The 477,568-nt window shown below is 46.5% G+C and overlaps 5 protein-coding genes, 15 non-coding genes and 1 pseudogene across 20 annotated transcripts; 15 read left to right on the top strand and 6 right to left on the bottom strand.

The window, feature by feature from the left end:
• Positions 1-13,527: 13,527 nt before the first annotated feature.
• On the top strand, positions 13,528-14,448 carry LOC115332272 (amine sulfotransferase-like). Its single transcript, XM_029994692.4, has one exon. It carries the CDS (start codon positions 13,528-13,530, stop codon positions 14,446-14,448), a length of 921 nt encoding a protein of 306 aa, XP_029850552.3.
• A 121,299-nt stretch (positions 14,449-135,747) lies between these two features.
• On the bottom strand, positions 135,748-136,182 carry LOC120848320. The gene has a single exon (XM_040220319.1). The coding sequence runs from the start codon at positions 136,180-136,182 to the stop codon at positions 135,748-135,750; it is 435 nt and encodes a 144-aa protein (XP_040076253.1).
• Positions 136,183-164,951: 28,769 nt separating this feature from the next.
• Positions 164,952-166,539, bottom strand: LOC120848319. The gene is made up of 2 exons (XM_042288161.1): positions 166,426-166,539; positions 164,952-165,293 (listed from the first exon to the last, which is right to left on the bottom strand). The coding sequence occupies exons 1-2, from the start codon at positions 166,537-166,539 to the stop codon at positions 164,952-164,954; spliced, it is 456 nt and encodes a 151-aa protein (XP_042144095.1).
• Positions 166,540-170,360: 3,821 nt separating this feature from the next.
• Positions 170,361-171,504, bottom strand: LOC121834464 (the record flags this gene model as incomplete). Its single annotated transcript, XM_042288162.1, has 4 exons — positions 170,361-170,609; positions 170,751-170,805; positions 171,153-171,321; positions 171,414-171,504. Coding segments are annotated over 4 exons (564 nt in total), but the record flags the coding sequence as incomplete, so codon positions are not given.
• A 20,761-nt stretch (positions 171,505-192,265) lies between these two features.
• On the bottom strand, positions 192,266-192,338 carry Trnat-ugu. Its single transcript has one exon. It is a non-coding gene; the product is annotated as a tRNA-Thr (tRNA).
• Positions 192,339-194,145: 1,807 nt separating this feature from the next.
• On the top strand, positions 194,146-194,218 carry Trnat-ugu. The gene has a single exon. It is a non-coding gene; the product is annotated as a tRNA-Thr (tRNA).
• A 229-nt stretch (positions 194,219-194,447) lies between these two features.
• On the top strand, positions 194,448-194,520 carry Trnat-ugu. Its single transcript has one exon. It is a non-coding gene; the product is annotated as a tRNA-Thr (tRNA).
• A 229-nt stretch (positions 194,521-194,749) lies between these two features.
• Trnat-ugu lies at positions 194,750-194,822 on the top strand. The gene has a single exon. It is a non-coding gene; the product is annotated as a tRNA-Thr (tRNA).
• Positions 194,823-195,051: 229 nt separating this feature from the next.
• Positions 195,052-195,124, top strand: Trnat-ugu. Its single transcript has one exon. It is a non-coding gene; the product is annotated as a tRNA-Thr (tRNA).
• Positions 195,125-195,655: 531 nt separating this feature from the next.
• On the top strand, positions 195,656-195,728 carry Trnat-ugu. The gene has a single exon. It is a non-coding gene; the product is annotated as a tRNA-Thr (tRNA).
• Positions 195,729-195,957: 229 nt separating this feature from the next.
• On the top strand, positions 195,958-196,030 carry Trnat-ugu. The gene has a single exon. It is a non-coding gene; the product is annotated as a tRNA-Thr (tRNA).
• A 229-nt stretch (positions 196,031-196,259) lies between these two features.
• On the top strand, positions 196,260-196,332 carry Trnat-ugu. The gene has a single exon. It is a non-coding gene; the product is annotated as a tRNA-Thr (tRNA).
• A 229-nt stretch (positions 196,333-196,561) lies between these two features.
• Positions 196,562-196,634, top strand: Trnat-ugu. The gene has a single exon. It is a non-coding gene; the product is annotated as a tRNA-Thr (tRNA).
• Positions 196,635-196,863: 229 nt separating this feature from the next.
• On the top strand, positions 196,864-196,936 carry Trnat-ugu. Its single transcript has one exon. It is a non-coding gene; the product is annotated as a tRNA-Thr (tRNA).
• A 229-nt stretch (positions 196,937-197,165) lies between these two features.
• Trnat-ugu lies at positions 197,166-197,238 on the top strand. The gene has a single exon. It is a non-coding gene; the product is annotated as a tRNA-Thr (tRNA).
• Positions 197,239-197,769: 531 nt separating this feature from the next.
• On the top strand, positions 197,770-197,842 carry Trnat-ugu. The gene has a single exon. It is a non-coding gene; the product is annotated as a tRNA-Thr (tRNA).
• A 229-nt stretch (positions 197,843-198,071) lies between these two features.
• Positions 198,072-198,144, top strand: Trnat-ugu. The gene has a single exon. It is a non-coding gene; the product is annotated as a tRNA-Thr (tRNA).
• A 229-nt stretch (positions 198,145-198,373) lies between these two features.
• Trnat-ugu lies at positions 198,374-198,446 on the top strand. Its single transcript has one exon. It is a non-coding gene; the product is annotated as a tRNA-Thr (tRNA).
• Positions 198,447-198,675: 229 nt separating this feature from the next.
• Positions 198,676-198,748, top strand: Trnat-ugu. Its single transcript has one exon. It is a non-coding gene; the product is annotated as a tRNA-Thr (tRNA).
• Positions 198,749-211,996: 13,248 nt separating this feature from the next.
• Positions 211,997-469,508, bottom strand: LOC115332280 (putative acyl-CoA synthetase YngI). The gene is made up of 16 exons (XM_040220250.2): positions 469,426-469,508; positions 390,085-390,250; positions 374,278-374,406; positions 374,131-374,184; positions 371,796-371,914; positions 371,658-371,705; positions 360,650-360,767; positions 357,097-357,192; positions 329,557-329,705; positions 308,215-308,306; positions 301,991-302,067; positions 301,787-301,894; positions 277,674-277,819; positions 250,458-250,599; positions 240,376-240,489; positions 211,997-212,116 (listed from the first exon to the last, which is right to left on the bottom strand). The coding sequence occupies exons 1-16, from the start codon at positions 469,506-469,508 to the stop codon at positions 211,997-211,999; spliced, it is 1,761 nt and encodes a 586-aa protein (XP_040076184.2).
• A 3,731-nt stretch (positions 469,509-473,239) lies between these two features.
• LOC115331863 lies at positions 473,240-475,412 on the bottom strand (annotated as a pseudogene).
• Positions 475,413-477,568: the final 2,156 nt, after the last annotated feature.

The raw sequence follows: 477,568 nt of genomic DNA on the forward strand, positions 1-477,568 counted from the left end.
TGAATGGAAATTCCTACCCCGCTAAAAAGTCTAAAATGCCTCCTCCACTCACATGAAAAAAACCGGTAGGAAAGAATGACTTTCTACGGCGCATATGCGAGTAATATAATTCATTCATTTCTTATATCATAAATTAATGACAAGCAAGCACCAGAGGGAGCAGGTGGCCTTGGCTTCTTTGCGGGGATTCATTGCTTTTTATGTATGCATCTATCGTCTCCAGGCAGTAAAACCTCTGTGGGCTCAATACCATGGGTAGATCTATATACACGACACTTCAAAGAAACGATTACCCTACAGGACTAAAGGTTCCGCGCTTTGAAATGACGCAGTAGAAACATGAGATGATATTTTATGTAAATTCAATAGCCAATATACATTGGTTTCGGTCCATTTTGTTTTCTTATTTAGCAGATGATTGAACAATGCTTATGTCCGCCTACTGTGGTACGGCGCGGGCCAATTCGAAAAGGAAGCGCTGGCTGCTCTAAACACTCTTCCGGTTGTCCCTAACACAAATATCACATATTACACACACAACAGCTGTGTGTTGTGATATTACACAAATATCACGACAAAAAGTGCAGTACACAAAATCTCTGACAACTAATATCAGATAGTGTTTAATACCAAGGAAGAAAACATGGGACCGGAAGTTGCAATGACGACGTGTTGTGGAAGATCACTCCAGTACCTACTTGATTTTACTTATTTATCTGTTCCGTATTCACAACGCCCAAGGGGCATTAGCGCTGGGAAGACGGAAATAATTATACAAAAGCGAATATATTTCGGAAGAAACACCACAAAATTACAAATGATACAGGAGAAACATGCCGATATCCACTACAAACAATATGAAAATTTTATCAACAGCAAACACAGGCTGAACAATGTAAACCGTCAAAACAAACTGAAATAGCATGATTTCATCGAAAAAAAATTGAGCGTTAGGAAGCTCTACCAGTGAGTCGGGCAGCACGTTGTAGTCACTATAATTCGTTTCACCTGATGTTGGACCGCAGCTAAGGCTAGAAGCGCGAGCTCATAGCGTTCGCAGCTGCCCTTAGTGCACGAGAGCTTGTGCCGTCGAGATGTGGCCTAGAGCAGGGAGCTCGCGCTTGTAGCCTTTCCTGCGGTACATCATAAGGTGAAACAGAGTATATTTGTTGCGAGAAAAAAGTACCTGTGCGAAATTCTCGGTTTTTTTTTTTATTGCTGGTCCGAAGAAAACCATAATGAGGTGCCAATAGGTATATTCATTAATCTATCCCGATGCTACCGTAACACTGGATATGCATAAACTTGAAAGGGGGCAATTTCGTCTTGGTTGTAAAGGTCACATCCGAGCTGGAGCTTTCATTAAGAGAAACTATTGCGAATATTATAGTTATTTCGATCATATCTCGCAGCCCCACCCTAAATTTTTTAGTTTGGCTTATACACATTTGCGTGTGCGGGTCCAAAATAATATAGGCATACTCCAGAATTGAGAGGACGCAATAAAGATAGAGGGTTTTCTTCAATTGAGCTGACAATTTTCTAAAATTCCGATGCAAAAAAAAATGCCACATGCCGCTGGCCTTAGAGAACAACTGCTTCACGTGATTGGAAAAAAAAATAATTCGTAAACATTTCTGCTCTGCACCTAATGTTTTTAATTTTTAGCAGATAGTCAACTCTTGATGAGATATAATCAAAGTATACAGACATTTCTTTTTCCTAATACCCCCTTGCTCTAAACAATATTTCTAAAAATTTAATTCGAAGAATTTTTTTCTATAACTCATGTAACTTTGCAGTTTAGTTGTTGCATCAAATTCGTTATGCTAGAAAGGAATTTGTATTTTTTTCCTACAAACAGAGCGGCGCGATTTTGCACACGTTCTAGCTTCCATATTTGATTTGAAAAATACGGTCCCACACCGGCAAGCATGCTTTAGTATTGAGCTGACGTTGGTCTTGTATAACAATTCCTTTAAGCTTGCTGGGGCCTCTCTCAAATTCCGTTTGATAAAGTTTAAAACGCGGTTGGCTTTAATTGTTATTGTGTCTATGTGTTTAGCCTAGGAGAGATCCTTGTTAAAACAAACACTCAGATATTTAAGATCAATAGCGTTCTTCAGGGAAACACCGACAAGCTCACATTTCGATAAGAATGGTTTGCTTTCTTAAGGATCTATTAATATTTAGAAACATTTCCCATCTGCTACACGATGTCAGTAATTTTGGAGGTCTAAGTGAAGTAGAAGAATAATTTGTGTTTTTTCCACAACAATCTGCGTAGAGATGTATGATACATATTAAGCTCTGAGTTTTATCATTTATATATATATATTAAAAAAAATAGTGACCCGAATACGGAACCCTGTGGGACGGCCTAGGTTACTGCATCATGTGCAGAATTTTGACCATTAATAACTACACATTGTGCCCGATTAGTTAGGTAATCCTTTATCGTTTACAGGAAATGTTCATATAGGCCTAAGAGTGACAGTTCCTGCACCAGAAGTGAATCTTATAGCTTATTGAACACTTTTGGAAAAAATAGGAGGAAGCGATCAACTTGAAATTTGTGTCTGTGAGTGTAAGAACAGGTCATGTAAAGATTAGATCAAATGAGTGATGCACGACTAACGAAACCGAATACCGTGCTGAAACCGCGAAAATTATGATGGGACTCAAGATTACTGATCATATTTGTATATATTATGTGTTCAAGTAATTTAGAACACACAAGTTAAGAGGATGTGCGAATAATTAAAAAGGAGGATCTTTAGGCGAGCTTCATGAATGGGCACATTTATCGTTTTTCAATCCTAACGGCAGCCTGCCACAAACTAGTAACTTGTTAAAGAGGACTAGAAGGGAGTAATCGCTGAAGCACATATTTTTCGGATATGGTTTCGTGTGACATCGTGCAATGTGGCTAAATAAGGTCTCATATTACGAAGACGTTAATGACCATACTGCATTATCTTAATGAACAAACTCGGTCATTGCGTTAAGACTTGCCTCAAAAAATTACTGTGGAACAAACTTTGTTCTCTTAGAACGTACAGATTGAAAAATGCCGTGAAAGCAAACTGCCCCTAAGAAGTGTGAGAAGTTAACTCATGATTGCCAAGAATTGCTGGAACACCTAGCAAGTTCCCATAGTTATTTTAAATTACTAAGCAGGACTGGCCCCAATGTCGAAAGAGCGCGTCGCCTCGCCTCTTCAACTTTAGCATAAAAGAAATTTCAAGAGATTGAAGTTCACCTTATACAACCGGGTTCCTCGTCTTCCTTTTTGTTTCTTTTTGTTTTATTTTAAAAATAAATATTTGCTTTCTATTAAGAGAACGTCGCAAATCCCTGTTCATCTATAGTCTATCCGTTATGCTTTTTTCGGATATCTTACAAGGAATATTTTGCGCGATAGGCAGAGTAAGTTCTCATTTGAACAGATACCATAATTTCTCAATATCACGCGTCGTGCAGGTACATTCATACTCGGGAAGATTAGCTAGCTGGTGGAATGACCAGCTGACACTGTTTCTTCGATAGAAAAAGTATACTTCTTGGGAGCACGGCGTTTTGGTAATAGCGCGGTGATATGTGACATTTGTAGCAACAACTTTGCGGTCACTGCTACCCGGTGTAGACATGACATAGCAGAGAGTAGACGGGAAGATTGTAAAAAAAATATCTCAAATATATTCAATTGTCGCACCATACCTTGTTGGATTCGACAAAACTACTGTAGCCCATACGTGTATACAAGTTCGTTGAAAGTTTATAGCGACAAATGATTCCGCAATCGCGGTAGGTTGTTGACCCATTCGACATCCCTGATCAGTGAAATAACCACCAAGAATAAGTTATAGGGCGTAAGTGAATTTAAGGTATCGGGAATATATAAAAGGAGATATACTGAATTGTTACCTGATGGTTTATAAATTAAGCCTATTTTCAAATATTTTAATTTTTGAAGCTTTATCTTGCATCACATGAATTTTCACCCAGAGTCTCTGTATTCAAAATTTGTGCATTGTAAATGTTTCAAAACGAGCAAAAACAATACCCAACCTCTCAAATTGTATTTTAGTTGCTTATAGAACCACAGAGTCATAATTCAGTACCAATACTGACGTCGCATTTGTTGTTTTAATAAAAAAAGCACGATCAACTTTTTTTTTTATTTTTAACGCTGCTGGAGTTCACTGTAAGAAAAAACGAAAGACATTCACAATTATATGTGTTCGCGAATTAGAGCGCAGCTCTAATTCGCCATTACATACAATTATGGAAAAATGTCCCGGTAACTCCGCCCCCTAAATTTAGCTGGGAAATTTCTTCCCGGAATTTAGTGGAAGAAGTGCTCGCTAATTTATCAAAAAAAAAAAGTTCCCCCCTAATTTTAGCAAAACAACGTCCAGCAAAATTTAGGCGCGCTGCGACGTCACTCGTGAACCTGGTGACGTTCCATGTCACGTCATTGCGGAAAACGTCCCTTAATGCAACGCGCGGTTACGCGAACGCGACGGCGACGGCGACGCCGCTCAAGCTGGAAACGGGCGCCTAAGAGCTGCGCTCTAAAACAATGATCGCACACTTGAAACCGAGTACGACCCACTGAGACATGACCCGTTTTTAAGCCTCCTGCGACGGCTTACGACCGGAGGCGCCGCCGCGGAGCCAGCCGTACGCCATCGTACAATGCTCAAAAACCGGTCTTGTCTCAATCAGTTGTAGTCAAACACAAATGTGTAAAAGGCAATTTAGAGAATTCAAACACAGTATCACTATTAGGATCGCACTGGCATATTTTACCGCGAATATTTAGCCCTTTCAACCGTCGTTTAAATTCTCTGTTTCGGTCCCTGGCCGACTGCAAAAGTTTGCGTCTTGCGAACTGCACTCCAGGGGGAAAATCCTCACCAATAGAAAAACCACTTCTCTTTAGCTTATCAGCTACAGGCAGTACGTTTATCTATTCTAAATGGCAGAAACCTCAATATAAAAGGCCGATTTTTTTCTTCAGAAAGGTGGCTAAGCCTGTGTGCATGTTCAATGCTAGAAGGCTCAAACTTTATGCCGAGCCTTTCAGAACTGGATGGCAGTGTCTTTCCCTCCAATGTTTTCCAAATTTCATTGGCACCATTATATCCCCCAAACCACATACAACAAGGTTGTTTCTCCGTGAATAATTATCTAGTTTGTCCTCTCTTGAAGCGGTCGTATTAAGTTGCGTGTCAAGCTCCAGAATATCTGTGTTTTGTAGCAGAATTTCTTTTTATATGTTTTTTTATCAGAGAAACCTCACATCCTCTACTACTTATCCTTGACAAAAGCCGTCTAGTTTGTTTAAATTGGAATTAAGTTTGCATTTCTTTAATAGCTTTCATTTTATTCAGCACTGCCTCATGTCCTCCATTCTTGCAGCGGATTAATTGCATTGGATCAACTAACTGTTTTGGGTGGCAGACGTGAGCGGGCCTGAAGTTGTCTCCAAAACCCCTGCAAAGAACATTCGCTGATTTATGGTCCTAGCAGTAGCTACGCAGTATTTAGCACAGGAATTAACCAGGCATATCCACGCTTCGCTCAGAATACTGGGTTTCAGTGCCGACAAACAAGAATGGCCGCCATAATCTAAGAATTCATAATCGTAGGAAAGACCAACCTGTAAAAAGGGAGAGCAAGAGTCCCTCCAAAATGTTGACACCAAAAGTCAAGAATGGATGGTGAAACGCCTGCTGATATGGAGTCCCATCGCATGACGTGGAACAATGTTACCTGCTGAAGTCACGGTTGAAAATCGGGGTCAGCTTTGAAATATCCAGCGATGGCGATAAAAAAAAAAACCGGGACAGGGTGACTGCATTTACCGTTGCTTGCTGAAGCGACCTTTGTGACTTCGGACGTGTAATCGGTGTCGCAGTGGACGACGATGAGTCTCAGTGCCTGTAGCCACAGGGAGAGTAAGCGTCCCACCAAAATGTCGACACAGAACGGACTACAGCCGGTGAAGGTTCTCCGATAGGGTGAGGTCAGGTGATATGAGTGTAAGTCGGGAGAGGGTCGTGTGCAGCACGCCAGAGAAAATCTCACGTGGCCCGAGTTCGGTAATCCTACAGGCCTCACTTGGGGCTAATACGTTTTTCTATAAGACTTTTCCTTGGACCAAGGTACTCGTCTTTGCCCCTAACTATTCAGAGAATTGCCAAGTCGGGATTTTATATAGTTCACCGCAAATTCACCAAAGAGTCGGAAATATGAAACGTCAGTTGAAAACCAAACAATCAAGCAGGCGAACATAACTCTTAAACTTTTTCGGCAATTTAGGGCTAAATACTTAGACTCTGTTTAGTGTTACGCAGTCTTTTTAAGCCTTGCTTGCTTTGGGCATTGGAGTTCCAAGATTGCCACAAAAGACTACTTTTTGGCCAAAGACCTGGGCGACTGAAACACCAGTTGACACGCACGCCTCGGCGGTAGAGAGTGATCTTAACGCAGCTAAATTTACGGTGCTTTCCGTATAACAGGCGATAGCATCTACCCTGCATATTTGGTTCGATCTGCTTTCCCGTGATACAGATTGCACTGACTCATCACAAGCTGCACAAGGAAACCTTCTATCAACGATTGGACGTTCGCATGCACGTGGAAGGGACGTCGCTGGAAAGTAGCTGTGAAAAAGCCGTGACGCCCTGCGGCCTGCTTTACATACACATCTGGCAGCGGTGGTAGCGAGTGATCTGCATGCAGATACATTCCAGACGCTTTCAGGATTACAGGTTGGTGCCTGTGTCTTTTTTCTTGTAAACTTCCTGATTGTTAGTTATCGCAGCTTCCGCCGCTGCTAGTGTTGTAAATACTATTGTTGCTTCTGCTCTTGCTATCTCCGTTTTCTGGACTACATATCGAAAAAAGTATAGTATATTGATGTCGAGTGTCAATGTGTACTTGTCGTGCAATAAACATTTATCAGATGGGACTTATATGACATTATGAGAGGGCTGTTTTACTTATAATCTCGGAAATCTTTATCTGACATTATCAGAGGGCTGTTTTACTTATAATCTCGGGTGATCTGGAATCACCCAAACTGAACTAAAAAAGCGCCTGAAGCAAAAACCAACATTCTGCAAATGCCCGACATACGTAACCGCAGAAACAAGAAGTCACAGGCCAACTGAAGTAAATCTGACCAAGCACAAAAAAACAAGACAGAGATCGCTGAGATAATAATGAAGCCGAACATCACTCTTACTGTAGAAGAGACTGCCGATAAGATCGAGCAATCCATGCAACGTATGTTCGACCAGTATGATGAAGCACTTGTTGAACTAAAAATGCTTAGAGAGGATATCAATGATCTGAGAACACCTGTGGAAACATTTGAAAACAGCGGTGCATAAAGAGAAATTGAAGAACTAAAGCAGCAGGTAAATGACCTTCAGCAGTACAGCCGCAGACAACATCTCGAAGTCAATGTTTTCCCACGTACTTTCAGTCAAAACCTGTTGAACAAACTACAAGAGGTAGCAAAAAAACTAGGTGCTCCTCAGATTAAAGAGACCGATATTGAGGTGATTCACAGTCTCCCGGTACACCAAACAAAATTCCTCCCGTCCTCATTCGTTTCATATCTAGAATGACCCGCTACAGCTGGTCCAAAAAAAGGGGTTCTCCTTAAGCAGAATTCATTGAATGTCTGGTTGATGGAGAATCTAACCGCTCAAACAAAGAAACTGTTCTGGCTTGCAAAAAGGAGGGCCTCGGAAAAGCACTACTAGTTTACGTGGAGAAAGGGGGGAAATATTCTTCTTTGGAAGCAACCCAGTGACCGTCCTATTCGTATCAGCAGTGAAAGTGACCTAACCAAAGTTGAGTAAAGGTGTTTGCTGACCGTACGTACTTGGTAAACAAGTAATGGCGTTTCGTAACACAAAGCGTGATTCCTATTACGCCTCGTTCTTAAGCGGAACATTAACGATAACCCATAAAATTGTAACACACTCATGCTATTTCATTCAAATGCACAAAGTCGGCGCAATAAATGTGGTAGTGTTTGCTTATATGTGGAATCACTCTGGTGTACTTTTGACATTCTTGCTTTTACAGAAAGTTGATATTCTGGGAAACAAGATGCTGCTCAATTTGAACTTTTTTATGTGAAGCCATTTATCGTGATTTCCGACGTAAGAGGGAAGGAAGAGGGGGGGGGGGACTCTTTCCTTTTCTAGAGCAAAATATACCACCATGTACTCCCTGAATTCACTTGCATGAATGTTGATTTTGAATATCTTTTTGCGAGGTGTGGAAGTACTATCATCGCCGCACTTTACCGGCCACCCTCCGGTGTCTTAAAAGGTTTCTTTAAATTTTTAGGTACGTTTCTGCATCAAACTTAAACAGAGCCTTAATAGGGGACCTAAATATTGATCTCATAACAAATGTGTCGTCAAATTTTTTGTAATTTTTAATCTAAACAAACGTGAAAATATTATCAGTGTCCCAGCTCGCATCACTGATTGTACGGAAACCTTGATTGGTAAATTAGTAAAAACAGCCAAAGCACTGGCGTGTTCGCTGGAGTACTAACTGAAGATCTGAGGAATCATTTTTGTTTCCGTCATGACAACATTTTACTACCCAAGCGCCCCATTAGCATTAAAAAAATGTTCAGTAGAGATATAAAAACAAATAGTCTTGAATGCTTCATCATTCTTGTTTCTATGGAAACATGGAATCAAGTTATGAATGAACCAAATACAGGAAAAGCCTATGATGTTTATAGTAAAATTACAACAGTACTATAAATAAGCGTTTCCATCCTTTGATATTAAAAAAAAAACATAAAATACCAAGGAAACCATGGATTACACGGGATATTAATGAACAAATAAATAAACGTTGTAAAATATTTCCAAGTATAATAAAACTGGAGGAACAAATCTAGTCAGCGATTATAAAAAATATAAATATGAAATTACGCTCAATATTAAAAAAATAAAAATAGATTCTTTAAAAATAAGTTTTCAGAAATATAAAGGCACCCCACTAAAGTTGGGAATACTATAAAAAACGTCGTCATTTAGTCGGGATTTTATTTCAGAAGAGGTAGTAATTGACGGGTATCCATACGCTCGAAGGTCATTGGCGAACAAGTTTAATGACCATTTTATTTCCCCCGGAGCGTGTGGATCGCCAACCGAACTTACAAATTACCAGTCACCTGTCTGCTCAGATGGCCCTGACTCAAGTTTTCTTCAACCTTCTGATGAATTGGAATCACGTAGTATAGTAATGTCCCTTAAAAATAACTTTGCATGTGGCGACGACGATATTAAAGTCACCCCGATTAAAACAACACAAGACTTTGTGTTAACCCCCATGATACATACGTGTAATCAAATCTTTTTCACGGGTATTTCTCCTGATACAATAAAATCACTAATGCTTATGTTATCCACAAAGGCGGTGCTTCCGAGAACGTAAACAACTATAGGCATAAATCCATGCTGCCTTTTTTAAATTGTTGAAAAATTATTAACGTGGTGGTTTTATATCTATTATTTTACCGAGGAACTGACAACTGAATATCAGTTTGGTTTTCTGGAGAAAAAATCAACAGAATCAGCCTTAATTCTCATTAAAGATATAATAATTTCAAATATAGGAATTCATAAATACACAATCGAAATATTTCGAGACTTTAATTACGGATCTGACTAAATTAAACACGAAGTTTTATTGAAATATTAGAGTCATACGGAATCAGAGGTAATGCACGTGAACTAATTCGTAGCTAATTAACATCGCGTTTTCAATACAAAATATTACATGGTTTAAAATCAAACTTTCCCCAATATTTCACGGTATTCCGCAAGGTTCCATCCTTGGACTTTTGTTATTTCTACTTTTTATAAATAATATTGTGGCTATGCCGTAATCACACAATATCATTTTATGCGCAGACTACACGAACGTCTTTTTTTCAAGTAGAAACTTTGTTCATCTTGAACGAGTTTGTAATAATTGGCTTAATATCTTTTCACTGCGGCAAAAATGTCATCAACTTATTCTTAACACAGGTAAACAAATATGTTATATTAAGCCCAAGAATAAGCCAATTCCATATGACTGAAATGTTCTTTTTAAGGTTCGAATATTGAAGGCGTAACAACACGCATGTCTTTTTGGTGTGGTAATCCAAGTAACTCTTAATTGGACTTCCCACACTGATCAAATAAGATGCCGTGTATTGAGAACAACTGCCACAAAGGCTACAACTACCGAAGTGGTTAACATTGCAACTCTATTACTCACTTGTTTATTCGCATCTACTGTACTGCACTATTCTATGGGAAACAACTACACTAACACATCGAAATAAGCGATTTGTCTTTGAAATAAAGGATGGTGCCGGTGTATTGGAAACCTAGTAAAATATGATCACAATGTCTACATTTTAGTTGTTGAACATACTCGCTATAGATCAAATTGGGCTAGTAAAAAGTAACATTAATATTTTCATCAAATTAGACAGTACCAATCACCTTTCTGTAGCATGTATTAAAAAATTCAAGGAAATTACAGTTTACTATATAGCCATTACATAAAATCAAAGTCCGCAGTAATTATGGAGTTCAGCAACTCTCATATATCATCCCAGACACACTTAACACAAACTCCACCATAATTCAAATGATTGAAAATATTAGGTCATTCAAGACATTTAAGAGTAGCCTAGTAGGTTTTATTTTAAACCTTCCGCGACCTGCAGTTTTCACTCTATTATATAATGCTTTCTAAGTTTTAAACCAAATTGGTATTTTATCCAATGCTGATGTATGTAGTACGTATGGGAATCATTCCTTATCCTCTGTTTGCCTATTTTCCTCCTCAGTGCTGTAAAAACCTTGGACTGCGGTTCTATAAGAAGACAAGACATGTCGTCTTTTGCACTAGCCCGTCCCCCCTCCGCCCCCACCCCCCCCCCCCCAAAAAAAAAAAAATGTTAGTCTGATATCAAAACTAATATACAATACAATAAACAATTCAATACACCACGACAACACCACAGATAGTCCAACCTCCTGGGACTGCGATATATGAACGAGGACGAGATCATGGTCGAAATAAGGTCCCTATATAGAGAAGGTGGCGCAATTCCCCCTCTCCGGGCACTTTTTTTTCCTTAAAACATTCTCCTCTCCCAGCAACTCCGCGCAGACATTGCCGAGCAAGTGTTTGCTGCTACAACGTAATGATATGCCGTTTGTGCACCATTCTGAGAGCTCCTAATTCAGCAAGAGTGTCTCGGTCGAGTAATAATATTGCAAGCAGCTTTGTCCACGTTCGTACTTGAGGACGAAAAGACGAGACCCGCTCTTAGACGCAGAACATTTCGATGAAAGATGCATGCAGTTGCGATTTTGGAGCATTGACAGATTGTGATATTCTGCTCCAGTTTTTAGTGAAGCAAGTCGCCGAAAGCAGCCAGTTGACAAAAAGCTATTTTTATTGAGCATAAAACTCTGGAGTAAAACTTAAATTTAAAATTTTACTACGAGCAACACTGCTGCTGAAGTGCAAGCTCGTCTCACTTCCTGCTTGAAGCTTTAGCGTTGTATCAGCTTGCAAACAAACTTTTTCTGCCGTGCGAAAAAATCTATTGCGGCGGAGATTATAAAGTAGACAATTTTAACAGTTCTCACATATGTATGTATGTTAGTGATTTCTGCTTTTGATCTCCAGATTGATCACGTCGTCAGTTGAGGTCATCGAAGTTGCTATTTTATGCTGTTGTTTACCTCGAGGAAGACTAGCAAGCACGAAGCCATCTGCATCAGAATGACGTCCATTCATGCTGGGCCTTAAGAAGAGTGACCGTGCACAGCCTTTAAAGAGACGAGACATTCCAATGCTCTGGGTACAGATTTTTTTTTTATTATTCTAAGTGCTGATAACAAACAATTAAACGTGTTTGTGCAAAACCGGATCAGGAAGAGGAATGCCACCGAGCTCGCCCGATGCCCGGCCTCGGCGCTCGCGTCCCCCCCCCCCCCCTTCCACACCAAAAAACACCAAAAGACAAACAAACAAACAATACTGCCACACATACACCGATACTGATTTTACCTAGGAATGCAAGGACCCTTGACCTTGCTCGGTAATGAGGACGGATTCCCGCAGCAAGCCACGTTTCGTGGGTTCATGGGAAGGGTATTTGTCACATCAAACTTAAACTAATTAGTGACGAGGGAAAGATGGCGTTGTAGAAGAAACGCGAACTGCGAGGAGGGAAGGTTCGTCTTCTCGCAAAGAGTTACGTTACATTCAGTAACGCGGGACCTTAATTCGGAGGAGTTGAATAGCCTTATCGTACTCTACCAAAGTCACGGATATTAGAAAACAAATAAAAACTCGGGTGCGTAGAGTTGAAAGGCTCACCTCTGACCAGTAATGATGTCATTTTCTATTCCTCCTCTCCTTTCTCGCACCTAGGCACCTGGGGTGGGCAATTGGAGAAACCACGCCATCTTATTAAGGCTTTGCGTCCATCTTAAGAGTAAAAAAATGGTATAGATGATATATTCTTGTTTTACAACGCTGACAAACGTCTACAGCTTTCTTTAAGTAATTACGCACGTAAATGATTAGTAATTGGCATCATATGATTAGTTGGGTCTGAAAAAGGTAGTGACACCTTTGTTGGTCCTCGGCAAGTGAAAGGCGAGAGGCTCTGTTACTTTGCATTTTTAGAATTCTGAAAATTTATTGAGAATTTGAGAACGAACTTAACTGTCGGAAACTGGCCACTAAAATACGGCCTATTCGACTTCATAGCGACGCAATTATTTGCGACGTTCTGCTAGGTAGCGCTTTTTGAAACCTTTTTAATTGGTTCGCTCTCGGTGGTATTTTATGCAGAATTGCGTTCTAACCATACTAATTTAAATCTATTGTGGTTCGAAGCATGTCTTAGGGCAACGCGGAGGGCAGGACAGATGGCCAACTGCCAAATACATGTGTCTTAGAGCAACTCAGCGTAATCCCATAATTCGTGCACGTCACTAGTCGTCCCACAAAACGCAATTTGGAATTTGAGCTCCAAAATGTGTTTGAGGGGTGATTCTTCAGCAATCGCGGTGATTTCAGCGGAGTTTCGGAGTTCTTCGACATGGCCCACAGCTTCCCCTTTAGTGAGGTGTCACGTTCATTGTAGGACGTCGCAGGCTTCTAAGTGCCATCGCCTAAAACTAAAGGCAGAATTAGTTTGGTAAACACGCGGCGACTCTACATGCAACGGTTTGATATATGAAACGACACACAAGTTTCTGGTAAAACAAATATAGCCGAAGCTACCTTTACTTTGCCATTAGATGGCGCCAAACAGTTTAAAAGCGGCCAATTGTTTTTCTCTTTAATATCTTTACTCTAGCGCTCAGAATCTATTTCAGCACTGTCCTTTTAATTACTGGTGCTATATCCAGGTGAATCTCGAGACCCCAATCACCTCGTGAAAACGGAATGAGCAATATCCGTCAAGTTCCTGCCTACCAGCTCATCGACGGTTCCCGACGGTGGCCATACCTGGATCCGGCCATAGCCCACGAAGCTTCCAAGTACGAGCCACAAGATGATGACGTACTCCTGGTGACCTACCCTTCCTCCGGCACACATTGGACGAAGCAGATCATCGCGCTCATCCTTCATCGAGGCGAGACCGCCATGAACTACGTTGAGTTTGTCACAAGAGGCCTTTCTCTGGAAGTTTGCGGCTCCGCAAATGTCTCGAAGCAGCCGAAACCCAGGCTCATTCTCAGTCACTTTCAACTGCTCCGAAATAACTTCAACGCAAAGGCCAAATACGTGTACGTGGCCCGTAACCCTTGGGACTGCTGTGTCTCTTACTTCAATATGTGTCGCACTATACCGTTTTTCAAGTTTGAAGAGGGTAGCCTCGATGATTTTCTTGACGCCTTTCTGACGGGCGGCCTCGGCAACGGTGACTACTTTGAGCACGTTCGCGACGCCTATGCACGCAGGAACGAGCCCAACGTTTTCTTCTTGACATACGAGGACCTAAAAGCGGACACTCCCGGCATGATCCTCAAACTAGCTTATTTTCTGGGAGATGAATACGGGAAGGCGCTAGAGCAGGACGAAGACCTTTTGCGGAAAGTTTTGGAAAGAAGCAGCTTGGAGTTCATGGGTCGCGTATTGGAACCGAAAGCAAGCGACCTTCAAACTATAGTAGCAAATTTTAAGGATGTCAATTTCACGCCGTGCGAGCTTTCGTTTAAAGACCGGCCCAATAAGTTTAAGACGTTTCGTAAGGGTCAGGTGAATACCTGGAAGGAATACTTCACAACCGAGCAAGCGCAACGCGTGCAAGCCAGGCTGCAAGATATAGCACCCGAGCTCTGTACATTGTGGGACTTAGTGTGATCATTTTTCTCTGCACCTCTCTTCAAAGTTTCGCTCAATATGACTGAAATTAATGGATCACCCCGAATTTGTAATACAATATTTTTAAAGTATTTCCTCAACAATTTATTTAATTGGCGGCGACTTGTAAATGTGCATTTTCAGTGGGACACGTAAAAAAGTGCGTTTTGTGTTTCGATAACGGTTCTTCTAATAATGTTTTACCATGGTGAAAGCATAAAGTGATTTTACGATTTAGCTTATTATATCCTTGCTATCTTTCGTACTAGCATTTTGCTTCTATGTCACTATGTTAGCAGCGTTATAGATACTGTGTGTATGAGTGTATGTCCTCTGCTGCTGTATCTGGGGGTCGGGCAGGTGCTTGTTGAGCAACAATGAGGTGCTCTTTTATCCTTTCCCTCTTTCAGTAGAAATAATTTTTTTTTTAATTTCATATTTTAATTATTTTTGTTTTAAATTATTGACAACCAAAATCTGCTAACTGCATTGCCCATAAGTGGAATTGTACAATTAGAATATCTCAGGTCAGGTCAGGTCAGGTCATCTTTATTGAGCCTTTATCGTACAAGGGGGTCGGACCCTTTAGGGTCCGAGTCTGGTACAATATTTAAACTTGGCCCGGGGGGGAAGGGGGATGAAGGAGGATCGTTGAGAAATCTTCTGTGCTGGAGCTGTTCTTTAATATGCTCGAAAAGGTTTTCGGCACTTTCTATGAGGAGAAGTTGTATTTGCTTGTCTTCTGTTTGTAATAAAGACGTCCAGTGCGGGATCATTGTGGTCGTGTTTTCTACCATTATCGATTTTAACATCTCCGGAGGAGCAAAGTTGGGGCACTCCCAGAACATGTGTTCGAGGGAGCCGGGCTGGGGTATGTCTTCAGGGCCTGTACATCTCGTGCAGGTACCATCGAAGAGGTGCGGGTAGATCTTGTGGTAGCTCCGTGGAGTTGGTATGACGAATGCTTGTAATCGTCGCCATGTGCGTGCTTGTTGGTGGGTGAGCTCCTTGTGTGGAGGTGGGAGTGTTCCTCTTCGGTTCCTGTAGACTCTGGTAGCTTCACTGAAGGATGTGTCGAAGTCTCCCGAGGGAGGGGCAGCGTAGTTGTGTTCTCCGAAAACTGTCCATCCGGTTGCGACGTCGTCTCGGTTTGATAACGCTCGAGACGCCATCGAATGGGCGGTTTCGTTTCCAGAGTGATTCGAGTGCGCTGGGACCCATATAACCTTGAACTTGCTGTCACCTGATGGTGACCTCAAGCTACTTAGAAGTTTCCTAGCCGGGGCGCCTATCCTACCTCGAAGGTAGTTCATAATGGCAGTTCTTGAGTCTGTAGTTATGGTACTGTCGTCGGCGGTTTTGGCTGCAGCTAGCATGGATAGTGCTACCGCAGCTTCCTCCGCTTCGTCAATGTTGTCAGCTGCAACAGAGGCAACATGACTGTGTTCGAGGTTGAAAGCTGTGATCACATACTTTTTTGGTTGCCCAGGGTATGGGCTGGCGTCCGCATGATAAACGGTGGTGTCCCCGTTATGAATCTTATTGAGGGCTTGTGCTCGGGCTTTCCTTCTTCCGTTGTTGTGTCTGGGATCCATATTTCTCGGAAGCGGTTTAATGACGATTTTTTTACGCCATTCCTTAGATATGTCCCATATGGGTGGTAGTACCTGTCCGTACTGTAGCTCGACTCTCTGGAGGGTTCTACGCCCTGTAGGCGTCTGTGACAGTCGATGAAGTTGCGCCTTCCTTTGAGCTTCACTGAGCTCCTGGAATGAATTATGCAGTCCCATCTGTTCTAGTCTGTCGGTAGACGTATTCTGTGGTAACCCTCAGGCCGTCTTGTACGCTCTCGGATTATTGCATCGATTCCTCTTATGGCAGTTTGGGAGAGAGCCATGTATGGTGCAGCATAGGTAATCCTGCTCAAGACGGAAGCTTGTGTAAGCCTACAGGTATCCTTTTCTCCTAGACCATAATGTCTGTGAGAGATTCTTCTGATAAGGCGAGCAACGTTGTCGGCTTGCTTACGCAAGATGCGAAGTGTCTCCATGCTCCCTCCGTTTGCATGTAGCGTCATGCCTAGTATCTTAGTGGATTCCACCCTTGGTATGGGTTGCCCTTGTATTTGCACTTGAAAGTTTAGCAGGGGTTTGCCCTTCTTGAGTGGACTCCTTGCAAGTAGCGCTGACTTCTCGGAGGCGCATTCTAGTCCCATACGGGCTGCTTCCTCCGCCACTATGTCTGTACCTTGTTGTAGTGCCTTTTGCATCCATGGCGGCGGGGCATTAGTCCATAGGGTAATATCGTCCGCATACATTGCATGCTTGAGATATGGGACTTGCTCGAGTCGTTGAGATATGGGTATCATAGCTAGGTTAAAAAGGAGAGGGGAGAGGACTGCTCCCTGTGGTGTGCCTCTTCCTTGATACATGGCAAAGGAGTCCGACACGTGATCTCCCAGCTTGATTTGTGCAGTTCTATTCGTAAGAAAGGACTTCACGTAGTTGTATGCTTTTTCGCCTAGACGGAGACGTGACATCTGCTCTAGGATAGCCGAATGTGCTACCCCGTCAAACGCTTTACGTAAGTCCAGCGCTGCTACTGCTTGCCAGCGGGCTTCTCTAGAGTGATAGTCTTTGTGAAGTTGTAGAAAGACGTCTTGTGTCGATAGATGGTTTCGGAAGCCATACATCTGGTGTGGGAATAGTCCTTGCTGTTCCATGTGTTCCTGAAGTCGTCGCTGTATGACTCGTTCCATGAGTTTTCCACCACATGATGTCAAAGATATAGGCCTCAGGTTCGTGAGTGCCAGTTGTTTACCCGGTTTCGGAATAAAGCATACGATTGCGTGTCTCCAACTAGGAGGGACTTCTCCCGTCTCCCATATGCCATTGAAATATTCTGTGATGGCCATGACAGATTCATAGTCCAGGTTCCGAAGAGCTTTGTTGCTGACCTTGTCTGCCCCGGGTGCCGAGTTAGGCCTAAGGTTTTGCATGGCAGCTCTTCACTTTCCTCGATTGGACGGTCGATGCCTGGATTGTTTTCTCCTGAGTAGACTCGGCTGTGCGCTTGACCTCCTGCAATCCTGGGCGCTTGGAGGTATGTCTCTTAGAGTATTTCACAGATGGTGTCTTCATCGTCGGTTGTGTCCCTGAGTACCTTTGTTAGGGCTTTACATTTTTCTGTTTTTGTGTTTTCTGGGTCTAGTAGATGCCGGTACAAGGCCATGGGCTCTTGGTATGAAGTTGACCGTTGAGCCCATCGCATGTTTGCCTCCAGTATTGTTCATTCAGGTATTTTGCAAGTTCCTCTATATCTCGAAATAGTCGCACCGCTTTTTTTCGCAGTTTCTTGTGTATTTTGCCAGTATCTTTCCATCTTTGGTACATTGAGTTGTATGCTTCAACCATGTTTTGCAATCTAGTGTCCATTGTTCTCGCTTGCGTTGGGTTGGGCGTGTCCCTCGTGGCTTCACTCTGGTCTTCGGTAACTTGCTTTGCCCACTGTTCTATCGATGTTATGGGTCCTCGACCTCTTCGAATTTCTCGAAAGGCGTCCCAATCTGTAACAGAGCATTGTGGAGGTTTTCCTTGTCCTTCTAGCTGAGTTCCCAATGTAATTTCCAGTATAAAGTGGTCGCTGCCTAAGTTTTCTCCAGTGTTTCGCCAGTTTGCCTCTGCGATGTTAGCCATGAAGGCTAGGTCAGGGTTGGTGTCTCTGCTTACACTATTACCCATCCTTGTTGGATCCGTTACGTCGTTTAGGAGTACCATGTCTCTTAACGTGACTTGCCAATTTATTGTCTTGCCTTTCTTGGAGTCTGTCTTGTATCCCCAGGTAGTGCTGTATGCGTTGAAGTCTCCTAAGATGATTATCGGATTGCTGATGGCAATTTGTGCTACCTCCGTGAAGACATCCGCAACTCTGTCCGTATGGTCCTTGGGCGGAGAGTATGTGTTGCACACGAAAAGGCTTTCTGTTTTTTCCTTCTTGGTGAGAGTTCAACTAGTATTGCACCGTTTTGTCCTTCTAGTTGAATTTCGTGTTGCCTGACTGGTATGTTTCGGTTAAAGAAGGTATGAATAGGTCTGCTAGTCGAGGGTGTCGTCTGTCCGAATCTGATGTACCCTGGGATTGTACAGTTCTCATTGGATTCTTGTATTGCTATGATTTCGGGTGGATGTTCAGCGGTGAAGAGATGCATTTTTAGGGCGTTGATTTTGCTTCCCAGTCCCCCACTGTTCTATTGCCATATGTTGAGCAGTTTAGCGCTGTCCCTGCCCATTGGGTGATGCTATTGCTGGTCTACTTGTTGGCGTGGGTGGACACGTCAGGAACTGTTCTACTCTCGTGAGGCGTTCATCCGATTTCACACCTTGTTCTCCCAGTCGTTGGATGCGCGCATTCATTTGCTGAAAACGTACCTCCACTTGGTGCTTGAAGTCGGTCAGCCTTTCTGCCATATCCGATAAGGCCTTGAGTATTTTTTCTTCTGTCGTGGGTTCGATACGTCCCATCTTGCGGCGCCTTTTTTCTTCTTCGGTGTCCGCTGCAGGCTCTGCTGTTTCTACTTGTTGGCCGCAGGTGGACTCTTCCACTACCATTGGCCTTTCATCCCTTCCGCCGTTTATTCCTTTCTTGCTTGGGAGTTGGACCACTTGCAGTGCTTGCGTGAATTGTCGCTGCGATTCTGCCAATTGTCGCTGTGATTCCACTAGTTGTCGCTGTGCTTTCGCTAATTGCAGCTGTGTCTCTTTCAGCTGCTTCTCGAGCGTCACGACTCTTGCCATCATTCTGGGGTCTGACGGAGTGGTCACTGGTTCGGTCTTTCTCAACGCAGAGTGCATCTCTGTTTGGTTGGTCTTAGATTCTTTGTTTCTATTCACTGCCGCGGCGTAGCCTTCGGTAGTTGCTTCCTTATCGTCCATGCTTGGTTCGTCCTGTCGTCCAACTGATGGAAAGGATTCCGACCGTGCCCGGTATCCTACACTTGAAGATCTGTTTCTTCTCTTGTTTCTTGGGGTTTGCTTCGGAACGTATCTATTTTTGCATTCCTTGCTCCCTGTATAGTGGGGTCCTTCACAGATCACGCATTTCGGGGCGCAGGAGTATTTTCGAAATTCCCCTTGTGCGACCTGTTCCAGTTGGTGCTCTTCACCGCAGTTAGGGCATAGCTTGCTCGGCCCTTTAGGACATGTATCTGCCCTATGTCCGACTTGGCGACATGCTGTGCATGCTTGCTTCCTTTCTCTGTAGATGTAGAACTTCGTAATCATTGATCCGTACACGAAATAGTCCGGTGCTCTTTCGGTGCCGAGCGTGACGAGAATTGCTTGAGACCTCCCTATTCGCCTTGCGTTGACGAGGCGTAGGTTCCCAAGCAGCACATTACGACCGGCTCAAGCTTGAGCCAGACTGGGTAGCCGGGGAAGTTTCACTGGGCCTAGATTGTTTTGCACCATGGCGCTAGGCAGCCCCATCCTGGTATGCCAGTCTGGCAACAACCGGCAGTTCCCTGTGTAGCCATGGACTGGCTCACAACTGGAATTATGGCCTGGGCCAGGCGGGAAGCTCCTAGGTACCCCAAGCTTGGCTCTTTATTGTATATACAGCATGGGCCAGGTTAGTGGCCGGGTGGTCAGCCAAGCTTGGCTAGAAAATAGAAATCCACCATGCAGTTAAACCAGTTTAACTGGTCATATTGACAACACACGTCGTAAATGAATAAAATTCAATTTATTTCCACAAAAAATACATACTGCAGGCCGCCAAAATGAACATAAAAACATATGTACAATGCAAAAAAAGAAAAATGGGCATGATATTATCCATGTGTCCCAGGCGGTTGGCGAGATTATCCACATCTTCATGAGTGTCGGGGTTCCGGTGGTGGCTAACATAGTACCCCAGGGCATCTGAAATAAGAATAAACATCAGTAATTAGAACCATGGCAGATTTATTTGCACCCGTCTGTTCTAAAATGGTATGTAACTAATGCCACTAATAAAAAAACATGCACTATCATAAACAGTAGGAGAGGGAATATGGAAGCGTGTGCCAATCGTACATATGGTGCCAGTCTTGCGGCAATTAAGTAGAAACCGCATGTAAGCGATTTGACGAGCCTCGAGACAAGCGACGACGATCCGGTTCACTGTCGTTCGGTCACTGGCGCGACGCGGCAAACCGCATGAAAGCGACGGTGGCAAGCGACCAAGGCGATGAGCGACGATTTCTAGAAATCCAAAAACCGAGCGATGCGACAAGCGACCGTGGGAAATCTCCGCCGCTCGTCGCTGACTCTCGTCACTCGCTTAATCGCTTACATGCGGTTCAGCCTTTACGTTGCATAGCGGACGACAGACTAGGAAGGCAGGAAGGGACAAAAACAGCAGGATCGTCTACCACAGTGGTTAACCATTGCGGTAGAGGATCTCTAAAGCTGAATGTATACACTGGCGGTTGTATTACTAGCATGGCCGTTCCAAATTGGGTTGCAAAAAGGTTCAGTTTCACATCTACCGGGTTATGAAAATGAATCCAAATGGTCGAGCCTGCTTACCTGGCTCGCTGGCGCCGAGACAGAGACAGCCAGTGCCCGCGCTGCAATGAGGACAGAGCGAATTTCGAACACGCCCTTCTGAGATGCAGCCATTTCGCCCACGAGCGAGTGGAACTCAGGCGGAGGACGTCATCAGCCACAGGAACCATCGGCAGAGGCAGCACTCAAGGCACCGGGAAACTATCTTATTCAAACACAGCAACTTGTAACCTCCCCAAGCAGAACAGCAGCGCGAACGAAGACCCAAGTTGCCCAAGTCCGCGCGACTAATGCCAGATCCGGCTTTCTTTTTTTTTTTTGTTTCCGGAATTGCGCCGCCGCTGTTTCAAAACTGGCGCTCCGAACGGACACGAGGGCCGCGCTGATTGGCACGCGCGCTCCCTGTCCTTGCACGTGAGCAGCTCTTCTCTTTCAAGGCGTCCGCGCTGTGCGCGGGGAGACTGCGTCATCTCCGGTCCCGGGGCACTGGCGCATTCCAGGCGCGTGATTCATCTGGAGCATCTGGAGGGTGCGGGATTTTTCCCGCGCTTTTCCAACCTCACGTGGGACGCTTCCCGCCTCGGGCACTTGCGCTTGAAGGGGCTTCTCCGTGCAAGCCAGGGTGGATAAAGGCCGCGGTAAAAAGCGGGAAAATTATAAAGTTCGAGTGGGACCAATTTCCACAGTTTGATTTCCAATTTGTCCGGTACAATTCCACTACAACCAGTTCATTTCGGGTGTGGCCTGTTCATGTCCAAGCTGTTTTCAAATAGCTTTTTTTTCTTTTTCAATGGGGAAAACGTGCTCTTTTTTATGTCTCTAGCTAAAACAGACTTCTTGCACTCAAACGTCGCTTTCTTCTGCGAGGGCTCGTGCCAGAAAGCACCAAAAATATGTTAAGATAACGCTCATACGAATTAAAAAAAAAACGGAAAAAGTTAAACGAACTATAGAGTAACAGTGGTTTTCAGCGGGCATTCTGGGTCTGATAAAATACGAGCTTGACCGACGGAACATTGCATAGCGGCAATTCCCAGACAAAACTTGGCTCACCCTATCTTCGATCTGGCAACATGCCCGAATTTTGGCTGTTGCTTGTGTTGAGCGGACCAAAGAATTCCTGCGAACCACCATGGAACCCCAAAGCTTGGCAGAGGCATTGCTACCCTGGCCATCTCTGACCAAGGAAAGTCAATAGACAGCCAGGGTACATCATATACTGGCCGCGGCCTGTTTACACTGGCCATCAATGACCAAGGAAATTGATTGGTCAACCAGGGAAGACGTTCCCTGGCAGTTCCGTGGCTTTCTGGGGCAAGGAAAGACTGTGAAACGCCAGGCTGGCATACAGACGTAAATGGCTGGGCAGTCGTGGCCAAGCCATCACAACTAAGTGCCAACCATGGCCCCATCTAAACCAAGCAAGTGTGCTACCTGGGTTAGGGTTGCCGATTCTGACCATCTCCATGATCTCCTGGTTGGTAGTTCTTGAATCCGCAGCCAGGATCTTGGGCACCACGATGCGTGTCGTTCCTTCGGGTTCCGCCATGTAGCAATAGACTTCTATCTGGGAGGCCTTCACTGTTATCTGTTGTAGGTTGGCGTAGGCTAAAGCTCTATCCGTGCTGTGGGTAAGTACTGTGACCGTATTGCTTCTCTCGTTGACTCGAAATAAATCCGTGCCATAAATTTCTCTTGGTGATTGCTTGGCTGCCGTGACCACCGCAGCGATGACTTCTTTCCTGGGTGTGCGCTGCAGATAGAGCGCTCGAGGACGAATGGTGATTTTTATTAGCCTCTCGGTGTCTTTTATAGCAGTCCTGAACTTCCTTGACGCTCTTGTTCGTGATCTACTCCTGCTCCTGCCTCTGCGAGGCTTCGTACCGCCGTTGGAAGTAGACTGCATTGGCTTCTGTGTTTCCCCATTCTTCGCGGATAGCTTAGTACCTTGTTGCTCAGTGATATAGCGCAAGATGTTCGCTTGGGCGTAATTGTACTCTTCGCATTGCTTCGGCGGGTTCTACCCGTCGATGTCCATTCCATGTGTTGCCTCGTTAGGCCGAGGAATCCTAGGCCTAACGCCGGCTACACTCTCCTATTGTGGCTTCTTAGATCCGAATATTTGGAGACCCTGACGTCTAAATAGCTCCACGTAACGTTCCGGCGTAATGATAGTGAAGAGAGTTCGACTCACATTCAATTAAGCCGAGCGGGTGCCTTCCGTGGAAGCCAAAGGCGAGCGCGCGGCGAGAATACGTCCGCACTCCTCCAAGGTCGACCGGCTTTTTGATTAGAATATCTTACGTCAGCCAGGAATGTTTTATAGCATAAAACACCGGTGGTGTTACTATCACAACGTGATCTGGGCTTAGGCGTAGGTTATAAATAGTTTGTAGCCTTCTATTCCCCGAACGTTTGTGCATAAATTGGTGCGCACGATGTAAGACAAAAGTCAAAGTAATTCAATTCCTCGATCACTCACACAGTCGTGGTACCGATTTGATCGCAAATAAATCATTCACCCCGAACTAATGGGTACCATTAGACGTAATAAGCATTTGGCTTTTTTTTATGAAGAAAGTGTTTGCAAAGCAAATAAACTTAGATGTTGAGACAATAGACGGCGTGAGAATGGTCAACCATTGAGGCATCGCAATACTTATTCGAGCTCTAGATAAAATATTCGGCCAGTGCAGTATGAGCAGTTTAAGATCAATAAGTTCATACTACTACGTATGCAAATATGCCTGCATAACCCTCATTCTGGTCGGGATGCGCTAGATGCCAAGACAAACCCAGCTTCACTGTTCTGCAGAAAACCACGTAATTTCAGAAAGATCATTCCTATAGAAGGCAAACGCCACGGGGGAGCGAGGCTAAATCGCATCGAGAATTTTAAGGAACTGCTGCGGCAACTAGGTGTCCTGAAAAGTGACTGGAATGGGTGTTCAAATTGGGACACATGTGAACCGTTTGTTTCAAGTCAGCTGCAGCTAATGACGAGCTGCTGAATTCTGGCGAGTTCCAGGTAAAGAGTGTTAGGTGTGTGCCATTTGATCCTGACCGGAGGGAAGGTACGCATGAGGTTGCACTGCGCGCCACCTGACATATCCAACGGCATCCTCAAGAAGACGCTGGGAGAGCATGATGCTCAGGTGCAGTTAGAGAGATAAGCCGCGAAAAATTGCACATCCACGGGTTTGAGGGCGCCGACACAACGACCTACGTGGCATTTCTAACGTTGAAGGAAAGCACGTCGCTGGAAGCCGCAGCGGGTTTCAGGTCGCGCAGTGCTCTTGGCAGTCCCGGGACGTGCGCCGCAATGCCTACGGTGAAAGATATTGAGACATATTAGACGTGAGTGCAAGGCACGTCGCTGCAGTAAGTGCCGTGGCTACGGTTACGAGCGGCAGGATTGTGTCCTATCCTACGCACGTGCCGCGGGTTGTTGTAAAGCTGAAGACGAGAAAAGTGAGTACGTTATGTACAAGGGGACTGAGGCGAAGCACGCTGCGGTAACCTCAACACCTGTCAAGTCAATGACAGCATCACCGCCCGTGAAGTCTTTAGCGGAAGCTGTGGATCTCTCCGAAGAACGCAGAAAGCAAGATGGAACCCAAAATGGGCCTTCCACGAACGCTGTGACCACCAAGGGGTCGTATGTCTCACAGCGCGTAAGGTGCAAAGGGCGTGCAGTTCACTCATTTCCAAAACGAGGTCACGCGTGACTAAACCTGGCGGGGGCGTATGTCTCAGTAGAGCTCGTCCCCCTCGGTGATTGATGGCTACCAGGTTCATCATGTCTATTTTAATAACCATTGTCTGGTTACTTTTGAGATATGATTATGGTGCTATCAAGGAAGGGCGTCTCCGATTTCACTGGGAAACCTGGAAAATTAACACCAAGCTTATTGTTGACGAGATGTCCTTTGACACTGTTGGAAAAAGCATCAAAATATTAAAAAAAAAAACGAAGAGTAGTCAAATTTTGGCGAATGGGAAGTATGTAAGGTCGAAATAAAAATTAACGCAATCGAAATATCTGGTGCCCTAAAGCACGAAGGAGCTCCCGAAGAAAGAAAGTATCAAAGCTACTCTGAAGATATGGGCTCGAGAAGAGTGCAAATACCCGGAGTTGTTAATATATGACATAATGATATAAGGGTCAAACTAGAGAGTATAGACACTGATCACTATAAATGAGCACTAGTACAGGTGCTTGCTCAAAGATTTCTCATCGGCGAGACGCCAACTATGTGTGCACTAGCGACAGAAAAGAAATAGGGGCGCGCCAATAAAGTGATTGAATTAGACTATCACCTGATTACGATGAGAAACCCTGATATGATTGAGCGTGTTTTTGTTGAATGTTATGAAGGAGTGCGAAGTCATAGTGTGCCTAGCATGGCAGGGTTAGAGACAAAATGCTTACTGCCCCTGAGACGGAGAAGGGGCGATGTTAGAGACAGATTAGAGGTACCGATACTTATAACAGAAATAGTAGAAACCGTAGATGAATTGCAAACCGGAGAGACACCAGGCACCGACGGAATAATGGCGGTGTTTTTTTTAAGTTAAAAAATGACCTATCTGGGTTTTTGATACTACTCTATTAAAGATGTTATAAAAGTAAGGTTCTTCTTCTTTGGTGTTTTTTTTCACTCATACAGTCCTTATTTCAAAAAAGCGAAGATCTTTGTAAACTACGAAATGTAACGAACTACCAGCAGATTACATTACTCAATGTGAACTACAAACTATTAATGTACTTTCTTGCGGAAAGTCTGCAAAAGGGTGAATACAGGTGTGGTTGGGGAACACCAAACGTGTGTCATTAAAGGTCGTAAGATTCTGAGCATCATGAATGTTGCTCGTAGTGTGTTAGAACTTTGTGGCAGCGATATCCGCCGGCTGGCGCTACTGCAAATACACCTTGACAAGGCTTTCGATAGTGAGTCACACAGCATACTATTCTGAATTTTACATCATGCTGTCGTCGGCAAAAATAGTTATGGGGTGGGTGTATAAATGTCCCCAAAGAATTATATGGCCAGTCTTATCATCAACAAGAAAGTGACTAGACGCATTCCAGTATTATCACAATAGGCCAAGGACGTCCTCTTTGGCCATTGCTGTTTGCCATACTCCGTAAAACTTAGTGCCTCATTGTTATTAATAGCGTAGATGTACGTGGTTTTACCTTAAACTTGTTTGAATAAAACTCTTGGCGTAGGCGGAGGATGCCGTTACTTTTTGATGTGACCGCGAGAGTATTAGAAAGGCAGCTGAGCTCCTTAGAATACTTTGTAATCAGAGGGAAAGTGCTGTAAACTGGGCGCAAGGTGCAAGGACGTGGCATGGGTCTTGGGACGTGGCTCCACTCGTTCTTGGAGCCGGTAAGTGTTCTACAGAGCCTGGAGTATACTTGGGAGTGCCATTAAGGAACTGTAGAGAGTGCTATGAGCTCTGGCTTGAAGAAACGACGAAATTGAATGTTAAAGCTACAAAGTGGTTTAGAAAATATTTTCTAGTGTTGTCGCGGGCTACTCTCTGTAATTTATCTTTGCAGCCGAAATTCGGTACCTTCTGAAAGTGTTACATTTTCGCCGGGTGCACTTGCAACGCATGCACAGAGTGATTGCTGAGTTTATATGGAATTCAAAGTGTGAAACCTGCAGGGCGAGGCAATCCTTTTTGGTGGAGTAAAGTCAGGAGGACTCAGTCTGACTAATGTGTTTATACAACAGCTGGCCTCAGGTTTTTTTTTTTTTCTTACGGGGCCAGGCACACTCTTTCCTGACAACCATTATTCAAGTAATAATAAAGACCGCGTTAACAGTGCTTGTTGTTTGAACGCACGACTGCTACTGTCGAGACATCTACGGCTTCCTCAAGGAGGCAGTGGGAGCTTATAAATTCCTTAACGTGTAATTGTCAAAGGAGTATTTGTGTACCGTGTCCCGAAAAAAGTTTGTCACGAGACCTTGTCGATAGCTTATTTTCTGTGCTACTGTATCGAGCTTTGTACTTTGAGGATAAGGACCATAATGTGTTCATCCGTGTGAAAAAAAAATGACAATCTGTGAATCAGTTAGAACCTTCGTCTTAAAGTTGCAAAAATTGGTCTGGATACAGCACGGGGCGAAGCTTGTAGCCTTTTAAGAAATTAGGGTTGCGATGTGGGGTAGTTGGTTTGCACTAACAAAAGAGAAAACAGGGCGCAAAAAAACAGGGGTGAAGTAGATTTGAGCACAGGACAAGCACTGATATCAACTGAACTTGAATGAAAAACGAAATCAGCAATACCGAACACATCCCTTAATATGCAATATATTTGCTGTGTAAACTTAGCGACGTTTGGCTGAAGCATTTTATGCCTTCTATTTTAATCACATAGGTTTCTAAAATTTTTCAAGTCTCTGGCAGTGCCAATAATCTCTACCTTGTTGAATATGGGTCGACACCCACAGCTAGCACAGTAAAGGAGCAAGTGCCCCCCCCCCCCCCTCCTGACCGCTCCAACTGCTGACTGTAACGACAAGTCATGCTTCCGGAATTTGTGGTTAACGCATTTACCCGTCTGGCCAATATTGGTCAGACAGGCAGATGCCAACTTAACTTTCACGCTGAAATGCCGGCACTCAGACTTCACAGTCCAGCTTGAAACTTTAACAAGAAACTATACAAACTGACCACACAAATAGCCACACTAGGGGGATGAAGCTCTCGGCTGCAGCCGACCGGGCGCGTGCATTTATGACGTAGGTTCGGTGCGGCGAACTGCTTCCGATTGCCGCGCTCCCAGCGGGTGTCGGCAGACGTTATTTTGTTTTAAATAAATACGGTTCATGTCATTTATAACGTTAAATAACGATTGAATTAAATTTTGAAGGTATGACTGGCTTTGAAGCTTGTTATCGTAACTTTGTCCAAATACTTTACTAGTGAGAATACATTCCACTCTGCTCATTTGCATTAGACAGAACGGCTACAGCGCCGAATCCAGCCCTGACGGACTGGAGGTCTGCGTCAGTCCAGGCGGAAGTGCACGTAGATGTTCGCGCCGGCCGCGGCGGTGTCGTCTCCAATTCCACCTAAGCCCCTTCATGTTTCAAAAGTAGCACAAGGTGCGTCGATGCACGAGGCACGTGGAATGTGCGACCCTTCGGAAGATCGATCATGGCAGCACAGTGCAGCAAAGTATTTAGCGCACCACTACAGTATACTAGAATACTTGGGTAGTGTTGGGACCGGAGGGGCTCGCCTGAAGCGCGTGGTAGTGATCGCGACAGGTGTCGACACCGGCGCGCTATCCAGAAGGTGTGCGCGTGCGCGGCTGCACGCGCGAAAATATGAATCTTTGGTGCCGCTTTGGTGGAGTGCACATAGGATTTCTGATACATCTACGACCTGCCAGCGGTCATACCGCGGTATCAATTATGCTTCGGCAAGATCGTTAGCAACGTGATGCTTCAATGTATTGGAACGATACAAGCTACATTACCCTTCCTTTTCATAAAAACAATTGCGACTTTAAAGAAGCGGTTTGCAAGTTGTTTCAGCGTAGAATTAGCTGCGAATTTTGGTTTGTCGGATGGTGAGCATTTTAAATGAAATGCCCATTTCCTTGGTCGCAAAGGCCGAGCATTAGATACTTCAAAGGAATATCTAAAACTAAAACTCGGAAGCAGTTCTTTTTTCCCTATCTTATTTTTTAATGGGACGAAACGAGACGTACTAAAGTCCAAGATTGGTTTAGTATGTTTTTTTAATATCCCAGGTTAACTTATTTTTCTTTTTTTCTGCCCATCTTCGTTTTCTTGACCGTAATCAGCTCGATTCGCTTGTCACTCATTCTAGTGTTCATTTATGCGACGAACCACCCAAGCGACGGTCGCAAGGGGTGAGAATCTTTTATTTCTTCATGGCTGCCAGGACCATCCGAGGACCACCCGACGTTCACTTGTAAGAAACGGCTTGTGAGCCGTGACAATTTTTGTCACCAGTTTAGCATTGAACTTAAGTCCAAAAACTGAGACAACGTGGGCTAAACAAGTAATGCTTTATAAGATTGAAAGAAAACAAGCAACTATTTCACATCATTTCGAGCAGAATACATGAGCACACGTAGATCAGGCAAGGAAAAAGCTGTAATAGTTTACAGCACGGCATTGAAATAATGGTTACAATGTACAGCGCATCCATGGTTACAATACGCAGCGCATAATCCTCTTGAGGGTAAACCATCTGAAACCTACACGCTCAAACAAAACATTTAACCGACAGCTGCATTCTGACAACCAGGTAAGTGTCGCCTGAGCTGGGTATTCGAAGAGAAAGACCCATGGTTCCACAGGGGGCGTATCTGGTTCACGCAGACCTACAGGTTGTTTTTTGTTTCATTCTTTACAGAACTTTACATATGGGCGGTATAGGAAGTTGTACTCCTCTGGCCACACCTCCTTTTTTTACATCTCAGCAACAATTGTTTTTCAAATGATTTGTTAAAAAAATGGAAGACGTTTACAACACCCTGTAACGCCGAATTACAGCGCAGCTCTTGAGGAGAAGAAGGGAAGGGTGCTGAGGGGAGGGTATAACCCTCCCTCCTCCTCACCTCCTCATTCTCCCTGTAACTTCTCCTCGCCTCGTCCCTCCTCTTACTCCTTTTCCCCTCCTCCCCCTCCCCTTATCCTCCAAGCTCCTCCCCTTCTCTCCTCTACTTCCCCCTCCCCTGCTACTCGTCCTCCTCCCCTTCCTTCTCCTTCCTCCTCCCCGCGCGTTGCATGGTGGATGAGCTGCGGACAACGTTTATTTTAACCTAGGACAAACGCCAGTCCCCAAAGCGGGGGCCACACCGGTAAGACACCATTACCATGGACACCACACAAATGACAGCCCCCGACATATTTGAGCGCGAGCCACCGCCAAATCCGTGCCCCGAATGGCGCGGGGCAAATAGTTCAAAAAGAAACTCGGCACGCGCCACCCGAACCACGAACACCGCGGCGACTCGCGTCCGCAGGCCGCCCCCTGCACGATGCATGAGCAGCCAACACCACCTACAGGAGAATGCCAGCACACGCATCCAGTGCCGTCACGGCAGAGGCTGACGAGCACCGCGCTACTAAGCTGAGCTGAAGGCTTCGCGCCCAGCGTTTACGTCGTAGAAACGCGGGGTTCCGCACTATCTATATTTTATGAGCAAACATGAGAGCTGCGAACGCCGAATGATTCAAAGAACCAATTTTAGAACACAGGAAAATTATTATAACCTACAATTCTTGGAGTGAAATACAAGAAAGTGACATCTTGAGACAGATGTGTTATTTTTTATTTGATAAACTGGGTGGTGTAATTATCTCTGGACGGCATGGGAGTTGTATAAAAGAAAGCAATTCCTATGAAATGGCAATAATCGAAGTAGTAGGACTAGATAAAGTGAACTAAAGTAACAATTGAATAAATAATGCAATAATTTATTTTATTTTATTGTATTCACCTCAAAGGCATCCAACGACGCATTACATCAGAGGGGATTCAAAGATAAAAAACGAAAAAGTATTTTAACCTAAAAAATAGACACCAACCAAAAAAAAATGTCACGCACGCATAAAAAAAAAACGCTTATTAGCGTGTTATTTTGATGATGCGGTTTTACAAATCAAGGTTCAGTTACACGAATTGATGCACTTCTTTTTAAATGAAATGGGATATCTCTCAGTTACAATATGGCCAGGTAGTTTGTTCCATTCTGTGTTGCAAAGTACTAAGGAAGAAAAAAGTGTAAGTATGGCACTGAAATGGACACAATATCAGTGCAGCATGTTGGCATTTACGCTGTAGCAACACAAGATACCCATGAGACTGCTACGAGGACACTGACTATCTGCATACACAAACACACACACAGATTCACCGACTTCAGAGAGCTGTTGCCTTTGCATGAGGATGAAGCGCAAGCCTGCTGCTGGCCGGACAGGAACTAATTTGTTTAGCCTTGACCTCTTAGCTTTCTTTTTAGATGCTGCACTGGCACTTATAATATTGTTGCCATCTTGCAACAAAGGTTTCTCAGTTGAATGTTTTTACTGCAGTCCAAGACATGCTTCAGCTCGAACTCACGATGGGTTCATCATCACAGGCGTCAGCAAACTCTTCCTTGGTCTGAGTTCGCTCCTTGACATCCGCGACGGTTGGCAGCAAGTGCCTTCGATTGTAGAGTTTCAGCTTTTCATTTCTTTTGTTTGGCATTCTTGGCATTAATGCGAACATTCATTTGCTGCAAACATGTTGCAAGAAATTGCTTGTGCATTTTTTTGTAACAACAACATGTGCTTTAATATAAGCTCACTCGTATGTTAATTTTCACAGTCGGAAGTCTTTTTTTTTTTCTTTGACGAGTAGTTCCATTATGAGATATGTAACAAGTCGGCACTGGCTGGGCATCACCTATTGGTGAACAACATAGTTGTGTTCTACAGCATTTACACCAGGAAAAACAAGCCCTTCTATAACGAGTTTGAATGCGAGAGCACAGTCTTCTTGTGCGGGCAGACTGTAGCCAACTTGTTTCGTGGTGTAGATGCGGCCTTGCATTTTTCGTCCCTTAGGTTTTTTCAAGCTGGTGTAGACTCCACGGTTGCCACATAGCCCAAGGCCTGGAGCCTGTGTCTTATTTTTTCCAGCCCAGGGCCACATTGCAGGTATATCAAGTTGCAGATACGGCGTCAAGTATCTGCTCGCTTGGGAAGATCTTTCTAGCTTCCATCTTTGCTAGCTGTAGTGATCGTTGACAGCGTGCTCCTCAGCAGTATTTTGTTTTCATCTTCGTAAATGCGCCTTGTAGACACGTGATATTAGAAGCAAGCCAGTTGCCTAGACATTCCGAAGCACTCTTCTAAGCGGTCAGTTTTCAGCTTGTCCCATCCAGGCCTTAAAGTAGCCCGAGTTTGTCAAAGCAGTATCCGGGATGTGTATTTGACCGCTTCTGCAGGAAATTGAATGAAAAAGTAGGAAATCATATTAATTCAAAGAAATGTAATGTAATCGAAAATGGTTATAAAAATTAAAAAAATAAAAATAAAAAAATGCTCTTCTTCAAAGGGACAGGGAAACGAAATTCCAGCGCTCATTTTATAGCTTCAATGTGTTGCATGTTGCAGCATAACCTCAAAAACACCAGTCTTGCGTTGAGAGGCACACGCAAACTAATTTTAAACCTCATTAAACAATATTTCAATGTGTACCCGGTAAATGCATGCGGACTCTATTTGGGAGGTAATCTAGGAACGTTGGCCAACTTGCTACGTAGTTATGACGTAGCAAGTTCCATCGGAGCAGCGCCGCTCTTTGGAATTTCAACATTTTTCTTCTTAGCTTTCCTCCTGAACTGACAAATTGCGCATTACACCGAACAGTCCAAATAAGACGGAGAGGAGGGACTCCCCTCTTTCTCGGACCCTCGTTTGTGCACCCGGATAGAGCCATTCTCCCCCTAGAAGATTAGCCCGTCTCTCATAATTTTGACAAAAGTTGCTTCTCCCAACCCGTTCACCCCTAGGCTGACAGTGCTGTGGAAGCTACGTGCTCCTTGGGCCAGCCACACTAGGGAGCCTTATTGTGCGCTTTGCTAGGGTGATGCCACCCTTTGTAATACCACTCGCCGACAAACCAGCAACCATTTTGGTCCTCGGCGATAATCCGTGGGGCTTATAACCCTCCCGGAAACAAGCACGTTATCTCACAAGTTCGGAGCAGCGTTGTGGAACCCACGGAGGGAGGATTAGCATTTTCCCCCTCGGATGGGATTACCGATGGACGCAAAGGCCACTTTCCGGTGCACGGGGAAACAATGAGAGGAACAAAATGGCGGTGGAAGAGGGTGTGGGAAAGGGAAACAGGCAGCTGGCATCACTCTACGCGAAGCGCACATGAAGGCACTCTAAGCCACACCCTCGTCACCCCACGGGTGCTTCGAACGGCTCGGTTGTAACGCGTTGAAGCAATTGACACCACCACAATGCTGACAACGCCACCAACGGCAAAGCTCATAACCACGCCAGTCTTGCAACGTCTCGGACGCGGGAAATCTTGTCTTTCTGTTTTTGTTTGCGTCGGATATCCCATGACGCATCGTGCTCTCCATTCGCTTTTCCTCGAGCGCTTGCTCGAGTGCACTGTCTGGAACGAAACATGTAGCCAGTCGTTCAAAATACAAACGTGCGATTATCGCTTACGGTTATTATCCGTCATGCTTCGACTCATTTCCGAACAAAATTTGAATATTTCAATTTTTGTTCCCCTACCCAACTAAAGTGCAGCTGAAGTGGTTCCGTATTTGAGAGAAAACACTGGCAGTGTTTCGATCTGGTATTTTGGATCACAAACATCAAAATTATTCTTGAATTTGATGTGCCGAATGCGCTGTAATAATTTTAATAATAATAATAATAATGTCGCTTATTGCACGAGCACATAAAAGCAGGTAAAGAAAATAATAATTAATAATGAGAATAATATGCTCCATAGAGCTTCCTGGTGTGTGGTGGGATTCTTTCGGGAGCCTGAGGGGGCTCCAGCTAAATTGTTAGTATATGGCTCTTGTGTATGAATAAGTAAACTGGTTAATGACCATAATCCGGCATGCGTGCACTCCAAACTACAGCTCAGAGACCCGCTAAAATATTAATCTTAGTAGTTAGTTGTGGCGGATCATTTCTGCGCTCCAATGAGGATACGCAGGAAGGACACATTGTACTTCTGTTTCTTTTTTTTTTAATTGATGTGCTGGTTGCCATTGCGATAACCTATCACGCGCATACCTAGCGAAAATATTCAAACCTGAGCTCATAAATCAAATCATTTTCATTTAGCTCTGCACCTACAAGTAGCGCGAGCATTTGAATATGCTGCTTCCTGGCCACAACCAAATCACTCCCAAGTATGCATTCAGCGAAAAGTAAAAACAAGAAACGAAACCACGATCGTAACAATTAAAAAAGTTCTCATCTGCCATGCCGTCAAGGAGCGAGATCTTCCCATCGATTCGCTGTATAATCTACGCTTTCGTAGTCAACCTTGCAGAAACTCAAATATGGAATCTTTCACATGCAGTTTTCCGTCAAAGGGCGTATAAAAAGCATCTGTATGGAATGACAGCATCACAGCACCGACAATCGAAAAGCAACGTTCACACACGAGGCCGCGGTTGTGTTGTATTCCAAAATGTGCTCGATCGCACTCGAGAGTTGAACTTCCGACCATCGGCGTCCAAACACCTACTCGCTTCTAGAGTTGTTCTAGTTGATTCCTCCAGCCTCAACTGTCACATGAGCCGACCCGGAGCAGTAGCTAAAAAAGCCGTCGAAGAAAGGAACGTGACAGACGACCGTTAAGGAGAAAAGAAAAAAAAACGCGACGTTGTGGCGCTTTTTTTTTTTGCTTTTTTTTTTTTGCGCCGCGTCAAGCCTAGAGGGAGAAGGAAAGAAAAAGAGAAAGTGCATTGTAAATAAGCCAACTGTCAAGAGGAGCCTTGCGGATAACCGCACTACCAGTTCAGCCTTACTCATGCCGGCGCACCTTGAAGGGGGAGAGGGAAGCGCTGCATCTTTAGATCTAGGTGAGGTTGGAGCAGCGCGACCTCGGCCCAAGGGAGTGACGCGGCGTGGTCGCTCTCAAGCTTGGCGTCTACGTCCTTGGCGGCGTGAAATGATGCTGTGTATCATTATAGCGAAAGCCCAAGTCCGCTCCACCACACAAAGTCGAGGAGGGAAGTCAGGACACTCGTTCGGCGCTCGAAGTCGCCGGCAGTATGCGCCCATTCTTGCATGGTCGTCGGAAGTTCTTCGGGAAGAAAAGTAGCCCAGGCTGCTTGACTCTGGGCAACCAGAGCTGCGCACTCCCATATGAGATGGTGAAGTTTCGGGAGGGCATCTGGGTCTTTGCATCGCTGGCAGCGAGGGTCTGGTGGGGCGTAGTAAGGTTCAAGTTTACGTTGCCGGGTCCGCTTGAAGCGATCGACGGGATGAGGCATGACCACTCCACCTGTCCGGAACCTGTTTTCGGGTATTGGGAACTGTTCTGGGGCCCAAGAGTCGTCGAGTCGACGTTTCCCGTCCCGACGGACGAGGCGAACAGCATCGACTGGGTCGTACACGCAGGCCTCGTCTCCGGGAAACTGGTCATCATTGGGCGACGTGGGAGGCACCGTAAGTTCCGCTGGGAGGAGGGGAAATCTCTATGCAGCTCCTCCAATGCAGCCTTGTGGGCTATCTCGTTGCCTGCAATGCCCGCATGTCCTGGGACCCAGCGTATATTGGCTCGGACGCTTCAAAGGCGGTACAGGCGAAAGCAGTGTCGTAAATAGTGACGATTGTCGACTCTGTGCGAGTATATGCGTCTTAAGCGTACGAATCGTGTTCTAAGAGTCCGTGAACACCGTAAGCCTTCCGGGCTCTCAATTATTGACCTCATACGTCTAGAGGGCGATGAGGACGGCGCTGTCTCCGGCTTGTTCGGGCGATGAAAGGGTCATGTTGGTGTTTGCCACAAGGATAGGATCACACTCTACAGGCTCATGCGACGGGAACACCGCAGCTGTCGCAGACCGAACGGATGTGTGCGGGGCAGCATCAGTATACACGATGGCCCGGGCAGAGCCCCGAGATAATGCGGTGACCTCGGCTTGCTGTTGACGGGCATAGTGCTCCCGACGCTTGGCGTGGCGCTTGGCATCCATATTTCGCGGGACAGGCCAGGCATGTTGCGTGAGATCAATGAGATCCAATGGAGGCTTGGTAGGCGGAAGGTCATTTGTATTCGTTACAGCCACTCCTATTCCGACAAGATTGCAACACTGTATAACGAGGCCCGCCGAACCATCCTCAGGCTCCCTCGACACACACGAACGTCAGAGTTTCGGAAGTGCTTGCACCTCGTCGACCTTCGAGATGCACTACAGCAGCAACTCGACATCCGCATGACCCGACTTGAGCATACGCTCAAAGGGAATGCGGTTGCTCGTTTTATTGGAGTAGCTGCAATGTGGGAAATTTCCCACAATGCACCGCGCGGGACCCTCGTGACGTCATACGTGACTTTACGGGTGACGTCACTGGGATCCCGTGCAGTGCATTATAGAACGTTTTCCATAACGCACCGCGCGGTTACGCCGACGGCGACGCCGACACCGCTCAAGCCAAAAACGGGCGCCTACGTGCTGCACCAAAATATTTACAGACGTCAGCTGAACACGTTTTCTGCACGCAAGTACGCAAATAAGAAAAATTAAAAAATACTGCAAGATGCCGTGCATCTGCACATACCAGAAAAAGTACCTACCCCTCTTATTTGCTATATTTAGAAAATACAAAAGGATATATTATTAAAGACGACAAAAAGAAAGACACTTAAGAGAGAAGGACAAAGGTCACTTCTTTTTTTCAACTCGCAACAAAACAGAAACCATGCATATTGCCACGCTCGTAGCTGTGCGATAGCGTACGTGACCGAATGGTTACCGTGCTTGGCTGTCACGCGGAGGGTCTGGGTTCGATTCCAGGGAGTGGAATGTTCTTTTGTTTATCCCTTATAGTTGGCGTTCTCGCAAATTTGAAAACTTAATTGTCTGATCGAGTTACGAATCATTCCACGCGCCGAACGTTCTAGGCCGAATGTTCCAGAAACCCACGTGGCCAGAAAAGGCGCTCCGCTTGGCAACCCAGAGTCATTCTCACCGCAGAGTTCGATCCTGCTGTTACGCCGCCATCGATGCCTGCGACGTCAACCTGGATACATTTTGTTTTGGGCACAAGTTCGCCGCACTAAACACTTTGTTTGCTTCCGTTTCTATTGCCTCATCAATTGTTATTCTTGACATGTTGGAGGAGATGCTAGGTAGAGCTTTCTGTGCGCGTGCAGCGTACACCTCTGAATACATCCGAGACAAGTGAGGTGCTTAGCCCCGGAAGGCTACCCTTCGCAGTAGACGCCGACACCCGAGCAAGCCACCGCACCAAAGGCTAATTTCCGAAATTTGGACCCCTGCCGCAGAAACGAAAGGTGAGGACCGCGACGATAACCACTCCAACCGTCGTTGACCTAACCGTCACTGCCCGTGCGCCCGCGTCCTTCCAAGGTGAGTCTTATGAAGACGTCGATGACTGGCTACAGCAGTTTGAGCGAGTGGCCCAGCGAAACCGATGATCGAAGAACAGCGTTTGCAGACTCTTTACTTCATGCTCGAAGGAACGGCCAGGCACTTTTTCCAGAATCCCGAAACTTCCTTGACTTAGTGGACCGCCCGCAAGGGTACGCTGAGACGGACATTCACCAACCAATATCGACGGAAGAGGGCCGAGGACCTTCTTCGAATGAGGACCCAGGGCGCAAGCGAAACTATCAGAAAATTCGTCGAGGATGTTCTGCGCCTTGTCGCTCGCGGCGACTCTCAAGCCACCGACGAAACGAAGCTGCGGATACTGGTGAGAGGTGTAAAGGATAACATCTTCGGTGGTCTCGTCCGCAACCCCCATTCACCGTCGAAGATTTCGTGAAGGAAACCCCGAACATAGAACGTGCCCTCCTCGTAAGAGCCAGCCACTACCATCGGCCCATTAGCATCGCTGCTTCTTCTGTATTGGTCTACGCACCAGCCCTGCATAACCGGAATTCATGGCATCATCCGCGAAGTCGTCCGGGAGGAAATCCGTAAGGTGCTCCCCCTGCGGACAGTCCGTCCTTACTATCGGTCGCCGAGGTTATCCCACAGAAGGTTCACCGAACCTTCCAGCCTGAAGTTCACATCAACACGATGACGCCAGAGGAACCAGCGTTGAGATACACTGCCATGGCCCGACGACCGCCGCAAGCTGACCGCCAGGCCTCCGATGTCCGATGGCGCAGGATCCTCGACGTCAGGAAAGACAGGTCCAGTACGTCCGCCCGGAGCAACCCTCGCCGAGGAAGACCGACGAATGGAGGACGACGCACAATGTGCTACCACTGCGGGGACGCCGACCATACCTACCGCGGTTGCCCCTATCGGTAAATAGGGCCGCGCGGAATCCACCCCAAACCACCCACGGACACGCTACGGTGAGCGGCCACAGGAGATTGAAGCGTACCTTCGACGGCCTCAGCCGCCCCCCCCCCCCCTCTCCCCTTCACGCCTGCACCTCGCTGCGGGTCTCCGTCGCCGTCACCACGAGATCCAGCTTCGCCGATGCATCGACCCCGTCGTGAGAGTCGGTCGGCCTTGTCTCGCCGGGAAAACTAAGCGCGGCACCTCCCGGAAGAGAAGTTGCCGCGTACGGTCGACGTAAATAGCCTCCACGAATGCTGGAGCGCTCTCGCATCCCCGACGTCACACATCGCAACGTCGCTCTGACAACGGTGCCGAAAAACAGAAACGTTGTTATCGACAGCCTCGACGAATCGGCACTCGTGGACGCCGCAGCAGACTGCTCAGTGTTGAGTGGGAGGCTGTACTGCAGCCTTCGAAAAGTGACGACACCGGGGAATGGCCCGCAGATACGAACCGCTCAAGGACACCTACTTACGCCTGTCGGAAGGTGCATTGCTGGCGCCGAAATTCACGGCCAGAGGTGTCCTGTCAAATTCATTGTTCTACAAAATTGTTTCGCAGACGTCATTTTCGGCGTGGACTTTCTGTGTGAATACGGCGCCATCTTCTACCTCGGAGAAAACAGATCGACGCTGCGGACACCTGTTCCGCCCTCATAAAAAACCACAAACTGCGTCAGCCGCCATCCGAGTCGTTGCCGACCACGTAAACCTGCCGCCACGATCGCGTGTTTTCGTACGCGTCGTGATCGGTGCTGCTACTTGCGGCGAAGTTGTTCTGAAAGGTAATCTTCAATTGCTTCTGAGAAGAGGTATAGGCGTTGCAAGAGGAGGAGCATAACTTGAGGACGGGCGTACTGTGGTCCTAGGGACGAACTTGCGACAAGGAACGCGACACCTCACTAAAGGTGCAGCTGTGGGCCATGTCTAGAAACTCCGAAACTCCCCCGAAATCAACGCGATTACTGAAGGATCATCACCGTCTTAGCAAGACTGTATGTCGCCAGCGCAGCTCGACATTGACTCTAAGGTTCCGGGTCCAAAACAACGGCAGCTGATTGATCGCCTCGCCGAATACAGCGACTGCTTTCCGACGGCGTCGGTATGCCAAACCACCCTTACGAAGCATCGCATCATTACTGAGGATGACGGGCTCTGCCCTGGAGACTAAGAGCACAGTTAGCAAGCCTTCGAAGTTTTGTTGATTAATGCACAAAATATTAGTCTGACTGAATTTCGGAACTCTAACCTAAATTTATTGAAAACAAAATAACTGAACGTTTCATCACCAGCACAGTTCCTTGGTCACGGGTGACCGTGGGTTATACGGAGGTTGAAGCTGCTCTTGTAGACCGGTTGCGATTGCTGCTTTTGGCTTTTTCCACGAAGTGACGAAAACGTTTACGCCAGTGTCGGTCAATGCCCAGGATCTCGCTTTTGTGGAAGGACACGCTGTGACCCAGTTTTGCTGCGTGTTCAACGAGAACACAGCCTTGAACGTCGTTCTTCTTTACGTCGTATTTGTGGTGGCGAAAGCGTTCGAAACAGTTCTTGGTTTCCCTGACGTAGGTGGCAGGGCAGTCCGCGCACGGGATGCAAAAACATGAGGCCTGTGAGCTTCTCCTTTCCAGGCCTGTCTTTGGCGAGCGTAAGTTGGTCAAGGATGGTGGGCACTGATTCGTGAATGACCGCAATCCCATGCTTTCGATGGCCGCGTCCGATGGTCTCGCTGGCGTTCCTCAAGTATGGCAGGCACAGACGGCTCGAGGGAGCCGGGACTCTGGAGAGACGCGGACGGCGCAGCTTCTGGTAGACTCGGTTAATAAATATTTTGGTGTAGCCGTCCTTTTGAAGTTCAGCCTTGATATTCTTGACCTTTATCCAGAGAGTCTTCTCCGTCGAGCATACATACATGGCACGTCTGAACACGCAGTGACCACCGACATCTTGTGGGTTGCAGGACGGTATGAGTCAGAGCTCAAGTACATTCCTGTGTGTGTAGACTTCCTGTACACCGCGAAGCTCAGCTCGTCTGAAGTCTTCTTCACACTTACGTCTAACAACAGAAGTGCGCCATCTTTCTGGCGTTTCGTCGTGAACTGAATAGCAGGTCCGACTAGATTTAAGTTTTTGGCAAAGACGGCTGATTTCAGTTTTCTTCCCTACGCAAAAACAGCCGTGTACATAACGAAGAAAGATCTTCTTCTTCGGCACGAACAAAGAAGGAGCTTGCTGCTCAATGTGTTTCATGGTAAGGTTGGCCAAGAATGACCGAGATAGCTGCACCCATAGTAGTGCTGCTTCTCTGCTTAAAGAGGAGCCCATCGAACAAGAAGTAGGTGCTTGTGAGGCACAGCTCCAATACACGGCAGGTCTCGTCAACGGACAAGCATGTTCGATCCGCTAGACTCTTTTCGTTCATGAGCGCAGTCCTAGCCACGGTACATCCAGACAACAAAAAGTAACATCAACAGGCCGCCGGTCCCTCTCTTAAGAGTCTATGTGTCTGGGCTTCGACGCTTCATGGAAAACCCCGTACGCAGCAATCGCAACCGGCCTACAAAAGCCAATTCCCTCTACGTCCAACCCAGTCACCCGTGAACAAGCGACCAAGCTGGTCCCGAACGTTCGGGGGAATTTTGTTTTGGTTAAACTTTTGTTAGAGTTTCGAATTTCAGTCAATCTCTTATTTTCCTAACCAGAAAGATTTCTGTTAAAAAATGTTTACCTTCACAAAATACGGCATCCTACGTCTCTTAGAAATTAGTAGGGTCTTAACTTTGCCGATCGGTATCCATAGTCCGCAGTAACCTCCTTATTTACGATGGGACTACTCTTAGATGGTTGTTTCATCCATCATTTTAACATCTAGAATCTTTCTGAAAGGTGCAGCCCCACTCTTTAGAGGTCCAGAGATAGCACCACATATAACATCAATTCGTTAAATGCAATTAAACTCGGAAATAGAAGATTGACTGCACATTTTTTTTTTCCTAGGATTTATGGCAGCCATAAATGTTTTCATCAAGAGTGTGTTGTATCAGTCGGTTGATTATTTCCTAGTTATAACTACCTGGACAAGGTTACTTGCATTTGGTTAGACTTGTATTTTTGTTTTTCCATTGCCCGAAGAAGCAGTCTTGTTGCAAAATTTTGACTACCATTTTTTTCAGCCTCTTCAATATACACATTTTTTTCAAAAGTGTGAGTTACCTATACTGTGTTTCACCGTAACTTGGCGAAGGTCAACCTCCACAGCCCCATTGAGCCGACCAGAAAGACGGAGTGAAATTATGCGACAAATCTCTGCAGAGAGAGAGAACTCTGATTATATGTTGCCACATGCCTCTCCAATGTCCATATTCGCTTACTGGTACTGTAGTGTTCACCGTTTGCCAAATTGTGAAGCAACTAAATACAGTAGCTACTACACTAATTAGCCGAGGACTTCATTCTTTGTACTTTTGTTTGACTAAAATGTTATGTCAGCCGTCACTGTGAGATCGGCTCAGTGCCTGATTAGAATGCTGCATTCGCGTTCGATGTGAACTGGGGCTTATTCGTGTGCAATACGACGAAAAAAAATTGTGTCTCTCAGTGTTTTTTAGTGTGGTTTTGCAAGGGGTCTATTGCGTCATATTGCCGCGCGCGCACCTGACCACGCAGCAGCGCGCTCGTGGTATAATGGTTATCACTCTTGCCTTCTACGCAAAAAGTCAGGGTTCGATATCTGGCCTCGAGGGCAAATTGTTGTTGAATCTGTAATCTGATGACCTGATAAATTCGAGAACCGTGCTGCTAGTTCTAGGTCAGAATGTTCTACGTGCGGAATCTTCTAGGCCGATTGTTCCAAAAGCCCACGCGTGTACAAAAGGGGCTCCGCGTGGCGAGCCGGAGTAAGTCTCGCCCCCGCGCTCGAACCTGTTGTTACGCTGACTTCGACACCCGCGACGCTTTGTTCTTATCTTCTGTTTACCATTTTGTTTTGGCACAAGTTCGCCCTAGTAAACGTTTATTTCCTCCTGTCTATTCATTGTTACTTTAATCAACACCTGTGACAATATGTATATAACATGTACTGCTATGCTTGCAGTTACCAAGTTAGAGCAGTAATTATTTCTTACGAATGTAATATTTATTTTCAGTAGCTTGTCCCGTTTTTTGCTCATAAATGTATGTGTGCTATGATGGTATTATAATATGTGTATTGTTTGAAATAATTTCTCTGCAATGTCTGCAGTTAACTTGCAGGAAATAACCGAATAAATAAAATTTTCACTTCACTGGAGTTTGCCTTTAGATTCACCATTTGTTTAAGACAAATGGAGGGGGATGGTGGAGTGCAACTCGATGAAATATGTCTGTCAGTCTGGTATGTTCCATCTAATAATAAGGGGGGTAAGAGATGCGAGGGTCCTCAAAAGCTCCACCACGTGCAGCGAACACAATTCTTGGTGTGTAGACTCTGAAGGCGTAAACGCTGGAGTGGTAATATGGTGCATACTAACTTAGTATATCCGATATATTTATTTCCACATAAATACATAATCATCGAGTCTTATCAAACGGCTCCTTAAAGAGTTCTTTCTGCGACAGTCTCGTGTCAAGCATTCAGTCGTAGTACCTTTTCTTTTGACGCAATGAAACTCCTTGTACGTTGGCGTTCAGTTTGGTCGAGTAGCGACTTTGAGTGATTGCTGCCGTGTTGTGATCATATGCCATGTGCTTCCACTGACATCTAATGCACTGAAGCTGGCTCTTATCCGCAAATTTGCTTGGTAGTTTTCTGCGTGAATGTAGCAAGTTTGGGGCATGTATTGCGTACCTGGCTGTGCCTTTGCTGTACCGTTAACTTGATGGCTGGCAACAATGTTTGTTTGCTATCCCAGCCACTTAAATTAACTTTCATACCGCAATAGCGTTTTCTTCTGCATGCCGCAACCACTACATCTTCAGTAGTCCTTGTGTGGCAAGGTGAAGTCAGGTGATGCTTTGTGTCCAGTTTTTGAAAACGCACTGCCGTTCTATTCTATTACTTCAAGTCATACAGCGGCATTCTTTCTGAATGTCAGAAATAGGGCGCTTCGTGGAGTGGACAAAGATCATTTGTGTCGGTAATGTTGCTCTTGAACGGCGACCGACACCAAATGAACTGTCAATGCATTGCTCCTCACCTGCATTGTCGTGCTTAGTCTAGAAGCACGAGTCCTGCTTACCTTCCGTTCAGGTGGTAGGGATCAGTAGCTTCGGGATATGTCGGCACCAGGTAGAGAGGCCGCCGACGTTACTTCTCAATGATCCGCGGTCGGTACACAAGATGTGCTCGTGGGTCGTTCGGCACGAACTCTCGCAGGCTCATTGATTGGGACGGGCATATCAGGTAGACATGGTTGGTGTGACATAGTAGTGGCAGGGGGGTCGTCCGTCGGCCGTTTGCAACACCTCCATCTTCCTTTGGTTCTTTGTTCAGTGCGAACCTACACTGGTTGTTCCCGACGTCGGGAACACTACGGCGTTGGGGTGTCCCATTGAATGGGCACAACAATAAACAGCCGGTGGTGGTCGTTGTGCCATTGCGGCGTAATTGACCGTCGGTTCGTCAGACACCGCTTCGCTCGCAGAAGTATTTGCTTGAAATGCCTGTTGAAGGTCTTCCCGAACAATCTTGGCGACTGAAACAATAGCTGAGCGACTGATGGCAGAAAGTAGTTTCATGATCCTTCCCCGGACAGCATCGTGTATGATGTCGTGGATGCCCCGGAGGCTGGCGTCGGAGCTGTAGCTCGACGACTCGAGTGTCGAGACACTGGGGAGTTGATAGTAATGGGCTCTGGCATGGAGGGCACGTTCAATGTTGGAAGCCTCGGTGATAAACCCTTCGACTGTTGTCGGAGCGTTGTGGACAAAGCTGCCAAAGATATTATCCCTTACATGAGGGACATGAGAATTTTCAGCTTCTTGCCTTCTCTAGTATGAGGGTCGGCGCGGTGCAAAACATCTTGCATGAAGGTGCAAAACATCTTCCATGATGGTGGAGATGCTATCGTTGGGGCGTGTCCTAGACCGAACAAGGTATTCGGCGCTCTCTTGTCGATGTTGACTGAAGAACGTGCATTTAATCTCGATCTTGCAAACTTCCCACGACGCCGAGAAGGACTCGGGGTTCTCAAACCAGTGCCTGGCAGGTTCTTGCACGACAAGTATAGCAGGTGCTCGTCGTCCGTGCAACCATTTTGGCGGGCGACACGGTCATATCGTTCAATCAAGTCCTCGACGTCTTCCAACACCTTGCCGTGAAAGGGCGTTGGAGTGCGAGGTGCGACGGGCATGCAAACAATTGTGGGAGCGGAGGCGGATTGTGCTAGGGGCTTGTCGTCGATGTATTTATCCGCATCGGTTTTTCAGACAGGAGAAAAAATTCTAGTAGTTCATCCTGGTTTGCAGCAATCAACTGGCTCCTATTTCAGGTTCTTCGTGGTAAATTTGCGGAATTCGCTTTCGTGGGACAAGGTCGTTTGATGGTTTTCCTGCTCGGCTCAGGATTGAACTTGGTTCACGGCTCGCCGATGTGTAAGACGAGGGACAGTCTGCCACTCGTGTCCCGTTGTTGGGATACTCGACTGTGGAGCCGCCAGTTTGCACACAGAGTAGAGGGCAAAGGGTAAAGTACGCAGCACTTCCACCAGGACATATGAAGAAAACCGAGCATGCCTGGAACTTTCCAGAATAGTAAAGATTGACAGAAGGACTGAACCAAGCATCTATGATAATATGACGAAGCCGACAGTAGAGAGTTTATCCTCACTAGTGAAGAAGCTGCAATTATTTAACGGCATTCTGTCCAAATAAGTCCGCCCCTTCCGGGTTTTTGACGCCTGCCGTAGACGAAGTGAACTGAAATGGATGTGGGACCATTTTTCGTGTAAGGAGCCGCCGCAGACTTTCGAGGCAAAGCGGCGTAAACTTGTTGACAGGTTAGGTACCACGCGCCCCAGTAATGCACGCGCGATCAAATGTTTACACAGCTTGCAGTTTGCGGAACGAGTGTTCATGAAAGGTTTGTATCGACGAAACGTGCTGCAGACCAGTGAATTCAATACCGACTGCAACACCTGTGCTCCGTGAAAGTGCACGTCTACGTCAGACCGTTTTAGGAAGCAGCACAGCATCATCTTGCACAACACGGGCACTACCAGCTTTAAAGAAGCTCTCCGGTGCACCTCACAAACAATGTGCGCCTTCGGTAATTTGAACGCAGGGGCACCATGATTACACACTGCCAAACACGACTTTCGGAATTTCCGTAGCTAAACTGCGTATCCATATACCTTGCAGACGCTTCACTGCAGACATCAAGGATTCCGACGGTGAACGAGAGCAGAAAGCGTCACGTTAAAATTTATCCTAGCGATATTCGAATGAATCCCGAGGTCCGAGGTACGCAGGGCAGGTTTTCGCTTTCGTGGCAATGTCCCCGTCGATCAGCAGCGAAATGCACACCGCTCCTCCGTATCTCCACGTTATTCCTGCGTGAGAGACCACGCTGAGCTCTGAAGTCGCTTTCGAGCGGCTTCAGATAACGGCTCTCGAATCTGAAATCAACTCGCTCAGACCAACGACAATGACTAGCGCATCCGACAACCTCCGGCAAAGCTGAGGCCAGCCACTGCCTAGGCGTGGCCATCTTTCCCGTGACGTCACGTATTTGGTTCGGTCACATGAGGAGCACTAGCGTTGAATGGAAGCGTCCTGGGAGGAGTCACGTTCGAGTGCAGACCGGAACCCTGGTTTATCGCTCTAAGCCCCTCTACATTGGTGGGTTTCGCGCTCCCCGAATGCGGCAACAGGACGGCCATGTTGCGACACAGAAAGTTGACGTTTCGTGGCGCTGCAGAGGTTGCGCAGCAGCATGCTGAAGACGCGTTTTTCTAGTCGTTCACCGTCATTCCAAGAATACATTTTTAAATCAACCATATGCAAGCTGTGATAATTGCTTTGAGAAGACACGGAATGTTTCACGGAAGAGGGGCACAGCGAAAAAAAAGGAAAAAGCCGTCAAACACTACAATTGCCGGCTTCGCAATGTGATCAAAGCTTCCTTGGCACGCCCTAGTGTTGCGTTTTTGTGCCTTCGCACGCTTGGACACCGATCAAGAACTGACGCCGTGGGAACAGATCAGGAACTGTCGCGCGTAGATTTCTGTGCTGCATACAAATCAGCCACGGAATTCTGGATCGTCCAGCTGTTCCGGCGAGTTGCTAACAGCGTCGCACCACTCAAAGATGAGGCTGCATCTCCAACCAAGGCGGTTTACAGAACGCAGCGTGTGCCGAAGATTACGGTCCACTAACACGATTTCTATAGTTTTTATGGGTGAGTGAAGAGTCTGACACAAAATGCTTTATTTATGTGCTCCATTTTATAATAAGCGTGAAGTGTTGTGTTTACTGGAACGGCTGAATGCCTGTAATAACACACTTTGTTTTGTTTATTAAAAGATTTGAATACATACTGCTAAATGCTTCATTGTAACCTCATACGATTACTAGAGAATTCCACCACTTCGGACGTGGATAATTCGTGCCTCTGGCGTTTATCCTCCCAAAAAAAACTCCCTTCAAGTGTAATTAGTTCACAACAATCGAATTTATTTCTAGAAAGTCGAGTAAACAAGGTACGCGCCGCCATCACTGTACCACCGCCGCCCCCCTCCCCCTCTCCCTTTCTTCCGTTACCACTGCATCAAAGTTGTTTTTTGGACCGCTGATGCCACAAATTAAATACAGTCGTCAGAGTAATTTAAAACGCTTCGTCAGACGCACACACGTCTTCCGGCACATTGCACTCGCGAAACACATCCACATGATGTCTCTTTTTGATCGGTAAATAAGCATGCGAGGGCACAGAGACGCAGCACATCGGTGTACCAAGGAAGCTTTGATCACGCCGCGAGACCTGCGAGACTTGCGTTCGGCAAGTTGCGCTTTTATCGTGCGCCGCAGCGCTTTCGTGAAAATGTTTACATGTTCTCAATGGCAATTATCACCCTTTACACAAGTTAAAAAAAAAAAAAAACGAAAACTTCGGCGAACGACGAGGAATAAGCAGAAAACATGTTCTGAGCATGCTACACCCAGCCTTTGCAGCACAGCAAAACTTCGACATTTTGTGTCGCATCATGACCGTCCGGTGGCCGCACGTGCGCTGCAGAGACCCAACGGGATCTGCGATCCAGCAAATTGTCAGAGATGAGTGGATCCTGCCAACTCTTGTCGGAACAATCGACCTCCATGTCTTCTTATTTATAGGGATAGCGAAAGCATGTCTCCTCGGTTTTGCAAAATTCTAAATCAAAACATTTAGAAATGCTAGCCACTTCTAAATTAGTGCATAATCTTCCTTCTTTTCTGTTTTAATTTTACCTCCCCCCAACATTCTCCAGAACATGTCATATACGCAGAGACCAATTTGACTTGGGCCAAATATTTAAGCGGAGTCAATGCCGGCACACTTGACTAAAAGGTATTTTCAGGCGGTGCCACCTTGTCCTTAGTAAAATGTGTAATATTTACTAAACACATTTCCGAAACCACAAAAACGTTAAACACCTATCTGACAAGCTCAGTTGGTGTATCAAAATTGTCATAACTATTGTAAAAAAATGCTACCTGTTTAAGAGGCGTATATAGTAAGAAACACCTGGCCCAGACCGTTATAAGCGTGTTCAAATTTACTGTGCAGAAATAGAAAGAGGAACACGGCAGCGGAAAGACGCAGACGCCGCCGAGACTCAGTGGCCGTATTCCGGGGAAGCATAGTAAAGTGCTTCTCCGGAGAGGGAAGCACTTTACTATGCTGAGTAACGGGGTTGCTGTCGTTGCTGCCGCTGTCGAACAGCTGCGAATGCAGAGTGGCGTGACCCTTTTGGTGTCGCACGCTCCAAATAGATCAACAGCTTGCGCTGCCCGTAATAAGAAAAAATAGAAAAAAAAAACTCTTAAAAATCCCACATTATAAACTCTAGAATATAGGCGAACCCCACCACCGTACGCAACGAATTGCTCGTGGCGGAATAATACAGCGTAAACAGACTCATTGATAACTGCCACACGGAGCTTAGCGAGCACAATCACGGGATTGCGCCAGTGCGTAAGGCACTAAACGCTCAAGTTAAATGACGAGCTCAATTTTTATCAAAGCGCCAACTTACTCACTTCTTTTGCAACGACATGGCACCGAGAAAACATGCCAGCATATATTGATCAAGAAATATTATTCTACTCCAATGCGCTACAAGAATTGTATTTACTTCACATTTATTTTCTGCTACGCTTTAAAGCGGAACTTAAAATAACTGGCTGAATTTGTTCCGGCAATAAAGAGCTGTAAAACACACACCAGCGCGAAATCGAAAAAAGTTAGAACGCGAAGCTGTTTAGTTTGTTTACAAATAATATCTTGCATGGCTCCACCTCACCATTTTCTCATTCAGCCATGAACAGAAGTCGAGAAGCCAACTGCCAGCCGAGCGATGACGAAATGCTCGGCTTCTCACTGATTGGACCCCAGGTCCTGACCAACGTCTTCTTCGACTGCATCCGTGTCACTTCCGAAAAGGGGGAAACATCACGAGTTCAGAAATGCAGGGGCGCTCTTCTGCACCCCCGCAAAGCGCGCTCCGGATTTTCACAAACAAAGAGCGCAAAAGCAAACGCCAGAAAAAAAAAAAAAAAGAAAGGAAAAGAGCAGTTCACTTTGCCGCAACGGTGGAACCAGGGTGCAACAGGGTTGACGTATGCTCGAATGTTTGGTTCTCTTTTGCCGTGAGCTGGCGCCAGCACTCTGCCCGACGTTTTCGCGTTTTAATTACTCTGTTTATCGCGCACTTATTCTACTTTCTTTCGCGCTCCATAATGCTCTGAAACAATGCTATTGTTTATAGCCACCGCAGAAGGCATCCTGCTAGGATGACCACCATCCAGTCTCCAATAATATGCACGGTTTCTCCACAATAACACTTAACAATCTTTCTTTGTTACCGCTGCCTCTGCAACGCCAGCATGCCCAAGGACCGATGTTTCTTTATCATTCTTCAAATACGCATATACACATATTTATGTTGTGTAGTTGGTCAAAAATAAGGAACCGAAATTTGAGATAGAAAATGCATTGGCTGGTGGAGCAGTGATATCTTCTTAACGCTTGCTACAATAGAGCGGAAAAAGTGTACGTTGTGCCGCTCATCCAGCCGCGTACAAGTAGAGAGGCTACCGCCATCTGGCTCCAATGTGTTCACCAGAAAGCTTGTGTAAAAAAATTGTTAACTCTTTGTCTATATTTGAATTAGAGCATCGATGGTCTTTTGAGAGCTCGTTCCCGTTCAGAAAAGTAGCAGTCATCCAGCAGCTCCTCGTCGGCCCCATCGGCATTCACACGAACTGTGAGTTGCAGCTCGCTCTTCAAAAAAAATCTCCAAAACGTTTATTTTTTTTTTTATTTCTGCCTTCAGGGTGGTTGCCACTCCTGAATATCTGCAGTGCAGGTAAAGCGTAGACTGCAGCCAATAATAAGCTATACGCCAAAATAGCAACACTTCCACCGTTTAGTGCCCAAATTAATCGATGCAAATCATCCAAAGTTTTATCAAAATTCGCCGGAGACACTGTTCCGCCCATCAGAAATACTGGTTTTCCCTCTCATTTTAATCCAAGCGACGACCAATTTAATCCCGGGGTCACTCAATTTAATCCAAGTGCCATATAATTAAATCCAAGCACCACCCAATTTAATCCCGGGGTCAGTGAATTTAATCCGCAACATATATATATATGCCCTTATTGTGTTCAGTGGTCGTGTTTCGCTTACACATTTGGTAACTAAGAACAATTGTTTATACAATTCGAATTTTTTGCGGGCAATTGATAATTTAATTACTAATGTGATATCTTCGAGTTACTAGTCCCATTTTGGGCCAGGCTTACTTGCTATGTTGGTTACTCTTTTTAGAGTGCAGCTCTTAGCTTAGGCACCCGGTTCCGGCTTGAGTGGCGTCGGTGTCGCCGTTGGCGTAACCACGTGGTGCATGATGGGTAAATTCCCCCGCTAATTTTAGCGGAAAACTTTCCCCACAAAATCGAACCGAAAATTTTTCCCGCTAAATTTAGCGGAAAATTTTCCCTGCTAGATCTAGCGGAACATTTTTCCAGCTATATTTAGCAGAAAAATTTCCCCGCTAAATCTAGCGGAAAAATTTTCCCGCTAAATGTAGCGGAAAATTTTCCCCGTTAAATCTAACGCGAAATTTCCCCGCAATATTTAGCAGAAAAATTTCCCCGCTAAATTTAGCGGAAAAATTTTCCTACCAAATTTAGCGGAAATTTTTCCCCACTAAACGTAACGAAAAAATTTCCCCGCTAAATTTAGAGGAAATATTTTTCCGCTATATCTAGCGGAAAATTTTCACCGCCAAATCTAGGGAAAAAATTTTCCCGCTAAATTTAGCGGAAAAAATTCCCCATTTGATCTAGCAGAACATTTTCCCACTATATTTTGTGGCAAAATTTTCTGCTAGATCTAGCGGGGAAAATTTTCCACGAAATTTAGCGGGGAAACTTTTCCGCTAGATTTAGCGGGGAAACTTTTTCGCTAGATTTAACGAGGAAAATGTTTCGCTAAGCTTAGCGGGAAAATGTTTCCGCTAGATTCAGCGGCAGAAATTTTCAGCTAGATTTAGCGGAAAACATTTTTCCGCTAAATTTGGCGAGGACATATTCTCTCCAAATTTAGCGGGGAAAATTTTCCGCTAGATTTAGCGGGAAAAAATTTCCCGCATAACTTTAGCGGAGTAAATTTTCGGCTTGATTTAGCGGTGAACATTTTCCGCTATACTTAACGGGGAAAATTTTCCGCTGAATCTAGCTGGTAGAACTTTCCTCTAGATTTAGCGGGGAAAATTTTCCTCTAATTATAGCGGTGAAAATTTGCCGTGAGATTTAACGGTGAAAATTCGCCACTATATTTAGCGGGGAGAATTTTTCGCTAGATTTAGCGGGAAAACATTTCCGCTAAATTTATCGGGGGAATTCACCCATCATGCACCGCGTGGTTACGCCGGCGCCGCTCAAGCCGGAAAGGGGTACCTATACTCCGTCTCATCCTACGATGGACTAAAGCCCAATGATACAGGCCGCCGGGTCCAATGACGAGCCTGTTTGAAACCACATGGTACGTTTGCTCCGTCGTACGTATCAGTGCGCCAGGACGCGTCATGCGGAGGCGAGTTTTTCGTCTGCTCATCGAAAACTCGAAGCGGCGGCTCCGGCAGCTTGCTGAGTTTTCTTCTAATTCCTTGTCACAGAACGAATAGTTACGACACTCAAGGAATCTCGACTGCTGATCCATATGCGTGTGCTTCGTCCGTATCGCCGTCAGCCTCGTACGCGCCTCGGTTGCCGCTAGGACTAAAAGCCTTCCTCGTCGGTAGGTCGTTTGGTTCCTTTTATCATTTTCTGGAGGCGAAGCCTCCATATCTCCCTGAACCATAGCCTGCGGCATGCGTGTTCCCGCTGCGCCGGTACAATCGGCGTCAGTAGTCAAGCGTAATCTGTTAGGACAGCGTGGGCGAAACTTCCTGTCTCTCCCAGCCTAACGCCGCCGTCACATTTGGTATCCCAACGTCCGATCGATTAAAAAAAGGCGGCATGACCTGAACACAGTGCTTGAGTCGATAGATGACAGTGTTTTCCCTCGGCGAAACATGCTTCATCCCGACGACGTGTGCCGTCTCCTACGGGATACACCTCCACTTCACGTGAATGTGGGGATGCCGTCCTCTTGCAATTTTCACCTCGCTTTGGCCTCGCCGAACCATGTTTATTTATGCACTTCGCGCACGAACTTGATTCTCGTGAGTGTTTGCATTCTCCCCAAAACACGCGCTCAGCGCTGCTTAAAACATCCATCGCTAAGATTTCTGGACAATCCTTCACACAGCGCTCACAAAACATTACAAGCTACAAAAAGCAATAAACTGTCATTATTCCTCCCACGCGCATTTTACTTTGTTATATTCATGCGATTTTGTAACAGGAATCTCATTAACAGTGACACATGATCTCATGCGTCGTTTGTTTCAGTTTTAAGATGTTCTTACTCACCAGACTCAAATCTTGCTTACTTCAGAGTTTTCTAATACTACGCTTACTTCATATTTTTAGGTGCTGGAATTAAACAATACAGATTTACAATGTATCTCACAAAACAGGTTTTATAATCATACCAGACATGGTGTCACATATTGCACCAGCAAGGAACAAAAGCGACTTGCTCGATTCGGTTCTTGTGTGAGCAAGAATCAGTTGTCGATAATGCCACCTGATCCTGAACCTGCAGCTTGATTCGGTTCTTGAGTGAGCAAGAGACGCACCACCCAGTCGTCAATAATGCTGCCCGATCCTGAACCTGCAACTTGATTTGGTTCTTGAGTGAGCAGGAGACGCACCAGCCAGTCGTCATTAATGATGCCTGATCCTGGACCTGCAGCTTGATTCGGTTCTTGAGTGAGCAAGAGACGCACCACCCAGTCGTCGATAATGCTGCCTGATCCTGAACATGCTGCATGATTCGGTTCTTGAGTGAGTAAGAGACGCACCAGCCAGTTGTCGATAATGCTGCCTGATCCTGAACCTGCTGCTTGATTCGGTTCTTGAGTAAGCAAGATACGCACCACCCAGTCGTCGATAATGCTGCCTGATCCTGAACATGCAACTTGATTCGGTTCTTGAGTGAGCAAGAGACGCACCACCCAGTCGTCGATAATGCTGCCTGATCCTGAACCTGCTGCTCGATTCGGTTCTTGAGTGAGGAAGAGACGCACCAGTTAGTCGTCGATAATGCTGCCTGATCCTGAACATGCTGCATGATTCGGTTCTTGAGTGAGCAAGAGACGCACCAGCCAGTTTTCGATAATGCCGTCTGATCCTGAACCTGCAACTTGATTGGGTTCTCGAGTGAGCAAGAGACAAAACACCCAGTCGTCGATAATGCTGCCTGATCCTGAACCTGCAACTTGATTCGGTTCTTGAGTGAGCAGCAGACGCACCAGCCAGTCGTCGATAATGCTGCCTGATCCTGAACCTGCTGCTTGATTCGGTTCTTGAGTGAGCAAAAGACGCACCAGTCAGTCGTCGATAATGCTGCCTAATCCTGAAACAGCTGCTTGATTCGGTTCTTGAGTGAGCAAAAGACGCACCAGTCAGTCGACGATAATGCTGCCTGATCCTGAACCTGCAACTTGATTCGGTTCTTGAGTGAGCAAGAGACGCACCACCCAGTCGTCGATAGTGCTGCCTGATCCTGAACATGTAGCTTGATTCGGTTCTTGAGTGAGCAAGAGACGCACCAGCCAGTCGTCGATAATGCTGCCTGATCCTAAATTTGCAGCTTGATTCGGTTCTTGAGTGAGCAAGAGACGCACCAGTCAGTCGTCGATAATGCTGCCTGATCCTGAACCTGCTGCTTGATTCGGCTGTTGAGTGAGCAAGAGACGCACCAGTCAGTCGTCGATAATGCTGCCTGATCCTGAACCTGCTCCTTGATTCGGTTCTTGAGTGAGCAAGAGACAAACCACACAGTCATCGATAGTGCTGCCTGATCCTGAACCTCTAACTTGATCCGGTTCTTGAGTGAGCAAGAGACGCACCAGTCAGTCGGTCGATAATGCTGCCTGATCCTGAATTTGCAGCTTGATTCGGTTCTTGAGTGAGCAAGAGACGCACCACCCAGTCGTCGATAATGTTGCCTGATCCTGAACCTGCAACTTGATTCGGTTCTTGAGTGAGCAAGAGACGCACCACCCAGTCGTCGATAATGCTGCCTGATCCTGAACCAGCAGCTTGATTCGGTTCTTGAGTGAGCAAGAGACGCACCAGTCAGTCCTCGATAATGCTGCCTGATCCTGAATTTGCAGCTTGGTTCGGTTCTTGAGTGAGCAAGAGACGCACCAGTCAGTCGTCGATAATACTGCCTGATCCTGAACCTGCTGCTTGATTCGGTTCTTGAGTGAGCAAGAGACGCACCCGTCAGTCGTCGATAATGCTGCCTGGTCCTGAACCTGCAGCTTGATTCGGTTCTTGAGTGTGCAAGAGACGGACCGCCCAGTCGTCGATAATGCTGCCTGATCCTGAACCTGCAGCTTGATTCGGTTCTGAAGTGAGCAAGAGACGCACCAGCCAGTCGTCGATAATGCTGCCTGCTCCTGAACCTGCAGCTTGATTCGGTTCTTGAGTGAGCGAGAAATGCACCAGTCAGTCGTCGATAATGTTGCCTGATCCTAAACCTGCGGCTTGATTCGGTTCTTGAGTGAGCAAGAGACGCACCAGTCAATCGTCGATAATGCTGCCTGATCCTGAACCTGCTGCATGATTCCGTTCTTGAGTGAGCAAGAGACGCACCAGCCAGTTGTCGATAATGCTGCCGACTCCTGAACCTGCTGCTTGATTCGGTTCTTGAGTGAGCAAGAGACGCACCACCCAGTCGTCGATAATGTTGCCTGATCCTGAACGTGCAACTTGATTCCGTTCTTGAGTGAGCAACAGAGGCACCACCCAGTCGTCGATAATGCTGCCTGATCCTGAACCTGCAACTTGATTCGGTTCTTGAGTGAGCAAGAGACGCACCACCCAGTCGTCGATAATGCCATCTGATCCTGAACCTGCAGCTTGATTCGGTTCTTGAGTGAGCAAGAGACGCACCATTCAGTCGTCGATAATGCTGCCTGATCCTGAACCTGCAGCTTGAGTCGGTTCTTGAGTGAGGAAGAGACGCACCAGTCAGACGTCGATAGTGCTGCATTATCCTGAACCTCTAGCTTGATTCGGTTCTTGAGTGAGCAAGAGACACACCAGTCAGTCGTCGATACTGCTGAATGAACCTTAATTTGCAGCTTGATTCGGTTCTTGAGTGAGCAAGAGACGCACCAGTCAGTCATCGATAATGCTGCCTGATCCTGAAGCTGCAGCTTGATTCGTTTCATGAGTGAGCAAGAGACGCACCAGTCAGTCGCCAATAATGCAGCCTGATCCTGAACCTCCTGTTTGATTCGGTTCTTGAGTGAGCAAGGGACGCGCCAGCCAGTCGTCGATAATGCTGCCTGATCCTGAATTTGCAGCTTGATTCGGTTCTTCAGTGTGAAAGAGACGCACCAGTCAGTCGTCGATAATGCTGCCTGATCCTGAACCTGCTGCTTGATTCGGTTGTTGAGTGAGCAAGAGACGCACTAGCCAGTCGTCGATAATGCTGCCTGATCCTGAATTTGCAGCTTGATTCGGTTCTTGAGCGAGCAAGAGACGCACCAGTCAGTCGTCGATAATGCTGCCTGATCCTGAACCTGCTGCTTCATTCGGTTCTTGAGTGAGCAAGAGACGCACCAGTCAGTCGTCGATAATGTTGCCTGATCTTGGACCTGCAGCTTGATTCGGTTCTTGAGTGAGCAAGAGACGCACCACACAGTCGTCGATAATGCTGCCTTATCCTGAACCTGCAGCTTGATTCGGTTCTTAAGTGAGCAAGAGACGCACCACCCAGTCGTCGATAATGCTGCCTGATCCTGAACCTGCAGCTTGATTCGGTTCTTGAGTGAGCAAGAGACTCACCAGCCAGTTGTCGATAATGCTGCCTGATCCTGAACCTCCTTCTTGATTCGGTTCTTGAGTGAGCAAGAGACGCACCACCCAGTCGTCGATAATGCCGCCTGATCCTGAACTTGCAACTTGATTCGGTTCTTGAGTGAGCAAGAGACGCACCACCCAGTCGTCGATAATGCTGCCTGATCTTGAACCTGCAACTTGATTCGGTTCTTGAGGGAGCAAGAGACGCACCAGCTAGTCGTCGATAATGCTGCCTGATCCTTAACCTGCTGCTTGATTCGGTTCTTGAGTGAGCAAGAGACACACCAGTCAGTCGTCGATAATGCTGCCTGATTCTGAACCTGCTGCTTGATTCGGTTCTTCAGTGAGCAAGAGACGCACCACCCAGTCGTCGATAGTGCTGCCTGATCCTGAACTTGTAGCTTGATTCGGTTCTTGAGTGAGCAAGAGACGCACCAGCCAGTCGTCTATAATGCTGCCTGATCCTGAACCTGCAGTTTGATTCGGTTCTTGAGTGAGCAAGAGACGCACCAGCCAGTCGTCGATAATGCTGCCTGATCCTGAACCTCCTGCTTGATTCGGTTCTTGAGTGAGCAAGAGACGCACCAGCCAGTCTTCGATAATGCCGCCTGATCCTGAACCGGCAGCTTGATTCGGTTCTTGAGTGAGCAAGGGACGCACCAGCCAGTCGTCGATAATGCTGCCTGATCCTGAATTTGCAGCTTGATTCGGTTCTTGAGTGAGCAAGAGACGCACCAGTCAGTCGTCGATAATGCTGCCTGATCCTGAACCTCCTGTTTGATTCGGTTCTTGAGTGAGCAAGGGACGCACCAGCCAGTCGTCGATAATGCTGCCTGATCCTGAATTTGCAGCTTGATTCGTTTCTTGAGTGAGCAAGGGACGCACCAGTCAGTCGTCGATAATGCTGCCTGATCCTGAAGCTGCTGCTTGATTCTGTTCTTGAGTGAGCGAGGGACGAACCACCCAGTCGTCGATAGTGCTGCCTGATCCTGAATTTGCAGCTTGATTCGTTTCTTGAGTGAGCAAGGGACGCACCAGTCAGTCGTCGATAATGCTGCCTGATCCTGAACCTCCTGTTTGATTCGGTTCTTGAGTGAGCAAGGGACGCACCAGCCAGTCATCGATATTGCTGCCTGATCTTGAATTGGCAGCTTCATTCGGTTCATGAGTGAGCGAGAGACGCACCAGTCAGTCGTCGATAGTGCTGCCTGATCCTGAATTTGCAGCTTGAATCGTTTCTTGAGTGAGCAAGCGACGCACCAGCCAGTCGTCGATAATGCTGCCCGACCCTGAATTTGCATCTTGACTCGGTTCTTGAGTGAGCAAGAGACGCACCAGTCAGTCGTCGATAATGCTGCCTGATCCTGAACCTGCTGCTTGATTCGGTTCTTGAGTGAGCAAGGGACGCACCAGCCAGTCGTCGATAATGCTGCCTGATCCTGAATTTGCAGCTTGATTCGTTTCTTGAGTGAGCAAGGGACGCACCAGTCAGTCGTCGATAATGCTGCCTGATCCTGAACCTCCTGTTTGATTCGGTTCTTGAGTGAGCAAGGGACGCACCAGCCAGTCGTCGATAATGCTTCCTGATCCTGAATTTGCAGCTTGATTTGTTTCTTGAGTGAGCAGGGGACGCACCAGTCAGTCGTCGATAATGCTGCCTGATCCTGAACCTCCTGTTTGATTCGGTTCTTGAGTGAGCAAGGGACGCACCAGCCAGTCGTCGATAATGCTGCCTGATCCTGAATTTGCAGCTTGATTCGTTTCTTGAGTGAGCAAGGGACGCACCAGTCAGTCGTCGATAATGCTGCCTGATCCTGAACCTGCTGCTTGATTCGATTCTTGAGTGAGCAAGGGACGAACCACCCAGTCGTCGATAGTGCTGCCTGATCCTGAATTTGCAGCTTGATTCGTTTCTTGAGTGAGCAAGGGACGCACCAGTCAGTCGTCGATAATGCTGTCTGATCTTGAATTGGCAGCTTCATTCGGCTCATGAGTGAGCGAGAGACGCACCAGTCAGTCGTCGATAGTGCTGCCTGATCCTGAATTTGCAGCTTGATTCGTTTCTTGAGTGAGCAAGAGACGCACCAGCCAGTCGTCGATAATGCTGCCTGATCCTGAAGTTGCATCTTGATTCGGTTCTTGAGTGAGCAAGGGACGCACCAGCCAGTCGTCGATAATGCTGCCTGATCCTGAATTTGCAGCTTGATTCGGTTCTTGTGTGAGCAAGAGGTGCACCACCCAGTCGTTGATAATGCTGCCTGATCCTGAACCTGCTGCTTGATTCGGTTCTTGAGTGAGCAAGAGACGAACCGCCCAGTCGTCGATAGTGCTGCCTGATCCTGAACCTGTAGCTTGATTCGGTTCTTGAGTGAGCAAGAGACGCACCAGCCAGTCGTCGATAATGCTGCCTGATCCTGAATTTGCAGCTTGATTCGGTTCTTGAGTGAGCAAGAGACGCACCTCCCAGTCGTCGATAATGCTGCCTGATCCTGAACCTGTAGCTTGATTCGGTTCTTGAGTGAGCAAGAGACGCACCAGCCAGTCGTCGATAATCCTGCTTGATCCTGAATTTGCAGCTTGATTCGGTTCTTGAGTGAGCAAGAGACGCACCACCCAGTCGTTGATAATGCTGCCTGATCCTGAACCTGTGGCTTGATTCGGTTCTTGAGTGAGCAAGAGACGCACCAGCCAGTCGTCGATAATGCTGCCTGATCCTGAATTTGCAGCTTGATTCGGTTCTTGAGTGAGCAAGAAGCGCACCAGTCAGTCGTCGATAATGCTGCCTGATCCTGAACCTGCTGCTTGATTCGGTTCTTGAGTGAGCAAGAGACGAACCACCCAGTCGTCGATAATCCTGCCTGATCCTGAATTTGCAGCTTGATTCGGTTCTTGAGTGAGCAAGAGACGCACCACCCAGTCGTTGATAATGCTGCCTGATCCTGAACCTGTGGCTTGGTTCGGTTCTTGAGTGAGCAAGAGACGCACCAGCCAGTCGTCGATAATGCTGCCTGATCCTGAATTTGCAGCTTGATTCGGTTCTTGAGTGAGCAAGAGACGCACCAGTCAGTCGTCGATAATGCTGCCTGATCCTGAACCTGCTCGTTGATTCGGTTCTTGAGTGAGCAAGAGACGCACCAGCCAGTCGTCGATAATGCTGCCTGATCCTGAATTTGCAGCTTGATTCGGTTCTTGAGTGAGAAAGAGACGCACCTCCCAGTCGTCGATAATGCTGCCTGATCCTGAACCTGCAGCTTGATTCGGTTCTTAAGTGAGCAAGAGACGCACCAGCCAGTCGTCGATACTGCTGCCTGATCCTGAACCAGCAGCTTTATTCGGTTCTCGAGTGAGCAAGAGACGCACCAGCCAGTCGTCGATAATGCTGCCTGATCCTGAATTTGCAGCTTGATTCGGTTCTCGAGTGAGCAAGAGACAAACCACCCAGTCGTCGATAATGCTGCCTGATCCTGAACCTGCAACTTGATTCGGTTCTTGAGTGAGCAGCAGACGCACCAGCCAGTCGTCGATAATGCTGCCTGATCCTGAACCTGCTGCTTGATTCGGTTCTTGAGTGAGCAAAAGACGCACCAGTCAGTCGTCGATAATGCTGCCTAATCCTGAAACAGCTGCTTGATTCGGTTCTTGAGTGAGCAAAAGACGCACCAGTCAGTCGACGATAATGCTGCCTGATCCTGAACCTGCAACTTGATTCGGTTCTTGAGTGAGCAAGAGACGCACCACCCAGTCGTCGATAGTGCTGCCTGATCCTGAACATGTAGCTTGATTCGGTTCTTGAGTGAGCAAGAGACGCACCAGCCAGTCGTCGATAATGCTGCCTGATCCTAAATTTGCAGCTTGATTCGGTTCTTGAGTGAGCAAGAGACGCACCAGTCAGTCGTCGATAATGCTGCCTGATCCTGAACCTGCTGCTTGATTCGGCTGTTGAGTGAGCAAGAGACGCACCAGTCAGTCGTCGATAATGCTGCCTGATCCTGAACCTGCTCCTTGATTCGGTTCTTGAGTGAGCAAGAGACAAACCACACAGTCATCGATAGTGCTGCCTGATCCTGAACCTCTAACTTGATCCGGTTCTTGAGTGAGCAAGAGACGCACCAGTCAGTCGGTCGATAATGCTGCCTGATCCTGAATTTGCAGCTTGATTCGGTTCTTGAGTGAGCAAGAGACGCACCACCCAGTCGTCGATAATGTTGCCTGATCCTGAACCTGCAACTTGATTCGGTTCTTGAGTGAGCAAGAGACGCACCACCCAGTCGTCGATAATGCTGCCTGATCCTGAACCAGCAGCTTGATTCGGTTCTTGAGTGAGCAAGAGACGCACCAGTCAGTCCTCGATAATGCTGCCTGATCCTGAATTTGCAGCTTGGTTCGGTTCTTGAGTGAGCAAGAGACGCACCAGTCAGTCGTCGATAATACTGCCTGATCCTGAACCTGCTGCTTGATTCGGTTCTTGAGTGAGCAAGAGACGCACCCGTCAGTCGTCGATAATGCTGCCTGGTCCTGAACCTGCAGCTTGATTCGGTTCTTGAGTGTGCAAGAGACGGACCACCCAGTCGTCGATAATGCTGCCTGATCCTGAACCTGCAGCTTGATTCGGTTCTGAAGTGAGCAAGAGACGCACCAGCCAGTCGTCGATAATGCTGCCTGCTCCTGAACCTGCAGCTTGATTCGGTTCTTGAGTGAGCGAGAAATGCACCAGTCAGTCGTCGATAATGTTGCCTGATCCTAAACCTGCGGCTTGATTCGGTTCTTGAGTGAGCAAGAGACGCACCAGTCAATCGTCGATAATGCTGCCTGATCCTGAACCTGCTGCATGATTCCGTTCTTGAGTGAGCAAGAGACGCACCAGCCAGTTGTCGATAATGCTGCCGACTCCTGAACCTGCTGCTTGATTCGGTTCTTGAGTGAGCAAGAGACGCACCACCCAGTCGTCGATAATGTTGCCTGATCCTGAACGTGCAACTTGATTCCGTTCTTGAGTGAGCAACAGAGGCACCACCCAGTCGTCGATAATGCTGCCTGATCCTGAACCTGCAACTTGATTCGGTTCTTGAGTGAGCAAGAGACGCACCACCCAGTCGTCGATAATGCCATCTGATCCTGAACCTGCAGCTTGATTCGGTTCTTGAGTGAGCAAGAGACGCACCATTCAGTCGTCGATAATGCTGCCTGATCCTGAACCTGCAGCTTGAGTCGGTTCTTGAGTGAGGAAGAGACGCACCAGTCAGACGTCGATAGTGCTGCATTATCCTGAACCTCTAGCTTGATTCGGTTCTTGAGTGAGCAAGAGACGCACCAGTCAGTCGTCGATAATGCTGAATGATCCTTAATTTGCAGCTTGATTCGGTTCTTGAGTGAGCAAGAGACGCACCAGTCAGTCATCGATAATGCTGCCTGATCCTGAAGCTGCAGCTTGATTCGTTTCATGAGTGAGCAAGAGACGCACCAGTCAGTCGCCAATAATGCAGCCTGATCCTGAACCTCCTGTTTGATTCGGTTCTTGAGTGAGCAAGGGACGCGCCAGCCAGTCGTCGATAATGCTGCCTGATCCTGAATTTGCAGCTTGATTCGGTTCTTCAGTGTGAAAGAGACGCACCAGTCAGTCGTCGATAATGCTGCCTGATCCTGAACCTGCTGCTTGATTCGGTTGTTGAGTGAGCAAGAGACGCACTAGCCAGTCGTCGATAATGCTGCCTGATCCTGAATTTGCAGCTTGATTCGGTTCTTGAGCGAGCAAGAGACGCACCAGTCAGTCGTCGATAATGCTGCCTGATCCTGAACCTGCTGCTTCATTCGGTTCTTGAGTGAGCAAGAGACGCACCAGTCAGTCGTCGATAATGTTGCCTGATCTTGGACCTGCAGCTTGATTCGGTTCTTGAGTGAGCAAGAGACGCACCACACAGTCGTCGATAATGCTGCCTTATCCTGAACCTGCAGCTTGATTCGGTTCTTAAGTGAGCAAGAGACGCACCAGCCAGTCGTCGATAATGCTGCCTGATCCTGAACCTGCAGCTTGATTCGGTTCTTGAGTGAGCAAGAGACTCACCAGCCAGTTGTCGATAATGCTGCCTGATCCTGAACCTCCTTCTTGATTCGGTTCTTGAGTGAGCAAGAGACGCACCACCCAGTCGTCCATAATGCCGCCTGATCCTGAACTTGCAACTTGATTCGGTTCTTGAGTGAGCAAGAGACGCACCACCCAGTCGTCGATAATGCTGCCTGATCTTGAACCTGCAACTTGATTCGGTTCTTGAGGGAGCAAGAGACGCACCAGCTAGTCGTCGATAATGCTGCCTGATCCTTAACCTGCTGCTTGATTCGGTTCTTGAGTGAGCAAGAGACACACCAGTCAGTCGTCGATAATGCTGCCTGATTCTGAACCTGCTGCTTGATTCGGTTCTTCAGTGAGCAAGAGACGCACCACCCAGTCGTCGATAGTGCTGCCTGATCCTGAACTTGTAGCTTGATTCGGTTCTTGAGTGAGCAAGAGACGCACCAGCCAGTCGTCTATAATGCTGCCTGATCCTGAACCTGCAGTTTGATTCGGTTCTTGAGTGAGCAAGAGACGCACCAGCCAGTCGTCGATAATGCTGCCTGATCCTGAACCTCCTGCTTGATTCGGTTCTTGAGTGAGCAAGAGACGCACCAGCCAGTCTTCGATAATGCCGCCTGATCCTGAACCGGCAGCTTGATTCGGTTCTTGAGTGAGCAAGGGACGCACCAGCCAGTCGTCGATAATGCTGCCTGATCCTGAATTTGCAGCTTGATTCGGTTCTTGAGTGAGCAAGAGACGCACCAGTCAGTCGTCGATAATGCTGCCTGATCCTGAACCTCCTGTTTGATTCGGTTCTTGAGTGAGCAAGGGACGCACCAGCCAGTCGTCGATAATGCTGCCTGATCCTGAATTTGCAGCTTGATTCGTTTCTTGAGTGAGCAAGGGACGCACCAGTCAGTCGTCGATAATGCTGCCTGATCCTGAAGCTGCTGCTTGATTCTGTTCTTGAGTGAGCGAGGGACGAACCACCCAGTCGTCGATAGTGCTGCCTGATCCTGAATTTGCAGCTTGATTCGTTTCTTGAGTGAGCAAGGGACGCACCAGTCAGTCGTCGATAATGCTGCCTGATCCTGAACCTCCTGTTTGATTCGGTTCTTGAGTGAGCAAGGGACGCACCAGCCAGTCATCGATATTGCTGCCTGATCTTGAATTGGCAGCTTCATTCGGTTCATGAGTGAGCGAGAGACGCACCAGTCAGTCGTCGATAGTGCTGCCTGATCCTGAATTTGCAGCTTGAATCGTTTCTTGAGTGAGCAAGCGACGCACCAGCCAGTCGTCGATAATGCTGCCCGACCCTGAATTTGCATCTTGACTCGGTTCTTGAGTGAGCAAGAGACGCACCAGTCAGTCGTCGATAATGCTGCCTGATCCTGAACCTGCTGCTTGATTCGGTTCTTGAGTGAGCAAGGGACGCACCAGCCAGTCGTCGATAATGCTGCCTGATCCTGAATTTGCAGCTTGATTCGTTTCTTGAGTGAGCAAGGGACGCACCAGTCAGTCGTCGATAATGCTGCCTGATCCTGAACCTCCTGTTTGATTCGGTTCTTGAGTGAGCAAGGGACGCACCAGCCAGTCGTCGATAATGCTTCCTGATCCTGAATTTGCAGCTTGATTTGTTTCTTGAGTGAGCAGGGGACGCACCAGTCAGTCGTCGATAATGCTGCCTGATCCTGAACCTCCTGTTTGATTCGGTTCTTGAGTGAGCAAGGGACGCACCAGCCAGTCGTCGATAATGCTGCCTGATCCTGAATTTGCAGCTTGATTCGTTTCTTGAGTGAGCAAGGGACGCACCAGTCAGTCGTCGATAATGCTGCCTGATCCTGAACCTGCTGCTTGATTCGATTCTTGAGTGAGCAAGGGACGAACCACCCAGTCGTCGATAGTGCTGCCTGATCCTGAATTTGCAGCTTGATTCGTTTCTTGAGTGAGCAAGGGACGCAGCAGTCAGTCGTCGATAATGGTGCCTGATCCTGAACCTCCTGTTTGATTCGGTTCTTGAGTGAGCAAGGGACACACCAGCCAGTCGTCGATAATGCTGTCTGATCTTGAATTGGCAGCTTCATTCGGCTCATGAGTGAGCGAGAGACGCACCAGTCAGTCGTCGATAGTGCTGCCTGATCCTGAATTTGCAGCTTGATTCGTTTCTTGAGTGAGCAAGAGACGCACCAGCCAGTCGTCGATAATGCTGCCTGATCCTGAAGTTGCATCTTGATTCGGTTCTTGAGTGAGCAAGGGACGCACCAGCCAGTCGTCGATAATGCTGCCTGATCCTGAATTTGCAGCTTGATTCGGTTCTTGTGTGAGCAAGAGGTGCACCACCCAGTCGTTGATAATGCTGCCTGATCCTGAACCTGCTGCTTGATTCGGTTCTTGAGTGAGCAAGAGACGAACCGCCCAGTCGTCGATAGTGCTGCCTGATCCTGAACCTGTAGCTTGATTCGGTTCTTGAGTGAGCAAGAGACGCACCAGCCAGTCGTCGATAATGCTGCCTGATCCTGAACCTGCAGCTTGATTCGGTTCTTGAGTGAGCAAGAGACTCACCAGCCAGTTGTCGATAATGCTGCCTGATCCTGAACCTCCTTCTTGATTCGGTTCTTGAGTGAGCAAGAGACGCACCACCCAGTCGTCGATAATGCCGCCTGATCCTGAACTTGCAACTTGATTCGGTTCTTGAGTGAGCAAGAGACGCACCACCCAGTCGTCGATAATGCTGCCTGATCTTGAACCTGCAACTTGATTCGGTTCTTGAGGGAGCAAGAGACGCACCAGCTAGTCGTCGATAATGCTGCCTGATCCTTAACCTGCTGCTTGATTCGGTTCTTGAGTGAGCAAGAGACACACCAGTCAGTCGTCGATAATGCTGCCTGATTCTGAACCTGCTGCTTGATTCGGTTCTTCAGTGAGCAAGAGACGCACCACCCAGTCGTCGATAGTGCTGCCTGATCCTGAACTTGTAGCTTGATTCGGTTCTTGAGTGAGCAAGAGACGCACCAGCCAGTCGTCTATAATGCTGCCTGATCCTGAACCTGCAGTTTGATTCGGTTCTTGAGTGAGCAAGAGACGCACCAGCCAGTCGTCGATAATGCTGCCTGATCCTGAACCTCCTGCTTGATTCGGTTCTTGAGTGAGCAAGAGACGCACCAGCCAGTCTTCGATAATGCCGCCTGATCCTGAACCGGCAGCTTGATTCGGTTCTTGAGTGAGCAAGGGACGCACCAGCCAGTCGTCGATAATGCTGCCTGATCCTGAATTTGCAGCTTGATTCGGTTCTTGAGTGAGCAAGAGACGCACCAGTCAGTCGTCGATAATGCTGCCTGATCCTGAACCTCCTGTTTGATTCGGTTCTTGAGTGAGCAAGGGACGCACCAGCCAGTCGTCGATAATGCTGCCTGATCCTGAATTTGCAGCTTGATTCGTTTCTTGAGTGAGCAAGGGACGCACCAGTCAGTCGTCGATAATGCTGCCTGATCCTGAAGCTGCTGCTTGATTCTGTTCTTGAGTGAGCGAGGGACGAACCACCCAGTCGTCGATAGTGCTGCCTGATCCTGAATTTGCAGCTTGATTCGTTTCTTGAGTGAGCAAGGGACGCACCAGTCAGTCGTCGATAATGCTGCCTGATCCTGAACCTCCTGTTTGATTCGGTTCTTGAGTGAGCAAGGGACGCACCAGCCAGTCATCGATATTGCTGCCTGATCTTGAATTGGCAGCTTAATTCGGTTCATGAGTGAGCGAGAGACGCACCAGTCAGTCGTCGATAGTGCTGCCTGATCCTGAATTTGCAGCTTGAATCGTTTCTTGAGTGAGCAAGCGACGCACCAGCCAGTCGTCGATAATGCTGCCCGACCCTGAATTTGCATCTTGACTCGGTTCTTGAGTGAGCAAGAGACGCACCAGTCAGTCGTCGATAATGCTGCCTGATCCTGAACCTGCTGCTTGATTCGGTTCTTGAGTGAGCAAGGGACGCACCAGCCAGTCGTCGATAATGCTGCCTGATCCTGAATTTGCAGCTTGATTCGTTTCTTGAGTGAGCAAGGGACGCACCAGTCAGTCGTCGATAATGCTGCCTGATCCTGAACCTCCTGTTTGATTCGGTTCTTGAGTGAGCAAGGGACGCACCAGCCAGTCGTCGATAATGCTTCCTGATCCTGAATTTGCAGCTTGATTTGTTTCTTGAGTGAGCAGGGGACGCACCAGTCAGTCGTCGATAATGCTGCCTGATCCTGAACCTCCTGTTTGATTCGGTTCTTGAGTGAGCAAGGGACGCACCAGCCAGTCGTCGATAATGCTGCCTGATCCTGAATTTGCAGCTTGATTCGTTTCTTGAGTGAGCAAGGGACGCACCAGTCAGTCGTCGATAATGCTGCCTGATCCTGAACCTGCTGCTTGATTCGATTCTTGAGTGAGCAAGGGACGAACCACCCAGTCGTCGATAGTGCTGCCTGATCCTGAATTTGCAGCTTGATTCGTTTCTTGAGTGAGCAAGGGACGCACCAGTCAGTCGTCGATAATGGTGCCTGATCCTGAACCTCCTGTTTGATTCGGTTCTTGAGTGAGCAAGGGACACACCAGCCAGTCGTCGATAATGCTGTCTGATCTTGAATTGGCAGCTTCATTCGGCTCATGAGTGAGCGAGAGACGCACCAGTCAGTCGTCGATAGTGCTGCCTGATCCTGAATTTGCAGCTTGATTCGTTTCTTGAGTGAGCAAGAGACGCACCAGCCAGTCGTCGATAATGCTGCCTGATCCTGAAGTTGCATCTTGATTCGGTTCTTGAGTGAGCAAGGGACGCACCAGCCAGTCGTCGATAATGCTGCCTGATCCTGAATTTGCAGCTTGATTCGGTTCTTGTGTGAGCAAGAGGTGCACCACCCAGTCGTTGATAATGCTGCCTGATCCTGAACCTGCTGCTTGATTCGGTTCTTGAGTGAGCAAGAGACGAACCGCCCAGTCGTCGATAGTGCTGCCTGATCCTGAACCTGTAGCTTGATTCGGTTCTTGAGTGAGCAAGAGACGCACCAGCCAGTCGTCGATAATGCTGCCTGATCCTGAATTTGCAGCTTGATTCGGTTCTTGAGTGAGCAAGAGACGCACCTCCCAGTCGTCGATAATGCTGCCTGATCCTGAACCTGTAGCTTGATTCGGTTCTTGAGTGAGCAAGAGACGCACCAGCCAGTCGTCGATAATCCTGCTTGATCCTGAATTTGCAGCTTGATTCGGTTCTTGAGTGAGCAAGAGACGCACCACCCAGTCGTTGATAATGCTGCCTGATCCTGAACCTGTGGCTTGATTCGGTTCTTGAGTGAGCAAGAGACGCACCAGCCAGTCGTCGATAATGCTGCCTGATCCTGAATTTGCAGCTTGATTCGGTTCTTGAGTGAGCAAGAAGCGCACCAGTCAGTCGTCGATAATGCTGCCTGGTCCTGAACCTGCTGCTTGATTCGGTTCTTGAGTGAGCAAGAGACGAACCACCCAGTCGTCGATAATCCTGCCTGATCCTGAATTTGCAGCTTGATTCGGTTCTTGAGTGAGCAAGAGACGCACCACCCAGTCGTTGATAATGCTGCCTGATCCTGAACCTGTGGCTTGGTTCGGTTCTTGAGTGAGCAAGAGACGCACCAGCCAGTCGTCGATAATGCTGCCTGATCCTGAATTTGCAGCTTGATTCGGTTCTTGAGTGAGCAAGAGACGCACCAGTCAGTCGTCGATAATGCTGCCTGATCCTGAACCTGCTCGTTGATTCGGTTCTTGAGTGAGCAAGAGACGCACCAGCCAGTCGTCGATAATGCTGCCTGATCCTGAATTTGCAGCTTGATTCGGTTCTTGAGTGAGAAAGAGACGCACCTCCCAGTCGTCGATAATGCTGCCTGATCCTGAACCTGCAGCTTGATTCGGTTCTTAAGTGAGCAAGAGACGCACCAGCCAGTCGTCGATACTGCTGCCTGATCCTGAACCAGCAGCTTTATTCGGTTCTCGAGTGAGCAAGAGACGCACCAGCCAGTCGTCGATAATCCTGCCTGATCCTGAATTTGCAGCTTGATTTGGTTCATGAGTGAGCAAGAGACGCACCAGTCAGTTGTCGATAATGGTGCCTGATCCTGAACCTGCTGCTTCATTCGGTTCTTGAGTGAGCAAGAGACGCACCAGTCAGTCGTCGATAATCCTGCCTGATCCTGAATTTGCAGCTTGATTCGTTTCTTGAGCGAGCAAGAGAGGCACCAGTCAGTCGTCGATAATGCTGCCTGATCCTGAACCTCCTGTTTGATTCGGTTCTCGAGTGAGCAAGGGACGCGCCAGCCAGTTGTCGATAATGCTGCCTGATCCTGAATTTGCAGCTTGATTTGGTTCTTGAGTGAGCAAGAGACGCACCAGTCAGTTGTCGATGATGCTGCCTGATCCTGAACCTGCTGCTTGATTCGGTTCTTGAGTGAGCAAGAGACGAACCACCCAGTCGTCGATAGTGCTGCCTGATCCTGAACCTGTAGCTTGATTCGGTTCTTAAGTGAGCAAGAGACGCACCACCCAGTCGTCGATAATGCTGCCTGATCCTGAACCTCCTGTTTGATTCGGTTCTTGAGTGAGCAAAAGACGCACCAGCCAGTCGTCGATAATGCTGCCTGATCTTGAATTGGCAGCTTCATTCGGTTCATGAGTGAGCAAGAGACGCACCAGTCAGTCGTCGATAATGCTGCCTGATCCTGAACCTGCTGCTTGATTCGGTTGTTGAGTGAGCAAGAGACGCACTAGCCAGTCGTCTATCATGCTGCCTAATCCTGAATTTGCAGCTTGATTCGGTTCTTGAGTGAGCAAGAGACGCACCAGTCAGTCGTCGATAATGCTGCCTGATCCTGAACCTGCTGCTTGATTCGGGTCTTGAGTGAGCAAGGGACCCACCAGCCAGTCGTCGATAATGCTGCCTGATCCTGAATTTGCAGCTTGATTCGGTTCTTGAGTGAGCAAGAGACGCACCAGTCAGTCGTCGATAATGCTGCCTGATCCTGAACCTCCTGTATGATTCGGTTCTTGAGTGAGCAAGGGACGCACCAGCCAGTCGTCGATAATGCTGCCTGATCCTAAATTTGCAGCTTGATTCGGTTCTTGATTGAGCAAGAGACGAACCACCCAGTCGTCGATAGTGCTGCCTGATCCTGAACCTGCTTCTTGATTCGGTTCTTAAGTGAGCAAGAGACGCACCATCCAGTCGTCGATAATGCTGCCTGATCCTGAACCTCCTGTTTGATTCGGTTCATGAGTGAGCAAGAGACGCACCAGTCAGTCGTCGATAATGCTGCCTGATCCTGAACCTGCTGCTTGATTCGGTTCTTGACTGAGCATAGGCGCACCATTCAGTCGTCGATAGTGCTGCCTGATCCTGAACCTGCTTCTTGATTCGGTTCTTAAGTGAGCAAGAGACGCGCCATCCAGTCGTCGATAATGCTGCCTGATCCTGAACCTCCTGTTTGATTCGGTTCATGAGTGAGCAAGAGACGCACCAGTCAGTCGTCGATAATGCTGCCTGATCCTGAACCTGCTGCTTGATTCGGTTCTTGACTGAGCATAGGCGCACCATTCAGTCGTCGATAGTGCTGCCTGATCCTGAACCTGTAGCTTCATTCGTTTCTTGAGTGAGCAAGAGACGCACCAGCCAGTCGTCGATAATGCCGCCTGATCCTGAACCGGCAGCTTGATTCGGTTCTTGAGTGAGCAAGGGACGCACCAGCCAGTCGTCGATAATGCTGCCTGATCCTGAATTTGCAGCTTGATTCGGTTCTTGAGTGAGCAAGAGACGCACCAGTCAGTCGTCGATAATGCTGCCTGATCCTGAACCTCCTGTTTGATTCGGTTCTTGAGTGAGCAAGGGACGCACCAGCCAGTCGTCGATAATGCTGCCTGATCCTGAATTTGCAGCTTCATTCGTTTCTTGAGTGAGCAAGGGACGCACCAGTCAATCGTCGATAATGCTGCCTGATCCTGAAGCTGCTGCTTGATTCGGTTCTTGAGTAAGCGAGGGACAAACCACCCAGTCGTCGATAGTGCTGCCTTATCCTGAATTTGCAGCTTGATTCGTTTCTTGAGTGAGCAAGGGACGCACCAGTCAGTCGTCGATAATGCTGCCTGATCCTGAACTTCCTGTTTGATTCGGTTTTTGAGTGAGCAAGGGACGCACCAGCCAGTCATCGATATTGCTGCCTGATCTTGAATTGGCAGCTTCATTCGGTTCATGAGTGAGCGAGTGACGCACCAGTCAGTCGTCGATAGTGCTGCCTGATGCTGAATTTGCAGCTTGAATCGTTTCTTGAGTGAGCAAGGGACGCACCAGCCAGTCGTCGATAATGCTGCCTGACCCTAAATTTGCATCTTGACTCGGTTCTTGAGTGAGCAAGAGACGCACCAGTCAGTCGTCGATAATGCTGCCTGATCCTGAACCTGCTGCTTGATTCGGTTCTTGAGTGAGCAAGGGACGCACCAGCCAGTCGTCGATAATGCTGCCTGATCCTGAACCTCCTGTTTGATTCGGTCCTTGAGTGAGCAAGGGACGCACCAGCCAGTCGTCGATAATGCTGCCTGATCCTGAATTTGCAGCTTGATTCGTTTCTTGAGTGAGCAAGGGACGCACCAGTCAGTCGTCGATAATGCTGCCTGATCCTGAACCTCCTGTTTGATTCGGTTCTTGAGTGAGCAAGGGACGCACCAGCCAGTCGTCGATAATGCTTCCTGATCCTGAATTTGCAGCTTGATTCGTTTCTTGAGTGAGCAGGGGACGCACCAGTCAGTCGTCGATAATGCTGCCTGATCCTGAACCTCCTGTTTGATTCGGTTCTTGAGTGAGCAAGGGACGCACCAGCCAGTCGTCGATAATGCTGCCTGATCCTGAATTTGCAGCTTGATTCGTTTCTTGAGTGAGCAAGGGACGCACCAGTCATTCGTCGATAATGCTGCCTGATCCTGAACCTGCTGCTTGATTCGGTTTTTGAGTGAGCAAGGGACGAACCACCCAGTCGTCGATAGTGCTGCCTGATCCTGAATTTGCAGCTTGATTCGTTTCTTGAGTGAGCAAGGGACGCACCAGTCAGTCGTCGATAATGCTGCCTGATCCTGAACCTCCTGTTTGATTCGGTTCTTGAGTGAGCAAGGGACACACCAGCCAGTCGTCGATAATGCTGCCTGATCTTGAATTGGCAGCTTCATTCGGCTCATGAGTGAGCGAGAGACGCACCTGTCAGTCGTCGATAGTGCTGCCTGATCCTGAATTTGCAGCTTGATTCGTTTCTTGAGTGAGCAAGGGACGCACCAGCCTGTCGTCGATAATGCTGCCTGATCCTGAATTTGCATCTTGATTCGGTTCTTGAGTGAGCAAGGGACGCACCAGCCAGTCGTCGATAATGCTGCCTGATCCTGAACCTGCTGCTTGATTCGGTTCTTGAGTGAGCAAGGGACGAACCACCCAGTCGTCGATAGTGCTGCCTGATCCTGAATTTGCAGCTTGATCCGTTTCTTGAGTGAGCAAGGGACGCACCAGTCATTCTTCGATAATGCTGCCTGATCCTGAACCTCCTGTTTGATTCGGTTCTTGAGCGAGCAAGGGACGCACCAGCCAGTCGTCGATAATGCTGCCTGATCTTGAATTGGCAGGTTCATTCGGTTCATGAGTGAGCGAGAGACGCACCACCCAGTCGTGGATAATGCTGCCTGATCCTGAACCTGCTGCTTCATTCGGTTCTTGGGTGAGCAAGAGACGCACCACCCAGTCGTTTATAATGCTGCCTGATCCTGAACCTGTGGCTTGATTTGGTTCTTGAGTGAGCAAGAGACGCACCAGCCAGTCGTCGATAATGCTGCCTGATCCTGAATTTGCAGCTTGATTCGGTTCTTGAGTGAGCAAGAGACGCACCTCCCAGTCGTCGATAATGCTGCCTGATCCTGAACCTGTAGCTTGATTCGGTTCTTGAGTGAGCAAGAGACGCACCAGCCAGTCGTTGATAGTGCTGCCTGATCCTGAACCTGCTGCTTCATTCGGTTCTTGAGTGAGCAAGAGACGCACCAGTCAGTCGTCGATAATCCTGCCTGATCCTGAATTTGCAGCTTGATTCGGTTCTTGAGTGAGCAAGAGACGCACCACCCAGTCGTTGATAATGCTGCCTGATCCTGAACCTGTGGCTTGATTCGGTTCTTGAGTGAGCAAGAAGCGCACCAGTCAGTCGTCGATAATGCTGCCTGATCCTGAACCTGCTGCTTGATTCGGTTCTTGAGTGAGCAAGAGACGAACCACCCAGTCGTCGATAATCCTGCCTGATCCTGAATTTGCAGCTTGATTCGGTTCTTGAGTGAGCAAGAGACGCACCACCCAGTCGTTGATAATGCTGCCTGATCCTGAACCTGTGGCTTAGTTCGGTTCTTGAGTGAGCAAGAGACGCACCAGCCAGTCGTCGATAATGCTGCCTGATCCTGAATTTGCAGCTTGATTCGGTTCTTGAGTGAGCAAGAGACGCACCAGTCAGTCGTCGATAATGCTGCCTGATCCTGAACCTGCTCGTTGATTCGGTTCTCGAGTGAGCAGGGGACGCACCAGTCAGTCGTCGATAATGCTGCCTGATCCTGAACCTCCTGTTTGATTCGGTTCTTGAGTGAGCAAGGGACGCACCAGCCAGTCGTCGATAATCCTGCCTGATCCTGAATTTGCAGCTTGATTCGTTTCTTGAGTGAGCAAGGGACGCACCAGTCAGTCGTCGATAATGCTGCCTGATCCTGAACCTGCTGCTTGATTCGGTTTTTGAGTGAGCAAGGGACGAACCACCCAGTCGTCGATAGTGCTGCCTGATCCTGAATTTGCAGCTTGATTCGTTTCTTGAGTGAGCAAGGGACGCACCAGTCAGTCGTCGATAATGCTGCCTGATCCTGAACCTCCTGTTTGATTCGGTTCTTGAGTGAGCAAGGGACACACCAGCCAGTCGTCGATAATGCTGCCTGATCTTGAATTGGCAGCTTCATTCGGCTCATGAGTGAGCGAGAGACGCACCAGTCAGTCGTCGATAGTGCTGCCTGATCCTGAATTTGCAGCTTGATTCGTTTCTTGAGTGAGCAAGGGACGCACAAGCCAGTCGTCGATAATGCTGCCTGATCCTGAAGTTGCATCTTGATTCGGTTCTTGAGTGAGCAAGGGACGCACCAGCCAGTCGTCGATAATGCTGCCTGATCCTGAATTTGCAGCTTGATTCGTTTCTTGAGTGAGCAAGGGACGCACCAGCCAGTCGTCGATAATGCTGCCTGATCCTGAACCTGCTGCTTGATTCGGTTCTTGAGTGAGCAAGGGACGAACCACCCAGTCGTCGATAGTGCTGCCTGATCCTGAATTTGCAGCTTGATTCGTTTCTTGAGTGAGCAAGGGACGCACCAGTCAGTCGTCGATAATGCTGCCTGATCCTGAACCTCCTGTTTGATTCGGTTCTTGAGCGAGCAAGGGACGCACCAGCCAGTCGTCGATAATGCTGCCTGATCTTGAATTGGCAGGTTCATTCGGTTCATGAGTGAGCGAGAGACGCACCACCCAGTCGTGGATAATGCTGCCTGATCCTGAACCTGCTGCTTCATTCGGTTCTTGAGTGAGCAAGAGACGCACCACCCAGTCGTTTATAATGCTGCCTGATCCTGAACCTGTGGCTTGATTTGGTTCTTGAGTGACCAAGAGACGCACCACCCAGTCGTTGACAATGCTGCCTGATCCTGAACCTGCTGCTTGATTCGGTTCTTGAGTGAGCAAGAGACGCACCACCCAGTCGTCGATAATGTCGCCTGATCCTGAACCTGCAACTTGATTCGGTTCTTGAGTGAGCAAGGGACGCACCACCCAGTCGTTGATAATGCTGCCTGATCCTGAACCTCCTGCTTCATTCGGTTCTTGAATGAGCAAGAGACGCACCAGTCAGTCGTCGATAATTCTGCCTGATCCTGAATTTGCAGCTCGATTCGGTTCTTGAGTGAGCAAGAGACCCACCACCCAGTCGTTGATAATGCTGCCTGATCCTGAACCTGTCGCTTGATTCGGTTCTTGGGAGAGCAAGAGACGCACCAGCCAGTCGTCGATAATGCTGCCTGATCCTGAATTTGCAGCTTGATTCGGTTCTTGAGTGAGCAAGAGACGCACCAGTCAGTCGTCGATAATGCTACCTGATCCTGAACCTGCTGCTTGATTCGGTTCTTGAGTGAGCAAGAGACGAACCACCCAGTCGTCGATAGTGCTCCCTGATCCTGAACCTGTAGCTTGATTCGGTTCTTGAGTGAGCAAGAGACGCACCAGCCAGTCGTCGATAATGCTGCCTGATCCTGAATTTGCAGCTTGATTCGGTTCTTGAGTGAGCAAGAGACGCACCACCCAGTCGTTGATAATGCTGCCTGATCCTGAACCTGCTGCTTGATTCGGTTCTTGAGTGAGCAAGAGACGAACCGCCCAGTCGTCGATAGTGCTGCCTGATCCTGAACCTGTAGCTTGATTCGGTTCTTGAGTGAGCAAGAGACGCACCAGCCAGTCGTCGATAATGCTGCCTGATCCTGAATTTGCAGCTTGATTCGGTTCTTGAGTGAGCAAGAGACGCACCTCCCAGTCGTCGATAATGCTGCCTGATCCTGAACCTGTAGCTTGATTCGGTTCTTGAGTGAGCAAGAGACGCACCAGCCAGTCGTTGATAGTGCTGCCTGATCCTGAACCTGCCACTTCATTCGGTTCTTGAGTGAGCAAGAGACGCACCAGTCAGGCGTCGATAATCCTGCCTGATCCTGAATTTGCAGCTTGATTCGGTTCTTGAGTGAGCAAGAGACGCACCACCCAGTCGTTGATAATGCTGCCTGATCCTGAACCTGTGGCTTGATTCGGTTCTTGAGTGAGCAAGAGACGCACCAGCCAGTCGTCGATAATGCTGCCTGAACCTGAATTTGCAGCTTGATTCGGTTCTTGAGTGAGCAAGAAGCGCACCAGTCAGTCGTCGATAATGCTGCCTGGTCCTGAACCTGCTGCTTGATTCGGTTCTTGAGTGAGCAAGAGACGAACCACCCAGTCGTCGATAATCCTGCCTGATCCTGAATTTGCAGCTTGATTCGGTTCTTGAGTGAGCAAGAGACGCACCACCCAGTCGTTGATAATGCTGCCTGATCCTGAACCTGTGGCTTGGTTCGGTTCTTGAGTGAGCAAGAGACGCACCAGCCAGTCGTCGATAATGCTGCCTGATCCTGGATTTGCAGCTTGATTCGGTTCTTGAGTGAGCAAGAAACGCACCAGTCAGTCGTCGATAATGCTGCCTGATCCTGAACCTGCTCGTTGATTCGGTTCTTAAGTGAGCAAGAGACGCACCAGTCAGTCGTCGATAATGGTGCCTGATCCTGAACCTGCTGCTTCATTCGGTTCTTGAGTGAGCAAGAGACGCACCAGTTAGTCTTCGATAATCCTGCCTGATCCTGAATTTGCAGCTTGATTCGTTTCTTGAGTGAGCAAGAGACGCACCAGACAGTCGTCGATAATGCTGCCTGATCCTGAACCTCCTGTTTGATTCGGTTCTTGAGTGAGCAAGGGACCCGCCAGCCAGTTGTCGATAATGCTGCCTGATCCTGAATTTGCAGCTTGATTTGGTTCTTGAGTGAGCAAGAGACGCACCAGTCAGTCGTCGATGATGCTGCCTGATCCTGAACCTGCTGCTTGATTCGGTTCTTGAGTGAGCAAGAGACGAACCACCCAGTCGTCGATAGTGCTGCCTGATCCTGAACCTGTAGCTTGATTCGGTTCTTAAGTGAGCAAGAGATGCACCAGTCAGTCGTCGATAATGCTGCCTGATCCTGAACCTGATGCTCGATTCGGTTCTTGAGTGAGCAAGAGACACACCAGTCAGTCGTCTATAATGCTGCCTGATTCTGAACCTGCTGTATGATTCCGTTCTTGAGTGAGCGAGAGACGCACCAGCCAGTTGTCGATAATGCTGCCTGATCCTGAACCTGCTGCTTGATTCGGTTCTTGAGTGAGCAAGAGACGCACCACCCAGTCGTCGATAATACCGCCTGATCCTGAACCTGCAACTTGATTGGGTTCTTGAGTGAGCAAGAGACGCACGTGCCAGTCGTCGATAATGCTGCCTGATCCTGAACCTGCTGCTTGATTCGGTTCTTGAGTGAGCAAGAGACACACCAGTTAGTCGTCGATAATGCTGCCTGATCCTGAACCTGCTGTATGATTCCGTTCTTGAGTGAGCGAGAGACGCACCAGCCAGTTGTCGATAATGCTGCCTGATCCTGAACCTGCAGTTTGATTCAGTTCTTGAGTGAGCAAGAGACACACCAGTTAGTCGTCGATAATGCTGCCTGATTCTGAACCTGCTGTATGATTCCGTTCTTCAGTGAGCGAGAGACGCACCAGCCAGTTGTCGATAATGCTGCCTGATCCTGAACCTGCTGCTTGATTCGGTTTTTGAGTGAGCAAGAGACGCACCAGTCAGTCGTCTATAATGCTGCCTGATTCTGAACCTGCTGTATGATTCCGTTCTTGAGTGAGCGAGAGACGCACCAGCCAGTTGTCGATAATGCTGCCTGATCCTGAACTTGTAACTTGATTCGGTTCTTGAGTGACCAAGAGACGCACCAGTCAGTCGTCGATAATGCTGCCTGATCCTGAACCTGCTGCTTCATTCGGTTCTTGAGTGAGCAAGAGACGCACCAGTCAGCCGTCGATAATCCTGCCTGATCCTGAATTTGCAGCTTGATTCGTTTCTTGAGTGAGCAAGAGGCGCACCTGTCAGTCGTCGATAATGCTGCCTGATCCTGAACCTCCTGTTTGATTCGGTTCTTGAGTGAGCAAGGTACGCGCCAGCCAGTCGTCGATAATGCTGCCTGATCCTGAATTTTCAGCCTGATTCGGTTCTTGAGTGAGCAAGAGACGCACCAGTCAGTCGTCGATGATGCTGCCTGATTCTGAACCTGCTGCTTGATTCGGTTCTTGAGTGAGCAAGAGACGAACCACCCAGTCGTCGATAGTGCTGCCTGATCCTGAACCTGTAGCTTGATTCGGTTCTTAAGTGAGCAAGAGACGCACCACCCAGTCGTCGATAATGCTGGCTGATCCTGAACCTCCTGTTTGATTCGGTTCTTGAGTGAGCAAGAGACGCACCAGTCAGTCGTCGATAATGCTGCCTGATCCTGAACCTGCTGCTTGATTCGGTTCTTGACTGAGCAAGAGACGCACCATTCAGTCGTCGATAGTGCTGCCTGATCCTGAACCTGTAGCTTCATTCGGTTCTTGAGTGAGCAATAGACGCACCACCCAGTCGTCGATAATGCTGCCTGATCCTGAACCTGCAGCTTGATTCGGTTCTTAAGTGAGCAAGAGACGCACCAGCCAGTCGTCGATAATGCTGCGTGATCCTGAACCAGCAGCTTGATTCGGTTCTTGAGTGACCAAGAGATGCACCAGTCAGTCGTCGATAATGCTGCCTGATCCTGAACCTGCCGCTCGATTCGGTTCTTGAGTGAGCAAGAGACGCACCAGTCAGTCGTCTATAATGCTGCCTGATTCTGAACCTGCTGTATGATTCCGTTCTTGAGTGAGCGAGAGACGCACCAGCCAGTTGTCGATAATGCTGCCTGATCCTGCACCTGCTGCTTGATTCGATTCTTGAGTGAGCAAGAGACGCACCACCCAGTCGTCGATAATGCCGCCTAATCCTGAACCTGCAACTTGATTCGGTTCTTGAGTGAGCAAGAGACGCACCACCCAGTTGTCGATCATGCTGCCTGATCCTGAACCTGCAACTTGATTCGGTTCTTGAGTGAGCAAGAGACGCACCAGCCAGTCGTCGATAATGCTGCCTGATCCTGAACCTGCTGCTTGATTCGGTTCTTGAGTGAGCAAGAGACACACCAGCTAGTCGTCGATAATGCTGCCTGATCCTGAACCTGCTGCTTGATTCGGTTCTTCAGTGAGCAAGAGACGCACCGCCCAGTCGTCGATAGTGCTGCCTGATCCTGAACTTGTAACTTGATTCGGTTCTTGAGTGAGCAGGAGACGCACCAGCTAGTCGCCTATAATGCTGCCTGTTCCTGAACCTGCAGCTTGATTCGGTTCTTAAGTGAGCAAGAGACGCACCAGCCAGTCGTCGATAATGCTGCCTGATCCTCAACCAGCAGCTTGATTCGGTTCTTGAGTGAGCAAGAGATGCACCAGTCAGTCGTCGATAATGCTGCCTGATCTTCAATTGGCAGGTTCATTCGGTTCATGAGTGAGCGAGAGACGCACCACCCAGTCGTGGATAATGCTGCCTGATCCTGAACCTGCTGCTTCATTCGGTTCTTGAGTGAGCAAGAGACGCACCACCCAGTCGTTTATAATGCTGCCTGATCCTGAACCTGTGGCTTGATTTGGTTCTTGAGTGACCAAGAGACGCACCACCCAGTCGTTGACAATGCTGCCTGATCCTGAACCTGCTGCTTGATTCGGTTCTTGAGTGAGCAAGAGACGCACCACCCAGTCGTCGATAATGTCGCCTGATCCTGAACCTGCAACTTGATTCGGTTCTTGAGTGAGCAAGGGACGCAGCACCCAGTCGTTGATAATGCTGCCTGATCCTGAACCTCCTGCTTCATTCGGTTCTTGAATGAGCAAGAGACGCACCAGTCAGTCGTCGATAATTCTGCCTGATCTTGAATTTGCAGCTCGATTCGGTTCTTGAGTGAGCAAGAGACCCACCACCCAGTCGTTGATAATGCTGCCTGATCCTGAACCTGTCGCTTGATTCGGTTCTTGAGTGAGCAAGAGACGCACCACCCAGTCGTTGATAATGCTGCCTGATCCTGAACCTGCTGCTTGATTCGGTTCTTGAGTGAGCAAGAGACGAACCGCCCAGTCGTCGATAGTGCTGCCTGATCCTGAACCTGTAGCTTGATTCGGTTCTTGAGTGAGCAAGAGACGCACCAGCCAGTCGTCGATAATGCTGCCTGATCCTGAATTTGCAGCTTGATTCGGTTCTTGAGTGAGCAAGAGACGCACCTCCCAGTCGTCGATAATGCTGCCTGATCCTGAACCTGTAGCTTGATTCGGTTCTTGAGTGAGCAAGAGACGCACCAGCCAGTCGTTGATAGTGCTGCCTGATCCTGAACCTGCCACTTCATTCGGTTCTTGAATGAGCAAGAGACGCACCAGTCAGGCGTCCATAATCCTGCCTGATCCTGAATTTGCAGCTTGATTCGGTTCTTGAGTGAGCAAGAGACGCACCACCCAGTCGTTGATAATGGTGCCTGATCCTGAACCTGTGGCTTGATTCGGTTCTTGAGTGAGCAAGAGACGCACCAGCCAGTCGTCGATAATGCTGCCTGAACCTGAATTTGCAGCTTGATTCGGTTCTTGAGTGAGCAAGAAGCGCACCAGTCAGTCGTCGATAATGCTGCCTGATCCTGAACCTGCTGCTTGATTCGGTTCTTGAGTGAGCAAGAGACGAACCACCCAGTCGTCGATAATCCTGCCTGATCCTGAATTTGCAGCTTGATTCGGTTCTTGAGTGAGCAAGAGACGCACCACCCAGTCGTTGATAATGCTGCCTGATCCTGAACCTGTGGCTTGGTTCGGTTCTTGAGTGAGCAAGAGACGCACCAGCCAGTCGTCGATAATGCTGCCTGATCCTGGATTTGCAGCTTGATTCGGTTCTTGAGTGAGCAAGAAACGCACCAGTCAGTCGTCGATAATGCTGCCTGATCCTGAACCTGCTCGTTGATTCGGTTCTTAAGTGAGCAAGAGACGCACCAGTCAGTCGTCGATAATGGTGCCTGATCCTGAACCTGCTGCTTCATTCGGTTCTTGAGTGAGCAAGAGACGCACCAGTTAGTCTTCGATAATCCTGCCTGATCCTGAATTTGCAGCTTGATTCGTTTCTTGAGTGAGCAAGAGACGCACCAGTCAGTCGTCGATAATGCTGCCTAATCCTGAACGTCCTGTTTGATTCGGTTCTTGAGTGAGCAAGGGACCCGCCAGCCAGTTGTCGATAATGCTGCCTGATCCTGAATTTGCAGCTTGATTTGGTTCTTGAGTGAGCAAGAGACGCACCAGTCAGTCGTCTATAATGCTGCCTGATTCTGAACCTGCTGTATGATTCCGTTCTTGAGTGAGCGAGAGACGCACCAGCCAGTTGTCGATAATGCTGCCTGATCCTGAACCTGCAACTTGATTCGGTTCTTGAGTGAGCAAGAGACGCACTAGCCAGTCGTCGATAATGCTGCCTGATCCTGAACCTGCTGCTTGATTCGGTTCTTGAGTGAGCAGGAGACGCACCAGCCAGTCGCCTATAATGCTGCCTGTTCCTGAACCTGCAGCTTGATTCGGTTCTTAAGTGAGCAAGAGACGCACCAGTCAGTCGTCGATAATGCTGCCTGATCCTGAACCTGCTGCTTGATTCGGTCTTGAGTGAGCAAGAGACGCACCAGCCAGTCGTCGATAGTGCTGCCTGATCCTGAACCTGTAGCTTCATTCGGTTCTTGAGTGAGCAATAGACGCACCACCCAGTCGTCGATAATGCTGCCTGATCCTGAACCTGCAGCTTGATTCGGTTCTTGGGTGAGCAAGAGACGCACCAGCCAGTCGTCGATAATGCTGCCTGATCCTGAACCTGTAGCTTGATTCGGTTCTTGAGTGAGCAAGGGACCCACCACCCAGTCGTTGATAATGCTGCCTGATCCTGAACCTGTCGCTTGATTCGGTTCTTGGGTGAGCAAGAGACGCACCAGCCAGTCGTCGATAATGCTGCCTGATCCTGAATTTGCAGCTTGATTCGGTTCTTGAGTGAGCACGAGACGCACCAGTCAGTCGTCGATAATGCTACCTGATCCTGAACCTGCTGCTTGATTCGGTTCTTGAGTGAGCGAGAGACGCACCACCCAGTCGTGGATAATGCTGCCTGATCCTGAACCTGCAACTTGATTCGGTTCTTGAGTGAGCAAGGGACGCACCACCCAGTCGTTGATAATGCTGCCTGATCCTGAACCTGTCGCTTGATTCGGTTCTTGGGTGAGCAAGAGACGCACCAGCCAGTCGTCGATAATGCTGCCTGATCCTGAATTTGCAGCTTGATTCGGTTCTTGAGTGAGCAAGAGACGCACCAGTCAGTCGTCGATAATGCTACCTGATCCTGAACCTGCTGCTTGATTCGGTTCTTGAATGAGCAAGAGACGAACCACCCAGTCGTCGATAGTGCTCCCTGATCCTGAACCTGTAGCTTGATTCGGTTCTTGAGTGAGCAAGAGACGCACCAGCCAGTCGTCGATAATGCTGCCTGATCCTGAATTTGCAGCTTGATTCGGTTCTTGAGTGAGCAAGAGACGCACCACCCAGTCGTTGATAATGCTGCCTGATCCTGAACCTGCTGCTTGATTCGGTTCTTGAGTGAGCAAGAGACGAACCGCCCAGTCGTCGATAGTGCTGCCTGATCCTGAACCTGTAGCTTGATTCGGTTCTTGAGTGAGCAAGAGACGCACCAGCCAGTCGTCGATAATGCTGCCTGATCCTGAATTTGCAGCTTGATTCGGTTCTTGAGTGAGCAAGAGACGCACCTCCCAGTCGTCGATAATGCTGCCTGATCCTGAACCTGTAGCTTGATTCGGTTCTTGAGTGAGCAAGAGACGCACCAGCCAGTCGTTGATAGTGCTGCCTGATCCTGAACCTGCCACTTCATTCGGTTCTTGAGTGAGCAAGAGACGCACCAGTCAGGCGTCGATAATCCTGCCTGATCCTGAATTTGCAGCTTGATTCGGTTCTTGAGTGAGCAAGAGACGCACCACCCAGTCGTTGATAATGCTGCCTGATCCTGAACCTGTGGCTTGGTTCGGTTCTTGAGTGAGCAAGAGACGCACCAGCCAGTCGTCGATAATGCTGCCTGATCCTGGATTTGCAGCTTGATTCGGTTCTTGAGTGAGCAAGAAACGCACCAGTCAGTCGTCGATAATGCTGCCTGATCCTGAACCTGCTCGTTGATTCGGTTCTTAAGTGAGCAAGAGACGCACCAGTCAGTCGTCGATAATGGTGCCTGATCCTGAACCTGCTGCTTCATTCGGTTCTTGAGTGAGCAAGAGACGCACCAGTTAGTCTTCGATAATCCTGCCTGATCCTGAATTTGCAGCTTGATTCGTTTCTTGAGTGAGCAAGAGACGCACCAGTCAGTCGTCGATAATGCTGCCTGATCCTGAACCTCCTGTTTGATTCGGTTCTTGAGTGAGCAAGGGACCCGCCAGCCAGTTGTCGATAATGCTGCCTGATCCTGAATTTGCAGCTTGATTTAGTTCTTGAGTGAGCAAGAGACGCACCAGTCAGTCGTCGATGATGCTGCCTGATCCTGAACCTGCTGCTTGATTCGGTTCTTGAGTGAGCAAGAGACGCACCACCCAGTCGTCGATAATGTCGCCTGATCCTGAACCTGGAACTTGATTCGGTTCTTGAGTGAGCAAGGGACGCACCACCCAGTCGTTGATAATGCTGCCTGATCCTGAACCTCCTGCTTCATTCGGTTCTTGAATGAGCAAGAGACGCACCAGTCAGTCGTCGATAATTCTGCCTGATCCTGAATTTGCAGCTCGATTCGGTTCTTGAGTGAGCAAGAGACCCACCACCCAGTCGTTGATAATGCTGCCTGATCCTGAACCTGTCGCTTGATTCGGTTCTTGGGTGAGCAAGAGACGCACCAGCCAGTCGTCGATAATGCTGCCTGATCCTGAATTTGCAGCTTGATTCGGTTCTTGAGTGAGCAAGAGACGCACCAGTCAGTCGTCGATAATGCTACCTGATCCTGAACCTGCTGCTTGATTCGGTTCTTGAGTGAGCAAGAGACGAACCACCCAGTCGTCGATAGTGCTCCCTGATCCTGAACCTGTAGCTTGATTCGGTTCTTGAGTGAGCAAGAGACGCACCAGCCAGTCGTCGATAATGCTGCCTGATCCTGAATTTGCAGCTTGATTCGGTTCTTGAGTGAGCAAGAGACGCACCACCCAGTCGTTGATAATGCTGCCTGATCCTGAACCTGCTGCTTGATTCGGTTCTTGAGTGAGCAAGAGACGAACCGCCCAGTCGTCGATAGTGCTGCCTGATCCTGAACCTGTAGCTTGATTCGGTTCTTGAGTGAGCAAGAGACGCACCAGCCAGTCGTCGATAATGCTGCCTGATCCTGAATTTGCAGCTTGATTCGGTTCTTGAGTGAGCAAGAGACGCACCTCCCAGTCGTCGACAATGCTGCCTGATCCTGAACCTGTAGCTTGATTCGGTTCTTGAGTGAGCAAGAGACGCACCAGCCAGTCGTTGATAGTGCTGCCTGATCCTGAACCTGCCACTTCATTCGGTTCTTGAGTGAGCAAGAGACGCACCAGTCAGGCGTCGATAATCCTGCCTGATCCTGAATTTGCAGCTTGATTCGGTTCTTGAGTGAGCAGGAGACGCACGACCCAGTCGTTGATAATGCTGCCTGATCCTGAACCTGTGCCTTGATTCGTTTCTTGAGTGAGCAAGAGATGCACCAGCCAGTCGTCGATAATGCTGCCTGAACCTGAATTTGCAGCTTGATTCGGTTCTTGAGTGAGCAAGAAGCGCACCAGTCAGTCGTCGATAATGCTGCCTGATCCTGAACCTGCTGCTTGATTCGGTTCTTGAGTGAGCAAGAGACGAACCACCCAGTCGTCGATAATCCTGCCTGATCCTGAATTTGCAGCTTGATTCGGTTCTTGAGTGAGCAAGAGACGCACCACCCAGTCGTTGATAATGCTGCCTGATCCTGAACCTGTGGCTTGGTTCGGTTCTTGAGTGAGCAAGAGACGCACCAGCCAGTCGTCGATATTGCTGCCTGATCCTGGATTTGCAGCTTGATTCGGTTCTTGAGTGAGCAAGAAACGCACCAGTCAGTCGTCGATAATGCTGCCTGATCCTGAACCTGCTCGTTGATTCGGTTCTTAAGTGAGCAAGAGACGCACCAGTCAGTCGTCGATAATGGTGCCTGATCCTGAACCTGCTGCTTCATTCGGTTCTTGAGTGAGCAAGAGACGCACCAGTTAGTCTTCGATAATCCTGCCTGATCCTGAATTTGCAGCTTGATTCGTTTCTTGAGTGAGCAAGAGACGCACCAGTCAGTCGTCGATAATGCTGCCTGATCCTGAACCTCCTGTTTGATTCGGTTCTTGAGTGAGCAAGGGACCCGCCAGCCAGTTGTCGATAATGCTGCCTGATCCTGAATTTGCAGCTTGATTTGGTTCTTGAGTGAGCAAGAGACGCACCAGTCAGTCGTCTATAATGCTGCCTGATTCTGAACCTGCTGTATGATTCCGTTCTTGAGTGAGCGAGAGACGCACCAGCCAGTTGTCGATAATGCTGCCTGATCCTGAACCTGCAACTTGATTCGGTTCTTGAGTGAGCAAGAGACGCACTAGCCAATCGTCGATAATGCTGCCTGATCCTGAACCTGCTGCTTGATTCGGTTCTTGAGTGAGCAAGAGACACACCAGTTAGTCGTCGACAATGCTGCCTGATCCTGAACCTGCTGCTTGATTCGGATCTTCAGTGAGCAAGAGACGCACCACCCAGTCGTCGATAGTGCTGCCTGATCCTGAACTTGTAACTTGATTCGGTTCTTGAGTGAGCAAGAGACGCACCAGTCAGTCGTCGATAATGCTGCCTGATCCTGAACCTGCTGCTTCATTCGGTTCTTGAGTGAGCAAGAGACGCACCAGTCAGCCGTCGATAATCCTGCCTGATCCTGAATTTGCAGCTTGATTCGTTTCTTGAGTGAGCAAGAGGCGCACCTGTCAGTCGTCGATAATGCTGCCTGATCCTGAACCTCCTGTTTGATTCGGTTCTTGAGTGAGCAAGGTACGCGCCAGCCAGTCGTCGATAATGCTGCCTGATCCTGAATTTTCAGCTTGATTCGGTTCTTGAGTGAGCAAGAGACGCACCAGTCAGTCGTCGATGATGCTGCCTGATTCTGAACCTGCTGCTTGATTCGGTTCTTGAGTGAGCAAGAGACGAACCACCCAGTCGTCGATAGTGCTGCCTGATCCTGAACCTGTAGCTTGATTCGGTTCTTAAGTGAGCAAGAGACGCACCACCCAGTCGTCGATAATGCTGGCTGATCCTGAACCTCCTGTTTGATTCGGTTCTTGAGTGAGCAAGAGACGCACCAGTCAGTCGTCGATAATGCTGCCTGATCCTGAACCTGTAGCTTCATTCGGTTCTTGAGTGAGCAATAGACGCACCACCCAGTCGTCGATAATGCTGCCTGATCCTGAACCTGCAGCTTGATTCGGTTCTTAAGTGAGCAAGAGACGCACCAGCCAGTCGTCGATAATGCTGCGTGATCCTGAACCAGCAGCTTGATTCGGTTCTTGAGTGACCAAGAGATGCACCAGTCAGTCGTCGATAATGCTGCCTGATCCTGAACCTGCCGCTCGATTCGGTTCTTGAGTGAGCAAGAGACGTACCAGTCAGTCGTCTATAATGCTGCCTGATTCTGAACCTGCTGTATGATTCCGTTCTTGAGTGAGCGAGAGACGCACCAGCCAGTTGTCGATAATGCTGCCTGATCCTGCACCTGCTGCTTGATTCGATTCTTGAGTGAGCAAGAGACGCACCACCCAGTCGTCGATAATGCCGCCTGATCCTGAACCTGCAACTTGATTCGGTTCTTGAGTGAGCAAGAGACGCACCACCCAGTTGTCGATCATGCTGCCTGATCCTGAACCTGCAACTTGATTCGGTTCTTGAGTGAGCAAGAGACGCACCAGCCAGTCGTCGATAATGCTGCCTGATCCTGAACCTGCTGCTTGATTCGGTTCTTGAGTGAGCAAGAGACACACCAGCTAGTCGTCGATAATGCTGCCTGATCCTGAACCTGCTGCTTGATTCGGTTCTTCAGTGAGCAAGAGACGCACCGCCCAGTCGTCGATAGTGCTGCCTGATCCTGAACTTGTAACTTGATTCGGTTCTTGAGTGAGCAGGAGACGCACCAGCCAGTCGCCTATAATGCTGCCTGTTCGTGAACCTGCAGCTTGATTCGGTTCTTAAGTGAGCAAGAGACGCACCAGCCAGTCGTCGATAATGCTGCCTGATCCTCAACCAGCAGCTTGATTCGGTTCTTGAGTGAGCAAGAGATGCACCAGTCAGTCGTCGATAATGCTGCCTGATCTTGAATTGGCAGGTTCATTCGGTTCATGAGTGAGCGAGAGACGCACCACCCAGTCGTGGATAATGCTGCCTGATCCTGAACCTGCTGCTTCATTCGGTTCTTGAGTGAGCAAGAGACGCACCACCCAGTCGTTTATAATGCTGCCTGATCCTGAACCTGTGGCTTGATTTGGTTCTTGAGTGACCAAGAGACGCACCACCCAGTCGTTGACAATGCTGCCTGATCCTGAACCTGCTGCTTGATTCGGTTCTTGAGTGAGCAAGAGACGCACCACCCAGTCGTCGATAATGTCGCCTGATCCTGAACCTGCAACTTGATTCGGTTCTTGAGTGAGCAAGGGACGCACCACCCAGTCGTTGATAATGCTGCCTGATCCTGAACCTCCTGCTTCATTCGGTTCTTGAATGAGCAAGAGACGCACCAGTCAGTCGTCGATAATTCTGCCTGAACCTGAATTTGCAGCTCGATTCGGTTCTTGAGTGAGCAAGAGACCCACCACCCAGTCGTTGATAATGCTGCCTGATCCTGAACCTGTCGCTTGATTCGGTTCTTGGGTGAGCAAGAGACGCACCAGCCAGTCGTCGATAATGCTGCCTGATCCTGAATTTGCAGCTTGATTCGGTTCTTGAGTGAGCAAGAGACGCACCAGTCAGTCGTCGATAATGCTACCTGATCCTGAACCTGCTGCTTGATTCGGTTCTTGAGTGAGCAAGAGACGAACCACCCAGTCGTCGATAGTGCTCCCTGATCCTGAACCTGTAGCTTGATTCGGTTCTTGAGTGAGCAAGAGACGCACCAGCCAGTCGTCGATAATGCTGCCTGATCCTGAATTTGCAGCTTGATTCGGTTCTTGAGTGAGCAAGAGACGCACCACCCAGTCGTTGATAATGCTGCCTGATCCTGAACCTGCTGCTTGATTCGGTTCTTGAGTGAGCAAGAGACGCGCCAGCCAGTCGTTGATAGTGCTGCCTGATCCTGAACCTGCCACTTCATTCGGTTCTTGAGTGAGCAAGAGACGCACCAGTCAGGCGTCGATAATCCTGCCTGATCCTGAATTTGCAGCTTGATTCGGTTCTTGAGTGAGCAGGAGACGCACGACCCAGTCGTTGATAATGCTGCCTGATCCTGAACCTGTGGCTTGATTCGTTTCTTGAGTGAGCAAGAGACGCACCAGCCAGTCGTCGATAATGCTGCCTGAACCTGAATTTGCAGCTTGATTCGGTTCTTGAGTGAGCAAGAAGCGCACCAGTCAGTCGTCGATAATGCTGCCTGATCCTGAACCTGCTGCTTGATTCGGTTCTTGAGTGAGCAAGAGACGAACCACCCAGTCGTCGATAATCCTGCCTGATCCTGAATTTGCAGCTTGATTCGGTTCTTGAGTGAGCAAGAGACGCACCACCCAGTCGTTGATAATGCTGCCTGATCCTGAACCTGTGGCTTGGTTCGGTTCTTGAGTGAGCAAGAGACGCACCAGCCAGTCGTCGATAATGCTGCCTGATCCTGGATTTGCAGCTTGATTCGGTTCTTGAGTGAGCAAGAAACGCACCAGTCAGTCGTCGATAATGCTGCCTGATCCTGAACCTGCTCGTTGATTCGGTTCTTAAGTGAGCAAGAGACGCACCAGTCAGTCGTCGATAATGGTGCATGATCCTGAACCTGCTGCTTCATTCGGTTCTTGAGTGAGCAAGAGACGCACCAGTTAGTCTTCGATAATCCTGCCTGATCCTGAATTTGCAGCTTGATTCGTTTCTTGAGTGAGCAAGAGACGCACCAGTCAGTCGTCGATAATGCTGCCTGATCCTGAACCTCCTGTTTGATTCGGTTCTTGAGTGAGCAAGGGACCCGCCAGCCAGTTGTCGATAATGCTGCCTGATCCTGAATTTGCAGCTTGATTTGGTTCTTGAGTGAGCAAGAGACGCACCAGTCAGTCGTCTATAATGCTGCCTGATTCTGAACCTGCTGTATGATTCCGTTCTTGAGTGAGCGAGAGACGCACCAGCCAGTTGTCGATAATGCTGCCTGATCCTGAACCTGCAACTTGATTCGGTTCTTGAGTGAGCAAGAGACGCACTAGCCAATCGTCGATAATGCTGCCTGATCCTGAACCTGCTGCTAGATTCGGTTCTTGAGTGAGCAAGTGACACACCAGTTAGTCGTCGACAATGCTGCCTGATCCTGAACCTGCTGCTTGATTCGGATCTTCAGTGAGCAAGAGACGCACCACCCAGTCGTCGATAGTGCTGCCTGATCCTGAACTTGTAACTTGATTCGGTTCTTGAGTGAGCAAGAGACGCACCAGTCAGTCGTCGATAATGCTGCCTGATCCTGAACCTGCTGCTTCATTCGGTTCTTGAGTGAGCAAGAGACGCACCAGTCAGCCGTCGATAATCCTGCCTGATCCTGAATTTGCAGCTTGATTCGTTTCTTGAGTGAGCAAGAGGCGCACCTGTCAGTCGTCGATAATGCTGCCTGATCCTGAACCTCCTGTTTGATTCGGTTCTTGAGTGAGCAAGGTACGCGCCAGCCAGTCGTCGATAATGCTGCCTGATCCTGAATTTTCAGCTTGATTCGGTTCTTGAGTGAGCAAGAGACGCACCAGTCAGTCGTCGATGATGCTGCCTGATTCTGAACCTGCTGCTTGATTCGGTTCTTGAGTGAGCAAGAGACGAGCCACCCAGTCGTCGATAGTGCTGCCTGATCCTGAACCTGTAGCTTGATTCGGTTCTTAAGTGAGCAAGAGACGCACCACCCAGTCGTCGATAATGCTGGCTGATCCTGAACCTCCTGTTTGATTCGGTTCTTGAGTGAGCAAGAGACGCACCAGTCAGTCGTCGATAATGCTGCCTGATCCTGAACCTGTAGCTTCATTCGGTTCTTGAGTGAGCAATAGACGCACCACCCAGTCGTCGATAATGCTGCCTGATCCTGAACCTGCAGCTTGATTCGGTTCTTAAGCGAGCAAGAGACGCACCAGCCAGTCGTCGATAATGCTGCGTGATCCTGAACCAGCAGCTTGATTCGGTTCTTGAGTGACCAAGAGATGCACCAGTCAGTCGTCGATAATGCTGCCTGATCCTGAACCTGCCGCTCGATTCGGTTCTTGAGTGAGCAAGAGACGCACCAGTCAGTCGTCTATAATGCTGCCTGATTCTGAACCTGCTGTATGATTCCGTTCTTGAGTGAGCGAGAGACGCACCAGCCAGTTGTCGATAATGCTGCCTGATCCTGCACCTGCTGCTTGATTCGATTCTTGAGTGAGCAAGAGACGCACCACCCAGTCGTCGATAATGCCGCCTGATCCTGAACCTGCAACTTGATTCGGTTCTTGAGTGAGCAAGAGACGCACCACCCAGTTGTCGATCATGCTGCCTGATCCTGAACCTGCAACTTGATTCGGTTCTTGAGTGAGCAAGAGACGCACCAGCCAGTCGTCGATAATGCTGCCTGATCCTGAACCTGCTGCTTGATTCGGTTCTTGAGTGAGCAAGAGACACACCAGCTAGTCGTCGATAATGCTGCCTGATCCTGAACCTGCTGCTTGATTCGGTTCTTCAGTGAGCAAGAGACGCACCGCCCAGTCGTCGATAGTGCTGCCTGATCCTGAACTTGTAACTTGATTCGGTTCTTGAGTGAGCAGGAGACGCACCAGCCAGTCGCCTAAAATGCTGCCTGTTCGTGAACCTGCAGCTTGATTCGGTTCTTAAGTGAGCAAGAGACGCACCAGCCAGTCGTCGATAATGCTGCCTGATCCTCAACCAGCAGCTTGATTCGGTTCTTGAGTGAGCAAGAGATGCACCAGTCAGTCGTCGATAATGCTGCCTGATCTTGAATTGGCAGGTTCATTCGGTTCATGAGTGAGCGAGAGACGCACCACCCAGTCGTGGATAATGCTGCCTGATCCTGAACCTGCTGCTTCATTCGGTTCTTGAGTGAGCAAGAGACGCACCACCCAGTCGTTTATAATGCTGCCTGATCCTGAACCTGTGGCTTGATTTGGTTCTTGAGTGACCAAGAGACGCACCACCCAGTCGTTGACAATGCTGCCTGATCCTGAACCTGCTGCTTGATTCGGTTCTTGAGTGAGCAAGAGACGCACCACCCAGTCGTCGATAATGTCGCCTGATCCTGAACCTGCAACTTGATTCGGTTCTTGAGTGAGCAAGGGACGCACCACCCAGTCGTTGATAATGCTGCCTGATCCTGAACCTCCTGCTTCATTCGGTTCTTGAATGAGCAAGAGACGCACCAGTCAGTCGTCGATAATTCTGCCTGAACCTGAATTTGCAGCTCGATTCGGTTCTTGAGTGAGCAAGAGACCCACCACCCAGTCGTTGATAATGCTGCCTGATCCTGAACCTGTCGCTTGATTCGGTTCTTGGGTGAGCAAGAGACGCACCAGCCAGTCGTCGATAATGCAGCCTGATCCTGAATTTGCAGCTTGATTCGGTTCTTGAGTGAGCAAGAGACGCACCAGTCAGTCGTCGATAATGCTACCTGATCCTGAACCTGCTGCTTGATTCGGTTCTTGAGTGAGCAAGAGACGAACCACCCAGTCGTCGATAGTGCTCCCTGATCCTGAACCTGTAGCTTGATTCGGTTCTTGAGTGAGCAAGAGACGCACCAGCCAGTCGTCGATAATGCTGCCTGATCCTGAATTTGCAGCTTGATTCGGTTCTTGAGTGAGCAAGAGACGCACCACCCAGTCGTTGATAATGCTGCCTGATCCTGAACCTGCTGCTTGATTCGGTTCTTGAGTGAGCAAGAGACGAACCGCCCAGTCGTCGATAGTGCTGCCTTATCCTGAACCTGTAGCTTGATTCGGTTCTTGAGTGAGCAAGAGACGCACCAGCCAGTTGTCGATAATGCTGCCTGATCCTGAATTTGCAGCTTGATTCGGTTCTTGAGTGAGCAAGAGACGCACCACCCAGTCGTTGATAATGCTGCCTGATCCTGAACCTGTGGCTTGATTCGGTTCTTGAGTGAGCAAGAGACGCACCAGCCAGTCGTCGATAATGCTGCCTGAACCTGAATTTGCAGCTTGATTCGGTTCTTGAGTGAGCAAGAAGCGCACCAGTCAGTCGTTGATAATGCTGCCTGATCCTGAACCTGTGGCTTGGTTCGGTTCTTGAGTGAGCAAGAGACGCACCAGCCAGTCGTCGATAATGCTGCCTGATCCTGGATTTGCAGCTTGATTCGGTTCTTGAGTGAGCAAGAAACGCACCAGTCAGTCGTCGATAATGCTGCCTGATCCTGAACCTGCTCGTTGATTCGGTTCTTAAGTGAGCAAGAGACGCACCAGTCAGTCGTCGATAATGGTGCCTGATCCTGAACCTGCTGCTTCATTCGGTTCTTGAGTGAGCCAGAGACGCACCAGTTAGTCTTCGATAATCCTGCCTGATCCTGAATTTGCAGCTTGATTCGTTTCTTGAGCGAGCAAGAGACGCACCAGTCAGTCGTCGATAATGCTGCCTGATCCTGAACCTCCTGTTTGATTCGGTTCTTGAGTGAGCAAGGGACCCGCCAGCCAGTTGTCGATAATGCTGCCTGATCCTGAATTTGCAGCTTGATTTGGTTCTTGAGTGAGCAAGAGACGCACCAGTCAGTCGTCGATGATGCTGCCTGATCCTGAACCTGCTGCTTGATTCGGTTCTTGAGTGAGCAAGAGACGAACCACCCAGTCGTCGATAGTGCTGCCTGATCCTGAACCTGTAGCTTGATTCGGTTCTTAAGTGAGCAAGAGATGCACCAGTCAGTCGTCGATAATGCTGCCTGATCCTGAACCTGATGCTCGATTCGGTTCTTGAGTGAGCAAGAGACACACCAGTCAGTCGTCTATAATGCTGCCTGATTCTGAACCTGCTGTATCATTCCGTTCTTGAGTGAGCGAGAGACGCACCAGCCAGTTGTCGATAATGCTGCCTGATCCTGAACCTGCTGCTTGATTCGGTTCTTGAGTGAGCAAGAGACGCACCACTCAGTCGTCGATAATACCGCCTGATCCTGAACCTGCAACTTGATTGGGTTCTTGAGTGAGCAAGAGACGCACGTGCCAGTCGTCGATAATGCTGCCTGATCCTGAACCTGCTGCTTGATTCGGTTCTTGAGTGAGCAAGAGACACACCAGTTAGTCGTCGATAATGCTGCCTGATCCTGAACCTGCTGTATGATTCCGTTCTTGAGTGAGCGAGAGACGCACCAGCCAGTTGTCGATAATGCTGCCTGATCCTGAACCTGCAGTTTGATTCAGTTCTTGAGTGAGCAAGAGACACACCAGTTAGTCGTCGATAATGCTGCCTGATTCTGAACCTGCTGTATGATTCCGTTCTTCAGTGAGCGAGAGACGCACCAGCCAGTTGTCGATAATGCTGCCTGATCCTGAACCTGCTGCTTGATTCGGTTTTTGAGTGAGCAAGAGACGCACCAGTCAGTCGTCTATAATGCTGCCTGATTCTGAACCTGCTGTATGATTCCGTTCTTGAGTGAGCGAGAGACGCACCAGCCAGTTGTCGATAATGCTGCCTGATCCTGAACCTGCAACTTGATTCGGTTCTTGAGTGAGCAAGAGACGCACTAGCCAGTCGTCGATAATGCTGCCTGATCCTGAACCTGCTGCTTGATTCGGTTCTTGAGTGAGCAAGAGACACACCAGTTAGTCGTCGACAATGCTGCCTGATCCTGAACCTGCTGCTTGATTCGGATCTTCAGTGAGCAAGAGACGCACCACCCAGTCGTCGATAGTGCTGCCTGATCCTGAACTTGTAACTTGATTCGGTTCTTGAGTGAGCAAGAGACGCACCAGTCAGTCGTCGATAATGCTGCCTGATCCTGAACCTCCTGCTTCATTCGGTTCTTGAGTGAGCAAGAGACGCACCAGTCAGCCGTCGATAATCCTGCCTGATCCTGAATTTGCAGCTTGATTCGTTTCTTGAGTGAGCAAGAGGCGCACCTGTCAGTCGTCGATAATGCTGCCTGATCCTGAACCTCCTGTTTGATTCGGTTCTTGAGTGAGCAAGGTACGCGCCAGCCAGTCGTCGATAATGCTGCCTGATCCCGAATTTTCAGCTTGATTCGGTTCTTGAGTGAGCAAGAGACGCACCAGTCAGTCGTCGATGATGCTGCCTGATTCTGAACCTGCTGCTTGATTCGGTTCTTGAGTGAGCAAGAGACGAACCACCCAGTCGTCGATAGTGCTGCCTGATCCTGAACCTGTAGCTTGATTCGGTTCTTAAGTGAGCAAGAGACGCACCACCCAGTCGTCGATAATGCTGGCTGATCCTGAACCTCCTGTTTGATTCGGTTCTTGAGTGAGCAAGAGACGCACCAGTCAGTCGTCGATAATGCTGCCTGATCCTGAACCTGCTGCTTGATTCGGTTCTTGACTGAGCAAGAGACGCACCATTCAGTCGTCGATAGTGCTGCCTGATCCTGAACCTGTAGCTTCATTCGGTTCTTGAGTGAGCAATAGACGCACCACCCAGTCGTCGATAATGCTGCCTGATCCTGAACCTGCAGCTTGATTCGGTTCTTAAGTGAGCAAGAGACGCACCAGCCAGTCGTCGATAATGCTGCGTGATCCTGAACCAGCAGCTTGATTCGGTTCTTGAGTGACCAAGAGATGCACCAGTCAGTCGTCGATAATGCTGCCTGATCCTGAACCTGCCGCTCGATTCGGTTCTTGAGTGAGCAAGAGACGCACCAGTCAGTCGTCTATAATGCTGCCTGATTCTGAACCTGCTGTATGATTCCGTTCTTGAGTGAGCGAGAGACGCACCAGCCAGTTGTCGATAATGCTGCCTGATCCTGCACCTGCTGCTTGATTCGATTCTTGAGTGAGCAAGAGACGCACCACCCAGTCGTCGATAATGCCGCCTGATCCTGAACCTGCAACTTGATTCGGTTCTTGAGTGAGCAAGGGACGCACCACCCAGTTGTCGATCATGCTGCCTGATCCTGAACCTGCAACTTGATTCGGTTCTTGAGTGAGCAAGAGACGCACCAGCCAGTCGTCGATAATGCTGCCTGATCCTGAACCTGCTGCTTGATTCGGTTCTTGAGTGAGCAAGAGACACACCAGCTAGTCGTCGATAATGCTGCCTGATCCTGAACCTGCTGCTTGATTCGGTTCTTCAGTGAGCAAGAGACGCACCGCCCAGTCGTCGATAGTGCTGCCTGATCCTGAACTTGTAACTTGATTCGGTTCTTGAGTGAGCAGGAGACGCACCAGCCAGTCGCCTATAATGCTGCCTGTTCCTGAACCTGCAGCTTGATTCGGTTCTTAAGTGAGCAAGAGACGCACCAGCCAGTCGTCGATAATGCTGCCTGATCCTCAACCAGCAGCTTGATTCGGTTCTTGAGTGAGCAAGAGATGCACCAGTCAGTCGTCGATAATGCTGCCTGATCCTGAACCTGCCGCTCGATTCGGTTCTTGAGTGAGCAAGAGACGCACCAGTCAGTCGTCTATAATGCTGCCTGATTCTGAACCTGCAGTATGATTCCGTTCTTGAGTGAGCAAGAGACGCACCAGCCAGTTGTCGATAATGCTGCCTGATCCTGAACCTGCATGCTGCTCGATTCGATTCTTGAGTGAGCAAGAGACGCACCACCCAGTCGTCGATAATGCCGCCTGATCCTGAACCTGCAACTTGATTCGGTTCTTGAGTGAGCAAGAGACGCACCACCCAGTTGTCGATCATGCTGCCTGATCCTGAACCTGCAACTTGACTCGGTTCTTGAGTGAGCAAGAGACGCACCAGCCAGTCGTCGATAATGCTGCCTGATCCTGAACCTGCTGCTTGATTCGGTTCTTGAGTGAGCAAGAGACACACCAGTTAGTCGTCGATAATGCTGCCTGATCCTGAACCTGCTGCTTGATTCGGTTCTTCAGTGAGCAAGAGACGCACCACCCAGTCGTCGATAGTGCTGCCTGATCCTGAACTTGTAACTTGATTCGGTTCTTGAGTGAGCAGGAGACGCACCAGCCAGTCGTCTATAATGCTGCCTGATCCTGAACCTGCAGTTTGATTCAGTTCTTGAGTGAGCAAGAGACGCACCAGCCAGTCGTCGATAATGCTGCCTGATCCTGAACCTGCAGTTTGATTCAGTTCTTGAGTGAGCAAGAGACGCACCAGCCAGTCGTCTATAATGCTGCCTGATCCTGAACCTGCTGTTTGATTCGGTTCTTGAGTGAGCAAGAGACGCACCACCCAGTGGTCGATAGTGCTGCCTGATCCTGAACTTGTAACTTGATTCGGTTCTTGAGTGAGCAGGAGACGCACCAGCCAGTCGTCTATAATGCTGCCTGATCCTGAACCTGCTGTTTGATTCGGTTCTTGAGTGAGCAAGAGACACACCAGTTAGTCGTCGATAATGCTGCCTGATCCTAAACCTGCTGCTTGATTCGGTTCTTCAGTGAGCAAGAGACGCACCACCTTTCGTCGATAGTGCTGCGTGATCCTGAACTTGTAACTTGATTCGGTTCTTGAGTGAGCAAGAGACGCACCAGCCAGTCGTCGATAATGCTGCCTGATCCTGAACCTGCAGTTTGATTCAGTTCTTGAGTGAGCAAGAGACGCACCAGCCAGTCGTCTATAATGCTGCCTGATCCTGAACCTGCTGTTTGATTCGGTTCTTGAGTGAGCAAGAGACGCACCAGCCAGTCGTCTATAGTGCTGCCTGATCCTGAACCTGCTGTTTGATTCGGTTCTTGAGTGAGCAAGAGACGCACCAGCCAGTCGTCTATAATGCTGCCTGATCCTGAACCTGCAGTTTGATTCAGTTCTTGAGTGAGCAAGAGACGCACCAGCCAGTCGTCGATAATGCTGCCTGATCCTGAACCTGCAGTTTGATTCAGTTCTTGAGTGAGCAAGAGACGCACCAGCCAGTCGTCTATAATGCTGCCTGATCCTGACCCTGCAGTTTGATTCAGTTCTTGAGTGAGCAAGAGACGCACCAGCCAGTCGTCTATAATGCTGCCTGATCCTGAACCTGCTGTTTGATTCGGTTCTTGAGTGAGCAAGAGACGCACCAGCCAGTCGTCTATAATGCTGCCTGATCCTGAACCTGCTGTTTGATTCGGTTCTTGAGTGAGCAAGAGACGCACCAGCCAGTCGTCTATAATGCTGCCTGATCCTGAACCTGCTGTTTGATTCAGTTCTTGAGTGAGCAAGAGACGCACCAGCCAGTCGTCGATAATGCTGCCTGATCCTGAACCTGCTGTTTGATTCGGTTCTTGTGTGAGCAAGAGACGCACCAGCCAGTCGTCTATAATGCTGCCTGATCCTGAACCTGCTGTTTGATTCAGTTCTTGAGTGAGCAAGAGACGCACCAGCCAGTCGTCTATAATGCTGCCTGATCCTGAACCTGCTGTTTGATTCGGTTCTTGAGTGAGCAAGAGACGTACCAGCCAGTCGTCTATAATGCTGCCTGATCCTGAACCTGCTGTTTGATTCAGTTCTTGAGTGAGCAAGAGACGCACCAGCCAGTCGTCTATAATGCTGCCTGATCCTGAACCTGTTGTTTGATTCGGTTCTTGAGTGAGCATGAGACGCACCAGCCAGTAGTCTATAATGCTGCCTGATCCTGAACCTGCTGTTTGATTCAGTTCATGAGTGAGCAAGAGACGCACCAGCCAGTCGTCTATAATGCTGCCTGATCCTGAACCTGTTGTTTGATTCGGTTCTTGAGTGAGCAAGAGACGCACCAGCCAGTAGTCTATAATGCTGCCTGATCCTGAACCTGCAGCTTGATTCGGTTCTTAAGTGAGCAAGAGACGCACCAGCCAGTCGTCGATAATGCTGCCTGATCCTCAACCAGCAGCTTGATTCGGTTCTTGAGTGAGGAAGAGATGCACCAGTCAGTCGTCGATAATGCTGCCTGATCCTGAACCTGCCGCTCGATTCGGTTCTTGAGTGAGCAAGAGACGCACCAGTCAGTCGTCTATAATGCTGCCTGATTCTGAACCTGCAGTATGATTCCGTTCTTGAGTGAGCAAGAGACGCACCAGCCAGTTGTCGATAATGCTGCCTGATCCTGAACCTGCATGCTGCTCGATTCGATTCTTGAGTGAGCAAGAGACGCACCACCCAGTCGTCGATAATGCCGCCTGATCCTGAACCTGCAACTTGATTCGGTTCTTGAGTGAGCAAGAGACGCACCACCCAGTTGTCGATCATGCTGCCTGATCCTGAACCTGCAACTTGACTCGGTTCTTGAGTGAGCAAGAGACGCACCAGCCAGTCGTCGATAATGCTGCCTGATCCTGAACCTGCTGCTTGATTCGGTTCTTGAGTGAGCAAGAGACACACCAGTTAGTCGTCGATAATGCTGCCTGATCCTGAACCTGCTGCTTGATTCGGTTCTTCAGTGAGCAAGAGACGCACCACCCAGTCGTCGATAGTGCTGCCTGATCCTGAACTTGTAACTTGATTCGGTTCTTGAGTGAGCAGGAGACGCACCAGCCAGTCGTCTATAATGCTGCCTGATCCTGAACCTGCAGTTTGATTCAGTTCTTGAGTGAGCAAGAGACGCACCAGCCAGTCGTCGATAATGCTGCCTGATCCTGAACCTGCAGTTTGATTCAGTTCTTGAGTGAGCAAGAGACGCACCAGCCAGTCGTCTATAATGCTGCCTGATCCTGAACCTGCTGTTTGATTCGGTTCTTGAGTGAGCAAGAGACGCACCACCCAGTGGTCGATAGTGCTGCCTGATCCTGAACTTGTAACTTGATTCGGTTCTTGAGTGAGCAGGAGACGCACCAGCCAGTCGTCTATAATGCTGCCTGATCCTGAACCTGCTGTTTGATTCGGTTCTTGAGTGAGCAAGAGACACACCAGTTAGTCGTCGATAATGCTGCCTGATCCTAAACCTGCTGCTTGATTCGGTTCTTCAGTGAGCAAGAGACGCACCACCTTTCGTCGATAGTGCTGCGTGATCCTGAACTTGTAACTTGATTCGGTTCTTGAGTGAGCAAGAGACGCACCAGCCAGTCGTCGATAATGCTGCCTGATCCTGAACCTGCAGTTTGATTCAGTTCTTGAGTGAGCAAGAGACGCACCAGCCAGTCGTCTATAATGCTGCCTGATCCTGAGCCTGCTGTTTGATTCGGTTCTTGAGTGAGCAAGAGACGCACCAGCCAGTCGTCTATAATGCTGCCTGATCCTGAACCTGCTGTTTGATTCGGTTCTTGAGTGAGCAAGAGACGCACCAGCCAGTCGTCTATAATGCTGCCTGATCCTGAACCTGCAGTTTGATTCAGTTCTTGAGTGAGCAAGAGACGCACCAGCCAGTCGTCGATAATGCTGCCTGATCCTGAACCTGCAGTTTGATTCAGTTCTTGAGTGAGCAAGAGACGCACCAGCCAGTCGTCTATAATGCTGCCTGATCCTGACCCTGCAGTTTGATTCAGTTCTTGAGTGAGCAAGAGACGCACCAGCCAGTCGTCTATAATGCTGCCTGATCCTGAACCTGCTGTTTGATTCGGTTCTTGAGTGAGCAAGAGACGCACCAGCCAGTCGTCTATAATGCTGCCTGATCCTGAACCTGCTGTTTGATTCGGTTCTTGAGTGAGCAAGAGACGCACCAGCCAGTCGTCTATAATGCTGCCTGATCCTGAACCTGCTGTTTGATTCAGTTCTTGAGTGAGCAAGAGACGCACCAGCCAGTCGTCGATAATGCTGCCTGATCCTGAACCTGCTGTTTGATTCGGTTCTTGTGTGAGCAAGAGACGCACCAGCCAGTTGTTTATAATGCTGCCTGATCCTGAACCTGCTGTTTGATTCAGTTCTTGAGTGAGCAAGAGACGCACCAGCCAGTCGTCTATAATGCTGCCTGATCCTGAACCTGCTGTTTGATTCGGTTCTTGAGTGAGCAAGAGACGTACCAGCCAGTCGTCTATAATGCTGCCTGATCCTGAACCTGCTGTTTGATTCAGTTCTTGAGTGAGCAAGAGACGCACCAGCCAGTCGTCTATAATGCTGCCTGATCCTGAACCTGTTGTTTGATTCGGTTCTTGAGTGAGCAAGAGACGCACCAGCCAGTAGTCTATAATGCTGCCTGATCCTGAACCGGCTGTTTGATTCAGTTCATGAGTGAGCAAGAGACGCACCAGCCAGTCGTCTATAATGCTGCCTGATCCTGAACCTGCTGTTTGATTCGGTTCTTGAGTGAGCAAGAGACGCACCAGCCAGTCGTCTATAATGCTGCCTGATCCTGAACCTGCTGTTTGATTCAGTTCTTGAGTGAGCAAGAGACGCACCAGCCAGTCGTCTATAATGCTGCCTGATCCTGAACCTGCTGTTTGATTCGGTTCTTGAGTGAGCAAGAGACGCACCAGTCAGTCGTCGATAATGCTGCCTGATCCTGAACCTGCCGCTCGATTCGGTTCTTGAGTGAGCAAGAGACGCACCAGTCAGTCGTCTATAATGCTGCCTGATTCTGAACCTGCAGTATGATTCCGTTCTTGAGTGAGCAAGAGACGCACCAGCCAGTTGTCGATAATGCTGCCTGATCCTGAACCTGCATGCTGCTCGATTCGATTCTTGAGTGAGCAAGAGACGCACCACCCAGTCGTCGATAATGCCGCCTGATCCTGAACCTGCAACTTGATTCGGTTCTTGAGTGAGCAAGAGACGCACCACCCAGTTGTCGATCATGCTGCCTGATCCTGAACCTGCAACTTGACTCGGTTCTTGAGTGAGCAAGAGACGCACCAGCCAGTCGTCGATAATGCTGCCTGATCCTGAACCTGCTGCTTGATTCGGTTCTTGAGTGAGCAAGAGACACACCAGTTAGTCGTCGATAATGCTGCCTGATCCTGAACCTGCTGCTTGATTCGGTTCTTCAGTGAGCAAGAGACGCACCACCCAGTCGTCGATAGTGCTGCCTGATCCTGAACTTGTAACTTGATTCGGTTCTTGAGTGAGCAGGAGACGCACCAGCCAGTCGTCTATAATGCTGCCTGATCCTGAACCTGCAGTTTGATTCAGTTCTTGAGTGAGCAAGAGACGCACCAGCCAGTCGTCGATAATGCTGCCTGATCCTGAACCTGCAGTTTGATTCAGTTCTTGAGTGAGCAAGAGACGCACCAGCCAGTCGTCTATAATGCTGCCTGATCCTGAACCTGCTGTTTGATTCGGTTCTTGAGTGAGCAAGAGACGCACCACCCAGTGGTCGATAGTGCTGCCTGATCCTGAACTTGTAACTTGATTCGGTTCTTGAGTGAGCAGGAGACGCACCAGCCAGTCGTCTATAATGCTGCCTGATCCTGAACCTGCAGTTTGATTCAGTTCTTGAGTGAGCAAGAGACGCACCAGCCAGTCGTCGATAATGCTGCCTGATCCTGAACCTGCAGTTTGATTCAGTTCTTGAGTGAGCAAGAGACGCACCAGCCAGTCGTCTATAATGCTGCCTGATCCTGAACCTGCTGTTTGATTCGGTTCTTGAGTGAGCAAGAGACGCACCACCCAGTGGTCGATAGAGCTGCCTGATCCTGAACTTGTAACTTGATTCGGTTCTTGAGTGAGCAGGAGACGCACCAGCCAGTCGTCTATAATGCTGCCTGATCCTGAACCTGCTGTTTGATTCGGTTCTTGAGTGAGCAAGAGACACACCAGTTAGTCGTCGATAATGCTGCCTGATCCTAAACCTGCTGCTTGATTCGGTTCTTCAGTGAGCAAGAGACGCACCACCTTTCGTCGATAGTGCTGCGTGATCCTGAACTTGTAACTTGATTCGGTTCTTGAGTGAGCAAGAGACGCACCAGCCAGTCGTCGATAATGCTGCCTGATCCTGAACCTGCAGTTTGATTCAGTTCTTGAGTGAGCAAGAGACGCACCAGCCAGTCGTCTATAATGCTGCCTGATCCTGAGCCTGCTGTTTGATTCGGTTCTTGAGTGAGCAAGAGACGCACCAGCCAGTCGTCTATAATGCTGCCTGATCCTGAACCTGCTGTTTGATTCGGTTCTTGAGTGAGCAAGAGACGCACCAGCCAGTCGTCTATAATGCTGCCTGATCGTGAACCTGCAGTTTGATTCAGTTCTTGAGTGAGCAAGAGACGCACCAGCCAGTCGTCGATAATGCTGCCTGATCCTGAACCTGCAGTTTGATTCAGTTCTTGAGTGAGCAAGAGACGCACCAGCCAGTCGTCTATAATGCTGCCTGATCCTGACCCTGCAGTTTGATTCAGTTCTTGAATGAGCAAGAGACGCACCAGCCAGTCGTCTATAATGCTGCCTGATCCTGAACCTGCTGTTTGATTCGGTTCTTGAGTGAGCAAGAGACGCACCAGCCAGTCGTCTATAATGCTGCCTGATCCTGAACCTGCTGTTTGATTCGGTTCTTGAGTGAGCAAGAGACGCACCAGCCAGTCGTCTATAATGCTGCCTGATCCTGAACCTGCTGTTTGATTCAGTTCTTGAGTGAGCAAGAGACGCACCAGCCAGTCGTCGATAATGCTGCCTGATCCTGAAACTGCTGTTTGATTCGGTTCTTGTGTGAGCAAGAGACGCACCAGCCAGTCGTCTATAATGCTGCCTGATCCTGAACCTGCTGTTTGATTCAGTTCTTGAGTGAGCAAGAGACGCACCAGCCAGTCGTCTATAATGCTGCCTGATCCTGAACCTGCTGTTTGATTCGGTTCTTGAGTGAGCAAGAGACGTACCAGCCAGTCGTCTATAATGCTGCCTGATCCTGAACCTGCTGTTTGATTCAGTTCTTGAGTGAGCAAGAGACGCACCAGCCAGTCGTCTATAATGCTGCCTGATCCTGAACCTGTTGTTTGATTCGGTTCTTGAGTGAGCAAGAGACGCACCAGCCAGTAGTCTATAATGCTGCCTGATCCTGAACCTGCTGTTTGATTCAGTTCATGAGTGAGCAAGAGACGCACCAGCCAGTCGTCTATAATGCTGCCTGATCCTGAACCTGCTGTTTGATTCGGTTCTTGAGTGAGCAAGAGACGCACCAGCCAGTCGTCTATAATGCTGCCTGATCCTGAACCTGCTGTTTGATTCAGTTCTTGAGTGAGCAAGAGACGCACCAGCCAGTCGTCTATAATGCTGCCTGATCCTGAACCTGCTGTTTGATTCGGTTCTTGAGTGAGCAAGAGACGCACCAGCCAGTTGTCTATAATGCTGCCTGATCCTGAACCTGCTGTTTGATTCAGTTCTGGAGTGAGCAAGAGACGCACCAGCCAGTCGTCGATAATGCTGCCTGATCCTGAACCTGCAGTTTGATTCAGTTCTTGAGTGAGCAAGAGACGCACCAGCCAGTCGTCGATAATGCTGCCTGATCCTGAACCTGCAGTTTGATTCAGTTCTTGAGTGAGCAAGAGACGCACCACCCAGTCGTCGATAATGCTGCCTGATCCTGAACCTGCTGTTTGATTCGGTTCTTGGGTGAGCAAGAGAAGCACCAGCCAGTCGTCGATAATGCTGCCTGGTCCTCAACCTGCTGCATGATTGGGTTCTTGAGTGAGCAAGAGATGCACCAGCCAGTTGTCGATAATGCTGCCTGTTCCTGAACCTGTTGCTTGATTCGGTTCTTGAGTGAGCAAGAGACGCACCAGCCAGTCGTCGATAATGCTGCCTGGTCCTGAACCTGCTGCATGATTCGGTTCTTGAGTGAGCAAGAGACGCACCAGCCAGTCGTCGATAATGCTGCCTGCTCCTGAACCTGCTGCATGATTCGGTTCTTGAGTGAGCAAGAGACGCACCAGCCAGTCGTCGATAATGCTGCCTGCTCGTGAACCTGCTGCATGATTCGGTTCTTGAGTGAGCAAGAGACGCTCCAGCCAGTCGTCGATAATGCTGCCTGGTCCTGAACCTGCTGCATGATTGGGTTCTTGAGTGAGCAAGAGATGCACCAGCCAGTTGTCGATAATGCTGCCTGCTCCTGAACCTGCTGCTTGATTCGGTTCTTGAGTGAGCAAAAGACGCACCACCCAGTCGTCGAGAATGTCGCCTGATACTGTATCTGCAACTTGATTCGGTTCTTGAGTGAGCAAGAGACGCACCACCCAGTCGTGGATAATGCTGCCTGATCCTCAACCTGTCGTCGATAATGCTGCCTGATCCTGAACCTGCAACTTGATTCGGTTCTTGAGTGAGCAAGAGACGCACCAGCCAGTCGTCGATAATGCCGCCTGATCCTGAACCTGCAACTTGATTCGGTTCTTGAATGAGCAAGAGACGCACCACCCAGTCGTCGATAATGCCGCCTGATCCTGAACCTGCAACTTGATTCGGTTCTTGAGTGAGCAACAAACGCACCAGTCAGTCGTCGATAATGCTGCCTGATCCTGAACCTGTTGCTTGATTCGGTTCTTGACTGAGCAAGAGACGCACCATTCAGTCGTCGATAGTGCTGCCTGATCCTGAACCTGCTGCATGATTCGGTTCTTGAGTGAGCAAGAGACGCTCCAGCCAGTCGTCGATAATGCTGCCTGGTCCTGAACCTGCTGCGTGATTGGGTTCTTGAGTGAGCAAGAGATGCACCAACCAGTTGTCGATAATGCTGCCTGATCCTGAACCTGCTGTTTGATTCGGTTCTTGAGTGAGCAAGAGACACACCAGTTAGTCGTCGATAATGCTGCCTGATCCTGAACCTGCTGCTTGATTCGGTTCTTCAGTGAGCAAGAGACGCACCACCCAGTCGTCGATAGTGCTGCCTGATCCTGAACTTGTAACTTGATTCGGTTCTTGAGTGAGCAGGAGACGCACCAGCCAGTCGTCTATAATGCTGCCTGATCCTCAACCTGCTGTTTGATTCGGTTCTTGAGTGAGCAAGAGACGCACCAGCCAGTCGTCGATAATGCTGCCTGATCCTGAACCTGCAGTTTGATTCAGTTCTTGAGTGAGCAAGAGACGCACCAGCCAGTCGTCTATAATGCTGCCTGATCCTGAACCTGCTGTTTGATTCGGTTCTTGAGTGAGGAAGAGACGCACCAGCCAGTCGTCTATAATGCTGCCTGATCCTGAACCTGCTGTTTGATTCGGTTCTTGAGTGAGCAAGAGACGCACCAGCCAGTCGTCTATAATGCTGCCTGATCCTGAACCTGCAGTTTGATTCAGTTCTTGAGTGAGCAAGAGACGCACCAGCCAGTCGTCGATAATGCTGCCTGATCCTGAACCTGCAGTTTGATTCAGTTCTTGAGTGAGCAAGAGACGCACCAGCCAGTCGTCTATAATGCTGCCTGATCCTGAACCTGCTGTTTGATTCGGTTCTTGAGTGAGCAAGAGACGCACCAGCCAGTCGTCTATAATGCTGCCTGATCCTGAACCTGCTGTTTGATTCGGTTCTTGAGTGAGCAAGAGACGCACCAGCCAGTCGTCGATAATGCTGCCTGATCCTGAACCTGCAGTTTGATTCAGTTCTTGAGTGAGCAAGAGACGCACCAGCCAGTCGTCGATAATGCTGCCTGATCCTGAACCTGCAGTTTGATTCAGTTCTTGAGTGAGCAAGAGACGCACCAGCCAGTCGTCTATAATGCTGCCTGATCCTGAACCTGCAGTTTGATTCAGTTCTTGAGTGAGCAAGAGACGCACCACCCAGTCGTCGATAGTGCTGCCTGATCCTGAACTTGTAACTTGATTCGGTTCTTGAGTGAGCAGGAGACGCACCAGCCAGTCGTCTATAATGCTGCCTGATCCTCAACCTGCTGTTTGATTCGGTTCTTGAGTGAGCAAGAGACGCACCAGCCAGTCGTCGATAATGCTGCCTGATCCTGAACCTGCAGTTTGATTCAGTTCTTGAGTGAGCAAGAGACGCACCAGCCAGTCGTCTATAATGCTGCCTGATCCTGAACCTGCTGTTTGATTCGGTTCTTGAGTGAGCAAGAGACGCACCAGCCAGTCGTCTATAATGCTGCCTGATCCTGAACCTGCAGTTTGATTCAGTTCTTGAGTGAGCAACAGACGCACCAGCCAGTCGTCGATAATGCTGCCTGATCCTGAACCTGCTGTTTGATTCGGTTCTTGAGTGAGCAAGAGACGCACCAGCCAGTCGTCTATAATGCTGCCTGATCCTGAACCTGCAGTTTGATTCAGTTCTTGAGTGAGCAAGAGACGCACCAGCCAGTCGTCGATAATGCTGCCTGATCCTGAACCTGCAGTTTGATTCAGTTCTTGAGTGAGCAAGAGACGCACCAGCCAGTCGTCTATAATGCTGCCTGATCCTGAATTTGCAGCTTGATTCGGTTCTTGAGTGAGAGAGAAGCGCACCAGTCAGTCGTTGATAATGCTGCCTGATCCTGAACCTGTGGCTTGGTTCGGTTCTTGAGTGAGCAAGAGACGCACCAGCCAGTCGTCGATAATGCTGCCTGATCCTGGATTTGCAGCTTGATTCGGTTCTTGAGTGAGCAAGAAACGCACCAGTCAGTCGTCGATAATGCTGCCTGATCCTGAACCTGCTCGTTGATTCGGTTCTTAAGTGAGCAAGAGACGCACCAGTCAGTCGTCGATAATGGTGCCTGATCCTGAACCTGCTGCTTCATTCGGTTCTTGAGTGAGCCAGAGACGCACCAGTTAGTCTTCGATAATCCTGCCTGATCCTGAATTTGCAGCTTGATTCGTTTCTTGAGCGAGCAAGAGACGCACCAGTCAGTCGTCGATAATGCTGCCTGATCCTGAACCTCCTGTTTGATTCGGTTCTTGAGTGAGCAAGGGACCCGCCAGCCAGTTGTCGATAATGCTGCCTGATCCTGAATTTGCAGCTTGATTTGGTTCTTGAGTGAGCAAGAGACGCACCAGTCAGTCGTCGATGATGCTGCCTGATCCTGAACCTGCTGCTTGATTCGGTTCTTGAGTGAGCAAGAGACGAACCACCCAGTCGTCGATAGTGCTGCCTGATCCTGAACCTGTAGCTTGATTCGGTTCTTAAGTGAGCAAGAGATGCACCAGTCAGTCGTCGATAATGCTGCCTGATCCTGAACCTGATGCTCGATTCGGTTCTTGAGTGAGCAAGAGACACACCAGTCAGTCGTCTATAATGCTGCCTGATTCTGAACCTGCTGTATCATTCCGTTCTTGAGTGAGCGAGAGACGCACCAGCCAGTTGTCGATAATGCTGCCTGATCCTGAACCTGCTGCTTGATTCGGTTCTTGAGTGAGCAAGAGACGCACCACTCAGTCGTCGATAATACCGCCTGATCCTGAACCTGCAACTTGATTGGGTTCTTGAGTGAGCAAGAGACGCACGTGCCAGTCGTCGATAATGCTGCCTGATCCTGAACCTGCTGCTTGATTCGGTTCTTGAGTGAGCAAGAGACACACCAGTTAGTCGTCGATAATGCTGCCTGATCCTGAACCTGCTGTATGATTCCGTTCTTGAGTGAGCGAGAGACGCACCAGCCAGTTGTCGATAATGCTGCCTGATCCTGAACCTGCAGTTTGATTCAGTTCTTGAGTGAGCAAGAGACACACCAGTTAGTCGTCGAGAATGCTGCCTGATTCTGAACCTGCTGTATGATTCCGTTCTTCAGTGAGCGAGAGACGCACCAGCCAGTTGTCGATAATGCTGCCTGATCCTGAACCTGCTGCTTGATTCGGTTTTTGAGTGAGCAAGAGACGCACCAGTCAGTCGTCTATAATGCTGCCTGATTCTGAACCTGCTGTATGATTCCGTTCTTGAGTGAGCGAGAGACGCACCAGCCAGTTGTCGATAATGCTGCCTGATCCTGAACCTGCAACTTGATTCGGTTCTTGAGTGAGCAAGAGACGCACTAGCCAGTCGTCGATAATGCTGCCTGATCCTGAACCTGCTGCTTGATTCGGTTCTTGAGTGAGCAAGAGACACACCAGTTAGTCGTCGACAATGCTGCCTGATCCTGAACCTGCTGCTTGATTCGGATCTTCAGTGAGCAAGAGACGCACCACCCAGTCGTCGATAGTGCTGCCTGATCCTGAACTTGTAACTTGATTCGGTTCTTGAGTGAGCAAGAGACGCACCAGTCAGTCGTCGATAATGCTGCCTGATCCTGAACCTGCTGCTTCATTCGGTTCTTGAGTGAGCAAGAGACGCACCAGTCAGCCGTCGATAATCCTGCCTGATCCTGAATTTGCAGCTTGATTCGTTTCTTGAGTGAGCAAGAGGCGCACCTGTCAGTCGTCGATAATGCTGCCTGATCCTGAACCTCCTGTTTGATTCGGTTCTTGAGTGAGCAAGGTACGCGCCAGCCAGTCGTCGATAATGCTGCCTGATCCCGAATTTTCAGCTTGATTCGGTTCTTGAGTGAGCAAGAGACGCACCAGTCAGTCGTCGATGATGCTGCCTGATTCTGAACCTGCTGCTTGATTCGGTTCTTGAGTGAGCAAGAGACGAACCACCCAGTCGTCGATAGTGCTGCCTGATCCTGAACCTGTAGCTTGATTCGGTTCTTAAGTGAGCAAGAGACGCACCACCCAGTCGTCGATAATGCTGGCTGATCCTGAACCTCCTGTTTGATTCGGTTCTTGAGTGAGCAAGAGACGCACCAGTCAGTCGTCGATAATGCTGCCTGATCCTGAACCTGCTGCTTGATTCGGTTCTTGACTGAGCAAGAGACGCACCATTCAGTCGTCGATAGTGCTGCCTGATCCTGAACCTGTAGCTTCATTCGGTTCTTGAGTGAGCAATAGACGCACCACCCAGTCGTCGATAATGCTGCCTGATCCTGAACCTGCAGCTTGATTCGGTTCTTAAGTGAGCAAGAGACGCACCAGCCAGTCGTCGATAATGCTGCGTGATCCTGAACCAGCAGCTTGATTCGGTTCTTGAGTGACCAAGAGATGCACCAGTCAGTCGTCGATAATGCTGCCTGATCCTGAACCTGCCGCTCGATTCGGTTCTTGAGTGAGCAAGAGACGCACCAGTCAGTCGTCTATAATGCTGCCTGATTCTGAACCTGCTGTATGATTTCGTTCTTGAGTGAGCGAGAGACGCACCAGCCAGTTGTCGATAATGCTGCCTGATCCTGCACCTGCTGCTTGATTCGATTCTTGAGTGAGCAAGAGACGCACCACCCAGTCGTCGATAATGCCGCCTGATCCTGAACCTGCAACTTGATTCGGTTCTTGAGTGAGCAAGGGACGCACCACCCAGTTGTCGATCATGCTGCCTGATCCTGAACCTGCAACTTGATTCGGTTCTTGAGTGAGCAAGAGACGCACCAGCCAGTCGTCGATAATGCTGCCTGATCCTGAACCTGCTGCTTGATTCGGTTCTTGAGTGAGCAAGAGACACACCAGCTAGTCGTCGATAATGCTGCCTGATCCTGAACCTGCTGCTTGATTCGGTTCTTCAGTGAGCAAGAGACGCACCGCCCAGTCGTCGATAGTGCTGCCTGATCCTGAACTTGTAACTTGATTCGGTTCTTGAGTGAGCAGGAGACGCACCAGCCAGTCGCCTATAATGCTGCCTGTTCCTGAACCTGCAGCTTGATTCGGTTCTTAAGTGAGCAAGAGACGCACCAGCCAGTCGTCGATAATGCTGCCTGATCCTCAACCAGCAGCTTGATTTGGTTCTTGAGTGAGCAAGAGATGCACCAGTCAGTCGTCGATAATGCTGCCTGATCCTGAACCTGCCGCTCGATTCGGTTCTTGAGTGAGCAAGAGACGCACCAGTCAGTCGTCTATAATGCTGCCTGATTCTGAACCTGCAGTATGATTCCGTTCTTGAGTGAGCAAGAGACGCACCAGCCAGTTGTCGATAATGCTGCCTGATCCTGAACCTGCATGCTGCTCGATTCGATTCTTGAGTGAGCAAGAGACGCACCACCCAGTCGTCGATAATGCCGCCTGATCCTGAACCTGCAACTTGATTCGGTTCTTGAGTGAGCAAGAGACGCACCACCCAGTTGTCGATCATGCTGCCTGATCCTGAACCTGCAACTTGACTCGGTTCTTGAGTGAGCAAGAGACGCACCAGCCAGTCGTCGATAATGCTGCCTGATCCTGAACCTGCTGCTTGATTCGGTTCTTGAGTGAGCAAGAGACACACCAGTTAGTCGTCGATAATGCTGCCTGATCCTGAACCTGCTGCTTGATTCGGTTCTTCAGTGAGCAAGAGACGCACCACCCAGTCGTCGATAGTGCTGCCTGATCCTGAACTTGTAACTTGATTCGGTTCTTGAGTGAGCAGGAGACGCACCAGCCAGTCGTCTATAATGCTGCCTGATCCTGAACCTGCAGTTTGATTCAGTTCTTGAGTGAGCAAGAGACGCACCAGCCAGTCGTCGATAATGCTGCCTGATCCTGAACCTGCAGTTTGATTCAGTTCTTGAGTGAGCAAGAGACGCACCAGCCAGTCGTCTATAATGCTGCCTGATCCTGAACCTGCTGTTTGATTCGGTTCTTGAGTGAGCAAGAGACGCACCACCCAGTGGTCGATAGTGCTGCCTGATCCTGAACTTGTAACTTGATTCGGTTCTTGAGTGAGCAGGAGACGCACCAGCCAGTCGTCTATAATGCTGCCTGATCCTGAACCTGCTGTTTGATTCGGTTCTTGAGTGAGCAAGAGACACACCAGTTAGTCGTCGATAATGCTGCCTGATCCTAAACCTGCTGCTTGATTCGGTTCTTCAGTGAGCAAGAGACGCACCACCTTTCGTCGATAGTGCTGCGTGATCCTGAACTTGTAACTTGATTCGGTTCTTGAGTGAGCAAGAGACGCACCAGCCAGTCGTCGATAATGCTGCCTGATCCTGAACCTGCAGTTTGATTCAGTTCTTGAGTGAGCAAGAGACGCACCAGCCAGTCGTCTATAATGCTGCCTGATCCTGAACCTGCTGTTTGATTCGGTTCTTGAGTGAGCAAGAGACGCACCAGCCAGTCGTCTATAATGCTGCCTGATCCTGAACCTGCTGTTTGATTCGGTTCTTGAGTGAGCAAGAGACGCACCAGCCAGTCGTCTATAATGCTGCCTGATCCTGAACCTGCAGTTTGATTCAGTTCTTGAGTGAGCAAGAGACGCACCAGCCAGTCGTCGATAATGCTGCCTGATCCTGAACCTGCAGTTTGATTCAGTTCTTGAGTGAGCAAGAGACGCACCAGCCAGTCGTCTATAATGCTGCCTGATCCTGACCCTGCAGTTTGATTCAGTTCTTGAGTGAGCAAGAGACGCACCAGCCAGTCGTCTATAATGCTGCCTGATCCTGAACCTGCTGTTTGATTCGGTTCTTGAGTGAGCAAGAGACGCACCAGCCAGTCGTCTATAATGCTGCCTGATCCTGAACCTGCTGTTTGATTCGGTTCTTGAGTGAGCAAGAGACGCACCAGCCAGTCGTCTATAATGCTGCCTGATCCTGAACCTGCTGTTTGATTCAGTTCTTGAGTGAGCAAGAGACGCACCAGCCAGTCGTCGATAATGCTGCCTGATCCTGAACCTGCTGTTTGATTCGGTTCTTGTGTGAGCAAGAGACGCACCAGCCAGTCGTCTATAATGCTGCCTGATCCTGAACCTGCTGTTTGATTCAGTTCTTGAGTGAGCAAGAGACGCACCAGCCAGTCGTCTATAATGCTGCCTGATCCTGAACCTGCTGTTTGATTCGGTTCTTGAGTGAGCAAGAGACGTACCAGCCAGTCGTCTATAATGCTGCCTGATCCTGAACCTGCTGTTTGATTCAGTTCTTGAGTGAGCAAGAGACGCACCAGCCAGTCGTCTATAATGCTGCCTGATCCTGAACCTGTTGTTTGATTCGGTTCTTGAGTGAGCATGAGACGCACCAGCCAGTAGTCTATAATGCTGCCTGATCCTGAACCTGCTGTTTGATTCAGTTCATGAGTGAGCAAGAGACGCACCAGCCAGTCGTCTATAATGCTGCCTGATCCTGAACCTGTTGTTTGATTCGGTTCTTGAGTGAGCAAGAGACGCACCAGCCAGTAGTCTATAATGCTGCCTGATCCTGAACCTGCAGCTTGATTCGGTTCTTAAGTGAGCAAGAGACGCACCAGCCAGTCGTCGATAATGCTGCCTGATCCTCAACCAGCAGCTTGATTCGGTTCTTGAGTGAGGAAGAGATGCACCAGTCAGTCGTCGATAATGCTGCCTGATCCTGAACCTGCCGCTCGATTCGGTTCTTGAGTGAGCAAGAGACGCACCAGTCAGTCGTCTATAATGCTGCCTGATTCTGAACCTGCAGTATGATTCCGTTCTTGAGTGAGCAAGAGACGCACCAGCCAGTTGTCGATAATGCTGCCTGATCCTGAACCTGCATGCTGCTCGATTCGATTCTTGAGTGAGCAAGAGACGCACCACCCAGTCGTCGATAATGCCGCCTGATCCTGAACCTGCAACTTGATTCGGTTCTTGAGTGAGCAAGAGACGCACCACCCAGTTGTCGATCATGCTGCCTGATCCTGAACCTGCAACTTGACTCGGTTCTTGAGTGAGCAAGAGACGCACCAGCCAGTCGTCGATAATGCTGCCTGATCCTGAACCTGCTGCTTGATTCGGTTCTTGAGTGAGCAAGAGACACACCAGTTAGTCGTCGATAATGCTGCCTGATCCTGAACCTGCTGCTTGATTCGGTTCTTCAGTGAGCAAGAGACGCACCACCCAGTCGTCGATAGTGCTGCCTGATCCTGAACTTGTAACTTGATTCGGTTCTTGAGTGAGCAGGAGACGCACCAGCCAGTCGTCTATAATGCTGCCTGATCCTGAACCTGCAGTTTGATTCAGTTCTTGAGTGAGCAAGAGACGCACCAGCCAGTCGTCGATAATGCTGCCTGATCCTGAACCTGCAGTTTGATTCAGTTCTTGAGTGAGCAAGAGACGCACCAGCCAGTCGTCTATAATGCTGCCTGATCCTGAACCTGCTGTTTGATTCGGTTCTTGAGTGAGCAAGAGACGCACCACCCAGTGGTCGATAGTGCTGCCTGATCCTGAACTTGTAACTTGATTCGGTTCTTGAGTGAGCAGGAGACGCACCAGCCAGTCGTCTATAATGCTGCCTGATCCTGAACCTGCTGTTTGATTCGGTTCTTGAGTGAGCAAGAGACACACCAGTTAGTCGTCGATAATGCTGCCTGATCCTAAACCTGCTGCTTGATTCGGTTCTTCAGTGAGCAAGAGACGCACCACCTTTCGTCGATAGTGCTGCGTGATCCTGAACTTGTAACTTGATTCGGTTCTTGAGTGAGCAAGAGACGCACCAGCCAGTCGTCGATAATGCTGCCTGATCCTGAACCTGCAGTTTGATTCAGTTCTTGAGTGAGCAAGAGACGCACCAGCCAGTCGTCTATAATGCTGCCTGATCCTGAGCCTGCTGTTTGATTCGGTTCTTGAGTGAGCAAGAGACGCACCAGCCAGTCGTCTATAATGCTGCCTGATCCTGAACCTGCTGTTTGATTCGGTTCTTGAGTGAGCAAGAGACGCACCAGCCAGTCGTCTATAATGCTGCCTGATCCTGAACCTGCAGTTTGATTCAGTTCTTGAGTGAGCAAGAGACGCACCAGCCAGTCGTCGATAATGCTGCCTGATCCTGAACCTGCAGTTTGATTCAGTTCTTGAGTGAGCAAGAGACGCACCAGCCAGTCGTCTATAATGCTGCCTGATCCTGACCCTGCAGTTTGACTCAGTTCTTGAGTGAGCAAGAGACGCACCAGCCAGTCGTCTATAATGCTGCCTGATCCTGAACCTGCTGTTTGATTCGGTTCTTGAGTGAGCAAGAGACGCACCAGCCAGTCGTCTATAATGCTGCCTGATCCTGAACCTGCTGTTTGATTCGGTTCTTGAGTGAGCAAGAGACGCACCAGCCAGTCGTCTATAATGCTGCCTGATCCTGAACCTGCTGTTTGATTCAGTTCTTGAGTGAGCAAGAGACGCACCAGCCCGTCGTCGATAATGCTGCCTGATCCTGAACCTGCTGTTTGATTCGGTTCTTGTGTGAGCAAGAGACGCACCAGCCAGTTGTTTATAATGCTGCCTGATCCTGAACCTGCTGTTTGATTCAGTTCTTGAGTGAGCAAGAGACGCACCAGCCAGTCGTCTATAATGCTGCCTGATCCTGAACCTGCTGTTTGATTCGGTTCTTGAGTGAGCAAGAGACGTACCAGCCAGTCGTCTATAATGCTGCCTGATCCTGAACCTGCTGTTTCATTCAGTTCTTGAGTGAGCAAGAGACGCACCAGCCAGTCGTCTATAATGCTGCCTGATCCTGAACCTGTTGTTTGATTCGGTTCTTGAGTGAGCAAGAGACGCACCAGCCAGTAGTCTATAATGCTGCCTGATCCTGAACCGGCTGTTTGATTCAGTTCATGAGTGAGCAAGAGACGCACCAGCCAGTCGTCTATAATGCTGCCTGATCCTGAACCTGCTGTTTGATTCGGTTCTTGAGTGAGCAAGAGACGCACCAGCCAGTCGTCTATAATGCTGCCTGATCCTGAACCTGCTGTTTGATTCAGTTCTTGAGTGAGCAAGAGACGCACCAGCCAGTCGTCTATAATGCTGCCTGATCCTGAACCTGCTGTTTGATTCGGTTCTTGAGTGAGCAAGAGACGCACCAGTCAGTCGTCGATAATGCTGCCTGATCCTGAACCTGCCGCTCGATTCGGTTCTTGAGTGAGCAAGAGACGCACCAGTCAGTCGTCTATAATGCTGCCTGATTCTGAACCTGCAGTATGATTCCGTTCTTGAGTGAGCAAGAGACGCACCAGCCAGTTGTCGATAATGCTGCCTGATCCTGAACCTGCATGCTGCTCGATTCGATTCTTGAGTGAGCAAGAGACGCACCACCCAGTCGTCGATAATGCCGCCTGATCCTGAACCTGCAACTTGATTCGGTTCTTGAGTGAGCAAGAGACGCACCACCCAGTTGTCGATCATGCTGCCTGATCCTGAACCTGCAACTTGACTCGGTTCTTGAGTGAGCAAGAGACGCACCAGCCAGTCGTCGATAATGCTGCCTGATCCTGAACCTGCTGCTTGATTCGGTTCTTGAGTGAGCAAGAGACACACCAGTTAGTCGTCGATAATGCTGCCTGATCCTGAACCTGCTGCTTGATTCGGTTCTTCAGTGAGCAAGAGACGCACCACCCAGTCGTCGATAGTGCTGCCTGATCCTGAACTTGTAACTTGATTCGGTTCTTGAGTGAGCAGGAGACGCACCAGCCAGTCGTCTATAATGCTGCCTGATCCTGAACCTGCAGTTTGATTCAGTTCTTGAGTGAGCAAGAGACGCACCAGCCAGTCGTCGATAATGCTGCCTGATCCTGAACCTGCAGTTTGATTCAGTTCTTGAGTGAGCAAGAGACGCACCAGCCAGTCGTCTATAATGCTGCCTGATCCTGAACCTGCTGTTTGATTCGGTTCTTGAGTGAGCAAGAGACGCACCACCCAGTGGTCGATAGTGCTGCCTGATCCTGAACTTGTAACTTGATTCGGTTCTTGAGTGAGCAGGAGACGCACCAGCCAGTCGTCTATAATGCTGCCTGATCCTGAACCTGCTGTTTGATTCGGTTCTTGAGTGAGCAAGAGACACACCAGTTAGTCGTCGATAATGCTGCCTGATCCTAAACCTGCTGCTTGATTCGGTTCTTCAGTGAGCAAGAGACGCACCACCTTTCGTCGATAGTGCTGCGTGATCCTGAACTTGTAACTTGATTCGGTTCTTGAGTGAGCAAGAGACGCACCAGCCAGTCGTCGATAATGCTGCCTGATCCTGAACCTGCAGTTTGATTCAGTTCTTGAGTGAGCAAGAGACGCACCAGCCAGTCGTCTATAATGCTGCCTGATCCTGAGCCTGCTGTTTGATTCGGTTCTTGAGTGAGCAAGAGACGCACCAGCCAGTCGTCTATAATGCTGCCTGATCCTGAACCTGCTGTTTGATTCGGTTCTTGAGTGAGCAAGAGACGCACCAGCCAGTCGTCTATAATGCTGCCTGATCGTGAACCTGCAGTTTGATTCAGTTCTTGAGTGAGCAAGAGACGCACCAGCCAGTCGTCGATAATGCTGCCTGATCCTGAACCTGCAGTTTGATTCAGTTCTTGAGTGAGCAAGAGACGCACCAGCCAGTCGTCTATAATGCTGCCTGATCCTGACCCTGCAGTTTGATTCAGTTCTTGAGTGAGCAAGAGACGCACCAGCCAGTCGTCTATAATGCTGCCTGATCCTGAACCTGCTGTTTGATTCGGTTCTTGAGTGAGCAAGAGACGCACCAGCCAGTCGTCTATAATGCTGCCTGATCCTGAACCTGCTGTTTGATTCGGTTCTTGAGTGAGCAAGAGACGCACCAGCCAGTCGTCTATAATGCTGCCTGATCCTGAACCTGCTGTTTGATTCAGTTCTTGAGTGAGCAAGAGACGCACCAGCCAGTCGTCGATAATGCTGCCTGATCCTGAAACTGCTGTTTGATTCGGTTCTTGTGTGAGCAAGAGACGCACCAGCCAGTCGTCTATAATGCTGCCTGATCCTGAACCTGCTGTTTGATTCAGTTCTTGAGTGAGCAAGAGACGCACCAGCCAGTCGTCTATAATGCTGCCTGATCCTGAACCTGCTGTTTGATTCGGTTCTTGAGTGAGCAAGAGACGTACCAGCCAGTCGTCTATAATGCTGCCTGATCCTGAACCTGCTGTTTGATTCAGTTCTTGAGTGAGCAAGAGACGCACCAGCCAGTCGTCTATAATGCTGCCTGATCCTGAACCTGTTGTTTGATTCGGTTCTTGAGTGAGCAAGAGACGCACCAGCCAGTAGTCTATAATGCTGCCTGATCCTGAACCTGCTGTTTGATTCAGTTCATGAGTGAGCAAGAGACGCACCAGCCAGTCGTCTATAATGCTGCCTGATCCTGAACCTGCTGTTTGATTCGGTTCTTGAGTGAGCAAGAGACGCACCAGCCAGTCGTCTATAATGCTGCCTGATCCTGAACCTGCTGTTTGATTCAGTTCTTGAGTGAGCAAGAGACGCACCAGCCAGTCGTCTATAATGCTGCCTGATCCTGAACCTGCTGTTTGATTCGGTTCTTGAGTGAGCAAGAGACGCACCAGCCAGTCGTCTATAATGCTGCCTGATCCTGAACCTGCTGTTTGATTCAGTTCTGGAGTGAGCAAGAGACGCACCAGCCAGTCGTCGATAATGCTGCCTGATCCTGAACCTGCAGTTTGATTCAGTTCTTGAGTGAGCAAGAGACGCACCAGCCAGTCGTCGATAATGCTGCCTGATCCTGAACCTGCAGTTTGATTCAGTTCTTGAGTGAGCAAGAGACGCACCACCCAGTCGTCGATAATGCTGCCTGATCCTGAACCTGCTGTTTGATTCGGTTCTTGGGTGAGCAAGAGAAGCACCAGCCAGTCGTCGATAATGCTGCCTGGTCCTCAACCTGCTGCATGATTGGGTTCTTGAGTGAGCAAGAGATGCACCAGCCAGTTGTCGATAATGCTGCCTGTTCCTGAACCTGTTGCTTGATTCGGTTCTTGAGTGAGCAAGAGACGCACCAGCCAGTCGTCGATAATGCTGCCTGGTCCTGAACCTGCTGCATGATTCGGTTCTTGAGTGAGCAAGAGACGCACCAGCCAGTCGTCGATAATGCTGCCTGCTCCTGAACCTGCTGCATGATTCGGTTCTTGAGTGAGCAAGAGACGCACCAGCCAGTCGTCGATAATGCTGCCTGCTCGTGAACCTGCTGCATGATTCGGTTCTTGAGTGAGCAAGAGACGCTCCAGCCAGTCGTCGATAATGCTGCCTGGTCCTGAACCTGCTGCATGATTGGGTTCTTGAGTGAGCAAGAGATGCACCAGCCAGTTGTCGATAATGCTGCCTGCTCCTGAACCTGCTGCTTGATTCGGTTCTTGAGTGAGCAAAAGACGCACCACCCAGTCGTCGAGAATGTCGCCTGATACTGTATCTGCAACTTGATTCGGTTCTTGAGTGAGCAAGAGACGCACCACCCAGTCGTGGATAATGCTGCCTGATCCTCAACCTGTCGTCGATAATGCTGCCTGATCCTGAACCTGCAACTTGATTCGGTTCTTGAGTGAGCAAGAGACGCACCAGCCAGTCGTCGATAATGCCGCCTGATCCTGAACCTGCAACTTGATTCGGTTCTTGAATGAGCAAGAGACGCACCACCCAGTCGTCGATAATGCCGCCTGATCCTGAACCTGCAACTTGATTCGGTTCTTGAGTGAGCAACAAACGCACCAGTCAGTCGTCGATAATGCTGCCTGATCCTGAACCTGTTGCTTGATTCGGTTCTTGACTGAGCAAGAGACGCACCATTCAGTCGTCGATAGTGCTGCCTGATCCTGAACCTGCTGCATGATTCGGTTCTTGAGTGAGCAAGAGACGCTCCAGCCAGTCGTCGATAATGCTGCCTGGTCCTGAACCTGCTGCGTGATTGGGTTCTTGAGTGAGCAAGAGATGCACCAACCAGTTGTCGATAATGCTGCCTGATCCTGAACCTGCTGTTTGATTCGGTTCTTGAGTGAGCAAGAGACACACCAGTTAGTCGTCGATAATGCTGCCTGATCCTGAACCTGCTGCTTGATTCGGTTCTTCAGTGAGCAAGAGACGCACCACCCAGTCGTCGATAGTGCTGCCTGATCCTGAACTTGTAACTTGATTCGGTTCTTGAGTGAGCAGGAGACGCACCAGCCAGTCGTCTATAATGCTGCCTGATTCTCAACCTGCTGTTTGATTCGGTTCTTGAGTGAGCAAGAGACGCACCAGCCAGTCGTCGATAATGCTGCCTGATCCTGAACCTGCAGTTTGATTCAGTTCTTGAGTGAGCAAGAGACGCACCAGCCAGTCGTCTATAATGCTGCCTGATCCTGAACCTGCTGTTTGATTCGGTTCTTGAGTGAGGAAGAGACGCACCAGCCAGTCGTCTATAATGCTGCCTGATCCTGAACCTGCTGTTTGATTCGGTTCTTGAGTGAGCAAGAGACGCACCAGCCAGTCGTCTATAATGCTGCCTGATCCTGAACCTGCAGTTTGATTCAGTTCTTGAGTGAGCAAGAGACGCACCAGCCAGTCGTCGATAATGCTGCCTGATCCTGAACCTGCAGTTTGATTCAGTTCTTGAGTGAGCAAGAGACGCACCAGCCAGTCGTCTATAATGCTGCCTGATCCTGAACCTGCTGTTTGATTCGGTTCTTGAGTGAGCAAGAGACGCACCAGCCAGTCGTCTATAATGCTGCCTGATCCTGAACCTGCTGTTTGATTCGGTTCTTGAGTGAGCAAGAGACGCACCAGCCAGTCGTCGATAATGCTGCCTGATCCTGAACCTGCAGTTTGATTCAGTTCTTGAGTGAGCAAGAGACGCACCAGCCAGTCGTCGATAATGCTGCCTGATCCTGAACCTGCAGTTTGATTCAGTTCTTGAGTGAGCAAGAGACGCACCAGCCAGTCGTCTATAATGCTGCCTGATCCTGAACCTGCAGTTTGATTCAGTTCTTGAGTGAGCAAGAGACGCACCACCCAGTCGTCGATAGTGCTGCCTGATCCTGAACTTGTAACTTGATTCGGTTCTTGAGTGAGCAGGAGACGCACCAGCCAGTCGTCTATAATGCTGCCTGATCCTCAACCTGCTGTTTGATTCGGTTCTTGAGTGAGCAAGAGACGCACCAGCCAGTCGTCGATAATGCTGCCTGATCCTGAACCTGCAGTTTGATTCAGTTCTTGAGTGAGCAAGAGACGCACCAGCCAGTCGTCTATAATGCTGCCTGATCCTGAACCTGCTGTTTGATTCGGTTCTTGAGTGAGCAAGAGACGCACCAGCCAGTCGTCTATAATGCTGCCTGATCCTGAACCTGCAGTTTGATTCAGTTCTTGAGTGAGCAACAGACGCACCAGCCAGTCGTCGATAATGCTGCCTGATCCTGAACCTGCTGTTTGATTCGGTTCTTGAGTGAGCAAGAGACGCACCAGCCAGTCGTCTATAATGCTGCCTGATCCTGAACCTGCAGTTTGATTCAGTTCTTGAGTGAGCAAGAGACGCACCAGCCAGTCGTCGATAATGCTGCCTGATCCTGAACCTGCAGTTTGATTCAGTTCTTGAGTGAGCAAGAGACGCACCAGCCAGTCGTCTATAATGCTGCCTGATCCTGAACCTGCTGTTTGATTCGGTTCTTGAGTGAGCAAGAGACGCACCAGCCAGTCGTCTATAATGCTGCCTGATCCTGAACCTGCTGTTTGATTCGGTTCTTGAGTGAGCAAGAGACGCACCAGCCAGTCGTCGATAATGCTGCCTGATCCTGAACCTGCAGTTTGATTCAGTTCTTGAGTGAGCAAGAGACGCACCAGCCAGTCGTCGATAATGCTGCCTGATCCTGAACCTGCAGTTGGATTCAGTTCTCGAGTGAGCAAGAGACGCACCAGCCAGTCGTCGATAATGCTGCCTGATCCTGAACCTGCAGTTTGATTCAGTTCTTGAGTGAGCAAGAGACGCACCAGCCAGTCGTCTATAATGCTGCCTGATCCTGAACCTGCTGCTTGATTCGGTTCTTCAGTGAGCAAGAGACGCACCACCCAGTCGTCGATAGTGCTGCCTGATCCTGAACTTGTAACTTGATTCGGTTCTTGAGTGAGCAGGAGACGCACCATCCAGTCGTCTATAATGCTGCCTGATCCTCAACCTGCTGTTTGATTCGGTTCTTGAGTGAGCAAGAGACGCACCAGCCAGTCGTCTATAATGCTGCCTGATCCTGAACCTGCTGCTTGATTCGGTTCTTCAGTGAGCAAGAGACGCACCACCCAGTCGTCGATAGTGCTGCCTGATCCTGAACCTGCTGCTTGATTCGGTTCTTCAGTGAGCAAGAGACGCACCACCCAGTCGTCGATAGTGCTGCCTGATCCTGAACTTGTAACTTGATTCGGTTCTTGAGTGAGCAGGAGACGCACCAGCCAGTCGTCTATAATGCTGCCTGATCCTCAACCTGCTGTTTGATTCGGTTCTTGAGTGAGCAAGAGACGCACCAGCCAGTCGTCGATAATGCTGCCTGATCCTGAACCTGCAGTTTGATTCAGTTCTTGAGTGAGCAAGAGACGCACCAGCCAGTCGTCTATAATGCTGCCTGATCCTGAACCTGCTGTTTGATTCGGTTCTTGAGTGAGCAAGAGACGCACCAGCCAGTCGTCTATAATGCTGCCTGATCCTGAACCTGCTGTTTGATTCGGTTCTTGAGTGAGCAAGAGACGCACCAGCCAGTCGTCTATAATGCTGCCTGATCCTGAACCTGCAGTTTGATTCAGTTCTTGAGTGAGCAAGAGACGCACCAGCCAGTCGTCGATAATGCTGCCTGATCCTGAACCTGCAGTTTGATTCAGTTCTTGAGTGAGCAAGAGACGCACCAGCCAGTCGTCTATAATGCTGCCTGATCCTGAACCTGCAGTTTGATTCAGTTCTTGAGTGAGCAAGAGACGCACCAGCCAGTCGTCGATAATGCTGCCTGATCCTGAACCTGCAGTTTGATTCAGTTCTTGAGTGAGCAAGAGACGCACCAGCCAGTCGTCTATAATGCTGCCTGATCCTGAACCTGCAGTTTGATTCAGTTCTTGAGTGAGCAAGAGACGCACCAGCCAGTCGTCTATAATGCTGCCTGATCCTGAACCTGCTGTTTGATTCGGTTCTTGAGTGAGCAAGAGACGCACCAGCCAGTCGTCTATAATGCTGCCTGATCCTGAACCTGCTGTTTGATTCGGTTCTTGAGTAAGCAAGAGACGCACCAGCCAGTCGTCTATAATGCTGCCTGATCCTGAACCTGCTGTTTGATTCAGTTCTTGAGTGAGCAAGAGACGCACCAGCCAGTCGTCTATAATGCTGCCTGATCCTGAACCTGCTGTTTGATTCGGTTCTTGAGTGAGCAAGAGACGCACCAGCCAGTCGTCTATAATGCTGCCTGATCCTGAACCTGCTGTTTGATTCAGTTCTTGAGTGAGCAAGAGACGCACCAGCCAGTCGTCTATAATGCTGCCTGATCCTGAACCTGCTGTTTGATTCGGTTCTTGAGTGAGCAAGAGACGCACCAGCCAGTCGTCTATAATGCTGCCTGATCCTGAACCTGCTGTTTCATTCAGTTCTTGAGTGAGCAAGAGACGCACCAGCCAGTCGTCGATAATGCTACCTGATCCTGAACCTGCAGTTTGATTCAGTTCTTGAGTGAGCAAGAGACGCACCAGCCAGTCGTCGATAATGCTGCCTGATCCTGAACCTGCAGTTTGATTCAGTTCTTGAGTGAGCAAGAGACGCACCACCCAGTCGTCGATAATGCTGCCTGATCCTGAACCTGCTGTTTGATTCGGTTCTTGAGTGAGCAAGAGACGCACCAGCCAGTCGTCGATAATGCTGCCTGGTCCTCAACCTGCTGCATGATTGGGTTCTTGAGTGAGCAAGAGATGCACCAGCCAGTTGTCGATAATGCTGCCTGCTCCTGAACCTGCTGCTTGATTCGGTTCTTGAGTGAGCAAGAGACGCACCAGCCAGTCGTCGATAATGCTGCCTGGTCCTGAACCTGCTGCATGATTCGGTTCTTGAGTGAGCAAGAGACGCACCAGACAGTCGTCGATAATGCTGCCTGCTCCTGAACCTGCTGCATGATTCGGTTCTTGAGTGAGCAAGAGACGCACCAGCCAGTCGTCGATAATGCTGCCTGCTCCTGAACCTGCTGCATGATTCGGTTCTTGAGTGAGCAAGAGACGCTCCAGCCAGTCGTCGATAATGCTGCCTGGTCCTGAACCTGCTGCATGATTGGGTTCTTGAGTGAGCAAGTGATGCACCAGCCAGTTGTCGATAATGCTGCCTGCTCCTGAACCTGCTGCTTGATTCTGTTCTTGAGTGAGCAAGAGACGCACGACCCAGTCGTCGAGAATGTCGCCTGATCCTGTACCTGCAACTTGATTCGGTTCTTGAGTGAGCAAGAGACGCACCACCCAGTCGTCGATAATGCTGCCTGATCCTCAACCTGTCGTCGATAATGCTGCCTGATCCTGAACCTGCAACTTGATTCGGTTCTTGAGTGAGCAAGAGACGCACCAGCCAGTCGTCGATAATGCCGCCTGATCCTGAACCTGCAACTTGATTCGGTTCTTGAGTGAGCAAGAGACGCACCACCCAGTCGTCGATAATGCCGCCTGATCCTGAACCTGCAACTTGATTCGGTTCTTGAGTGAGCAACAAACGCACCAGTCAGTCGTCGATAATGCTGCCTGATCCTGAACCTGTTGCTTGATTCGGTTCTTGACTGAGCAAGAGACGCACCATTCAGTCGTCGATAGTGCTGCCTGATCCTGAACCTGCTGCTTCATTCGGTTCTTGAGTGAGCAAGAGACGCACCAGCCAGTCGTCGATAATGCTGCCTGCTCCTGAACCTGCTGCATGATTCGGTTCTTGAGAGAGCAAGAGACGCACCAGCCAGTCGTCGATAATGCTGCCTGGTCCTGAACCTGCTGCATGATTGGGTTCTTGAGTGAGCAAGAGATGCACCAGCCAGTCGTCGATAATGCTGCCTGCTCCTGAACCTGCTGCTTGATTCGGTTCTTGAGTGAGCAAGAGACGCACCACCCAGTCGTCGAGAATGTCGCCTGATCCTGTACCTGCAACTTGATTCGGTTCTTGAGTGAGCAAGAGACGCACCACCCAGTCGTCGATAATGCTGCCTGATCCTCAACCTGTCGTCGATAATGCTGCCTGATCCTCAACCTGCAACTTGATTCGGTTCTTGAGTGAGCAAGAGACGCACCATTCAGTCGTCGATAGTGCTGCCTGATCCTGAACCTGCTGCTTCATTCGGTTCTTGAGTGAGCAAGAGACGCACCAGCCAGTCGTCGATAATGCTGCCTGCTCCTGAACCTGCTGCATGATTCGGTTCTTGAGAGAGCAAGAGACGCACCAGCCAGTCGTCGATAATGCTGCCTGGTCCTGAACCTGCTGCATGATTGGGTTCTTGAGTGAGCAAGAGATGCACCAGCCAGTCGTCGATAATGCTGCCTGCTCCTGAACCTGCTGCTTGATTCGGTTCTTGAGTGAGCAAGAGACGCACCACCCAGTCGTCGAGAATGTCGCCTGATCCTGTACCTGCAACTTGATTCGGTTCTTGAGTGAGCAAGAGACGCACCACCCAGTCGTCGATAATGCTGCCTGATCCTCAACCTGTCGTCGATAATGCTGCCTGATCCTGAACCTGCAACTTGATTCGGTTCTTGAGTGAGCAAGAGACGCACCAGCCAGTCGTCGATAATGCCGCCTGATCCTGAACCTGCAACTTGATTCTGTTCTTGAGTGAGCAAGAGACGCACCACCCAGTCGTCGATAACGCCGCCTGATCCTGAACCTGCAACTTGATTCGGTTCTTGAGTGAGCAACAAACGCACCAGTCAGTCGTCGATAATGCTGCCTGATCCTGAACCTGTTGCTCGATTCGGTTCTTGACTGAGCAAGAGACGCACCATTCAGTCGTCGATAGTGCTGCCTGATCCTGAACCTGCTGCTTGATTCGGTTCTTGAGTGAGCAAGAGACGAACCACCCAGTCGTCGATAGTGCTGCCTGATCCTGAACCTGTAGCTTGATTCGGTTCTTAAGTGAGCAAGAGACGCACCACCCAGTCGTCGATAATGCTGCCTGATCCTGAACCTCCTGTTTGATTCGGTTCTTGAGTGAGCAAGGGACGCACCAGTCAGTCGTCGATAATGCTGCCTGATCCTGAACCTGCTGCTTGATTCGGTTCTTGACTGAGCAAGAGACGCACCATTCAGTCGTCGATAGTGCTGCCTGATCCTGAACCTGTAGCTTCATTCGGTTCTTGAGTGAGCAATAGACGCACCACCCAGTCGTCGATAATGCTGCCTGATCCTGAACCTGCAGCTTGATTCGGTTCTTCAGTGAGCAAGAGACGCACCACCCAGTCGTCGATAGTGCTGCCTGATCCTGAACTTGTAACTTGATTCGGTTCTTGAGTGAGCAAGAGACGCACCAGCCAGTCGGCTATAATGCTGCCTGATCTTGAACCTGCAGTTTTATTCGGTTCTTGAGTGAGCAAGAGACGCACCAGCCAGTCGTCGATAATGCTGCCTGATCCTGAATTTGCAGCTTGATTCGGTTCATGAGTGAGCGAGAGACGCACCAGTCAGTCGTCGATAATGCTGCCTGATCCTGAACCTGCAACTTGATTCGGTTCTTGAGTGAGCAAGAGACGCACCAGCCAGTCGTCGATAATGCTGCCTGATTCTGAACCTGCTGCTCTTTTCGGTTCTTGAGTGAGCAAGAGACGCACCAGCCAGTCGTCGATAATGCTGCCTGATCCTGAACCTGCAGCTTGATTCGGTTCTTGAGTAAGCAAGGGACGCGCCAGCCAGTCGTCGATAATGCTGCCTGATCCTGAATTTTCAGCTTGATTCGGTTCTTGAGTGAGCAAGAGACGCACCAGTCAGTCGTCGATGATGCTGCCTGATCCTGAACCTGCTGCTTGATTCGGTTCTTGAGTGAGCAAGAGACGAACCACCCAGTCGTCGATAGTGCTGCCTGATCCTGAACCTGTAGCTTTATTCGGTTCTTAAGTGAGCAAGAGACGCACCACCCAGTCGTCGATAATGCTCCCTGATCCTGAACCTCCTGTTTGATTCGGTTCTTGAGTGAGCAAGAGACCCACCAGCCAGTCGTCGATAATGCTGCCTGATCCTGAACCTGCTGCTTGATTCGGTTCTTCAGTGAGCAAGAGACGCACCACCCAGTCGTCGATAGTGCTGCCTGATCCTGAACTTGTAACTTGATTCGGTCCTTGAGTGAGCAGGAGACGCACCAGCCAGTCGTCTATAATGCTGCCTGATCCTGAACCTGCAGCTTGATTCGGTTCTTAAGTGAGCAAGAGACGCACCAGCCAGTCGTCGATAATGCTGCCTGATCCTGAACCAGCAGCTTGATTCGGTTCTTGAGTGAGCAAGAGATGCACCAGTCAGTCGTCGATAATGCTGCCTGATCCTGAACCTGCCGCTCGATTCGGTTCTTGAGTGAGCAAGAGACGCACCATTCAGTCGTCTATAATGCTGCCTGATTCTGAACCTGCTGTATGATTCCGTTCTTGAGTGAGCGAGAGACGCACGAGCCAGTTGTCGATAATGCTGCCTGATCCTGAACCTGCTGCTTGATTCGATTCTTGAGTGAGCAAGAGACGCACCACCCAGTCGTCGATAATGCCGCCTGATCTTGAACCTGCAACTTGATTCGGTTCTTGAGTGAGCAAGAGACGCACCACCCAGTTGTCGATCATGCTGCCTGATCCTGAACCTGCAACTTGATTCGGTTCTTGAGTGAGCAAGAGACGCACCAGCCTGTCGTCGATAATGCTGCCTGGTCCTGAACCTGCTGCATGATTCGGTTCTTGAGTGAGCAAGAGACGCACCAGCCAGTCGTCGATAATGCTGCCTGCTCCTGAACCTGCTGCCTGATTCGGTTCTTGAGTGAGCAAGAGACGCACCAGCCAGTCGTCGATAATGCTGCCTGCTCCTGAACCTGCTGCATGATTCGGTTCTTGAGTGAGCAAGAGACGCACCAGCCAGTCGTCGATAATGCTGCCTGGTCCTGAACCTGCTGCATGATTGGGTTCTTGAGTGAGCAAGAGATGCACCAGCCAGTTGTCGATAATGCTGCCTGCTCCTGAACCTGCTGCTTGATTCGGTTCTTGAGTGAGCAAGAGACGCACCACCCAGTCGTCGAGAATGTCGCCTGATCCTGTACCTGCAACTTGATTCGGTTCTTGAGTGAGCAAGAGACGCACCACCCAGTCGTCGATAATTCTGCCTGATCCTCAACCTGTCGTCGATAATGCTGCCTAATCCTGAACCTGCAACTTGATTCGGTTCTTGAGTGAGCAAGAGACGCACCAGCCAGTCGTCGATAATGCCGCCTGATCCTCAACCTGCAACTTGATTCGGTTCTTGAGTGAGCAAGAGACGCACCACCCAGTCGTCGATAATGCCGCCTGATCCTGAACCTGCAACTTGATTCGGTTCTTGAGTGAGCAACAAACGCACCAGTCAGTCGTCGATAATGCTGCCTGATCCTGAACCTGTTGCTTGTTTCGGTTCTTCACTGAGCAAGAGACGCACCATTCAGTCGTCGATAGCGCTGCCTGATCCTGAACCTGCTGCTTGATTCGGTTCTTGAGTGAGCAAGAGACGAACCACCCAGTCGTCGATAGTGCTGCCTGATCCTGAATCTGTAGCTTGATTCGGTTCTTAAGTGAGCAAGAGACGGACCACCCAGTCGTCGATAATGCTGCCTGATCCTGAACCTCCTGTTTGATTCGGTTCTTGAGTGAACAAGAGACGCACCAGTCAGTCGTCGATAATGCTGCCTGATCCTGAACCTGCTGCTTGATTCGGTTCTTGACTGAGCAAGAGACGCACCATTCAGTCGTCGATAGTACTGCCTGATCCTGAACCTGTAGCTTCATTCGGTTCTGGAGTGAGCAATAGACGCACCTCCCAGTCGTCGATAATGCTGCCTGATCCTGAACCTGCAGCTTGATTCGGTTCTTCAGTGAGCAAGAGACGCACCACCCAGTCGTCGATCGTGCTGCCTGATCCTGAACTTGTAACTTGATTCGGTTCTTGAGTGAGCAAGAGACGCACCAGCCAGTCGTCGATAATGCTGCCTGATCCTGAATTTGCAGCTTGATTCGGTTCATGAGTGAGCGAGAGACGCACCAGTCAGTCGTCGATAATGCTGCCTGATCCTGAACCTGCAACTTGATTCGGTTCTTGAGTGAGCAAGAGACGCACCAGCCAGTCGTCGATAATGCTGCCTGATTCTGAACCTGCTGCTCTTTTCGGTTCTTGAGTGAGCAAGAGACGCACCAGCCAGTCGTCGATAATGCTGCCTGATCCTGAACCTGCAGCTTGATTCGGTTCTTGAGTAAGCAAGGGACGCGCCAGCCAGTCGTCGATAATGCTGCCTGATCCTGAATTTTCAGCTTGATTCGGTTCTTGAGTGAGCAAGAGACGCACCAGTCAGTCGTCGATGATGCTGCCTGATCCTGAACCTGCTGCTTGATTCGGTTCTTGAGTGAGCAAGAGACGAACCACCCAGTCGTCGATAGTGCTGCCTGATCCTGAACCTGTAGCTTTATTCGGTTCTTAAGTGAGCAAGAGACGCACCACCCAGTCGTCGATAATGCTCCCTGATCCTGAACCTCCTGTTTGATTCGGTTCTTGAGTGAGCAAGAGACCCACCAGCCAGTCGTCGATAATGCTGCCTGATCCTGAACCTGCTGCTTGATTCGGTTCTTCAGTGAGCAAGAGACGCACCACCCAGTCGTCGATAGTGCTGCCTGATCCTGAACTTGTAACTTGATTCGGTCCTTGAGTGAGCAGGAGACGCACCAGCCAGTCGTCTATAATGCTGCCTGATCCTGAACCTGCAGCTTGATTCGGTTCTTAAGTGAGCAAGAGACGCACCAGCCAGTCGTCGATAATGCTGCCTGATCCTGAACCAGCAGCTTGATTCGGTTCTTGAGTGAGCAAGAGATGCACCAGTCAGTCGTCGATAATGCTGCCTGATCCTGAACCTGCCGCTCGATTCGGTTCTTGAGTGAGCAAGAGACGCACCATTCAGTCGTCTATAATGCTGCCTGATTCTGAACCTGCTGTATGATTCCGTTCTTGAGTGAGCGAGAGACGCACGAGCCAGTTGTCGATAATGCTGCCTGATCCTGAACCTGCTGCTTGATTCGATTCTTGAGTGAGCAAGAGACGCACCACCCAGTCGTCGATAATGCCGCCTGATCTTGAACCTGCAACTTGATTCGGTTCTTGAGTGAGCAAGAGACGCACCACCCAGTTGTCGATCATGCTGCCTGATCCTGAACCTGCAACTTGATTCGGTTCTTGAGTGAGCAAGAGACGCACCAGCCTGTCGTCGATAATGCTGCCTGGTCCTGAACCTGCTGCATGATTCGGTTCTTGAGTGAGCAAGAGACGCACCAGCCAGTCGTCGATAATGCTGCCTGCTCCTGAACCTGCTGCCTGATTCGGTTCTTGAGTGAGCAAGAGACGCACCAGCCAGTCGTCGATAATGCTGCCTGCTCCTGAACCTGCTGCATGATTCGGTTCTTGAGTGAGCAAGAGACGCACCAGCCAGTCGTCGATAATGCTGCCTGGTCCTGAACCTGCTGCATGATTGGGTTCTTGAGTGAGCAAGAGATGCACCAGCCAGTTGTCGATAATGCTGCCTGCTCCTGAACCTGCTGCTTGATTCGGTTCTTGAGTGAGCAAGAGACGCACCACCCAGTCGTCGAGAATGTCGCCTGATCCTGTACCTGCAACTTGATTCGGTTCTTGAGTGAGCAAGAGACGCACCACCCAGTCGTCGATAATTCTGCCTGATCCTCAACCTGTCGTCGATAATGCTGCCTAATCCTGAACCTGCAACTTGATTCGGTTCTTGAGTGAGCAAGAGACGCACCAGCCAGTCGTCGATAATGCCGCCTGATCCTCAACCTGCAACTTGATTCGGTTCTTGAGTGAGCAAGAGACGCACCACCCAGTCGTCGATAATGCCGCCTGATCCTGAACCTGCAACTTGATTCGGTTCTTGAGTGAGCAACAAACGCACCAGTCAGTCGTCGATAATGCTGCCTGATCCTGAACCTGTTGCTTGTTTCGGTTCTTCACTGAGCAAGAGACGCACCATTCAGTCGTCGATAGCGCTGCCTGATCCTGAACCTGCTGCTTGATTCGGTTCTTGAGTGAGCAAGAGACGAACCACCCAGTCGTCGATAGTGCTGCCTGATCCTGAACCTGTAGCTTGATTCGGTTCTTAAGTGAGCAAGAGACGGACCACCCAGTCGTCGATAATGCTGCCTGATCCTGAACCTCCTGTTTGATTCGGTTCTTGAGTGAACAAGAGACGCACCAGTCAGTCGTCGATAATGCTGCCTGATCCTGAACCTGCTGCTTGATTCGGTTCTTGACTGAGCAAGAGACGCACCATTCAGTCGTCGATAGTACTGCCTGATCCTCAACCTGTAGCTTCATTCGGTTCTGGAGTGAGCAATAGACGCACCTCCCAGTCGTCGATAATGCTGCCTGATCCTGAACCTGCAGCTTGATTCGGTTCTTCAGTGAGCAAGAGACGCACCACCCAGTCGTCGATCGTGCTGCCTGATCCTGAACTTGTAACTTGATTCGGTTCTTGAGTGAGCAAGAGACGCACCAGCCAGTCGTCGATAATGCTGCCTGATCCTGAATTTGCAGCTTGATTCGGTTCATGAGTGAGCAAGAGACGCACCAGTCAGTCGTCGATAATGCTGCCTGATCCTGAACCTGCAACTTGATTCGGTTCTTGAGTGAGCAAGAGACGCACCAGCCAGTCGTCGATAATGCTGCCTGATCCTGAACCTGCTGCTTGATTCGGTTCTTGAGTGAGCAAGAGACACACCAGTTAGTCGACGATAATGCTGCCTGATCCTGAACCTGCTGCTTGATTCGGTTCTTCAGTGAGCAAGAGACGCACCACCCAGTCGTCGATAGTGCTGCCTGATCCTGAACTTGTAACTTGATTCGGTTCTTGAGTGAGCAGGAGACGCACCAGCCAGTCGTCTATAATGCTGCCTGATCGTGAACCTGCAGTTTGATTCAGTTCTTGAGTGAGCAAAAGACGCACCAGTCAGTCTTCGATAATGCTGCCTGGTCCTGAACCTGCTGCATGATTGGGTTCTTGAGTGAGCAAGAGACGCACCACCCAGTCGTCGATAATGCTGCCTGATCCTGAACCAGCAGCTTGATTCGGTTCTTGAGTGAGCAAGAGATGCACCAGTCAGTCGTCGATAATGCTGCCTGATCCTGAACCTGCCGCTCGATTCGGTTCTTGAGTGAGCAAGAGACGCACCAGTCAGTCATCTATAATGCTGCCTGATTCTGAAAATGCTGTATGATTCCGTTCTTGAGTGAGCGAGAGACGCACCAGCCAGTTGTCGATAATGCTGCCTGATCCTGAACCTGCTGCTTGATTCGATTCTTGAGTGAGCAAGAGACGCACCACCCACTCGTCGATAATGCCGCCTGATCTTGAACCTGCAACTTGATTCGGTTCTTGAGTGAGCAAGAGACGCACCACCCAGTTGTCGATCATGCTGCCTGATCCTGAACCTGCAACTTGATTCGGTTCTTGAGTGAGCAAGAGACGCACCAGCCAGTCGTCGATAATGCTGCCTGCTCCAGAACCTGCTGCTTGATTCGGTTCTTGAGTGAGCAAGAGACGCACCACCCAGTCGTCGAGAATGTCGCCTGATCCTGTACCTGCAACTTGAATCGGTTCTTGAGTGAGCAAGAGACGCACCACCCAGTCGTCTATAATGCTGCCTGATCCTGAACCTGCAGTTTGATTCAGTTCTTGAGTGAGCAAGAGACGCACCAGTCAGTCGTCGATAATGCTGCCTGCTCCTGAACCTGCTGCTTGATTCGGTTCTTGAGTGAGCAAGAGACACACCAGTTAGTCGTCGATAATGCTGCCTGATCCTGAACCTGCTGCTTGATTCGGTTCTTCAGTGAGCAAGAGACGCACCACCCAGTCGTCGATAGTGCTGCCTGATCCTGAACTTGTAACTTGATTCGGTTCTTGAGTGAGCAGGAGACGCACCAGCCAGTCGTCTATAATGCTGCCTGATCCTGAACCTGCAGCTTGATTCGGTTCTTAAGTGAGCAAGAGACGCACCACCCAGTCGTCTATAATGCTGCCTCATCCTGAACCTGCAGTTTGATTCAGTTCTTGAGTGAGCAAGAGACGCACCAGTCAGTCGTCGATAATGCTGCCTGATCCTGAACCTGCTGCTTGATTCGGTTCTTGAGTGAGCAAGAGACACACCAGTTAGTCGTCGATAATGCTGCCTGATCCTGAACCTGCTGCTTGATTCGGTTCTTCAGTGAGCAAGAGACGCACCACCCAGTCGTCGATAGTGCTGCCTGATCCTGAACTTGTAAATTGATTCGGTTCTTGAGTGAGCAGGAGACGCACCAGCCAGTCGTCTATAATGGTGCCTGATCCTGAACCTGCAGCTTGATTCGGTTCTTAAGTGAGCAAGAGACGCACCAGCCAGTCGTCGATAATGCTGCCTGATCCTGAACCTGCAGTTTGATTCAGTTCTTGAGTGAGCAAGAGACGCACCAGTCAGTCGTCGATAATGCTGCCTGATCCTGAACCTGCTGCTTGATTCGGTTCTTGAGTGAGCAAGAGACACACCAGTTAGTCGTCGATAATGCTGCCTGATCCTGAACCTGCTGCTTGATTCGGTTCTTCAGTGAGCAAGAGACGCACCACCCAGTCGTCGATAGTGCTGCCTGATCCTGAACTTGTAACTTGATTCGGTTCTTGAGTGAGCAGGAGACGCACCAGCCAGTCGTCTATAATGCTGCCTGATCCTGTACCTGCAACTTGAATCGGTTCTCGAGTGAGCAAGAGACGCACCACCCAGTCGTCTATAATGCTGCCTGATCCTGAACCTGCAGTTTGATTCAGTTCTTGAGTGAGCAAGAGACGCACCAGTCAGTCGTCGATAATGCTGCCTGATCCTGAACCTGCTGCTTGATTCGGTTCTTGAGTGAGCAAGAGACACACCAGTTAGTCGTCGATAATGCTGCCTGCTCCTGAACCTGCTGCTTGATTCGGTTCTTCAGTGAGCAAGAGACGCACCACCCAGTCGTCGATAGTGCTGCCTGATCCTGAACTTGTAACTTGATTCGGTTCTTGAGTGAGCAGGAGACGCACCAGCCAGTCGTCTATAATGCTGCCTGATCCTGAACCTGCAGCTTGATTCGGTTCTTAAGTGAGCAAGAGACGCACCAGCCAGTCGTCGATAATGCTGCCTGATCCTGAACCACCAGCTTGATTCGGTTCTTGAGTGAGCAAGAGATGCACCAGTCAGTCGTCGATAATGCTGCCTGATCCTGAACCTGCCGCTCGATTCGGTTCTTGAGTGAGCAAGAGACGCACCAGTCAGTCGTCTATAATGCTGCCTGATTCTGAACCTGCTGTATGATTCCGTTCTTGAGTGAGCGAGAGACGCACCAGCCAGTTGTCGATAATGCTGCCTGATCCTGAACCTGCTGCTCTATTCGATTCTTGAGTGAGCAAGAGACGCACCACCCAGTCGTCGATAATGTCGCCTGATCCAGAACCTGCAACTTGATTCGGTTCTTGAGTGAGCAAAAGACGCACCACCCAGTTGTCGATCATGCTGCCTGATCCTGAACCTGCAACTTGATTCGGTTCTTGAGTGAGCAAGAGACGCACCAGCCAGTCGTCGATAATGCTGCCTGATCCTGAACCTGCTGCTTGATTCGGTTCTTGAGTGAGCAAGAGACACACCAGTTAGTCGACGATAATGCTGCCTGATCCTGAACCTGCTGCTTGATTCGGTTCTTCAATGAGCAAGAGACGCACCACCCAGTCGTCGATAGTGCTGCCTGATCCTGAACTTGTAACTTGATTCGGTTCTTGAGTGAGCAGGAGACGCACCAGCCAGTCGTCTATAATGCTGCCTGATCGTGAACCTGCAGTTTGATTCAGTTCTTGAGTGAGCAAAAGACGCACCAGGCAGTCGTCGATAATGCTGCCTGGTCCTGAACCTGCTGCATGATTCGGTTCTTGAGTGAGAAAGAGACGCACCAGCCAGTCGTCGATAATGCTGCCTGATCCTGAACCAGCAGCTTGATTCGGTTCTTGAGTGAGCAAGAGATGCACCAGTCAGTCGTCGATAATGCTGCCTGATCCTGAACCTGCCGCTCGATTCGGTTCTTGAGTGAGCAAGAGACGCACCAGTCAGTCGTCTATAATGCTGCCTGATTCTGAACCTGCTGTATGATTCCGTTCTTGAGTGAGCGAGAGACGCACCAGCCAGTTGTCGATAATGCTGCCTGATCCTGAACCTGCTGCTTGATTCGATTCTTGAGTGAGCAAGAGACGCACCACCCACTCGTCGATAATGCCGCCTGATCTTGAACCTGCAACTTGATTCGGTTCTTGAGTGAGCAAGAGACGCACCACCCAGTTGTCGATCATGCTGCCTGATCCTGAACCTGCAACTTGATTCGGTTCTTGAGTGAGCAAGAGACGCACCAGCCAGTCGTCGATAATGCTGCCTGCTCCTGAACCTGCTGCTTGATTCGGTTCTTGAGTGAGCAAGAGACGCACCACCCAGTCGTCGAGAATGTCGCCTGATCCTGTACCTGCAACTTGAATCGGTTCTTGAGTGAGCAAGAGACGCACCACCCAGTCGTCTACAATGCTGCCTGATCCTGAACCTGCAGTTTGATTCAGTTCTTGAGTGAGCAAGAGACGCACCAGTCAGTCGTCGATAATGCTGCCTGCTCCTGAACCTGCTGCTTGATTCGGTTCTTGAGTGAGCAAGAGACGCACCACCCAGTCGTCGAGAATGTCGCCTGATCCTGTACCTGCAACTTGAATCGGTTCTTGAGTGAGCAAGAGACGCACCACCCAGTCGTCGATAATGCTGCCTGATCCTCAACCTGTCGTCGATAATGCTGCCTGATCCTGAACCTGCAACTTGATTCGGTTCTTGAGTGAGCAGGAGATGCACCAGCCAGTCGTCTATAATGCTGCCTGATTCTGAACCTGCTGTATGATTCCGTTCTTGAGTGAGCGAGAGACGCACCAGCCAGTTGTCGATAATGCTGCCTGATCCTGAACCTGCTGCTCTATTCGATTCTTGAGTGAGCAAGAGACGCACCACCCAGTCGTCGATAATGCCGCCTGATCCTGAACCTGCAACTTGATTCGGTTCTTGAGTGAGCAAGAGACGCACCACCCAGTTGTCGATCATGCTGCCTGATCCTGAACCTGCAACTTGATTCGGTTCTTGAGTGAGCAAGAAACGCACCAGCCAGTCGTCGATAATGCTGCCTGATCCTGAACCTGCAACTTGATTCGGTTCTTGAGTGAGCAAGAGACGCACCACCCAGTTGTCGATCATGCTGCCTGATCCTGAACCTGCAACTTGATTCGGTTCTTGAGTGAGCAAGAGACGCACCACCCAGTCGTCGATAATGCTGCCTGATCCTCAACCTGTCGTCTATAATGCTGCCTGATCCTGAACCTGCAGTTTGATTCAGTTCTTGAGTGAGCAAGAGACGCACCAGCCAGTCGTCGATAATGCTGCCTGCTCCTGAACCTGCTGCTTGATTCGGTTCTTGAGTGAGCAAGAGACGCATCAACCAGTCGTCGAGAATGTCGCCTGATCCTGTACCTGCAACTTGAATCGGTTCTTGAGTGAGCAAGAGACGCACCACCCAGTCGTCTATAATGCTGCCTGATCCTGAACCTGCAGTTTGATTCAGTTCTTGAGTGAGCAAGAGACGCACCAGTCAGTCGTCGATAATGCTGCCTGCTCCTGAACCTGCTGCTTGATTCGGTTCTTGAGTGAGCAAGAGACGCACCACCCAGTCGTCGTGAATGTCGCCTGATCCTGTACCTGCAACTTGAATCGGTTCTTGAGTGAGCAAGAGACGCACCACCCAGTCGTCGATAATGCTGCCTGATCCTCAACCTGTCGTCGATAATGCTGCCTGATCCTGAACCTGCAACTTGATTCGGTTCTTGAGTGAGCAGGAGATGCACCAGCCAGTCGTCTATAATGCTGCCTGATTCTGAACCTGCTGTATGATTCCGTTCTTGAGTGAGCGAGAGACGCACCAGCCAGTTGTCGATAATGCTGCCTGATCCTGAACCTGCTGCTGTATTCGATTCTTGAGTGAGCAAGAGACGCACCACCCAGTCGTCGATAGTGCCGCCTGATCCTGAACCTGCAACTTGATTCGGTTCTTGAGTGAGCTAGAGACGCACCACCCAGTTGTCGATCATGCTGCCTGATCCTGAACCTGCAACTTGATTCGGTTCTTGAGTGAGCAAGAGACGCACCAGCCAGTCGTCGATAATGCTGCCTGATCCTGAACCTGCTGCTTGATTCGGTTCTTCAGTGAGCAAGAGACGCACCACCCAGTTGTCGATAGTGCTGCCTGATCCTGAACTTGTAACTTGATTCGGTTCTTGAGTGAGCAGGAGACGCACCAGCCAGTCGTCTATAATGCTGCCTGATCCTGAACCTGCAGTTTGATTCAGTTCTTGAGTGAGCAAGAGACGCACCAGTCAGTCGTCGATAATGCTGCCTGGTCCTGAACCTGCTGCATGATTGGGTTCTTGAGTGAGCAAGAGATGCACCAGCCAGTTGTCGATAATGCTGCCTGCTCCTGAACCTGCTGCTTGATTCGGTTCTTGAGTGAGCAAGAGACGCACCACCCAGTCGTCGAGAATGTCGCCTGATCCTGTACCTGCAACTTGATTCGGTTCTTGAGTGAGCAAGAGACGCACCACCCAGTCGTCGATAATGCTGCCTGATCCTCAACCTGTCGTCGATAATGCTGCCTGATCCTGAACCTGCAACTTGATTCGGTTCTTGAGTGAGCAAGAGACGCACCAGCCAGTCGTCGATAATGCTGCCTGATTCTGAACCTGCTGCTTGATTCGGTTCTTGAGTGAGCAAGAGACGCACCAGCCAGTCGTCGATAATGCTGCCTGATCCTGAACCTGCAGCTTGATTCGGTTCTTGAGTGAGCAACAAACGCACCAGTCAGTCGTCGATAATGCTGCCTGATCCTGAACCTGTTGCTTGATTCGGTTCTTGAGTGAGCAAGAGACGCACCAGTCAGTCGTCGATAATGCTGCTTGATTCTGAACCTGCAGCTTGATTCGGTTCTTGAGTGAGCAAGAGACGCACCAGCCGGCCCTGGATAATGCTGCCAGATGGTGAGTCTGCTACTGGTGCCACATTGTGTCATAGGGGAATCGAAACGCAAGCATTCCTACCATTCAAGCGGTTCACAACCCATCTCCTCATCTTCATCACATGTATCAGTGTCAGAGTCCCCATTTGTGTCGATTACAATACTGTCGAGGACAGTGTCAACAAGGCCATCTGCTTCCCACTTCTGTTCTTCAACTTGAATGGCGTGTTTCACATAGCTTTCCCAGTTCTCGGGGCTGACATTTTCCAAGGCAGTCGGAGTCAGCTTCTCCACCTCCGCAATCTTGAACGATTGGTTCTCGCTTGCAACCTCTCCTTTCACTTGGCTCCATACCAACTCAATTGAATAAAGTTCACAGTGATAGGGAGGCAAACGGAGGACGCTGTGGCCGTGGTGCTCCGCTATCGTATCAATGCGGTACTTTTCCAGCTCGGGTCTTGCAGCCTTCGCTTTGCTGACAAGGTTCAGGAGCTCCACCTTCTGCTTGGACATGTCCGATGCAATCCCGTTGTTGCTGAGTCACTGGTGAATCTCGAGCTTCTTTGTGCTGGTGGTTGGCAGGTTGTGTAGTTTTACGGAGTGATACGAGGCATTGTCCATGACTGCAACACTCCTGGGCTTGAGGTTTGGCAGCAGCTTCTTGGTAGACCACTCTTCAAAGCGTTGCCCGTTCATTTCTCGGTGGTAGTCACCGCTGCCTTTCTTGGCCCGGAACACCTCGGCCGCCCCACAACAAAGCCCTCCCTGCTCCCCGCATGAACAATGATGAGCCTCTCGCCTTTTCCAGGGGGGTTCTTCAAGCCGGTTGTAAGCCCCTTCTTTTGGGCATCACTTGAAGATGTGACTGACTGGTCCTTCCATACCTTGGAGCGTGTATGTCCGGCATTGACACGCGTCTCACCTAAGTAGTAAATGGGCCTGTTATCTTGGCGGTACTCCTTGATAGACCTCAGATAGGATGCACGCCAGAGCACGAGATCGTTGCGCTCAAGCAACAACGAGTTCCTCTAGCGTGTCGTGAACGCGAACCCACGCTTACTCAGGACTCTGCAGAGAGTGGCACGGCTGATACTGGGGAAATCGTCATTTTTCTTGATTTCACCCAGAATCTGTGATTTAAGAAAAGCATGTTTTAGCACATTGCAGCCAATACGCTCACATCTACTTATCTGGAGCTGATATGTGTTATTTCAATTACTAGGTCAGTGTTGTTGGGCAATGTCTCGAGTACACGAAGTGGAAACAAGGGAAAGAAAACAGACTAAACACAGCATCCGGGCTTTTAAATGTTCAAAGTGACAGCCAACTGACTCCTTCGTTTCTCAAGGGGAGACTCCAATTTCTTTTATTGTTGAGCACTTTGTAATAAAATGAAATAATTAATTTTAGGATTATTTTTATTTCAGCGTATGTGCTGCAATTAATTGAATGACAGAATATCCAACAATTACACTGTGACCACAACAAGTTAGTTGTTGCAATAAAAATGTCCTGTCATGACAACACACCATACAAAATTTTGACTTCAAGGCAGACATTTGGCCTGTCAGACAAAATTGTGCTGCAATTATGTGCAACTGTCATTGAGAATTTCGTCAGTGTGCCCACAAAGTTGTGGCGGCATTTGTCGGATACTGGGATACTCTACTCCACATTATAAATGCAGCGTATGTACTTTACCTCACAGTGAAGTGAACATATCAGCATATTCTAATTACATTTTGTTTTATTACAATATTAAATCTGGCGCTCATGTATGGCCCCGTTTGGTGCCAGCAGTCTTTATTATACAGACAGCAGATATGCGCCAACGTCATTTAATCCGCAATATTTGGGCTTTGTTCACGAGCGTCTACATATGTGCAAGCGGTGGGCTCATTTCGGAGGCAGTTGAATGCTATTTCAGATGTCACGGGGTAATCATATCTGTGTTTTTAAGCAATCCCTCATCGTTTTTCTAGTTAGCAGTTGAATAAATTGCATAAGATAAGCGGAGGCATTAAGATGTGGACTTGCCTTCAGCAGCGTCGGACACTCGTTCCGCCGGAAGAACCCATGCACGATCAGCCGGAGTGCCTGGTGATAGAACGAGTCCAGCACACTTGGCGTGGCCGGAGGCCTTTCCCGTCTCGTACGTATGGGTGAGGGCACTGACGGCGCGCCAGTTAAGGCACTCTTCTCAACAAGCTTTTTCCATCTAAAGATTGTGGCGTACCCCACACCCGTTAAGTCCGCCACTCTCCGAACGGTCTCGTGATACGGCGCAGCCGGATTCTCGACACGATGCTTAAAATACACGTTAAGTACAATCTGCCGCGCCAGACTACTGAAGGGAGCTTTCTTAAATACCGTCTGGTAGCGATGTGGCGAAGAGAACCCGAAATCAGAACCAGTGGCCATTAGATAGTGAAGATCAGTCTGATCGAGCGGTCGCGTGTTCGACACTTGAAGTTCGTACAAAACGTGCACGAAGATTGGATTGGATTGTTTTGGCTAAGGCGAAACGACTGTACATCAGTGTTGCCTGCGCGCCCTCCAACTTCTCAAAATAGTTGACATGTGTGCGAAATATGGCACCAATATTTATCAACCTAAATACAATTTACATTTACTTCACCAATATAAAATAGTGTGTTATAACAGAGAACCATCCGCGTAATATAGGTGCTATTCGTACTCGGCGTATCGGAATTTCTTTTGCGCACTTTTTTGCAATGCGGATGCACGCTTGTCTGAGGCGGTGCTCCGCCCGCCAGCCTTTGGGCCCTAGTCCATCGTAGGGCGAGACGGAGTATAAGAGCTGTGCTCTAAAAAGAGTAACGAACATATCAATTAAGCTTCGTCCATAGTGGGACTAGTATCTCAAAGTAATCGCATTAGTGATCAAATTATCAATTGCCCGCTAAAAATTATAATTATATAAACAACTGTTTTAAGTTACCAAATGTGTAAGCGAAACATGGCCACTGAACACCAATAAGTGCATATATATATATATTGTGGATTAAATTGACTTACCCTGGGATTAAATTGTGTGGCGCTTGAATTAAATTGTATGGCGCTTGGATTAAATTGAGTGACCCCGGGATTAAATTGGTCGTCGCTTAGATTAACATGAGCGGGAAAACCTGTAGATTGGTCCGCGACAGATAAAAACGGTAGCGCCTGAGCTTCCTCACGCAGTGTTTAAAGCTCCGGAAATCGCATGAGCTCCGCACTGCGCTAAGCACCAAATGACGACGCTCACAAGATAAACGAGAATGGAGTGCCAATGCTCTAAACGTAGATTACTTAGTTACACTATATTGAAATAAAATCACTGAATCCAGGGAAAGTGCCCCCAAGCTTTCCGTATGGTCGCCATTTTGGTCCACGGAAACAACCCTTCAAGGTGGCGTTTTTGTTGCATCTGCTACGACGGTAAACTTATTGAGAACTTCCAAATTCTGAGATAAACACTTAATTACAACTGCTATTAAAACATGCACTCAAGGTTTTACGTTGAAGAAAGAAGTGAAACTATGAAAGGCTATATGGTGCATGTATAAGTATAGACTCCTTGAAGCGATGTATCATCGGTGATAGTGGCTATCGAAGCAGGAGAGCTATACATATCATTCCAGGTTTGATATAAAAAAGAACATCGAGGAGACGTCGTTTTATGCCTGAATGAATGCCAAAAAGTCTGGATGATTGGTTTATGAGTTTATGACGGATTACAGTGGTTTGATGGCGAATATTGTATAAAAAAAAAATTCACGACTATACGAAGGTTCACTGGGAACGGAATATCTCACTAAAAACATTGTTGTCGTAGTTAATCTGTGAAAATATCAAAATAATTTTGGAAGAAAAACGTGAACGAATGAATCTGTATTATCCGCACATCTAAGACGTCATGAAGGCCGAAACAAAACTTGTCCGGTAGCAGGCGATCAAGTGCACTCTACTTCCGTGCTCACACCCTAAGGGTGTACTGAACATAACAGCACTAAAGAATAAACAACAATTGGCAACGACCTATAGTTTGAAAAAAACCTCTAATACACAGAAATATTTTTTTTATTACGAATCCCTGAAATTTGTACAAAAGACAATAGCGAGTCATTTCAGCGAGCGGAGATGAGCATATTTTTCATTAGTTGCTAAGCCGAGTGGCGATAGCGAGCAAGGATGCATCCGGCAGCTGCCTCGCCGCATTTTGCGGTAGAGGATGCATTCCTCTCCTCCGGTTCGTGTGAGCGTCGCGTCGATTTCGCCGCAGATGCATCCTTGTAGTCGAGGAAGACTACAAGCTACTTATGGGCGACGGACTAAAGAGCTGTAAGTGCTTTCCCTGCACGAAGCGTATGGGCGACTTGGGTTTCCATTTTGCCAGAAGAGCCCAAAACGATTGCCGACAGCGAGAATCTTATAAAGACGACCTTGATCTGCCTAAGCTGGTTATTTTTTTCTAAAATAAAAGGGGACGACCTGCGAAGGTTGTCAGTATATTGAGGAGTGACAAGGAGTCATTGCGTGTACTATCACGTTGAAATGAAAGGCAATCACCGGAGCGCGTGCCGCTCCGTACACCCTGCGCCGCCTGTCAGCGATCGGGGGAACCCTCGGCGCATGCGCTGTTCAAGTTGAGTGTGCGAGGCTGCGTGTCCTACTATTAGGTGCTTAGCTCCCAGCTGGCGCACCTGTGGTTCTCCGCGGCGCCGCTGAGGGTGCTCTAAGCCGTCGCCGCTAGGGTTGAAGCTCCTGGCTGTCATCGCCGCGCGCTCGCCGAGCGAGCGGAAGCGAGGAGGCGACATTCGGGCGCCCCGCCGGAGCCGCCGTGCTCAGCGAGCGCGCGGCGATGGCAGCCAAGAGCTTGAGCCCCAGCGGCGACAGCTCTGAGCGGCGACGGCTTAGAGCACCCTCAGCGGCACCGCGCAGAAGCACAGGTGCGCCAGCCGGGAGCTGAACACCTAACAGTAGGACACGCAGCCTCGCACCCTCAGCTTGAACAGCGCACGCGCCGAGGGTTCCCCCGATCGCTGACAGGCGGCGCAGGATCTACGGAGCGGCACTCGCTCCGGTGATCGCTTTTCATTTCAACCTGATAGTACATCAATCACGCGACAGTGATTTTATGGGTAGGTTGTGTTCCTCGGGAAAACCACCCGCTGTACCTGACGTACGGACGAAAACCTTCATGACTGCCATGATGAAGAAGAATGAAATTTTATCGCGTAAAAAACGTGCGTTAGAAACATCCGCCTGTTTCTCTCGTCTATGTGGCGAGAGTCCGCCCTTAAGACTAGCCTATGTAACGCTTGCTTTGAGCACAAAGCGCCACTGGAGCGTTCGACCATGTACAAGTCACGGTCGTTTCCAAGCGTGCTTCAGTATCTGTTCACGCGCGCTAAGAGTTTCTGAAAGAACTAAAACGCTTTAAATAAGCAAAAAAAACATTCCGGTCGCGCTGTCCGATCAAATGATAATCGTACTTTTTTTAACGGTTTTGCTCTTGTCTTTCTTCCCAAAATGTGTATCCACCGATAAAATATTGCCAGCTTAGTTTACGTGAGAAGGTGAAAAAGCGCAATGAAGCGCAACCGAAACGCGCTCAAGCAATATCCGATTTTGCTCTTCAGAGGTGCCACTCAAACTTGGGAGTTAGAGTCCTTTAAGCCAAAGATTATACGTTGGTGGTGACGGAATTCTTACACATATTTCAAAAATAAAGTTCATGTGCAGTCAATGCTAGGAGTCGATAGGACGACTCAGACGGCATGAAAACCCATGATATATTCTTTCCATATAGTTTTCATGGCGAACTGCTGTCACGTGTAAGTGAACTGAAGGACCTTCGGGTTGTCTTTCATTCAACCCTGAGATTTGACTCTAACGTTATCAAAGTGGTTTAATCGGCCTTGCGCACGTTAGGTGCCGTGTCTCGCATAACGAAGGATTTCAAAAGCCCGTCCGCTTTTTTTACGTCGTATTGTTCCTTAGTCAGATCCCAGCTAGAGTACGCCTCGGTTGTTTGGAACGGCATTTCCAAAACTAACAGTTTATCTGTCGAGCGAGTTCAAAAAAAATTTATTTCTATCTTTAAATATCGTTACCTTGAGAAAGGTGATCCTTGTCTGAACGGTGTGCGTAACTCGCAACTTGTCAACTTGTTGAGCCTGCAGCAGCGTCGGGTGAAGGCAGATTTGTTGTTTTTGTTTAAGACCCTGCACGGCTCGATTGACTCTCCCAGCCTTCTGTCCGAGGTGAGCCTCAGAGTTCCACGTGCGCCTACACGGCTCCAATCATCTTTTTATATAGCTCGACATTTTAGCAACTTATACCCGATCCAAAGATCGGCGGAGTGTTATAATCGCTACTCTGACGTAATTATTATTTTTAACTCATGTGGGAGCAAGTTCGGAAATGCTGTTCAAATCTTCCTCTTGCAGGAAAAGGGCTGATCAGTTAAAGCGATGATGTAGTTTTTTTTTTTTTTTTTGCTTTCACATCTGGTGATGTCTCTCTTTTGTGCTTTTGATTTCCCTTGTTGATCTGAGTGTCTTTTATACTTGTTAATATTTTTATTCTCAGGCTGGAGAACTACGTTCTCCTTCTGCACTCGTCTGAATGCGTGTTTGTATGTGAGTGTTTTTGCTAATTTTTTTTAGTGTGCCAGCACTAAGACCGATTGGTTGTTCCTGGACTCTTTAATAAACATTGATTGATTGATTGATTATTATTATTATTATTATTATTTTTCTGTTGGTTTCCGGGGACCTTTCATGTGTCTATTACAAAATTTTCTGCAAGATCGATCCCAAGTGGTTTCGATCGACGGTGAATACAATGCCAAAGTTTTCTTAAAAGCGGGTGTTCCTCAAGGTTCAGTTCTTTCTCCTCTTCTATTTAATATATATGTGAATGATATGTCTAGCATGGTATCAAACTGTACCCTTTTTCAATATGCGGATGATACACTCCTACTAACGAGTCATCGGTCTTATCATACAGCAATGCAAATGCTTCAGGAATGTACACATAAACTCATGGAATGGTTTGAAATTAACCTTATAAACATAAATATCTCCAAAACAAAGCTTGTCTGCTTTCGCGATCCTTTAAAAGTTGTGGTTCTAAATATTCCTTTTCTTCTTCACACATCACACTGTGTAGGATGTCATTGCAGTCCAATTCCTTACTCAGAGACGGTAAAATACTTAGGCATCCACTTTGATTCGGACCTTTCATGGAATTCCCATCTGACAATAGTGTGTTCAAAACTGAGAAGCGTCCTATGCTTACTCTACAACATTAAGACGTCTTTACCACTCGGAATTCGCAAGCTCTTAGCCTACTCTTTAAAATATAGTATACTTCGGTATGGAATTACAGTTTTCGGACAATGTTCTGGATTATGGCATAAGAAAGTAAATAATATCTTAAAAAGTATTGTACGAGAGGATAATAACAAACCTTCAACCTCAAACGTGAATCTTTTTGAGGCCTTATCTATGCCGACCTTCGAAGCACTGTTTTTGGAATCAGTTATACTAAGTCACTATTGGACAAAGGATTTTAAAGCACCTCGACCTAATTCACGAGAACTGAGAATGGTTTCACGGTTTCTTGTTCCAGTATATTACACCCGCTATGGCAAGAACCTGCGATCTTTTTATGTCCCTCAGATATTCAATTCTTTACCTTCCGAATTCTTCGACTTCACATCCAAAAAGAAACTCAAAAAAGCGCTTCGCCATCTTTTATCTACCAACGAGGCCCTGTAATCCGTCACAATTTTATTTCACAATTCCTTTTCAGTTCTATAAAGAATGTTGAACACCAGATTTTATTATTTTAATTTTATTTGGTTTATGTTTGAGCAAATCAACACGACTTACAACACCCAGTCTTTCTGCTTTAGGAACCACAACACCAAGAACATAACATCTATCAAGACCTTCTTCAATGGTGACAATGACCGGCTTGCGTGTTTGTGCATATGTGTAGGTGTGTGTATATGTGTTTTCCCTTGAGTCTAAGTGTAATAGGTGTCACAAATTTTATTGGAACTGACTCAAACTTTTTTTTTAGTACGTGGCATAGTTATTTTTGAGGCCACTGCACATAGGTTCAGTCATACAAGCCCTGGATGGCTTTGACGAACCTGTCTTGTGACGTGGACATGCTAGTTTTATTAAATAAATTTATTATTATTATTATTATTATTATTATTATTATTATTATTATTATTGTTAATAATAATTCGAGACAGGTGTTTCATAACATTTTTTTATTGTTTGAATCTGGCATTCGTTCTTGACGCGAAAGTTACGTATTTGTCCTATGGAATTTTAATGTAGTGGTTGATGACTTGGAAGAGTCTTTTATGGCGGGCTATCTTTCTTCTAGTTTGCAAGTGAATTAAATCAGTTTGACACATTGGTTTTGAAGGAAATTTGTTTCTTCCGAAGTTGTGGAAGACAAGCCTAAGTGCTCTTTCGTGAAGCATTCCTAATTTGTCTATGTTTTTTGTGTAAATGGGTTCCATACATCGCTTACATATTCAGGAATGAGGCGAATTAATACTTTCTAAGTGAGCAGTTTAGTGGTAGAGGGAGCAAAGGTTTTTGTAAATACAATATTTGTTGTTGGCTTTGTTTACTATGTAATCGATATGGTTTTCCCATTTGAGTTTGGACGAGAAAATTAATCTTACGTATTTATATCAAAGTACGCTTCTAAGCTTGTGTCTTGAAAACCGTGAGTCAAACACAAGTGGGGATATTTCTATGCAAGATCATCATGCTTACACATTTTATTAATGTAGTGTCATTTTCCAACCATTGCATCAGTTACATATTTTTTCAAGTTAATATTTTTCTTTATATGATAAGTTCGTGTTTTAGTTCAGAGTATACTATGTATACAGCATACGTGTTTTACTTCAGACTACACAGTATACTATAATATGGGAATATTTTGGCGAATATCGATCGTTTTCACAATATCATTAAAAATTACAAAATAAAAATACAGGTGCCAGAACTGCGCCATGCGGCACTTCTGACGTTAATGGTGATAAGCTAGAGGCGTTATTGTTGAATTTAGCATACTGTCTTCTGCCCTTAACGTAATTCTCAAACCATTTCAATAAGGAGTTCGATTAAGAAATTGTGTCGAATGTATCCAAAAGTTTGTGGTGGGATAACTTATCGAAAGCTTCTGATTGGTCTAAAAAGATTACATCTGTCTGAGAACGGTTATTCAAGCATTCACTAAATACGTGGTTTTTGTTTCCAGAAGTTGAGTTACATCCTACTGAAAAAACCCGTATAAAAATTCATACTGGTTGACCCGTATATCTCATACGGTGTTATGGGATACGGGACTCCCGTATGATACTGGGAACCCGTACCTGTACAGGTTGACCCATTCAGATACAGGAACCCGTTCAGATACGGGGCCCGTACCTGTACGGGTTGACCCGTTTAGGTAAGGGAAACCGTGTCTGTACGGGTCGACCCGTTTAGATATAGGAACCCGTACCTTACAGGTTGACCCATTTAGATATAGGAACCAATATTTATGCATGTTCATCTGTTCAGATAGAGAAACCTATATCTTTAAAGGTTTATTCGTTCTGACGCAGTAATAGGAATCAACATGGTGTCCAACGTTTGCAAACGGATGGATGGATATTTGCAGGTTTAACAATTCGCATGCATTTGTCATGCAAAGAATGAGCATGAGCCAGGTCATTTCAGGTTATACGTGTATTTAGTGAACGCAAATTGGCATCTGCAGAACACCAACAAGAAGCTTAACCTCTAAGCAAGCTTAGAAGTCAAACTTCTAGTTAATATCCTGCAGTAGGGTATTAACAAATTTGCATACTGCAGTAGATTCACCCGAGCTGTCCTCTTCCCTGGAGAGGCCTCTCGAGGATGCCTCCATAGGTACTCGTTGAAGGCATCTGCAGGGGAAAAGAATACAACAATAAGTCATGTATATCTACAGTTTCCTGAAAAATTTAATATTTTACTTCCTGCAATTATAAGTAAGCAATTTCCGCTACAATTTATGCTTTGTTAATATCTTGTGATACCATGTAGACCCCAAGAGTAACTTCTTACGATTACGCAGTCTGCTTAAAACAGCAGGCATCCATGATTCGGCCGAAAGTTTTGAACCAGTTCAGACCGAGTTCAGAGGAGTGCAGAAGCAGTGCGCAAGTCGGGCTGCGGCTGTGTGAACTTAAGCTGCAGCGTTACAAACAACCCTGTAATTGGTTTCCGAAAGACCGAAGAGTTGCCATCTGTTACTGCATGAACGCTGAACTGACTTCGGCCAGCGCAAGATTCTGTGGAACTGAGGCTGACCTCGTGCAGCACTGGAATAAATCGAACAGGCCAGTTCAGCGTCCATGCAACTTCCGGTTGAATCTAATGAGTCAGTTCTTACACTATTTGAACTAGATCGGCCAGTTCAAGCAAATCGAAAAGACCTAGTGTGACTTTCCACAACTATGCACTTAAAGTTTGCTTGCAACAGTGTGTTCCTTGCATTTCAGCGTTTATGAAAATTATAGACCTTGGAGCAGGGGACAAAAAGGAACGGAAAGACACGAAGCTCCAGAGCTTCGTGTCTGTATGTCCCTTTTTTTCCCCACGTTCCCGGGTAACCACGTCTATCCTTAACCAGGTCGCCTGCCTGTTAACTTAAGTAAAAGTATGTTCTATAAATCTAATTATGTATTTTCAATTATGAACATGGGCCTCTGATTGACTACAACCTCTAACTTATTTCATGCTCAACAATGTCACCATGGGAACAACTAAAAGGAACACTGAACACAGAATTCTCGACCGGCAGTTTTAGTGCGAAAGAAAGATTTTGACCTGCAAATTGTTGTTCTGGGCATGTATATAAATTGACAACACAGATTTGATATCAAGAACCATTTAACTAATTTAATATCCGTGTTACGACCCTTCAATGGTCTATTCATACGAGATAGTTCCCTGGTAAGAAAACTGAGCACTAGAAAGGAGGGACACCCACGGTAAGAAGGCGGTTCAGAAAAAATGGGCAGTACTCAAAGGACAGAGCCAAACATAGTTCGGTTGTAGCAGTTCTAGTGAACAAACAGACTCACTTTCACAACTTTGCTAGTGCCAGCTTTTCGTTCAAAAGAAAAAAATAAGTACCTCAGCAGAAGGTCCTGCAAGCAGGCCACTGATATCATGGACCTCCCCCAAAACTTGCAGGGATTAGCAGGTATTTGCAATGCGGAGCATGTTACTGTAAAACCTCCTGAGTGTGAATACATCAGAAAGCACCAAGGGACCTAGATGACCGTGACAAGGTCACTTTACTTTTCTTCATATATTAAAAACAAAGAGGAAGATAGGGCTTCTTCATTTCGGTTTTGCGCTCGGAGCTTCACGTTCCTAAAGCTCGAACTAGTCGAACCGTGACCTTTCAACAGCCTATAACACTGAAAGTTCTGAAAGCCTTGGAATACTTTATCACATTAATTTTGTCGTAGCAGGTTGCAACTTCAGAAGCCATAAGGTTTGAGTGACTCACCAAGTATGAGACATCTGTGAGAAGTGGGCACTTACTGCTGCCAACTTGACTGGAGTCAGGGTCCTCTCGGCGACAGCGCCCTTGAAGCGCCGGCATAGCACCCCAGTCACACTCCGCCCATGCAGGTTCTCCCTGCCGAAGATCAACTTCGTGGCCTCTTTAACTAACATGGAGTCTCCCCGGGCTCCCCTCACGTAGAACAGTTTGTCCTTTTCCACCAAGACACCATGGCAAAGGTGAACCTAGAAATAGTTAGAAATGCTCTACAGGAAATGCAGCCAGCCATTGGTCGCGATCTCATTGATCTTCCGGAAACTTGTGCAGACGTCTGCCGCACAATGCCACTTTTTTCGGACGCAGGACATGCAAGGCAGCTCTTCACGCAACATCTTGGGGGTATTCTTTTCAAAGCCAATCACAGAAATTCACCACGGGCAGTCACTACTCGTCTCCAACTTCTCAATGTAAAGAACACCTCATCTTGAAGTACAGAACAGAGAGTGGAACTAACAGAACTGCAAAAGAATCGCATAGCAAACAGTTCCAGCCACGCATGTCGTCTGCTATGCACACAAAAAAAACACGGAGGGGAAAACAAAAAAGCTCACGGTCGGGTGTAGCCACGTGACTTCCGCCCACTCACTCTCTCCCCTCCACTTCTCCGACCTCCGTGCGCGGGTTCCAGTTTCGGTTCTGAGCAGTTGCGTTTTTTGGCTTTAATAAAAATATATGTGACTGTTGCAAAATATTAATTTGGTGGTCTTCCAACACCATTAAAAATCGGCTGGCAAAAAATGAAAACTTTTATTGGGGGGTGTAAGTGTCCGTTTAAGTGAGTTCATAGTAAAGAGAGAAAGCGAAAGAAGGGTAACAATTATAACACAATTTTAATTGGGCTACTTGGTACATGATTTATGAAAAAGCTCGAAATAAGACAAGGACACTAGATAGAAAACGTTTCAGAAAAGTGCCAATTAATTGGGAAGAAATATCTGATCAATGCCCGACCCTACTCTTTACATTCATCAGCATTTTGAAGCAGCCCGATGGTTCAATTTAAGGAAGCATATAAATAACCTCATTCAAGGAGCTGTGGAAACAATAAAATTTAGTCACTTGCCCAATATCTGGAATGAATATTCCATGAAATTCTGAACTTACCTCGTCATCAGCCTCTGCAAGCACTGGCACACACTCGGGAAATGCATCCGGCGGGCTTCATGATGGCTTCATAGTACTTCATGCCACAAAAGACTACCGGCAGTGTGCTTATTTGTTTTTCCGTAACACACCGGGACTGGAAAAGTAGCGCGAGCAGGACACAAAACAAAAGGATGAGAAACAATACCAAAGAAGAAAAAGAGGAAGAAAATAAATGCGCTCAAGTTCGCCGGCAGTGGGCGGCAGAGAGGTTGTTTAGTTTACAAAAAAAATACCGGTGAATAGCTAATGAATATTCATGCCAAGCATTTCCAACGGTTTGCGAGATATAAGCTTAATCTTTCTGACGAAATCCAATGCTGTAGCAGATCATCTGGCCACCTTTTAACCAGTTGCACAGTTGCGTCGCAGGCACAATCTGCCGCCCGATTAAAGTTCAGCCTTGTTGGTGCTGTGGTCATGCCTACGACCAGCTTCCTCACTCCCTCCTCCTCAACAAAAAGAACTCCTTTCTCCCCAATGACAAAAGGATGTGTGCTGGCCGGGCTCAGCGGAAAGTGCATATTTAAAATGTTTTCACCGACAGAACAAACTTTCACTTCAAGCCTCATCTATGCACACAGACCATGGTGTCTTGGTATGACATAATTGTTTGACGAACTGCAGAACCAGAAAAATATTTCTTCAATCAAAGCAAAAGTGCTGCCGAGCAAAACGGGCTCATCGCCATCAGCAACAAGAAACAAACTCTCAAAGCTCCATTTGCACCCTAAGAGAAGAAAAGAGAATTATAGACACCTCTTAAACTCATTGATACATTGAGGCACCCCTGTAGTATATGCTTACTTCTGTTTGCGACCAAAAAAAAAAATTAAAATTACTTTTGGTCCCTCAGATAAAGTGTGAGCACATAATGTGTAGTGTGAGAGGTAAGCAAATGAAAGTGCTTCCACGCTTACCTAGTAGTGCCAGCAGCTGCTTCTTGATAGCGTCCTCTCTATCTGGGGCTCCCTGCTCCAGGTTCAGCACCCTCTGCTTTGCCGACCTCAGCTTTTCAACCAGTCGGGCATGCTCCCCAAGCGACACAGCGGACGTCCTGTCCTCTGTCTTTTTTTTTTTTTTTTGTACTTGCCACCCACTGCAGGGGATGGCGACATCAAAATCTGGAAAAGAAAAAGGTCCAGGTGTTGTAATATTTATTTAATATAAACTCCAACACATAATTGGGACACACATAGTTCACATTAAATTGCTCCCCCCCCCCCCCTTTATTTTTTGGGTGCAGGTTTCAGCCCTATACCTGTGATTGCCCCCTCCCTGGAGAAATGCTTCCAGACGCCCCTGACAAGATATCCGGTATTCACTGTCAGTACAGGAAATAATTGGTATATCGTCCTTTAGATACTCTAGTGTGTAAAGGACGATACTTGTTGTCAGAAAACACTGTGTAGGTAAACGAAATAGTATGATAAAATATTGTGTTAAAAGGTACTTCTAAGTTAGTTAGAAAATAAAATATGATAATACTACTTTGCACCCAGTGTACTTTCTATGAGGAACGTAAACTCTCAGTTGCTTTGTACTTGCAATTCAGTGCTTTTAAATACGATAGCATCTATAAGCAAAGCATATGCACTTTAGGCGTCTCTTTGTCCGAGGATTTGTAACTGCTTTTGAAAACAGCATGAACCGACACATTATAATTCAGAAAAGAAAAACATGCCGCCGGCACTGCGCCTCAAACCCATAACTGTTGGAGTCTAAGCCGGGCATCGTATCCGCTTCACTACGAGCATACATGGGTAAGCATTTGCGAAAGAGCTACTGGTTGCAGGCAAGAGCTGCGTTGATGCATGTGTCAGTGACTCAACGCCGTTGTTGCCATACCAATGTGCGCCGCATCTGCTCGCAGTCGCACATAGCCACATCTGAGGAGAGCTCTGTGAACAAGACTTGACTATCATCTTTCGTTGTCGGTATGCGAAAGCAGGTCTCACCAGAGGAACATTACGCAAGCGTGCTGAGGCACAGTGAAAGCAAAGTGCCTAGGGTACTTCGGAACAACATAAAACATGTTTGTTGAAAGCTGGAGAGGCAAGTAGCAACAAGAGGACCATTGAAGCGGATGAAAAGATTGAAGAGAGGAAACTTCGCTGCAATGCAAGCAGGACGCCAAACAAATGAGGACGTCTTGCGATAGTGGAGAAGAGATGTAACTTCGAGTACAGCGAGATTTTGACTTGACTTAGAGCAGGTGAGCACATCTCGTAAGACTGAAGAGTGTCGAATTCAGATTTAATGCGGTCGAGAAACGAGCAGCAGAGTGTCTCTTGAAATTGAAGAGGGACAACTGCAGCTACAGCACAGTCGAGACCAGGAGTGGCCAAGCTGCGGCACTTTGTGTGTTAAAGTGCGGCTTGTGGTCCACTTTCATAGAGCGTTCTACCCACCGGATCTGTGTACCAGAATAGCAAGCAATTTAAAAAGTGTCTGTACAAATAGTCCTGACCAGCCATAATGAATGGACACAATTACTCATAAAGCGAACAAAATGCAAGATATTCTTTAGCCTAACCGTTCAATTTTACCCACAATTACTGCCCACTGGTAACGGAAGTGAAGTATGCTGCTGATTTGAAAAAGGGAAACAAAAGACGAACCCCCTCCTTCTGAACAAAGTCGAAGATGAGGTAAGAAAAACAGCCTAAAGGCACACATACTCCTCGAACCTTGAGTTCAATACCATAGGGATGGCCACGTGCTTCTTTTTCAAAGCAGCAACCTGCTCAGCTCGTGTCTCTGTAAAACAAAACATGCACACTGAATTACATCTCAAAGTCGTCGTTTTCGTCTCCCTTTCCCTTCTTGTATCGGGGTTTATAAATATGACCGTTCACCAGCCAGCCTGCACTATAACCCTTGTTTCAAAAATTATTTTTTTCGATATTTTTACACATTAAATGCACCACCTAGTCGAACTTATTGTGGTAAATTTGTCGAGCTTACAAAGCCGATTTGCTGCGATTTATTTTGAGTGTCGTGGCTACCGTCTGGAGCACCTTGTAGTTAAACAACGTAAAACCCTTTGCTCTGGCCGCCCAGTTCTTCACAAATCAGGCGCAAGGACGTATTCGTGCCCACCACATTTCGCGAATTTTAGACGCCGGAAAGGGGGACGCCGGAAGGGGGGCCCACGAAATTTCCGCTTTCCACGTGTCCTTAAATTTCGCTAATTTTTGGACGCGTGGAATTTGCAAAAAATTGGGGGCTGGCGAACATTAGGGAGTGTTCGTAGACCGCGTTTCCCCCTCCGCAACGAAGATGCGCCTGCCCGCCGATAGCCTTGACTGTACAGTTCCGGGTATATAGCGAGTTAAGGAGGGCGTTGCGGGACAGCGAAAACGATCTACGAAAACTCCCTATTAACGGTTTGCAGTATACGTTGTGCTTCGAGCCCCTGATGCGTAGACAACAACTTACCATTCCCCGGCGCAGGCTCCAACAGCCTCCCAGTAGACGCTTTTCGGCACGTCGGGGTCGAAGTCGCCAACGCCCGCCGGTTTGAACTTCTTGATACGGTTCACCACGCTGACTATTGCCTTCGCGCCATCAATATAAATCACCTACGCTTAGTACATATCGACACCGATACACACCGATCGAGATAGCCCTAACGTCAATGCGGCTTTGGTTCACAGCACTGGCTGGCAGTGGCACTGGACGGCTGGCCAGCGGCGCTGGTATGTAAGGATTGGATTGGATTAAATAAATAATCTGCCTTAGTTTATATTAATACTATTATTACTCAAAATAGTTTTAGAACATTTAAAAGCATAGAAACTTACCATGTTAAGTTTATTTATTGTTAAGAAAAACATTGTTTCTCCGTCGTTGGTGGTTTTTCTGCACTCTGGCTTGCAACTACGGAATCCAATCCAATCCGACGTCAATAAACCGAAACCGAAACTACCGCGGTACAGGGCTCAAAGCTATGAAGCAAACTCTCGTTTATCTCGGCCTCGCTTCCCATGGATTTGGTTTTCTCATTTTATGACTTTAAATATGCATGTCATAAAATGGTTGAGTTTGATAGCTGAAACTGTTAAACTGAAATGACCTAATATGTGATTTTCTGATTAAAATTCTTTATTGAAAAAAATATCACACTTTAGTTTCGCGGTGAGCGCGTTTCCGTCGAGGTCTGATAATTTCTGGTCGCGTTAAATAGACCGATCTCACCGGCCAGTTTGACTACGCCACCGCTGCCGCAATGCAGCGAGGGAACTTTAGTCTTTGGGCACGTGCGACAACCTCGCTGGAGCTCTTCGCGTGCAGAGCACGAGAAGGCACGAGCCCTCGCGTGCACGGCCGTCTGCATCCTGTGAACTAAAGTTATGGCGGCTTTACGCATGCGCCCAACGCTTAGTGAGATCGGTCTATTGTGTATACCGGTAGAGCCTGTACAAGGTTACCGACCGCCGGTTTAAGTGGCGGCACCGGTAAGGCGTTACCGGTCGCTCCGATAAGTGGTTGCTGTTAGCCGCGCATCGATTACTGGCCACCCGTACGTTATTACGGCCCACCAGTGTGGCGTACCGGCTTGGCCTGTACGTGTTCACTCGCCGCCTGTACATGATATGGGCAACCGATACGGCGTATCGGCTTCGCCGGTACGTGGTTACCGGTTACCGGTGTGGCCTACCGGCTGTTCCCGTACGTGTTTACCGGCCGCCTGTACATGGTATGGGCAGCCGGTACGGCGTATCGGCTTCGCCAGTACGTGTTTACAGGTCTCCGGTACAGAGCTACCGGTTACCGATATGAGAATACAGGACTCCGGTGTGAACCGGTATAGGCCGGTATACATTTGTACAGGTTTTTTCAGTAGGGCAGTTGAAAGTACTTTCCTAAACCGATACCTTTTTCAGGTATAATAGAGCGAACTTCTAGATGGATAGTGATGTGCGAGCATGTGATATGCTCTAGTAGCTCACAGCACTGGGGAGTCATTGACATTGGTTGATAGTTTGTGACGTCTGTTTCCTTTTCAGACTTGAGGATGGAAACTATTTTCGCAATTTGCCAATTATCATAAAGGGAACAGAGAGACAAGGATTTTTGGAAGTTTACATCCAGGTACTTCTTTCAGCATATTCCTTCAAACAAGGCCGTGGGAATTCAATCTGGGGCGGGACTTTTACTATCGTCAAGGTTAAGCAATAAGGACAAGATGCATTCTTCACATATGTGCAGTTCATTAATGGCTGGTAGATCAGCTAAATTTTGAACAGGTGGTACATAATGGATATCAGTGGTGAACACTGGAACAAAATTACTCTTTTGTCCTTCAGCAATTACGGATGCTTTCTTTGTTAAAGTATCATTTAATAAGACACTGTTTACCATATTTTGCTTAGATCGAAATTGTCTCCAGACATTTTTGGGGAGGATAGCAAAAATTTGGAAGCTTCCATATTTTGGGATCCCTTTAGAGCCTATCAGATAACTAACATTTAAAAACAAAATACCAAGAATGGCTGCCTGATTTATATTGTCGAGATATCAAAGAAGAGAATTGGTGCAGGAAGTGCTTAACCACCTAAGCGCTCCATTGTCTGTGATCATAGGAAAGTAGCTCGCCTAAATTTATTTGATATCCTAAAAAAAAGTATTTTCAATGTTAATACTGACCCTTACATGGTTGCTCGTCAAAGCAGACGCCCTCAGAGGCGTGGTGGTACACCGCAACGCAGGAGGGCGCCGACGTAAAGACAGTAAACTCCCCACGTCCTCGACTTGAATCCGTGAATTCTCTTTTGTTGCAGAAGAAGTTAGAAAGGTTCAAAAAGCAAGTTTAAAAGTTCTTCGTGAGCTAGAATCATACCAATACAGTCAAATGACTAAGCAGTTTGTCTTTTCTAGATACAACAAAAGAGAACCCAGTGTTCTCCTCAAGATAATCTTGGTGCCGTGTTAAGAATGTAAAGACCCTAGGTTGGTCTCTCCTCGTCACTCTCGTCGCAGGACAAAGTACCGCGAAACCAGGGACGCGTGCACTGGTTCCTTGCAAACATCGAAAAAAATTCTTATTCTTCCATTTCTTCAGTTAGTGATCCTGACCCGTTTCTGCGTGTCAATTTGGAAAGTGCGTGGTGTTTCGGATTTAAACAAGATCGTGACTGCCTTAATTAAGTCTTGGTTGAAGGTCAGGGTGTCTAACATTGGCTGTGAGAATCGGACATGAGCTCTGAATTTGCGCTGTCGGAACTCAAAGTGTAGTTAAGAAGTAAAGAGTATTTTGAGAAAACGCGAAAACGCCTTTAAAAACGGAACGTCTTTTCGATTTAGTCAATGAAGGAAGTTTATACAGGCCTTCATATTAAGATCCTGATAAAAATCTGAAGATTCCGTCTGCTGAACCCCCCCCCCCCCCCCCCCCCCTCCGACGTCAGTACAGCCGTTTTGAGGTTCAGGCGTTCGAATTTAAAAAGGCCATGCTCGCGACTTACCTGAAAAGGTTCACTCTAATTAAACGTGGCGACGAGTTTAGACGGAACCCAGTGAGAATAGAGGTCGGCAGAGAACGATATGTGACGCGTAGACCGGGAGAAATGGCTCTGGTTTTGATTTCCGACCACGTAACACATAGGATGTGCGAAAGGATTCCAGTCGACTTTCTATTCCGACAAGCACCATCGGGACCACTTGCACAAATATACATAACGATGCGAGGAAACTGAAAAAAGTGCTTTTGAGGAATTGTCGAAGCAGCCAAGAGTTTGAAATTTTGGGTGTTTTGTCGCAGCGCGATACGCATGTCCACGCCGTTAAGTATGATTTTTTTCTTGTAGGCAAATGTCGCTGAATATATACTGCCCTACTGAAAAAGATTATATGAATTTATTTCCTATATGTTTATTGGACATCTTTTTTATATCAGAACTTATTGTTTCGTATCAGTTTCATATGCCGCATATCAGTTACACTGGGCTAGGTGGTGCTAGAGACCGCCCATTCTATGTGCTACAAAAATAATTTTATTTACTCACGCCACCATGTAGATGCATTTTGCATACCACTAGCATCAGCTGAACATATACATGGAGCGCATACACATACACGGCACAACAAACACAAATTCAACAGCACAGCCAATAACTACTTCTGAGCTCTGCGTTTCCACCATTTATACAGGTCGTTTCGTAAATACGGAGTTTTCCGGTGACCACCTAAGCAATAAATAATATTCTCAGCACGTTGGATCTTTCTTTTTTGAGTAATGTCATACCTTTGAGAGTGTTCTAAATAGCTCAGGGGATGAATCTCTTCATAAAAAGTAAACGATTATGCCGTAATTATTTGAACGCCAATAAATCAAGCCGCTCCACTGCGGTTCTCAGCCACGTGTTTGTTTGCCCGCGCGGCACGTCGTATACTGAAAACAAAATTATATGAATTTATTTCTGATATCTTTACTTAACACATTCATATCAGTTGGAATATGTTGTATATCAGTTGTTATATGTCGCCTATCAGTTTTTGGGTATTTCATATCAGTTTCATATATTGCATATCAGTTGTTGGATATTTCATATCAGTTTCATGTGTCGCATATCAGTTTTTGGATACTTCATGTCAGTTCTTATATAAATTCCTATTTTTTTTAGTAGGGTGAGGATCCCTTGGTACGCTTGAAGCAAGCGGTGAATACCTTGGAATTTGGCGGAAATTACAGCTTTTCAATCTATTCATTGGGCCTTTTTCGTAGAACACCAAAAAAAATTACCTCCTTTGCTTTAAGCAGGATATCAAAATGGGAACGAGAGGTATAGTTTTTTTGTTTTCTTTTCTGACCCGAGATTTATTTAGTTAAAAATGTAGGTATTGGCAAAGGGACCTTCCAAAGGCCTCAACTGGAATCACTTTATTGTTGGTTACCAACCCGTCAGATGAAACGGTGCTCTGAGGATCGCCATTGGCTTGAACGATGATAGATTGAATGTAAAGGAAGCTCGATTTCAAATTGTAAAAGTGTGCACACATAGAAGGGGCATGAAATTCAAAAACGGAAGAGGAGGTTGCACTAGCGACGGGAAAGAACTTAAGATATTCTGATTTTTTTCAGGGCAAACGAAGTAAGCGGCAGCGAGAAAAGTTCGAGTTCTCCGGTTGTACACGAACCGGATCGCTCGAGGGGGGTAAAAAGTTCGCCCGATATTTTGTATGTATTCAAAAATCTATACCTTTCCGTCTCGTTTTCTCGTGGAAATACTGCGGAAGGTTTATTGGGGGCTTTTCTTTTATGACCTGCACCGGAAAGCCTGTGCTCGCCCTCGTGTTTAGAAACGTCTGAACAATTCCTTCCTTAAGGGCATCCCGAAGCGTGGAACCCTGCCTTACACGTTCCGCTACGTTTCTGACGGTGGCCAAAAGTTTTCGACTAGGGTACGGAGAAAATTTCTTTGTAAACACCGCCGATGTTGTTTTACAGATGTCCGACATTAGACATTGCTCCACTGGGAACAAAACCCCGGACACAAAAAGTGGCAGATGTTTCTCTCCGTTACGGGAATAATCGTCCGCACAGCATTGTGCAGACTTTATATGCACTGTCTAAAAATCAGAGTGGCAGCGAGAAGACTCGATCCGTCTGGAAATGGAATGTAATTTCTTTCCTCACCAACCAGCTCCAGATAAATGGTGTTGACTTTCTTTACGATCGCCCTTTTATATTGTAACAAATTGAACGAATATGATATCATCTATTTCGCTCACCACTTTCAAAATTGGAACTTCCACATCACCAACATGTTCTGCTTCTATGATATCGCAATACGTAAAAATTTATTTATTTGGATATAATATCACTTCACGGTCTGGAACAGAACGGTACACGGTCTTTTCGCCGAATCCGAGAATGTGTGACAAGTGCGGATTGATTAATATATATCCATTTTGATGCAACTGCAACGCTACGAGTTTTATATACGGGTTATGACGAAGCAGCATTTTTGAGGCAGAGAGTTTCAGTGTAGATTGGTAAGCACTGTTTATAGCGACAAGTAGATGTTCTGCCGGATCGTAGAAGCCCTGAAGGACTGCAATTCGGTCCTGTTTTATGAAGTGTTTAACCTTTTTCAGCTCTATCTCAACCTCCTAAATTAAGCGTCTCTTCCTCTACGGCACGGCCTCCCTAGGCTGGCCTTTGCCAAATATTTGTTTCAAAAGTCAATTTTTTAGCTAAAAGACACATGTGCGCACCGTTGTCTCCGTGGGAGTTTAGAAACAACATCAGACTTTTTAATCCAGGCTCGCTTTCCTACTCCTCTTCAACGAGAGGACGTCTTGTTTTGCATGGATTTGAATCTGTCTTTTGGATTCTGCTTTCCCACTGTCCGTTGGTCTAACCAAGGCGATCTCGTGAGATGGACTCGGCACGCTGCTGATGATAAATGGAAAAATTTAATTTCTCTAGCGTTACCTCATACGGTTCATGTAGTAGGGAAGGTTGGGTCAGCTGTATCTTATACTTTCTACAAGTATTATCGTGAAATAATTTACTCGAGGAATTTGAGAAAAGGTTCACACAAAATGGATCGCTCATGCTAAAGTCCACTTGTGAAATAGGCTAACACCAGACTGTCCGAACCAATAGCAAGGTCCGATCTGTTGTATCGGGTAATACGACAAAAAAGAGACAAATAAATATAATTGTGAATTTATTTCCACGAGTCCAAACTATCCGCTGTGGCCTGCCTGTAGCTCATGTACATAGATACTATTGTGGCCAAGAACAATAGCCTTCTGATATTGCTCTTGGCCACAATACCGCGCTGCCGTGAAGGTGCTAGACGGTGCCTCTGGTCACTATGATTTAGGATGTATGCCACCGCGACCACGAGCACCAGCCCTGCTGGTCCCTAACTACTATCGCGGACAAAGAAGTTTGGTGAAAATTCTAAGTTCCTAGACGATGGAAAAGTAGATGACTAAGGTGTCTTCCGCACGACGAGCAACTAATATATGAGGCGCAGATTAAGTTTGTGACTGAAGGTTATCTGAAGGCGTCTACACGCGACACGAAATTTTATTTTGTCCTTCCTTAAATGTATGATTGGTTTGGTTGTCGCGTTTTCTTTGTTGACGCTGTTCGAGTCACTTGTGACGACTTACTTTGTTGGCAGCAGATGAATCGGTAAATCCCCCCAGGCACCCCGTCCCGCGCTAGAGGAATCGTGAGAACGGTGTACCTTCAAATCACGAGTGACCGGTAATTTCGACGAATTCCACGGTTATAGAGTTTTGGGTATAATTCGGAGTCACTCTGAACAAGCATCGTATAGTGCACAAGGGCATGTCAAATCACGTTTAAAATGTATCATCAATGTCAGCGTTTGCGCTGACATTGACGATAAATACTTTCTCGTACAACTTCAAAGATGCTGATATTATTTATAAACACTAAGCATACTATAAACAACCCCGCTAACTCCGGGCTAAATCCTGTTTTTTGTTGTTTGAATTCTCGACTTTTAAAACATTTCTGCTAAAACGACATCCACAAGAGTGATAATATTATAAGCGATTTCTGGAGCTCACCTAGGTCGAAAGGAGGATCGCATGCACAGTATAAAAAACGCTGACCTTGTCGAGAAATTTTAAAAGTGATAAGACTGGCCTTTGGGCTCTAGAAGGCGCTTGTTCAGGGTGACTCCGAATTACGTTCGAAGCTGTGTAATCTTAGAATTGGTTAAAAGTACCGATCAAATAGGAGCTGAAGGAACACTCTTCACATGATTGTTCGCTTGCAAGCTGGGGCACTTGGGAATATAGCAGATAGACTATTTCATTGATCTCTATTGTGGTAGGCCGGATCGCAGATTTGGAGCCCGCTGGTGGTACCACCGGCGGTTATTACTTTAAACCAGGCAATATACGCAAGTCTATGGGAGAAACACACAAATGTATGAATATTGAAGCCTGGATGCTGTGTCTGAAGGCGAGCATACACCCACACGCGGGATTGACGTCACAGAGCTGCGGCAGCGCTGCGATCGCGCCGGAGATGGGGGGTGTGGCAGGGTGTGGGCAAAAAGCCGCATGTTTTGCATGGGCGGCATAGCATTTGAGCATGCCGCTAAGCTGTGTAGCCGTCAATTGCACCCAAAGGTCCAGAAAAAGTAGCGGGGTGAGCTTTCACAAGTTTCCGGCGGACTCTAAAAGGCGCAGAAGGTGAATCATATCTGTAGATCGGAAAAAATGGTCGCCTCACGCGGACTACCGTGTGCGCGGCAAGCACTTTCTTGTGACTTCCATATCAATCTCCTTCCCGAGGCCTGCTTATGTGCAGGAAAACCGTCGTTAGATTCAGACCACCCGGATTTTTGTGCCCCCGGTGTTTGCGCACAAAGCACCGGCCAAGCGCTTGTTGGTGGCTTGCTACGCCCGTGCTACCGTGCGGAAGATCGGCGACAGAACAAATCAAGCGTTACCGTTTGTCGTGCCTTGTGGTCATGAAGGTAAGATAATTCCTACCTCGACTTAAAGGACACTTTGTGTATTTATTCAATTGACAAATACACTTAAGCAGATCCACAGTCTGTCGATCCCGATGACAGCGCGGAAACCGGCAACGAAAGTAAGTGGTCCGAGACGGCTAGAGATTGCTGCCCCGCTGCTCTCGGAACGAATAACAGAATTCATTAATTTAGACTCGTTCTGCGCAGATCAATCACCTCTCGCGCCCGGAACGTGTCTCGATGATGCGCATTGTGAAACGGTCAGCGATGAAGGCACATGCGACGAAGGTGAATATTGATGAACTCTTAGTCATAGTAGATTTGTAGTATTTTAAATTTTGATATTGAAGTTACATTGAAAACGTGGGTGCGTCATTGCGTTTCTCCCAACTATTTAATTTTGTTGCTAAGCAAATGTTTTGCTGTTTGCAAATTCCTAACCCATGCGGTGTTTAGTTGCCTCTCACAGCACCCCTCCAACACCTCAGAACACATCAACACAGACGAACCTCCTGGTACCTCTGCCATGCTACATTTGCGGTAAGTATGCCACCAAAACCAATCTGAGAAGCAATTCTGGGAGAGTCATACACAAGCCTTTATTTCTTAAACTTTGATGGAAACATCAAGTTGTCATACTTATTTTATTCACACTTCGTAGTCCATGGACCCAAATTCAAATTACGCTTTTAGAAAAGCAATTTGTGCTTGCCACAATCTCTGGCTTGTACTCATTGAATTCGGGCGAGCAAGCAGCTTTTAACATTTTCTAGGAAATATTGCAAAATTAAAGTGGGTCAATTGAACCAGCTCTTTAAAATCTACTATTAAAACAAGAGATTCTGACGTATCAAAGTGCCTTAAGACACTTTTTCGAAATGCTCTTGCCAACCACTCTGCTAGAACCCAAGGCAATGAGAATGTAAGCATAAGCAGAAAGTTTAGTGGAAGCAGTCAATTAACTTTGAAGGGCACTTATTTACACATTGTTTAGGCTTCAGAACCACAGTTCAAGGCGGTTTAGAAGAGGGTGCAGAACCTGGAGGCAGAGGATTTACGGCTGCAGAAGGACGTCGACATCCTGAAGGCCAAGCCAGCGGATCCCTGTCGTGCCACCGACGAAGCCTGGACAAGAAACAGGAACTGTACCTTTCTCTGCACGGCAACTGGTGCCCCTTTCCGTCACGTTTTACACTGGTTAGACGAACCTCCCCACATTTCTTGTTTTTTTTCATTGAATCCTTGTTGGAGGGAGCTCAAGCCTATGTTCCAAAGGGCACCACGTTGGGCGATGTTGTGCTCATTGTGTTTATGAAACTGAGGTTAGCGCTCTTGAATACGGACCTTGGCTACAGGTTTGGGTTATCAGAAACCACTGTTGGAAACATCATGAAAGTGAATATTCCTGTCCTTAGGTCGCAGTTGAAGCGGTTTATAATCTGGCCCACAAAAGACGATATGTCACGGACATTGCCCTCACAGGTCAGAAGACGGTATCCGGACTGCCGAGCAATCATTGACTGTATGGAGTGTCGCATCGAAAGGACACTGGCATTTGGTGCAAGATCAGAAACCTACTCGCACTACAAAGGAACAAACATGGTGAAACTCTTGATTGGGATAACGCCAAATGGCCCTGTGAGCTTTGTGTCGAAGTGCTGGGGCAGGCGAGCATCCGACAAGAAGCTCATTCAGTCATTGGGATTTCCGGATAAGCTCACAGATAGCGATGTTATTCTCGCCGATCATGGATTTCTCATTGAAAAGGATGTGGCCAGCCGCGGTGCTCCTCTTGTGGTACCGGCACTAACTCGTGGTAAGAAGCAGCTTCCTGCTAAAGAGGCTGAGGAGGCGTGAGAGATATCTAGAATACGAATTCATGTCGAACGTTCCATCGGCAGAATGAAGGTCTACCGTATCTTGAGGGACAGGCTCCCTGTGAGTTTGCTTCGCTATGCAACCAGCGTTGTTAACATCTGTGCAGCTCTGACAAACATGCGACTACGGTTGATGTGAAGACATTCATTATCAGGTTATAACTGCTAAAGCTTGCAGTATTTTTTGCATGTAAACCTCGCAAACTTCCTTGCTTGTAGGATATGACTAAAGGTTGTTTCACACACTAGCGACAGAGTCCTCTTAGAACCGCTTACAGCAAGATGCGCAACGCGTTTTAAGGCCCATACACACATTCGCAATTGAACACGTTTGAATGCATTGCGGCGTCCTTGCGGCCAGGAGCGGTTGCTCAATTGCGGTGCGACGGGCGCCTTCCCGCAGCGCTCAGTAGCAAGACGCAAGGGAGTAGAGCGTCGCTCAACTTTCCAACGCATTGCCGTGCGTTCGACCAATCAGAAGCCGAAAGAAGCGAGGAGGGTCACGTGTTTGCTCGCGCCACTTGGTGCAGGCTTATCCGGTTCCCCTCTCGCAGTACTTGCTTTTCTTTTTGGGGAGCGGTGGAGGCTGCAATGGTTTAAGCTCGACAAATAGTGGTGGAAGCCAGTGGTAAAGTCCGAATATCAAATACTTCTACGGTTTTACTGGTCACCGCTATGTCAAGCTGCATATCGCAGCTTTTTTCCACGGGTCCCACCGTCACAATCGATGGAAATGAATGTATTATTATTATTATTATTACCATGGGTTTCGCTTATTATTGGTGAGCCCCTAGCGATGATGGCACATTCTTATTGGCTCTTGACTGCGGCTGACTGCGTTTCAACGCAACTGTGTGTAAGAGCTTGGTGTAAGCGCTCTTCGCAACGCAACGCATCCACTTGCTGCTACGGAACGCACCGCGGTCAAATGCAGATGTGCGTAGGGTCTTTAAAAAGCTAGAGAGACGCGACAAGCCTCTATCTCGTTTCCTCCGACAGGGACGAAGCACGCTGGCGATGTCAACGAACGTTCATCATGACGGTCAACTCGTTGGACCTTCGCTTGGTTGCTCCACAGCTTTTAGTGGACAAAACAAGCCGCAAACTGTGTTCCCCAAGGCGTGTTTCCCTTTTCAGTGGGCGACTTCGGTGCCAGCAATACCATAACAAACCTGTAAAAATGGTAGTGTACCCAGCCGCAGTTTTCGTTCCAATCTACTCAAATAAAGGTCAACAGCGGACATACTTTAATAAAGATAGAGCCTCATTTGTGGCGGGGGTTTTGATTAAAGTTTCCAATATATAATTACAAAAGCTGATTGTTAATGAACAAAAAGTAAGGCCGCAAACGAGCTGGTGTGCACTGCACATGGTTGAAAAAAACCCGAGACTGCGGGTAAATACTTTTTAGTGTTGTGTCGTTTACTCGCAGTCTCGGTTTTTTTTTCAACCATCTGACTGTTAAAAACGTTGCGCTACAGGCTCGACTAATTGAACCTTTAGTGAAATTAGAATTGCCTATAACAATCAACACATAAATGTTTCAACACATGGGGAGTGTTTGGCCACTGCCCCTCAATCACTCCGTCGCACTCCACTGACAGGAAAGTCTGGGGACCGTGGTTTGGCGAATGACACGCGATCGCAAAGCAGGGAGAAAGGCAAACAAACGGCATTGAACAAATATTTATTACTGCAATCATAGTAATAGCTAGCTTAACCGAGCAGCCATGACGAAATAATAGCACCAAGTTTAGGAGAATGTAAATTAGAATACAAAAAATACCATCCATTGCGCCCCTAGCCACGGTATCGACGCCCGCTTCCACCTCGTCACCGTAGATCAACTAGGCCTAGTTGTCATTCTAGCATGCAACGAATAGTCCCAAAAAGTGGAAAAAACTTCTGACCATTTTTAGTCGCTCATTGATAAATGTCATCTTGTAGTAACATCCTAGATGCACATTCTTGCGCTAAGTAATCGCAAACACACCAACGTTAACACAGACGTTGCAGGACGACAAAAACAAACAAAAACAGGGCGGCGTGTTTGCGTAGCGAGTGAAGAGAACCTTTTATAATTAACCACCAACAAACCCACTCGTCAATGCTACAAGAGAAGCTAGGGAAGTTCCCCTACTTCGGTAGGGCAGTTATGTGTTGCATCCTGTTGTAAGCGGTCATAAGAGGTTTTAAGAGGACTCGGTCGCTAGTTTGAAAAAGCAGCCCTGCATTTTTTATTTGTGTTTTTAACCGGCACTTTACTGTCACTATTGCCTTCTTTAAGTTTAAATTTTACCGCCACGACGTTTTATAATATGAAATGTTACAAAGCAGTAACATTTTGAAATTTGTTGAAAACTGTTACAACACTGTCTATTAGTAGGATTCTTGTCTACTCGTTTAGACATCCCGAAGTCTTCGATTGATTTTTCTTGGAGTAAACAGCTTAAAGGGACTGCAGCATAAGGGAACATCACATAGGTTGCCAAGCAAGCAGTGAACAAAAGCATGTGTAAAGACGTGAATGTTCTGGACAACTAGGTTTCATGGCAGATGAAAACCAATGTGATACTTACAGGAAGCATGGAACAAGTACCGAACTGTCTGCCTTTGGTGAGTCAAGTACTTTTTCGTATTGTGATGGGTAGAGAAACGCATGCCTAACATAGCAGTAAATATCATGCCGGTCACTCTATCTACCAATCGACTGGTACAGAAACGGGAGGGCCAAATATCACGCGGGATGTTCCGTGTGCCATTTGGCAAGGTCATTTTTCTAGAAGTTTACATCAAACCAAATTGCCTTGAGTGAAACTGTGTGGACTTACTTGATCCTTACTAAAAATTCTCAGTAAGAGTATTAAAAGTATTCAAATCGCGATCATCATTTGACGGTAGACCGTTCGTAAGTAGTAGTTTATGCACTCAGCTGCTTGCCTCAATGCGCCGCATGTGCTGTCATTCTTAAGAACAGACCCTCGACCCACAATCGCTCCATAAATGCAACACTCAGTCTTGTCCTAGGACAGAACGGCACACAATCACAACAAAATACAATTTCCAAGACGTTCAGAGGGACTGCACAGTGCCCATAGCCATTTTATGCAACAATACCAGAGTGTGGCAATTACACGAGTTCTGGAGCGATGTGTTTCGCCCAGAACTGTCGCGTCTTGCTGCGGATCGGATCAAAGAAAACTTTGCCAGAAGCAACTTCCTGCACATGAACGTCGCTCGGCCCCCCGACAACAAAATGGGCCACACTCTTGCGGCCCACATGCAGCTGGGTCTGCACCTGAGTGAAGTACTTATGAAAGGTAGGGAGCTCGATGTTGTCATTGCGGCAGTCCAACCTTGTGATCGGCGTGCCTGGCTCCTTAAGGTCCGCTGGACACTTCACCTCCAGGATGCCCACACAAAGGCAAGAGCAGCTCCAGATCCCATCTGGTGAGGCACCAATGAAGAAGTCCTGCGAAAATTGCGCCACTTGAGCGAATGCTCAAAAAGCTATTTACATCAAGTTCCTTTTTAACTGAACGTACCGCATCTTTTTTTGTAAATGGCACTCACCTGTTCTCAAAGAGCTGTGGCTTTGCATGCCTGATTTGGGAAGGTATGGACCAACACACTGTCTACGAACAAGAAAGCATATGCTTACAACAGGTGTGGACACTGTGTGGCCGTGTTATGAGCAGCCCACAGTTGTGGCTTGCCATAACAGGTGCGCATTGATGGATATGTAAAGTTTTGCACTGATCAAAACCAGGTACAAACGCAACAGTTTTTAGGAAGGCATTTTTTTTCTGATTATCTTTGTTGCAACTGTCATTAAAGGAATAAATACAGTTTTAAGCAGCACTTTACTATTTTGAGCTGTCTAAGCATGCTGTTTTATTTAGTGCTGTTTTTGAACATCATACTGCACCTTCATAGAAGGCAACATAACTAATGCGAGCATAATGCGCGCCTTATAGGACAACTGAACATCAATTTCATTGTTGAGAAAACAATGGAGTCCTACGTCGCATCATCCCAAAAGCCTACACGTGCAATATTACGACATAATTCTGCCTAAATGTTTATTAAACCGGCCAACTAAGTCCGAGCGGCTCCAGTCATCAAATCTTCGTAATCTAGTGGGCGCTGCGCGGAACAGTGCAGTCGACGCCACTGTGTGGACAAGCCCACCCTGCGGGAAACGTCATAAATGTGACGAATGTTTTTTGTAGTTTCCTACTTTGTGAGACGCGGTGCCCCAATGCAAGATAAATAAAGGGTGTGGAGGGTTGATGACGTAGCCGATGCAGCTCTCCTTACCACTTGATATCCTGTAATGTGATGAGCGGGACCGATGTTGCCTCGCAGCGGGAAAGGTTTCGGTTTCGCTTTGTGATTTTCGTTTCAACAAGGTTTTCAAGAAAACTATTTAGCGTTTCGGAAAACGAATCACATAAAACCGTCTATTAGTAGTTCTGACTTGGTAATCACTTGTAACCACAAAATTTGTGGAATTGACCGGAATCGCCCTCTAAAACATTTTGTAATGTTTTTGAAGCTCTTCAGTGGTACATTGAGAAATGACCGAGAAGTGGGGCACTTACCTGAGTATCAATGACAAAACCGATGTCCTGTAGCTTGAAATTTTTGTGGTTCCTCTCCATGAACAGCCTGTACTCCTGCTTGGCGTTTTGCTCGTTGTCCCTGCCCCACCGCATCCCCTCGGTGCAGATGTCCGGTCTTCTTTTGAGGACACAGTCCACGAGGGTTCTGGGGTTTTGTTGATGGCTGGAGCGTTCTTATCTTAAATAACAATCACAGTTTATTAAATTAGATCTTTTTTGAACGAGCAACAAAATAAGCACTAGAACAGAGCATTGGTAAAAATAGTGTTGTAAAGGCAGGCATTGCAAACTTAGCTGAGTTCTGAGTGAGCATGACAGGTGTCACTGTGGCATTCTTTGGACATAATGTATGATGTAGGGCTGGAAATCATCAGGTAGGATTGAAAAGTATCAGGCCTCAAGCAAGGGTGTTTCTAGGTGTTTAAAAACCAAACTGTACCTAGAAGTCCCTTGGACAAGGCTTCAAAGGTGTATGGCAGTTTGTCACTGGACAAGAAGGCACCACAATGCGAAAAAAATGTCACCGAGGTTTGTTTCGTATTACAGTATAAAAAGAATTATTCCCTTCTTTGCTTTAAAAGCGATTGGTTACTTTGTTATTCTTCATAGAAAGTGTTTCATAATACTACCGTGCAAAGACTAATGGAGCAGCAATCTGTTTATATTGGCCTAGTGTTGTTTTGCTCACTATTGCTTGATCACTAGGGAATAATGGGACTTTATGCGACGAAACAACTCAGGCTACGAGCGACTCCCCAATAGCTCCTAGGGAGGGGACCACCTGGGTCTCGAATCCGCCAGTTTGCAATCCACAGACAAATAATGCCTCAGCACCAGGAAAGAGGTCACAGTCACTAGGTGTCAGTACGGCGCAACTGCGTGGCTGCCACAGACTCAAAAATATTTACAACAGTTCGCTGTTGTGACCTTATTAGTTCACACTGCAATGGTAAAGATGAAATGCTAGTACTGTGATTTCAGTGCCGCCCCATCTATGCAATACAAACGAAGAGGTAAAGTCACTGAAACATGACAGAGCAAAATGATACGTTTCTCAAGTGTCAATAAATCAAGTGAAAATGCCAACACACCCTGAACATGACTGAAGCATTCAGCCGTCCGTAGCGCGCCTCTTTCCAAAGCAGGCAGCTGGCCTGCTGCCTGGTCCTCTTTTCAATCCTCTCCACCGCAGATAGTGGACCGAAGAGATCCGCCGGCAGGGTGTTCTTCGCCGAGCCGGACTTCACTGCATTCCTGAAAAAAAATTAAACAAAGAAACTTGTTAGTACAATAAAACTTACTTTTCTGAGAACTAATCCATGTCAATTTTATTAAATTATCTGGAGCTGAATTAAATTTGTTGATTCCAGAGTGCCCTAGAGTTGTCCTAGGTATCTCGACATATGGATACGACAGTACTGGCTATAAAGGGCCCTTAATTAAGGCTTATTTCAAATTACCCGAGACAATGGCAAAGAGACAAATATTCACAGTCGAAACAAAGACACAGGATAAGAAACATGTAATTTTAAGCAGTTTCTCGTCCTTTGTTTATGTAAAGTGTTTCTACCTGTTTACCGCCACGTCGGTTAATTTACAATATGATGAACATCCACCAGCCGCCTGCACACTCATTGTCTTTTCGCTAAACTAGATCCAGCTGCACAAACCACCAATGTTGTAAGCTCCATGGCCTAATTATGTGATAATTATATCGCTACCAATCTTGTTCATTTCGTTTTCAATGCTCAGATGAAGACTGCCCGCAAAGTGCAGTTATGTAACATACAAGTTTCCCCAGCTTGTTCTCTAGTAAATTCGGGTGACGCATGATTAAAATCAGCGAACAACGTTAGGAAACTGTTGAAGAAAACAGAAGACAGGAAAGACGCTGAAACTCACAATGTATTTTCTTTCTTCCCTTTGGAATATACATTGGGTGGGGAGTTTCAGCGTCTTTCCTGTCTTCGGTTTTCTTCCACAGTTTTCTAACGTTGTTCATTGATTTTAATCATGTGTAACGTTAGCTGATTTTAATTATGTGTAACCTATACCAACTAGCCCAGCTCACCACCCTCCTAAATTCGGGTGCGTCGCGCCATCTTGACAACCATCGGGTGGATGTACGTTGCATGCATTTGGAGGCAGAGATAGATGCTAGTACGGGTACGTATGTTGCACATTTCGTCTTGATCCTTTCTGTGCAAAGGTTGAAGTGGTCAAGTGACAGTAACACGTGAAAAGGTGGCTGTAGTGTCAGCCTGTGCGACGAAAGCTTGCTCCCGTCCATTCCACTGCTGTGTGGTCTCGACAAGGTGGTAAGACACTGATTGACAGAGAAGGGTGCAGAACAAGAATAGGATATCCCACTTCAAGCAGCTAAATAAGAGAAGGCAGCGAAACTTGTTGATGGCGATTCCGACAAGATCACAACGCAAGGCCTAGCTGAGCGTGTCTTCGCTCACGCAACAGTGTTTTTCGCAGTGAACTCTTTTGCATAATTAGCTGATCTAGAAAGGTTAAATGGCCGAACTAGCCCCCTATCGTTCCCTGGTCATTTTTAGAGTGGGGGGGGGGGGGGGGAGGGCTGCATTGTCCTGTGAAATGCAAACTTGGTGTAAGCCGATTGTTGTTTTGAGGCAGGGCTGCGGACCAGTTTTCACTGCAAAATGATACTCGGCCACGTTGATTGGACCTGCTTTTTTTATTTGTCACGAAGCTCAAATGAACAAGGGGTGAATCACCTTTACATCATGTGGTATGTACACATAATATGCGAGCATCTTTACCCAGAAGTGAGGATGATCGCGATGTCAACACAGCTGAATCTCCAACGGACATCTTGAGAGCAGCACCCCTGACGCGATCACGTTTAAGTCTACTACCTTGGTGTTAGTAATGTATGAGGCAGATTGCTTCTACTATATTATGCGACTGTCGACGAGGATACATAGGTCTTCACCTCAGACGATCAAAGACTGGTTTCGGGTTCTAAGGACAAAGGCAGTGCAGTGATGTGCCTTAATGTCTGAAGCAACGCGCCAGTTAGCAGATCCCCCCAAACCACAAAAAAGCGGAGTCAATTGGCAATATATTTGTTATTTCTGCTGCGCACTGGAGTGGCGGGCGTGAGGATATCTCTACTTTGGTGATTTCTTTGCTGCAACCTAGTTCTGCGGTTGTGGTTCATTCGCACAGTCCAGCTGTTAACAACCTTCGAGTTTTTGGAAAAAACATTCTCACTCTGGGCAGCGTCCGACAAAAACTGACATTAGACTTTCTCGAAGCTTCAACTGCATCCGAAAGCGGTGCAGTTCTCTCACCTCCAGCGTGGTAAAGCTGCATGAACGGACTCCTCCTGGCCTTCAAGATGGCGCCGCGGACTGAATTGACCTCACTCACGAGACACACGTCCGCCGTGTGACGTACCGTGCCAGCCATGCATTAGTGCTGAACCAACTGCCTTCAGGTAATTTGGGTTGGCACGAATAAATTAGGTGTAGTTGCTGCACTTGCACATAAAAATGTCTCATTACGCCCACACTTGCTACGGCAAAAAGGAATTCACCAGTCTTTGTAACGCCATCAGCACTCCGAGCAATCAAATTCGAGTTGCCTCTAAGTGATCACGACCAAATTTTTACAAGTAGAGTGATCGCTGTGTCACTTATTGTACCACAATTACGAGTTTCTTAGATCGTACCTGCTTACCAAGAAACATGGTACGTGCTAAAATTAAGGCATCTGCCTACAATCTTTATTATAAATCAATAATCAGTATTTTTATTACTTGCCATATTTGTGGAAAAATTTGTAGTGAGATATGCTTGCTAGTACAGCCTCTTCGCATCACGTCCGCAGTGACATGTATGTTCTCATTTTTGGTCAATTAGCACAGGTTTACCCTTCAACAATCAAAACATATTATACCGCAACAGGCTGTACATTTCGTCGGCATCCGAGGCAGAATCCGTCTCCTCGGCATTAAATTTTGGAATCGACCGAAGTACGGCAGCTTGAGGATTGATCTCCTTGAGCCTCCGGAACAGTGCCTCATCTCCAGGCACATAAGCTGCGGCAACATGGTCTGGTTCCTTGCAAATACGTCTGGCCGGCTTCCCAAGTTTGCTCAAGTTGTTTTCGTCCAGTGGCACCATCTGTGCCTAAAATGTGCAAAATGATGTGCTCTGTGAGAATAAAATTTTAGCTTTAAAAGAATGAATAAACTTGGCCTTCTTAAACACGTTCACACTTTAGGCACAGGGATTTGATGTGCTAGAGGCCCCATTCGTGTTTTCTCGAACTGCGGGCTCCACAGCGTACAGGATTGCAGCAACGTGGCAGTAGACCTCAGTCATCCTGCATAAAATGTGAAAAAAAAAACTTTTAATATGTATGAGATTGTATTTTCGCCTATTGTCCACGACACACTACCTGCACCACAGGATTCAAACTGTAGTCAAAATTACTCATTTAGCGTCGCCCGTACGGAGGGAGTTGGCTGAGGCAATAGACTAACGTAAACCGCCAATAAAACCCAGACGCTGTATCCAGCAAACGATCATCGACCAAGCGTAAGGGAGAATGGGCGTGATAGGCACGTCGCGGCCGAAGGTGGCACGATCTGAGCTGTGGTGCAGCGGAAGAGCTTTTTCGCCCAAGCAAGGCACCGAAGAGGCATTATGTTCAACGAAAATAGGTAATACCCAGCTTTGCACGTGCAGTGCGCGGCGCGCAACCCGCCAGACGCGTTGGTCAGGCACACCCAGGTGTCGTGAGGTTCAGTCGTTGCACGCTGTGAAGGCATCGCTTTGGCTCTCACGAAGCAGACTGCGGCTCCTTGGGGCTTCCATAGCTTGCACTCTCGTACAAAGCCTGTGGTGCAACGAAGTTAAGGTAAATTCGAGACACGAAACGCTCCCCAGATATGTTCGCAGGCGTATCGCTAAACCGAGCATAAAACTCACCAAACTCGAAGTAATTCCAGGCCTCGAGAGACTTGTACGCCTGCACTGTGTCGGCAGTGAATTGGGTTGGCGAGAAAACCAAATAAATGACGACGTGAGCCATCGACGTCGGTGGCAGCAACTTCACGTCGGAACTCCAGCAGGCCTTCTTTACTTCGTATGGATCGCCGAAGGTAACGCCGCCCACGCACAGTTTGTCACGATACCGCTGCCGTTCAGCCTCGGGTAGCGAGCTCAAATAGTCGGGCTTCACGTGCGACATACGCTAGCAGGAAATACGACGTACAAATAAACCAGAAATGTATCTACAATGTCAACAGCGAGCTCTTGCCACAAAACGCAATGGCGAAAACACGACGAGCCTTGGCACTTTTGCCCACATAGCTTCTGCGCATGCGCGGCCTTGCGGCCGTGTTGGTAAACAGAGCCGCTCCGCGTGCCGGTCTATATTATGATGTGATGCGAGCATTATATCGGGTGTTTGCAGGTCGAATCGGTATTTGTCAAGCGTTCGAATGGCAATTAAAAAAACTTAAACGTGCCGGAGAACCCACGGCTGAGCTGGGAAACTAGCTCTCACAGTGAAGTAAACAAATAAACTTGCCGTCAATAAGACCTTCCTCGCCCTATTGGAACAACCAGTTTGAAAGTCTAACTGGTCAGACTGGTATTTGGACTGGCCAAACTGGTATTTGGACTGGTCAGACTGTTCTAACAGGAAATCGAGAGAGAGAGAGAGGTGGCGTGAGAGAAGCAGGGGAAGTTGACAGGAAATCGAACTGATGCAAGTGGTAGCCAGACTGGTCTAACTAGTAACCATTATGATCTAACTGGTCCCCAGATTGGCCTGACTGGTAGCCATATTGGCCTAACTGGTCAACAGATCGGCCGAAGTGGTCACCAGACGCCGAACTGGCCACCAAACTGGCCGAACCGGTCCAAATGGTAACCAGATTGACCAAACTGGTCACCAGATTGGCCCACCTGGTTCAACTGGTTGCTACAGTAATACCTCTTTCTCACTTTATTTGCAGCTGTGTGCGAATTGGCTTTTTTATTTATTGACTTTCAAAGAATTACGGCTTGATTGAGCGTTTACTTTTTACTAAGAGATTCATCCCGTGAGCCGTTCAAAGTACTCATAGAGCTATGACATTGCTGAAAAAAAATCAACATGCTGGAAATATCTTATATTGCTTAGGCGGTCACCAAGAAATTCCGTACGTTCAGAAGGACCAGTATACAAGACGGAAACGCAAAGCTCGGAAGTAGTGATCAGGTTAGTGTTCCGTTGTATTTAGGTTTGTATGTACCGTGTATGTGTATGTGCACAATGCGTGTTCATTTGATGTTTGTAGTAGGCGTATTGTGTCTACATTTGTGTATAATAAAGATTTCCGAAGCGCAGTGGTTGTGTGATCAAATAAAAATATTTTTGTCGAACCAGTGTGACCAGTTCAACAACCGTGACCAGTTCAACCACGGTGACCAGTCGACCAGTGTGACCGGTTCGAGCCACCTTGACCAGTTCAACCATTATGCAACTGGTCAAACTGGTGCAATAACCAAGTTTGAACCTGGTACCAGTTTGAACTGTTCTTTCCAATAGGGCGGGTAAGCGTTGAAGGTGATGAACGTTGAAAAAGTTTCATGTTGACAGCGGCTTTGGCGGGGGTGAGCGAATTCCGCGTAGCAAAAACCTCCAGCATGTCGTCTGCTAAACCCAACTTATCGAAACCACCACCGATTCCGCGGTAAGTATAGGTAACTCTAGTCGCATATTGAGCTGCACTACAATTTTAACCCAGTGGAGTGACGCTCGACAAAAAAATGTTTATTTATAAGAAGTGTGAGGGGTTTTAACTTTAATATGTGTGCACATGCTATTGAACAGGCTTCCCGAAAAGCAGCCAAAAAGTTTCAGTGCCGACAACGGCTTAGAAACGGGAGAAACGGCCCGTTTTCTCGTTTTTCCCATACGGTCCCATGCATTTGGTGGTGTCAATCAATGGCCGCAGGTGGCGACACTCAGCCCCAGCTGCCGAGGCCGCGGTCCGCGATCCAGCCTACTACAGTAGAGATCAGATGTCTATTCTGTTTAAATCAGGAATAAGTTGCTCATAGAGCCCTTGTTGCCCATGTCGTCCACATGAACAATTCCCTCCCTTGCCGCGCCTTTGGCAGTATCAGTAGAGAACGTTTTGTTCGACAGCAGTGGCAGGCTTTGGAACGCAGTCCTATTTTGGCAGGCCTTTTGTCAAAGTTGTAAGCGAAAATGCAAGGAACAGCTCGTTGCATTAAAAAGTGACCTCAAGCAGCAACCACTGTTGGGGGTCAAAAATCAAATTGGACGTTTAGTGATTTATACGGCGTATTAAGGTCGGCCTGCCAGGATGGGCGACATTGGGCGCGTTCAGTAGCCCCTCCCATGCCCCCGAACGGAGTGACTCGAGTCGGAGTCATCGCAGCGCCTACTGAACGGCAAAAAACCTCGCGGCTCCAAACCAGCTTCTACGCAATTTCCGCTTCCTCCCCTGTGCCAGACGGTCTCCGAATTAACTGGAAGCAGACGATGGCGAGCACGATTGCTTTTATTTGACGCCGGTATTGAAGTCTTTACAAGGTCGTTGAAGAAAAAGCGGGTGATTGTACCCATCAGTGCTGCTGTTCGAAGCGATGCAACGCGATCGAGCCCTTCCCTTCGCACTGCAAAGGCAGCTACTGCTAAAAAAAACCCAATAAAAACGTCGTCAGCACACACAAAATATAGAGCTCGGCAAATCTACGCCACCGGTTGCGATACTTTTATACGGCCATACGTTTGTTCTGCCCTTCGTAACGGACTTCCTATAAAATGTATTCGCATACACACGGGAAGTTCGGCCGCGCCCGGCGATGAAGGTTTTGTCGGCCGAAGCGAGCCTCAGCCAACGTGCACCCCGATTTCGCTACGCAAACAAAACATTAATCGGCATCATGCTCTGCGTCAGTGTACAACCGGCTTCCAAAGTCGCGCTCTCTTGAGCGCGGACAGGACTATCGTCAATATGACCGAGTTTCCGTGCAACGGCGATCAAGACACGGCGTGAAATGAACGTTTACGTTGTTTATTAGCATATTCAAACCAAACAAAATACGGTCCAATGCATTTTCCGAAAAAAGCCTTACCTGGAGAGAAATTCGAATGCGTTACTCGTCTTACCTTGAGCACTTTTCGTTAACAAAAGCGATCAAACCGCACACCCGCACAGAACCGACGCAGCTTATCTCGCCATTTTGTTTGTGTTTTTCTCTTTTAGCACCGGAAATCGTCACCAGTCAGGAAATGACGTCATCTTTAGCTCCTTTGACTGTACGTGCACCGTCTCCGGACTCGGTGCTTCGCAGCTTGACTCCGAAGCCCCGGACTTGCGTGCACAGGAAGTGACTTTTGGCCGTCCAGTGGAATGAGCCAGTGACTGCTTCACTCCGGGGCCGCTACTGAACGCGCCCACTGGTTTACACTGTAGATGAGCAATTCTGCCAGTGCAGTACGACTGCTAACCTGGGTTATTTAACGTGCGTACACAGTAGTGATACACAACCGCTCACCGGTAAGATTCTCATCGAGATTGAAACGGGTAGGGGGGGGGGGGGGGGTGGACTGAACCCAGGATTTCTGGTTTCTGCAGCGCGAGCTTTCGCTCCACGTGCTTCGAGCTGGGTAAGCTGGGTAAGGCTAAGAAAAAGCGAATTTCGTGTAGCGAGCTAAATCTGTCATCGGATATTCCAATATTTGTGAACGAGCATTTGTGCCCGTATTTGCAAAAAAACTGCTCCGAATGACAGTGTCTAAAAACGTGATCATCTTTGGCGGTCTGTGTGGGTCCAAAACGCCAAGATACTTGCGAAAAAATTGGTTGACATTCCAGTCATTTCAATACTACACAAGGATAAGCTGAGGCTGAATTGTTAAACATTGCTGTTTCTTTTATTATTTTTTTTTCTGGGTATGGTCTTGTTATGGCAGAAGACCTTGGTGTTGAAACGCTTGATCAGTTGAATCTTTGCTTGAATGAGGGTCGCAGAAGTAAGATGAGTTTCTTTCATCTAAACTTGCACTCTGATAGGTATAAAGGAGACAGCCAAATGTTGCTTTCTGATTCTTTTGAAACTTCATTTAATATTATTATGCTAACTGAAACATGGTATATTTATGACTGGTTTTTTTTTTTGTACTGCCTGGATACTATCATTTTTATTTAAATCGAGATTACAGGTGGAGGTAAAGGCGTCTCGTTACAAAGTATTTCTTCTGACCTTGAGCTTCTCCCGGACTACACCATCATGACTCGCAACTACGAGGTACTCTGCGTCAGAAGAAGAGGCTGTATTTCCTCGGTTTTCTATCGTCCCCAGGTAGAAATGTTTCAATAATTTTTTTTTTTACTTTTTAAAAGAACTTTTTTTTTGCAAATGAAGAAAGATATTTTTTTTTCTGGAGACCTAAATATAAACATAATCGAAGAATCGCGTGTCGGAGACAACTTTCTTATTCTACTTACATCAACTAACTTTGATATTTTATAAATTCTCCCACTCGTGTCACATTGTCATCGTCCACACTTATTGATGTGTTTGTGACAAATCAACAAGCAAATTCTGTTAGTGCTGGTGTTGCATAGTTTAAGCGATTATCTACCCATATTCATGTTGATAATTAATATAACTAACTTGAAATTTGAGTTTACAAATCAAAACAAAAAGACTCCTAGGATCTGAAGCATATATACTTCGCAACATTAGAAACGTTTCGTGAAACTATTTCAAATACAAATTGGGGCTCGGTATTTTCCGCTACATCTGCTGATCAAACGTATAATTAATTTTTAGATATCTGGAGGCTTGGAAGGTTGGAGTCAATGTCAAGCTGCGCTGGCGGCGTAATGGCTTGCAGATGTGTCAATGATTCTTCAGCAATCGCAGCGATTTCCGCTGAATTTCGAAGTTCCTCGGCGTGGCCCACAACGGCACCTTTCGTGAGGTGATGCGTTTCTTGTCAGAAGTTCGTCACGAGGACCACAATGCGTTCATTTTCAAGACTAGGTACCCCCTTTGCGACGCAAATTCCTCATTCCATGAGCAACTGAAAGTTGCTTTCCAGAACAACTTCGCCACAGTCAGCTGCATTGATTATGATGGGCACAACAACACTTGATATCGGCTTCAATTTGGCGTGATCGGCAGCGACTCGGTCGACGACTGACCTTTTTTTAGGGTTCCTCTGGCGGCGGAGCAGGTCTCCGCAGCGTATATCTGTTCTTCCCAAGGACGATATTGGCGCAATGTTCACACAGAGATTTCATGCCGATAATAACGTCGCTGGTACAGTCTTGTAGAACGACAAAATTCACAGGGCACGTCTCGCCATAAATCACGACTCGTGCAGTGTACCTTCCGAAGGGCGTAATACGTTTTCCTCCGGCGGTTCGAATTTGTCGACCACCCCAGGGCATCGCAACTATTCGCATACGGCGAACGAGCCTCTCACTCAAGACTGAGCAGTCTGCTCTGGTGTCCACGAGGGCCGATGCGTCATGGCAGCCGATAACAACATTTATGCTGTTGGGCACCGTTGCAGAAGCATTGTTGCGATGCCTGGCTCCGAGAGAGCGGGAGCGCTCCGGCGTTCTTGGAGGCTCTTTACTTCCATAGTATTCCACAACACCAGCTCCACGCGCTGCCGCACCTAGTTTTCCCGGCGTGACAGAGGAGAGAGGCTGTCACGGCGCGACCGGCGGAGAGGCGATGTGGAACCTCTGGGAGATAGAGAATGGGAACCTCGTGGTGCTGTCGGCTCTTGTAACGGAGAGCGACGGAGGTATTTCTCAATGTTTCGAGGGCGTTCGCCGTACCTTGGGCGAGTGTTGTTCGACGCGAACATCCGTAGGCTAATATGGCAGTATAGGCACCCTCGGTAGACGTGGTCGGCCTCACCGCAGTGGTAACCAAGCGGTCGTCCATCTACCAACCACCACACGTCGGTATTCCTTGCCACAGCTTGTTCTGGGTGAGCGTGCGCCCGATCTTCCTAGTGTCGGCGATAGTTCGGTGCTGGAGGCTCACGTCCGAGAGACGCCATGTACGGACACGGGGCTGGTGGTGCTCGTCGGACCATTGCGTCGTAACTTAAAGCGACATCCTCCGGTGCTACTAAAATGACGGGAGCTTCAGCCTGAAAGGCTATGTGAACCTAATATCGAACAACCTCGCCGTGTGAGAGAGAGGACGGGCGTTCAGCAGGAGGTAGCATCTTCCGGAGCTCTTCTCGGACTATGTCACGCACGATATCCCAAGGGCTGTCGACACCAGCGGTGTTCAGATCCAGTCGGAAAGATGCGGCAGTTGGAGGAGCAGGGGCGCCTGCGAGTCGGTGGTGATGGCTCGCTCGGGCCGACAGTGCGCTCTCGATGTTGGTGGCTTCACTCACAAAAGCGTGGACGGTTGTCGGGGGATTGCAATCCCGCCCGCCTACAATTTCCCCCTTCACGCCGCGCATGAGGACGCGAAATGTCTTGTCCTCGGGGGCCTCCGGATCGGCTCGGGCACATAGATACAGGACGTTTTCAACAAACCTGGTCGCGCTTTCGTTGGGGCTCTGCACACTTGTTTGAAGAAGGTCCTCTGCTCGCTGCCGACGGTGGTGATTGGAGAACGTCCGCTCCGATTCGGCGGTGCAGGACTCCCATATAATGAACCTTCGTGGTTTTCAAACCATGATTCGTGGTTTGCAAACCATTTCCTCGTGGTACCTTCAGGCCGGATGTAGAGGTTGTGGAGAAACTGCTCAGTCGTCCATTAGTTGGGGTGGGTTAAGCGTTCATAGTGTTGCAGCCAATCCTCGATATCCTCGTGAACCTCCCTGTGGAAAGGCGTCGGAATCCGTGGCGCGACTGGCAGGTGTACGACGGCGGTGGCAACCGATGTCTGCGCCGGCTGGTTGTTCATCATCCGCCTCGTTGGCTCCTTGGTCTTGGGTGCCAAAAGCCCAAATTCCGGGTGTAGGCCTTGGGCGCGACGACTTAATTCGGTCTTGGTAGTGTCTTGCTTGGGTCTTCGGGGGATTGTTCTCGGACTTGCACCGCGGGCACTCGCAAGGGACATGTGTTACCAAGCACCTCAACAAAAATGTCATGAATGACAAATAATGAGGCGGCGAATAACTGGAAAAACTTAACCTCTAACGGGGCGAAGTTGTGCCCTAAACAAAATAGACAATTGCTAGCGTCGCAGGCGTCGATAGCGGCGTGACAGGAGGATCGAGCGCTAGGGTGAGACTCACTCCGTCCTGCCACGCGTCGCTCCTTATGTAGACGCGTGGCCTTCTCGAACAGTTGGCGTAAGAGGTTCGACGCATAAAACCTTCTAACCTAAAATAAGTGACAGGGTTTTTGAATTCAGCAGAACGCGATATTACAGAAACAACAAGATGGTGTATCCGCCGTCAAGCATCGAAGCTTGGCTTTTCTCGTGGAAAGCAAGCACGATAACCGTTAGGCCACGTGGGCGCTGCCTACTTAGCCAGTTACGCGAACGGCAATATGTGTTCCAGGATTGTTCCATTTTCATTCAGGCAGACAATCTTCGAATTATTTCATCTCATTACTATCACCGTGTTTATAATCGTACTCTCATCATGTAACCATGTTACTTGAAGTTTTACCGTAATTTCCCTAGTATTAAAAGATAAATAAATGTTTTGCAGTGGATCTGTGGCAACGCGCCTGCCTTACAGGCAGGGCAACCAGGATAGAATCCTGAAAACAACGCGGCGGCAGACGGTTGTTCTCAAGCATTTGACGATATCTACCACAGACTCCCGACTCCCAAATCCGACAAGTATAACGACACATTCTACAAATACGACAAAAACGAAGGCCATTTTTAGTTGTGCGAATAGTCCGTAACAAATATTTCTGTAAAATATTTCGTGCCAATGATCGCAATTTAATTGAGTACCTTATTTTAGCTTATTTCACAATGGAATATATGTGAAATGTTTTTAAGGGTTTCCCGTCAGCCGAGTTCCAAAATATTGGGAGACAAGGACAGTGTCAAGCAGCACAGGCGCACTTTTTTCTGTTTTGCTTCTGTTCTTTTTATGTTCTTAATGAAATTATTTCAATTGAAGTGAAAGCTACAGATGATATACGTGACGTGTTGTATAAGTTGGAACACGAAAATTGAAAGCAAACAGGAACGCCCACCTTCACAGGGAAATTCCATAGGAGGAATTTTGTGCACCTGTTGTAAAGAATATCAGGAGGTATTTCATCTAAACTCAAGCCCAGCTGGGAAGAAAAGTTCAAAACCAAAGCACGTAGAAATGTTGTTTGTATGTTTGTTTGTTTTTTGCAAAATAAAAAAAGAAGACTAGCTTATTTTTGGGTGTTCATAGAATGAACGGAGGTGCAAACCGCACATTTGGAGGATTATTATCTTTGAGGCAAATCGCCACTTAGGCAAACGGAGAACCAACTGGCGCTTCTACTGGCCATAGGACTTCGTTAATTTGCCCTTTTCTACTCCCCGTCATAGATTCCTCTACTTGAACGGAATTTTAAAAAAAAAATAAAAACTTAATCAGGATCAACACATGTTTGCACAAAACGCAAAAACGATGTCGAGCTCCAGTCCCAGGTGTTAGGTGAAGGGTAGCGTGAGGTTGCTCGTAAACGAGAATCCCTTATCATGCCGTCGCCGACTGCAGGAAACAGCACGTGGCTGGCAGGGCACGCGGAAAGGGGGGGGGGGGGGGGTTGGTGACCGAGGCTGCTCACGTACACGGGCTCGTTATTAGAATGTGGAGCAAAGGCTTGCTTAAGAGACTTTAGCGGAGTGTGATTAATACTTAAAACGCCCGAAAACAATGAGATTCCATATAGAAATTTTATACCCGGCCATACCTGAAAGTCCAAGATATGGCCATGTCAAAACTAGGCTACGTATAGCCTTATATGGCTATATCTGGCATTGACAGCATATGATTATATCTCGAATGTTGTCTTAAGTATTAATAAAAATGCCAGATGTTGTCTTATTAATAAAAATGCAACTTATAACCTTATATGCCCATAACTGAAGGGTGTCTGCGATATAGTGTCACATAGTCCCGTTGTTAGTAGGAGAACCGTAGGAAGTTACTAGAAAGCCAATAGAAATTCCGCGGCATATTTTCTGTACGAGGTTCTTATGATGAATTTGGGGGGATCGGTGGCGGAGTGGGCTAGCGCACACCAGCTCGGCTCACGGGGAGCGAAAGCTCGCGCTGCAGAGCCCAGCGATCCTTGGTTCAATCGCCACCTCTGCCCGTTTTTATCTGAATGAGCATCGTACCTGTGTGCGTTCGTTTATCACTACTGCGTGATGCTAGTTAAAGACACAAGGCTAGCGGTTTTACTGCAATGGCTAAACTGCTGATCTACAGCGAGTGACTCGTCGCCACCTTGAAACCACTGACCAACTACACGCTGTAGAAATATCCACGCAACCCCCAATTAAAAGCTGGGACGTGCACCGACGAAATTCTGTAAAACGATGCTAGAGATTTTATAGAATGCTCGTCCTATTTTCCCAGGAGGGGCTAGCATATGATGCTGCTACAAAGGTAATAATGAAAGAATGGTAGTTCTAGGCTCCTGGGAAGAGCCTAGGGTGACCGTAGCTGAGTTCCATAACGCAAGCTACGCCAGGCAGAACCAGCATTGCGCCGAAATTGTTGATAAATCGGAAAGATTGCGGCGAGAGCATTTTGATCAACGCAGTATTTGTGGAGTATCTGATTGGACGAGCCGACGCCATTCAAGAATACCGTACCCGCCGCCGTTTTTGGTTGAATGTCTTGAGTTTCGCTTGTACATCAGCTGATGTACAATACGATGTACCCACAAAAGCTGCGGCTGTTATCGGGTATCGTAATTGCGGAAAGATCTACTAAAACTCTGCAATCTCCATGGTCTTGCTTGTTTTATTGGTGAGTTTTGCTTGGCATAAAAATAGTCGAACTCTATTTAATAGTTTGATTTCCGTTCCACGCAGAAGTATCACTTTTGTAAATAGGTCGAGAACGAGATATGTGTAACAATAGTGGTTTAATAAATTTCTTGTACAGAACGAAAATAATTAGGTTTTAGAGCGCAGCTCTTAGGGGCCCGTTTCCAGCCTGAGCGGCGTCGGCGTAACCGCGCCCCTCCCTCTCCTCCTCCATCCTCCTCCTCCTCCTCCCCCTCCTTCTCCTCCTCCTCCCCTCATTGTGTAGTATGGTCCGGGCGGATCACATGACCTCGGGGGGAGGGGGTCACATGACCCGTTTCCAGCCTGTGCGGCGTCGGCGTCGGCGTCGGCGTCGCCCCTCCCCCTCCTCCTCCCCCTCCGCTCCTCCTCCTCCCCCCTCCTCCCCCGCCCGGTAAAGGTGGTAAAGGAGAGGGAGGGGGAGCAGGAGGGGAGGAGGACTAGCAGGCATGATCACGAGGGAGGAGGAGGAATATACCCTCCACTCCTCCTCCTCGAGAGCTGCGCTCCGATTCGGCGTTACAGGCAGTATTTGTTATCGGCAGTATTTGTTTGCACGTTAGTTGCCGATATAGATCGCGCGTCGCAAGCATACACAGAAATAGTTAGGTTTTTCTGTGTATGCTTGCGACGCGCGATCTATATTGGCAACTAACGTGCAAACAACTACTGCCGATATTTCCGATAAAAAGTGGGCGCATAAGCGACGTTCAGCCGATGCTGAGCAGACACAGACGTCACATACGGCCGATACCTGCCGACTGTGCCATCTGGGCAGTACTGAACGGCTATGAGCCAATACCTGCCCAATGTCGGTACGTAGTTCAAAACTTCACAATCGGCCGATAATTGGGCTGATTTTCGGCCGGTACTGGCATGACACCAGTCAAGTATAGCAATGCTGCTTGGGGCAGATAAAACAGACACAAGTGATTGATTTGACATCTCCGAAAAAGTTTAGTATACACAGGGTATTCCGTAGAGAAGTAAAAAACATGAAAGCGATATTGAAATGTGAAGAGATGCTACAAAGTTATTATACAACTTAGAAGATTTCAAAACCAACACAAACCGGGGTATTTCTACAGGTAATCCAGAAGACTACCCGTAGAAGACCGGACAATCGTCGCAGATTCCAGTTTACTTACGACGACATTCAAGACTCTAAAATATTCGATCCGAGATCCATGTCGACGCGGGCATAGCACAAACAACTACACAAACACAAGAGCGTAAAAGAGAGACTCCGTGAACAATCAACATGATGTGACACAAGCTGGCATTTGTTAAACCAAACACTAACCGCATCAAAAATAATTTCTTGGCCTAGTTGGTGAAACCCTTCGAAAATAAAAATCGCAAAGTACAAGTGGAATAACAAATGCTTAGTCTCAACTTGTGTTTGAACTTGGAAGAGAACAAAGAGAAAGACATCTAAAACCCTAACGTTAAGAAGCAAATATTTTTGAGAAAGGAGCGAAAAGATCTCAAAAGGCTGAGAATTAAAGAAAAATAAAAGAAAGAAAATTAGTAAAAGAAGAAAATTTGTACATAATTATATAACCAAGGTAAAAATTAATAGGAAAGGAAAAGAAAGAGAAAGCTAAAGCAAATATAAGAAACAAAATTTAAGGAAATATTTTATGTACTTTATTCAACCGCCAGAGTCTTACAACGACTTTCGGGCAGCTATTTGAGCGCCATCTCTTGTTCCTTGGTATTCTATTACGAATTTATGGTTTTTCGTCGGAAAATTTATTTACTAGGATGACAGACATCTTATTGTTGTTGTTTACAGACTTAAAAATTTACCCTGCTAAGGTGAAACAAATATTTTGGTTAGCTAAAATTTTGTCCTCATACTTTGTTCTCACTGGTCGGTTTTTTTTTTTTTTTTGACAGTTGAGGCCGTTGCGAGTCGGCTGCCGCGGCTGCGTGCTGCGTCGACTGTTCTACAACACCTGTGCCCGAGGTGGGGGTGGTGGCTTTCATTTGCGGCAACGGGCAGTGGCGTGGGCCTGTTGGCTATTGGTCTATTTCTTCTGCCAGCCACACGCCGAGCAAAGAGCGCCTTTTCTATCCCTAGGGTCTGTGGTGCTCTAATTCTGGTGACATCTCTGTCAAGTTCTATGGGTTCCCGAGGGAAGAAAGGTCAAGGCAAAGGCTGCTATACTTTTTTTGGTTATAGAGTTTCGGATTGCCGAAAACTTGCTGGTGCATGTTTCCTATTGGTAAAGTTGTTGTAGAAGGCCAGAAGCTACAAGGCATTTATGCTACGATGTGCGGTATGGGTGGATCACTGTTAGAGCACCCTAGCTCGGTAGCACGTGCGTGGAGCGGACCGTGTTGCAGAAGGAACCTGCGAGACACCGCGGCGATTGAATCACTGTCGCTAATTACAGCAAAGTTGAATGTGTGATTGCAAATCTGTGTATACTTGAATAGCAGTTTCGTTTAGAGTTTGTTACTTTGGTGTGCCGTAAGGTGAACGTTTTGTCTGTATAAATAGAGTGTCTAACAAAAAGAGAACTTAGAAAACTAATTATTTGAAGTTGTGTGTTAGATTGGCAATGTGAAAATTCACCCATCTTAAGCCGCGAAACATCAGCGGCTGGGCGCACTTTGCATGCATTGATTGCCGATATATTGTTGCCGAGCCGATCTCAATTGAGCGAAGCAAAATCAAGTGGAATCGTTCCGGGAGCGTCGGATATTCGCGGAAAGAGGCAAACAAACACTTTTTGTTTTGTTTTTTGTAAAAAAGAAATTGCGATTATACTTTTTTTGTGCAAGAACGAGACGGCGGCAATGGGATGCAAGCCCCTTCGCAGTTCGGAGCAACATTGGCTACACTAGAGTGCAAGTTCGTTCGGAGTTCGGAAGCTGCTCCAAACACCGAACGAACTTTCATCCTATTGTCACTGAGGGCGAGAGGGATGGAGAGGAGGGACAAGGCTTCAAAAACCCTCTCGCATAAACTATCAGTTGCCACGTCGACGGCGCCCGTATTTTGTTCTTTACTTCTCATATTTGTAGAAACCCAAGGCCCATTAAGGAAGATATGCCGTTGGCGTCTGTAATTGGAGTCCCAATAGAATGTACAAAAGAATTCCCGGGGTTGCTCCAATGTTTTTTTTACGAAAACATGCGACCGAAGGAGACGTATTTGTGGCAATGACTTCGGTCGCAATGACTTTAGTCTCAAAAATCTTGCGAGTTTGTTTATCGGGACACCACCTCAGAATTCCTGTTCTGGACAGCAGCGGGCGCATCCACAGTCCCTCACATGTAGAGCGGGATGCCCCGATGGAAAGAATTTGAGAGATCGCGTATGTTCTCTGAACCTCACGTCAAAGCATCTTCCGGTCTGTCCCGCATAAACCTTCCCACATTTGAATGGGATCTCATACACTACTCCGCTACAATAGTTGACGTATTTGCGGCAGTGCCTAACGCCACATTTGTCAGACATTTTGCTCGACACCAATTCAGCCTCCCCGCTCAGTTTAGCGGGAAATTAAATTGGGCTTGAGGTCACGTGATGTCAGTTTTCCCGCTAAATCTAGCGAAGAAATTTGATTCGTTCAAGCCTGACGTCACACAAAGTCATGTGACGTCATTTCCACTCTCTAAATCAAGCGGGGAAACGGAATTGGTGTTGACGTGATATAGCGTGAATTTTGGTACTAAATTTAGCGAGGAAACTATGGGAGAAGGGGAGGGAATGGAGGCGGAGGAGGAGAGAGGAGGACCAAGGGAGGGCCCTTCCTACATTCTCTTCCTCTTTCTCTCCTCTTCCTCTTCCTTCTCCACTGTCACTACACTCCTCCTCGGGGTCCTGCCTCCTCCTCCTCTTTACACCATTTCCTCTTCCTCCTTTGTGCCCCCCCCCCCCCCCACCTCCTCCTGCGTAACCTAGCGGAAGGGTATATCGCAAAATCAAAATACCTCAGGAGCTACGCTCTAATTTAGCATTAGAGACATTTGTAAACGTCTTTCAATTTTTAATCTTCTTCTCTTGCTTGTTTTGTTTGGTTCAGCAACATCAGACAGGATGGAAGTAGGGTAGCCTGGCGCCTTGAGCCGTGATACTTGCGCGTCAGAGCTCTCCCTTCCTGAATATATACACGACTTTTTCAAGGCAGCGCTGAAACAACTAGAAACCATGCCTCTTTTGACGCGTTTTCAGTATGCGTATTCATACTAAGCATTCGTTTCTTAGATCTAGCGAACTAATCCTATAAACGTGGTCATTTTGAAAGTTAAGTCACATATAAAAATTGAAGTTGTTGTTAGTTGGAGTCTCGTGGGTGCAGTTGTGTCCTTGGGCCTGCCCAAGAAATTTGCATTTGGTGGTGTTGATGTCTTTTACGTCAGGTGCTTTTGTAAAAGCCGTAACGTTTGGTCAACCAATAAGAATAGTTGTGCAAGTGGATAGGAGGTCAAACAATGGATTATTCCTCTGCCACACTTTGAAAAATAAAATGTCACAGAAAATGAGAGCAACGCATTACCTAATGCAAGTTTCTTTCATTTCTATGTAAGTCACTCCTCATAAGGTGACAAAAGTAGAGCACGAATAAAACTTCTAAGGCTCTACGAAAGACGCAACCGTTAGGCAACTTGATAAGCCACATGTTTTGTTAGTGGGATTTAAGATAACGAAGAAAACAAACCACCTCGAGCAAAAAAAAACTAACTAAAAGTTTTTTTTTGTTTTTGTTTTTTACGGCCAAGGTTTATAAGAGGAATCCCCTTCTTATGGGCCTTCAAGATTTAGAAGGGATCTGGGCACGGTGACATGTCAGGCTTCCTTTTTGCGTCATTTGTCCGTCCTTTAACTGGATGACCCATTCTTGGTATCGAACTAAGACTCAGTAATTCAGCACATGAAGGACAATAGAACCCAAGCAAGCAGTGTTTTTCACTAGATGTAGAAGACTTATTTTATTCATTACCGCGAAGAAGATTGTTTGACACCGTCGGCGGATGCATCGACTCTAATGGAGCCCCAGGTTTTCAGAACACCCGTAGCTTACTGGTCGCGTCTTTCCTAGCATCTTTTTGAAGATTTATTTGTGTTCTTCTTTTGTCACGTTCTCACGAGAGACATACATGCAGAAGAAGGGAATCTGTATTGGGTCGTGCTACCATTTTTTGTGACATTTTTATTTCAAACTTTGACAGGCGCATAATCCAATGTTTGACCCCCAATCCACTCGCCCGCATATTAAGATACGTTTGAGAGTACATTGTGCTTATGACATAAATACCTGACACAAACTACTTCAATGAAATAAAAAGCATATTTCTAGCTCAGGCCCAAAGACTCAAATTCACCCACGAGGCTCTAACTAGCAACGACCTACAGTTTCTTGATATCCGTCTTACCTTTCAAAATTTCCACGTTTCTTTGATGTTTTTTCTTAGATATAGGAAAAAAATATTTCAGTATGAATCTGCGTACTGAAAACTCGTCTAATGAGCAATAGTTTCTAGTTGTTTGAGCGCTGCCCTCAAAAAGTCTTGTATTCATTTAGGAAGGGAGAGCTTTCCCGCGCAAGTATCACGGCTCAAGACGTCAAGCTACCCCACTTCCACCCTGTCTGGCGTTGCTGAATGTATAACCAAACCAAACAAAACAATCAGCAAAAGTAAAAAAAAAAAAAAGAATCCCACCAGCGGTCCTTCCTAACATCCATTTTACCTCTCACAAATTCAAAAATATTGCTTCCAAATACCATGTGCCGGTTGGATTTTCAATCCTTAACAAGCTAAAGAAAGTGTGCGTCTGAGTCCAGGCCCAGCGGAAAATGCCTGAAGAATGCGGTGTTACATACACTGCCACAAATTCGTCAACTATTGCAGTGGCATAGTGTATGATATCCCGGTTATCTGTGGGAAGGTTTATGTGGGACAGACCGGAAAATGCTTTAACGTGAGGCTCAGAGAACATGTGCTATTTTTATAATTATAATGCAATTAAATGCAAAGGGGCAAGCGAGCTGGACAATAATAATAATAATAATAATAATAGCTTTATTTCCATTACAGGTAATGGCGGAGCCGAGAAAAAAAGCCGCACTAGCCGGCTTGACGAGCTCTCGGCCCCAGTACATTCTGCAGCAGCAGTGGAAACTTTAGTTTATACAAAAGATAATAACAAAACAAGAAAAAAAAACGCAGACTTTTTAGGGTTTGACAATAAAGCGTGATAATATCTACGTTGATAAATTAAGCAAAGTGATACGTAGCCCTTTCAGAGGTGTTTCATGCAGGCAAACATCACATGAATGCAAAAAGTTGAGAAGCCTTGGGATACGGTAGGCCAACATTTCCATCCCGGAATTCAATCGGCAAGTAGGTACTTGCCAAGGATCAGAGTTTCGAAGCGTATATGGTGCTACATGTTGCTGCAAACAAGATAGATCAATCAAGAATGAAGTATTATTTTGTGCTTCTGCCTTAAGCCTTAAGGAAAGTCTATAATTGTAAAGCTCATGAACACTAAGTACATTATATCTTTTAAACAAGCTTTCTGTGTGTGATAAATAACTTGTATTTGCAATAATCCGTAGCATTCTTTTTTGAAATAAGTATATTTTTTCTAGGTTCGTTGCCGTAGTTGTGCCCCAGACCAAAGAGCAGTAATTTAGGTATGAATAAAACAGTGATTTATATAACAACATTTTGACAGATGGTGGAAATGTATATCGATGGCGGCAAACTAATCCAATAGTTTTTGACAATTTCCTACATAAATCCTGAATATGTAAGTCCCATGACATATTCTGAGAGAAAACAACTCCCAACGTTTTAAAATTGTCGACCAATTCGATTTCGGTAGAGTCAAGAATAATTGGCTCTATAGATTCGAGAACTTTATTCTTAGGACGGAACATAACAGCCTTTGTTTTATTTATGTTTATTTTCAAAGCGTTCTTATTAGTCCATAGAAACATTTCCCCCAGTACTGAGTTTATTTTATGTACAAGCTCATCTGCATCCTTAGCCTTGTAAAGTAATGTCGTGTCGTCTGCGTACATTACAAATTTTATTGATGGGTCAATATTTAGGATGTCGTTTACATACACATTAAAAAGAAAAGGACCTAATATACTTCCTTGTGGTACTCCAACAACTATCGGTTTTATTACAGAAGAAAAGTTATTGTAGCACACATATTGCTTTCGGCTTTCTAGGTAAGACTGGAGCAGAAGTAAAGCCTGACCCCTGACACCATAAGATTCGAGTTTTAGTAACAGCAATTTATGATTCAAATAATCGAATGCTTTCGTGAAATCAACATAAACCGCAAGCACTAGTTTTTGATCCTCAAGACTTCTTAAAATAAATTCTTTTTCTTCAAGGAGGGCTAGTTCAGTTGAACGATGTTTACGAAACCCGAACTGCGATTTGGTAATTAAGCTGTGCTTATCAAAAAAATTTACCAGACGTGCATAAATAACTTTTTCAAGTCCTTTCGAGAAAACAGGGAGAATCGACACTGGCCTATAATTGTTAATATCGTTCTTATCACCTTTCTTGTGCAGTACACAGACTTTAGCAATCTGCATACGTTTGGGAAAAACGCCGGCCGATATGCACAAGTTAAATATATGCGTTAAGTATCGTGCCACTAAAGGTACAACATATTTCACAGGTTTGATCTGGATATCATCTATGTCTCTGCTTTTCGTATTTTTTAGGTTTATAAACACATTTGATACCTCGAACTCGGTGACAGGATCCAAGAAGATTGAATTCATGTTCCTATTTTTAATATATTTGCAGGCATCTGAATCATGTGTCAAAGTAGCCAGGTTAACAAAGTGATCATTAAATGCATTAGCCAGATCAGTACCCTTGAGTCCTTTGCCATTTACGCGTAGGGTTTCAACGTAGTCATGCGCCCTATTGTCTTGTAGGACTGAATTAACCTTTTTCCAAATTTCGTCCACACGTCCATTGGGTGACTTAAAACTATTGTAGTAATAACGGGTCCTGGCATTTCGAAGCTCCTTTGTCAGCTGGTTCCGATAAAATTTGAATTTCTTAAGGTCGTCTGGATTTTTCGATCTGTTAAATTTCTGAAAGAGGCGATCTATTATATTGATTTTAGCTAGATGATCTTGGGTAATCCAAGGCTTTCGAATTTTACCTGATTTTTTTAATTTTCTTATAAGGAAAGTTTTTTGCATAAAGAATTTTGAACTGGTCCAGAAATACATTGTAAGCTACATCGGGATCTGTTGCGTTAAGAACATCATTCCAGTTTTCATTTGCAATATCATTACAAAACCTTTCAAGATTATCAGGTGTAATAACTTGAAAATATATAGGTGAGTGCACACTATTTTTGAGACAACGTGCATCTTTTATGCATAGGAATATTGGGAGATGGTCGCTAATATGAGACATAAAAATCCCTCCTTTTAGGCGGGTAACCTCAGCGTTTGTTATAAAAAGGTCGATACAGGTCTCCGACTGCTGTGTAATCCTTGTTGGCTTCGTGATTACGTTGACACATCCATATGTTGTAAGCAAGATTTCTAACTCAATACTAGGCATAGCACACAGCAGCATATTGATATTAAAGTCCCCGCCAATTATCACGTTCAGGTTGTTGTCACTAACGAATCCCAGAAGGCTCTCAAAAAATGCTAAAAAATTTGAAACGTTACCGTCTGGTGGACGATAGACGACAGAGATAAGCATATCGCCTGATATGAGTGATAACACCTCGTAATCATGGGTAATCATACAGAAATTTGGCAATAAATTATGTGACATGCTTTCATCTATCAATACTGAAACACCTCCGCCACGACTAAAGGTACGATTTAAACATAAGCATTTGTACGATGGCAAATGAAATGCATCCGCTTCGTCAGAATACCACGTTTCAGTTAACATGATCACATTAAATCGAACTGAAAACTGGCTAAAAAGACATTCAAGATCTGCCGCCTTATGCTTAGCTGACCGTACGTTCAAGTGAAATGCTTTGAATGATGAATCAAAACTACGACCAATATGTTGCACGATATCAACAGGAAGCAAGTATAAACACTCTGCCATAACTTTTTTTTTTTTTTTTTTTTATTAAACAAGAGTTGAAGGCGAGCAAGAATTTGATCAGGAAACTATCGCTTGCAGATCATCCTCGCACCTTATCACAAACGCTCGTTCACCACTTTGGCGACGAACGAAGATATTTCCGTCCTTGTGCCAAACGTAAGTAAAATCTGCACTTTTTGCCCAATCTTTTGCCTTGGCCAGTAATTCTCTGTTTTGTTTGGTCATGTTCTCATTGATGTAAAGTTTGTTCCCGATGGTACGAAGTCTAGCCTTCCTGCTCAGCCACAGGTCTCTTGTCAGTTGAGATACGAACCTGACAATAATACCTGGTGTCCTGTCAGACTTTGATAGCAGTCGGTGAATTGCCGCTACGTCGGAAATATTCAGTGCAGAAACGTCTAGGCTGCGCGCTACTTCATTGACCTTGTTCAACAAGTCTTCACCGTCAGTCTTCGGAACACCATGGAATTCCAGATTCAGCCTGCGACTTCTCCATTCAAGCTCGTGAAGTTCAGTTTTCATTTTGCTAAGCTCGTCTTTTTTGTTAGCGTTTTCGATTTTTTCAACCCGCCTCTTTAAATCCTTTATATCTTGCTTCTGCTCAGTAATATGGCTCAGTATTTCATCATATTTGTCTGACATAACTTGCACTGACGCTTCAATGTTACCAACTGTTTCCTTTAGGGCTAACAGATTATCTAATTTTTCGTTCATGGCCGCTAACAAGACCCAAATGTCACCATCTTGCCTCTGTTTACTTGTCGCGCCACCTTTTAGTTTAGCTGCTCGGCAAGTGGGACACTTCCATGCTTTACGGTATGCTTCTCCTTTCGTTTTTAGCGTTGTTTCGGAAATTCCCGCACAGTTTCCGATGTGGTACGGGTATTCACATTCACAGCACGAAATAGACTGCTCCCTATGGGGTATCTCCTCTTTACATTTTGAACATAATGCTTCCGCCATATATACGAAACACTCGCCGACAAAGCAATAGAAACACCGCTGGCAGCAACAGCAACGTGAAAAAAAAAAAAAGTAATACACTAATATGCCAACCAACCTGCAATGGCAGAGGAGCGGTTAGCCCGGTGTTCGTTGCTTGTTGCCGCTGCTGCCAGAAATGACGTGTTCGGCGCTCGGGCTGCCCTTTTATCGCCTAGACAAGGCACTGCACCCGGATGACGCTGGAAGTTGATTTGCGGGGGCGGGACTGTGCTCGTGGCCTCCAGCAGTGCAGACTGTGATGCAGATGGGCCAGCAGCCTGACTTGCGTCGCAGTTGGAACCGCAGCGTGGGGTACGTCGATGCTCACTGCAATGGCAGAGGAGCGGTTAGCCCGGTGTTCGTTGCTTGTTGCCGCTGCTGCCAGAAATGACGTCTTCGGCGCTCGGGCTGCCCTTTTATCGCCTAGACAAGGCACTGCACCCGGATGACGCTGGAAGTTGATTTGCGGGGGCGGGACTGTGCTCGTGGCCTCCAGCAGTGCAGACTGTGATGCAGATGGGCCAGCAGCCTGACTTGCGTCGCAGTTGGAACCGCAGCGTTGGGTACGTCGATGCTCACTGCAATGGCAGAGGAGCGGTTAGCCCGGTGTTCGTTGCTTGTTGCCGCTGCTGCCAGAAATGATGAAAATAATCCCTGGAGAAGGGGAACAAGAGGGACAAGGGACAAACATAAATCTCCAAACACAGCTAGGTGACTGGTGAGCAACCGAAAAAATCCGCCTGGTCCGGGTATCGAACCCGGGACCTCTCCATTACAAGTGGAGCGCTCTACCAACTGAGCTAACCAGGGGTTAGACGTCAGTAGAGCAAACGGGTTTTATCAGCTGCCACCAGTCTAACACCAACAAGGGTGAAGCTTGCAATTTTAAGGTTATGATTTTAATGCAATTAAATGCAAAGGTGCAAGCGAGCTGGACAAGAATGACGAACATAATCCCTGGAGAAGGGGAACAAGAGGGACAAAAGACAAACACAAATCTCCAAACACAGCTAGGTGACTGGATTGTCCCGTGTTGTTTTGTTTTTCGGTGAGTACCCCGATTTGTTTTACTAACTCATTATGACCGTGCTGTAGCTGCAACATCGTGGCGTGAATTTGAGTGAGCAATTCTGCCTGGACCTGTGCGAAAGGGCCGGGATTCTGCTCTACGTCCCTGGACAGTGCCGATAGCAAGTTCGAGAAAACAGTGTTAGCACACGCCAGAAAGTACACTGACAACCATTTCTGCGAGTTGTGATCGCGCTAACCGTTTCCGTCAGTGTTAGTAAGAGCGGAGGATTTGGGCTGCTTTTAAGGGCCAGCGAGTCAAACGCATTGAACCTCATTCTATGTTCTGCACTGCATTCATATATGGGAACCGATTTGAAAGTTATTTCTATCGATCTCGTCGCCCACAAAGGGTTAAGTAGTTGGTGTTTTTTAATATGTCTGTTATAGTTCATGTCTGTCCCACTCCTCCTCTTCAATTGCGTTGGAAAATTTAAGGAGTTTTCGTATTGTATAAATATTAGATCCATCCCTGCATTCAGTATTTTTTTTAATAAAAAAAATTGAATACTTACAAAAGTAGCTTTGTTCCCTTCACAACGTCGACTAATTTAAGTTCAAGTTTATTATACTAAATACGTTTGTTCGAATGTATTACATGAGGGCCCTGCAGAAGCTAGGTCTCCTACCGAAACGTCGGCACGCCGTTCTCAGGTTTACCAGAAGCTCTCTCTTCACATGAGAAATGCGTGTAAAGCGGAGGACAAAGAAGAATGTCTTTCTGAGTAAAGCTCCTACGCATAAAGTCATACAAAGTGATGTCGGTATAAATTTTATCCTAACTTTTTTAACTGAGTGATACATTGCTGACTTATCTGCTTGTTGAGCGGTGAAACAATGATCGTTTTGAACATAAAGGTGTAAGTAGTCTTTTTTTTTTACCAGGACTATTGGCACCCCGGTCATCGTGTACGGAACGGCTTCGACTCGCCAATTCCTTCACGGACGAGCTACGGTATATTACTCCTCCTCGGAAGACAGCCTATCGTTCTGCAGGGTCTTTGACAGCCCCTTATCAGGCAGGGCAGAGAAAGAACAGAGCTTAAGGAAAGCCGTGGAAAGATGGAAACAAGACGCCGTTTCTGTAAGTGTGTAAGTGCTGCTATTAAAGTTGATAAATAATTTTCAGTGGCTGAAAAACGCGCAACAATTATGCTGTAGGTTCTTCAAGAATATCGTTATCTAACACGACCTCACACCCGCAGTGTTTGTAGAGTTTTACTAAGGATCACTTTCGAAAAACCCTGGTTGGCTCAGGGGGTATAGCATTATATAAAAGAATACAAAAAGAGTTCCCTGCTTCGATTCCAGGACTAGGCGGATTTTTTCGGTTGCTCACCAGTCACCTAGCTGTGTTTGGAGATTTATGTTTGTCCCTTGTCCCTCTTGTTCCCCTTCTCCAGGGATTATTTTCATCATTATTGTGCAGCTCGCTTGCCCCTTTGCATTTAATTGCATTATAATTATAACATTAAATTGCAAGCTTCACCCTTGTTGGTGTTAGACTGGTGGCAGCTGATAAAACCCGTTTGCTCTACTGACGTCTAACCCCTGGTTAGCTCAGTTGGTAGAGCGCTCCACTTGTAATGGAGAGGTCCCGGGTTCGATACCCGGACCAGGCGGATTTTTTCGGTTGCTCACCAGTCACCTAGCTGTGTTTGGAGATTTATGTTTGTGCCTTGTCCCTCTTGTTCCCCTTCTCCAGGGATTATTTTCATCATTATTGTCCAGCTCGCTTGCCCCTTTGCATTTAATTGCATTATAATTATAACATTAAATTGCAAGCTTCACCCTTGTTGGTGTTAGACTGGTGGCAGCTGATAAAACCCGTTTGCTCTACTGACGTCTAACCCCTGGTTAGCTCAGTTGGTAGAGCGCTCCACTTGTAATGGAGAGGTCCCGGGTTCGATACCCGGACCAGGCGGATTTTTTCGGTTGCTCACCAGTCACCTAGCTGTGTTTGGAGATTTATGTTTGTGCCTTGTCCCTCTTGTTCCCCTTCTCCAGGGATTATTTTCATCATTATTGTCCAGCTCGCTTGCCCCTTTGCATTTAATTGCATTATAATTATAACATTAAATTGCAAGCTTCACCCTTGTTGGTGTTAGACTGGTGGCAGCTGATAAAACCCGTTTGCTCTACTGACGTCTAACCCCTGGTTAGCTCAGTTGGTAGAGCGCTCCACTTGTAATGGAGAGGTCCCGGGTTCGATACCCGGACCAGGCGGATTTTTTCGGTTGCTCACCAGTCACCTAGCTGTGTTTGGAGATTTATGTTTGTGCCTTGTCCCTCTTGTTCCCCTTCTCCAGGGATTATTTTCATCATTATTGTCCAGCTCGCTTGCCCCTTTGCATTTAATTGCATTATAATTATAACATTAAATTGCAAGCTTCACCCTTGTTGGTGTTAGACTGGTGGCAGCTGATAAAACCCGTTTGCTCTACTGACGTCTAACCCCTGGTTAGCTCAGTTGGTAGAGCGCTCCACTTGTAATGGAGAGGTCCCGGGTTCGATACCCGGACCAGGCGGATTTTTTCGGTTGCTCACCAGTCACCTAGCTGTGTTTGGAGATTTATGTTTGTGCCTTGTCCCTCTTGTTCCCCTTCTCCAGGGATTATTTTCATCATTATTGTCCAGCTCGCTTGCCCCTTTGCATTTAATTGCATTATAATTATAACATTAAATTGCAAGCTTCACCCTTGTTGGTGTTAGACTGGTGGCAGCTGAAAAAACCCGTTTGCTCTACTGACGTCTAACCCCTGGTTAGCTCAGTTGGTAGAGCGCTCCACTTGTAATGGAGAGGTCCCGGGTTCGATACCCGGGCCAGGCGGATTTTTTCGGTTGCTCACCAGTCACCTAGCTGTGTTTGGAGATTTATGTTTGTCCCTTGTCCCTCTTGTTCCCCTTCTCCAGGGATTATTTTCATCATTATTGTCCAGCTCGCTTGCCCCTTTGCATTTAATTGCATTATAATTATAACATTAAATTGCAAGCTTCACCCTTGTTGGTGTTAGACTGGTGGCAGCTGATAAAACCCGTTTGCTCTACTGACGTCTAACCCCTGGTTAGCTCAGTTGGTAGAGCGCTCCACTTGTAATGGAGAGGTCCCGGGTTCGATACCCGGACCAGGCGGATTTTTTCGGTTGCTCACCAGTCACCTAGCTGTGTTTGGAGATTTATGTTTGTGCCTTGTCCCTCTTGTTCCCCTTCTCCAGGGATTATTTTCATCATTATTGTCCAGCTCGCTTGCCCCTTTGCATTTAATTGCATTATAATTATAACATTAAATTGCAAGCTTCACCCTTGTTGGTGTTAGACTGGTGGCAGCTGATAAAACCCGTTTGCTCTACTGACGTCTAACCCCTGGTTAGCTCAGTTGGTAGAGCGCTCCACTTGTAATGGAGAGGTCCCGGGTTCGATACCCGGACCAGGCGGATTTTTTCGGTTGCTCACCAGTCACCTAGCTGTGTTTGGAGATTTATGTTTGTGCCTTGTCCCTCTTGTTCCCCTTCTCCAGGGATTATTTTCATCATTATTGTCCAGCTCGCTTGCCCCTTTGCATTTAATTGCATTATAATTATAACATTAAATTGCAAGCTTCACCCTTGTTGGTGTTAGACTGGTGGCAGCTGATAAAACCCGTTTGCTCTACTGACGTCTAACCCCTGGTTAGCTCAGTTGGTAGAGCGCTCCACTTGTAATGGAGAGGTCCCGGGTTCGATACCCGGACCAGGCGGATTTTTTCGGTTGCTCACCAGTCACCTAGCTGTGTTTGGAGATTTATGTTTGTGCCTTGTCCCTCTTGTTCCCCTTCTCCAGGGATTATTTTCATCATTATTGTCCAGCTCGCTTGCCCCTTTGCATTTAATTGCATTATAATTATAACATTAAATTGCAAGCTTCACCCTTGTTGGTGTTAGACTGGTGGCAGCTGATAAAACCCGTTTGATCTACTGACGTCTAACCCCTGGTTAGCTCAGTTGGTAGAGCGCTCCACTTGTAATGGAGAGGTCCCGGGTTCGATACCCGGACCAGGCGGATTTTTTCGGTTGCTCACCAGTCACCTAGCTGTGTTTGGAGATTTATGTTTGTGCCTTGTCCCTCTTGTTCCCCTTCTCCAGGGATTATTTTCATCATTATTGTCCAGCTCGCTTGCCCCTTTGCATTTAATTGCATTATAATTATAACATAAAATTGCAAGCTTCACCCTTGTTGGTGTTAGACTGGGGGCAGCTGATAAAACCCGTTTGCTCTACTGACGTCTAACCCCTGGTTAGCTCAGTTGGTAGAGCGCTCCACTTGTAATGGAGAGGTCCCGGGTTCGATACCCGGACCAGGCGGATTTTTTCGGTTGCTCACCAGTCACCTAGCTGTGTTTGGAGATTTATGTTTGTGCCTTGTCCCTCTTGTTCCCCTTCTCCAGGGATTATTTTCATCATTATTGTCCAGCTCGCTTGCCCCTTTGCATTTAATTGCATTATAATTATAACATTAAATTGCAAGCTTCACCCTTGTTGGTGTTAGACTGGTGGCAGCTGATAAAACCCGTTTGCTCTACTGACGTCTAACCCCTGGTTAGCTCAGTTGGTAGAGCGCTCCACTTGTAATGGAGAGGTCCCGGGTTCGATACCCGGACCAGGCGGATTTTTTCGGTTGCTCACCAGTCACCTAGCTGTGTTTGGAGATTTATGTTTGTGCCTTGTCCCTCTTGTTCCCCTTCTCCAGGGATTATTTTCATCATTATTGTCCAGTTCGCTTGCCCCTTTGCATTTAATTGCATTATAATTATAACATTAAATTGCAAGCTTCACCCTTGTTGGTGTTAGACTGGTGGCAGCTGATAAAACCCGTTTGCTCTACTGACGTCTAACCCCTGGTTAGCTCACTTGGTAGAGCGCTCCACTTGTAATGGAGAGGTCCCGGGTTCGATACCCGGACCAGGCGGATTTTTTCGGTTGCTCACCAGTCACCTAGCTGTGTTTGGAGATTTATGTTTGTGCCTTGTCCCTCTTGTTCCCCTTCTCCAGGGATTATTTTCATCATTATTGTCCAGCTCGCTTGCCCCTTTGCATTTAATTGCATTATAATTATAACATTAAATTGCAAGCTTCACCCTTGTTGGTGTTAGACTGGTGGCAGCTGATAAAACCCGTTTGCTCTACTGACGTCTAACCCCTGGTTAGCTCAGTTGGTAGAGCGCTCCACTTGTAATGGAGAGGTCCCGGGTTCGATACCCGGACCAGGCGGATTTTTTCGGTTGCTCACCAGTCACCTAGCTGTGTTTGGAGATTTATGTTTGTGCCTTGTCCCTCTTGTTCCCCTTCTCCAGGGATTATTTTCATCATTATTGTCCAGCTCGCTTGCCCCTTTGCATTTAATTGCATTATAATTATAACATTAAATTGCAAGCTTCACCCTTGTTGGTGTTAGACTGGTGGCAGCTGATAAAACCCGTTTGCTCTACTGACGTCTAACCCCTGGTTAGCTCAGTTGGTAGAGCGCTCCACTTGTAATGGAGAGGTCCCGGGTTCGATACCCGGACCAGGCGGATTTTTTCGGTTGCTCACCAGTCACCTAGCTGTGTTTGGAGATTTATGTTTGTGCCTTGTCCCTCTTGTTCCCCTTCTCCAGGGATTATTTTCATCATTATTGTCCAGCTCGCTTGCCCCTTTGCATTTAATTGCATTATAATTATAACATTAAATTGCAAGCTTCACCCTTGTTGGTGTTAGACTGGTGGCAGCTGATAAAACCCGTTTGCTCTACTGACGTCTAACCCCTGGTTAGCTCAGTTGGTAGAGCGCTCCACTTGTAATGGAGAGGTCCCGGGTTCGATACCCGGACCAGGCGGATTTTTTCGGTTGCTCACCAGTCACCTAGCTGTGTTTGGAGATTTATGTTTGTCCCTTGTCCCTCTTGTTCCCCTTCTCCAGGGATTATTTTCATCATTATTGTCCAGCTCGCTTGCCCCTTTGCATTTAATTGCATTATAATTATAACATTAAATTGCAAGCTTCACCCTTGTTGGTGTTAGACTGGTGGCAGCTGATAAAACCCGTTTGCTCTACTGACGTCTAACCCCTGGTTAGCTCAGTTGGTAGAGCGCTCCACTTGTAATGGAGAGGTCCCGGGTTCGATACCCGGACCAGGCGGATTTTTTCGGTTGCTCACCAGTCACCTAGCTGTGTTTGGAGATTTATGTTTGTCCCTTGTCCCTCTTGTTCCCCTTCTCCAGGGATTATTTTCATCATCTTCATCATGTGCTATTTCTCAAATACTCTCCATCGGGGCATCTCGCTATACATGTAAGGGACTGTGAATGCGCCTGCTGATGCCCAGCAGAAGGATTCTGAGGAGGCGTCCCGATAAGCGAACTCGCGAGATTTTTTAGGCGGAAATCGTTGAGACCAATAGAGACGCCTGCATCAGAGCTCCGTCTTTGACTTTGCCACCAAAAGTATTAGAGTACATAAAATATTTTCCTTAACTTTTTTCTTAAATTTGCTTTAGCTTTTTCTTTATCTTTCTATTTTCTTTTTATTTTCCACCTTGTTACTTCAATCATGTACACTTTTTTTTTAATATTTTCTTTCTTTAACTTGTAGTCTCTTCAGATCCTTCAGCTTGTTAAAAATATCTGTCGCTTAACGTTCGGTTTTTTTTCCCCCCATGTCCCCGTCTTTGTCCTCTTGCGCATTAAAACGTCAGCTGAGACTAAGCGCGTGTCCTCTGTAGTCCTCCATTTGTCCTTGTCTTTTACGCTTCCTATTTTCGTAATATTTTTAGCGGGATTTTTCGAAGAAATCTCTTGGTGCCGATATACGCTTAGGACTTCCCGGACCCTGAGAGCTTTGGTACACTTGTACAGAGGTCGTCATTTTTGGTTGAAATCACTCACTCACAGCTACCCCCAAAATAAAAATATTAAAAAAAAACTCACCGTCATTTTCACGGCCACAATCACCTTCAAGTCCTCACTCACGAACTCATGAGCTCATGATCTCATCGAAAGCACGAAGTCATGAGCTCACGTCCCTCATCGAAATCATGTACTCACTCACTGAACGACTTTATTCCCTTAGAAGTAGTTCGCGCCCTCACCGTGGTCGCAGCGCTGGTGCTAGTGTCTGCTCGGGTCGCGAGCTGGTTGCGCGGCTTTTAAAACGCCGCCATGGTCGCAGCCATCTTCCCCTGCTCCGACACCAATTGTCACGTCGCGAAGTAAAGAAATGTTTCGTATTTTCGTTTTTTTTCACTTCGACTCCTTCGGCGTACCGGCCAAGCACGTGAGGAAGGCGCGCTTTGTTGTGATACAGGGACGCATTATTAGAGTTTTGTGAAGACGTATATTTCTTCACAATTGCACCGCTTGTTTAAAGAATTCGCGACAACTTCGTGCAAGTATGGTGTGAGCGTCTGCATCGCTGTTTATTCAGGTGTGAATTATTATTATTCCAAACCGCACTACAGGTTGTGTAGATTTTGTTTCTGTATAGAATATTGTGAACGTCTTCTTAACGGAAGGACGGTTTCCTCGGCAGTTTGTTTTCAAGTAGAACTATTTTGGAAGGGTCCGACTTTATATTTATCGTTTTTACACAAATTATTTGACCTAAAACACCTGCTGGGTGCGTATTTTTTTTTCTTTTTGAAATGAGGAACGTTTGAAGTACTTTGTGCGTACCATATTATCGCATGCAATTTTATCTCCTCTTGTATCTTGTTGCACCACGCATACCAATTAAAACTGGAACGTTCTAATATATCGACTCTGGGTCTCGTAAATTTTTATGATTAATTTTTCCTGACAAATTCGTAATCGGTGAAGATGCCTTCGTCATTCTTGTTCCTTAGACAATGTGTGTTTGTGTTGAAACACACAATATTTTCAACTACTGGAACAAAATTGTGTTCTTTGTTAAAATAAATTTGGTTTTTTGATATACGGTAATTATTAATATATTCACTAATTTGAATGAATAAGCGGCTTACTTGTGTAAGCAGACTATCTTTTACCTTTGATATTTAAATTACTTTACATCTAACTACTGCTTACCTAATTCGGATATCTACGCTATATTTGAGCGAGGGAAGGGCGCGGTATACAACTTAATTAAACCGTGTACAATTCTGCAAGGTTTGTTTTATTAGATACCAAAAACATGAAAGACGCTTACGGTTCTCAGTAACTCCCAGTTATAACGCAGCCCATGAGGAGGAGGAGGGGAGGATACGGGGGGGAGGGTATGCCTCAAGTTCCCACCCCTCCTCCTCTCCTGCTGCCTTCTAATTTGGAGGAAACTTTTTCGTTAATTCTCCGCTACATTTAGCAGAAAATTTGCCAATATTTCCCCGCTAAATTTAGCTGGAAATTTGGCGAATATGATCCCGCTAATTTTAGCGGGAAATTTGGCGAATATGATCCTGCTAATTTTAGTGGAGAAACTGAATTGGTATTGAGGTCACGTGACGTAGAGTTCCCCTTATAGTTACGCAGGAAAAAGTTTCCGCTGAATTTCACATGTCACAGGTGTCGTCACGTGCGACGTCATTACGGGAAACGTCCCATAATGCAACGTGCGGTTACGCCGACGGCGGCGGCGACGCCACTCAACCCTGAAACAGTCGCCTAATATACCTGCGCTCTAAAACTTGGGGCGCTTAATTTTTTGGGGCGGGGAGGGTTGGCTCCGTGCACGCACGCGCATGCACGTATATCCAATACATTTTAATGACTTTGCTTTGGATCTTACTACCTCCCCGCTGCCATTTAATCGTATAAGTATAGATCGCTGCTAAGAACTTCAGCCTTTCCACTATGGTAAAGAAGGAAGACCAGCGAAGCTGTACAATGGAAAGTAATGGCCGGCCAAAAGTCGGCAAGCCAGAGTGGAAAGGCTGCCGCCATCTATGAGCGACGGCGGCAACCAGATACGTGGCTTGCCGCCGTCGCTCATAGATGGCGGTAGGTGTCCAGAGTTCGGTGTCTCTATTTCTTTGCGGGGGAAACTAGCCCTTAACAATTAAAACTTGTTGTTGGCCTAGTTGGTTCATGATGCAGTTTAGTGGTTTAGAGAACTAGCCCTTAACAGCTCCGCTATAAAAGACAAACATATAGCACTCTTCGCAAGCGACTGGGACGTGCACCGGCACGAGCTACACCCATTGATGAATAATAACATATCGGTATCATAAAAAAATATACAAGTACTTTTGGAGCTACAAAAAAATCTTTCTCCGGCACGCGAAACGTCCTAGGGTGCAGCCAGTATTCCGACTATGGTCAATGTTTTCATCTTAGCGACTAACGGAGTGTCTGATTGTAGGGCAGAACGTCGATTTGTTGTCCCCAATATTATGCGAAAGTAAAAAAATATTATTTTATATCTATTGGAATCGAAACTAGAAACTTATCGTCTCTAATTTTTCTGTGACAACCCACAATTGAATCAATCTTTATATCCTATCAAATAAATATAGGAGCCTTGAAACCGAATTTTGAACAAGTCCGCTATTTCAGGTCCGCTAAAGCACAAAGACGTGTATGCTTAATTTATAGAGCGCAGCTCTTAGGCGCGCGTTTCCGGCTTGAGCGGCGTTGCCGTTGGCGTAACAGCGCGGTGCATTAAAAGGACGCTGACGTCACTGGTGACATCACTGGTGACGTCATCATTGGCGACGACGATGACGACGGGGATGACGTCATCAGGGATGATGACGTAATCAGTGGCGTCACTTATGACGTCACTGATGACGTCATCAGTGATGATGAGAACGATGACTTTATCAGTGACGTCACTGGTAGTGACGATGATGATGACGTCATCGTGATGACGTCATCGTCACCTTCACGTGACTTCACAGGGGTCACGTGACGCCACAGACGTCAAGTGGCCCCCGTGACGTCACTTGACCCTCGTGAGGCAACGGCGACGCCGCTCGGAGGGAGGTGCAGCAGGCAGGATGAGGAGGTGTGGAGGAGGGAGGAGGGGGTTTAACCTCCTTTCAGTACCCTTCCCTCCTCCTCTTCAAGAGCTGCGCTCTAATTCGGTGTTGCAGGGAGTTGTAAGTGACTTTCTTTTTTTTTTACAGACATCCAGGCTACAACTTGAACAAACAAGTATACTGGCATATCGCGACAGTTCCCAACCGGAATTGATTTTAATATTGGCTTCAGAATAAGCAACCGTGCATAAGACGAGGGTGTTCGAAGTAGCAACGGACCAGGAAGCACATAGACGACCGGCCCATCTTTGAACATCGCCCGGTAGTCGTCTGTTTTTATGCGGCACTGCTCTAAAACGGTTTTTGTGCGAGAGCGGCCGTTCAGTCGACCTGCAATCGACCTATGGATGGCCATGTAGTGTCCGATGACCAGCCTTGCTCTGGCTGATCAACATCCGGTTGCTGGGCATCCATTGAATGGTATTGTTCGGCCAATGCGTTTGGTTTAGCCGTTGCCGGAGTTCGGCTGTTTAACCTAGTCGGCAATGAAGCCGTTCTGTACTAGCCAGGTACAGTCCGTTTTACTGTGGCTAATCTGAGGCAATAAAGCTTTAGACAAAGTCAATTTGTTTAATTCTAGCAAGCGCCAGTACACTCGTTCGTGGCCTCTGGGTGTTTTGTCGTTGTCAGAGTGAGGTAATTAAGTTTCGGCATCAGCAATGCTGCTCTATTGTAGTCAGAACAGCAATGAGTCATAGCAACTGACAGTTATTCGAGAGTTCACAAAGACGTGAATTTAAGAAAATACTGCATTGTTAACTGTATGTAGGTACTTCATTCTTTTAGTCCACACTCCCCTACATTGTCTGGCGTGGTCGCCGGTTTGCACGTCCTCCATCACGGTCAGCGATAAGTGGATCCAGTTCTTGGCGACGACGGTTACAGTCAAGCGATCGGCCTCAGCGTGCTCATGCTTCAGTGCTGCCGAAAAGAGATTAACAGATGATATTATTTATTATTATTATTTATCAATACTGTAGGTCATTGAAGACCCATACAGAAGTGGACATTAGTACAAACAAGAAGCACTACAGCGGTATAAGACATTCGATAAAAAAAAGACACAAAAAGAAAAACGTATAGGCGGAATGTTATGCTAGAGCATAGAAGTGAGAGTCTCGGCAAAAGACTGCGCTGATGTACTATTTACGATTTCTTCTGGTAACTTATTTCAATCATCAATAACGCGGGGGAAAAAGGAATATTTATACGTGTTGTTTTTGGCTGAATACGGCCTGATCGTCTTGTTATGGTTGGTTCGCTTTGAGTGCACAAAGGGGGCCTTGAGGTATTTTTCTTGTTCTATATTTATTTGTTGTTGGTACAGTGCGTACAAAAACTTTAGGCTAGCAATTTTAGAGCGCAGCTCTTAGGGGCCCGTTTCCGGCTTGAGCGGCGTCGCCGTCGGCGTCGCCGTCGGCGTCGGCGTCGGCGTCGGCGTAACCGCGCGGTGCATCATGGGAAATGTCCCATAATGCACCGCGCGAGCACCCCACCGGGGTCACGTGACCTCGGGGGGGGGCACGTGACCCCCCGAGGTCACGTGACCCCGGTGCATCATGGGAAATGTCCCATAATGCACCGCGCGAGCCCCCCCCGAGGTCACGTGACCCCGGTGCATCATGGGAAATGTCCCATAATGCACCGCGCGAGCCCCCCACCGGGGTCACGTGACCTCGGGGGGGGGGGGGCACGTGACCCCCCGAGGTCACGTGACCCCCCGAAGTCACGTGACTCCCCTGAGGTCACGTGACCCCCGCCGATGTCGCGTGACCCCCAATGACGTCATCGTCACTGATGACGTCACCGGCATCCACATCGTCATCGTCATCATCACTGATGACGTCACCGGCATCCACATCGTCATCGTCATCATCACTGATGACGTCACCAGCATCCACATCGTCATCGTCATCATCACTGATGACGTCACCGGCATCCGCATCGTCATCGTCATCATCACTGATGACGTTACCGACATCCGCATCGTCATCGTCATCATCACTGATGACGTCATCAGTGACGTCACTGATGTCGTCACCGGCATCCACATCGTCATCGTCATCGTCACTGATGACGTCACCGGCATCCGCATCGTCATCGTCATCATCACTGATGACGTCACCGGCATCCGCATCGTCATCGTCATCATCACTGATGGCGTTACCGACATCCGCATCGCCATCGTCATCATCACTGATGACGTCATCAGCGACGTCACTAATGACGTCACCGACATTCGCATCGTCATCGTCATCATCGCTGGTGAAGTCATCAGTGACGTCACTAATGACGTCATCGGTACCCGCATCGTCATCGTCAATGATGACGTCATCAGTGACCTCAGTGATGACATCATCGGCATTGGGGGTCACGTGACCCCCAAGGTCACGTGACCCCCCATTTGGTTAGTTTAACCCCCCCGCCAGTGCCCTTCCCTCCTCCTCCTCAAGAGCTGCGCTCTAATTCGGCGTTACAGGGAGTTGTAAGCAGCTTTCACTTTTAGAGCGCAGCTCTTAGGGACCCGTTCCCGGCTTGAGCGGCGTCGCCGTCGGCGTCGGCGTCGCCGTCGCCGTCGGCGTCGGCGTAACCGCAACCCTCGTAACCCTCGTGAGGGTTACGAGGGTTACGAGGGTTAATCTCATGAGGGTTACCCTCACGAGGATCACGAGGGCCACGAGGGTTACTTACCCTCGTAACCCTCACGAGGGTTACGAGGGTTAGTTACCCTCAAAAGGGTTACCTTCACGAGGGTTACCCTCACGAGGGTTACTTACCCTTGTAACCCTCACGAGGGTTACGAGGGTTAGTAACCCTCGTGAGGGTAACCCTCGTGAAGGTAACCCTTTTGAGGGTTACGAGGGTTAGTAGCCCTCGTGAGGGTAACCTTCACGAGGGTTACCCTCACGAGGGTCACGAGGGTTATGAGAGTGACCCTCACGAGGGTTACTCACCCTCGTAACCCTCACGAGGGTTACGAGGGTTAGTTACCCTCACGAGGGTCACGAGGGTTATGAGAGTTACCCTTACGAGGGTCACGAGAGTTACCCTCACGAGGGTCACGAGAGTTGCCCTCACAAGGGTCACTAGGGTTACCCTCACGAGGGTCACGATGGTTACCCAGGTCGTGACCCCCCTGGGGTCACGTGACCTGGGGATACCCCCCGAGGTCACGTGACCCCCCGTTGACGTCATAGGCACTGATGACGTCGTCAGTGACGTCACTGATGACGTCACCGGCATCCGCATTGTCATCGTCATCATCACTGATGACGTCATTAGTGACGTCACTGATGACGTCACCGGCATCCGCATCGTCATCATCATCACTGATGGCGTCATCAGTGACGCTACTGATGACGTCATCGGTATCGTCACGTGGCCCCAGGTCACGTGACCCCCGACGTCACGTGACGCCCCAAGGTCACGTGACTCCCACAAGGTCACGTGACCCACAAGGTCACGTGACCCCCAAGGTCACGTGACCCCCCCGCCCCCCGAGGTCACTTGACCCACCCCCCAGTACCCTTCCCTCCTCCTCCTCAAGAGCTGCGCTCTAATTCGGCGTTACAGGGAGTTGTAAACGGCTTTCATTTTTTTTCTTCGATCTTTTAGGGTGTCCAACTTTGCGTTCGCAAGCATAGCGGTAACGCTAGCCCTCCATGAGTAATTAGAATAGATGAACCTTACTGCGATATGAATAGATACTATCAAACCCGGATATGAATAGATACTATCAAACAAGCAACTCATGTCTAAGCAGTCTCACACTTGCAGCACATTGAAGGAGGCAAACATATCCATTACATCATGTAAAAAAAACATGGCGTTAGTTTAAAAAAAAGGAATTCAGTTGCTCGTTCAGAAACTATTCGCGATATATTCTCACTAATTTTCGTGTGGTCTGTGTATATGCTACTAAAACAAAAATTAAATGTATATACAGGAAGTTTAAACTAATTCACAAGCATGCTTGTGCAGACAAGTTTGCCCAAAACTTGTGAATATATCTTTGACTAGTGTAGTATCATATTCCAACGTGTGCATTCAACGACGCATAACATTTTTAACAAATAATACAACATTTGTGTTTGTACTGTTTTTAAACAGTAGTTTAACTTGTGTTTACAATCCTACTTAAATTAATGTTAGCTACTCAGCTAATACTTGTACCAGAGCGTGGTGGCCCTTTGGTAATGGCTTCAGTGCAGTGGGAGCAAGAGCAGGTGCATGCAAAGGAGGCAGCTACAAAACGTTTTTTGAGCTTACATGTCGACACAAATGGCCGAAACTCAGTGCAATGTGACATAGTAGTGCGTGCAAAGTGAGTGGTAAAAATAGCGCACTGAGACGAATATTTCTAAAAGCTATAGTAGTTGGTATTTATTAAAGAAACCAGGAAGGGACTTTCTGGCTTTTACTAAATGGTCACGTCATTAAAATTTGAATAAGGAAATGACAGAAGTACATGAAAAAACTCTGAGCCGGCTTTCTTTCTCGTCTCACTAGCAAAACAAATGGTCATACAAGTCAAGATATAGAGCAGGGGCCCACAACTGGGGTTCCGCAAATTCAATTCTAGGGTCCCCCAAGCGCTCGCCTCAACCCTCAAAAACAACAACGACCCCCCTCTTTTTTTGGAAAATAAAATACGTTTTGTTGTACTGCTAGGGGGTGCAAGCTACCGCCAGTTTTAAATGGTACAGTTATTACCATGCATCTATCCGTCCACTCATAATTTTACTTGATGCTTCTAACCTCTTTTATAACAGCAAAGTATGCCCTTTTCACACTCCGATTAGTTGTCTCATTCTTTACCCCCGTCTTTCCTTTCCGCTGCTGGCATGGGGTCCTCCATTGCTTAGGCAGGTCCCCCAGGGGTCCCCGACACATCCATGCCTGAGAACAACTGACATAGGGTTTCAGAGCCGTTCTGCTGCCCACTCTTCTGTACGCTTCCAGAACAAGCTGTACGGTATTCTCACCTCACTGGCACTGCTAACGTTCATTACATGCATACGCCAATGGTAGGAATGTGTATAGAAAATTATTCTCAGGACCATTGTTAGAGTTGATTGATTTTCGGTATATAAACTACAATTTTTAATACATATTGTGTGTTTCTAAGTGATTTAGCCCGTGCATCCAATTTACGATCTGAATTTAATTGAATTATTTACCCACTGCGAAATAATCAAGAGAAAACAGCAAAAAGTTTTGCACAGGGGGTAGGACATAATGCCCCCCTATTTTCACAGGTTCACAGATGACATCTTGTACTCATTTTGTGGCATGATGCTTTCATGTACTAGTTTTATTTAGTTTCACTAAGCAACATCTAAGATAAATTTAAACACAAGGTTGCTGCATGGTCCTTGTTACTCTTTAGTCATTCTCAACTTACTTAAGTCATGCGATGGCGGTGGCGCTTTCTGCACACTTCTCGTCTGCGATCTGATCAAAATTGCAAGGTAGGCCAGGAATTCCTATACTGTTTTCGTAGACACCATTGGGAACCTGTCGTTTTGTCAAAAGTGCTGTTGAACTATAATGACTGGGGTTAGTCTAAAAGAGCTACGAAAAGTGTAAAGATCAGTTTCCTCACGTTTCCTACAACCGGATATATTCTAAAAAATGAACACGTGTCCCTGGACTCTTAATGACTGTGTAGGAGGATTCACTTGGCTACGACTGGATTCAAAAATACTTGTTGTCAAAAGATTTATTAGTTTTATGCCAACACAAATTAGGAAGCACTGTCAAGTAGTTTTTGGCTACTGAGAACTACCGCACCTGCGGTATAGAAATACGTAGTTAAAATGTGCCCATATTGCCTCCATATTGTTTCGCAAAGTTATAAATCCAACTGATGGCCTCCCACTTCAGCCCACCAGTGTCAAATTAACTAGTAAATTAACACTCATAAATAACTTTTTAGAAGAAATAAACACGACAGTTGAACAGAACTTGACACTTGAATCAATGAAGAAGATAAAATAAATCACGCATATAAAATAGCTTATCGAGTAAAGACAATTACTGGCAAATACACTCACATAGCGCCGTGACATACCTGACCACTCCACTCACATCCATCAAAACAAATCTTGGCGAGTAAGGACTTCTCAACGTTTATGTGGTATTCCGCTTTGCACATACTGGAAGAACTTTACTATATCACACAACTCCCACCAATAAGGCAGCCGTATTTTAAGAAAACAAAGGAAGTAGAAATAATTTGGTACACAAAAATAACCAATCGGAACACCCCTCACGGTCATTTAGAATACAAAACACTTAAAATAGCGATGTAAAAAGCCTTTCGTGCCGATCACTGTGAATCACACACCGGGCTCGTCGGAAAGTTCTGGCCCAGAGGTCGGACACGGTCCCAACTATTCGGATCGTGACAAAACGTGCATTTCGTAGGAAGAACACCTGTCTCCGATTGTCAAAAGGTCCTCTCCTTGTCACTCACATGGAAGTGAAGGCGGTCCCACGTGTCTTCGGTCCGTTAAAGTTAATACCTCCCCCCCCAAAAAAAAACAATTGGTAATTAAAATTTTAAGAAAACCGTCGGCCACATCGGCGCTTTTGTTGTGCTCAGAGCACCATTGAAGATACTTAGTTTATGCTTCACAAGCGACGAGGAGAGATAAATTCAAGGAAGAATAAAGCATGAAGGACGGAAAACACAAAACATATTGCTCGTTTTTTTTTTCTTATTTAAATTTATCACCAACTTGCATAACTAAATTGTAAATAGGAGAGCATGCCCACACAAATAAAACATACACACAAAGATGCAGATGCGACACATCGGTAGTCTAAAATACCAACGACATGTTGGCGATAATACGGATGCATATTGATTGTCCACGTGCAGAGTTTCTATGCGCGCTTCAGCCAGCATTGTTCCATGTCTTAACCTAATATGTTAGGAATCTACGAATCATGGTATAATTACATTACACACGCTCAAATACACAATTACTGTGCCTTAATTAAAAGCAGAATGCTACTTCGTCACGATGAGGACCCGGCTCATCTGATCTGGGGAGACGCGCCATGGACTTCTGAAACTGGCCTTTTAAAGGCAGGGCGAAAATGCGGGCTGCTAGTCGTGGGGCATTTGACATGGGAGTGTGACCTCGTGTGCTTTCGTGCACCACCCGATCTCACATAGGGGATCAGCTTGCTGTAATACGGTTTCCTTCGAGGAACTTGGCAGTCCACTGTGATGGGTGCTCGTGCGATCCTTTGCTGGATACAACACAAATTCCGGGCAAAAATAAGTCCAAAAGAGAAAAGAAACTTTTTTGAGGCGTTAAAAGTTAGCGTAAAGGAGGATGGCACCTACATCAGTGCGTCGTCAATCGTTTCACCAAATAAGGAATTTAGATTAATTTAGGGTGAGGCATAATAAAGTGCATATATATATTTGTGATTTACAAAAATTATTCAGTTGCCAGTAGAGCTCCGTGTGTCCACTCTTTCTTCCTTGTGCTCGATTTTTGGCCCCTCAAAGAATAGGCTTCTTGCACATTACCTCACTTCCGGTGAGACTCGACATTGAAACCAACATTGTCGTATGTTATCAGTGCCTTGAATCTATATTGGAGGCATTCAGTGTCTTACTGTGGCACCCGTAGTGCCGTAGAGGTATAGAGCCGACTGGGTATAACTGCATCTCTGATTATGTTATTGTTCTAGTCAATGAAAAAGAGGTTCCCCACCTGACACCCAGTGCAGTCCACAAACCCTTAGTTGGGATACGAAGCTTCTCTATCGACATCATAAATTTAATATAATAACCTAAAGCGAAAGGTCTCATCCATTTCGACGCGTGGAAACGGCGGAGCATAGACACGGGATCGGCGGTCCCAGGTGGCAATCCCGATATGCCAATTAATGCGGAGGGCAAGTTCGTCTGCCTCCTGCGCAGGGGGTAGCGGTGACGTCAGAACGCCGAGCCCTGATTGGCTGATCGCGACACCCTATCTGAGCGTCATCTGCTTCTTTGCAACGTCGTCTGCTCGCAACGTCGTCTGCGCCTGCCTTACCTTTCCTGCGACTTTCGGAAGTGAAGGTCTTAACGAGCGAGCTCGACTTCGCCTTTAAGAGAGTTGTTTTTGTCGAACAACTAGCAGACACGCATCAAGGAGAGAAGTCAAAGGACTCACTGGCGAGGTGCCCGAGGCGCCGAGGTTTGTTTGCAAAGAACCGAGAGGAGGGTGGCGAATGTCCGCAAGTTCTCTCCCAAATACTTTTTCCCTCCCTCGTGTGCGGCGGTGAAAAAGCGGTGGATCTCCGACAGACGCCGGAAAGGTAAAGCAGCTATGGCTTTCACTAGCAGACGTAAAGCAGACGACGTTAACTGCGCCAACGGCACCAACCCGCCGACGCCGTTAAAGAGTGAGGAGTCTAGCCGCACACGAAACGAGAGAAAAAGTATTTGGGAGGGAACTTGAGGACACTAACCACCCTCACTCTCGGTTCTTAACAAACAAACCTCGGCGCCTCGGGACACCTCGCCAGTGAGTCCTTTGACTTCTCTTCTTGATGCGTGTCTGCTAGTTGTTAAACAAAAACAACGTACCGCTGGAGTTATTTCGTCTGCCCTCTCTGAAAGGCGAAGTCGAGCTCGCTTGTAAAGACCCGCAGCTTCGAAAGTCGCAGAAAAGGTAAGACAGACGCAGACGACGCTGCGAGCAGACGTCGGTGCAAAGGAGCAGACGACGCTCACATAGGGGGTCGCGATCAGCCAATCGGGGCTCGGCGTTCTAACGTCACCGCTACCCCCTGCGCAGGAAGCAGACGAACTTGCCCTCCGCATATGCACAAAGAAGCAGCAAGCCTCAACTTTATGTAACAGGGGCAGACGCTGCTTGTACCTGCAGCCTTCTCTTCAACGCTAAAAAATATTTTGCAGCTGCCAAAGTCTTGGGTTAAATCGTCATCAATATATGTGACTGATTTCTTCAAAAACAAATGAAAAACCAAAAAGATTATGGGGACAAAAAATTGGCAAGGTAGCCATAACAAAAATAAAATATACCAGAGTTGCTAACACGTGCCTAAGTCCGGCGTCCCACAGGTGACACCAATTCCGTGAATAGTGCCCGGTTGTTATAAAATTTACTGAAGAGACTAAATTAAAATTAAAGTTAAGTTTTCATTGTCTTATTTATATGTTACTCACCCCAGGATCTTTCAGAAATCGGCTTGCAATTGTCAAATGTTTCCTAAAGCAGTGCTTTCGGTCGATGGTGTATTTCTTGCCATAAGACACCGCTTTCACCTGAGTTAATATCACGCGACAGTCGTGTTAATGTCGTTTGCTAAGAAGGCATTATTGTTGCAATGTGTTTGTTTAATATATTGCGCAGTATCCTTTACAGGTTGAGGAGTCGCACCGTCTCCTCTCGCATTTTGAGCTTCTGAATCTTCCCGTTCGGTGTCTTCGGGAAGAAATCCACGAACATCACGTGTTCCGGAGCCTTGAACCAGGGCAGCTGTAATTAAAAAGTTCATTTTCATTGCGTATACACTGAACAAGGAAAACCTAAAAATAATAATATTTGCTGTCTTATCATTATGCCGTGGCACGGGAATTGTGCATCTATTTTCAATGTCCTTGAGTAATTATTGATGTTGGCCATTGCCCAGCTTCTAGTGACTGAGATCTTCCGCGTGATTTATTTACGTCTAACCTGACGCTGGAAGGGTAAAATATAGGCCCCAAAAAATTTCGAAATGCCCAGAACACATTGGAGATCGCGCCCCGGAAGGAGGGTGTAGCATTGCCTACCACAGAATAATAATCTTAAGCGTAATTCCTCTAAGGTGTACCTGCTTTGAGAAACAGCGCTTGGCTGGTTTGAGAACAAGTTTATGTACGCGGTTTGTTTTTTTTTTAGCTTGGATTGGTTATGGGGCAAGTCGTCATGAGCGCTGGAGACCTGCTGGCGCTGGAGATCAAGGAACAAGGGAGCTGGAGATCTGCTGGATACTGAATGATCCTCGCCACAGGTACGACACAGCAGCGTGGATCAGCATTATAGTCGCGTGTGGTCTGGTCATCATCTAAGAATAAGCGTCAAGGTGCAACGAGAAAACAGTTTAGCGTAAGTGACCAAGGACAGAAAATCTAATGCTCCTGAATAACAAAGGTGGCGACATCTTCTCCCCCCTGCTCTGACGCCCGCACCTTTTATCTTTATGTTTTGCTTTTTTACACACGCGGGTCGACTGCAGCGCCGCCTGGTTCGGCTTAAAATTGCAGACGGCCTTCCTATACTTGACTCAGAGTGCAGTCAAAGGCCCTGAAAGACACGCGAACGAAAATACATGCACCCAGGCTAAAAGCACACTGTCACGGTCTACCAGCCTCGAAGGATTTGCTCAAAGAAAGGTGACGAAAGCTGCGAGGTTGCACAGTCGGCGTTATTTTCTTGGCGACATGAGTTCATAGCATGTACTGCACTCCGACAGCATAGCATAGGCATACCTTTTCTTCCTTCCTCCGACTCGCACGCCTTTTGTCTTTATGTTTTGTTTTTTTACACCCGCGCGTTAATGGTAGCACCGCCTAGTTTGGCCCAAGATAGCAGGCGGTATTCTTCAAAGGATGTCGCTACTTTTCGGTATAAAGGGGCTTTAGAAAAATCGGGACACGCTGCGCTATTGTTCCTGAGCGCGCACCGAGCGAGAGAGTCACGCATGTTTTCTATTGAAAGAGAGGGCGGCCGGCAAAAGCAGCCCATCCTAAAGCCCCTGCATTATGGAAGCTATCTTATCCCTCACTTTTCGGGCGAGCGGTGCGCCAACGTGATAACCAACGAGTAGAGGGGCTTAGAGTGATAAACCGGAACTTCGGAAGTGGCACCCCCCGGTTGCCGCCATGTTGTACGCAAATGTAACCACTCGTCACGTGACCTCCCAAGAGCCGTGACGTCACAGCTAAGGTGGCAGCGCCCAGAGCTGGTGGATGCGAGTTGCTTCGGTGCGCGGTAGCCATGATGTGCAGCTGCTTTCCAACAACTTCGCGCTTCTTCGTGCTCGCTTACGCGGGTATGATGTGAAAATATGAAGGAATAAGACTTTATATCCTTTTTGCACAAGATCGCTCTGGATCATCTGATATTAACACCCATGAGACAGTATCAGCCGTATCGCCGTACCGATGCTCGGATTCCGGAATGTGTTCGAGGATCGATAGAGCTTTGAGTGCTTTTAGCATAAAATTTTCGCATTCTCTTAGCTTTGTTTGAACGTTGAAATGTCTGAAAATCGACGCGAAATGTATGCGTCGGATGAAGGGTCTAGAGCAATTTGTTTCAGCCCTAGGTAACTGCATAATCACAGAAACTTTTAGCGAAGAAGCTCCTGCGATCTTTACGCTTTGCAATTATCAACAACTTTACGATAAAACTTCAGGCATACAATATTCGCATTTTTCTAGCTTCTTTTGAACGTTGGAATGTCCGATAACCGAAGCTAAAGGTATACGTCGCGTTAGGGCCTAGGGGAAGTTGTTTCAGCCCTGCGTCACCGAATAACCACCGCAACTTTTAGCGATGAAGCTCCTGCGATATTTTACCTTTTGCGCTAATCGACGATTCTACATTCGATCGCTTTTCTTCCTTTTTTTTTGTGAGTGCGAAGTGCACACTTACTTTTAGCTACGAGGATGACGTTTTATTGAGTGTGGGGATGAATAAATCGTTGCAGGCACCTGCTTCAAATCTATTCGACTTGCTATAAGAACAACTGTTTTGGTTTGGTGTACGAATAGATTAACTGCACAGTTTTTTTCTTTCGTAGGATTTATTGCAGCAATACTTTTTTCATCAAAAGTGCATTGTATTAATTGTATTAGTCGGTTAATTATTTACTTGTTTTAATTACCTACATAAGATAATCCATATTTGTGTTAATCCCTTGCTTGAAGAGCAGTCTTGTTTAAAAATGATGACTACCGTTCCTTTCGCTCTCTTCATCAGACTTTTTTCAAAAGTGTGGGCTACCTATACGTCGTATCACCGTAGCCGTAGGTTGGAAAAGGAAAATACAATCGGCCGCAGTTCCCTCGAGCCAATCAGAGAGACGGAGCGACGGTGTGTAACAAATCTGTGCACACGAGCACTCTGATCAGGCATGTAGCCACGGGGGGAGGGGTAGTCTTGGTGCCCGCCCCCCCCCCCCCCCCGAAATCCTCCATTTTGGTGGGACCTAAACTCCCCCCTCCCCCTCATACAGCATTTTGTCATGGGCGCCCCCCCCCCCCCCCCCCTGGAAACAAAATCCTGGCTACGTGCCTGACTCTGATGATCAGTTGTCATGTGCCTCTCTCCAACGTGAACATTGCCGTTTGCCAAATTGTGATGAAACGAATTACGGAAGGTACTACTCTAATTACCCCAGGCCTTCATACTTTGGCCATTTCTTCGACAAAAATGTTATGTCCGCCATCACTGTAAACTCGGCTCAGCGCCCATTGGACTCGAATGCTGTATTAGCGTTCGACGAGAACTGGGGCCCATTCGTGTGCTTTATACAAAAAAAATGGCGACAGTTGTGTTGCTTGATGGGGTTCTGCAAAGGGTCTATTGTGTCATACGTATAGGAAGTGTCCTGCTATATAGCAGTGCACCAACAGATACTATTAAACTATATGCTCAGAGGTGTGTTTGTTTTTGCATTTAAGGAGTTACAGCAATGTGCTTTAATATCATTATCATGAGTGTAATTTTAAGCATTCTCTCTGCATAGCCTAGAAAGGCCCCCGGAGGGGGTAAATTAATAAATATCATTTTCACGTCACTGGAGTTTGTTCTCGGATGCACCACGTGGGCAGGAGAGGTGGAACGATTGCAACCCCATGCAATAAGCCTGCCAGTCTGGTATGTCCCATTAATTATGATTGAAGGATCAGAGATGCGAGTGTCCTCAAAAGGACCTGCGCGTGCAGTGAGCACAATTCTTGGTGTATAGACTCTACAGGCGTAAAGGCAAGTGGAAATATGGTTAGTGTATCAAATATGTTTATTCACAGTTGATTACATAATTATTGATTATTAGGTAAATGGTTCCATAACGAGTTAGTTCTGTGACAGTCTCGTGTCAGGCGTTCAGTTGTAGTACCTGTGGACCTTGTTGTCGGATGACGCTCCTGGCACGTCAGTGTTCAGTATGGTCGAGTGGTAACTTTGATTGACTGATGCCATCTTGCAATCATACGTCATGTGCTGCCGCTGACATCTAATGCACTGAAGCTGCAGGGCTGGCTCCTAATTCGCAAATTTTTCTGGTAGTTTTCTGCGTCAATGCAGCAAGCTCGGGCATATATTGCTTACGTGGCTGTGTCTTTTGCTGTACCTTTGACTGGATGGCTGGCAACAATGTTTGTTGGCTATCCAAACCATTTCACTTCCATTTCGTAATAACGATTTCTTCTGCATCCCGCGACCACTGAAACTTGTGTAAGTCTCGTGTGGCAAAGTGAAGTCGGGTGATGCTTGGTGTCCACTTTTGAGAACACCCAACTATTTGATTTATTCAAGTTACTCAGCGGCATTCTCCCTCAAAGTTGGAAATTGTGTGCTTCGTGGAGTGGACACAGATAATTGGTGTCAGCAAAATATTAGGTATTATCCTTGGACGACAACCAACACCAAATCAGCTATCATTGAATTGCCGCTCCCCTGCTTTGTTGTGTTTACCTCTCGTTGAGGTGATGGACATCACGAGCTTCGGGGTAATGTCGGCATCGGAGACAAAGGCCGCCGAAGTTATTCCTCAATGTCCCGTGGTCGCTCCTCAAGACGTGGTCGAGGGTGGTTCGGCAGAAACCCTCGCAGGCCAATTCATTGGTACGGGCAGCTCTGGTAGAAATGGTCGGCCTTATGCAGTGGTAGCAAAGTGGTTTTCGGTCGGCCATTCGCTACACCTACGCTTTCCATGGTGTACTTTGTTGACGCAGACCTACACACGACGTCGGGAATGCTTCGACGTTGTTGGGAGTCTCATTGAATTGACATTGAATACTAAGCGGCAGCCGGTGGCGGTCGTCGTGCCATTGTGGCGTAAGTTGTCCTCCGTTCGTCAGATGTCGCTTTGCTCGTATAAGTGTCGGTTGAAATACCTCTCAAACTTGTTCCGAAACAATCTCGGCAATCAAAATAAAAGCCGGGCAACTGATGGCAGGATGTAGCTTCCTGATCTCCTCCCAGAGAACGTCGTCGATGATGTCGCGAATGCCTGGGAGGCTGGCGTCAAAGTAGCAGCTGGACAACGCGAGTGTCGCGACTTCGAGAAGTTATTGATTGTGACAGGCTCGGGCATGCAGTGCACGTTGTCTCGGTAATATGAACCCTTCGACTGTTGTCGCGGGGTTCCGGACAAGGCTGCCGAAGGTGTCCTTCCCATGAGCGACATAGGATTCTTAGGTTCTTGTCTTCTGTAGCATCAGGGGTGCTCGATCAGGCGCAAAACATCCTACACAAATGCGGTGACGCTCTCGTTGGGGCAGTGTCCTGGACAGAATTGGGAATGCGGCTCTCTCTCGTTGATGTTGGCTGACGAACGTGCGCTTCAGCTCGATCTTGCAAACTTCCCACGACGCTAAGGAGGATTCATGGTTCTCAGACCAGTGCCTGGCAGTTTCTTTCACGAGAAGTATAGGTTCTGCAGGAGCGGGTTGTCTGTCCACCGAATGTGGCGGGCGACACGGTCTTATTGTTCAATCCAGTCCTCGACGTCTTCATACACATTGCGTGGAAAAGCGTCGGAGTGTGACGTGCGACGGGCATGCAAACAATGGTAGGAGCGGACGCGGTTTGCTGCTACAGGTTTGTCATTGCTGGCTTCGTCAGCTTCGGTTTTTCTGGCAGGCGACCGAATTTCGTTGGGTCTTCCTAATAGCAGCAACTGGCCCGGAATTCAGGTTCTTTGTGGTGTATTTGCGAGGATCGTTCTTGTGGTACTCGCTCGTCTTGCGGTTTTTCTGCCGGGCTCGGGATAGGACTTTGTTCGCGGCTCGCCGGGAATTTAAGACGCGGGATAGTCCGCCACCCGTGTTCGTTATAGGGCAAATCGGCTGAGGAGCCGCCAGGGTGCACGTAGAATAAAGGGCTAAAAGTAAAGTACCCAGCACCTCCACCAGAACATACGATGACAGCCGAGCACGGCCTGGAACTTTCCAGAATAGTGAATATTGATAGAAGATAGGACTGGGACAAGGATCCGTGACAATATAAAAAAGCTGACAGAAGAGAGTCTATCCTGAACACTAAAAATGAAAGCCGTTTACAACTCCCTGTAACGCCGAATTAGAGCGCAGCTCTTGAGGAGGAGGAGGGAAGGGTACTGGGGGGGGGGGGGGTCAAGTGACCTCGGGGGGCGGGGGGTCACGTGACCTTGGGGGTCACGTGACCTTGGGGGAGTCACGTGACCTTGGGGCGTCACGTGACGTCGGGGGGGTCACGTGACGATACCGATGACGTCATCAGTAGCGTCACTGATGACGCCATCAGTGATGATGATGACGATGCGGATGCCGGTGACGTCATTAGTGACGTCACTGATGACGTCATCAGTGACGATGACGATGCGGATGCCGGTGACGTCATCAGTGACGTCACTGATGACGTCATCAGTGGCTATGACGTCAACGGGGGGTCACGTGACCTCGGGGGGTATCCCCAGGTCACGTGACCCCCGGGGGGGGTCACTTGACCTGGGTAACCATCGTGACCCTCGTGAGGGTAACCCTAGTAACCCTTGTGAGGGCAACTCTCGTGACCCTCGTGAGGGTAACTCTCATGACCCTCGTGAGGGTAACTCTCGTGACCCTCGTGAGGTTAACTCTCATAACCCTCGTGACCCTCGTGAGGGTAACCCTCGTGAAGGTTACCCTCACGAGGGTTACTAACCCTCGTAACCCGCGTGAGGGTTACGAGGGTAAGTAACCCTCGTGAGGGTCACGAGGGTTATGAGAGTTACCCTCACGAGGGTAACCTAACCCTCGTAACCCTTTTGAGGGTTACGAGGGTTAGTAACCCTCGTGAAGGTTACCCTCACGAGGGTTACTAACCCTTGTAACCCTCAAAAGGGTTACCTTCACGAGGGTTACCCTCACGAGGGTTACTAACCCTCGTAACCCTCGTGAGGGTTACAAGGGTAAGTAACCCTTGTGAGGGTAACCCTTGTGAAGGTAACCCTTCTGAGGGTAAAAACCCTCGTAACCCTCGTGAGGGTTACGAGGGTAAGTAACCCTCGTAACCCTCACGAGGGTTACGAGGGTTGCGGTTACGCCGACGCCGACGCCGACGCCGACGGCGACGCCGACGCCGACGGCGACGCCGCTCAAGCCGGGAACGGGCCCCTAAGAGCTGCGCTCTAAAAAGCTGCATTCCTTTAGTGGCACTCTGTCCGAATAAATCCTCTCCTTCGGGGTTTGGCGACTTTCGTGGACAAATTGAAGTGAAATGGACGTGGGACCACTTTTCTGGTAATGAGCCACTTCAGACTCGCCGAAAAGCAGCTTGAGCTGGTGAGCTGGGTAGGTAACACGCTCGATGAAATGTCCTCACAGCTTGCAATTCGCGTAACGAGTATGGATGGAACGTTTGTGTTGTCGAAACGTGCGACAGACCAGCGGAATCAATAGGAACTGCAACTCCTGTGCTCCGGGAAAGTGCACGTCTACGCCAGAATCATTTAGGAAGCAGCCTTCGGTTATTTGAACAAACCGGCACCACAATCGCACACTGCCAAGCACGACTCACGCAATTTCCGTAGCTCAACTGTGTATCCAGATACATTGGACACGCTTCGCAGCAGACCTCAAAGATTCCGTTGGTCAACGAGAGCACAGAAAGGTCGCTTTAAAGTCTATTCTAGCGGTATCCGAATCCATCCGAAGTCCGAGCAATGTAGGGCAGATTGTCTCTTCTGTGGCAATATTCCCGTCGGTCACCAGCGAAATGCACACCGTTCGTCCGTATTTTCACGTTATACCTACGTCAGACACCACGCTTAACTCTGAAGTTGCTTTTGACCGGCCTCATATGACGGCTTCCGCGCCTGAAATCATCTCGCCGAGACGAACAACGAACAAAGCATCCTATAAGCTCCGGCCGATGCTCCGGCCCAGCTGTGGCCAGCCGCTGCCTGGGCGCTGCCATCTTTCCTGTGACGTCACGTATTTGGTTTGGTCACGTGACGAGTGGTCAAATTTGCGTACAATGGCACCGGCCTTATGACGGTCACTTTCGACTGCAGACCGGAGCCCCGGTTTATCGCTCTAAGCCCCTCTACCTCATTGGTGATAGCGCACGTGTGCCTGTCTATTTTTATATTTATTTACTCGCGTGTTTTGAGCGGTTAGGAGCCGACGAGCATATCAAACGGCGACCAAAGTGCGAAGTCATTTCGCTCATCATCTTTTTATATAGGTGTGTTCTTGAATTCTAATCAAACCAAACGCATAAGGTGTGCCGTGACGTTGCTGTTTTAGTGTGTCATTGTGCAGGGATTTCACAGATGCCAACATAAGGTAGTCTTCCGAAAGGGGTCTGTTGTCGGTTTTGGTGGAAACAGCGATAAAGGAAAAAAACGCCGCAGACAACGCCGACGCAAAAAAAAAAAGAATAAGAAAATAAACGGGTCACGTGCGGAAACGCTTTGCCGAAAAGTGAGGGATAAGATTGCTTTCCAAATGAAGGTGTTAGAGTGGGCTACTTTTGCCGGCCATCCCCGCTTTGCCAAATTGGGCGTGCCTGGCACTCTCGCCATCGGCGTGTAAAAGAATGATAGCGGAAAGTGTCGCTAGTTTGCCGCTCCGGTCGTCGATGACTTGCGCTAATCGTTTTCTTGTTTCAGCTGTACTACCATAGGTATCGCTCTCTCTTAGATTAGGGTCAAATGGAGTATATCTTTTTTTTGTGTCTCCAAGAGAGATATGTCTGACGGCCGACACCTCGAAGATTCTTGGAAGCGGCATATACCATGGGCGCTTTGAAAACTTGTGTCACGTAAAATTAAGAATGAGTAATCGGCTGGATTGTCAGCAGGGAGCTCTCTCCAACGGGCGAGTCGCTACTTGCACTTGCCTCGGTGCTCAAATTGAGCATGAAGCACATGTCTGAAGCTACGTCTGTGGCACCGGTGAGACAGAAAAAAAGCTCGCCCACATTTTGTGCCTATTTTAAATTATGAAGCAGGGATTAAAGTCACCGTATTTTATTTATAGGGCGTGACCTATGTTATATCCACAGTACGTACTTAGGTACGTATTCGGACTGAAGCTTCTGATTTCGCAAACTTACAGCGAAATCTAAGCTACGTACATTGAAGAGGCGGTAACATTGATAAGCAGCCATGACAAGAACGGCGCTACCGTGCATGCAACATACTTCTCCTGCACGAGCAACGGGGACCTAATACAAAGATTTAGAATGGTGGGCCCAAACGCTTTGCTTACCCTGAGCATCTTGTGGCGTCACACTGCGAATGGCCAGAAATTCTTCGCTTACGCAGCTCCTCTTCGCAAGCTGCTCCGGGTAAACAGAACACTTGGGCCCACTATTCCAAAAATACGTAATTTTCTGCACACATAATCTAACTACCTCGCACGAGCGCATTCAGAAACGAGCTTGAATCGTCAGCAGAGACAGAAGCGGAAATTGTTCAATTTCTAAAAATTGAGGCAGAAACAAACACTGTACTTTCTATATGCCTGCCGATGGCAGGCACGCCTGCCTTTTTATCGCATAAAAGAAAACACAATAGTTTACAAATATTTGACAAAAATTAACGCCGATCACTATTCGGCAAAACTCTAACGCGCTTTTTTCTGCTTGTGCTCGGCCATTAGGACTGATAGTACTCTCACAGTTTCCTTACGCCGGGCCGCTCCTTGGATCTATGCCACCACGTAGTTCGAAGTGCTCTTGGCAACTCTAGAGGCTCACTTCGTCGCCTTTACGAATAACAATGTCAAAGAAAACAAATTTATCACTCGATTGAAAGCTTCAGGAGAAAGCACCTTGCAGTCTCTCTCCGCAATTCGACAACCTCGATCAACTGGTAAGAAGAGACATTAGATAGCCATACTGATCATATTCTCATCGAGCGTGTCTGTTGTCGTTTTACGAGGATGCACTAGATGGTCGTATTGCATCCAGCGCGCAGAATCCAACTTTAGAAGGGGGAGGGGGGGGGGGGGGTCTTTCCCGCTTGCGCGGAAAAGAAACCCCCCCCCTCGCAATTCTCAATTGTACCCTCGCAACAAGTTTTCCTTTTAACGTTCACATGCAAACAATTTAATTCTGCAGAAAGAAGGAGGTCCTGCTAAAACACGCTACAGCACTATGGGTCGCGAGCTGCCAGCTTTTTCGTCAATGTCAAGTAATCTTTGAAATGCTTCAAAGCATACATCGAAAGCGACCACACGCCCATCAACTTCCCATTGAAGTGAACAACAGACGGCTTTCAACACGAGAATGTCGGCACCTGTTTTAATAGCGTAATTGACCAGTGACTTTGGAGACTTCCAAGGAAAAGCTGCACCGCATGCACTTCTCTGGTGGATAACAATATCTTCAGGCGTAAAACGGCGGCACAGATAATTGTACACTAAAACCTACTCACGGCAACCTGCTTCTTTGGGATCTCTTCTTTCCAGGGTGCGTGGCAATTTCGGCCCCGTAGAATCCCAGTTATTTTAAAGGATTACAAGATCTTGGTAGCGATAACATTCCATGAATACGGAGAACAAGAGGACAGAGATCAAGCCCAAATCTCCAAACACATCCATATGACTGGTGCGCGACTGACAAAATCCAACCGCTCTTGGTATCAAATCAGGGACCTCTCCATTTTAAGGGGAGAGCCTTTACCAACTATGCTAACCAGGAGTGAGACGTCAGTAGAGCAGGCGGCGTTAATAGCTGCCACCCCTCTAACACCACCAAAGCTGAACGACCTGCATTTTAAGGTTATAATGATAATGCACTTAATATAAAGGTTCACGTGAGCTGGACAAGAATAAAAATATTAATTCCTGAAAAAGGGGAACGGGGCAGAAAGGACAAATGCGAACCTCCAAACGCAGCTAAGTAACTGATACGAGGTAGAAAGAAAAACATTTTTGGCTCTGGCATTGAACCAGAGACTTTTTCATCTCCAGTGGAGCATTCAACCAACTGAGCTAATCAGGAGCTAGACGTGAGTAGAGAAAAACGGTGCTTAACAACTGGAATCAGTCTAACACCAGCAAGGTTGAACAGCCTGCATTTTAAGGTTATAATAATAACGCACCAAATGCGAAGGTGCAGGCAAGGTGGACAAGAATACTCATAATATTCCGTAGAAAAGGGAAACAAGGGGAACAAAGGGCAAACACAAGTCTCCAAATATAGCTACGTGGCTTGTGAGAGCCACTGCGAAAATGCGCCTGGTCCTGATATCGAACAAGGGACCTCTTCATTGGCAGTGGAGCGCGCTACCAACTGAGCTAACCAGGACTTAGACGACAGCAGAGCAAACGGGTTCTAACAGCTGCCAGCAGTCTAACAGCAACAACAATGAACAACCTCCATTTTAAGGTTATAATGATAAAGCAATTAATGCAAAGGTGCAAGTAAGCTGAACAAGAATAACGATAATGATCCTTGGCGAAGCGCAACAAGCGGGACAAAGGAAATACCTAAATCTGCAAATACAACTAGGCGACTGGTGTGCGATTGAAAAATGCGCCGGGTCCTGATATCGAAGAGGCGACCTCCTCATTTCGAGTGGCGCGCTCAACCACCTTAGCTTACGAGGAGTTTGACATCACTAGAGCAAACGGAGTTCAACAGCTGCGACTAGTCTAACACAAACACCGGAAAACGGCATGCATTTTAAGGTTATGATGATAATGCCATTAATTAAAAGGCGCAAGCGAGCTGCACAAGAATATCGGTAATAATCCCAGGAGAAGCTGACCAAGGTGGACAAATATGCAAACAGATGTACGTGATCTGTGGGAATGGAGAGCTCCAATTTCCATTAGCACGACCAGCGTATTTCTTCTGTCGCGCACCAGTCACCTTGTTGTGTTTGGAGATATGTCTGGGTCCTTTGTCCCCGTTGTGCCCGTTCTCTTGGGATAATTATCGTTATTCTTGTCCACCTCGCTCGCACCTTTTCATTATTTGCAATATCATCAGAACCTTAATTGGGGGCCGTTCACCCTTGTTGGTGTTAGACTTGTGGCAGCTGTTATAACCCGTTTGCTTTACTAACCTTTAGCTCTTGCTTAGCACAGTTACTAGAGCGCTTCATCAGTGATGAAGAGGTGCTTGGTTCGATACCAGGACCAGAGATGTTTTTCAGTCGCACATTTAGTCACCTAGTTGTGTTTAAAATTTGTTTATTTCTTTCTTTGTCCCCCTTGTTCTTCTTTAGCAGAGATTATTATCGTTATTCTTGTCCAGCTGGCTTGCAACTTTGAATCACTTTCAATAAAATCCTAGCTTTTGCTGTACTGACGTTTGCTGCACTGACATTTGGCTCATGGTTAGATTAGTTGGTAGAGCGCTCCACTGGAAATGGAGAGGTCTCTATTTTGATGCCAGGACAAGATTGATTTTTTCAGTCGCGCAGGTGTCACCTAGCTCTGTTTGGATATTTCTGTTTCCTCTTCTGCATGAATTATTATTGTTTTTATTGTCACGCTTGCTTGTACATTTCCGTTAATTGCGTTATCATGACATCCTTTAAATGCTGGCTGCCCGCCCCTGTTTGTGTAAGACTGTTTGTACCAGTTAAAACCCGTTTGCTTCGATGACGTCTAGCTTCTGGTTAGCTCTGTTGGCAAAGCGCTCCAGTGGAAATGAAGGTGTTCCTGGCGCAATACCATGATCAGACGAACTTTTTCACCCGCGCAGCAATCACCTAGTTTCGTTTGAAGACTGGCGTTTGTCCTTTATTCTCCTTGTTCCTTTCTCGAGAAAATATTATCATTATTACGGCCCAGCTCGGTTGCACCTTTGATATAATTGCATTATCATCGTTATCTCATGTCCGATTTTATATTGTGTGGCACGTATTCTGAGTTTCCTTTTGAACATTCTATAGGCAAGGCAGCCGCATTGTGAACCAGGTCATGAAAAATCTTGGTCGCAAAGCGTGGAACATAGTTTATTTAACTTCACATTATAATTTGTTCTCAGTTCTTTTTATTACTTCTTAGTAGAGTAAGAATGTGCGGGCAACAAAAGCTTTCTCTAGTGTACAATATTGACAATGTGGCCATGCTTTCCGCAGAAGGTATGATGTAGGGCTAATCAAACGGCTACAGATCCACACCATCAACAAACAATTTAAATGCTTTCTAAGATTTCTCAACATTTACCGCCCTTAGTTGAAGGGCGCCGCTCACGTCTTGTAAACGCTATTCCGGTTGTTGAACGAAGGTGCTTTGTGGCAGAAGATAGGATAATCAAGCAGCTTTTCAACAGACCAAAGGTCTCGTGTAGGTATCAACCGGTTGGCAAAGTGCGATGGAAAGGAAATAATTATCGTCGTCTTTAAAGCCTTTTGATTTTGATTAGGGTTTGTCGTGAGCCATGGGCCTTATTAAGGTCAGTGCTTCCCCATGGTGAATGGGTAGTTAAGGATGACGCGATTTCAGATAAACTGCCGTCAAACCTGAGGTGAGGAGAGACAGCAGAATATTCTAGCGTACAAATACTTTGATACGTGCAATTTAAGGCCAAGGAAGATCTACTGGGATACCATTCTAGTTGTTATATTATGATATTAAAATTATACTCCGGAGAAACAGCAAAAAACTATCCCGGAATGGAGATATATTGCCGCGCGCGCAGCTGGCCAAGTAGGCAGCGTGCCCGTGGCCATTCCACTTCTGGCTTTCACCGAGTGCGGACGTGGGATGGCAGGCTCCGCCGGAGTAGCGATAGCGGCCCAGTCGGGCCGCGGTGACAGGAATGACTCTCCGTCTTCGGAGTATCAGATAATTTTGCCGCCTCTGCCAACTGGACCTACGGTGCTCAATACCGTGTTTCTTCACGCCGATGTCCGGGGACGCCCGTACCGTGTGGAGGACTTCCGCGACACCCTGAGTCGTCTGGCACTGCTCCCCGAGGTTCTTACCTTAGGGGCATACCAGATGAACCACGTCTGGGCTGTGACCTTCAGGTCACCCGAGGGTAAACGGAAAATCATCGCTGCGGCGACCTCGTTGTCAAGGGACGGCGATGCGTTGTCGTGGACCCGGCGAATAGGGACGTCCGAGTCAAGATTCATTGGCTGCTTCATTACGTTCCCGACGACGAGGTGAGGGTGGCACTTGCACCGTATGGCCAGGTGATTGACGTAGGAACTGAGAAGTGGCGGGTTGAAGGAGTCATGGGCTGCGGGTCGATGACACTCACGGCTGTTATCCGGCTCAAGCCAAGGATAGGGTTGGAAGACCTGCCCCACCAGCTGCGAATAGCCGGAGGACCGGCTTTCGTCGTGGTGCCGGGCAGACCCCCCTTTGCCTGCGCTGTCAGCGGACCGGGCACATCCGCTGGGACTGCCGTGTGCCGAAGTGCGCAACCTGCCACCGGTTCGGCCATGACGGGGATCACTGCATCAAGACCTACGCAACGGCCACATGTTCGAGTGGACAAGACCCCAACTTTGAGCACGTCATGGATGAAGCAGACGCGCAGAAAGCACTGGAAAGGACTGGCCCCGCCACCAAGTTACCGGGAAGCAGAGGCACGCAGGTCGACCGGGCCGCGTCTGAGCATCCGCTGAAGGTGGTCGCTGCTTCATCGGTCGACGCACCCACGGCAAACCGGGAAGAGGCGCCGACCAATAAAGACGAGACAGCGACAGGAAATAAACCATCGACGTCGAAAAATGAAGGGCCTGATTTAAACACTGCGGTCCCACCGGTTAACGAGGTTCACATGGTCGACGCCAGCGGGCTGGCTACGAAACGCCCGCATCCCGAAGACTCCGACTCTAAGCAAGTTGACGACAGACCGACCCTGGCGGAGGCACCGGCGAAGGCGGCACCGCCTAAAAGGAAGCCGCTTCGACCCTCTCCGAAACCTGCACCCGAACCCAGGGAACCGGACAAACAGGCCGGTTGAAGCGTCCCCGGGCCAGCTCCTGGTGAGGATACGCAAGTCACTGACACGCGGGGACGTCTAGCCTTAGCGACAGTCTGAAAGTAGCGACGTTAAATGTTCGCGGGTTTGCCTCCGTCGCAAACAGTACCAGGTTAGAAGGCTGCTTATGGATAATGGCATAGACGTCCTAGCGATTCAGGAGACAAAAGTTGAAAGCGATGAGGCAACCCCTTCCCTGCTGGCCCCTTTTTTACATTACTTTGAGGTTTGCGTATCTCCTGCCAACGGACTGTCCGGAGGATGTATGTTGTTTTTAAAGAAGTCTTTAAACGCGCGTGACCTCTCTCTCACTGTTGATAGCGAGGGCTAATTTGTTATTTGTGATTGCAGCTTGAGCAATGTTGAATACAGAATAATAAATTTGTACGCGCCAAACGATGTTAATTCTAGGAAAATATTTTTTGAAAGGATTTATACGTATCTAGACTGCCAAAGGAAAATCATTATGTTGGGTGATTTTAATTGCGTTTTTGACGTAAGAGATCGCTCTCGAGCACGGGTATTTTAAATGAAATGATTTCCGAATTCACTTTATACGATGTTGCGAATTGCCAAAGAAATGACCTGGCGTTGCGGTACACGCATTTTCAAGGCGCAAGTCATGCCCGTCTCGACAGAGCGTACGTGTCGATTGAACTTTTAGCTGGCTTCGATGACTACAGTGTGTCACCCGTTTATTTCTCCGACCATGCGCTGGTTTCTTTATTTGTCGGGGGAAAACAGAAAAGCACCGGCTTCCAATGGGAATTGTGGAAACTTAATAATAGCCTGCTCAAGGATGACGTGTTTAATGAGTCTATAGATGCATTACTAGTGAGGATGCATGACCGTACAGAAAGCCCCAGTACGAAGTGGGAATGGTTTAAACGGGAGGTCAAGCTAACTGCTATAGAACGTGCTAGTACGCTCACGTACTGGAAGAAAGCAGAAGAAAAGCTGCTGCTAGATTATCTTCACCGCATTTCTAAACTAGGATGTGAACATCTCGGACAATTTACAAATCAGCTGAGTTATCTGAAAGAAAAAATAGCTGAATTTGAAACAGAAAAATACAAAGGAGCACTCGTAAGAGCTCGAGCGGAGAAATACACTCTGGGTGAACAGCCAACCAAACGGGCACCAAGTGCAGAAGCCAAATATGCAAAAACAAAAAAATATCACAATGATAGAATACAATGGCCTATCGACTAGTCGCCCTGCAGTTATTGAAAAGTCTTTTATCGAATATTATAGCAGCCTGTTTCGGCGACGGCAGCGCGGCAGTGACTCGCAGCTTAAAGATTATCTAGCGGCGATGCCCCGTCTAAGCGATGAGATAAAGGAATGGCTGGAAGCTCCGATAAGTGTGGAAGAAATCGTGCGTGCAATCGATGACCTTCCGTCGAAAAAGTCTCCTGGGCCCGACGGTACGACGGCGGCTTTTTATAAAAAGTACAAAGACGTAATTTCAGGCCCCCTTCATGCTGTAATAATTAAAGCTTGTGACACAAATACGATACCACCGTCTTTCTTAAACACACACACTGTTCTCATACCCAAAGTTGATGATGAAGAGAAATTAAAAAATATAAAAAATTACAGGCCAATAGCCCTTGGTAATGTTGATTACAAGGTTCTAATGAAAGGTTTAGCCCGGCGGTTGCAGAAGGTTATTTGTAAGATTGTGGGTGAGCATCAGACTTGTGGTATCAAAGGTCGTTCAATTCTGACAAATGTTCACATTGCGCGAAGTATATTAGAGGTATGTGACTAGGAATTAGATCAAGTTGCCATGATTCAGATCGACCTAGAGAAGGCCTTCGATCGTGTACAGCACAGTGTATTGTATAAAATATTACATCACGTTAGAGTAGGCAAAATAATATTGAATTTCGTTCGCTTGGCATATACAGGATGTACTACCCAGCTAATAATTAACGGGAAGCTTACAACGCGTATTAGCGTAGAGTCATCCGTCAGGCAAGGTTGCCCACTGTCCCTGTTGCTATTCAGTTTATTTCTCGAGCCCTTTTCTAGAAACATAATTAAAAATAGACTTATAAATGGTTTTTCTCTCCAAGATATAAAAGTAAAACTTCTAGCTTATGTCGATGATGTTGCTATTTTTTGCAACGATAAGAAAAGTATTGTCGAAGCGGTGCGTGAAGTAAAGTCCTACTGCGAGTTAACCGGCGCTGCAGTTAATTGGCAGAAATGCTGCGGCCTCTGGCATGGGACAGGGGCCACGAAGCCCGAAGTCTTTGAAGATATCTGTTTTATGTCAACGCCAACTGAGTATCTTGGTGTTCCATTGCAACATTCTAAACGATCAAATGAATACTCGTCGACGGTGATTCAAGAGACGCGAGAGAAAGCGGGTAAATGAGGTGGGTGGGATATGTCAATTTTTACGTGTGCCACTGTCTGCAACATTTCCTTAATTGCAAAATTTTGGTATCTGCTTCAAGTTTTGGCTTGCGCTAGAGTAAATGCACAAAAATTACACCGTGTTTTTCCTGTATTCATTTGGCGGTCTGCGTGGGAAAGAATATGTCGCGATAATCTGTTTCGCTGCGTCAAGAAAGGCGGGCTGTCCCTATCACATATATTTGTTAAGCAAGTTGTATCGCGGTTTTTGTTTTTTAGAGAGCAAACTAATCCTTTTCTTCGTGTTGTCATTCAGACTAGGCTTGCGGAGGACATTCCTTCGTTCGTTGTTTCTACGTGTTACAAAAGGCAAAGGCGAATTGGTAGTTTTCTTCGCGAGGTGATTGACGCTTGCCGGTTTTTGACTGTATGGTTCTCTTTTGAATACTTGTCAACTGTCACCCGAAAACGCCTTACGCGAGATATTATAGATGCTGTCTTTCCTGTTGCTGTCTACCGTTCTATGTTTCATGCTGGCCCAGGGCAGGACGTGTTGTCTAGAGTTAAGAAAATGTCTATCCCACCTTCTGTTAAAACCTTCTTCTTTAAGTTACACACAAACACTCTCCCAGCAAAAACTTGGCTTCATGAGAAAAAACTGTTCGTCCCTTCGGGCGTTGACTGTCTGCTCTGCAAAAAGCCCGAAACTACAGAACATGTATTTTTAGACTGCTGGGACGCCTTTCTTTTTTGGGACGTTCTCCAGAGAACTATTAAAAAAGATTTTACTTTAACACCGCATGGTATCAGGTTCCTTCCTGTTCACAAAGACAGCGAAATTCCGGTTGACCTTCTTATGCTTCTGGGCCTGCATGCAATATGGTGCAGTAGAATGGCTGTAAGGCATGCTGATGTGGACGCGCGTCCCGTTCGATTGTATTTTACGGAATATGTTAGCCGCCTGAAATCTGTGTACGCCACGTTAGAGTGTCCATCCGACTGGGTGCCAATATTGGACGCTCTAGAGAACCTGAAAGAATTTTAACATTCATGCTCGAGCCCTATGTGTTGTGCACGTGTTTTTTTATCATTTTAATTATCATTGATTTTTTGAGTTTGTGTTCACTGTCAAAATCGGCAATAAAAAAAAAAGGCGTGCCCGTGGCCTAACGGTTATCGTATCTGGCTCCCACGCGAAAAGCCAGGGTTCGATTCCTGGGAGCGGCGCATCTTTTTGTTTATTCCTGCACACTAGTATTCTGGTAAATTCGAGAATCATGTTGGCTTGTTTGAGGTCCGAATGTTCTCCGCGTCAAACTTTCTATACCGATTATTCCAGAAGCCCACGCATGTACATAAGGGGCTCCACGTGGCGAGCCACATTCAGGTTCGCCCCAGTGCTCGATTCTGCGGTTTCGCCGACTTCGATGCCCGCGATGCTCTGTTATTATATTTTGTACCCCTTGTATTTTTGGCACAAGTTCGCCACATTAAACGTTTATTTCTTTTTGTTCATTTATTGTGTTTTTTGGTCACCACCCGTGACACTTTGGTGGAGGTGCGGGGTACCGCATGCCCGTGCAGCGTACCCCTCCCAGGGCTCGCAGTGCAAGCCCGATTCCAAGCCCGGTGAGAAGACCACTCACGCGGAACCTGGAACTCGGACCAGTCGCCGTACCCAAGGTCTACACCCGGAATACGGACTTCTGACACCCAGGGCCAAGCAGCCAACGAAGCCGGCGATGGACGACCAGCAATCGCAGTCCCCGTCCGCCGCCGCCGTCATCTACCTGCCTGTTGCCCAGTGAACCCCGACGACCTTCCATGGCGAGACCCACGAAGAGATTCAGGACTGGCTTCTGCACTACGAACGTGTAGCACGCCATAATGGATGGACCACTGAGCAGCGCCTCCAAAACCTCTACTTCTCCTTGGAGGGTACCGCGAGGCAATGGTTCGAGAACCACGAGGCGTCGCTTACGTCGTGGGACACCTGTATCGCTGGCCTGAAGGAAACATTCACGAACCAGACACGACGACAGCGAGCGGAAGACCTCCTTCAAGTACGAACTGAAGGGCCCAACGAAACGGTCACCAGCTTCGTTGAAGACGCGTCCTCCGCCTGAGCAGCCGCACCGACCCTCAGTCCACCGAGGAGAAGAAGCTGCGCGTCCTGAAGAGAGGAGTGAGGAGTGACATCTTCGGTGGCCTTGTTCGCAACCCACCAACTACTGTCGATAAATTCGTCGCCGAGGCAACTAACATCGAGCGGGCCCTGTCAATCCGAGCCACCCACTACAACCGACTCGCCAGCACGCCTGCTGCTTGGACGCTGACGTCTTCTCGATTCGACGAGGGCGGCATCAGCGCTGACAATCTTCGTGCAATTGTCCGCGACATCGTCCGGGAGGAGCTCAGGAAGCTGCTGCCTACTGCCAACCAACTGGCTTCGCTGTCGATAGCCGAAGTGGTACGCGAAGAAGTTCAGCGGGCAATTCAACCGGAGACTCCTGCCAGCGTGGCCGCATCCGATGAGCCGACAGTGACCCAGGCCGCAGCGGCCCGACGACCGCCGCCAACTGCTCAACATTAGCCAGTGGCGCCACGACTAGACCCACCAACACAGGCGTACCCCCAACGCAACGACGAAGTACGTCAGTACGACCGCCGAGAACTGCCAGCGCCAAGGAAAACCGACGTGTGGAGGACAGCGGATCGACGACGCCCCTGCTATCACTGCGGTGCAGCCGACCACATTTATCGTCGATGCCCCTACCGACGACTCGGGCTGCGAGGGTTCCACCCGAACGACCCGCGACCCCGTCATGGTGAACGCCCTACTGAGATCGACGAGTACCTGCGACGACCTCTGTCCCCCGAGCCTGCGCCTCGCCGAGAGTTCCCGTCGCCGTCACCGCGACGTCCAGCTTCGCCGATGCACCGACCACGACGTGAAAGCCTGTCCCCCCTCGCTCCTCGCCGGGGAAACTAGGCGCGGCAACATCTGGAGGTGGAGTTGCCGAAGACGACCGACGCCAAGATCCTCCACGAACGTCGGGGGGCCCCCACTCGAACGCTACCAGAGACCAAAACGACGCCCCAGCAGTGGTGTCCAATAACCTAAACGTCGTCATCGACGGCCACGACGCATCAGCACTCGTGGACACCAGAGCAGACTGCTCAGTCGTGAGTGGGTGGCTCTCCCGCCGCCTTCAAAAAGTCACGACGCCGTGTGATGGACCTCAAATACGAACCGCCGGAGGGCACCTCATCACACCAATCGGGAGATGCACTGCTCGCGTCAAGATCCGCGGTGAGACGTGCCCTGTGAAGTTCGTCGTTCTACAACACTGTTCCAGAGACGTTATTTTCGGCATGGACTTTCTGTGTGAATACGGAGCCGTCATCGACCTTGGTGAGAACAGATTAACGCTGCGCAAGCCTGTTCCTTCTTCAGAGAAACCTCAAACAGCGTCAACCGCCGTCCGAGTCGCTGCCGACCACGTGAATCTGCCGCCGCGATCAAGTGTTTTCGTACCCGAAGTGGCCGATGCAGCTACCTGCGGCGAAGTTGTTCTTGAAGGCAACCTTCAATTACTCCTAGGAAGAGGAATAGGCGTCGCAAGAGGAGTGACTGAACTTCAGGATGGCCACACAGTGGTCTTCGTGACGAACTTTTGACAAGAAGCGCAACACCTCACGAAAGGTGCCGCTGTAGGCCACGTCGAGGAAATTCGCAACTCCGCAGAAATCGCCGCGATTGCTCAAGAATCATTCCCACCTCAGCAACACATTACGCCACCAGCGCAGCTCGACATTGACCACAAGCTTCAAGGCCCGAAACGACGGCAGCGAAGTGACCTCCTAGCCGAATACAGTGACTGCTTCGCGACGTCGTCGAGGGTGCGCCAAACCGCCGTTGCGAAACACCGCATCGTTACCGACGACGACGCGCGCCCTGTGCATCGATCGCCGTACAGAGTCTCCGTTAAAGAAAGGGAGGTGATCCAGGAGCAAGTGCAAGAGATGCTGAACGACGACATAATCCAACCTTCAAGCAGTCCGTGGGCCTCTCCAGTTGTACTGGTTAAGAAAAAGGACGGAATGCTTCGGTTCTGCGTGGACTACCGGTAGCTGAACGCAGTGACGAGGAAAGACGTCTATCCACTCCCCCGCATCGACGACACGTTAGACCGGCTGCGCCACTCCCGATACTTTTCATCTGTGGACCTGAAGAGCGGCTACTGGCAGATCGAAGTCGACGAACGGGACCGAGAGAAGACAGCTTTCGTCACGCCAGATGGGCTGTACGAGTTCAAGGTGATGCCCTTCGGACTTGCACGGCTCCAGCAACTTTCCAGCGTGTCATAGACACCGTACTGGCAGGACTGAAGTGGCAGAGCTGTCTCGTCTACCTCGATGACGTCGTAGTGTTTTCCAGCGACTTCGACGAGCACTTGCGACGACAACGAGCAGTTCTCCAAGCCATACGGACCGCCGGACTCACCCTGAAGCCGTCAAAGTGTCGGTTTGCCTATGACGAACTGAAGTTCTTAGGTCACGTGGTTAGTAACGAAGGCGTTCGCCCCGACCCAGAGAAGACTCGCGCTGTCGCAGCATTTCCAGCACCGACAGACAAGAAGGCCGTGCGAAGGTTTCTCGGACTATGTTTCTTGGTCTATCGGTTTCTTGGACTATCGGCGCTTCATCCGGGATTTTGCAAGGATTTCCGCACCGCTCACAAACCTCACAAAGGCGCCGAGAATTTCGAATGGGCCGAGGAGCAGCAGCAGGCATTCGACGAGCTGAAGCGACGACTGCAGACTCCTCCTGTTCTAGGACATTTCGATCAAGATGCGGAACCCGAAATTCACACGGACGCAAGTAACGCTGGACTTCGCGCGGTACAGGTTCAAGTGCAAGAAGGCACCGAGCGAGTTATCGCCTACGCAAGTCGGACACTGTCCAACGCGGAGAAAAATTACTCCACGACTGAGAAAGAATGCCTTGCGGTCGTCTGGGCAATAACGAAGTTTCGTCCGTATTTGTACGGGAACCCGTTCCGTGTAGTCACGGACCACCACACGCTCTGCTGGCTTGCGAACTTCAAGGACCCGTCAGGACGCCTCGCACGATGGAGTCTACGACTACAAGAGTTCAACATGACTGTGGTCTACAAGTCAGGCCGCAAGCACAGCGACGCCGACTGCCTGTCCAGAGCCCCCGTCGAAACACCTTCTGGCAGCAGCAACGACGATGACGACAAGTGCTTCCTAGGTGCAGTGAACACCGACGACATGGCACGACGTCAAAGAGACGATCCTGAATTGCGCGCGTTAATCGAGCACCTCGAAGCATGAGGAAGTACTGTCCCCCGTGTCTTCTCGAGAGCACTGCCGACTTTCGTCCTCCGACAAGGTGTACTTTACAAGAAGAACTTCGGAGACAACAGCACACCATGGCTGCTGGTAATCCCTACCGACCTTAGAGCGGAGATCATCGTAGCCTGCCACGACGACCCGACGTCCGGACACCTGGGTTACAGCCGTACGCTGGCCCGAATTCGTGAAAGGTATTGCTGGCCCAAGCTGCCGAAGACCGTTCACTACTACACACGGTCCTGCCACGAGTACCAGCGACGAGAGAAACCGCCGACGATGCCGGCAGGTCTCCTGCATCCGATCGCTCCCCCGATCGTACCATTCCAGCAGATCGGAATGGATCTACTTGGTCCTTTCCCACCATCGACGCAAGGAAACAGATGGATTATTGTCGCCACAGATAATCTCACACGGTACGCCGAAACGAAAGCCCTTCCTGCAGGGACGGCTGTGGAAGTCGCCAAGTTCTTTATCGAGCCCATCATCCTCCGGCACGGCGCTCCCGAAGTTTTGATCTCAGACCGTGGACCATCATTCATGGCCCAGCTGACGCAAGAAATCCTTCGTCTCAGCCACACCAGCCATCGGCGCACAACGGCGTACCACCCGCAGACCAATGGGCTGACGGAAAGACTCAACAAGACCATCGCCGACATGATCCTTATGTACGTCGACGTGGAGCACAAGACATGGGACAAGGTGTTGCCGTACGTCACATTCGCTTACAACACGGCCGTGCAAGAGACCACCGGGATGACACCCCTCCAACTGGTTCATGGTCGCAAAGTAACGACAATGCTGGACGCGATGTTACCCCACGAACCGGCTGTCGACGGAAGTGACGACGCCCAGGTGGGTGCCCAACGGGCAGAAGAAGTCCGCCAGCTCGCCAGACACCGTATTCAAGCCCAACAACGTGTCGACACTGGCCGCTACAACCTTCGTCGTCGGGACGTCCACTTCCAGCCCGGAGACACGGTGTGGGTGTGGACGCCGATCCGCCGCCGTGGTCTCAGTGAGAAACTCCTAAAGCGCTACTTCGGGCGCTACAAAGTACTTCGTAGACTCGGGGATCTGAACTACGAGGTGATGCCCGACGGAACACGGACTTCATCACGCCGCGCTCTACGACCGGAAGTCGTCCACGTCGTGCGCCTCAAGCCGTACTACGCGCGATAAGACTGCGAACTGTGATCTTCTGCAACGCGTGATAGGATTCTGTTTCGCGAGCCTCCGTATGTTTCCGTTCTTTTGTTTGTTTTGCTCTGTATTGTTGCCTTTTACGTGGAATCGAGACGATGCCTTTTTAAAGGGGGGAGTAATGCCGCGCGCGCAGCTGGCCAAGTAAGCAGCGCGCGCGTGGCCTAACGGTTATCGTATCTGGCTCCCACGCGAAAAGCCAGGGTTCGATTCCTGGGAGTGGGGCATCGTTTTGTTTATTCCTGCATACTAGTATTCCGGTAAATTCGAGAATCATGTTGCTTCTTCGAGGTCTGAATGTTCTACGCGTCGAACTTTCTATGCCGATTATTCCAGAAGCCCACGCATGTACATAAGGGGCTCCAGGTGGCGAGCCCCGTTCATTCCCGCCCCAGTGCTCGATTTGCGGTTTCGCCGACTTCGACGCCCGCGACGCTCTGTTATTATCCTTTGTACCCCTTGTATTTTTGGCACAAGTTCGCCACATTAAACGTTTATTTCTTTTTGTTCATTTATTGTTTTTTGGTAACCACCCCTGACAATATACATACAAAATTCATTTCTCCCCGAACATCGGAAAGAGCGGATAGGTTGCAGTTGATGGCGATTTTTTTTTTATTTAGTGTTAGTGTTTAACTCTTGTTATTGATTTATGGACCACCCCTTATCTTTAATTGTTCCTTTATTCACAGCTGCAAAGCTACATTATCATCCTCAGTGAACTATTTATGTACTGTTGCCCAGTGGCTGCCGTTCTTAACAAGATGCATCTGCCCGAAATAAGCCCTGCGTCGCCATGAGTGTGGACCTACAGCTTATGCCCTTACAGCTTCTTTGTCGCCAAGGTGAGAAGATGTAACAAAATAACCTTCCCTCTTAGCACTAGTCTGCATGTAATCTGTTTTAACAGAAAAAAAGCTATTCTTACGATGTTCTCCGTTGTCTATGCTTTGTGGTTTCCTTCGCCCCAGCTGCCACTATTCCAGCGTCGGCTTTACTAAAGTGAAAACGTTGCAGGTCTGTGTTTAAGCAGCTTGTCCTGCTATTGTTACAAGAGCATTTCCTCGAACCACTATGTTTTTTTGTGTTTTTTTTTTTTTTCTGAATTTAGAGAAGTGTGCTGTATACCAGGTGTCCGGGCTACACTCCGGTAGATGCGGTTTTTACGGCGGGTGCGTGTTTTAAGCCTTGGGACTTCAAACACCAAACTTCTTTTTTTATAGTTAATCGTAGAACTTTACAGCTCATTTTCACCAGAAAATGTAGCTAAATACTTAAAACCGTCAGAGTATTAAATTACGCTTGATGCATTGGCAATGTATTTTGCACCTGAGATACAAAAACATGATTGAAATGCATCTAGATAGGAAATCATACTTCAAAGTGTCTATAAAATACTATCGCAATATAAATATCTGGCTACGGTGCCGAGCCCCCTCTCAGATAGACCCTTAGAGGATGACTCTTGCAGCTGAAAAAAGATCCATCAGTATTTATTAGGAAAATACCTTGAATTCTTTGAATACTTTCACGGGCCACAAGTCTCTTCTGGGGTTAGGACACCATGTCGAAGCTATTTCTTGGTTTCTGTCCCTGCGTCTACTGCGCTTTACACCGGTCTTAGCCTAGCAAGATTTAAAGCTTATTTACAGACCTGGGCGACAGATAGAAAAGGTTGAAATTTACAGCCGTCTTCCTATAAAGAGGAAGACGGCTGGGAGAATCGAGCGTTCACCTCTCTGATGCGCATGCTTTTCATGATGTTCTAATCACTGAGTCAATACCGAGGAACATATCGACGCGAAAGAGGCGGCTTTGATGACGAAATAGGATCAAGGGGTTTTCCGTATGCATTGTTTAATCCTGCACGGATCGCCATCGGATATATAATGCTGAGGGCTTCAAGCCTCACTACGTTCACCATGTTGGACTGTTTACATAAATGGTTATATTATTTTCGGCAGTACTTCAATCGTATCTTGATATCTTCTAGAATAAGTTTTGGCCTTCATCTCAATGGTCATGCCAGCGTTGTGAGTGCGAAGAATATTTGCCGAAAATTTTAACTAGTGGCAGGGAATAGGAAAATACATAATACCAGGTGCGGTGTCATGTTTTTGTCTGGAATCAAAACAGCGGAGTCCCACGACTTTACTTACCTCTGAAAACTTGCAAGACCTGGATCGATTTTCTATATTGATTTTAAGAATCCCTTTCAGGAAGACGACTGCTTATCGTAGTAAACCCTAAACAATGGTTAGCGGTTTTGATACGAGTATCCCATAAACCACAGCTATGAATGCAGGTCTTTGTAGCCTCCATATTTAAGCTTAGTATCAGCATATCCAGGGAACAACACAATCGATACGGCTGTCACTGGATACAGAGGCAGTCATCACTCCAGGCCAACTCTCTTTCAAAGAAAAAAGAAACAGGCTTTGCGAAGTTTTTTGTTTACGTTTTCTCTGCCATGTTGAGAAACTGGGCGCAGATGGAGTGGTGGAATTCCTGCCGACAGTGCCACGCAAAAGAGGGTCGTTATCGTACGAGAGAAGTTGTCACTATCTCTGCAGGGCAACGCGGACTGGAAGTAAAGCTATGACAATCGTACGGGTGAATCCTCTCTCCTTATCAATGCTTCCGTAGCCGGTGACAAACTATGAATTGAATGCGCGCATGGCTTCTATCTCGAGCGTTTTGCCCTTGATACACTCCATCGCACGAGAAGCTGAAGCCAGGTGAAAGTCAACAAGCGCCTGATGGAGGCGCAGATCCTGGTGAATTTTTCGTCTGTATGCGTCGTTCAGCATATTCGGCAAGCAAGCAACAGCACCACCTCTCCATTCACGGCTAGTAGAGAAGAGGACGTTAGCATAAATGGGCGGATAGGGTATTTTATTATGCTCGGTGGAGGTAAGGTTTACCAGTAAAGTGAAACACGACTTCTTAGATATTTTTACATATCTTGCCTGCTCCGTTGCATTTCGAACACAATTCTCAAAAGATTCACTGGTTTTGCCTTTGAGGAGAAACTATCAAATTACAGATAATACCATAGTGATGGTTGCACATGAGCCACCATGCATACGAACGCTGTCGGCTGCTGGGAGAATGGGGCGTTCACCACACGTCCCCTTCTTGTCGATCATAACGTTGCGTGCCGAGCTTGCGGTACTATTTCTGAACACAGTTCTATCCTCGCGTCGACTAAGGGGGAGGGGGATCAATGTAGAAGTGTGTTAACGTGCTGCATCTAAAAGGCACGTGGAGTAAAAACTCGCGCTGCAGAACCAAGGGACCCTGGGCTCATTCCCCACCTCTGCCCGTTTTAAGCTTGATGAGCATCGTACCGGCATAGCATCCTGAATAACCATTAAACTACTGCGCGACAAACGTTAAAAAACTCAAGCTATGCTCGCAGTGGCACTAAACTGCAAAGTGTCTTATTTTTAGCGCAGACCGCAGGCGGCCGTATGAGAAGACTAACTGCTCGGTGTGTAGACATAGTCACAACACAATTAGCTTCAAAATCGGTGAAAATCATGGGAACATTAATCAATGAATATCCGAAAGAATTATTTTATGTTCTATAAGATTATTTATTTTATAATAGTAACCGGTTTAAACGTATAGTTTCAACGTGGCGAATAGAAGAATCATTCACAGTTTACTAACTTAAATTATAGTTACTTCATCAACTGACAATGGTGGATATTGTTCCAAGTATCTTCTATCATAAATTTTTATGAGTGCCGGCAAATACAACCAATCAGGAATGTGGCGCTGCATAGTCCCTCCTAGTGCACAAGAGAGCTTGAGAGATAAATTGTTACATCTGCTGAACCTAGTGACCAGAATGGTAAAGACAGAATTCGCGTAACAGTCCCCCATTTTCTTTGACTATTCTGCATAAAACGAGAGCAATCACATCGCCTGTAACCGTTGCGTACTGATGTTAACATTTCTGCCTATGATAATGGTCCTCTTGTAGACAAGCAGTTGGTAACTTTGGAGTCCAACGCATATTTCTATTCCCAGCATTATTCATCTAATGACAAAAAGAATAGCTCTATTCTGCCTGAAACGCTAATATGGCAGTGGAAGAATTACATATTTGTAAGTATTTTATATTTATTATAAAACGAAATAACACAATAGGTATACATATATTGCCAAAGATGACCACCGTGAACTCTCCTTTATATTGACGTAATTTTTTCAGGTCTAGCTCATCCACGTTTGACTATATGAAAGTATAGCGATGTTACATCCTCGACTATTCTTAAATACGAAAGCGCAAAAGACAAGGACAGAACAAAGATACTGGTAAGACAAGCGCTTACCATCAACTGAGTGTTTAAAGAACGATGCGATTATATTCAATTGGAATGTTTTTCACTTTACACGAGTTCACTGTCACTAGTTAAACTCAACGGTACTCACACGCAACGCCACCACCCAAGTAACTCCTTTTTGGAGGCGCAAATTCGAAGAAAAAGGACTAATATAAAATGGTAAATTAATTCATGCTGAACTTCAAATATTATGTAAAAAGTTAAGAAAATGGTCTGCCCTCATCATTGGCACGTTAGTATTTAAGATATGACGTAACCCTCCCAACAGCTAATTTTAATTGAACATTTCGTATACCTCTTTTTCTCTGCAAAAGTCTTTGATGTCGTCTTGGGTTAAGGATTTTTCTGGTTCCAGTTTGATCCACGCGCACACTTTTTCTGTAACTTCTTCGTCCGGTACTCCAAAAACCTGCCGAAAATTTAAAAGAAATTAAAAAATACTTTTAGTTTTGCTGAAACCAATTTATACCCTCAATCTAGTGTTTATCGCTATGCAATAAGACGACTTCTTTCCTATGTAAAAATGAGCTAAAAAATGTAAGAAGCTTTTGTAATTGAAAGCTTTGAGAAAGGCTTTTCTTGGAACTATATATATATATATTGTATTTCAAAACTCGGACGATAAAAGAACAACTAAAAATAATTAAAAATGAAAGACGTTTACAAGTCATTGTAATGCCGAATTAGAGGGCAGCTCTTGAGGAGGAGGAGGGGCCGGTACGGACGAGAGGGAATTATTTTACTTCCCCCCCCCCCGTACTTTCTCCACCTCCTCTTTAACACCGTTTTAAATTTAGCAGAAAATTTTCTCTAAATTTAGGGAGAAATTTTCCCTCCTTATGCGGAGAAATATTACCGCTATATTTAGTGGGCAATTTTTGTTTCCGCTAAATTTCGCGGGAAAATGTTTTTGTTAGATTTAGTGAAGAAAATGATGTGCTATATTTAGCTGGAGAATGTAACCGCAGAATTTAGCGGAAAAAGTTTCCGCTAAATTTAGCATGAAATGTTACCGCTAATTAGTGGGCATTTTCCCTTCAAATATAGCGGGAAATTTTTTGCGCTAAATTCAGTGAGGGGAAATTTCCCACCAGATTTAGCAAAAAAATTTCCCGCAAACTTTAGAAAGAACATATTACTCTCATGACGTAAAAGGACATCACGTGTGACGTCATAATAGGAAACGCCCCATAATGCAACGCGGTGTTACGCCGGCGGCGACGCCGCTCAAACGGGAAACAAGCGCCTAAGAGATTCGCTCTAAAAAAAAAAATAACGTTTGAAGGCAGGTCTCCGTCGCGTAAATTACAGGAAAGCCTTGCTTTCAAATCGTATGACAAGTACAGTTCCTGCGCACTGTACCTGTCATTTTTTCGCTTCTCCTTTCCGAACGGAAATCTCACAGTGTGCCTCACGTAGCCAGTTGCCCAGGGTTCGCAACACACTTGATCCTAAAAGAATCAGGTACCTTACCGGGAACATTGACTTAATAGGGCGTGTCGACGGGAAACAAAGCGACAATGTCCCTTTACCGAGCATTTCTTTCTCAATTAATCCCAGTGTAGAAGGTAAGGAAGAAATAACCAATTTGTACTGAGAACTGACTTGAGCAAAGCCGTTCGATAAATTTAAGTGTTTTAGAGTGTGGACTTAGTTCCGGCCAGGTATTTGCAACAAAGGACCTATCACTTTAGCGCGTGCCATTGGAGTAGTCTTGAATAGCAAGTAATGCGAAACAGGTTGAGAAAAGTATCACAGCCTTAAAAAAGGTTAACTAATACAAATACATTTTTCAGGAAGCAACACGTTCCCCTTTCTCATTTTGTTGCCGTCCGGGCAAAAAACACAAATGAAAGAAAAAAATTCAACAAAGGTGAGCACAAGTACCGACAAAATAAAATAAACCGACAAAACAGGAAAACGAAATAAAATAACTACGAATATTTTACATGAGGATCACTAGGTCATCATAAAAGTAGCGCCTTATGAGTAAGGTTGGCTTTACACGAATTGGAACGTAACGCATCGAATTCAAATGGAACGCCCATTGACCTGTAGAATGTGTAGATAAAGTGCGAGTAACTTGAACTTCTTTTTTGTATTAAGACATTCGCACAAAGTGAACATCCACGGAAGGGCAGAGTAGAAAATTAAGTGTAATAATACGAAAAAAACACCGACAAGACAGAAAAAGAGGTGGAAGAACACGGCGCAACTTTAAACCGTGTGATTCGATTGAGTATAATAAACACTAACTTCCACGTGTTTAAGGAAAACAACACTGATAACTGCCATGACTACATGTTTTCTACATATTGCCGCGCGCAAGGCTGAGAAAGCAACGCTCGGTCACGGTCATCCAGAAAGTTCCCGTTTATTCATGTACCGCACGTAACTTCTATCATTTATTCCTGCTTTTGTTTTCTAGAAAGTGCGTGTTCATTCTCGCCCCGATCACGCGACGCTCGAACCGCTTTCGCCGCATCTTCGAGATAGCGGCGCACTCTAGATAAGAGGCCGCCCGCGACCTTGTCGAGTCAGTCTCGCCCCAGCGCTCGATCCTGCGGTTTCGCCGATTTCGACGCCCGCGACGCTTTGTTATTATCTTTTGTACTCTTTTATTTTTGGCACAAGTTCGCCACATTAAACGTTTATTTCTTCCTGTTCATCTATTGTTTTTTGGTCACCACCCGTGACATATTGGTGGAGGTGCGGGGTAACGCATGCCCGTGCAGCGTTCCCCTCCGAGGGTTCGCAGTGCAAGTCCGACGCCAAGCCCACGAAGAACCGACGAAGGCACTACCGAGATCCGGTTCAGTCGTCGCACCCAAGGCCTACACCCGGAATTCGGACTTCTGCCGCCCAGGACCAAGCAGCCAACGAAGCCGACGATGGCCGACCAGTCGCCGACCCCCGCCGCTCGTGCCGTCGTCTACCTGCCCGCCGCTCCCCGTACGCCGACTCCCTTCAACGGCGAGATTCATGAGGATGTCGACGACTGGATCAAGCACTACGAGCGTGTGGCGCGGCACAACGGATGGACTGCGGAGCAGTGCCTCCAGAACCTCTACTTTTCGCTGGAGGGTACTGCGAGGCATTGGTTCGAGAATCACGAGGCTTCGCTTACGTCGTGGGACATCTGTGTGGCCGAGTTGCAGCGGACGTTCGCCACCCTACACCGACGGGAGAAGGCAGAAGATCTCCTCAGAATTCGAACGCAGGGCCCCGACGAAAGCATCACAAGCTTCGTAGAAGATGTCCTCCGCCTGAGCGCCCGTGCCGACCCACGAGCCACAGACGACAAGAAGCTGCGGGTCCTCATGCGCGGGGTGAGAGACGACATCTTTGGAGGCCTCGTGCGCAACCCGCCGGGCACCGTCGAAGCCTTCGTCACCGAGGCGACAAACATCGAGCGCGCCCTCCAAGCGCGCGCTTCCCACTACCAGCGACATCCAAGTGTCGCTGCAACCGCGCTGCTTGGCGGCGAGCACGCTCCTGGTACGGATATCCGCGAAATTATCCGGGAGGTCGTCCGAGAGGAACTCCGCCAGTTGCTGCCAGCCGCAAGTCGTCCAGCGACACTTTCCATTGCCGAGGCTGTGCGCGAGGAAGTACAACGGGCGCTCCAACCAGAGGTTCCCGTCACCACGGTGGCACCGCAGGAACCAACGTTGAGCTACGCTGCCATAGCCCGACGACCGCCGCAAGCTCCCCGCCAAGCCGCGGCGCCACCCCGAAGAAACGCCCCAACGCCGCAGTATCCCCGACGACAGGAAGATCAGACGCACGTTCACCCAGACCGACCTGCGCCGAGGAAGACAGACGTATGGAGGACGGCCGACCGACGCCCGCTGTGTTACCACTGCGGGGAAGCTGACCATGTGTACCGCCGATGCCCATACCGACGACTCGGGCTGCGCGGATTCCACCCAAGCGACCCGCGTCCCAGGTATGGTGAACGCCATCGGGAGATCGACGAGTACTTGCGACGACCCCAGTCCCCCGAGCCTGCGTCCCGCCGAGAGTTCCGATCGCCTTCACCACGACGTCCAGCTCCGCCGATGCACCGACCCCGACGTGAAAGCCTGTCGCCCCTCGCTCCACGCCGGGGAAACTAGGCGCGGCAACCCCTGGAGGTGGAGTTGCCGAAGACGACCGACGCCAAGATCCTCCACGAACGTCGGAGGGCCCCCACTCGAACGCTACCGGAGACCGAAACGACGCTCCTGAAACGGTGTCCAACAACCTAAACGTCATCATCGACGGCCACGACGCATTGGCACTCGTGGACACCGGAGCAGACTACTCAGTTTTGAATGGGAGGCTCTCCCGCCGCCTTCGAAAAGTCACGACGCCGTGGGATGGACCTCAGATACGAACCGACGGTGGGCACCTCATCACACCAGTCGGGCGATGCACCGCTCGCGTCGAGATCCACGGTGAGACGTGCCCTGTAAAGTTCGTCGTTCTGCAAGACTGTTCGAGGGACGTTATCCTCGGAATGGACTTCCTCTGCGAGTATGGCGCCGTCATCGACCTCGGAGCAAACCGGTTGACGCTGCGAAAGCCTGTTTCACCACCGGAGGAACCCAAAGCGACGTCATCTGCGGTCCGAGTCCTCGCCAGCCACGTGAACCTACCGCCGCGGTCGAATGTTTTCGTACCCGTCGGGATCACCGAAGATTTCTGCGGCGAAGTTCTGCTCGAAGGAAGCCTCCAGTTGCTTCTGGGAAGAAAAATAGGCGTCGCAAGAGGAGTTGCTGAACTTCAGGATGGCCGCACTGTGGTCCTCGTCACGAACTTCCGAAATGAAGCGCAACACCTCACAAAAGGTGCAGCCGTGGGCCAGGTCGAGGAACTCCAAAACTCCGCCGCTGTCGCCGCCATTACTGACGAATTCTCGCCACCTCAGCAAGACAGTGCGTCGCCAGCGCAGCTCGACATTGACCCGAAACTCCCGGGCCCGAAACGACGACAGTTGATTAACCTTCTCGCCGAATACCGCGACTGCTTTGCCACGTCGTCGAAGGTGCGCCAAACCACCGTTGCGAAGCACCGCATCGTTCCCGAGGACGACGCGCGCCCTGTGCATCGATCGCCATACAGAGTCTCCGTTAAAGAAAGGCAGGCGATCCAGGAGCAAGTTCAAGAAATGCTGAACGACGACATAATTCAACCTTCAAGCAGTCCTTGGGCCTCTCCAGTCGTACTGGTTAAAAAGAAAGACGGGACGCTTAGGTTCTGTGTAGACTACCGGTAGCTGAACACGGTGACGAAGAAAGACGTCTACCCACTCCCCCGCATCGACGACACTCTAGACCGGCTGCGCCACTCTCGATATTTCTCATCGATGGACCTGAAGAGCGGCTACTGGCAGATCGAAGTCGACGAAAAGGACCGAGAAAAGACAGCCTTCGTCACGCCGGATGGACTGTACGAGTTCAAAGTGATGCCCTTCGTACTGTGCACGGCGCCAGCAACTTTCCAACGTGTCATGGACACCGTACTGGCAGGACTGAAGTGGCAGAGCTGTCTCGTCTACCTCGACGACGTCGTCATGTTTTCCAGCGACTTCGACGAGCACTTGCGACGACTCCGAGCAGTTCTCCAAGCCATACGGACCGCCGGACTCACCCTGAAGCCGTCAAAGTGTCGGTTCGCTTATGACGAACTGAAGTTCCTCGGCCCCGTGGTTAGTAAGGAAGGTGTCCGCCCAGACCCCAAGAAGACTCGTGCCGTCGCAGCATTTCCAGCGCCAAGAGACAAGAAGGCCGTCCGAAGGTTCCTTGGGCTATGTGCCTACTATCGGCGCTTCGTTCGAGATTTCGCAAGAATTTCCGCACCGCTCACACACCTCACGAAGGACGCCGAGAAGTTCGAATGGGCCGATGAACAGCAGCAGGCATTTGACGAGCTGAAGCGACGACTGCAGACTCCTCCTGTTCTTGGACATTTCGACCAGGATGCGGAAACCGAGATTCACACGGACGCAAGTAACGCAGGGCTTGACGCGGTTTTGGTTCAAGTACAAGAAGGCACCGAGCGAGTCATCGCCTACGCAAGTCGGACATTGACCAAGGCGGAGAGAAATTACTCCACTACTGAGAAAGAATGCCTTGCGGTCGTCTGGGCAATTACGAAGTTTCGTCCGTACTTATACGGGAGCCCGTTCCGGGTAGTCACGGACCACCACCCGCTCTGCTGGCTTGCGAACCTCAAGGACCCGTCAGGACGCCTCGCGCGGTGGAGTCTCCGACTACAAGAGTTAAACATGACCGTCGTCTACAAGTCAGGCCGCAAGCACAGCGACGCCGACTGCCTGTCCATAGCTCCCGTCGCAACACCTTCTGGCAGCAGCGACGACGATGACGACGAGTGTTTTCTGGGCGCAGTGAACATCGACGACATGGCCCGGCGTCAACGAGACGATCCTGAGCTGCGCGCACTAATAGAGCACCTGGAAGGGCGCGGGAGTGCCATGCCACGTGTTTTTTCACGAGCGCTGCCGACCTTCGCCATTAGACAAGGTGTACTCTACAAAGAGAACTTCGGGAACAACAACTCGCCATGGCTGCTGGTAATCCCGACCGACCTTCGGGAGGAGATCTTTCAAGCCTGCCACGACGACCCGAAGTCCGGACACCTTGGTTACAACCGGACCCTGGCACGTATTCGTGAAAAGTATTACTGGCCCAAGCTCCCCAAAACCGTCCACCTGTACACGCGATCATGTCATGAATGCCAGCGACGAAAGAAACCTCCGACGAGGCCGGCCGGACTCTTGCAGTCAATTCCTCCGCCAACAGCACCCTTCCAGCAGGTCGGAATGGATCTACTTGGCCCTTTTCCGCCGTCGACGTCGGGAAATCGCTGGATCATCGTCGCCACAGATTATCTCACGCGGTACGCCGAAACGAAAGCTCTTCCTTCGGGGACTGCTGTGGAAGTTGCCAAGTTTTTCATTGAGTCCATCGTCCTCCGGCACGGCGCTCCAGAAGTTCTGATTACAGATCGCGGATCATCGTTCATAGCACAACTGACCCAAGAAATCTTCCGACTCAGTCACACCAGCCGTCGTCGTACAACTGCGTACCACCCGCAGACCAACGGGCTGACGGAGCGACTCAACAAGACAATCGCCGATATGATCTCTATGTACGTCGACGTAGAGCACAAGACGTGGGACGAGGTGCTGCCCTACGTCACGTTCGCCTACAATACGGCGGTTCAAGAGACCACTGGATTCACCCCTTTCCAGCTGGTACATGGTCGGAAGGTAACGACCATGCTGGACGCCATGCTGCCCCATGAGCCATCTGACAACGAGAGCGACGACGCCCAGGCGGTTGCTCAACGCGCCGAAGAAGTTCGCCAGCTCGCCCGACTCCTGATTCAAGACCAGCAACGCGTCGACGCCGGCCGCTACAACCTTCGTCGCAGGGACGTCCACTTCCAGCCCGGAGATAGGGTGTGGGTATGGACGCCCATCCGTCGCCGCGGCCTCAGTGAGAAACTGCTGAAACGGTACTTTGGACCATACAAGGTACTTCGTCGCCTCGGCGAGCTGAACTACGAGGTGATGGCCGACGGAACACGAACATCGTCACGCCGCCCACCACGACCTGAGGTCGTCCACGTCGTGCGCCTGAAGCCGTACTACGCTCGATAGGACTGTGGACCTTTTGTGCTCCAAAAGACTCTAGTTTATCGTTCTTTTTTATTTTGATTTGTTTTACACTGCATCGGGGCGATGCACTTTTAAAGGGGGGAGTAATGCCGCGCGCAAGGCTGAGAAAGCAACGCTCGGTCACGGTCATCCAGAAAGTTCCCGTTTATTCATGTACCGCACGTAACTTCTATCATTTATCCCTGCTTTTGTTTTCTAGAAAGTGCGTGTTCATTCTCGCCCCGATCACGCGACGCTCGAACCGCTTTCGCCGAATCTTCGAGATAGCGGCGTACCCTAGATAAGAGGCCGCCCGCGACCTTGTCGAGTCAGTCTCGCCCCAGCACTCGATCCTGCGGTTTCGCCGATTTCGACGCCCGCGACGCTTTGTTATTATCTTTTGTACTCTTTTGTTTTTGGCACAAGTTCGCCACATTAAACGTTTATTTCTTCCTGTTCATCTATTGTTTTTTGGTCACCACCCGTGACAATATATGACATTTTCTTGACTACAATATTTCCCCGCGCAAGGCAGAGCAAGCAACGCTCGGTCACGGACTTCTAGGAGATTTGTGTTTATTCTTACTCGGGACGTAACTTTGATCATATCATCCTGCTTTCAAGTTCTCAAAAGTGGCTGTTCATTCTCACCCGAAAGAGCGGCGCTCGAACCTTATGGCCCGAAGTTTCGAGATGGTGGCGCAAACTAGATAAGGAGCCACGGGGGACCTTGTCGAGTCAGTCTTGCTCTCGCTTGCTGTTACGCCGAAAAATCGCGACCCGCTAATCTGCTGTCTAAACGCTCGGTTTTTATTTTTAATGGCACATGTTCTCCGATAAAACATTCATTTTTAGTTCACTGTTCATCCTCTTGCCGCCTTCACCCGTAAAATTTTTGGTAGAAGTGCGAGGCACTGCAGCTGATTAAGCGTACCAAACGAGGTAGAGGGGCTGCAACATTTCACTATAAGCCCCCAGACTGGGACAAGAAGGGACGGACAAACACAAAGTCTCAAAAGAGCGATAAACGCGTATCCCGTTCACCAGGTAAGAGTGACCCCCACTTGGCTGATGCCATGTTGTACAATTTGGACCAACAGACACGTGACCGTACCAAATCCTCACGCTTTTGCGTAAACCTGAGCTGATATTCGTTGTGCAATCGTTGTAAAAAATACGATAAACTATATTTTCAATACTGTTAACCCAGTGATCAGTGTCTTGCTCCGATGAAAGCCCAAAACACAGCATCGCTGCTGACGGCATCTAGCAAAGGCATTGCGAAGCTGCCCAAAATTTCGTCGTAAAGCACATTTTGGACCTAAAACAAACTTAACTTATCTCGTCGGTAGTTTTTATAAAGATAAATAAGTAATTATTTGTGCGCGGTACTCCGTTAAAAACTAGACGCAAAACTATAAGGTCACGTGTCTTGTGGTAAGAAATGTGCTTCATGGTGGCGGCCAACTGGGGGTAACTTTCACCTGCCACTTTATCGCTCTAGGGCCCTCTACCTCATTCCCAGCGTACCTCTGCGAGACCTACCACCACAAGCCCTGCACCCGGTTCAAGAAGACCGTCCCCGGAGACTACCGAGACTCGAGAAAGACGCTGCACCAATGACCAACTCCCGAAATTCGGACTTCCGCCACACAAGCACAAGAAGAGCAAGACGATGATACCACCGGCTTCGACCGCTCCATCCGCCGTCCTCATGCCCCTCTAAAGGAATTCATATTATTCTTACTGTTTTTGTACTTCTAGCATTAATAGTTCTAAATAAAACGCATCAAAAAGCAGCGAACAACATAAGGCCCTGCGCAGTTCTGCGCGGGGTCTTAAACTGTTCTCTGCTTTTTGGCAAGTTTTATTTTTATTCATTTCTTTGTTATCATGACCGCCTCAAACTAGCGCTGAATCAAAGGGCAGGAAAGAAGCATGCAAACATGTCTTTGATCACCTCCACCACACCTGGTAGCAGTTGTCGATATATGTAATTTCTGAAATTTTTGCAAGGGATTGTACGACGCGAAATTAGCAAGTATAGAATCGGAGTTAGATAAGACCTATCTACTCGGCGAGTCTTAGGAACTTAGGTGCATCCGCCAAAAAATGAAGTGTGTTTTTGTGCTTATGTTATGCTTATATAGCGGACTGACCGACAACCTTCGATTGTCTGAGATTATTATTGATTATAGTAGCGGTACTTGAGAGTCACCTTAGTTTTGCGTCCTTTAAAGGAAAGGCGAGGGATTTAGGCTGGCTGGACCTGAGCTGTAGAACTTGGGTTGGAATGTCGAAGACGTCTTGCGACATTGAGTTGTAGCGTCCACGTACTGAAACTATCCCCAAATAAATGAAGATATCATTTTAATAAATAAAAACAAAATGCAGACCACAATTTTTCATAACGTGTCTGCAACCTTAAACATATTCATCAAGTTTATCAACATCATAAGCATGAAGTGCACTACGTAACAGTTACCGTTTTTGTTTTTTTTTTTTAATGTGAGGTGCGCCTCTGGTATGCATTAAACGTGTTGTTTTCGGGGTAGAGAAATCGATTAAGCAGAGTCACTACTTCTTCGACGAACGTGAAGGTTTTGCGGACGAAAACAAGACGAGCCACACTCTCGAACTGCACCTAATTTCAAGAAAAGAATGATCGCACGCATGTCTCGTTCTATCTCACCGCTCTTTAGAAAACGTACCTGCGCCTCCTGAATGTGGGGGTGCGTGTTCAGGACATTCTCGACTTCCAGTGGCGGCACTTTCAAACCCCTGTGGTTGATCATCTCCTTGGTGCGGCCCACAAATGAAATTCGACCGTCCTCGCTCATGGTCCCCTCGTCCCTGCAATTGAATGGTCGGACAGAAAAAAGAAAAAAACTTAGGAAGGAGCATTTTATTTTTTTAAGTTAATATTTTTTTTGAATCTCGAAGGCATTGCAAAGTTTATTTGGTTCGCTTAAAAAATTCCCTATGTAAAAATCATTAAAATTTCTGAATTGCGGTGCTGCTGTTACATATCTACGAAAAGAGCACACTCCTACATGCATTCCCATTTAAGTAAAGGTTAGGACTGCCCTTTCATATCAACCCCATTCCTTAAAAAAGAGTCTAGCCAAATATTCACGTCGTCACAAAAATTTAGGATAGGCAGTGTTCAGTTATGCTGCTAATTTCAGACTTTGTCAAAAAATTTAGCGCACTTTGTTATCATTTTATTGAAGCTAGCGTCGTTAATCTTGCTTTAAACGTTTTTTTTTTCGTTTTCATTGAATATTTTTTATGTATACGAATCCTATTTAGAGACCTGAAAACTGATTTTGGGTGTTTTGTATTTTTATGAGAAATTTAAATAAGTTAATTTGCCTACGCGTTACATTATAAAAAACGTCTGCGCGTCTACTTACCCGCAAAACACTCATAGATCCAATCTCTGCGATCTACGAAATCACCTTAGCGAGTAATAAGGGCGAACATCCGAGACCTAAAAATGAAGTCTGTGCTATGGCATTACGCAATGGAAAGCGTATTGCTTGAGTTGCGCAATGCCACAGACCAGACTTAATTTTGAGGTCTAAACAGATGTTCCGCCTAATCATTCGCTGATCTTATTTCGTACATGGCAGACATTGGCTCTTCGAGTGTTTTGCGGGTAAGTAGACGCGCAGACATTATACAGAGTGTAGAAGCTGAGACAGTGCGTGCAGAAGTCGATTTAAACCTAAGGTTTTTTGGAGGCAGAAAAAAGCGTAAAAAATGTTTTGCAATGGGCCATTCCCAGTTTTAGCTGCCCATATTGTTTTCTCCCGAAATTATTAGCTTATTTTCCATGGGGCATAACTCTAATTTTAAAAAAAAATTGCCGAAATGTACAGCCAAAGTAGAGAAACAGCGGTCCAAACACGCAAGAGACATTATACTCTGAAACATAGGATCGTCCGAACAAAATAATATTAATAAGAAATGAAATAGTGGGGAAGAAGATATGTGTGTCAAAGGGTATTGTTTTAAAAATCGTAAAACATATTTATTCTGTATGTAAGAATGTCGTAATTTAACAAAATATATACGTATACATAGTAGGACGTTATCAAGGGAGCGATCGCTAAACTTCTAAGTTAATTAGAAACTATTGGAGGCTGCTAGTAAAAAGTTGAAAACAAAGTTACTTTTTGGGCAATGTATATTAAGGGAGCGATTAAATATACGCACCACGAGTATTGAAGAATGATTTTAGACTTGTATGGAAACTTCCAGTTTGTATATTGTTTTACAACCTTAGCAAGCAAGTAATTTTTGTTTCCAATCTCGGGCTTTTCATAATGAAACTAGATCACCGCCCTTCCTCTTTTTGTTTTCTCTTCACGTGCATCATTCACAATTGATGTCTGAATGAAAACGTATTATGGAATGGAAGCCCAGCGGCGAACAATCGTATTGAATTCTAACTTTTGGAAATTTGCCTTTGTCAAAAAGATTCTAAAGTCGTGTTCAACATTTGATAATTTATGACATAATTATGTACTATATTATGATATTTTCCGATAAGTTCTTCGGAGCATTTCTCAACTCTACTGCCCCATATGCAAAAAAGTTGTGTGCAAGTTGTCCATTCTGGTAGATTTTCGTTACAAATACTCTTAAACTACTTTGGTCTAACAAACCAGCAAAATAAGTATTCAAACTGCTAGGAATTATTATTCAAAATTGATTTATAGCTCTTCATTGAAGTTAGACATGTTTCTTAAAGAGGCATGCAGCCATTTCAGTACGTTCTATAAATACCTCTCAGAATATTTATTGTTATTTATAAGGTACAAAACACGTGTTAGCGTTTTTTTCTCTCCGCAATGGCGGGCGGCAACAAAAATTCGAGAAAATCCAGAAGCGCTCATTCTCTCAACTCGCAGCCAGAACAAGCGGCCACGTGATACGGAGCCGATTATCAAACCAAAAGACGAATATGACGTCATTTCGCTGCCGTGATGCTTTTCTCGAAAATCGCATGAGTATATTCACGTCAGTTTGGTTTATGCGCACCAACATGTTTATAAACTTAAAGACATTTTAATATATAAAATAGCTATCATTCAACTGTATACATACCAGTATAGATAAAACACCGTGCGAATTAGACCGGTATATTAAAACGGTAAAAGAAAAGACGTTATGTATTACAGTCCGATTTTGATGTTGCCACTAACAACGCAGATTATGAAAAAAAAATTCGCACACAAAAAAACAAATTCATGTTGTGAAAAAGTGTTATTTGATACACACATCCCAATACGACTTTGCAGAAATAGGACCGCAAACTTGGGCAGAAACTTTGTACAGATCACGTTAATTACAGTCTGCGTAGAAGCCATTTTTGTGTTTGCCCTTTTTAATAAATGTTTTTGAGGCAACTGATCATAAACTACTAGTATTGAAGCTAGGAAATATGGGTTTCGGGGGCGGGGGGGGGGGGGGGAGGGGGGGGGGTCTATCAATGAATTTCTAAATATTACATTACAAAGCAGGATAAGCGGGTTAAAAATAGGCAACAACAAGAGTAATGTAATGCAGAATAACTTGGGAGTGCCTCAGGGCTCAATATTAGGTCCTCTTTTCTTTAATATGTATGTTTTATGTAAATCGAATCGGAGCACTACCACTTACAGCTTAAGTGTATCACTAGGCAGACGATACAGCCCTAGTACTCGAGCACAGTGACGAAACACACAGAATTTAAATTTTTCAGAAATATATTAAATTACTAATGGCATGATTTTTAGACAATCATATTTTTTGTCAATTCAAGTACATCCAAGCTGGTGTGCTTTCGTATTCCCTAAAAACAATTAAACTTGACAGTTTCATATTTCCTTCATTGTCATAATTGCAGAAACTTTATGCGCCTATCGTTATAGTATGTCCAAACAACAAAATATTTAGAGATTTATATGGAACTAAATGTTGCATGAAATTATCGTGTTTAATATTTATTAAAAGGATCCTTGCCGTCTCTGCTTATTTATATATAATTCGGATTGTAGCAAATATGTCTGTGGGAAAAAGAGTACACACCGCACTGAATGAATCTATCCTTTGTTAAAGTATGTTGTTATATAGAACGTGTTCCAATTAAAAAAGCAAAAAAACTTGAAGAGGTGGTATACGAAATAGCATGCAGCGCCATTTATCGTGCAATAAGCGAGGAAGCAGAGAAAGAACAATAAATTAATGTAGCAAGAGTTAGCTAATAGAGCAGTTGCACTGCTATGCGATTCTAGTAAGATAGATCCTCTTAACAAAAGAGCAAATTCTAATGCGGACTAAGAAGTTTCTTTTTCCTAGACTATATACTAACCATGGAGAGAAATTAGTAATAGTAAGTAAGTAAGTAATATTTATTTTCAGCAATATTGTGCTGAGGGCACTAGACAAAAAGCTTCCATGAGGTAGCTTGACTGGGCCTGGTGCCCCTGCACTTACAGGGCATTATAAAAAAAACAAGTACTACAGAATACACTTTGACTAAACAAAACAAACACGTACATCTTTTTTTGTTAAACAGTGAATATCATTGTGGTCTATAAGGAACTTGTTAAGTAATGAAGGCAGGTTATGCGCAATAGATTGGAGTGCATAATTTGTACGAAAATGAGGCACGTTCCAGAACTCTCTGCGTCTGACAAGGATGAAGGATTCACGTTTTGTCAGATGGGATACATTAGACAAAAAAGAAGCAAACTCAGCGGTCGAAAATAAATAAGAACATAGCAAACGGTACTCGTATACACTGGCAATCCTCATGATGTTGAATTTAAGAAATAATGGCTCAGTATGAGTGTCGTAAGGCACGTTTGCAATAAAACGCAGCATTTTCTTTTGTAGGATCGTGAGTTTGTTAATATTAGATTTGGTTGTTGTGCCCCAAACCAAATGACAATAGTTAATTTGTGAGCTAAACAGAGCATGATAAATTTGCATTTTAATATTTACAGGCAACAAGGAGCGACAGTGGCGTATTATTCCAACAACTTTTGACAGTTTCGTAACTAAGTATTCGATGTGATTATCCCATTGCATATGTTCTGAAAAAATGACACCTAGCGTTTTGTGCTGTTTAACTATTTCAATCTGGTCAGTTCCAATCTCTAGAGTATAATTACTAATAACGTGCTTATTTACAGGTCTAAACAAAATTGCTTTGGACTTTACAGTGTTTATTTTAAGACCATTTATTTTTGACCACGAAAGAAACTTTTCCAAAACTAAGTTTCCCATGGGTATAAGTTCGTCCATATTCGATGCAGACAGAAATATACTCGTGTCGTCTGCATACATTACAAAACGTGCTTGATGGCAAATATTGACTAGATCATTTATATATACATTGAACAGCAGAGGGCCGAGTATGCTGCCTTGGGGCACACCAAACTTCAAGATTTGCAAAGAGGAAACATGATCACTCACGGAGACACATTGCTTACGGTGTTCTAAATATGAATGAATAAGTATCAAAGGCGTGCCACGTATGCCATAACATGAAAGTTTATCAAGGAGCGTCGAATGGTTAAGACAGTCAAACGCTTTGCTAAGGTCAATAAATATTCCCAGTGTCAGCAGTTTGCATTCTATATTGTGTAATATTATTTCTTTCTGTGATATCAGAGCGCTTTCCGTGGATTTTCCCTTGCGAAATCCGAACTGGGAGTCAGTTAGCACTGAGGTCTTCGTAAAAAAATTGTCTAAACGATATAATATAATTTTTTCCAGCCCTTTAGAAAATATTGGAAGAACAGAGATGGGTCTATAATTTGTAACTAAATTTTTGTCTCCACCTTTATGCAAAACTGAAACTTTTGCGAGTTTCATGTTATTCGGAAATTGACCACTCGACAATGCTAAGTTAAATATATATACCAAGAGTGGGGCCACCACATCGATTACGAATTTAACGGGCTTTATTTGTATATCGTCTATGTCATGGCTTTTACTGTTATTCAATCCCATAAATACACGGATCACTTCCAATTCGTCTGTAGGTTGTAGGAAAATTGTGTCTGTTACACGGTGCGAGATAAACGAGGAAGCATGCTCATTGTGCGCGCTAGAAGGCAAGTTAGTAAAATGTCTGTTAAAGAGCTCAGATAGTTGTACTCCTGATACGCTCTCACCAGAAAGTGAAAGTTCATCTAATGAATTCTTCTGCTTGCTGCGTTTAAGCACTTCATTTATCGACTGCCAAACAATCGCAGGACGCTTCTTGTGGGCGTCATGAAAAAGACGTTTGTGATATTCTGTTTTTGATTTTTTAAGTGCAGATGTCAGTTGATTGCGATACCTCTTAAAAACTGCATGGTCACCGTCATCCTTTGAACAGAGGTACTCCTGATATAAGCGATTCTTTTTTCTTATCATTGTTAGAATAGGTGGCGTGACCCATGGTTTTCTTATTCGTTTTTTAGCAGTAACCGTCTTATATGGAAACGATGCGATGTATAGCGTCTTAAAAATATTTATGAAATCATCATATGCTTCGTTCACGCATTGCTTTGAAAAGACAGAAGTCCAGTCTGTTTGCATGACTGTGCTTCGAAAGGACCGCAGTTGGCAGTCGGTTATCGCTTGGAAAGTTACGAGTCTACCGACGCTCCTTGATAAATCACGGGTTTGAAAACAAAAAAATATTGGTAAATGATCGCTTATATCACTACTAATAGTACCTGCACTGCGAACTATAGTATTTATATTGGTAATAAAAACGTCGATACAACTTGCCGTAGAATGAGTAATTCTGGTGGGGGACACAATCACATTGCAAAAACCACTACTACTGAGTGTACTACTCAGTCGTGAAGAAAGAGAAGAGTTTTCCGAACTATTTACATTTAAGTCACCGCCCAGAACAAGTGAGTAGTTATTCAAGGATATGAAATCAAGATACCTCTCAAGAAAAGACAAAAAGTTATTAAAGCTACCAGCTGGCGGTCGATACATAACAGAAAGCAGCTGACGTCCGTGCTTCACAGTTACGATTTCATAGTCGTCTGTAATTTCGGTAAAGGCATCGAGTATTTCGCATCTAATATCCTGTCTAACATAGATACAAACACCTCCCCCTCGTTTTCCGCTTCGATTCAAAAAGAAGTGATTGTAACCCGGCACGATAAAAACATCGTCATCTGTTGCGTACCATGTTTCGGAAAGCATCACCGCTTCAAACGAAACACAGAGTTGATCTAAAAGAGTAATAAAATTGTCACTTTTACATTTCAAAGAGCGTATATTTAAATGTAAGATCGTGGTCGAGTCTTTGGTTCCTGCATATCGCTTTAGTTTAACAGGCAATAGAAGTTCATGGTATTCGGCCATGAAGCTAGAGGTTAAAAGGAAAAAAAAAAGAAAAAACAACGGACAAACAAGTGCAAAGAAAACCGTGAATTACGCTGCAGTCGCACCAGCCTCAACGTTGCTTTCTGCACTATCGAAGTGGCGCGACACAGGAAGTGGTCCAAAAAATTGCCTGAAGATGCAGCCTTCTGGCCAGACAGACACGCTGTTTATCGCTTCAAATACTTCTTTGTCAACGAGAATGTGGAAAGACGCGTAGTAAGGAAGTTTGGTTTTCAATTTCGTGCATACGAAAGTTTTACCTTGCAAAACAGCAGCGACCAAATCCTCAACGTCCTTCGTACTTGTTTCCGGGGACAGTCTTGACACAAACAGGGCTCTTTCTTGTGGGGCACGTTGACTGTTTTACACCATTATACGGTCCGTTTTACTTTAGTGAACTACCGGAAAATCTTCTCAACTTTTATTCATTAACACGAGTGAAATACGAACTGAGACACTCGTACTATAAATGTGATACGTGTTTGAAACTGTGTCTGTCTCTTGTTCGTTTAGCATGTGCGAGGTTCCTTTTTTTTTTCTAGTTGCGAGCCAACGACGCATGATTTGTAATAAGTAAGCACGCAGCCCGTTGGACACCAGTCCCCACAGACAAGCATGCTCATCAATGATTTAGCGGGTGGTATATGTAGAATGTAAACAAATGCAATACAATATTTAATATAAAAAAAAAACATTGCCCGCACATGGTGTGGGTGAACTCTCACTTGTTTGTAAGCAGTGCAATGGCGCAAAGGCTGTTAAAGTTTATTATAGCCTTGTGTTGGGGTAGCAAATAGACAAAGCACAGGGTGAGTGCTGAGTTCCACACATTTCTACAGTTCGGCTATTTTCTCAACGAAGCGATTGGGCACAATTCAATACCCGAATACTTGTCAAGCGAATGATTACCTGGAGCCCAAATCTAATGCTCACACAGTGCTCGTGTCCACTGAATGAGTCGTATTTTATTATTATCATGGCGGGAGTCGCAAAACGTGAAGTCAAAATCGTGGGGATGGCATTGTTGACAAACGTAAACATGTAGTACCCACAACTTTATAAAGTTCTGCAAAGGTGAGAATAAATTAAAACGTTCGCTTTCATTCTTAAAATTTTTGACGACCAAAATATTTCTTGGCCAGGTGACGTTGTGTTTGAGAATACTTGAGCCCAACTAGCGCAAGTAAGCTTCGGTAAAGTGAGAAACAATCCCAATCTATATCATTATATGACACGTTTAATGATATTCTTCTCTTAAAGGGTTATTTTGATATCCTGGATTTTGTTCAAGTTCAGTGATTTCTTAGAAAACAAAACAAAACATTAAAGCTATCTCGATGATTCTGATAGGCCCGGGAATCACAATGGCCCGTGCACTATGCCTAAGTTAGGATTTGCTAAACCTAGCTACAAAGAGCTCATTCTGGTTTTGGATACGCTGCTGCACACACCACCCACTCTTGTGTTAACCGAATTTAATATATTTTTCCACCCAAGTTTAAATTTATTTAGGAGCGTAGTGCTTAAATGAGACATCTTCACTGTTTTGTTTTTTTCTGAGTGCACATGCAGGGACTCCATTTCCTACTGCTCTTGTGTTGCGAGGAACCCCTGCTGGTTAATGAAATCATCTCAAGGGTAGCATGTTAATCGCGGCCTTTTAGTCTATTTATTGACTGTCATTTGAATATGTCAGATCATACGCCTTCTGCGCTATCTCATTGTGCGTTATAATTCACCCCGCGATGTCCTGAGCACTTAAGGAACTACCCTTCATCATTGGAAAGCTAGCTGCGCGTGCCGACGTTTGCTTTCGGACTAAGCATGATGGACTAAGTATCACTCTCCACTGATGGTCACTTGCGAAACAAGTACGCTGGACTATATATGATTCGACAACGTTAATGTCGGGGGGACAATGTATGTTGGAGAAAGTAGCACTCGCCGCGGATGGTTGCATGCTACCATGGACGACCGCTGGCGGAAAATCACACTTGGTCTAGGTCTTTGCGCTCACTTTCCCCTCCTCCTCATGGAAGATTATTGTTTTGGCAGGGACAGGGGACAGTCCCAGGAATCATGCTCTCCTCAAGAGCGGCGATAACGGCCCTGCCGGCCGCGGGTCTTTTTTTGCAGATACTGCATAGAATGCCAACGAGTACAATGTTGTGATACCGCCCATCACAAAAGGAACTACTTGTGTGAACTCGGCGCTCCCGCACTGCGACCTAAAGGGCCGGCCGTACAAAATTAAGAATTTTTTAATTGAACTGAAGCGCGCCGGACATCCTGCCTGATGCCGCTGCGCTGTGCACGTTTCGAATGAATCATGTTTGGCTGGCCACACTTCGAACACTCGAAGCCAAGGAGGAGCTTGCCAACGTCAAGGAACACAAGGTGAAAGACCTGTGCTGCGTTATTATTGTTGACCCCTCGTTGCATCGAGGTCCGCCTCCGGCTGGCTGCACAAGGTGCCGTTTCAAAAGGCGCACGACACGGTCAGCAGATATTTTTCAGCCCTTCGGGGGAGCGCATAAAGTTGGCCGGGAGAAACGACGAGTTCGCGCTTGTGAGGGCATCTACTTGTTTTGCCCGCATAAACATTAAAGAGCGGCCTCACACCATAGGGAATGCCACACAAAATGAGACTCAACAGTGCCAACGCACTAATTGTGATACCAGGGTTCGCACCTACGTGCTTCAGGGGAACTTTAGGCGTGACTGCCGTAAAACCGAAGTTTTCGCTGTCCTTTTGTTTGGGGCGTAAAAAAGTGTGTGTGACGACGTACGCCGCCGTCACGGACAACCACACGCCATTGACGATTGACGGTGAGGACGCCAATAATACTGCAAGACCAGTAGGGGGTGACAGTCAACCTTTGGCGGAAGCCACGCTAGTGAAAAACAAAATTAAAAACTTATTTAGATAAGACATTTCTAGGTCCAATAAGTGCCTATGCTATAATACGATCGTATAGGAACATGTACGTGTCTCATAAGAAAATATAGGAAGATATGAGACACTGATGAGAGCTTCCTTATAAATCTTATATAATCCTAATTTCGTATGAGTTCTTATCAGGTTCTTATATGTTTATATCATCTTAGTTGATCATATGCGCTTATTGGAGCAACACAATTTTCATAAAATAAATATTTTCACGTTGGCAGGTCGCTCCCGCCATAGATGAAAGTGGTGAAGCGCAAGCTTCCAGGTCAGACGTCAAAAACAAGTCCCCATCGATTTTTTTTTTTTAACGAGTTGTTTGCATTACTGTCTTTACGGAAACGTCGGCTGCGGGCTTCACGAACCCGTATACTGTCTGTCTACTGGAGACTGGGAAACCGCCATCCGAACTCTCCATGGGCGTTGGGAAGGCCTCCAAGCCTGTCTCACTGTATCCTCGAGGACCTTCCCCCAAGCCCCGGCATGTTGAGTGACCCAGGCCCTTGTTTGACTTTTTGCTTCTTTTGCCAACTGTAGCTGAAGAAATGCGAAGCCTTATCCGCACCCTCGTTCGGTCGGTCTCTGTCTTCGTCGGATTCGAGCGAGAACGGGACGAGACGGGCGTCGCCGGTCAACGTCTTTGCGTTCCTTCCTCCGAAGGTACACTTTTCTTCGCCCAGGATGTTTTCATTCTGCACAGGATGAAGAAACCCGTGGCTGCACTGCAGTCACGGGTTTCTTCAGATCAAGGTTCAACCATCATACGTTCTAAAACCAGCTTTAATATGAAATAGAGGTTTTTTTTAGTTCACCCGATTGCCGTTTGGCTTGTCTAACTCTCCAGCCATTTTTGAACGCCTGATGGATGTTGTGCTCGAGAAATTGAACTATAAATTTGCCATGGCATACATGCATGACGCGGTTATTTTATTGAGGACTATTGAGAAGCATGTCGAACACCTTCGCATCCTACTGTGGCGAATGCGCAATGCTGACCTCACGATTCACGTTGGAAAATTTCAGTTGGCTGCGCCCCAGATTAACCTCCTTGGATTCGTTCTGGATAAAGGTACGCTCCACCACAACGAAGATAATTGGCGTGCGCTGACAAAATACCCAAGCCACATGACGTACAGAGGCTACAAAGATGCCTTGGAGTGATTGCGTTCTACAGTAATTTTATTCCGCACTGCTTCGAGATATCCCAACCGCTCAATCATCTTCTAAAAAAGGGCGTCAGGTGGTGCTTGGCCGAAGAACTACAATGCGCATTCACAGCCCTTTCAAAAGAACGCCTAACGGCTGTTTACAGCTCCCAGACTCGAACAAGCCGTTCGTTCTGCACAGGGATGGGCATCCTGTGCAGAACGAACAAAATACTTAATCAAAAATGTATTTAATTACAAATCTAATTACAATTCAAAAAAAAAAAGCTTTTAAGTACAAGATACAAACACAAGCAAATGTATTTGGTCTCCTCCAAATACTTCCCCAAATACACTCCTCAAAATTTGCGTCAGCGACTTCAGGACACCTGCAACGGGTTTCTTGGTATCTCAATTTAATTTTGCATCGCACACTCGGGAGTTGGCGTGCGAGGCTCTAGTAATGTAATAAAAATATAATCACAAAAAAATGTAATCAGCTTGGATCTAATAGGTGAAAAAAGTACAGAGCTTCGAGCAGCTTTGTTTGTCGATTACATTTTGGTATAGACCAACAAAGAACCGAGACGACCAAGACGTGCAGCACTAGCTAGATAATTTGTTATTGTTGCAACTCGCATCAGTTACGAAAATCTGGACGACCCGCGCATTTAGAATGTTCCAGGCAAAAATATGGATGGAAATCAGGCCGGAAAGCATCAGAAGTTGTCACAGGCACTTATTTAGGCAGTCTGCCTGTAAACGTTGATTTCGTCACTATTTTTGCCCTGGACTAGCACCGTCATCACAAAGTCACTAAGCGCTTGCGCTTAATTGAGAGACACTGAATTCGGTGCAGAACGTAGCCTTCTTCCTGCTCTGGACAGTGCCTTTAAAATAAAGCCGGAGGAGAAAAAGAAAAAAGCCCCATGCAGGTGGCGTACCAACTAGCTTTTGAGTGGGGGGCAAACCCTATGGGCGTACTAGACCCCCCGGGTCGCACATTTTTACTATGCTTCGTTTCAGCTTCGGTCCGAGAGTGGCCGATGTTATGAGCCGAAGGGCCAATCAAACAGCGAAAGAGGCACAACGTCATGGCCTGCTCTGTTCAATTGATAGGAGTAGCTGGTATTCTCCGCCTCGCTGTGCGTGCTCCTCCGCCGGCTGGTCCTATGAAGCGCAGAGAACACGCCATGACTTTGCGCTTTTTGCGCTGTTTGATTGGCCCATCGGCTCATAACATCGTCCGCGCTCGGACCTAAGGTGAAACGAAGTATAGTGATGGGCCGAACTTTCGCCGAATCAAAAATTTGGCGGAGCGAACTTTTGCCGAACTTTTCTAAAGATTCGGCAAAGATACAGCAAAAAATACAGTGTTACCAGCCTTAGCGTTGATATTTAGCTTCTAACAAAAAAAAAAGATTTTCTTCTTGTCTTAAGTTAAATACAACATGTAGTGCCTATTGACACAGTGATTACTAATAATAAGGTTAGATTCTACAAGATAGTTGTGTCGGTGTCGCTTTTAGTGTTTGCTGGCAATTTTAGTGTCTGCGTAAACAATGTGCCGTGACAACGAGGTTGGGCTGTAGCGGGCGCAGTCACGAATCGCGCTACGAGAGTTTCAATTTTGAGGTCTCATCAGCGCAAGCCTGCAAGTGTGGCTGGTGTAAATGCAAATGCAATAACAGTGCGTTTTTACTTTCTCTGGGAATCACCGTTTCGTGCGTGAAAACGAATGCAACGGTTGCTGACCCTTCACCAGAACAAATAATCGATATTGTAAATCTGCATGTTTTTTCATTTGAGTCACTTGACGTCAGCTTTGCATGAAAATGTGCGTCCCATATTCGCAACGTGCCGTTTTTAACCTTTAAAATGCCGGTTTGTGATGTTAGGACACACACGGACGTTTACAAAGATGGGAAGAGTTAGGAATGGTCGAATGTGCAACGTCGAGCGTGAATAGTTTTGTTTGGTTTTATGCAGATATATGAAAATCGCGAAATAACGCGAACTAAAACGCAATATTATTTTGTTTTGGCACAGACTACTTGTGAGCCGAAAACAGGATTGCTATAATAATAATACTAATAGTAATAATATTTATAATAAAATAATTTTATTTGCACGTACTGGAAGAGGACCATGTGGTGGTGTGCGGGGCTAGGCAGATAGTTGAAAACCCTTACTAGATTAATACACACTACAGCTCACTACCTGTAAAAGTACACTCATTCCTTGCACACGAAAAAGAAAGAAAAAATTCAAACGAATCGCGCGGACTGACAGCTCGTTTTTATATACTTTGTTTTCTTCTATGTATGGAACTACCGAATTTCCCGAATCACGCGCATCAATTTTCTGGACGCCTCAAAAATATTTTCCTTTTTATGTCAGTTTCAAAGATGGTTATTTGATACAGTTTTCATCATTCCTGACGATGCGTTTGGCTTCTATAATTTCTCACGTTACTCTATTACTGTGCCTACCTAAAATTGTACAAGATGGCAGGTGAACCTCACACCCTCAATCGCGGCAGTGTATGCCCAGGTGGCCAGAGTTAGCTCTGGTGCTATTGTTTTTGTGTTTACGGAATCTGTCATTAAGGCATCGTCCTGTCTACCCTATGTACACTTTTCCGCACGAAAAAGGAAATGACTACCCTACTTCCTCCGTGCACTCGACGAAGCTGTTCTGATGTTTCTCGGTACAAGTTACTGTTCGGTGGGAATAGGGAGTATTCGCTGGCGGCCACATCCGTGTGCGCTGCTGCTGAGCGCGTGCTGCCGTCGAGCTTCCGCAGTCCTTTTGGAGCGTGCATTTAGCACCATCATGGTTTCCGGGTTTTGGGGGTTTTGTGGGGATATTTATACAGCGTGTAATTGGCCAGCCATTTGAAGTTGCGACGAGTCACTCGCTGTAGATGAACAATTTAGCCAGTGCAGTACAACCGCTAGCCTGGGGTCTTTAACGTGCACCACGCTGTAGTGATACAAGACCGCTCGCCGGTACGATGCTCATCCAGATCGAAACGGGCAGGGGTGAGGATTGAGCCCAGGATTTAGCCCAGGGTTGAGCCCAGCTGGTGAACGCTAACCCACTCGGCCACCGATCCCCCCCCCCCCCCCCCCCGCAAGGTTTCCGGTCTTAGCAGGCTATTAATGTGAGCTCGCTCTGAGCATGCGCTCTAAACATCACCCTCAAATATGTCGTCTAGTGAATACCTCCTATATGATGAGTTAACTTGTTTGCACAGGTTGGCAAGCCGTTTAGGAGCAGAGAAGACGCCGTCGATCTGTAACTTATTAGCGATTTTTTTATGCCATGAGAGAACCTGTGTATGTAGGGAAGAACGACTGGTCTCGTGGTTCTATCTCTGGCTCTCTGTGGGACAGATGTCCTTTTATTTTTGGTTTCCAGGATGCTCTCTGCAATCGATGTTACTAAAGAGATGGGAAATCCAGCAGATATTAATCTTGAAATTTGCGCATCAAAGCTTACTGAAATGGAGTGCTCGCAAGATTTTTGAAGAGAGTTGTTTTGACATAATTATACAATTCCTCTTTTTACCAGCTTAGAATGTGCAGAATTGAAAGGAAGAATCGTTTTTTTTTTACCCTTTGGCTTATATGTCACTGAAATGCAGTGCTCGTAAGAGTTTTGAAGAGAGTTGTTTAGACATATTTTTTCGATTCCCCTTTTACCAGCTTAGAATGTGCTGAATAGTAAGGAAGAATCGGCTTTTTACCCCTTGGCTCATATGTCACTGAAACGGAGTGCTCGCCAAATTTTTTAAGATAGTTGTTTAGACATAATTTACTGAAATGGAGTGCTATTGCGAGCACTCCATTTCACTGACATAAGAGCCAAGGGGTAAAAAACCGATTCTTTTTTTTTCAATTCAGCTGGTAAAGAGAGAAATCGTATAATTATGTCTAAACAACTCTCTTCAAAAATCTTGCAAGCACTCCATTTCAGTAAGCTTTGATGAGCAAATTTCAAGAATCACATCTGCCGGATATCCCATCTCTTTGTTAACATCGATTGCAGAGAGCATCCTGAAAACCAAAAATAAAGGGACATCTCTCACACCACGATCCAGAGATAGAACCACGAGACCAGTCATTCTTCCCTACATACACAGGTTCTTTCATGGCATCAAAAATATCGCTAATAAGTTCAACATCGACGTCGTCTTTTCTGCTCCTAATACGCTTGCCAACCTGTGCAAACAAGTAAACTCACCGTATGTCACTCTACGTCACCATATTCCCAACCGAGCAATAAGCTGTACCAAGAAACATCATATTGTGTTTAATGTTACCCCCCTTATGTAATGCCCCCCTGGGGCCCTTCACGTATAATAAATGAAATGAAATGAAAAAGCTTCGTCGAGTACGCAGAGGAAGTGGTGTATTCATATCCCCCTTCGTGCGTTAAAACGTACATAGGGCAGACTGGACGATTCCTTAATGATAGGCTCTGTGAACACGAAAACAATAGTACCAGAGCTAACTCTGGCCACCTGGGCATACACTGCCGTGATTGTGAATGCGAGGTTCAGCAGCCATCTTGTACACTTTTAGGTAGGCACAGTAATCAATTACCGAGAGAAATCACTGACGCCGAACACATCGTCAGGGATGATGAAAACTGTACCAGTACACCATCTTTCATCCTGACAGAAAAATAAGAAACATTTTCTAGGCATCTAGGGCTGTGTTCCAAAATTTGTTCGATTCGACTCCGGAGTAAAGGTTTCGTACCTTGGCGTTTAAAAACTTACTAGCGCTTACTCGATGACGTCACAGCTCGCGTTCCAGAAGCGGGTCGTTTACTCCGGAGTAATTACTCACGCTACTCTCCTCGATCGGGGAGTAAAGCCGGATCAAATCGAGTAATTACGTCACGTGATCTGTTCGTCGTCAGCTTCCTCCGCCGACAGCCGTCAAAGCTCGTTTGCTCCGTTGGCTTTGGCGGCAGACGTTCGAAATAACAAAAAATGACGTGCAGCCATTTATGTGCTGTATTCAACGCACATTCAGACCGTGAACCTCCCTTCAGAAGGGTATACTTGTTATAATCAGAGTGCGAGCGTAAACAGGAACTTCTCGGCATCCTCGTCCTCGGTGGGAACTCTGTATTCTTACGTTAAAAGATGAAAATGTTCGAACGCAGTAGATAATGTGGAAGCTTTTGGTTTGTTTTTTTCTTCTCAGAGTGTGTGTAATGAGAGGATAACGCATGTAAAGCAGTGAAGGCACGAAGAGTTTATGTATACGATCAGTCAGCAACCCCCCCATCACATTTCCCTCCCTAATAAAATGTCTATAGCGGTTTCCAAGTGCTCTCTGGGATTTTATAATCATATTCGAGTCAAAACGAACGTAAGTTACATATCACTGTTGAGAAAGCCCCATCCGCTCTACTGCTACACTATGTGGAAGCAATATCCGCAAAACGTATTCGGTGCTGATTACGATGAGTTGAGGCTGTTTATGGCACCTGGACTAAACTTACAGCGATCGCCCAGATTAATCAGAACAAAAATGTTGATGTCTAACAGAAAGGTATTAATAATTTTTACCTCAATATACAGCCCAAAAGGAAGATGAGCAAAAGAAGCTGGTTGAGCCATCTAAAAAAAAAACCGCGTCGTCACTGTCAAAGAAAAACTTCGAAGCAATTAACATTATCGTCTCTGTGTAATTTCTTCATGGTCAAAAGAGATCGTCTGCTATTTTCCGACATCGCTGCTATGTTTTCTTTTTGCCGTAGCCCGAGATGAAGCCAATCCGCGTAGTATCCAGGTGATCATCCCGGCCGTTCCAAAATCGAGTCGCGGTTCGTTTACTCTCGATGTCACGTAGTATTACCCGCTGACGTAGCAGACAGGTTACTCGGGTAAGATTTTGAACATAGCCGAGGAGATTGGTGTGCGTGATGCGGGAAATTCCGTAGTTCCAGACGTAGAAGAAGGCAAAGTATATATAAACAAGTTGTCAATCAGCGCGGTTCGTTAGAATTTTTCCTTTCTTTTTCGTGTGTAAGGTGTGAGTGTACTTTTGCAGTAGTGCGCTGTGGTGTGTACATTAATATGAGCAACCAACTCGGTCCAAGCTGCTACCTTCCGCAGAGTGCCTGCCAGCCCGCCACCAGATACGAAAAACACAAAGAAGAGATTTTTATGTACATAATATACACGCAACAGAAAGTACACAAAAAGGAAAGAAAATATCTTTCCCATACATCCTGGCCAGCTGTCGTGATCTGCCCGTTTGACAGCAGTGGGCTGGGCACACTGAGCGTAATTTTCAGTTGTCAGTCAATGTTCCAACTACCTCGTTGCATAAATGGAAAAGTCAAATTAAAATTACGTTATTCATAATTTACCGCATCATTTGTCACTTGCGCAGTGGACTGCGTAAATTACTGGTCCATTTTCTGTTCTTAAGGTAGAGAATATTGAAGAGAACTACACTCGCAAAGGCTCACAAACGCACAGTTACCGTGTTGCCTAGTTTTCACCTCGCCGTAACCGCTGGTTGTACTAAACTGTAGGATGGTAACAGCACGACTGCTCGGCGTCTATTTGCAATCCATAGCCCCGTCGCGTTCGCGCGCGTGCTCAGACTTTTGCCGAATTTTTGGTGAATCTTTGCCAAACTTTCCTTCAAAATTTCGACAAGTACCGGACTTCGCCGAAGCTGAAGTTCGGCAGATTCTGCTTATCTCTAATTTTTATGGCGCAGACAATCGACCCCCTAGTAACGACGCTCACGCCGGATTGGCTCCTCGGCAACGCGCGGGAACTTAAATTTCGGATTTGGACGGCACATCCACACTCAAAGCGTGTTAACCCACCACCCCGCCTGCGTTTACGCCGCTTCGCGGCGGCAGTATGCAGCTACTAATTAAAAAACTACTAACCCACTCAAACCCCCCCCCCCCCCGCCTCGTACACGACACTTTGCGGCGTCCAGCCGGCAACCCAAGCCCCACTGTCCTACATGAACCTCGGTGAATAGAGTCCCATACCGTTTAGTTCAGCGAAGTTTCGTCGACAGCATTCGTTTTATCAGTGTTAATAGCAAAAAATAAATGTCGTAAATATCGCCAAATACCTCGACAAAACAAAATGCTTAAAAAATAACGTAATAGAAGACGTAAGCCCACATCGTGAATCAAACCCGGGTCCGCTACGTATGAGGCAAATATTTTACCACCTGAGGTATACGCTACCTCTTCGGAAACTCGCGTTGCGACCGCTGCCTATGTTGACGGCGGAAGCGCCTATTTCCACGTACCATCCCATCCGGCGTGAGCGCCGTTCCTGGGGTGTGTATCGCCTTCGCGTTAACAATATGGCCCGCGGGTCGAGGGACGGTGCCCTTGGTATTCCTTGGGCGGCGCTGGTCAGTGTTTGCCCTGCCCAGTGGCGGCTGTTTTAGGGGGTGGCAAAACACATGCCTTGCCCACCCCCACTCTGAAACCTGGGGGGGGGGGGGGGCAGCGCCCCCCTTGCCCCCCCCCCCCCCCGGTTGGTACGCCTATGGCCCCATGCCCGAATAAAGGATGGAGACTATATCTTACAACCATATGCATAAAAACAAGATGTATCTTCGACCACAAAATTGTATTTAATTACAATTGTATTTAAAATACCCACGTTTTAGTATTTAAATACACACGTCAAATACGTTACCCAATTTGTAATTAAATACAAATGCAAAATACACAAAGTATTTGAAATACGTATATCAAATACTTGTATTTGAAATATTGCCCATCCCTCTTTTTGTAGACAGATGCAAGCGACTGTGGCCTGGTGCTGTCTTGCTGCAGGAGTATGGCGGTGTGCTTCGGCCAGTTGCTTCACAAGCCACACGCTAACTCCAGCCGAGCGCACTACAGTGTGGCAGAACATGAATATCTCGCCATTACTCATGTATTGAAGCGCTTAAACATGTACAGTCGAGGACAAAAGTCTCCAGGACGTGCGAGCTGCGGCTGAAACGCATCGCTCTGCCATCTGCCGGCGGGTCGCCTGGTTTCGAGATCACACAAGAGCGCATGCGCGTCCTACTCTGCCTGCAAACATGTCTGTTTTCCCGCTCTTCTGCGGCACAGTGACTAACTCGAAATCGGGCGCGTGGTACCACCTCGGAGATAGCGCTGGCGGCTGACGAGCGTCTGCTACACATTCCGAAACTCGAGATACCGCCTGGGGCATTTCGCCGCATTTCGCCGTGTCAGCGCACCTTGCTTTATAACCAGTTGAGCTTATCGCTCAGTTGAGATGCCGTGACTTCTTGCTTGATATGTGCCATGTCAGTAAGCGCAATTTCCGAGGCGGTACCACGCGCCCGATTCCGAGTTAGGCGCCGCGCCGCAGAAGAGCGGGAAAGCGCACATGTTGGCAGGCATAGTAGGACGCGCATGCGCTTTTCTGTGATCTCGAAACCAGGCGACCCACCGGCAGATGGCAGAGCAATGCGTTTCAGTCGCAGCTCGCGTGTCCTGGAGACTTTTGTCCCTGACTGTACCTAGACAACGCAACGTTCCGAATTCAATCTGATGACTTGGCGTTTTCATGGCTACCCTTAGCAAAAAGAGGCCGTACTTCAAACGAAGTTCAAATATATTTAGTACGAATATTCATTTTGTATTTATTCTGTATTATCTTGGCCGCATTCGAAATACGCGCGTAAGGTATTCAAAATACATTATAAATATGAATCGAAAAATATTTTAGATATACCAAAAATATTATCCTTCCACACTCAAGATGCCATTTGTGCATTAAAAACCGGTTACATAATTTTTTTTATTTTCGGTTTTGTCAGAAAATGGTGTCCCTGTGGTATTTGAAGGCACTACTAAATACATCTCACAAAGCTACATTAGAAACGAACACAAACACAAACACCATGACGTACTGAACAGCTCATTCACAGTCCCGTTGACTGCTCTAGAGCCTTATATAGCCTACATATTGAAGGTAATCATTTTTTCGGTGACCACCTCTGCGCTTATTAAGGTTCCAAGTATTCGATCTTCTCCTCGGGAGTCTGTCAAAGGGGAAACAGTATTTTGAAGTTCGTGGACGATATCTCTTACTAAAAGGCATTGGTACAACTAATAAATATTCGGCGCAGTCCCTAAAACAATATCCACACAAACGGCTCATAAAGTACATGTTATTGCTTCTCTGCGTAGCAGCACTCAGGACGAAGCGAATCAAGGCAGTTTTTTCACTTTTAAATACTGTAAACGACTTTATTTTCGTGAGGACCTAATTCTCGCAAAGTTCGCGAATCGCCTACAATTCCGAAAAATAGGTCCCGTGAACAATTCCGGCAAAATGTAAAAACATTAAAATCTATATTGCGATCCCAGCGCGTCGCGAAAATGAGAATTTTCGAATTATTCCAAAACTCCAACTGTGGCCTCAATCGCGAAATATTGAGCCCGCGAAAAATAAATATTTTACAGTAGTTGTTCTACCTTTTCTTTTTAGTAGTTGACTATTTAATATGGTAGTTAATGTCACTATATTAAAGTAACGATTCACATCACGTACAATGGTGATTATACACGTTCAGTGAACTAACATTGTGCTAACAAAACCACGCCACACGTATCTGTTCACAGCACCTGCTGAAGCTTTCCAGCATCAGCAAATGTTGTGGTTGTAGTTCCCGAACCCCGTTTGTGATTGGTGTGCAAGGAACTGATCAGGTGTGTTCTTGATAGAAAAAAAGAAACAATAACAAAAACTGGGCTGATTTATCAGTGCGATGCTGCGCAATTCAGTTGACAAACTAATCGAATGTTGTATTTAGGCGCTTCAGTGTACTCCATATCTGCTTGAAGTGAACTTCTAAAAAAGAATATTTTCAATATTTTGGTAGTTTAAGTCAAACTACCAAAGTATTGCAGTCAAAAGGTACTTTGAGTATAACACAACAGTATTTACGATTTTCAGGTATTTTAAGAGTATTCTGCACATATATTTGATTGCTTCATTTTTTTTTAGGGTTGGAGTATATTTTGCATGAATTAAATAAATACTTCAAGAAATATATGTGAAAGGTATTTTGTTCCTATTAATTTAGTATTTACATATTTCAAAACGCACGACGGGAACTTCAAATGTAGTTGAAGTAAAGGTATTTCAAAATGATTTTTAGAAGTATATTTTAGTACTAAGTGAAAAAAAGAAGTCTATATTTTCGGTCTATTTTTTGTGTACCTACAATTATGAACTGTATTTCAAATACACTCAAATTAGAATGTGGTATATTTCAAACGTATTAGTTTTCGCTAAGGGTAAGGGGGCTTAATAATTCAGCTGGACGTCTTGCTCGTTGGGCGCTTATGCTACAAGAGAACGACTACTCCATTATGTACCACCCAGTGTAAACGAACAAAGTAGCTGATGCACTCTCTCGTGCTCCACTTCTCAAAGAACACTCGCAGGATAACCATGTCCTTATGTCCGTCGCCGCCACGGCACAAGGATTCCAAGATACATGGGGGGGGGGGGGGGGTCAAATTGGTGAGCCGCAAGGGGATTTGCAAGGCGCAGTTGGATGACGAACCCTGCCAAAGTGTGTCCGCGTGGTTGGTGGCAAGCGGTCCAGTTGACCAAGAGTGACAGAGAGTTCGACTCCTACTTCATCACCGACGACGGCCTTCTGCTGCTCCCCCAGGCCAACGACGACCCGGATGGCTCGGCGTTCCGGACCATGATACCCCGCAAAATAAGTAAGCTTTTCATTGGATAACCTGCATAACTTTGCATTATCAGGACACAGCAGTGGGAGCAGAACTTACGATGTGTTACCCCGAATGGTCACTTGGCTAGGCACGAGGCAGGATACGCTCCAATACACCCATAACTGTTCGGTGTGCGAGATGGCAAAACCACGTTGTGGTCAGCCCCCCTGTGTCGTGCAACCAAACGTGAGCCTTGGAAGACTTGTTGCTGTGACGTCATGTGCCCCTCCCGATTCCCCCGGTAGCCCCCCGGCAATCAGTACTTGTTCATGAAACGGTCCACTTCACGAAGTGGGTTGAGTGATTTCCTTAACAAAACTTAGATTTGCAAAAAATCTGAAACTGCCTGCTGGAAACGCTTGCTAGGTTCGGCTTTTCAGCGCAACTGGTAAGCGATAATTCCTTCTACTTAACGAGCAAGGCGTATGTGTGGTGCTTGCGCGGTGCTTGGAATTGATTACAAAAGAGCTTCCCTATACAAACCACAAGCAAACATCCAGGAAAGGGTAAATCGGGGCCTTAAGATGACGTTAGTGGCCTAAACCGAGCTCCACAATGACTAGGACCGAAACTGCCGGAGCGGGAATTCGCACCCCGTACGACCCCTAACCGGTCAACGGGCCTCACTCCTGTCCAATTGAATTTCGGCATGGAGCTCGCGTTCCCGCTTTTTAGCAACCTCTTATCTACAGAGTCAGGGGTAGGCTTCGCTCTTACGTGAAGTCGCAGGTCACATGCGAAAGCGCTTCTTGGACAACCTTTGAGAGGCCCGAAAAAATCTCGATGTCACCCGAGCACAACAGTCGGAACAGTACAGCCGGGGGCGACGCGGCCTGCAGTTAGGGGTGGGACATTTTGCTCTCCGGCGTATTCGCCGACTGAGTGAAACCACCCGACGCTTTGCAGCCTCCCTCGAAAATAGGTGGGGAAGTCGGGAAAGTCCATTTTGCGTAAATGCAAGAGCTCACCACTCACAAACTAGTTAACTGTGAGTCTAGTGAAGAGACCGGACCTGTTCGTGTCACCGACCATAAACAATTTTTTTAAAGCGTAAGACGAAGATTTCTTGCAAAACCGGAACGACACTGCCGACATTCCTGCTCGGAGAGACCCCCCCCCCCCCCCCCCCCCCCGTCTCTACGGTGGTAATACAACCTGTGACTCTGGTCACACCAAAGAGAGGAACCTTTTTTTACTATTTTTTTTTCTCCCCTCTATTTTGCCTATCTCACGTTTTGGGGGCAGTTTTCTACTTCCTCGAATCTGCTCCCTTTTCAAGAGGAGGCTGGGGAAGTTTGTGTGCTCAGCTCAGATTTGTTCTTTGAACCTTTCTGGAAGGGGTGCGAAAAAAATGTCAGGCTCAACCCTCAACTAAGCACCCATGCCGCCTGTTTCTTTGTTTCTCCACCAAGATGCCTCGTGGCCAACGCCGTCATCACACTCCACCATCCGAACGAAACGACATGGCGGGTGGGATCGTGATGGACCGGGCCACCAAGGACGACGGCGCGTCAGGGGTGGCCCAGGGGACCGTGGACCATGAAATGCGCCCACCCGCCACAGGGCGGCTTCAAGGACCCGGCCTATGCCGACGATGCAGCGGACGGCCACATCGTAGCGTAGCTACCTGGGCTCGTTTGCTCGAAGCACTAACCGCGGCTAAAGTTAGCCGCAGTACCTAGGAGAGGGACTTTGAAATCACGTGACTGGCTCGGTAGGGATGTGGGGAAACATGGCGACGCCCCAGTGAGTGAGCGCCGCTCGGTTTGGAAATAATATGTCGTTGTAGCTGCAATATCGGGCGCGTTAGTCAGCAACGAATGGTGCCTGAGGCTTTGGCTTTGCCTTACGTCACTTAAGCCGCAAAGCATGGGCAATGACATCGCCGCGTTTTTTAGATAGTGTTTCGATTCTGGGCATTCCTAAGCCTAAATGAACGCGATAATTGTCGGCATGGCAACGTCTTTGGAAAACGGATTGCCTTGACTGAATCGGCCGGGTATTGATGGCACACAAAAGCAGACAGCGTCCCAACAAACTTCCTTCTAAATTATCCAAGCATCGCGAGGAGAACGCTGGAAGTGTAATTCTACGGTCCACACGCGCTGGCTTTCCTCTTATAAAAGATTCGAAGAAAAAAATCATAATAAGGCTTTAAAGAACGCGCGTGCAAGGCAAAATTTGTTTTATCCTTTTTGCTATAGAACGGTTACTACTGCAGACGCCAGCACGTGCGACGCGTGCAACTACAGTCGTAGCATGCACCTCGGTGCTTGGATAATATAGAAAAAGAGGTCTGTTGGGACGCTGTCTGCTTTTGTGTGGTATCAACAATCCGCTTTCCAAAGACGTTGCCATGCCAACAATTATCGCGTACATTTAGGCTTAGGAATGCCCAGAATCGAAAGACTGTCTAAAAAATGCGGCGATGTCATCGCCCATGCTTTGCGGTTTAAGTGAGGTAAAGCAAAGCGAAAGCCTCCTGCACTATTCGTTGCTGACCAACGCGCCCGATATTGCAGCGACAACGACATATTATTCCCAAAGCGAGCGGCGCTCACTCACTGGGGCACCGCCATGTTTCTCCGCATCTCTACCGAGCCCAGTATCGTGATCTCAAAATCCCTCTCCTAGGTACTGCGGCTAACTTTAGCCGCGGTTAGCGCTTCGAGCAAACGGGCCCTGGACCATGCACGAGGAGCACACCTCTGTTGGGCGGCACACGAACGCGAACACCTTCATGGAGAGAGGGCGGACGTCAAACGCATCGCGCGCATGAAGTCTCGGCGAGCCCGACCTCGACCAGGACATTGCGCTCGTTCAGCGGCACCGACTGGGCCTGCTAAGCCAGTCGGATGTGCAGCGCCATCCACCCCCTGACGCCCCCAACGACGAGACTGTCATCGATATGCGGGACGAAATTTGAGGGTTGCGGGGGGATGGGGGGGAGCTAAGCATGGACACCCTGGCGGCTCCTTAGCACAGTTTCCACACTACGATCCACAGGCGGGGGACTTTCCGGCGGGGCGGCGCAATCAAGCCGGCCACGTGCAAGACCGCGCGTGCTGCCCTAGTAAGACTGATCAGAGGCGGCGCGCAAGCAGTCGGTACCCGGACTCAAGCGCCGCCGGTAATGATGTTAGTGTATTTATCATCACTTCTGTGTCCAAATAAATGTAGTTTTGTGTTATTCAAACCGCTGGCTCCGTGTTATTCCTCCGGGTCATATATGCAGCAAGGCAAGCCGAAGAAGAGGTGTCAATATATAGACAGGATCCTGTATGCGGATACATATTTTATTCAGATATACGGGTTCCTGGATGTGGACACAGATCCTATATAACTATACGGGATCCTGTACGTGAATGTAAGTCTCCTATATACGTACAATGCACCTTTTTTAAAAAGCTTATTATGTTCCACCATTTATTTATTATTTTGCACAATCTTGAATATGTGTTCTCTTGTATATATTTGCGATTTTGCCTAATTTTTTTATAATTTTACGGAGGAATTTGTGTGTAGAATGTTTCAGTTTTTATGAACCTTGAAAGCATTTTCTGAATTATTTTATAAAATTTTAAGTGTATACTTTCTCAAATTTTATGGGATTGTATGTTTTCAATATATATATAAATAAAAATTCTCGTTTTCTCAGAATTTGCTGTGTGGTCCCATACCTCATTATTTTCCGTGATATTGGTGACCCGCCAACACTGAATATCTCCTGTTTCACCTATGATGTAATGTAGCAGATGCAATGAAGCATCTCTACCAGCCAAGGGCAGTGAATATGTTGCATAACTCAACGCATTCCTTGCAGCTGGCTCTTCCTAGAGAATCAAATGACATGCTCTCGTGCGCTGGATTGATTTGGAAGGCTCTTTGCAACAGCTTCAGTACACCAGAAGGTGAAACTGAGTATAGCTTTGCATTAATCTAATTTCTTTTTCGTCTGGAGTGGCGTGATATGGTTTAATCTCCGGTTTGATCTACTACGGTTAAATTACCCGTATTGGTCAAATCCTATTTAGCTTACAATTTCGGCAAGTACGGTTAGGCCCCCGGATTGTTTGTCTATGGTTTGGTTTCCGGATTCTAGAAATCGGAATTGCCACCGGTTCCATATGACGGACTAAAACTTAAAATTCATTCCGGTTTAATTTCAAACTGCTTTTTCGGTAGGGTACATGAGCCTGAAATTAAATCAGCATACTTACCACTATCTATGAATAAAAAGGAGTATTCGTGCCTTACTAATTACATAAATGCTTAAGTATTACCTGCTACTACGCAACCTTTATTTTGGACTGGCGTGCGTGTAACATTTTTTGTCGCACTTCAACGTTACATATTTTGCATAAAATCCATCACATCAAACAATTCTGAATTTGAAAGATTTTTGCTCAGGCGAAACGTTGCGTAGTTTTCTCACGCCCGTCAGTGCTGTGGCGGGTGTTGTTTGGTTAGAAATATATATTGTCTACTCAGTACAGCTGCTTGGTACTCTTGGCTTCCACCAAGGCTGGGCACAAACACTCCACAAAGTATTCTGGAATACAAATGCTGAGATACATGTGTTTTAAGGCTCAAGTTCAGATACTAATATACATATGTCTTATGCAACGGGATATCCCTGAGATACGCATGCAGAAACGGCAAAAAAGTATTCCGGAATACAGATAGCGATACTTATACAAACACATTTGTTCCCGGACAGCGATGCGTGGGGCGCATTTAGTTGGTGGCTAGTGTGAATGGTAATTTATGCTTGTGTTGCTCTTTTTGTGGGGATTTGTGCACAGCCCCTTACCTCGAACTCTTTATTTATCATTAATGCCGTTAAAGCGACATTTCAATTCCTTATATTTACATAGTTACAAAACAGCAAAGACAGCGTACCATGCTTGACCAAAGTCGTCTGCCCGAAATGAACCCTGTTTTGCCGTGAAGCCGCATCTCAAATTGTCGTATTATATGCTTCTGAGTCACCCATAGTTTGGGGTGATTGGACAACCGGGCCGTACTTTTTATGCACTCAACACCTTTCCAGCGTTCACTACGCAACACTGTAAGTAGTAAAGAACTTTGCGAAAGAAGCTGATTTTGTTATTTCTGCAAATAACCTTCTTTAAACCGCAGTTTTTTTTTTTTTTTTTTTTTAATCTTTGCGACTGAGATATATCATGTTACAGGGCGGGTTCATATTACAAATTCTGAAGCAACCTGCACTAAAGAGGTGTTCTTATCCTTTAAATTTTTCTTAAAAAAGTGCAACACATGTAACGAGATACCTAAGTCTGGAAAAGTATCGCGATACAAGCAATAAATTGTAAATGTATTTTACTACTTAGATACTAATACATCTGTTTAAATATATCTCGTTACAAAAATACAGATACAGGAAATTATTTATCAAATACTATCGCGATACACTTGTATCGCGATACTACTGAACCTTGGTTTTCATCTACTTTTCTTTTATCAGGCATGTCTCTGGGCGCCAACCTTTGCTAAACAGTCGTATTTTTCTGTGTCACAGCGTGATACAGAAAATATAGTAAAAGACACTAAACAGTCGATAGAAAATATAGCTAAGATACTAAACAGTAGTATCTTTTCTGTATCACTGTGACCGACGTGGCTATCTCCTTTACCCAGTGTGATACCAGCCGTCTCGAATGGCCTCCTTCGTCTGGGTGTCGTCGTTCAGGTAGCCCTTGAAGACATGGGGGCCTCGGGTGCATATCTCTCCTCTCGTGTTCACGGGAACAATCCTTCCTTCGGCGTCCACGACCTTCACCTGCAGCATAAAAAACGTATCTTTTTTTATGACTGCTTTATTTGGAAGGACTTTAGGTTGCACAGTTGTTTGCAAATTAACTACTCTAATAAAGTTTTTTTGCGTTATATTATTTGATAGGTACATACTCATTTGGGAGCTCGTAGGAGGATTAGGTAGAGATACTCCAGAACGCACTCACGAGTCACGAATACAGATACTGAGATACATATATTTAAAGGCCCAAAACACCGATACTCGGATACATTTGAATTTCGTGGCCCAAAACACAGATACCGAGATTCTTCAGCAAAACCGGCGAAAAATTATAGCGGAGTACTTTATAAAAATACAATTGTTCCCGAACGGTGCTAGGTAGGGAGGTCTTAGTTCTTGACGAAAACGAATAATAAGTTATGCTTGTGCACCTTTTTGTTTTGCGATTTAATTCTGTTCCGCTTACATCAAACTCTTTGTTGAGAATTAATGCCGCTGAAAAAAAGAATGTCGCCGCCGTTGAACCCATTGTTACAGAACGGTAAAGACTGCGTGCCATGCTTAACAAAAGGCATCTGCTAGAGATGAACCCAGCTTTGCCCATGGAACGCATCTCAAACTGTCCTCTTTGAGGCTTCTGTGTCACCCATAGTGAGGCGAGATTGGACAACGGGGCCGTACTTTTTCTTGACTCAACTCCTCTACAGCGTTCTCTTTGCTAATTTGGAAAGAGTGTAGGGCTTTGTGAGAGGAGCTGACTTTTTTTATTCCTGCCCGTAACCTTCTCTAAACCACAGCTATATCTTAACATAGGTAACTGAGATGGGTCCTATTATCAGGCGCGGGTTCATATTATAAATTACGAAGCTACTTGCACCAAAACAGATATTTTTCTTTTAAATTTATCCTAAAGGCCGACCTACATATTCATCTTTTGCCGGGCAGAGCACCATTTCCCAGTTTCCTTCTCGCCTTTCCCTCCCGCACTCTTCTCGACTCCTCTCCACACGGGGGCAGTTCTCTGAGGTACTCCCCGCCGAAAGGAAGACGGTTTCCCTCTTTCTCGAAGGGAAAGCGAGAATCGAGGGAGCGTTCCCTCTTTTCTGACTGCTTGTCGGTCTTTAAAAAGTACAGCAAATGCAACGAGATTCCTAATGATTAATAAGCGCGACAGGACAACGGACACAGAAAGAGACACAGACACAGCGCTACATACAACTGATCTTTATTACCGCTGCAGCTCGGTATATATTACCGGCAACAACACAAACAAGTTAGGAAGCAGGGAACGGAAGTACAGAGAAAGAAAAAAGAGAAACCAGTGGTCATACCATACATACATAAAGTGTCCCATCACCTGAAAAGAGTGGGCTTGCACGCCGGGGTTAACGTTGTTTTTTCAGCACCTGTCAAGTTGGCTAGTTTATGTAAAAAGGTTAATTCAACCTCGAACATCAAAGCAGACCCGGCTGCGCGAAAAATCACAAAACTTGTTTTGTTGAGTGTACAGGAGAGGTTGTGTACTCCGTGCCATTATCATGCGGGCGTCATTATGTGGGGCAGACTGGTCGCTGCCTAAATGAAAGATTGAGGGAACAGCGTTACAACGTTGATGCCGTCATATCAGGACACCTCGGTGTGCATTTCCGGGATTGGAATTGTACTCCGATTTTCACAAATTGTACAGTACTAAACCAAAACAGAAACAAAACCACAAGGGAAATACTCGAGGCTCGAGAAATTGCTAGATTAAAGCTGCAATGTGTCAGCGCACCCTCTTTATTGTTATCTGAAAAAGGATTGCAGTTTCTTGACCAAGCATGACTAGTTTCGGGTGGGTGCCGATGAATGATGCAGGAATTTTAGCCTTTTTATGTTGTTTTTTAAGAATTTTACGATGTGTATTTTTTATCTTCCTAACTTGTTTGTGTTGTTGCCGGTAATACATACCGATCAGCAGTGGAAATAAAGTTCAGTTGTAAGTAGCGCTGTGTCTCTGCCTCCTTCTGTGTTCGTTGTCCGGTCGCGCTTTTTAATTATTATGAATCACCAACTCGCCCAACTTTCTACCCTCGTGAGATTCCTAAGTACGGCAAAGTATCTCGATACAAGCAATACATCTTAAATGTATGTGACTACTCCGATACAAATACATTTTCCAACAGTATCACCATACAGAGATAGGTTACTCGAAACTATCTCTAAGATGCTATTCCCATACATTCGTATGGAAATAGCACCTAGGCCTCGCTTGTAGTCTATCTTAAAGCAATGACGCGAGTACCTCATACTATACATAAGAATAACTGTGGGCCACTAAAGGCAGGTTTGCTATTAACAAACATTCGCGTACCATCTAAAATAATATGTCTGGACATTTGTTGGCACTATAAAATAATGAATCTAAAAAAAAGTGAAAGAATGTAATTGGAAACATGGTGCTTCAGTGGTCACTTTCATGCTTCCTGTCTGTGACGAAATAACCAGTATTATTCACTTCCAGTGACAATTTTTATGGTGTCTAAAAATCACGGAGGAAGCTTGTAGTTATTTAGTCCTTAAAGGGGTAGGCAAACGAAATTGAAGCGCTCATTTTCTAGCTTGAATGTGTTGCATGTTGCACCCTAACCTCAAAAACATCAGTCTTCCGTTAAAAGGCACAAGAAAACGAATTTTAAAGCTGAACAAACGATCTTTCAATGTGCACCTGGGGCCCTAAACTCGTCAAATACAAAGTTGGAGGCAAAGTTGACGGAGCGCGCCGATTGGACAATCACGACAATGACTTCGCGTTTTTCTCGTCGACATCCAATCGGCGCGCTCGCTTTCGGCTACAACTTTGTATCTGACGAGTTTAGGGCTCCTGGTGGATGCACGCGGAGCCTATTTGGGAGGTAGTCTAGCAACGTTGTGGAATCTGCTACATAGTCGTGACGTAGCAGATTCCTTCGGAGCAGTGCCGCTCTTTGGCATTTCAACATATTCCCTCTTAGCTTTCCTCCTCATCTGACAAGTCACGCATTGTACCAAACGGTCCAAGAAGACAGAAAGGAAGGACTCCCCTCATTCTCGGACCCTCCTTCGTGCAACCGAAAACAGCCACTCTCCCCCTAGGAGATTAGTCCGTCGCTCAAAACTCGAACAAAAGTTGCTTTCCCTACCCCGTTCAGCCCTAAGCTGACAGTGTTGTGAAAGCCACGTGCTCCTTGGGCCAGCCACACGCTCGTCACCCCACGGGTATTTTGAACGGCTCGGTTGTAACGCGCTGACGCTATGTACACCACCACAACGCTGACAGCGCCATCAAGGGCAAAGCTCATAACCACGCCTGCCTTGCTACTCCACCAGCGCGGGAAGTCTTTTCTTTCTGTTTTTGTTTGCGCCGGATATCCCATGACGCATCGCGCTCTCCGTTCGCTTCTATTCGAGCGCTTGCTCGAGTGCACCGTTTGGAACGAAAAATAGAGCCAGTCGTTCAAAATACAAACGTGCGATTATCATTTACGAGTATTATCAGTCATGCTTGACCCATTCCCGAATGAAATTTGAATATTTCACTGTTTGTTTTCGTACCCCTTTTAACCAACACCATCAAGGATGACGCTCTGAAATTTTGCTTATTTTTTATAATGAAACATTAATCCATAACACTCAAAACGTCATATTTAGCCTTGGGCAAATCGCGAAAGGCAGACCGCAGCGTTGGTATGGGCCGTGCATGTCGACAAATGATGGCTTTGACTACAGTATCGTTTTTAACGTGTCTGCCTGCCCCGCAAGACCACTTTTGGTGTGGTGAATTCCGAAATAATGAACAAAAATGAAGTTTCCCCGGTCCGCTACCGCGTGAGTCTTGCGGAGCGCCACGCAAGTCAATTAAAAACGAACAGGAACGCCACTGCTTGTCTTCGGGTGTGTTTTCAATTGGTGTTGATAAACCATAGGATTAAGGCGGACGCCGTTGACGCCACAACGCTGCACTCGGAACCAATGTGACTGAGCAACGAGAAAAGGAGTACTAAAATATCACCAGAGTTTGTGAGCTGATGGGTTTTTCGCCGAAGACTGGCGTTTTTTGTCCATATGGTGAAAAGACGAGCACTTCGCATATTTAAAACAAGGGCTTCTTTCCTCTCCTTTCTTCGTAGGGACTCTTGCACATTACCCACGTTCATGCTCACTCAAAGGAGAAAAAGACATGAAGCTCCCGCTCTTACGTTGGTCCTCTTCTTAATTTCTCTTTTGTTGGTCTAGTTTGAGGTTGTTTCTTTCTTCTTTGGAGATAACGCCAGAAATGTCGAATTGAGGACTGCGTAGTATTTGACTAGTATTTGGGTAATTGAGTAGCATTGCCGTATATTTAGGCAGTAGCAGGGAAAAGAGGGAAACAGGAGAAAACGATCATATGCCCACTAGGGAAACCATGTGTCGTCTGTGCGCCTTCCTGTCCTCCCAGAACATAAGATGTGCAAGTCTTTGGGTTTCTCAACATTCAAGAAATATTAGCAAGTCCCACAGATTTTGACATATTAAACTAGAAAAAAGCAAGAAAACACAATGTCTGCAAGAATATACTTGAATCGAGCAAAATCTCAAAGGAGAAACTGTGCATCCACGATGTACGCCTGAAAACTAAGAACCATCAAGATTGTGTTTTCGAAGGACAACGTGACTGCTCTATACAGTGCTTCAGGCTGACCGCGCTTTTAGTCTTGATGGAAATATGTTCTGGAGGAAAAGGGGAAAGCTGTCAGCAAATAGCTTTCAAAGCTATCGGAAGTTCTAGATATCACCAAAAATTTTGTGAAACCGAAGTTTATAAAATGGGGGATTTTAAATTGGGCTAACGGAATTGCTTTAAAACATCAATATATCTGTCGTATCTTGTTTTCCCGCAAAGTGCAAAGAGAGGTGCTGGAGGCGCATGCAATAGAAAAGCTGGCTCGTGGCACTGCTCCAGCCAGCCTTCAATGGATCTACACGAAAAAAAGATAGATTTTATAGATTCCTGGTGAGCGACACGCCATTGATTGTTGTGGCGTTAGTTTTCTTTGTGGTGCTTTTCTTGTTTGAGCCGTTTTTACAAAACTTCAGTTGACAGTCTGCCACTCGTCTTGTGCTCTACTCTCACTGTCTTCGTCTGTTTGCGCGCTGTTTCTAATTTCTTAAGTCATGAACCAACTCCAATGCATAGTCAGCTTAATTCTTGTCGTACTTTTACTGCATAAAAATACAGGAATGTCACAATGAAAGGAACTCGCTACTCTTTAGTGTAGTAACTACTCTGATGAATCATTACTGCCATCGCGTAATTTCTAGTCTGCTCAAAGTTTTCAAACACCGACACTCAGTAACAGTACTCAAGTTTCTTTTACAATTTTTCACATGTTTCGCATATGGCTGAGGATTGTATATAGCCCCCAAATTTACAATAAATTTGTCTCACTAGAAAAAAAAAAGTGCTGGGGTGGCTGATTTCGTTGAAACTTGAGGCACCGCTTTCAGTTGTTAGGATGACGCAGTGTGCATCATATACCTTGAAGCCTTGCATTTAAACTCCTCATTCTGTCGCCTCGCACTATAAAAGACACCCAAAAAAATTACCCCAAGTTGCCATATCTTTTTTTTTCTGGTTCTATTTCGTCTGTAATGCCTGGAAGTATTCCCTATTGGTCAGTTGACACTGCGACAGCTATAAAGTACTTCCCCGCTTAGGTGCAGTGATAGGAACGAGGGCTACACTCAGAAAACGTTTTTCATGCAGCACAAAAAGGCAATCATATTGGTCAGCGGATCTTGTTTTGTGCAAATTAACTTGTCCTGTGTGAAGAATCAAGAAACCCTGCGTTTCAAACGAAGGTTGCCAAAGCTCGCTATTACCAGGCGACCAACAACATCGGAGTTTCCAGCACTACTAGACTCAAGCAAAGAAGCCTTATACATGCCATCTCATGTGCATGTCAAATGTTCCTCAGCATGTAATACATCTGTGAACAGCTTTCTCACAACAAATTTGGGCAGTAATTTCATGGAAGGGCAAAATAATAATTCTAAAGTAACCTACATCTATATATGTTTATATGTAACTATTTAATAAATGCGGTAAACAAAGATCTCGAACTTCCTGTAGAGCGGTAAAAGCAGGGTGAATTTTGCGAACGATGAACACTATTAAACAGAGCATTCCAAGGACCGAGAGCGTGGCAGAAGAGATACATGTAAAGGCTGATATAAAGAGCTGAACACTTGCTTTACCACCAAGCAGATAACACAATGGAATATGTACTTCATTATCGTCGTCACCTAAAACATGCCATGTGGCACAAATCGAACACGAGTGCTGTGACGCCGTTCACCTGTCACTGGTGCTCAAGAAGTATGAGCACAAACCCCGTCAAACACTTACGCGGCACTCGTTCTCGATCTTTAACCCCAGAAAGGTTCTGGATGACGCGGAAAATCCAGGCACTGTAGATTCGTCAAACAGAAAACTGGATCCGAAAGTTTGTGCAGCAGCAGCAGACACCGTTCAAAAGCCCGCGGCAACTCCTTTCCGCCATTCCTTGACTTTGAGCACTCATTGGAGATGAGTACTGCGTCACCGTGCAGCGAGCGCGCGGGTCCGATCCCGTGTTCCGTTTCCGGGAAATGGCGACCGCCAATGTTGCTTGGTGGACTCTTGAAAAGGGTCTACAATCACATTGCATCGCTGAAGTTCACTATGTGGGCCACGCTTTAGGCTGAAGAAAGAGGTACGAGTTAGAAATTGAAGTTTAGGTCATTAAAAACTTTCCTTAGCAGATCACCAAGTTGCACTTGCGTTCTATCATTGTCTCCGCTAATACCGGAATTACATTTGTAATTTTGCCTGTCATTAGGCCTCTCAAAGAGGCCTTTCATAAAGCAAAACCAAACGTTCTACCTCGTACTGAAGAACGTTAGAAGGCGTTTTAGAGCGCAATTCTTAGGCGCCAGTTTCCAACTTGAGCGGCGTCGCCGTCGGCGTCGGCGTTGCCGTCGACGTCGGTGTAACCGCGCGGTGCATTATGGGTAAATTGCCCGCTAAATCTAACAGAACAATTTCCCCGCTAAATCTAGCGGAAACGTTTCCCAGCTAGATCTAGCGGAAAAATTTCCCTGCTAAATCTATCGGAGAATTTTTCCCGCTAAATCTTGCGGAAAAATTTCCCCGCTAAATTTAGCGGAACATGTTCCCCGCTAAATCTAGCGGAAAAATTTTCCCGCTAGATATTGCGGAAAAATTTCCCCGTTAAATCTAGCGAAAAAATTTTCCCGCTAAATCTAGCGGAAAAATTTCCCCGCTAAATCCAGCGGAAAAATTTCCCCGCTAAATCTAGCGGTGAAATTTCCCCACTAAATCTACAGTCCGTTGCAACCTAAGAACGAAGGGCGAGGGTAAGACGGGCCGGGGAGGAGGAAACAGACGGAACGCTAGAGAGAAGGAGGCTTCCCTCTTTCTTCTCCAGCGTTCCGTCTGCTTCCTCCTCCCCGGCCCGTCTTATCCTCGCCCTTCGTTCTTAGTTGCAACGGACTATAGCGGAAAATTTTCCCCTCTCGATATAGCGGAAAAATTTCCCCACTAAGTCTAGCGGAAAAAATTCCCCGCTAAGTTTAGCAGAAAAATTTTCCCGCTAATTCTAGCGGAAAAATTTACCCGCTAAATCTAGCGGAAATTGTTCCCCGCTAAATCTATCGGAAAAGTCTCCCCGCTAGATTTAGCGGAGAAATGTCCCCGCTAGATTTAGCGGAAAATATTCCCCGCCAAATCTAGCGAAAAAATATCTCTGGAGAGTCACGTGACCCCCTCCAGACAACACGTGACCCTCAGTACCCTTCCCTCCTCCTCCTCAAGAGCTGCGCTCTAATTCGGCGTTACAGGGAGTTGTAAGAGGCTTCCACTTTTGTCTTGATCAGGGGACGTTTAGCCAGCATTTACATCCTAGCTTCAGCAAAGTAACAATCGAACATTTATAATGCAATGTGAAGGCGAGCGATCGGGGTTGGCGCGTCGCTTCAATCAAATAAACGAAAGGGACGCGGAACCCACGGTTGTCGAGTTCATCAGAAAGCAAACTTTGCACGAGGAGAAATATATCACAACATAAAAAAGTGTGCTTGAATGATATGTCGAGACGACAACATTTCGTGTTACCTGAAATATCTTTCACTATTTTCTTTAGACTGATCACTGCCATCTCGTGTGTATAAGTCAGCTGTCAAACAAGAAGCAGCGTTGATAAGATGTGGTTTTCCGCTCCAGCATTTTACTTTAAAAGTGTGGCACAATAAAGCCGAAATCACGCCATTTCCAAATAGCTTAGTCGAATTCCCTAGTGTTCCTCTTCTATGTGCAATTTCCTGCGGTTTTTTTTTTTTTTTTTCTAGTGTGCGAAATCATTTGGTTTTAGTTTTATATGGTTTTATCTATATTTGCGTTTGTTGAAATTTAATAATGGAGCTAGATTTTTTTTCTGTTGTATTTTATGCTCCTAGTAGATTATTAGTACCGTTCCTTGCCGTATCGTGGTGCTTGGTTGCGTTCAACGTCTGTTAATACCTCCCGTTTACTAAGCCAATTCACAACTTCGACCTGCCCGCTACTATGCTCTACATTCAGACTGCGCAGAACCCTACCGCAGTTTTCTTCTGCTTGCTTCGTGCAACGATCGCTGCAATGCTTTGGAGTGGAGCCTCCTGCCGCTCTTGAGCTGCCCTGGCCCTAATTAAATGGAGTCTAACGACTGCAGCCTTCTCACCTCAACTCCCCGGCCGCCTCTGCAGGAAAACCCTTTGCCAAATATCAAGGCTCTCCAGCGGTGTCAAAAACTGCTTTCGTGTTCCAGGAGCACACTCCGGCGGAGCCAAGTTGGTACGCAACGGCTCCATCAGCTTGGCACCTAACTGATTCGCACCCCACGGCTTCGCATCCAGCAGCTTCGCAGCTTCCTTGACTTCATCTCCTGTTAAATTAGTCAAGAATCGCTGAACCCTTCATCCTATCCGCACTAGGTATCATTTGCCAACCTCTAACCAATGCCTTGCTATCCTTATAGATAATCGAATCGGCGAATTGGATATTGATTTTCTTTTTATTTACTCGTGCCTCATTCGCCGAACACAATTCTTGAGGCCTTAAAGGACCAATCTGTTTATACAATAAACGTGTTTTTTTCGGCAGTATAGTTGTTCCTTCTCTTGTTGGAAGTCCGCCGAATGTGTCGCCCCATTCGTAAGGTGCTGTTCTACCTACCCGGTTCTTTATGGGTCATGAACTTATGACTCACAACTGCAGGATTAAGAGAACGGCTAAAACGTTCAACATTACCGTTAGCGATTGCTTGGATGGTAGGCATGCTTGCGGATACAGTCGTTGCCGAGGAGGATGAGCATTTGATGGAAAAGACAGAAATTGCAGGCCTCGGTCAATTGTAGTTGAGGAGATGCCGAATCTGGATATTCATTGTAAAAAACTCGAGAAACAATATCCGCTCCGGTATCCATGATGGAAATTGCTTCACGCCATTGTGTGAACCTGTCAATGCAGGTGAGATGGTAGTGGTGTGATTCAGGAAGAGGAAGAAACCCACAATCTTAATGTGAATGTGGTAGATACGTTGTGTGACATCCATCTTGAATCTTTGGCACTGCAGGGAGCTCCGTACCCAGGTTTCTAGATATAGCCGCATTCTTGAATACAAGTAACGAGAGTATCGCAGCAAATAAAAAAAAAAAGAGTCTATCGGAGTGGCTAGCGTCCCCGGATATCACACGACAGTGCCGGGTCCGAGTCACGGCTTCGAGCCCTTTTTTCTTATTTCGTTATTACCCCCAAGGATACAGAAAGAACTCAGAAGTTTCTCCTGTTTTTGGATGTGCATAGCGTTATTCTTGTACAGACGTGGCCAGACTGACATCCGGTTGAATCCGCAAACAAAACTACAAAAGTTCAGCGAGCCAAAGGGAAAAACAAGGGGGGGGGGGGGGGGGGGGGGGGGGGAGAGGAAACATTGAACAAGTAACGCTATAGACCGAACATTTTCGAAGGAGAAGTATAATTGTCGACTTGAACTACACCATGCAGCAGAACGTTCCTTCACCCGCTAAGCAAAAATTGATGAAAGGTTCGCTAGCCAGTCACTGCCCCTGATGTCCATTATGCGTATATTCGAAATTGTGTGTACAACGCTAAAGGAAACGGCGTCACTGGACACATCTATATGTCAAGAAGCCGTTCAGCTCTATGTGCGTAGTGTAGTACAAGGCTGCAAAGACTGTGAGTATTTTTAAATTCTAAAGATTTTCGTCTAGGGGGCACAGGAGGGGAAGGAGGCACGCTTACCAGCGAGTGGCGAGCCCCACCTGTGCCCACGAAGAGCCGTATGCGACTCGGCAGCAGCAGTTAGGCCACCCCTGCTTTGGTACTTTGAAGGCTATAAAAGAGCCTGCCCGTGGCTGCAGAGGGCAGTCATTGGACAGCGCTCGACCTAGGTGTAACGCTGCCTTCGACGCCCGTAACGCCTGTAGCTCTGGTTTTCTTTTGGAAACAAGTTTGATCTTTGAAACGCTTATTTTTTACGTCATTCACCGTATTTCTGGTTTCTATTTGCGAAATTTCTGGTCAAGCTTCGGTGAACCTCATCCACTACTCGTGAAACGGACCCCCCCCCCCCCCCCCCTCCCTTCAGAAGATCTGTTGGACTCGATCCATTTCAAGTCCCGGAAAGCTAATCTCCGTTGATAAACCGAAAACCCGGACCAGCCGCCGTACCCAAGGCCTGCCCCCAGACGTTGGCTCTCTGGCGGTCAAGCTAAAGAAAAACATGACGACAATGACACTGCCGGTTTGACCGCTCCCTCCGTGGTCGTTATGCTCGTCGCACCCCGGACGCATGCTTCCTTCCACGACGACGTCTACGGAGACATCGAGGGTTAGATTAACCAGTACGAGCGAATGGCCCGGCACAATAGGTGTATCCCTGAACAAAGCCTAGAAAACGTCTACATTCCCTCGAGGGCACGGCACGGCACTGCTTAGAGTATTATGAAACCTAGATTACTTCTTGACACAAACCGAAAGAAGAGCTGTGACGGACATGCGCCAGTCAGCACCAACAGAAGAGACCCGTGGACCTTCTTTAGATAAGGATGTAAGGTCCCAACGAGAGCATCTCCGGCTACGCTGAAGACTCCCTACGCCCGAGTGCACGCTCCGACCTTCAGGCAGCGGAGCAAAAGAAGCCGAAGGTTTTATTGCGAAGCTTGCGTTCGAACAACTTTGGAGGCCTTGTACGAAAGCTACCTGCAATCGTACAGGCTATCGTGACGGAGGCGTCGAACATTGAACGCGCACTCCTTGCAAAAGCCAGTTACTAGCAGCGACGTCCCAATTCCGCTGGCCCCATGCCGCCCACGTGCGCCATCGACACCATTATCTTTGCACCAGCGAGGCTATCCGCGACGTCGTCCGGTAGAAACTCAAGAAACTGTTTCCTGCTGCCGAACCCCCGGCTTCGCTCTAGATCGTCGAGGTCGGTCGAGAGGGCGCACATCACGCCTTCCACCTGAAGCCTCCCTTTCAAGTGCCAGCCTCCGAGCAACCGACGCTGACTTCCGTTGCAATGACCTGCCGATAACCCACGCCTGCTTGCCCGTTTGTGGCACTTCTACATCATGAGCCTCCTGCGCCGCAGTACTCCAGACGGTAAAAAGAACGGGTCTAGTGCGTCCGCCAGGACCAACGCCCAGGTTAGGGAGAAGGCACAAGCCACTGAAGATTTTTTTCGTCGTTCGCCGACTTCGATGATCGTTTCCCCTCGAGGACTGCGCTCACCGTCCCACGACCCCCGGCCTCTTCTCCAAGTGAGTGTCGTCTAGAAAGCTTTTCATTTTTGCTCCGCCGGAAATACTAAGTGCAGCAATTCATGGAGGTGGAATTGGCAAAGACGACCGAAGCGAACATCCTCCACAAATTTTAAAGCACTCCCATCGTAGCGAAACCACTTCTGCGACGGTGTCGAAAAACCAGGACGTTTCCATTGACGGCCTGAACTCGACGGCATTAATGAACACCGGAGGGGGCCATTCCGCGTACCGTGCTAAGCTCTCTCGCCGCCTTCGTAAAGTGGTGATGCCATGGGTTGGCCCCCAGTTACGAATCGCCGGCGAACATATCAGCACAACTGCGGTAATGTGCACTGCACGGGTGGGGAGACAGTCTATTGAAATCCGTCGTCCTCAAGAACTGTGCATTAGACGCCGTTCCTGGAATGGTAATTCACTCTGAATATAAAGCCTTCAACGACCTGGGAGCGAGCAGATTGACGCTGCGGAAGCCTATCCTTACGTCGGAAGATGGCGACGCAACTTCAACCGCAATATGGGCCCTTGTCGACAACGTGAACGTGCGGCAGATGTCGAGTGTCTGTGTCGGTCGGGATCACAGCAGTTACGTGCGGCGAAGCTCTGTTGATTGGAAACGTTCAGCACCTCTTAAGAGGAATCGGCATTACTGGGGGCGTAACGGAGACCAAAGACCGGAGTTCCGTCGCTCTTGTGAAGAACTTCCAAAAAGAGTAACAGTCCCTCGCAAAGGGCAGAGCCGTGGGCCACGTCGAAGAACTTAAAAACTCAGCCGCTATCGTCTCCATATAAACAAATTCCTCTTCATTGCCTCACAAGATGAGGCCACCTCCGGAGCTTAGTCTAACCGACCCTCTCGGTCCCAGAACGACGACACTACACCGACCATCTCTCCGAGTTTAGTGAGTGCTTCGCCAAGTCCATCAAAGGTACCGAAACTCCACTTGCGAAGCATCCAGATATTGTTGACAAGGCCGCTCTTTCTGTCCGACTGTCACGTACCGAGTGTCTGTAAAAGAGAGGGAAGCCATCAAGACACAAGTTCAAGAAATGCTCCACGACGACATCATCTAGCCGTCAAGCAGCCGTGGGCCTCTCCAGTCGTGCTATTAAAGAAGATTGACAGGACTTCCAGGCTCTGCACATACTAGATCCGGCTCAACGCGGTTACGAAAAATAAAATGTATATCCGCGTCCATGCATCGACGACACTTTCGACCGTCTGCGCCACTTCCGGTACTTCCCGTCGATGAACATAAAGAGTGGCTACTGGCAATTTAAAAAAAAAAATCACCGCGTCTCCACGTGGTGAATGATGTTGATTGGGGCGAAGCTCTGGTGGTGCTGATGATACTGATCTTGTTCATAGGTAGTGCTGATGGTGCTGATTTTTTTTATCCTCTCTGGAGCAGCTTTTCGTTCGTTTCCATCCATGTCAGAAAGAGAATGTGTGGTATGGAACGTGGTTATATACGCATTTGAGCATTTGACCGCAGCGCCCCCTCGTCTATAAACGTTGAGCCAATGCATCCAAAGTTTAACGCGATTATATACGCATTTGACCGCAGCGCCCTCTCCTGTATTTACGATGAGCGGCTATATGCAACGTTTCAACCATGACATTTCCAGCTCTTGAGTTACTGCCACGTCTCAGAGCCCCCTACTCGTCCCGCAGTCGTGGCCGGGTGAGTAAGGCGATGGACTAGAAATCCATTGTGGTCTTTCCGCACAGGTTCGAATCCCGTCGACTGCGCCAACATTTTTTCTTTTTTTTTAAGAAGACAGATGGGATGGCAATCAATGTGAGCACGGACGCCGGACAAGGCTAGACCCTACACTCTTAAAAAAAAAGGAGTCCAAAGGGAGTCACTGCTTCCATGACTCTCTTCGTCACTTCACGACTTTCTTAAAGAGTCAATTTTTCGTGCGACTTTGTTTTGACTCTTCCCCTTCTCAACGGGAGTCACAGGTCAGCAGCATTTGCCCTACCGAAAAAAAGAGTATGAATGCCGCTTCGCGGCGTCCAGCCGGCAACCCAAGCCCCGCCGTTTCCCTATGCAACCTCTAGAATGGGAGTCCGACACCATTTAGTTCAAAGCTTTGTCGACATTTTTTTTCAATAATAATTGCGCAAAAAAATTTAAAACGGAAAGGAAAAAAAATAATGCACAAAGTTTCGTCGACATTCATTTTTCTCAAGAATAATTGTAAAAAACAAAAACAAAAATAATGTATGTTTATTTTTTGCATCGAACCTGGGTTCGCTCTGTAAGAAGCGGGCATCTTTCCACATAGCTATACCTGCGAGTACTCGTTTTGAGAATTAGTTTTATACCAGATTCAACAAGTTTCGCGTTGTGCATATTATTCGAAACCGAATCCTGCGTCTGCATTTTACATATTTCTAGAACTGTCGTGGGGTGCGTCTCTGGGAGTGAGTGAAGGTGCAGCAGCTTATTCAAGACCATACTCCGTTTCATGCGTAGCATGCAACGCAGTCAAAGCTAGCGCACCGGTTTGCATCGCCGACCGTGTCTTCGTTCACCCCATAAAATAGTGCGTCCCCTGCAAAAACACTTATAAAAAAGTCGAAAAATGTGCCTCCTTGGAGCTAGCAACTGATAGTGGTGTTATGATTTCGACGGAGCACAATTGTTTTTCAATAAAAAGGAAAAGATAATGTAAACTACTTTAAATTGTTTTCCTTTTTCTCCGTGCGGCAACCGCTGCGGGTTTTCGGGTTGTGTGCACTGGCTGGTTTTCAGAAGATGGCGTCTTACGCAACACGCTCAAGTACCTCTCCTGCTCGGATATTTTCGAAGATTCGTTGCGCGCAGACCTTGAAAGAGTGCAAGCAGGTGATCGCCAAAGTGTACGCGAGTACAAGAACGCGTTTCCCGGAGAAGTCGGTGGTGAAGTCCTGGAGACGGCCAATAACAACACCGGAGTGTGCGCCCGGACTGTCGCGAAGTACAAGGCGCAGTGTTTATCTGGCACGCTGGCGTCCCGAAGCGAAGACCTCGCCATGTAGAAGTTTCGAGCACGGGGACTGTCAAGCAATCCGAATACACACACAACGCCATTCGCCTGAAGGTGCATCGCAAGTACCCCGAGGGGCGGATTCCTACCCTTGACAGCTATTTCAAAATAAACTGTTCAGGCCACAACTATTGTCGATTAACGTCCTATTATAAATTTTGGGGTTACTTATAAATTTTGAGATTCCTCATTCCACGCTGCACGAAAGAAAAATATAACTCGGTGCTGGAGTCAAAAAACACTTGCAAAGCGGCAGAGCAGATGGTAGAAATGTGGCCTCTCGGCGACTTATAAATAATAAGAAAGAACAAAGGAGGAATTGAAATATGCAGTTCGGCAATGCGCACAATCTTGCACAAAAAATATGCCTAAAAAAGAAAAAGAAAAAAAAAATGCGCGTTTAGTGGGTTCGAATTACTGCCGCCGAGACGTCGGTATCGCCAGAGCAGCCCTACCACTCGTCCACGAAACGCGCCCAGGAACATATTTTTTTCTGTATTTTCATGCGCACCACTTCAGCACCTTTGACAGCTTTGCACGCTATGTATGCAAATGAGTATAAGTGCCCATTTTGAGAACCACACCACCACACTGCGAGTTGAAGCAACGCCAAAGGCTTGCGTCTCGCAGTGCCGCCTGTTGAATAACCATTTGAAGAGTTTGCACACTGTGAAGGTAAGAGCGCTCACACCGAAGAGCTCTCTTTACAACGCCTACACACACACACAGAGCTCACAATTGAAGGGGGGCCACTGAGGTTTTAAGAGCCACTGATCGTAGCAATCGCATTCCAAAGACGCCGCGTTGTCGTAGATTGTTTTCCACCAGCTAGGTCCTGTAGGGATGAGGCCAAGGCCAAGGCTGGGGGATTCATCGGCGGAAACGTAAAGGAACCAAGGAAACGACGTGAGGCTCGCGGACACGGTTCGTGGGAGCCGACGACGTCCAAGCCACGATCCGAGCAGCCCTAGTAGCAGCCTTGCTTCCGAGAAGACTGTATATTCTTTCCGGCGGGCACACAATACTCCGACAGCATGCCTGCGGCTAGTGTGGATTGCAGGAGGTGGCTAACAGGACGACCAATGCACAGAAAATAGGTTGAGCACGACACAGCACGCAACAATTGTCGCCGCCATGTTGAAATAAAACCAAGCTGAGACAGGCCAAGCTACAGTTTAGTACACAACGAAGCTGAGCCAGGCCAAGGTTCAGTTTAGTACACAACCAACATACTTCATTACAAAGAATTAGATAAATGTTAAAACAAATGTTTTCACGTTTCAAAGTTCTAATGTATGTCGACTAAAACAGAAACATTCACGTTGCGTCAAATGAGTTCCGTCGTAACCACCGAACGTCGCCGCGTCGCCATCGCCACCGTAACCAAAATCAGAAACAAAGCAAGCTGCAAACTGCGTTTGAGACGTTCTCTTCTTCACTTGTCTCTGACCCTTCTACTTTTAAGTTTCTCTTTCTACCCCAGTCTCGGGTTAAGTTTCAACATGGTATATACAACCTATTGTAAATGATAAGTATAATCAAACTAATAGGAAGTTAAGCTGCCGATTAAAAAAAAACACTTTTTTTGTTTTGTGCAAATTCCGATGTAACAAAACAATGCTGTCCTGAAAGCTTCTGTTGTGTTTCATGATATATTTTAGAGCAGCATTGAGTTCAGCATCGTTCAGACCATCATCGTTCATTTTTCCATGTTTCATTAGAGAAAATTGTAAGATATCAGTTCTGCATTTCGACGTTCACACTTGCAGACAATTGATGTTACCGCTTCTTTTAGGTGGAATCGAAGTTTCCATTTCAACTTTTATACTTTCACACAATTGATGTTACTACCCTTGTTTTAGGGAAATTCAAGTTGAACCTCGCAGGCGGCAAGAAATCTCCTAACGATCACACTGCCTCCCTTTGTTCAACAAACTGATACTTGACTAGGGCTGCTATAGTCCAGACAAAGTGAGAGTCAGCACTGACTATCTTTCGGAGAGTCGCTCATACACTTCCATGACTCTCTTGCGATAGGAGTCGGGGGACTCTTCATAAAAGGAGGGTCCTCACAACTCTTGTTGCAGAGTCACGGGAATTACCAGGAAGGAGTCGTGTGACTCTTTTTCTCCGTTGGATAAGAGTCGTTAAAGAGTCGCAGTTAACTACGTCACCTGGAGTCGCCCATACACTATCATGACTCCAGTGTGATGAGAGTCGCGGGACTCTTTTTTAAATAAGAGTCAAGTGATTCCAAACTGTATTCGTGGAGGAGTCAAATCTGTAGCGCGCAAAGACCCCCCACAGGGAGTCGTGGCGACTTTCTTTATGAAGAGCCAAGGGACTCTACAAACTGGAGTCGATTCTGCGGCGCGACAATACCCCCCAAAGAGAGTCATAGCGACTCTTTTTTTTAAGAGTGTAAGGAGCTTCGCCCCTAAATTGACAAGCAGAACCGAAAGAAGACTGCCTTTGTCACACCCGATGAACTCTACGAGTTCCAGTTTATACATTTCGGACTCTAAACGGTGGCGGACACTCTGCAGCAGATCATGAATACCGTGCTAGCTGGACTGAAATGGTAGAGCGGTATTGTGTCCCTCGACGGCGTCATGGTATTCTCGCGTGACTTTGACGAGCACTTTAGGCGACTTATGGCCGTACTTCAAGCCATCAAGACCGCCAGGCTTATACGGAAGCAGCCGCATAGTCGTTTCGGCCAACGAGAACTGAAGTTCCTTGCTCAAGACGTCAGTAGCGAAGGATCGCACCCTGACTTTGGAAAGACATACGCCGTAGCCGAAATTCCTCGACCATCAGACACGAACGCCGTCCTCGGACTCCTGATCATGTGTGCGTAGTACAGGCGCTTCTTTCTGTATTTCAACAATCTTTCTGCGCCACTCACACACCTCACGAGAGATGCCGTGATGATTTCATGAGCAAAAAATATCAAAGCGCATTTGACGAACTAAAGCAAAATTCCAGACACCTCCCACCGTTCGCTATTTGGACCAGTCTCCAGAAACTCAAATCTACACGGATGCCCGTGATATTGAACCTGGTCTTGCACTGGTTCAACTTCAGGAGTGTACAGAATAGTGATCGCCTATGCCAGCCAGACGCTCTCAACAGCGGAGAGTAATTACCCAACGATAGACAAATAACGTCTTGCCTGGGTCATCACCAAGTTTGGCCTGTTCGTGTTTGGGAGCCCGTTTCGAGTGGTCACAGACCACCACTCACTCCAGCTAACCAGCCTACAAACCTTAAGCATCCACCAGGACACTTCGCTCGGTGTAGCCTACGACTACATGAATTTCACACGACCGTGGCATAAAAGTCCGACCGTAAGCACAGTGATCCCGGCTTTATGTCCAGCGCCACCGTCCAGTCACCCGCTACATGCGCCGACGACGATGACGCCGACGAAGTGTACATTGGGGCAATCAGTTATAATGACACGGTCTACCTACAACGGTACAATCTAGAGCTCCGCTCCCTGATCGATCACCTCGAAGCACGAGAGAGTACAGTCCCTCGCACCTTCTCCAGAAACCTGGTAAGGATCGTCATTCGTTGAGGGATCCTCTCCAAAAAGCACTTCGGGAACAGCACTGCAGCATCGCTATTGGTAATCCCAATAGTGTCCGAGAGCACATGTTTCAACAGGTGTTTATTTGGGCTTTTATGCACCGGTCGGCGCTCTGTTGTGGTAGCTCATATGTCCGTAGACGTTACTTGTGGAAATGTGGGATCTCAGCATAGGCTGTGATTAGTTATGTTCCGAAAGTGCGATTCCGCCGTTACACTTGTACGAATTGTCGGGACAAGATAGCGGCTTCCAGTTGTTATTATTAAACTGCTGCAGTACAACCCCTTTTATAACTTTCATCCAATTTTTTCGTAGCTTGCAGTATCGTGCTGAGAATAAGACAGCATAGTAGCATCTGAGAGTTTCCCCTTTGCCTGACTCTAAGCGTATAATGCCGCTCTCTGTATTTGTATTGGAAACGAAGGCGGTATGTTTTTTCCTGAGATACATTTTTAGTGGACACATTATCGCAGTTTCCCGAGGATAAACCGGTGATACGTTATAACTAGTTAGAGGAATTCTGAAAGCCGGCAAATGGTGGTGATTGGCGCTGGTAACGTTTTATGACGTCCACCTTTTTATAGATACCGTATGCAACGTGCACCAATTTCGTGGCCTACATATTCTAAGTGTGAAACCACTAAGTTACATTTTCGGTTGGGTGAAACAAAGAGAGTATTTTGTGAGAGGAGATGTTTCAAAAACCATATTAATTTTATATGTGTTTGTTGGGGTCATAAGTGAAGACTAGATACCTTATGAGAATATCAATTAATTGTTTCAATGTTTGGGCGAAATTTCTCACTCAAAATGGCACTTTGGAACTCTAAAGACCAAACGGCGAGATGATTTCTGTCTTTGGGCTGTCCTTTTGCTTAACTTGAGAGGGGACAACTGGAGGACGTTCTACTGCCGTCTGATTTTATGTTCACGGAGTGACTAGGAAATGCAAACATCCTGCTGCACGGCATTGAAACTGGTGACGCACAGCCCTGGAACTGCAGTCCGTGCACGATCAGCTTGTAGAGAAGAACGCTCCTGGGCACATTTCTCCTTGAAATGACTCATAGTGGTGCAGGAGGTAAGTCAAAGATACATTGAGCATTTCCTGTGGTTGTTACTCCAAGAAACTACGAGACATGTCCTTGCTCTGTGTAGACTACCAACGGCTTAACGACGTGTCTGTAAGGAACAGATACCCTTTCACTAGCATACCGTCTGAAATGGACGCGCTCGTTAACACGACCCTGTTCACAACGATACGGCATGAACACTTTCCATGTACTTGAGAGCCAGCATCGTGAGAACTCATATATGCAAAACTGAGTGGGGTAGCGTGGAGACACCCCGGGGCCCGGCGTTTTGCGGCGCCACTTGACAGTCACCGCCGTTGCGCTTCCCCCGCGCACTCCCTGGGGTTTGAGCGTAACCCAACCTCAGGCTGCTCGCGGTGGAAGAGCAACGTAGAGTTCCTACGCCAGCCAGAATTGTGTATTCAGCCCCGCCGGGTGGCCGTAGCACCGCCTTTCCTGCACTGTCCTAGATACTTTGCTCGTCACGTGACTGAATTCAGCGAATACTGGCGCCACGCGTGAAGAATAGGAAAGGATGAAAAGGCAAAAGAAGAGCAAAATACGCCTGGGCACGTGCACCGCCGGCAAAGCGACGGTACTGGTGGCTTTCCTGCACGACGTTGAATTTTTTTGCACCTCACACGATCGAGCTCGGCGAATATCGGCGCGGCGCCATGCGGAAAACAGACGCGCAACATTGGCTCCCGTAGGCAGCCTATACAGGAACCGTAGCGCAACGCTGGCGCGACCAGTGCACGAGTTAAGGGGGCCTTGTCCCTCACTACGGATATAATAGGACATCGCCATAAGTGCCCAGGGGGCTTCTGGGCTTAAGCCAGTCATGGGCAGTTGCACGACGCATACTTAGCGTTCCATTAATCGTCCCGTCCACCTAACATTAAATATCATTCATTGTTTTTTAAACCCCTGGCTCCGCGACGTTAGTCTAGGTTAGACATACGCAGCAAGGAAACTTTCGCACTGTTTGCACTTTAAACTCGTCGTATGCCTATTGTATTGTCAACGAAGTCGCCAGCCGCAATTGGAGTAAACATTTTGGGTATCTGGCGCCTCTTCCCGCCAGAAGAAATTTGCTGACACCTTGCGGAGCAGAAAGGCCCGAAGGCTACTCGAAGGAATAACGATTCCCAACTCCAAAATGTTTTCGAATGGGGTCTTCCCTATTCTAACTCCTTCGGCATCTAGTTGACGTGGTTGAACTTGGATCGTCTTTATGTGATCAGTCACTTTGTGTAGAACTTGTTTTTCAAAGCTGTTAGGGTAGGTATTATACTTGGCATGGATGGGCAGTATCTCAAATACAAGTATTTGAAATACGTATTTCAAATGGTTTGTGTATTTTGAATTTGTATTTAATTACAAATTGCGTAATGTATTTGACGTGTGTATTTAAATACTAAAACGTTGGTATTTCCAATACAAGTGTAAATAAATACACTTTTGTGGGCGAAAATACATCCCTCAAATTTAATGTCACTGCCCAGAGCAGGAAGAATACTACGTTCTGCAGCGAATGCAATATCTCTCAATCAAGCACAGGCGTTTTGTGACTTTGTGATCACGGTGCTAGTCCAGGGCAAGAATAGTGACGAAATTGACGTTCACAGGCATACTGGCTAAATAAGTGCCTGTGACAACTTGTGTTGCTTTCCAGCCTGATTTCCATCCATATTTTGCCTGGAACGTTCTAAATGCGCGGGTCGTCCAGACTTTTGTAACTGGCGCGAGTTGCAACAATAAAAAATTCTCTAGCTAGTGCTACGCGTCTTGGTCGTCTCGGTTCTTTGTTGGTCTATACCAAAATGTAATCGACAAGAAAGTTGCTTGAACCTCTGTACCTTTTTAGCTATTACGTCCAAGCTGATTACATTTTTTTGTGATTATATTTCTATTACGTTACTAGAGCCTCGCACACTAACTCCCGAATGTGCAATGCAAAGTTAAAATGAGATACCCAGAAACCCGTTGCAGGTGCCCTGAAGTCGCTGACGCAAATTTTAAGGAATGTATTTGGGAAAGTATTTGGAGGAGACCAAATGCATTTGGTTGTATTTGTATCTTGTATTTAAATGCTTTTTTGGAAATGTAATTAGATTTGTAATTAAATACATTTTTGACGAAATATTTTGTATTTGTATTTCGATACATATTTGCATGTATTTTGCCCATCACTGATACTTGCAAACTGTAAAGAGGAGGCTTAGGTTGGTTTGGACGAGGGGACAATGGAAGTGGGGATGCCATTGTCAATGCCGGAACTGTCACATGGGTCTTGTCAGTAACAATGCGGAGAGTGAGCTCTACCAAGAGTAGGCAATTGTTCAAAGCACTGCTCGAGGAATCCGGTGAGACCCAAGAGCGATCAAATAAACCTATTTGTCGGTTCGTCGATGCCCGATATTGAGGGTTAGGCAATATTTTTCATACGGTGGAAAGGTTATGCTGTGTTCGAGTTTATTTGGGTACCTCTAGTGTTAGTAAGCTTGAGTAAAATGGGACACATTCTTTACCAATATTGTACCACGGCCGCTTGAACCGTCTCACCTCATCAACAAGAAAACAACGAGAAATAATCAGCCCCCATGACAGCAACAGGTACTTTGGATCCACGAATCCACCTCTAACAACTGTGATAACCAAGTCATGCGTCTCGCTAAAGACCTAGTCGCAGCCGCATTGTTTTTTGAAAGCGTTCCAAGCTGGTAATAGTTTTAAAAAGCTTGTGAATTTAGGTATGACAGTTTAATATTGGTACCAATACTACGAATAGATAAATAAATATGCACATTACGTTAACTAGCGTGTGTTGTGAATCTTCATACCTGCGCAGCGATTGAACTTCAGTTGACAATTTTTTTTATTTCACTATATTAGTCTATGACTCTAGAGCCAGCTCCTCTCAAAGGGCCTTTAAATGTTTACTGTTCTAAGAGGCTTCGTAAATCCGAGGCAATAACACTTAGTACCAACGTTACTAAAACACCCAGTTGGGAAACTCCCATAGAGACAGCTTTCAAAAAGTGGCCCCAAACTGTCTCCGAGCACCGAGCTAATGACGAACACAATGCCACCATTTCTCCCGCAGCGGCCACTCGAGGAACTGCACGTGACTTCTATTTTGGCTTTAAGAACAAATACAGCGGAAGAGGCTACGTGCCACCCCCGTCTCCCCGGCGGACGCGCCGCGTTGAGCTATCGCAGTTAAAATGCACCTAGGGCGGGACGTGCTACCTGAAAGGTCCGCTGAGGCATGGTTGTATAAAAACAATATTAATTGAGCCGCAAAACCCTGCAAACTAAAGATTTTAAAAACATAGCGCGCCCCTCTTTTGGTACTAAACTCCAATAAATTTCATTCAAAAGGAGTCTTTTTCGTTTGTTTTTACGCAAGAACAGGCTTTCAAAAAGCTCAATGTGACCACAGTACAGACAAATGATAAAGAGTGGCACTGTTGTCGCATTTAGCTCGGTCTCGGTGGACGCCAGCGGCCCAGGTTTCGACGGCGAGTTTCCCAACTGAGTGTTTTAGTAACGTTGCTTAGTACGTACTTAGAATTCACAATTAATGGAGACAAACCTAGAGCTCCACAAACTGCGCGTATTATATTCTTGTTTATCTTTAAATCCATATTGTTTTAGTTATATGCTCAGACTACTTGGTCGGCAGACGAAGATAAATACAAACATCACTTCGCGATTTACCGGGGGGATTAGCTTCACTCGACTGAACAAAACATTTTCGGTTCATAAAACCTCAGCATGTTTTATTCATCACTAATATCATATTCAAACTAGAAAATCACATTAGAAAAATGCTGGTATGTTAAACAAAGTAATTCATAAGCACTATATTATAATTCGCTTATATTTATCACTGACTAAAAGTATGCTTTAAATACTATTAAGGAAAGTTCAAAATAGGGAACATCTCGCTACAAGTATTTTCAATCCTTCACTTTTCCACAAGTTAGGTTTACTAAAAAAACAAGCCCATGGCAAATTCATAAAACTATAAAAACGGCCCCCCGAAATTCCATACGGAAACTTTTTTTCTGATTTCCAATTGGAAAAATGTTATTCGGGGCGATTTTATTTGTGGTTTTTCTTTCCGGATGTAATATGTTCAGATATCCCATTTCCTTGCCTAAATGCAAATAATATTTGAACTATATTTATCTAAACTTTTCCTTTGAGTGCCTGATATCTTCGTGACGCCTAGAGACAGTGGATACAAACACGTTTCATAATGTATCGTACACGTTCTGACTTAACGTCATTGCTGCCTACACAATTAAAAAGTAATTGAAATTTAATTACTCGTTCCTTCCCTCAAAAAGTTTCTAAGTAGTTAAGGAATTCGTTGTTTGCATGTCTAATACAGACCTCAACGTGATCCAGCGGCGTTCCAACCGTCCGAATCCAAAGGTCTGTGGGTTCGTCAGGATTCGTGCTGCTGAAGGCAGGACTGGTCTCGGAGGAACCGAACAAGATCTGAGAGCATTCACCATTCACAGGCATAAATGATGGATCCCATAAGATTCGAAATCATTTTCCAGTAAGAAAACCACTAGAAAACAGCTTACGTACGTATATACTTGGGGCGTTCATCCTTGTTCTAATCATTTCCACAATTGCAGGAGTGGCTAAGGAGCCGGCCATGGCTGCTATAAATAAAAAAGATATAGCAAACGTCACAGACCGGCCAAGATTCAGGTTCTAGTTCACGTGACGTCAATTTCCGTGATAAATCTAGCAGACAAATTTAATCTAGTCAAAGGCGAACTGACCAGAAATCATGTGGCGTCATTTTACTCGGTAAATTTAGCAGGAAATTGAATTGCTGTTGAGGTCGAGTGACGTCAATTTCGTCACTAAGTCTAGCGGAGAAACTGAATTCGTTCAGAGAAGACGTGAGAGGAAGTCATGTGACGGCAGTTTTCCCGCTATAAATAGCGAAGAGACAGAATTGGTGTTGATGTCACGTGACGTCAATGTTTGCGCTAAATGCAGCGCGGTTACGCCGACGCCGGCGCAGACGCAGACGCCGACGCCGCGAAACCCGGTAACGGTATCCTAAGGCTGCGCTTTAAAGTATGATACCCTAGTATTAGCATTGAAAGCTACGATACCCACCCTTGTCGGTCGACGAGTATACGGAGTGTGTCGCCTATAAAATAAGATCGCAAATAAGCCCTTGAATATAAAGCCCTGCCTTGACCAAAGTTGCTGCTCAGAATATAACGGTACACGCGTTTAGATCGGGATGGCCGCGCATGTGAGGCATCCACATAAACATTTAAAGGCCGCACATGTATGCAGGGGGAATTTTAATATTTTGATTCACATTCTTACATAATTACTTTATTACAAAATTAAAATTACCAGAGAGACTAGTGGAGACGTTTCCACATTGCGGTTTGTTTTTTCAGTGTTCTCTTTTGTCACTAAGCTCTTCCCTCGCTGTTCTCTTCCTAGATTGTCCTCTTTTGGCGAGTATATTTTAAGCTTCAACTTTTTCATGCGAGCTGTTTTGTGATGATATTTCCCACCATGCCACAGACTTCACCTACTCTAAATGAAATAGTAGACGCAAATATAAGTATAGATATCTGTCGACGGCGTTCACTGATTGTGGTGTAGTTTTAGTCAGGGATAAGCGCTTTCCTAATGTAGTTGAGTATTCTGTACCAATCTGTCGTGAGCTTACCAAGATAACACAAAACGACCACTGAAAACCCGAATATTGATGGAAAATCATTCCAAGAAATCTCTCTAAAAATATCAAGCCTATTTTTAGATAACGAAAACAAATATTTCCGGGAAGCTTGATTTGAAACACCCTTCCGAATCTACGAGTTAGGTGGCAACCTGGTGCACCCCTTTCTATTTGGATGACTTAAAACAGAAAATGTCGCTAACTTTTTCTCTTTCCTTCTCGTCGTTCATGAGGACGTGCACATCCCATGGGGCCAACCGCGAAAGTATTCCAGGAGACGTTTCTTCACGCGCAGACATCGTGTCACTTTTCTGCGCTTCTTTTTTAAGCAGTGTATGGTAGTCTGCCTAAAGCGGTTTTTAAAAAGGTAATGTTAAAATAAAACTTTAGCAGCCATTGGTGAGCGACGTAAGGGGTGATGCCGTATAGGTTATGCCCAGTACAGCCGCAATATTGAAATTGTGAAGAAAAACGTTGTAGAGCCTTAAAAGTTGCCGTAAAAAGCTTATTTAATAAATGGCAATAATAAATATTACGGACATGCAACTTGTGACAAGCATTAACGTTTTGAAAAATGTCTTTGCCAATTGCGTCACAAAAGGAAGTGAAGAGGAGCGCAAATTGGGGGGAGAGGGCAGGGGGGAGGACAGCAATATTGACGGGCTTTCAGTCTCCTGAAGGACCTGATGGTGATGATCTCTTGTGTGTGTGTGTGTGTGTGTGTGCGTGTTTCAAGTCTTTTCTAAACCGTTTGAGACGGTAAAACAATATCGATCTCGGGACTGTCAGCGGCTCTTTATTCCCTCTCTACATATGCACACTTAACTGCGGACACGCTAAGCCACAGTCAGCCCACCATATATGCGGCCAAACGTTTGGGGCTACGCTGTCAAAACTATCGGCGCCCTTTCGCTTGAGCTTCTTGACACCCTCCAAAGCAGTGAACGCGCACTCACCACTTCTGAAATAGCTGTCCGAAAGTATAGTGCGCTAAAGGTGGCGCCACGTAAACGAAGTTACGTCTGAGCCAACTGCGGTTACGGGTGCCCGTGTAACAGGGGTAGTAAAGATATCTGACTGTCACGGAGCTTAGTTCGCTGCGTCCCAGCGAAAAACCTCCTAGAACCGGAGGTCCTAGTCGTGGATATTCGGCCTGAAGTAACGAAGCCGAACAATTGACCCCGATTGGACACGTGTAAAGCGGTAGCGGTTGGCCAGGACCGCGATTGATTATGAGTCGAACGTCGACGGTGCGCTCAGGTTCAAATTGATCCTCTCTTTGGCCCCCGGCAGGCGACGCAAAAAATATCCAGCACTCTGGAATTTTAGTTTATGATGTGTTTAAAATCACAGAGGAAAAAAAAGACGCTGAAGTATTCAAGCATGCTTTTAACGAGACCCTATCTGCAGTTTGCGTGCGGTGAAAATCTCGTTTCATTGGAGTGCTTGATATATTTTATATATTTAGATATTCGTTCAATTTGTGGAGGCTTTATCACAGTGTGTTAGAGCTTTTTCTCCCACGGTGATTGTCACAGAAGGTTGCAAATGCGATCCTGTAACTTTTACTTATGCTGTCATTGCAAGAGCTGTCAGAGGATGAGTCCAGATGAGGTGCTAAGCTGGTAGAAACTGTGTAAGAGGAGGGGAAACGTTCACGCGGGGGTGCTAGGGAGCCGAGTTCTGATGGAATGGTTAGTTCTTCAAACGTGTTCGAAAGTGGAGGCAAAGGCAGCTAACTGTGTGCCTAAAACTACGTGTAATCGTTACTTGTTACAGTCAGAAATCCCGCTCAAACGTGCCTTCGAATTGTCGTATCCTCGTCTCCTTCAATTGCCACTGGTATAGAAAGCAAATATTTGCCCTTTTCGAGGGTATACACTAAGTTATAGTAGGAGACGAGAGGGCGCTGGGGCGTTAGATTTAAATAAAATTTGACAATATTTGATTCTGAGGTTTTTCAAATTAATACATTCAAGCGCCAGCACTCTCATAGTTCAATTGGTTGACGAGAGTGGCAACCCCGTTGAGGAAAAACTGTGCTTCCATTTTCTACTTACGAGAGCTCCCTAAACTTGCCCGTGCTTCCAGAAAACATGATTGCGCTTTGAATACAGGGACATAGGAAGAACAGACACCACAGAACGCTAACCTAACCTAACCTAACCTAACCTAACCTAACTTAGCCTAACCTAACCTAACCTAACCTAACCTAACCTAACCTAACCTAACGTAGCCTAACCTAACCTAACCTAACCTAACCTAACCTAACCTAACTTAGCCTAACCTAACCTAACCTAACCTAACCTAACCTAACCTAACTTAGTCTAACCTAACCTAACCTAACCTAACCTAACCTAACCTAACTTAGCCTAACCTAACCTAACCTAACCTAACCTAACCTAACGTACCATACCAACTTGCCCTACAATCAGCACGTGCTTCCAGCTTTCCAGTACGAGCATAGGGACCCTCTCTGCGTTTCATCTGCCGGTGTTACCCCTCTGGGCCCTCTCATCGAAGGGACGAAGCTTTCTTTATCCTCAGGGCCAAATAACATCAACAAAATTTCAAAAAATACGAACACGGTATCCGATAATTTTAAGCTAATTTTTAATCATTCGCTATCCATAGGTTACCTTGCTTCCGAGTGTAAAATCGGTAAGATCGTTCCGCTCCCCAAAAACGGAGATCGCCCCTCAATTCCAACTATCGTTCCATTTCACTAAATTCAGTTTCATCGAAACTTCTCGAACATTATATCTGCTCTCGCATAATGTATTTTTTTAGATTGCAATACCTTATTCTACAAAGACCAACAAGGTTTTCGTCGAGGCTATTCATGTGACACACAGCTGGTCGAATTTACGCGAGACATTCATTGCCTTCTTCAAACTCGGAACGAAACTGGCCCAATATCTTTAGTCTTTTCAAAGCCGTTTGACCATGCAACACATATCTGGCTAAGTTGAAATACAATCTCGTCTTGATTTAGAAGGAAAAGCTTTATAGTGGATATGCAGTTGCCTTGCTTCTCGAATGCAGTACATAGTCTTAAAAGGGCATGCATCTAAATTTCTCAATGTCACCTCAAATGTGCCTCAAGGCACAGTTCTTGTTCCTCTTTTCTTAACATTCATAGGGACCAACCACATTGTATTTATTCTAACTTATGTAGTTTTTAGACAACTGTGTAGCTGTATCGCGAAATCACTTCACCCAGTGATCAGACTCTTTTTAAACCGCTAGTACGAGTTTCCAAATTATACAACAACTGACAGTTGCCATTCGATAAATTAAAGTTTGCACTAATTCGCTTTTCTTGGAAGAAAGCAACCTATTCCTTTTATTACATGTTAGATGACAAGAATTATGAGAAAGTCGATGAGTACAAATATATCCGTGTCGTACTCAAATCTGATCTCACAAGGAGTAGCCACATCAAGGGTATTTTCTGTGACACAGCAAGGACCTTTGGGTATATCCGGCGTTTTCTGAGTGCTGCTCCTTCAAAACTTAGGAAGCTTGCCTACAAAACTTTCGCTCGACTAAGTTAGACTACTCTGTCGCAATCTTGAATCCTCCCTAAAATTGCTTATTCACTAAACTTGAAGCAGTTAAAGCCGAGCGACCCGCTACATTTCCTCTAACTACGATTATACATCCAGTGTCTCTTCTATAGAAATAAGCCTAAATTTATCTATTTTCGAGGCAAGTCGCACGATAGCACAATCTTTGCTTACTTTATAAGACTTATCATTGTCATCCAGTGGTTAGAAGTTCATTCTTGCTAAATCCCACGCTGCCATCTCGTCGTCTCAATAACTCCCGAAATTTTAAACGAAGATCCGGTTCGAGTAACGAATTCAACGAAATATTTCTACCGATGTTAATTGTGGACTGGAACGGTCTTCCAGAATCTACCATGTTAATCACTATCCCTGTGGTTTTTGAGAGTTCTATCATCCTGCATTTTCGCTCTACTTATTAGGTTTCCAGTGTTGCTACTTCTCAGATTTCATAGGCGGTAAAAGTGCGCTGTTCATTTGTTGTTGTTGTTGTGTTTTGTGTTTCCAAATTTCATTGTATAATTTCTAGAGTGGCCTCCTTCTTATCTAAGGATCTCACACGAAAGCTTTTGAGGAAAAATAAATAAAAGAATGAACATCAAGTCAAACAAGCTCGGTTTGAAATGATCAGTGGGTAGACATATGATTGGCTGCCTTGTTTAAACAGGTCGGTTTTCTGACGTCCTCACCCTCTCATCTCCTTCTCTTCCTCAGATTCTACCCAAGTATACTTTATTTCACTTTGAATCCAGACGCAGTCGACGCTACGAGCTCCTGAGTCCGATGAAACATCGTCAAAAGCGCAGCATCTGTTGTTCGTGAAGTTTCTGTACGAGTTCTGACATCGCTGAACCAATCATAAGCATAACAGACTCGGTGATTTGCGTTTTTGACGCTGCCTGGATTGTTTCATTACATAGTAGAGTCCGATGCGTCTGGACATAAGGGACTCTGAAGAGGTTCTTAAGCTCGAACCGCAAGTGAAAGTTGTAATGGAGATACCTTACGAATTGTGTGTCTTAGTTTCTTAAGTTGTTTTTTTTTCGATGTTATTAGTACGTGTGTCGTAAGAGCCAATTGAAATTTAGACGTAGACCTGCCCGTTCCTACACGGCGAGAGTAGAAAGGTGCGAGAGCGGAGAGAAATGCTAGCGGAAGTGACGTCGTCAGCGGGGTTTGATGACCCCTGCTCGCCACTAAGATGTCTCGGGGATGCGTTTGATGACGTCACGACGCCCTGGCAAGATGAGAGGCAGCGATTTCTGCGTGCCCGGAGACAATCGCTGAATGTATTTTGTTTTCTCAAAATAAGTGCGCTTTACGTTTACTTTTACCAACGATGATTGTGATGATTGAATTCACTGGACAAAAAGCTATAGAAGTACCTACTAACTCAGATTTCTTGAAAAGTACATCAACTTCCTTTTACACTGAACGTAGTATAGTATCCACAGTTTAAAACCGACCCGAAACGAGCAATGTCGGAGATTGTGACGTCAGTAATTTAATAATTGGAAGTTTCGTACCTTTTCTAATGGAAGACACGTCGTATGCTCCTTCGTCAAGATGACCAAACAATGAGTAGAAAAGAGGTGTTGAACCGTAGATCGTCGTGCATCTGGAATATCAAGTTTGTTTTGATGACAGTGTCTGGAATAATAAATTGTATATTGTGTTTCTTGGCCCATAGGGCAGATTTATAATCCACCCGAGTCAAACAAGAGTTAAGGGTTCGTTCAAGTACATCATAACTGATACTGAAGAAAGGCGGCGACCCTCTCGGCGAGGGATGAAGTCGCATTCGAGACGAACATTTGTTTTGAGGTCTAATTTCAAGTTTCAAATCTTCAATGAAAGACGAAGCGAATCTGAACGTGGGAGGAGGGCGTAGGGAAAAGGCGAGCGATGTTCAAAACCAACAAGGCAAGAGTCGGAAAAGCATACGACGCAGGCAAGCTGGTAAACGTACTGAACAATAAAGGCTGAGTCCAGAAAGAAATAAGGTGGTCACCCACCTTATTTTTTTTTTACTAAGCTTTATTGTGATCTAATACGCCTTCAGTTAGAACATAATCACATTTTTATGTTACTATATATTATAATATACATGAGGTCGTTTACTTCAATTTTCCATTTGTTTTGCATTTATTAGATTATTATGAATAAAAAAAACTGCGGAAATGGTGCACCTTAATAATTATAAAATTATCCTCCATCGCTCAGAACGAAAATACAAAATCCAAATCGTATCCTTTTTTTTGTTCTGTCACCGATAAACTAACTACAAGTCCACCAATTCTTCGTCTAAATGCGGCCTGTTTAAACAAATACTTGGGCTTTTTCTCTATTGCCGCCCATTTGCTTGAAAATTTATTAAACACTCCAACAAACATAGTTGAAATTGTGACCCAAATATTGGGCAAAATCACCATTTTAGTCCTCAATGCATTTCTCAAAGTGGGAATCTTTACAGGAAACAAAAGAAAAGTGACGTCAACGGAACGTAGCGGTTCAGTCTTCGGTCTGTAGACTTTGTTCCCAACTGATCAGAAGCAGTTTCCTGGCATCAAATGAATCTTTTGGAAGGTCGCACCGGCACCCGTGCAGCACAACAGAAATGCTCGCCATTGTATGTTTTCAAACTGCCCGCTCGACTTGCACGCCTCTCTGTCAGTCACGCCACGGCATTAAAAATCACGGGTATATTTGGATGCGGGTTGTGGTATCTGATTTACTTGTCGACTTCACAATAACTATCTTGAATTTCGCAACGCTAGATAGCATCTTGAAAACCAAAAAGGTGATTCCGAAAATGTAGTTAATTGTTGTATCTAAAAAAAAATGAAAGGTGTTTGCAATTCTCAGTGATACCGAATTAGAGCGCAGCTCTTGAGGAGGAGGACGTGAGGCGAGGGTATGCCCGTGTGACGTCAAGAGGGTTACGTCACTCGTGACCCTCACGACGCTCGTGACGTCCCTTGTGACCCTCGTGACGTTACTCGTTACCCTCATGACGTCATTATGGGGAACTTCCATAATGCAACGCGCGGTTACGCCGACGGCGACGGTTTCAGCAACGCCGCTCAACCGGGAAACGGACGCCTAAAGGCTGAACTCCATGGGCCAAATATGCTGCGAAAAATTGACAAATTTTGCCCGGCGGCTTTTGCTCTGCCCGAGGGATCAGCACAGTGGCTGCTACGTCGCGCGCAAAGCGAGCGTGCCGTCGGGCGACGTTCACAGTTATTCGTTACATAATTCGCTCCATGGAGTTCAGCCTTAAGAGCTGCGCTCTAGAAAATCGCCCCGAGTACTCTTTAAAGCCCAACTGTGACCGGGAGAAAACTGTTTTAAGTCGGCGCACAGAACGTTTCCGAACGTTATTCTTTATCTGCTATGTTCCGGCGCAATCATGGTTATTCGGCTGTCTGGGGCAAGAAGAAAATTTGAAATTAAGCATCCCGCTAAAGCGAGCCTTGCTATGTTAAGTTTGGCTTCGGCAGCCTTTGTCTCAAGAATAAAAATCGGGGCGAAAAGTCCCATAATTTCTACCAATCCTTTTCATTTTCTTTGAATTCTACAAAAACTCGGCGGCGCAATCGGGCTGCATGGTTCATCATATAGAGCGTTCTCCAACATAAAGTGCCAGAACATGGTGAGGAAGGAAGTTCAGATGAAGAAAGAATATATATAAAACAGTTTCATATAAAGAGCACATTACACAAAGTAAAATGTGCTTTAACGAGGTTCGTACAATGCAAATTTCTTCGAAATGTTTTCTATATTGTCACGAATGACAATTGATGAGCCGACGAAACCTGAAACGAACTAAACGTTTAATGGGGCGAACTTGTGTACTAAACAAAAATAAAAGAAAGCTAGCATCGCAGGCGCCGCTAGCGCCGTTAAAGCAGGATTGAGCGCTGGAACGAGACGGACTCCGGCTCGCCATGCGGAGTTCCGATGTACACGCGTTGGCTTCTGAAACGATCGGCGTAGAAATTTCGGGGCATAGAACATTCTAATCTCGAAGAAGCAACAGGTTTTTTGCATTCGCCAGAACGCGACATTTACAGAAACAATAAAAAGATGCATCTGCAGCCAGGAATCGAACCTCGGCTCTTTGCGTAGGAACCAAGCACGATAACCGCTAAACCACGGCCGCGCTGCCTACCTGGCCAGCTGCACCCGCGGCAATATCATCCTTAATAAAATAAGAGATTATAAAATTAGCTCGAGGTAAAATAATTTGTGGAGGAACAGTTGTGTATTAAAAAAGGATCCACTTCCATGTTCGTTTGGAGTGCACAATTAATTAACCTAGTTCAAAGGATTACATATATTTCCAAAATGCTTTATTTGTTTAATATGCATTGATCTAGTCTGCAGGGTGATTCCACGTCTGTTCGTGCAATAATGGTCCGGGTCATATTTCTGATATTTGTGTTAAAAATATATATGAAAGCCATGTTCTTGGGAGGAATACTCAGCTATGTATAAACGCCGGAACATTTTTTTTTTTTTTTTTTTTTGATGAGATATGAAATATAGAAGCTCGAGGTGTGGAAATTAAGAAGTTTTCTCACGATGCTACTTTGCAAAGTCTTAATTTTCTCATCGAGGCTTTCACGTCACCATAACTTTTTAAATACATTTTACAGTAGATGTGCAACGCATGCACAACAAATTAGAAATATTAATCAAATATTTTATGCAAACAAAATATTCAAACATGGCATAAAATCGCGTTTTAGAGAGATATTCACTTTTTGTTTTGCAAATAAACCGTCATTCATAATACTTTACGAAACATATCGATATGCCGTCTTTAAAGGTTTCTTTACGAATATATCAAAATAATATGCCCACCTTTAATTTTCTTCTTGTTATTAACGCAGAAATGCGGCTGATTTCTCCGAATCAGTGATGTACACGTTCCTCAAAAAAGGAACGAAAGCTCGTTCCTAGTTCCTTCTGATTTTTGGAACGCGTTCCCGTTATGAGTTCCATCGGTTAAAAAGGAACTCATTCCCGTTACAGTGCAAAAAATGGAATGTATCGTTACATATACGTTACATTTGTATTTTGTTAATTACCATATTTAGTTAAATCACGCAAAGATTGTTTTCTTCTTTCTTCTATCACATCAATACGCAACATACGAGTTTGTCGCGATGGAAGGGCACCAGAAAAAGAAAACAAGCGGAAGCAGGGTTTTATTTGTTGATATATTCTAGGTAAAAATCTCAGCTTTTAACGATATTCATGTTTGTAGTGGACGATTGAGACGAGCCAAATGTACCCACATTGCACCAGCGTTTCATAACAACCTCACACGTTTCAAGCTAACAAAGTTCCTTATCAGAGCTTAACAACAGTTGCTTCTCGATGTTGCTGTCCGCAAGACGAGCAAGCGCAGGAGAGGGTAGACATTTTTGAAGGTCAGTCTTGAAAGCTACAAATACTTCTTTGCGAAGGTTGGATTTGTTGTTCAGTTTGAAGGTCGGGGACAAGAGAAGGAATAAAGGTTATTTTTGTGTATTTTTTAGGTAAGCTTCATCTCTTATTTTTTTTAAACTCCACTTGGCACTTTGCAGTGCCTTGAACTAGCTTGTGATGGCGAAACATTGAGTAACGTATGAACTCCAAACGAGGAAAGGTACGACAAACCTTCACTCGGAGCGAGCCGACGTCTTCGTCATAGCAGTTTTGCCGAACAGCACTTAACTTTTTGAGCGTTAGTTATGGGATGTCTTTTATATTTTCCAAATCATTTTGTTTCTAATGGGTTGAATATAACTGACGCGAAAAGGGACTTTGAGCTCGAATACCATTAATTAACTGCCGATTCACAAAAACAAAACGGCCCCATTCTGTAAAATAGCCAACTATGCATACGTAAACTTAAAACTCTCAGTTACGCAAGTGGCCATGTAAACATCCGGCTTTTCCAACCGCACTCAACAAAGTGCGGTTAGAAAAGCTACTGGCTCCACGAACAGTCAACGAATCTGACCTTTTATGTTAGCATTACTACAAATACCTCAAGAATGAGGCTGCTTCTCCTCACAACGTGAGTTCATCAAACTCTTCTTTAGGGACTCTGATGAAATTCTGGCTGGAGTAAGTCAAGACTTGTGTGCTGCTAGTCTGTCGGTAACCCCATTGAAACCACGTAAAACCATCTTTAAAAAAAGGCGCAAAGCATATTTGCAGAAAAAACAAGCTCAAGTGAGTTCTTCGATTAGAAGAAACCTGTCAAGCGTTTATGATGTGAAAACCGGCGAAAACAGTTGTGAGCACTACACGGAGTGGTTTGACGCGTTCCGAGAAGCGCTGAAGACATGCAGTTCTCAAATTCATAAAATCAATAATGAGAACTATTTTCGGCTCCCCTCATTGTCGGACTGATCTTCCATCGCCTGCGAATGGCGAAGGTAAGGTGGAATTGCGATAATAACAGCTGTTTTTACCAGCGCAAAAGGGTGATATCTTTTCTCAATTTTCAGATCCCACTTAAAAAAAGGATTAGCGCCGAGTATGATTTCTGAAGTTTTGTATGGAGCAGCGCGGTAAGGTGACATTGAACAGAGAGTAAGGACAATTGTTTTACACGATGTTCATCCAAGAAACGTCCGCTAGGAGCAACAATTCGCAGCCATATTTTTGTCTCATGCTTTCAATAATTGCAAGCTCTTTCTAAGGAGAAAAAAAAATTATGCAGAAATCGTTGTTGTCGCTACGCTATTTCACGTCCGAATGAAGTAGCATTTAGCTTAGAGGATCAGGCTGAGAGAAGGATAGGAATTCCCACCTCTCAAAGCTCCCCATTCTATAGTCTTCGAAGAGCCATTTTGTATCCCGGGCGTCGGCGGTTTTGGATGCAGCCACAACAGCTGCCACGGCGAGTAGCAAATCGAGCTGCCGTGACCGCAGCCATGGCCGCTCGATCCACTACTCTCCCGCTCCGGCGGCGCGTCATTAGAAGCGTGCCAGGAAGCTCTTTTTTTCTTGCAGGAGGGAAAGTGGACGTAACGAGTGAATGAACGGAGCGAAAGAGCACGGTGAGAACCGCGAACCGCGCCGCGACATCGCAAGACCCTTCCATTACAAATGAGACTATACCAAACTTCGAGCTTGGGTGGCTTACCTTGTAGTTGCTGGTGAACCACCCAAGCCCTTTCTTAGAGTCCGAAAGTGGTGGCGACTCTGAGCCAAACCGTCTGATTTGTGATATTACGGAAGAATTGTTGTCTCTCCTTTGTCGACAACCATGACGAAGTTAGCAGTCTTCTGGTGGCGTCCATTTCTACCGAGCCTCCGCTTTCCGAAGTAACCTCGTGAACAAACAGCAAATCTGTCGTCGGAAAATTAATCACAGGAGTACTTGCCTCAAACATCAGCATAAGATGACCACTGGATGCGTTTGATGGTTGGCCATGTAACGTACCCAGTGGCAATGGGCGAGTTTTCTGGGAACTTCTTTTTTAGAGAAAGTTAAGCGGTTGGGTGTTGTGAATACAGCGACTCCGGTAATAGTCCAAGGATTGAGTTTTCCTTTCATAATGCCTTGTTGTTGCACTTGAGACAAGGATGGTGAAAATATTTGCTCCATTGTTTTCAAGCAACAGCAAGCGCCCTTTACTCAAACGTATGCTACACGACATCAGAAGTCACTACATAACGCGTGGTCATCTCTCTCATGGCAATATCACCTAGAAGACTAGGTCTGTGTATGACGTCATCTTTAGTGAATTCCCGCCACTCCCCTAGCGGCAAGCACATTCAAACTCGACGACAGCCGCCACAAAATGTCAGACGCGTCCCTCCTGGAGTCACCACGTGCGTAAAAGCTCTAGTTTGAGACGTTACACGAGGTGCTTTCGACGATTTTGACGCAAATTAGGCAAGCTGCGTGAGTTTAGTAGTAGTCACATTTGGAGGGAAAGAAGCAGACCCTGATTCTAGCTGGCATTGCTCATAGACTCCCTCTACGCCTTTTGGATGACTGCCTAGGGTAAACATCACGAAGACTGAATTCTCAAAATTTGTAGGCCCGGCATCATCATATCCTACGGTTCATGCTCATCGGCTATTCACACGAAGCGGGAAAAAATTAGCAGCTAGCAATTTTCCAAAATATCCTATAATTAATATTGGAGCATTTACAACGCGAGGGCTTCGATTTGTTGAAATATTAAAGAGTCGTTTCGGGGAGCGCACTTCACTCTCAAATCAAATACGGGTCATGTAACCGTCTGGTGAGTACGTAAATCGTAGCACTATATAAACGTAAAACAGCAATTGTAAGAGGTGAGATAACCTGACGTCAGGTAACACGATGTTAATATTTTGCCTAATTTAGGGACGAAACCGGATTGGTAATTGGGCCACGTGGCGTGAATTCCAGCGCAAAATTTGGCACGAAAACTGGACGGGTCTTAGGTCACGTGATGCCACACAACGCGATGTAAATTTTACCACTCAATTTAGAGGTGAAGTTGGATTGATGTTTAGGTTCCGGGACAACAACATCTCTACTCAATTTAGCCCGAAAACCCTTTGGTGAATGGGCCGTGTTACGCCAAGCTTGACTCTAAATTTAGCGGGAATAATGTATTCTTTAATTCATGTGGCCTCGATTTTACAGTAATCTAGCGTCAAAACTAAAGGAGTGTAAAGGACACGCAACATCAAGTTGCATGATATCCCCTTTATTGCTAAATTTAGTGGGGAGACTGAATTGATTTGAAGGTCCAGTAACCGTCAATTTCACCGCCTGCAAGTTTTGAGCTGCACACCTGGCTTGCCAAGGCGAGCATTTTAACTCGGGTTCACTAATCTCTACTTTAGGGGGCCGGATGACTCGTTGAGCAGACAGGTATGAAGCCACCGGAACTAAGCTTCTCGTCCCGGAGGTAAGCGCTTAACAAGTTTTTCATCTCTTCCGAGTGCGGGATCGACAGCGTTCAGGGCTCAGGGTTTTTTCTTGTCATCCTAAGAGAGCCTGCTTGTTGCGAAGTAACAGCGCACGCGGACACGAGAAGTCTCCTGGGAAGCCATTTGATGTGACAATTTTGAGATTCTACTTGATTAAGTGTGCCTATGTCCCACGTTCCAATGCCTTATTCTCAGGATTTTATTCAGAACGGGAGTATTAAAACCCAATAAAAAAAACCAAAACACCTGGACCGAAATATAGATTCAGCGCACTAGGAAGCCCAGCACACGCCCGACTTCCGGGACAAGCATCGAGCTTTCGGTGGCTTCACTTGTGCCAGGCTCGGATTGCAGCTATGCGCCATCCAGCCCCCTATAGTGGAAATTACTGGTCGGGTTTAAACTGTGTGTCGTTATGCTCAGCTACTTTGAACGCCGACGTATGGGAGAAGAAAAAATTCTGAAAGGTCTGCATATTTATTTTGGTGAGCTTTTTTTTTTTAGTTTCTTCGAGCGTTTTTTAACGCACATCAAGAGACGGGGAGAGGCTTTTGTACTCAACCGTCGCGTGTAAATTATGGAATGCTACAGTGCCGCTCTCCAGTGTTACATAATCTGGGCGTTGCATACGACTGTCAACGATGCCGGAATAGCAGACAAAGGCAACTTATGGCGGGGGTTCACGCGCCGCATTTGTGGTTGCGTCTTGCGATCACTGAAGACCGTGCTAGGTTGTCTGGTAGAGCGACGATACCAGACACCACCGCCGCGCGTCTACGCACCGGACGTCGATACAGGGATATATTACGCATGCGGACGTGCTCGGACAAGCATTCAAGTCAATTCAGTAGTATTACGTTGGGTGAATGATTTGATCTGCTGTCGGGGTTTCTTCTGACGTAATTATTGCGAAAACAGTTTTTCTGACATAGGTGTCCTGTTAAATTTTTAATCGCTTATCTTTAAATTTCGGTGTTTCTATAAGGCACTTAAAGTTTAAATAAATCTAAAAGGCGCGTTGGTGCCTTGCATTGGTAGACCCGCTTTGAACTACACCCACTTTTCGATCCGCTATAGACCAACACAGTGTTTACTCAAAGCCCGCTTTGTCCACACCAGGTGTGCGTACTACGCGTGCGCAGAAACCAAATCGGGAGGAGTGAAGCGTCTGCGCATGCGCAGTACCGACAACAGCGCCACCGCAGTCGCGTAAAGTCAGTGAGTTGAGTTGGACTCTATATCCTTCCAGACACCACGGACGTTACGCCATCGTTGGAAAAAACGACTATACATTTAAAAATGTATCTTGTAAAAGTTTCATTTCTTTCCCGAACGAAAAACTCAGTACAACTTTTCGCTATCTGGTTTATGGATTTGGAAGTCTATCTGGATATCATGTTTTTAGATATAATTCCTTAGTCCGCAATCTGGAGTTCAGCTTTCCAGAAACAATTTCATTTGGATTTCCAGTTTCGTAATTCAGATAGTGAAAAACACTTTTAGGTGTTTCGGTTAGGGTGTCGAACCGACATTTTTATCGGTTGGTTTCCGGTTCCGGTTCACGGCTTTGTGTTCAGCTCCGGTTCAGTTCAGGGGAGCGAAAAAAAAACGGTTCGAACCTGGTTTGAACCGCAAAACTCAGAATATATTTTCCGCGTTTCTTTGGCAATAGGCACAGTTACAACAGTGGAACGAGTATCATATAGCTTTTTCTTGTCATTCGCAGAACCCACATTTATTTTGAGGTACAAAAATAAATTCCGTTATTTAACTTCAATGAAACAGTAAAACAAAGCTAGATTAACATATATGGCTCGCCATCTATTTTTATACCTCAGTCACATACATTTTGCCCGAATCAAAAGGTTATCAGTTTGGTAGGTTGCCTAAAATACTACTTTGCGCCGCTATACTAAAAGTCGAATCCTGCTGTGCTTTTGAACCAAAGTTAATTACTGAGCATAAAATCATTAAATGTGCATGTCTTTACCATATCTATCTTGAAATCTAGTTTACAAAATACGTTTTACAATATATGTAATGACGGCGCTACTGAGCTAACGGCAATATTATTTTCAAAATGCCTGGAACGTTTTAGGACAAACCCTTTCAGTTTACTTTTTATAGAAACACTGAGCGGCAAGCACAACGCTTGCCTTCCTGGCAAATATTGTTTATACTCAGCACCGCGATGCAGGCGAATAATCATGCAGAAAAGAATGACCTCCATACTCAGATCGGATCTGGCCTAACATCGCGCGTACCGAAGTGAACATTTTCCACACAGTTTGGCATTTGGGGTTTGTACTTGTCAAGATGCCGATCGATTCGATTTGCAAATAAACATCACCCTTGCTATTTTTTATAGTTTTTTGTTAAATAAAACAAAGTAGTATTTTATACTCTGCTCGACATTACAGCTACTTAATTTATCACTTTCTGGCGGTCTGCGTGCGCCATCGTCATAGTTTCGCCACGCGTCATTGTGTACTTTGTTTTCGTCCAGCCCACAATCACATAAAACTGTTTTTCATCAAATAAAAGAGGCAACAGACTTCTATATGTTTGAGAAGTTTAATATGCGTCGGGAAAAGATGTTATTTAAGTCAGCTTCTAAATGAAAAAAAAAATGTTTATATTTCTTCCAACTCACTTAAACACGTGCCTCTCTAGGATAAAAACGCCGGAAAAGATTTGCAGAGTATATATCAGATAATTTGGGAGTGCATTTACTTATGATGCATACCTTTAGGGTGACCGGCCCTTTAATTTTCTGGTCAAGTCTTCGGGCACCAATAAAATATTTTTTTTATTGTTATCAATACATTACGAGGTTCCCATAACAGCTTAAGGCCGACACGGGAGTACGATATTCAAAAATAGGCCATCTGTTGAGTCTGCGGAAACGTGTTTTTATGTTCGCTGTTTGGCAGTGTGAAGCACCGGGTCCCGGGGTATGCCAAAAGTAGTTTGTGCTCACACTATAGATCCGAAGGCAAAAATACGAAATGTGCAGAAAGAGAAATAATAAATGGTATTCTTCTAAATATTCCCATACAGGACGCCTTACTGCAAAATTAAATGTATAGAAATGGAGATTTTTAACGTAAAGTTATTTAACCGAACTCCGTCCGGTTGGGCCAAAATTCTGAGGAATACAAACCTTCACCAACCAAGTGCTAAACATTCAGGAGCTCCACGCTTCAATAGGTCGGGCTTAATAGGTCGACAGCCACTAAACCATCGGCGTATGGCAACGCACTAGAGCACTTGGAGAACAAATATGTCCGAGGACACCTAAGCACTTCTACTGAAATGTGAAGGCGAAATCAGAGATGGCATTCTTCTGCTCCCTTAGTTTTTCTGCGGCGTAGTGTATTGGACGGCCCCATTTCGTTGGCCGACGGCCGAGCGCGCGCTCTCGTGAAGTGGCCTAACCGCGATGAGCTCTGCTGCGCAACCCCTTCGGAGTTTGCCCGAGCGGGCCGTGCGCCAAGCTCGCACCGCCGCACCTCTTACCGGCAGCCGGGCCGCTGTGTGCGCTGCGCCGCCATAGAGAGGGCTTCTCTGGAGGCGTTTTTTTTTTTTGGAACTAAGCCGCACGAGAGCCAATGGGAGGGAGCCTCGTTCATTGATGACACGCGATAACCAATGGGACACGCGACATTGGAACGAGGGAAGCCGCCGTTTGGCGCGGCTTCAAAGCTGATGACGTCCGATTCGCTCCATGGGACAGCTAATGCTTTCGCATAATAAGTGAAGGAAGCAAACGAAATAACATAGATGGAAAAGAAGCTGCAGCTGTCCAAGTGCAAATAGTTGTTCCTGATAAAAATATCGGACCGGTTTTGAAACCAGGAACTCATAACTGTTCAGGACTTGGTTGGTTATCGTCCGCATTTCTTTAATAGAAATGTGTGCAATGATGTTATTAATTACACATAAATAACGCAAAGAAGAGACAATATATTTCTAATTTAAATTACATTTGAACATCGCATTGCACCAGCTTGAAGCTTCGCAGAATACATTCTCGGGAAGCTAAAGTTATATTCGGTTTTACGTGCACTTGTTTTGGGGCCTCATTTTACAACTCTGTGCTTTATCGGTCAAGCGAGCTCTAACACTTTATTAAGGCCAGTTCTCACATGAAGCGAAGCGCTGATGTAGCGCTGCTCACGTGACGTCAGCTAGTTAAATAGGTTCCAGGCCTCTGTTTTTTTCAACATTTCTCTCTCTCCCTCTCTCTAGCTACGTATCGTCTGCCATGAGCAACAGTTTTGACGGTGCGATAGAAAGCTGGTGAACGCTCCCGTGAGCACGCGCTTAGCGAGGTCAGCGCTATGCTTGTATAGCTCTCCGTTAAATATGTGAACAGGCCTTTAGGTAGACGCATATCATTCCGAGACTGCTATATATACTGCACAACTTTACCATTTGGGCATCTCCTTTTGCTATACTTCGTTGCCGCTTAAAGGGGCATTGCAAAGGGGCGAAGAAAATCAAATGCAGCTTTGGAAGGCGTACCTATCAATGTCATAAACGAGAATTCAGTGACAACATTAATCCAGAGCGTCACATAAGGACGACATAGAATTGTAAAAGAAGGATTGTTTGAATAGGCTCAAGTGACCCCTCTGACCCCATCAAGCACGTGACTCTCACTCAGATTTTTGTTTGGAACACTCGTAAATTGGTTGGGTGTTCACATCTTCATAACTGGATGTTAATTTTCAACATTTATGAAGATTGTGCTTGGTCGTTGCACGCTCTTGTCGTTTAGGTTCTCTATTAATTCAGACCAAGAATGCCATCAAGAAAAAAAAAATGTGTTGAAACTTCTGAACTTATTTCACCTATTATGTTAAAGAGACGTCAGATATTTTCTTTATTTTATGTTTAATGTGTTGCTAGAGTTACAGTCACTAGTTAGAACGAACGCGATGCAAATTAAAAAGAAATGGCCAGAAACGCTTTGCAGGGCCCCTTTAACTCCAGACGCAGCCAATGCTACATGCGCAAGCCTGTGGTCCTGACCAGTGCTTGCACTGCAGGCGCGCGCGTGCTTGCCATGGACGCTGAAAGCCCGGAGCTGGCTCTTTTAATTTCTGCTACGCTCACATTTAAAGTAAAACCGAGTATTGTGCTGAGGACATCCCATTTAACCACAAAACTGAGTTGTTTAACATAGTTTGCACGTGACAACATTGCACTATAAACTGGTGGTTAAAATTTTTTTTTTGCTGAAAAAAATTAAAATTTGTAATTCAAAATGAACGCTGCAGAATGCTCGCGCTCAGTGCAACTCATGTATTCAGAAACAAAAAATATTCTTTCTTGGTGCAGCGTTGTGAGGAACGGCGCGTGCGTCTGGCACCTCGAAAACGCGCTTTCTGGCAGGAGTGATTTTGCAAACGAAGTAGCTTTGCTGGATCACGCTGTCTTGTCGGCGCCCAAGATGGGGAGCAGAGAAACTCCCCCCCCCCCCCCCCCCCTCCCACACTTTTCGTTTTACGATGCTCCTCAAGATAATACTTTTTTTTTCTGAGAGACTCCCTCCTCTGTTTGGGAGTCCTAATTCGACAATTATATGTGTGACATTTGCTAACAGTAATCCTCCATTTCTTTTAGTTCGTTCCAAAAACTGTGAAGTTTAAACAAAACTGCGAGAATTTGAGCGGGCCCTCTGAGGCGACTAGAATCTTTACCGTCACGTATCCCTGCCGTACACACTTGTAGTTCTAATTATCGTCAAACTAATAAGCCACATTTAGTCCTTTCAATCCTTCTATTTTCGGAGACAACTTTCATGAGACCGTTCAGCAACAACGAAAATATGTTTGGCTTCCTCAATGATATTTACATGTAAAATGGTTCATGTAACAATTTTGTACTTTCAGTGAATACAACTAAGAGCTAATCCCTGACGTTCATAGCTGGCAAAACACCCATTACTTTTTCTCTTCGCTCAATGGCAGACGCAGGAAAAATAAAGGAAAGAAATAGCTTTCCCTTCCTCAATCGCTATTAGAACAAGCGGCGACGTGATCTGTCGCTAATGGTACACCGCCAGTGTTAGAATTAGGCTATTCTCATCTTTGATTGAACACGAGCCAACACCAATAATTAGCGATGCTGATTGTCAAAATCCCGAGCACTCGACTCGGGCTCCTGAAAATTGAGTACGTCACGGTGGCACGTGACTCGCGGTGAGAAGTCGTGAGTGCAAATGACGTCACGGTGTCAACAACACTAATACATCCCTAATCCGTTGCAACCCAAGAAGGTATTGCGAGTGTAAGAAAACCGGGGAGGAAGAAGCAGACGAAACGCTGGAGAGGAGAGGGGGAAACCCTCTCCTCTTTCCAGCGTTCCGCCTGCTTCTTCCTCCCCGGCCTTCCTTTCTCTCGCCCTACCTTCTTGAGTTGCAACGGACTGTGATGACGCACTCAATTTAAGTCTACTTGACGCGATGAGTCACGGGACTACGTCACAAGGCCACGTGACGTGACATTATTTGACTGCATATCTTGACATCATGATGTCACGTGACCACGTGACACATGATTAGTCGTAGTGCCAATACCAAAGCGCCACGAAAACCCACAATTTTTTGTACGTTGCAGTACAGTATATGACAATTTGATCACTATATACAAATTCGGTTCGGATAAAAATAACGGTTTGGTCTCGGTTCAACACTCTGGTTTTGCTAAGGATTGTTGATCGAAAGCGCCATCCAAATGGTTACGTTTCATTCCTACCAAATTCCGGCTTTCAGTGCTAAAAAAAAGCGCAACATCTGCAACACCTGGAGATCCTTTTCTTGTGACTGGCAGAGAACGGACTTGTGATTAGTTAGGCGAAGTAGAGATTCATAATTTCACAGTTTATTTATTTTTTTATTTTTTTTTTTGCACCGGAAGTTTTAACGAAAATTGGACGCTGTCCAGAACTTGCCTACACCCAAGTCGTATAGGAAGCATCGATAGCTCCTTGAAGTCAAGCCTTTATATGGGTATTTTCTGCCGCACTCCTTACCTGTTCTAAAACGTGACGATAATCTCCGAAAGGAAGCTCAATGCGACTTATAACTTTTTACCTTTGCAACAGATGACAGTGGAGGCGTCCTTGATAATTGAATAATTTCTCGCAACAACTACTTTGTTTGCGCTCCTGCTTGCTACTACGCCTCTATGCGTCAGGAAGTACTATTTAGATGTCGTGTTAGTGGAGCTCGTTTTATTTCGGGCACTTGGAGAACTTTAAAGCATTTTTTTGAAGATGGCCTAGTAGGGTCCAGCTACAGACCCGTTCGTTCAAATCTCATGGGGCCTTACCTAACCTTGAAGTGATCTAGGCTCGAGCCTTGGAGGTTCAAATATTTTGCACCTTCATCGACCACAAGCGAATAATTTACCCACTCCAGGGAACGAAGAGCCGTCTTTTTCTCCGCATACCATTCCTCTTCGCTTGCACCGCCTTGCGAAGTTTCTTCACTCTTCTCGCAGGTCAACACCATGTGGTATGTGTCTGTCTTTTGCAACCCTCACTACGAGAAGACTGCCGGCGTGGATCTGTCCGGGTACGAAGTGCGTAGCTATTTTGGGTGAGAAAGGTATCCCTCTGTAGACTTCGGAAGGTGTGTTCCCCTATCATGCTTAGGAACTTGCCCAGTAGTGCAAATCTCCTTCTTGCTATTCGGATGTCCACCTGACATTTGAAGTAAGACAATCCGTCCTCCACGCCTGAGGCAGAAGTAAAGTCCCGGCTTGGAAGAGAATCTCCGGCTGCGGCGTGAGCCACCTCATTTCCTGCATGGCCATATGCCTGGAAACCAGACAATGTGAACCACCTGCGGGGGGTGCCTTCTCAGTAGCCCGGCCGCCACCTCCCCCCCCCCCCCCCCCCCCCGGAACCCGCCGCTAAGTTGCTAACGGCGCCCTCAGCGTCTAATATTATAGTTCCTTTTGGGTTGTGAGAGATAGCCAGAGCGATGACCACCTCCTCGGCTTCTGTATCAAAAGACATTCTGAATAATGCTTCTGCGACTATCTTGCTCCTGTTTGAGGCAGCCACGGCTGCCGTTGCCACCCCCGCAGCAAATCCCGCGGCGTCGACGTTCAGGGTGCGTGGTCGGCGGGCCCAGGTACGAGCGGGAAACTGGCACTTTGCCACACGTGGCCACCCCCCCCCCCCCCCTCCCCTACCACGTCCCGTAAGGGGTTCATGTTCCTGAGAATTCTACTTGTTTGATAACCGGCTAAAATATGGACTCCAAGCTCTACCTGTTCTCGTAGGAAGGCGGCGCCCGGGTTTTCCAACCCCAGCTTGTCAAGCAGCAAGCTACCGTGGTACGTTCCTCCGAGTCTTTTGACTTGAGCTGCAATCTGGGCGCTGACCAGCTCCTCAAAGGCGCTGTTCATTCCATACTTAAGTAGCCTATGACTGGCTGCATATTTCTGCAGCCCCAGGGCATACTTTCATTCCTTCCAAGCAGAAATTCGAGCTTTACTACGTCGTTCTTGGTAAGGTTTAAGTGCGGCGTTCAACAAATCACCCTCCACACCACAAATGCGTCCACGAGCTTGACGGCCTCCCTTTCTTTAGATCCATGTTGCTTGTTGCGATTCCTACGCAACATACCGTTGGTCTGCACCATCGCCTTCGTGAGCTTTTCAAGTGTGTTCTCGTTGTTCCTTCCCTGTGGAATAAGCTGCGCCAGGAATCGCGCCTCCTGCGTCTTGGGCACCTCTTGTCCTTCCATTTCGACACGGATGTAAGTTACGAGCCCTTCGTGTGCGTTCCGCATGACCAGCAACTCAGACTTTTGCGGCGCGCATTAAAGCCCTCGGCTCCGCGGGTATGCTGCCGGAATATCGGCCGCTGCCTAAAGCGTATCGTTCCCTTGACCGTTGCTCCCAGACTTGCACCAGATCGTAATATCCTCGGCATATATCGGGTGTGAGTCCCGATATATGCGAAGGATATCGCGCACAGATGTGAGTCCCTTGGGATACTCTTGAGATTCTCCATCAGAATTTTCATTGCCAAATTCAGATGTACGTGTGAAAGCACTGTTCCTTGCGGCGTGCCCCTGGGCCCCAGTGCTAGGGGATCCGATCTTTAGTCCCCCAGCGAGAGAACCGCTTTACGCTTCGAAGGAAAACTTCGTATGTAGTTGTACGTTCTTTCCCCTCAGTTGATTCGACTGAGTCCTTATACTATAGTTCCATGTGTTACATTATTCAATGGCTTTTAAAGCGCAGCTCTTAGGCGCCCGTTTCCGTCTTGAGTGGCGTCGGCGTCGGTGTCGGCGTCGGCGTAACCGTGCGGTGCATTATGAGAAACCTCTCATAATGCACCACCGTAACGCGCGCGTTGCATTATGTGACGCACAACACGGGAGGGAGCAGAAGGGAGGAGGGGAGAAGGAAGGAGGAGGGGAGCCATGAGGAGCGGGAGGATGGCGAGGAGGAAGAAGGAGGAGGAGGAAGGAGGAGAGGAGGAGGAAGGGGGAGGGAGGAGAAGAGGTACGGATTAGGAGGAGGGGCATGCCGTCCCCTCCGTATCCTCTCCTCCTCCTGCTCAACAGCTGCGCTCTAATTCGGCATTACAAGGAGTTGTAAACGTGTCCATTTATTTAGATCACGCGCTAAAAGGCACCTTACTTGCGCTCGCGCTGACTGTGGAGCAAGTCCCTCTACAACATAAACAACACCCCTTGCATCGACATGTGTGGGCGTAATTTGAACTGTGTATGAGCACGTAACGAATTGTCCTCAATATGCGTGGTGAGTCTCGCACTCAAAATTCTTTTAAACGACTTTCCCAAGCATAATGTCTAAGACATTTCTCTAAGGTTCCTCAGATTTGAGTCGTTTTCGTTTTAGGAATAAATCGTACCTCAACATTCTTGTACCTCTCCCGGATGGTACACGCCATCCAATATTTTTCATTGAAGTGGAGCAATCAGCTCCCGCGAAGATCCTTTATTCGAATTGCATAACTGCCTCGCTGTAATCCTGTCCGTCTCCGGCGCTAAATTATTCTTCATCGCCGTCAGTGCCGCCTGCAGTTCACCCAGCGTTATTGGCCTATCGATCATCTCGTTCGGTTCTCCCTGATAGTCTGGTTAATGAACGGGAGGCTCCCGGAACAGGAATGCCCTGGCCAGGCGCTCCGTAAGGCAGCAGTCTTCAACCCCTTTCTTATGCATGAAAGAGGTTATCTTGTTCTGTTTCACCGTTCTTGTCCCTTCCGGATCCACCAGTGCCCGAAGAAGTTTTCAGCTTCGTGCAAAACTAGGCTGCCTCGCAACCCATCACACAGACTGTACTAGTTTTACCCTGAATGTCTCAATGCATACTCCTCCGTTCTCTCATTCAGTTCCGCAATCTTGTTTTGCTGTTTCTTTGTTTGCCTCTTTGCATTTCGTTATAGATCTTCGCGCCACCCACAGGTGCCGCAGATGAGGGTCCACTTTCGAGGTTTCCTGAACTGTGTCCACCACCGTAAAATACGGCTCGAGGATTCGAACTAGCTCCCCTGTTCATTCCTCGATGTTGTGAATGGTCGCAACGTTTTGCTTGCCCCACTTGTCCCACTGTACAAGCTTTGCTTTACCGATCGTCTTTGTGCCGAAGTCCTCGGTCCCCCAGCTCGTGCACAGAATGAAATGGCAGCTTCCGTGGTTTTCCCCTGTGTTCATCTACCTTGAACTTCGGATTCCTCTCATCATCGCCAGGATGGGGCACGTGTCTCGGCAAGTGCTCGTCCCTATCGGTGTTGGCGTCTCAGGGTCCGTAACCCAACCTAGCGATGGTGAGAGGAATCCGAAATCGAAGAAGGGTGAACAGAGGGGAAAACCTCGGAAGCTACCATTACTTTCTGGAGACGAGCTGGGGACCCCTGGTAAAGCACTTCCGCTGTTCTTCTCTTTTAGTAACACCCCTCCGAAGCACTTTGTTTAGTAGTTATGTTTGTTGCGTTGCGTGTTTATCCATTCTTGCATGTTTCTTTTGTATTTTTTATGTCACCATGCCTGGGTGTTCACGTAAATGCCAGTAGTGCATCTAAATATATATATATATATATATATATATATAGATAAACAAAATATAGCGTAGGATGCCGAAGACTATAAAGTAATAAAGTCGCACTTCGAAACGTTGTTGGAGTTTTAAAGCATTTAGTGAGTCGACGTTTCGGCCTGAGACAGGCCTTCTTCAAGACTGGTTGCCAGAGTCGGTTACAGGGTTGTTTTCGCTTTCCCCACCCGTCACCTGTCAGATCACGTGTAAAAATGCCCAAGTAAAAGAGCCCAAGGGAAAAAACGCTGCTGTACTCCCCCCCACTCCACGCACGGCCGCAGCAGACGCCGCCAGCCATCGGAGCAAACCAAAGGCCACGTCAGACTTCGTGACCCCAGGAACGTCACGTGCGGAAGGCGCAGTAACGTTCACATAGTTGGATCGGCCCAGATGGCCAGCAACGCACGCCGCGGAAAGACGCAAAGTCAAAAAAAAAAAAAAAAAAACTTTGCGTCCTTCCGCGGCGTGCGTTGCTGACCATCTGGGCCGATCCAACTATGTGAACGTTACTGCGCCTTCCGCACGTGACGTTCCTGGGGTCACGAAGTCTGACGTGGCCTTTGGTTTGCTCCGATGGCTGGCGGCGTCTGCTGCGGCCGTGCGTGGAGTGGGGGGGAGTACAGCAGCGTTTTTTCCCTTGGGCTCTTTTACTTGGGCATTTTTACACGTGATCTGACAGGTGACGGGTGGGGAAAGCGAAAACAACCCTGTAACCGACTCTGGCAACCAGTCTTGAAGAAGGCCTGTCTCAGGCCGAAACGTCGACTCACTAAATGCTTTAAAACTCCAACAACGTTTCGAAGTGCGACTTTATTACTTTATATATATCTATATATATATATATATATATATATATATATATATATATATATATATATATATATATTTCCACCCACCAAGGATAATGTTTGAATACAGACTAATGAAAACACTCCTGACTCTCATTGGATACCCTGCCATTCTCACCACTGCTCCGCTTCTAACGGCCTGCATAAAATGTTGTTTGTTGAGAGCCGTACTTTCAATTCACTACAACCCACACAAGAGGAGCACATTGACTCTTAGGCCTGTGCACCAATCATGAGATTGTGGGATATGCTCTTCCAAAGAGGTAAGCCATGCACTGACTATACATAGATCAGTTCCTGATGCCTCTTCTACCTCCTTGCCGAACCATCTTAAAAACATCATTAAGATGCCACTCGCCTGCGGCTTATTCTTACTACTCTGACAAGGCAAAATGATGGCCACTGAATGGATGTGTGGTTGTATTACCTAAAAAAATAGCCTTTTTTGTGTTTTTTGTCGACACTGCATCAATAGTGTCAACGTATTTTCGTGGGACTTCAGAGGCGTCACAATGCCTGTGTAACAAAAATTTTCATGATATTATATTCATTGACTTCTTGAACCTGGTCGAACTTATGCCACCACAACTACTTACCCTAACATTTCTTCGCCGCCTACTTTCAGCCAAATCATTGACTGTGCAATATTCTAGCAGTTAAGCGTCATCACAATTGCTCTTCCTCTTGGGCTCGACATCAGCCTAGAGAGCCATCTCCGGGAGATCCAATGTAGCGCCTTAAAGCTAGAGATTGTGCGGTGTCGCACGCACGTCGATATATTACCACGCGCATTGACCAGTGAGCGGGTGCGCGGCCGAGTGGATAACGCGCTTGACTCTCGTGCGTAGGCCCAGGGTATGATTCCTAAGAGCAAAGTGTGTTCTATTTATTCCTTCAATTCAGATATCTGGTGAATTCGAGCGCCCTGTTGCTTGTTTGGATCCAAATTTTCTACACGCCGAACCTTCTATGCCGATTGTTCCAGAAGCCCACGCGTGCTCCGCGTGGCGAGCCGCAGTCAGTCTCGCCCCAGCGTTCCATCCAGCTGTTTCACCGACATCCGACGCCTGTGACGCTAACTTACTTCTATTTTGTTTTAAGCACAAGTTCGCCCCATTAAACGTTTATTTCATTCCGTTATCCTTTGCCTCAGCATTTGTCATTCGTAACATTATGTGAATTGGACACACCACCGTGCAGTGTGAACAGCGTTAGCTAGACGGAGCCACAGGCTTGGACATGACACACGACCTGCTCCACCAAAGGATGCGGCAAAACAGTTTCGCCGAAATGTTTTTTTCTTTTTTTTATAAATTTAACGATTCAATTTTTTTTTTCTTTTCGGTATCTAAGCGTTATCCGGTCTCCATGATACTCCTCCGGTTTACATGAATATTTCTGCTCTTGATCCAATATCGCCCTATCTCCACTGCATGGCAAGTTTTTGCTGCATAAGAATGTTCATGACATTCAATTTTCGTTCTTTCTTGGTTTGCTGTACTGAATAGGTGTCATATATTATTTTTTATAACGCATACAACTGAATCATTACGACAATAATGTTTGCACCACGTTACAAAGCCAGCTTTGGAAATAAGATGCATCTCATTGAAGTGGAAGAACGAACACTGCATGCAAACGTACAATATTATAGCCAAGTACGGTTGCTTCGAAGGGGTCACTAAATAAGAAATAGCTCGTAACCGCATTATCGTTTTTAGACACGGCAGAGTAATAAAATTTGCACTTGCAGGAGTGAGACCTGATTTTAAGGCGATTCTATGAAAACTTAAGCCTCAATATTATTTGGTAGTCGGCAGAGCAGGCTCTCAGTACTAGGTTCTTAGTGCTAACATTCACGCCAAGTCTTCAGAGCACTGGTAGTGGGCTTGGCTAAGGCCTCAAGGACGCAATAAAGCCTTCTGTTTGAAATATAAGCGAAGATTCACAGGGGGATAATTGAATACCTAATGAAGGCACGTGTTACCTGTGCTTTCCTATGGCATCCAGTGCCACTCTTGGTCCGAACGCCGCTCCCGGGTGCACTAGGGTAGACCCGAACATCGCGGCAGCCAAAGCGCCCAATGTGCGTCCAAATCCGTAGATCAAGTCTCCGCTGACGTAGATGGTTTCACGCTGCAATCACATGCCATTTTTTTTTGTTAGAATGAAAGGCAGTGTATTGTAACCTCTAAAATTTCATCTTTTTGTCGCTCCGTCTCTGCTTTTCTGGCTAATTTGAGCAGAGATATTGACGTCATGTGAGCTGACACCAAATATCCTATACACAAAAACAATCTCCTCGCTACATTTTGCGGAGAAATTTACGTCACGTCACACAAACACCAGTTAGTGAAGAAATTCAAAATGTCAACTAAATTTAGCGTGCAAATTGATGTCACGTGAATTGAATTCACGAGTATTATACACGAATTTAGCTCTTGGAGAACCCTTCACTGTCTCCACGTGTCCGTCGCCGACTTCCACATTCTCCGCCGTTGCGAACACGCTTTGACTCCTCCAACGTCTCCGGTGCCATAGGCCGAGGCTCCCGGCCGATATATAGCTTTTGTCCTCTGTAGAGCCTACAAATCCGAGATAAAACATCCTCGTTTCCTGCCGGATTTGTGCCATTCGCTGCGAGACACATTGGTGGCCCGATATAGCCATATCCTTGAACTCGGTATACAGGGTGTCCCAAGTCATTAGGCTCAATCTATAGTAGACCGTAAAAATGAAGGCCTGCAAATAGCAATGTAAACATTTCGTCAAATGTGTTCTTCACAGGTCAGTTTTTTCTTGTAAAATTACAAAGCGTAGCTCTCTTTGTGCATAAAATAGTACCAAGAAACTTGCCAAGGTCAACGGCGGGCGGAAGCGCAGACGACCAAGTCGACCAGCGGCGCGGGTTTGGCGCACGTATTGATAGATAGTGCTACCTCTCTAATGAGACTGCTCGCGACCCCTATGGTTTATTGAAATGAGCATAATCTATTTGTAATGTGCCTTTGTTTAAAAATAAAAACGATCAATAGAAGCAAAACTTCAAGGAAAAACATTGAGAGCCCTTCCATCTCGTGAAGAGGGAAGTCCAACGAAGCTGGCGCCAAATACCATTGACTAACAATACTGGAAACTCGACCCAAAATACATGGGGTTGTCGGGAGACACAGAAGTGCTGCCATCTCTCGGTGTGGGATGGTAAACTATGCGCTCGAAACTAAAAGGAAAATAGACATTCACTACACTATTTCTTCTCGTCACACTATCAGGAATTGTGAATATATGGCAAATCGGTGTGCCGATTTCAATTGAGCAAGAGCTGATACACGGTATTTCTGATAATGAGGTGAGCTTCATATTAGCACTAAGTATTTAGATTATATAGACCTATGTATTACACCTGGTACAAATGACCTACTGAAAATTAGTGACTTTCTAGTAAATTGACAGTTTATGGACCACACTACAGCTGTTACTAGCTGTAGTGACTGGCTCTTTGCAGTTAGAAATAAAGCACAGCAATTTAAATATGTAATTGCTCCATGGGTCATTATTTTAAATTGCATGAGATTCACTTCCAATGAGTCTGGAAATGCTACACGACGTAGTAATTACAGCCAGCAAATGCTACACTGGCTGTTTAACAAAGAGTCAGTATTTATAAGGAAGTAGAAATAGCGTCCGGTTCAGTTTTGCCTGTCATTTTGGGGGCCTGGTTAGCTTCTAATGACTGCAATTACTATTGGATTATATTTCTGAGTTATTTGAACGAGTATAAACTAGGTTGCCTTCCAAGGGCTATTAATGGCTCTGGGCCAATATCCTAAGCTATTTCGGGGCATATAGACCAAGCAGCTGTTTATTAGGTAGTTCCAGTTGTGATAGACTTTAATGACCATTAGCGACCATTTCGTGATATTTGTAATGTAATGCCTCAGATTGGATTTGAATGACTATTATTTGATATTTAATTTTATTTCCTAATTATATAGCGGATTTCGGTTCCAAATTACTTTTAATGACAATCAATGACTATTTGTAACTATTTTGAGTTATTTGATTGCGCGCGGCCTGAGTTGGCTTTCAATGGCTAATTTTGGCTTTTAATCAAAATTTGACATTAAAGATATGTAGTTCAAATGAACTTCTAGTTACTTCTAATGACTTTTGGCCACTATTTCAGTTGTTTGATCGTGTGCAGACTGAGCTGGCTTCATATGGCTATTATTGGCTATGTGATCATGTTTATAAATTATATGGCAGATTTGGGGTCCAAATTACTTCCGTGACTATCAATCACTATCGGTCACTTTTTCAACTTATTTGTTGTGTGCAGGCTGAGTTGGCTTCGTATGGCTACTATTGGCTATATATTCATATTTATAATTATATGGCAAATTTAGGGTCCGAATGACTTCTAGTGATTGTCCATGATTGTCAGTCCCCATTTCGAGTTATTTGATTGTGTGAAGACTGTGTTGGCTTCATATGGCTATTGTTGACTATATGATTATATTTATAAATTATATGGCAGATTCGGAGTTCAAATGACTTATACTGACTATTGATGACTATTGGTCATTATTTTGAGTTATTTAATTGTGTGCGGGCTGAGTTGGCTTCCAATGGCTACTATTGGCTATGCAATAATATTTTTTATTTATATGGCAGATTCGTGGTTCAAATAACTTCTAGAGACTATCAATGGCTATTAGTCACTATTTCGACTTACCTGATTGTGTGCAGACTGAGTTGGCCTAATATGGCTATTATTGGCTATATGATTATGTTTATAAATTATAATGTAGGCTTGGGGTTCAAATGACTTTTAGTGACTATCAATCCCTATCAGTCACTAATTCGACTTATTTGATTTTATGCAGGCTCATTTGTGGCTTCCAATGGCTACTATTGGCTATACAATCATATTTTTTTATTTCTACAGCAGATTCGGGGTCCAAATGACTTCTAGAGACTTTCAATGGCTATTAGTCACTATTTCGACTTACCTGATTGTGTGCAGACTGATTTGGCTTCATATGGCTATTATTGGCTATATTATCATGTTTATAAATTCTATAGCAAATTTGGGGTCCAAATGACTCCTAGTGACTATCAATGATCAGTCACTATTTCGACTTTTTTGATTTTATGCAGGCTGAGTTGGCTTCCAATGGCTATTATTGGCTATAGGCATCTGTTATTGACCTGGTTGGCTCGAATTGCCTAAAAATGGTTATTACTGGCTATTGGTCGCAATATTCTGCTATTCTATACTTATGAATGAAAATGGCTTCAAGTGGCTATTGTTAGCAATTGCATATCATCTTAACAATATCACCTTAAATCGCTTCAGAATGAATATTAGTGACATTTGGCGACATACTATTCATGATGTTTTGAATATGAATGGATTCAAGTGTACTATTATTGGCTATGGGCAGTTCTTGGCCAAATCGGATTGGAATGGCTATACATGTCTATCAGCGACTATTATTGGCAATTTATGCAATTGGAGTGTGTATAGATTTGAATGACTTCAACTGGATACTATTGGCTATAGGCATCTATTCTTGACTTGGTTGGCTTGGATTGGCTATTATTGGCTATAATCATCTGTTCCTGACTTGGGTGGCTTGAATTGGCTACAAATGGCTTAAAGCGGCTAGTATTTATAATTAGCAGCTATTTGACTATAAACTGAAATGGCTTCATGCGGCTAGTTTTGGCTATAACCATATATTTTTTACCGGACTGGCTTCAAATTGCTATGAATGGCTATTCGTGGATATGGTTGACAGTTCTATGCTATTTCAGTGACTATGACTGAAAATGACTTCAAATGGCTATTATTGGCTATTAGCATGTATTTTTGTTAGATTGGCTTAAAATGGCCATACATGGTTGTCAGCAACTATGATTTACAATTTATGCAATTGGAGTCTATATAGATTCGAATGACTTCAGCTGGATATTATTGGCTATATGCATCTATTCTTGACTTGGTTGGCTTGGCTATTATTGGCTATAATCATCTGTTCCTGACTTGGGCGGCTTGAATTGGCTACAAATGGCTTAAAGTGACTAGTATTTATAATTAGCAACTATTTCTTTGTTTACGAACTGAAATGGCTTCATGCGGCTAGTTTTGGCTATTACCGTCTATTTTTTACCAGACTGGCTTCAAATGGCTACAAATGGCTATTCATGAATATAGTTGACAATTCTTTCTATTTCAGTGATTATGATGGAAAATGACTTCAACTGGCTAATATTGGCTTATTAGTATCTATTTTACTGAATTGGCTTGAAATGGCTATCCATGGCTATCAGCAACTATTATTTACAATTTATGCAATTGGAGCCTATATAGATTTGAATGACTTCAAATGGATATTATTGGCTATAGGCATCTATTCTTGACTTGGTTGGCTTGGATTGGCTATTATTGGCTATAATCATTTGTTCCTAACCTGGGCGGCTTGAATTGGCTACAAATGGCTTAAAGTGACTAGTATTTATAATTAGCAACTATTTCTTTGTCTACTAACTGAAATGGCTTCATGCGGCTAGTTTTGGCTATTACCATATATTTTCACCAGAATTGCTTCAAATGGCTATGCATGGCTATTCATGAATATCCATTGAATGGCTATTCATGAATATCCACAATTATACTTGCTATATCTATTGCTTGCCCATTGAAGCCAACCTGGTTAAAAATGAATGGTAATAGACAACAACAGCTACTAAAAGCATGTCCGGTTAGTAAACACTAAAATTGCTCATAACTATCACGACTAGCCACTAATAGCCATTTGTAGCTATTTCAAGCCAATTCGATAAAGAATAAATGCTTACAGTCAGTAATAGCCACTTGTAGCCAGTTTCATCCAAAAACCCTGAAATAGCACATAATTGTCAATTATACTCGCTAATAGCCATTACAAACCATTTGAGGCCAATCTGGCCAGACATAGATGCTAATAGCCAACAATAGCCACTAAAAGCCATTCCAGTTAATAAACATAAAACCTGCTGATAAATATCAACATTAGCAACTACTAGCCATTTGTAGCAATGTTAAGCCAATCTAAATGCTTATAGCCAGTAATAGCCACTTGTAGCCAGTTTCATCCAAAAATACTGAAATAGCACATAATTGTCAATGATACTCGCTAATAGCCGTTACAAGCCATTTGAGGCAAATCTGGCCAGAAATAGATGATAAAAGTCAACAATAGCCACTTAAAGCCAGTCCAGTTGGTGAACACAAAAATCACTCATAACTGTCAACAGTAGTCATTAATAGCCATTTGTAGCCAAATTAAGCCATTGCAATAAAAATAAATGTTTACAGCCAGTAATAGCCACTTGTGGCCATTTTCATCCATCAACACTGAAATAACCCAGAATCGTCAATTATACTTACAAATAGCCATTGCTAGCCATTTGAAGCCAATCTGGTCAGAAATATATGCTAATAGCCAACAATAGCCCCTTAAAGTCATTCCAGTTGAAGGAGGTCCTTGTTCCAGTTAGTAAACAATGAAACACACATAAATATCAACACTAGTCACTAATAGCCATTTGTAGCCATTTCAATCAAATTTATCTAAAATTTGATGCATAAGCCAATAATAGCCGCTTGAAGCCATACTCATTTTTAAGTATTGAAATAGCACATAATTGTTTATTGATCTCATCAATATCCATCAGCAGCCATTTCAATTCGATCTGGTCAAAAATAAATACAAATAGCCAACATTATCCACTTGAAGCCAATCCATTTCGTAAATATAAAAAATAGCTCAAGTAATAGTTATCTACTGATTGCGGTTTGCAGCCATTTGCAGCCAATCTATTCCAAAATAGGTGCTTATAGCCAATAATAGCCACTTGAAGCCATTCTCATTCATAAACACTCAGACAGAAGATAATTGATATTATACTAACAGCCATTAGTAGCCATTGAGCCTATCTGGTCAGAAATATATTCTAATAGTCAACAATAGCCACCTGAAGTAATTCCAGTTTATAAACAGAAATAGCTCAGTTTTCATTACTCATTAATATTTGTAGCCATATCTATCAAATATATATAAAAGTGGAGGCTGATATCCAATAACAGCCAGTTGAAATCATATGCATTCACCAATGCCGAAAGAGATAATGGTCAATTATCTCATCAATAGCCATTGGCAGCCATTTAAGGTGAATCTGGTCAAAGATGATGCTAATAGCCAACAAAAGTTACCTGAAGCGGTTCATAAGAGTAAGCAAGCAGAAAAATCACAAAATTATCAATAATCATCACTTCTAGTCACTCGGAGTCATTTCAAGTCGGTCTCATAAAAAATTGATGCCTATTGCCAATTATGGTCACTTGGAGCCAAGGGCATATGTTTCGGTAGGAATAAAACAAATAAATCAACAATCTCAGAAAAGGTTAATGATCATTTAGATTGTACAAAATCACTATACAAACCCTGACTGGTCTATACAACACACTGCATTTGGACATCAAAATACCAAGAGGTCCAATATCACAAGCTTATGCTGCCTATGCTGCATCAAAAAATGGGAATATTTCATAGACTATCAATTTCTCTAGTGAGTCAGACCCACTTGATTCATTTCCGGGGAAAGTGGCAAGTTGTCCACTCCACACCGCCAGGATCGCTTTCTACTTCCGTCTCCCATTTTAGCCCGGAGTTTCCTGTATTATTCTCAACGGTATTTCCTGGCGCTCTGGTGATATTTGCAATGTCGGGCTGGGAGCAGCGGCAACGGCGGTTTTATCTTGGTAGCGTGCCGCTTCTGGGCGCGACGACGCTCCTCGTTCTCCCGCTGCTCCTCTTCGGAACGTAAAACATGGGTGCGACCCATTTGAAGTCTGAAGTCCAACTGATAAGGTTAGAAGCGCGATATTCAGCAGGTGGCCGCCGAAGAGCGCGTGGCATTGCGCAATGTCAGCGAGAGAGAGAGACGGTTGTGTTGGGAAGACGCACGCGTGCGGTAGCGGCGTCTGCGGCATTGAGTGTTCTAAAGCAAAAGCCTAAATCAAATGGCATCTTGCAAGCGCGTTTGTCAACGCTCTATTTTCGTATTTACTTCAAATCTTTGATACCGAGAAGGCGCCTGCGTGCGACACGGGAGTCTGCAGCATTAACAGAGCGAAATTGCTGGTCAACGCTCGGTCTGACCCCGGAGACGATCTGCCAGAACCTAGTCATAGACAGCTTCGCTCTAAGAAATGCGCCCGCATAACGACGGCGCTTTTGCTGCCCACGGATTTCGTCTGCGTGTCGTCTGCTTTCTTTCCCTGGTTAGCTACACCATCAGACGCTGCTCCAGACGCCATCTATCATTACGCGCAGCAAACGCACCACGCAACTCGACTTAGTCGTCTGCGCCGCCACTCGCCGGTGATCCTTGCTAGTTTCTGGGCCCTATGTTTTGACAAAGAGAGCTACGCCTTGTTATGTTACAAGAAAAACAGACCTCTGAAATACACCTTTGACGAAAAGTTTAGATGACTACGTGCATGCGTAGATTTTTACGGAACATTTTAGATCGAGCCTTGTGACTTGGAACACCCTATAGACAAAACATCCTTGGTAGAAGGCTAGTAATTCCATCGTCGGCAGGAGCGAGATGCGGCGGTAGAAAAAAGGGCTCGAAGGCTACTTAAGGAAAGGGCCAGCGGGGGCTGAACAAGTCTTGATTGAGGGTCTTCATTCTCGAATCACTAATTGAAGGTGCGGACAATCTGTAGATGCTATCAGAGAACTAAATTGAGGCGACGTAATGTGAGTCACTAAACATTTTATTGCACATTCCGTGATGTTCTACTTCCTTGCGAACGCCTGAAGCGCGGCTTGATCGACTCGGGCGCCGTATAACGTAAAATGACCTCACAAGTTTCTCTGCGTTGCCTCACATAAAAGAGCGTTCACCCGCTAGATTTTGCGTGGACATTGATGAGACGTGACAAATATACAGTCAGTCTTCCCGCTAAATATAGATACAACATGTACGTCGCGCAACCTTAAGTCATGTGACCTATACCAAGTCAGTTTCTTCAATTAATTTAGCGGGTAAATTAAAAAAACAGATTCTTCACCTCTTCATACGACCGTTTAATGTTTTTTAAACACAATTAAACGATGCTTCTTGAAATGCTAAATTTCATTTGTTGTAAAACTTCAAAGGTCGCTGCCAATATTTTTTTCCGTAAGGTAAAAGACGATATCTCCAGCATTGTAGGGCTTAGGATCCCCCTTAACATCCCAGATCAAACAACGTGTTTGAATTTGCGAAATCATACCACATAACAAGCTAGCTCTGAGCACCTTTATTGCAAAAAGCGCATTTAACATGAAGAGACTTGAGAATGAGTGATGCTGTGTAATACTATTCTATTTCACCAGTTTAAAATCAAAGTGAAAGCAAGAAACTCACTCATCTCGTAATGATATACTATATTACACTTTTTGAACGCTAAAACGTCTGCACTTTAGTTACGCTAATATAGAAATGCAGCGTTTAGGCATTGGTTCGTGTGACGTCACGAAGACCATGAACCACTGTAGTGGAAGACGTTTATTTTATTTTTGGCCGAAATGGAGGAGCTGCCATATGACGAAAGAAAACAAGCGCGTGTTGTCGATGCAGCTCGGCTCGTGCTGCAAAATTATTCGACGCGTTAACTGTGAGCCACGGCATTAATAGTAATGCAATGGAGAGCACCGCAAGCCGGTGATTTTATGACTGAAAATGACAGGCTATACTCTAGCGACAAAGAAGCTATTGAGGGATCGTTTCCGATCGCATTTTTTTGTGGGCAGTGCAGCAATGTTTTGAGCTATAGCAATTTCTGTTTGACTATTCATATTGTGCATTTGATGAGACCAGTTCGCCATTTGTTCCGTCTTTTTGACGAATGTTGTCTTCCTCCACTTCTCCGGTGGGTCTAATGGGCAGATGTTTAGCCTGATCTTCATAGCGAGTAGAATCTTACAATTTGAACACGGGGACGTCGTTCAGAAACCATGGTTTAACTCGACGCGTGAGCAGTGAGTTTAACCAATTTATTCAGTTAAGTTGTTTATATTTGGAAATAAGGGAGCAAGGAACATCTCACTGATATTTCATACTAGCCGACAGAATTTATTCTCAAATGCGATAAAGCGGATGTGTAACATACCAAAGAATTAATTACCTTAACTATAGCAAGGTTGGTTGCTGCTATTGAAAAAGAAACAACTTGGCTCACAGATCTATGGTTTGCCTCGCTCTCCCCGTCTGTCCCCAGCTCTTTCCCACCAAAACCTAATTGGCTATCTCCCGGTAATCTGCGGAATATTTTGGTAGAGTACTGGACCCCAATTCCACGCTCTTCGATAACCTAGCCGATACGAAGGTTTCAACATTAACTTCAATAGAATCGCATGGCATATTTGCTGGGAAGGTTCAGGCATGGAAGTGGCGCTCTTCGACGGACTCGCGCGATTTTCTTTGAGATCAAACGGATAATTTCCTATTTTCTCCTATCTGACGCCCATACCGGCGATTGCTGCGATTACACCGTTATAGTCTCAGCTGCTAAAGGAGAGCCGTAGCCCACAGTTTACGGAAAAAAAGTTTAACTGCGGTCGCGAAGTTTAACGCTACAGCATGTTTATAAAATTTATATTTCTAAATGCTAGAGAGTAGAAGGAAAGGCCGTCGTACGGAGTGTTGATAAAATATGACTTGTCGGCGCTACTTTTCATTGTTTTCTTTAGTGTCATGAAATATTAGCTTTGTTTCGCTTTAACACAATCACTGACAACTGAAAGATGTGTTCATTTTTTACCTCAATGAGGAGCAGCGTTTGAATTAAACCCTTCATTATTATCCGTTTGTTTATCCACAAGTACCAAGTCATGAGGTACAGGACAAGCATCGTCAACTTTTCTCATTTTCTACCAGAGACGTGGTCGGACCTTGTAAGCAATAAGCACATCACCAACAATTATCCTAGACGACGCCGTGTTCGTCAAATTTCCCGCATTTGTCGACCTGAGGATGTAATATTTTGTTCGTCCCTTCTTAATTCCTCTCTCTGTGCCTGTCTTACACGGCCCCGTGTAAAAATTGGTGATGAGCCTTGCTCTCTTGGGATACGAAGTGGTTCACGTACCTGGCTCATTATATAGATTAATGAGTCATTCCAGTTTATCACAGCCTCCATCTGTGTCAAGGTATTTGCCATATGTTTCAAAATGGCACAACTTTCACGGTTTGAAAACCACACCGGTTCCCCATGAAGCCATCACCACCAGGTAGGGTGCTCAATAATAAACGTCCATCAGAATCTTTTGCAAAAATTGCTTGGCACAATCGAATGTCAAATGGCGCCAGTACTTCCTTTGGGTTTTATAACTTTTTGTTTTTTTGTGCTTGGCAATGCAGGTCGCGTAATCTTCGCTTTAGCTTACAGATGTTCAAATGTTCAATAAAAAAAGAATGAATCGTCCCAAAGGAGTCCATGACATTCCTAAGGTCATGAGCAAGTCTGTAGGTATGTTAGAGATCATTAGTTTATCGTCAGTTCCTCAAAGTTTCGCGATAATTACCAGATTATTTGAAGCTCAGTTCCGAATATAAAATGAACCTCTTTGAAGTATAACAAATTGCGGCTTGGTGTATATTTTTCCGTTTCCCGCGCGTTCGACATTTTTTTTTTTTTATACTATTTTTTGGCGCTTCCGATTCACACCTTGTCTGGGTTCTTTGACAACCCTAAATATTCTGTCTGTCGAAACCACTTGAGGATGGCTTACGTCTTTCCGATGTCTATTGAAACCTGCAAATTATAGCTTGTGGAAATGCAAATACCGTCGCAGTTATGTGAACCCGTCCACTAAATAAAAATTATATCAAGGAATCTGACGCCATCAAAGCTTTACCCAATTTTGTTACGTGCGCGTTAACAAAATCCAGCTAATAATCGTCTCCTATCAGAACACCCAAAGACACCAGTTGTGCTTCATTAGGGTTGGAGGTTGTCTTTCCTAATTCGTTCTTGGTGCTCTGTTCTTAACTCTTTAATTTGAATTGTAATATTAGAATCGGGATACAATGTAGCGCTTGCATTGAAGCTCTTGCAGGTTTTGTAATTCTATTTTTTTACACGGTGCGTTGCCACATTACCTCTTTTCACGCAGTGAAAGCTGTGCTTTTCATTCAGTACCATTTCATTGTTCCCTGCAATGGTCATATTGCCATGTGCGCAGCTAGCCAAGTCGGCAGCATGCTTGTCACCACCGCAGATGGACGGGGTTCAAATCCCACCATTGCAAGCCGTTTTTATTTTCTTTCCTTATGTAAGCAGAAGGTTTCAGAATCTTGGAGAGCCGTATAGGGGCTTGTTCGTGCTCACAACGTATGCATCCAGAGCCAACGATGTAGACATTTCTATGCTCCTACCCTATTGAAAAAACCAGCACAAGCTGGTCCCAGCATCCCAGCTTCATGCTGGGTTATTTCTCCAGCATGCCCGGCTTGTCGTGCTGGTTGGATGCTGGGTCGTGCTGGGTGAATGCTGGGCAAATGCTGGGTCACGCTGGGTGAACTGCCCATGCTGGTTAGGCTGGTGCACTTCCCCACCATTTTAACCAGTTTAAATGAATACACAGGATAAACAAGCCAAACGCTTCAGAAAAGCCAGCTCGGCATCTAATTTATTATTTTCGTATTCGCGGTCTGCTCACATGAGCTCAGATGCTACACATCCACTGCGCTGACACAGTACTAACCGGCGCACAGATAGTAGTTCTCGGTGCAAAACAAACAATGCTATTAAAACTAGATTGCTTATCTCTCAACACTAAAAATACTAGACACAGGCCAGAAACAAGCAATAACAATAAAAAATACTACACGGATGAGAGAAGCGAACTTGGGTCCCGCCCGTAATGGGGGCGAAGCGTCCTCTTGCGTAGTCGGCAGAGGCGAGGAAATCCGTGTGGCTTGGATGGCATTGGCGATACTCCTCGGCACCACCCTCATTCCCGAGCACACAGGTGTTCGAAGACACAAAACGACGCTTCAGTCGGGGCATCCGACTTCTTCCCGCGCTGAACGGACTGCCGCTCGCTGTCTCCTTAAATCCCGCTTCGCTTGCACCGCCGTTCAAGTAGTCGCCAAACGACGCGCACACAGCCGTCCCTACAAAAATGTGCCCAAGGTAGCCAAACGTGTCTCAAATTCTCCGTTCCAACTACTCACTCTCTCTCTTTTCTCGCACACAAAGGAAGCTCGCAGCATGCCTGAAGCGCCCGGTCGTCTACCAAAAACGAGACGGCAAAGAACAGGACGTGGCATCGTCCCCACCCCAGCCGACCTTGGCGCGCGCGCTCCCGGCAATGCCAGTTCGACAAGCTCTTGCCGACCTTGGCGTGCGCGCTCCCAGCAAGACCAGCTTGAACCAGCTTGGGCCAGATACAGAACCAGCTTGAACCAGCACGACCAGCTTGAACCAGCTCGAGTACCAGCTTGGCCATCTGCAGTGCCAGCTCGAACCAGCTTGAACCAGCTTGCCAAGCTTGAACCAGCTTCAGTACCAGCTCGAACCAGCTTGCCCAGCTGCAGCGCCAGCTCGAACCAGCTTGAACCAGCTTGAACCAGCTGGATTATTACCTAGACGAGCTCGAACCAGCTCGAACCAGCTCGAACCAGCTCGAACCAGCATAAAAACCAGCTAAACCAGCTTGCCCAGCTTGAAAAAACCTTGCTGGTTTATTCAATACGGTAGGTAAGGCTCAAAATAGGCCGCGCCGCGCCTTACCTAGGCAGTATTTCGTAATTGTTCAACTCTGCATTCACATTGACAATCGACGCCTACGACGCCGTCCTGTTACCTTCTGTTATTCTCTTCCTTGTTTTTTCGGCACAAGTTTGCCAGATTAAACGTTTAGTTTATTTTTGTCTATTCGTCGCCTCATCAGTCGTTATTTGTGATATTGTGGTGGAAGTGCTGGGTTTCACATTATATACCCGTGAATTGTACCCCTCAAGAGACCAAGTGCGATATTTATTCTCGGAAGGATACCCTTCGCAGAATACGTCAAATTTAACCATTGAAACTCGGTCCCCTGCCACAGGAAGTAAAGAAACAGGACGCGACGATTACTACCCCACCGCTCGTCATCCTTCCTGATACTCCGCGCACTCCGACGCCATTTCACGGCTAAGAGCGCGAGGATATAGGGGACTGGCTGCAACATTATAAATGTGTAATCCACCACAACGTATGGACAACTGGGCAGCACCTGGGGGCCTCTACTTCTAGCTTGAGGGCACTGCGAGGCAGTGCCCTTAATTGAGGTCATCCATATCGAGCGTACACTGAAGTCCCAAGTAAGCCACTTCCACTGTCTCGTCGGCGAAGCTGCTGCTCCAACTGGCGCAGCTTCCCGACTGACCTGTACACCACCGGTGTCGACAGCCTTCGGGAGATCGTCAGGACTATTGTCCGGTCCGAGATCTGCAAGATCCTACCCGCTGCTGATCGCCCGCCCTCACTCTCACTCGCCAGGGTCGTCCGAGAAGAGGTTTACCGAGCTTCGGACAAAACAGACATTTGGAGGTCACACCACTGCTTCACAAAACGGCTTCTGATGAAGAGTGTTAATTTTGATTATCTGAGCAGTTTTGAATTCTTGCTGAAACTTTTTGCGCTCTGACCGCTATTTTTGTTTTCGTGAAAGTGAACATCTATCTTCTGAAGGATTTGCAATGAGCCTTATGCACGTTTGGTATCGCATCGTGCCTTCCCAGACGCTCTAACAAAACTATGCTTCTGTTACCTTGGGATGTTTTGTACAGAGGCAATTGTCTATAGAAACGAACTGCATTTGTTCTTGAAATAGACTTAGGGCGATCGATCTCAGAACCTGCCATCCGTTTGACATCTTTTGTCGACTTGTTGTAGTGCATGTCAAGCAGATTGCGAAAATGGTATCTTACCAAACATTGCTTTTCGTCGTACATCTCTTCCAGAAATTGTATAGATTTATTTTTGCATTATTATATTTTCTAATGTCAGGTGATGGCGTCATTTCCCTCACCCAAAGTAGGTAGGAGAACTTGCCTCTAATGACAATGTCTTTGTTCTTATCAGCAGGTTTTTCAGACTGTGCCCTGTACGTTTGCACCTTCTTTCTACAGTCATCAAAATATGTCAGCTTTGCATTTGGATCTCCCACTCTGAAACATTGTGCGAGCCAGTCGGTAGCATTTGAGACCCAATAAGTGACATCTGCACATGTAATTGCAGATCGGCAAGTCTCGATTGGCTATTGGTGTGTTAGACCAATCTGAAATTTCCTGATGCTTGTCACAAGATGATTGTTGTAATCACATGCAGCTTCAGTTTCACTTGGAGATCAGCGGACATTAGGAGGCCGTTGAGCTTGTTATGCGTATCAGACGGATTTTTTTTTATGTTTCCACGATGACGCTAAGTTCGCTGCTGGAGGCATGAGAACTAGCGGACAGCTGTCCTACCGTGTTGTACATCACAATGGTCAGCTGAGTTCGAACGGAATTCCGTTAGAGCTCGCATGTTTAAACTTGTAAAAAGTGTCGTCAAACCTGGCCTAGTTCTATGTCAAATATTTCTCTCTTTTAGTGCTGCGAAAATCCTGACAGAAGTCTTTGCAACGATATATTTTGAATATTATTTTTTGGCATTTATATCAATCACACCACCTGGCCCTAAGCGCTGAACCACAACACGCAAACACTGCTCTCTTTCCCGTACAAAATATGATGCCGGTGCTTGAAGGTGGATGTTTGGAGAGTCACAGGGCACGTAAAAAACTTTGGAAATCTTTTTGGCCGTGCTCTGTCACTCCGATGAAAAGGCGTGCAGCTGGCTAAGCCTTCGACCCGGATCTCGTTTACCAGCCGCCATGTTGGTTTAAGGGAGGAACTTTTCTCAATTGGATAGAAAAGTGTAGCAACTTTATTCTTAAAGGACATATGCACAGGCAAAGGCTGGACGGAAAACGAATGTCATCAAATGAATTAACAAAGGAAAAAATAGTTTTAAGGCTGTATTTACGACACGAAACGAATTTGTAGTTGGCGCCCGTGGGAGCCGCCACTTCCCACGCGGCAGACCTGCGCGCCGCCGCTCCGCGCTACTGCAGGCGCAAGTTACGCCGGTGCCGTTTAGTGCTGCCGCTAAACCTCCCAGAACGCTCACACTGTCGGCTGAGCACGCTTCTTAACGACGCCCCCGCCGCCGCTAATTTCTAACCGGCGTACCGGCTTACCACCTGGTGCACGCGTTTTTTTTTTTCGGGAGCTCGTATGGGCTCTAAAAGTTACGTATTCATTTTCATTTCGTTTTTGTTACACCTAAATCGAAGATTAATAAGCAACATTTAGAGCTCATTTAAGGCTCCCAAAAGAACGCAAGCACAATGTGTCAATAGCGACCACTTTTCCGCGGGCTCCCACGGGCGTCAACTACAAATTCATTTCCCAGCGTAAATATAGCTGTGCATTTTTTTTTTAAATCTTATTTATCATATAATTTTTGTCCACGTTGTTTAAAGCATTTTTTTCGTCTTTGCATATGTCTTTTAAGGGAGCACATCTGCTCCCCATTTTTAGGTGCAGCGTTCCACCCTTTCTAAAGGAACATAGAAGACACATCAGTTTCTCCTTCAAAGGAGGATGCTATACTTCATTTATAGAGTCTGCACACCTTCCTGGCGCTCACTACCCGAAAACAAAAATCATCGGCTCATTGCGATGGTATGAAATAAAAAAAGTACAATTTCCTCATCGTCAAAATAAATTTAGTTTTTTTTTTTTTTTTTTTTTGCTTCTAACAACAGTTACGTGTATTTGAATGAGGAGCAGTGTGTAGGGGCCCATGCTCCGTTGTTTTCTATTTTCCCTTTAAGCTTGCAGCGCCATCACCAGTCACAAACGGTGATGTGGTCGCGAGCGCGCGTGATTAAAAGACCTTCCGTCCGAGACATCGGAGTCGCTTGACGTGTTTTCTACAAACTGGTGACCCGGAATCATGAACAGCGTCACGTTTACACCTCGCACGCCGGATCCAAGCTAAACATGGAACAAGGCAACGCTTCTTTAGACTGTGACGTGACAGCAACCTCTGGTGACTCCCCTCTCGCTATGATCGAGGTTCGTCTGCCAAGGTTCTGGGCTAAGAACCCGCAAGTCTGGTTTACTCAGGACGAGGCCCGTTTCCACCTAAGAAGGATCACAACGCAAATGACGCGCTACTACCACGTCGTCGCCTCTTTACCAGCGGAGGTGGCAGACCAGCTCGACTACGCAACGAGAAGATGCCTACGGCCATTTGAAGATAATACATTCGCCAGGACAATGACATCAGAGAGCTCCCGCATCCAACAGCTCCTCACCGCCGAAGAACTGGGCGATCGTCGCCCGACGCAACTTCTACACCCCATGAAGCAGCTGTTAGAACCGCAAGCTTCAGAAGCACAAGGTTTCATACTGCGGCAGTTGTTCCTCCAGAAGCTTCCTCAAGGCATGCGGATGATGGTGGCCACTGCCGAAGACATGCCCCTAGACCTCCTGGCAGTGGTTGCCGACCGCACCGCGGAATATTCCTCGCAGACCGTGAGTGCTGTCGCAACACTGCAACCAACAGCCTGGGAAAAACGGGCTTTGAACATAGACACAAAACTGGAGCAGCTCACGAACGCCATTGCTGCCATGGGTCAATCGCAAACAATTCTAGCGCGACCGTCGCGATCCCCGCTACGCACTCCCTCTCGTTACAGGTCTTCGTCCCCACGAGATTCGCGTTCTGACCAGCACTGCTAGGTACTATCGCCGCTTCGGTGAGCGAACCACACGGTGCACGAGCCCTTGCTCGTGGTCGGGAAACGCAGAGGCCCAGCACTAGCAGCGGCGGGTAACCAAGGCCACACAACAAGCCGCTTGTTCTTTGTCTTCGATCGAATCGGAGGGCACCGCTTCCTTGTTGACACTGGAACTGAAGTCAGCATTTTACCAGCGTCACGCAACGACCGCCTCCAGCAGCAGGCGCCTTCACCTCCACTGCGTGCCGTCAACAGCTCTGCGATCAAGACGTACGGGCAACGATCCCTCACCATCGAAATCGGACTGCGTCGAACGTTTCCATGGGTTTTCATCGTAACCGACTTGCGACAACCAATATTAGGAGCAGACTTCCTCTCACATTTGGGTCTGTGTGTGAACCTTCAAGCACGGCGACTCACAGATTCGACATCATCATTGTCAGTGCAAGGCTTCCAACTTTACGGTGACTTCGCTGCAACCACTTCCAGCCACATCGCGCTATGAAGCCATCCTCACTGAATGCCCCACACTCTCAAGACCCAACAGCCTTGAACTCCCTGCCAAGCACGGAGTCACGCACCACATCATAACAACTGGCCCACCCGCCTCCGCACGCCAGCGTCGGCTTGCCGGCGAGCGCCTCGCCATCGCACGACGTGAGTTCGACCATATGTTGCAGTTAGGCATCGTACGACCCTCAGCGAGCAATCGGGCATCACCTCTGCACATGGTCCCTAAGAAAGACCCCAACAACTGGCGACCGTGCGGAGACTATAGAGCGGTGAACGCCTGCACAGTTCCCGATCGCTACCCCCTGCCGCATATCCAGAGCTTCTCTGAAAATCTAACAGGTGTATCCATCTACAGCAAAATTGACTTGGTAAAAGCGTATCACCAAATTCCTGTGGAACCGGCAGACATAGTGAAAACGGCCATCATTACACCGTTCGGACTGTTTGAGTACGTCCGTATGCCCTTCGGTTTGCGAAACGCTGCTCAGACGTTCCAGCGATTCATTGACAAGGTCACGCGAGGTCTGCCTTTTGTTTTCGCTTACTTGGACGACCTTCTTGTAGCTAGTGCCACACCAAACGAACACGAGCAACACCTCAGTGTTTTATTCGACCGGCTACAGGAATTCGGCCTTGCCCTTAACCCTACTAAGTGCGTCTTCAGAGTGGATTGCTTAGGATTCCTTGGCCATCGCATCATCCAGCTAGGAATCCACCCGCTGGAAGACAAGGTAAAGGTCATTCGCGAGTTTCCGCGAACAACATCTCTGCGTAAGCTCCGAGAATTCCTGGGTCTGGTGAATTTCCATCGCAGATTCATACCACAGTGCGCGAAAATTCTTAAACCAATGACAGACCTTTTGAAGACAAAGAAAGGACCGTCATCGGAAGTCCCATGGAGCGAAGAGGTTACGTCAGCCTTTTCCACAGTGAAAGAGGCCTTAGCCAACGCAACACTTCCTGTCCACCCACTTCCCGATGCACCCACCCGACTCCTCACCGACGCCTCCGACACAGCTGTAGGAGCTGTCCTGCAACAACAGCTAGACGGAGTCTGGAAACCGCTTGCTTTCTGTTCACAAAAACTAAAGCCTGCGGAAACCCGCTATAGTACCTTTGGGCGTGAGTTACTTGCAATTTATTTGGCTGTCAAACATTTCCGCTACTTCCTAGAAGGACGGCCGTTTCATGTACTCGCACACCATAAGCCCCTGACATATGCATTTCGGGGCAACCACACCCCATACTCCGCGCGTGAGATAAGACATCTTGCCTTCATCTCCGAGTTTACCGCCGACCTTCGACATGTCAAGGGCCATGACAACAGCGCAGCCGATGCGCTTTCTCGCATTGGTGCCTTCTCTTCTACTTCTGCCTCTGTGAACCTTCAGACCTTAGGTGCAGCACAACAGGTAGATTCAGAGTCATAAGTTCTGCGAAATGCAACGACCACACTTGTACTCAAGGACATACCTCTTCCGAACTCTTCAACCACCTTCACATGTGACATATCTACGGGAACAGCACGACCTTTTGTTCCGTTGGCCCTGAGACGCCAGGTTTTAGACCGCCTGCACACCATCAGCCATCCAGGTATCCGAAATACACAACGACTGATCACAGCACGCTATGTGTGGCCAAAAATAAACGCAGATGTGCGCAGTTGGGTAAAGACGTGTCTACAGTGCCAGAGCTTTAAAGTGAACAAACATACCCTAACACCCTTCAAACCGTTCCCAGATCCGGATGAACGATTCGACCACGTGCACATCGACATTGTAGACCCTCTCCCACCATCTCGAGGATTTACATATATTTTAACAGCTGTTAATCGGTACACTAGGTGGTCCGAAGCAGTTCCATTGGCTGACCTCTTTGCTGAGACCGTCGCAAGAACATTTGTAGGGACGGGGGTTTCTCGCTTTGTGCCCATCAACAGTAACGACAGACAGGGGACGCCAGTTCCAGAGCACCTTGTTTACGGCCCTAACTGACCTGCTCGGGGCCCTCCACATCCACACCGCCGCATACCACCCGTCGGCTAACGGCATGATGGAACCCTTACACCGGCAGCTCAAAGCGGCTATCACGGCACGAGACGAACGCCTTCACTGGGTGGACCATTTGCCTCTTGTCCTGCTCGGTATCCGGTCTACATACGAACAAGACCTGAATTTCACCTCCGCAAAGTTGGTGTATGGTGTACCACTTCGTTTACCCGGAGAATTCTTCAAAGCACCCAAGACATTTGCATAACTCCCATCTCAGACATACTTGGAAAACTTGAGGGAGATCTTCCAACGGCTACAACCAACACCGCCTCGCCTGCCAAGCCCCCGGAGAGTTTTTGTAAGCCAAGATCTAACAACATGCACGCACGTTTTCCTGCGGAAGGAGGGCCTCAGGAGGAGTTTGACACCGCCTTACAACGGAACGTTCAAGGTTATTGACCGTACGGCAAAAACGATGACCATCAATTTGCACGGTCGAACAGAGATCGTTGCCATGAACCGCATAAAGCCAGCCTTCCTGGATGATAATCCTGTACCTCCGACTCCGATCATACAACAAGCAAACTCCCACGCGCCTACAAATTCGCCACCCGTCACTAAGCGTGTCTCATGAAACATATGACTCTTCCCCATGAGTGACACACTTTGCTCTATGTTGCTAGGGGGAGCCCTGCAGGGACCCCATGCTTCGTTGTTTTCTATTTTCCCTTTAAGCTTGCTGCACCATCGCCAAGCACAAACGGTGATGTGGTCGCGAGAGCGCGTGATTAAAATACATTTCATCCGAGACATCGGAATCGCTTGTCGTATTTTCTACACAGTGAGTCACTAAAGACGGGAACACAGGTGCGAAATAAAGAATTTTACGTATGCTCGAGGACTACAAGGGGGATTACAGGAATCTACGTACGGAACCTTTGTTTTTAAAACATCACATGCTTAGGGCAAATCAAATATATTACTTTAAATTGCTTCAATTAATCCACAGGAATAGAACCTACTTAGCGCTAGAAAGTGAACTAACACCAGTGTACGATATTCGACGACCGAAACGTAAAGTACCTATAATACGCACAAATTATGGACGACAAACTTTAGCCTTCCAGACTGCTACAATTTTGAATCGTGATTTACTCGAATTAAACTTTGATGTATCAATATCAAAATTTAAAAGAGATTGTAAAACAAATTTACTGTGCAGTGCTCTCACATTTTGTTAGGTACTGCTTGTCTTTCTTAAAACTGCAATCATATTTTGTTAGCAATGACCTTACCTTTCTCGTTACTTCGTTTTTTGATAGGTCTTATCACAAGTCTATACAAGTTATTGTATAAGAATGTTATTTGTATTTTGAAATTCTTTCTTTTGTAGCTTCATGTTTTTTTTTCTACTTCAGTTTGTCAATGTATATCTCGTTTAGACTCGTGTAAAACTGTCGTGATCTAGACTTTTGGATATACCACGTATATGTATCTAATACTTGTCTGTTTTAGTATGTCTAAACTAAAAAACTGTATATTTGACAGTATGAAGATTTGGCTATTGAACTGATATGGATTTAATGAATCTGTACTTAATATGTATGATGTATTATATATGTACTATGTATTACATGTGTATGGTGTATTATATGTGTATGATGTATTGCATATGTATGTTGTTGCTCGCTGCATGCCAAGAGGGGGTTAAGGCCTCGTCAGGCACTTTGTGCCTTTAGCCTTAAACCCCCTCTGCGGAACATGTATCCGCAGACACAAATAAAGAAAAAAAAAAGTACGAAAAATGTAGCTGCGATAAAAGCACCAAAGGAAACCCGACGTTTCGAAACTACCTCAGTTTTTTCCTCAGGGTGACTGACTGCACGCGGAGGAGAAGCAGCTCCTAACCTTTTCGTCTTCCAAAAAAAAATTGAAAAAAACAATATTTGTTGTTTTAGTTATGAAGATGGTCGTCTCAGCTTTCGAACCCGGTCACGAAGACCATGTGTGCACACAGAGGGCAATGCGCCGAGGGGCCTGTTTAGGTTTCCTGGCGTATGCTGGACTTCCGAGGGTTCCAAGATGAGTCTTCGGATATTTGGCACTGTTACAAATGAAACACGTGCGATTTATTGAAGTCAATGCGATGGCCTAGGGTATCGCAAAGTTGGGTGGCGATGGCGCTACGTTCACTGTCAAAATTTCGTACATCGTTTTTGTGTTGGCGGATTCGCTCAGGAAATTCCTTCGTCCCGTCGATGCAGGTTGCATCCCAGGTAGCACAGAGCTCTGGACCACAATTTCGCTGCTGTCTGGGAGTTTAGGGCTTTCCAAAGTCCGAAGCAGCCAAGGTAGAGCCAAACCTGACCTCCCTTGGCAGGAGTCTGGGTATTTCGGCCCTAATTCGCCAAACAAGTGCAAAACTTAGGCTTCACTGCCTGGTAGTTCGGTTGTCATCTGGCATCTTTCGGCCTAAATCGCCCAACAAATGCCAAAGTTACGCTTACTTCCTGGTAGTTCGGCTGATATTTGGCATTGTTGGGCCAAAATCGCCAAACAAATGCCAAAGTTCGGCTTCACTTTTTGATAGTTCGCCTGTCATCTGGCCACTTACGCCGTAATCGCCACATATGTGCAAGAGTTAGCCTTACTGCCTTGCAGTTCGGCTGACATCTGGCATCTTTGGGCCCAAGTCGCCAAACAAGCGCCAAAGTTAGGCTTCGCTTCCCGATAGTTTGGCTGTCATCTAGCAGCTACGGGCCAAAGTCGCCAAACAAGCACCAGAACTAGGCTTACTGCCTTACAGTGTGGTTGATGAGGTATTGCATGTACGCGAGTGGTCTGCAACTTAATTAAATAGAAACCAAGTTTTTTTCTCCTCGCAACATTTTATTTTATATTGGGTTTCTCTTGATTTCTCCAAGCCAAAGTTGGGCTGAATGTTTTGCCGCGGCTGGACCTAGCTTTGCAAACGCAGATTTCGCCGGATTGTTGTGTTCGCGCGTAAGTACACATGCCAATATCAGGACGCGCAGTGAGAATGGTTCGACGTTGCAGAAACTGCTGCCGTCGAGCAAGCGCTGCGCGAGACTGATGTGCGCACGTGTCCTCAACAGATATCATTATTAAGCGGCCCATTGCAAAAGCAAGCGTAGCTCTTTGCGTGTCTTGCATTGCGATTGAGCACTGTCAAATCCTAACGATAACAAAAAGAGAGAACGACAGTGGCTCAGTGGCATTGTGCCCGCTTCACAATTGGGAGAACTAGGATAGGATCTTGGCGGGGACGATTTTTAGAGCGCAGCTCTTAGGCGCCCGTTTCCGGCTTGGGCGGCGTCGGCGTCACCGTCGCCGTCGCCGTAACCAAGGTCACCCCAAGGTCACCTTAAGGTCACGTGACCCCCCAGGTCATGTGACCCCCGAGGTCACGTGACTCCTCCCAAGGTCACGTGACTCCTCCCAAGGTCACCCCAAGTTCACGTGACCCCGAGGTCACGTGACCCCTCTCAAGGTCACCTCAAGGCCATGTGACCCTCCAAGGTGACCCCACGTGACCCCCCAAGGTCACCCCAAGGTCACGTGACCCCCCGAGATCACGTGACCCCCCCTCCCCCCGAAGTCACGTGACACCCCCCTCGAGGTCACATGATCCCCTCCTTACAGAGGTCAGGTGACCCCCCCTCGGAGCATATTAAAGAATAAGGGGAGGAGGAGGAGAAGGAGGAGGGGTCTACCCTCCCCTCAGTACCCTTCCCTCCTCCTCCTCAAGAGCTGCGCTCATTTTTTTTAAAGTTATTTTGAAGCGTGAGACATTATCAACCCTCACAGTCTTTCACTCCTCGCCCCCACCCCTGCCTCCCCCATAACCAAAGGTGACATTCCAAGCCTCGGGTACGAGCCATGGAATGTCTTCCCTATCAGTCAAAAATGCAGAGGGAGATTAGCTACAATGTTCGTGCCCCTTCGACCTCGCCTTTTGCTACGCCTCCTCACCTGCTTTTCCGTCTTTGTGTGGCTGTCAGCGATCGCGACTGCCGCATTAAGCGAATCAGAAGGGTGGAGCGAGACGCGTGACTTCACTCCGAAGAACGCGTAGTACAAAACTGCTTGGACGAAAATTTATCACGTGACTCCCTCTGTCGCTCTGATGGAAAATCTGTGGAATACTTTGGGCCGTTTGCCAAGTTATAGTTATAGAAATAGGCGGGCCACGTAAGTCCGGTTCCCAAAATGCGCTCTTCAATGTTGAGTTGCTTTCGTGCGTTTCAGACGCGGTCGTGCTTTTGGGTTGTAAACGACCGGAATACATCCACGCCCATTTTTCTGTAATAGCCATTATTTTCGCCGGGGTCCGCGGAATTCTTGTGCTCTGTTGGATGCGCTTCGACAAAAACTGCTCCTCGCCGACGACAAGACGTCACTTGAATTTGCGCAAACTTCTTTTACGGTTGAGTTTTTGGGCTGCCCTAGTCGGATTATGCATCGGTTAAGGATTACATTATATCGCGTTTATTAGTAACTACATTACAAGCATGCTTCTGATAGCACTTCTGCTTTCCTCTCAATCTTTGCGGTTGTTTGTGTTTTGATTTATGAGTTTTGCTTGGCATGAAATCAGTGTTATTTATATTTTATCATTTGTTTCTTATTTTACAGCGAAGTGTGATCTTTGTAAATATGTCCAAAATAAGCTGTGTGTAATGATAGTGATTTAACAAACTTCTGAGAGCGTTCGAAAAAATTTTGTTCTTCCGTATATGTTAATGACATGTGACAAATTATATGCAACGTCCTATACAACACATACTTGCACGACGTTGGGCCAATACTGAGCATGGTCATCCTACAGTATTCGCACAATATTGCGCGGACGCTAGGCCGGGGCAAAACGACTCTACGGCAACATTTGCCGGATATCATACTGTGCTGAAAAACTGGACACTTGAGCGATACTGAAACCGACTTTCGGCCGGTACTGGCACTACACTGCCAAGCACCGCCGTGCTGCTTACGAACGGAGATGATGAGATCTAACCATCGTGTTTCCAACGCTTATTTAACTTAAATTTTCTTCTTGAGTGCGCGAAAGGGCACTTCTGTGGTACACCAGACAGATTCCAAACTTCAGCAGGCCTCTCGGCTTTCCTTGGCACGTTTGGCACTTCTTTGGCACTCCAGTGACTAGCCAGAGAAGAGCCAAACTTCGGCATGCACCGAATTCCCAAATTAGGATTTACTTTGGAAGTTATGCCTCACGTCCGGCACTTACTTTGGAACAGCTGTGGCGGATCACAGAAAAGCCAAACTTTGGCTTATCCGAAATATCCAAATTTGGCGTTGCTTGGCAGTTATGGCTCCAGCGTGGCACTTACTTCGGCACTACTGTGGCCGAGCCAAGAACAACCAAACCTTGTAATGTCCCAAATACCCAAATGAGGCTTTGCTCTGGCAGTTATAGTTGAAATATGGCACTACTCCGGCACCCCTGTGGCGGACCATTGAAAAGCCAAACTTTGTCATGTCCGAAATACCCAAATTAGGTGTTTCTGTGACAGTTAGGGCTCCAGTGTGGCACTACGTCGGCACTCCTGTGGCGGACCAGAGCAGAGCCAAACTTTGGCATGCCCTAGTATCGCCCAACTTGGGCTATAATTAGGCAACGTACTTTGGCACTGATGAACGCCACGGTGCAAAACCTTACTGGGCAAAAGTTGGGCCCTTATATTTGCCAGAACTTTGCCTACGTTGGGCATTTCTCTGGCGTGCCACCTGAGATGACACTCTAAGTCTGCGCATTGAATGGTGTAAACCACACCCTGTGCTTTTTTTCTTTTGGTTGAGGATCTTTGGGTCTTAATATGAACCTTCCCGGTGTGGACGCGGGCTTGTGGGCCATCAGAATTTCTTCCTTTCCCAGTACTCGTGCGAGCGCTTTTCTGGTCCCCTTTACGTAGTGGTCGCTAATGGGCGCGATTCAATGAACTGCCTTCCTTCTAGAAGCATCTGGTTTTATCTGGCAAGTCTTTGGCGTCGGCCGACGCGCTCAATGATGCTAATAGAGTAGCAATTTTTCTTTAAGTCAGCAATTATGGTCTTCTCTTTCTTGCTATCCGTTTCGGACGAGCAGGTATTCATTGTCCTACGCAGGAGGGTTAAAACAATTGACGCCTTATGCCTTGTTGGGTGGTTACATTTAAAATGGAGGTAGCTTCCGGTGTGTATTGGTTTTCTGTGCTCCGTAAACTTCATATCTTGCCCTCGCCGGTTCACTTGCGCATCGAACATTGGCATGGTACAATCCGTCTTCTGGTCGATAGGTTTGAGGTGTACAAAAAACATTGGTCACGTTCAATTTCTTGAGAATGCAGAAACGATCACCTATACAGCTTTCCCGAGAAAATCGGCCAACACAAGAAAGACGTGCGAAAGTTCAACAGTGAACGTAGCGCCATCACCGAACATTGGGATACCCTAGACCAGTGTTTCTGAAATGGGGGTCAGCCGACATTTTGGGGACCGCGAAGGCATTTAAGGGTCCGCGAATCCCTGCCTCGTCAGTCAACCTGGCAATAAAAGTTGTCCTTTATCCGATTGAGAAAAAGCGTTCCAATTTTCGGATGAGCTTTCTCGTGTATACGTCAACTAAAGAAGTCTACTTCGCACCAGCCCGTAATAATATCTACTTAATGAACCATTATCATGGTGGCACATAGTACATACGCATACAAAACATGGACAAAGAAAGAAGCACACAGGACGAGGCGTAACTTGTAACTGAGCTGTAATGAAGGAAACACGTCAAAAGAAGAATAAAACCGCACATGCGCAAAAATGATGGACTTTGATTAACCCCCTGGAATGCCTGCCGTAACTGTCGAGTGACTGATAAAAGCCTGCTCCTTATTGGATACGGCAACACAAGGAGCACTAATAGACACATTCGTGCCATGCGCTATTATCATGAATGCCTCACGTATCTCGCGGTCCAAATTCGTTTTGAAATTTCTCATAGTCTTGGTATTATTAAAGCCGGCCAGACCCCAACACCTATCACTATGTGCAGCCACTGTACCAGCTAGCCCAACTCGCAACTCCCTGTATAAGTACCAACTAGCCGAACTCGCACTTTTAATACAGTTTATTTACAAAGCGTAAGTACCAACTAGCCCAACTCGCAGTTTGAATAATCATCATTATCAACCTATAGCTTTCTCTTCCCCTCACCACGAACGGGGTCCTCCATCATCTCCGTGGATCCACGAAGGGTCCGCGAATAGTCAGTGGTTGAGAAGCACTGCCCTAGACCATCGCATTGACTTTGCGAACGCGGACGTGACAAGGAGGCAAATATCGAATGAAGACTTTTCTTGGAATCGTGGCAAATCCAGCATAAGACAGGAAACCTTTACAGGCCCCGGGGTGCATTGTCCTTTTTGTGCGCGCACATGACCTCTGTGACCTCAAAAAAAAGCTCTCCAAAACTAAATTGTTTTTTGTTTTTTTTTATAAGACGAAGAGGTTAGGAGTTTGTGCTGCTCCGCGTATTTTCAGTTACCCTTGAAGAAGAAACCGAGTTGGCTTCAAAACGTCGGGCTTCCTTTCGAAATTTGGTTGGTGCTACCAACCAGGCCGATTTCCGCCGAACATGTTTCTTTTCAAATGTGGGAAAGAACATGGGAAGAACGAACAATATCGAAACTTGGACGACATATTCCGCTACATTATTTTCAAACGAACCTTATGAGGGTGTTTGTGGCAAGAAAAATACGCGTAAGCTTTTAGCCAGATAATGTATGTGGTTTGCGTGGAACACATTCGCTTTATTCCCAAGAATGGTGGAATAATATTCTAGCTTGCTCCATCTCTTATTTGTTTTCGGTTGATGTTTCGGCACTTATTTTTTTTTTTTGTCCTGAATCCATATGACGTCAGCCGTGTTCGGCAACGTTATCCCCCTCAAAATAGTTATTTATGTTGTTTTTTTATGTTGTAAATATTATTTTTGTTGTTAGTGAAACACCCTGCATATGATTTACCCGAAGTCGTTCATTTTCTAGCCTGTGCCTGTTAAGCCTTATTTAAAATGACGATATTCGTCTCGAAGTATTACGACAACGGGACATGAATGTTGTACGATACCTGTTGATGGTATCCAAGCACGCGGCCTACGGTGTTGGCATTGTTGACAACGTTGAAGTGAGAGAGGCGAGCTGCTTTCTGCAGCCCCGTTGTACCCTAGGTTAAATAAAAAACGCATATTTTAACAATAGTGGCCTCGTAGAAGAGTGGGTTATGCTGCTGTACAGGAAATATTCACTCTCAATCAAGCAGACTGAATACAACGCTTTACGTCTACCTAGCTACATTTCAGAATAACAAAATAAGGATTTAGTTACATTTAAAAAAAAATTGAAGCAAGTCTTTTTTTTGTGTGTGTAACGAGTATTAAAGTTTGTTTCATTCTAGAAAGCAACGTTCGCAACATAAGTTACCAAACCTGGTTCCGACCTCAGCTTGCGCCCGTAAGTTGCACAGCAAAAGACGCCAAATATACAAGAAAAAAGAGAGCGCAATTAAAATTGGGAACGTAGAAGTGAAAGAACGAAGAAAAGTACAGATGAGACGACTGAGCAAATCATCCTTGCCGGTATCTACAAGGACACCCGTTTAGGGAAAACGTTCTGGTGGGGGCCAGTAGGTATTAACACAGGGCTGAGTTCAGCCATCAGGATGCCCTTTTACACGTACTCCGATGCTTCACGCACAGCCAGGCCTCACTAGGTCTGAAACTACGACGGGCTCGGGGTTCGTCGTGACGCCACTCACCAAACATTTACAGACACAAATTTCTTCTGCGGAAAAAGATACAGCTAAAACATATATGTGCTCTCGGGATCCCAAACACCATCCAGTGCCTTTTAGATTAATTGCAGCTCTCATTTGTCCGCAAATGGTGTCCGTCCGCGCACAAAAAAAAATGTCACAAGAAGGGAGCCGCGCGGACAGGAGGTGTGTAGTGAAGGAGAAAGACGAAAGGGATGGCAACGTCACAAGGGCGAAGCCAGTGCGAGCGCGGAGGCCGCGCAAGACGCAGCTAAGCGTGCAAGGCGGGCGAACGAGACAGAGGAGCGCTAATAGCGCCTTGCTCGGCTGGCCCAAATGCGGCGTACGAAGCGGCAAGCCGACGCGGGTCTGCGTGCGACAGAAGCCGGAAAAATAAATAAATGAATACCCATTGGTGGGTTCTTAGCGAATGCGCAAGGATCCTTAAGGAACGCTAACCCCGCAACAAAGCCAAAATGAGGCCGCAAAAATAATAGGACGCAAAAGGGAAATCAAAAAAATGAAAGCCGCTTACAACTCCCTGTAACGCCGAATTAGAGCGCAGCTCTTGAGGAGGAGGAGGGAAGGGCACGGGGGGGGGGGGGGGGGGGTAAACTAACCAGGGGGGGGGGTCACGTGACCCCCAATGCCGATGATGTCATCACTGACGTCACTGATGACGTCATCCGTGACGATGACGATGCGGGTACCGTTGACGTCATTAGTGACGTCACTGATGGCTTCACCAGTGATGATGACGACGACGATGCGAATGTCGGTGACGTCATCAGTGACGTCGCTGATGACGTCATCAGTGATGATGACGATGACGATGCGGATGCCGGTGACGACATCAGTGACGTCACTGATGACGTCATCAGTGATGATGACGATGCGGATGCCGGTGACGTCGTCAGTGATGATGACGATGACGATGTGGATACCGGTGACGTCATCAGTGATGATGACAATGACAATGTGGATGCCGGTGACGTCATCAGTGATGATGACGATGACGATGTGGATACCGGTGACATCAGTGATGATGACGATGACGATGGGGATGCCGGTGACGTCATCAGTGATGATGACGATGACGATGCGGATGCCGGTGACGTCATCAGTGATGATGACGATGACGATGTGGATGCCGGTGACGTCATCAGTGATGATGACGATGACGATGTGGATGCCGGTGACGTCATCAGTGATGATGACGATGACGATGTGGATGCCGGTGACGTCATCAGTGATTATGACGATGACGATGTGGATGCTGGTGACGTCATCAGTGATGATGACGATGACGATGTGGATGCCGGTGACGTCATCAGTGACGATGACGTCATCGGGGGGTCACGCGACATCGGCGGGGGTCACGTGACCTCGGGGGGTCACGTGACCTCGAGGAGGGGGTCACGTGACCTTGAGGAGGGGGTCACGTGACCTCAGGGGAGTCACGTGACCTCGGGGGGTCACGTGACCCCCCACGAGGTCACGTGACCCCGGTGGGGGGCTCGCGCGGTGCATTATGGGACATTTCCCATGATGCACCGCGCGGTTACGCCGACGGCGACGGCGACGGCGACGGCGACGCCGCTCAAGCCGGAAACGGGCCCCTAAGAGCTGCGCTCTAAAAGAGAAACCAAGAAAAGAAAGCCAAGAACAGAAAATTGAAGAGGTCGGCAGTAGCGTTTCCTAAAGGATGATCTGCCTGTGCGGCGTTACCGAAGGGTCAGAGTAGCGCATTCCCTAACAACCCACCAATGTTTTTGCACCTTGGCAACAAAAATATACATATTGTTCCCCAGTCACACAGATGTTTTAGCAACCCGTTTCAAGTTTTTGCAGACGCTTTCGGATGAAATTTGTTTCGTGCTATTTATTTAGGTTTAATTGAACCCTGAAATTTAAATCGGTTCCTCTAAAGTTACAAATATACGCAAAACCCGCACTATAGAGTCTAATCGGTCGATCCGAAATTCACAACTTCTTAACTGATTTATGTCCATCAACTGGAAACTGCTTACTGCAGAAGAACGTAATAGAGTCTATCGATATAGCTCAGCAGGTTTGCCACACCCACTCGGCACAACAACCGGTAAATATATATATTGTTTAATCTGCCGAGGAAACAGTACCCGGTAAAAGATTTGGGGCTTATTGTGCCAAGTTATTTTCACCTTTTGCCGGTTTTCAATTTCCTACAATAGTGTCAACCGTGACAACTATCAAAGATTGCTGCTTTACATATTCCTTGTAGAATATGGTGATATTAGACCAGTGTTATAAATTCTGGTAAACTGTGGTTAATACCCGTGCCACACGGGGCAACTCAAATGCCATTTACAACGAATGACATACGTGTGATCCACGAATCGGCTCGCGATCTGTCGCGCGTGGAACGCCCCATGCTCGGAGTGTCGCGCGCTGATTGGCCGATCGTTCAAATGTCATTCGTTGTAAATGGCATTCGAGTTGCCCATGTGGCACGAGTGTGATACTGGTATACAATGTGTGTCGTCCTTGTTTTAATTATTTTGTTGTTGTTGTTGAGTTGGTCCGAGAGCACATCTGACAGCTCAACAATAATTCTGGCCGCGCGGTGCAATTTGGGATTACAGCGACGAGTCCCAAAATTGTTTGGAAGGATTCATTTAAAGAAACTTGTGAAAAGGGTGCTCTAAATGAAGGTAACCTCACTGACCCACAAGCCGGTTGTACCAGGCTGTAGATTTGTGACCGTCAGAGTACGACCTCAGCAATGTTATGCTGATCGCTAACTTATTGGTTAATTTTTATAATATCGTTCTGTATAATAAGCTAGTATGATAATGTTAAATATTATTTCGAGCTTTTAAACAATTACCGATGAATACTGGATGAAAGCGTCTTGGTCGAACTGCACTTTTCCAGACACAGAATGCATAGTGGCGTGGTCTTCAGCCGTCGCAGAATTCATCATGTCGTCGAAAGTCATACTGCCGCTGCGTGAAATGAACGTGTCCATTATATTCTTGTTACAAACTGGAAGAAACTGCCTCTGCTTGCCGCACACTGGCAGCAATAAAAATTTCGTTAAGGCGACGGCACCAAGCATTTGGCTAAATAATTTCGTAACTGAGTTTGAGTTTGAGCTGAGTTTGAGACGTTCCCTTCTGTGACTGCTCCTTCGGCTAAAGGATTTTTTTTATGCAACACTCTCAGACGCTAAACGACATAATATAGCCAACGCTCTAAACGTTGCTATGAGGAAGACCACTGTCAATTTCGATAACCCGGAAATAATTTGCTGCGAAGGTAGTGTGAATAAACATTGAAGAAAAAACAACATATCCATTTTGCACGTGAGAGATTTATTAGAAGTGGTGAGGTTTGACGTGTAGGAAGTGCCCCTGGCAAGTGGCAGCTTGGGACTTCTTTACGTAGTCCCATTTGGGTGTGATGCTCTCTCCCAGCGGTGTTTGGGTTGTCAGCCCAGGGAGAAGAAAAACGATTTTTTCTGGGTACTAACGGAACTGAAGCACAGCTTCGTAATCAAAGATATATACTCCTTTTTTCATGGTCTGAGTGCAGGCAACAGACAAAAATCTGGCTGCGCCCGATTCGGCGAGCAAAGTGGGTGGTGTAAAAAACTGGTTCACATATTTGCAATTGAGTGAGCTTTAGTGTATCCACTTGCGATAAGAGAATCACTGGAACACTGGTGAAATCTATCAGAAAACACTGGAATTGTTTCGACCTGTGGAAAACTAGACCCCTTATTTGTTTTTTTGTTTGAATTATGCTTGGATCAAGCCCACCCACTATTTATGATAAAGTGCCAAATATAACGTTGTCACATTTTTTTCAAGCTGACGGTCAAAGAGTTATGCGTACACAATTACACTAACATATTCGGAGGTCAAAAGTATTCAGTCAAACAGCCAATATATCTGTTGTACCAAAACCCCTTTCAACGCAGCGGGCAGTCCTGAGTAACTCTGGTACCGTAATAAAAAAAAATGTTCACATCTGCTTTTGTCTGTGTATTGCGCTTCAGAGCAACATTGCGCCGAGTTTAGCAGAATTGGTTTTGCGACAAAGATTTTTTACAAATTACCAGGCAGCGCTTCGTGACCTCCGTCAGCTGTCGATTCCAGTTCATGCCGTCTGCGTCGCTGGCGTCTCCGAAGTCCAGGGATTGTTCCAAACTACCCTAGACTTTAGGATTGCTAGGCGGACTATACAGAACAGATGTTTTAAATGGCAGTTCTGTTTTATGAGTAGTATGCACAAGAACGTCCGCGCGATTCAAAGACCACTTAATACGAGCAAATGGAGAGGAATCGTTTATGTAGACGATATTTCCTCCTTCTTTTCTGCCTTGTCGGCATGCCGATTTTGCGTTAAATTCACGATAAAATGTCAGAAGTTGTGCAGCCTCCATGTTTCGTTCGGTTAGTAATATTATATATATTTCTATCAAAGCATCCAGCAGGTAGACACCTAGTTCTCCCAGTGTTTCTTAAGGCGTCGGATATTCATTTGAATAATATGAAGAACATGTTCGCAGTGTTCCATTCAGTTTCCTACTGGTATGGTCTTGGTGCACCTGTCCCAATATATATATGCACTGCATGAGATCATATAAAAAAACGTTGGTTCAAGTCACTCGCTTCATCAATATGTATCGCAGCCGCACCGTCTCTCTGCCACACTGTTTCCCGTTGTTCATCCAGACATATTTGTAGACATTTTCTTTTGCACGTTCTTTTGCGTTCCAAGACAAACATCGCAGGAGCCTTCGTCAGGCTCTCGTTGATAAAAATACGGTTGGATGATAATGCGGTGCGCTTCTTGACCAACCATCCTTTATCTGACTTGTCCCTGAACCGCACAATGCTTGGAGGAATTTTTCCTACCGTCGTTTTCAATCTTTGCACAGATTCAATCTTATAAGGATAAGGCACAGGCAGGTTCATTTTTACTGCCAGATTGCCGAGAACGGCTGTCAAGTCTTCTTGAATATTTCCGACGATACCACATATATCTATGTTCTTCCGCGATTAACATTCCTGAACGTTTCCAGCCGCCTAATCAAGTTCTTTATTTCGCGCGTCCCTCTTTTACCGAGGTTTCCGAGTAATTTTGTCCTTTTTCCTCAGCTCGTTCAAGTCACTGTACTGCTTCGAAAGCATTTCAGTTGTTTTCTGGATTGCTTCGATTGTCTTTTCCTCTTCATCCTGATTGTGAATTACGGAGTGTTGTTTTGCTGACTGCAGATTCAGGTTTTTTTTCCCGATGGTCTCGATTATATTTAAGACTTCCATCAGTGTTTTTTTTAAGACATGCGACATCTGGTTAGTTTCTAAAGTGCCGCTTTTGGGTGACTGTTTCCGGGTTCAGCGGTGTCACCGTTGCCGTCGGCGTCAACGTAACCACGCAAGCTGCATTATGGAAATAATGCAACCGGGTGTAATCGCGCTTTTTATTATGGGAATATTTTTAGGTAAATTTAGCGGAGAAATGTTTGCTGAATTTGCCGCTAAATTTAACCGGAAAATTTTCGCAACATTTTCCACTAAAGGGGGCGGGGCAGGAAAGAAGGAGGGGAGGGGGAAGAGGAGAAGGAGGGGCATTGCCTCCCATCCTCTGCCTCCCAGCCTCTTTCTAAATAGCTGTGCTCTAATGTCGCATTACAAAAAACTGTAAATGTCTTTCTTCCTTTTTTTGGTGACTTCTTTAGGTTTTTTTAAGCAGACGTTCCTGTCTTTCAGTTCGCAGCGACTGTCGTTGGGAGTTAACTTTGCATATTGTACACCTCCAAGACAACAAAAGCAAAATCAATGCAAATCATAGCTTTGAATTTTGCGTTGTTGAAACCTGCACATTTTCAAACATAATAGGAGTCGTTACATTCCGCGCATTTGAGCCTTAGGCTTTCGGGTATTAGTTGCTTCAAAGGCACGATGCAATGATTACAGTCGTCGGGAATGATTGGCAAGGGACAACAGGAGGCAGACCAGCGGAGTGAGGAATGCTGTGAAAGGTCAAACTAGGATTTGTACCCACCTGAGGGTCAAAGCGGAGATCTTAAAACTGCCTCCTGCACTCTCACAGACTGCAATGCTGCAAAGCCTGTTCGTGTCTTTTAAGCCTCGGCGTCGGGGAGCGTTGCTTCGTGGCTCCGACATCCACAGCCTGTCGTCGGCCCTTGCGTCGTGTCGTTGCACCGGCGATTGTGTGCACTCAGAGGTGACCGTCGATTTTAGCCTGAGGGTCAAAGCGGAGATCCTAAAACTGCCTCCTGCACTCTCACAGACTGCAATGCTGCCACGCTTGTCGGTGTCTTTTAAGCCTCGGCGTCGGGGGGCGTTGCTTCGTGGCTCCGACATCCACAGCCTGTCGTCGGCCCTTGCGTCATGTCGTTGCAGCTGCGTTTGGGTGCACTCACAGGTGACCGTCGATTTTAGCCTGAGGGTCAAAGCGGAGATCTTAAAACTGCCTCCTGCACTCTCACAGACTGCAATGCTGCCACGCTTGTCGGTGTCTTTTAAGTCTCGGCGTCGGGGGGCGTTGCTTCGTGGCTCCGACATCCGCAGCCTGTCGTCGGCCCTTGCGTCGTGTCGTTGCAGCTGCGATTTGTGTGCAATCACAGGTGACCGTCGATTTTAGCCTGAGGGTCAAAGCGGAGATCTTAAAACTGCCTCCTGCACTCTCACAGACTGCAATGCTGCCACGCTTGTCGGTGTCTTTTAAGCCTCGGTGTCGGGGGCGTTGCTTCGTGGCTCCGACATCCACAGGCTGTCGTCGGCCCTTACGTCGTGTCGTTGCAGCGGCGATTTGTGTGCACTCAGAGGTGACCGTTGATTTTAGCCTGAGGGTCAAAGCGGAGATCTTAAACCGCCTCCTGCACTCTCAAAGACTGCAATGCCGCCACGCTTGTCGGTGTCTTTTAAGCCTCGGCGTCGGGGGCGTTGCTTCGTGGCTCCGACATCCACAGACTGTCGTCGGCGCTTGCGTCGTGTCGTTGCAGCTGCGATTTGTGTGCACTCAGAGATGACCGTCGATTTTAGCCTGAGGGTCAAAGCGGACATCTTAAAACCGCCTCCTGCACTTTCACAGACCGTAATGCTGCCACGCTTGTTAGTGTCTTTTAAGCCTCGGCGTCGGGGGGCGTTGCTTCGTGGCTCCGACATCCGCAGCCTGTCGTCGGCCCTCGCGTTGTGTTGTTGCAGCTGCGATTTGTGTGCAATCACAGGTGACCGTCGATTTTAGCCTGAGGGTCAAAGCGGAGATCTTAAAACTGCCTCCTGCACTCTCACAGACTGCAATGCTGCCACGCTTGTCGGTGTCTTTTAAGTCTCGGCGTCGGGGGGCGTTGCTTCGTGGCTCCGACATCCGCAGCCTGTCGTCGGCCCTTGCGTCGTGTCGTTGCAGCTGCGATTTGTGTGCAATCACAGGTGACCGTCGATTTTAGCCTGAGGGTCAAAGCGGAGATCTTAAAACTGCCTCCTGCACTCTCACAGACTGCAATGCTGCCACGCTTGTCGGTGTTTTTTAAGCCTCGGTGTCGGGGGCGTTGCTTCGTGGCTCCGACATCCACAGGCTGTCGTCGGCCCTTGCGTCGTGTCGTTGCAGCGGCGATTTGTGTGCACTCAGAGGTGACCGTTGATTTTAGCCTGAGGGTCAAAGCGGAGATCTTAAACCGCTCCTGCACTCTCACAGACTGCAATGCTGCCACGCTTGTCGGTGTCTTTTAAGCCTCGGCGTCGGGGGCGTTGCTTCGTGGCTCCGACATCCACAGCCTGTCGTCGGCCCTTGCGTCATGTCGTTGCAGCTGCGATTTGGGTGCAATCACAGGTGACCGTCGATTTTAGCCTGAGGGTCAAAGCGGAGATCTTAAAACTGCCTCCTGCACTCTCACAGACTGCAATGCTGCCACGCTTGTCGGTGTCTTTTAAGCCTCGGTGTCGGGGGCGTTGCTTCGTGGCTCCGACATCCACAGACTGTCGTCGGCCCTTGCGTCGTGTCGTTGCAGCTGCGATTTGTGTGCAATCACAGGTGACCGTCGATTTTAGCCTGAGGGTCAAAGCGGAGATCTTAAAACTGCCTCCCGCACTCTCACAGACTGCAATGCTGCCACGCTTGTCGGTGTCTTTTAAGCCTCGGTGTCGGGGCGTTGCTTCGTGGCTCCGACATCCACAGCCTGTCGTCGGCCCTTGCGTCATGTCGTTGCAGCTGCGATTTGGGCGCAATCACTGGTGACCGTCGATTTTAGCCTGAGGGTCAAAGCGGAGATCTTAAAACTGCCTCCTGCACTCTCACAGACTGCAATGCTGCCACGCTTGTCGGTGTCTTTTAAGTCTCGGCGTCGGGGGGCGTTGCTTCGTGGCTCCGATATCCGCAGCCTGTCGTCGGCCCTTGCGTCGTGTCGTTGCAGCTGCGATTTGTGTGCAATCACAGGTGACCGTCGATTTTAGCCTGAGGGTCAAAGCGGAGATCTTAAAACTGCCTCCTGCACTCTCACAGACTGCAATGCTGCCACGCTTGTCGGTGTCTTTTAAGCCTCGGTGTCGGGGGCGTTGCTTCGTGGCTCCGACATCCACAGGCTGTCGTCGGCCCTTGCGTCGTGTCGTTGCAGCGGCGATTTGTGTGCACTCAGAGGTGACCGTTGATTTTAGCCTGAGGGTCAAAGCGGAGATCTTAAACCGCCTCCTGCACTCTCAAAGACTGCAATGCTGCCACGCTTGTCGGTGTCTTTTAAGCCTCGGCGTCGGGGGCGTTGCTTCGTGGCTCCGACATCCACAGACTGTCGTCGGCCCTTGCGTCGTGTCGTTGCAGCTGCGATTTGTGTGCACTCACAGATGACCGTCGATTTTAGCCTGAGGGTCAAAGCGGAGATCTTAAAACTGCCTCCTGCACTCTCACAGACTGCAATGCTACCACGCTTGTCGGTGTCTTTTAAGCCTCGGTGTCGGGGGCGTTGCTTCGTGGCTCCGACATCCACAGCCTGTCGTCGGCCCTTGCGTCATGTCGTTGCAGCTGCGATTTGTGTGCAATCACAGGTGACCGTCGATTTTAGCCTGAGGGTCAAAGCGGAGATCTTAAAACTGCCTCCTGCACTCTCACAGACTGCAATGCTGCCACGCTTGTCGGTGTCTTTTAAGTCTCGGCGTCGGGGGGCGTTGCTTCGTGGCTCCGACATCCGCAGCCTGTCGTCGGCCCTTGCGTCGTGTCGTTGCAGCTGCGATTTGTGTGCAATCACAGGTGACCGTCGATTTTAGCCTGAGGGTCAAAGCGGAGATCTTAAAACTGCCTCCTGCACTCTCATAGACTGCAATGCTGCCACGCTTGTCGGTGTCTTTTAAGCCTCGGTGTCGGGGGCGTTGCTTCGTGGCTCCGACATCCACAGGCTGTCGTCGGCCCTTGCGTCGTGTCGTTGCAGCTGCGATTTGTGTGCACTCAGAGGTGACCGTTGATTTTAGCCTGAGGGTCAAAGCGGAGATCTTAAACCGCCTCCTGCACTCTCACAGACTGCAATGCTGCCACGCTTGTCGGTGTTTTTTAAGCCTCGGCGTCGGGGGCGTTGCTTCGTGGGTTCGACATCCGCAAGTTGTCGCCGGCCCTTGAGTGGTTACGTTGAAGCTGCGATTTGAGCGCATTCACAGATGACCGGCGAGTTTAGCCTGAGGGTCAAAGCGGAGATCTTAAACCGCTTCCTGCACTCTCACTGACTGCAATGTTGCCACGCTTGTTTGTGTCTTTTAAGCCTCGGCGTCGGGGGGCGTTGCTTCGTGGCTCCGACATCCGCAGCCTGTCGTCGGCCCTCGCGTTGTGTTGTTGCAGCTGCAATTTGTGCGCACTGCACAGATGACCGTCGATTTTAGCCTGAGGGTCAAAGCGGATATGTTAACACCTCCTAGTGCACTGCGACTGGCTGCACTGCTGCCACGCTTGAAGGTCGCTTATAGACTCCGGCGTCGGTGGGCGCTACTTCGTGGGTTCGACATCCGCAAGTTGACGTCGGCCCTTGAGCGGTTACGTTGAAGCTGCGATTTAAGCGCATTCACAGATGACCGGCGATTTTAGCCTGTGGGTCAAAGCAGAGTGTAGCTGCGTTGTAGATAAGCACGCTGTTTGCGTAGGTTACGCCGGGGCTGCTAGTGATTTTCACAATGCTCTTCCTGTCGAATTGTTGTTACACGAGTGTCGGGCGAGATGCAAAACTGCTCCTTTTAGTTTCTTAGATTTTGCTATATTGTCTTTTTCGTGTTGAACAGGTAGTCCTTTTCACTTGTAATCGTTGTTCTGATGTACCCGTATGCTGTTGTTTCCTTTACGAATTGGTTTTGCAGACAAAAGTTCTTGTCCGTGTTTGGTTGAATCTGCCCGATACGTGACGCCAGCGTGTCTGCTTTTTGTAAGCGCTTACGTAACGCAATGCAACTGAGCACACTCAAAGATAAATCTGTAAACCATCCTTAACAGTTTATAGTCACGTTGACTGATCTGATGCCAAGAGACGCGGGCTTTGTAAGAGAGGTTTGCATCGTTGTCGTTTTGGTAGCCCGCGTTTGTATTTTCTCACACACTTGGTCTTTAAAATACCACGTCCGGGGTCCGTTGCTTTTTCACTTTATTTGACTGTCACGGTATAAACACTGCCCGAAAGACCGGACTTCATGTCGTCGGTTTGCCCGGAACAGAACACAGCTCACGCAAACGCCCCTCACTCGCGGGAGCCTCCATCTCAACTGACAGACTGCCCATCTTTATCGATTGGCTCTGCCGGATGACTTTTTGCGAGAATGATCTGGGAAGAGTTCACTCTAAGAAAAGCCCGTGAGTCTGTTTTCCCGCACAGCACTCGGAGAGCCAATCATCGCAACTTACGAAGGCAGCTCAGCGAATGACAATTCCGAAACATATGTTTAGACCAAAAAACACAGACTGAGTTGTGACATTAAGCAATGCAAGCGTGACGTTTTGCACTGCTAAATGTCATAACTCAGATTGCGTTTTTTGGTCTAAACATATGTTTCGGCATTGTCATTCAATGAGCTGCCTCCGTAAGTTGCGGTGATTGGCTCTCCGAGTGAGGTGCGTGAAAGTAGACGCACAGACTTTTTTTAGAGTGTTGAGTGACAAATTGGCAATGTGCAATTCGAATGCGCGAACTCATTTTCAGGTGTGTCACTACTTCTCAAACACTCCCCACACAACGTTCAACTTCTCTCTCTTGAAGATGTGTTCATCCCAATGGCGCCACAAAGGAGTGACTGTCAAGGTGCTCACATGGTACTCGCTGCGAATGGAGGCGCAATCACGAGAAAGCAAAGCAGGGCAGGCGGCATGGCAAGAAGCACAAAAGGCTCAAACTAGAAAGGGTTGCCTGTCCTCTGGGTGCATGCCCTCCATGAACGTCAAGTGACCATGCAATACTATGCTAATAATCGTCTTGTTTAGCTAACCATACTCTTTACACAAAGCTATGTGGTGGGCTTAGGAATATCCAACTTCCTCTCTATTACCATCTTTGAAAATCATAAGGCAGGCAATCATAAGGTTTGAATGATCGCTTAAGTGAGCATTTTTATAACACCCACTGAGTCGTAGCTGGACACTTCGGAATCCATTGTCGAGTTTGTGGCTGTGTAGCACATTTTGAAATTTGTTCTCTAATAGGTAAGAGTCGAAACGCATGGACAAGAACAATAATGGAAGCGGAAAGGATAGCACAGCTGAAGGACAAGTGTGTAAGTAGTCCTTCTATCGCGCTGTCGACCAAAGAGCTTCAATTTTTTATCGAAATGATAGCGATGAGGGAGAGGGACGATTTTTAAAAGTGTTTCGTTTATATATTTTTTTCCGTTTCTTTATTTTTCTTCCCTTTTACTGTTCTTCTGCCTTGTCTTTAGAATTTTCCTTGTACTTCGTGCTACTTCTTCTACTTATCACGTACTGAAAAGTCAACCCAGACGTTGAAGAGAAAAATGAAGTAGTCGAGTACACAAGAGTTGTAAGTTCAGCGCGTGGGCTTGTCTTCCTGAGTGGCTGGTGTGAGATTGGTTTTCCCTGCGCTGTCACCGTCAAGTATGGTTCACCAACTCGCCCAAGCATCCATCCTATCGTGTTCAAGCATTGCGTTTTGTTTTAATGCCTATTCAATTTGCTTGCCTGACAATTTGTCTTGTATTTCTAATTAAGCTATTCACATTAGTGAAAGCGTTTGTGATTTAGACATCTGCTCTAGTTAATGTTTTAGGATTGACCAGGGGCGAAATAAGTTCCTTTATATCTACGGTAAATATTTTGATAGCGCAGGAACCGTACGAATTCTCAGCTACGAGAAACGTCGTTAGCGGATTTGTATTCTTCACAGTCTCTCACACGGAATATATGATGAGCGTTTCCTATTGACATATAAGATCATTAAAGTAATTCGACAACGCATTCAGTCCTGTCTCTTTTATTTTAGCAAACGCGCTATCATTTAAACGTTTAAACCAATATACTGGGCTTCAGCAGCCAATACGTCCAGTGTCGCCACCAACAAAGACAACAAAGCGACTTATTGACTCTAGTCCAACGACACGTGGATTAAACAGAACGTTTTCACCTAAGCTCAGAGTAGGTCGCACAATCTCTTCCGTCCTCAACATCGAACGCGCTATAACTTCCTGAACCGGACTTGATGATCCACTCCGAGCACCTGCCATTCAGGGGAACGTTCTCTGCGGCCCGGCGGCATGGCAACGGCATGGCATTCCAGATGTTTATGCGGGAGGCACATCCATCACAGCCACCGAATCCGGACCTTCCGCCACCACCACTGCCCCGTCGCGTCTGCCGCCGGCATCTCTCAGCAATGGGCTGCGACCACCTCGCTCAGCCCGCCAGCACGGCAAGTCTACGTTCGTTGGTATTTCCACCACTGCCGCAGTCCCTGGTGTCGCCCCGGCAGTCGTGCCCATCTGTGTGGTGTGGTACTGTCCTGGCACGGTCGCGTGCTGCCACAACATGTGGGGCGTGCCACACCGCGCCACGCTGGAGCATGGCAAGTCACGACGCGCCAGTCTGTTCATAAGGCACGTCGCTGACCGTCCAAGTGCTCTTCATTCCTACTACGTCAGGCATCTGCTCTCCACTTGGTGCGTCATCTCCCGGAATTACACTGAATCGGTCCCGCAGCTGGCCTGCAACTCCCCTGTAGCCCGAGTGGATATAGAGCCCACTAAACTTCGGAGCCAGAGCACTACCCGATCGTTGTTCCCGCTGTCATTATTTCGCCTGACATCAACCTTAATCAAAACCTGCCCGGTCTCCACACCCTGTCTTCAACGTCCACCGCTTCCTGCAGCGTCATTCTGCTCGCAACACGCCGACAGCAACAGCGCTACTCCTGGAAGCTTCACCACCTACTGCTCACAGGATCGCTCCGTCCCCTGCAGCCTGCAGCGATCCTACAGGTGACGTCTTTAGGGGGGGAGCTACCTGTAGCTGCCAATACGTCCAGTGTCGCCACCAACAAACACAACAAATCGACTCATTGGCTCGAGACCAACGGCACGTGGATTAAACATAACGTTTTCACCTAAGCTCGGAGTCGGTCGCACAATCTCTTCCGTCCTCAACATTGAACGCGCTACATCGGCCACTTGAATACAACGAGAATTAGAGCGAACAAATATTAAGACATGTCAGCCTCGTGTAGAGACTTTAGTGTTTTATTAGAAAGAAACTATTCAGCTTTCAGTCGTTTGTCCTAAGAGAAAAGAACATGAATAAAGCCACTTATGTAAATCACGCTCCACAGAAACAAAATGCACAGCCTGTCACCCACAAAAGCACTCATTAACTGACACACACATCTGAGACTTTAGGTTACTTACGGCTTCCGGGTGTCGCCTGTGGTGATCACGTGCTTCAAGAACGGTAGCCTGAAAGAATGCAGTGAAAGTTACGGCACTTCGAAAGATATCCAGCAAAGAAATTCTGGGCCTCATGGAGGGAAATATCTTTATCGTCACCTTTCGCTCTTCAACATTCCCGGCGTCGACTTCTCTAGTTCTGGTGCAATTTTAAGCAACATCTCGTAGAAACTTACAGAGCCAAATTCTTCTCCAAGGATCACAGCCGCACATTCTGCCTAAAAATAATAGTTTTTTTTTGTTTGTTTTTTTTTTACGCAAGGACGACGCCAAGGGCGAAATCTTAAAGTACTCTTGGCATCCACACAGGGAGCTCCGCTACCTCTCTCATGCCTCCTCGCCTTCTCCCCTACTCAAATGAGTCGCGGGTGAGTAAGGAGACGCAGCGCAACTCCTCTTCCGGACACCAACAGTAGTTCAAGCTTTCGCGGCATCGTGAGAAGCACCTGCACATGCCCCGGACTTTTTTTGGAAGTCATTTGATAGCCAATGAGCAGGCCGCTTTCCGTTATAACCATACGAGAGTCGAAAGATTCCATCATAGCAAGCGCTTGCACACCACGTATGCCGATCAACGACAACTGGTATATGCACCTTCGTCTTCTTGAACAAAAGAATGTTTATAGGATTTATTTCATAGGAATGCATAATTTCATCTGACTGGTATGGGGTTCATTGAAGTTGTTATTGGACCTCAAGGGCAAGCAGTCACACCATAAATTGCGATTTTCCAACAAGCTCATAAGGCGCTGAATTTAATTACAGACGAAAGCGTTAAGTAGAACCAAATATTCAGTAATGCTGTTGTCCAATTCGCAAATACCATACTCGGGGGTAATTGAAAGTGGGTGGAGAACGACGCCGCACCAATCTGGTTTGAATCACGTGCGCTAGACGCTGGTTTGTGGTTGTATGCAAAAATGATTATAGTTCCACGAAACGTTTCTAGACCAAAGGCATCAAAGCACCGTCGAATGACAATCCACAGCTCGCGTAGCACAATTTCAATAAATAGCTCCTGTTGCCGCGCTATAACTCACTTAAAAATGTAGTCAAAGCGTGCACGGTAAAGTTCGTTTTATTCTTACTCTTAGTTTGGCACGTCGTAATATCGTGTCCAGTTCTTATCTCTTACCAGCAGAAAGTGTTTGGCAGTGGGCCGAACGTAACAGTATTTCACCTTTTTATTTTAAGGCGCACATAATCGTATTAAGCAGTACTATATAGGAGCGCTGGCGGAACGATCAATCAAGGCAATGCCTAGAAAAGTTTCAGCATCCAACGCTCTAGATAAGCTACCTCCCCTCGCTCATTACAACATGTGAATGACGTCAGCGACCGCAGCTGCAGATATCTGCCGCATGAGTTGAGGCATCGGAGATTTGATACCACCGCTCATATCAGACCAAACTTGATATGTCCTACCGTGTAAGACGAAACGAGCACACCGCTCTCAGACGGCGAACTTCACAATATAAGGGAACCCAACACGACCTGCCCATGTGGTAGGCTATAGTAGGTGACGTTAAACCTCCACCAGAAGCCGCCACGACAATACATTTGAGTTGCGAGTTAGCGTTTTTCTGTCTTCTGTGTTCTGTTCCTGTCCCTGTGCTCGTCTTTTTGTGCCTTTTTCTTACCACGTTCAACCAGTACCAACTCGCCCAGCTTACATCTTACTCCCTCTCTAGGCCACTTTACCAAAAGCAAGGTTAGTTCAGAGGCATGTGATGACGAGTTGCTACACCACGTTTCGATTTACGTTACGATGGCGATCAATAGAGAGTTCATTACAAGATCTGTTTTAGAGTGCAGCTCTAGGGCTCCAGTTTCCGCTTTTCACGGAGTCCCTGTCAACGTCGGTGCAACCGCCCCTCTAAATTTAGCGGAAAATCGAATTGATGTTTAGGTCACGTGATGTCAATTTTACCGCCAAATCTAGTGGAGAAACTGAATTTTTTAATGGGTGACGTGGCACGAAGGCATGTGACGTCATTTTCCCCACTTAACGGGGAAATAGAATTGATGTTTAGGTCACGTGATATCCGTTCTCCCGCTAAATGTAGCGGGGAAACTGTAGGATGAGGGGAGGGTATGGAGGGGGAGGAGGACGTGAGGACGGGTAGAGAAGGAGGAGGAAAAGGAGGAAAGGTGGGAGGGAGGAGGAAGGGAGGAGGAGCAGAGGAGGACGGGATGAAGAGACAAGGAGGGAAAGAGGAGGAGGAGGGGAGAGGAGTACCCTCCTCCGTGTCCCCCCTCCTCCTTCTTAAGAGCTGCGCTCCAATTTCGCATTACAGGGATTCGTAAACGTCTCAAGCTTTTCTATATCCCTTACACGAAGGTGGCTAATGACTACAGTGTTTCGCTGTTGAAGGTAGCCGTTGTAGACTTGTCTACAAATAAGAAAAACGCCCATGAGGTCGAGATGACTTACCTTATTCAAGCAATACTCAAGCTCGGAAAGCGTGCAGAATGAGTTGATGCCAACCTGGATAACAGAACAGGCGGGAGCCAAGATTCACTGCTGCGCACGTTATCTGTACACTTAGCATGGACAGCGAAACAAGTAAACCGTACTTACCATAACAAGTCCCGCCTTAGAGGCGGCAAACAGTAGCTGTGCCACTTCGTAAACCTTTGGAGCCACTATGGCGACCCTGGAACCCACCGGAAGTTTGAGAGACACCAGGCTTGCAGCTAGTAGGTCTACCTATGAGGATAAAGAACGACTAAGTCTGAACAAACTTGCTTTTTTAATTGTTTCTGTGGATCATTGTGTTATAAAACGACTATGCTGAATTGAATGTATACTGGGTATGCGTCTTTAATTTTTATTTACAACCGCAAATTACTTTTGTGCCATTGTGCAGGGGGTACATTCAACCACACGTCAAAGAAACCCGTTTTTTTCAAGATACGTACGAAAACAGCTATTCATTCATTCATTCATTTATTTGTTTATTTTCTGTGCTCATGAACAGCTGGACGCCTTGATAATGATGCACAACAAACTGTTTACAGGTTGGTTACAAAAGTCTTAAAAGCTACACAATTTGGTTTAAAAACATCAGTATCTGCTCCATTGAGGGTATTGCAGAAGTGCTGAATACGGGTCATGAAGCTGGTTTGGATCATGTGATTAACATAGAAAGTTGGAGAAAACCGCAAAACTCGACTCGGAACGTGAATATTAATGGCAGATGCGAGATCTTGGAAATTAATAGGCCCATGAATACGTTTAAACCGGTAAACGAGGTCGCTCTCACGTCGTCTAGAACTCAAGGTAGGGCATTTGCATTGTTCCAACAGACTCGCATAAGAATAATAAACAGTACGACCAATGTAACGTAACAATCATAGACAATTAAAAAAAACGCTTTTGAAGATTTTCAATCATCTCTTGGCTTGTAATACTAATACAATTCCAGACAAAAGAGGAAAAATTCAACTTGAATTGGATTAATGAGACATATAACCGTAGAATACAAGTTGATGTGGAGAACTCACTTTGATTCTAGAAATTACTCCCAGCTTACGAAAAGAGTATTAATAAGGTTGTCAATATGTACAGCAGCGTATAACGAGGAGTCTGTGTATTCAACAAGATCACGCGTGAATTCGACTCTTCGCAGCTATGAAAAATAAATGTTAACATAAAATTCAGCTCTGAATTTTATAATTAAAAAACAAAACAGTACATCATCCTTGACTTGGTTTAGCCCTTCTGAACGTGAAGATACTCCCGACTGGTTGGACCAAACTCCAAAACAGGAAAAAAATAATTTGTCACTTTTTAGAATAATTGTAGCAGAAAGAAAACAGGTGGAGTCATACGATGGAATCCACACTCCGTGATCCACACTCCGTGATACGGAGTGTGGATCCCTAAGCACTTTGTTCAGTTTTGAAAAGAAAGAAAAACTAACTCATTCTCTGCCTCTCTTTCGTAAACGGTAGTGGTTTATTGGATATTCCAATCCAAGATCTATAATTTCGTCGTACATATGCACAAGATAACTCTGAGCCTGGTCCCAAATAACACAAGTGTGCTCTAAGATATTTTTTTATAAAGTAAAATACAGTGCTTGTTAAAACTGCGCGACGAATCAAAAATTCGTCCGAAAAGGTGGACGAAGTTCAAAAATATATTAGCCTTCTAACAGTATCATCTTCGTGATGATTCTATGTCAAAATGCACGAATAATAAACTCCCACATACTTATATTCTATAACGCTCTCAAGCATGTAATTCTTTAGTTCTCCAGTAGGCGGTCTAATTAAAGAGAAGCGTTCTATCTCTTTGGCCTGTATCTCAATGGTACTTTAAATGATGTCATTTCTAGTTACTCAACGGCGTCGAGGTGTAACCTGACGTCATGGTGACAAAATGACGTGACTGTGCCACGTGACCTCATAAATAAAGTGACGTCACAGCGGCAAAGATATCATGTGGACCACGAGAAACCACGTGGTCACGTTTCTCACCACTCCTTACCTCGTGATATTACATAAGGTAACGTGATGTCACTGTCATATCAGGCCAAGCTTTGAAGGGACGTTCTTTTGTTACGGGACGTGACGACACGATGTTTTGTGATCGTGTCGCTTTAACCCTTTGCCTACCGAAATACTTAGAGAAACGATCCAAAATTGTTCATATGTATCGTAGCGTAAACATGTATATATGGCGTAAACATGAAAGTATAGTAGCGTACGCAGTTTGCATAACCCTCTACGTCAACGTTCATATCCGGCGCAGCACTGGAGTGCAAAAACGCGTAAGCGCAAGAAGAGGGATCTCCACGTTGATTCTCGTCCAATGCCGACCAGACAAACCAGTGTCTGCATCCGAATCGGAGTCGTCAGTACTAAGGCCAAATAGCTCAGTGGCCTCACACTCACTGTCGGAAGAAAGGTTTATGTCCTTGTCATCTCAGAGGAAGGATATGTTGTAAAATCTCCGTTTTTCGCGCGTTTTTTTTTTTTTTCACAATTGTCACGAATTACATTGCTTCCAAAAGTGGACGCCGCCATTTTTAAACGCTATCTTACCAGCGGTAAGCTGGTTTTCGGCCAAATCTCAAAATTTATCACATTTTTGCGATATCTTCTGAAGGCACACAACACTAAACACACGTCGACTATCCACCTTGTCTTTGGTAAACGGCATTTGTTTTATTCTGCGTGGAAGAGCCAAGCCCAATTCAGGTGGGACGGTACAAACAATGTGAGCGAGCCCAGCTCGTCGATGGTAAGAAAAGGGTTGATACTGGAGTCTATTCTAGACTCAGCAAAAACAAACAGTTCCTGTCCTCGCACTCCGTCCTTCCTTCTGTCCTCCGCCCTCTTTCGGTCTGGAAGCACTGCTCGTGGGCACAACACACTACCCCCAATGTTAAAAAGTTCCTAAGGGGAAAACCTGTTTAGAGGTTTCTTGTTTCTAGTGGATCTTCGAAGGAAGATCCACCAATCGTTGATGGCTAGTTTTCGTTGTTTCTCTTGTATCTGAGTTGACCTCCTGTAACTGGTTTCGTGCTGGATATGCTCGAGACCAGAACGACGAATTCCAGCGCTATCCTTCTGTTGCGAAAAAGGTGCTTGTTTTGACTGCTTTTGGTACATGTACATGTGGCCAAAACGACGGCGTTCGATTTGAATGTTATGCAAGGATCTTCACTCAGACGGAGTCTCAGACGCATATTGATAACGTCTTTTCCCACCACCCATCGTTTGTGTATTTCTTCCTGCATTTCTCGTTATTAACAATCGTAATCAGCAATGGTTACAGATGTGAACAGGCTTGTGTAGACACGGACAACTCACGATGTCTAGAGGTGTTCTCATTCTACATTCATAAATTAGTTCTGCACGAGAGAGCTTTGTGGCTGCATGTGGTGTACTTTTTTTATCCACCTAGGGACTCGCTAATCCAAGTACGAAGGTTTCCATGATGCTGCATGGTGGTTTGAACGTTCCCCTGAAGAACACGGTTGAACCTTTGAACCTGGACATTGGCTCGTGGGTTGTACATCGTGGACCGATTCCAAAAAAAAATCCTCTTGACTTCCTGAACTCTTGGAAGGCGTGGTATCGAGACTGTGGCCCGTGATCCGAGTCAATGACGTAAGGATATTTGTCGCGGCTGAAGGTCATACTCAGAAAGTCGCATATTGCATCAGCTGTCACTTCGCTGCAGAAAGTCCCATCCGGTCACTTTATTTATTTATTAGGGGCGAAGTTCCTTAAGGTCAAGCCTTGCCCGTCCGTCCGTCCGTCCATCCGGCCGGCGTCCGTGCTCTCATAAAAAAAAAAAAGAAATGTTTGCGCAGTCGACAGGATTCGAAACTGTGCGGGGAGACCCCAATGGAATTCTAGTCCATCGCCTTAACCACTCGGCCACAGCTGCGGGACGAGTAGGGGGCTCTGAGATGTGGTAGTAACTCAAGGGCTGTGGTTTCTATCATGGATGAAACGTTGCCTGTAGCCGCTCAACGCCTATACAGGAGGGGGCGCTGCGATCTAATGCGTATATAATCGCGTTAAACTTTGCATGCACTGGCTCAACGTTTATAGACGAGAGGGTGGTGCGGTCAAATGCTCAAATGCGTATATAACCACGTTCCATACCACACATTCTCTTCCTGACATGGACCGTTGACTTAAGCGGTGGAGATGCGTTCCCACGGCTTCTAGCGAATCCAAGCTCATCCGCTAGAAGCGGTCATTTTTTTTATTTATTTGGACACAAAGATCATCTAAAATATAATTACAGTAGGGGCGCGGCACTGGTGGGCGTGGGCAGCGTGCCCCACGGCACACTGGCCGAGACTGCAGCAGCTCCCTCCCCCCCCCCCCTCCCACTTTCTCCCACTCCTTGCTCTATTTCCGTATTCCATGCTCAGGACGTTCGTTGCTCCCACGCCGTCCTGAGCATGGAAAATAGCTCGTTTGAGCCGCGAACATCTGAATACAGCTTCTGTGCTCAAAATCAATCTTCAAAAAAAAAAAAAACACGCCGCCGCAGAGTTACAGGTACACGGGATTACATCAAACAGCAGGTAAGTCCGACAAATCCATATTTGTATCTGGAATGGATCAATACAGTTCCGAAAAAACTTTCACAAGGCCTTCACGACTGGATTTATGGACGTAAAGAGTGTATTGGCGAAGCCTTCCTTCGTTCGAAGAGGTGAACATCTTCCGATAATAGATAATAGCATCGTTCTGAAAATATGTAAAATAAACAAAACCAATATTCATTTCATGTTCCATTGCTTCGGTAGGTTTTAAGCTGTTCCACGTTTAGCGAGATTTAATTTTCAATTTCTTCTGGGAGGTAAAAACTGAAGTCAGCGAATATACGTATTTATATCTAACAAGAAGTATTATTATGAGTCTATCAACATTCGCGGGCCACTTCATTCGGTTCTCTTTTTCTTTCTTACGACTAAATATATTTAGATACAGGTAACAGCCAAAGAATGCACATTGAACTAACATCCAGCAAACGAAAATCCAGGGTGCCGGACTTCAGCATATTTCCAATCGCCGCATCCCAGATGAGTGAAGGCGGTTCGAGCGAAGACCAGAACGTTGTTCGTACCTCACATACTTCTAGCAATCCAACGGCCTCGTAACAAACACTGACGGCCAAAAAGATGTTTTCTCTTCCAATGTGTCGAATTCGCGAGCTTCACGTCGGTTGCGACGCCGCCGTCGGCACTTCCGAGGCGTCCGCCATTCCGCACACCGGGCGATGAGAACAGCAACGGAGAAAACCGTTCCGGCAGCCATAGGTAGAAATTGAAACACTAGCTCCGCGGATTACGCAACCCTGTAGGGCGAGGGGCTTTCCGATTGGCTCAGGCACACGGAAAATATCTCTGCCCAACGGTGATTCAGGTCATCTTCTATCACAGCTCTTTAAAAATGTAGCAGTAAAAACCCGAACCCCGTACAGGTGGTAACGCATGAAGAGAATAGGAGATGCCACGTTTTATGTGGCGCCTCACTTTTGTCAGCACAGAAACTTCGGAGCTGCTGCGGGCTGACGTCATGGTTTCGCATGACTTTACAGCGCCACGTGCAAGAAAAGATGACCGTAGAATTCGCCCTCTTAGGACTGGTCACCATTCCAGCACCACAATAAGAAACCAAGTTCTCTAATCAACGTGATGTCATGAGCGCCCCCTCTCCAGCAAGGCTACATCTCAGGCGCGGAGAAAAAAAAAAAAACGTCAACAGCAGGCTTTGTAAATAGTACGGATATTCAAACAAGCGTATTTACATTGTGCATATATTTAAATCACTTAAAAATCTAATTACGAACGAAAAACTTGGTGGGTGCATAGGTGTACCAATTCGATCACTTTAACTCGCGGAGCGCGGGCGAAAAGTGATCGCAGCGCCCCTTGCGAGCTCGGAGTCTTCAGTAGCAGAGGGATTCTCCACTAGGCATTTGTTTTGCCCATCTACGTGCGAGGTGACCAATCGAGAAAAAAAACAATTGTGACGTGTATTCGCTGCTTTGAATGTTAAAAAGTAGGTGCCACCTTATGAGTGAAGGACCTTTTCTTCGCGTGGGAAAGATGTCAGAGTTTACAGGTTTGCAATTTCGGGGCTGTCCTGAAGGAAACACTCTGTTACAACTTATGGAAGCCAGACAATACAAGAATGTTCCTACGCCTTTTTTTAATATTTTTAAAGGGCAATGTACAAATATTTTCGAACATAGCTACGTTTCAAATATACTATTATTTTCAATTATTTCGTTTTGTTGTTGCAATTCCCATTTCTCATGAATGTCTTGCTTATAAACGTTTTGTCGAAAAGGCGAATTGGCTAGTGCCGTTAAAATCGTCTTCGGATAAGAAAGCAAAAGGCAAGTTCGAACCACGTGCGTTACTGCGATACCAGTATGCTGTGAAAGAAGTCCATTGTGCACATGCAATTCTGACGCTAATTTTGAAATTCATGAAAGCGGGGTTACAAAAAAGCTGTCTTCTCGCCCGCGCAAAAGAAAAGAAAAACAAGAGAGAGCGTCGTAGTGCAAATAGTGGTGATTTCGGTCACGTTATATAAGCTGCACAAATTGCGATTTTTAGCGCCTGGACAACCGTCTTCAGCGTCTTCTACGATAAAGGCCGTCATCCGATGGACCGTCAAGAAACTCCTTCCATTTTTCAAAGTCTACTTTATTTTTATATTTGAGGTGACGCTACGCCACCGAGTGCTTTATTCCTCCTGCTTTATGTTTTAGAGCGCAGCTCTTAGGCGCCCGTTTCCGGCTTGAGCGACGCTGGCGTCGCCGTCGCCGTCGCCGTCGCCGTCGGCGGAACCGCGTGGTGCATTATACGTAAATTTCCCCGCTAAACCTAGCGGAAAAATTTCCCCGCTAAATCTAGCGGAAAAGTTTCCCCGCTAATTCTAGCGGAAAAATTTCCCCGCTAAATTTAGCGGAAAAATTTCCGCGCTAAATCTAGCAGAATATTTTCCCCGCTAAATTTAGCGGAAAACTTTCCCCGCTAAATCTAGCGGAAAAATTTCCCCGCTAGATTTATCGGAAAAATTTCCCGCTAACTCTAGCGGAAACATTTCCCCGCTAAATCTAGCGAAAAAATTTCCCCGCTAAATCTAGCGGAAAAATTTCTCTTCAGGTCTGGTGACCCCCCGAGGTCACGTGACCCCCGTGGTGACGTGACACCACAGGTCACGTGACCTTGGCGGGGTCACATGACTCCCTCGCCAAGGTCACGTGACCACCCCTCCCCCCCGATAACACGTGAACCTCAGTACCCTTCCCCCCTCCTCCTTCTCAAGAGCTGCGCTCTAATTCGGCGTTACAGGGAGTTGTAAACGGCTTTCATTTTTTTGTTTTGTTTTGTTTACTTGACGCTCGAAAAATCGCGTATTTTGCTTTCCCTTTTTTGGTTTAGTCTTTACTATCTTTCATTCGCTTAGCCGATTCGTAACGCCTGTTCAGCTGCGATACACTGTGCGAGTGGAATCTAATCCGAAATCTTCATATGTGCTTTTTGGTATTTTTTACATGTATTATAAAGTACAAGCTCGTTTTACATATCTATTAGGATTTTATTTGTGTTCGTGGGCACGTCGGCTATGGGTCATCGCTTTGTTGGTTAACCGGCCGCAAACGGGCATACAGCCGCGCATACTTGGAGATGGCAGGCATGCCATGTTCTGCCTACCTCTGCAAAAACAAGTTTTTGTGATATGGTGAAAAATTCTTCCTCCGCTTCCCGAAGGCCGAACAAACGTGAGAAATTACGTTACTACCACGTTCAAATTAAACTGGAAGAGTTATCCAAGTCTTGTTTTAAAATCGCCATTGACACCTCAATTGGCGAGTATGACAGCTCCACGGAGATCGCGAAGAATTTCACGGACGACAGACCAGATGCACAACTGAACACCCAGTCCTATGTAACCGGGTGGGCATTGAGTCAGATCTCTCATCATGCTTCCTACGTCCAACTGCGATAAGAAACATGGAAAGCCTCTGACATCCTGCTGAAGAACAAGAAATATTCGCATGCAAATCGGACTTGGCGCGGTACTAGTCCAAATGCAAGACGGGATAGAGCGAGTAATCGCATGCTCGAGTCGGACGCTGTCTAAGGCGGAGACGAACTACTCAACGACTGAAAAGGAATGCCTTGTTGTTGTCTGGGCAATAAAAAAGTTCCGCCCATATTTGTATGAAAGTCCTTTTCGCCTGGTCACGGACCACCACTCGCTCTGCTGGCTCGCCAACCTGAAGGACCCCTTCGGACGCCTTGCGTGGTGGAGCCTACAACTGCAGGAGTTCGACATGACCGTGGTGTACAAGTCCGGCCGGAAGCACAATGACGCCGACTTACTGTCAAGGGCCCTAGTCGAGGCCGGTCCTGCCTGCATTGAATACGACGACGATGAGTGTTTCCTCGGCGCTCTTGTTGTCAGCGACGTGGCAGCACTCCAGCGAGACGACCCTGAACTGCGAGCGCTCATCGAGCATCTAGAGGGTCAAGCGAGTGCGGTTCTTCGTGCTTTCTGAAAAATCCTGCCCATCTTCATACGGCAAGGGGTGCTGTACAAAGAGAACTACGTCAACAACGACACAGCATGGCTGTTAGTTATTCCTTTCAGTCTTCAGAAGAAATTTTCCAAGGATACCATGACGACAGAACGGCTGGACACCTTGGCTACAACAGGACGCTCGCCGGGATTGAGAAAAGTACAGAGGCTACCGAAGGCCATTCACCTCTACACTCGATCATGCAAGCCACGAGTGTCAGCGAAGCACGAAACCGCCGACCAAGCCGCCAGGACTTCTGCATCCCATTTCTCCCCCGTCCACATCGTTCCAGCAAATCGGAATGGATTTATTTTGCCCTTTTCCACCGTCAAAGTTGGGAAACCCCTGCATAATCGTCACCACAGATTATCTCACACGGTACGCCGAGACGAAAGCCCTTCGATCAGGTACGGCTGTTGAAGTCGCCACAATTTTCATCGAGTTCATTGCCCTCCGGCACGGCGCCCCGAAGTCTTCATTACCGACCATGGATCATCGGTCATGGCACAGCTGCCGCAAGACATCCTTCGCCTCAGTACCACCGGCCACAGTCGAACGACTGCGTACCAACGTCAGACAAATGGACTAACAGAACGGCTAAACAAAACTATCGCCGACATGATCTCCATGTATGTCGACGTAGAGCGCAAGGCTTGGGTCGAGGTGTTACCCTAAGTCACGCTTTCTTACAACACGGCAGTGCAAGAAACCGAGTAATCCCGTTTCAGCTGGTGCATCGCAGAAAATTAACGACCGTGCTCGACGCGATGCTAACCTACGAACCAGTTGAAGATGGGATCCTCGACGCCAAGGTGGTTGTCAACGAGCCGAAGAAGTTCGCCAGCTCGCCCGACTCCGAATTCAAGATCAACAACGCGTCGATGCCTACCCGGTACAACCTTCGCCGGATCAACGTTCGCCTCAAGCCCGGAGACCGTGTGTGGGTTTGGACGCCGATACGACGACACGTTTTAAGCGAGAAACTCCTGAAGCGCTACTTCAGACCGTACAAATTGCTCCGTCGACTCGGGAATCTGAACTACGAGGTGATGCCCGGTGGAACCCGGACTTCATCACGCCGCCCTCCACGACCGGAAGTCGTCCACGTCGTGCGTTCCAAGCCCTACTAGGCGCGATAAGGCTTTTAATTAGTATTTTATGCAACGCTTGATAGGATTGTGTCTTGCCAGCCTCCGTAATTTCCCATTCTTTAGTTTGGCTTGCTCTATTTTGTTGCCTTTTAGGTTGCATCGAGACGAAGCCTTTTTAAAGGGTGGAGTAATGCCACGTGCGTCGGCGAGCGAGCGCGTGCATGGTCGAGTGGTTACCGCGCTTGACTCTCGTGCGGAAGATGTGGGTTTGATTCCAGGCAGCGGAATGTTCTTTTATTTATTCTTTCTATTTGGCGTTCTCGAAAATTCGAGAAATTTCTTATCTGATGGAGTAATGAACGTTCTACGCGCCCAATAAAGAAAAAAAAAATGAATGTTCTACGCGACGAAATTTATCGGCCGAATGTTCCAGAGACCCACGCGGCTACAAAAGGTGCTCCACGTGGCAAGGCCGCAGTAAGTCTCGGCTCAGCGTTCGATCTTGCTGTTTCGCCGCCTTCGACGCCCGCAACGCTCTGTTGTTATCTTTTTTTATTTTTGTTTCGGGCACAAGTTCGCCGCATTAGATGTTTAGTTCCCTCATTTATTCTTTGTTTCATTACTTCAAATACGTGACAAAAACAAGTTTGAAATTTCTCGAACACAGCAGACAAAAAGTTTCACCCGCACTGCGTACACGCCGGACCTCCAACCAGCGCCAATTGAACACGCGCACTGATAAACGCCCGGGGAGTGAGGTGACGTAACTTCTAAACTGGTTCTTGATTGGCTGTGGAGGCCAATCCACAGCGGTTCAACGTAAGATAAACGAAGTATGGCTGAGCTTCGGCCAATCACGGTTTCGAAATCGCGAGGCAGGAAAGCACGACTTCCGCCTAAACTACGCGGCAAACACCGTGTGAAAGAGCTGCAAAAGAAAAGGGAAAACAAAAAAAAACTCCAGTTTAAGACAACACCAAGATTGTGGTCTTTTACCAAGTAACAAGGGAGTGGCCTAAAAGTCCAGCTTCTTTTCCGGCTTGAGCACGATTTGGAAGAGGCCGAGACCTCGTGATCCTTTTTATGCTCTTTTGCAGGGAATTAGGTGCTCATAACTATAAAGGAGTTAGTCTATATATTACAACACATAAAAATTTGTTTTTGTAAAAAAAATAACTTATTTGTGGTATTGATTTGATTCATTCTTTGACTAAATGGTCGGCATTTCTCGAAACCCAAAAAGTGAGGCCTGGATAAAAGTGAGACCGCGAGGCTCGATACTGATTGTTTGACAGCTGGGAGAGGAGGAGTGAGGTGCTCGATGTTGATTGGTTAACATGGAGGTCACGTTACTAGAGGGGTGGGCGAGGAAGTGGAAGCTAGGCGAGGAGGAGCTCGACAACTTGTGCGCACTGAGGGAGAAGAGCTCGAGGGTATGCAGGACCTTGGAAGGTCATCAGGTTTAACAGCCGGAGCGATGAGCGGTATTATCGCTTCATTCCAGCAACTATGAAGTGTTCCATTGTACGTGTTGAATTAGCTGATGAAGAGCGCCATGAACATAAGCGGCTGGAGTCTGGAAACTCAGAGTAAAGCTAAAAGTTTGTGATTCTAGAACAACTCACGTATGCAACACAAATGCCTTGAAATGTGCCAAATAGACGACACCGAGTAGACTCTGCTTCTTCCTGTAGGCTTCCATCGTGTTTTTCTTCACTTAGACAGGACCAAGCTCATCGTGTTAATCTGTCTTTCACTCTTACACCACTTAAAAATCCCGTTTCAAAAGGGAGCTTTCGTAGATCGGTTTCTTAGCTTCAATCTCCTAGCGGAGGTAGACGCTGATACTAACCATGGACACCGATAACTTTATCTGCAGAATTCCAGACTTGCGCATCGCTAGGGGGTTGTCGCTTGTGGTTGCAACTTTTGCTTCCTTGTCACCTTACATGTGAACGGAGTGCACCTACATTCTCTGTCTTAGATACAATATTTTATTTTTACAGAGACAACCGGAATGCGGCCGTGTGAGAAATGAAAAGTAGTGTTGGGGATCATTTTAGAAAACATAAAAAAATGTCCTTTTGCTTTTTTTGCGGGAAAAATAATGTGAAAGTAACGTGTAACGTAACAAGTAAAGTCATCTGTTACTTTTTAAAGAAAGTATTTTGTAACAGCAATACATTTTATTTTATTCTCGCTAATTTGTAATTGTTATCCATTACGTTATTCAAGTAACGGGCACAAGTCTGGATCGAACCCTGGACGCCTAAGATTGTGAAACTACACTATCACTGCAGTGATGGGGGAACTTGCAAAGACGAAATAACTGTCTAGGCCAAGGGCGGGAACCATGCAGGTAACCTTCGTGACCATGTTATGTCACCACATCACGTAATTTGATGTTACGAAAAAAAAATAACTCGCTATACAAACAAAAACGAAGGAGAGGAGAAAATGAGAGCGCGCGGCGGAGTCAGAACACAGATCTTTGACGAACGTGTTTGTGTTCGAAAAGTAAGTGGAGACAAAGGCAGAATGCTTTACGTCTGCCCACTAAGCATTTCAACCGAATCCCGATGATCGGATGACCTTACGCGCTATCATATCATTCTCACTCTCAGTTTCCATCAGTATTACTGACGGTCAAAAGAAACGAAGTAAATGCAATCTCTACCTCAACCCACAAAAAATGTCGCGGAATCGCATTCTTATTATATCAATCTCATCTGTAGGACAACAATTGTTTTTTTTTTTATCAATTTCAGCGTCTTTTTAGTAACGGTGACACGAGACTTTTTGCAATTTTATTCTGCTTTCAAGTTTAAGGGCGTCTGTTTTATTCTGATACGTTCTTTATGCAATATTCTAAAAGCGGAACTCTTATAATCAGTAGCTTTATTCACTAAATATTCTTAATTATGATAAATTATTGGCCCCAAACCCTTTTCAGTTTAGGAACAAAATGCACTTCTAGAGCAAGCTACGTGATCCCTGTTGCTCCTGTGAGTGTGACCATGGCTATATCTGCACATATCCTCATTGTGTTTGACCGAGAGCCCTGTCATTTCTTAATCTGTAAAGGGTGAAATGACTTCCAGTATTCCAGTTCCGGACAATTCAACGCAGTTTACTTTGAACGAAACATACTCATAGGGTATGAAATTCTCAACTTTGCCGTGTCCTTCAAAAACAGTCACCCATATAAATCAGCTTTGATTTCAAATTTTCTTTGATGCTTATGCCACGTAAACGCAAACCGCTGCCTATTTATTAAATTTTCGGAGTAAGGAGCAGTACCCAATGTAGAAGCACTTTTTTTACAAGGCATGTAAAGCTCGTTTTGGTTAGTCCTGTGTTTTAGTAAATTCTATGTTCAACGTTACCGATTATTTAAACAAATATGTGGGTCGGCTGCCCTAAAAAGCATTTAAACACTAAGAACGAATTGTTGACTCGAAGACATGAAAATGAGATGATTACCTGTCTAGGGGTCATTAACCAATACAAATCGCTTCCCAACCGAACGTGTTCAGGCCAATTGCCCCCTCATATTTTTAGAGACAGGGCAGCTTCAGTCATCAAATATTTTGTGTGACTAAGTCCCTGAAATATGTGCTATGGACATAATTGGGATTTGCTAGGTTCAAACAATAAACGCCTCTTTATTTTAGCTGCTGTGAGTCGCGGGTATCGTGAAGACAGCATTTGCACTATCAACACACCTGAGTCCTTGTCAGTGTTTTCAGAAATCGAAACATTTTGTCGGCTTCTTTGAACGCGACTGTATTTGCAGCATTATTTATTAACCAACGCTATCGCCTGACAAGGTACTGTGCGCACCTAAACTGTATTGGCTTTATTGGTACACTCCTGTACGCAATAATTGTAGTAGTACTATACTCTAAAAAATGCCCGTGCGTCTGCTTTCCCGCACAACACTCGGAGAGCCAATCACCGCAACTTACGGAGGCAGATCAGCGAATGACGATGCCGAAACATATGTTTAGACCAAAAAACGCAGCCTGAGTTGTGACATTAAGCAATGCAAAACGTCACGCCTGCATTGCTTAATGTCACAACTCAGACCGCGGTTTTTGGTCTAAACATATGTTTCGGCATCGTCATTCGCTGATCTGCCTCGGTAAGTTGCAGTGATTGGCTCTCCGAGTGTTGTGCGAGAAAGCAGACGCACGGGTTTTTTTAGAGTGTGGACTATGTATCTTCCTTCAACTGCCTAAATTAGTTTCTGTCTCTCAAAAAAACTTTCGTGCTTGTGTATAAGAACACTCACTTAATACATCTAAGCATACCAAACAATAAGACAATAGCAAATTATACCAAATAGATCTAAGTAGCATAATATCAACACACTCCCCAAACGCTGAATTGCGCAAAACGGGTGATCCTTAGATATAATAATATATTCAATATTGACAGAGATAATGACCTTTCTATTGTATTTCTTTTTTGAGGATTATGGTATTTTGGTAATATGGCTTATTTTATTAGTGCGTATTTTTTCTTATATTGAAAACTAGTCCTGCTGATGAACTTCAAACGTCAAGCGGCCTATAGGACCATTTGGTATAGGGCACCGTTGGCTTCGACGCGGAGAATAAACAATGATTAATTCATAGATTGAATTTCAAAGAACCGTTAGGTACTATCAGGAAAAATTCAAGGTGTGGTCATTGTGTACAGAAGTTTTCCTCAGTTGCGTGGAATGCTATTGGGCGTACGCACCAAGAGTCGATTGAAAATGTCCAAAAACATTTTTTTTTCTTTTTCCCCACCGCTATGTCGATTGCACTGTTTACTTTGAATATAGAAGACTTTTAGAGCGATTCAATTGTTCTACTTTGAATGCCAGACGACGCGACAGAGATCTTATATTTTTGTTCAAATGCCTTCACGGAGTCATTGATTGCCCTGACCTAACTTCATCGATAAATATTCATGTCCCGAGAAGATTTTTGCGAATTTCTCTTCCATTTTACGTTAATGAATTCTTCCGAACCGGCCCCATGACACGTATTCAGACCTTGTATAATACTTTCAATGAATCTTGCATTGACATTTTTAACCCGTCTTTTGCAGCGTTCAAGTTTTCTCTTACAAATCTATAACCATCTTTTGTAGCGTTCAAGTTTTCTATTGTCAATTTGTAGAATTATTCTTTTTGCTGTATGTTAATTGTGCATCATTATCAAGGCTTCATGCTGTTCATGAGCACAAAAATAAACAAATGAATGAATGGAAGGAAGCCAACGGAATCATACATATCCTGCACATATTTTATTACTTAGGAAACTTTACATTATCTTGAAATATGAGGTTTAGTTTTTTGGAATACTTTACAATACAAAACTCAACACCACAAAACAGACGAACGAGCTTCAAAATAAACGCACAAAGTGCCGACTACAATCTGACTTTGACTTCTGAAAGGCCGTGAAATAAATGGAATGCGACTGTTAATATAACAAAAATTATTAAAGATTTATATTCCTAAAAGCTATACTAACCAATCTCCAGTGAACTAGCGCGCAGACATTTTTCAGTTCAGTTTGACGTGACGGAAGTGCTTCTCGAGCTTCGGAATTCGGTATGATTATACGAAAGAAGGAGTAATGCGTCTTTCTTTTTTGCATTTAGGTTTTTGACTACCGTGCCCTCATATGGGTTGTAATGACGCTCTTTGTACAGAGAGCGGTGTGCTAAGGCATGATTTGGCCCATTTCAAGAAGGCGAAGAGGGGCATAGCTTTTATATTCTTGCCATCCTCTTTACGTAGGCACGAGTCATGGTGTCTGGAGTAATTTCTCGGTGCAAGTGGACACGCTGAGATTCCCATGCTTTATTTTAAGTGTTGTCTTGAGCCGTATGGCTCTTTCTAAAGAAATTACACGAACTATTCTTCCTTAAATAAAAAAAAACAATTATGACTTCACAGCACGTGACGCTGCGACGTCATCTGACACCACGATTGCGTGCAACATTTTGGCGTCACATGTCAACATGAAAATAAGGTGACACTGACGTCTCATTTGCAATATTACGTTGATGTTTTTATCGTTAACTGCAATATTGCGTTGATGTTTTTATCGTTAGCGACAACATTGCGAATCAATCGTTTCCCTGACAAGCGTTGCGTACTGAATGTTTAAATGACAAAAGTGGGTCTCGCGCTGAGTAGATCATCTGAGTCTATACGTACGTCTTTCTTGTATTCCGTGTATGTCTTGCTGATGTTCTGGTGAGTGTAAACCGCCGCTGTGGTGTCCCCGAATAAGTCGGTCGCTCTGTCAATCACGTCTCCCACAGTCCAGGTCAGAAGCGGCTCCTTCCCGGGCACGTGGAAGTAGCTCAGTTTGGAAAGGTCCCTGCGTCGACATGCGGACAAAAAATATTTTCTCTTGGAGAACTGCAGCCAAAGTCACGTATCTTCATGCTGTTTTGTTTTGAGGTGACTGCAGCTACTTTTGACGCGCAATGTTTATAGCCTGGGTTTTCACTTCAACTGAAGCGTCAAAAAACGTAATATCAAATTTCCTCGCTAACTCTACTAGTGAAAATGGCGTAACATGGCTTTATGTCACATGACCTATAAAAAACGTTTTCCCGCTATATTTAGAGGAAACATTATCGTCAGTTGCGCGACCTATATTGAAATTCAGTTTCCCCGCTAGATATTGTAGGCAAATTGCCGTCACGCACTTCAAAAGAAATTAAGTTTTCCCACTAAATTAAGCGGGAAAATAATGTCACATAACCATGTCGTGTGACTTATGCAGAAATTCAGCTTTGCCGCAAAATTGTGCGGAGAATTGGCGTCCCGTAAAATGATGTCACGTGACCCCAATATAAATTTAGTTTACCCGCTATCCGTCATTGCCCACACTATGGGACAAGGCCGACCCAACCTGGAAAGTCAATAGGTCAATGAATCAAGAGGATGGAGAGGAGTGGGCAAACCCAGAGCCGTTTATTGGGAGAGTTCGGCCATACATTGGTTTGAATAGGCGCGCCTCTCGGGGCCAACCACGGGCCTCGAAACAGCCCCTAGCGGTGGTCATGAGCTCTAAATATGTGACACAACTAATTTAAGCCGTTTTCGCGTCGCTAGAGTGAAAAGGTATAACTCTCTGTGACTGAAAACTTGGCGGATGTGAGGTTTTCGTTACGCCCATGTTCAAGGCTAGAATAAACGAACGTGCGTTCCAAACCAGGGCCGACTTGCTAGAAACAGCGTCTCAGTTGAGACTGGGGGAAGGAAAGCACCGACAAAGCGAGCGCACGAGCCGTGCGGGACCGTCTAAACCCGAGCCGAGCAAACCGCGTCTCAAGACACTCGCGCGCCTCACCCTTTGCATTGTTTTAATACTACTACTACTACTACTAATATTAATATCTTTATTTGGCTCTGGAGAGCGGCGGCACTGCGGAAAGGCCTGTACCATGAAGGCCCGCGGTGCCGCGTCTAAGGACCATAATAATGCGATGAGTATATGCATGCAAGATGACGACGAGATGGATTGTTGCTACTGCGGAAGATGTCAGTCTAATTTGAAGATTTCCACATTTTGTTGAGGCGTGTCAGCGGCGGGCCAAGGGGATCTGCAGCGTGCCGTTCGACCGGTGCACGGTCGCACAAAGGAGCCCCAGGAGCATGATGGTGCTGTCGCTCACTGGGGTCGAAGCATCAGGCTCCAAAGAGGTAACCCAGTCAAGGCAGAAAGCTGCCGCCTCCGAGGTACCGTGGCCCAGGGCTTAGATGGAGGCACCGCCGACGCCCGGTGTGGCATCCTCTAAACGTCGTCGTCGTCGTGCTGCTGCGAGATTGAACGCTTCTATTTCACGCTTTAAATGTCATTTCGAATATTGTGACGTCGTGGTTGGCTGATTGGTCGACGCGTTGTCACATATTTAGTTTACGCTCTAACCGCGGGGGCAATATTCGGCGCTGCGGCCTTTGCTCCGCCTATTGGCCAAACTCTCCCAATATACGGCTCTGGAAAAACCTAGAGGCACAGTTTGGAAAGAAATGCCTGGATGTTGCTTGCTCTAAACGAAGAAGGTTTCACGTAGCAACGCAACTGCAGGGCCCTTCGCGATACATTTTGTTTAGTTTAGTAGCGCAGCTATACACTAATCTGGTACTGCACTTGGTTCACTGGATAAGTACATCGTATTACAAGGAGCGAAAGTATGCATACAAGCTGGTTAGGAAACATTATACTCTCCTTATCCCAATGTTTAGATTATGATATGCCTAATTGTTGTCCACAAGAATTTTTGAGAAATAAATGCATTTATTAGGAGGCCTTGAATACTTATTAGAACTGCTCTGGTATGTTTTCTCTCCATACGTTTTACCTGGCGTTATATTTACTGAGCGCACCAAGGAAAATACTTTATGTACAATTATTTCAATATGAAGTATGCAAATTGGAGTGTTACAAAATAAAATGTAAAATATTTGAGAACCGCTAAAAATATTTTTCTGCACCTACTCTGCTCTCAGGCGGACTCTAAGTCTATGAAAAAGCGTAGCCGTCAAATGAGAAATTTTCTAATATTTGCTACTACATATATTTATTATAGTTAGGGCATGTGCTTTATTTTGTACCGTACACGTAATCTGTCTCTGGTCTTGCATTCTCCACTAGAAGTACGACCGTCGCAAAACCCCTCTCCAGTGCGGTGTATTCTTTGAGTATGAAATTCCGCATGAGAATAATGCCGAGCTAAGAAGCGTTCCTCTCGCCTGGCTCTAGGATGTCATTTGTTCTTCGCCAGCCAAGAGAGAAATTAACCTTTAAGTCACAATCCGAACCGGCGAGCTGAGTGTGTGCCAAGATTTTAAAATGAGCGGAATAACTAGAACAGTGATATGATCAGTATCGCCTTGCGACCGGATAAGGTGCACTGAATCTTTTCTTAGTTAAAGCATATTTAAAAACCACGAATAGACAGATCTCGTCTCATACGTCTGAAATGAAAGTACACGACGAAGAAAGTTGTATGTTCAATTGGAAATTTTTTTTCATTGTATTTCATTTGCAGTTGTTTTCAGTTTTCAATGGCAACCACTCTTTTCAAGATATCATATCATCAAAACAAACCTTGGGTGCTCGAATTGTAGGAAGAATTTAAGATGAGGTACGCACACTTTGTTTTAAATCATATATTTCTGTATATTTTTACGAGTTGTTGTATCCCATATCAGATTAGGTAAGAAATGTCTGACATCAAAGTAGTTTGCAATAATCATCAATATAAAATGTGCAAAAGGCTAGTGCAATTACTGTAGACAACATATTGTGTAGATACTCTGATACATGGTGGAACATTTGCTATAAAAACGAGGACAGAAAAGAAAGGAAGACAGGTCAGGGCGTACGCCCTCTCCTGTGTTCCTCTCCTCTCTGTCCTATTGTCCTATTTTTTTTTTCTTTTTATTTTTGCCTGTTTGCCGCCATGTATCAAAACCAACTAGAACAACTCGCCAACCTAATATAGGTAGTCTTCATAATTTTTAGAGGCGAATGATAATTAAAAAGAACACATGAGCTCTTAGACTTATCGAGGATATATTGATGTCTAAGATAAGACTCATCGTTGCATGTCGTTTCTGCATGTTTGGGTCTTCAGATTTTTTTCTTAGTCTTACTTATATTCATCTTTAGCGCGTTTTCTAAAGATAACCTTTGAAACACTGTTAATGGGGTCATTTCCGCAACCGATAAAGTGGTGACCAGTCTTAGTGACGAATTGGCAGTGACCTTTATTTGAACATCATATAATCCATGAAATAAAGTATTTAAGGTGCATCGTTTTTTTTAAATTATTCGGAAGACATTATAGGGCAGTTTCAAGGATTGAAGTTCCCTTAGTTTTATTAAATTCCCTCATTATTGAGCGTGGAAATGTAATTCGTGTATAGGTCAAGTGAAGGCAGGTCCCGTGACATCAACTTTCCCGCTAGATTTAGTGGGAAACTTAATTGGTTAATAGACCTCCTGACTTCAGGTCACGCGATATATATGTCTATCAGATATAGAATTAGTGCATAGCTCACGCGAATTGACGCCACGTGAGGTATGCACCAATTCCGTTTCACCGCTACATCTAGCGGGAAATATACAGACGAGTGGACGAACAATATTTTGGGATTGGGGAATCTGCCGTAAGCCTTTCATGCTTTCAAAGGGCAATTGTCATCTTAGTATATACAAATTTAGGCACTGGATTCATGTTAACCTTATCCTTAGTATAAATGTAAAAAAAAAAGGCTTTAAAAGTCTTCTGACATATCCAAGCCACCTTTCACTTTGTTTTCCATGACGACTGCGGAGTAGAGGCGCTCCGGCTCATATGGTTTTTCTACGGCAGACAATAGTGACTTTGTTACTTACACACCAAAGGACGGACACGGAAGTGCGGAGGTATGGCTGAGAAATGTTATTGCATTTAAAATCAGTCTTGCGGTTAGTTGAGGAAGCACCATAACGAAGTCATTCGGCTCCATTATCTAAGAAGCACAGCTAGGATTAGCAAAACACGGAGTCGTGTGCCAGGAAGGCCGCGGGTGGAGGTCAGCGTCTTGCTTTCTTCGTGGGACGGATTTCTCTGTATGCTATTTTGCTAATATTTTGAAATACATCTGGAAGCATTTGATTGCATAATGATCAGCAGCGTCATTTTATCAGCGCACATTTTACCAAATCACACATGCAGAAAGGCGACCGACATCTTCCAACAGAACGTCCATTTACTACCGATATCGTTACATATATGCCATACATGTCGAAACGCAACATAGACGGTTCGTTCAGCTGACACAAGTTCCTCGGTCACCCCTTCAGGGCGACGTTTTGGAGCGACTGTCTCGAATGATGTGCACCACAAGTATTCGACAGCCGAACCAACCGTACCGCATAGCAAAGCAAACGTGCACGTCAACAAACCGATCGCGACACCAAGCCGAGGATACCGCATCACCGGTCCACATGGGCGAACGGGCCGTTGCTCGCACTCGGCCAACTCGGCCAACTCGGCGCTTTATTGTGACTTCTTCGCCTCCGGCGTCGCGTCGGCGAGAGCTTCCGGTTGTTCCGGTTCCGCAGGTTCCGCTGCCGCGGCTTCCATCGTCGCGGAGACGCAGCGAGTCGACGGCTCGTTCTACGTTTTATGGGACAGATGTTTAGCGACTCTGGCTCTCAATTCGACGGCACCTCTCATAGAACCAGGCGTGGTCAGCGCGGCGCGGACGGTTGGCCTCAAGGCCTCGTGCGATCGGCCGACCGCTGACGTCTTCGATGTTAGGCCTAAGATCCGAAGGCGTCTTTCCGTGAAGCGGTAAGCGAATCTCGTCCCCTTCTCGTTTTACTTATAAATTATGTTGGGCGCGCTTCAATTTAAACATGTGTGCCAAGTGTTCGTGACAATTTTGAGCTAAAATAATTGTGCTTAATCACGATTTTTCATTTACCAAAAATGTAAATCAAGAAGATGAACGAGATGCCATGCTTAAAAGCGATGTACAGGGTGTCACAAAAAAAACTTAGTGTTGTTTTTGTTTTTTTTTTACTGCAAAAATAAACTAGGCATTAGCGAACGCTTATTCTCTGCCCAAAGCTAGCGCTAGAGGTCACAACCAGAGGCCAAAGTTTCAGCCCTATGCGATACATTATTCACAAGTTATAAGGGATTTTCTGAAAAGTTCAATGGGAAAATGGAGCCCCTTTTTGCCCGTTTTCGGTCTGTGGCTGCCCATAGAGTCCCATGTATTCGAAAACTCCGTCGGCCGCCATTTTCCCATCGACGTTTTCAGAAAATTCCTTATAGCTTTTGTATAAGGTATCGGATCGGGCTGAAACTTTGGCCTCTGGTTGTGACCTCTAACGCTTCCTTTGGGCGAAGAATGAGCGTTCTGCGATGCCTAGTTTATTTTTGTGGTAAAACCAAATCCTGTAGAAAACAAAAAAAATACTGTGGTTATGGCTGGATGCGAGGCTGGTCCCAATGCCTCTCTGAACTGCATGTCAGCAATTCAGCGAGCAACGAGACGAGCGACGGCGACAAGCTACGAGTACCGGCGACAAGTGACGGAGATTTTTCACTGTCGCTGGTTGCATCGCTCGGTTTTTGGATTTCCAGAAGACGTCGCTCCTCGCCTTGGCCGCTTCCTCGATTTACTTTCACAAAGGGTGTCTCGTCGCGCGGCTGACTGATCGACAGCGGGTCCTCGTAGCTGTCGCTTGTCTCGTCGCTCGCCAAATCGCTAACATGAAGTGCACCGCCCTACACTTTTCTGGACTGGTGCAGGAGGTGCATGTAAATCGAACGAAGCTTTTAAACACTGCGAGCGTTCTCTTGACCAACTCACACTAGCGATTGTTTTCACCCTGTGGATTACATTTATGCAAATCGGGGGCTGTTGGTTCATCCTATAAACAAACCATTTCTGTTTTTAATTAAGACACATCACTGAACTAAAAATCTCCCGCTATGCTTGAGTTTATGCTATATGAATCTATCACTTGTAATAAATCTGTTCATCTCTACTTTTCGCCCGAGTCCCGCCAGATACAACATCTGGCATAAATCAGTGTTGCGGATTTCCTTCTAAGACCTGAGGCAGGTCGTCATTCAGTTCAGGAGTCGTCGGTGTCTCGCAGGCGTGCTGCTGGTGCTTCATACCGAACGGTGCTACCGAGAAGCGAGTGATCATGATTGAGAAAGGCAAGTATGGCCGCCATAGGTACACATATTGTTTTTACCTTTGCTCGAATCCACTTCTTTTAAGAAATACACCGTTTGAATGCGCGCATCCCTGAATGCTTCTATAGCCAGCGTGTTAATATTCCGCAGTGCTCCAACTCTGTCAACGCTAGTTTCTTTGGACTATGCAATGACATGCAACACTAAACAACATGCTCTCGCAACAGTGCTGGACTGAAGCATTCTGGAAGTTACTCTATACTTCGTTTCAGCTTAGGTCCGAGCGCGGCCGATGTTATGGGCCGAAGGGCCAATCAAACAGTGAAAGAGGAACAACGTCTTGGCGTGCTCTCTGCAATTGATAGGACCTGCCGGTATTCGCCGTTTCTCTGTGCGTGCTCATCTGCCGGCTAGTTCTATAAAGCGCAGAGAGCACGCCATGAGGCTGCGCGTTTTGCGCTTTATAATTGGCCCTTCGGCTCATAGCATAGGCCGCGCTCGGACCTATGCTGAAACGAAGTATAGCCTTTACAATGCAGCACAAAATAGTTGACGCCGAGTATAGGACGTGCGAGACTCCGTTTTACCAAAAGGTCTGCCAAAACAAATCTGCCACCTTATAGTTATAGGTAGTGCCAATGAACCTCGCCTGCCAAACCTGGAGAAGGGCATTTTCTTGCATAGGCCAATTTTTTTCTTACACCAATACGTTTAGCCTCCTTGAAATGTTAACATCATGTGACAGATGGAAGTACTGTAAACTCCGTAATGTTCGCGACCCCCTTTTTTTTTCGCGAATTGTGAATTTCGCGAAATAAAAGGGCGCGGGAAAATTTCGGTTCCTAAGTTTCAAAGTGGCCTTTAAATTTGCGAAATTTAGTGACCGCGTTTATGTCCTGTATGACCAATTCGAGAAAAAATAGGGGCCGCGAAGATAAAGGGTTTTCCTGTGTTTCGGAGAAAAATGTAGGTCAATTTTGTGTGTATGCAAGAGTAAAACCAGTCACAACAATCATGCTGTCGTCACTTTGTGAGCCGATCTCTGTCTGTTGAATCATATGAGTTTGAATTTTGTTCATTAAACGTTTTTGCCTTTATGTGGTGGGATGCCGCCTTCAGCACTAACAGTGTTTTTCCTCGAAGCAGGCAGCATGGATGCGTGCCGTAGAACAACGGAGTGCATTTGCAGGTTGTACCGCAGTTTTAATAAGGATTTGCACAATCTGGGGGAATCACAATTCAGTGGGCGACCTCGGGCGTGGACGAGATTTGCTGGCTCTAAAAAAATTTGGCTAGAAATCAGGGATTTTCGACGAACGTACCCGCACGGTGGAAAGGGCCATACATGCCTTGTGAGCGCTTTGTTTTCTAGCCTCTCAGTCCTGAACCCACTCACGCACCACATGTGTAGATGTTCCGATAGGCGGGAGCACTTATTTGGAAAATGGTGGACGGCAATACGCAGACACTGTTATCTTTATCAGTATTCTGTATTATGGTCAAAGGTGGACTGCACATTTGCAATACTTTTTCTCACTTAAAAATATGTAGTATAGCCAGTGACAAAAAAAAATGGCTGGGTGTCCTCCAGCACGCGCTTTTATTTTTCACCCCGCTTTGAAAGGATGTGCTCACTTGAGGCGCATGAGACGCTGAAACGTCTTTGAAGGTTTGCAGCGGGCTGGTGGCGAAACAACGTAGACTTCTCCTTGCTTTCCTCATTCTGCCAGTGAGTGTGTACTTCTTAAATCGGCTTAAGGTGGACTGAGCTGAGGAGAATAGGCCTGGCGAGTGCCCTTACTGCATATCCATTTGTACAGCTGAGGCACTTTCTAAATCAAGTACCTTGTGTGTCTTGCCTTCAAAAACACATCACTTGGGGGAGGGGTACAAAAAGAATTTCTAGAGAATGTTTTTGTTTGAATTGTCCTATTACGCATCGACTCCTTCGACTAAATGAGAATTCGACCCAGGCTGTTGAAAAATATATTGCCTGCCAAATAATTGTTTGCGTTTAGTTAATATATCACTTTTTAGTTAGATATCCCAAGTCATTAGTCGTTTAGACGCAGTCTTCTTTAGGTTAGTCATGTTTAACATTCATAAAAATGCTTGTCAAATAACGGCACTGTCGAGGCCATGCACTCAGCTCTAATAATCGCTGGGCACAAGCTGGTCGTGTGGTTACAGGCAGCAAACATCCCAATGGGAACGTCCTATTTCGCAATGTAGTTGAAGACTAGGCCAGGGCCCCACTCACATACGTCTATACTTTGTATCTCTTTAAGGGAGAGGCTGGCCTTTAACTTGTGTTTTTTTGTCTTTCATTTATCGTGCTAAAATTTATGATAGGGATGTGTTTTTCAATAGTGATTTCAAAATAAAATTAGTTTTTAATCATGAGTTATCCATAAATTTGCCATTTTAATTAGGTCCTCTTTACGGGTCGTTAGCGTAAACTTCTTCAGAATATATCAGAAATTTTAATAGAATAGCATTAACCAAGACATGTTTTGCGCGGTGATGCAATTTTTCTTGCTTTATATCTGATGCAATTATTTAAATTAATTAATCTAAAAAAAGATATAACCTCCCATTTCGTGCAACTTGATTGCAAATGTCTTCTACCGATATGATATTGTCAAGGGTGGTGACCAAAAAAACAGGAAATAAACAGGAAGAAATAAACGTCTAATGTGGCGAACTTGTGCCAGAAATAAAGGGGTACAAAGATAATAACAAAGCGTCGCGGGCGTCGAAATCGACGTAGCAGTCGAACACTGGGGCGAAAACTGACTCCGCTCGCCTTGCGGAATCTCTTATGTACCCTCGTGGGTTTCTGAATCGTTCGGCGTAGAAGGTTCGGCGCGTAGAACAATTTCACCTCGAATCAGCAAGACGGTTCTTGAATTCCCCAGAACATCAAATTACACTGTCCACAAAAAAGTGTAGCCTCGGCCAGGAATCGAACCCTGGCCTTCTGCGTGGGAGGCAAGCGCGATAACCGTTAGGCCACGCGCGCGCTACCTATTTGGTCAGCTGCGCGCGCGGGAATATCATTAGATTAGGCTTAAAATAGCATGATTGCACACAACATGTCTTGGTGAACGCAATTCTATAAAAAAATCGTAATATAATCTGAACAATTTTACGGTAACGGCCCGTAAGGAGGACCTAATTAAAATTACAAATTTGTTAATAGCTCATGATCTAGTTATCCTATCTGAAAACTAATTGCATATTGGAAATCACCACTGAGAAATACATCAGCATACTCAATTTCAGCAAGATAAATGAAAAAAAAAGAGTTAAAGACCAGCCTTCTCCCATAAGCTGGGTCAATTTTGACACTACAAGTCATTGCAGCAAAAACAGTGTGACACATGATTATAAGCTCGACGTACCATGGCGTCCAACTACAAGGTCACATGTGTTGTCATATTAAAAATAGCGCAAAAAAGACGGGACAAAAACACAAAGAAGCACACAGGACTAACGCTTGTCTTGTGTGCTTATTTGTCTTTTTTTGGTCTCTTCTTTTTTGCGCTATTTTAATATTAATATCAATTACCAACTTGCCCAGCAGATCAAACTTTTACATCACCATGGCTTGCTTTCTGCACTGAATTCGCAAGGATGGCTTGAAGCTTATGCCGTGGTTAACTTTAAGCTGGCGAAACATCTGCACCTTTTGTTATTAATTTGTTAAGTCGGAGTAAACCTTTTCAATCATGAATTCACCCGGCTTTTGGAACATTTTTGCATCTCCCCAGAGTTTCCTGCCCGTGGTCGTTCTAAATTTCTGGTTGTAGGTATGCATCCTTTCTGTCTTTCTCTTAATGGTACTCGGGCGTTTTCGTTTTTTTTTTTTCATTGTCGCCGATTTGCCTAAAAATTAGTTAAGCAAACCAATTGACACTCTACAACTGAATCCCGCATATTTTTGTCAAGATAACTTTACTTTGCCATAGTTAGATGTTTTATGAAGGTTGGTCTTTTTTGTTTTTACTTACACATTTATTTGGGTCTCTACGGGTATCACTAAAACGTTATGCCGGTGGCGAGGACAAGTTCACTGCTCGAACTTGTTCTCAACTGATTGCAAGAAATAGGGTTGTGAAAAATGTATACCGTAAAACCTCCTTTCAGCACTTGCTCTGAAAACGGAGAAGAATTATACATAGGACATACCCCTTCTTTTAGACTGCTTGCTCATTTTGCAGGTCTGCCTGACATAGATGTCGTTCTACTGGAGAGCAGGCAAGTTCTATTGTTGGTTTTGCCATTGCTTTTTTAGCAGTTGTCTTAATAGTTGTTGTGAATTTAAAGATTTTTCTAAAAAGCAAGCCGGGTAGAATATTTAGTTTGATTATGTAGCCAAAAATAATGATTGAGTACCCTTTAGTCAGTAAAATAGATACTGTGTGCCACTGTTACTGCCAAGTCGAGATCGGCGCTTTTTTGGCATTTTGATTCGAGTAGTACTGATTTTTACCGGTTAGCCTCTTGGTGCGCCAAAAAAAATCTTTCTATGCAGACACCTACCCTCTGCTGGTACACTCTACCCTCATGCTCGGTGAGTGTATGAACTAGAGTAGTATCCCCACTCGACACTCGTTGAGCATGAGGGTAGAAAAATCTTTCCATTGCAATTGTATTTTTTATGGACTTTACAGTTGAATGTAAATATTCGACAAATCTCTCAGGTTGGGCGAAAGAGGGTTAAACGAACGCGTTTAAACATTTGTCTTAATTAAGTACCCATAATTTCAAGGCTTGCATGGCCTTCTCCTCGTGGGTGACTATGGCCGCGGCAGCAAAGGAGCAGTTTTTTTTTTATTAGTAAGGGTACGAAGTAGGAAAAATAAAATGATCTATATGCTGATCACGAAATAATATCCTAGCCATTGTAATGTTTCTCTGCCAAGTACTTGAGTTTGATTTGTTTTTATTTTCAACTACTTGGGTTCCGTAGGATCTGGAGATACTAGTGGCCACAAGCTTGGAGTCAATCTTCTCCTGTGGTATGGCAAGGACCATGGGGGAGGTAGTCCCAGCAGCAAGAGCATTGCAGTACTTCCCTGCCTGTGACTTTTGCTTAGCGTCACGACAGGGGAGTCCTCGTGCCACCCGGTGTTAGGTTTGCAACTCGAAATAAGCATTCTTCTTACCTATTCATTAAGTAAAACAGCAAAATCACTACAAAGCCTAAAATTCAAAAAGACGTATTCAAATCTTGGGTTGGATGGAGTTCCAATTACAAAAAGGAGTGATTAACATGTGAACTTAAAGCCCGCGGATGTAGGTTCCACGGTGTCTCAGAAATAACTTCCCGGAGATGGCTTCGCTCGCGCTATACCCAAACAATTTCTTAAAATAATCGTAGTGTTACATTGGTGTCATCAGTCTTATGTACCATGTACCTCCCCGCAGGGGGCACCTGTGAAAGCAGGTGTTTGGAGAGTGGCGTCTCCACGGACCCCGAGCTCCGCAGGGGGCGCCTGCACCTTAGGGGCTAGGTGCTTAATGAGTAGCGTCACCACGGACCCCAGCCGCGCGGGCCACCATACCCGCACGCAAGGGACACCTGCTTTAGTCGGTGCTTGGTGAGTGGCGTCACTACGAACCCCGAGCCATGTAGGTTCGCCCACCCACGTCTGGCTGTGTGTGGCGTACCCGTGTCCGGGGAAAAGGGGACCCTGGTGGTTGAGCTGAGCCCGGGGTATGTTTGGACCCTTCGGGGCCCCCCGGGCGAGGCAATACACCGCTTCGACCCCTGCTTCTCGTAGACGGGTGTCCTGGCTTGGCCCGACCAGGATGATTCCGTCAGTCGCCTCTTCTACCCTCTTCTTCCTTCTTTCACTTTCCCTTCCACCTCTGTCTCTTCTCTTTTCTTCTGCACTCTCTTCCTTCCTTTTTCACCTTTTTAGGCGGCAAGGGCTAACCTTGAGTGGAAACAGGTCCTGTCCCTGCAACCACACTAGGGTATAGTGCCCGGGCAGCACTGGTAGAGTAATTGTGTCAGCCAAGCCTTTCTTGCTATGGCACATTACCTACCCCCTTGTTGGGCTCCGTGGTGGGCGGTGCACCCGGGCACTGAACTTTTCTCCCATCTTTATGGGTTCTCAAGCTAAACCTCCCTCTGATCGGGCCCTGAAAAGGGTCCGCACCGAAGTCCCTAGAAAAGACACGACCCCATCACCTCCTGCGTTCCCCAAATTTTTGGTTGTACACTCCGAAGATGACACCCCACTCTCCAAGATGTCCCCCTTTCTTGTTGCTAAAGTGCTAGAAAGTGCGGTCGGTAGGAACTTTAAAGCCAAAAAGATGCCCTCAGGTGACCTGCTTGTGGAAATTGAATCCAGACAGCAGAGTACAGCACTTCTCTCGTTGAACTCTGTGTCGGATCACAAAGTGACTGTTTCACCCCATCGTACACTCAATACGATTCAGGGCGTTATCTCTGAGGATGATCTGATCGAGAGTTCCGACACTGAATTCCTTGAAGGGCTCTCTGACCAAGGAGTTGTAGCCGCAAGGCGCATCTCCCTGCGTCGGGATGGTCAAGAGCGGAAAACAAGACACATAGTTATAACTTTTGCTTCCACCACACTCCCGGATGATGTTAGGGCTGGCTATCTTCATTGCAGGGTTAAGCCGTATGTGCCTAATCCTCGAAGATGTTTCAAATGCCAGAGGCTTGGTCACGGCTCCCAGCATTGCCGTGGAAAAGCCAGGTGTGCGAAATGTGCCAAGTCTGACCACCCCGCAGAGTCCTGCACCAACGAGCCACACTGTGCAAACTGCAACGATCCCCACCCCGCATACTCTCGATCATGCAGAACGTGGAAAGAAGAAAAGGAAGTACTCACTCTTAAAGTCAAAGAAAATCTCTCGTACCCAGAGGCACGCCGCCGCCTCGCATTCTTGCGCAAGGGCAGCTATTCGCAGGTGGTGCAGCGGGGACCTGCACCACTGATGGTAGCAGTGGCGACCCAAACGTCCTTTCTGGACTATAAGAAGCCACGGCAGTCCCCTACGCCCCAGCTGAAAATTCAGCTTCCGGGGCATGCTATCTCGGCTGGGCAGTCTACGGATCCTCCCAGCCAGAGCGCAAACACTCGCGCTCCTGCGGGAAAACAGCCTCAGCCCTCTCACGTAGAGGGTATGCAGGTTGCTTCCCAAACTCAGGATGGGCCGGCGGCTACGGCAACCGTCCCTCCTCCGCGATCTCCTTCCAGGGAGAAAGGTGGACGCTCCCGCCCACACTCCCTGGAAAGATCATCATCGAAGGAGCGGCACGGCTCTCGTGCTGCTCCTGCAGCAGCACCTAAGCCGCAGGAACGGGTGCACTTGGGCGATTCCCCGCCCAGCACCTCCTCCGCCCATTTGGCTGGGCCTGGTCGTGGACGGGGCATGACGCCCCATTCTCCGAGCCTGCCCAAACCTGCAGCAAAGGCCTCACCTCAAGAAGCAGAGGCCATGGATGAGGATACAGAAGTCTCCACTCATGCGTCTGAGCAAGACGACATGGTGCGGCAGACTTCTAAAAATAAACACAAAAACAAAAAAACCTGTAATCCCTCCAAAGTGATGTTGTTTTTTGTTGCCATATGCGGCAGATTTACGACTTTTTACATACTCTTACCTAGTTTTACTTTTTAGATTAGCAACTTTTTAACTTCTTTTTAGAGGAATGACCAACTTTCACTTTATGCAGTGGAACTGCCGCGGTCTTTTACGTAATATTGATGATGTTAATTTTTTTATGGATGAGCTACGTCCTATTGCACTCTCCTTACAAGAGACTCATTTAAGCGATCATAAGTCAGTGTTGCGTCGCTATCAAGTTTTTTTAGAAAAGATCGCCTCGCATCTAATTCATCCGGTGGAGTGGCGGTGGTTGTCCAGAATGGGGTTGCCTGCTCTCAGGTTCCTCTCAATACGCCACTTGAGGCTGTGGCTGTGCGCCTTCTTTTGGACCGCCTTATCACTGTTGTCTCTATTTATATTCCACCAAACTTTCCGCTGCATCTTCATGATCTCCAAAGACTTGTTACACAACTTCCTCACCCTTTTTTACTTTTAGGCGATTTTAACGCTCATCACCCCTTGTGGGGTAGCGCCCGTCAAGACTCGCGTGGTGGGGTTCTTGAGCGGTTTTTATTAACTTCTGGGTTGTGCCTTGTGAATAAGAGAGATCCAACCTTTTTTAGTGCAGCTCATAATTCATTTACATCTATCGATCTTTCTTTCTCATCCCCGTCATTGTTTTCTTGATTTACGTGGAAAGTTTTAAATAATCCCTTTGGAAGTGACCACTTTCCAGTCGTCCTGGAGAGTTTGGTTTCTGTACCAAGCCTTATGAAACGTACCCCTTGTTGGAAACAGGAAAAAGCTGATTGGAGTCTTTTTAGCCTAAACTCGGACCTGAAACCTCCCATGTTCCAGTCCTTAACACATGAAGAAGCAACGACATACGTTACAGAACAGATAATTAATGCCGCTTTTCATTCCATCCCTCAGACTTCCTGTAAAATAGCCAAAAAATGTAAACCATGGTGGAATGACGATTGTTCCACCACCAAGAAGAAACAGGATAAGGCTTGGAGCACATTTCGCAGGTATCCAACATTTGTGAACTTAATAGAGTTTCAGCGAAATAGGGCTCAAGCTCGTTGGACAAGGAAGCAGGCCAAGCGGAAGTCTTGGAGAGGATATTTGTCCTCTATTAGTAGCTATGTCCCAGCAAAGGAAGTGTGGGACCAACTTCACAAGGTCGAAGGCAGATACCGCTGTTTCACAGTTCCTCTCTTTCCATCTGCATCCTCATTGCACGACCAGGCCAATCTGTTAGGTGCACATTTTGCAGCCGTTTCAAACTCCTCGCACTACTCTTCGGCGTTTTTGAAGTTTAAGTCTGATGTAGAGAGAACAAAAACCAGCTTGGCAGGAGGAGCCTCCGCACCCTACAATCAACCGTTCACAATGGTGGAACTCCAAATGGCTCTGAATGTCCGGAAGCACTCTTCCCCAGGTCCTGATCGTATACATTACGACATGATTCGACATTTATCGAAGGAATCACTCTCAGCTCTCCTAATTTATTTTAATGGTTTATGGAAAGATTCATACTTCCCTACTGAATGGAAACAGGCAGAAGTGATCCCGTTATTGAAGCCTGGAAAAGACACTTCCCTCCCGTCAAGTTACAGGCCGATAGCATTGACGAGCTGCCTGGGAAAAACATATGAAAGGTTAATCAACAAGCGCCTTGTTTACTTCCTTGAGCAAAATAATATTTTGGATGTAAATCAGTGTGGCTGTCGACCTGGACGCTCCACTACCGAGCACTTAGTTCGGCCGGAGACTTTTGTACGGGAGGCATTTGTGAACAGGCAGCATTGCGTATCGGTATTGTTCGACTTGGAGAAGGCTTACGATACCACTTGGCGACATGGCATCCTGCGTGACCTTTTTATGTATGGAGTACGCGGCAGATTGCTTTACTGAATTAAAAACTTTTTATGTGATCGCTCTTTTCGTGTACGGCTAGGGACAACACTTTCCGACTTGTTTGTTCAGGAGAACGGGGTTCCTCAGGGTGGAGTCCTGAGTGTTACTCTTTTCTGTAAAAATTAATTCTCTCTGTCATGTCATACCTTCTTCCGTGTCGTACTCCCTATATGTGGATGATATTCAAATTTCTGTGGCATCTTGTAATATGTCTAGCTGCGAAAGACAGTTGCAGCTAACCATAAATAAAATGACTAAATGGGCAAACGAAAATGGTTTTAAGTTCTCTTCAGAAAAAACAATCTGTGTCCCCTTTTCTCTGCGGCGTGGGCTTTGGTTAGATCCGATTCTCAGTTTAAATGGAAATAGCATTGTAGTAAGACCAGAACATAAGTTCCTGGGACTGATTTTCGACCGTAAACTTAGCTTTGTATCTCACCTCAAGTGGCTGAAGCAAAAGTGTATGCAGGCTATGAATATCCTAAAAGTTCTCTCTCACAAGTCTTGGGGCTCCGATAAAAGGTGTCTTCTTCGTCTCTATTCCTCTCTCGTAAGATCACGTCTTGATTATGGTGCTGTTGTGTATACATCTGCTCGAACGTCTGCATTGAAGATGCTTGATCCAGTGCACCATCTTGGGTTGCGTCTAGCAAGTGGTGCTTTTCGAACATCCCCTATCCCAAGCTTGTATGTTGACTCTAATGAAATGTCACTCGAGAAAAGGCGGCAACTCCTTAGTCTAGTCTATGTTTACAAAGTTTTGTCGGATTCTAGTCATCCAGCTCACACTTATATCCGAGAGTCCAGATTTTGTCGCACCTTTGACCATAAGCCAACTGTTGTTCGACCCTTGAGTCTTCGTTTTGAGAACCTGCGTCTATCCCTTGGCCTGCCTCGTGAAACTGTCTACCTCATAGAAAGTGCAAGTCACACTGCCCCATGGGATATCAAGCCTATAGCTTATGATTGGTACTTCACAAAATTTAATGAACATAATGTCTCGCCACTTGCTTTTCAACAAGAATTTCTTGCACTGCAAGAAAAGTACAAGACTTATCACCAATTTTACACTGATGGAGCCAAGTCCTCAACGTATGTAGGCTCATCTGTTCATTCAAATTCGTTTACACATGTGACACGGCTAAATAATATCGCTAGCATTTTTACTGCCGAGCTATATGGCGTGCTCTCAGCACTTGACTATATTATCCGGAGCAAAGTGATGAAAGCAGTTCTTTTTGTAGACTCCCGGAGCGTTGTTACTGCAGCATGTTCACTCAATCCAACCAACAGCAAGCTAACTCAACTGGTACGTGCTAAAATTCAACTGGGCCTCGGAGATGGGAAGGATATTAGGTTTTGTTGGATCCCGAGCCATGTGGGCATTGCAGGCAACGAGGCTGCAGATAGACTGGCCGCCTCCTCGCGTAACCTCTTACCATCACACGCATGCATTCCATACCAAGACCTAACAAGGTCCATACGGCTTGCACTTCTAAAACTGTGGCAGTCTGAGTGGGATTTGGCTGATAACAACAAACTTCATATCATCAAGCCAAGCATCGGTACCTGGGAAAGCTCTTATAACCGGAGCCGTTTCCGTGAGGTTCTTCTGTGCCGGTTGAGGATCGGGCACACCTTCCTCACCCATCGATACCTACTTGTTGGTGAAGAACCACCGGAGTGCGACCACTGTGGAGACACTTTGTCCGTTCTACATATTTTTCGTTGCCCTGGTCTTCTACAACAACACAAGCTCTTCTTTCCTGAGCTTTTCACATACAGTATCCCTTTCCATCCTACCCTTTTCCTAGGGGAGCAACCTCTAATATCAATTGACCGTCTCTTAGCTTTTCTAGAACATATAGCAATTTTACACAAACTATAGTGGAAATACCTTTTTTGGTACACCGTTTCTAGTTGAATTTAATTTACCTAGTTTGGCGCAGTATGGCCATCGTTGCTCTTGCGCCATAAAACCCGCAAACAGCAAACAATCTTATGTACCTATCGCGCCCAGCAGTGGGGAGATGTGAAATAAAAAAAAAACACTGAAACTTGCACATTGTCAGTTCTGCAAAGATTTATATAGTGAGCAGAGCATAGCAGGTTCAACTTAAGAAAACAATTCAGCGCAGGCCTAGTTTCAAGGTTAATATGTGTAACTGCTCTTTATAATGAAGTGAAAACTGCTTAATTTGTGGCCCACTACAGGCGTTCTATTACTGTTAAGAAGTGTTATGGTGTTTTAAACAGCTCGCACTAAGTATTATCTTGAAATACATAGGTTCAAAGAAATTATTATATGGATGTTTGCAGACAGTCATTGTGAGGCGGATATCGTCATGCGCAAATCAAATGTTTATGCTATGCAATGGGCACAATCATCCGTAACGACTAGCTCTACCTAGGAGAAATGTATATACGTTTACTAGGGCAAGATGCTTTCGCAAAACTAAGTATTTATCTTATTGAAATTCTGCACCACTCTTGTCTCTAGAAAGTTTTCATATTTTTACGATGCTGAGGTAGGATTCTGGAAATAGTTTTTCTAGAAATACGCTAGATATCTTCAGTTCATGAACTTTCTCGCAAAGCATTCCAGAGAGCCAAACCCTGTAATGTACGGAAGGAACTCACCGAATGACGTGGCTGGCAGTTTGTTTAAATTTATAAGAAACAGTCGGAACTGTAATATTAATGATGACATGTCACTTGCTTATGTAATGCTCATTGTCGCAAATCAAACTGCTTTTTCCGTCTACACTCATTTTCGGTAGACACATTCACCGAACTCCCTCCCGAGTCTGCAGCGCTTGGTTCTTCGAAGTAATTCGCATGAATATAGATTCAACAGGTTTCGCTCAGTGTGCGTCTAACATTTATTCTTCGTATTGAATCTGCAAACTGTATTCACTTCAACAAAAAAATTGAGCTACTGAGAAACGCTAGAAAATTTAAGGGAGCGAAAATTTCAATACCAGAAGATTTTTTGCTTAAAATTCAGAACACCCGGAAACAGTTATGGGCAACTGTTAAAGATAAAAAAAGACCCGAGGATAAAGTATATTTTAACTATAATAAGTTGTTTATTAAACAGGATGTTTATGTGTGGGATGACGAAAATTGTCGAAGGTATAAGCTTACGGGCTCTGGGATTGATGAGGTGAATGAGGCACAAAATGATCTTGCTAGCACTTCCCAGTCCGGAAGAGGTCGGGCCGGTGACAAGCTACGGGAACAAACTCAAGAAAGACTGGCTCGTGCCAAAACTATTTCGGGTGACCATGACCGAGTAAGTGCGCTTGAACAAGCCTATTGCACCCGTGCTCGTAAAAATCAGGCGACATCTTCTAACTCGCAAGTACTGTCAGAAGCGCAAGAACCAGTGGCGGATATGTTACTTTTTTTCATCTGTTTCAGTTACGTTTACTAACATAAGAAGTGCTATGAATACACGAGATCAGCTGAGCTCTGTTGTAAGATCAACAAAAGCAGACCTATATTTTTTTACGGAAACATGGCTCAGTAAATATGTATGCAGCTCTCAAATTTCCCAAGGTGATAAAGCGTATAATGTATATCGTTTTCACAGAGACGATAGACGTGAGGGTGGTACCCTCATAGCCGTATTGCAGAGCATACCTTCATTTGGCGTAGATGTTCCTCCTCATCTAAAAATGGTTTGGGCTTGTATCACTTTAAATAACACAAAACAATTACTGGGTGCCTGCTACCGCCCCCAAACAGCGCAGCGACATTTATTGATGATTTGCATGACGTTTGGAATTTTAATGCTTGTGAGCATCCTAGTTCTCCTATTTTTTTATTGGGAGATTTTAATTTTCCTGATATCAAGTGGTCTGACCCACCTTCGTTTCGACCTGTTTCACCTCAGAGTCAACATTTTTTTCTGGATTTGTGCGCGTGTTTTAGTTTGACACAGCTGGTAAGAAACCAACAAGGTATGCCAATGATGGAGCGAACACACTTGATTTAATTCTGACGACACACCCTGACCTTCTATCTTCCCTTAAGTATCTTCCAATAAGGCCAATTGTGATCTTATTAACCAAAAAAACTGTGCAGCTATCTAGACAAATATCTGCCACAATTTGATCAACGAAGCGTGCAGGAAAATTGGAGATTATTTTGTTTCAAAGTGAGGAACTGATTGATGCGCATGTACCCGTAAGGCGCATTCAATCTGATGCTAAAGCACCTTGGTATACTGACACCCTAAACAGTCTTTCCAATAAAAAACAGCGACTTTTTTTGTTTAGCTAAATTACGTAACACGATTGATCGGTGGGACGCATACTTTGCGGCTGAGGTCAATATTCCCAAGCTATATCTGACGTCAAAAAAAACTATTTTAAGGACACTTTACCGAGCCTCTAGTTAAATAACCCGAAAAAGTTCTGGAAGACTGCTACGATGAATGAAGATAACGTAATTTCTTTTAGTGATGAGTCTGGGGCGTTAATCCCTCCGGCAGAATGTCCATCAATGTTTAATTATGTTTTTTTTTTTCAAGTAGTTTTTTTTTTGTATGTGATGGAAATGTATTTTATGACTTTCCCCGTTGGGGTTTTATCCCAATCTTTGCCATTGCCATGGAACCTACTGGGATTGTAAAGTTAATCGATTGTTTGAATGTATCATCGTCATGTGGAAGTGATAATATTACCTCAACATTTCCAAGACAAACTAAAATGTACTGATCCTTTTTTTTTGGCCAAACTTTTCCAGCAATCTCTTGAGTGTGGAACGCTCCCAATAGAATGGAAAACTGCGAAGGTGGTTCCACTGCATAGGTCCGGTAACAATCATTCTCCATTAAATTATCGCCCCGTTATACTAATAAGTATCCCCTGTAAAAAAATGGAGCACATACTGTACTTTCATATTTTTAATTACCTAGAATCAAATTAATTTTTCGCTCCTGCTCAACATGGTTTCCGTCGCTCATTTGCTTGTGAAACACAGCTGCCTTATTCTACCCATGCTTTGCATGCCATACTAGACAAAAACCATCAGGCTGACTGCATTTTTCTCGATTTTTCTAAAGCATTCGACAAGGTTATTCATGAATTACTAATGCTTAAATTTTCTTCGTTAAAACTAGATCCTCATTTGTTAACCTGGCTAGAATGTTTTCTTAACAACCACTCTTAATATGTGACTCTAAATGGCAATAATTCATCTCTGACTGATGTGGTAACGGGCGTGCCCCGAGGATCGGTTTTAAGCACGCTTCTTTTTCTAATATTCATTAATGATTTACCAAGTTGTGTTTCCCTATCTATGCATCTATACGCAGATGACTGTATAATTCATCGGGAACTCATGATGATGATGATGAACGCCTTTTCCAATCTGATTTAAGTAAAAATATTAATCTTTGGTGCGAAAAATGGCGTATGGAACTAAACCCTAACAAATGCAAACTAATGCGAGTTTGCCGGCAAGGCGCGCGCCCTTCAGCATATGGACTAACCGACGTTCAACTTGAATCTGTAAACTCGTACCGTTATCTGGGTGTTACTATATCATCGACTTTAACATGGACACCTCATATCGATATAATAACCGCCAACGCTAACTGCATGTTAGAATACCTACGACGAAACTTCCAGAACGGCTCCAGTTAACTTAAAACTTTTTCTTTGTAACACTCTTGTACGGTCAAAATTGGAATAGCAGCCTGTATTTGGTATCCTAACCACGCTTTTCTACATAAAGCTCTCGAACTAGTTCAAAACAACGCGTTAGTTTTATTCTGTCTAATTATAATCGAACAGCCAGCATATTGCCGCGCGCCAAGTAGGCAGCGCGGCCGTAGCCTAACGGTTATCGCGCTTGCATCCCACGCGAAGGGCCAGGGTTCGATTCCTGGCCGCGGCTACGTATTTTGTTGACACTGTAATGTGATGTTCTGGTGAATTCGAGAACCGTCTAGCTGATTCGAGTTTAGAACGTTCTACGCGTCGAACCTTCTTGAAGATCCGTTACGCCTCGTGCGACGCCAATTCCTTTCTCAAGGAGCAGTTGGACGCTGCCTTCCAGAAGAGCTTCACCGTGCATGGCTGCGTCGGTTATGACGGTGACGAAAACACTCGACCGCGGCGGCAAGTTCACATGGTCGGCGATAACTCGGATAGCGGTTGACGTCGTGTTGATGTTCTGGAGCATTCGACGTAGAAGGTTCGACGCGTAGAACGTTCTAAACTTGAATCAGCTAGACGGTTCTCGAATTCACCAGATCATCCAATTACAGTGTCAACAAAATGCGTAGCCGCGGCCAGGAATCGAACCCTGGCCCTTCGCGTGGGAGGCAAGCGCGATAACCGTTAGGCTACTGCCGCGCTGCCTACTTGGCGCGCGGCAATATCATCAATGAAGTCCACCTTGTTGTTATCCTCTTTGTCATTGCGTAGAAAGTTCTTTCGACTTTGCCTGTTTCATAAAGTATATCATCATCAGTCGCTGCGAAACCATTTCTTTAGATTGCCTAACTATTACTCTTCCCGTCTGGACCATCAGAATAAAGTTGGTTAACACGCTGCCAAACAAACACTTTTTTTATTCATTTATCCCGCATGCATCAAACGACTGGAACCCCCTTCCAGCAGATGTCGCAACCATACCGATTATTTTCTTTTTCCCCAATTTTCGTTTACATTTCTGTTAGATGTGCCGACATGAGTCATTTTATTTTGTTTATTTTTTCGTAACAGATGTTGCTTACAGCTTTTGCCAATCCCAGTGTGGTTTTGATATTTGAATTTCTTGCCGCATGTTTTTTGTTTTGTCATTTTGTTTTATTTTTGTTTTGCTTTGCCCCTCCCCTCTACAATGCTTCCGCGCTTGAGTGTATGCAGAATAAATAAATAATTAAATAAATGACCGTATTCATAATTGTATCCACATTCTATCTAATAATTTTTTATTTTGATATTTGAGTTTTTGACAACACTTTTCTACACACCTGTGCTTGTTGAGCCGTACCCAAGCCCATGCATCTTGTTTTTCGCTGTTACATCTATATATAAAAGTGGTGATGCCGAGTGGGAGTTGATGGTACCGAATCTGGTCGTGCGAGTTAAGTAAGAACCAATGAAAAGCTTTATAAATTACTTTTGCTAAAGGGGACCGCATATGCATGAGAATAGCACCCCCCATGCCATGCCAAAAAAATTCAATTTTTTGTTACGTATGCAAGGATGACGTTGCTGTGCCGTTTGTGATGTAAATCTTAGAAGCTTTATTCAAGAACGTTCCTCACTACAAATGCATTTAGAGATCTGACCTACCGACGTATGCATGACTATGTGGCGAACATTCATTTTCATGTGAATTATGGTTTACAAGGTCTAGCTGCACTGATTTATCGCATTCATGCTGAAACTGGGAGGAGTTCTCTGGGCATGAATAAAGAGATAAACATTTCTTGAAAACAAAATATTTGAGAACGGACAAAAGGAATGATATTAACGCGGTATCTAAGATTCTCCTTCCTTTGCCTTCTCTCTAATTATCAGTTTATTTCATGTAAGAGTTTTTTTAGAGCGCAGTTCTTAGGCGCCCGTTTCCGCGTTTCGCGGCGTCACCATTGGCGTAATTACCCCGCTAAACTTGGCGGGAAATCGAATTAATGTTGAGGTCATGTGACGTTAATTTTTCCGCTAAATCTAGTAGAGAAACTGAATTTGTTTGTGGGTGACGTGACACGATCATCGGACTTAATTTTCCCCGCTAAATTTAGTGTAAAAACTGAATTGGTGTTGAGGTCACGTGACATCAATTTCCCCGCCAAATTTAGCGGGAAAACTTAACCCGCTAAATTTAGTCGGGAAAGTTTCCTGTAAAATTTAAGGAAATTTCCCGCTAAGTGGGAGCGAGCAGGAGAAGAGGAGGGGAGGGGGAGGAGGGGCATACCCTACTTTCCTCCTCCTCAAGAGCTGCGCTCTAATTTTGCATTATAGAGAATTTTAAACGCCTTTCATTTTTCATGTCATGTTTATTCAATATCTATATTGCAGGTGCGCTCGCAGCACAAATGTGGGTTGTGTTCATCCTTTACGCACAATTTAGGAACTCCTGAGCAGCAAGAGTGGGAGTTTGGCCTGACAGCAAGGGACACCTTTGTTCAGTATTGAATTTATAATTACCATATTTCGAGCAAAGTTAAGCTTTGCTGCACGCAATTCTTCTAGAAATAAATACTAGCTACCAAATTTACCACGTCACTACATTGCGCCACTGCTATTAGTGCTCCTCGAGGACCTCGGACAAGAGCTTAGTTGTGTGGATACATCATGCTTGTTTCAAACCAATCGCTGGTTTAGAGACTCGCTAACACTCAGTATTCTAATGGAGCGCTGGATGTCCGCGAGTCTCTCCCGAACGATGCAAGCGGGGAAGGAACCATACAATCGTATCGTATTAGCGGACCTTCTACAGGGTGCGTGTTGTGTGCTTTACAGATGTTTTGAACAAGAGCCGTGAAAGCTACACTTACGCGGTCCGTGCACGTGAGTCATATGGCCGGGCGGGAGTGGGGGGGGGGGGGGTCATAGTAAAAGGGCTATCTGAATGATGGGCAGGCTTGTTAAAGGGAAGTGCAAGACTTATTTCAGAAAACTACATGGAGGTTGATTCTAGCGTAGTTTCATCCCGTGAATCTCGATATCGCGTTCGTTTTTCACAGAGATATGACAAAACGTGGGAAAACACAAAAAACATCTGACCAGTAGTGACGTCGTAAGAGGATCTTTCAGCTACCAAGCATGTGTCGCTTGAGGACCGCGCGTCCAATCGCAAGCTGTCTAGGTATATTCGCCCGCACTGGCACCAGTCGTCACGCCTTTTCCTCCTCTTTTTTTTTTTTTAAATAGTGTGTACAAGCATAGCTCTTATATGTGCTGAAGATGCGTGAGTGGAGATTTCGGAGGCTCCGTTTGTGACGTTACTCTGCGGAAAAGAGTTCCTTCAGCGGTACTTTAAAAATGATTCTATGCAGCCTCGATTAACCAAATTAAGAAATAATTTTGATATTTGAGATCCTGGAGGTCAAATAAAGAAGATTGTGGGTCGCCTATCAAAATCGCCCTATCAGGCCGAGTTCTACTCGCTCCGAGGAAGTCACACAAGCGGCGCTATCATAGAGAAACACTTTATGAATACTCAAGTTGTGCGCGCGATGCTGTGGAAAGCCAAGGCTGCCCTGTGATTCAGGTCTTCTGTTGAGATGCCTGTCCCGGCACCGGCTCTTCCGTTCGTCAACCGCCCTTGGAACTGTAGCTCTGTCCTCTCGCACACACCACGAGCCTCGTATCTCTTCTTCCTCGCTCACGGCGCCGTCCATCCACGTGCAGTGTGGCTCATTGTCCCCCACAAGATTTAAATGTGTTCCTCAAATGCAAAACTGCTTCAGCTTTCCTTTAAGTTTAATATGTTCCTTAAATTTCTAATTAGTAAAAATCGACCATGGTTTCAATTAGAAACTTGCTAACCCTACTGAAAAAAACCATTTGGCGCCTGCATGAAAATAAAGGGGTCCATACCAGTAAACGTTTAGCCATACCGGTCACCAGTTTGTCAAAGGGGACGCCCGTATGGCTCAAAGGGGTCGCCCGTATGAGCCATAACGGTCACCTATTTGGGCAAACAGGTCACTTTTTTGGTAAACGGGTCACTCTTCTGGGCAAATGGGCACCCGTTTGGGCAAAGTTGTCGCACGTTTGCTCAAACCGGTGACCATGTTGCACAGACGGGTGACCGGTGACCGGCATACTGCACCAATTTCATTAAACCATAGAGTTATTATAATGTACGCTAGAGGCTCAACTGGCGCTAGTGTGGTGCTGCAAATTGAAGCAGACAGAAACCAGTCTGAAATTGACTTCCGGTAGTACATTTCTATGGAAAAAAGCGAGTGCATTTTCTCCCTGCGCTCGATTATAAGAGCAAAGATCACAAATAATTTGTACGTACTACGCACATTGAAACATTTCTCAGTCACGCAGACGAAATAATTGGTCAGGTACGGCGTTTTTATTTTCAATTGGTGGCATGAAAAACGGTGCTAAAACTGCTTCGTAGATGTATTTATGTGCATTGTCGGACACTGTTAGCGCGAACACGGCGTCGGCGCTTTCTAGCGTGGAGGATATACGTGCCAAACGAACGAAGGACATGTGGAAAACTAAGAGAGACTGGAAAAACTACGCGGGAACACTGGATAAGTAACTCTTTGTGCATGCAGATGATCAAAATAAATTGAAAGCCACGTAATATAGTCCGATTTCCGATAAATAAGTACCGTTTTATTCTTTCTGCTCGTGAATATGTGCGAAGATGCTTGTTCTGGGTTCAAATCATCACTCGCACGCTCCATATCTTTGAAAATAGGGAGAAGCCAGAGAACAGGTGACCGATAAAAACTGCCCGACATAGGAAATACTAAAAAGACACACCTTTTGTAGCCCACGTACTTCATTTTTTACGTCCGAATGTTTTTTTAACCGATCGTAAAGATGAGCACCACGGGGTCAATTTTATATAATGACAAGCTTATATATTAGCAATATATAAGCGCCGCCGGAATGCTAGCTAACCTTGAACACACTCTACATTACTTTCGGTCGTTATTTTGCTTAGAATCGTCGCTTGTTTTTACATGCCTGCCATGGTACAGAGATTTGGGCCTGAAATACATCGACGTTTAACATCGTTCAGTGGTAAAGAAAAATGCTGCAACTTGTGGGCACCCTGGCATCTCCCCAGCCCAGTTGCGCGACTGCGAGGCAACGGTGCCGAACTTTTCCCGCGTGGCGGCGACGTCACGACAGCCACGCGCACATCGCGTGCGCCGCCTTGATAAGGCGCCTCAGAGGCGGTGCACGGGGAGTCGCTGCCTGGACTCAGGCACCGCCGGTAGCAATGTTAATCGTCATGTCCATGTCCAATTAAATGTAGTTTTTGTTGTTGAAACCGTTGGCTCCGTGTTATTCCTCCGGGTCGGGTATGCAGCAAGGCAAACCGACCACAATGGCGCCCAACCGTGGTACGCTACCCACTCGCAGGAATTTCACGGGGCTTGGTTTCTTCTTTCGGTAAGCTTTTTTTCCCACACCCCGTGTTTTCTATTGTCGTTCCGTGCTTTTGTCACGTCCGCGTTTGTTGTATTGGCGTGTTTCTGAGTGTATTTTTGTGACCGCGGCAATCGTTCTGCGCGCGTGTGTTGGGTTTTTGGGGGCGTTTCTTTTTTGTACTTGCAGGAATGCTCACGCGGGAGCAGGAAGCCGCGATGGCCGCCGCGGCACAAATGAACCTGCTCACGATGTGCGACTCCGTGATGCAGCGCCTGGCCCACACGCCTGGCCAGCAGGAGACCCCACCGCGAGAGCCCCGACCACACTTGACTGTTCCGGTCTACATGGGGTACGACGACGTCAAGTCCGTGGCAGACTTCTTGGGCAGAGCTGCAGACGTACCACCTTGCCTCCGGCGCCTCGGAAGCCTTCATCGTGGACCGGATTGTCCCGCTGGCGTTGCAAGCCAGCGCCAGGTGCTGGTTGGGGTCACAGGCCCCCTTCACCAGCCTGGCGGACTTCCGGACAAGGCTTCGAGAAGAGTTCCTGCCTGCAGGCTACGCGACGCAGATTCTCCCAGAGCTCGAAGCAAGGACGCAGCACCCGGATGAAAGTCTGGTCCGGTACGTTCGGGTCATGCAAGAGCTCTTCAAGAGGGCGGACCCGAAGTCACCGGAGTCGGCCAGAGTTGCTCGGGTCAGAAGACAGTGTCACCCAAGGTATCACGTCTACCTGATTAACCGCACCTTTGAGGCACTTGAAGAGCTAGCACGGGGCGCCCGCCTCATTGAGGAAGCTCTTCATGCCAAGCGGAACTACGTGCCGCCGCCACCAGCCAAGTACGCGCTCGAACCGGCATGCGCATGGCGGGGCCCCGAGGCCTCCACGCAAGTGGACTGTCCGAACGAGGCCTCCCTTCCCTACCACGTCAACCAGGAGAGTTGGCGTGGCATGCATGGTGATCTCCCGTGCGGGATAAGCGTATATTCGCTTAACTCTCCCCGAGAGGTCCCCGGAGGTCACAGCGGGGCCCGTGAGGGTTTCGGTGGGGGTCGCCACGACAGGTGGGAGGTTGTTGGCCGTGTTCTATCGTAAGCTGGGGCCCAACGGAGATCACCACCCAAGCGAACCATCCTCATCAGTCTGCTCCTGCAAGTGCTGTCAAAAACTGGCACGGTGCGGTCGCAAACCCGCAGCCAGCAGCATTGACCCCCGCCACAACGGAACAAGCCCTCCCCACAACAGCCAGTCGCAAGCCTGGTAGAGGCCATTCCATAGTGGTTCCTTATCCGATTACTGGAGGCGGTCCGCCGGGCACCTCGGTGCGGGTGGCCTAAGCAGGCAACTGTCGTCGGACTGCTGCTACGAGTGCGAGCAGCCCGGCCATCACCGAAAGCAGTGTCCAAAACTTCTGGACACTACAAACAAGAGGTGGCACGAGACGGCGGCAAAGGGCCGGAACCAGAGCCAGGGAAACTACTACGGCCGGCGACGCTGAAACTAGACTGCCACTCGCCGACGGCCGGTACAGTCCTTGGGAGCGGTCAGGCCGCGGCACAGATTCCACGGTATGTCAAATCCAGCCCTAGCCTAACATCATTGAACCGCGTATGACAATTTCACTGCTCCATTTTCCCATTGCCGCACTTTTGGATTCTGGGGCCGCTATCTCGCTTATGGGGAATTTCGTTTTCGAACTCTGCAAAGCATGAAAGATAGGCCTCCGTGAGTGCAAAACCCGTTTGCAGCTAGCTTCTGGTACAGCGATAACAGCTGGAGGAGCCGTGAGGCTGCAGATTCGGTTTAATGGAAAGAAGCGGCGTCAGCGATTTCTTTATATGCCAGGACTTGTGGTACCTGTGATCTTGGGCCGAGATTTCATTACAGGCGAAAGCATGACGCTTGACTTTTATGGTGGTGGATACCGGCTCGGACAACAACCGGAGCTGACTCCGTTTACCAAACGGGAGGACTGCATCCCAATCCCGACCACTGCAGCCCACTTCACCACGGTGCCAGACGTCTTGTCTGCCGGCGTTCGAGAATCGTTGCGAAAGTGCCCCGCAAGCAGCCAGCAGAAGCAGGAGCTGCAAGCCGTCCTGCAGTCTTTCTCAGCGATGTTGACGGAAACACCTGGAAAGACTGACATTCTGCTGCCCCGCATAGAAACCGGTGACGCGCCGCCTTGGAGGTGCAACCCTCGACCGATCAGCGTCTACAAAAGGGCACTCCTTGATGCGGCGCTCGAGGAGATGATCGACACCGGTTCAGTACGTGAGTCGAAGAGCCCCTGGGCGTTCCCCGTTGTTCTCGCTCCGAAAAAAGACGGAACAGCCAGACTCCGTGTAGATTACAGGTGGCTTAACGATGTGTCAGTACGAGACAGCTACCATTTCCCCAGCATTTCCTCCGTGATGTACGCGCTTGGTAACGCGACCGTGTTTCCAACGCTGGATTGCAGTCGCGGGTTTCTTCAGATCGAGATTCACCCATCAGACCTTCCAAAAACATCTTTCATCTGCCGCAGAGGGTTGTTCGAGCTCACCCGACTGCCGTTTGGCTTGTCTAACTCTCCAGCCAGTTTTTAACGCCTCATGGATGTTGTACTTGGGAACTCTAAGTACGAATTAGCCATGGCATACATGGATGACGTGGTTGTTTTCTCGAGAACTTTTTAGGAGCCTGTCGAGCACCTTCGCATTGTACTTGAGCGAATGAGTAATGCTCGGCTCACGATTCATCCCGGAAAGTTTCAGTTGGCCGCGCCCAAAATTAACCTCCTTGGATTCGTTGTGGATAACGGCACGCTCCGCCCCAACGAAGATAAGTTGCGCGCGCTAACGGAATACCCAAGCCTACATGACGTAAAGAGCCTACAAAGATACCTCGGAATGATTGCGTTCTACAGGAATTTCATTCCACACTGTTCCGAGATAACGCAACCGCTCAATCACCTTCTAGAAAAAGCGGTCAAGTGGTGTTGGGCCGAACAACAACAATGCGTATTCGCAGCCCTTTTAAAAGCCGTGACTGACAACGCTTGTTTGCAGCTCCCAGACTTGAACAAGCCGTTCGTTCTGCAGACAGATGCAAGCGACTGTGGCCTGGGTGCTGTCTTGCTGCAGGAGTATGGCGGTATGCTTCGGCCAGTTGCTTTCACGAGCCACACGCTAACTCCAGCCGAGTGCAACTACAGTGTCGCAGAACGTGAATGTCTCGCCATTATTCATGCTTCGAAGCTCTTCGCTATGTACCTAGATGGCGCACCGTTCCAGATTCAATCTGATCACTTAGCGCTATCATGGCTAACGGGACTTAAGAATCCGGCTGGACGTCTTGCTCGTTGGGCGCTTACGCTACAACAGTACGACTACTCCATTGTGTACCGCCCGGGGTCAACTAACAAAGTTGCTGATGCGCTTTCTCGTGCTCCACTTCCAGAGGAACACTCGCAGGATATCCATGGCTTTGTGACCGTCTCGGCCACTACATTAGGATCCCCAGATTCACGGTGGGGTACATTGGTGAGCCGTGAGGAGCATCGCAAGGCGCAGCTGAATGACGGACTCTGCCAACGCGTGTCCGCTTGGCTGGCAGCAAGAGGTCCAGTCGACCGCCCAAGTGACGAGAGTTCGACTCCTACTTGATGAGCGACGACGGCCTCCTGCTGCGCTACATCCCCCAGGCCGACGACGATCCGGATGGCTCGGCGTTCCGGACCGTGATACCCCGCAAGCTACGTAAGCTTTTCATCCGATACATGCATGACTCTGCCTTGAGAGGACACAGCAGTGGGAGCAAGACTTACGAAAAGTTATCCCAAATTGCTACCTGGCCAGGCATGAGGCAGGGTGTGCTCCAATATGCTCGTAGCTGCTTGGTGTGCCAGAAGGCAAACCACATGGTGGTCAGCCCCCCGGTCTCATGCAACCAATCGCGAGTCAGAGCCCTTGGCAGATTTGTTGCTGTGACGTCATGAGCCCTTCCCACGTAGTACCCGTGGCAATCAGTACCTATTCGTGGTAACCGACCACTTCACGAAGTGGGTCGAGTTATTCCCTTTGCGGAAGCTAGATTCGCAAAATATCTGGGAGTGTCTACTCGAAACATTCGCTAGGTTTGGCTTTCTTGCACAGCTTGTAAGCGATAATGCCTCCTATCTCAAGAGTAAGGTGTTTGTGGACTTATGCGCGGTGCTGAGAATAAAGTACAAAAGGACTTCCCCGTACACTCTAAAAAAAGGGTGTCATGGGGTACACCCATAGGGGGTGTAAATGCTTGTCACATATACTACCATCTTTGGGGGAATACATGTGCCGCCAAATATTGGAGTTTTTGTACACCCGTTGGTATGGTGCACATGTACACCTTTTTCTACGGAAATCTCAGTCGAAGGGAACACAGGTACACCCCATTCAATGGTATACAGCTACACCTCTTTCTACACCCAATGAAATGAAAGGGAACACAGATCCACCCCATTCGAAGGTGTACCATTGCACCACTTCATACACCCGCCTCACTCAAAGGGAACACAAATGCACCCCGCTCAATAGTGTACCATTACTCTCCTTTCTACACCTACTGCTCGCAAAGGGAACACAGGAGCACCCCGTTCAATACACGAACTCATCTCTGTTGCGTCACGGCGCGGTGGTGGCGCGTCGATCGCACTTCCGGTCTGGGGCTGTGGGCAGAAGTCCCCATGCGAGACGTGTATTTTCGCGTTGTTTTGAAAGTAACCTGACAAAAACCTGCCTTCTCGTCAAAACGCCGCGGCTGGGGTTGTACTAAAAGAGTCGAGAAAGGTTTGAAGGCCAGTTTTCATGTGCTCGGTTCGTCCGAGAAGGTGGATATGTGCCGTGAAAAGGAAAACCAGACGCCGTCGGTCCACGATTGCTTGGGCGGGAAACACTTTGGATTGAATTCACGGATACTTCTGGTCATCAGATTTATTTGTTTTGTTCTAACATGAACGGCGAAAAACCGCGAAGTTGTACGGACCACCGGCGGACTACGTTCAGTGCGTCTTCAAGTTCAAACGGCCGCTTGACTGTTCGAACTGTCGTCTGCTCATGGAAACGTCTATGTTTGTCGTCTGCTCTTTAAGACGACACCGGCCCGTAGACAAAACGTGGGCCCGGTACTTGCCATAAGAAGTAAGTGCAGGCCTCAAAATACTCAAGTTTAAAGGTTGGTAACCAGGCTCGATGTAAACAGTAGATACAAGGGTGTATTGATCATTGTTACCAGTGTCCATCACCGACTTGTTATGCCTGATTCACTTGGTCGGATTCTGCTTGAGATTTTCAGCATCGACGTCGACCATCTCAACTACGGTTCACGCTTTTGCAGCCCGATGGACGTCCCGACTAAAAATTGCCAGCGAAATCTCATCATGCGAGTCAGGCTTTAGCGTACATTCTGCGGCGTCCACGCGGAATGAATCGCCGCATGTGACATTATTCAAACGAAGTTTTGCGGTGTAACGAGCCTCGGTAATTTCGCTGAGGCCGCTCAAGTAGTCAGGCATCGCCAGGAAGACGTAGAAACTACAATTTGAACGCGAAAAAGGACAGGGGGACTCACACCGACGCCGACAACATCGCATTTCAATGGTTTGTTAATGGGCGACGGCGAGCTTCTTTCCCACACCCCAATCGCACATGCGCGGCGCCGTTGGCGTCCGCTAGGGGCGCTTCGGTTTGTTTGTAAACCTGAGTTGGTGTATAGTGTACTGTTACACCTCTTTTCACACTCACTGAATTCGAAGAGAACACAGATGCACCCGATACAAAGGTGCATGGTCACACCACTTTATGCACCTGTTTCATAACTTTACAAACCTATTTAAGGCATCAAGGAAAACAGTAAAAATGTATGCGCCCCGGTGATTGCAATAAGGGATGTAAACGGACACGCGGGGTCGTTTTCAAATCTCATAGAAGTTTATTAGACAACCTATTCCGTAAACAAGTGCAAACTTGCAAGCAATCCGTGATATCTGAAGACCTTCAAAGAACCTGTTACGCAACTGAAAAGATTACTATGCAAACAAGAACCGGGGGAGAGTCTTAGGTAGTGTCCATTCTGCCAGCAGCCGGTGGAATTATTTCCACGAAATTCCACCGGCAGTCGGCATTAATTCATCGAACCACGTTTCATCGACAGCTCAGATTAGCTTTTCTATATTAGCTTTTCTCCTTGGTTTTCTTGTAATGAGCCGCCCCAGAATGTATTCGCGATGCAATGTGTATGGGTGGGACAGGTGGGTTAGCATTTTTGTAATGAGCCGCCGCAGACTGTCACCACAAAGCGGCGCGAACGGGTAAGCTGGGTCGCTGAGCACGCGCCTCAGAGATACACGCGCGACAAAACTGCTCTACAGCGTGCATTTTGCTCAACCAGTGACGATCAAACGTTAATGTCGATGAAACGTGTCTACAAAACGTGTATCAACAAAAACGTGTTTTCACAAAACGCCAGGAGAATAAGAAAGTCAGTATTCCACCTGCAGTTGTCACATGATTGAAGGCAGCTAATGGCAGGCGACTGCCGATAGAATTTCGGGGAAATTATTCACCCGGTATTCACCCGGCTGCTAGAAAATAGAAACTGCCTAATTCTAGAGGTAATCCGGAACGAAACGGTCAGTTGTTGCAAACGATTAGGTTGCAGTGCACTTACGATGAAAATACCGGACTTGAAATATGTAATCCGATATATATGCCGACACGGGCACTGCAGAACCACAGAAACACAAAAACGAAAAGAAAGGGTTTTGTGAAGATTAAACACGATGTGGCAGAAGCAGTAATTTGCCGAACCGAACACTAAACACATCACATGAATTCCTTGGGGTTTTTTGAAGAAATCCCTTGTTGCCGATATACGGTAGGACTTTTCAAACACTGGAAATCTCGGTACACACGAATACGTTGTCGCGGGTGAAATCCACACCAGACCCGCTGGTCGCAGCACAGCACACAAGAAACTAGGCCGGGAAGCAGACATTCCGAGGTCGAAAAAAGTCACTGCTTTCTCCGTGAAACTTTTACCCCATGATCACACTACTGCCGTTATCCGCGCTCAGACAGAGGAGTCGAGGGATAAAAAACGCCTCCGGTTCATTGGTCCGCCAACTGCCCACCTTCGTCGACGCTTTTAGCTTAGGGAGAGGAAGAAAAAGAGTGGAGTAGAAAAATACCAGCTCCTTTAAGGCCAAAAGGGGGCGCCCTCGCAAAGGCTTATCTTCAGGGGCAACCCAACAATGAACAAAACGAGAGGATTTGTCGCTTATATCCTGTTGAAAGTTCGACCCAAAGTTAATAGTGCAGTAGATGCTATCCGTGGCCTTGGCCTTCAGGCAGGTGCCGTGCTCTGCCTTATCTCTATCTTGGAGACTGTAGTCCTGGGATCCTACCCGGAGACCCGATTGGCCTAAACCAAGCATAGCGTCCACTCTACTGTCAATACCGAAAATAACAGGATAGCTCCATACTTCCCAAGAAACTGCCCAACCCAAAAAGTGACCCCCATAGAAAAATCCAAGCACAAGCTGATCGAAGCGCGTGGCTAGCGTGGCGTTGCACTGGTACACCCAAAAGGCTCTGGGTACACCTAGAGGTTTTTGAGGGAGCGGGGGTTGCTCATTGTCGGTGTACAAGCACACGGGCTGGGCAACGGAGGGTGCGTCTTTCAGGGAAAGGGGACATGAGCGACTGATGCTCCCGGCTACACCCTTTTTTTCTTAGAGTGTATCACCCGCAAGCAAGCATCACGGAAAGGGTCAATTGGAACCTTAAGATGATGCTAGTGGCCTACACCGAGCGCCACAAGGACTGGGACGCGGAACTGCCCGAGCTGGCATTCGCAAGCCGTACGACCACTAATCGGTCAACGGGTCTCACTCCTGCTGAATTGAATTTCGGCAAGGAGCTTGCGTTCCGGCTTTTTAACAGTCTCCTTTCTACAGAGTCTGGGAAAAGGCTTCGCCCCTACGTAAAGTTCGCAGAGGACCTGCGAAAGCGCTTCTCCGATAACCTTCGAGAGGCCCGAGAAAATCTCGAAGTCGCCCGAGTACAGCAGGCAGAACAGTACAACCAGGGGCGACGTGACTTGCAGTTATAGGTGGGAGATTTTGTACTTAGGCGTACTCACCCACTGAGCGACGCCGCTCGAGGCTTCGCAGCCTCCCTCGCCAACAGGGGGAAGGTCCGCTTCGCGTGCATGAAAAGTGCTCACCGCTCACTTACGAACTAGTTCACTGTGAGTCTAGTGACGAAACCGGACCTGTTCATGTGACCGACCTTAAAGGGATGGTGAACCGAAATATGGATTTCAAAAAAACAATGCTGGAAATGTAGGCGGGACGCTACAATTCCTACAACACTACTAGTAAGGCGATATCTCAAATGGACGGCCGTATTCTTGGAAAACGAACTCGAGATTGAACCAGGCCGACCAGGCTCGTGACCGTCAAGATACCTAGTTTCCTCCTCTCTTCGCTTCGCTCCCTCAAGGCCGCGAGGCGGAGAAGACTCGAGGCTGTTCCTTCTCCTCGTCGGAGAAATATGACGTCGATATTCCTGCCAAATGCGCCTCTTTTTTTTTAAAAAGATACGGTCATCCGTTCGAGATATCGCTGTATAAGTGAAGTTTTGGTGTTTGTAGCATCCCGTTGCACGCTTTTTCCGCGTGTTTTGGGGAATCCAGATTTCGGTTCAGCATCCCTTTCAACGATTTTTTCAAGCAGCAGACAAAGATTCCTCGCAGGGCCGGAACGACACTGACGGCAGTCCCGTTCCAGAAACCAACTTGTCTCCACCAAGGCGGCGGTATAACCTGCGACGCCGGTGACAGCAAAGAGAGAGGAACCTTTATTTTTTTGTGTCTCCTTGACCTCTCTCGCATTTTGGGGGTAGTTTTCTACTTCAAAGGATCTGCCCCCTTTTCAAGAGAGGGGGAGAAGATTGTGTGCCCACCTCAGATCCGTTATTTCAAACTTCCTGGTAGGGGTGCGAAGATAACGTCAGGCTCAACCCTCAACTGAGCCCCATGTCGTCTGCTTCCTTGTTTTTCTACGAAGCTGGCTCATGGACAACACCGTCGCCACACCCGCCATCTGAACGACACGGCGGCCGTTCTCATCGTGGACCGCGGCCACCCTCTACAGGACGGAGCGGCAGCTGGCTCGGATCAAGGAGGACCACATGTAGAGCAGTCACCTGCTAGAGACGGTCCAGAGCAACAAGGTGGCCGCCAGCCGAGCCTTGATTAAGAGCAAGGAGCTCAAGCGACAAGCTCGAGCTGACCGAGCCGCTGCTCTAACGCATAGCACGCGTCCACTAACTTGGCGAGCGCGACCTCCAACGGGCCATCGCGCTCGTTCAGCAGGCGCCGGTCGGACTTCCAACGCCAGTCCGCCCAGCAGCGCCATCCACCCCTGAGGCCCACGACGTCGTCTCGGTCATCAACATGCCGGACGAAGCTTGAGGGGAGGGAAGTGTGGGCACCCTGGCTGCTCCCCAGCCCAGTTGCCCGGCTGCGAGGCAACGGTGCCGAACTTTTCCCGCGTGGCGGCGACGTCACGCCAGCCACTCGCACATCGCGTGCGCCGCCTTGATAAGGCGGATCAGAGGCGCCGCGCAGGGAGTCGCTGCCTGGACTCAGGCACCGCCGGTAGCAATGTTAATCGTCATGTCCATGTCCAATTAAATGTAGTTTCTTGTTGTTGAAACCGTTGGCTCCGTGTTATTCCTCCGGGTCGGGTATGCAGCAAGGCAAACCGACCACAAACTAAAGCAATTACGCTTTCCCAATATTAATAAAGCTATATACTATCCCGTACAACCAAAATAACAAATATTCATGTTATTTTCCGGCGAAGAGAGAAAATGCACGCGCGTTTTCCCATAGGAATGCACAAGAGCGCCGCAAAAGGAGACTGGTTGCTGTCTGCTTCAATTTCTCTTCCGGAAGTCGCGTAGACACTAGCGCCAGTTGAACCTCTAGCGTACATCATAATAACTCTATGCATCAAACGGCTTTCGGGAGCCCGTTCGAGATTGAACGTACAGATCGGCGGCGTGGGCACGCCTGTTTCAGCCGTGGCAGCCAATGTTTCCAAAAGGCTGGGAGCGCCGGTTCATCGATTTCAGATCGTCTGCGTAATGCAAGTAACTATATTTATATTTTAACTGCGCTGATGTTCGCTTATACTGTAACAAAAACTAACACTTTTTTTACGTAAAGCGCGACGTTGGTGAGCTGATATTTTGGACAGAACTTTAAAACTTTCTCCATCTTTGTTGCCTCAATTTACACTCTAAGAAAAAAAGGGTGTAGGCGCCTGCATCAGGCGCTCATGCGCCCTTTGCCTGAAAGACGCACCCTCCGTTGCGCAGCCAGTGTGCTTGTACACCGACAATGAGCATCCCCCTCTCCCTTAAAAACATCTGGGTGTACCAATGCACCGCCACGCTAGCCACGCGCCCCGATCAGCTTGTGCTTGGATTCCCCCGTGGAGGTCACTTTTTGGGTTGGGCAGTTTCTTAGGAAGTATGGAGCTATCCTGTTCCCTCGGTATTGACAGTAGAGTGGACGCTATGCTTTTTTTTAGGCCAATCGGGTCTCCGGGTAGGATCACATGACTACAGTCTCCAAGCTAGAGATAAGGCAGAGCACGGCACCTGCCTGAAGGCCAAGGCCACGGATAGCATCCACTGCACTATTAACTTTGGGTCGAACTTTCAAGAGGATATAAGCGACAAATCCTTTCAGTGTTGGGTTGCCCCTGAAGATAAGCCTTTGCGAGGCTTATCTTCATTATCCCTTTTGGCCTTGAAGGAGCTGCAATTTTCAGACTCATTTCTTTTTCTTTCTCTCCCTAAGCTGAAAGCATGGAAGAAGGCGCACAGTTGCCAAACCAATGAAGCGGAGGCTTTTTTTATGCCTCGACTTCTCTGTCTGAGCGCGGATAACGGCAGGAGCGTGATCATGTGGATGACGTAGTAGCTTTTTTCGACCTCGGAATGTCTGCTTCCCGGCATAGGTAGTCGCTTGTGTGCTGTGCTGCGACCAGCGGCGCTGCCGTAGATTTCGCCCGCGACAACGTATTCAAGTGTACCAAGATTTCCAGTGTTTGAAAAGTCCTACGCGTATATCGGCAACAGGGGATTTCTTCAAAAAAAAAACCAAGGAATTCATGTGATGTGTTCGGTGATCGGTTCGGCAAATTACTGCTTCTGCCACATCGTGTTGAATCTTCACGGACCCCTTTCTTTTCGTTTTTGTGTTTGTGTGGTTCTGCAGTGCCCGTGTCGACATATATACCGGATTACATAACTCAAGTCCGGTATTTTCATCGTAAGTGCACTGCAACCTCCTCCTTTGCAACAACTGACCGTTCCGTTCCGGATTACCTCTAGAATTAGGCAGTGTCTATTTTCTAGCAACCGGGAGAATAATTTCTCCGAAATTCTATCGGCAGTCGCCTGCCATTAGCTGTCTACAATCATGTGACGACTGCATGTGGAATACTGACTTTCTTATTCTCCTGGCGTTTTGTGAAAACACGTTTTTGTCGATACACGTTTTGTAGACACGTTTCATCGACACCAACGTTCCATCGTCACTCGTTACGCAAAATGCACGCTGTAGGGACATTTTGTCGCGCGTGTATCTCTGAGGCGCGTGCTCACCGACCCAGCCCACCCGTTCGCGCCACTTCGTGGCGACAGTCTGCGGCGGCTCATTACAAAAATGTTAACCCACCTGTCCCACCCATACACGTCATTTCGCGGATACATCCTGGGGCGGCTCATTACAAGAAAAAAAAAGGAGAGAAGCTAATATGGAAAAGCTAATCTGAGCTGTCGATAAAACGTCGTTCGATGAATTAAAGGCGACTGCCGGTGGAATTTTGTGGAAATAATTCTACCGGCTGCTGGCAGATTGGACACTACCTAAGACTCACTCCGGTTCTTGTTGGTTTAGTAATCATTTCAGTTGTGTAACAGCTTCTTTGTACTATCGGGGAAAAATGAAATGCGAACAGAGGAGCGCGTGCCTCGCGGTACAGGCTGCGCCACCTGGAAGTGAGCCTAGGGACGAGGGTGCGTGGCCTACTCCGATGTGTTCACGCCCCTCGCTCAGCGCTCCCCAAGCTTCGGCAGCTCGCCTCTCAGTACGCTGCAAGCATCACCGCTATCTTTGCTGGCTCAGCACGTGCGGTGCGAAGAAGCTCGCCGCACACGCCGAGCGAGCAAAGATAGCGGTGATAGCTTTCAGCGCACTGAGGGGCGTACTGCCGAAGCTTGGGGAGCGAAGAGCGAAGGGCGCGAACACATCGGAGCAGGTCACGCACCCTCGCCCCTAGGCTCACTTCCAGGTGGCGCAGCCTGTACCGCGAGCTACGCGCTCCTCTGTTCGCATTTCATTTTTCCCCGATAGTACGTCCTCAGATAGCATGGATTGCTTGCAAGTTTGTACCTGTTTACGGAGTAGGCTGTCTAATAAACTTCTATGATATTTGAAAACAATACCGCGTGTCCGTTTACCTGCCTTTTTGCAATCACCGGGGCCCATACATTTATACTGTTTTCCTAGTGTCTTAAATAGGTTTATGATGTCATGAAATGGGTGCATAAAGTGGTGTGACCATGCACCTTTGAATCGGGTGCATCTGTGTTCTCTCCGAATTCGGTGAGTGTAGAAAGAGGTGTAACAGTGCACTATTGAACGGGGTGCTCCTGTGTTCCCTTTGAGAGCAGTAGGTGTAGAAAGGGGAGTAATGGTACACTATTGAGCGGGGTGCCTCTGTGTTCCCTTTGAGTGAGGCGGGTGTATGAAGCGGTGCAATGGTACACCATCGAATGGGGTGCATCTGTGTTCCCTTTCATTTCATTGGGTGTAGAAAGAGGTGTAGCCGTGCACCAGTGAATGGGGTGCACCTGTGTTCCCTTCGAATGAGATTTCTGTAGAAAAAGGGGTACATGTGCACCACACCAGTGGGTGTACACGAACTCCCATATTTGGGGTGCACTTGTATTCCCCCAAAGGGTGTAGTATATGTGACAAGCACTTACACCCCCTATGGGTGTACCCCATGACACCCTTTTTTTTTTTTTTAGAGTGTACTTATTCAGCTCGAATCTCTCTCGCAGAAGACGCGACCGCATGAAAGAATATATTTCTAGAGTCTGTTTCACTTCATTTCAAGACACAACGAAGGTTGCGCGCGAACACGCGGCTGCAAGAACATCGAGCATTGCGAGAGTACGCTCGCCGTTGCAGCAGTCTAAGAAGCTCGCGATGAGTACTTCGTTCGCTCAGGCCCAAGCCGATCTTCTGGCCGCGGCCATTTCCTGCGTTCGAGCGTGCTAAAATGCGCGCGCGCGCGCGCGCGCCTGCTTTTCGAGGCTACAAAAAGCACGTCTCACTGGAATGCCTGGGGAGAAGGTTCGGGGCTGTCTCGGTGTCCTCCAAATACTTTACTAGGGGGAATACATTCCACTCCTCTCAAATACAATAGCCTCGGCGCGGACAGGTTTGCTGGGCTTGGCAAGAGCCATCTATCGTCGGGGAGGTCTCGGCTATCGATGATATTGATGTTCTACATACCAAATTCATTGTTGTGGGAATGCGCGAGACACGTGCCGCGCGCCACTTGTAAGAATAACATGGCGTCTAAACTCTAGCTCAGTGGTGCGCTAAATACTTTGTTGCGCTGTGCCGCCATGATCTTCTCAAGGGTCGCACGTTCCACGTGCCTCGTGGGTCGACGCACCTTGCGCTACTTTTGAAACATGAAGAAGCTTTAGGTGGAGTCGGAGACGACACCACCGCGGCCGCCGCGAACATCCACGTGCACTTGCGCGTGGACTGACGCGGACCTCCACTCCGTCAGGGCTGGATTCGGCGCTGTAGGCGTTCTGTCTAATGCAAATGAGCAGAGCGGAATGTATTCCCCCTAGTCAAGTATTTGGTGTCCTCCGCCTTCACCGCGCCCCCTCCCTCCTTTCTTGTCACCTCTGTCACGTGACCCGCAGCAGCGCGCGAGCTACGCGCTGATAAGCATCAAGATCTGCTTTGCAGCCGCTTTTTTCTTTGTCTGCTTGTTGTCAGTTGCAGCTTAAACTTCGCTCGTCCTACCTGCTTCAATCTGTCGCCTAACCCTGCGGTCTTATTGGGATGTCTCTCGACGATGCATTGGACGTGCACCAAAGCTCTCAGTGTTCGAAAAGTCCTACGTGTATATCGGCAACGAGCGATTCTTCAAAAAAGTCAGGAAATCTTGTGGTTTGGTTGGGTTCGGCAAATGACAGCTTGTGCGCCGCATCATGTTGAAACTTCCAAGGAGCCGTTCCCTCTCGGTTGTGTTTGTGTGGTTGTCCTGCTTTGACTGCGTCGACAAATATCACGAATTACATTTTTCGAGTCCGCTATTATTATGGTAAGTGCACTGCAATCTACTTGTTGGCAACGATTGACCGTTCTTCTACGCGTATTCTTCCAAATTATCTATAGAATTATGCAGCGCCTATTCTCGCGGCAGCCAGGAGAATAACTCCCCAGAAACTCTACCTGTGTAGTCTAGAACTATCTCGGTTCTTGTTTGCTTTGCAATCTTGTCAGTTGTATAAAAGCCGAAAGTGGCTCTCACATTTCACTGATTTCTTGCACGTTTGTACTTGTCTACAGAAGAGGTAATAAACTTCGGGGAGAATTGAAAACAATCTTTTGTGTCTGTTTTCCTGTCCATATGCAAGCACCTACGCGAGCGCATTTGTTCTACGTGTTTTCTCCGTGTTACAAGTACGTTAATGAGTTTCGGGACGTCTTAAATAAGTTTAAGATAACCAACCTCCCAGACGATACCATTTAGGGCTAGCGCATAATTTGTCAATTCGAATGGCACTTTCAAACGTGTGGTCACGTACCCTGGTCGAACGGGCACCCGTATCATACGGCACCCGTCTCAAAAGGGCACGTGTATCAAACGGCCATCCGTATCAAACGGGTACCGTTTCAAACGGGTACCCGTATCCCGTAATCACGTTTGATTCAAACAGATCGACAAGTTTGCCACCCGTTTGAATCAAACGGGTCGACCAGTTTGCCACCCGTCTGAATTTTAAAGGGTTTTTTTCAGTAGGGAAGCATCATCGAAGAACACTAAATCAACTACTTTTGTGAGGATAAAAGAGCAGTATCTTACGGCGTTCTAAAAGAAAAAGCTAAATTTGGACGCGTTTTGAGACCTTGGTTTCTTATCTGAGCGCATCTTTGCGCCCGCAATGCTGCTGCTCGGTGGCCAGAGTGCGAAGCCACCCTTTCGCCTCCCTCGTAGGATGGAAGGAAGCAGGGTGCACATGTGTTGCTCGTCCATGCCCCTGGGGAACAGGACCGTGGGTGCAGAGGTGGGCTCCGATAAGAAACCGAATCCTAGAAACGCATCCAAATAAAGCGTTTTTACAGAACGCGTAAAATGCTACCCCTGCGTTATATCCTTCTAAAAAGAGTTGATTGAGTGCTTTTAGATGACTCTCAGCATGTTTCTAATTGAAATCATGTGTTCATTTTCACTAATTTAAAAGTTAATTAACAAAATGTATTTAATTATCCGACTGAATGTTACGATTAAGCCCCTATATTACGTACTCCTGGCCGTATAACTCACCTGCACAAACCGCATAAGTGTAGCTTTCACGCCCTTTTTAAACAATTATCTAAAGCTTAAAAAATCGCCCCTCATAACAGAGAAAAGGCAATACCAGCATGGTGGAGCTAAATGGCTCCACCATGCTGGTATAGCATTTTTGCTGGTATAGGATGTCCCATATCACGTTATGCTGGTATAGTTCCGTCCACCGACATGGTTTCATGCGCCTTCGTGGGTCCGCAATAATCCAATCCGCTGGAATAGGATGTCCCATATTACGACACGCTTGTATGGTTCCGTCCGCCTGTATGGTTCCACCGTAATCCACTATTGTGTAGGCGCCTTTTTGCGAGCATAGGATGTCCCATATTACGGTTACGCTTGTATGAGACTTTTTTCATCACCTTTCCGCGATCAAGCTTTTCCAACAGGGTACTGCCTGCGGCCGATACTTCGCAGAGGGTACTCGTTGCGGCGACTCTTTACTAGCGGCTCTAATACATCCCATAGGACGTCTACGCTGGGTAGTCTCCTTCCCTCGGTGGCATTTCGAGGTGTCTTTGGGTGGACCTGCTGCCCTAAAAAAGGGGCTATCATCCCCGCGATCTTCTTTGTCACTCGCCGTACTCCCTCATTTGAGTACAGCGTGCCCTCCTTTGTGAAGCACCTGGGATTTAGTACCGGCTCCATGTCCAGGAAACGCGCCTTCATCCTTATGTACATATCCCGTATCCGTGCATTAGCCTTGGCTGCATCTCCTTGCATTTCCTTACCCCGGCTAGACACCTCCCGCATCGAACAGATGATAAGCTCGGCCCCCTTCCTTTCCATGTCGTCAGGTTCTCCACTGTGCCCTGCAAGACCTCGTTGAGGCCCAAGTGGAGCAGATATTTCCTAGGCAGGTTTCGGGCCTGCCCTTAATACTCCCGGATGGCCTCGTGAGCCTGGTCCACGGTCGCTCCCCTTTGATAGAGAAGTTCAACACTGTCCTTCACCCCAACTTCCTGGACCGACGCCGCCGCAAATCTTCCTACATTCCCATCTCCTGCCAGAATGATTTTTCTCTTTACCTCCTTTGGTGGTGTCATTGGGGTTGACTCTGCCCTTTTCTGTTCCGTGGGGTATGGGGACTCGCGCCGGTCTTGGTTTTGTGAGGTGGACAGAAACTCCGGCAGGTCTCTGCTCTCCGTTGTTACTCGGCTCCGCCGACTGCTCCTGTCAATTTTTTACCTTCCTGTCCCTGTCACTTTCCTTCCACCTGCTGGCGAGCTCGGCCCCGTTTTTCCCCTGGAATCCTGCTGATATCGCGTTGTCCTCCTGGCACCCTGGTGATATCATGTTTTCCTGGGCTTGTACAGGGTGTCACAAAAGAAAATTTACACGGTCTTTTTTACCGCAAAAATAAACTAGGCATCGCAGAACGCTCATTCTCCGCCCAAAGGTAGAGCTAGAGGTCACAACCAGATGCCAAAGTTTCAGCCCCATCCGATAAGTTAGTCAAAAGCTATTAGTGGTTTTCTGAAAATCTCAATGGGAAAATGGAGCCCATTTTCGCCCGTTTTCGGTTTCTGGTGCCATAGAGCCCCATCTGTTTGAACATTCCGTCGGCCGCCATTTTCCCATTGAAATTTTCAGAAAATCACTTATAACTTTTGATTAAGTTATCGTATCGGGCTGAATCTTTGGCATCTCGTTGTGACCTATAGCACTACCTTTGGGCGGAGAATGAGTGTTCGGCGATGCCTAGTTTATTTTTGCGGTAAAAAAGACCGTGTAAATTTTCTTTTGTGACACCCTGTACTTGGCCGGCGGTCGTTGGCACTTCGCTTTCTTCCTTCGCCTCGGGCGCCTTGTCCTCCTCTTCCTTAATCCCTGTTGGCTCTTTATCTTGCATCTCCATCATCCTCTCCAAGCTCGTGTACCTCACTGCCTCAATCTGCCTCTCGTTCTCTAGACTCGCTATCCGCTGTGCGAGTAGGCCAATCACAATCCTGTTCGCCTCCAATTTCCTCACAGATTTAGCTAGCTGTCCATATACCTCCTCAAACCGCTCCTCTTGACCTTGCCCCAGGATTGTCCGTCGTTCTATGTCCACGCTTGTCACTTCCTCATTTTCTGTCTGTCCTTCATTTTCTACCCTGATTGCGTTCTCCCCGTTCTGGTCTGTCACTTAGCTGCCCCCGTCTACCACTTTCAGATTCCGTTTGCGATCTGGGAGTTTCTTTGATCTGTCGGAGGTTCCATCAATACCTCTTGCCTTACCCTACCTGTCTCCTGCAACCTCCCTTCCCCTTCTTGCGTCATGTGCGAGATCGGGGGCTCCTTTTCTTCCTCGTCTCACCTTGCAATGAGTTCTGCAACTTGTTTTAGAGCGCAGCTCTTAGGCGCCCATTTCCGGCTTGAGCGGCGTCGGCGTCGGCGCAACCAAGGTCACATGACCCCCCAAGGTCACCTGATCCCCGAGGTTACGATACCCCTTCCAAGGACATGTGACACCCCAAGGTCACCTCAATGTCACGTGACCCCCCGAGGTCACGTGGCCCCTCCCCGAGGTCACGTGACCCCCCCTCCCCCCCCGGTCACGTGACACCCCCTCCCCCCCGAGGTCGGTAAGGTGACCCCCGGAGCATATTAAAGAATGAGGGGAGGAGGAGGAGGAGAAGCGGTCAACCCCCACCTCAGTACCCTTCCCTCGTCCTCCTCAAGAGCTGCGCTCCAATTCGGCGTTACAGGGAGTTGTAAACGGCTTTCACTTTTTCTAGCTTTTCACTTTTAGCGTGTTCAGCTCTCCTCAACGTTTTTTTCCTTTTCAAAAAGCGTCTTGAGCCACTCGTTCCGTTCTCTCTATTCTTCTTCTGCCTTTATCAGGGCAGTCTCTGAAATCTCCTGTAGTACCTCAATTTTGATGCACTGCTCGCCTCTGTAACGGCTTGCCTCTGTCTCCTCGAGTGCTTCAAATGGCGCCGTCTCTAGATCAACCCACCGGTCGCATCCCTCGCACTTTACCATCCCTCCACCGTCATTCTTGATCGTATTTGCTTGTTTCGTTGTCTGCTCCTTACTCGGTTTGCCGGCCTTGTTATCTGTGCTTCCTTGAGGCGTGTTTTGGGGTGTTTTTCTCGTTCTTGTATTTTTTTCTGCCTCGCTTGTCTCGATCGGAATCACTTCTCGCTCCTTCCAACGGTCGCATCCCGCTTATTTTCTCTCTGCCGAGAACGCTGACTACAGCCTCAACGTCGCGGTGTGGAAATTAGACTCTTATCACTTTTCAAAAGTACCCACGCATTAAAGCACCCCTGTAACTCCTTACAATTACTTATACTGCTACACAAATCTGAAAATCATACATCGCGCCCCTAACGGGGTTTCTAGATGATTGCCAGACATCGAACAGGGTTTCTGGACGATTTCCAGACACCAGGTTGCCAGACGTCGGACGCACCGTTGTATCCCGAATATTTTTCACTTAAAGGATACTCAAAAATTAAACTTACTTCTTTCTCCAATTCTCCCCCACCTTCAAAATGAACAAGGAATCCAACCTTCACAAAGGACTGGTAGTTTTCAAGATTGACCTTCCAAACGCCCTTCCCACTTCTTCACTTGCTCGTCTTGCCGAAAGACACATCGAGAAGCTAGTGTTGTTAAGTTCGAACAAGGGACTTTTTTTTATCGAAACGTGTGAGGTTCTTGTAACTTACTCGTGCAATATGAGGTAACAGTACGTTTGGCTATTCTGAATTGCTAACCACACAGATGAATATGTCTAAAAGATGAGATTTTTAAAGATGAATATATAAACAAATACACCTTGCTTCCGCTTGTATTTTTTTTTCATCTTTTCTTTTATTACGAGTTTCAAATTCGCTATTTGATGAGATGAATAAAGATAGACAAAAACAACCTTGTTTGATCTAATTGAATATGGCACTCATCAAAATACAAATGCAGCGTCTATGTAACGACACATTTCATTTTTGTTTAAACTCGAAAGGAACTGGCGAACAAGTTCAAGGAATATTTTGTCAACTTAAGTAATGAAATCCCCGAGGATGATGCCTGCAAGTATATACAGTTTAGAAATTGTTCGTCGTTCTTTCTTACCCCGGTTACTGACACAGAGGTAATATCTACATTTCAATCACTAAATAACAGTAAAAGCTATGACCCCGACGGTATACAGATAAAGCCGGTCAAACACGTCATTGATCTTATCTCCGCTTGTCTGACGCATATCTTCAATCTTTGTTTTCAAAACGGCATATTCCCAAAACGAATGCAACTCGCAAGAGTATCGGTCATATATAAAAAGGGCGATAAAAACGATCTTGATAATTATAAACCGATTTCCATTTTGCCAGTGTTCTCTAAAGGACTAGGAAAAATGCTGCTCCTTCGAATGTCATTATTTGCAGATAGTCATAACTTAATCACACCATCTCAGTTCGGTTTCCGCAAGCAACGGTCTACTGAACTCGCTCTTCTCACTCAAAAAGAATACATTCTTAAAGGTTTTGAAAATAAAAAACTAATTCTCCGCTTATTTATTGACTTCACGAAGGCTTTTGATTTTCTCGATCATAACCTTCTAATTAGAAAACTCGAAATATATGGGTATCGGGGTCAGGTTTCGCTTCTTATCAATCATACTTGTCTTTCCGTCAGCAGTATGTCGACATCATTGGTCAATTTTCCGATGTAAAGCCAATCAAATCAGGGGTTCCTCAAGGAAGCATTTTGGGTCCTTTTTTATTTAATCTTTATATAAATGATATCGTAAATATAAGCAATTCAACAAAATTTATTACCTACGCGGACGACACGAGCATGCTGTTTAATGGAGATAGCCCCGCAGAGCTTATTGAGAACGCAAACGTCACGCTAGAAAAGTTAAATACATGGAGTAGGTATAATGGCTTAAAAATGAATGTGAATAAGGCAAAGCAGTTTGTTTCGTTCGAAGGGTAAAATTGTTAACATACACGAGGATATAATGTTTAATTCTTCTAAAATAGAAGTGGTACCACCATTTAAAACTTTAGGTGTCTTTTTTTCAGAGAACATGTCATGGGGTGCTCATGTAAATTATGCTACATCAAAAATGTCTAGCACTGTCGGACTGGCGTATCGTCACAAAGATATTTTGCCTCTTAAAATAAAGTTGCTAATATATAACTCGCTATTTTACTCACAAATTAATTACGGCCATTTAATGTGGGGAACAACCAATCATACAAATCTACAAAAGATATTTTTATTACAAAAAAGATACTACGAAGCACTTGCAACGTTTCACCGGAATTTCCAATGAAAAAATTATTTAGCCAGCTAGATGTAGTTAAAATTTTTAACTTGTATCGATATCGCCTATGTGTTAAATATAAAGCTAAAATGAGTATGAATGTACGGCATTTTGTGAACTTAGCTGACTTAAAAGAAAAAGTGTATGCATATCCAACAAGAATCACAGAACCTTTAGTAGTCCCATTTTTTAGAAATAATTACGGCCTTCGAACCGCGGCGTCTACTCTTCCAACCACCCCCAAATATTTTTGTGCGCAACACCTCGAGCTTGAAAATATATCTGCAGATAACCTTAGGAGCATAATAATTTTTAGCCAAACTGATGAAATGTGAGTGGCATGTTTATATGTTCATTATTTGTTATATATGTAGTACTGCTATTGTGACTTTTCTGTTTTGAACATCTTGTTGATGTATGATGTGATTTTGCGGTTAACTTCTTTTTTTTTCTTCCGCTGCTGATTTCTCGGGGCTGGAGACCAGTCAAGCTGTTTCAGCAGCTTTTTTCCCAAGCCCCCACCAACACTGTATCTCATTGTTGAATATAAAGCTATTATTAAACGGGAGCGAGTTCATATTTCACAAGTTAAACTTGTAACGGGAACGCATTCCGAAAATCAGAAGGAACGAGGAATGAGCATTCGTTCTTTTTTTGAGGAACGTGTTCAACACTAGTTTGCACCAAATTTTATGCGGACAAAAACACATTATAATTCTCGAAACTCGCGCACGAAGCTGCGCTCAAAAATTGTGAAAAACCTTCAACTTGCTGTAGATATGAGGCTATTAACAACTGAGGTCAAAACGTAAGTGATTACAGGTAGTATCTAGGGATTGGCAAATATTCGGTTATTACGAATAGCCCATTGAATCCTGTATTCGACAATATCAAGTTATTCGACAATATCGAATTGTTCGACCTTTCCGAATAAACGGGCTTGGATTTCCAGTCAGGTGGCGCAAGCTTCCGACCATTTCGTGCTCCCGAACTCAGTACAGTTGGAACTATCAATTGCAGTACTTCTAGTACAAGATGAGGCCAAATATAAAATTATAGTTTAAACATATCTTGTTGTATTTCTTGTGCTGTTCAAACTATTCGATTCGAAATTATTCGGCCAATATCACTATTCGCTTCGAATTCGATTCGGATTCAAAATCTTTTGTTCTCCCATGACTAGAAATATCGTTAATTGTAGCGGATATCCTACACATCCGCAACAATGCGACCTGGCAGCAGCGGCTGAGAGTAAATATTTTCAGGTATAAGTGCGGTATTTTTATCGTTGGTACTGGACTTGTATTCACGCCATCTTTTTAACCCAAGGACGATTTTGGTTTGCCATTATGTCATTTAACATTTGGTTCTGCCCATCAATAGCTATGCTTTATTTGATTTCAAAATCAAAAGTGTTATTTTCGATCAATAAAATTTACATCGATATATTAGCGCGTATTTTACTGGTTCATGTGATGCATTATTTATTATGTAGAGTGTATTAGAAATCTCTAAAGATTACCTTATTATTACCGCGTAGAAGACAATAGCAGAAATATTTCTGACATTGTTTGCACATTTGAAACCAAAAAAGTTTATGCACCATCATGCAGAAATCGTCGGGCTTACCTTTTGAATTGCAATGTGCTGACTTTTCTTCTAATGAGGCGGAAAGAATTGAACAGGAGAGAAGCACGAACCGAGAGCATCTTTAGTGCAAGGTTTCCAAGCAAGGACGCGCAAGAGGTGCGAGCGATGGCGAGCTCTATTGTAGGGGAAAACGGGGCACATGGATCCGAAATACAACTGCCTGCGCGGTGAGAAGGACGGAAGGGGGGAGGGGGTGCATTAGCTAGTTCAAGTTTTGCCAACAATAACCCCATTTTAAAAATGCCACATGTGCAGAAAGAGGATCGATATGTGCGAAACATCCGCTGCAAACTCTTTTGGTTTCACTTTTTTTCCAGTTTTGTGCAGTTGTCACATTCACGAAAGAAAATTATACCGCGCGACAAACATTTTATATTATATTTTGCATAAATACATATCTCGAAATATCTTGTTGCAGAGCATTGTTTTCTGTTTTTGTTTTCTTTTTGTTTTCTTTTTTGAAGTGAAGAGGACGCGCCACGCAGCTCGCATTGCTGCATAGTTATCGCGAGTATACAGTCCACATGGGTAGACGCGTTCAATACCTGTAAGAGAAAGACGACCGTGAAGGAAAGGCCCGAAATCCCCCCCCCTCTCTACCCACGCACACAGCCAAAAAAGCATCACTTGAGTATCTACGCAGACCTGTTTAGTTTGCGTGAGCTTCCCCCCCCCCCCCCTTCCCCCCCAGTGTGTCTTGAAGCATCTCACAACGACTGAGGCTAGCACTCGGGGACACTAAGACAAACGTCTGTCTCTTCACAGCGATAATAATAAGAAAGAGATAATGTTTCACGAAGGCAATGTTAATCAGTAAAATGAGGTTCTTGTGCGGGTTTTAAATAAAGGTATTGAAAACAGCAGCTTCTGGGGTAGAGTTCCATTCGGATACGGTTCGAATGAATAAACTATGCAAAAACTATATTTTACATTAACTGAAGAGCGTGTTGGTAACAATGGCTGGAAACAGAAAGAATAAAACAAACTCCGGTCAAGAAAAACGAACATTTCTTGTCTCTTGTCCGGAACTATATTTTGTTCTTGAACATTGGTTCTGATGAGCGTTTTCTAGTGTGACGTTCTACTTAAGCATAATGGTTAGATGAAAGGTGAGTAAAATTATGTTTGTGTTTTGCGACAGTTAATGGTATTACAATAATATACCTACGATTTGTCTTTGTAATTGTAGAGATAGAATCTAGTTATCTTCCATAAGCTTAGTTTGTGCACCTTGTCTTTTATATTTACCAAATATAAATCGAAGTTCCTTTCTTCAAAATATTTCAAGGTTCTGGATATATTTTTTTTAATATATGGCTATCACATGACCTACCTATGCCTAGTCGACTTCAAACGTAAGAAAAGTTTTGTGTACCGGAAGCTTACTGCTGCGGAGGGCGAGTTTGAATTTTACAATTAGATAATAGAGGTTTGTGAATGAAGAGGAACAAATATTTGAAAAGTGTGTTGTTGAAGTTGAGTTGTTAGTAAGGGTTACATCGACGTTATGATATCCTGTAGCTTCAAGAATATTAAAAATGTGAAGGAGACACTAAAATTAGCTGATATGTTTGTTACATATTATTCGCAAAATAACGGTTTTGTCTATATACAGATACATTTGTCTCTTGTTACTCTAATGATCAATTTTAAGAATTTAGTTTTGAAGCACATCATGGCCGTCGGCAGCAATATTTTTCTTAATATCAATAAAATAGTTTGTAAATAGTCTCGTTGACGCATACTAAAACTACACTAAAGATCATTTATATAAATTAAGTAAAGCAATGGTCATAAGTTATAACACCCTCCCCTGACGTAACAACAATATTTTTTTTTAAACAGAACAATGAACAATAACAAGTTGTGTTCCGCATTGTACGTACGCTCCTCTCCAATTAACAAATGGACAACGTAAAAAGGACTCCCTAAGCAACTCTCGGATCATAAACTTGTGTTGCTTTCCCGCAATGTCGCTGCGACATATAGGAGTGCAGTGCCTAACCAAGCAAGTGTATGATTTTGATCATGCTCATTACATTATTATTGGAGACCGTATAGAATTAAACCCTTATTTCCTTGTGAAGATGGAACATTCAAATAATTTATGGGACATGTTCAAGGCATTAACATCTTACTGTCTCGAAAGATTTGTTGCAAAAAGGGCGAATGAGGGGCAAAACAAAACCCGTGGATGATCCCAGAAATAATTCATCTAAAAAATAAAATATCCCGGAACCGCAAAAAAAAAGTAACAACAACGCTCTCTAAGACTTAACCCGCTCATTTAAATGCAAGCTATAAAATACAAAAAAAAAAATTAATCTATGCATGAATTTATGAGGACATCCCCACAAAAATAGTGGCGTCATCTCGCACCGTCAAGGGAGTGTGTGGATTATGTTACTGATAATGAACATGACGTTACTAATTTCAGCAAAATAACAAATATGTTTAATATGTTCTTCCATTTTGTTTTTGGCGGAGAGTGGTAACATATTTTGTCGCGCTGGAAACATGACTGTTGAACGGCCTTCGGCTATGCCAGACCCTGGATATATTCGAGCGAATCATTCTCTCTTTGCTTTTAGAGATTAACGCAAACAAATCCGTGGGACCAGGCGAAATTTCTACCCCATATTTAAAGTGTTACGCAGAGTGGATTTTTAGATATGCATTTGTCATCTACAGCGCAGGTTTCGAACGGCATGAGGTACCTTCGGACTGGCTTACAGCAAGGGTCGTACCAGTGTACAAATCTGGAGATAACATTCAGGTTGAAAATTATAGACCTATATCGCTTACGTGTGAATGCTGGAAGTTACTCGAGAAAATTATATCTATTACACCTATTTTGATAAATCAAAACTGTCTTTATCTAACCACTATGGCTTCCTAAGAACATTGTAGAGTGTGACGGAAATCGCTGAAACTTTGCATGATTTTGCCAAATCAGTAAACAATAGAAGACAGATTGATGCAATATGTTTAGATCTGTCGTATATTTTTGACCGGGTGCCTCACGCAGAGGTTATTCAGAATTTACTGAATCGGGGGGCAAACAAAAAGATTGTGTGATAGATTAAAGCTTATTGCGCAAACAGAGCACAGTTTGTACAAATAAATTCTTCAAAATCATGTATTGTAAAAGTATTCTTTGCAGTTCCACAGGGGTCTGTCTTGGGACCCGAAATGTTCCTGCTATATAAAAGATATAGCAAAAAAAATGGGTCAAATGTACTCTAGCAAAATTATTTGTTGGCCTAGTTGGTTAAACATTACGAAAATTAAAAACCGCAAAAGACAAGGACAAGAGGGAGACAACACAGCGCGCTTGTCCTGTGTTGTCTCCCTCTTGTCCTTGTTTTTTGCGCTTTTCAATTTTCGCAAATGTACTCTCCCTTGTTCGCCGATGATTCCTTGATGTACTAAAATATCTCTTGCCACTATGATCAGGTACATTTAACCTCTTTCTTAGAGCTGGTAAAAAGTGGTGTAAGAAATGAAAAATAAAAGTTAATTGCGACAGGACAGTGCTCTATGTAATAACTAAAAAGAAGAAAAACTTTATTTCGTTTCTGTACTGATGCGATAATCAACCTTTTACCTAAGTTTCTCAATTAAAACATATTGGTGTTAAAACATCTCTTTGATTAAACTAGAACACGCACATATATAATATTTCCTTTGCAGCCAGGAAGAACCTTTAGTTCTTAAGCGCAACCTTTAAGTTTGCTACCTTCGAGACACAAATAATTCCTTACAGTATATTATTACGGTCGCATCAGAAGATTCTTCCGGTATATGGCACACCTATAGAGCATACCAGATAAACAAAGCTAAAATTGTACGAAGGATGGCAGCCCGATTTATACTATCCAACTATCGGACAACTGAATCGGTAACGGAATTGCTTACGCAGTTCAATCTCCCACCACTCTCAGACTGTCGGAAAATAGCTCGTTTAAAATTCTTGTTTATGGTTGGTAACTGCAAGTTTAACATAAAAATATCTCTCTATAGGATGTCTCGCTTATCCAGAACACTAAGAAGTACCCATTTAAGTCAAATCTATTAGAAAGGGCAAATAATGACACTTACAAATTGACCTTCTTTCCCAGAACAGTAGCAGAGTGGAACGCTCCTCCCCAAGAAATAGTGACCAGCGATAGTCTAGCTTCGTTCGAAACATACCTTTGTTAACTATGTGTGCGAACAATATTGAGTAACTCTGGCTCACAGTACTTCAGTTAAGTGTTTTTTTACAATATCAATAGCAGAAATCGTGAAGGTGCAGGCGAGCTGGTGATTATTAACCATGTTGAATTAACCTGTGACTGCGCTAGAGAAGAAACATCAAGACGTAGAAGGCACAGAAAATAAACAGGACGACGTCTCAAGACAGGACGACGCCTCAGAACGACGTCTTAATAACATTTGAATGTATCGATGTCCCAAGTCACCAGGCTCATTCTAAAATAGGCGTTAAAATTGACGCCTGCATGTTGCGACATAACGTTTTCGTCAAAGGTGTACTTCACAGGACTGTTTTTCTTGTAAACTTAGAAAGTGTAACTCTCTTTCTTTGATACATAGGGCCAAGAAACTTGCCAGGGTAAACGGCAGATGGCGATGCAGACGACCAAATCGAGGTCGTCTGCATTAGTTTGCTCATGATTAACAAAACTCCATCTTCTGGAATTATAATAATTATAGCTTATATTGTATTAATAGGTGAGTTATTCATGAAATGCCCATTGTAATTACAAAATACGCATTGAACGTTTCCTGAGCTATTTATTTGTCATCGGTTACAAATTTGCCCAGTTTAAATCTACTCCTCCACCTCGTGAACCACGATATCTCCTACACAAATGCTAACTAGGATGAATAACTTCATTTTGAAGGATATTGTCGTCTAGCCAAGTTTCCACTAGAATGACCCCGCGCGGATCATACGAAAGAAGCAAAATTCCTGAATTTTAAGCTTTGCTTACAGTGCTTCTGCTATCCAAAGAAAGTATGCACAACTTGAGCCTCAGGAGATAGAACCATTATCTCGCCGATGATGTGTCTCTCTGCAGAGGGATTCGTGAATTGGAAGCGTCACGCCACATGTAGTATATGCATTGACGCCAAGTTTGTCGCCTTCCAGATAGACCTTCTTTCCACTCTATGTAGCGGGTTTAGCACCTTGTCGTAGTGCCCGTTTTCCTAACGTCTGTGCTGAGTAGTCATTTCGGATAAAGATGACTTCTTATTAGAAGTCTATAGGTGACTACCTCATGTTTATGTGTAGAGCTTTTCTCCACAAAAGCTATAGGGCAGAGAACATCATGCAGACGAAATTGTACACGCACTCAGCCATCCAAAGCTAATCTCTTCCAGCCGTGCATGGTCAGCGCAGGACTGATCATCGAGCTTCTGATAAAGGCACTGGGACAGATAAAATATTTGGAAGCCAGAATTGGCTGTCGATAAGGTGACAGTTTGAACGAATAATTAGTTGTGTGGATTTTCATGCCTCGCTTGTGATAGGGCACTCGAGAAGCAGGATTTTCCGCCCGTAGTCAAACGTTACGAATGTAACGTTCCGTTTTAACCGCAATACGCCATGCAAATTTGTCTGCTCTTTACGCGCCTCGTGCGCTTGATTGCCCCCCTAATCAGCCGACCTGCTTTTGTTTCTGCCAACCTCAGGCACTCACGGCACGCGCTTCGCTGCCTCGTCAATAGGTGACCGGCGTTTGGCAGCAGCCTCAAAGCACTCTGGGTAATCTTCACTTCCGGTTCGTAGCTAGCAGCCGACGCAGCCCCATGACGGCTACGGAAGCGTGTGCGGGTGTTGAAACCCGATCAATCCGGGCCACCTTCCTCTGCTGCTGGGTGACTTACACACTTCTGAACGTCTGAAGTTACTTCTACGGATATGTTAAGTACAAATCGGTACGCAGAAGCATCGAGAACGGCCACGAAAGCGCAGAGCCAGTGCGGCCGGCGGCAAGCTGCACTCGCACCGCGCTTTCCGGATCTTCGCATGAAAACTCAGGTTGGTTGTTTCGTTTTCCTTTTGAGCCAGCGTTTTTCATTCGGGTTCTGTTTATTTTTGATGGTTACGTTAGATCACATCACCGACTGAAATAGGCGCGAATGTTAGCCGTAAGACACGGCCAGCTGAAATGCCCGGTCGGAGGTCTGGCATACTTTTCTCACTTTGTGAGAACACCTAAGCCTGGGTAAGAAAATCTTTAGGAAATCAAAAGTTTAAGACGGGGAAAAAAGTCGGTCAGACGGCGTTTCAAACTCAGCTAGTATGTTTTCTCGCGCGATTAAAACGCCACTTCCGTGCGAAAGTTACTTTCGTCGACATCTGACTACGTGACAATCCTTGTTTTTGAACACTCACGCGTTTTTGGAACTACAACTAAGTTGTCCCCCGTGAACTGCAATAATCCTCCGCCCCCCCCCCCCCCTTCCCCCTTCCCGCACGTTTTTTTTTTAATGATGTCGAGTAAGAAAGCATACACAAACGAGCACCGATTTTTATATGAGCCACGCAGGGTCGTGCTACTGCTTTATTATCCGTCAATATGAAGGTGCTGCCCGTTTGCTATTGTTTCTTTATATTACAAAAAGCTGACCTTTCCTTTTGTTTATTTATATTATAGCAAGCCACCCATCCACGCCGCTTCCCGGGAACAGTCTGCGGCGGCTCATCACAGAAAATCTTAATCCGAGCTGTCGATGTAACGATTAATCGGCCTGGCAATGGCACTGTATGTTGACGAAACGTCGTGCCATGAACTGATTGCCCGCGAGATCGCACCCCGCGTTCTCGCAGATGCCTTGTACGACAAGCACTGCTCACCCCTTCGTGGAATAATCGAGACGCTTTTGGTGGGTGCCAAAAGACTGTTAGAGATCATTATTTCCCGCTGGCCCTACCCGAAGAAAGAGAGAAGACGTTGTACTGGCCTGTAACAATATTGGCCGCGCATAAACGGTCACCGACGTTTGCCTGTCGCAGGTCATCTCGCTCTTTCACTCGCTTAACAGCGACGGCCCATCGTTGCTTCCATGCTTTGTTACACGGGAACTGGAACATCTTATGCCCTCTATGGCTTGCGTTAGAACAACGTACCGCGGAGCTGTAAGCCATTTTCACCGCGAATACTGCACGGCCACCACGCCTAGAAGGGCTCTTGATGCAGCTGGACGAACCGCGACCGGCACCGGACGAACCGGAAGCGTGAAGTCACGTGGTGCCTCGCTCCGGATGACGAAACTTCCGGCTCAAACGCCGGTCACCTATTGGCCTTCCCCTCTTTACGTTCGGATGCGCAAGCGACGAATTGGGAACACTCGCAACTCATTCGGCCTTTTCTATTGATGATTGGTTCAGCGGTGATATAACACGCACAGAACCATGAGAAGCACCAGATGGTGCGCTTTTGACGCTGTATGATTGGCCCCATCACCTCGGTTTGTCGGCTGCGTCTGGACTTAAGGTGAAAGAAAACAAAAAAAAAAACGGCCTGTATGAAGAATATACGTTCTACGGCTAATCCGCAGAAGCAAAGAACTTTTGAGGGCAATGAAAAAGTATCTGCCTGAATTTCCGTGAAACCTGTAATCAGTTATTTTTCCGCCCGCTTTTCTCGAGTGGTGATAATTGCTGCCAAATTTAATGCACCCTGTTTAAGGCGCACTGGAACCGAACCATATCGTAATATGCAAGAGTGCATTGCGCTCAAATGAAAGAAACCTCGAAAAGCACAAACTACATCAGCGTTGCTCGAACCCGTCTCATTGCGTTATATCGCGCCGTAGCTCTCGGACATGCACTCATGATTTGGCGAACTTTTAGGGACGAAGCTCCTTAGAGTCTAACCTTGTCCGTCCGTCCGTCCGTCCGGCGTCCGTGCTCACATAAAAAGAAAAAAAATGTTTCCGCAGTCGACAGGATTTGAAGCTGTGCGGGGAGACCCCAATGGATTTCAAGTTCATCACCTTAATCACTCGGCCATGACTACGGGACGAGTAGGGGGCTCTGAGATATGGTAGTAACTCAAGAGCTGGGGTTTCTGTCATGGATGAAACGTTGCATGTAGCCGCTCAACGTCTATACAGGAGAGGGCGCTGCGGTCAAATGCGTATATAATCGCGTTAAATTTTGCATGCTCTGGCTCAACGTTTATAGACGAGAGGGTGCTGCGGTCAAATGCTCAAATGCGTATATAACTACGTTCCATACCACACATTCTCTTTCTGACATGGACCGTTGACTTAAGCGGTGGACATGCGTTCCCACGGCTTCTAGCGGATCCAAGCTGATCCGCTAGAAAAACCACTGGCTCTGCATTTCACCGACCATAAAGCAGTAATAATGAAGTCGAAACGCAACCCGGAACCCAGCACTACCTTTGAGCAATAAAAAAATCAGCACCATCAGCACTACCTATGAACAAAAAAATCAGCATCATCAGCACCACCAGAGCTTCGCCCCAATCAACATCATTCACAACGTGGAGATGCGGTCATTTTCTTTAATAAAGGGGCATTACGTCCTGTATGATGGCGCTAATTGTATTTGAGCTTCAAAGGCATTGAACCGTTCAAGTTGGTACGAAGTGTGCGTGGAGCTCTCGCCACTCGGGAACCTTCTGGCTTGTCCTAATGGAGACCATTTGGGGGTCACGTGAGTTTTATATTCCCCACCCGGGACATATTTTTGTCAAAGCCCTTTGTTACCAAATGAGCTAGGCTGGCTGCCTCCAGCAGATAATCCAAGACGTAGCAAGCTTTTATATATTTTTTTTTATTGTTAAGAGATTTATATTTAAAAAAAGTAGAAATTTACAAATATACAGTTTATTCAGATGAGTTACACGGCCAGGGGGACACAATGTTCCACAAGGAATGAAAGTGAAAAATAATTAATTAACAAAAAATAATAATTAAATCTCGATTTATTAGCTTTAGGTCACAGGTTTACATTGTGAAATTAGATTTCCTTAAAGCTCGAGCTAATTATTTTTTTTTTAATTCTGAATCAAGAGCGTGATTTGAGATATCCATCTCCGAAATTGTCTCTGGAAACCAGCTTGGAGCCAGCCGATACCAAAACCAAACGCGTGAAGTCCGCCGGAAGGACAATCCCCTTTACACCGGGGATGCACGTGTCAATGACGATATTTGCGTCACTACTTTATGTGACAGCATGCCGGGGCTGATTACGGTTGGGCTCTGCGGCTAGGCAGCAAAGGTGCTTAGCCACCTTTGCGGCCATGACAAGTTGCTTTGCTTTGCGGAGCGGTATCGATGACGAATGGTTTCTTGAATTATTTAAAAACGTAGAACGGCCTCAAACCACGAGAAATAATCGAAGAGCGAAACATTTCTTTGAATATGAACCATACATTCTCTCATGTCTGCGGCCAGCACACGCTTTTAGTTATGCTTTCGACATTTCATAGTGATTGTCGATCCGTTGTCGCACTAGTGCAAGGACAGCTTTTCGGCTTCACGCTACGTCTCGATGCTGTGATGTTTGGATGCACGTTACATTTCTATGACGCTGAAGATAGGACTCAGCTGCCCTATCTTCAGAGGAACACAATACAGAACTGTGAAATGGCTTCCCCGTTGAACTTAAGATACTCAGTCGCAAAAAAAGTAGACATGGTCTTAGCATACTCTGAAACAAACGGCAACTCCCATTTGGCCACACGGATGTATGCTTATCGTCACCGAGGCCGTCCGGTTACGACCCATACAAGGATTGCGAACGTTTCCGCAAGGTTCCGGGGGACTTGCTCTGTGCACCCCAAAAGGCGCCTCAAGGCTCTAATCGTAAATGAAGATTTCGAAATTGAAATCCCCGCATATGTGAGAGTAAACCCTCAGGTCAACACCTGAGAGATAGCACTCGAATGCGGAAGCAGCCTGACCTCAGCGTTCAAGTTGCTGCGGAGGCATAGAGGCATACCCTCCTTCCGCACCACGTGTGTCTTCGACCAGACTTCACCGAAGCAGACATCGAGAAGCGGTTGCAATTTTGCAACTGAGTTTTGATTAAGGCAGGCCAAGAGAGGGATATTTTTTCCATAAAGTGATTTGAACCGACGAGGTGAAATTCTGGCGCTACGCAAATGCGAATCTTCACAAAAAGGCACTACTGGTCAGACCAGAACCCTTATTGGTTGCGAGAACATAAACATTAGGTTCGTTGGTGCGTCAACGTCTGGCGTGGCATCCTCGGCAACAGGTTTATAGGACCTTACTTTATTGAAGGCAAGCTCGCCACTAGGAACAACACAAAGAATATCCTGTGTGGAGTCATCGACAAATTTGGCTGCAACTTGCTGCTGCAAGACATACGACAAACATGGTACCAGTACGACTGAGAACCACCCCATTTTTTCGTGTTGCGCTAGAAGGTAGGTTGACCGAAACTTCCCAGATAGGTGGAATGGGCGCGCAGGACGCATGTTTTTGGTACCTACAATGTACCGATTTGACACCTCTTAAAGTTGTTTTTTTTTTTTTTTTTTTTCGGGGGGGGGGGGGGGGGGGGGCTTGGTTATATCAAAACTTCTGTCTACGTAACGGAACTTCGTGACATCACGAACTCGAAGCAAAAAATCGTCGATGCGCCGTCGGATGCTGGCAGGTTTATCCTTCAGCCTTTTAATGCCGCGCAAGTGTTCAGTTTGCGTGAATATTCTGGCACTCATTGAGGCCTGTAGTGTCGGATGTTCTGTCGCCCCAACTACGCTTCCGGCCGTCTAGGTCTGATGGGTGAGATTTCAGCTCATATATTAGGGGATGTGACGCGCGCAACCGCCTTCGTTCGAGTGTCTTTGCCATGTCTTTAATTCACTCTTTTCGAATGCTCGCGTCAAAGAGGGTTCGCGCTGGGAAATTGTCAATTTTTCCATTGTGGATGGCGGTTGCACGGAGTGCATTGGTTAATTGTTGCCGTACTGCATTTTGTCCGAATGGAGCCTAACGTTCCAGTTTTACAACACGCTCGCTCCTGCCTGGCCTTGCTTGAGCTGTCGGCGCAGTTTTGAGTTCCGTGCGCCAAGAGAGTTCGGGTACAATATGTTCTCCTGCGGTTCCCACCGCTGTAACGCACTACTTTGCGGCCAGGGGCGACACTTTGGGTCTAATTCCCTCCCCCTTCCCCCTCCCAGGTGCTTCCACTGACAGATCCAGAACTCCGTTTTTTGTTTGGGGGGGGGGGGGGGGGGGGAGGGAGGGAAATTTGTAAGGATACTATTCTCCCATTCTTTCTTCTGCACTGGGCGGTCCACGCATATCAAATTGCCCTCCCAGAAGGGGGGAAGGGGGGGGGATGGGGGGCGGCCGCCTCCGTCGCCTCCCAGGCAGCACACAATAAGCACACAGTATATGAGCGATATTCGCCTCGGGTCGGGAAAGTCGTGCGAGTATTGCCGATTTTTTCGTTGTATCGGGAAAATTGTGCCGGTACCATTTTGATTCTGCTGATGTCGACAGAATATCTGTTATATTGCGGCGACGCAACCATGCTATGTAAGGTACACGAACCGTGTTTTTCCCTGAATATCGTTTTTGAATCGCCAATAACTGCGCAGTATCAGGCATTTTTGGCCGATTCGAAAATGATATTGAAAGAAAGCCGGTACCATTCTGACACGGCCGATCTCCAGAGAATATCTGTTATATTGCACCGACGCAAACCCGGTAAGACGATTGTACGGATATTGTTTTTTTTCCTCCCAAAAAGATATGTTGGAAGGGGAGAGGAGAGAGACGGGACGACACAAATGAGAGAGGAGGCATAATAAGAGGGAGAGTGATCCCCACATCTTTAGGTCAACCTCACGTGACCAGACTCGCTGGCGCCTTGGAAAGCAAACTTGGAAAGGGAGAGGGAGAGCGACAGTTGTGGACGTACCCATCTTTTGTTATCCTTCGAAACAGGGCGCTCGGGCCCAAAGCAAGATCCGGTTAGGTGCGCGCGCGCGCGGTTGGGGGACCAACGCAAGATCCCGTTAGGTGCGCGCGCGCGCGGGTGTGTGGGTGTGTGTGCGTGTTTCAAGAAGCGAGAGGCAACGAGTGGTGACTCATGGCAATTGCGACATGTTTCGGAGAAGGCGCCTCCCCCCCCCCCCCCCTCCCAATTCGGACCTGACAATCTGCTCGCCTTCTCCCCCTCACCACGAGCAAGAAAAGGACCACGTTGCCCAAGCAAATAGAAACAGGCGAGGGGCATTCCAGCAGAGCCTGCGACTGGAGAGATATCAAGTTCTCCCCACCTTTTATGCGGGGGAAATGGACGACCCCGGAGGGGAACAACAAGGAAAGAAGAACGGGGCCAGGGGCTGGGCGTACGGGACGGTGCGGAGACTAGCAGGCAGATTTTTTCTCGGACTGGACGGCCTGGAGGCAGCGAGACATCGACGGACAGAGGGGATATTGAGGAAAGCATGATTTCCAACGCCGTGGGAACTCGACGCTGCTTCTCCGAGACGACCAGATCTAAGAGTGGTTGCAGTTTTTTTGTTTGTTTTTTTTTGTTCGCTTGATACTACACCATTTACGTGGATTCGCAGAAACCTGCTACGGCTTGAGTGACATGTGTGGCAGCTTCGCAGCTAGTCAACGATGACGCTGGTCATTAACGATAGACCCCTCTCTCGACAAAGAGACTTCTTGGAGTTTGTGTTCAAATGTCTTCGTGGCGCATAGAGCGGGACGTATGGATACGATCGACTGGTGAGAAAAAAACTTATTTACGGGTTTTCTTGGTCATGTAAAACGCAAGCGAAGTGCTGCAGTCGATTGTTTTTTTAAAATCTTGTGATAGAATGGAATCTTTTTCTTCGTCGTTATCCGCATGCTGTTGCGTCGACATTTGTAAATATGCGTAGTAATATTTTATATTTTATTGGAAGGTGAATAACAAGTTTGTGATTATTGAAAGCGCGTTGTTAGTGCTCATGTGTATATTTATACTAATGTTACTTTATTGCCTTTACCGCGTTTATACTAGTATCTTAACTGTATTAAGGTGACAGTATTACTGTATACTCAAGCTCATAGGAAGAAGTAAATTAGTTGACTAAATAGTAAGTTTAGTACCCATGCCACACGAAAAAGCTAATATATTTTCATTAAAAGATATGCAATTTAATCAGTTCGTGATCTAGAGTGATTTTACGAGCGTCGAAAGCTGATGTGTCAGCCCCATAATGTCACTCGATCGAAAGTACATTAATTTTGCCATGTGGCCGTGGTTTAATGTAAGAATTCAGTGACTGCACGCGATAACAGCCGCTTACATGATCGTAAATGGCACTTGTCCAGCCGTGCCCGCGTTGACCACGTCTACCTGATTTTTAGCAGTAATATGTTTTCCTGAGTCCAATCACTGAATGTCTCGGCATTTTGCCGAAGTATTTCTGTATAAAAAATGCGTTCCTAAAAAAAATAATTGCGACTCAATGTGTTCGACACAAAACATTCACATTTTTCTATAGACGTCTTATACGTATACCTCGTGCCATTTTGTACAGATTGTTTAGTGGTGAAATGTCTTTTCCGTGTAATAAAATGTTTTCTGGACCAGTTGCTATGTGCAGCATTAATTTTAGCTAATAAGACGCACGTTGCGACGGTCGATCCACGAGCGTCGCCTTCGCTTCGTCGCGCGCCCCCGATGGCCTTCCGTTGCGACGTCACGAGAAGAGCGCTACCGTCTTATTTGTAGAAGGTGGTGGTTAGTGTACTATTGGGCTGATGTTTGTACGTGCCGTGTATGTGTATGCGCTTAATGTATATGCTGAGCTGATGCTTGTGGTATGTGTAATGTATCTACATGTGTATATAATAAAGGTGCCAAAAAAGCCCGGAGCGTAATGGTTGCGTGAGCAAATAAAAATAATTTTGTAGCACATAAATTGGACTGTATCTGTAGTCCGTCGCAACTCGAGAACGTAGGGAGGGTAAGACGGACCGGGGAGGAGGAAGCAGACGGAACGCTAAAGAGGGAAGGTTTCCCCTTCACTTCTCTGCAGCCTCCCGTCTGCTTCCTCCTTTCCTGACCTTCTTGCCCTCGCCCTACCATCCAAGTACTCTGTAGATATACGTGCGATATCTGGCGGGTGCTCGGACGACACTTCCAGTACAGAATTGAAATTCTCGACCCCCGGCGGATACTCAGCCGACACTCTAAGTACTCTATACACTCCGTGCGACGCGACTGGCGGGCCGCCGCGCGGCCGTTACCGAAGGTAGGCAGTGAGAACCCCAGAGAAAATGAAACCGAAACCACGCCACGTACGTTGGTATGCAATGAAGTCGGAGCGGTGCGGTTGCGCTGGGTTCACAGCGTGAAGTGCTGCCGGTGCTGCGCCGTTAAGTACTTCAACAGTCATGCGTTGCATCTCGTGGGGACAAAGTTTCACAGTTTTTCACCTCGCCGATGTTTTGTGGGACAGCGATAACGATGGACCCGTGCCGTACTACGCGAGAAATTTAGTCTCCCGATTATGTCTGCCACTGTGTCGGCACGGCTGACATGTTCTACACTGCCGCTTTGCGCTCTGCGTTTGTTTTCGTACCAGTGACGCCTACATGTGTTAGCGCCGATGGGACGAACTGAAATGCCATCCCACACTCGCGGGTATGCAGTGCCAATTTCGTTGGAGCAATGCCCTCCAAAAAAGGTTCGTCCCCATCGAACGTGTCGATGATATTTCCGGAGAAATATGGCACGCAATCTGTACTTCGTGTAAAAAGATTTGAACGGTAAAACAAAAGTGACACATATGAATCTAAGGAAAACTACAATAAAACTCGGAATTACTGGAGAATCTACGATTGAGTATGGAAGTTTATGTGGTGTGCTTTCTTTTTTGATCAGCCTCCTTTTGGATCTGGAAACGCTGACACCCCGAGTTTTGTCGACAACAATTTTTTTTCACCTGTCACAAAGTTGTTCGAACTGGAAGTACCGTCTACTGGTCCCTTCCTACCTGGAAAGTGTGCACCTCCCACGATGAGTTGTATTATCTTGACAGCCATTGACGGTCAAAACTGGTTCCCATTTAGTTACGCCGCCCAAACTAAATTTCCGCCTGGTTTCGTTATGCCTTTACTATTTGGTATATTAAGTTGTGTCAAGTTACGGTCATGTCAAAGTACCTGTGTGCCGAAAATCAGCACCTCGCGCAACAGGTTATTACACAACAGCTGACCGCAAAAGCCTTTGACAGCCGAACCGTGTGTTGGCCGACGACTTTGTTTTCTCGGCTTTAGAACCACCTTTCGTAAAGTTGTTTCAATTGGTAGTACAGTCGACTAGTCCTTTCCTACCTGTAAAATCTCCACTTCCCATGACCAGTGGTATTCTCTTGACAGCCCTTTCATGGTCAAAACCGGTTACCATTGAGTTACGCCGTCGAAACCGAATTTCCACCTGGTTTCCCTCTGCCACCTCTTTTTGGTATAATGTGTGCTGCATCGTGTTGCTGTCTAGTCCAAGCACCCGTGTGCCCAAATCTGCACTTCGCACAGCCCGGTTATAACACAACATTTTGGGTCCACTATTGGATATCCCGTACAGCTTCATATCTTTATACGTCAGAAGCATAACGTTCACACCTGCTGTCTTAATGAAACTTGGCACACTTCGTTCACAAGCTTAGTGAACATCTCACTCACCTCCCAATGTCATCGTTCCAGCATTCCCGTTTACAGCGACGATAGACATCAATTTCCCACTCAAAGCAATTAAGGTGGCGGCCGTCTTGCTTTTCGGAAAATTGCTCCAACCCCTTTTTCGGCCGCAGCCAGAGAAGTTACCCCTAATAACGACTCAAACTTAATATATAAGAAGTGGAGAACAGCTAAATGCCCTTCTTGGGCCTGCCCCAGCACTCAAGCAAACGTCAACCTCAACGTATCGGCTCAAAAAACAAAAGTTTCGTCCGTGCGCGCTTCCCACGCCACAGCTTTGCATGCGAAAAGACGCCGCAGGCTGCTGAACGCGCCTCACTGTCGAACGCCAGCTCCTCCGCTAGCGGCACTACGCCCGTTTTTCAAAGCGCCCCCTATAGTTCCCGCACGGAGTGTATAGAAACACGCCCGATTTCCAACAGGTGCTCAGACGACACGCCAGCTCGATTGACATACGCGATGCCCAGTGTGTACTCAGCCGACGCTCCAAGTACTCTATGGATGTACGGGCGATATCCGGCGGGTACTCGGACAACTCAGTTGAAATTGGATTAAAACGCGACGTCCGGCGTGCACCCAGCCGACGCTGCTAGGACTCTATAGATATACTCGGCGTCCGGTGGGTACTCAGCTTGACAGTGACGGTACTCCAGTGATATTGTGCTGGTACTGCCCCGCTTTTAAAACGATATTGTTTAGACATCCTGTGGATTGGAAGAACCGCATATTCTGAGTATTCGCCAACAATATTGTGTACATACTCGCCTAATATTCTTGTGCCGCTTGGGCTCTCCCTCCCCCCCTTCGATCTGCCCCTGGGTGTTGCCGGATACGCCACACCCAGTGTGAATGCATCAGAATACCGAGAGTCGCCAAGTTTCCGTGCCCACCTAAAGCACTCTTTACACACTTGCAACCGAGTACGACAAAGAGAGACAAGACCTGTTTTTGAGCGTCTTGCGACGGCGTAACACCCGATGCGCCGCTGCGGAGCAGGTCCTACTCCGACGCACGAGGCTTAAAAACCGGTCTTTTCCTTCATTGTCCTAGTCTGTTGCACCTGTGTGAACGGCGCTTAAAAGAATACTTCAACGAAATTTGGAATATGACCGTCGTGTTCAAAAATAGGTTGAGTATGATCCATAATGTCTGTAAATGACAATTGCACGATTGTATTATGAGCCTGGTGGCTGTATTTTTCGTTATAAATGGCCTTCTGTGGCAAGCGCTCGGAAAAAAGCCAGCGGAGAGCACGTGACATCCAACGCAATCATGACGTAGTTTGTCTCGGGACGAGCAAAGGTACGGCGAGGCTGACGTCGAGAAGATGACCTAGTCGTTGCAACCACCGAAGCAGCTGCTTTTGTACGAATTTTGAGTGACGGGTTAATCATCTATAATCTTGTAGAGGGACAATAGCGACTTCTGGGACACGCAAAAGGAATCTTGGGAAGAAGGAAGTTCCTCCTTGCCGTCTTCTCTCGTGAATTGCCGGAGGCGAGACAGTTATCGTCATTACTTGTCAAGGTTCCTAGACGGGCATTACAAACGAGGCGTTAGCGACATCTTCCGGCTGCTCTTTGCTAATCATTTAATTCGTTTTAAAATTCCTTTTCGGGACTTTTTATTAAGAAATTTGTGTGTTCGATGAGATTCTGCTCCTTTGAACACATATAGACCAAAAGATGAGTGCCGAAATTTCGTTGTAATATCCCTTTAACAGTGGCTGTGTAATCCTCCGAGGGGTCCTCGTTAACACGACTCACAGGTTCCTTTCGTTCCCAGGGCTGTAGAGTCGTGAAGTTGAACCCGCTTAATTTGCGATTTTTTGCCGGATCCTCGAACGGCCCTATCGGAGTCTGCGCTTCGCGCGGAGGTTGCTCTCGAGTTGTTGTCCCCATGCCCGGAGAAGGGGCAGTAAAGTACAAGACTCGCGTTGCCGCTTGGCATTGTACCGGTTCTCCCCCGTGTTTGCGTCCGCGTTGGGACGCGAGGGCGCGCGGAGGGATAACGGCTTAGAGTTAGGGTGGAAAGACGGGTAGGTGGGGAAAACTTCACGAGCGAGGTGGCGGTCTTGCGATGACGTGACGAGTTGTTCATATTTTTATCCTTTACAGATGCGCCGTATGCGCGCAAAAACGTGGGGTTCACGTCGGCGGGTCAAGGGAGTTTAATGAATCTGGTAACGGCATGGCTGCCGGTGGCCTGTAACTGTTCTGCGTTGGGCCAGCCCGTTGCTCTACAAAACGGCAGACTCTTCAGGAATGGGTAGCGGGTGTTGAAATTCAGCGGTAAATGCCGTAGCCAGCTTGACGCTGCGGAAAGTATATATGCAAAGCAAATATCGTTTATTAACTCGTCAATTTCGAAAACCGGCCGGTTAGACTACACACTTCGATGGCGCGCTTGTTCCGCGGAACATAAAAAGGCGCGTGCGGGGTGCGTGCTTTGTTCGAACCTGGCCAGTCTTTTTAGTCGCAAGAACTCTTGTGATATGTGAGGTGTTTTGACTTGGTCTATGCGGGCTTTCTGCGTACCCTGCTGGGTTCATTCATGGACACGTTTGGATTGAGATCTAAAAGTGTTGCGAGACGCTTAAAGGCGGGCGCTCAAAATTTTCTTCAGCGTGGCAGAAAATTCCCCTTTTTTTGTTTTTTTCCTCCTCCCCTTTCCTTTTCCATTTTCCTCCTCGCTTTTTCCGGCCTTCTCGCACGAGTGCTAATGGGCTTGCCGCCCCCCCCCCCCCCCCCCCTCGACAAAATCTGTAACCCTTCAAGGTTCTCTGCTTCAATCCCAAACATCAGGGATTAGTTAGTCAGGCTTGATATTAGCTCAGAAGGGTTCGGGCTGGCTTGCTTTTCACCTTTTCTTTTTTTTTTTACTCATTTTGTGCAGCTCTAAAAGTCAACACCAACTAGCCCAACAAGTTCTTTCACATTCAGATACTTCCGCTTGCGGCCACATACGCTACAACACCGCATATTCATCTCCAGTGAACGGAACTTGAACATCACAGCAGAAGGAAAAAAAGATGGGTATTTTTATCTGAACTTTGAGCTCTACCAGGAGAGTTGAAAATTGATCGTTCTAACAACGGCACACTGAAGAGTGATTGTATCACTATTGTGTTTTTGCTTTTTGTACAAAGTAAAAATCATGAGTAATTACAAGTCAAAAATATTGCAGTCAGAGGGACACAGTCTGACCATTTCTGGGGCATAATATATAGGTTCGTACTACAGGTGTTTTCTAGAGTGACGGCCGCCTCGTTGACGCTACTAAGAAGAGTAAAAACAAACTTCCATAAAAAGTGAAACGATTTAAGGTATATTTCATCTATCTTCAGCCTTTGAAAAAACTTTCTTCGTGGCCGAAGGTGCATTTAGTTTCTGTCAACAAATGTAACTGAAAACTCGACAGCCGACAAATATCTTGCGTATCAGCAAAGAGAACGGGAAACACGGAGATTGAACCGCAGAATCACAATTTTCTTCGCGTAAAATAGTGCAACTAGTAATAGTAGCATATTATGCCATTTATTAAAAGACAGCAGGTATTACGAAGCTTTCATTCTCTTCTGTTCCCATTTGTTCGCTGATTAAAAAATGGAATGCCCAGATAGCCTCTGCAGCCCTTGCATCGTAATTATTCGGGGCTCTGTCAGGGTGGGCGAAGGCCAGCGACCATCTAAACAAAAACAAAAAAAAAGGAGTTTGGAAGGGGTATTACCGCAAGTTTTGGGGCTGCTTGGCTAATTTAGGCGTCTGGCGTTCCCCGCCTACTTAGGAAAGAAGCGGAACAGCGGCCAGCTCAACGTCGTCACCAAGCGGGAAATCATGCCGAAATGTGTCCTTGAACACAAGCGAGATCTTTACCCGAACCCAGCCGGGATTCGCCGCAATTCCTAATTAATCTATTAAAAAAAACTATAAAAAGGGGTAAGCTTAAACGATATGTCAATTTTTGAATATAGTCATGCGGACTAACTGTCCACAAGTACAGAAAGAAGTGCAGTAGAAATGCAGAGCTCTATTGTGTTCTTTATGTCTATACTTGTCTTTCGCGCTGTTCGCCATCTAAAATAAATTCTGCAATATCTGTAGATTATGCCTGGTTATGTTGTCTCTAAAAGAAATGTAATCAAGCAAGTTCGGTACCGTGCCACAATTTGTGCAAATACAATTTTATGTGGAATTCAACGTCAAAACAGTACTTCCACGGGAAATAATGCATCCGTCGTTCTTCGCCTTCCTGAAGCTGTGAACTACCGATCTCGGCTACAGAACTTTTGGGTCCAAAAAATATCACGCTCAGTAGAAAATTCGCCTTTTCTACCAAAAGTACAGGAAATTATTTATTTTTGAAACAGGTCGGGTGGTGACGCGTGTTTGAGTGTAGGACCGTTGACTGGGCACTGGTTTGCGCCAAGAGTGCGGTGCTTCCTTTCATGCTGCCTGCGGCGAGTGTTGAAATTTGAATATAGCAGAAATAAAATCAACTGACACTCTTAGAATTATTTTAAACTTGCGCTTTTTTCAGGCATTAAGATTTTGATCGTACCTCTTATTCATTGTCGTCTTCGATGAGGGAACAACTTGCCGAGGAGTCCGCGCTGTCCGCGTACGCGGCTTGACAGGTAAGGTCGCGAATGCTTTTCACGAATCTTTATAAAGACCAAGCATCAAAAGGAAAGATGTTTAGAAATCTCTGTAACGCGAAATTAGAACGCAGCCACTTTACGCCAATGAAACAAACTTTATGTTTTGGGCAGACTTCTTGCGAGAGTTGCAGTATCTTTAATTTTGCCTAATAAATTAAATGTTTAGGACTAAGTACCAAACTTTTTTTAAATGTATTAAGAACCGAAATGTCAACTGGAAAGTTCTAGAGCGCCTTGGGAAACACCCGAATTAGCTGTTTGCAACGTGATACGGCTCGCGTGGCTTCCTTCTGACTAGCAATAAAGCTTATGAAACATGACAAAATACCCCGTGATAAAGCGCCCACCCCATCATAAACTCAATTTTGAATGTCCCGGGATTTGTTTTTATAGGCCGGAAAAGAAAAAAAAAAAAAGATGCATGCAAGACGCGTGCCCTACGCTTTATTTATATATAAAAAAAAACTGCCCTCTGTTTTATACACAACGTTGCTTTTTTTGTTTTGTTTTTTTCACTTACTAGATATTAGAAAAAACGTCCAAATTAACGTTTTGTGAATGTGAGCTATACGGCCAGGCGAAGAATGGGTTTAAGAAAGAACGCAACAAAAACCGACTGAGTACCTAACATTTGTTAATGAACTTTTTGATTATAAAAGAAAACGGGATAGTTGATTTATAAAGTTGTTGGGCATAATCGAAAGCCACCAAATTGTCCAGTAAAAATTAGCGCCATTGCGGTTTGTGTAGGTGAGCTATACGGCCAGGCGAGGATTAGGTTCAAGAAAGAACGCAACTAAAACCGACCGATTGCATAAAATTTGCTACTTAACCTTTTAATTAGAAAAGAAAACGGCATCGTGTATTGAGAAAGTTGTTGGCAAAAATCGCAAGCCACCAAACCATGTCCAATCTTAAAAAGATGTAACGCGCGTACACTATTATACGGCGTCCTGATACGGCGTCCTCCTAATTTGGGCGTGAAGATATAGTTCTGATTTTTATGTGGGCTCCATCTCCGCGTGGCACAGCCTAATGCTATAAAGCCAAAGCGACAAATCATGCGCATCGCTGTGACAACGCCACTGTATAGAAGGGGCGAGGAGTGCGGCGGCCGAAAAGATTGCGGTAACACGATTCGCGTCAAAATTAGGTTTTTTAAGACGCCGTGAACCACTTCATGTGCACTACATCTCTTTAAAAATGATTGATTTGGTGCTTTTGATGACTACAAATAAGGCACAAATCGCAATTGCGTAACTCTGACGTCTTTTTAAAAAAAAATGTCTAGTCGTTAAAAAAATCGCCGTGTATAAGCACGATTGTAAGGCAGTTCTTTACGTCCGGCGACATCATTACGGCATGGAAGGAGACGTTGACCACAGATCATACGCTGTGTATGATCTGTGGTCACTGTTCTTTTTCGTACGAGAATGAGCAAACATTTGATACCAAATAAAAAAGATTTAGTATTCACCAAATTCGGCTTGTTTACTTGATTCAAATCGATATTTGATTTGATTATACTTATTTTGTACCCGCACACGCCTACTTTATTCCCTAATGAGTTACAAGTGATAATTACATTTTTTTTTTGTCGTGCGAGGTTATCAAAATTTATCATTAACAATAGGAGCTATGCGATTACGCGGAGGAGGCGCATTTGAAGATATTCAAAATTGTCCTGAATACACAAACAACTTCAAACGTCTTGCTGTTTAGGTCCTTTCCTACTTGCAGGACCAATAATAAAGCCAAAACCTTATAGAGGAGACTATCTCTATCAACTCAACGCGCAAACACGATGTGAAGCGTGTCTGCGTACGTTGGAAAAGAGATACCGGCGAGGCAAACCATAGCGTCGAATGTCCATGCATCAAAATGTCCGTGCACCGAAATATCCGCGCACCGAAAAGTCTTTGCAGCAAAAAGTCCGTACACTGAAATGTCTGTGCACCAAAAGGTCCGCACCGAAATGAACTACATCAAAACGCTCCACACCGAAACGTGCTAGACCCACTACGAATGGGATCCTCCGTCACCTCTGCCGGTTTACGAATTATAATGATTCAGAACCACTGGTCTATGGAGCGCCATCCCTGATATACAGAAAACGCCGCTCGTATCTCCCGTTGTCGCCATAAATCCTCCTAAACAACGAAAGATGCCAAATCAGATATTTATATTAAAATTGATACTTCAATGACTACTTCTTTGAGCAGAACAAGGTATTTGTGCTCTCACAACGGCAAGAATCGTCCTGCAAACCAGTGCTAAAAAAAGCCAATGCAACTCGTTGGGAAGAGCAAGTGCCAAGCTCGCTCAAAACAGCTACTCGGTTGGTTCAGCTCCTTGTCGCAGGTGTGCCGGCTGGCCCTCTGGATAATCTTTTCAAATCCTTGAAGCTTTCATTTCCTCCACCCAGTCTTGTACACGTTACTAAAAAAAAGTAATTGATTACAATTACTATTACTCTTGGCTAAAAAGTATTCGATTAGATTACTTGATTACTCGACGGCAAAAGTAATTGGACATTACTTGAAGAAGTAATCGTTACTTTTCCGATTACTTTATTGTGCGAAGACACATCTTCAGCGCTCATAACAATGAACTACTTCCAACCTATATTTCACATTTGCACAAGTATTGAAGCAGAAAAACTGGCTCCCTCTTCGTGGTCGTTGCACCTTCACAATGCGGACACAAGCATAGAATTCGTTTGAATACGTTTAATGATTTGGGCGTTCGCCAGTGTGTGTGTGTGTGTGTGGGTGGGGGGGGGGGGGGGGGGAAGCGGAGGGGGTTCTAGATCTTGCTAAGCTTGAGCAAGGGTTGTCGCTCAAAGTTTGCGTCGCTCATTTTATTATTCACATGTGGAGGAGCTCGCATGTTATACAAAAGAGCAGCAGCTCCAGGATTTGAAACGGATCATGTGTAGTGTCCATTAGCGGAAGAGATCGCCCTCACCACTTCTCAACTCGAAACATTGCTTGTCACAAAGACCACGTAGGGGAAATGGGAAAATATTTCAACTGCCTTTGTTATATTTTGCATCCGGTTTAGGCATTCTTCGGTTCTGGTTCTCCTACGGGCTGCGAGTAGGTACCCTAAGCAGGATTTTTTATATTTTTTTTTATTTCTGTGTGTGTGTGCGTGAGGGGGCTAGTTTGAACGAAAAACTCACATAGCTACATACTGCTTCCTCAAACTTCGCCCTGAATGGCCTTTGTCACGCACTGTGGCTTCCCTGGGGCTTCCCACTCCCAGCCCAAAAAAAAAAAAAAACCGGACATTCCACAGAAACTGTGCAGAGAAAGAGGTTGACCTAGTTTCCTACATCTCCGCAAAAATCTTTCTTTTTTCCGTTCGCAAAAAAAAAAAAAGCTAATTTTATTTTTGTCATTTTATAAAAAAAAGACGTGTGCCGGGGGGGAGGGGGGTCCCGTGGACAAATTGTAACGGTTACAAGTAATTTTATTACTTCAAAAAGTAATCAGATTACTCTTGTGATTACTGCCTAATAAAAGTAATCAACTGATTACAAAATTACTCCAAAAAGTAATCGATTACAAGTAATTTGATTACTTGTAATGCGTACGGTACAAGTCTGCCTCCACCCCAAAGTTGCAAAAAAACAAAAAAAACAACAAGCAACCGGCAAAGAAAACAGAAAATGGCGAGGAGGAAACGAGAGGCGATTTCCTCCTTTCACAGTGGCGAGAAGGAAAGTGAGGGTCGGGTTCCTCCCCTCTGCTTGCGGGCCGGCCTTTAAATGAGATACCTTCATTGCTCGAGCCTTGCCGGCCATGACAGTCGCAAGAAAACTTTTCAGTCATGTGGTGTTGTGGCTAGGCCGGGGGAGAATTTGCATGTGCATCGATACGCTGATCGCGATTGTTGAGCTTGTGCAGGGCCAGGACTCACAGTGGCCACTCCGTTACACTTCAGTGTGGACCCCCGTTGCACGCTGGTCGCTCTTGTTTGGAGATTATCCCCTAACAGTAACGCGGTAAACTTTGGCGCAGAACCAGATGTTGCGGACAGAGCCTTGTAAGAAGAAACTTTATGGGTGCATTATCTGGCACATCAAAACGTTTGCCTCTTATGCTGGCCCAAATTGCTGGTACTGCGAGACACGGGACTCTCGGAACGGTGGTTATCCATCCCGATGACGGCATGATGCGTAGAGTTGTCGTAGCTTGCTTGTAGCGTGAGTGTCGCAAGCAACTTGTAAATGTGCGGAAATGTTAATTGGTGGTGGTAACGGCAGGTTTTGTTCGTCGGCAATTGTTATTCCCACCTCGCTAAAGCTGCGAAATTTGCTGGTGCATGTGATGTAAGACGCTTATCTTTCGTTCTGATATTTTTTTTTTTTGTATTTCGTGAGATGTGATTTATAGCTGAGGGGGAAATTAATTCTATTGTCGCAGCAGCGCATTTCTAGCTCTAGGTTATATTATGTTTCATTTTGGAAGAGCGCTATTAAATTGTGGTGTATACGAACAATAGTTGTGTAATGACTGGTCACAACTCGACAACAGTTTAGTGTTGTTGTTTGCTTCCTGAGTTAATGATTAGTTTTATTTATGCGTATGTATTTCGAACATGTAGCGTGACGACCTTGATGACTTCTACAAACAAGGAAAATTTTGAGAAAGACGTTTTGTTTTTGCACATATATTATTCTTAATGCCCTCTCCCCTCAAATTGCTTCCTGAGTTAATGATTAGTTTTATTTATGCGTATGTATTTCGAACATGTAGCGTGACGACCTTGATGACTTCTACAAACAAGGAAAATTTTGAGAAAGACGTTTTGTTTTTGCACATATATTATTCTTAATGCCCTCTCCCCTCAAAACAAAAATCCACATGTTTATTAACGGTTGGCATCACTGTAGAAGAAAGCCAACTGATAGCAGCTCTACCATCGAGCCCATGAGTGTTTATGTTTTAAGCCGGAAAACATGCCAATCCTCGCTAAAAAGTTTGTGGAGGGAGGGCTTCATGATTGTTCAAGAAAAGCATACAATACGCTTTCCAGTCGTACGTGTAGCCTTACAAGCTCTGAGGTGCACGTTTCTATCGCAAAGTAGCGGCAGATTCAACATGGCTGCCATCTGCCCGCCACTGGCGGCCAGCTGTAGCCGACTCTTCGTGCAGTAAAAGCGCCAAATAATTGTCGGAAAGTTCATGAAGTTTTTATAGATGGGCAAGTCAGGCGCACGGTACGTTTCCCGGCCGTCCGTGGGCCTTTACAAGCACCGAGGAAGTGATTCCCATCATGACGTGGCTGCGGAATCAACAAGGCGCCCAACTTTCCGCCCGTCCGGCTAACCTTAGCGCCACCTCCTTGGGAACTTTGAGCTGCCTTCTGACAGTCAGGAGGTGTGCCGGAAGCCCTCGCGAATCTAGAGACCTTCGCTCGATGATGGCATAACGACCAGGCGATTAGTGCCGACACCGACCACCGTCGTTTTTGCGGCATTCGCCAGTGTAGGACGCGTGTTTGCCTCCACCGTTTTCGATTTTCAGACATCGGCCGCCGGTCTAAATGAACAGACGACAGTTCATCCTCGACACGCAAGTGTGTCGTGTTTTTTTTGTTTTTTTTTCTCGAAAATTGTTTTTTTTTTTAGTTTAAGAGCCCGTTTTTAATGCTTGTTTACTAGTGCGTCCGAGTCCCACAAGTTGTTCAAGGGGAAACCATTTTTCACTTTCTACCTTTCAGGCCATCAGCCGCAAGCCGTTTTTTCAGTTGTATCACTATCGTTTTTTTTTTTTTCGTCGCAGGTGTAACTGTAGCTAGCAAGTGTTCTCTTTTGTTGAGCGTAAAAAAGCGTTCTGTAGTGAAATGGGAATAGTGTTGTGTAATTAAAAGGCTTTGTTTTAAAAAAAAAGTCCAAGAAGACAGAAGATAGAATTTGCCACTGTATCCGTAGTGCAAAATAAACCAGTTTCTAATCGCAGCCTCTGTGAACTGCTCAATGTGTACTAGATGGTTCGAGTTTTTGAGGTCAGGAAAGTATATTTACTGGCATTATTCAATAAACATATAAAAAGCATTATTATACTACTGCATAAAGGCATTTTAATGCAACTGGAAACTTTTAGTACATTACCGAATACATTGTAGGGCATCTCGAATATATTATCGCCGTACTCTTAGTGCATACCAGCAAATATGTTTGAAATATATGTCAGTAAATGCATTTCGAATGCGGACGAAAATATGAAAAGGTATATGCATAAATGAATACAAAATATGGTTCAAATATAGTAGTTTTTCGCTAAGGAAAGGGACCTTACAAACTTTAGGGTGAAGGGTCCGTTCATCATAATGTAAAAACAGCGCAAACAAACACGGACGAAGGAGAAGAAACACACAGACGGGACAAGCGCTGACTCGCAACTGAAACCTTATTACTTAAAGGAAAAAGAAAATAAGATAAAAACACACATACCAGGAAGACCCTAAATCAGCACTTTCACTGAGACGTGTACGTGTTAGCCCCTTCCCCTATCAGCACCATCACATCACCGCGTGGCCAACCTCTCACTTTCTCGCGCAGAAATTCAAATTCTTTTTGTGAAAGCGTTATTGAGGCCTCACTCACACACCGATCCCCCAGAGTGACAATGTGAAAGGCCTCGAGCACTTCTCCCGCCAATCTATCTTTGTTTCGTCCTAATACTGCAGTGTCAGGGAAGGACGGTTTACACTTGCATACGTTGCAGTGCAACGAGAGGTGCCCTCTAACCGGGGCACTAAGGGAGTAGTTATGCTCTCTAAGCCGATCGTTTAAACAACGTCCTGTCTGCCCGGCGTAACACTTATTACACGAGAGGGGGATCTTATAAACAATCCCCTCAGAGCATCTCACGAACGGTTTCGCATGTTTCTTTCTGCACTCTCCTTTTAGGTGCCCTTCCGCTCTCGCTACAATCCTAGAGCAAACCTCTTTAAGTGTGAGGGGGGCTGAAAACACCACCGGTATGTTATATCGGCTCCCGACCTTCTTTAGACTATGGGAGATTTTGTGGATATACGGGATCACTACAGGCCTTTTCTTTACTACGCTGGGCTTATCCGCCTGGGATCTTTTAGTCCGCTTCAATAATGCACTTGCAACGTCAGACAGTAACGCCGGTGTAAATCCTGCTGTTCGTAACCTTTGCACCTGTGTCCCAAAGCTCTCAGAAAGCGTGTGAGGGCACGACTTTTTCAAGGCTGCACCCAAGCAAGAGAGTGCCATGCCCCTCTTAATCAGTTTCGAATGAGCCGACCTGTAATCCAGACGGCCCTTCTTAGATCGCGGAGAGTTGCACCAACACATGTGACCCTCGCTGGAGCGGAGGGAGAGGTCAAGGTACTGGAGAACCCGTCCTTTAGGTACCTCCATAGTAAACCTGAGCCCTCCGCCACACTCCGCAATAACTGCCATCACCTCAGTCACAGACGTCCCGGTCACGCCCCCTCCGTCAAAGTCCTCGTGAAACACTGAAAAGTCATCGACGTATCTGACTACTTTTTTAACCTTGGTGTTGCATAGAGATCTCTCTATATCACGGTCTACTTCCGCCAAGAAAATGTCACTTAAAATGGGAGCCACACTCGAACCTATGCAAACTCCCACTTTTTGCAGAAAGGTCCGTTCCCTAACGTTTTGGTTCTCTGGATATGTATAACCTGTATTTATTCCATCCGCCCTATGTAATGCCCAATTCGGGCCCTTAAGGTGAAAATAAATTAAAATAATGAATGAATGAAGGTCGTTTGGACCAAGTCCAAACTTTTTTTCAGAGGCTCGAAGCTTATCGCACTTTTGAACTCCACAGTTTGAAAAGATACAATATTGTCAATAATGTCTAACTTTGTAGCGTTCGAAACTTGGAAGTTGGAAAATATTAAAATATTGTGGAGCGAAGAATTTGAAAGTTCGAAAATCGTCAAAGCTCTTAACGTTGCGGCGTTTGACTTCCGCCGCCCGCCGCAGGTGATCGACCAGACGACTCGTTCTGTGGACTTAGGCAGGGTTTATTACCATGACTGACAGGAGCCCGGACAAACCAAACAGTGAATGCCCCTGGCCCGGCTTGGCCGTCTTATTTATAGGCGGTTGTGAGAACCACCCCCGCCGTTGGTGTCGGCATTCGCCGTTGCGTGGCGGGCCGAGCGCCCCACAACGTAAAAATACGAAAGTTGAAAATTGTTCGAACTGTTCGAACACTAATGTTCAATCTTCGAGCTTCTTGCTAGAAAGCAAAGTTCCCTGAACACCCAATTAAAACCTACCACTTATGCGTGCTGAAAATATGAGTCATACAACAGTGGCTATGTTTAACAATAACCTAAGATATTTGGAATTTCAAAATGCCTAGACTGAGGTGTTAATTTCCAACTACAGTCATGTCTAGTGATTACGGACTATGGTAATATAGGTACCCCACTATATAGAAACCGATTTCGGGGACAAACTGGGAAAATACGTGCACTTTTGTCTAGTTGTTATGAACAACTCACATCATGGGCAATTTTTGGGGAGAACAGAGGTGCCCATATTGACGAGACATCACTGTATAACGTTTCAGTCACTTCATTCACCTGGCGCCATCTGGTCCAGGTGGCGCATCAGTATGTAGAGTGTTTCGGCAAGATACGAAGGTTTCGCTTAACGTGACTGCCCGCTCCACACTCTCAAGAAAAAAAAGGTGCAAAAGTGTGTGTCCTTACACCCTTTATCCCATAAAATACACCCCAAAACTTCATTTCGACGTACAGAGACCTATATTCGAACAGTCGGCCCCAAATTTTACAACGGCTTGATAACGGTGCGATATAACTTTTTTAAATAGTTAAAGTACGTATCAAAGATCACATAAATAAAACACCGAGTTTTTACAGTAGGGCAAAGAAAACCCCGATTATTTTTTTGTTGTTTTCACTAAAACGTACATCAGCTATTTTAATAAGTTGTACCACACGGCTATCAAGCGCCTCGGAAAATTTCGGGCCGTCTGTTTGACTGTATGGCGCTGTACCTCGAATTGAACTTTCGGGGTGTATCACATGGGATAAAAGGTGTAACGATACACCCTTTTACACCCCTTTTTCTTGAGAGTGCACTATCGAAGAAATGACCTAGGTATTTTTGTTTGCGGTTTCTGGACGAAACATTTGACGCACCAAGATGGGCAGGGCGTTGGACTCACCGTTTGCGGTGTTTCATCGGGTTGACTCTTCTTCTGATGCAGCGGAGAGGATTGAACACGGCCCGAGCGCGAAGTGAAATCATCTTGGCTGCAAGCTTTACAAGTGAGGACGGGTCGAATGCACGAGTGATAACGGAATATCGCGTGCGAGGCAACTGGGTATGGCCCCGTCCCGTGCTCTTGAAAAATAACACACTGATTCCCAAGCCTAAGGGGGGGGGGGGGGGGGGGGGGTAATGAGCTAAATTTATTTTTATGCCATTTGATGGCGATAAAGGCAGTACGAGTAAAGCAACACATCCGCAATAAATGGGGTCTACAAATGTGAAACATCCCGGAAAAGCTTTTTTTATTTATTTTTATTTCAACAACCGGCACGTCGATGAGAAGTTATCGTACCCTACATCCGAACCTCTACATGCTTTTTGCGCTCATTCTTCAATCGAATGACTTTGCTATATGGCGTTTTTACTTCTTTCTTTTTTTTCCCAATGGACGAGACCGCGCTACAGAAGCTCGCACTTTTACATACACTCTATTTTACGTTTTGTCCAACCGAAGCCAACGCTACGGTCCGATGAAGCCAATAAAGCAGTTCCAAAAGTGTATTGTCATGGCGCTGGTTATTTTTTGAGCGTTTCTTGTCACCGGTTAAGCAAATCACTAACAGAAGAAAGCGCAGGATCATGCTTCATTCACACTTCGTGATTGCTTTAGCCGAAAGCAGCAAACGCACAAAGTCGTCGAGAGCGGTGATTGTGTACTTTCTGTTGCTGCGGGATCGATTGGGTTAGTGCTCCTGTATAGAAGGTATTCACTAGACGCCATATTTGAGGGCGATGTTTAGAGCGCATGCTCAGAACGAGCTCACATTAATAGCCTGCTAGGAGCGGCAACCTTGATGCTGCTAAATGCACGCTCCAAAAGGACTGCGGAAGCTCGCCGTCAGCACGCGCTCAGCACACACTAAACTTTTTTACACCCCTTAGGGGTGTAAAGCACTTGTCCCAGGACGAGCACCCTTTGAGGGTGCAAACGAGCACCCCTGTACCAAAGCACCCTATAGGGGTGTGAAGTGTATGGGGTGCTAGGTGCAATGCACCCCAATCCAAGGGTGCTTATGCTGATTTGAATGGGCGCTCGAGGATGATTCATTCTAATCGAAATAGACTTTTGTAAAACAAAACTTATCTTATTTACACAGATGATCTCGTTACAGATGAGCACTTAGCCAAGCCGACACTTTGTACAGGCAGGCTGGCACTAAAAGTGGACTATTATCTAAAATTAGTTGATTAACTTTTTCAATTACTGGTTCGACAGCTGTTGCGAACTTGAAGACAATCACCTCCTTAAACCAGTCAATTTTTTATAAATCCTGAAACGAGCACACAGGCCAAAAAAAGAGAAAATATAATTTCACCAAAGGCAGCGGTAATGTAGCGGTCCAGAAAGTACTGTATCTCACAACCCATTTTGTGTGCAAGAATCTTTCTCAATCGTTTTTCTAAGGTTAGTGCTCATTTCACGAAAAATAAGCTGGTCTAAGGTGACTGCCCCATTTTCACAATATGTGCTGGTGTCATCAAATCAGTAACTAAAAGGCTAATCCATGAATTTTATGCAATAAGTCCATTTTTAGCTGTCATCTTGCCTCTATAAAGTGTCTGCCAGGACAACTATAACTCAACTGTAAAAAGATAATTTGCATAAAACAGAAGTTTTATTTTACAAGAATCTGTTCCGAATAGAATGAATCACCCTGTATCTCAGCATCTGTCAAACAGGGTTCACTATACCAGGCATGACAACCAGAAAACCACGAAGTATGCAGACCAGATAAGTGATGAAATAAGGAGATGCAAAAGTACAGTGCCAGCATAGGACCTCGTTACAGAAACTGGATTCATTATTTGATATGTGTGCAATGCATCGGCACACATGCTACTGAAACAGCTGTGCATAGATGCACTGTCCGATAATGAAGGCAAGATGTGCATGGCAGAAAAGGTAATATTTCAATGTGAAGCTTAACTTATGTGCAAACGGAAGTTACAGAAAAATCTTGCGTGATTTAAGTTTTAGTTCCCACAAAATTTGGAAGGAAAATAAAAAAATATCACAGAATTTGCTCCATGGCTAAAGCTTCTGAATTTATTAATTGCTCGATGGTCTTAATACTCGTATACTAGAAAAGATCAGTGGGAGATATTCTCAAACATCATATTAAAGAAGGAGTCTGCCACCAATCTCAATGTGTCATTAAAAGTGTCCAATTGTCAAACTGCCAACACAGAAGTGTGATATGCATCACATGCATGATCAGCACTTGCTCATGCAAACTATGCAATGTGAGAAAGTGTATGGTACAAACAAACAACAAGGAGCTTAGCTTGTTCAATCCGGATACTTGGTCCTTGCATCCCGCTCTGGATCGTCGGTCATTTGCCTTGCATACGAGGTGGTTACGAGTTGTCATACTTGGTATGCCGTAGTACCTTTACACATTCGCCCAAGGCATGGCGAGTGGCATCAGCTGCATACAAACAGCATGTGATTAAGCTGCAAGTAAATAAAAGTTGTTATAAAATGAGAAACAAAAAACTGAAAGGAAAACTATATTAATAACTATTTATTGAGCTATTATGCGACCACAAAAAAATAATGAGGTATGTCCTCCACACACATATCAAAATACAATACTTGAGGCATTCTATCAAATATCACAGCATATATAGGCCTAGATGCTAGTAAAAATCGAGAAACAATTGGGGGGTTTGAGTCAATAAAAGCCAAATTAAATGAATAATCATTTATTGAACTATTATGTGAGCACAACAAAATAACCAGCTATGTCCTCCATACAAATAACCAAATATATTTTCTTTAAATATCACAGCATAGGCTTAAGATGCTAGTAAAAATAAGAAAAAAAACAAAAATCAATACAGATTACCTCAGTACATGAGAATGGTTCTTGATAAAAATGACTAGAACAGAAGAACAATCTAGATGCCTTCCGTTTCGAGTGTATACTTTTTGTTCCATTGCACATGTGACTTTCATTCAGGACCCTAAAGTTGCATAAAAATTAAGCTACACTTCTTTTAGTTTAGGGCTTAAAACATTAAAACAAGCTACCATATTTTCCCGACTATAGTACACAATCCGTTGTATAATGCGCAAGGGTAAATTTCGGCTAAAAAGAAAAAGTATTTTCTTAGATAGTCCGCACTCGGTGTATAGTCCTCGGGGAAAACTTCAGGCTGGAGAACTCCACAAAAGGGATATCTGCAGATGAATATCAGGGGGCTTTCTTTGATCCGCTCGTCAGCCAATCGCAGAGCTCCTCAAGATTAAGCTTGACCTGAGTTGGTTGCTTGCAGGCTCCCAAGCAAACATGTCAGATGCGAGGTATCGAAAGCCTGGGAAACAGACTGACGGTAAGAGGTTGTCTTGATTACTTTATTCCAGCGTAAAATATCCAAAACACAGCCTCTGGCCTAACCAGTTTTGTAATAATGAACAATCTTGAAACAAAAATTGTAGAGTCCACACCTGTAGATAGCTGTACAGTTCACACTGAAAGAATAAAAACACAGAAAATACACGAGGGACAGACACACACAGTTCTTTCAACGAGCAACTACATTTAAATGATGCCCATTACACTATGATGAACCACCTAGGATATGAAGAAAATTAAGTGAAGACGAAAATACTAGAAGGTACTAGAAAAAGATAAAGAAAAAGGTAAAGATGGCGGAAATTTAACTTCCTAAAAAGAAAGAAGAAGAGAAACGGGAGATGTTTTCTATGACAATTCCGGCGCTAGGAAATCCATCTCTGCTGTCGATAACGATAGTGAGGGCTCAGAAACATTGTCTGTGGCAGTTTTGATCTTAAAGGCTTCGATGATCTCTCGCCCATACTTGTCGTTGTGTGAGCCTAGCACAGTAGTGTTTGCATAGCTAGGAGAGCAATCTTGGCAGGTGCGGGCGTGGACAACAATCGGATGGTAGGAGTCGGATGACGCCTTGTTGGTTTCAAGAAAGTGTTCTCTAAGGCGAACGTTTAGGCATCGTCCCGTCTGGCCAATGTATTGACTGCCACAACTGAGCGGAATAGAATAAATTGGCTTCTCTCGGCATTTGACGTATTTGTTGACGTGTTTGATGGTGCATTCTGGTGGACGACTGTCGTTATTTACCCTTTGGCACATTTGTTTTAGCTTCATCCGACATGTGAATACTACCTTCGTATCGAAGCGGGCAGCGAGACTCCTCAGGCGGTGGGAAGTATTATGCACATATGGAACACAGGCCGGGCGTGTGTGGCTGCGTCCATTGTTGTTAGATGATCGGTGGTTGGGCCCTGTAATGAGACGCTGAAGGGTAGTACGGAGGAGGTCTGCTGGATACCCGGCTCGGAGAAGCCGGTAATGCTGGCGTTGGACGCTTGTTGATGAGAGATGGGGACAGGATTTTGAACGGGAAGAGGCAAACAGGGTTCGAATAATTCCAAGCTTTACCACTTTAGAGTGGTTGCTGCAGAAAGGGAGGACCGGTTTTTTGGAACGTTGCTGGAAACTCCAGCATATGCCTTGGCGATGAAGATGAAGCCTTAAATCCAGATACTGGAGTCCCTCTTCTGTTGGTTCTTCATTCGTAAACCTAAGACCCGACGAGCAGGAATCGAATGCTTAACAAATGGCCCGTGAGGAGATTGAGGTCGGATGAATAACAAGATAGTCGTCTACGTATCGAAACACTCGGCATTCGGGGGCGAAAACATCCACTCGGGACTTAATTGATCGGTCTACGTACATGACAAACACTTCACCGAGTATTGGGGCTAGGCAGGAGCCTATACAAACACCCTTCTTTTGTCTTAATATGTTGCCGTTGTATTCAACGAGAGTTGACTGAAGGTATAAGGCAATGAGATCTGTGAAATCCTTAGCTGTGATCCCTGAGGTATTTTGAAACTTACAGAGACCATGTTCATGGATCGCATCAGACACGGAATTCAAGAGAATCTGGGGGTCTAGGCTGCAGTAAAGCTCTTCTATGTCTAAAGAAAACATGGAGAGTGGCTGGGTGGTGGAGTGTAGGGAGGTAAGGTGCGAGATAAGATCTGTGGAGTTTGAAATCCTAAAGGGCTGGAGAAGCGTCACCGTGGAGAGATGTTTTTGTAGGAATAAGGCCAAGGGTTTCTGCCAGCAACCTCTTTCAGATACAATGCTTCTGAGCGGTACTCCTTCCTTATGTGTCTTGGCTGTGAAAAATACGGAAAAATACTATTTTGCAGGTGAACTGAGCGTTTTCTTGAGAGCGGGCAGATTCATCAAAGTGCACAGTCTTTTTGCCTCTGCGCGCAGAGATCCTGATGGCCTCTTCTTTAGTTTATCAAAGTTCTTTTCCAGTGCATTCGTGACCTCTCCATAGGCTCCTTGATCCATGACCACGAAAACACCGGTCTTGTCTGATTCGAGCAATTTGAGTTTCCCCTGTCGCAGCTCTTCAAGTGCTTTCCAAATCGGGAACTTGCCTGCTTTCGGAGGGGGGTGGTAGCGGATAGAGCGAACTGCCGCGTTCAGAAACTCTGACCTCCCCTGTTCTGGAATATGCGAGGCAACTTTATGTACCGAAGTTAATTGGTAAACTCTTGAGGTGGGAAGATTTGGAGAAAACTTGGGACCATATGAAAGCACTTCCAAGGTACCAGGGGAAAGTTGTTGGTCACAAAGGATGACCGGAGGGTCAAACACTGCTTTGCTAGCTTTGCGGCATGATGCATTCATCGATGTAACGATGGTGTTCCATGCAGATTCCAGCATTCTGGTAGCTGAGGTTTGAAGAAAGATGAACGAAGGATGAGACCCATACCCAGAACCAAAGAAGTGAGTCATGAGACCAGGGAGCAGATTTTCCATTAGCCTAATGCACCATCAAACACGTCAACAAATACGTCAAATGCCGAGAGAAGCCAATTTATTCTATTCCGCTCAGTTGTGGCAGTCAATACATTGGCCAGACGGGACGATGCCTGAACGTTCGCCTTAGAGAACACTTTCTTGAAACCAACAAGGCGTCATCCGACTCCTACCATCCGATTGTTGTCCATGCCCGCACCTGCCAAGATTGCTCTCCTAGCTATGCAAACACTACTGTGCTAGGCTCACACAACGACAAGTATGGGCGAGAGATCATCGAAGCCTTTAAGATCAAAACTGCCACAGACAATGTTTCTGAGCCCTCACTATCGTTATCGACAGCAGAGAGGGATTTCCTAGCGCCGGAATTGTCATAGAAAACATCTCCCGTTTCTCTTCTTCTTCCTTTTCAGGAAGTTAAATTTCCGCCATCTTTACCTTTTTCTTTATCTTTTTCCAGTACCTTCTAGTATTTTCGTCTTCACTTAATTTTCTTCATATCCTAGGTGGTTCATCATAGTGTAATGGGCATCATTTAAATGTAGCTGCTCGTTGAAAGAACCGTGTGTGTCTGTCCCTCGTGTATTTTCTGTGTGTTTTTATTCTTTCAGTGTGAACTGTACTCTATCCAACGCGCTCTGCTAGGTGTACCTGTAGATAGACTGTACGGTGTAAAATATCAACCTTTAGACATGTATAGTTTGTGCACTATAGTCTGGAAAGTATGGTACATTTATTTTAGTTTAGAGTTAAGAAAGTTTAAAGTTAAATGGGTGCTGGTACTGAAATTTGACTTCACAAAACAAGGCACCAGAAGCACACAGTGGGATGCTACAGACACCAAAACACCACTCATGCAGCAGTATCTCAACTGGATGGGCATATTTTCGAAAAAGAGAAAAGGAGAATACAGATGTCGCAAGCTTTGTTCAATCATGCCCATATTTTCCAAAAAGTACTGCCATCCATACAAGATACCGTCATATGAGTTATGTTCTAAGGTTTGCAGCATCCCACCTAGTGCTCCTGCCTGGTTTCGTGCCATCAAAATCTCGGTTCAGCATCCCTTTGGTACTAGAACGGTTGTTTGTCGGCCTCATTGATTTTACGCTCTTGCAACCTTGTTCAGGAATTTCATCAAAACTGGCGTCGGAGTACTGCTGCTGAGGCCGACAAACAACCGTTCTAGAAGAGCAACTGTGTTTGCCGCCTTTTTTGAGTACTTATATTAAAAAGCCAGTAAGCCACCATGATGGCAGTGATGTCGTCCTCTGCATTCTTCACGGACAAAAACCGCTGCTTATCGACAGCGAGGTACAAAAAGTCAGCCTTCTCGGCGTCATTGCCAGAGTACACGACGCACGGCATTGCCGGGATGTCTTGCTCCTGTGTTAGCAAACAAAATCAATGCAATGTAAGGCAGGAACCATGCATGATAGTGTCCTCTAAATCATCACAGTTAATATATTACTATCTACCAGCGAGCTAGTCCACTGTTATTTGCTATAGTCACTTGATCTATGTTAAATATGTAATACCCCCACCCCCTGCAGACCTGATCACACTTGTACAGAATGCAACTTAGACAAGTGGCAGTAAATCATGCTTTCCCAGCACTGAAAAATATGCAAGATCATCAGTGCAACAGGGACACCTGCATTATCTCTGCGATTAGTAAAATTTCGGCAATGCTAGCTAGAAGTCTGGTTCCACATAGAGACGTAAACGTCGCTTTGGCTTGCTCATTGCAAAAAAGCCAGAATCAGTCAACAGGAGCCCACATTCTCCTTGTGAGATCTCCTGATCTGCAATTACTTCACCTCCCATGTACATTTTGGCCAAAATATTTTGCTTTAGATGGTTAGAAATCTTGTGGAAACTACTTTTGGGCATGATATTTCCAACCATCAGTGTGTCAGGAAAGACAGCCACTGGATCTTTTGTACCTTTCTAGAAGAGTGTGCCGTGCAGTGATTAGAAAGCTTGTTTGTCGAAATTGTAGTCAAACATGTGAAGCAGTGCCATCGGCATCGTATTGGCTCCCCTGACACCACGCGACTTCTAAACATCACCTCCTACTGCATAACTTTGCTAAACTATGATCTAGATGAAGGCTAAACTAGGTACAAGCATGGAACATGCTCTATCTGTTGTGCAAGAAAGGTGCTAGTTTGTAATGTACTGCATACTTGGCTGCCATTAAAAAAA

The sequence above is a fragment of the Ixodes scapularis genome, unplaced genomic scaffold, assembly GCF_016920785.2.
Source record: "Ixodes scapularis isolate PalLabHiFi unplaced genomic scaffold, ASM1692078v2 ptg001212l_1___fragment_1__unscaffolded, whole genome shotgun sequence".
Taxonomy (NCBI): domain Eukaryota; kingdom Metazoa; phylum Arthropoda; class Arachnida; order Ixodida; family Ixodidae; genus Ixodes; species Ixodes scapularis.

What these genes read in the sequence shown, in the direction of transcription:
- LOC120848319 (XM_042288161.1), bottom strand. Translation starts at nt 166,539, where the DNA reads ATGCGGTGGGGCAGGGACAACGAGCAAAACGCCAAGCAGGAGTACAGG. An exon ending in GTTTTGTCATTGATACTCAG is followed by an intron (nt 165,294 to 166,425) that starts GTAAGTGCCCCA and finishes CAATTTTCGCAG; the next exon opens with GACTTCTTCATTGGTGCCTC.
- LOC115332280 (XM_040220250.2), bottom strand. Translation starts at nt 469,508, where the DNA reads ATGATTTCACTTCGCGCTCGGGCCGTGTTCAATCCTCTCCGCTGCATC. An exon ending in ACACGGAATACAAGAAAGAC is followed by an intron (nt 374,407 to 390,084) that starts GTACGTATAGAC and finishes TTATCCTCATAG; the next exon opens with GTAGACCTACTAGCTGCAAG. An exon ending in GGAATGTTGAAGAGCGAAAG is followed by an intron (nt 371,706 to 371,795) that starts GTGACGATAAAG and finishes GCATTCTTTCAG; the next exon opens with GCTACCGTTCTTGAAGCACG.
- LOC120848320 (XM_040220319.1), bottom strand. Translation starts at nt 136,182, where the DNA reads ATGTCCAAGCAGAAGGTGGAGCTCCTGAACCTTGTCAGCAAAGCGAAG.
- LOC115332272 (XM_029994692.4), top strand. Translation starts at nt 13,528, where the DNA reads ATGAGCAATATCCGTCAAGTTCCTGCCTACCAGCTCATCGACGGTTCC.